The sequence below is a fragment of the Lacerta agilis genome, chromosome 4 (assembly GCF_009819535.1).
Source record: "Lacerta agilis isolate rLacAgi1 chromosome 4, rLacAgi1.pri, whole genome shotgun sequence".
NCBI lineage: Eukaryota > Metazoa > Chordata > Lepidosauria > Squamata > Lacertidae > Lacerta > Lacerta agilis.
Window position 1 is genome coordinate 5878794 of NC_046315.1, and position 574983 is coordinate 6453776.

At 46.0% G+C, this 574983-nt stretch overlaps 14 protein-coding genes across 20 annotated transcripts; 9 read left to right on the plus strand and 5 right to left on the minus strand.

Moving 5' to 3' along the window:
- The first annotated feature begins 42870 nt into the window (after positions 1-42870).
- Positions 42871-458181, plus strand: LOC117045139. The gene is made up of 9 exons (XM_033145929.1): positions 42871-42993; positions 45686-45711; positions 46327-47853; positions 62909-64507; positions 75150-75731; positions 81457-81981; positions 82147-82967; positions 94330-95388; positions 456670-458181. The coding sequence occupies exons 1-9, from the start codon at positions 42924-42926 to the stop codon at positions 457991-457993; spliced, it is 7533 nt and encodes a 2510-aa protein (XP_033001820.1). The 5' UTR covers positions 42871-42923; the 3' UTR covers positions 457994-458181.
- P4HA3 (prolyl 4-hydroxylase subunit alpha 3) lies at positions 100311-126901 on the plus strand. Its single transcript, XM_033145797.1, has 13 exons — positions 100311-100483; positions 104678-104820; positions 107502-107725; positions 109442-109591; positions 111504-111555; positions 112046-112209; positions 112335-112511; positions 116661-116725; positions 120604-120763; positions 122647-122709; positions 124101-124169; positions 125040-125136; positions 126436-126901. The coding sequence occupies exons 1-13, from the start codon at positions 100311-100313 to the stop codon at positions 126504-126506; spliced, it is 1608 nt and encodes a 535-aa protein (XP_033001688.1). The 3' UTR covers positions 126507-126901.
- On the minus strand, positions 136992-165125 carry PPME1 (protein phosphatase methylesterase 1). The gene is made up of 14 exons (XM_033145941.1): positions 164951-165125; positions 162322-162415; positions 161852-161944; positions 154937-154994; positions 152693-152744; positions 149458-149612; positions 148555-148645; positions 146306-146371; positions 145395-145527; positions 143817-143946; positions 142518-142562; positions 140099-140163; positions 138488-138555; positions 136992-137068 (listed from the first exon to the last, which is right to left on the minus strand). The coding sequence occupies exons 1-14, from the start codon at positions 165049-165051 to the stop codon at positions 137050-137052; spliced, it is 1170 nt and encodes a 389-aa protein (XP_033001832.1). The 5' UTR covers positions 165052-165125; the 3' UTR covers positions 136992-137049.
- On the plus strand, positions 166069-173151 carry C2CD3 (C2 domain containing 3 centriole elongation regulator). The gene is made up of 9 exons (XM_033145933.1): positions 166069-166162; positions 166752-167021; positions 167614-167771; positions 167989-168203; positions 169631-169869; positions 170042-170171; positions 171000-171122; positions 171565-171726; positions 173054-173151. Exons 1-9 carry the CDS (start codon positions 166099-166101, stop codon positions 173070-173072), a joined length of 1380 nt encoding a protein of 459 aa, XP_033001824.1. The 5' UTR covers positions 166069-166098; the 3' UTR covers positions 173073-173151.
- Positions 224568-232662, plus strand: LOC117045150 (mitochondrial uncoupling protein 3-like). The gene is made up of 6 exons (XM_033145943.1): positions 224568-224764; positions 225468-225678; positions 228631-228828; positions 230277-230378; positions 230832-231012; positions 232450-232662. Exons 1-6 carry the CDS (start codon positions 224639-224641, stop codon positions 232562-232564), a joined length of 933 nt encoding a protein of 310 aa, XP_033001834.1. The 5' UTR covers positions 224568-224638; the 3' UTR covers positions 232565-232662.
- LOC117045151 (mitochondrial uncoupling protein 2) lies at positions 243942-266721 on the plus strand. Of its 2 annotated transcripts, none has more exons than XM_033145944.1 (8): positions 243942-244071; positions 246188-246342; positions 250958-251196; positions 254529-254736; positions 257874-258068; positions 261914-262015; positions 264107-264287; positions 266530-266721. In XM_033145944.1, the coding sequence occupies exons 3-8, from the start codon at positions 251071-251073 to the stop codon at positions 266642-266644; spliced, it is 927 nt and encodes a 308-aa protein (XP_033001835.1). In that variant the 5' UTR covers positions 243942-244071; positions 246188-246342; positions 250958-251070; the 3' UTR covers positions 266645-266721. The 2 variants fall into 2 exon arrangements, with proteins under 2 accessions (XP_033001835.1, XP_033001836.1); XM_033145945.1 differs by having other exon boundaries at positions 250962-251196.
- On the minus strand, positions 269502-278837 carry DNAJB13 (DnaJ heat shock protein family (Hsp40) member B13). Its single transcript, XM_033145942.1, has 8 exons — positions 278685-278837; positions 277489-277592; positions 275611-275772; positions 273299-273456; positions 272299-272412; positions 271726-271839; positions 270817-270893; positions 269502-269748 (listed from the first exon to the last, which is right to left on the minus strand). The coding sequence occupies exons 1-8, from the start codon at positions 278750-278752 to the stop codon at positions 269595-269597; spliced, it is 951 nt and encodes a 316-aa protein (XP_033001833.1). The 5' UTR covers positions 278753-278837; the 3' UTR covers positions 269502-269594.
- Positions 282849-295902, minus strand: PAAF1 (proteasomal ATPase associated factor 1). 2 transcript variants are annotated; one of them, XM_033145939.1, is made up of 12 exons: positions 295752-295902; positions 293449-293489; positions 292718-292821; positions 291866-291955; positions 290554-290652; positions 289423-289573; positions 288070-288264; positions 286838-286929; positions 285995-286110; positions 285288-285370; positions 284718-284800; positions 282849-283512 (listed from the first exon to the last, which is right to left on the minus strand). In XM_033145939.1, the coding sequence occupies exons 1-12, from the start codon at positions 295796-295798 to the stop codon at positions 283435-283437; spliced, it is 1179 nt and encodes a 392-aa protein (XP_033001830.1). In that variant the 5' UTR covers positions 295799-295902; the 3' UTR covers positions 282849-283434. The 2 variants fall into 2 exon arrangements, 1 of the variants encoding a protein (XP_033001830.1); XR_004426404.1 differs by lacking the exon at positions 285288-285370 and having other exon boundaries at positions 283469-283512.
- LOC117045158 (cytochrome c oxidase assembly factor 4 homolog, mitochondrial) lies at positions 295994-297965 on the plus strand. Of its 2 annotated transcripts, none has more exons than XM_033145955.1 (2): positions 295994-296192; positions 297510-297965. In XM_033145955.1, the coding sequence occupies exon 2, from the start codon at positions 297520-297522 to the stop codon at positions 297781-297783; it is 264 nt and encodes an 87-aa protein (XP_033001846.1). In that variant the 5' UTR covers positions 295994-296192; positions 297510-297519; the 3' UTR covers positions 297784-297965. The 2 variants fall into 2 exon arrangements, with proteins under 2 accessions (XP_033001846.1, XP_033001847.1); XM_033145956.1 differs by having other exon boundaries at positions 296179-296197.
- Positions 298832-323745, minus strand: MRPL48 (mitochondrial ribosomal protein L48). The gene is made up of 8 exons (XM_033145798.1): positions 323728-323745; positions 319818-319870; positions 317835-317878; positions 315349-315434; positions 310875-311047; positions 305874-305976; positions 303213-303302; positions 298832-299070 (listed from the first exon to the last, which is right to left on the minus strand). The coding sequence occupies exons 1-8, from the start codon at positions 323743-323745 to the stop codon at positions 298996-298998; spliced, it is 642 nt and encodes a 213-aa protein (XP_033001689.1). The 3' UTR covers positions 298832-298995.
- RAB6A (RAB6A, member RAS oncogene family) lies at positions 337488-393711 on the plus strand. Of its 2 annotated transcripts, none has more exons than XM_033145949.1 (8): positions 337488-337636; positions 370620-370678; positions 376221-376274; positions 378503-378608; positions 384564-384675; positions 385614-385707; positions 389053-389119; positions 391571-393711. In XM_033145949.1, exons 1-8 carry the CDS (start codon positions 337567-337569, stop codon positions 391633-391635), a joined length of 627 nt encoding a protein of 208 aa, XP_033001840.1. In that variant the 5' UTR covers positions 337488-337566; the 3' UTR covers positions 391636-393711. The 2 variants fall into 2 exon arrangements, with proteins under 2 accessions (XP_033001840.1, XP_033001839.1); XM_033145948.1 differs by lacking the exon at positions 378503-378608 and adding an exon at positions 378677-378782 and having other exon boundaries at positions 337489-337636.
- On the minus strand, positions 400724-432908 carry PLEKHB1 (pleckstrin homology domain containing B1). Of its 3 annotated transcripts, none has more exons than XM_033145951.1 (7): positions 432828-432908; positions 429942-430002; positions 424647-424799; positions 415099-415201; positions 409530-409569; positions 404854-404956; positions 400724-400930 (listed from the first exon to the last, which is right to left on the minus strand). In XM_033145951.1, the coding sequence occupies exons 2-7, from the start codon at positions 429976-429978 to the stop codon at positions 400794-400796; spliced, it is 573 nt and encodes a 190-aa protein (XP_033001842.1). In that variant the 5' UTR covers positions 429979-430002; positions 432828-432908; the 3' UTR covers positions 400724-400793. The 3 variants fall into 3 exon arrangements, with proteins under 3 accessions (XP_033001842.1, XP_033001841.1, XP_033001844.1); XM_033145950.1 differs by having other exon boundaries at positions 400725-400930; positions 429942-430022; XM_033145953.1 differs by having other exon boundaries at positions 400726-400921; positions 429942-430022.
- Positions 458182-481965: 23784 nt separating the features above from the next.
- Positions 481966-483334, plus strand: LOC117045041 (zinc finger protein 135-like; the record flags this gene model as incomplete). Its single annotated transcript, XM_033145827.1, is given in 2 exon segments — positions 481966-482739; positions 483071-483334. Coding segments are annotated over 2 exon segments (1038 nt in total), but the record flags the coding sequence as incomplete, so codon positions are not given.
- A 12855-nt stretch (positions 483335-496189) lies between these two features.
- Positions 496190-540105, plus strand: LOC117045042 (zinc finger protein 850-like). The gene is made up of 6 exons (XM_033145828.1): positions 496190-496280; positions 498691-501114; positions 506202-506207; positions 514582-515523; positions 517834-517838; positions 538211-540105. Exons 1-6 carry the CDS (start codon positions 496190-496192, stop codon positions 539984-539986), a joined length of 5244 nt encoding a protein of 1747 aa, XP_033001719.1. The 3' UTR covers positions 539987-540105.
- The last annotated feature ends 34878 nt before the right edge of the window (positions 540106-574983 follow it).

The following is a 574983-nucleotide window of genomic DNA, read 5'->3' on the forward strand; positions in this document are numbered from 1 at the left end:
GATCACTGAATGCTAAAATTGGTTTCTAAGCAGTGGACAAAGGAGAACAAATAGTGGCCTGGATTCACCTCACCAGCCCCATCCGCTGCAAAATGGGGCCTGCCCCCCATTCCTCCCCCTCTCCATGCCCCCATGAACCCTTTGAATTTAGGGCATTGGGAGTGACTCCCCAGAACAGCTAACGAGGAGAGGAGAAAGTGGATCCTTACATCAGGGAAAGTGGAATGCTTGCGTAGGCAGAATGACTTGAAATACACAAGGTGAAGTACAACTTTTGCACAAAGAAGAACACCAATGATTAAAACACAGAATAAAACAAGCACCCAGAATTAAAATGTGCAGCAAAGAAATCCTATTTACAGGAAGGAAACGAGAGCATTGTGTAGCAGATCATATTGATGCTGTCTCAGAGGAGGACATCTCCCTTTTTCTTTTAGGGTCCTTTGAAGATCCTGACCAGAGAGCTCTGCATAAGGACGTCATGGAGGAGAATTGTGGGATTGTGGCCTCTCTTGGTAAGGCTCTCTGTGGGATTGACATATCTGCCTGGAAATTCAAAAAATACCTTTATGTGACCAACCTCATATATTTTCACAGAGCTCAACAGCCCCCCCCCCATAACACCTGGGAACCTAACACCCCCACAATAAACAGTAAATTACAGTTTTTTCTTTGAACAATCTTCCTCAAATTATTCCTTTTTCTACCACGACTGGGCTGCTCTGAACTGCCCAGGCCACCTTAAATGTCAGCTTCAGAATTGTTAGGAAAGATAAGTACAGTGGTACCCCGCAAGACGAATGCCTCGCACAACGAAAAACTCGCAAAACAAAAGACGAATTCATCTGGTGAGGTACCACTGTAAGCCGCCCTGGAGCCGCGTGGCGCCGCGTTTTAAGGCTGCAGCAAGCGCTGCAGCTTTAAAACGCGGCGCTGCGCCTTAGCTAAAAAGGCTTACCTTTTGGCTCCGGTGGGGAGGGGTGTTTTCCGCGTCGCGTCCGCCATTTTGGATTGACTCAGACATGCGCAGCCGATCCAAAATGGCGGACGCGACGCGGAAAACCCCTCCCCACCGGAGCCAAAAGGTAAGCCTTTTCAGCTATGGCGCGGCACGGCATTTTAAAGCTGCAGCGGACGAACAGTTCGCTCGCTGCAGCCTTAAAACGCTGCGCGGCTCCGGTGCCGGCCGGCGCCCCTTCCGACCGGCGCCCCCGGACTTTTTTCCCCATAGGAACGCATGAATTAAATTTTAATGCGTTCCTATGGGAAATGGTGCCTCGCAAGACGAAATTTCTGCAAGACGAAAAGTCTTGCGGAACGAATTAATTTCGTCTTGCGAGGCACCACTGTAGCTTCAGGTTTTCCGTTTTTGTTTTTGCTCCTGTCAGTCTTGGGTTGACCAAAGAGACAGCTGACATTGGAGATGGAGGGGATGCCATGACTGGGCCAAACAAAATTCATCCCAGAGAAGAGCCAGGCTTATTGAATCTCAGGTGGTAGTAGCAGGGAGGATGAAGAGGATGATGATGGTGATGATGATAGTAATAGATTGGTACCTCGGTTTACAAATTTAATCTTTTCCGGAACAGGACTGTTCTTAAATCGAGGTACCACTGTAGTAATAATAATAATTTTAATTTATACCCTGCCCATCTGCCTGTGTTGCCCCAGCCACTCTGGGCGGCTTCCAACACATATATAAACATGAAACATAAATGGTAATATTCTGATCCCATATAAAAAAGAATGTTAACTTTAAAATGAACAACTTATACTACTGGCCAGAATTGTGGAAACCTTTTGTGAAAAGTGTATTTCTGAGGTTTGATGGCTCATAACACCACTTTTGTATGGAGCAATACCATAAAATTATATATCAATGGAAAGATAATTTAATGAAGAATGTAATGCAAGAACTTTTATGAAGGAGTATTTATTCGAACAGCAGTCATAAAGAAAAAAACATGAAACCTTTGGTAACCATTGGCAACTTTTAGTTTTAATTATGGCCTTAAAAGGCCTTACCGTGAAGTGAACCAAGTTTTACCTTCTGCAGTTGTAATAATGTGAAACCAAGACTGAATTATTGCCTTTGTTAATTGGGCTTTATTGCTGGGTTGCTTCTGACTAACAAGTTTCTTTAGTCGGCTCCATAGATTTCCGATTGGGTTAAAGTTTGGGCTACTCCCAGGCCATTCCAGCAGTGGAATAGGATTATATTGAAAGCACCTTTTGCACACAGCAGCAACATGACATGGAACTAAATCCTGTTGAAATTGAAAATAAACAAATATTTATATAAATGGTTCAGTATCTGGGAAAAGATCACCTGCGGAACACTTCAGTTTGCGCTCAAGTACTTCATTCAAACATTTTGGGGTATTTACATTCCCATTAATGACGCAAATTCTGCCCACACCTTTTGCTACCACACAACCCCAGATCATCTCACTATCTGGGTGTTTCACGGTCGGTGTAATGCAAGTAGGATGTAAATCTTCTCCAATTCTTCTCCTCGTGTATTTCATGCCATCACTACCAAGTAAGGAGATTTGGGTCTCATCGTTCCAAATAACACTGTCCCATTGTTCCGCTGTCCAGTTAATCTTTTCAAGGTTTGCTTGAGAGATAACAATGGCTCTTTCCTTAGAATTCTAGCCTTTAGACCAGTCCTTGCACTCAACTTCACATTACATTTGCCATGTCATCTTCTAGACACCCAGATGATTTTCTTCTGTCATGTAGGGACAGTCTCTTCATTCTTCGATTATCACTTTCCTTTGTGCACTGCTTTTGCAAAGTTTTTTGCAGATAGAGTCGCTCAGATTCAGAAGGAGGTAGACTCCACCGTGGGAGCTGGGGTGGGGTGGGAGAGTGCTAGAGCCCTGTCTAGTCATGTTTCATGGGATCCATTTCAATCTGTTACCTCCGATGATGTGGACAGGCTGCTTGGACGAGCGAAACCGACCACCTGTCTCCTTGATCCTTGTCCATCCTGGCTAGTAAAAGCGAGCCGGGAACGGCTGGGCGATGGGCTTCGCGGGGTGGTGAATGCTTCCCTCTGTGAGGGAGTCTTCCCTGACCCGCTGAAAGAGGCGGTCATTAAACTGCTTCTTAAAAAAACATCTTTAGACCCGGCCAATATGGCCAACTATCGCCCAGTCTCAAATCTACCATTCCTGGGCAGGGTGATTTAGCAGGTGTTTGCTGAACAACTCCAAGCACGCCTGGAGGATCCCTTCCAATTTGGATCCCTTCCAACCGGGATTCAGGCCTCATAATGGGACTGAAACTGCCTTGGTCGCACTGGTCGATGATCTCTGGTGGGCTAGGGACATAGGTGAGAGCTGTTTCCTAGTTCTGCTGGATCTCACAGCAGCCTTTGACACCATTGACCATAACATCCTTCTGGACCGTCTAGAGGGGTTGGGAGCTGGGGGCACGGTTATACAGTGGTTCCGCTCCTTCCTCCTGGGCCATGTACAGAAAGTGGTGGTGGGGGATGAGTGTTCAGACCCCTGGGCTCTCACTTGTGGGGTATCTCAGGGCTCCGTCCTCTCCCCCATGCTTTTTAATATCTATATGAAACCACTGGGAGAGATCATCGGGGGTTTGGGCTGGGTGTCCATCAGTATGCAGATGATACCCAGCTCTACCTCTCTTTCAAATCAGAACCAGTGAAGGTGGTGAAGGTCCTGTGTGAGTGCCTGGAGGCAGTTGGAGGATGGATGGCAGATTGAGGTTGAATCCTGACAAGACAGAAGTACTGTTCTTGGGGGACAGGGTGCGAGCGGGTATGGGGATTCCCTGGTCCTGAATGGGGTAACTGTGCCCCTGAAGGACCAGGTGCGCAGCCTGGGAGTCATTTTGGACTCACAGCTGTCCATGGAGGCGCAGGTTAATTCTGTGTCCTGGGCGGCTGTCTACCAGCTCCATCTGGTACGCAGGCTGAGACCCTACCTGCCCACGGACTGTCTCGCCAGAGTGGTGAATGCTCTAGTTATCTCCCGCTTGGACTACTGCAATGCGCTCTGTGTGGGGCTACCTTTGAAGGTGACCTGGAAACTGCAATTGATCCAGAATGCAGCAATTAGACTGGTGACTGGGAGTGGCCGCCGGGACGACATAACACCGGTCCTTAGAGAGCTACATTGGTTTGCAGTATGTTGCCGAGCACAATTCAAAGTGTTGGTGCTGAACTTTATTTTTATTTTTTCATTCATTTTTTTAACATAAAATTTATTGAAATTTTTAACATAACAAAAGAAAAATAACAACATATTAACAACTACAATAACATACAATAACAAAACACAACAAAATAACACCTTATCACTTCTATATAAAAATTTTCAATTTTCCTCCCATCTTAATAGGACTTCCTCCCATCTCCTCCTTCTGCGTCCCTTGTGAATACCTTTTTCGTAACTTCCAAAACCTATATAATTCTAATATATTTTCTAACAAACAACTTATCCTTTTATATCTCTTATCTCATATTGTAAACTTATCTAATTATTAAATTCTATCTCTTATTTTATCATATCAGTTTACATAAAAAAACTAATTTCTAATCTACAGCCTATCTTATCCTCAAAATATGTCTAACTTTCAATCTTGCAATGCTCCTTTAAATACATTTTAAATTTTCCCCATTCTTTCTCCACCGCGTTGTCATTCTGGTCACGGATCTTCCCGGTCATTTCTGCAAGCTCCATATAGTCCATCATTTTCATCTGCCGTTCTTCAATCGTTGGTAATTCTTCTGTTTTCCAGTTCTTAGCTATCAAAACTCTAGCAGCTGTTGTGGCATACAAAAACAAGTTCCTATCACTTTTCGCAATATCCTGTCCTAGGATGCCCAATAAAAAGGCCTCTGGTTTCTTCTTAAATGTGTTTTTCAACACTTTTTTTGATTTCATTATATATCTTCTCCCAGAAGTCTTTCACTTTAGGGCACAACCACCACATATGGAAGAAGGTTCCTTCTGTTTGTTTACATTTCCAGCATTTATTACTTTGGCCATGGCAAAATTTTGCCAATTTCACAGGTGTTAAATACCACCTATACATCATCTTCATAATGTTCTCTCTTAATAAACTGCATGCTGAAAATTTTATATTTGTGTTCCATAGCTTTTCCCAATCTTCCATCATGATGATTTGTACATTCTGGAAAGATTTTTACTCTTAGATTCTATAAGTTCAGTTTCCAACTTAGATTTTTCTATCTAAAAACCAACTTTCTTATCTGACTTGAATGTCTCATTTATCTGATAGTATTGTAACCAATCTGTTACCTGTTCTTTCAATTGTTCATATGGTTTTAATTTAAATTTGTCTCCTTCTTGTATCAAAATGTCTTTATATTTTGGCCATTGTCTGTCCATATTTGCTCTTTTGTGGGCTTTAGCTTCTAATGGTGATATCCATTTGGGCGTTTTCCTTTCTAGTAAATCTTTATATTTCAACCAAACTTTAAGCAGAGATTTCCTAATTATGTGTGTTTTGAAACCACTATGTGCTTTAATCTTATCATACCACAAATATGCATGCCAACCAAATACATTGTCATGGCCTTCTAAATCTAATACATCTGCATTTTCTAAAGCAAACCATTCTTTCAACCAACAAAAGGCAGCTGTTTCGTAATAAATTCTTAAATCTGGCAAGGAGAATCCACCTCTATTTTTTGCATCAGTTAAAATCTTGTATTTAATTCTTGGTTTCTTCCCCTGCCAGATAAATTTTGTTAAGTCTTTCTGCCACCTTTTGAAACAGTCCATCTTATCAATGATTGGCAACGATTGAAACAAAAATAACATTTTTGGTAATACATTCATTTTTATCACAGAAATTCTACCTAAAAGTGATAACTTCAATCTAGTCCAGTTTTCTAAATCTCTCTTAATCTCACTCCATACTTTCTCATAATTGTCCTTATAAAGATTTAGATTTTTAGCAGTCATGTTCACGCCCAGATATTTTACCTTCTTCACAAAGCTAAGCCCTGTTCGAGTCTGTAGTCTTGTAGATTCCTCAGTTGTCATATTCTTGGTCAATACTTTGGTTTTTGTTTTATTCAATTTGAAACCTGCGACTTGCCCAAATTGTTGGATTGTTTCTAGTGCATTCACTGCACTATTTTCAGGGTCTTGTAAGGTTAAAACCAAGTCGTCTGCAAACGCTCTTACTTTATACTCTCTCTCTCTCCCACCCTTATTCCTTTAATGTTTTCCTTCTTCCTTATCATATTTAACAGGACTTCCAGGACCATAATGAATAGTAATGGGGATAACGGGCACCCTTGTCTAGTTCCTTTTTCAATTCTGATTTCCTCTGATACCACATTATTAACAATAACTTTAGCTCTCTGTTCAAAATATATTGCATTAATTCCGTTCATGAAATTACTTCCCACCTCCATTTTCAGAAAGTTTTGTTTCATAAAACTCCAGGATATATTGTCAAATGCTTTCTCCGCATCTATAAACATCTGGATAGCTCTTGTATTACTTCTCTTATCTAACCTTTCTAGTACATCCACTATATTTCTTATATTTCCATTCATTTGTCTTCCAGGGAAAAAGCCTGCTTGATCATTGTGGATGTACTCTTTCAACACTCCTTTCAATCTTTTGGCCAATATACCTGCAAATATTTTATAGTCCACATTCAATAATGAGATTGGTCGGTAATTTCTCACTTGGGTTTTATCTGTATCTGGTTTTGGTATCAGAGTAATATATGCTTCTTTCCATGACTCGGGTGCCTTTCCCCCCTGTAGTATTTCATTGCAAACTTCCATCATCAGTTGAATCATCCAATCATTTAAAGTTTTGTAATATTTTGCTGTAAGTCCGTCCGGTCCTGGAGCCTTTCCCAATTGCATGTTGTTAATTGCTTCTTCTATCTCCTGCCTTGTAATTGGGTAGTTGAGAGTAGTCTTTGTCTCATCTGGTAATTTACTCAGTCCATTTTCTTCCAAAAACTGTTGGATAATGTCATTGTCCTGTCTTTCTTCTTTATACAAATGTTTGTAAAATTTCTGAAAGCATTTTCTGATCTCCTTTGGGTTCTCTATGTTCTTTCCTTCATCAATTAAATTAATTATGGTATTTTGTTTCTGCCATTTCTTCAACTGCCAAGCCAATAGCTTTCCACACTTGTTTGCAAATTTGAAAGATTTTTGTCTCATAGTCCTTATTTTCCATTCAATTTCTTGATTTATCAAATTAGAAAATTGAATCTGAAAAACTTTTATTTCTTTTTGTATCTGTTGGTCTTTTGGCTTGCACCTCAATTTTTTCTCATTTTCTTTGATTTTTTCCAATAATTCTTCTTTCTTTGCATTCTGTTCTTTCCTTCTTATTGCATTTTGCTGAATCAAAAAACCTCTCTTTAAAGCTTTGCCTGCGTCCCAAATTACCCTTTTCTCCAATGTTGTATTTAAGTTAATTTCAAAATAGTCTTTCAGGGTTTTTTGGGCTTTCTCAATGATCTCATTTCTTAATAATGCATCATTCATCCTCCATCTAAATGAACCTTGTGGAGTCAATCTTAGTTCCAGTTGTACAGCATTGTGATCCGAACAAGTTTTTGGGTCTATCTGTGCCTTTACAATTCTTGGTGTCAAATCCTTTGTAATCCATATGTAATCGAGTCTGCTCCACACCAACATTGCCTCTGAAAAGAAAGTTGACTCCCTTTCCAGAGGATTTTGCTGCCTCCATGAATCTATTAAGTCCAAATTGTCCACCATGTCAAAAAATGTTTTAGGTAGTCTTCCTTCATTGGTCAACTTACGGTAGTCCTTTGTGACCTATCCATCAATGTAGAGACAACTCCATTCAAATCTCCCATGCAGACAATTTTATAGTCCAAAAAGTCCAAAAGGATATCATGGATGTTTTTTGTAAAAATCCGTTGTCAGGTTTTCTGGGCATCTTAGAGTTAATGATGCAAGAGGCGTTCTGATCCCGGGAGCCTTGCCCACTGTAATACGGGCACTTTTCCTTTGTCTAGAAAAGGGGAGGTTTGGTTTCACTTTCCCCTTCGCCTCATTCTGTGTTCAGTGTACTGTTACTGCTGAATGTTAGTTTGCTGCAAGCATGCAGCTCAAGTCTGGAGGACTTGTGTGTGTGTGCTACTAAATAAAGCCTAGTTTAGTTTAGTAGCACTGGCGTCTGTCAAGTTATTTCACGACGCCACGGAGAAGCAGACCTAAAAAGCCATCGCGACGCTGTGCTTAACTCTGCTGAATTGGAGAACGCTCAGGGCGAAGCAGAAGTGTGCCTGGGCGCCATTGATGTCAGAGACTATCGTAAAGGTGATTGATTGCAGTGCCGGCCAGCAGCACTACTTGGGTCAAAGGTTTTATGACCCGATATCAACACTATTCAAAACAGGTTATGGGTTAATGGCTTAATTGCTTTATTGCCAAGAAGCTACGCTTTGATGGCGAGGCGTCCTGAGGAGATTGATTGCCAGGACGGGAGGTCTGCATGTCTGCGGGGCCGGCAGCTGATAGTCCAGCTGGAGGACTGTTTTGTGCCATGCTTTTGAGGCACAAAGCAGGGAAACCTCGCTGGTGAAGAGAAGCCGTTTTCCGGAGCTGGGAGCTGAGAGGCGAGTGCTGAGTTTGCAGCCACGTGAGTTACCTCAAGCCCCAGGGGGGAGATGGCGCAGTCCCATGAGAGTTTCGTGCCACCCTTTCCAAGGTTGGATGGGAGGAATTGGCAAGATTGGGCCAAGAAAATGGAGATATTTCTGATTGCTAAAGATCTTTGGACTTGTACTCAGAGCCCACCAGTTCAAGCCCCTGCTGCTGAAGCTGCTGCAGCACTTAAGAAAGACCAGAGGGCTACTGCTCACATAGTCATGGGCATAGAGGAAGAGCTGATGGTGCACATAGACGCTGCCACTAACGCCCACCAAATTTGGGAGTGTCTTAAGCGTGTGTTTCAAAGAACGTCAGCTGGTGCCAAACTTCATACAACTAGACAGCTGTTTGAGTTACGTTTGCAAGAAGGAGGCTGTGTGCGTCAACATGTGGCCAAAATGCTGGCACTCTTCAACAAGTTGAGACAGCTGAATGTTCCTTTCTCAGAGGAACAAAAGGTCTATATCCTTTTGAGCTCACTAGACCCCAGTTATGAGACTCTTTCCCTAACGCTGGAGTCCATGCCTGCAAGCCAGTTGAATCTGGACTATGTTACTGGGAGGCTGCAGGACGAACAGGACCGGAGGCAGAGAGAGAAAGGGAAAGCTGTTAAGGGGGGTTGCTTTTTGCCTAAGCCCAGGAGTGGAGAAAACGCTGAGAGCTCTGTTAAAGCTTTTGCAGCTAAGCGTTGTTATCTGTGCAATTCTGATAAACATCTTCAGGCAGACTGCGATCAGGCTGACTTCAAAGATGGTTTCCATGGCAACCGGGAGATGAAAGGAAGACCACGTCGTGGGAGAAGAGGACCTTCCAGAGCAAGCAGAGGAGGGGCTGGAGCCCACTGCAAAGCAGCTGCATATGCTTTGGTTGGAAAGACAGTTGCTACCCCCAAGCTGCGTTGGCTTCTCGACAGTGGTGCGGGGAGACATCTAGCGCCACCTAGCAGCCAGTTGCGGAACTGCAGGCCGATCCAAGATGCAACTGCAGTCACTCTGGCTGATTCAACCACAAGACCTGTTACCAAAACTGGTGTTATGTTCATGCCTTGTCTTAATGATGATATTGATGTGTATGTTTTAGATGGTATGAAATTTGGTTTACTTTCTGTTTCAGCTTTAGACAACGCAGGTTATCTGGTCAGTTTTGGCAACCAGGTATGCACCATCTCCAAAGATGGGAAACAATTGGTCCAGGTGAAAGGCCATGATGGGGTGTATATGCTGGAAACTGACAACAGCGCCACAGAGAGGGCGCAGGGTGCTGGAACAAGTAATGGCATCTCTGAGGAGACTCAAGCTCAGTATGCCAATTTACCCACGCATGATCAGTGTTTGCATTTATGGCATCGCAGATTCTCGCACGTGAATTGGAAATACGTGCGCAAGCAGGTAGAGTGCACTGATGGTTGTAAAATGAAGGAGTGCTCCAAGTTTCTAGACTGTAGAGCTTGTAAAAGAGCCAAAGTGCATTCTTGCAGCTACCCATCATCTGATAGGGTGACCAAGCAAGCTTTCGAGCTTGTGCATGCGGATCTCTGTGGTCCGATGGGGGTGCCAAGCATGGGTAATTCTCGTTATGTTCTTTGTCTCACTGATGATTTTAGTCGAGCAGGTTGGATTTTCACGCTCAAAGACAAGGGACAAACAGCGAAGGAGATTATAGAATGGGTGAAAGCAGTAGAGGTGGAGTTTGGAACCCGCGTGAAAGCGTTTCAGACAGACCGAGGCACAGAATTTACTGCATCTAAGCTGCAGGATTTCTTTTGTGCCAAAGGTATCAAGCATAGAAAAACTGCTCCTTATTCTCCTCAAGAGAATGGTGTTTCTGAGAGGAGGAATAGAACAATGCAGGAGGCAGTAGATGCTCTCTTGTTTGACTCAGGCTTGCCAAGATGCTATTGGGCTGAAGCCTGGAGAACTGTCTGCCACACTCTTAACAGAACATACAGTTCCGTGATAGGGACCACGCCCTACTTTCTACTTTATGGAAAGAAGCCCAAGGTCCACTATTTTCGGACTTTCGGGGCAGAAGCTTGGGTTCTTATCCCCAAACATTTACGTAGAAAGGGCAGTCCAAGATCACAAAAGTTGATTTTCTGTGGCTACGAGACAGGTTCGAAAGCATGGAGATTTGCTTTCCCAGATGGCGATCGTTCACGAGTCATAATCAGCAGGAGCGCTGAGTTTTGTGAGCAGCAAGGCTGGAAAAGGATTCATGGAAATCCTGAGGTGCTCACAGATCCGTTCAGCGATTTTGATTATGAAGATCAACCAGTTACACCTGCTAGTGGTGCAGAAGGTGGTCAACCTGCTGGTGTTTCGGGCCGCATTCCCGAACACGACCAGGGTGCAGTGTCAGAGGGGGCAATCCCAAAGAGACAGGTGAAGACAGAACCAAGGAGTGCACCCACATCTCCAGAAGTAGCTAGGAGAGGCAAGCGAGGTAGGTCTCCAAGGTCCCCAACTGGGAAGCCCAGTCCAGGGGGACATAGCAAGCGCAGTAGGTCGCTTGGTGGTTCACCAGACGCCAGGGACTCTAAGGCTGAGTCCAGCACGTCTGGGTCAGGTGGCGAGTCACCGGTGGTGCCACGGCGTTCCAAGCGCACTACAAAGGGGAAACCTCCTGACAAGTTCCAAGCCACTAATGTTTGGGCCGGTTTTGCTCACTGCGAACCGGAAAGTTTCGCTGAGGTGCAGAGATTACCTCAGGCAGAATCCAGCAAGTGGCAACAAGCAATGGAGAAAGAACTTAGTACCATGAAATCTCTTGGAGTTTTCACGCTGACAACTCTGCCAGCTGGACAGCAAGCTGTGAGCTGTCGCTGGGTCTATAGATTGAAACCCACTGCAAGTGGAGAGCCACAATATAAGGCTAGATTGGTGGCAAGAGGTTTCAGTCAGAGGCCAGGAGTGCATTACTCACAAGTCTATGCACCCACGTCCCGTAGTGAAACAATGAGGTTGCTTCTTGCTGTAGCAGCGCAGAGAGGCGCAGAAGCTGCTCATTTTGATATTGATGTCGCCTACTTAAACGCACCGCTGCAGGAGGAAATCTATATGCTACCTCCTCCGGGTTTTGAGGGCGACCGGCCAGGTCTAGTATGGAGGCTACACCGCTCCATTTATGGTCTCAAACAGTCCGCGAGAAACTGGAATCAGTGTCTCGACCAAGCGCTGGAGAAGCTAGGTTTCAGGAAAAGCCATGCGGACAACTGTTTGTACATAAAAGGGAAAGGTCAGCAACAAGAATTGGCCCTGATTTTTGTCGACGACATTGTTCTAGTGGCCAACACAAACAGACAGGTGCAGGAGTTTGCAAGTAAGCTGAGGCAGCACTTCAAACTCAAGGAGTTGGGTCCTGTGAACATGTATCTAGGGGTTCAGATTCACAGAGACCAAGATGGCAGTTTTGTGTTGAACCAGAGCGCAAAAATTGATCAGTTACTCAGGAAATTCAATATGGCAGACTGCAAAGGTGCAAGGACACCAATGGAGACGAGTTTTGTAACTGACAACCAATCTGTTGAAAGAAAAGAGTTTGAGAACCAAGAGGTATATCAATCTGCTCTGGGAAGCCTGCTCTATCTCTCGCAGTGGAGCAGGCCCGATATTGCATTTGCAGTTAATCTGCTGAGCCAAGAGGCAGCAAAGCCCAGTGTGATGGCATGGAATGGGGTCAAAAGAGTCCTTAAATATTTGCAAGAGACCAAAGAGTTTAGCCTCACACTGACAGCCCAAGGTGATGAACAGCTCCAATGTTGGGTGGATGCTGATTGGGCTTGCGGCTCAGACAGAAAGTCAATTTCTGGAATAGTGGTAAAATTTGGAGGTTCTGTAATTGGCTGGAGGTCTAAAAAGCAGAGTTTAATTGCTCTATCGTCAACTGAGGCAGAGTTCAGTGCTCTTTCAGAAATGTGTCGAGAGCTTGAATTCTACAAGTGCCTAGTGCAGGAAGTGTGTGAGAAGTGTTACCTACCCATCACCATATGGGAGGATAACCAGCCATGCCTGAAGTTGGCTGAATCCGGTCAATTCAACGCACGAACCAAACATCTGGATATTCGGTTCAAAAATGTGCATGAAAGCGTTAGGACAAATGTGGTCAAGCTGAAATATTGTCCTAGCGAAATGAATCTTGCCGATGGATTCACAAAGCCCTTGAGTTTCCAGAAACACGAAGTTTTCTGTGATGGGTTAAATGTTGAATGAAATGCATATATGTCTACCCAGGATTGCGAACGAGAGGGGGTGTCAGGTTTTCTGGGCATCTTAGAGTTAATGATGCAAGAGGCGTTCTGATCCTGGGAGCCTTGCCCACTGTAATACGGGCACTTTTCCTTTGTCTAGAAAAGGGGAGGTTTGGTTTCACTTTCCCCTTCGCCTCATTCTGTGTTCAGTGTACTGTTACTGCTGAATGTTAGTTTGCTGCAAGCATGCAGCTCAAGTCTGGAGGACTTGTGTGTGTGTGTGCTACTAAATAAAGCCTAGTTTAGTTTAGTAGCACTGGCGTCTGTCAAGTTATTTCACGACGCCACGGAGAAGCAGACCTAAAAAGCCATCGCGACGCTGTGCTTAACTCTGCTGAATTGGAGAACGCTCAGGGCGAAGCAGAAGTGTGCCTGGGCGCCATTGATGTCAGAGACGATCGTAAAGGTGATTGATTGCAGTGCCGGCCAGCAGCACTACTTGGGTCAAAGGTTTTATGACCCGATATCAACACTATTCAAAACAGCATCATTTGGTGCGTAAATTCCCAGTATTAGCAGTTTTTCACCTTGCACATTTATTTCAATTGCAACGTATCTTCATTCATTGTCTTTAAAAAGTATTTTTGGATTGTACTTCTCCTTAGCGTAGATCACCACTCCTCTCTTTTTGACCTTGTCCGATGAAATAAATTCTTGTCCCAATCTTTTGTTTTGCAACACTCTTCTGTGTGTTCTAATTACATGTGTCTCCTGTAGACAGATTACATCCAGATTCTGTTTAATCAATATATGGTTCACCTGGTTCCTCTTGGCTTTCAAATTTAAACCTCTCACGTTCCATGTTAGAAGCTTCAACGCCATCTTTAGTCGTCTATTGGTATTGGTGCTGTTGTTGTTGTTCAGTTGTTCAGTCGTGTCCGACTCTTCGTGATCCCATGGACCAGAGCACACCAGGCACGCCTATCCTTCACTGCCTCCCGCAGTTTGGTCAAACTCATGTTAGTAGCTTCGAGAACACTGTCCAACCATCTCATCCTCTGTCGTCCCCTTCTCCTTGTGCCCTCCATCTTTCCCAACATCAGGGTCTTTTCCAGGGAGTCTTCCCTTCTCATGAGATGGCCAAAGTACTGGAGCCTCAACTTCAGGATCTGTCCTTCTAGTGAGCACTCAGGGCTGATTTCTTTAAGAATGGATAGGTTTGATCTTCTTGCAGTCCATGGGACTCTCAAGAGTCTCCTCCAGCACCATAATTCAAAAGCATCAATTCTTCGGCGATCAGCCTTCTTTATGGTCCAGCTCTCACTTCCGTACATTACTACTGGGAAAACCATAGCCAGTTTGGTGTAGTGGTTAAGAGCGGCAGACTCGTAATCTGGGGAACCGGGTTCGTGTCTGCACTCCTCCACATGCAGCTGCTGGGTGACCTTGGGCTAGTCACACTTCTTTGAAGTCTCTCAGCCCCACTCACCTCACAGAGTGTTTGTTGTGGGGGAGGAAGGGAAAGGAGAATGTTAGCCGCTTTGAGACTCCTTCGGGTAGTGAAAAGCGGGATATCAAATCCAAACTCTTCTTCTTCTTCTTCTTCTTCTTCTTCTTCTTCTTCTTCTTCTTCTGTGAGGTGAGTGGGGCTGAGAGACTTCAGAGAAGTGTGACTAGCCCAAGGTCACCCAGCAGCTGCATGTGGAGGAGGGGATACGCGAACCCAGTTCCCCAGATAACGAGTCTACCGCTCTTAACCACTACACCACACTGGCTCTTGTGTTGATTTCTTAAAATTAGACAAAGTCAGCCAGATTTGTAATCCATAAAGCACAGTCAGTTACTATGTATTACGTTTTTAAAAACCTCCAAAGTCCAAGAACGGCTTCCTCAGGCTTCAAAATAGCAGTTTTAAGTAAGTCGGAAACAATGTATCAGACAGTTCACTCAGCCCGTTACGTCACAATGGTTGCCCGCAGACTGACCCGGATTCCGCATTCCAGAGGGTGCACGGGGTTTCCTCTTTCAATCAGATCTTTTAAAAACATCAAAAGTCACTTATTCTTGCCCCCCCACTAGGCTTTACCCTTCAGGGGGCTTGGGATCTAAAAATTCTGAGTTTAAAAGTTAAATGCAGTTCGTGGCTATACTTTTCCTTTCAATTACAATAGTCCTGCCGCAGTTGGGGGAGACAGACTTCCTTTTTTTGCCTCCCTCTGTGTCCAAATCTTTCCAAATTTTGTCGGATTTCTTACTTACAGAGTCCCGAAAGCAAAGTGCTCTTTTGCCACCGGCTGACACTGCTTCACGAAGTCAGGCAAGCGGAGGATCCGAGCGCCCGCGCCTTCCACCTCGCCCGCTCTCGGCAGCCCTTACTAAGGCTTTCCGGGGGGCAAGGGAGGAACAAGGGGCAACAGCCGAATCTCCAGGTCTGCAGAATGCTCGATCTGCAGTTTAAATGGGGCTGCATCGCAGTTACGGTACCCCAAAACCCGGCAAGGTCGGAGCCCTCCCGGAGCTGGGAAGGTTCGCTGCCGACCAGCAATAGCGCTTCACCGGAAGTGTTGGTGCTGAACTTTAAAGCCCTAAACGGCCTTGGTCCTGTATACCTGAAGGAGCGTCTCCACCCCCATTGTTCAGCCCAGACACTGAGATCCAGCGCCGAGGGCCTTCTGGTGGTTCCCTCACTGCAAGAAGCAAAGCTACAAGCAACCAGGCAGAGGGCCTTCTCAGTAGTGGCACCTGCACTGTGGAACGCCCTCCCACCAGAGATCAAAGATAGAAATAACTATCTGAAATTAAGATAATACCTGAGGGCAGCCCTGTTTAGGGAAGTTTTTAACCTGTGATATTTTAATGTATTTTAATATTTGTTGGAGGCCAGCAAGAGTGGCTGGGGGAACACAGCCAGATGGGTGGGGTACAAATAATAAATTATTATTATTATATTACTCCAAAACAAGTGGTGTTATGAGCCATTAAACCTCTGAAATACACTTTTTCCAAAAAGTTTCCACAATTTTGGCCACTACTGTATATCAAAAAAGCAACATTCAACAACTCATCAGAATCCAATAATAAATATGTTTGTTAATTACAGACAACATAGGTAATAACCACACCCCCAACTCCCTTCAGTTCTTCTCCATTTGTTCCTGAGGCTCCAATCCCTTTTTGTTTCTATTGCAGATTGTGATGAATCAGAAATCGAGAACAAGGATGACCATGATAAAATTCCCAGAGAGGAGAAACCATGTAAAAATTCGAGGTGTGGAGAAAGCTGCAGTCAGAGCTCCCATCCCACTTCCCATCAACAAAATCTCATTGGAAAGAAACTCTATCAGTGCATGGAATGTGGAAAGAGCTTCAGTCGCAGCCACAGTCTCACTTTACATCAAAGAATTCATACAGGGGAAAAACCCTATCAGTGTGTGCAATGTGGAAAGAGCTTCAGTAGGAAGGACAGGCTCACATCCCATCAAAGAAGCCATACAGGGGAGAAACCCTATCAGTGCTTTGATTGTGGAAAGAGCTTCACTGATAGCTCCTCTCTCACTTCCCATCAGAGAATTCATACAGGGGAGAAACCATATCACTGCTTTGAATGTGGAAAGAGCTTCACTGATAGCTCCTCTCTCACTTCCCATCAAAGAATTCATACAGGGGAGAAACCCTATCAGTGCTTTGAATGTGGAAAGAGCTTCAGGCACAGACAAAGTCTCAATTCCCATCAAAGAATTCATACAGGGGAGAAACCATATCTGTGCATTGAATGTGGAAAGAGCTTCACTGATAGCTCCACTCTCACATCCCATCAGAAAATTCATACGGGAGAGAAACCATATCACTGCTATGAATGTGGAAAGAGCTTCATTTTGAGCACTGATCTCACTTCCCATCAGAGAATTCATACAGGGGAGAAACCCTATCAGTGCTTTGAGTGTGGCAAGAGCTTCAGGCACAGCCAAAGTCTCAATTCGCATCAAAGAATTCATACAGGGGAGAAACCATATCAGTGCTTTGAATGTGGAAAGAGTTTCAGTAGGAGCACCGAGCTCACTTCCCATCAAAGAATTCATACAGGGGAGAAACCCTATCAGTGCTTTGAATGTGGAGAGAGCTTCAGGCACAGCCAAAGTCTCAATTCCCATCTAAGAATTCATACAGGGGAGAAACCATATCAGTGCTCTGAATGTGGAAAGATTTTCAGTTGTAGCACAGAGCTCACATCCCATAGAAGAATTCATACAGGGGAGAAACCCTACCAGTGCTTTGAATGTGGAAAGAGCTTCAGTAGCAAGAACAGTCTCACTTCCCATCAAAGAATTCATACAGGAGAGAAACCCTATCAGTGTGTGGAATGTGGAAGGAGCTTCAGTCGCAGCCACAGTCTCACTTTCCATCAAAGAATTCATACAGGGGAGAAACCCTATCAGTGTGTACAATGTGGAAAGAGCTTCAGTAGGAAGGACGGTCTCACATCCCATCAAAGAATTCATACAGGAGAGAAACCCTATCAGTGCTTTGAATGTGGAAAGGGCTTCAGTCTGAGCTGCGATCTCACTTCCCATCGGAGAATTCATACAGGGGAGAAACCATATAAGTGCTTTGAATGTGGAAAGAGCTTCAGTCAGAGCACCCATCTCACTTCCCATCAAAGAATTCATACAAGGGAGAAACCATATCAGTGCTTTGAATGTGGAAAGAGTTTCAGTAGCAAGAACAGTCTCACTTCCCATCAAAGAATTCATACAGGGGAGAAACCTTATCAGTGTGTGGAATGTGGAAAGAGCTTCATTCATAGCTCCTCTCTCACTTTCCATCAAAGAATTCATACAGGGGAGAAACCCTACCAGTGCTTTGAATGTGGAAAGAGCTTCAGTAGCAAGAACAGTCTCACTTCCCATCAAAGAATTCATACAGGAGAGAAACCTTATCAGTGTGTGGAATGTGGAAAGAGTTTTAGTCACAGCCACAGTCTCACTTTCCATCAAAGAATTCATACAGGGGAGAAACCCTATCGGTGCTTTGAATGTGGAAAGAGCTTCAGTTGTAGCACTGAGCTCACTTCTCATCACAGAATTCATACAGGGGAGAAACCCTATCAGTGTGTGGAATGTGGAAAGAGCTTCAGTCAGAGTGCTCATCTCATTTTCCATCAAAGAATTCATACAGGAGAGAAACCCTATCAGTGTGTGGAATGTGGAAAGAGCTTTAGTCAGAGCTCCAACCTCACTTCCCATAAAAGAATCCATACAGGGGAGAAACCGTATCAGTGTGTGGAATGTGGAACAAGCTTCAGTCAGAGCTCCAACCTCACTTCCCATCAAAGAATCCATATGAAGGTTGGAAAAACCATTATACAGCTTTAGGAGCCAGGCAAATCCACACCTTTTTAACCAGACTTTTGTCTGATTGACATCTAATGCCCTTTTAAAATGTGGTGTTTTGTGTTTTTATGTTGTAACCATCCTGAGACCTGTGGGTGTAGGGAATAGGCGCCAACTCTTAAAGGCCTAGGTGTCTTTGCCCCCCAATAAAATATTTGAGGAGAACACGCCCCAATTTTTTTTCTGTGTTTTTTTCAAACGCAACCTTTTATTCCGTAATCTGCCATACAATTACTCTTTCAATTTGCCCTCTTAAAAAATTAAAAAATAAACACAAAGGTCATGAGGAAAACAAAATACAGTGGTACTTCGGGTTACATACGCTTCAGGTTACATAGACTCCGCTAACCCAGAAATAACGCTTCAGGTTAAGAACTTTGCTTCAGGATGAGAACAGAAATCGCGCAGCGGCAGCGGGAGGTCCCATTAGCTAAATTGGTGCTTCAGGTTAAGAACAGACCTCTGGAACGAATTAAGTACGTAACCAGAGGTACCGCTGTACAAGAAAATACAAACGTAGACAGGTCCCATCTTTGCAGGCCAAATGCAAAAGTTTCTTTAAAGCAGGGTTTCCCAAACTTTGGTCCCCGGCAGTGTCAGTGTTTTGAAAAGATAAAGGTCTTGACTTCCTTTGCCTCCTTTGCCTGGTCCTCAGACCATAGTCAGCACAAAGAGTCCTTGAAAAAGAGCCCTTTGCAGAATGCTGCTTTTATTACAAAAACTAAAACTTCTCCTGAAGGGGTTAATTAGCTAACCTGGATATATTTACCTGAATGTACTGTTAGAGACTCTTTTAAGAGGAAAAAACTCTTTCCTATGGAGACACTTTTGAGTGGATTGCACTCCTGATTGGCATATACTGTGTAGGCTATGACTAGGAGTCTGGAGATAACAGTAGAAGGTCAACCTTGCACATGGAAGTAGGAACTGTCTAGGTCAGAGACAGATAGAATGGCCTTGCTGAAGTGTGCATGCTAGCACAGGAACCAACTCAGGGCTAAATGTCCTTTTGCCTTATATGTACAAGGAAATGTACAACTGGAAATATTCCTTATATGGACAAGGATGTTATGTATTGCAAGAACAGGAAATGTTCCTTAATATGGACAAGGACAAGATTCCTGGGGTGGGAAGATGAGCCAGAGAACTGTCCATAAGAACTGTCTGAAAATTGACTAGCTTTTGCACTTGCTTGTGTGCATTTACCTTCTGCATGCAGAATAAACAACTTTTTCTCTGAAGCAATCCCCTCGAAGTGTCTTTTTGACTCCTGTGATCCCTCCCTTTGGCGTAACGCGAACCCAAGGTTAACGGAAAGGTCTGCAAGAAGGCTGCACTCCAACCACCACCAACAGCTTTACACATCAAACGCAACCAGCTTTCTACCATCCAACCCAAACAGATCACTATATATATCATATATATATACAGTGGTGCCTCGCAAGATGAAATTAATTCGTTCTGCGAGTTTTTTCGCCTAGCGAATTTTTCGTCTTGCGAAGCACGGTTTCCCATAGGAATGCATTGAAAATCAATTAATGCGTTCCTATGGTCAAAAAAAGTCCAAACAAAGCCAAATTTGGTACAAAAACAGTTTATGAAGTTCTCTTTAAAGTCACACATACTGTAAAGAGCATTTCAAAAATTGAAGGAACAATAATTTAAGTTTCTAAACATGACAGAAAAGCATTTAAAAATCACCAAAGTGTACTGTACATACATTTTCTAAGACTCTGGGGGACAACTCGAAGAAGGTTCCTCTTCCACTCTTTGCTTCCTGCTGAAGAACCTGTCCATGGTCTGCTGCTTCATCCGCCTTTTCAGCACCTCCCTGAAAGACGACATGACCCTTGTGTTAAAAGTGTTCGCAAGGTCACGTGTCAGGTCATTGTCAGGGTGGTGCCGCTGTGCAAAAGCCTGCACATCTTTCCACTTCTGGCAAATGTCCCTGAGTTATTTGGAGGACAGCCGTTCCTCAGTTGCTTCCTCCTCTTCCAGCGAGGCCTGCTCATGCGCAGCCTCTGCCTGCAGTTCGACCAGCTCCTGGGTGGTCAGCTCGTGGTCGTGCTCCTCCACCAGCTCGCTGACGTCCTCTTCTGTGACCTTGAGGCCCATGGTCCTCCCCAAGGAAACAATGTCCTGCACCACTGTTGACTCTGGTGCATCAGAGTCACTTGTTGCCACACAGTCCGGCCACAGGCTGTGCCAAGCGCAATTCAAATTTCTCTGGCTGATCCCGTCCTAGGCCGTGGTGATCATCTTCAAGCAGGTGACGATGTCGAAGTGGTCCTTCCAGAATTCCCGCAGGGTGATGTTGGTGCAATCAGTCACCTCAAAGCATCGCCTGAGAAGCTCCTTGGTGTAGAGTTTATTGAAATTGGCGATGAGCTGCTGATCCAACAAGTCCTCCTCAAGGCCTTTAGGATGAGCAGGAGCATTGTCCATCAGAAGCAAAGCCTTCAGCGGCAAGTCGTTGTCCAGCAGGTACTGTTCGACAGCAGTGCCAAAACCAAATTGACCCAGTCCACAAACAGCACACGTGTGACCCAAGCCTTACTGTTGGATCGCCACATGACACTCAGCTGCTCCTTGTCGACCTTGTGTTTCTTGAAGGCCCGTGGGTTCTCCGAGTGGTACACCAGCAGGGGCTTGATCTTCAGGTCGCCGCTTGCGTTGGCACAGAAGAGCAGGGTCAGACGGTCCTTCATGGGCTTGTGGCCAGGCAGCTTGGCCTCCTCCTGAGTGATGAAAGTCCTTTTGGGCATCCTCTTCCAAAACAGCCCGGTCTCGTCGCAGTTGAAGACCTGCTGTGGAAGGTAGCCCTCCGTCGTCACAACCTCCAGGAACTCCGCTGCAAAGTCTTCAGTCTCAGGAACATCGGAACTGGCAGCCTCTCCATGCCTGACCATGCTGTGGATTCCAGATCTTGTCTTGAACCAGTCAAACCAGCCTCTGCTTGCCTTGAAGAATTCTGGCTCGCCTGAGGTTCCTGGTTGTTGCCGGACGAGGTCTGCATGCAAGGCCTTGGCCTTCTCACAAATGACGGCCTCAGTCACTGTGTCCCCTGCACGCTGCTTCTCTTCTAACCAGATGAGCAGCAACTTCTCCACCTCCTCCAGAACAGCTGGGCGGTTCTTCGCGATCCTGGTGACTCCCTTGGCTACATCAGTCGCAAGGATCTTCTCCCTCATCTTCAGGATGGTCCCGATGGTCGATGGATTCCTCCCGTACTCCCTGGCGAGGTCTGTCACACGCATTCCACCGTCGTGCTTCCGGATGATCTCCTTCTTCATTTCCAGCGTAACCTTCTCCTTCTTCCTCTCGCCGGCCTCTGCAGCAGCAGTCTTCTTGGCCCCATGGCAGCACAGCTCCTACCTTTGCAAACCCCCCCCAAAAAAATCAGTGCTTCACATCCAAAAAATTCAAAAGAAATCACCAAACCTCCCAGAACCTTCCCACCCCCTATTCCTACACTACCAAGCCACCCACCCACCCCCCCAAAAAAAAACCACAAAAAAGTTTGGTAAAAACATCAGTGTCAATTGCAGAGCAACTCCAACTGCCAAAAAATTCAAAAGAAAGCACCAAACCTTCCAGAACCTTCCCACCCCCTATTCCTAGACTGCAAAGCCACCCCCACAAAAGAAAACCACAAAAAAGTTCTAAAAGTTTAACTTACCCAATGGTTGCAGCTTTAAAAAACAGCACAGTCCCCCAGTGGGTGCAGACCAACTGCCAAAACATTCAAAACAACACACCAAACCTTCCAAAACTTTGCAAACCCCTTCCCACCCCCTACTCCTACACTCCTACACTCCTACACTCCCAAGCCACCACCCCCCACCCAAAAGAAAACCACCAAAAAGTTGCAGAGTCAACCAATGGTTGCAGAGCAACTCCAACTGCCAAAAAATTCAAAAGAAAGACCAAACCTCCCAGAACCTTCCCACCCCCTATTCCTACACTACCAAGCCACCCCCCCAAAAGAAAACCACAAAAAAGTTCTAGAGGTTTAACTTACCAAAAGGCTGCAGTTTTTAGAAACAGCACAGTCCCCCAATGTCTGCAGACCAACTGCAAAGAAATCCAAGAAAACACACCAAACCTTCAAAAACCTTTCTTTGACCCCCCCCAACCAGCCACCACACAGAAATCCAAACCCAGAAAACATTTTTTTAACAACAGCAGAGTGGCCCAATGGTCACAAGAAAATCATAAAAATGCAAAAAACAGCATCCAAGCTTCCAGATCCCTGCAAACCCCTTCCCAACAATTATTTGACCCCCCCAACCAGCCACCACACAGAAATCCAAACCCAGAAAACATTTTTTTAACAACAGCAGAGTGGCCCAATGGTCACAAGAAAATCATAAAAATGCAAAAAACAACATCCAAGCTTCCAGATCCCTGCAAACCCCTTCCCAACAATTCTTTGACCCCCCCCCAACCAGCCACCACACAGAAATCCAAACCCAGAAAACATTTTTTTAACAACAGCAGAGTGGCCCAATGGTCACAAGAAAATCATAAAAATGCAAAAAACCAACATCCAAGCTTCCAGAACCTTGCAACCCCCTCCCCAACACCAAGACCTTGAATTCCAAACACCCCAACCCAAAATCCAAAACCCCCCAAAAAAGTTTTTAAAATTTAACTTAAAAAATGGTTGCAAAATAAATCCTAAAAATTCTAAAAAAACCACCCAAGCTTCCAGAACCTTGCAACCCCCTCCCCAACACCAAGACCTTGAATTCCAAACACCCCAACCCAAAATCCAACCCCCCCAAAAAAAGTTTTAAAAGTTTAACTTACCAAATGGCTGCAAAAGAAGTTCTGGAAAAGCTTCAAAAACATCCAAAAAGCTCCCAGACCGCGTGCTATGAGTTGCTCCTCGAAGTCAAGTCGCAACTGCACCTCTTCAAGCAATGCACGCTGGGTATTAACGGTTTTACAAAAAAGGAAACAAACTTGCAAGACGTTTCCGTCTTGCGAAGCAAGCCCATAGGGAAATTCGTCTTGCGAAGCAGCTGAAAAAACGAAAAACTCTTTCGTCTAGCGAGTTTTTCGTCTTGCGAGGCATTCGTCTTGCAGGGTACCACTATATATATATATATACACACATACATACATATACACAAGCATATTTGGGTGAAAGGTTGCACGAGTCAGGCACGCTTTGACAATTCATTGTAGGCCGCTGACTCATGCTGACTCCGTTCCTTTTGTATTAAAGAAACAGTGGCTAATTTTTAAGCCGTGACAGGCAGCTCCCGGACTTCAATTCCCATCAGCCTACCCCATTGGTCCGGAATACCCCAGAGCCAGCTGCCTCGGCACGGATTATGAAGTAGGCCAGCACCCGCAGTCGGGGAGTCCTCAACTCCGCCTGCGAGACCAGCTCTGTCCGCTCAGGCAGAGAGACCATGGAGGGCAAAGGAAACAGGAAGCATCCCTGCTAGGAGACCCCCCTCAACAAAACCCCAACCCCAGAGTCTGTTCAGCCCCCTCCGCTTCTTGTAGCTGGAATCAGTCTGGGCGCTGCCCTCCAAGGACAGGTGGAAAGGCCTGCCAGGCAGGGAGCAGATCCTGCAAAAGTCCCAGCAGAATAACCTTAGTCTTAGGCAAAGAAGGGACAAGGGAGTTCCCTGTCTCCAAGGTGTGGGGCTTTCCTTCTCTTCGATCGGGCCACAGGTACGCCAACTGCGGCCGAGCTATGACATTCTGTAGAGGACAGAAAAATCTGGGTCAGATGACATTTTATATGTCCTGCTCTCCTTTGCCAACAACAAATTGTTTATCGTGTTGAATATATCCTATATGGTAATTTATGGACCTAATAGGTATCTCAAGCCATTTGCACATAACAAAATATGTATTTTATCAAAGTAATTGTTGAACTGAAATATAATTAAGAAGTATATTAATAGTGAAATACAATTAAGAAGTATGTATTTTTGGTAGGAGGGCCCTGAGAGAGTGGGGCCCTAAGCTTTAGCTTGTTTAGCTTATACGTAAATCTGTCACTGCCTGTGGTTTCCAGCAATTGCGATTCAGAAGCATGCACCTTGTACACCTCCTTCCGGCAAATCCTGCAGCCAAGCTTGCTCTGCTTTCCCTTGGACCACATCAGCGAGGCTGAGAGGGGGGTCTTGTCGTCTGGACAGCCCAGGACTTCCAGACACATGGACCAGGCTGCCTTATCCACCTAGCTCCGTAATCTCTGCACCAGTGGGTTCCCAATTAGCTAAGTACCGCAGACAGGGGCGTAGCTAGCCGCTGGGCTGCTGGGGGCGGAGCGTCGCTCCGTGCGCATGACGCATGCGCACGGAACAACACCTCCGCGCGGGCCAGTTGGCCCGCCCCTCTCCCGCTACGCTCCGTGAGCGGAGCCGTCGCGGGGAAAGGAGAGGGGTTGGGCCAGCGGGCAGGGAGCGGAGCGGCGAAAAAAGCCGCTGAAAGGGGGAAAGCCCCTTCTTTCAGCGGCTTTTTTTCGCCACTGGCTGGAGGCGGGCCGTGTGCTGCTGCTCCTGGGTGACGGAGGGAGCGGTGGCGCGTGGGAGTGGTGGGAGGGGCCGCCGCTTGTCACCCCACGTGCCGCCGATCGTTCCGTCGCCCCGGGAGCAGCAGCACCGCACAAACTCCCGAATCCGCCGCCCGGGCTCCCTTGGCGGAGCGCAAGTCGGGGCAGGGAGAGGGACGGCCCCTTTCCATGCCCCGGCTCCGCAAGCCAGCCAGCAGCGGAGCTTGGCAAAGAGGCAAGGCGCGGGCCAGCCAGGAGGGGGTGGCACCCCACCTTGCTGGCCGGCCCCTTGCCTCCATGCCGAGCTGCGCCGCTGGAAGGGGGGGCTATTTTCGGCGCTGCTGGGCGGAGCCGCAGGGGCGGCCAGCGAATGGGGGTGACACCCCTCCTCGCTGGCTGCCCCTGCGGCTCCAACCCGGCAGTGCCGAAAATAGCCTTTTTAAAAAAGTAATTTTTTAAAAGCCCAGTGGGCGGGGTCGCCCCCCGGTGTGTCACCCCCAGCAGGGGCACTGCCCGGGGCCCCCGGCCCCCCCGCCCCTCCCCTGCGACGCCCCTGACCGCAGAGCCCCTGTTTTTGAAAATCCAAGCCATGGACCCCCTCCTTTCGGAAATGTTGATATCTCTGTGGTAGTTTTTGTTATGTGAATGGTGCCATGGAGCCCCTGGGTGAGTTGTGCAGACCTCCTGGTGTAGCCTTTTTGCAGACCTTTCCGTTAACCTTGGGTTCTTTGTTGCACCCGGGAGGTGAGGGAGGAAGGAGACAAAAAAAAGACACTGAGGATTTGAAATAGAGAAAGAGTTTAATATTCCTGTCATTTAGAATGGCAGGAAGGCACCCGCATGATAATTCACAGCGAACTGCCCCAAGCATCAGTTGCATACAGTTTATATAATCTTCAAACCCCTCTTTCCCCCTCCCCAGGAATCTGCTTCTTGCACGTCACACCATTAGTAACATCCTTGAAAATTCCTGTTCTTACACTCTTATCTCAAAGTGGGGGTTAAGCAGCCCCTGGCTGCTCCTGGTACCTCCTGCCTTTCCCTCTAATTGGCAGGACCATCCATCAAAGAATTATCCTGTCTCTGGCTATCTGGCAACTCTCACATCCCTCGGCCAGGAATTCCTGTGCCATCCAGGGAAGGGGCGCTCCAGTGAAGGGGCGCTTTTCATTGATTAATGATATGCCAGAGAGGTATGTACTAAGAGCAAGTTGCACAAAGAGCTTACAGTAAAAGCTAAATATTATACCAATAACATAAAAATATAAATGACCAGAAAATAATATGAAGCAAACAAGCAAAAGCTAATTATCAGATATAAGGACTTATCACAAAGAGAGCTTACAGAAAAAGCAAGGTGACTTTTAGAAGGGGCTTGCCTAGAGAAAAGGAAAGTCAATTTTTTTAAAGGCTTAAAAAGGAGAAGAGGGAAGGTAAGAAGGGGAAGCTTTAAGAGGGGACATAAAAAGGACTTACAAAGAAGATCAAGCTATCCAAGAGGCTTCTAATATGAATAAAAAGGACTCACTTGTACAGAGAGGAGGGTGAAGCTTATCCAGGGGAGGCTGCCTTTTCCACAAGAAGGAGATTTTGTTGAGAAGCTGAAAGACTCTCTCTCTCTCTCTCTTCCTTCAGAGAGGTTTGAGAAAAGGCTGACTTTCAGAGAGGTTTGAGAAAAGGCTGACTTTCAGAGAGAGCTCAGCTTTGAGCCTCTAGCAATGCCAGTTATAAAAAAAGAAAGACTTTCCCTTCAGAGAAAGCTAGGAGCGCTGATCCAAAGGGGCCTCCCGTGTCACGCAGAACCAGGAGAGAAAGAGATAAGGTGAGGAGTATGTAAGAATAAGGGGGCCCACTTAACCGTTCACTGTAATTCACAGTATGTCAGTAAAGAATGTATGAACAGAGGTAGAGTGCTGGCAGAGAAAAACTTAGTTTTTTAAAAAAAACTCATATAGGTCTTAAAGCTAAATATCAAGTGTTCTTTGCAAGTTATGCAGAGAAGTTATAAAACTGAATTAAAAGACTAGAATAAAACTAGAGAATTAAATTCTCCCTCTTCACTAGGATCCACGCACCACCAATTGGGATCTACTGCTCTACACTGTTTAATAATCTAAGGAGCACCTGCAGAATCCATGGCCCATCTAGTTCAGCATCCCAGTCTCACAGATCCCGTAGGAAACCGGCAAGCAGAATTTGACCACGAGCCTTTAAAGGAATATAAGGCGACTGCAAGCCAAGTAGATAACAAGCTCTCTCAGCCGATTGCCAGGCAGCCATTCTCAGTCCGGTACGCTTCCTAACGACGTGCGTAATTAACAGTCTTAGCAGAGATAAGCACAGCATGCCCCTGGAGTGTAAGTCCAATTAGGGCTTCTGAACACGATAGTCCTTTTCTAAGACATCCTTTATTGCAGAAATATATACATCAGCCGGGAGTCCATCGACTCTGCATCTTGGCTTGTAGCACACAGAAAACACACTGTGACACAGAAAACACAATAGCAATAACAGAAACGAAAGCATCCAGTGTGTGGAACGTCACTTCCTGTACAGCATTAACCCTGTGTTAACCTGATTCTACAACAGCCTTATCACCTTGCTGGTGTTTTCCAGCATAGCTCTGTTGGTAGGGCATGAGTCTATTTAAATAATAATAATAATAATAATAATAATAATAATAATAATAATAATAATAATAAAAGTATAAGTTTTCAAATCTACAAAAACAGGAAAAATACAATACAGTTAATTAACCGACACACCAAATTATTTCTTGTTACTCGACTTCCCTCCCACCCTTCCATGGTTTCCTTAAATTATCTCTTACTGCTGCATATTATAATAATTGCAACCGTTCTTCCAATCATTTTATTCTCTTAACAATTTTTACTGCTGAACTTACTCCCAACCCACTCGTGTTTTAACATGCTTGCAGTAATTTTTTTTTTAAAAAATATATTCTACAAATAGTTTCCAGTCCTCTTCAATGATGGCCTCTTCTTGATCTCTGAAGAGCATGAGACTCCAGGGTTGCGGGTTCAAGCCTCACGTTGGATGAAAGATTCCTGCCCTGCTTTTAATATTTGATGAATTATTGTATTTTAATATTTTGCATCTTAAAGAGCAGAGACATCACCTTGTTGACAAAGGTCCGTATAGTTGTTGATCACCGAAGAACTGATGCTTTTGAATTATGGTGCTGGAGGAGAAGCAGCTGTGGTCCGAACGCTTTCATGATACTTCATCGATCGGGTGCTAATATTTCTGCCGGCTCCAGTCCACCCGTCCCGGCTGCCTGGACATTTATCCTTTAGGGCCCCCTCTGCAAAAAGGTGGGCTTTGGCACACTCGTGCCGCATCGTGACTCAGGTCTGGATTTAGGAATTAGCTTTGGCATTGTATACAGCCTGACTGCATGCATGTTTACTCCAAACTCAATTCTGCTGAATTCATTGGTGCGCACGCCCAAGCGGGCAAGCAGAGGTCAGCCATGAAACTTATCAGAGGACCTCGGGGCCAGTGACTGCCGCTCAGTGTCACCTACCTCGCAGGGTTGTTGTGAGGATAGGGAGAGAGGGAGGCCCAGGCCACCTTGAGCTCCTTGGACGGGTGGGAAATGAAAGGTAATAAAGACATGAGGACAGCCCCAGATTGTCAGTGTCTGGTTTTCAACACTGCTGTCTGGGCATGCATGAGCCCTTATTATATCACAAAGCAGAAATCTAGCAAATCAGCAGAACTGTACTCTATTCACGCTTTCCTCTCCCCTTTTCTGGCCTTGGGCACATCCCACGACCGTCCTTGCTGCAAAGTCTGCTTGCCTTGTCATTTGATTCATTAAGAGGGTTCATCATCATCATCAATTTTTTTATTTATACCCCTCCCATCTTTTTGGGTTTCCCCAGCCACTCTGGGCGGCTCCCAACAGAATATTAAAAACGTGTTAAAACATCAAACATTAAAAGCTGCCCTAAACAAGGCTGCCTTCAGATGTCTTCTAAAAAGTCAGGTAGCTGTTTATTTCCTTGACCTCTGAAAGGAGGGCGCTCCATAGGGTGGGCGTCACCACCAAGAAGGCCCTCTGCCTGGTTCCCTGTAACCTCACTTCTTGCAGTGAGGGAACCGCCAGAAGGCCCTCGGAGCTGGACCTCAGTGTCCGGGCTGAACAGTAGACCCCCGGGTTACGTTACCTTCGGGTAAAGACCGTGGCAAATCCGGAAGTGTATTATTTTGGGTTTTGCCTTGTGTGCATGCACAGAAGTGGCACCTCTGCTTATGGAATTTTCAGGGTGCGTACGGACCCCCAGAATGAATTACATCCGTATCCAGAGGGTCCACTTAATCTGAAAAATATTACCAGTATTATGAAGCAGTCCAACATTTTAGGAAATATTTGTTTATATTCTATAAGGCAGCATAGGAATTCTGATGATGAGCAGAGATTTAGGGGGGCGGTGGAATCTTTCACACCTCTGAAAACCCTACTCTAATGCCCCCCCCAATGCACCTACAAGTACAGTACCTACATTCACCCCAGGCTTACCAAATATGCTCTGTTTGTTATGCAAGAGCTCCCCAGAAGGGGGCACAATAGGCATCCATGTTTGGATCCCAAGGATAACTGCCTGCAAAGCTTTTTGCTGAGAAATTCAGGGCATCGCCATGCTATCCAATCCTCCATCGTCGGCACACAGGATTCTGCCTGTGTTTACCTCTCAGAAACGTAGAGCAAATGAAAGCAGCTGGGAGGGAAGAATCTCCAGCAAGGTGAAACGTAAAAGAGCATAAGAAGAAATTACTGCGTCAAACCAATGACCTATCAAGTTGTGCTCGTCCTGCTGCTCCGGAGGGTAGGACTCGAACCCATGGCTTCAAGTTACAAGAAAGGAGATTCCAATTAAAAGTTAGGAAGAACTTTCTGGTGGAAAGAGCTATTTGACAGCAGAATGGTCTCCCTTGGGGGTGGGGGTGGGCTCTCTCTGTTGTAGCGTGGGGTTAATGATTTCAGTAAGCCCAAGTGATTTCAGCTCTCTGACATATTAGGCAGGAGACAGTTTCTTCATGTAACAATTCTTTATTCAGGCAAACAAGACTGGGCGAACTGAGGAGAGGGAAGCTACATTTATAGGGATGGGGAGCTGGCTCGGAAGTGAATAATAATAATAATAATAATAATAATAATAATAATAATAATAAACTTTATTACGGTCATAGACCAGCAAAAGAGAAAATAAAACGATAGTACATAAAATAAATATTTCTTAAATATCGTCTTTTAACAATACTATTTCAGATCCCATGTTAGATTAAAATTAAGCTAAAATTTAATGGGCGATAATTCCATTTAAGTATTATCTGCTATGGCTTGGTGGACGGCTTTATCGCTGTTGTCGGTTGATATCATGACGCGTCTCAGTCTTGCTGCATGATAGCAAAATTTAGCTACAGTCATAGTTCGCTCTGGGTTGATGTCCTCAATTAAGTATCTAGTTAGCATTTCAATTGAATGGCCTGGTAGATTTTTTAATAGGGGTTCGATTAACTCCTTCCTCAAATCTCGATACAGAGTGCAGTGTAGGAGAACGTGGCTAATAGATTCGATTTCCTTGAGATCACAAGGACATAGCCTCTGTTCTATTGGGATCCGAAGATATCTACCAGTTAGTAACGCCGAGGGTAATGCATTAAAACGAGCCCTAGTAAAGGCCCATCGGTGTCTCGGGTTTTCTAACGTCTTTAGGTAGATAGCTGGGTGGTTTGGGCGGTGCTCATACAGTTGTCTGTACGTTGAGGGAAGACGAGTTAAGGTGTTTTGGCGGTCGATATCAGCGATTCTTTGCCTAATAATCTCTTATCACCCAGATGGAAGAGGCAGACTCGCATCCCCCCAAACTATCGAATCAAAGGATCCCTATCTTACTTTATGCAGACGACGCGGTCATATTGTCACAGACCCGTATTGGCCTCCAGAGAGCACTAAATAAACTGGAGCAATACTGCAAGGTGGAACAGCTATTAGTGAATTTCCAAAAAACTAAAATAATGATATTCTCCAATAAAAGGAAAACACTAAGGTGGCAAATAGTTAACCAACCTATTGAGCAGGTGACTTGCTTCAAGTATCTTGGCGTAGTCTTTCAATCTTCCAGAAAAAACACGGCGCATATTAAATATGCATCCTTGATAGCTCAAAGGAGTGCAGCCGCGATTGTAAGATATCATCGAACAACCGGGGGAAATTATATCCCGGCAGCCCTTAAGCTTTTTGCGGCCAAACCACTAGCCCAATTACTATATGGCGCACCCTTCTTGATAAATTCCAGATTGGATGCATACGAGAAAGTTCAGTCGGGTTTTCTAAGATCTATAACTCTAACCCCTAAATGTATTCCTAACGCAGCTTTACGACTGGAAGCTGGAGTGCAGGAAGTAGAAACTAAAGTATGGCAATCAGCTCTACAGTATTGGATAAGAGTGAAAACGTCCCCAAATGGTCTTCTCCCCTTAATCAATACTGATAGTTTTCAATCCACTTGGGAGCAGACTATTCAAAAGAAATTAGCATTGTATGGCTCGGAAGTGATACATTTTGGAGGGAGCAATCTCAAGCAACCACAACGCTGCCTTTAGGTGGAAACCAATAAGACGGAGGATCCAAATACAGCAGCTTCAATGAACCAATAGTAGCTGTTCCTTCTGGAACAGAAAGGCAGTTACTTTACCCTAATGTGCATACTAACAATAATAAGTACAGATATAACAAAATAAGAAATTCCTTCCAGTAGCACATTAGAGACCAGCTAAGTTTGTTCTTGGTATGAGCTTTCGTGTGCATGCACACTTCTTCAGATACACTGAAGCAGAAGTCCCCAGACCCTTAAATATAGTCAGAGGGTGGGGAGGGTATTACTCAGAAGGGTGGTGGGAATGGGGGATTGGCTGATGGGTGTGGAAAACCTGTTGATGACTGTTAACAACTGCAATTGGTCCTACAGGAAAAGGCAAGGGGTGAGATGGCTAAAGATAGCTTTGTCATGTATAAAGAGATAAGAATCCAATGTCTTTGTTCAGACCAGGTCTCTCCGTGGTTTTAAGTTTAGTAATTAATTGCATTTCAGCAACTTCTCTTTCCAGTCTATTTCTGAAATTCCTTTGTATTACGACAGCTACTTTGAGATCTTGTATACAATGTCCTGGGAGATGGACGTGTTCTCCTACGGGTTTCTCTCTCCTGTGATTCCTGATATCAGTGTTACTTGAAGGAATTTCTTATTTCTTATTTTTTTTATTATGGCAGACCAACACGGCTACCTAACTGCAACTAGTACTGATATAATAACCTTTGAATTAATATAATAACCTTTGAACACAACACACTCCTTCCTTGGAGGTTTCTAAGCAGAGATTGGACGGCCATCTGCCAGGGATGCTTCAGCTGAGATTCCTGCATTGCTGGGGGTTGGACTAGATGACCCTCGGATCCCCTCCTTTCTCTCCACTCCTGAATTCGAGGAGGTTCCTTGCCTCCTGCAAAGCCCTTTTCCCTGCAAGCTGTTCCTCTGGTTTCCAGCCAACAAAGGGAGATGCTCAAAGCCCAACCAACAGCCTAACCCACAAAAGGAGATCTGGGCATTGGCGTAGCCCCCTTAAATCGATTAAAAATAATAATAAGCCGAGGTTCTCCAAAGCGAGAGAGGGAAGAGCTGCGTGGACTCGGCTCTGCAAGGGTTAAAGGGAACCGAGCTGCCTTCCTAGAGAGGACAGGAAGCAAGAGCGGACCAGGTCCTCCAGAGCCAAGGCCCCTTCCTCTCCTGCAAGGCCTGCGTCGCTGTCCCCTCCTGGGATCTGGTGAGTCGCCTCTCTCTCTCTCTCCCCCCAGAGGGTGCAGTGGGGAGGCGGTGGGGGTCCCAGGGCTGCAGCAGGGGAGGAGACCAGCCTGGGGGGGCCTGATCTGCTCATGCAGGGGGAGGAGAGGGTCCTGCCAGGGAGGGGCGAGGTCTGCAACGCTCTCCTTCCTGGAGATCACAGGATCCCAAACTCATTTGGCCTTTCATTAAAATCTCCCTTCTTTGAACAAAGGAGTCCCTAGGACTTTGACTCTGTGTGACATCGCTCAGCGTCATTGCACAACGGAGGAAATATGTGCAAATAGTTTTCCAAAGCTAGACGAGCTCCCCCCCCCCCCCACGAAAAAATCCACGTGCAGGAAGGAAAGAAAGAGAGAGAAAGAGAGAGAGAAAGGCCAGGAATAAAGAGAGGGATCCCAGCCTATAGTCTGGCTGCTGCATTGCAAACAGTTTTCCAGTGTCTCCAAGGGCAGCTCCACACGGAGGCCACTGCAGCAATCCCCTCGCACCCAGAGCAGGGCATCCCAGAACCACATCCTCTCTGTCCCAAAGGGATTGTTGCTGGCAAAGCAGCCGGAAATGGACGCTGCTACTCACTGAGCCTCCAGGGAACTTAGAATCATAGAATCATAGCATTGGAAGAGGGCCATCCAGTCCAACCCCCTGCCAAGCAGGAAACACCATCAAAGCATTCCTGACAGATGGCTGTCAAGCCTCTGCTTAAAGACCTCCAAAAAAGGAGACTCCACCACACTCCTTGGCAGCAAATTCCACTGTCCAACAGCTCTCACTGTCAGGAAGTTCTTCCTAATGTTTAGGTGGAATCTTCTTTCTTGTAGTTTGAATCCATTGTCCCGTGTCCGCTTCTCTGGAGCAGCAGAAAACAACCTTTCTCCCTCATCTATATGACATCCTTTTATATATTTGAACATGGCTATCATATCACCCCTTAACCTTCTCTTCTCCAGGCTAAACATACCCAGCTCCCTAAGCCGTTCCTCATAAGGCATTGTTTCCAGGCCTTTGACCATTTTGGTTGCCCTCTTCTGGACACGGTCCAGCTTGTCAGTATCCTTCTTGAACTGTGGTGCCCAGAACTGGACACAGTATTCCAGGTGAGGTCTGACCAGAGCAGAATATAGTGGTACTATTACCTCCCTTGATCTAGACACTATACTCCTATTGATGCAGCCCAGAATTGCATTGGCTTTTTTAGCTGCTGCATCACACTGTTGACTCATGTCAAGTTTGTGGTCTACCAAGACTCCTAGATCCTTTTCACATGTACTGCTGTCAAGCCAGGTGTCACCCATCCTGTATTTGTGCCTTTTATTTTTTTGGCCAAGTGTAGTACTTTACATTTCTCCTTATTAAAATTCATCTTGTTTGCTTTGGCCCAGTTGTCTAATCTGTTAAGGTCATTTTGAAGTGTGATCGTGTCCTCTGGGGTATTAGCCACCCCTCCCAATTTGGTGTCATCTGCAAACTTGATCAGGATGCCCTCAAGCCCATCATCCAAGTCATTGATGAAGATGTTGAATAAGACTGCGCCCAAGACAGAACCCTGTGGCACCCCACTAGTCACTTCTCTCCAGGAGGAAGAGGAGCCATTGATGAGCACCCTTTGGGTTCGGTCAGTCAGCCAGTTACAAATCCACTGAATGGTAGCATTGTCTAGCCCACATTTTACCAGCTTCTTTACAAGAGTATCATGGGGCACCTTGTCAAAGGCCTTGCTGAAATCAAGATAGGCTATATCCACAGCATTCCCTTCATCTACCAGGCTTGTAATTCGGTCAAAAAATGAGATCAAGTTAGTCTGACATGACTTATTTTTCAGAAACCCATGCTGACTTTGAGTTATCACAGCGTTCCTTTCTAAGTGCTCACAGACCGTTTGCTTAATGATCTGCTCTAGAATCTTTCCTGGTATTGATGTCAGGCTGACTGTGTGGTAAATGTTTGGGTCCTCTCTTTTCCCCTTTTTGAAAATAGGGACAACATTTGCCCTCCTCCAGTGCTGGCACTTCGCCTGTTCTCAAAGATTACTGCCAGTGGTTCTGAAATCACTTCTGCCAGTTCTTTTAATACTCTTGGATGTAGTTCATCTGGCCCTGGAGACTTGAATACATCTAAATTAGCCAAGTATTCCTGTACTACCTCCTTACTTATTCTGGGCTGTGTTTCCCCTGCTGAATCATCTGCTCCATATTCTTCAGGTCGGGCATTGTTTTCTTTCTTGGAGAAGACTGAGGCAAAGAAGGCATTGAGGAGTTCTGCCCCTGTTCGCATTTCATCATCTTCTCCTCTAAGTGACCCCACTGTTTCCTTGTTCTTCCTTTTGCTACGGACATACCCATAAAAGCCCTTTTTGTTGCTTTTAACCTCTCTAGCAAGCCTGAGTTCATTCTGTGCTTTAGCTTTTCTGACTTTGTCTCTACACGTGCTGGCTATTTGTTTGAATTCCTGTTTGGTGGTTTCCCCCCTTTTCCATTTTTTGTACATATCCCTTTTAAATCTTAACTCAATTAAAAGTTCTTTAGATAGCCACCCTGGCTTCTTTAGGCACCTTCCATGTTTCCGTCTCACTGGTATTGCCTGAAGTTGTGCTTTTAATATCTCCCTTTTAACAAGCTCCCAACCATCATGAACTCTCTTCCCTTTTAGTATTTCTGTCCATGTGATTTGACCCAGCATTTCGCTAAGTTTTCTGAAGTTGGCTTCCTTAAAGTCTAGAATTTGAGTCTTAGTATGCTTGGTTGCTCCTTTCCACTGTATAATAAACTCCAGTAGAGCATGGTCACTCCCACCTAATGATCCTGCCACTTCTACCCCACTAACCAGGTCATCACTATTGGTTAGGACCAGATCTAAAATGGCTGATCCTCTTGTTGCTTCTCCCACTTTCTGGACAATGAAATTGTCTGCAAGGCCAGTGAGGAATCTGTTCGACCTTATGCTCTTGGCTGAGTTGAAATCCAACAAATATCAGGGTAGTTGAAATCCCCCATTACTACTATCTCACTTCCTTTTGAATGCTTGGCCATCAGTTCCAGGAAGGCATCATCTGTGTGTGGAGAGTATCAGAGCCTGAAGAGTTAAATGCTCTGCTGTGACGCACTGATCACTGTGTGGGCAGTTCACATACGGGCTTTTGTCTTTGTCTGTGTGAGCTGTACTTTTTGGTTTCGTTTTTCACCGACCGGAGCAGTCATGGAACTGAGCACTCCGGGAGAAGATTTATTGTTTTGTAAATAAAGTTAGCTCGTTAAGAAGACAACGCTTCAGTGAGTTATTACTGGGCTGCCTTGGCAGTTACACACAAGCTTTCGCTGTGGCTTTGAACTCTGCTAATAGCCAGGGGTTGCCAGGCATTAAAAGCAAAGCAACGCAGTGATAGCGTGCCGGACCCTGGTATACGCTATAGATTGTGGAACACTCCATTTCACAATCCAGCAGGTTATGGATGTAATTAAAAGCACAGTGTTAGCTGCAAGGCGCCCACGCAGCCAGCTGGAGAAGCCTGTCTTGATGCAGTCGGCATAGGGCAGTGGAACTCGCTGGCAGAAGACGAACACAGAAGTGAAAGCAGCCATTGTTCCAGCCCAGGAAGGGAGCCAGGAGAGCTACTGAGTGAGTACGCTAAGAGCCCCAAAGGAGCTGGGAGATGGAAGGCAATAAGGACAGCTTTGCTCCACCTTTTGCACCCTTGAATGGCCATAACTGGGAGGAATGGCAACAAAGGGCAAGGTTTTGGCTATTGGGGAAGGACCTTTGGGATTGTGTATCAGCCCCCCCGGTCTCTGCCCCTGATGGAGCCACGCAGGCAGAGCTAAATACAGCTGCAGCAGCAAAACGCAAAGATCAGAGAGTGCTTTGTGCCATAGTCATGAGCTGTGATGTTTCTGTGTTACCCCACGTCCAGCAAGCTGCATGTGCACATGAGGCTTGGCAAAATTTAGTACGTGTGCACCAGAGAGAAACAGCTGGAGCAAAACTGCATGCTATGAGGCATCTGTTTGAGCTGAAACTAAAGCCTGGGGAAAGCGTGAAAACCCACATAGCTAGCGTTTTGGCAGCATTTCATAGGCTGAGGCAACACAAAATTGAGTTTGCAGAGGACGTTATGGTATATATTCTGTTATCCAGCCTTGATAAAAGCTTTGGAAATTTATGTCTCTCATTTGAGGCTATGCCTACTGCTGACCTGACCCTGCACTATGTTTCGGGGAGACTTTCAGATGAAGAGCAAAGACGCCAGAAAGAAGCAGCAGTTTCTGTTTCTAAGAGTGGCTGTGCTGGCAAAGAATGCAGTTTGGAGAGAAGCAGGGAGGATTCCTCCACTGTACAAGCTTATGCTGGAAGGAGATGTTATCGCTGCAACTCTCCCTCCCACGTAGCTCGAAACTGCACCTGGCAAGAAACTTCAAAGGCCAGCCAATTAAGTTCCCATGGCAACCAACCCAGAAGGGGGAGAGGAGGAAACCAGAGACGTGCCAGAGGCCGTGGCAAAGGCTTTGAAGGAGGCAAAGTTTTTCAGAACTTGTCTGCTGCCATGGCAACAGTCCGGGGAGGACAGAAAAGCAGTTTATCTTGGATCATCGACTCGGGAGCTTCAGACAATTTATGCCCCCCTGATGGCCAGTTGCAGAACTGCAAAGAAGTTGCTGAAAAGAAGCAAGTCAACTTGGCAGATGGAAGCACCAGGACACTTTCTTCTACTGGTTCTTATTTTATGCAGTGCTTGCATGCACAGCTAAATGTTTATGTGTTACCTGGCATGAAAAGTGGTTTGTTATCAGTACCTGCATTGCTAAGAGATGGCTTTAAGGTCTGTTTTGAAGGTGACACATGCTCTATCTCCAAAGAGGGGGTAGTGCTAGTTAGTGTGAAAAGCCGAAGCAAGGATGGGCTGTTTGTCCTAGATGGGAGGGGGCAAACAGACAGGAGTAGCCCAGATCCAGCGCAAGCACAGTGTGTCAATGCTCCTGTGCATGATAGGTGTCAACATCTCTGGCATCGAAGAATGGGGCATGTATGCTGGAAATATGTGAGCAAAGTACCAGAATGTGCTCACGGGTGCAAGTTCAAGTCATGCTCTAAATTTCTCGATTGCAGAGCATGTAAACGTGCTAAAGTCAAGAAGTGTAGCTACCCAAGGTCAGAACGGGTAAGCACACAGTGTTTTGAGCTTGTTCATATGGATCTGACTGGTCCAATGGCTACTGCCAGTCTTGGCGGATCCCATTATGCTCTAGTCCTTGTTGACGACCATTCTAGAATGTCGTGGTTGTTCCCTTTGAAAGACAAGAGGGAGGCGGCCTCAGTGATAAAGGACTGGGTCATTGGAATTGAGCTTCAATTTTCCCTAAAGGTGAAAAGCTTTCAGAGTGACCGAGGCGGGGAGTTCCTAGGGTCAGATCTGAGAAATTTCTTTCGGAAAAAGAGCATCAAGCACAGATTAACCTGTCCTGACAGTCCACAGGAGAATGGTGTTGCAGAACGCCGCAACCGCACGTTAGGGGAAGCTGCGGACGCCATGCTTTTTGACGCTAATTTGCCGCAACGCTTCTGGGCGGAAGCCTGGCGGACTGCCAATTTTTGTTTGAATAGGGCCTACAATTCTGTTGTGAGGGACACACCCTATTTCGTACTGTATGGCAAGAAGCCAAAAGTGCATTTCTTCCGAACTTTTGGTTGTGAAGCCTATGTTCTTTTTCCCAAATCTAAGAGAAGGAAGGGAAGCCCCAAATCAAGGAAGATGATTTTCTGTGGCTATGAGCCAAATTGTAAGGGCTGGAGGTTTGTGAATGCAGAAGGTGATCAGTCCCGTATCCACATTAGCAGAAGTGCTGAGTTCTGCGAACAAGATGGGTGGAGGCGTGTTCACGGGAATCCTGATATTCTCCTAGACAGTCTAGATGTGTCTGATGATGAGGAAGGAGAAGTACAGGAACCTGAAAGAGTACCTAGCCCGGTAACTCCAAGAGCAGTGAGACATGAAGTAAAGAGTGAGCCTACGTCACCCACATCTAGTCCCGAGGTGACACGGAGACGCAGTAAGTCACTGAGTGAGATCTCTGACACGAAGTCTGACTCTGATGTAGGGAAGTCAGAGGGGGTACCTGACGTTGTGCTAAGACGGTCCGCACGCACAACAAAAGGTAAACCACCCGAACGGTTCACAGCAACCAGTGTATGGGCTTGCATGGCTCAATGTGAGCCAGAAAGCTTTGAGGAGGTTCAGAGGTTACCTCCAGAGGAAGCTAGCAAATGGCAGGAAGCGATGGAGAAGGAATTGAACTCCATGAGATCGCTAGGAGTCTATAGCACCACACCACTGCCAGAGGGCAAGCGAGCTGTTGGCAGCCGGTGGGTATATAGACTCAATCCCTCAATATCTGGTAAACCACAATATAAGGTAAGGTTTCCAGAAAAGCTTAGCGGATAGCTGCCTGTATCTGAAGGGCTCTCAGGAGCAACAGGAGCTACTGTTAGTTTTTGTAGACGACATCATATTTCTGGCAAGGAGCCAGAAACAGGTGCAAAAATTTGCTAAAGAGTTGGGCAAATACTTTAAACACAAGAACCTAGGACCTGTGAAAAACTACCTAGGAGTACAGGTTGAAAGGATTGAAGATGGTAGTTTCATGCTCAGCCAGGAAGGCAAAATTGAGCAGATACTAGGAAAATTTAGGATGTCTGACTGCAAGGGTACTAGAACACCCATGGAAGCAAGTTTCATAAAAGATTCCCAAGTCGGGGATAAAGCTGTTTTTGAAAGCCCCGAAGTCTTTCAGTCTGCTTTGGGAAGTTTGTTATACTTGTCCCAGTGGACTCGACCAGACATAGCTTTTGCAGTCAATTTGCTGAGCAGAGAAGCTTCAGAACCTAGTGTCCATGCCTGGAACGGTATAAAAAGAGTGTTAAGATACCTGCATGACACTAAAGATTTCCGCCTCAAGCTGTCAGCACAGGGTGAGCCAAAACTTACGTGCTACACAGACAGCGATTGGGCCAATCTAGAAGACCGGAAATCTGTATCTGGTTCAGTAGTAAAATTTGGAAATTCTCTGATTGGTTGGAGGTCGAAAAAACAGAGTCTGATCGCACTCTCCTCCACCGAAGCTGAGTTTAGTGCTCTATCCGATTTGTGCAGAGAGGTAGAGTTCTATAAATGTTTAGTACAAGAAATCTACGGTGTTTGTGATTTACCCATTGTCATCTGGGAAGACAATCAACCTTGTCTAAAATTGGCGGAGTCAGCGCAATTTAAGGCCAGAACAAAGCATCTGGATATCAGGTTTAAAAATGTGTGCCAAAGTGTTCAATTAGGATTGGTGAAACTCAGCTATTGTCCGAGTACTGAAAATTTAGCTGATGGTTTCACAAAACCGTTAACCTTTCAAAGACATGAGGAGTTTTGTAAAGGGTTATCTCTTGTATAAGTTGATGTACTGTTGTTTTCCACAGTGAACCAGCGCGAGAGGGGGTGTGGAGAGTATCAGAGCCTGAAGAGTTAAATGCTCTGCTGTGACGCACTGATCACTGTGTGGGCAGTTCACATACGGGCTTTTGTCTTTGTCTGTGTGAGCTGTACTTTTTGGTTTCGTTTTTCACCGACCGGAGCAGTCATGGAACTGAGCACTCCGGGAGAAGATTTATTGTTTTGTAAATAAAGTTAGCTTGTTAAGAAGACAACGCTTCAGTGAGTTATTACTGGGCTGCCTTGGCAGTTACACACAAGCTTTCGCTATGGCTTTGAACTCTGCTAATAGCCAGGGGTTGCCAGGCATTAAAAGCAAAGCAACGCAGTGATAGCGTGCCGGACCCTGGTATACGCTATAGATTGTGGAACACTCCATTTCACAATCCAGCACTGTGTCCTCAGTTTGGCTTGGGGGTCTATAGTAAACTCCCACAATGAGATCACTGTTATTTCTCTCTCCCTTAATTTTGACCCAGATACTCTCAACTTGGCTTTGGAGTTTCAAATCCTGGATCTCTTCACAGGTATACACATCCCTGACATATAACGCTACTCCTCCTCCTTTCCTGTTTGGTCTGTTTCTCTGAAATAGATTGTATCCCTCTATTACTACATTCCAATCATGAGACTCATCCCAACAGGTTTCAGTGATGCCTATTATGTCATATTTAGTTTTCTGTACCAAGAGCTCAAGTTCATCTTGTTTATTTCCCATGCTCTGTGCATTAGTATACAGACATTGAAGACCATTGATCATTCCCCCATGGCTCTTATTTCAGGATATTTTCCTCCCACCACTAGGTCTGCGTGCTGTTTGCTCCATTTGTTCCTTGACATTTGGATGATCATCTTCAGTACTTGATAGACTCCTACCTTCAGGACCACTGTCTCCCTCCCCCACATGTCAGTTTAAAGCCCTCCTGATGAGATTTTTGAGTTTCATGGCAAAAACATTCCTTCCAACCCTTGTGAGGTGCAGCCCATCACTTGCCAGAAGTCCATCTTCAAGAAACTGCAGACCGTGATCTAAGAATCCAAACCGTTCCTGTTTGCACCATTTGCGAAGCCAGTTGTTCACTTCCCCTATTTTCCGCCCTCTCCCTGGGCCATGTCGTTCAACTGGGAGGACAAATGAGATGACAATTTGTGCATTTAATTGCTTCAACTTCCTGCCCAGAGCCTCATAATCACTTTTGATCTTCTGGAGGCTATGGCTTGCAGTGTCATTGGTTCCCACATGGACCAAAAGGAAGGGGTATTTGTCAGTGGGTTTTATGATTCCTTGCAGCCGTTCTGTTACATCTTTGATCTTGGCATCAATGGCTGTGTGTGTGTGTTAAGCTATCAAATTAATAATAATAATAATAATAATAATAATAATAATAATAATAATAATAATAATTTTCCTGACTATATTTCAAGGGAGGTGTCTTTGGCCCCGCCCACTTGGCCCCAGGGGGTTGGCTAGATACATACCTGGCCCTCAGAGCAAAGAAAAAGGGACCCCACCCCAGGAGTCTGTCTGGAGAGCGGCAGAGAGTCCAAGTACAAGAAAAGGAGACAGAAGCAGGGGAGTGGGGGTGGGGGTGGGGAGCAACTCCCGAGGACCCCCGGGTGAGGACCCCCACTAGAGCCCAGCATCCATTTTTCACAAGATACAAACGATTCCCTTGTTAGCCGGTTCTGACTTGATGCATTGACTGAAAGGCAGCAGAAACCTGATTGATTAATATCACAGAAATCCCTTCAGTTGCCTCTACATTTTGCATTGCTAGACTGGGCTCCAAACAGGACAGAGAATATCCAATAACGGTCTGTTAATGGCCCATCTGTTTTCTGGGAAAGCATCCATGCAATGGAACCAGATCAGGCATGGGGAAGCTGCCTTGTGGGGACAGAGGCCGAGGGCTGGAGCAATGTCATGGACTGGTTGGGCACAGAGGAATGATGGGAGGAAGCAGCTGGGGAACCAGGAAGGGAAGATGGCTCAGAGCCCAAGAAGTGGAGGTAGAAGAAGGATGGGCAGTCAGAGGGGGAAGAGGGAGAATGCTGGGAAGAGGAGGTGTCTGAAGCTGAAGGGGTAACAGGGCTTAGTGAGCTGGGAGACTCTGTGGCAGAATGCAGTGCAGAATGAGAGGCAGAAGAAGAAGGAGGCGAGTGGGAGGAGGAAGGTCGAGAGGCAGAGGTGAGTCAGGATGAGGAGGAGCCACCAGTGTTTCTCTCTCCTTTTGCCAAAAGCCATCCTCCATGCTTGTTTCTCAGAGCCAGGAGACCCCCTGCATTGCATGAATCTTTGCTAGATCATCCAAGACAGATGTCCATCCAAAATAGGCTTATTTTATTTCTAGATTGATCACTGAATGCTAAAATTGGTTTCTAAGCAGTGGACAAAGGAGAACAAATAGTGGCCTGGATTCACCTAACCAGCCGCATCCGCTGCAAACTGGGGCCTGCCCCCCATTCCTCCCCCACTTCATGCCCCCATGAACCCCTTGAAATTGGCTCTAGGGCATTGGGAGGTAACTCCCCAGAACAGCTCATGAGGAGAGGAGAAAGTGGATCCTTCCATCAGGGAAAGTGGAATGCTTGCGTAGGCAGAATGACTTGGAAAACACAAGGTGGAGGATCATCTATTTGCACAAATATGAACACCCATAATTAAAATACAGAATGAAATAAGCACCCAGAATTAAAATGTGCAGCAAAGAAATCCTATTTACAGGAAGGAAAAGAGAGCATTGTGTAGCAGATCATATTGATGCTGTCTCAGAGGAGGACATTTCCTTTTTTCTTTTAGGGTCCTTTGAAGATCTCGCTGTTCGTTTCATGGACAAGGAGTGGGCGTTGCTGGATCCTGACCAGAGAGCTCTGCATAAGGACGTCATGGAGGAGAATTGTGGGATCGTGGCCTCTGTTGGTAAGGCTCCTTGTGGGATTGACATATCTGCCTGGAAATTCAAAAAATACCTCTATGTGACCAACCTCATATATTTTCACAGAGCTCAACAGCACCCCCTATAACACCTGGGAACCTAACACCCCCACCATAAACAGTAAATTACAGTTTTTTATTTGAACAATCTTCCTCAAAGTATTCCTCTGAGCTGCCTAGGCCATCTTAAATGTCAGCTTCAGAATTGTTAGGAAAGATAAGTAGCTTCAGGTTTTCTGTTTTTGTTTTTGCTCTTGTCATTCTTGGGTTGACCAAAGAGATGACTGACATTGGAGATGGAGGGGATGCCATGACTGGGCCAAACAAAATTCAGCCAAGAGAAGAGCCAGGCCTATTGAATCTCAGGTAGTAGTAGCAGTGAAGATGATGATAGTAATACAGTGGTACCTCGGTTTACAAACTTATTCTTTTCCGGACTGTTCTTAAATCGAAGTACCACTGTAGTAATAATAATAATTTTTATTTATACTCTGCCCATCTGCCTGTGTTGCCCCAGCCACTCTGGGCGGCTTCCAACACATATATAAACATCAAACATAAATAATAATAATCTGATCCCCTATAAAAAGAACATTAACTTTAAACAACTTATACTAGTGGCCAAAATTGTGGAAACATTTCATGAAAAGTGTATTTCTGAGGTTTGATGGCTCATAACACCACTTTTGTTGGGAGTAATACCATAAAATTATATATCAATGGAAAGATAATTTAATGAAGAATGTAATGCAAGAACTTTTATGAAGGAGTTTTCATTAGAACAGCAATCATAAAGAAAAACTGTGATACCTTTGGTAACCGTTGGTAACCTTTAGTTTTAATTATGGCCTTAAAAGGCCTTCCCGTGAAGTGAACCAAGTTTTACATTCTGCAGTTGTAATAATGTGAAACCAAGACTGAATTATTGCCTCTGTTAATTAGGCTTTATTGCTGGGTTGCTTCTGACTAACAAGTTTCTTTAGTCAGCTCCATAGATTTCCGATTGGGTTAAAGTTTGGGCTATTCCCAGTCAATTCCAGCAGTGGAATAGGATTATATTGAAAGCACCTTTTGCACACAGCAGCAACATGACATGGAGCTGAATCCTGTTGAAATAGAAAATAAACAAATATTTCTATAAATATATGTAAATGCTTCTGTATATGGGAAAAGATCACCTGCGGAACACTTCAGTTTGGGCTCAAGCATTTCATTCATGCATTTTGGGGCATTTATATTCCCATTAATGACGCAAATTCTGCCCACACCTTTTGCTGCCATACTACTCCAGATCATCACACTATCCGGGTGTTTCACGGTCAGTGTAACGCAAGTAGGATGTAAATCTTCTCCGATTCTTCTCCTCGCATATTTCATGCCATCACTACCAAGTAAGGAGATTTGGGTCTCATCACTCCAAATAACACTATCCCATTGTTCCGCTGTCTAATTAATCTTTTCAAGCTTGGCTTGAGAGATAACAATGGCTTTTTCCTTAGAATTCTAGCCTTTAGGCCAGTCCTTGCATTCAACTTCACATTACATTTGCCATGTCATCTTGTATACACCCGGATGATTTTCTTCTGTCATTTAGGGACAGTCTCTTCATTGTTCAATCATCACTTTCCTTTGTGCACCTTTTCCTGCCTTTGCCAGTCTGATTTTGGAGTGACTGAGTCTCCTTATACCTCTTCAAAAATATAGAAAGCTTTGCTTAAGTTTTCACCAATCTCTCTTCTAATTTTTTCATAACTGTAGCCTTGTTCACTTAATAGTTAATAGTACAATTTTACATTGCTTTCTGGGGGACCAGTCAACTCTTTGTGCCATTTCTATGATTTTATTCTACTTTACAAACTCACTAAATGAAAGAGCACAAAAACCAACCAACTTGATAGGAATCACATAACACACTGACAAAAGTCAACCTAAGCAAGTTGTGCTTCCTTTTTTTGGTTATTTGGCTATAAGGTTTCATAGAATATGGGTAAGTGAACAAACTTTGTTGGATTGCATTCTTGATTAAATTATCTTCCCATTGATATATAATTTTATATATAATATAAAATTCCCATTGATATATAATTGAATCAGACCGCACACTGGCTAGAGCTCAACTTCAAGCCTACCAAGTGGCAATGGCGACGGCGAAGAGGACCTTCTTCACCGTTTCTATTGCATCTGCAGAAAACAGCAGCAGGAGACTATTTCAGGTGGTTCGCAGTCTATCAGAACCACCTTTGTCATCAGGGCCTGGTAGGGACCCCAAGATCTCCTGCAATGCTTTTGCAAAGTTTTTTGCAGATAAAGTCACTCAGATTCAGAAGGAGGTAGACTCCACCGTGGGAGCAGGGCCGGGGTGGGAGAGTGCTAGAGCCCTGTCTAGTCATGTTTCATGGGATCAATTTCAATCTGTTACCTCCGAGTATGTGGACAGGCTGCTTGGACGAGCGAAACCGACCACCTGTCTCCTTGATCCTTGTCCATCCTGGCTAGTAAAAGCAAGCCGGGAACGGCGGGGCGATGGGCTTCACGGGGTGGTGAATGCTTCCCTCTGTGAGGGAGTCTTCCCAGACCTGCTGAAAGAGGCGGTCATTAAACCGCTTCTAAAAAAAAACATCTTTAGACCCGGCCAATATGGCCAACTATTGCCAAGTCTCAAATCTACCATTCCTGGGCAAGGTGATTGAGCAGGTGGTTGATGAACAACTCCAAGCACACCTGGAGGATGCGGACCATTTGGATCCCTTCCAGTCGGGATTCAGGCCTCATCATGGGACTGAAACTGCCTGGTCGTGCTGGTCGATGATCTCCAGTGGGCTAGGGACAAAGGTGAGAGCTGTTTGCTAGTTCTGCTGTGTGTCTTAGCGGCTTTTGACACCATTGACCATAACATCCTATTATTATAATATTACTCCAAACGAAGTGGTGTTATGAGCCATTAAACCTCTGAAATACACCTTTTTCCAAAAGGCTTCCACAATTTTGGCCACTACTGTATATCAAAAAAAGCAACATTCAACAACTCATCAGAATCCAATAATAAATATGTTTGTTAATTACAGACAACGTAGGTAATAACCACACCCCCAACTCCCTTCAGTTCTTCTCCATTTGTTCCTGAGGCTCCAATCCCTTTTTGTTTCCATTGCAGATTATGATGAATCAGAAATCGAGAACAAAGGTGACCCCGATAAAATTCCCAGAGAGCAGAAACCACGTAAAAAATTGAAGTGTGGAGAAAGCTGCAGTCAGAGCTCCCATTCCACTTCCCATCAACAAAATCTCATTGGAAAGAAACTCTACCAGTGCATGGAATGTGGAAAGAGCTTCAGTCAGAGCTCCTCTCTCAGTTCCCATCAAAGAATTCATACAGGGGAGAAACCCTATCAGTGTGTAGAATGTGGAAAGAGCTTCAGTCAGAGCTCCTCTCTCAGTTCCCATCAAAGAATTCATACAGGGGAGAAACCCTATCAGTGTGTAGAATGTGGAAAGAGCTTCAGTCAGAGCTCCACTCTCACTTCCCATCAAAGAATTCATACAGGGGAGAAACCATATCAGTGCTTTGAATGTGGAAAGAGCTTCGATCGGAGCTCCAAACTCACTTCCCATCAAAGAATTCATACAGGGAAGAAACCATATCAGTGTGTGGAATGTGGAAAGAGTTTTAGTTGCAGCCAAACTCTCACTTCCCATCAAAGAATTCATACAGGGGAGAAACCCTATCGGTGCTTTGAATGTGGAAAGAGCTTCAGTTGGAGCACCAAACTCACTTCCCATCATAGAATTCATACAGGAGAGAAACTGTATCAGTGCTTTGAATGTGGAAAGAGCTTCAGTCACAGCCAAAGTCTCACTTCCCATCAAAGAATTCATACAGGGGAGAAACCATATCAGTGTGTGGAATGTGGAAAGAGCTTCAGTCAGAGTTCCCATCTCACGTCCCATCAAAGAATTCATACAGGTGAGAAACCCTATCAGTGCTTTGAATGTGGAAAGAGCTTCAGTCACAGCCACAATCTCACTTCCCATCAAAGAATTCATACAGGGCAGAAACCATATCAGTGCTTTGAATGTGGAAAGAGCTTCAGTCAGAGCTCCACTCTCACTTCCCATCAAAGAATTCATACAGGGCAGAAACCATATCAGTGCTTTGAATGTGGAAAGAGCTTCAGTCACAGCCACAATCTCACTTCCCATCAAATAATTCATACAGGGGAGAAACCATATCAGTGTGTGGAATGTGGAAAGAGCTTCAGTCGGAGTGCTCATCTCACTTCCCATCAAAGAATTCATACAGGGGAGAAACCCTATCAGTGTGTGGAATGTGGAAAGAGCTTTAGTCGGAGCGCTCATCTCACTTCCCATCAAAGAATTAATACAGGGGAGAAACCCTGCCAGTGTGAGGAATGTGGAAAAAGCTTCAGTCAGAGGTGCTCTCTCACTTCCCATAAAAGAATCCATACAGGGGAGAAACCATATCAGTGTGTGGAATGTGGAAAGAGCTTCAGTCAGAGTTCCCATCTCACGTCCCATCAAAGAATTCATACAGGTGAGAAACCCTTTCAGTGCTTTGAATGTGGAAAGAGCTTCAGTCACAGCCACAATCTCACTTCCCATCAAAGAATTCATACAGTGGAGAAACCATATCAGTGCTTTGAATGTGGAAAGATCTTCAGTTGTAGCACTGAGCTCACTTCCCATCAAATAATTCATACAGGGGAGAAACCCTATCAGTGTGTGGAATGTGGAAAGAGCTTCAGTCAGAGCGCTCATCTCACTTCCCATCAAAGAATTCATACAGGGGAGAAACCCTATCAGTGTGTGGAATGTGGAAAGAGCTTCAGTCAAAGCTCGAACCTCACTTCCCATAAAAGAATCCATACGAAGGTCAGAAAAATCATAATACAGCTTTAGGTGCCAGAACTTTTTAACCAGGCCTTTGTCTGATTGCCATCTAATGCCCTTTTAAAATGTGGTGTTTTGTGTTTTTATGTTGTAACCATCCTGAGACCTGTGGGTGTAGGGAATAGACACCAACTCTTAAAGGCCATGGGGTTTTGCCCCCCCAATAAAATATTTGAGGAAACCATGCCCAAATTTCTTTTCTAGTGTTATTTTTTCAAACACAACCTTTTATTCTTCCGTAACTTGCCATACAATTTCTTTTTCAATTTGCCCTGTTGAAAAATAAAAAATAAATGCACAAAGGTTATGAGGAAAACAAAATATAGTGGTACCTCGGGTTACATACGCTTCAGGTTACATAGACTCGCTAACCAGGTTAAGAACTTTGCTTCAGGATAAGAACAGAAATTGTGCGTTTAATGAAAAACTATCGTCCAATCTCTCTTTTAAATATGGACTATAAAATTTTTGCGAACGTCATGGCTACAAGATTAAAAAGAGTGCTGAAAGACTATATCCACAAAGATCAAGCAGGTTTTTTACCAGGAAGACAAATAAATAATAATACAAGAATTATTGTGGATATTCTAGAAAAACTGGAAAAAAACATAAATATAGATGCAGCACTAATGTTTATAGATGCGGAGAAAGCCTTTGACAATATCTCTTGGACATTTATGAAGAAGAATTTGGAAAAGATGGCAGTTGGACAAAGATTTTTAAATGGCATTAATGCCATCTACACAGAACAAAAAGCAAAAATTATAGTAAACAGTGTGATATCGGAGGAAATTGAAGTTGAGAAAGGAACAAGACAAGGGTGCCCTATCTCCCCTTTACTATTTATCACGGTCCTGGAGGTCCTCCTAAACATGATACGAACGGAGAAACAGATAAAAGGAATAAGGGTGGGGGAGAAGGAATACAAACTACGCGCCTTTGCGGATGATTTGATGCTATCCCTACAAGAACCTGAAAGCAGTGTCCCCAAAGCTTTGGAAACAATTGAATTGTTTGGACGTGTAGCTGGCTTCAAACTTAACAAACAGAAAACCAAAGTATTGACAAAAAACATGAACTCAGTACAGATACAAAAATTACAAGACTATACTGGCCTCAATTTTGTTAAAAATGTAAAATATCTAGGTATTAACCTTACAGCAAAAAATCTGAACCTGTACAAGGACAATTATGAAAAACTGTGGACAGAGATAAAGAAAGATTTAGAGATTTGGTCAAGACTGAAACTCTCATTGGTGGGCAGAATAGCTGCCATTAAAATGAATGTGCTACCAAGGATGCTGTTTTTATTTCAAGCCATTCCAATTGTGGATAAATTGGACTGTTTCAAAATATGGCAAAGGGACCTATCGAAATTCATATGGCAAGGAAAAAAGCCCAGAATTAAATTTAAGATTTTAAAAGACTCTAAAGAGAGAGGAGGCTTTGCCCTGCCAGATTTAAAGATTTACTTTGAAGCAGCGGCCTTTTGCTGGCTAAAACACTGGTTTAAATTGGAAAATGTTGACGTGTTGGACTTGGAAGGCTTTGACAACATGTTCGGATGGCATGCTTATCTTTGGTACGATAAGGTAAAAGTTCACAAGACTTTTAAGAACCATATAATCAGAAAAGCCCTGTATCAGGTTTGGATGAGATACAAAGATTTGTTAGAGAGAAAGACTCCTAGATGGCTTTCACCTGTGGAGGCCAAGGCATACAAGAGACCTAATATGTCTGCAAGATGGTTAAGATATGCAGATATATTGCAGCCAGAAGGTGAGTTGATTAAGTTGAAAAGTTATGATCAAGTAAAAAGTGAAGTCACTGACTGGCTGCAATATCATCAGATTTATGAGATATTTAAAGCAGACAAGAAAATTGGTTTTCAAATGGAAAAATCAAAACTGGAAACAGAATTGATTGAATCAAACTCTAAAAACCTTTCCAAGATGTATAACTTGCTGCTGGAGTGGCATACGAAAGATGAATTGGTTAAATCGACAATGATAGACTGGGCAAAAGATGTGGGTCACAACATTATGATGGATGACTGGGAGAGATTGTGGAAGAAAGGTATCAAATTTACAGCTTGTAATAGTTTAAGAGAGAATGTGATGAAAATGCTTTATAGATGGTATCTGACACCAGTTAAGATAGCAAGGATGAATCCTACAATGTCTAATGTGTGTTGGAAATGTAAATCTGCGGAAGGTACCTTTTATCATATGTGGTGGTCATGTCCAGGGGTAAATGCTTTCTGGGACAAGATATATAATGAACTTAAGAAGGTAATGAAAATTACCTTTGTTAAGAAACCAGAGGCATTCCTTTTGAGCATGACTAATGAAGAGATACCCAGTCAGGATAGAGTATTTTTTATGTATGCCACTACAGCTGCTAGAATCTTATTGGCTAGAAATTGGAAAGGCGAAGAGATTCCGACAGTGGAAGAATGGCAGATGAAGCTAATGGACTTTATGGAACTCGCCGAACTGACCGCGAGAATCCGAGACCAGAGGGAGGAGAAGGTGTCGCAGGATTGGAAGAAATTTAAGGATTATTTAGTCAAATGTGTTAAATTGAATATTTGAGCAGAATTAGCTTACAGAATCGGCTTTAGCTTGTTTATGTTAGATAGAATAGTGCAGAAGAAGTTTAGATTTGAATGTTATAAATGCTTAAGAGTATCTAAAGATATTGAGTTTAAGTGAGAACCTATATTTGTTCAATTAATTTAAAGTTTATTGAGAGATAAGGTAAAGATTTATGGGAAAAGATACAAAGCCACCCAAATTATATATTAGTTTTGAATGCAGTGGGGGGAACGGGGGAAGTCCCAATGTATGTAAAGAAGATAGAATAAAGAAGATGATTAAGATAGATAGGTGTATGTTTAGGTATGTATTTGTGTTTTTTATCTTATGTTTATTGTTATTGTTATTGTTATAGTTGTTGTTTATTGTTTCTTGGCTATTATGTATTTTTGTATTCTTTGTTGGTTGATATATGGAAAATAATAAAATCTTTAAAAAAAAAAAAAGAACAGAAATTGTGCAGCGGCAGCGGGAGGCCCCTTTAGCTAAAGTGGTGCTGCAGGTTAGGAACAGTTTCAGGTTAAGAACAGACCTCCAGAACGAATTAAGTACTTAACCCGAGGTACCACTGTACAAGAAAATACAAACGTGGAGAGGTCCCATCTTTGGGGGCCAAATGCAAAAGTTTCTTTAAAGCAGGGTTTCCCAAACTTGGGTCCCCGGCAGTGTTAGTGCTTTGAAAAAATAAAGGTCCTGACCTCCTTTGCCTGGTCCTCAGATCATAGTCAGCACAAAGAGTCCTTGAAAAAGAGTACTTTGCAGAATGCTGCTTTTATTACAAAAACAAAAACTTCTCCAACCACCACCAACAGCTTTACACATCAAACGCTACCAGCTTTCTACTGTTTTAACCTGGAATAGATATATAATCTCACCTTTGCTTTATTTTGTATGCTTATATCTGATCACACCTTTGCTTTATTCTGTATGCTTATATCTGATCAATGCTTGCAATGTATTTGAGTAACCATTTATGGATTAAGACTGTGCCTTGTAAGGAATGCTTCTTACAAAGAGTTTGTGGGTTATAGCTGAACTAAGCAGAAATATCTAGCTAGGCAAATTGACCGCAGAAGATATAAATTATGTCATGAGTCCTATGTCCCCAAGTGAGTCATGTTGTTGGGAGAAACAGGATGTCTGCAGAATGTTCTGGGTGTTTGAGATATATAGAGAGTTTTGACCAAGTGACATAATGAGATTTATATGCTTGCCTCAGCTAAACAATGACCCAATGAAAGGAATTGGGGGAGAGTTCACAGGGGTAGAAGGTCGTTACAAGAAAGCAGAAGTGAATCTCCTTGCATCAGCTAACTAGGGTGAAGTTCAGAGAGTCTTCTGGGGACAAGAGGTTGGATTTCTGGGTTGCTGTTATACGCTGTCATACGCTCATTGGCTTGATGCTCAATCCAGGATATGAATATGTAATGTTTGAAGGATCTATAAAACCCTTTGGATATCTGTGATTAATGTCCAGTCTTTTGGAGATGACTCCCTGGACCTATTGCTCAGCAATAAAAGCTTACTCTCGATCTCCCCATATCCCGTGTTTGGCATTTATTTTAAGAACTAAGGTTCCCGGTGTGTTATAACATTACCATCCTACCCAAACACCCAAACGGATCACACACACACACACACACACACACACAAGCATATTTGGGTAAAAGGTTCACAGTCATGCAGGCTTTGCCAATTCATTGTAGGCCGCAGACTCATGCTGACTCAGTTCCTTTTGTATTAAAGAAACAGTGGCTAATTTTTAAGCCATGACAGGCAGCTCCCAGTTCCCATTAACCCACCCCAGATTCAGCTGCCTTGGCATGGATTTTGAAGTCAGCCAGCACCCACAGCCGGGGAGTCCTCAACTCCGCCTGCGAGACCAGCTCTGTCCGCTCAGGCAGGGAGACCATGGAGGGCAAAGGAAACAGGAAGCACCCCTGCTAGGAGACCCCCCTCAACAAAACCCCAACCCCAGAGTCTGTTCAGCCCCCTCCGCTTCTTGTAGCTGGAGTCAGTCTGGGCACTGCCCTCCCAGGACAGGTGGGAAAGGCCTGCCAGGCAGGGAGCAGATCCTGCAGGACTCCCAGCATGAAAACCTGGGAGGTGAGTCTTGGGCAAAGAAGGGACAAGGGAGTTCCCTGTCTCCAAGGCGTGGGACTTACCTTCTCTTTGATCGGGCCACAGGTAGGCCAACTCCGGCCGAGCTATGACATTCTGTAGAGGACAGAAAAATCTGGGTCAGATGACACATTATATGTCCTGCTGTCCTTGGCCAACAACAAATGGTTGCTGTTTCTCGTGTTGAATATATGCTATATGGTAATTTATCAACCTAATAGGTATCTCAAGCCATTTGCACATAACAAAATATGTATTTTATCAAAGTAATTGTTGAACTGAAATACAATTAAGAAGTATGTTTTTTGGGGGGGCAAGAGAGTGGGGCCCTAAGCTATAGCTTGTTTAACTTATATGTAAATCTGTCACTGCCTGTGGTTTCCAGCAATTGCGATTCAGAAGCATGCACCTTGTACGCCTCCTTCCTGCAACTCCTGCAGCCCAGCTGGTGCCAAACGTCTTGCTCTGCTTTCCCTTGGACCACATCAGCCAGGCCGAGAGGGGGGTCTTGTCGTCTGGGTAGCCCAGGACTTCCAGACACGTGGACCAGGCTGCCTTATCCACCCAGCTCCGTAATCTCTGCACCAGTGGGTTCCCAATTAGCTAAGTACCGCAGAGCCCCTGATTTTCAAAATCCGAGCCATGGACCCCCTCCTTTCGGAAATGTTGATATCTCTGTGGTAGTTTTTGTTATGTGAATGGTGCCAAGGAGCCCCTGGGTGGGTTGTGCAGACCTCCTGGGATCCACGGACCACCAATTGGGATCTACTGCTCTACACTGCTTGAGAATCTAAGGAGCACCTGCAGCATCCATGGCCCAGGTACTTCAGCATCCCAGTCTCACAGAGCCTGTGCGAAAACAGCAAGCAGAATTTGAACACAAGCCTTTTCACCTTGCTGGTGTTTTCCAGCATAGCTCTGTTGGTAGGGCATGGGACTCTTTAAATAACAACAACAACAACAATAATAATAAAGTATAAGTTTTCAAATCTACAAAAACAGGAGAAATACAATACAGTTAATTAACCAGCACAGCAAATTATTTCTTGTTACTCGACTTCCCTTCCACCCTTCCATGGTTTCCTTAAATTATCTCTTACTGCTGCATATTATAATAATTGCAACCGTTCTTCCAATCATTTTATTCTCTTAACAATTTTTTACTGCTGAGCTCACTCCCAACTGACTCGTGTTTTAACATGTTTGCAGTAAAAAAAAATTAAAATAATCTACAAATAGTTTCCAATCCTCTTCAAGGATGGCTTCTTCTTGTTTTCTGAAGAGCATGAGACTCCAGGGTTGTGGGTTCGAGCCCCACGTTGGATGAAAGATTCCTGCCCTGCAGGGGGTTGGAATAGATGATCCTCGGGGTCCCCCTTCCAACACTGCAGTTCTGTGATTCTCTGTTGTTGTTTTTAAATAATATTTATTAAAAGTTTTTCCAATTAAATCCAAATTACAATACATGATTAACTTTTTCCAAACTCCCCTTTCTCTCACCAAGAGGAGCATACAAAACAAACCCCCCTCTCACTGGGGTGGTCAACAATTCTTTCCCAATTTAACCACTTACTTTGCACATATCATCTTTACCTTTTTCGACTTCCCCGATTCCCCTCCTGTTGATTTCCAGATTAACCCTAATTCACAGTTATTTCCAATTAAACCCCATATTACTTTTCCTCCTTCTCACATTTTTCTTAATTAATTCTTTTACTAGTTAATTTTTCATCTTACACAACTCATTTATCATTTTAACCTATCCTCTGCATACACTATATTCCTGGTCCTCCATTGCCTAATTCCAAATTTCATTACAACAACCCATTTTGAAATTAATTTCATTTTAACTCTTTCCCCCCTTTCCTCCTATACTCCTTACAATTATATTTCTTATTCATTAACCATTATCCATTACCAAACCATATGTCTATACCATAACATAAAGAGAATTTCCATAAAGACATTCATTTTTCAACCCACGCCCACCCATTCAAATTCCAAAACCCCATAATCCTGGGAAAGTGGCTTCTGCTCCTTTCTTATCTCATGTGTCCTTGAAACTTTCTCAACATTGTCCAGGCTCTGTACTGCCTTCGGTTGAGCTCTCTTCTTTACTGCAGCCTTCCCATTCTTGCTTCTTCTTGTTTTAACGCTTCCAACTTTTCTGTTTCGCTTTCGTGGGTTGAAACCATGAATTTTTTATCCTGGATCTTCTCTTCTTCCGTAGTTTTATTCTCATAGCTTTAACAAAAAGTCAGAAATTCATTTTCCTGCAAAGCCAAGTCCAGAGGTACCACTGTCCCCGTTAACTGATTTAACTGGTTTACTCCCACTGTTAGATTGTACAAAAGTTCCAAGACCTTTGTTTGAAAGTCCTTCAACCGTTTCCTTTTAGGCATCCTTAAAGTTTTAAAAGCTTATGCAGTTCGAATATGTTTCTTCGCTGCACAAGCAGCCATCCAAAGTTTCCTCAAAGAGGGTAATAGTATCTTAAAGGCTTCAAGAATTTCCTTGACACAAAGTTATTCAAAAGCTTCGGACTTGAAAATTACACTGTGTCCTTTTGTTTCAACTCTCCGGGAACCGACCTCCATTTTTGAAGTTCCCAAGACAACCGAATTTTAAAGTCACTTTTTTCCTTTTTTAAAAAATCAGTACTTACAAATCCAAATTAGCCGAATCGTGGAAGAATTGGACGCTCTCTCTGTCAGCAGCCGCTACTTCTCACTGCGAGGCTAGTGTTGTATCCACAGCCCACACGCCTCAACCTCGCCCGTCACAGCAGCCCTTACTAGGGCTTACCGGAGAGCAAGGGAGGCACCCCGGGGGACCAGCCAGATCCCATGGCTCCAGGACGCTCTACCTGCAGTTTCTTGGGGGGTCGAGGCGCAGTCTCGACTCCCCCCTCCCCCACAGCGACATAGAAACCTCGGAGCCGAGGCTTCTATCAACTGAGCAGAATGGCGTCCAACCAGAAGCAGAATTTGAACACGAGCCTTTTCACCTTGCTGGTGTTTTCCAGCATAGCTCTGTTGGTAGGGCATGGGACTCTTTAAACAACAACAACAACAACAACAACAACAACCATAATAAAGTATAAGTTTTCAAATCTACAAAAACAGGAGAAATACAATACAATACAGTTAATTAACCGACACACCAAATTATTTCTTGTTACTCGACTTCCCTTCCACCCTTCCATGGTTTCCTTAAATTATCTCTTACTGCTGCATATTATAATAATTGCAACCGTTCTTCCGATCATTTTATTCTCTTAACAATTTTTACTGCTGAGCTTACTCCCAACCCACTCATGTTTTAACATGCTTGCAGTAATTTTTTTTAAAACTATATTCTACAAATAGTTTCCAGTCCTCTACAAGGATGGCCTCTTCTTGATCCCTGAAGAGCATGAGACTTCAGGGTCGCAGGTTCAAGCCTCACATTGGATGAAAGATTCCTGCCCTGCAGGGGGTTGGACTAGATGATCCTCGGGGTCCCGCTTCCAATGCTACAATTCTGTGATTCTCTGAATTGGGATTCAGAAGCATTGCTGCTGCCTCCAGCTGTGGAGGCAGAGCATATAGGCATCATGGCTAGGAGCCAGCCATAACCCTCTCCTTCACGATTCCTGGTGGGAGCCTTGAAGTTGTCAAGGATCGAACCCGGGACCTTCTGCCTGCCAAGCCCTGCTTATGGAAGCTTTTAATATTTGATGAATTATTGTATTTTAATATTTTGCATCTTAAAGAGCAGAGACATCACCTTGTTGACAAAGGTCCGTATAGTTAAAGCTCTGGTTTTCCCAGTAGTGATGTATGGAAGTGAGAGCTGGACCATAAAGAGGGCCAATCGCCAAAGAATTGATGCTTTTGAATTATGGTGCTGGAGGAGAAGAAGCTGTGGTCCGAACGCTTTCATGATAGTTCATTGATCGGGTGCTAATATTTCTGCCGGCTCCCGTCCACCCGTCCCGGCTGCCTGGACATTTATCCTCTGGGGGCCCCTCTGCAAAAAGGTGGACTTTGGCACACTCGTACACCATCGTGACTCAGGCCTGGATTTAGGAATTAGCATTGGCATTGTATACAGCCTGACTGCATGCATGTTTACTCCAAACTCAATTCTGCTGAATTCATTGGTGCGCACGCCCAAGCGGGCAAGCAGAGGTCAGCCATGAAACTTACCAGATGACCCCGGGGCCAGTGACTGTCGCTCAGTGTCACCTACCTTGCAGGATTGTTGTGAGGATATGGAGAGAGGGAGGCCCAGGCCACCTTGAGCTCCTTGGACGGGTGGGATATGAAACGTGATAAAAACATGAGGAGAGCCCCAGAATGGCAGTGTCTGGGTTTCAACACTGCTGTCTGGGCATGCCCTTATTATATCACAAAGCAGAAAACTAGCAAATCAGCAGAACTGTACTCTATTCACGCTTTCCTCTCCCCTTTTCTGGCCTTGGGCACATCCTATGACCGTCCTTGCTGCAAAGTTTGCTTGCCTCGTCATTGCCAGGCTTATTTGATTCATTAAGAGGGTTCATCATCATCATCAATTTTTTTATTTATACCCCTCCCATCTTTTTGGGTTTCCTCAGCCACTCTGGGCGGCTCCCAACAGAATATTAAAAACGCATTAAAACATCAAACATTAAAAACTTCCCTAAACAGGGCTGCCTTCAGATGTCTTCTAAAAAGTCAGGTAGCTGTTTATTTCCTTGACCTCTGAAGGGAGGGCGCTCCATAGGGTGGGCGCCACCACCAAGAAGGCCCTCTGCCTGGTTTCCTGCAACTTCACTTCTTGCATTGAGAGAACCGCCAGAAGGCCCTCGGAGCTGGACCTCAGTGTCCAGGCTGAACAGTAGACCCCCGGGTTACGTTATCTTCAGGTAAAGAATGTGGCAAACCCGGAAGAGTATTATTTTGGGTTTTGCTGCGTGTACATGCACAGAAGTGGCGCCTCTGCTTATGGAATTTTCAGGGTGCGTAAGGACCACCAGAATGAATTGCATCCGTATCCAGAGGGTCCACTGAATCTGAAAAATATTACCAGTATTATGAAGCAATCCAACATTTTAGGAAATATTTGTTTATATTCTATAAGGCAATATAGTAATTCGGATGATGAGCAGAGATTTAGGGGGCGGTGGAATCTTTCACACCTCTGAAAACCCTACTCTGATGTTATGTAAGAGCTCCCCACATGGGGGCACAATAGGCATTCATGTTTGGATCCCAAGGATAACTGCCTGCAAAGCTCAGGGATTTTTTTTGCTGAGAAATTCAGGGCATCGCCATGCTATCCAAGCCTCCATCGTGGGCACACAGGATTCTGCCTGTGTTTACCTCTCAGAAACGTAGAGCAAATGAAAGCAGCTGGGAGGGTAGAATCTCCAGCAAGGTGGAACATAAAAGAGCATAAGATGAAATTACTGGGTGAAACCAATGACCTATCAAGTTCTGCTCCTCCTGCTCCGGAGGGTAGGAATCGAACCCATGGCTTCAAGTTACAAGAAAGGAGATTCCAATTAAAAGTTAGGAAGAACTTTCTGGTGGCAAGAGCTATTTGACAGTGGAATGGTCTCCCTTGGGGGTGGGGGTGGACTCTCCTTCCTTGGAGGTTTCTAAGCAGAGATTGGGCGGCCATCTGCCAGGGATGCTTTAGCTGAGATTCCTGCATTGCTGGGGGTTGGACTAGATGACCCTCGGACCCCCTCCTATCTCTCCACTCCTGAATTCGAGGAGGAGGTTCCTTGCCTCCTGCAAAGCCCTTTCCCCTGCAAGCTGTTCCTCTGGTTTCCGGCCAACAGAGGGAGATCGTAGAATCCTAGAGTTGGAAGAGACCACAAGGGCCACCCAGTCCAACCCCCTGCCAAGCAGGAAACACCATCAAAGCATTCTTGACAGATGGCTGTCAAGCCTCCGCTTCAAGACCTCCAAAGAAGGAGACTCCACCACACTCCTTGGCAGCAAATTCCACTGTCAAACAGCTCTTACTGTCAGGAAGTTCTTCCTAATGTTTAGGTGGAATCTTCTTTCTTGTAGTTTGAATCCATTGCCCCGTGTCCGCTTCTCTGGAGCAGCAGGTGCTCAGAGTCCAAACAACAACCTCACCCCAAAAGCATATCTGGGCATTGGCTTAGCCAGAGGGGCAGCTGCCCCCCTAAATCCATAAAAAAGAATAAAAATCTGATGTTCTGCCGAGGCTGAGCTGGGTGGACTCGGCTCTGCAAGGGTTAAAGGGAACTGATCTGCCTTCCTAGAGAGGACAGGAAGCAAGAGGGGGCCAGGTCCTCCGGAGCCAAGGCCCCTCCCTCCCCAGTCCTCTCCTGCAAGGGCTGCATGGCTGTCCCCTCCTGGGATCTGGTGAGTCTCCTCTCTCTCCCCCCAGAGGGTGCAGTGGGGAGGCGGTGGGGGTCCCAGGGCTGCAGCAGGGGAGGATGCCAGCCTGGGGGGCCTGATCTGCTCATGCAGGGGGAGGAGAGGGTTCTGCCAGGGAGGGGCGAGGTCTGCAACGCTCTCCTTCCTGGAGATCAGAGGATCCCAAACTCATTTGGCCTTTCAGAAAAAAAGGACTCCCACGAAATCTCCCTTCTTTAAGCAAAGGAGTCCCTAGGACTTTAACTCTGTGTGACATCGCTCAGCGTCATTGCACAACAGAGGAAACATGTGCAAATGGTTTTCCAAAGCTGGACGAGGAGGTGGACTAGCCCCCCTCCCATCAAAAAACCCACGTGGAGGAAGGAAGTTAAAGTGGGAGAGAAAGGGCGGGGATAAAGAGAGGGATCCCAGCCCATAGTCTGGCTGCTGTATTATAGACCAGTTTCCCAATCATCTCCAAGGGCAGCTCCACACAAAGGCCAGTGCAGCAATCCCCTCGCACCCAGAGCAGGGCATCCCAGGACCACATCCTCTCTCTCCCAAAGGGATTCTTGCTGGCAAAGCAGCTGGAAATGGGCGCTGCTACTCACCTGGCCCCAGGGAGCTTGGCATCAAAGGCTGTGTCTGTGTGTTAAGCTATTTAATAGAATAATAATAATAATAATAATAATAATAATAATAATAATAATTTTACAGCCTATATTTCAAGGGAGATGTCTTTGACACCACCCACTTGGCCCTCAGGGAGTTGACCAGATGCATACCTTGCCCTCAGAGCAAAGAAAAAGGGACCCCACCCCAGGAGTCTGTCTTGAGAGCGGCAGAGAGTCCAAGTGCAAGAAAAGGAGACAGAAGCAGGGGAGTGGGGGTGGGGGTGTGGAGGAACTCCTGAGGACCCCCAGGTGAGGACCCCCACTAGAGCCAAGCGTCCATTTTTCACAAGATACAAACGATTCCCTTATCATTCGGTTCTGACTTCATGCATTGACTGGAAGGCAGCAGAAACCAGGCTGATTAATCTCACAGAAATTCCTTCAGTTTCCTCCACAGTCCAGTGTGCTTTGAAGATCTTGCTGTTCGTTTCACAGACGAGGAATGGGCGTTGCTGGATCCTGACCAGAGAGCTCTGCATAAGGAAGTCATGGAGGAGAATTGTGGGATCGTGGCCTCTCTTGGTAAGGCTCCCTGTGGGATCATCATATCTGCCTGGAAATTGAAAAAATACCTCTATGTGACCAACCTCATATATTGTCACAGAGCTCTACAGTGCCCCCTACAACACCTGGGAACCTAACACCCCCACAATAAATAGTAAATTACAGTTTTTTCTTTGAACAATCTTCCTCAAATTATTCCTTTTCTATCACGATTGGGCTGCTCTGAACTCCCCAGGCCATCTTAAATGTCAGCTTCGGAATTGTTAGGAAAGATAAGTAGCTTCAGGTTTTCTGTTTTTGTTTTTGCTCCTGTCAGTCTTGGGTTGACCAAAGAGATGACTGACATTGCAGATGGAGGGGATGCCATGACTGGGCCAAACAAAATCCATCCCAGAGAAGAGCCAGGCTTATTGAATCAGGTAGTAGTAGCAGTGGTGATGATGATAGTAATACAGTGGTACCTCAGTTTACAAACTTAATCTTTTCCAGACTGTTCTTAAATTGAGGTACCACTGTAGTAATAATAATCATTTTTATTTACCGTATTTTTTGCTCCATAATATGCACTTTTTTCCTCCTAAAAAGTAAGGGGAAATATCTGTGCGTCTTATGGTGCGAATTGTGGTCCCTGGAGCTGAATTGCCCAGGGGCCAAACGAGGATCATGCTTTTTATTTTACAAAGAGAAAAGGGGGTGTTGAAAGGACCCCGCTCTGCAGCTGATCAGCAAGAGATTGGGAGAGAGATAAGAGTCCCGGCTCCCTTTCAACCCCCCCCTCCATTGTTGAATGTGCTGCAGAGGGAGGTTGTTTGTTTCCCCAGCGACATGTGACTGGTTGATTAGATTATCTGTCTGGTAACTGTAGAAAAGGCTCCCTTTCCTTTAGAAGCTGCAGAAATATGAGTTGAACCCCATAAAAACGGGGCGTTTCCTCTTTGCTATTTACCCTTTGCAAAAAAAGCTGCAAAACTTTTAGCTGATCCTCAAAAAACCAGGGCTTTTCCCTTTGCAAAAAAGCTGCAAAACTTTTAGCTGATCCTCAAAAAAACAGGGCCTTTAGAGGAGGAAAACCAGAAAAATATTTTTTTTCTTGTTTCCTCCTCTAAAAAGGAGGTGCGCCCTATTGTCCGGTGCACACTATGGAGTGAAAAATACGGTATACCCTGCCCATCTGGCTTGGTTGCCCCAGCCACTCTGGTCGGCTTCCAACACATATATAAACATGAAACATAAATAATAATAATCTGATCCCATATAAAAAGAACATTAACTTTAAAATGAACAACTTATACTAGTCACCAAAATTGCGGAAACCTTTTGTGAAAAGTGTATTTCTGAGGTTTGATGGCTCATAAAGACCACTTTTGTTGGGGGTAATATAAAATTATATATCAATGGAAAGATAATTTAATGAAGAATGTCATGCAATAACTTTTATGAAGGAGTATTTATTAGAACAGCAATCATAAAGAAAAAACATGCAACCTTTGGTAACCATTGGCAAGTTTTAGTTTTAATTATGGCCTTACCAGGCCTTCCCATGAAGTGAACCAAGTTTTTAGTTCTGCAGTTGTAATGTGAAACCAAGGCTAAATTATTGCCTCTGTTAATTGGGCTTTATTGCTGGGTTGCTTATTGTGGCGGTCACCTGTGGATTACAATATGAAATATGAATCATATCTTTACTGGGCCTGAATCATAAGGATAAGTTTCAGATAAAATCCCAGTTAACATGGGTTTAATCTTTTCAACCTTTGCTTGAGATATAACAATTGCTTTTTCCTTAGAATTCTAACATTTAGACCAGTCCTTGCACTCAACTTCACATTATATTGTGCCATGTCATCTTGTATACACCCATTTGATTTTCTTCTGTCATGTAGGGACACAGTCTCTTCAATCTTCGATCATCACTTGCCTTTGGCACCTTTTCCTGCCTTTACCAGGCTGAGTCTCCTTATACCTCTTCAAAAATATAGAAATGCCAGCTTTGGTTAAGTTTTCCCCAATCTCTCTTCTAATTTCTTCATAACTATATCCTTGTTCACTTAATAGTTCTTTTTTACATTGCTTTCTGGGTGGTCAATCAACTCTTTATGTCATTTCTATAATTTTATTATGCTTTACAAACTCACTAAATGAAAGAACACAAAAAACTGCCAACTTGATAGCAATCACATCACACACTGACAAAAGTCAACCTAAGCAAGTTGTGCTTCCTTTTTCTGGTTATTTGGCTATAAGGTTTGATAGAATACGGGTTGGATTTCATTATTGATTAAATTATTTTACCGGTGATATAGAATTTTAAAACATTACTCCAAAAGAAGTGGTGTTATGAGCCATCAAACCTCTGAAATACACTTTTCCCCAAAAGGCTTCCACAATTTTGACCACTACTGTATATCAAACAAAGCAAAATACAACAACTCATCAGAATCAAATAATAAATATGTTGGTTAATGACAAAAAACACAGGTAATGAACACACACCCAACTCCCTTCAGTTCTTCTCCATTTGTTCCTGAGGCTCTAATCCCTTTTTGTCTTCATTGCAGATTGTGATGAATCGGAAATCGAGAACAAGGATGACCACGATAAAATTCCCAGAGAGGAGAAACCATGTAAAAATTTAAAGTGTGGAGAAAGCTGCAGTCAGAGCTCCCATTCCACTTCCCATCAACAAAATCTCATTGGAAAGAAACTCTATCAGTGCATGGAATGTGGAAAAAGCTTCAGTCAGAGCCACAGTCTCACTTCCCATCAAAGAATTCATACAGGGGAGAAACCCTATCAATGTGTGAAATGTGGAAAGAGCTTCAGCCATAGCTCCTCTCTCACTTCCCATCAAAGAATTCATACAGGGGAGAAACCATATCAGTGCTTTGAATGTGAAAAGAGCTTCAGACAGAGCTCCCATCTCACTTCCCATCAAAGAATTCATACAGGAGAGAAACCATATCAGTGTGTGGAATGTGGAAAGAGCTTCAGTCAGAGCTCCTCTCTCACTTTCCATCAAGGGATTCATACAGGGGAGAAACCATATCAGTGCTTTGAATGTGGAAAGAGCTTCAGACAGTGTTCCAAACTCACTTCCCATCAAATAATTCATACAGGGGAGAAATCCTATCAGTGTGTGGAATGTGGAAAGAGCTTCAGTCATACCTCCTCTCTCACTTCGCATCAAAGAATTCATACAGGGGAGAAACCATATCAGTGCTTTGAATGTGAAAAGAGCTTCAGTCAGAGCTCCCATCTCACCTCCCATCAAAGAATTCATACAGGGGAGAAGCCATATCAGTGTGTGGAATGTGGAAAGAGCTTCAGTCAGAGCTCATCTCTCACTTTCCATCAAGGAATTCATACAGGTGAGAAACGATATCAGTGCTTTGAATGTGGAAAGAACTTCAGTCAGAGCTCCAAACTCACTTCCCATCAAAGAATTCATACAGGGGAGAAACCCTACCGGTGTGTGGAATGTGGAAAGAGCTTCAGTCGGAGCTCCTCTCTCACCTCCCATCAAAGAATTCATACAGGGGAGAAACCATATCAGTGCATTGAATGTGGAAAGAGCTTCAGTCAGAGCTCCAAACTCACTTCCCATCAAAGAATTCATACAGGGGAGAAACCCTACCATTGTGTGGAATGTGGAAAGAGCTTCAGGAAGAGCTCCAAACTCACTTCTCATCAAAGAATTCATACAGGGGAGAAACCCTACCATTGCGTGGAATGCGGAAAGAGCTTCAGTCAGAGCTTTAAACTTACTTCCCATCAAAGAATTCATACAGGGGAGAAACCCTATCAGTGTGTGGAATGTGGAAAGAGCTTCGGTAGGAAAGACCATCTCACTTTCCATCAAAGAATTCATACAGGGGAGAAACCCTATAAGTGTGTGGAATGTGGAAAGAGCTTCACTGATAGCTCCTCTCTCACGTCCCATCGAAGAATTCATACAGGGCAGAAACCCTATCAGTGCTTTGAATGTGGAAAGAGCTTCAGTCAGAGCCACAATCTCAATTCCCACCAAAGAATTCATACAGGGGAGAACCCATATCAGTGCTTTGAATGTGGAAAGAGCTTCCGTCAGAGCCACAGTCTCACTTCCCATCAAAGAATTCATACAGGGGAGAAACCCTACCGGTGTGTGGAATGTGGAAAGAGCTTCAGTCGGAGCTCCTCTCTCACCTCCCATCAAAGAATTCATACAGGGGAGAAACCATATCAGTGCATTGAATGTGGAAAGAGCTTCAGTCAGAGCTCCAAACTCACTTCCCATCAAAGAATTCATACAGGGGAGAAACCCTACCATTGTGTGGAATGTGGAAAGAGCTTCAGGAAGAGCTCCAACCTCACTTCCCATCAAAGAATCCATACGAAGGTCGGGGAAAGCATTATACAGCTTTAGCAGCCAGACAAATCCACACCTTTTTAACCATACCTTTGTCTGATTGACATCTTTTTAAAAATATATATTAAATTTTATAGAAAAGAAACAACATAATCAAACATAAGCACAACAATACAACCATACAAAAAACAAACCTACAATAAAAACAAACAACCTTATTACTGTCATTAACATCTATCCTTACATTGCATATTGACTTTCTCCTGTCTCCTCTTCCTGCGTTCCTTGTCCATCATCTTTAGTAATTTCTAAACATCTTACAAAACCTTATTTTACTATAAAAATACCTACTTATTAATCTTAACTAATATCTTAACTCATTCTTCATATATCTTAGACCCTTAACCGAACTCTACATCTACAGTCTAACTTTTCTTCCAAATTATATCTATTTGTCAATCATACAATAATTTTTTTTAATACAATTTGAATTTCTTCCATTCTTCCGCCGCGTCGTCCCTCTGGTCACGAAGTTTCCCGGTCATCTCAGCGAGCTCCATACAATCCATCATTTTCATCTGCCATTCTTCAATCGTTGGAATTACTTTTGTCTTCCAGTTTTTAGCTATCAAAATTCTAGCTGCTGTTGTGGTATACATAAATAAAGTTCTATCACATTTTGGAATTTCTCGGCCTAGGATGCCCCGTAAAAAAGCTGCTGGTTTCTTTTTGAATGTGTTTTTCAACACCTTCTTCAATTTGTTATAAATCTTTTCTCAGAAGTCTTTTACCTTTGGGCACGTCCACCACATATGGAAAAAAGTTCCTTCTGCTTCTTTATATTTCCAGCATATGTTATTCTGACCATGATAAATTTTTGCCAATTTAACAGGTTTCAAGTACCATCTATACATCATCTTCATTATATTTTCCCTAAGCAAATTACATGCTGAAAATTTTATCCCAGTTTTCCACAATTTTTCCCAATCCTCCAACATGATGTTGTGCCCCACATCCCTTGCCCACTCTATCATTGTTGATTTAACCATTTCTTCTTTAGTATGCCACTCTAGCAATAAATTATACATTCTGGAAAGATTTTTAGTCTTTGGCTCTATCAATTCAGTCTCCAACTTGGATTTTTCTACCTGAAAACCAATTTTTCTATCTGACTTAAATATCTCATTGATCTGATGGTATTGCAACCAATCCATAACATGTCCTTTCAATTGTTCATATGATTTCAATTTAAAATGTTCTCCTTCTTATCTCAAAATGTCACTGTATTTCGGCCATTGTCTATCTGTATTTGCTCTTTTATGGGCTTTTGCTTCTAACGGTGACAACCATCTGGGCATCCATCCCCATGTCTTCAGGATGCTCTTCCTGAAGTTTTTTCGGGGGCCATATCGCAGTTACGGCTCCCCCTTCCCTGACAGCATCAGAGTTCCCCAGAGCTGGGGCTTCTCCCAACCGGCCACTTTGGCGCTTCACCGGAAGTCTCGTCTGATTGACATCTAATGCCCTTTTTAAAATGTGGTGTTTTGTGTTTTTATGTTCTGTTTTTATGTTGTAACCATCCTGAGACCTGTGAGTGTAGGGAATAGGCGCCAGCTCTTAAAGGCCTAGGGGTCTCTGCCCCCCCCAATAAAATATTTGAGGAGACCATGCCCCAATTTTCTTTCTGTGTTTTTTCCCAAACGCAACCTTTTATTCTTCCGCAACTTGCCATACAATTTCTCTTTCAATTTGCCCTCTTAAAAAAATAAAAAAATAAACGTACAAAGGTCATGAGGAAAACAAAATACAATGGTACCTCGGGTTACATTTGCTTCAGGTTACAAACGCTTCCCATTAACCCAACCCATTGGTCCTGAGCACCCCAGAGCCAGCTACCTCGGTACGGATTTCAAAGTCGGCCAGCACCCGCAGTCGGGGAGTCCTCAACTCCGCCTGCGAGACCAGCTCTGTCAGCTCAGGCAGGGAGACCATGAAGGGCAAAGGAAACAGGAAGCATTCCTGTTAGGAGACCCCCCTCAACAAGACCCCCAACCCCAGAGTCTGTTCAGCCCCCTCTGCTTCTTGTAGCAGGAGTCAGTCCGGGCGCTGCCCTCCCAGGCCAGGTGGGAAAGGCCTGCCAGGCATGGAGCAGATCCTGCAAAACTCCTGCAGGAAAACTTGGTAGGTGAGTCTTGGGCAAAGAAGGGACAAGGGAGTTCCCTGTCTCCAAGGCGTGGGGCTTACCTTCTCTTTGATCCTGCCACAGGTAGGCCAACTCCGGCCGAGCTATGACATTCTGCAGAGGAAAGAAAAATCTGGGTCAGATGACATTTTATATGTCCTGCTGTCCTTTGCCAACAACAAATGGTTGCTGTTTTTCGTGTTGAATATATGCTATATGGTAATTTATGAACCTAATAGGTATCTCAAGCCATTTGCACATAACAAAATATGTATTTTATCAAAGTAATTGTTGAACTGAAATACAATTAAGAAGTATATTAAAAGTGAAATACAATTAAGAAGTATGTTTTTTTGGGGGGGGGCAAGAGAGTGGGGCCCTAAGCTATAGCTTGTTTAACTTATACGTAAATCTGTCACTGCCTTCCGGCCGAGAGGGGGGTCTTGTCGTCTGGGCAGCCCAGGACTTCCAGACACATGGACCAGGCTGCCTTATCCACCTAGCTCCGTATTCTCTGCACCAGTGGGTTCCCAATTAGCTAAGTACCGCAGAGCCCCTGTTTGTCAAAATCCAAGGCATGGACCTCCTCCTTTCGGAAATGTTGATATCTCTCTGGTAGTTTTTCTTATGTGAATGGTGCCATTAACCCGCTGGGTGGGTTGTGCAGACCTCCTGGGATCCACGGACCACCAATTGGGATCTACTGCTCTACACTGTTTAAGAATCTAAGGAGCATGGCCCCTGTAGTTCAGCATCCCAGTCTCACAGAGCCTGTGGGAAACCAGCAAGCAGACTTTGAACACAAGCCTTTTCACCTTGCTGGTGTTTTCCAGCATAGCTCTGTTGGTAGGGCATGAGACTTTTTAAATAATGATGATGATGATGATAATAATAATAAATTATAAGATTTCAAATCTAAAAAAACAGGAAAAATACAATACAGTTAATTAACCGACAAACGAAATTATTTCTTGTTACTCGACTTCCCTTCCACCCTTCCATGGTTTCCTTAAATTATCTCTTACTGCTGCATATTATAATAATTGCAACCGTTCTTCCAATCATTTTATTCTCTTAACAATTTTTTACTGCTGAGCTTACTCCAAACCCACTCGTGTTTTAACATCTTCTCAGTAATTTTTTTGAATAAATAATCTACAAATAGTTACCAATCCTCTTCAAGGATGGCCTCTTCTTGTTCTCTGAAGAGCATGAGACTCCAGGGTTGCGGGTTCGAGCCACATGTTGGACGAAAGATTCCTGCCCTGCAGGGGGTTGGACTAGATGATCCTCAGGGTCCCCCTTCCAACGCTGCAGTTCTGTGATTCTCTGAATTGGGATTCAGAAGCATTGCTGCTGCCTCCAGCTGTGCAGGCAGAGCATATAGGCATCATGGCTAGGAGCCAGCCATAACCCTCTCCTTCATGATTCCAGGTGGGAGCCTTGAAGTTGGCAAGGATCGAACCCGGGACATTCTGTATGCCAAGCCCTGTATAAGGAAGCTTTCAATATTTCATGAATTATTGTATTTTAATATTTTGCATCTTAAAGAGCAGAGACATCACCTTGTTGACAAAGGTCCATATAGTTAAAGCTCTGGTTTTAACAGTAGTGATGTATGGAAGCGAGAGCTGGACCATAAAGAAGGCTGATCGCCAAAGAACTGATGCTTTTGAATTATGGTGCTGGAGGAGAAGAAGCTGTGGTCCAAACGCTTTCATGATACTTACTTCATCGATCAGGTGCCAATATTTGTGCCGGCTCCCGTCCACCCTGGACATTTATCCTTTGGGGCCCCCTCTGCAAAAATGTGGGCTTTGGCACACTCGTGCCGCATCGTGACTCAGTCCAACATTTTAGGAAATATTTGTTTATATTCTATAAGGCAGCATAGGAATTCTGATGATGAGCAGAGATTTAGGGGGCGGTGGAATCTTTCACACCTCTGAAAACCCTACTCTAATGCCCCCCCCCCATGCACCTATAAGTACAGTACCTACATTCACCCCAGGCCTACCAAATATGCTCTGTTTGTTATGCAAGAGCTCCCTAGAAGGGGGCACAATAGGCATCAATGTTCGGATCCCAAGGCTAACTGCCTGCAAAGCTCAGGGGTTTTTTTGCTGAGAAATTCAGGGCATCGCCATGCTATCCAAGCCTCCATCGTGGGCACACAGGATTCTGCCTCTGTTCACCTCTCAGAACCGTAGAGCAAATGAAAGCGGGGTGGACTCGGCTCTGAAAGGGTTAAAGGGAACCGAGCTGCCTTCCTAGAGAAGCCAGGAAGCAAGAGCAGGCCAGGTCCTCCAGAGCCCAGGTCCCTCCCTCCCCAGTCCTCTCCTCCAAGGGCTGCATGGCTGTCCCCTCCTGGGATCTGGTGAGTCTCCTCTCTCTCCCCCCAAAGGGTGCAGTGGGGAGGCGGTGGGGGGTCCCAGGGCTGCAGCAGGGGAGGATGCCAGCCTGGGGGGCCTGATCTGCTCATGCAGGGGGAGGAGAGGGTCTTGCCAGGGAGGGGCGAGGTCTGCAACGCTCTCCTTCCTGGAGATCACAGGATCCCAAACTCATTTGGCCTTTCAGAATAAAATGACTCCCAGGAAATCTCCCTTCTTCAAAAAAAGGAGTCCCTAGGACTTTAACTCCGTGTGACATCGCTCAGCGTCATTGCACAACAGAGGAAACATGTGGGAATAGTTTTCCAAAGGTGGACGAGGAGGTGGACTAGCCCCTCCCCCCCAAAAAAAAATTCCACGTGGAGGAAGGAAGGAAAGCGGGGGGGGGGGGGGAGAGTAAGGCCAGGAATAAAGAGAGGGATCCCAGCCCATAGTCTGGCTGCTGCATTGCAAACCAGTTTCCCAATCATCTCCAAGGGCAGCTCCACACGGAGGCCACTGCAGCAATCCCCTCGCACCCAGAGCAGGGCATCCCAGGACCACATCCTCCCTGTCCCAAAGGGATTGTTGCTGGAAAAGCAGCCGGAAATGGACGCTGCTACTCACAGACCCTCCAAGGACTTTGACTTCAATGGCTGTGTGTTTGAGTTAAGCTATTAATAATAATAATAATAATAATAATAATAATAATAATAAATTTCCAACCTAAATTTCAAGGGAGATGTCTTTGGCCCCACCCACTTGGCCCTCAGGGGGTTGGCCAGATACATACCTGGCCCTCAGAGTAAAGAAAAAGGGACCCCACCCCAGGAGTGTGTCTGGAGAGCAGCAGAGTGTCCAAGTGCAAGAAAAGGAGACAGAAGCAGGGAAGTGGGGGGTGGGGAGCAACTCCCGAGGACCCCCGGGTGAGGACCCCCACTAGAGCCAAGCATCCATTTTTCACAAGATACAAACGATTCCCTTGTTAGTCGATTCTGACGTCATGCATTGACTGGAAGGCAGTAGAAACCTGGTTGATTAATCTCACAGAAATCCCTTCAGTTGCATCCAACATTTTGCATTTCTAGAAGGCTAGAGACTTATTTCTTCTCCTCTTCCACCTCTTTCTTTTCAAAAAGATATCTCATGGTCTGGGATGCGGTGCATGAATGCTTGTTCAAGGAACCATTCCCCTGCCCCACCCCCGTCCTACAAATTCTGTAACAGAACAATGTATTTGCTTTGTAGGATTTCCTAGAGCTTTTCATTACGACATGCAGAAGACGAAACGGTTCCTTTCGATCTCTTAGAGGCTTCCTGAGAGCACAGATGGATGAGCGAGGCTCAGCTGGCCCAGGAACAGGAAGAGGCCATGCCACCCAAACTGGGAGCAGTGGGGGATTCTGGGAAAACCCAGTGCAGAAGATCCTGGGTGAGGAGGACACCCTCTGCTCAGAGGTGCAGAGCCGGCAGTTGAGGCAGTTCTGTTACCAGGAGGCCAAAGGACCCCGAGAGGTTTGCAGTCGTCTCTACCACTTTTGCCACCAGTGGCTAAAGCCAGAAAGGCACACGAAAGCTGAGATGCTGGACCTGGTGATCTTGGAGCAGTTCCTGGCTGTCCTTCCCCCAGAGATGGAGAGCTGGGTGAGGGAATGCGGAGCGGAGACCAGTTCCCAGGCGGTGGCCCTGGCCGAAGGTTTCCTCCTGAGTCAGGCAGAGGAGAGAAAGCAGGTGAGAGAGACTTTACTCTGGATACACCCAAGGGGCTTCAAACAGGAAAGAGAACATCCCATAATGGTCTGCTGATGGCCCATCCTTTTTGGGGTAAAGCATCCATGGAATGAGATCTCACATCATTCAAGTCTTTGTCATTCTCTTTTTAATATCTCTTCCCATTCTCTCTTTTGATTCCTTGTTTCTTTTTCAGGGAAAGGATCATTTTGCAGAAATGGACCTGGATTCCTGTGAGGCAGAGAGGCCTCCGTTGGACACCAGAGAGAGGCTACTGGGTAAGGAGGAAGGTGGGTTTTCTCATTCTGTTGGTTTTCCCACTCAGCTGAGGGTTCTTTACATCTTGTTTTGGGGGGAGACAGTTGGGAACAAAAGTCCAGGAGAGGGGAGATATATTTCTGCACAACAAATATATGAAATGGGCACAAACGTCCAAATGCTCTCAACAGGTAAGGCTTTCTCAAAGGCCCATTTGTAGTTAGAGATGCCCTGTTTCACCTGTGAGAGAAGCAGGCACTCCTGGCGTCCTGTTTACCTTATTTCTCTCCCAGGTGACAGAATGATACCGGCAAGACCTCCTGATCCGTCTTTTCATGGGGGCAGAAGGGAAGCAGCGGCTGTGGAACCAGATCAGGTCAGGGGAAGCTGCCTTGTGGGGACAGAGGCCGAGGGCTGGAGCAATGTCATGGATTGGTTGGGCACAGAGGAATGGTGGGAGGAAGCAGCCGGGGAACCAGGAAGGGAAGATGGCTCAGAGCCCAAGAAGTGGAGGTAAAAGAAGGGTGGGCGGACAGAGGGGGAAGAGGGAGAAGCCTGGGAAGAGGAGGTGTCAGAAGCTGAAGGGCTAACAGGGCTTCGTGAGCTGGGAGACTCTGTGGCAGAATGCAGTGCAGAATCAGAGGCAGAAGAAGAAGGAGGCGAGTGGGAGGAGGAAGGTCGAGAGGCAGAGGTGAGTCAGGATAAGGAGGAGCCACCGGTGTCTCTCTCTCCTTTTGCCAGAAGCCACCCTCCCTGCTTGTCTCTCAGAGCCAGGCGACCCCCTGCATTGCAGGAATCTCTGCTAGATCAATCCAAGACAGATGGCCATCCAAAATAGGCTTGTTTCATTTCTAGATTGATCCCTGAATGCTAAAATTGGTCTCTAAGCAGTGGACAAATGAGAACAAATAGTGGCCTGGATTTACCTAACCAGCCCCATCAGCTGCAAAATGGGGCCTGCCCCCCATTCCCCCCCTCTCCATGCCCCCATTAACCCACTGAATTTGACTCTAGGGCATTTTGGGGGGGGGGGGACTCCCGAGAACAGCTCAGGAGGAGAGGAGAAAGTAGATCCTTCCATCAGACAAGCTGGAATGTTGCGTGGGCAGAATGACTTGGAAAACACAAGGTGGAGTACCACCTATTTGCACAAATATGAACACCCATAATTAAAACGCAGAATAAAACAAGCATCCAGTTTGGTGTAGTGGTTAAGAGCAGCAGACTCATAATCTGGGGAACCGGGTTCGTGTCTCCGCTCCTCCACATGCAGCTGCTGGGTGACCTTGGGCTGGTCACACTTCTCTGAAGTCTCTCAGCCCCACTCACCTCACAGAGTGTTTGTTGTGGGGGAGGAAGGGAAAGGAGAATGTTAGCCGCTTTGAGACTCCTTCGGGTAGTGAAAAGCGGGATATCAAATCCAAGCTCTTCTTCTCTTCTTCTTCTTCCATAATTAAAATGTGCAGCAAAGTAATCCTATTGAAACAACACCGCAATTTACAGGAAGGAAACAACAGAGCATTGTGTAGCAGATCGTATTGATGCTGTCTCAGAGGAGGACATTTCCCCTTTTCTTTCAGGGTCCAGTGTGCTTTGAAGATCTCGTTGTTCGTTTCACTGATGAGGAGTGGGCATTGCTGGATCCTGACCAGAGAGCTCTGCATAAGGACGTCATGGAGGAGAATTGTGGGATCGTGGCCTCTCTTGGTAAGGCTTCCTGTGGGATTGTCCTATCTGCCTGGAAATTCAAAAAATACCTCTATGTGACCAACCTCCTATATTTTCAAAGAACTCACAGTTTTTTCTTTGAACAATCTTCCTCAAATTATTCCTATTTCTAACACAATTGGGCTGCTCTGAACTGCCCAGGCCATCTTAAATGTCAGCTTCAGAATTGTTAGGAAAGATAAGTAGCTTCAGGTTTTCTGTTTTTGTTTTTGCTCCTGTCAGTCTTGGGTTGACCAAAGAGACGACTGACATTGGAGATGGAGGGGATGCCATGACTGGGCCAAACAAAATTCCTCCCAGAGAAGAGCCAGGCTTATTGAATCTCAGGTAGTAGTAGAAGTGATGATGATGATGATGGTGATGATGATGATAGTAATATAGTGGTCACTCGGTTTACAAACGTAATCTTTTCCGGAACAGGACTGTTCTTAAATTGAGGTACCACTGTAGTAATAATTATAATTTTTATTTATGCCCTGCCCATCTGGCTGGGTTACCCCAGCCACTCTGGGCAGCTTCCAACACATATATAAACATGAAAAATAAATAGTAATAATCTGATCCCATATAAAAAGAACATTAACTTAAAAATTAACAACTTATACTAGTGGCCAAAATTGTGGACACCTTTCGTGAAAAGTGTATTTCTGAGGTTTGATGGCTCATAACACCACTTTTGTTTGGAGTAATACCATAAAATTATATATCAATGGAAAGATAATTTAATGAAGAATGTAATACATAACTTTTATGAAGGAGTATTTATTCGAACAGTAGTCATAAAGAAAAAACATGAAACCTTCGGTAACCATTGGTAACCTTTAGCTTTAATTCTGGCCTTACAACGCCTTCCCGTGAAGTGAACCATTTTTTAGTTCTGCAGTTGTTATATTGTGAAACCAAGACTGAATTATTGCCTCAGTTAATTGGGCTTTATTGCTGAGTTGCTTATGACTAACAAGTTTCTTTAGTCGATTCTATAGATTTCCGATTGGGTTAAAGTTTGGGCTATTCCCAGGCCATTCCAGCAGTGGAATAGGATCTTCTTGAAAGCACCTTTTGCACACAGCAGCAACATGACATGGAGCTGAATCCTGCTGAAATAGAAAATAAAAAAACAAATATTTCTATAAATATATATAAATGTTTCAGTATCTGGGAAAAGATCACCTGTGGAACACTTCAGTTTGGGCACAAGTATTTCTTTCCTGGATTTGGGGGCATTTACATTCCCATTAATGACGCAAATTTTGCCCACAACTGATTCTTCTCCTTGCGTATTTCATGCCATCACTACCAAGCAAGGAGATTTGGGTCTCATCGCTCCAAATAACACTGTCCCATTGTTGTGCTGTCCAGTTAACATGGGTTTAATCTTTTCAACCGTTGCTTGAGAGATAACAATGGCCTTTTCCTTAGAATTCTAGCCTTTAGACCAGTCCTTGCACTCAACTTCACATTACATTTGCCATGTCATCTTGTATACACCTAGATGATTTTCTTTTGTCATGTAGGGACAGTCTCTCCATTCTTCGATCTTCACTTTCCTTTGTGCACCTTTTCCTGCCTTTACCAGTCTGATTTTGTAGTGACTGAGTCTCCTTACACCACTTCAAAAAGATAGAAAGGCCAGCTTTGCTTAAGTTTTCCCCAATCTCTCTTCTAATTTTTTCATAACTTGCCTTGTTCACTTAATAGTACAATATTACATTGCTTTCTGGGTGACCAGTCAACTCTTTGTGCCATTTCTATAATGTTATGTTTTACAACCTCACTAAATGAAAGAACACAAAAAACCAACAAACTTGATAGCAATCACGTAACACACTGACAAAAGTCAAGCTAAGCAAGTTGTGCTTCCTTTTTCTGGTTATAACATTTAATAGAATACAGGTAATTGAACAAACTTTATTGGATTGCATTCTTGATTAAAGTATCTTCCCATTGATATATAATTTTATAATATTACTCCAAAAGAAGTGGTGTTATGAGCCATCAAACCTCTGAAATAGACTTTTTTCCAAAAGGCTTCCACCATTTTGACCACTACTGTATATCAAACAAAGTAACATCAGAATCTAATACTAAATATGTTGGTTAATGACAAACAACACAGGTAATGAACACACATCCAACTCCCTTCAGTTCTTCTCCATTTGTTCCTGAGGTCTAATCCCTTTTTGTCTCCATTGCAGATTGTGATGAATCAGAAATCGAGAACAAAGATGACCACGATAAAATTCCCAGAGAGGAGAAACCACCTAAAAATTTGGAGTGTGGAGGAAGCTGCAGTCAGAGCTCCCATTCCACTTCCCATCAACAAAATCTCATTGGAAAGAAACTCTATCAATGCATGGAATGTGGAAAGAGCTTCAGTCAGAGCTGTGATCTCACTTCCCATCAAAGAATTCATACAGGGGAGAAACCCTATCAGTGCTTCGAATGTGGAAAGAGCTTCAGTCAGAGCTCCCATCTTACTTCCCATCAAAGAATTCATAGAGGGGAGAAACCATATCAGTGTGTGGAATGTGGAAAGAGCTTCAGTAGGAAGGATAGTCTCACTTCCCATCAAAGAATTCATACAGGGGAGAAACCCTATCAGTGTGTGGAATGTGGAAAGAGCTTCAGTCATAGCTCCAACCTCACTTCCCATCAAAGAATTCATACACGGGAGAGACCCTATCAGTGTGTGGAATGTGGAAAGAGCTTCATTCGGAGCTCCAAACTCACTTCCCATCAAAGAATTCATACAGGGGAGAAACCATATCAATGCTTTGAATGTGGAAAGAGCTTCAGTCAGAGCTCCCATCTCACTTCCCATCGAAGAATTCATACAGGGGAGAAACCCTATCAGTGTGTGGAATGTGGAAAGAGCTTCAGGACGAGTTCCAACATCACTTCCCATCAAAGAATCCATATGAAGTTCGGAAAAACCATTATACAGCTTTAGCAGCCAGGCAAATCTGCACCTTTTTAACCAGACCTTTGTCTGATTGACTTCTAATGCCCTTTTAAAATGTGTTGTTTTGTATTTTTATGTTGTGTTTTATGTTGTAACCATCCTGAGACCTGTGGGTGTAGGGAATAAGTGCCAACTCTTAAAGGCCTAGGGTTCTTTGCCCCCCAATAAAATATTTGAGGAGACCACGCCCCATTTTTTTCATTTGTTTTTTTTCAAACGCAACCTTTTATTCTTCAGTAACTTGCCATACAATTTCTCTTTCAATTTGCGCTCTTAAAAAAACAAAAAAACAAAAAACGCACAAAGGTCATGAGGAAAACAAAATACAGTGGTACCTTGGGTTACATACTCTTCAGGTTACATACTCCGCTACCCCAGAAATAACGCTTCAGGTTAAGAACTTTGCTTCAGGATAAGAACAGAAATTGTGCTCTGGCGGCGCAGTGGCAGCGGGAGTCCCCCTTAGGTAAAGTGGTGCTTCAGGTTAAGAACAGTTTCAGGTTAAGAATGGACCTCCGAAACGAATTAAGTTGTTAACCCGAGGTACCACTGTGGGGATAACCAACTTCTGGGATAACCAGTAATCCTGGAGAGCCTGCTCCCACTGGTTATGATTGGTCCACTGGTTATGAGGTTTTACTGAATGTCGTGAGATGTTTTCTGGAGTTCTGAAGGTTGTTATGAAGGTTTCTGAAGGTTCCAAAGAGGAAAGGATAGGCAGCGAAAAGAATAGCAAAAGGTGCGGCCAAAAGTAGGAAAGAGGCCAAAATAAAAATAAGAAATAAAGAGACTGCAGTCAATGGTTGGGGTGTGCTCTCCCAACTACTCTCTGTGCGTTTCCTTTGCTTAGTTTCTCTTTCGCTTTCTCTCTGTGCTTGTCTCGCATTACTTGTTCTCTCTTTGCTTGTCTCGCGCACTCTACACACTGCTACGGAGAGCAGGGGCCATTTATTGACAAACTGAACAGCATCATGGCATTCACATAAACCAATCATAACATTGCATTAGTCTGTGTTTCCGGGCAGGAAACAGCTTTCGGCCGTTACTAAGAAGCTTCCTGGCGCGCTCTCTAGCAAACGCGGAGGGATCCAGGCAGCAGTTACCAGCCGGATCTCTTTTCTTCCGTACATAGCGCGGAAGGTTTTTGTGAGGTGGCAAAGCGCGGGAAGTCCCAAAAAATGTATTCCCACATACCACTGTACAAGAAAATACAAACGTGGACTGTTCCCATCTTTGGGGGCCAAATACAAAAGTTTCTTTAAAGCAGGGTTTCCCAAACTTGGGTCCCGGGTAGTGTCAGTGTTTTGAAAAATCAAAGTTGCTGACCTCCTTTGTCTCCTTTGCCTGGTCCTCAGACCATATTCAGCACAAAGAGTCGTTGTAAAAGAGCCCTTTGCAGAATGCTGCTTTTATCACCAAAACAAAAACTTCTCCAACCACGACACATCAAACGCAACCAGCTTTCTACCATCCAACCCAAACACCCAAACAGATCATCCCATATATATATATATATATATATATATATACACACACACACACACACACACACACACACACACACACACACACATATATACACAAGCATATTTGGGTGAAAGGTTGCTGGGGGTTGGACTTGATGACCCTCGGATCCCCTCCTATCTCTCCACTCCAGCAAAGCCCTTTTCCCTGCAAGCTGTTCCTCTGGTTTCCAGCCAATAGAGGAATATGAGTCCAGAGCCTCACCCCCAAAAGGATATCTGGGCGCTTGCGTAGCCCCCTAAATCCATTAATAAAAATCCAAGGGAGTATGAAATGAGAGAGAAAGAGAGCGGGGTGGACTCGGCTATGCAAGGGTTAAAGGGAACTGAGCTGCCTTCCTAGAGAAGCCAGGAAGCAAGAGGGGGCCAGGTCCTCCAGAGCCAAGGCCCCCCTTCCCCAGTCCTCTCCTGCAAGGGCTGCATGGCTGTCCCCTCCTGGGATCTGGTGAGTCTCCTCTCTCTCCCCCCAAAGGGTGCAGTGGGGAGGCGGTGGGGGGTCCCAGGGCTGCAGCAGGGGAGGATGCCAGCCTGAGGGGCCTGATCTGCTTATGCAGCGGGAGGAGAGGGTCCTGCCAGGGAGGGGTGAGGCCTGCAACGCTCTCCTTCCTGGAGATCCCAGGATCCCAGACTCATTTGGCCTTTCAGAAAATCTCCCTTCTTTCTACAAAGAAGGCCCTAGGACTTTAACTCTGTGTGGCATCGCTCAGCGTCATTGCACATCACAGGAAACATGTGCAAATGGTTTTCCAAAGCTACACAAGCTCCCCTCACAAAAAAAACCCACATGGAGGAAGGAAGTTAAAGTGGGAGAGAAAGGGCGGGGATAAAGAGAGGGATCCCAGCCCATAGTCTGGCTGCTGCATTGCAAACCAGTTTCCCAGTCGTCTCCAAGGGCAGCTCCACACGGAGGCCACTGCAGCAATCCCCTCGCACCCAGAGCAGGGCATCCCAGGACCACATCCTCTCTGTCCCAAAGGGATTGTTGCTGGAAAACCAGCCGGAAATGGGCGCTGCTACTCACCTGGCCCCAGGAAGCTTGGAATCAATGGCTGTGTGTGAGAGTTAAGCTAATAATAATAATAATAATTAATTATTATTATTATTATTATTATTATTATTATTATTATTATTATTTTACAGCCTATATTTCAAGGGAGGTGTCTTTGGCCCCACCCACTTGGCCCTCAGGGGGTTGGCCAGATACATACCTGGCCCTCAGAGTAAAGTAAAAGGGACCCCACCCCAGGAGTCTGTCTTGAGAGCGGCAGAGAGTCCAAGTGCAAGAAAAGGAGACAGAAGCAGGGGAGTGGGGGTGGGGAGCAACTCCTGAGGACCCCTGGGTGAGGACCCCCACAAGAGCCAAGCGTCCATTTTTCACAAGATACAAACGATTCCCTTGTCTGTCAGTTCTGACTTCATGCATTGACTGGAAGGCAGCAGAAACCAGGTTGATTAATCTCACAGAAATCCCTTCAGTTGTCTCCACAGTCCAGTGTGCTTTGGAGATCTCGCTGTTCGTTTCACGGACGAGGGGTGGGCGTTTGCTGGATCCTGACCAGAGAGCTCTGCAAAAGGACGTCATGGAGGAGAATCGTGGGATCGTGGCCTCTCTTGGTAAAGCTCCCTGTGGGATCGTCATATTTGCCTGGAAATTCAAAAAATACCTCTATGTGACCAACCTCATATATTTTCACAGAGCTCTACAGCCCCCCCCCCATAACACCTGGGAACCTAACACCCCCACAATAAACAGTAAATTGCAGTGTGTGTTTTTTTAAACAATCTTCCTCAAATTATTCAATTTTCTACCACAATTGGGCTGGTCTGAACTGCCCAGGCCATATTAAATGTCAGCTTCAGAATTGTTAGGAAAGATAAGTAGCTTCAGGTTTCTGTTTTTGTTTTTGCTCCTGTCAGTCTTGGGTTGACCAAAGAGAGGACTGAAATTGGAGATGGAGGGGATGCCATCACTGGGCCAAACAAAATCCATCCCAGAGAAGAGCCAGGCTTTTTGAATCTCAGGTAGTAGTAGCAGTGAGGATGATGATGATGATGCTTATGATGATTATGATTATGATTACGATGATAGTAATACAGTGGTACCTCGGTTTACAAACTCAATCTTTTCTGGATTGTTCTTAAATTGAGGTACCACTGTAGTAATAATAATAAATTTTATTTATACTCTGCCCATCTGGCTCGGTTGCCCCAGCCACTCTGGGCAGCTTCCAACACATATATAAACATGAAACATAAATAATAATAACCTGATCCCATATAAAAAGAACATTAACTTTAAAATGAACGACTTATACTAATGGCCAAAATTGTGGAAACCTTTCGTGAAAAGTGTATTTCTGAGGTTTGATGGCTCATAACACCACTTTTGTTGGGAGTAATACCATAAAATTATATATCAATGGAAATTTAATTTAATGAAGAATGTAATGCAATAACTTTTATGAAGGAGTATTTATTAGAACAGCAGTCATAAAGAAAAACCGTGTAACCTTTGGTAACTATTGGTAACTTTTAGTTTTAATTATGGCCTTAAAAGGCCTTCCCGGGAAGTGAACCAAGTTTTTAGTTCTGTAGTTGTTATATTGTGAATCCAAGGCTGAATTATTGGCTTTGTTAATTGGGCTTTATTGCTGGGTTGCTTCTGACTAAAAAGTTTCATTAGTCGGCTCCATAGATTTCCGATTGGGTTAAAGTTTGGGCAATTCCCAGGCCATTCCAGCAGTGGAATAGGATTATATTGAAAGCACCTTTTGCACACAGCAGCAACATGACACGGAACTGAATCCTGTTGAAATTGAAAATAAAAAAACAAATATTTCTATAAATATATATATAAATGCTTCAGTATCTGGGAAAAGATCACCCTCGGAACACTTCAGTTTGGGCTCAAGTATTTCATTTATGTATTTTGGGGCATTTAAATCCCCATTAATGACACAAATTCTGCCTACACCTTTTGCTGCCATACAACCCCAGATCATCACTCTATCTGGGTGTTCCACGGTCAGTGTAATGCAAGTAGGATGTAAACCTTCTCTGATTCTTCTCTTCGCGTATTTCGTGCCATCACTACCAAGCAAGGGGATTTGGGTCTCATCGCTCCCTATAACACTGTCCCATTGTTCCGCTGTCCAATTAACATGGGTTTAATCTTTTCAACCTTTGCTTGAGAGATAACAATGGCTTTTTCCTTAGAATTCTAGCCTTTAGACCAGTCCTTACATTCAACTTTACATTACATTTCACCATGTCATCTTGTATACACCCAGATGATTTTCTTCTGTCATGTAGGGACAGTCTCTTCATTCTTCGATCATCACTTGCCTTTGTGCACCTTTCCTGCCTTTACCAGTCTGATATTGTAGTGACTGAGTCTCCTTATACCTCTTCAAAAATATAGAAATGCCAGCTTTGGTTAAGTTTTCCCCAATCTCTCTTCTAATTTCCCCCAATCTCTCTTCTAATTTCTTCATTACTGTAGCCTTGTTCACTTAATAGTACAATTTTACATCACGTTCTGGGTGGCCAATCAATTCTTTGTGCCATTTCAATAATTTTATTATGCTTTACAAACTCACTAAATGAAAGAACACAAAAAACCCAACCAACTTGATAACAATCACATAACACACTGACAAAAGTCAGTTTAAGCAAGTTGTACTTCCTATAACATTTGATAGAATACAGGAAATTGATCAAACTTTGTTGGATTGCATTCTTGCTTAAATTATCTTCCCGTTGATATATAATTTTATAATATTACTCCAAAAGAAGTGGTGTTATGAGCCATCAAACCTCTGAAATACACTTTTTTTCCAAAAGGCTTCCACAATTTTGACCACTACTGTATATCAAACAAAGCAACATTCAACAACTCATTAGAATCCAATAATAAATATGTTTGTTAATTACAAACAACACAGGTAATAAACACACACCCAACTCCCTTCAGTTCTTCTCCATTTGTTCTGAGGCTCTACTCCCTTTTTGTCTCGATTGCAGATTGTGGTGAATTGGAAATCGAGAACAAGGATGACCACGATAAAATTCCCAGAGAGGAGAAACCACCTAAAAATTTAGAGTGTGGAGAAAGCTGCAGTCAGAGCTCCCATCCCACTTCCCATCAACAAAATGTCATTGGAAAGAAACTCTATCAGTGCATGGAATGTGGAAAGAGCTTCAGTCAGAGCTGCAATCTCACTTCCCATCAAAGAATTCATACAGGGGAGAAACCCTATAAGTGTGTGGAATGTGGAAAGAGCTTCACTGATAGCTCCTCTCTCACTTCCCATAGAAGCATTCATACAGGGGAGAAACCCTATCAGTGCTTTGAATGTGGAAAGAGCTTCACCCGGAACTTCTCTCTCACTAAGCACCAGAGAATTCATACAGGGGAGAAACCTTATCAGTGTGTGGAATGTGGAAAGAGCTTCACTGATATCTCCTCTCTCACTTCCCATAGAAGCATTCATACAGGGGAGAAACCCTATCAGTGCTTTGAATGTGGAAAGAGCTTCACCCGGAACTCCTATCTCACTAAGCATCAGAGAATTCATACAGGGGAGAAACCTTATCAGTGTGTGGAATGTGGAAAGAGCTTCAGTCAGAGCTCCTCTCTCACTTCCCATCAAAGAATTCATATAGGAGAGAAACCATATCCGTGTGTGGAATGTGGAAATAGCTTCTTCCAGAGCTCCTCTCTCACTTCCCATCAACAAAATCTCATTGGAAAGAAACTCTATCAGTGCATGGAATGTGGAAAGGGCTTCTTCCAGAGCTCCTCTCTCACTTCCCATCAACAAAATCTCATTGGAAAGAAACTCTATCAGTGCATGGAATGTGGAAAGAACTTCAGTCATAGCTCCTCTCTCACTTCCCATCATAGAATTCATACAGGGGAGAAACCCTATCAGTGTGTGGAATGTGGAAAGAGCTTCAGGATGAACTCCCATCTCACTTCCCATCAAAGAATTCATACAGGGGAGAAACCCTATCAGTGCATGGAATGTGGAAAGAACTTCAGTCATAGATCCTCCCTCACTTCCCATCAAAGAATTCATACAGGGGAGAAACCCTATCAGTGTGTGGAATGTGGAAAGAGCTTCACTGATAGCTCCTCTCTCACTTCCCATAGAAGAATTCATACAGGGGAGAAACCCTATCAGTGTGTGGAATGTGGAAAGTGCTTTAGTCATAGCTCCTCTCTCGCTTCCCATCAAAGAATTCATACAGGGGAGAAACCCTTCCAGTGTAGGGAATGTGGAAAGAGCTTCACTGATAGCTCCTATCTCACTTACCATCAAAGAATTCATACAGGGGAGAAACCCTATCAGTGCTTTGAGTGTGGAAAGAGCTTCACTGATAGCTCCTCTCTCACTCACCATCGAAGAATTCATACAGGGGAGAAACCCTATCAGTGCTTTGAATGTGGAAAGAGCTTCACTGATAGCTCCTCTCTCACTTCCCATCAAAGAATTCATACAGGGGAGAAACCCTATCAGTGCTTTGAATGTGGAAAGAGCTTCAGTCATAGCTCCTCTCTCACTTCCCATCAAAGAATTCATACAGGGGAGAAACCCTATCAGTGTGTGGAATGTGGAAAGCGTTTCCGGAAGAGCTCCCAACTCACTTCTCATCAAAGAATTCATACGAAGGTTGGAAAAACCATTATACAGCTTTAGGAGTCAGGCAAATCCGCACCTTTTTAACCAGACCTTTCTCTGATTGACATCTAATGCCCTTTTAAAATGTGGTGTTTTCTGTTTTGTTTTTATGTTGTAACCATCCTGAGACCTGTGGGTGTAGGGAATAGGCACCAACTTTAAAGGCCTAGGGTTGTCTGCCCTCCCAATAAAATATTTGAGGAGACCACCCCCCAGTTTTTTGCACTTTTTTTTTCAAACACAACCTTTTATGCTTCCGTAACTTGCTATACAATTACTCTTTCAATTTGCCCTCTTAAAAACTTCGCCTGTTCTCCAGGAATTCTCAAAGATTACTGCGAGTGGTTCTGAAATCACCTCTGCCACTTCTTTTAATTCTCTTGGATGTAGTTCATCTGGCCCTGGAGACTTGAATACATCTAAATTAGCCAAGTATTCCTGTACTACCTCCTTACTTATTCTGGGCTGTGTTTCCCCTGCTGAATCATCTGCTCCATATTCTTCAAGTCGGGCATTGTTTTCTTTTTGGAGAAGACTGAGGCAAAGAAGGCATTGAGGAGTCCTGCCCTTTCTCTGTCCCCTGTTCGCATTTCACCATCATCTCCTCTAAGTGACCCCACTGTTTCCTTGTTCTTCCTTTTGCTACGGACGTACCCATAAAAGCCCTTTTTGTTGCTTTTAACCTCTCTAGCAAGCCTGAGTTCATTCTGTGCTTTAGCTTTTCTGACTTTGTCTCTACACGTACTGGCTATTTGTTTGAATTCCTCTCTGGTGGTTTCCCACTTTTTCCATTTTTTGTACATATCCATTTTAAATCTTAACTCAATTAAAAGTTCTTTAGATAGCCACCCTGGCTTCTTTAGGCACCTTCCATGTTTCCGTCTCACTGGTATTGCCTGAAGTTGTGCTTTTAATATCTCCCTTTTAACAAGCTCCCAACCATCATGAACTCCCTTCCCTTTTAGTATTTCTGTCCATGGGATTTCACCCAGTATTTCCCTAAGTTTTCTGAAGACGGCTTTCTTAAAGTCTAGAATTTGAGTCTTAGTATGCTTGGTTGCTCCTTTCCGCTGTATAATAAACTCCAGTAGAGCATGGTCACTCCCACCTAATGATCCTGCCACTTCTACCCCACTAACCAGGTCATCACTATTGGTTAGGACCAGATCTAAAATGGCTGATCCTCTTGTTGCTTCTCCCACTTTCTGGACAATGAAATTGTCTGCAAGGCCAGTGAGGAATCTGTTCGACCTTATGTTCTTGGCTGAGTTTGACATCCAACAAATATCAGGGTAGTTGAAATCCCCCATTACTACTATCTCACTTCCTTTTGAATGCTTGGCCATCAGTTCCAGGAAGGCATCATCTGTGCCCTCAGTTTGGCTTGGGGGTCTATAGTAAACTCCCACAATGAGATCACTGTTATTTTTCTCTCCCTTAATTTTGACCCAGATACTCTCAACTTGGCTTTGGAGTTTCAAATCCTGGATCTCTTCACAGGTATACACATCCCTGACATAAAATGCTACTCCTCCTCCTTTCCTGTTTGGTCTATTTCTCTGAAATAGATTGTATCCCTCTATTACTACATTCCAATCATGAGACTCATCCCACCAGGTTTCAGTGATGCCTATTATGTCATATTTAGTTTTCTGTACCAAGAGCTCAAGTTCATCTTGTTTATTTCCCATGCTCTGTGCATTAGTATACAGACATTGAAGACCATTGATCATTCCCCCATGGCTCTTATTTAAGGATATTTTCCTCCCACCACTAGGTCTGCGTGCTGTTTGCTCCATTTGGTCCTTGACATTTGGGTGATCATCTTCAGTACTTGATAGACTCCTACCTTCAGGACCACTGTCTCCCTCCCCCACATAAGTCAGTTTAAAGCCCTCCTGATGAGGTTTTTGAGTTTCATGGCAAAAACATTCCTTCCAACCCTTGTGAGGTGCAGCCCATCACTTGCCAGAAGTGCATCTTCAAGAAACTGCAGACCGTGATCTAAGAATCCAAACCGTTCCTGTTTGCACCATTTGCGAAGCCAGTTGTTCACTTCCCCTATTTCCCCCCCCTCTCCCTGGGCCATGTCGTTCAAGTGGGAGGACAGATGAGATGACAATTTGTGCATTTAATTGCTTCAACTTCCTGCCCAGAGCCTCATAATCACTTTTGATCTTCTGGAGGCTATGGCTTGCAGTGTCATTGGTTCCCACATGGACCAAAGGGAAGGGGTATTTGTCAGTGGGTTTTATGATTCCTTGCAGCCGTTCTGTTACATCTTTGATCTTGGCCCCGGGGAGACAGCACACCTCTCGAGACATCTTGTCAGGCCCACAGATCACTGCTTCTGTACCCCTCAGTAGGGAATCCCCTATCACCACTACACGCCTCTTCATAGGCTTGGTTGGGATTCTTCCATGTGCTGTCTCTTCCAAGGTTACCTGCATATTCCCGGAGGACTGAATTTGGTGCTCATCTTCATATTCCTGATCAACTGTGATGAGGGAGAGATCTTCAAATGGAGACTGTTCCTCGTCTTCCATGTTAAGGGAGAGCACTTCAAATCGATTCTGTAGTTCTAAACACTCAGAGCGATCCCTGGGCCTTCTACTTCTATGAGTCACGTTCCTCCATACATCTAGCTGCTGTGTTGGGGAACTGACCTCCTCCTCGGGGATGTCCCCTGTCTCCTCCTTGGTGCAGATAGTGTGCTCTGCTGCATCCAAGAAAAGCTCCAGCTCATTGGTTCTCTGGAGCGTAGAAACACGAGCCTGAAGTTGCTGGACCTTGTCCTCCAGTAGGGCAACCAACTTGCATTTGCTGCAGGTGTAGCTGCCTACATCCTTTGGCTAGAACACAAACATTGCGCAGGAATTGCAAGTGACTACAGTTGTTACCTCACCCTCCATCTTGAAAAGCTTGAAGTTGGGGGGGGGGAGAAGAAGAAGCCTAGGCTCTCCTCTAATATACGTGGGAGACTTGCTGCCCTAACTTTAAAAGATGAGTCAAACAGTCCAAGCACTGACTAGCTCCGCCCACAGCTAACCACCTGACTAAACCCTAATCCCCTGACTCAGGGAGAGCACACTTCCAAGGTGAAAGGTCACCTACAAGCCCTCCTTCCTCAGTCCCTGCAGTCCAAGCACTGACCAGCTCCACCCACAACTAACCACCTGACTAATCCCTAATCCCCTGACTCCCCTTTTCTGGCCTTGGGCACATCCCATGACCGTCCTTGCTGCAATGTCTGCTTGCCTTGTCATTGCCAGGCTTATTTGATTCATTAAGAGGGTTCACCATCATCATCAATTTAATATTTATACCCTGCCCATCCATAGCTGTCAAGTTTCGGATTTGAAAATAAGGGATCAGCAGTCTCACCTATCCCGGGGACAGTCACATGTCAGTGGTGGGCGGAGCCAGAAGCAAAAGTGGGCAGAGCAGCAATGTAAACTCCAAGCGGGCTCAGGCTCAGAGCGGAGCAAAGAGGAGGGCAGCCATGTGCTCCGCGCGATAGAGCCCCATCGTCTTCTTGTCTGATCCCATCAAAACAGGACAGGAAGCAGCAGCTGCTCAAAGGCAGCCAGGCTCCGCCCGCCAGCTAACCCTATTGGCCGGCTGAGGGGCATGGCGGCAACGGATAGGGGCTGATGCAGGGGGAGGAATACACCCCCCTGTAAGCACGGGAAACGGCTCCCACTTGCTTTGAGGGCTGAGGCTTTTCTCTCCAAGTAGGCGAGGTCTTCCCACTCAGTCCCTGGCCAGCAGGGGAGGAGCTGCTTCCATTAAAAACGGTAAATTTAAGGGAAATAAAAAATAAGGGAGAGCAGTGGGAAACTGCTTGAAATAAGGGAGAATCCCGGGGAAAACGGGATACTTGACAGCACTGTGCCCATCTTGTTGGGTTTCCCCAGCCACTCTGGGCGGCTCCCAACAGAATATTAAAAACGCGTTAAAACATCAAACATTAAAAACTTCCCTAAACAGGGCTGCCTTCAGATGTCTTCTAAAATTCAGGTAGCTGTTTATTTCCTTGACCTCTGAAGGGAGGGCCCCACCACCAAAAAGACCCTCTGCCTGGTTCCCTGTAACCTCACTTCTTGCAGTGAGGGAACCGCCAGAAGGCCCTTGGAGCTGGACCTCAGTGTCCGGGCTGAATAGTAGACCCCCGGATTACGTTACCTTCGGGTAAAGAACATGGCAAACCCGGAAGTGTATTCTTTTGGGTTTTGCTGTGCGTGCATGCGCAGAAGAGTCGCCTCTGCTCATGGAATTTTCAGGGTGCGTACGGACCCCCGGCATGAATTACATCCATATCCAGAGGGTCCACTGAATCTGAAAAATATTACCAGTATTGGAAGCAGTCCAACATTTTAGGAAATATTTGTTTATATTCTATAAGGCAGCATAGGAATTCTGATGATGAGCAGAGATTTAGGGGGGCGGTGGAATCTTTCACACCTCTGAAAACCCTACTCTAATGCCCCCCCCCCAATGCACCTACAAGTACAGTACCTACATTCACCCCAGGCCTACCAAATACGTTCTGTTTGTTATGTAAGAGCTCCCCACATGGGGGCACAACAGGCATTCATGTTTGGATCCAATGGATAACTGCCTGCAAAGCTCAGGGGTTTTTTTGCTGAGAAATTCAGGGCATCGCCATGCTATCCAAGCCTCCATCGTGGGCACACAGGATTCTGCCTGTGTTCACCTCTCAGAACCATAGAGCAAATGAAAGCAGCTGGGAGGGTAGAATCTCCAGCAAGGTGGAACGTAAAAGAGCATAAGAAGAAATTACTGCGTCAAACCAATGACCAATCAAGTTCTGCTCCTCCTGCTCCGGAGGGTAGGACTCGAACCCATGGCTTCAAGTTACAAGAAAGGAGATTCCAATTAAAAGTTAGGAAGAACTTTCTGGTGGCAAGAGCTATTTGACTAGTGCAATGGTATCCCTTGGGGGTGGGGGTGGACTCTCCTTCCTTGGAGGTTTCTAAGCAGAGATCGGACGGCCATCTGCCAGGGATGCTTTAGCTGAGATTCCTGCCTTGCTGGGGGTTGGACTAGATGACCCTCGGATCCCCTCCTATCTCTCCACTCCTGAATTCGAGGAGGAGGTTCCTTGCCTCCTGAAAAGCCCTTTTCCTGCAAGCTGTTCCTCTGGTTTCCAGCCAACAGAGGAAGATGAGTCCAGAGCCTCGCCCCCAAAAGGATATCTGGGCACTGGCGTAGCCCCCTAAATCCATTAATAAAAATCCAAGGGAGTATGAAATGAGAGAGAAAGAGAGAGGGCTCAGCTGGGTGCACTCGGCTATGCAAGGGTTAAAGGGAACTGAGCTGCCTTCCTAGAGAGGACAGGAAGCAAGAGGGGGGCCAGGTCCTCCGGAGCCCAGGCCCCTCCCTCCCGAGTTCTCTCCTGCAAGGGCTGCATGGCTGTCCCCTCCTGGGATCTGGTGAGTCTCCTCTCTCTCTCTCCCCCCCCCCCCGAGGGTGCAGTGGGGAGGCGGTGGGGATCCCAGGGCTGCAGCAGGGGAGGATGCCAGCCTGGGGGGGGGGGGCTGATCTGCTCATGCAGGGGGAGGAGAGGGTCCTGCCAGGGAGGGGTGAGGTCTGCAACGCTCTCCTTCCTGGAGATCACAGGATCCCAATCTCATTTGGCCTTTCAGAAAAAAAATGACTCCCACGAGATCCCCCTTCTTTAAACAAAGGAGTCCCTAAGACTTTAACTCTGTGTGACATCGCTCAGCGTCATTGCACAACAGAGGAAACATGTGCAAATGGTTTTCCAGAGCTAGATGAGGAGGTGGACTAGGGCCCCCCCCCCAAAAAAAAACTCACGGGGAGGAAGGGAGAAAAGGGGGGGAGAAAGGTCAGAAATAAAGAGAGGGATACCAGCCCGTAGTCTGGCTGCTGCATTGCAAACCAGTTTCCCAGTCGTCTCCAAGGGCAGCTCCACACAGAGGCCACTGCAGCAATCCCCTCGCACCCAGAGCAGGGCATCCCAGGACCACATCCTCTCTGTCCCAAAGGGATTGTTGCTACTCTGGGAACTGCTACTCTGAGCCTCCAGGGAACTTGGCATCAATGGCTGCGTGTGTGTTAAGCTACTGAATAATAATAATAATAATAATAATAATTTTCCAGCCTATATTTCAAGGGAGATGTCTTTGGCCCCGCCCAATTGGCCCTCAGGGGGTTGGCCAGATACATACCTGGCCCTCAGAGTAAAGTAAAAGGGACCCCATCCCAGGAGTGTGTCTTGAGAGCGGCAGAGAGTCCAAGTGCAAGAAAAAGAGACAGAAGCAGGGAAGTGGGGGTGGGGAGCAACTCCCGAGGACCCCCTAGAGCCAAGCATTCATTTTTCACTAGAGCCAAGCATTCATTTTTCACAAGATACAAACGATTCCCTTGTCAGTCGGTTCTGACATCATGCATTGACTGGAAGGCAGCAGAAACCAGGTTGATTAATCTCACAGAAATCCCTTCAGTTGCATCCACATTTTGCAATTCTAGAAGGCTAGAGACTTATTTCTTCTCCTCTTCCACCTCTTTCTTTTCAAAAAAAATAGCTCATGGTCTGGGATGCGGTGCAGTCCAGCCTTGGTTCCCTCCAAGACTCATGAATGCTTGTTCAAGGAACCATTCCCCTGCCCCCCCCCCCGTCCTACAAATTCTGTAACAGAACAATGCATTTGCTTTGTAGGATTTCCTAGAGCTTTTCATTACGACAGGCAGAAGACGAAACGGTTCCTTTTGATCTCTTAGAGGCTTCCTGAGAGCACAGATGGATGAGCGAGACTCAGCTGGCCCAGGAACAGGAAGAGGCCATGCCACCCAAACTGGGAGCAGTGGGGGATTCTGGGAAAACCCAGTGCAGAAGATCCTGGGTGAGGAGGACACCCTCCGCTTAGAGGTGCAGAGCCGGCAGTTGAGGCAGTTCTGCTGCCGGGAGGCCAAAGGACCCCGAGAGATTTGCAGCCGACTCTACCACTTTTGCCACCAATGGCTGAAGCCGGAAAGGCACATGAAAGCTGAGATACTGGACCTGGTGATCTTGGAGCAGTTCCTGGCTGTCCTTCCCCCAGAGATGGAGAGCTGGGTGAGGGAATGCGGAGCGGAGACCAGTTCCCAGGCGGTGGCCCTGGCCGAAGGTTTCCTCCTGAGTCAGGCAGAGGAGAGAAAGCAGGAACAGAGAAAGCAGGTGAGAGAGACTTTCATCTGGATACTCCCAAGGGGCTCCAAACAGGAAAGAGAACATCCCATAATGGTCTGCTGATGGCCCATCCTTTTTGGGGTAAAGCATCCATGGAATGAAATCTCATACCATTCAAGTCTTTGTCATTCTCTTTTTAATATTTCTCCCCATGCTCTCTTTTGAATCCTTGTTTCTTTTTCAGGGAAAGGATCATTTTGCAGAAATGGACCTGGATTCCTGTGAGGCAGAGAGGCCTCCGTTGGACACCAGAGAGAGGCCACTGGGTAAGGAGGAAGGTGGATTTTCTACCTTTGGTCTCATTCTGTTGGTTTTCCCACTCAGCTGAGGGTTCTTTACATCTTGTTTTGGGGGGAGACAGTTGGGAACAAGGGTCCAGAGGAGGCAAGATGTATTTCTGCACAACAAACATATGAAATGGGCACAAACGCCCAAATGCTCTCAGCAGGTAAGGCTATCTCAAAGGCCCATCTGTAGTTAGAGATGCCCTGTTTCACCTGTGAGAGAAGCAGACACTCCTGGTGTCCTGTTTATCTTTTCTCTCTTGCAGGTGACAGAATGATGCCAGCAAGAACTCCTGATCCATCTTTTCATGGGGGCAGAGGGGAAACAGTGGCTGTGGAACCAGATCAGGTCAGGGGAAGCTGCCTTGTGGGGACAAAGGCTGAGGGCTGGAGCAATGTCATGGACTGGTTGGAAACAGAGGAATGGTGGGAGGAAGCAGCTGGGGAACCAGGAAGGGAAGATGGCTCACACCCCAAGAAGTGGAGGTAGAAGGAGGATGGGTGGTCAGAGGAAGAAGAGGGAAGAGGAGGTGTCAGAAGCTGAAGGGCTAACAGGGCTTTGTGAGCTGGGAGACTCTGTTGCAGAATGCAGTGCAGAATCAGAGGCAGAAGAAGAAGGAGGCGAGTGGGAGGAGGAAGGTCGAGAGGCAGAGGTGAGTCAGGATAAGGAGGAGCCACCGGTGTCTCTCTCTCCTTTTGCCAGAAGCCACCCTCCCTGCTTGTCTCTCAGAGCCAGGCGACCCCCTGCATTGCAGGAATCTCTGCTAGATCAATCCAAGACAGATGGCCATCTAAAATAGGCTTATTTTATTTCTAGATTGATCCCTGAATGCTAAAATTGGTCTCTAAGCAGTGGACAAATGAGAACAAATAGTGGCCTGGATTTACCTAACCAGCCCCATCTGCTGCAAAATGGGGCCTGCCCCCCATTCCTCCCCCTCTCCATGCCCCCATTAACCCACTGAATTTGACTCTAGGGCATTTTTTTGGGTGGGAACTCCCCTGAACAGCTCCGGAGGAGAGGAGAAAGTAGATCCTTCCATCAGACAAGCTGGAATGTTGCGTAGGCAGAATGACTTGGAAAACACAAGGTGGAGTACCACCTATTTGCACAAAGATGAACACCCATAATTAAAACACAGAATAAAATAAGCAGCCCGAATTAAAATGTGCAGCAAAGCAATCCCATTGAAACAACACCGCAATTTACAGGAAGGAAACGAGAGCATTGTGTAGCAGATCATATTGATGCTGTCTCAGAGGCGGTTATTTTCCCTTTTCCTTTAGGGTCCAGTGTGCTTTGAAGATGTCGCTGTTCGTTTCACGGACGAGGAGTGGGCGTTGCTGGATCCTGACCAGAGAGCTCTGCATAAGGACGTCATGGAGGAGAATTGTGGGATCGTGGCCTCTCTTGGTATGGCTCTCTGTGGGATCGTCCTATCTGCCTGCAAATTCAAAAAATACCTCTCTGTGACCTACCTCCTATATTTTCACAGAACTCGCACTTTTTTCTTTGAACAATCTCCCTCAAATTATTCCTTTTTCTACCATGATTGTGCTGCTCTGAACTGCCCAGGCCATCTTAAATGTCAGCTTCAGAATTGTTAGGAAAGATAAGTAGCTTCAGGTTTTCTGTTTTTGTTTTTGCTCCTGTCAGTCTTGGGTTGACCAAAGAGACGGCTGACATTGGAGATGGAGGGGATTCCATGACTGGGCCAAACAAAATTCCTCCCAGAGAAGAGCCAGGCTTATTGAATCTCAGGTAGTAGTAGAAGTGATGATGATGATGGTGGTGATGATGATGATAGTAATATAGTGGAACCTCGGTTTACAAACTTAATCTTTTCCGGAACAGGACTGTCCTTAAATTGAGGTACCACTGTAGTAATAATTATAATTTTTATTTATACCCTGCCCATCTTGCTGGGTTACCCCAGCCACTCTGGGCAGCTTCCAACACACATATAAACATGAAACATAAATAACAATAGTCTGATCCCATATAAAAAGAACGTTAACTTTAAAATGGACAACTTATACTAGTGGCCAAAATTGTGGACACCTTTCGTGAAAAGTGTACTTCTGAGGTTTGATGGCTCATAACACCACTTTTGTGTGGAGTAATACCATAAAATTATATATCAATGGAAAGATAATTTAATGAAGAATGTAATGCAATAACCTTTATGAAGGAGTATTCACAGTCATAAAGAAAAACTGTGAAACCTTTGGTAACCTTTAGCTTTAATTATGACCTTACAACGCCTTCCCTTGAAGTGAACCAAGTTTTTAGTTTTGCAGCTGTAAAAATTTGAAACCAAGACTGAATTATTGCCTCTGTTAATTGGGCTTTATTTCTGGGTTGCTTCTGACTAACAAGTTTCTTTATTCGGCTCCATAGATTTCCGAGTGGGTTAAAGTTTGGGCCACTCCCAGGCCATTCCAGCAGTGGAATAGGATTATATTGAAAGCACCTTTTGCACACAGCAGCAACATGACATGGAACTGAATCCTGTTGAAATAGAAAATAAAAAAACAAATATTTCTATAAATATATATAAATGCAGTATCTGGGAAAAGATGACCCGCAGAATGCTTCAGTTTGGGCTCAAGTATTTCATTCATGCATTTTGGGGCATTTACATTCCCATTAATGACACAAATTCTGCCCACACCTTTTGTTGCCATACAACCCCAGATCATCCCACTATCTGGGTGTTTCACAGTCGGTGTAATGCAAGTAGGATGTAAACCTTCTCTGATTCTTCTCTTCGCGTATTTCGTGCCATCACTACCAAGCAAGGAGATTCGGGTCTCATCGCTCCCTATAACACTGTCCCCTTGTTCCGCTGTCCAATCAACATGGGTTTAATCTTTTCAACCTTTGCTTGAGAGATAACAATGGCTTTTTCCTTAGAATTCTAGCCTTTAGACCAGTCCTTGCACTCAACTTCACATTACATTTGCCATGTCATCTTGTATAAACCCAGATGATTTTCTTCTGTCATGTAGGGACAGTCTCTCCATTCTTCGATCATCACTTGCCTTTGTGCACCTTTTCCTGCCTTTACCAGTCTGATTTTGGAGTGACTGAGTCTCCTTATACCTCTTCAAAAAGATAGAAAGGCCAGCTTTGGTTAAGTTTTCCCCAATCTCTCTTCTAATTTTTTCATAACTTGCCTTGTTCACTTAATAGTACTATTTTACATCGCTTTTTGGTTGACCATTCAACTCTTTGTGCCATTTCTATAATATTATGTTTTACAAGCTCACTGAAAGAAAGAACACAAAAAACAACCAACTTGATAGCAATCACATAACACACTGACAAAAGTCAAGCTAAGCAAGTTGTGCTTTCTTTTCCTGGTTATTTGGCTATTACGTTTGATAGAATACGGGTAATTGAACAAACTTTGTTGGATTGCATTCTTGATTAAATTATCTTCCTATTGATATATAATTTTATAACATTACTCCAAAAGAAGTGGTGTTATGAGCCATCAAACCGCTGAAATAGACTTTTTTCCAAAAGGCTTCCACAATTTTGACCACTACTGTATGTCAAACAAAGCAACATTCAACAACTCATCAGAATCTAATACTAAATATTTTGGTTAATGACAAGCAACACAGGTAATGAACACACACCCAACTCCCTTCAGTTCTTCTCCATTTATTCCTGAGGCTTTAATCCCTTTTTGTCTCGATTGCAGATTGTGTCGAATTGGAAATCGAGAACAAGGATGACCACGATAAAATTCCCAGAGAGGAGAAACCACCTAAAAATTTGGAGTGTGGAGGATGCTGCAGTCAGAGCTCCCATCCCACCTCCCATCAAAGAATTCATAAAGGGGAGAAACCCTATCAGTGTGTGGAATGTGGAAAGAGCTTCAGTCAGAGCTGCGATCTCACTTCCCATCAAAGAATTCATACAGGGGAGAAACCATATCAGTGTGCGGAATGTGGAAAGAGCTTCAGTCAGAGCTCCCATCTCACTTCCCATCAAAGAATTCATAGAGGGGAGAAACCCTATCAGTGTGTGGAATGTGGAAAGAGCTTCAGTCAGAGCTCCAACCTCACTTCCCATCAAAGAATTCATACAGGGGAGAAACCCTATCAGTGTGTGGAATGTGGAAAGAGCTTCAGTCATAGCTCCAACCTCACTTCCCATCAAATAATTCATACACAGGAGAGACCCTATCAGTGTGTGGAATGTGGAAAGAGCTTCAGTCAGAGCTGCGATCTCACTTCCCATCAAAGAATTCATACAGGGGAGAAACCCTATCAGTGTGTGGAATGTGGAAAGAGCTTCAGTCAGAGCTCCCATCTCACTTCCCACCAAAGAATTCATAGAGGGGAGAAACCGTATCAGTGTGTGGAATGTGGAAAGAGCTTCAGTCAGAGCTCCAACCTCACTTCCCATCAAAGAATTCATACAGGGGAGAAACCCTATCAGTGTGTGGAATGTGGAAAAAGCTTCAGTCATAGCTCCAACCTCACTTCCCATCAAATAATTCATACAGGGGAGAAACCCTATCAGTGTGTGGAATGTGGAAAGAGCTTCAGTCATAGCTCCAAACTCACTTCCCATCAAATAATTCATACAGGGGAGAAACCATATCAGTGCTTTGAATGTGGAAAGAACTTCAGTCAGAGCTCCCATCTCACTTCCCATCGAAGAATTCATACAGGGGAGAGACCCTATCAGTGTGTGGAATGTGGAAAGAGCTTCATTCGGAGCTCCAAACTCATTTACCATCAAAGAATTCATACAGGGGAGAAACCATATCAGTGCGTTGAATGTGGAAAGAGCTTCAGTCAGAGCTCCCATCTAACTTCCCATCAAAGAATTCATACAGGGGAGAAACCATATCAGTGTGTGGAATGTGGAAAGAACTTCAGGAAGAAGTTCGGTCTCACTTCCCATCAAAGAATCCATATGAAGATCGGAAAAACCATTATACAGCTTTAGCAGCCAGGCAAATCTGCACCTTTTTAACCAGACTTTGTCTGATTGACATCCAATGCCCTTTTAAAATGTGGTGTTTTGTGTTTTTATGTTGTGTTTTTATGTTGTAACCATCCTGAGACCTGTGGGTGTAGGGAATAGGGGCCAACTCTTAAAGGCCTAGAGGTCTTTCCCCCCAATAGAATATTTGAGGATACCCCGCCCCAATTTTATTCCTGTGTTTTTCTTTCATACGCAACCTTTTATTCTTCCGTAATTTGCCATACAATTTCTCTTTCAATTTGACCTCTTAAAAAATAAAAAGACAAACGTACAAAGGTCATGAGGAAAACAAAATACAGTGGTACCTTGGGTTACATACGCTTCAGGTTACATAGACTCCGCTAACCCAGAAATAACGCTTCAGGTTTAGAACTTTGCTTCAGGATAAGAACAGAAATTGTGCTCTGGTGGCACAGCGGCAGCGGGAGGTCCCATTAGCTAAAGTGGTGCTCCAGGTTAAGAACAGTTTCAGGTTAAGAACGGACCTCCGGAATGAATTAAGTACTTAACCCGAGGTACCACTGTACAAGAAAATACAAACGTGGACAGTTCCCATCTTTGGGGGCCAAATACAAAAGTTTCTTTAAAGCAGGGATTCCCAAATTTGGGTCCCGGGCAGTGTAAGTGTTTTGAAAAAATAAAGGTCCTTGCCTCCTTTGCCTCCTTTGCCTGGTCCTCAGACCATAGTCAGCACAAAGAGTCCTTGAAAAAGAGCCCTTTGCAGAATGCTGCTTTTATTACTAAAACTGAAACTTCTCCAACCACGACCAACAGCTTTATACATCAAACGCAACCAGCTTTCTACCATCCAACCCAAACACCCAAACAGATCATATATATATATATATATATATATATATACACACACACACACACACACACACACACATATATACACAAGCATATTTGAGTGAAAGGTTGCACGAGTCAGGCACGCTTTGACAATTCATTGTAGGCCGCTGACTCATGCTGACTCCGTTCCTTTTGTATTAAAGAAACAGTGGCTAATTTTTAAGCCGTGACAGGCAGCTCCCGGACTTCAATTCCCATTAGCCTACCCCATTGGTCCGGAGCACCCCAGAGACAGCTGCCTCGGCATGGATTTTGAAGTCGGCCAGCACCAGCAGTCAGGGAGTACTCAACTCTGCCTGCGAGACCAGCTCTGTCAGCTCAGGCAGGGAGACCATGGAGGGCAAAGGAAACAGGAAGCATCCCTGCTAGGAGACCCCCCTCAACAAGACCCCCAACCCCAGAGTCTGTTCAGCCCCCTCTGCTTCTTGTAGCAGGAGTCAGTCTGGGCGCTGCCCTCCCAGGCCAGGTGGGAAAGGCCTGCCAGGCATGGAGCAGATCCTGCAAAACTCCTGCAGGAAAACCTGGGAGGTGAGTCTTGGGCAAAGAAGGGACAAGGGAGTTCCCTGTCTCCAAGGTGTGGGGCTTACCTTCTCTTCGATCGGGCCACAAGTAGGCCAACTCCGGCCGAGCTATGACATTCTGCAGAGGACAGAAAAATCTGGGTCAGATGACATTTTATATGTCCTGCTGTCCTTTGCCAACAACAAATTGTTTTTCGTGTTGAATATATGCTATATGGTAATTTATGGACCTAATAGGTATCTCAAGCCATTTGCACATGACAAAATATGTATTTAACCAAAGTAATTGTTGAACTGAAATACAATTAAGAAGTATATTAATAGTGAAATACAATTAAGAAGTATGTATTTGGGGGGGGGCAAGAGAGTGGGGCCCTAAGATATAGCTTGTTTAACTTATACTTACCGGTAAATCTGTCACTGCCTGTGGTTTCCAGCAATTTCGATTCAGAAGCATGCACCTTGTACGCCTCCTTCCGGCAACTCCTGCAGCCCAGCTGGTGCCCAACGTCTTGCTCTGCTTTCCCTTAGACCACATCAGCCAGGCCGAGAGGGGGGTCTTGTCGTCTGGGCAGCCCAGGACTTCCAGACACATGGACCAGGCTGCCTTATCCACCTAGCTCCGTAATCTCTGCACCAGTGGGTTCCCAATTAGCTAAGTACCGCAGAGCCCCTGTTTTTCAAAATCCAAGCCATGGACCCCCTCCTTTCGGAAATGTTGATGTCTCTCTGGTAGTTTTTGTTATGTGAATGGTGCCATGGAGCCCCTGGGTGGGTTGTTCAGACCTCCTGGGATCCACGGACCACCATTTGGGATCTACTGCTCTACACTGCTTGAGAATCTAAAGAGCACCTGCAGCATCCATGGCCCCTGTAGTTCAGCATCCCAGTCTCACAGAGCCTATGGGAAACCAGCAAGCAGACTTTGAACACGAGCCTTTTCACCCTGCTGGTGTTTTCCAGCATAGCTCTGTTGGTAGGGCATGAGACCCTTTAAATAATAATAATAATAATAATAATAATAAAGTAAAGTTTTGAAATCTACGAAAACAGGAAAAATACAATACAGTTAATTAACCGACACACCAAATTATTTCTTGTTACTCGACTTCCCTCCCACCCTTCCATGGTTTCCTTAAATTATCTCTTACTGCTGCATATTATAATAGTTGCAACCGTTCTTCCAATCATTTTATTCTCTTAACAATTTTTTTACTGTTGATCTTACTCCCAACCCACTCGTGTTTTAACATGTTTGCAGTAATTTTTTTTAAAAAATAATAATCTACAAATAGTTTCCAATCCTCTTCAAGGATGGCCTCTTCTTGTTCTCTGAAGAGCACAAGACTCCAGGGTTATGGGTTCGAGCCCCACGTTGGACGAAAGATTCCTGCCCTGCAGGGGGTTGGACTAGATGATCCTCAGGGTCCCCCTTCCAACGCTGCAGTTCTGTGATTCTCTGAATTGGGATTCAGAAGCATTGCTGCTGCCTCCAGCTGTGGAGGCAGAGCATATAGGCATCATGGCTAGGAGCCAGCCATAACCCTCTCCTTCGTGATTCCAGGTGGGAGCCTTGAAGTTGGCAAGGATCGAACCCGGGACATTCTGTATGCCAAGCCATATTTAAGGAAGCATTTAATGAATTATTGTATTTTAATATTTTGCATCTTAAAAAGCAGAGAAATCACCTTGTTGACAAAGGTCCATATAGTTAAAGCTCTGGTTTTCCCAGTAGTGATGTATGGAAGTGAGAGCTGGACCATAAAGAAGGTTGATCGCCGAAGAATTGATGCTTTTGAATTATGGTGCTGGAGGAGACTCTTGAGAGTCCCATGGACTGCAAGAAGATCAAACCTATCCATTCTGAAGGAAATCAGCCCTGAATGCTGACTGGAAGGACAGATCCTGAAGCTGAGGCTCCAATACTTTGGCCACCTCATGAGAAGAGAAGACTCCCTAGAAAAGACCCTGATGTTGGGAAAGATGGAGGGCACAAGGAGAAGGGGACGACAAAGGATGAGATGGTTGGACAGTGTTCTCGAAGCGACTAGCATGACTTTGACCAAACTGTGGGAGACAGCGGAAGACAGGAGTGCCTGGCGTGCTCTGGTCCATGGGGTCACGAAGACTGAACGACTGAACGACTAAACAACATTATTATTATTATTATTATTATTATTATTATTATTATGTATTGAAGTTTCTAACAGGGGGATAGGGTATAAAGTTTCCCCTCAGGTCCGCGTCAGTTAGTTTAGGCGGGAAACCTGGGTGTTGCTGTTATGTTGCAATGTTACCATATTGCCAGCCGGCTGCCTATATAAAGCAGGACGGCTGGGCTGTTTGTTCAGTTCAAGTCAAGCCTCCAAATAAAGCGCAGCTTAGAGGAATTGCTGTGGCGTCTGATTGTGTCAACCCACTATTCTATTATTATTATTATTATTATTATTATTATTATTATTATTATTATTATTATTATTATCCCACCCATCCTGCTCACAACCTTTTTGAACTGTTGCCTTCGGGCAGAAGATACAGGATAATGAAAACTCGAACCACACGCCTTCTGAATAGTTTCTATCCGAGAGCTTTGATTGCACTTAATAATGATCTCAGGGTCAGTAGTAAGTAATAGTAAGCAGTGAGTAGTAAGGAATGAGACAGGCTTTAGGTTATGCTATGCATTTAATAGGTTATGTTATACTCTGGATTATGTTATGTTTTAATAGATTATGTTTTAATAAGGATGAGAGTGTTGGAGATATGTGCAAATGTGTATGGTAAATCCGGTCTTTGGGTGTTTGATTTTCGTTGTTGTGTATACTGTGTATATACGGACAATGACAATCTATCTATCTATCTATCTATCTATCTATTATTATTATTATTATTATAACAGATCCTCTGCCTCTGAGCCAAGGGAGGGCTTCCCCCGTCTCCCCTCCCACCCCATTTTCAATCCTGGAGACTAGACGGGGAAAGATAGACGGATTGCTGAGCAGCCAGCGAAATCCTTGCCAGAGCTTTGGAGAGGGAAGGGAAAAACGCACAGGCACAGCCTTGGCTTCCAGCGGCTTTTACTGCCTCTTTACCCATCTGGTTTCCATTCAGCTCATTTCTGCTGCTGCTGCGAGAGAGAGAAAGAGAGAGATTCAAGTCGGTGCCGGGATGCCTGTTTGGCTTTCGCAGCTCAGGGCGAGATTCCAGAGGAGGAGGAGGAGGACCGAGGCCACTCAGCAGCAACAGCGCAAAGGGATGCTCTGGTTGCGCCCATGACACCACCGACGCTCCCTGCCTTCGGGAGAAGGGCTGGGTGGCACTGGGGGAGTTGGGTGGGTGCAGGAGGGGGGAGATTTTGGATCCCAGCCTACGGGAGAGGAAGGAAGGAAAGGAAGAAGGTGGAGGAGGCGAGCAACAAAGGCATTGTTCAGAAGAGCAAGGCGATGATGGTGTGGCTGGCGGCGGTGGTTCTCTTGGCCGGCCTCTCGCAGTGTGTCCATGCGGAGACGTACACCTCCATGCTCAGCATCCACGAGGCGCTCAGCACCGAGAGGGAGCTCCTCCGCTTTTTGCACACCTACCTTGAAGAGGAAGCCAAGAGGCTGGAGGACCTTAGAAGGTAAGGGCCGCCGGGCTCTGTGGGGATCAAGCACGGGGGAGGCTGGAATCGTAGAGCTGGAAGGGAAGGGCAACCCTCGCAGATATAGGAATTATAGGGTTGGAGGGGGACCTCCAAGGGTCATCGGGTCCAACCCGCCCCCCCCCCCAGCAATGCAAGGATCACAGATCCCTACCAGGTGGCCTTCCAACCTCTGGTTCGAAATGCAGAACCTGACATTTGTCCCTGCTGAAATCCATTTTGCCAGTTTCGTTAGTTTTGTGTCAGTGCTATTCCGGCTGCCTGCTGTGCCCTCAGAACATCCTAGGCTCAATCCCTGCCATCTCTAGTTAAAACGGGAATGGGGAAGCTCTGCTTCTCCGGCTGTTGGCAGTCTCCTGTTGGCGCCTGCCAGCATGTCCGAAGACCTGGAGAGGGGAGACAGAGATTTGGAGGAGTAAGAACCGATAAAGACAATGAATGGAGGTGCAAAAACTATCCAAATTCATCGACACTAGTATGAGGGAGCCTGACACTGACTCGAAGCAAATGTTATCCCACGATTCCCAGCACATTTTCTCACCGCTTTCCCGGTCACAAAGTCGGATATTTGGGGATAGTGGTTTGTTGCACAAGAGCTCCAAAACACATTTAATTGCAGGATCTGAATGTGATGGAATCCCACCCGAAAACAACAACAGTCTGGAGGCTTCCCAGAAGGTGCTCTTCCACCTGTTCCCTGCTGGTTGTTTCCTACTCCCATCTTCTATGGCTTGCAATTATACATACAGTGGTACCTTGGTTCTCAAACTTAACCCGTTCTGGAAGTCTGTTCCAAAACCAAAGCGTTCCAAAACCAAGGCACGCTTTCCCATAGAAAGCAATGCAAAATGAATTAATCCGTTCCAGACTTTTAAAAACAAGCCCTAAAGCAGAAATTTAACATGGACTTTACTATCTAATGAGACCATTGATCCATAAAGTGAAAGCAGATGCACTGCAGTCACACAATCAATCCATCCATCAGTAGCTGAACTGGGTTCCACACAGTCACAAAAACAAAACAAAAAGAGCCGCAAAAATTCAAAATAAGTAGCAAAAACAGACAGTCCTCAGCGTAAGTCTCAAAACAGAGCACATTTGGATTCCGAAAAAAGTTTCCAAACTGGAACACACACTTCCGGGGTTGCAGTGTTTGGGTTCCAATTTGTTTGAATACAAAGGCGTTTGAGAACCAAGGTACCACTCCACTGTATATATTTTTTAAAACCCAGATCCACCGGAACAGGTGCCCAGAATCTGCCACTTGTGGCAGCCACCTTACCCAGCTCCAACCGAGAACCAGCCACGAACATGTCAATTTTCAAACAGCCCCTCCTCATTTGAGGTTTTAGCTATGCAGTTTTCCCAGGATGGGTATGGAGGGAAATCAGTCAGGCGGGAAAATTGGCAATAGAGCACTGCAATTTGAAACAGCATTTTGGCAAATATTCATCTGCCCTTTTGTAGGTTTTGGCTGTCTAGGATAGAATGTGAACCAGAAGGGCTGGGTTTTTGTGTTGTTGGTTTTTTTTTAAATGGAAAGTGAGTACAACCTCCCCCCCCCCACCAAAATAAAACCCTTATGGGAACAGCCCATAAAGAATTGGGTTTTCATAAGTAAAAACATATTAGATATATATTTCCATTGGAAAAGGTTCAGAAAATTAAAATGATCCAGGGGATGAAACGATGGCCATATAAAGAAAGTTTGCAGTGTTTGGGGCTTTTCAGTTTAGGAAATATAGGAAGAGTCTGCTAGATCAGGCCAATGGCCCATCTAGTCCAGCATCTTGCAGTGGCCAACCAGAGGCTTGTAGGAAACCCGCAAACAGGATCAGAGCACAAGAGCAACTCTCCACTGCTGCAGTTTCCAGCAACTGGGATTCATCATCATCATCCTCATCATCATCATTTATACCCCGCCCATCCGGCTGGGTTTCCCCAGCCACTCTGGGCAGCTCCCAACAGAATATTAAAAACACAATAAAACATCACACATTAAAAACTTCCCTAAACAGGGCTGCCTTCAGATGTCTTCTAAAAGTCAGATAGTTGTTTATTTCATTGACATCTTATGGGAGGGCGTTCCAGAGGGCGGGCGCCACCACTAAGAAGGCCCTCTGCCTGATTCCCTGTAACTTCGCTTCTCACGGGGAGGGAATCGCCATAAGGCCCTCAGAGCTGAACAATGGGGGTGGAGACACTCGTTCAGGTTTACTGGGCCAAGGCCGTTCAGGGCTTTAAAGGTCAGCACCAATACTTTGAATTGTGCTCGGAAATGTACTGGGAGCCAATGTAGGTCTTTCAGGACCGGTGTTATATGGTCCCGGCAGCTGCTCCCATTCACCAGTCTGGCTGCCGCATTCTGGATTAGTAGTAGTTTCCGGGTCACCTTCAAAGGTAGCCCCACGTAGAGCGCATTGCAGTAGTCCAAGCAGGAGATAACCAGAGCATGCACCACTCTGGAGAAACAGTCTTTGGGCATTGAGGGTCTCAGCCTGTGTACCAGATGGAGCTGGTAGACATCTGCCCTGGGCACAGAATTGACCTGCGCCTCCATGGACAGCAGTGAGTCCAAAATGACTCCTAGACCACGCACCTGGTCCTTTAAAGCCCTAAACCAGCACCAACACTTTGAATTGTGCTCGGAAACGTCCTGGGAGCCAATGTAGGTCTTTCAGGACCGGTGTTATATGGTCTTGGCAGCCACTCCCAGTCACCAGTCTAGCTGCTGCAACTAGTAGGATTCTTAATAAACTGGTTAACAAATAGCCTCTAGTTTGATGTTTTTTGAAACATCTCATTTGAAAGAAATTGTAGTGAGGGTGGTCAACCTAAATATTTGTTTTGAGGGGGAAATGAATATGATATGTTTTAAGCAATAAATCTAATAGACTGTAGGGCATTTTATGTGTTATTATCATAGTCGGAGTTGTTCCTGGAAACTAATAGGAAGCCAGTGCAGCTAAAAACGCCAGTGCAATTCTGGGCTGCATCAATAGGAGTATAGCGTCTAGATCAAGGGAGGTAATAGTACCACTGTATTCCGCTCTGGTCAGACCTCACCTGGAATACTGTGTCCAGTTCTGGGCACCACAGTTCAAGAAGGATACTGACAAGCTGGAACGTGTCCAGAGGAGGGCAACCAAAATGGTCAAAGGCCTGGAAACGATGCCTTATGAGGAACGGCTTAGGGAGCTGGGTATGTTTAGCCTGGAGAAGAGAAGGTTAAGGGGTGATCTGATAGCCATGTTCAAATATATAAAAGGATGTCATATAGAGGAGGGTAAAAGGTTGTTTTCTGCTGCTCTAGAGAAGCGGACACGGGGCAATGGATTCAAACTACAAGAAAGAAGATTCCACCTAAACATTAGGAAGAACTTCCTGACAGTAAGAGCTGTTGGACAGTGGAATTTGCTGCCAAGGAGTGTGGTGGAGTCTCCTTCTTTGGAGGTCTTTAAGCGGAGGATTGACAGCCATCTGTCAAGAATGTTTTGATGGTGTTTCCTGCTTGGCAGGGGGTTGGACTGGATGGCCCTTGTGGTCTCTTCCAACTCTAGAATTCTATGATTCTATAGCTTGCAAACATCAAAGTCATATGCTCCATGAATTGGATCCCAGCTGAAGTTTCCAAACATTTTTTTAAGAGCAGCCTCATGTAAAGCACATTGCAGCAATCCATTATTGTCATCATCATCATCCAGCCTGGATGCAGACTAGGCATGTACAACCGTAGCCTGATCTGCCTTTTCCTGGAGAAGGGAGTATTGCAAGGCAATCACCTCTTAACATGTTTTTCAAAATGTCTTGTTAACTTTGCATCCCTTCTTGATGGAACTGCTACATTCTGCAGGAAAGCACCCACTCAGCTGTCTGGTGTGTGCCTTTGGGGAATCCAAAATTTTAGGGAAGCTTTTAATGTTTAATAGACTATTGTATTTTAATATTTTGTTGGAAGCCGCCCAGAGTTTGCTGGGAAAACCCAGCCAGATGGGCAGGGTATAAATTATTATTATTATTTATTATTTATTTTATTTAGACTGGTATCGCTGCCCCCAACTGTGGAGGCAGAGCAGAGCCATTCTGTCTAGTAGCCTTCGATACCCCTCTCCTCTTCTTGAATTTTGTCTAATGGTGAATAACGTCATTCTTCATGCCTTCCTCCCCAACCAGATTCTACAGGAAGATCCAGGCCTTGCATCAAGGAGCGGGCAGCACTGTGGTTAACCCTTTACTGGCCTACACGCTCATCAAGAGGTTGCAGTCGGACTGGCTGAACGTGGTGTACAGCATGGAAGCCAGCGAGAACGCCCAAGGTACGTTGGCTGAAGGCAGAGCATCCTGTTTAGCTGCAGGGAATGTAACAGGGATAGAAATGGGCATTTTGGGCGGAGAAGGTTCATTGCATTGTGGTAGGGCACCTGCTTGGCATGCAGAAGGTCCCAGGTTCAAGCCACAGTAGCATCTCTAGGTAGGAATGTCGCCTTCCTGAAACTCTGGGCAGCAGCTGCCGGCCAGGACAGCCAGCCCTGATGTCAGGGTTGAGCCAGATGAGGAGGAGTGGTGGCAAGCCCCCCCCTGGTGAGGCTGCACCCACGGAAGAACCTGGGGAAATGGAGGAGTTCGTACCTGGAGAAGACTGGTGGCGGCACTCCTCGGAAGAGGAAGAGTCAGATGGAGAGGGGGAAAGACCAGAACAGGAGGAGGAGGAAGTCGAGCCAGAATCAGGCCCTTGTGAGGAGAGAAACAGCCCTTCCCCTCCTCCCTTCTCAGCTGTAGAGTGTAGAGCTGAGAGACGCAGGGAACAATTAGAGGCAGCTGCAACTCGTAAGAGACGTGGTTGCAGGCCAGCTACTTAAGAAAGGCTGGCTCCTCCCTTCACTAGCACCTGCAACTGATATGCTGAGTGCGTGGTTGCACTTGCTTGTTCTGTTCCTGATTCCTGGCTTGTTCCTGACCCTCGGCTTGTTCCTGGCTCCTGGCTTTTCCCTGACTGACTTGGCTGGTTCCTGACTTGGACTGTTCTGACTTTGGCTTCTCCTGACCCCATACTGATACCTGACTTCAGCTGGCTTCTGACCCAGACTGTTCGACCTTGGCTTATCTGACTGACTGCTGCACTTCAGCACGCCAACTTGTTGGCGCCCTAACACCTGAGATAGTTGGACCTTTTTTAAAACGGCACCTTAAAAAAAAGTACCTTTCCAAAACAACAACAACAACGACAACCAGAGTCCTTTTTGTTGGGGATAATTCAGAGGGAAATTCCCAGGTGTCAAAAAGGGTTCTTTATGTATGCCACTACTGCGGACCGTGTTTTGCTAGCCCAGAAATGGAAAACGAGCGAGTTCCCAACCAAAGAAGAATGGCAACTTAAACTGATGGAATACGCGCAGCTTGAAGATTTTACGTATAGAATAAGAGAACAAGAAGAACACAAGTTTAGAGAAGAGTGGAAAACGTTTATTGAATATATGGCGGGGGGGTTGTGTACATTTAAAAATGCTGGCAGCATTAAGATAAATTCAACAGTGTAAATAAGTTTTGATGGATGTAATAATGGAATACTGAATGGTTTAGTTCATGTAAAATATGCAGGGATGTACGGTATGCAAAATGAACCATAGAAAGAGAAGAAGGGAAGTTATTGATTTAAGGTTGTTTAAATGAATAGTTTGAAATGTAAATTAGAAAAAATAAATAAAAATGATTTATTATGAAGGCAGTTCCCTGTTCCTATTGTCCAGAGGAGGGCAACCAAAATGGTCCAAGGCCTGGAAACGAGAGGAATGGCTTAGGGAGCTGGTTAAGGGGTGATATGATAGCCATGTTCAAATATATAAAAGGATGTCATATAGAGGAGGGAGAAAGGTTGTTTTCTGCTGCTGCAGAGAAGCGGACACTGGGCAATGGATTCAAACTACAAGAAAGAAGATTCCACCTAAACATTAGGAAGAACTTCCTGACAGTAAGAGCTGTTCGACAGTGGAATTTGCTGCCAAGGAGTGTGGTGGAGTCTCCTTCTTTGGAGGTCTTTAAGCGGAGGCTTGACAGCCATCTGTCAGGAATGCTTTGATGGTGTTTCCTGCTTGGCAGGGGGTTGGACTGGATGGCCCTTGTGGTCTCTTCCAACTCCATGATTCTATGATTCTAAGACTCAGTACCAAGGGGAGTGTTAGGATTTTGTGTAGTCTCTGCTGCTTCAGCTTGACTATTATGATTAGTATAAATCACATGAGTGTCAGAGAGAGTGTGGGAACGGAAGACCGTCTTATCTCTTCCGCCTAAGTGCGTTATTGTAAGTTTACTTTCACTTCTGCTGTGTCACAGTTTGCTTCTTGTTCTGCCAGAGCTCGGAGAACACAGGCGTGGAAAATGGATTCTCTGTATATAGACTGTAAATAAATGTAATTTAGACCTACGGATGTTTCCTTCTTCTTGCTGTGTGATGCTAGAAGACTTGTGTGCTCTTCTTATAAGAGAAGGGTCGCAGATTTTAGGCACTCTGGACTGAAGGGACATGCCAGCCAGAGAGGGCCTCCTGGGGGACACTCAGGGGTCTTGGAGTTCGCCGTCTCCGAGAGAGCGTCATTCCCAACAGGGAGATCGGACAGCTGTAAACAGCTGCACGAGCACAGGACCAACTGCAAAGGACATGAAACTTTTGCTCCCTGCCTTGCCTTGCTGCTGCTCCCACCTGAAGGGAGAGGACATATGTCTGACCATCCCTGGAAGAGGATGTGGGGCCTCCACGCACCTACAGCTGCCTTGACCCCAGCCTTTGGGGTCAAGTGGGGAGCACTCTGGTTTCTGTCACAGTGTCCCATTGTGCCAGAAGCGGTTTAGTCCTGCTGGCCACATGACCCAGAAAGCTGTCTGTGGACAAACTCCGGCTCCCTCGGCCTGAAAGCAAGATGAGCGCCGCAACCCCGTAGTCGCCTTTGACCGGACTTAACCGTCCAGGGGTCCTTTACCTTTTTTCACCTTTTGTTCTCAGCACTGAAGAATGGCTACCAGCGGTTGGAGGAGGACTTGCCCCTCTTTGAGGACCTGGAAGGAGCTGCCCGGGGGGTGATGCGCTTGCAAGATGTCTACTCCCTGAGCGTGAAGGGCTTGGCCAAAGGGAAGTTCCAGAGGGTTAGCAACGCTCCGCTTCCGGACATCTACAACCCCAGCCAGGATTTCTCACTGTCCGCCGACGACTGTTTCCATATTGGCAAGGTGAGGGGGCAGGTCAGTGGTCCCCAAAGGGGGCAGTAACAGACCCCCCTGGAGGGCAGTGGGATTACCTGGCAGGCATGCTAAGAGGCAAGGGGGCATCAGGGTTGTGCTGTGTGAGCTATATTAATTGGATTTGAAGAAGAAGAAGAGTTTGGATTTGATATCCTGCTTTTCACTACCGGAAGGAGTCTCAAAGCGGCTCACATTCTCCTTTCCCTTCCTGCCCCACAACAAACACTCTGTGAGGTGAGTGGGGCTGAGAGACTTCAGAGAAGTGTGACTAGCCCAAGGTCACCCAGGAGCTGCATGTGGAGGAGCAGAGACACGAACCCGGTTCCCCAGATTATGAGTCTACCGCTCTTAACCACTACACCACACCCTGCTCTCCCAGTGCAATCTATCCCTCCAGGCACCCACGTGTGTAGGTTAAAAATCCCATCCTTGCCAACAAATTAAAAGCATAGGCATTAGGCTGTAAAATTATGAATTACCTACAAAGTAAAGCACCAGGACGTGGGTGGTGCTGTGGGTTAAACCACAGAGCCTAGGGCTTGCTGATCAGAAGGTCGGCGGTTCGAATCCCTGCGACAAGGTGAGCTCCCGTTGTTCGGTCCCTGCTCCTGCCAACCTAGCAGTTCGAAAGCACGTCAAAGCGCAAGTAGATAAATAGGTACCGCTCTGGCAGGAAGGTAAACGGTGTTTCCGTGCGCTGCTCTGGTTCGCCAGAAGCGGCTTAGTCATGCTGGCCACATGACCCGGAAGCTGTACGCCGGCTCCCTCGGCCAGTAAAGCGAGATGAGCACCGCAACCCCAGAGTCGTCCGCAACTGGACCTAACGGTCAGGTGTCCCTTTACCTTTTAAACTGGTTCTCCCTTTTTTGCCCTGCTTAAGAAAGAATTAGGCAGCAACTTGGGGATTAAGTTTAAAAATATATTTTACAGTGGTACCTTGGTTCTCAAACTTCAAAAACCCAGCAATAAGTGTTCTGGTTTTCGAACATTTTATGGAAGCTGAACGTCTGATGCGGCTGTCGGGTATTGTTTCCGGGACACCTGCACCAGTCAGAAGCTGCGCCTTTGTTTTCGAACGTTTCGGAAGTCAGACGGACTTCCAGAACGGATTAAGTTTGGCGCTTTTGTTTTTGCTATTTATTTTGAGTTTTTGTTTTTGAGGCTTTTTCGGATAATTTGTTTTTGTGACTGTGCGGAACCCAGTTCAGCTACTGATTGACTGATTGTGTGACTGCCGAAATGGATAAAAGCCCCCCATCCAAACAACGGCTATCATCAGTGCAGGGAAGGGGAAAAAAACTTTTAATTTTTATCATCTACTGTCTTATTTATTTCATAGTACAGTACATTGATTATTGCTTTCATTTTATGGATCAGTGGTCTCGTTAGATAGTAAAATCCATGTTAAATTGATGTTTTAGGGATGTTTTTAAAATTCTGGAACGGATTAATCCATTTTGCATGACTTTCTATGGGAAAGCGCGCCTTGGTTTTGGAACGCTTTGGTTTTGGAATAGACTTCCGGAACGGATTAAGTTTGAGAACCAAGGCACCACTGTACTTACTTAAAATCTTGCATTGGTTCACGGGAATGGCAGCAGTAAAAATTATGCAGGCAAAACTCCTCGTCTAGCCAGTGATTTTGCAGGTAAATTGGTCCCAAGTTGCTAAGGCCTTTATCTTACCATTCCTGGTTTCTTCCAGGTTGCCTACGACATGGAAGATTATTATCACTCCATTCTGTGGTTGGAGGAAGCCGTGAGCCTCTTCCGCGTTTCCTACGGGAGCTGGAACACAGAGGATGAGGGGAGCCTGGAAGATGCCCTGGACCACCTCGCTTTTTCTTATTTCAAGGTAAGACGGGATGCTGCAGGAGGACACAGGGAGCTGCTGCCTTTACTGAGTCAGACTCTCAGTCCATCTCTTCTTCTTTGGCGATCACTCGTTGCCATGTAAGACTGTCTTCCATAAACACGGTCTTAACAATGAGTCCGTAAGTGAATGTGGAGGCCAATTCTGGACCCACACGTCCTTCCACATTGGTTTCTGGGCGGAAGTTGATCACTGTGTGGATTTGCCAAGCGTGCCTTTCTCTTAGGACGTTTCTCCCTTGTGTCCTGAGTTCGAGTGTCTTCAAAGCCCATGACACCTTTAGTAAAGGCTGTTCTCTGACTGGAGCACTCGCAGGCCTGTGTTTCCCAGTTGTCAGTGTTTATACTACATTTTTAAAGATTTGCCTTGAGAGAGTCTTTAAACCACCAGCATCACGCTTTCCGTTTTTAAGTTTGGAGTAGAGTAGTTCCATTGGAAGACGATCATCAGGCATCCGCACAACATGACCAGTCCAACGAAGTTGATGTTGAAGAACCATTGCTTCAACACTGGTGATCGTTGCTTCTTTCAGTACACTGATATTAGTTCGCCGGTCTTCTCAAGTGTCCATCTAGCTCAGTACTGTCTGCACAGACAGGCAGGTAGCAGCTCTCCAGGCAGGGGAGATACCACACTGGAGATTGAACTTGGAGCCTGTCTCATGAAAACAGATGCTGTGACACTGAGCTACAGTCCTTCTGCACAACTTCCGCTCATCCTGCACAACTTCGACGCTTATTCTGTGTGGGAATGGTCAGGGAGGCAGGAGAAGATATATTGTTTAGCAAGTCCCTTTACTTAGCAGAGTGGATTCCCCTTTTTAACGCACAGCGGGTAGCTGGTTGCAGGCTCGTGTAAGCCTCTCACTATCATACAATTCAATATTGAATTGTATGCTCCTGGTAAGTTCCCTTATTGTCCCTCTTAAAAAGAATAAACACACGACAATCTTAATTAAAGTATATAAAAGATATTTACTCACATCATCAGTTCACAGTGGATCCCTGAAGGCAGACTTAGTTACAAAGTACATACATGTGGAATCTATCCCATATGGAGATACTCCCTTTGTCCTCTGCTGTCTGAAAGCATGAGAGATAGCTAAAAGCCAACAGAGCATCTCTAGCTAAAAAGCTGCTTCTTCTACGACGAATGGAGTCAAAGAGAGAGTGCTGCGTGCCTGATGCTTTTGTTACCTGCACAGGTAAGGTAACGCCCACCTCTAGTCACATGCAAAGGAAGTATGCCCCAGTCAGGAGGAAACAGGAAGTTTTCGACTGGCTGGAACAAACATCCCCTTGCATGTCCACTCTAGGAAAACAAGGAATGTTGTACTTGACTGCTACTTAAGTATCACACCCCACATTCTGAAGAAGTGTGCATGCACACAAAAGCTCATACCAATAACAAACTCAGTTGGTCTCTAAGGTGCTACTGGAAGGATTTTTTATTTATTTTGATCCCACATTCTGCACAAGATGATTCACTCAAGGAGGTGAGGAGGTGAGGAGGGTGGGGACCTGAGAGAAGGAGATCATTTTCTGCTGCTCCCCTCCCCTGCCACACTGGTGGAACTCCCTGCAGGGAGCATTTAGTTTGCCTGGCAATGGAAGACTGAATTATTCACTTGAGAACCTGGGTGACACTTGACAGCACGCCCTGCCTCCCTATGAACCACCTTTCATCTTTCTCTCCTTAAGTCTAAATCAAGTGTTCCTCTGAGCATATGTAGAGTGCAACCCTCCCCATTCGCTGAGTAAGAAGAGCCTCCACACACACACACACACACACACACACACACACACACACACTTTGCTTCCATGTCAGCTTGAGTGTCTCTCTATTTCCCCCAGAAATTTAACTTTTTGCTCTCTCCTATCTTCATTTTTTAAAGGCAGGAAACGTCTCTCATGCCTTAAGCCTTTCCCAAGAATTTCTTCACTACGGTATGTGCTTCTTGTCCAGATCCTGTCAGACTGAAGAATGTTACTTACTTAGTCACTCCAAACATCTAGCTTTAAAGGGTTAGACATGCTCCTCATAAATTGCACAATCATCAGTGGGTCTTCATAACTAGGGGGGGAAACAGTTTCTGTTCAAAAAAAGCCAGGGCATTTTTCTCCCAGGGAGTAAGGAATTCCTGGTTGAACATGGGGAAGTAAATACAGTGGATGCTCAGGTTGCGGATGCAATCCGTGACGGAGGCACGTCCGCATCCCGCAGCATTCGTATGACACAGTGGCGCATCTGCTCATGCGCGTGACGTAATTTGGCGCTTCTGCGCATGCAACCTGGCACCTGGGGCGAGCTTTCCCAGACATGGGCGACCACTTCATTTCTGCATGCTTGATTGCTATTAAAGGGGCAGGGGAGCAGGGTAGGCTTTTTAGAATGTATGTCCTGGTTTGGATTCAGACAACCTGTTATCTCGACCAGATCCGAGCAACAAGAGGATGGCGAGGAACGTCGTCAAGTACGAGAAGCTGCTGTTGGTGAATCCCGAGAGCGGCGAAGAAGCGGGGTCCCTGCAGAGGCCAAACGTGACCCAGCTGGAGACCAGAGATGTTTATGAGAAGCTATGCCAGACTCTGGGGTCTCAGGTGGGGCCACAGTTTTGTTTTTATGAAACAGTGACAAAGCCCAGCAGAGTTAGGATGATGTTTCCAGGTGGCTAGTTTGCAGGTAGGTTCCCTTGCATCACCCTCTCTCTCTGGTCCTCCTCCAGCCATCCCAGTATCAGCAAAAACACCTCTACTGCTCCTATGAGACCAAAGGAACCCCCTTCCTGATGCTCCAGCCTCTGAAGAGGGAGATTGTCCACCGGCAGCCCCACATCGCACTCTACCATGACTTCGTCAGCGATGCCGAAGCAGAGAAGATCAAGCAGCTCGCTGCTCCACGGGTAAGCAGCTCGGGGGCAATGATGACCCCCAAAGGTCAACCCCCTGCAATGCAGAAATCGCAGCTAAATCTAAAGAATTGTTGTTTAGTCGTGTCCGACTCTTCGTGACCCCATGGACCAGAGCACACCAGGCACTCCTGTCGTCCACTGCCTCCCACAGTTTGGTCAGACTCATGTTGGCAGCATAGAGAACACTGTCCAACCATCTCATCCTCTGTCATCCCCTTCTCCTTGTGCCCTCCTTCTTTCCCAAGATCAGGGTCTTTTCTGGGGAGTCATAAGGTGGCCAAAACATTGGAGCCTCAGCTTCAGGATCTGTCCTTCCAGTGAGCACCCAGGGCTGATTTCCTTCAGAATAGATAGGTTTGATCTTCTTGCAGTCCATGGGACTCTCAAGAGCAGGGGTCAGCACACTTTTCCAGCAGGGGGCCGGTCCACTGTCCCTCAGACCATGTGGTGGGCCGGACTATATTTTTTAAAAAACCATGAACAAATTCCTATGCCCCACAAATAACCCAGAGATGCATTTTAAATAAAAGGACACATTCTACTCATGTAAAAACACGCTGATTCCTGGACTGTCCATGGGACAGATTGAGAAGGCGATTGGGCTGCATCCGGCCCCCGGGCCTTAGTTTGGGGACCCCTGCTCAAGAGTCTCCTCCAGCACCATAATTCAAAAGTATCAATTCTTCGGCAATCAGCCTTCTTTATGGTCCAGCTCTCACTTCCATACATCACTACTGGGAAAACCATAGCTTTAACTAGACGGACCTTTGTTGGCAAGGTGATGTCTCTGCTTTTTAAGATGCTGTCTAGGTTTGTCATTGCTTTTCTCCCAAAAAGCAGGTGCCTTCTAATTTCGTGACTGCTGTCACCATTTGCAGTGATCATGGAGCCCAAGAAAGTAAAATCTCTCACTGCCTCCATTTCTTCCCCTTCTATTTGCCAGGAGGTAATGGGACCAGTGGCCATGATCTTAGTTTTTTTGATGTTGAGCTTCAGACCATATTTTGCGCTCTCCTCTTTCACCCTCATTAAAAGGTTCTTTAATTCCTCCTCACTTTCTGCCATCAAGGTTGTGTCATCAGCATATCTGAGGTTGTTGATATTTCTTCCAATCAAAAGAATGCATTGCTATTATTATTACAAATACCAAAAGTGCATTCTAACCAGGTTAGTCTCCTGGAGAATTTCTTTCCCTCCAAATTATACTAGCAAACCCCCTAAAAATGGGGGGGGGACCACCCCAGTTTGCATCTCCAACCCTGCTTTGAACAAGAGGGCAGGAAACTTCCTTCTTGGTTATTCGGATTCCTTCAGCAGCTGAGAGAATTAAGCTCAGAAGTTGCCACCTCAAGACGAGGAGGAGGAGGAAAGCCTGCGGTTCAGCTCCTCCACACTTGGCCGAAAACGATTTCTTCTCCATCCAACATCCCGGATGGTTGCCTCGGCAACCGTACAAACAGGCCCACATGGAGATTATTAACCTAATCCACGGCATGGACGGGACATCGGTTTTGCGGTTCTACTCCTTCCCAAGGCCAGACGGCACTTGGCTCTGACTGCCGATCCATCACTTTTCCTCTTGGCAGCTTCCAGACAGCCTGGCATCTCGGCCGAGTGTGTCATCGTTGCTGTGATTCTCTGGGCTAGACGCATTTCCACCGGGTGGGTTGCTCCTAACAACTGCCGAGGGCTGTTTTCCTTAACTAAATGCAAAAGACGAAGGCAGACAATAGTTTGCAAGGCAGCTGAAAGTGTCTTGACAGTGCTTCTGGTTGCCAGGAGGAACAGGTGTCGCCTTCACCTTTAACAGGTGTGGGGCCTTGTCAGAGCATTTTCCTTGGGTACCAAAGGCCCCGAGATTCAATCTCCAATGGCAGCTCCAGGCACAGCTGTGGGAATGTTGTGGAGAGAGTATATTGATTAAATATTATCCTTCCTAACTAACTCACGCTAGTGAGTCACACTTATATAGCAGAGCTCATTCCCCTTTACACCACAATAAACTAGTTGCAGATTCGTTTGAATCTCTTTAGTTAAGCAACCCAATCTGGCACCCCCAGATTGGGGTATATTCCTGGCAAGACCCCTAAGATTCCCTCCTGAAAGAATCAAGACACAAGAGTCTTCCTTATAAGTGATGGAAAGTTTACTCACATTCAGTTCACAGTTGGATCCCTGAAGGCAGGCTTTAGCTTGTAGTGACAGATACAGTGTGACTCACATCCTTGCAAAGGTGGGTCCATGTGCCACCGGCAGAGAGCCAGCAGTGCAGTCCAAGAGAAGCAAAGGCATCAAAAGAGGAAGGTGTCTGCGTGACTGGACGTTTTGTGGGGTCTGCAAGGGTAACACCAGGGCCGTCTTTACCTGGGGGTGCAGTGCATCCGGGAGCTGAATTCTGGAGGGGCGCCAGGCGCCCGCCGCTGAAGCCACCTAAGCTCTTAACTAATCTACCTCTGGGGTGTCTAATTGGTCGACCGCGATCACTGGGTCATTTCTGTTCTCTTTTGCGGAAGAGATTCAGAATCAATGTATCCGGCGGCGGCCTCTTTCGTCTTTCACTTTCGCATGATCGCAAAAAAAGTTTTCGCTGTTGCTTGTGTGTGTGTGTGTTAGCAGTTTTCTCTGCTCCCATCCTTAAAAGTTCAACAACTTAGACTTGTGTCCCTAAAAGAAGCTCAGCAACTTTTACCTGCCCCCCCCTTAGGGGGGTGCTGGGCGGATCTTTGCACCCCAGCGGCACATATGCTAAAGACGGCTCTAGGTCACACCCACCTACCTGGTCACATGTGAGTTAGAAACTTGTGGAGGGAATCAGGAAGGCAGGGCATGGTGTCTGGTGTCTGTCTGAATCCAAGTCTGTGGCTAGGGCAGAAGCAAGGGCAGTGCTGTGAACCCCTCCATCATGGGCTCAGGTTGTAGATATGTGCAACTAAACCATATATCCTAAGGACACCACAGCCCACTGTGCCTCATTCCAAAAGGAAAAATGGACCCTGGTAAGCACCCCTGGGATTTTGCACTGCTGTGAGATTGGGGTGGTGCACAACACTACGTCCATATTTCTAAATTATTATTCTTTATTTATATATAATTTTAATTTATTTTCCATTTAATAATATACATTCACATCATTGTTATCCACTTTACCTCCCTGGCTCTTTAGAGCCTATCGACTTTTTTCCCTTCCGCCTCACGGCTTTCAAAATTAACCTTTATATCATTGCATTTTGTACGTTTTCCAATTCCAATTACACTCATTACTTGAATAAATGTAGAAAGGTAGAAAACTTCTCATTACAAGTCTTCAGAGAACTCTGCTAGTGATGTTAATTGCTTACAATAGTCTTTCAGATATCATACAGATTTACTCCAGTCTTTTTGGAATGGTTTCGGATTTTTCCCGTCAGCTTCACCAATTCTGCAAAGTCCATCGTCTTCACCTGCCACTCTTTAATTAATTATTATTTTTTAAAATACTTTTATGAGTTGTGCATATTTGTTTCTCAGCTGGATCCTTTTACATGGTTTTCTATGTTTTACAGTATTTTATGCATTGTGATTTGCGCATCCTTTTACTGATTATAGATTGGTAATTCTTTTACTGATTATAGATTGGTAATTCTTTATTGTTCAGTTATTATTTGCTGCTGTATAATTGTACTGCTTGCTATTCAATTCTGACAGATTGTTGAATGCTGCTTTGTTTGATCTAAGCTGTTTATTTTAAAGTTATTGTGACTTTTATATCAGACCAGATTGTTGCTATTAATGTTTGGTGTCTGATTATGTTTTTATGCCTTAATTATAATCAATTAATTAATAATATTATTATTATTAGCCTATCACCCATTCCCACCACCCTTCTGAGTAATACCCCTCCCCACTCTCTCACTATATTTAAGGGTCTGGTGACTTCTGTTTCAGTGTATCTGAAGAAGTGTGCATGCACACGAAAGCTCATACCAAGAACAAACTTAGTTGGTCCGTAAGGTGCTACTGGAAGGATTATTATTATTATTATTATTATTATTATTATTAATAACTCAGCCAAATATCAGAAGCGAAGCCCCTCCTGTCTCCTCTGTGCTCCAGACTTGCCACTGCAACTTCTTGCGTTTCTCTCTCTGTTCCCCTCTCCAGTTGCAGAGGTCGGTGGTCGCCTCGGGAGAAAAGCAGCAGAAAGCAGACTACCGGATTAGCAAAAGGTAAAGTCTGTTGCTACGGAGACGCGGGTGGCACTGTGGGTTGAACCACAGAGCCTAGGGCTTGCCCATCAGAAGGTTGGCGTTTCGAACCCTCGCGATGGGGTGAGCTCCCGTTGCTGAGTCCCAGCTCCTACCCAGTGGCGTAGGAAGGGCGGGGCTTAGGGGGCTCTCCGTCCCGGATTCCAGGGGAGGGGGGTGACACTCCCCGGCCCCTCCCCCACCACCCGGCAACCCATCCATACAGACGGGGCAGCCCCATGACCCGGCGCTGCTGTTCCCGTGGCAAGCCGGCGTGCGAGCGGCAGGTCGTGGGGCTGCCCGACCTGCCGCTCGCTCACCGGCTCGCGGCAGCACCGGCTGGGTCCACTACGCATGCCCATAAATTCTGGGCATGCGCAGTGCATCCGACACGTCGTGGCGTCACGACGCACACGCCGTGAAGCCCCACCCCTAGGGGGTGCCTCCGCGCCGCCGCCCCGGGTGGCGAAGAGGCTTCCTCCACCGCTGCTCCTAGCAGTTCGAAAGCACATCAAAGTGCAAGTAGATAAATAGGTACCGCTCCGGCGGGAAGGTAAACGGCGTTTCCGTTCTCTCTGCTCTGGTTCGCCAGAAGCGGCTTAGTCATGCTGGCCACATGACCCGGAAGCTGTATGCCGGCTCCCTCGGCCATTAACACAAGATGAGCAACGCAACCCCAGAGTCATCTGCAACTGGACCTAACGGTCAGGGGTCCCTTTACCTTTACCTTTTAAAGTCTGTTGCTAGCTACATAAATGAGGCTAAATAAATATATAAAAACATTTTATGCCCTAAATTTCCTGAAACCCACTGTTTTTGTTAGTAAGAATGCAAAAAACCAGTATTTTTCATGCAATATTCTTTGCTTAATAATAATAATAATAATAATAATAATAATAATAATAATAATAATAGTTATACCCCATCCATCTGGTTGCGTTTCCCCAGCCACTCTGGGCGGCTCCCAACAGAATATTAAAAACACAATAAAACACCAAACATTCAATTACTGTTTTAATTTACTGTCTACTGGGCTTGCCAACTTTTTGGCCCTTTGGGGCTCCTGCACCTGTTGTATGTACTACATCGTTATAAAAAATAAAACAAAGTAATTTGTCACTGAGAATCCCCGCACACACATGCACACACCCCACATCTCAAATAAACTTCTTACAATCCCTAGGGTTTGAAATATTAATCTTCTAGTTAAAATCTGCCTGCTGGGTCTGTTTCCTGCAGGATGTTGTTGTTGTTGTTGTTGTTGTTGTTCAGTCGTTCAGTCATGTCCGACTCTTCGTGACCCCATGGACCAGAGCACGCCAGGCACCCCTATCCTGCACTGCCTCCCGCAGTTTGGTCAGACTCATGTTGGTAGCTTCGAGAATACTGTCCAACCATCTCATCCTCTGTCGTCCCCTTCTCCTTGTGCCCTCCATCTTTCCCAACATCAGGGTCTTTTCCAGGGAGTCTTCTCTTCTCCTGAGGTGGCCAAAGTACTGGAGCCTCAACTTCAGGATCTGTCCTTCTAGTGAGCACTCAGGGCTGATTTCTTTGAGAATGGATAGGTTTGATCTTCTTGCAGTCCATGGGACTCTCAAGAGTCTCCTCCAGCACCATAATTCAAAAGCATCAATTCTTCGGCGATCAGCCTTCTTGATGGTCCAGCTCTCACTTCCGTACATTACTACTGGGAAAACCATAGCTTTAACTATACGGACCTTTGTCGGCAAGGTGATGTCTCTGCTTTTGGATCCATGCAAATCTTTGCTTGTGTAGCTTATTTAAAACCATTTATAAACCACTCGATGCTTTTAAAGAATTTCTACACTGTATACAATGTAAAAGTTAGTAAGCAATGAAACAAAAGTACAACGCAAAACCAGTAAAACGGCAGCGCAGATGCATGTTTTATATTGTGTTTTACAGAAGAATTTTACTGCGCTGCGATCTTCCTCAGTAGGTTGTGCAAACTGCTCTTCTGAATTATGCTTTTCATAGGCTAGGCTGGGCGTGACACTGGGGGTGAGTTTACGGAGCCATTGGGACAGTGGTCCAAAAAAGTTTGGGAGCTGCTACTAAATGAACCTGGGCTTCCCCCCAAATCCTTTTTTTCTAACTGGAGAGGCTGGCGAGTGGACCAGACGTTCTCTTTGGTGAAGCTGGCCCCTTCTGCAAGCCAACCAGGTGCTCTGCCACCGAGCAAAGACATTTCCCCTGGAATCTGAGCAAGCAATCTAGAGGTGAATAGGTCAGGATCAGGCCTCCCATCTCCCTAGTACTACGCTCTAATCCAGGTTTCTAGTCTTCTGCAAACTCCCAGACGGCAGGATTTATCGCCAACAGCTGCGTTTATCATTCCAGGCTTCCTAGGCTGGGGGAAAAAATGACTTCATGAGTCTTCTTGCAAAGCAGAGCTAGATATGGAATTTCCACACAAAGGGTGGCGGAGACATAGGCTGCGGTTGCAAATATTTTCCGAGATGATCTCAGCGCAGGGTTTTGCAATCTGGGTTTGAGAGACCCCCACTGACTGCCGGAATTCCATTCTCTGCAGGGTGGGGGGGGGCCCTTTGAATTATGGTTGGATGAATGAGCGATTAACTCTTCCCTCACCTCTGGCCCCGTTGGGAAAAACAGAAGGAACTTGGCTTGAAACGGCAGCGGTAAAATGAACAGAATCGCACGCCAGTGAAGATATTTTAAATCGATGAATATTCTGGCTTCATCTGCGCTATGCATTTAAAAGCAGCACTGTACCACTTTAAACAGCCATGCCCACCCCCCACCCCCAAGAATCCTGGGAGCTGTAGTTTGTTTTGGGTTCTGAGCAGGCGCGCTGACTCCAAGGAGCCAAGGAAGTTTTGGACCCCCAAAGTAGTTTTGTGAGCCCTCCTCAATATTCAGGGGGCGTTGGGCTCAGCACAATGGCTCTTCGCGGCATTGCTCTCATATGGTCACGACATTGTGCAGCATCGCAAGGGGAAGCGGGACATTCTGGGATCAAATCGAAAACCAGGAGTGGGTCTACACAGGGGGGCGGGGAAACCTGCTATAAATAAGTCATACATTGGATCGTTTTAACAAAAGGGGGGAAAGGCTATGTAAAAATCACATAGAAAAGTTTTGTGCTCTACAGCGCCACCTGGTGTTGCATGTTTATAATGCATTTAAAACACTGGTGGTTTTTTTTTTTTTTTTTACTAATGTAGCTGAGTCCCAGGACGGCTTCTTTGAATCTGGGGCTGTCCCTGGAAAATAAGGGTGCTAAGAGGGTCTAAGCTTCATTAGATTTATAGGAGATCCACCCTTGGCCCTGAACTTCTTATCTCTCTCTCTCTCTCTCTCTCTCCCCCCCACACACACCCCTACCCTGCCACAAATGCACTTCTTTTATTTATTTCTTTTAAGTCATGGTAATTATTTATTTAATTTAATTTAATTTAATTCAACACCTCTTAACCCCTTTCAATTTTAACAGTACAAATTCTACAAACACCTTCCATCTCTCCTCAAAATGCATATTCCCAGTCTTACCTTAATGGCACATGTTAATTTATTATCAACAGCTATATCCCACACCTCTTTATACCATCCTTCCGTTTTATATTCTGCTTGCCCCTTCCACTTCCTAGCTATCGTAATTCGTGCGGCTGTCAATAAATTTGTGAGCGAGTCCTTCGTAGCCTGCGAACCTTCTACCCCATCGTAAATTGAGAATAATGCTACCTCTGGACTTTCGGTCAGCTTTAACCCAGCGATTTCTGTTATCTCCTTAAACACCTTTTGCCAGAAAAATTGCACATATTTACACGACTGCACTTCTGAGCTCAACTCTTTCCTGCTCGCTGTGCCTTGTTTAGTGCCTGGCTGAAAGACACCTTGGATCCAGCAATCGTGGCCCTAGATCGACGGGTCGCAGCCCTGACCGGCCTCAACACCCGGCCTCCTTATGCAGAATACCTGCAGGTGGTGAACTATGGATTAGGCGGCCACTACGAGCCCCATTTTGACCATGCGACGGTGAGTAAACCTGTTGCTGCAAAGTCCGGCAGGGCATGAAAGCAGTTTGATATTGTCTGAGAATGAATGAATGAATGAATGAATGAATGAATGAATCTTTATTTGCATCAGCCATCGGCCATAGCAATAAAACAACAATACGATATACAAAGAATAGAAATAAAAAGTCCATTATATGAAATACATTTTAGAGTTTCGAATCAATAGTCAAATGGTGGGTCTTATTCTTATTCTGGTTGCCCCAGCTAAAAACCTTGCTGTCACCTGCTCATCTTGATCTGCTAAGAGAAAGGACACTGTGGCCAGGCGACCCGGAATGGACAACAAAAGAGGGGTGATAATCTCATCCCTCAAGTCTTTATAAAGGGACATAAGTGTTTTTCGTGTGGAATCTGTTGGAATCGTCCATCAAGTACAGCCGAGGGCAATACATTCAATCTTGTGAGAGTAAAAGCGTGCCTATATTTTAGAATTGCTAGGTTATGCAGATAGGGTGCCAGAGAGTCAAAATGGGAAGGTTGTCAGAGATGTAAACACCTGCATTTTTCTTTGGAAGCAATCCTAAGCTCTGTCTACACTGTAAAATTTAAACCGGTTTATTTAGATTAATAATAATAATAATAATAATAATAATAATAGATTTATTTATTATTTATACCCTGCCCATCTGGCCGGGTTTCCCCAGCCACTCTGGGTGGCTTCCAACAGAATATTAAAATACAATAGTCTATTAAACATTAAAAGCTTCCCATATAATATGAATTGTACATTGTTGTTGTCGTTCAGTCGTGTCCGACTCTTTGTGACCCCATGGACCAGAGCACGCCAGGCACCCCTATCCTGCACTGCCTCCCGCAGTTTGGCCAAACTCTGCCAGTCGCTTCGAGAACGCTGTCCAACCATCTCATCCTCTGTCGTCCCCTTCTCCTTGTGCCCTCCATCTTTTCCAACATCAGGGTCTTTCCCAGGGAGTCTTCTCTTCTCATGAGGTGGCCAAAGTACTGGAGCCTCAACTTCAGGATCTGTCCTTCTAGTGAGCACTCAGGGCGGATTTCTTTAAGAATGGATAGGTTTGATCTTCTTGCAGTCCATGGGACTCTCAAGAGTCTCCTCCAGCACCATAATTCAAAATGAATTGTACATATACATATACAAAACAAAATAAAAAATAAAAAATTCCTTCCAGTAGCACCTTAGAGACCAACTAAGTTTGTTCTTGGTATGAGCTTTCGTGTGCATGCACACTTCTTCAGATACACTGAAACGGAAGTCACCAGACCCTTATATATAGTGAGGGAGTGGGGAGGGGTATTACTCAGAAGGGTGGTGGGAATGGGGGATTGGCTGATGGGTGTGGAAAACCTGTTAACGACTTTTTCCTTTAAGACTATTTGCAGTCGTCAACTGATTTTCCACACCCATCAGCCAATCTCCCATTCCTACCACCCTTCTGAGTAAAACCCTCCCCACCCTCTCACTACTGTATATGTAAGGGTCTGGTGACTTCCGTTTCAGTGTATCTGAAGAAGTGTGCAGGCACACAAAAGCTCATACCAAGAACAAACTTAGTTGGTCTCTAAGGTGCTACTGGAAGGAATTTTTTATTTTTTATTTTGTTTTGACTATGGCAGACCAACACGGCTACCTACCTGTAACTATATACATATACATATACACTTGATTTCTTTACAGTGTAGATTGTTTTCCCGTACGAATCTTTTTCCACACATGACTTCCCACCAGTTTGACTGCAGAAGTTCTGCACTTGTAGGACAACTTGTAGTTATGCTCAGGTCTTGTGGTAGATAATCCCAGTTCTAAAACTTGATGAATGCAAGCACCTGGTGTTTTGTAATCACGGAATTCTCTTTTTCCCAATGCAGTCGAGAAAAAGCCCCCTTTACAGGATGAAATCCGGAAACCGAATTGCCACGTTGATGGTCTATGTGAGTCTTCTTCTCTTTGCTGGGATCTGTGAAGAATTTTGTGGTTTTCCCAGGGAACTCTGTATATGTTTCAAGAAGGATAGGGTTCCTTTTGTGGGTTTTTTTTTGGTCTTTCCGTGGCTAAATGTGCAGTTCCATGCTTCAAACCGCTGGCCCAGTATTTCTCCTCCAGCTAGCTTTCTACAGTGTAAAAGTTTGGACAAGCATGATTTTGGAGATGCTTTTGCAGGTGGGAAGTGTCACTGGGGCGAAGGGTGATTTGGAGAAGGAAAAACAGGGTTAAGCAGACCTCCCCTGATATTTCTAAATGCTCACCACACCAGCCAAAGCAGCTATTATATTTAGTTTCTTTAATGGCAGTGAGGATCATAGCTGTCAACTTTTCCCTATTCAGAATAAGGGAATTTCCCTTAAAAAGGGGGGGAAGTTGACAGCTATGGTGAGGATCAGTTCTGCCCATTTTGCAAAGCAGCAAGAGGTGAGGTTGGAGGGAACCGGGCACAGGGTCTTCTCGGTGGTGGCGCCCGCCCTCTGGAATGCCCTCCCATCAGATGTCAAGGAAATAAACAACTATGTGACTTTTAGAAGACATCTGAAGGCAGCCCTGTTTAGGGAAGTTTTTAATTTTTGATGTTTTATTCTGTTTTTAATATTCTGTTGGGAGCCGCCCAGAGTCCCTAGGGAAACCCAGCCAGATAGGCGGGGTATTAATTGTTATTATTATTAATTGCTTGGGGCTCAAACCCACGACCCTGAGATTAAGAGTCTCATGCTTTATATCCTAAGGCTGCCACACATCTGGCAGCCCACTTCAGAAGTGTAGATTTTGGCGAATTTCCTTGAAAATAACTCCAAAACTTGCTTTTTCTGTACAACCCCCCCCCAAAAGCCCTCAACGTGGTTCTCCCTGTCCTCTTTTAAACTCCACAACAACCCTGTGAGGTAGTTAGGCTGAGAGATATAGAGAGCAACATACGCCACCTTGAGCCGAAGGATAATGTTGTCTGTTGTAATGTGGGGATCGTAATTCAGCAAGTGATTTCAGCCCTGACATAGCAGGCAGGAGACAGCTTCTTCATGTAACACTCTTTATTCAAGCAAACAAGACTGGGGAACTGAGGAGAGGGAAGCTACATTTATAGGGACAGTAGACTGGCTAGAAAGGATAGATTTTGGAGGGAACAATCTCAAGCAACCACAAAGCTGCCTTTTGGTGGGAACCAATAAGACTGAGGATCCAAATGCAGCAACTTGAATGAACCAATGGTAGCTGTTCCTTCTGGAACAGGAAGGCAGTTACCTTCCCCTAATGTGAATACAGACAATAGTAATACAGATATTATAACCTTTGAATCAATACACAACATTGTCCTGTTTCTTTTCCTGCTCAGTTGAGTTTGGTAGAAGCCGGAGGGTCCACGGCCTTCATCTACGCAAACCTCAGCATTCCTGTTGTCAAGGTGAGGTGTGTGTTGTGAACTGCAGAAAGAAGGGTTCCCCGGGGAGAGAAATGAGGTATCAAAGGTAACAAGAGAAAAAGAGAGAGAGGAACAAGTCATCAAATTCCTCACACAAATAAAATAGAGGCGCCCAGGGCTCAAATTTACCTGACTTTATCATCTGCCCATCCCTTTGGCACCTGTGCCAACACACCCCTTTGTGTTCAGAAAATGTTTTCTTTCAGAGAAACTGTCCCTCTGTGCATGCTCAAAGGAACGGGATTTGTGTATTCAGCTGGGGCCTGGGTTATTTCTCTGCAGACATGCCATGAAGATTCTTTTTCCCTGGGGACGCGGGTGGCGCTGTGTCCTAAACCACTGAGCCTCTTGGGCTTGCCGATCGGGAAATCGGCAGTTCGAATCCCCCCGACGGAGTGAGCTCCCGTTGCTCTGTCTCAGCTCCTGCCAACCTAGCAGTTCGAAAGCACGCCAGTGCAAGTAGATAAATAGGCACCGCTGCGGCGGGAAGGCAAATGCCGTTTTCGTGCGCTCTGGTTTCCGTCACGGCGTCCCATTGCGCCAGAAGCGCTTTAGTCCTGCTGGCTGCATGACCCGGAAAGCTGCCTGTGGACAAACGCCGGCTCCCTCGGCCTGAAAGAGATGAGCGCTGCAACCCCATAGTCACCTTTGACTGGACTTAATCCTCCAGGGGTCCTGTACCTTTACCTGTTTTCAGCACGTGTTTTTTCAGGAAAACTGCCCCCTGTACATGCTCAAAGGTATGGGATTTGTGCACTCAGCTGGGTGCCTGCCACACTGCAAAATCTGGAGCCTGGGTTATTTCTCTGCAGACACGTCAATAAATTTATTGTTCTCTGGTCCCCTTTCCAGAATGCAGCTGTCTTTTGGTGGAACCTTCACAGGAATGGGGATGGGGACGACGACACCCTCCACGCTGGCTGCCCAGTCCTTGCCGGAGACAAATGGGGTAAGGAGCAGAGCTTAGCTGTGCGGTGAAAAGGATCTAGGAGTCTTGGTAGACCACAAACTTGACATGAGTCAACAGTGTGATGCAGCAGCTAAAAAAGCCAATGCAATTCTGGGCTGCATCAACAGGAGTATAGCGTCTAGATCAAGGGAGGTAATAGTACCACTGTATTCTGCTCTGGTCAGACCTCACCTGGAATACTGTGTCCAGTTCTGGGCACCACAGTTCAAGAAAGATACTGACAAGCTGGAAGGTGTCCAGAGGAGGGCAACCAAAATGGTCAAAGGCCTGGAAACGATGCCTTATGAGGAACGGCTTAGGGAGCTGGGTATGTTTAGCCTGGAGAAGAGAAGCTTAAGGGGTGATATGATAGCCATGTTCAAATATATCAAAGGATGTCATCTAGAGGAGGGAGAAAGGTTGTTTTCTGCTGCTCCAGAGAAGCGGACACGGGGCAATGGATTCAAACTACAAGAAAGAAGATTCCACCTAAACATTAGGAAGAACTTCCTGACAGTAAGAGCTGTTTGACAGTGGAATTTGCTGCCAAGGAGTGTGGTGGAGTCTCCTTCTTTGGAGGTCTTGAAGCGGAGGCTTGACAGCCATCTGTCAGGAATGCTTTGATGGTGTTTCCTGCTTGGCAGGGGGCTGGACTGGATGGCCCTTGTGGTCTCTTCCAACTCTAGGATTCTATGATTCTATGACTTATTTCCTTGACATCTGACGGGAGGGCGTTCTACAGGGCGGGTGCCACTACCGAGAAGGCCCTCTGCCTGGTTCCCTGCAACCTCACTTCTCGCAGGGAGGGAACCGCCAGAAGGCCCTCGGCGCTGGACCTCAGTGTCCGGGCTGAACGGTGGGGGTGGAGACGATCCTACTATGCTGCTTTTATCGTATTGCTCTGTATATTTTACGAGATCTCATCTATATATCTGTATCTATACATAATTGCTCTTCTATTTAACTTGAAAACATCCAGCTAGGTGTAATAAAAACAGTCATAAGAGCGGGAAGAATAAAAGTGCAAGATGATAAAACGATAATCATAATAATCAAAGAATGCTTGAAAAAGAATGAGCGGTTTAAAATATATTCAACAAACATATCAAATAATCATGAAAGTTGCCAAATAGACTCATGTTTAATTGTTTTTTTAGTTACTACTTTTTCCTCTCTGTGTTTTTAGCTGTTTCTGTTTTAACTGTAAGCTGCCTTGAGTCGTTGCTGTCAGGGGGAAAGACGGGATATTTTTTATTATTATTACTGTTATTATTATTAATCCCAACCTCTCTTTAATAGTGGCCAACAAGTGGTTCCATGAACACGGACAGGAATTTCGGAGGCCGTGTGGCACAAGCCCGGAAGACTAAAAAGTTCAAGTGCTCTCAGCTGGGTTCGGCGAATGCCAGAGGTTCACAATGGGCTAAGTGTGGGGAGAGAATCTGGACCGACTCCCTATCCTAACACAGCCTGGTCCCGAAAGACCACCTCGGAGTGAACCACGGCCAAACCACATCTTGGCAAAGGTTTTCTCAGGCATCCGAGAAAGAAAGAACTCGTTGATGTAGCACATAGTTAAACTATGGAACTCCTTGCCACAGGGCGCAGTGATTTGCCATCAACTTGGACGGCTTTAAGAGAAGAGGATGGGGGCAAATTCATGAAGGGTGGAGCTGTTGGTGGCCTCAAGCCGCAATGGGGCCACAGTCGGAGGCGGTAACGCTTCTGAATCCCAGTTACTGGAAGTCACATTGCTCTTGTGTTCGAATCCTGCTTGCAGGTTCCCCATGAGCATTTGGCTGTGACCATCTTGGCTGTGAGTCTTGGAAGACCTGCAGGTCTTTTCCCACCTGGCCTGGGAGGGCAGGGCCTGGACTGACTCCAGCTGCAAAAGCTGAGGCTGAACAAACAAGGTATTGTTTTTTCGTTGCCAATACAGTGGTACCTTGGTTCTCAAACGCCTTGGTACTCAAACAACTTGGAAGCCAAACACTGCAAACCCGGAAGTAAGTGTTCCGGTTTGCGAACTTTTTCCGGAAGCCGAACGTGCTGCGTTTTGAGTGCCACACTTCTGTTTTGAGTGTTACACTGAGGTCTGTCTGTTTTTGCTATTTATTTTGCGTTCTTCTTTTTGCGGCTTTTTTGCGTTGTTTTTGTGCCTGTGTGGAACCCAGTTGTTACTGACTGATTGATTGTGTGACTGCAGTACATTGTTTATTGCTTTCATCTTATGGATCAATGGCCTCATTAGATAGTAAAATTCATGTTAAATTGCTGATTTAGGGGTTGTTTTTAAAAGTCTGGAACGGATTAATGCATTTTGCATTACTTTCTATGGGAAAGCGCACCTTGGTTTTGGAACGCTTTGGTTTTGGAACGGACTTTCCGGAACGGATTAAGTTTGAGAACCAAGGTACCACTGTATTATAATTATTTTTACCTTTCTTTTTAGTATCTGAAGAAGTGTGCATGGACACGAAAGCTCATACCAAGAACTAACTTAGTTGGTCTCTAAGGTGCTACTGGAAGGAATTTTTTATTTTATTTTGTTTTGACTATGGCAGACCAACACGGCTACCTACCTGTTCTTAGATCTTGTTATGATTTATGTGAAAATAGTTCCATTTGTTTTTGTATTTTTGGATGCCTTTTATTTATTCATGACAACTTTTGCGACGTTTGTGATGGCGTAAATCTTATCGCGTCCTAAGCCGCCTTGAGTGAGGTCTCAGCTCTGGGAAGATAGCATAAAATAAAATCATGACCGCGATGATCTGCTTGGCCACCGCGAGACTAGATCCAGCAGCCATTTTTATATTCTCATTTTATTTAATCTGTGGACTGTCAGGTGTGGGACAGGGGATGCAAAGGTCTGCGAAGGAGGAGAGATGGGAGCAACCAGACAGTCTACAGGTATATAGGCACACAGCTCAGGCTTGCAACCCAGATTTAATTTATGAATGCATTAATTTACTCACAGCTATCCGTGGAGGCGCAGGTTAATTCTGTGTCCAGGGTTGTTGTCTACCAGCTCCATCTGGTATGCAGGATGAGACCCTCCCTGCCCACAGACTGTCTCACCAGAGTGGTGCATGCTCTGGTTATCTCCCGCTTGGGCTACTGCAATGCGCTCTTCGTGGGGCTACCTTTGAAGGTGACCCAGAAACTACAACTAATCCAGAATGCGGCAGCTAGACTGGTGATTGGGAGTGGCCGCCGAGACCACATAACACCGGTCCTGAAAGACCTAAATGGGCTCCCAGGACGTTTCCGAGCACAATTCAAAGTGTTGGTGCTGACCTTGAAAGCCCTAAATGGCCTCAGCCCAGTAGACCTGAAGAAGCGTCTCCACCCCCATCGTTCTGCCCGGACATTGAGGTCCAACTCCGAGGGCCTTCTGGCGGTTCCCTCCCTGAGAGAAGTGAGGTTACAGGGAATCAGGTACAGGGCCTTCTCGGTGGTGGCGCCCGCCCTGTGGAACACCCTCCCATCAGATGTCAAGGAAATAAACAATTTTGTTGTTGTTTAGTTGTTTAGTCGTGTCCAACTCTTCGTGACCCCATGGACCAGAGCGTGCCAGGCACTCCTGTCTTCTGCTGCCTCCCGCAGTTTGGTCAGACTCATGTTGGTAGCTTCAAGAACACTGTCCAACCATCTCGTCCTTTCGTCCCCTTCTCCATGTGCTCCTTCATGGATCTCTGCCTTGTCATGGCGAAGGGGCTTGAATAACTCAGGGAAGCTATGAGCTATGCCGTGGAGGGCCACCCAAGATGGACAGGTCATAGTGGAGAGTTTTGACTAAACGTGGTTCTCCTGGAGTAGGAACTGGCAAGCCACTCCAGTATCTCTACCAAGAAAACTCCATGGACAAAGACAATAAACAACTATCCTACTTTTAAAAGACATCTGAAGACAGCCCTGTTTAGGGAAGTTTTCAATGTTTAATGCTGTGTTGTGTTTTTAATATTCAATTGGGAGCTGCCCGGAGTGGCTGGGGAAACCCAGCCAGATGGGCAGGGTATAAATAATCAATATTATTATTATTATTATTATTATTATTATGCTTTTGCAATCCAAAGGTCTAGACGCTTGATTTCTTTCATGAATGGAAGCTGAAGTTCACCATCAAAACATATCCTTGCTCAGAAGCTGCCCAAAGCCACAATGCGAAGCTTTTCCCGACACATGGAAGCACTGATAGGAACAGCTTCACCGGCTGATTTCTGCCTGCTCTGCGGCTATTAAAGGCACCCAGCCCACCAAGAGGCGGAAACTCTCAGTGGCAACCAAATCGGTGCAGCATGCATGCATGCGCGAGGGGAAAAGAAAGCTGCTTTCTTCCCAAGGAGCTGTGGGTCCACACACCTCCTGGTGGCCTGATGCCAGCCGGGTCAATATTTGAGAAAGTGAAATTGTGGTTAACTGGAGCAGAAACCGACTCTGCCTCTCCTTTCAGAGAGAGCCTCCTGGGAGACAAAAGAATGATACAAGGTGTCTCCATCCCACACAAGCCCCCTCTCTTTCCCTCTCCGCCTGTGTCTCACACGTCCAGCCATCCACGCACCCCAGACATCGATGGAATTTCCCCCACTAAGAGCTTAAAAAGACGAGTGTCTCTTTTGGGGGGGAAAAAGTTGATTAAAAGTTAAAATAAACAAAACAGTTAAGTGCTTTGTTGGAGCAGACTGAGATTCATCTAGTCCAAGGCTGGGGAATATTTGGCCCTCCAAATGTTTACTATTATTATTATTATTATTATTATTACAGTGGTACCTCGGGTTACATACGCTTCAGGTTACAAACTCCGCTAACCCAGAAATAACACTTCAGGTTAAGAACTTTGCTTCAGCATAAGAACACAAATTGTGCTCTGGCGGCACAGCAGCAGCAGGAGGCCCCATTAGCTAAAGTGGTGCTTCAGGTTAAGAACAGTTTCAGGTTAAAAACGGACCTCCGGAACGAATTAAGTACTTAACCTGAGATACCACGGTATGGACCTTTGTTGGCAAGGTGATGTCTCTGCTTTTTAAGATGCTGTCTAGGTTTGTCGTTGCTTTTCTCCCAAGAAGCAGGCGTCTTCTAATTTCGTGACTGCTGTCACCATCTGCAGTGATCATGGAACCCAAGAAAGTGAAATCTCTCACTGCCTCCATTTCTTCCCCTTCTATTTGCCAGGAGGTGATGGGACCAGTGGCCATGATCTTAGTTTTTTTGATGTTGAGCTTCAGACCATATTTTGCGCTCTCCTCTTTCACCCTCATTAAAAGGTTCTTTAATTCCTCCTCACTTTCTGCCATCAAGGTTGTGTCATCAACATATCTGAGGTTGTTGATATTTCTTCCAATCAAAAGAACGCATTACTATTATTATTACAAATACCAAAAGTGCGTTCTAACCAGGTTAGTCTCCTGGAGAATTAAAAGGTTCTTTAATTCCTCCTCACTTTCTGCCATCAGGGTTGTGTCATCAGCATAACTGAGGTTGTTGCTATTTCTTCCGGCAATAAATTTTAAAATGCACAAACATCTGTAGGTATCAAAGGTTTAGCCAGTACAACACCAGAGTGGGCAACAACTTTGGACCAAAAACAGTATAAAATGGGACGTGTCCACGTTGTATGTCTGCAATGGTGATTTAAAAACACACATACAAACACACACACAAAACCATCAAGATTATTAGCAATGTTAATGGAGAAAATCTGAGGGCTTCCGTGGACAAAAACAAAGACAACAACCAGGAATATCATAGCCAAACAGCAGCCAGCAGGCTTGGTCTATATTGAAGAAGAATGTCGCGACAGGACTCCCACCTGCCACAAGATGAAGCAAGATGGAAGCCTCAAACAAAAGGAGACCCCAACTTTTATTACCTCTTAATCCCCATGCTGGGACGCGGATGGCGCTGTGGTCTAAACCACAGAGCCTAGGGCTTGCTGATCAGAAGGTCGGCGTTTCGAATCCCCGCAATGGGGTGAGCTCCCGTTGCTCGGTCCCTGTTCCTGCCCACCTAGCAGTTCGAAAGCACGTCAGAGTGCAAGTAGATAAATAGGTACCACCCAGGCGGGAAGGTAAACGGCGTTCCCATGCGCTGCTGTGGTTCACCAGAAGCGGCTTAGTCATGCTGGCCACATGCCCCGGAAGCTGTACGCTGGCTCCCTCGGCCAGTAAAGCGAGATGAGCGGCGCAACCCCAGAGTCATACACGACTGGACCTAATGGTCAGGGGTCCCTTTACCTTTAATCCCCACGCTACATCACAACTACATCATTGATACATCACAAAAAGGGAGGGTTTGAGGTGATAACCTGAGCATTTCGACACCTGTCCTCTTCCTCCTGTCAACCCTCCCAGGCAGGACTGGTGCTAGGCCCCTCGCCTCCCCCGCCAAAGCCTGGGAGGTGGGGGGTGGAGAGGCAAGCAGCAGTTTCTCCGCTGTAGCGGAGAGCTGCTGCTAGCCCGTCCCGCCCAAGCCTGGCCAGCGCCCCCTCCATTTTTGCGCCCTAGGCAATTGCCTAGTTCGCCTAAATGCACGCACCGGCCCTGCTCCCAGGCACACATTCCAGAGAACAAAGAGATGTTCATATTTCCCTGCTCTTCCAGGGAGGGTTGATCGCTGTCTTTGGTCTCAGTCAGTACCGAATCCATTCCCGAGCAGTGGTTCCTTTGTAAGTGAAATGTTCCAAAGTCTGGCACCATTGGTGTTGGTATGTCCGTTTGGCAGAGCTCTCTGTGGACGTCCTGCTAGGCAGCAAAAGGGCGATTCTCCACCAACCTGAAAACTCCCAACTTCTCAGTCCTGCCATAAAATTGGCTTTTCACCATCTGCTTCCAAAGAGGCTTCCTCCCATCTAGGGAGGGCAAAGCTGGTTGCTGAGTTGTGCGTTTGAGAGATCAGAAAACAGAGAAACGCCCTGCTTGATGCAGACCCGGGTGTCTCCTGCACGTCCCGGACTCCCCAGATTTGGCATTTCTCCGCACACTTAGGCAGTTTTTGCAAGGAGGTGCGAGAAGACTCTCTGCCAAGGGCAGCACATCGCAGAGACACACGGATCCCTATTCTGCGCCCAGATTCCCAGAGTTGTTAATTATTTACTCTTTCCTTCCCCAAATAATCAAACTCAAAGCAAATTCTCAGGGAATTCTCAGTATGGGGATAAAGCAACACCGACCCACCTTACAGGGTTGTTTTGGGGAGCAATAACGAATCCGAAGCAGCATTATGCACTAGAAATGCGAAGCATCTTGCATTAAAATCTCCGCAGTGCAAAACTGAGAGTACATATCTTCATAAGAGCATATTTCATGTAAAAATAAAAGAAGCTAATGCAGGATTCTAATTAATTGAACTTCTTGTTTGCTATACACAGCCTCCTTCCTAAGAATCGAAGAATCATAGAATCCTAGAGTTGGAAGAGAGCACAAGGGCCATCCAGTCCAACCCCCTGCCAAGCAGGAAACACCATCAAAGCATTCCTGACAGATGGCTGTCAAGCCTCCGCTTAAAGACCTCCAAAGAAGGAGACTCCACCACACTCCTTGGCAGCAAATTCCACTGTCCAACAGCTCTCACTGTCAGGAAGTTCTTCCAAATGTTTAGGTGGAATCTTCTTTCTTGTAGTTTGAATCCATTGCCCCGTGTCCGCTTCTCTGCAGCAGCAGAAAACAACCTTTCTCCCTCCTCTATATGACATCCTTTTATATATTTGAACATGGCTATCATATCCCCCCTTAACCTTCTCTTCTCCAGGCTAAACATACCCAGCTCCCTAAGCCATTCCTCATAAGGCATTGTTTCCAGGCCTTTGACCATTTTGGTTGCCCTCCTCTGGACATGTTCCAGCTTGTCAGTATCCTTCTTGAACTGTGGTGCCCAGAACTGGACACAGTGTTCCAGGTGAGGTCTGACCAGAGCGGAATACAGTGGTACTATTACTTCCCTTGATCTAGATGCTATACTCCTATTGATGCAGCCCAGAATTGTATTGGCCTTTTTAGCTGCTGCATCACACTGTTGACTCATGTCAAGTTTATGGTCTACCAAGACTCCTAGATCCTTTTCACATGTACTGCTCTCAAGCCAGGTGTCACCCATCCTGTATTTGTGCCTTTCATTTTTTTTGCCCAAGTGTAGTACTTTACATTTCTCCCTGTTAAAATTCATCTTGTTTGCTCTGGCCCAGTTCTCTAATCTCTTAAGGTCATTTTGAAGTGTGATCCTGTCCTCTGGGGTATTAGCCACCCCTCCTAATTTGGTGTCATCTGCAAACTTGATCAGGACTGGAAGGTTTTTCTACAAACATGAAAATAAAAATGCACTGTAATAAAAAAATCTATGGGAGTTAAAGGCAGACCCCAGCAAGACAGCAGCAAAAGCTTTGGGAAATCTATAAATTATCAGGAGGCGTCAGGATGATAAAAAACCTCATTTAGCAAATATGCACGAGCGACTCTGGTCCAAACCTGCTGCTGCTGCAGGCAGAGAAGTTTCAGTAATTCTAATTATTCAGTAATTCTAAGTCTAAGATATTGGGTGCTGCTGCCACCCAGTGGCCCCTTGCATGTAGCGCACGAAGAATGATAGACTCATAGCATAGTAGCGTTGGAAGGGCCCCCCAAAGGACATCTAGCCCAGCCCCCTCCCTCAATTCAAGGTATTACAGCTGAATAAAATCACAGGTGACTTACCCAAACTGTTCTATAGATCTCCTCCAAGGGTGAAATCCGCCACCTTCCAAGGGAGCCTGTTTTCCGCTGTCAAAACGGCTCTTGCTGTCAGAAAGTTTTACCCAGTGCTTAGCGAGAAGACAAAAATATGGCCCACCAATGAAGCTGAATGTTGGAAGCTTCAGGACAGACCAAATAAAGGCCTTCTTTATACGGCGTAGAATGAAAATGGTGGGGTTTGCTATGCAATGCATCTGTCCTGTGTTCCTGCCTCCCTGATATTTGACCTTGAAATGCAATCCTGCCTCTCTGCTTGTCTGGGCAGAGAGAACTCTATCTCAATGTGTTCTTATGCCACTGTGGTCTAAACCACTGGGCCTCTTGGGCTTGCCGATCAGAAGGTCAGCAGTTTGAATCCCCGTGACAGGGTGAGCTCCCATTGCTATGTCCCAGCTCCGGCCAAACTAGCAGTTCCGAAGCACACCAGTGCAACTAGATAAATAGGTACACTATATACAAAGAACCATTAAACACACAAAGCCGCACCACGGCAGGTAGCGAAATATTTATTTTCATAAAACAAGGGTGGTCGTCATCATCATCAGCAGGGAGTTGACAAAAAAAATATCTCCCCGCCCCCACAAAAAAAATGCCAACAGTACAATATGTGTTATTTAAAGGGGGCAAGGCTAAACGAGGACTCTAGTCTTTGTTGAACCAGATAAGGTTTCCCTCCCTCCACAGAAAAGAAGAAAATTATGCTGAAGGTTCTGAGTTTGGGGTGGGCAGAGGTGGGGTGGGGGAGTTTTTGGGGGTGTGGGTATGCGGGAGAATCTAGGGATGCTTCCCAGTCCCCGAATGTAGTGAGCGACCCACAGACAGAGTACCTAACCGAAGGGGAATTGTCACCCGGCGACTCTCCGTTGCGTTTCGTGATATAGATATATGCATACGCTGTGGGAGAGGAAGTGATCGTTTCTCAAACTGGACTCCGGTTCAAAGAAAACCACCAAATGGAACCAGCAAAAATTGGCATCTAATTTTTCCAAGGGCCACCGGGGTAGCTCATTCAAAAGCTAGGAGAACAGGGGAAAGGAAGGAGACACCCCCCCACACAACCCAATGGAAGCACCATCATCCTAAACATCTGAGTGAGCGGGGATTATCCAAGGGAAGGAAGGGAACACCCCCAGAACAAAAATATGAGCTCTCCCTGCCAAAACAAGGGCCGCAGCAGGGTCAGGTTCGCCCGTCCGACTTCCAGAGGCGGCCCCTTAATTTTGGGCAGCTCCCCAGTAAGAGGAGAGCATCCTTGGGTGCCACTGCGAGACCTGAGCCGGGGGGGGGGCACACAAAGGCTACCAGGAAGTGTTGGTGGAAACTGAAGTGGGAGGGGTCCTCCTCTCCTGGCTCCACACTCCAGCTGGTGTTTGGGGTCTGAGTGCAATTTCCGGAGATTGGGCGGCAACCGTACGAGTTTGGGTTTTTTCTCCCCTCCAGCCCACTGAGCAGAAGGTAGGCAGGGGAGAGCTATGGGGGACTCCCATCTTAGATGCGAGGGCCATTGTGACAGAGAAGGCAAGAGAGACACTGGGAAGGGCATAAAAGGGCTGGCCGCAAGGGCAGGCTGCTCCAACACAGGGCTAATTTTTTTGGCAGGGCTGTGAACACGCATTAAATCCCCAAAACTTTTCCAACCGGAAAACGGTCAGGGCATTAATGTGCACGGTGTCTCTCGCTCATCTTTCCTGCGTGAGGAAGAAGTCAGACCCCCCTTCCTCAGCTTGGGACATGGGCACAAAACCAACCCCACCCATCTGGCAAAGGGTTCGGGTTTTCTGGGCCTGACAGGGCCTAATCCAACAGGAAGGTCTCTGGCCAACACCCCTCTGAATTGAACAGGAGCTGCGCAAGGAGTTTGCAAGAGAACTTCCCAGGGGATGGCTGGGGGTATTTCCTCCTTGCTTGCTGTGTATTATTTCACATGGCTTCTCTTCACCTGTGTTTTTGTTTTTTGCAAGAGAAGGATTTGACTGCAGCACCCAGTGAAAACTATCAAGGCTCCTGACACAGCCTCTATCCCTGCCCCAAACCCCAATATGCTCCTCTCTCTCTCCCCTAGTTTTGAAAATTTTGCTGGGGGAGGGGGCAACTCTCCTGTTCTCAATCGGGGCTTGGGAGTGCAAACACACGAGAAACACCTCCTCAAATACACACAAGTCTGGGCTCTAGGACGTTTTCCCCACCAGAGCCCTGGAACTGACAAGGACCATAACGGTGCTTTAAATCTAGGGGTTGCTTCCTTGAAATTTAGCTGAAGGATGCCCAAACCGTCGTTTGCAGCCCTGAAGCAAAGGAATGACCTTGCTCCCATTTCTGTAATCCTAAAACAACACCCCCTCTCCCCCCCTCTCACATGCCCTCTTCTTGCTTGCTGATGGTTGGAGCGACTGCACAGCGCCGTGTGAATCTGAAGCACAGAATTCTGGCAGCTATTTCAATGCCGCTGGCCAGCAGGGAACATCTGGAGAACATCTGGGAACAACAGGCTTGGGGAAACCTCAGAACCTTCCCCCCCCCCCCCGCTTTTCAGCCCCCTTCTGGGATCTTCACATCTGCGGCCCCCTTGGTGGACGCAGGTGCGCCAACCAAACCGAAACCGAGCCTCTGTTTGCTGGGGAATGCAAATGCAGGTCAGTAAAGGAGGCGACAGGCCCACAAGCCGCGGATGGAGCGATGCGTTTCAGATTTCTACGTATCGCGGCAGCCTGCGCTACTGAGAACTCGCCTGGAGGAAGAGGGTGGGAGGAAGGTTGGCCCAAGCAACCCGAGAACGAAAGCCCTGCTCTGGAGGAGCGAAGAGGAGAGCCTGCCTCTGAGATGGTGGAATCCTGCATGCTTAAGAAAAACCAGAGGGGAGAGGGGAAGGGGGGGGCTTTGATGGGGTCCTTCCGGGCCAAGGATTTCCTAAAACTTCCAGGCGACCAGGAGGGGCTGCGCAGAGAATCCTTCACATCCACCTGTGATTTCGCAGAGAGGGCGACGGGAAGGCCCCCCTCCCCGATCCGGGGATGGACCAGGTTGTGGGTACGGCAGCAGAAGGTCTGGCCCATGGACTGGGCTCTTGCGCCGGCTGGTCCGAGTTGGCAACTGAAAGGGACGGCCGAGGAGGAGACAGAAGACACCACAGCCCTCTGGTGCAGGTTTATTTACAAGGGGAGTCAGTGCCGGGAAGACCGTCGGGGCATTAACAAGCAGGAAAAACACTGTCGAGGGAGAGAGAAAGAGAGGTCAACTCAGAGCAGAATTACAGCGCAGCATTGCCCGAGCAAGCCAGCCCTCGAGCGCTCAAGCAACAGGTCACAGGCCCCACGTAATACTTGCTCTGCATTTGTAAGAATGAGATGGGCCAGCCCTGATTTCACTCAATCGCCCACGGGCAACAGGTGTACAATTTTTAGGAAATAAAATTAAATAAAGAGGGCAAAGGTGAGCACCCAGAGGACTTGCTAGCTGGTATTTCCTTTGCTTGTCAGTTCCGAAGGCTAGTTGGCAAACTGTGGCGTGGGGTCCACGCTCAGGGCAGACGAAGAAGAAGAAGATGAAGAAGAGCTTGGATTTGATATCCCGCTTTATCACTACAGTCTCAAAGCGGCTCACATTCTCCTTTCCCTTCCTCCCCCACAACAAACACTCTGTGAGGTGAGTGGGGCTGAGAGACTTCAGAGAAGTGTGACTAGCCCAAGGTCACCCAGCAGCTGCGTGTGGAGGAGCGGAGATGCGAACCCGGTTCACCAGATTACAAGTCTACCGCTCTTAACCACTACACCACACTGGCTCTCCCATGAAGCCCAAGAACCAGGGTGGATAAAAATCAATGGTTTTAAAAAATAATATAAAAAAGGATTATTATTTTTATTTAAATCGGGTTTTTAAAATAAAATGCTTTTGGAGGAAAAATCTTTGTGCAAATAGTTTTCTGTTTAAGTTACATTATAGCGCGTTCGTATCCCGTGACGAACGCAACCCATAGCTATCGTAACTAGAGGTATTCCAAAAACGAAACCTTCCCTGGTTGTAAAGATTAAGATTATACCAGTAAGTATGAGACTTTCGGTAAAAAAATGATTTACAAAAAAATCAAAGTCTTACTGACTAGTGATTTAAATCGTGATTTAAATAAAATCCACCCTGCTAAGAACCCACGTAGGAGTGGCAAGGGAGGCTTGGGAAGAATCACAGAAGGGGACCCCCAAGGGTCCTCTACTCCAACCCCCTCTGCAATGCAGCAATCACAGCTAAAGGATCTCTGGCAGATAGCCATCCAACCTGTTTGAAAACCTCCAACGAAGGAGATGGGGAGCATGTTTGGGCTGGGCTGCTGGGAGAGAGGGGGGGTGTTCTGCGCCTCTGCCAGATCTTAAGCACCCTGCTGGCCTCGCCTCTCCATCCCAGCGGGGTTGATAAGGCCCGATCCGCCACGGCAGCGCCAGCCAACGGGGTGCCTCTTCCAGATGCCCGTCAGACTACATCTCCCATCACCCGTGGCTACTGGCCACAACGGCAGGGGCTGATGGGAGTTGTAGTCCACTGACATCTTGGGAGGGGAGGAACGGTGCCACGCGGGCGACTTTTGTGCAAGGGAGGAGGGCGGTTTGGGGCCGCTTTTGCCCGACGAGCCTCACCATTGGAATCCACCGATGGGCTCTGTAAACCTGTGACGGATCAGGAACGTCGCGACGGCTTCGGCAACCTGGAAGAGAGCGGCCGGAGATGTTAAAAGAGGGAGCCTCTCCCCTACGAGAACGGAAAGGCTTGCATGCAAAGGGAGCCCTGAAAACCCCCTGCAGACTATCAGGGGCACTGTATAAATAAATTTATTGATTAACTGATTCATATTCTACAGTCCCTTAAATGTGTTTGCGGAAGGGAGGATGCTATTGTTTTGCAGTTTTTGTTTTTGCTATATATTTGTGTTTTCATCTTGTATGGTTGGTTTATAAATCTAAAACAAACAAGCCAATATTCTGCACCTCTCCTCTTAACCCTTCCGCTTGGTGAAAGCGGCAGCACATGCTCAACAGAAGCAACCGCTCAGTCGGATGGATGTGGCCTGCATTCAAAACACTTAACTTTGGAAGAAGAGAAGAATGCGAACCCGGTTCACCAGATTACAAGTCTACCGCTCTTAACCACTACACCACACTGGCTCTCAGTCTACCTGCAAGATCGCCTTGTCCCACATGCGCCCACCTGACTGCTGCAATCGCGCTTTTCACTACCCGAAGGAGTCTCAAAGCGGCTAACATTCTCCTTTCCCTACTTCCCCCACAACAAACACTCTGTGAGGTGAGTGAGGCTGAGAGACTTCAGAGAAGTGTGACTGGTCCAAGGTCACCCAGCAGCTGCATGTGGAGGAGCGGGGAAGCGAATCCGATTCACCAGATTACAAGTCCACCGCTCTTAACCACTACACCACACTGGCTCTCACTCTACCTGCAAGATCGCCTTGTCCCACATGTGCCCACCTGACTGCTGCAATCACACTGCTACAGGTGTACCATAATACCTGCTCTGTATTTCTAAGAACTTGGGACTTTTGGTGCGGCTGCTCTTACACATCGGAACTCCCTGCCTTTTGATATGAGGCAGGAGCTTTCACTGTACAGACGTAACTTGGAAGTCGAACGGAATCCATTCCGGAAGTCCATTCGACTTCCAAAACGTTCAGGAACCAAGGCACGGCTTCCGATTGGCTGCGGGAAGCTCCTGCAGCCAATCAGAAGCTGCGGATGTCGCGTCGGACATTTGGGTTCCAAAGAACGTTCGAAAACCAGAAACACTTCCGGTTTTCGATTGTTTGGGAGCCAAAACGTTCCGACTCCCAAGGCGTTTGAAAACCAAGGTACGGCTGTACTGTTTTCGGCGCCTGCTGAAAACGTGCCTATCCGGCGGCTGCTTGGAAGGTTGACGCGAGTCGTAATAATAATTTTATAATAATAATTTATTATTTATACCCCGCCCATCTGGCTGGGTTTCGTGATCCGTTAACTTTTTCCGAATGTCTTAAATTACCGTTGCTGATTTTTCCCAGAGATCATTTTATGGTATTATCCCCCCCCACCCCCGTTAACCGCTTTGAGGTTGCTGGGGTTATTCATATACCCAATTCAAGCAGGGTATAAATAATTAATAAATGCATTTTACAAAAAAACAACAACAAAACCAAACCAAACCAAACGGGGCAAGCTTTAATTCTGCCCTCGAAGCCACAGCTGCTCCCAAAAGTCACTCACCTTGTCCGGAGCGTCTTCGTGGACTGCGTGGCCGCACTGCGGAAGGACTTGCATCTGGAATTTCCCTGCAAGGGGAAAGAGAGGGTGAGGCGGGACTCCCAGAATCCTTTGCTCCCGGCCTTCTGCTTTTGACTCCATGGTTTGTTTGTTTGTTGTTTTTTTAATTATATTTTTATTAGTTTTAACCAAATATAGATCAACAAAAACATAAACAAACCATAATACAAAATAAACACTTAAATCTTAATACAACCATCTTATTTTCTTATCATTGTAGGTTGACTTCCTCACGTCCTCTCTTCCTGCGTTCCTCAAGTACAGTGGTGCCCCGCTAGACGAATGCCTCGCTAGACGAAAAACTCGCTAGACGAAGGCATTCGTCTAGCGGAAGGCTGCCCCGCAAGACGAATTCGTCTATGGGGCTGCCTCACAAGACGAAAATTTTTCGCGTTTTTTTTCGTCTAGCGAAAACCACGGTTTGCATTGCCGCTTCGCTAGACGAAAAAACCGCTAGATGAAAAAATTCGTAGAACGAATTATTTTCGTCTAGCGGGGCACCACTGTATCATCTTTAGTAATTTCTTAACATTATTAAAATCATCTTTTTGCTAATTAACCTTAACACCTCTTCTTATCTAATATCCTTATCGTTTATTCAAACAGTTATAAACCTTAAATCTATCTTCTAAATCTACAGCCTAACATACCTTTCAGCTTACATCTCATCTTTAATCTTGCAACGATCTTTTAAATACATCTGACTCCACGGTTCATAGGCAGGGAGCAGCTGGCGCCAGCCCAAGACATGCCCCCCCCCCCCGAGGCAAATTACAAGACGCCACTCCGCATTCCACATATAAAAGCTGACGGAACCAGCAGTGGACCCCGCTAGCAATGGGATAGCATCCTCCGGCACACCTGGGGACCACCTGCAGCTTAGCTGAGGAATCTGTGCGTGAGAGGCCTCAGGAGCTTGTCTCACTCTGCACACGAGGCGGATGGAATTCCGCAAACCCGAAAAAGAAGACTGGCAAAATAGATTACTGAACTGTGCAGGGCAAACGATTATGAAAAAGGGCAACTGTTTAATGCATATTTTTTAAGCTTTGTGTATAGATTTTTTTACATTAGTATAACTTTTAAGTCACTTGTAATAACAGGAAGAAGTTTTAAAAAATGGATTGTTAAGTATATAAGATTTTATGGACGTGTATGAGATGGTCGGACAGTGTTCTCGAAGCGACTGGCATGAGTTTGGCCAAAGTGCGGGAGGCAGTGGAGGATAGGGGTGCCTGGCGTGCTCTGGTCCATGGGGTCACGAAGAGTTGGACACGACAGAACGACTGAACAACAACAACACCTAACTTAAAACCTTGGGAGAGACCTGGTCTGAATAGAGACATTGGATTCTTATCTCATTATACAAGATAAACAACATGAACAAGTATGGGACGCGGGTGGTGCTGTGGGTTAAACCACAGAGCCTAGGGCTTGCCGATCAGAAGGTGGGTGGTTTGAATCCCCCCCGACGGGGTGAGCTCCCATTCTTCGGTCCCTGCTCCTGCCAACCTAGCAGTTTGAAAGCACATCAAAGTGCAAGTAGATAAATAGGGACTGCTCCGGCGGGAAGGTAAACCGCGTTTCTGTGTGCTGCTCTGGTTCGCCAGAAGCGGCATAGTCATGCTGGCCACATGACCCAGAAGCTGTACGCCGGTTCCTTCGGCCAGTAAAGCGAGATGAGCGCCGCAACCCCAGAGTCGTCCGCGACTGGACCTAATGGTCAGGGGTCCCTTTACCGTTACCTTTTATGAACAAATATATTATAATGGAACCAAGAGGGGGAGTGGAGGGAAGTCAACCCAAAATTATGGTTTAATTCGGTTATGATCCCCCCCCCCCGTTTTTTGCTGTTTTGTTAATTTGGAAAATCAATAAAATGTCCCCCCCCCAAAAAAAACCCCCTGCAAACCCAAATGCTGCAACTGTCTACATGCAAGTCATGGGGATTTGCATTTTGGGTGGGGGCAACCACCCAGACGGAGTGTCAAAGCCCACCCACAACCGAAGGAAATTTCAGTGCAGTTTCCTCCCCGGCTTCTGGGATTAAATGCACTTTCAAACGTATCTGGGCAGGCTTAAGGACTAGGAACTTGTTCCAATCCTTTAAATCTCAATTAAAAAAACAACAGCAGCACTTTGGAACGACGCCATGCGTGCAGACACATCCTAGCTAGCCCCATCTCCCAGCTTTAAGAACTCTTAATTGCCAAGGAAAGGGCCGATCTATCGGAGGTCATTGTTAGAATGACATTATCCAGAACCGGCTACCGCCGTCCCTGCCTCCTGCTAGATCCCTCAAAAGCCAATCCCTGTGATCCTCTTGGAAACCAATCGTAGCCCGGGACGCCAGCATATTTACCTTGCATCTGGCCGATGGTTAGATCTTTATCCAGTCTGTCGACACCTAAAAAACGATTCCAGGGCACGGGGAAAGAGAGAGAAGGACGAGAATTTAAAAAAAAACAAAACATTTCAAGTTATTTTGCCCTGCTGGAAATCTTGCAAAGAGGGGTGAAGGAGAAGAGAAGGGGCGAAGCATAATCCAGAACTTGCTGGAATTGCTGCTTTATTAAGGACGGGGGACAACTGACAGGGTTCAGGGATGTTCTGTCTGCCCATCAACTTAAAAAAAAAAAGACGCCGAAAGTCAAATTAGAATATGTGAAATGTTTTTGTACAACCCCCCCCCTTACGACAGCTGTGGTGGCTGATGGGAGTGGTAGTCCAAGGCCGTTTACCTTTTTAGTTTTAGTTGTTGCTTCGTTAACAGTGTTTTATAGACAGCAACGTTTTCACAAGGGCGATTTCTTAATTATTCTACGTTATTTACACTGCATTTGCAATGATCTGTCGCGTTCCATCACACTATGTTTATTTATTTATTGTGTGTGAGCCGCTTTGGGATTCGTTTGAACAAAAAACAGCATAGGAATATGATAAATAAAATCTACTGGCAGAATTGGCACAACCACAGGTTCCGCTTTTGTAAGAACTTCGCCATTTACAGTGTGTCAGAGCCTGAACTTTGGAACTCCCTGCCTATTGAGATCAAGGGAATGGGTGATTGGCTGATGGGTGTGGAAAACCTGTTGACGACTGCTTTTTCCTTTAAGACTATTTGATGTCGTTAACAGGTTTTCCACACCCATTCCCACCACCCTTCTGAGTAATACCCCTCCCCACTCTCTCACTATATATAAGGGTCTGGTGACTTCTGTTTTAGTGTATCTGAAGAAGTGTGCATGCACACGAAAGCTCATACCAAGAACAAACTTAGTTGGTCTCTAAGGTGGTACTGGAAGGAATTTTTTATTTTGTTTTGACTATGGCAGACCAACACGGCTACCTACCTGTAACTTTTAAGTTGAATTACTGAAAGAAACGAACCTTTCCACAATATTCTAATTTTTCGAATTTCACCTGTAGATGCGACCCTCCGAGGGCGGGCCTGAGCAGCCACTCCTCCCTACCCAAAAGGTGATCAGTACCTGGCTGCAGAATGCTACCTGTAAAAAAAACCCTCCCTCCCTCACAGGGCAGACAAAGCCAGGACAATCTGACCTGTGAGCAGTGCCAAGGAGACTTTCCACAAGGAATTGGGGGGCTGCAGTGTCTTTGTGGGGCTTGCAGAAGACAGCGAAGCGAGAAATACACCTACCGGCCAAAAGCAGCAGCTTGGGAACAGAGCAGTTGAGGAAGAGGTTCGAGAGGCCCCGGAACCAGCCATCCCAGTACGTCTCCGTTTTCGCCAGCTCGATCCGCCATGTGTAGGCCACATCCTTCTTGGTCTTTTATTCGGGGTGGGGTTTGGGGTAAGGGAGACAGAAGATGTCCGCTTTAAAATGCCAGAAACGCAATATGCGAGTGTTGGGTTGCAGTCCTCCACATCCCGGAGGACTACAACTCCCATCATCCCCGACCATTGGGGCCAGGCTGGCCAGCGCTGATGGGAGATGGAACCCTTGAAGGCCGCAATGTTTCCCCCAGCCCTGATGTATCCCAGCTTGGAATCCATGGAAGCATAGGAGGAGGGGAAGCTGCCATCAATATTATTCCGAGCACAATTCACAAGTGTTGGTGCTGACCTATAAAGCCCTAAACGGCCTCGGCCCAGTAGACCTGAAGGAGCGTCTCCATCCCCATCGTTCAGCCCAGACACTGAGGTCCAGCTCCGAGGGCCTTCTGGCGGTTCCCTCCCTGCGAGAAGTGAGGTTGCAGGGAACGAGGCAGAGGGCCTTCTTGGTGGTGGTGCCATGTGGAACGCCCTCCCATCAGATGTCAAGGAAATAAACAAGTATCTGACAACTATCTAACAACTAAACATCTGAGGGCAGCCCTATTTTTATTGTTTGATGTTTTACCGTGTTTTTAATATTCTGTTGGGAGCTGCCCAGAGTGGCTGGGGAAACCCACCCAGATGGGCGGGATATACCGAATTTTTCCCTCCATAGGGCGCACCGGACCATAGGGTGCACCTCGTTTTTAGAGCAGAAAACAAGGAAAAAATTTTTTCCCCTGGTTTTCCTCCTCTAAAAGCCCTGGGTTTTTTTGAGGATCAGCTCAAAGTTTTGCAGCTTTTTTGCAAAAGGAGAAAAGCAAAGCTCCTTTTGCAAAGGGGGAAAAGCAAAGAGGAAAAACCCCATTTTTATGGGGTTCAACTCACATTTCTGCAGCTTCTGAAGGAAAGGGAGCCATTTCTACAGTTTCCAGACAGATAATCTAATCAGCCAGTCCCATGTCGCTGGGGAAACAAACAACCTCCCTCTGCTGCACATTCAACAATGGAGTGCGGGGCTGAAAGGGAGCCGTGACTCTTATCTCTCTCCCGATCTCTTGCTGATCAGCTGCTGAGCGGGGTCCTTTCAACACCCCTTTTTCTCTTTGTAAAATAAAAAGCACTATCTGCTTTTGGCCCCTGGGCAATTCGGCTCCAGGGACCACCATTCGCTCCATAAGATGCACGGATATTTCCCCTTACTTGCTAGGAGGAAAAAAGTGTGTCTTATGGAGCGAAAAATATGGTAAATACACCATCATCATCATTATTAGGCTGCTGAAGAAGAATTCAGAGGTTGTGGGGAAAGAGAGAAGAGGCAGCCTATGGGTCAGGGATGCGGAATATCTGTGATTCTCTAGACGCTGCAGTACTCCAACCCCATCACCCCTGCCTGCCCACCCCAACAACAGCCAGAGGCCTGCGGTTATTCTCCCAATCCTGACACGATACCTTCCTCACCTCTGTGTCATCATCCTTCTTCCTTTTGTTCACAGATTCTCCGTTTTCCTCTTCCTCCTCCTCCTCTTCCTCCTCCTCTATGATCCCCTCCACGATGGTTTTGGGACGCCCGGGGCTGGCGGCAGCCTCGCACCTGGTTCAAAGGAACAAGAAGGAGTGATGGAGATCTGGACAAAAAGACCCCCCCAAGTCGATTCAAAACGCTCCACCTCGGCCTTAACGGGAGGGGGAGAAATACCAGCGCGTTACATAGGAAACTGAAGCTATCGTACCCAATGTAGCTCCCAGAATTTTTAGTTTTGGTTTCCAGAATTCCAGGGGCAGAATGCACTGCTTCCTTCCCCGGGCGAGGATGTGGGATTTCTGTAAAAGTCATTGTCTGCGAGGCAGGCGTCACGGATGCAAGATTGCAGTCTGACCACAAAACTGGTAAAAGCTAGTTGAGTGGGGAACCTAACAGCAGAATGCCAGAGTAAAAAGCAACTGCAGATAAGGTACAAGGGAGGGTTCTAACAAATACAGTCATACCTTGGATTTCAAACGCCTTGGCTCCCAAACAAATCAGCTCCTGGACGCCGCAAACCCGGAAGTGAATGTCTATATGACATCCTTTTATATATTTGAACATGGCTATCATATCACCCCTTAACCTTCTCTTCTCCAGGCTAAACATACCCAGCTCCCTAAGCCGTTCCTCATAAGGCATTGTTTCCAGGCCTTGGACCATTTTGGTTGCCCTCCTCTGGACACCTTCCAGCTTGTCAGTATCCTTCTTGAACTGTGGTGCCCAGAACTGGACACAGTATTCCAGGTGAGGTCTGACCAGAGCGGAATACAGTCATATACACAGCCATGTACGAAAACGGGGCAGAAAGAGACGATAAAAGGCAATTGAAGAAGGCGCGACTTACTGTTTGACTTGGCCAACCATAGAAACCCTGGCAGATTCAAGATTCCGTATCTGCCCGCTCTTTACGCTAGAGAAAGAGAAAAGGAAACAGCCATTAGATGCTTTGCAGAGCTCAGCAAGCAGAGAATTGCTTTCCCTACAGGGAACGGCTACATTTTACGGGGGGGACAGGACCCAAAATGAAACCAACTAAGGAGCCAAGTTACGGATTGTTTGCAGTATCACCAGTTACACAATATGATTAAATTAGATAGAAAGAATGGAATTTTGGACCAAAGTTCACAATCTGAAAAAGAACTCCTGCAAAATAAGAATAAACTTTTCTCTAAAATGTATAATTTTTTATGGGGATGGGAAACGAAAGATGTGCTTGTTAAAACTTCAGTGACATAATGGACAATAGATATAGGTCACAATATAGATCTTAACTTCTGGGAGAAACTCAGGGAAAGCGACCAGAAATTTACATCATGCTACTCATTGAAAGAGAACTATTTGAAAATGATTCATAGATGGTACTTAACTCCAAGTAGGTTGGCTAAGATTTATAAAACAGAATCAGAAGAGTGTTGGAAGTGTAAAGAAGTGGAGGGAACGTTCTTCCACATGTGGTGGACATGTAAAATGGTAAAAGGGTATTGGGAAATTATTTATAATGAACTGAAAAAAAATGTTTAAAATTACTTTCTCCAAAAAAACAAAGTCCTTTTTGCTGGGGATAACCCAGACTGAAATTCCCATGTGTCCCATGTGTATTTATGTGTACAACAACTGCGGCCCGTGTTTTGTTAGCCCAAAAATGGAAAGTGAGCGAGGTCCCAACTCAAGAGGATTGGCAACTTAAATTGACAGAATATGCACAACTTACCGTATTTTTCACTCCATAGGGCGCACAGGACCATAGGGTGCACCTCGTTTTTAGAGGAGGAAACAAGAAAAAAAAAAGTACTTTTCTGGTTTTCCTCCTCTAAAAGCCCTGCTTTTTTGAGGATCAGCTCAAATTTGTGCAGCTTTTTTTTTGAAAGGGAAAAGCCCTGTTTTTTTGAGGATCAGCTAAAAGTTTTGCAGCTTTTTTGCAAAGGGGGAAAAGCAAAGCTCCTTTTGCAAAGGGGGAAAAGCAAAGAGGAAAGGCTCCGTTTTTATGGGGTTCAACTCACATTTCTGAAAAGTCTTAAGGAAAGGGAGCCGTTTCTACAGTTTCCAGACAGATAATCTAATCAGCCAGTCACATGTCGCTGGGGAAACAACCAACCTCCCTCTGCAGCACATTCAACAATGGAGGCCTGGGCAAGGGGGCGGGGCTAAAGGGAGCCGGGACTCTTATCTCTCTCCCGATCTTATGCTTATCAGCTGCTGAGCAGGTTCCTTTCAATACCCCCTTTTCTCTTTGTAAAAAAAAAAAAAAGCAATTCGGCTCCAGGGACCACCATTCGCTCCATAAGACACACAGATATTTCCCCTTACTTTTTAGGAGGAAAAAAAGTGCGTCTTATGGAGCGAAAAATATGGTAACATGTAGAATAAGAGAGCAAAATATACATTTAAAGAAGACTGGAAAACATTTATTGAATATCTGGAAAATAATTGTATGCAGTTGAAAACGCTGGCAACAGAGTAAATCGTTTTTCATGGATGTAAAAGTGGAAAACTGATTTGAATGGTTATAGTAAAATATGCGGGGAGGGATGACATGTAAAATGAACCATGGAAAGAGAAGAAGGGAAGTCACTGGGTATTTTAAAGTTTGTAAAATGATTACTTGAAATTGTAAAATAGGAAATTTAATTTTTTAAAAAATAGAGAGCGAGAGAGAGGATTGCTTTCCTAGTAGGTAAAGGTAAAGGGACCCCTGACCGTTAGGTCCAGTCGCGGATGACTCTGGGGTTGCGGCGCTCATCTCGCGGCCAAGGGAGCCGGCATACAGCTTCCGGGTCGTGTGGCCAGCATGACTAAGCCGCTTCTGGCGAACCAGAGCAGCGCACGGAAACGCTGTTTACCTTTCACGCCGGAGTGGTACCTATTTATCTACTTGCACTTTGAGGTGCTTCTGAACTGCTAGGTTGGCAGGAGCAGGGACCGAGCAACGGGAGCTCACCCCGTCGCGGGGATTCGAACTGCCGACCTTCTGATCGCCAAGCCCTAGGCTCTGTGGTTTAATCCACAACGCCACCCGCGTCCCTTGTGCTAGGAAACTGCAAATGGGCTCCCTTTGCAGTGAGCTGCGCAAGATGCCCAAAGTTTCCCCTTTACCTCCATTCGATGGCATTCTCCAGAGATTTGAATGTATTCGGGCGACTCCGAAGGAAATTCTGCATGCTGTTGAGGGCATCCATGGCTGTGCCTATGAACAAGAAGGGGGGGGGGAACCTGGCATGAAGCAAACCAGTGTTTTGCAGAGGAGAGCATGTCCCAACCTGCATGGGATGAAATCAATTGTGCCGATTCGTACTCCTCCTACCCTTATACCACCATAGCAGTTTTTTCTTTTTGATCCATGAGGTCTAGAAACTTACTTGCTTTTTTTTAAAAAAAGAAAGTTTCTAGACCTCATGATTTAAAAAGAAAAACTGCCGTGGTCCCAACTAAAGAAGAATGGCAACTTAAGCCGACGGAATATGCGCAGCTTTGCAGACCTAACATACAGAGTAAGAGAACAAGAAGAACATACGTCTAAAGAAGATTGGAAAACGTTTATTGAATATATGGGGGGAACCCGTGTGCACTTGGAAACGCTGACAGCCCCCCCCCCCCTTCGCTCCATAAGGCGCACAGACACTTTCCCTTACTTTTTAGGAGGAAAAAAGTGTGTCTTCTGGAGCGAAAAATACGGTATTTTAATAATAATAATAATAATAATAATAATAATAATAATAATAATATTTATTATTTGTACCCCGCCCATCTGGCTGGATTTCCCCAGCCACTCTGGGCGGCTTCCAACAGAAATCAAATACAAAAATATCACACATTAAAAACTTCCCTAAAATTGTCAAACTTAATAAAAACTAATACACAAAAAGAAAAACTGCTATGGGCATGCCCGGAGGTTAGCTTTAGTGGAAAGAAAAGGGAACGGGTGGCGGTTGGGGGTTTCCCAGAGGGCCAGCCTACACAGAGAAAGAGGAAAGGAACCAAGGGAACGCCGACTCTTACCTTCCACAACGTCAATCATGCAGAGGCCCAGCAAACTGGGCACCAGGTTGGACGCTGCCGTGTGCACGGCAATAGCCCCGCCCATGCTGTGGCCAATCAGCATGATGGGCGGGGCGAGGTCCCCGTACATGGCTTCCACCACGTTTCCAACGTCCCTGCAAACAGAAAGGCACAATCTGGTTGCTCCTTCCTGCGCACAGGATAATACTTGGAATCACAGGATTGTCGAACCGGAAGGGACCCCGAGGGCCATCTAGTCCAACCCGCTGCAATGCGGGGATCTTTCGCCCACAGCAGCGCTTGAACCCGTGACCCCGAGATTAAGAGTCTCCTGCTAAACCCCCCGAGCGATCCCTTATTTACTGGCATGGGCAAGAGCTCAGAGGCAGACCATCTGCTTTGCGCGCGGAAGGTGCCAGGTTTAATAGTTCGCGTCTCGCGGTAGGCGTGTCTGAAACTCTGGGGAGCTGCTGCCAGTCAGTGTTGGGAGACACAGAACTAGATTGCCCAACGGTTTGCATGTCACCTTGAGCTCCTTGAAGAAAAAGTTGGAATTCACCGTTTCAGCTCAGCAAGGCACGGGCAATGCCAAGGTTGCGGGTTCGATTCCCATATGGGCCACCTGCATATTCCCGCATTGCAGGGGGTTGGACTAGATGACTCTTAGGGGTCCCTTCCAATTCTATGATTCATTCATGTAAATTAGCATACAAATACAATGGTACCTTGGTTCTCAAATGCCTTGGTTCCCAAACACTGAAAACCTGGAAGTGTTCCGGTTTTCAAACATTTTTCGGAAGCCGAACTTCCAGTGCGGCTGTCGCCTATTGTTTCTGGGACGCCTGCACCAATCAGAAGCTGCGCCTTGGTTTTCCAACATTTCGAAAGTCAAACAGACTTCCAGAATGGATTAAGTTTGGCACTTTTGTTTTTGCTATTTATTTTGCATTTTTGTTTTTGAGGTTTTTTTCCGGTTAGTTTGTTTTTATGACTGTGTGGAACCCGGTTCAGCTACTGACTGATTTGATTGTGTGACTGCGGAAATGGATAAAAGCCCCCCATCCAAACAATGACTATCATCAGTGCAGGTAAGGGAAATTTTAATTTTAATTTTTATCATCTGCAATACTGTCTTTTTTATTTTTCATTATTTTACATTGATTATTGCTTTCATTTTATGGATCAATGGTCTCATTAGATAGTAAAAATCATGTTAAATTGCTGTTTTAGGGGTTGTTTTTAAAAGTCCGGAACGGATTAATCCATTTTGCATTGGTTTCTATGGGGAAGCGCGCCTTGGTTTTGGAACGCTTTGGTTTTGGAGCGGACTTCTGGAACGGATTAAGTTTGAGAACCAAGGTCCCACTGTAATTCTTTTTCGTTTGGCTGCTTTCAAGAAGGCAGAAGAAGAAGAAGAAGAAGAAGAAGAGTTTGGATTTGATATCCCGCTTTTCACTACCCGAAGGAGTCCCAAAGCGGCTCACATTCTCCTTTCCCTTCCTCCCCCCCAACAAACACTCTGTGAGGCGAGTGGGGCTGAGAGACTTCAGAGAAGTGTGACTAGCCCAAGGTCACCCAGCAGCTGCATGTGGAGGAGTGGAGACGCGAACCCGGTTCACCAGATTACGAGTCTACTGCTCTTAACCACTGCACCACACTGGCTCTCAGAAGTGAGGGCCTGTTTATTGTCACCCAAAAACGACGGCCGTTTCCCAAAGCCTGCACTATATAATACTAAGGCGGAGACACAGCAGAGCCTGAGGGAGAGGAAAGCGAGGGCACCCTCATTTTCTGTCCTGAGATGCTAAACGTCCCTGAGCATCTAAGCCTCCGAGGGAGAAGAGGGACCACAGCAGCTTTCCCTCACGTTCCTCAGGAGCTCGACACCCGTGAAAAGATGGAAGGCGATCTCCTCGCACTTTGGTTTTGGAACAGACTTCCAGAACAGATTAACTTTGAGAACCAAGGTGCCACTGTACAGAAAACTCCCATTTTAGGCATGACCGAGGCACAGCGCTGAAACCGGAAGTGACCCAGAAACGTCATAAAGACGTCAATGAAACGACAGTAAAAGGCCGAATGGGCTGTTTGCATGCTTTTTTAACGGATTTCCAACTTCATGCAAATGTGCAGTGACACGGATCGCAAACCCTGTGCAAACAGGGAGTTGCCTGTAAATCATAAAGTACTATGGAAGTGCAAACAACCTCTCCTGTTCCGATTTTTGGAATAAGTTGGCAAAAGCAGCATTGTCTCCCTATAAACCTGAACCACATTGGATTTAAGATACTGCATTGGTCTCTCTTACACAAAACTTGCTTTGCCCTTGGAAAACAGATGCTTAGATTTAGTCCAGAAAGATGCTCGGACGAAAGGTACAATAGATTCTTCTTCTTCTTTTTATTATTTTGAAGCAAGTTAGCAACAGCCATTTGTCAAAATCTCTCGCTCCAGGCCACTATCGGGGGGGGGGGGGGAGTCTTTGCAGAAGGGATCTCTCCAAGACCCCGGCGCCGACGCACAAACGTCGCAAACAAACTGCTGTTTTGGGCAGAGCTGCTGATTTAAGACCAAAAGGGAGCAGGTGGCTGCTGGTGGTTTCACAGATGGCCGCCTTGCAAAGTGGCAAATGTCCCTGACAGCGTGAAGGACTCCGTCACCTTCTCAAGGCAGCTATGCCAAGCTGGAGACTCAAGAAAATAAATTTGCAGGCTGGGTAGGATTTCAAAGAGCCTGCCCCAAGAACGGCTGGGCTGCAGCTGAGGACAAGGTAAGGTAAAAGGCAAAGGATCCCTGGATGCTTAAGTCCAGTCAAAGGCGACTCTGGGGTTGCGGCGCTCATCTCGCTTTCCGGACAAGGGAGCCGGCGTTTGTCCACGGACAGCTTTCCGGGTCATGTGGCCAGCAGGACTAAACCGCTTCTGGCGCAACGGGACACCGTGACGGAAACTAGAGCGCACGGAAACTTCGTTCACCTTCCCGCCGCAATGGTACCTATCTATCTACTTGCACCGGTGTGCTTTCAAACTGCTAGGCAGGCAGCCAAATGCCCAGAGCCAGCACACCTCTTTGCATGGAGAGAGTTTTATCGCTTTGATGGATGCTTAAAAACCAGTCTCAGGTCTTCCAACTTCACCCTGATTTCCTCATCAAAATCAAAGGCACCTCGGAATGGGTTGTGTTTATACAGCTGAGAAAACCAAGCACAGCAAGGCTAGATTACGGAACAACCTACTTGGACATCGTCTCCGCGGAGAGATCTTCTGGGTTCCTAACTTTCGTCTCACCTGCAAAGGAAAGCGGATTTCTTTTATTTTATTCGTTTGACAAAATTCATATTCTAGCAAAGCACAACTCTCAATATGACATTTTGGTTCCTGAAATTCATCATCATCATTTTATTTGTACGCCGCCTTTCCATAGTTGAAACTATGCTCAAGGCGACTTACAACATGACCAGATTGACAGAATTACAAACATAACCGGTGTCATAAACAATAAAAAACATCAAAAAGTACACAACCAAATGGAAACTATTTCCACGTAAGTGGTAAGATCTAAAACTAAAGATACAACAATAATATCAGTAACAGCAACAAGCTCTCTCAACCTCCCGTGAACAATACTCCAGCCCATGAATCTGTTCAACAGCCTCAGCTTTTGTAGCTGGAGTCAGTCCGCACTCCACTCTCCCAGGCCAGATGGGAAAGGGCCAGCAAGGTAAGGTACGGGTCTTCCAGGGCTCACAGCCAAGGTGGTATCATTTAATAGATAGAAATTAATTTAAAAGAGGAGCCCTCACTGACCAGCAGCAGCAGCAGCAGCAGTCCTTAATAGCCTGTCAGGATCCGCACCAAGCCAGGTGGAGAGAGGCAAGGGCCGGGCCCTTCAGGCCCTCAGCAGGCAGTCATAGAATCATAGAATCCTAGAGTTGGAAGAGACCCCAAGGGCCATCCAGTCCAACCCCCTGCCAAGCAGGAAACACCATCAAAGCATTCCTGACAGATGGCTGTCAAGCCTCTGCTTAAAGACCTCCAAAGAAGGAGACTCCACCACACTCCTTGGCAGCAAATTCCACTGTCGACCAGCTCTTACTGTCAGGAAGTTCTTCCTAGTGTTTAGGTGGAATCTTCTTTCTTGTAGTTTGAATCCATTGCCCCGTGTCCGCTTCTCTGGAGAAGCAGAAAACAACCTTTCTCCCTCCTCTATATGACATCCTTTTATAGATTTGAACATGGCTATCATATCACCCCTTAACCTTCTCTTCTCCAGGCTAAACATACCCAGCTCCCTAAGCTGTTCCTCATAACGCATCGTTTCCAGGCCTTTGACCATTTCGGTTGCCCTCCTCTGGACACGTTCCAGTCCTCACAATTCATTCCGATTGTGCAGATAAAATGTAACGGACGGAATTCTGCAGGATGTGGCGCTTGTGTGTGAAAACAGCCAAGATCCAAGGATCCCCAGGCATGCACCTCCGGGGGTGGGGGGAGACATCCTTGGTCGCAAGTGGCCGACAGCCAGTTGCAAAACACGCCTGGCAAATTTCAAACAGCGTTCAGAAGCAATGCTGCCTCCAAACTGTGGAGACGGAGCATAGCCAGCATGGTTTGTAGCCCTCCTCTCCTCCATAAATTCGCCTATTCTTCTTTTAAAGCCATCTAGGCTGGTGGCCGTCCCTGCCTCCTATGGGAGGAGGTTCCGTAATTTAACTAGGGGCTACGTTTATTTATTTTATTCACTTTATTTATTAGTTTAAATAAAACCTCAAGGCGGTGCACAATCTGAACTTTCCCGCTTAGGAAAGCATTTGACCAACTGAGCTGCAGCCGAGACCTGCTCTGCGCAATGTTAATGTCTGCTTGTTTTTATTGAATTGTGCGTGCATTTAAAAAGAAAAAGAAAAAAAAAAGACTTCCTGTGTCTTGGCAATCGCAAGAGCCTTTTGATTGAATGGCAGAGTAAAACGTTTTTGGAATAAAATAATTTAACCACACTAGGTGGGGCTAGATGGCTCGATATAATCTTTTAATGAATCCTTCGGAGAGAACTGCCATTTATATTTAAAGTCAGGGAATAATAATAATAATAATAATAATAATAATAATAATAATTTATTATTTATACCCCGCCCATCTGGCCGGGTCTCCCCAGCCACTCTGGGCAGCCTCCAACAAATACCAAAATACAATACAAAGTCACAGTTTAAAAACTTCCCTAAACAGGGCTGCCTTTAGGTATTTAGGTATTTTATTTATCAAAAGCCCTTTCTCTATGCTTCTTCAAGGTTTTGCCTTGGCCACCGTTCAGCAAGATACCTAAATATTTAGGTATTTAGGAAAATACCTTTAGGTATTTTCTGAATGTTAGGTAGTTGTTTATTCCCTTGAATAGAGCGGGTGGTTGGCTGTGGAGAGAAAAACCTACAGCAATACCCCCCAAAAAGGAGTCGCCTTTTATTTCTGAAAGGATTCCTTACCATGTCCTCTCAGATCCAAAGCCACGATCCGGCACTGGACACGGCTGATGATGGCAGACTGCAAGGAAGGAAAAGATTTCATTTATCCGTTTTATTTAACAGGGCTTATAAACGGCCTAATCACCAATACCTGTAAGGCGTTTGCAAAAGTACAGTATGAACTATTGGGAAATAATTTATAACGAATTGGGGGGAAATGTTTAAAAGCACTTTTCCAGAAAACACACACACAAAAAACCCAGTCATTTCTTTTGGGGATAATTCAGGTGGAAATTCCCAGGTGTCAAAAAAGGATATGTATGCCACTACTGTGACCTGTGTTTTGTTAGCCCCAAAATGTAAAATGACCGAGGTCCCAACCAAAGAAGAATGGCAACTTAAACTGATGGAATATGTGTAGCTTGCAGAATAAGAGAACAGAATAAGAGAATAAGAGAACAGAATAAGAGAACAGGAAGAACATACGTTTAGAGAAGACTGGAAAACGTTTATTGAATATATGGGGGGGGGGAATTGTGTACACTTGAAAACGTTGGCAGCGTTAAGATAAATTCAACAGTGAAAACAAGTTTTGATGGATGTAATAATGCAATACTGAATGGTTTATAGAGTGGTGCCTCGGAAGACGAAATTAATTCGTTCCGCAAGACTTATCGTTTTGTGGAAATTTCGTCTTGCGAGGCACCGTTTCCCATAGGAACGCATTAAAATTTAATTAATGCATTCCTATGGGGGGGAAAGTCCGGGGGCCCCTTCTGACCGGCACCGGAGCTGCGCGGCGCCGCGTTTTAAGGCTACAGCGAGTGAACAGCAGCGCTGCTGTTCGCTCGCTGCAGCTTTAAAATGCGGCGTGGTCCGGTGCCGGCTTACAGTGGTACCTCGCCAGACGAATTCGTCTTGCGAAAAACAGCCATAGACGAATTCGTCTCGCGAGTCAACTAAAAACTTGCAAAACCCTTTCGTTTTGCGAGTTTTTCGTTGTGCGAGGCATTCGTCTTGCGGGGTACCACTGTATAAAATATGCAGGGATTTATGTTATGCAAAGTGAACCATGGAAAGAGAAGGAGGGAAGTATTGAAATTTTAAGGTTGCTTAAATAAATATTTTAGATTGAAAAACAGAAAAAATTATTTTATTTATATGTAGAACAATATGAACTATCCACTCAAAATAATGATTATAAAAAGATCAGACATTACGCCAACCTTAAAAAATCAAAAAGCAAGTAAAAGTACACACACATATCCCTGCATTGCAGGGGGTGGGTCTAGATCAGGCTTCCTCAACCTCGGCCCTCCAGATGTTTTGAGACTACAATTCCCATCATCCCTGACCACTGGTCCTACTAGCTAGGGGTCATGGGAGTTGTAGGCCAAAACATCTGGAGGGCCAAGGTTGAGGAAGCCTGGTCTAGATGAACCTTGGAGTCCCTTCCAACTCTACAATTCTATGATACATGTTGAAGCACTTGTCAAAATTACATGCCAGGGAAACTTGCCTGAACAATAATAGATTTTTTGGCAGGTGCTAAAAACAGGATAATAATAATAATTTATTATTTATACCCCGCCCATCTGGGCGGCTTCCAACAGAACATTAAAATGCAATAATATATTAAACATTAAACGCCTCCCTAAACAGGGCTGCCTTCAGATGCCTTCTAAAAGTCTGGTAGTTGTTTTTCTCTTTGACATCTGGTGGGAGGGCGTTCCACAGGGCGGGTGCCACTACCGAGAAGGCCCTCTGCCTGGTTCCCTGTAACTTGGCTTCTCGTAGTGAGGGAACCACCAGAAGGCCCTCAGGAGCTGGACCTCAGTGTCCGGGCAGAACGATGGGGGAGGATAGCGAAGGCATGCTTAATATCAATGGGCAGGGAGTTCCAGAGGATCGGTTCCTTGCAAGCGAGGAATGAACATTGCGTGGCAACCGTCTGTTTGCGATGCGGCCAGTTTGTAAAGCCACGCTCAAGCACCTCCCCTCACCCTGGGGAAGAGAAGGGGCTGCCGGCCAGAGGGAATGCTCCGGTCCAGTTGACTAGTCGGGGGTGGCCTCGGACAAAGAGGGCAGGCAGCTTGGAGCAGCGTAAAGTAGCAAGGAGGCCCCACCAGGAATGTGAATGAAGGGTTGGGGGAAGGAGTGGGAAAACAGTAGGACTGGGAGAAGGCCAAGTCCCTCGGAGGGCCTCCGGTCTTTTAAGTAGTGAACGGGGGGTGTGCAGTGGGGACAAGGCGACCCACTTAAAAAAGAAAAGGCTGAAATGGGGACAAGGTGACCCACATCCCCAGAGAAGGGGAAAAAAACCCGAATTCTGCAGAACCAAGCTTAAATCATTCAAGTGAACATAGGAGTCATAGAATTGTAGAGCTGGAAGGAACCCCAGGGGTCATCCAGTCCAACCCCCTGTGATGCGTGTCTCCTGTTTGGATTAATTTATTCTGCGGGTTTAAACTGTCTGGTATTATTTTTTACCTGATTGTGCTACTTGGGGGAGCTGTAAAAAAAGGGGGCTACAAAAGGACGGCTCTCACGAGTGCTACAGATGCCACCCAGACTCCCCTGCTTCAGAGATTTCAACAGGTTCAGCCAGGATTAGACGGGCTAGAAACCTGACGGAAAATTAAAGCCGAAAGCCGAGGTGCTTCCGAAACCGAATTCTGTGATGAAGGAATTTTGTTCATCGCCATTTCCTCCCCACCTCCCCCCCCAAGGTGGTGTACGTGGATCTTCTCCCCCTCCTCATTTAATACCCACAACAACCCGGTAAGGTAGGCAGGCTGAGAGGCAGTGAACCGCCCCAAGGTCCACCCCCCCCCAGTGAGCTTCACGGCCAAGGGGGGATTTGAACCCTAGTCTCTCCCAGGTTCGAGTCCGACACTCTCACCAATACACCATACTGGAAATGCCATGGTCTGCGGCTGCAGTGGAATGCCAGTAAATTTAAAGCTCCTGGTGTCAAGGTCTCAACGTTTACTTTACTTATTTTAACAATATATACTGCTTCACGATTTAAAACAAAAACAAAAACAACTCTCTATGCAGTTTAAGGTAAAGGGAAAGGGGCTCCTGACCATTAGGTCCAGTCTCGGATGACTCTGGGGTTGCAGTGCTCATCTCACTCTATAGGCCGAGAGAGCCGGCGTTTGTCCGCAGATGGCTTCTGGGTCATGTGGCCAGCATGACTAAGCTGCTTCTGGCGAACCAGAGCAGCGCACGGAAATGCCATTTACCTTCCCACTGGAGTGGTACCTATTTATCTACTTGCACTTTGGCGTGCTTTCGAACTGCTAGGTGGGCAGGAGCTGGGACCGAGCAACGGGAGCTCACCCCGTCATCGCGGGGATTCGAACCGCCAACCTTCTGATCGGCAAGCCCTAGGCTCAGTGGTTTAGACCACAGCGCCACCCGCACAGTTTACATAGAGTTAAATACTCATGAGAAAACACCAACAAATTTAACAGATTTTGGAAACAAGAAGGCACTATAAAATGGTCCAACAGTTAGGGATAAGCAGGCAGAAATAAGGGGATTGGGAACTACTGGGTGGGTGATCAAGTAGAGATTACCGGTAGATCAAGAGAATGGTTGGGGCTGTTCCAAAAATTGCCACTCCTGCTTTCCTGACTACTTACAAATCCAAACAACTAAACAGGAGGAAGATCTTTCTGAGGGTAGGAGCTGTTTGACAGTGGACTCTTCTCTTCTTGGAGGTTTCTAATCAGAGGTTGGATGGCCATCTGTCATGCATAAGAGGGTTGGGCTGGATGACTCTACAATTCTGTAACTTTCAACTCTTGGCATTTACTGAAGGCAACCATCTGCATGCCAACTCCTCCTTAGATCTGAACAGTGATTGAAACCTTTTTGTGTGGAAGATGGAAGCTTTCTTTGCACTGGGTGAATTCTCAGTCGGGAGGGTGGAAATAGGGAAATAGCTCCAGTCTTTCCCAAAATTAAGGGGGGCGGGAGAATTTGCACCAGGCACACTTATGAAAAATAAGCGCCCTGCTGCAAAGACATTGATGCTTCGTGATTTGTTCCTGCCACCTAAATAACATATTTTTGGAATTGCGGTGATTAAGCGCCATTCAGGCTCCAAGGCGGGTTTTTAAAAATAGGCCTTTTGTTCCAGGAAAATCGACTGGGCGGCAAAAAAAAACACAGGCGCACCCGGCAGCGATGGAGAATGCCTGTTGAAAAGGCTCCCAGCAGCTAAGGAGACAAGGGATGCGCTCGGAGGAGACTCTGTTTCAACAGCAACTGCGGAAGCCATTATGCTCTCCAACTTTTAAGCCAGGGATGGGGATCCTGTGGCCCTCTGGACTCCAACTCCCATCATCCCACTGGCCATGTTGGCTGGGGCTGATGGGAGTTGGGAGTCCAACGGCCCCTGGAGGGATCCAGATTCCCCTTTATTTTACTTTATTGTGCTGCAGGAATCCAAGGAAGGACAAACAGGGGCTGGGTTGAGGGAATTTCTGCAAGTCAGTAGCAGCGAAAACCTAGGCATGTCTGCTCAGAAGAAAATCTGGTGCAGGGCAATGTGACTTGCTACCCAGGTAAGCGGACACAGGGTTGCTGCCTTAAGCCAGTTCGGAAGAGCCATGCTGAATCGGGATTTCCCACGCAGTGTTCTGCTTCCATCTGTGGTCCAAGCAAACAGGAAGGCGCCTTAAACCAAGCCAGGTCATTGTTCCATTGAGATCTGTATTGTCTACCCTGACTGGCAGCAGCTCTCCGGGGTTTAGGACAAGTCTACTAGGAGATACAGGGGAGAGTGAGGCCATTGGTCCATGTACCCTAGACTTCACTGACATGGGACCCTTCTGGCTAGGGCTGATGGGAGTTGTAGTTCGGAAACAAATGAGGACACTAGGTTAGGGGGGAACCAGGGCTAGCTTAACTGAAAGCAGCAGCAGCAGCTTGTAGAATTGTAGAGTTGGAAGAAGGGTTCCCTAGGGCCATCTAGTCCAACCCCCTGCAGTGCAGGAATCACAGCTGCAGAATCCCTGACAGGTGACCACCGAACCTCTGTTATCTCCCGCTTGGACTACTGCAACGCACTCTACATGGGGCTACCTTTGAAGGTGACACGGAAACTGCAACTGATCCAGAATGCGGCAGCTAGACTGGTGACTGGGAGCGGCCGCCAAGACCACATAACACCGGTCTTGAAAGACCTACATTGGCTCCCAGTACGTTTCCGAGCACAATTCAAAGTGCTGGTGACCTTGAAAGCACTAAACGGCCTCGGCCCAGTAGACCTGAAGGAGCGTCTCCAACCCCATCATTCTGCCCGGACACTGAGGTCCAGAGCAGAGGGCCTTCTGGCGGTTCCCTCATTGCGAGAAGCCAAGTTACAGGGAACCAGGCAGAGGGCCTTCTCGGTAGTGGCGCCCGCCCTGTGGAACGCCCTCCTATCAGATGCCAAAGAAATAAACAACTACATGACGTTTTAACTGCTGCCATAATTGTATTGTTTATCGTTATATTGTTAATTTAAACTTAATTTTATTGTGTTCCTGATTTGTTTAGTACGGTATGTGTGTCTGGTCTGGGACCATAATAAATTCAATTCAAATATAGGACGTTCAGAAGACATCTGAAGGCAGCCCTGTTTGGGGAAGCTTTTCATGGCTGATGTTTTAGTGCATTTTTGGCCTTCTGTTGGAGGCCGCCCAGAGTGGAAACCCAGCCAGATGGGAGGGTTTAGAAATAATAATAATAATAATAATAATAATAGACCTCCAACGAAGGAAAGCCTGCCACCTTCTCTGTCAAACAGCTCTTGCTGTCACAAAGTTCTTCCCGGTGCTTAGTCAGAAAAAAATTGTCCCTCACCATGAAGCTTGCTATTGGAAGATCCAGGACAAAGCAAATAAAGTTCTTCTTCATGCAGAGTGGTTAAAAGGGTGGGATTCTGTGTTCCTGCTTGACTGGAAGGCTCCTGGAAGTGCAATAATGCCACTATGCTTGCCTGGACGGAGAGGGGTTCATGTGTGTGTCTCTGTATAGTTTTACACACCAACACAATCTCAGAGTTACAGGTGGGTAGCCGTGTTGGTCTGCCATAGTCGAAACAAAATAGAAAATTCTTTCCAGTAGCACCTTAGAGACCAACTGAGTTTGTTCTTGGTATGAGCTTTCGTGTGCATGCACACTTCTTCAGATACACTGAAACAGAAGGCACCAGATCCTTAAATATAGTGAGGGAGTGGGGAGGGGTATTACTCAGAAGGGTGGTGGGAATGGGGGATCAGCTGATAGGTGTGGAAAAGCTGTTGACGGCTGCAATTAGTCTTGCAGGGAAAGGCAAGGGGTGAGATGGCTAAAGATAGAGTGGTAAGATACCAGGGGGTTCAACGATCTTGCCTCCTTGGGATAAAGGTCAGCAGAGACTGTGGTGTCTTTAGGATGTATGGTTTTCTCTTCAAGTCCTATTGCCAGCCCTGCAAGCAGATCTCCTTCTCACTGGAGATGCTTCTACGTTCACAGCAGGTAACCTGCTCTCCGTCGTAGCTGCCGCAGCCTTTAAAAGCAAGGCAACTATTGTGCTGGAAAGCCACACTGTGGCATGGATTCTCACCCCGAAGGAAGCTTTCCAGGTTTATTCTAGTAGCACCTTAGAGACCAACCGAGTTTGTTCTTGGTATGAGCTTTCGTGTGCATGCACACTTCTTCAGATATGTATCTGAAGAAGTGTGCATGCACACGAAAGCTCATACCAAGAACAAACTCGGTTGGTCTCTAAGGTGCTACTGGAAAGAATTTTCTATTTTGTTTCGACTATGGCAGACCAACACGGCTACCCACCTGTAACAGGTTTATTCTGTAAAGGTGCCTCGCAAGCGGAAGGGGATCCGTAAACAACAAAACATTAACCACAGGAAAAAGGCATGCAATCAGCTGTTCACTTACGGTAAACACGGCCCAGGAGAGGGCGGAATGGCCTCCACCATGTAAAAGGAGCAAGACGGGACCCTCGGACCCACTCTTGTAAATTCGAAAAGTGTATGAACAGTTAAGGACGTTGTAACCTTCTCGAAATAAAAAAGAGGAAGACCTCTGAGTTAAGATGCAAGCCGCAACATCGTCTGCGCCTCCCAAGAACACGTCGTCACTCAGTCAACAGGACATTTATAATTTTTTTACGCCCAGAAGACTTTGGCACCGTCCTTTGGCAGCGCTGAATCGGTTCAGTGCCACCCAAAGCTTGCTCAATAAGGGAAACATTTTGCCAACACCACCGCCCAAGGCCATCTGCCGGGAGCCACACTGCGGGGAGAGGGAGGGTGGCAGCTTCTAAATAGGTGGCCTTATGGCTACATGCGCAACAGAGGAACCTATAAATCAGATTTTTTTTTAACGAAGGATGGGAAAAAGGATATATCCTTGCCAGAGTCGCTCTCAACCACAACATCCTCCATGGACTCGAAGTACTGGCTCCACGGGACAGCAGAATAATCGCGCTTCCTTCCAGGCCTGGAAAACAGAGACACGATGCTTAAATGTTGCACCTGGGTGGCTGAGGAAGTATTTCGCTGTGCGCAGGAGGGCCCTTTATTTCAGGGTGCAACGACTGCCTTGTTCTTCCAATTTAAAAGGAGAAGAAAGTTACGGCCATTCCTTTCGTTACAGATTGGATTCCCCTGGGTACCACAAAAAAAAAAAATCCAGGCTCCATCACTGCACATCTTTCGCCAGCAACTCAACCTTTTATTTATTTACTAAAGAAAGCTTTAGAAATCTATACCGGTGGATGGTGGAGTTAGGCAGGAGAAATAATATCACAGGTTGGCACACAGACATTTCACAACCACCTTGGGACTGAATATAAGGAAGACTAAGATCTACACCAGGCATAGGCAACCTGGGCCCTCCAGGTGTTTGGGGACTACATTTCCCATCATCCCTGACCACTGGTCTCTGTTAGCTAGGGATCATGGGAGTTGTAGTCCCCAAACATCTGGAGGGCCGAGGTTGCCTATGCCTGATCTACATCCAGCAACCTGCAGCCTTCCAGGTGTTGACATACTACGACTCCCATCATCCCTGGCTGCTATCCATGCTGAGTTAGGTTGATGGGAGTTGGGGGTACATAAGAACAACATGCTGGGTCTGACCAACAGCCCATCTAGTCCAGCATCCTGTTCTCACAGTGGCCAACCAGATGCCTGTGGGAAACCTGCAAGCAGGATTCGAACACAAGAGCCCTCTCCCCTGCTGTGGTTTCCAGCAACTGTGATTCAGGAGCATAAACCTTGCCGGATACCTTGAAATCAGAGCCTCTCCTGGGCACAGGGGTGGCCTCACCCAGAGGGTGGAGGGATGTATCAAGGACTGCGAAGGCCAAACACATTCCATACAAATAAGGTGTTCTATGAGAAAACACAGGTTTGGGGACTAAATCTCCAGATATTCCAAAGCTTCACCTGAAACTACTCCAGCCAGGAAAGTGGCATTTGCCTAATTTCTCCCCTTACAGCAACACCGAAACAGTCTCGCCTCAAGCATTATTTATATCGTGCAGGCAGAAGCTGAGATTATTAGTTCAATGTGGCCTCCGTCCTCCGAGAAGCTGCTCAGGTCTGCCAGAAGCATAGCCAGCTGTGGTGCAGAACAAGCTTCCCCAACCTGGTGCCCTCCAGATGATTTGGACTCCCACAAGGCTGCTAGGAGTTAAGTGCTGAAAACATCTGGAGAACATGAAGATTAGGGGGAGGCTGGTCCAGGCTGGTTAGCTGTTCTCACCGCAAAGAGGCTCTCCGAAGTCTCGGGCGGAAATCTCGGCTGGATCTGTTGCCAGCATTGTTTTTTTTATTATTGCTGTCACTGGGGAGTGGACCTGGGACTTCCTGCGTGCAAATGGTTTGTTCAAGCAGCGAGCTACGGCCCCTCCCAGAGAGACGCCTTCCCCTGTCACTTTGCATCTTCCATGCACAGCAGGTTTCCTCCAGCAGTTCCCCACCCAGCCCTCCCTGGAAAATGGCCAGCAAGCGCCACAATATGGTAACACCGTCCTCTCCTTTTCCCACCTCACCCCTGCCCCAAAACACCACCTCTTTGAAAGTAGGGTCAATTCCCTCCTTTTTGCAAACAGCACACCCCGCGATCCCTCACAGCCCCCATGCATTGTGGTCAGGGATGATGGGAATTGTAGTCCCAAACATCTGGGCTTCCCCAGGTGGCCTCTGTCCATGTCTGGGGTGCGCTACAGCCTTCAGAGCACCTCCTTGCATGTGTAAATTCAGTCCTGCTCATGAACCAACCTTGTAGAGCAGGTGAGGGTTATTTCTCACACGCTCTCAGCCATCCAACTCCAACGGGGGCGGGCGGAGTGGGAAACTAGGCTGGCCTACCCTGTAGGGCTGTCGCACGCAATGGATTTTAGAAAACACCGTATGAACACCGCAGCTGTTGTTACGCGCCCTTTGAAAGCAGGCACATTTACACACTTCCACCCTGTCCTTTGGGACTGGGCCCCTCATTAACACAACCCCCTCCATATTACACATCCCATAGCCCCTATTTGCTGTTGGCATCTGTCTTGTCTCAGGAGACAATGGAGGAGTGTGCCTTTGGGGTTATGTCAAACCCGCATGATGCATACATACATACATACATATGTGTGTGTGTATATATATATATATGTATATGTATAGATAAGAAACACACCAGGCTTCCATTGAAAGCAGGGAGCGCCCCCCTCCCCCCCCAACTTCAGAGCCCCCCTTCATTTTGCAGACAATAATTCCCTCCAAAAAAGACTCCCCCCCACCCACGCGTGTTCTGGAAAATCCCCCCACCCCACCCACCCCCCAAATAAACCCTGGGCAAACCCCGCCCCGCCCCATTCATCCTCCCCAAGCCACGCCCCCTCCTCCACTCAGAGCCCCCGTTCCCCACCCCCGCCGCATGACGTCACGACCCCTCTCTGTGGGTCCCCTCGCCGCGTGACGTCATCTCCCTCTCGCGTGACGTCACCCGCCACCCCCCCGTTTCTCTCCCCTCGCGTACCCCATGCGCATCTTGGGGAGGGCCTGGCCGCTTCCCCCGGCGGGTCCCGGCGGGCGAGGGGGCAGGCGGCCCAGCTGCAGCTGCTTCTCCAAGGCGGACATGGCGAGGGCGGCGGGGAGAGGCGAGGAGGAGGCGGCGGCGAAGGGGCAGGATCCGGCCCCCGCCCTCCCAGAAAGAGCCGCCGGCCAGCCGCTCCCAGCAGCCTCTGCGCGCTCGCGACGGAAGAACGCCGCCCCGCGCCCCCAAGGCATCCTGGGAAATGGAGTTTCTAAACATTCCAAACGAAAGCGGCCGCGGTGCACCCTGGGAGGCGCAGTTCCTTTTACGGACTCGAGAGAGGCGCGGCGGTGCCGTAGAGATAGTAAAGAGTTAGAGTCGCTCTTTAGTTTCCCATGATTTAAAATTGAAATATATTTATACTCTTCCTTTACAAATGTTACAATTTTCAATTCCCTCATGTAGTCATAATGAGCGCCTTCACTTCCCCCCTTCCGCGGTTCTGTATATTTACCCATTGTGCCTGCATTTTCTAATTGCTCCGTAAGTTTTATTGTCCTCCCTTTAATTTGCTTAATCAACTTCATCTCTGTAAACGTTTCAACCTGATCTCTTACTCTATAACAACAATTTTATTAATACTAATTAACAATAATACTATTAATGTTAATATCACTACTATTATTATACAATTTAAAATTCTTTTTAATTCTAATATTAATATTAATGATATTATCATTATTATTTATTATTATTATTATTATTATTATTAATTAATTAATAAAACAGTTGAATTTGCTGAATCTGCATACTCCACCAATTTCACCCGCCGTTCCTCTTTGAAGGCATTATTCCTTCTCTACATACCTGCGTTTTTGGGAGAAGCAGATCCGCGGCACCTCAATTGGAAGGCTCCTCTACATTTATCTCTACGGTGCTAGCGAAGGCCCCGCGGAGACGCCTTTCCGTGGCGGCGCCTGCAGCCCCGCAGCGCCCTCTGGAGGTCGGAGGTCGCATCGGACGCGGCAAACTCCCCGCCGGGCTTTCCTCCCGCCGTTGGCGCCGGTTTCCCAGAAGGCCGCGCGGCGGCGGTGGCGGTAGCGGCCGTTGCTAAGCAGCGGGAAGCGGGTTCGGGGGCCTAGTCGGGGGGGATGAAGCAGAGGAAGGCCAAGGCGGCTGGCCCGGCCCGGCCGGGGTCTGGCCGCAAGAAGAAAGGTGAGGAGGGGTCGGGGGGTGGGTCGGGGACCCCGTAAAAGTAACGGGGCGCGGCGAGGTGTCATTAGTAGCCCACCCCGAATTGGTGGGTGAGGCGGGCAGGGAAGGAAACGACAACCCCTCCGCCCGGGCTCACCACATACCTTAAATTTATTATTATTATTATTATTATTATTATTATTATTATTATTATTATTATTACTGCTACTACATTATTTATACGCCGCCTGGCAAGGGACTCGAGGCGCCTTACAGACAACAGCAAGAACAGCTGAAAACAAAGAAAGAAAAGCAACCGTCAAAATACAATTTAGCAGTGATAGAATTTGGGAATGATTATAGGGAGAGAACTACCTAAATTGCACAGCTCCGTTTTGTAACAGATTGAGTCTGCATTGAGCAAGTAAAATGAACTGGGGGGTTGGGGGGAGAAGGGAAGTTGATGTTTTGTTGTGTATTTGGATGTTATTGTGTTACTATGTAATAATTGAAAGATGATAAATTGTATAAAGTTTATTTAAAAAAAGAAATAAACTAACTGGCCTGGTTTGGTTAAATAATAATGCTGTGATCTACCTCTTCTCTACAGACGTCAGTGATATCTCCCCCTCTACAAGTTTGCCGCCTCTTGTAGAAGGACAACTGCGCTGCTTTCTGAAGCTGACCATTAGCAAAATCTTATGGATGGTTGCCAAGCCACCTTCTTCCTTCCTTATCCGGGTGAGGTGGTGGGGAGAAACCTCGGACGGTACAGCCTTTGTTCCCCGGGATACATCGCAGGCCGAGCAAAAAAACCTCAAAACTACGACCCGCTACCCAGTTCGGTGTGGACCAAAACAGTTTGTCTCCTATCTGACAGGTACAGCTACTTCTCTGAAGTCTGAGCGTGTGGTTTGTTGGTTTAGAGTTGGACAAGCTGCTAAAGGACAATTGGAAGGCAGTAGATGTGTTTTGCCCCTTCAAATTCAAGTCCCAGTGAGTCAGCTTAGAATGAGATGTAACAAACAGTGAAATTATTCTGCATTGCTGGCAGATAAGGTTCATTCTTATAACCGGTGGGCAACGTCTGCTTTTTCGGAGCCTTATAAAAGTTACTAGCTGATGGTTCCTCAGTTTGATGCCTGCATTAGAAGAATTTTATTTATTAATTTTTAGGTGGGAGGGAGACCCCTTCCCATTGCCCCTTTCACTTTCTCCCCATTTCAGGTCCTTCCATCACCCCTTGTTCCAGGCCCAGCCTGGACCACCTCCATACCAGTTTCTTATTTCCATCATGGTCAGTATGCAGCCATGGCTAAGAGATGGAGGCGAGGAACTGGTTTTCGCATATAGGGTAGCTTGAATAGCTCAGCCACTTGTTTCTGCATTTTGAGGTAAAAGCACACATTGTGCTGTTTCTTCACGTTTTGTTTATTGAGCTCGCTTATTTTTGTTTGTTTTGCCTCCTACAGATATGGGTGCTCTAATCCTGGAAGTAATGGCCAAACCAGATCACCTTCCAATTGGCCGGGTGCAAATCAATGGGCTGGCACAGCTCTCTCCAAGTCACCCAATCAGCGGATTTTTCACCATTGTCTCACCGACATCTGAGAAGCTGGGAGAGCTGCAGGTAACTCTCAAACCTTTCTCTATTTTATGGTCATCCCCGTCTCCACCCCATGTCAGCCATGTTCAACACATAGTGAGGTGGGCATGGAAAACACATGATAAAGCTACTAACGAATTCAATAAATAATAATAATAATAATAATGTGTGAAGTGATTTTAAAACTCGCTTTCTAAATGCTAACTACTATTGCTGAGCCGTTTCAAACATTTTCTTTCAGGTATCGCTTGTTCTGGAACCGCTGTCTGAAACCTACGACAGCAACAGCTCCATCCCAAACACAGATGTCAGCGTCAGTGCTGGTTTATCAGTCCAGGGGACCAAAGAAACGGCTGACTCTAACCCATTCCTTGCACCCTCGCAGCTTCACAGGCCGGCTAGCACGAATATCGTTGGAAGAGAGTCCGCTAGCAGTAGTAGGGCCACCACACCAAGGTGTTTTTTTCTCTTTTTGTTTTTTGTTGTCCATTTTGATCTCAATGAATGTTTTAAGATGAAGAGACAGATGAATACATCGGAGCCGCACATTTGTCAGGGTGGAGGCTTTTGTTTCTGCTGTGAAACCTTTTAATAGGCTCTTGTCGTTTTATCACCTGATGTTTGCTGCCCCGGGCTCCCTTGGGAGGAAGGGTAAGGTAGAAATTAACTAAGTGATGGCAGGCATGGGGAACATGTGGCCCTCCAGAGGTGGGACCCTCAAAACTCCCATCAGCCCACTGGCACAGCCAAATATCGGGGATGATGGGAACTGGAGTTTAGCAACATCTAGAAGGTTTAATGGGGTCATATCAACTGCCATTTTTCTTGTAAGCTCCATTTACTTTCCCAAAGCACGTATTCAAGGGGAAAGGAGGCATCCAAGGTCCTCTGCCTGTTCTGGGTGTGTTACCCCATCAGGTGGGTTGGGGAGCTGCCTCCAGGGCATCTTTGGCTCTCGCGTATTCCATTGCCCCTGAACCTAGAAAGGGCAGGCCGTCAAGAGACCCAGGAAAGGGTGCTGGCCACTTTGTTTTGGTTTAATTTGTAAGTGGAGAGCACCTGGAGCTATTCTTAGATGGAAAGAGAGGCCATATTGTCTTCAGTGGGTTCCTTGTCCCATAATCTCATATTGATGGGAAGTTGGCAACTCAGTGGTCCGGGAAAAGCACTCTGCACTCAAGATTGCACACCTCCCTTGAAGACCGGCATGGGAGAAGCATGGTCTAGGTTTTCTACTGCTGGCAAGGAACCAACATGATTGTGTTCTGCATTCTCATGTATCTGGGTTGAACAGGACTATCGGCTGCTAGTAAGCCTTGTGCCTGCTTAAAGTACCTTTTAAATAATGCTAATGAGCTGAACTCTGGCTTCCATTAAGCACCCAGGGAGCTCAGTATTCCTCAGGAAAGCTTATTTTACCAGATCAGAAGCTGCATAGATGTCTGTTATGCATGTCAAAGCGGATTGCTGTCATTACCCGTAAGCATTTCAGGATGGGTGGGTGGGCGTGCCAGTCTCTTCCCAGTTCATGTGAAGCCAAGACTTGAACATCCTGGGTTGCAAAACGGCTCATGAGCCCTGTCTCTCTGTCCCCCCAGTGATGACCTCTGTCAGGTGATGCAGAAGGAGACTGCACGCCTCAGTGGAACTCAGGAGAGCATATTGCCAAATGTCTCAGTGCCCAAGTAACTGCAGGCCAGAATGTCCCCTAACCCTTCACTCTGCAGCGCTCTGAAGGCAAGGGTGTGTTTTCTGTCCCCATTATTCAGCTCTCCCTGTCAGTAATACTGGTACTTTATATGCATGCCCAGAACAGCATTAGGGGCATTTTGGAAAACCATCCTTGAGTTAAACTTTGTGACGGTGCTTGTGTTTTGGAACAGGGGCAAGGATCACTTGTACTTTCAAGAGAACTCCGAGAACCTAAAAGAAGGGTTTTTTCGACCTCAGCACCGCCACCTCCAAGGGCACAATGATTCTGTCAATGCAAATGACCCCAAACAACAAGAGTTGTTTTCCGGTGGCTCTGATCTTGAGGCTCAAGTGAGGTTGGCTAAGGAAAGTCCCAAACCTGCACATGTTCTTTCTTGTGACAACCCACCCACAAAAGATCTCATTTCAGGTATATATATATAAACAGTTGGGTTTCATCTACGATGTTATCGTTTAAAAAAGTTCTGTCACATTGCACTTTCTCCTATTGGGAATGGTCAAGGAACGGCTCGCCCATAAGCCGGTGTGTAAAAGTTGTTATTTTAAATTCAGTATTCACTCCTGTGCTTTCCCCCCCCCAGCCCTTTTGGATAGAGGCAATAGACTCCGAAACGCTATGGTGGTGTCTGCAATGACATCGAATCCAGATCCCAATACACAGCTTTATGAACTTCAACCCATAAAGCAGGACGTCTCCAAACTAATTGAAAAGTGAGTCTGGGAGAGTATGTGGGAATGTTAGTGTCATGGATATAATGGCATTCAGGACGCTTACTAAAAGCAGTATGTATCAAATCACTTTTTCAGAGTAGCTTGGGGCCAACAATTCTACAGACACAGACAAAATAGTTATGGTTCTATCTCTGACATCTGCTGGATTAGGAATATGCAAGTTGCCAACTCTATATCAGAAAAAAATGATGGAAGTGTGTACATTTACGTCTCATTTCAGAGATATATGATCTAACTTTGTATGTGTGTGTATACTAAATTGATGGAATCAGTGAATTGGTCCAACAGTCTGTAATCATCATTATTCATTTGGTACCCTATTTTCAGAATTCTTACTCAAGTGAGTGAAACTGGAAGCCTGTTGAACTAGAGAGGGGCTCAGATTGCTTATTTATTTATTTATTTATTTATTTGCTGCAGGCCTGAAACATAGCAAAACACTGCAATCGTATATATGTCTAAAGCTCAATGGGATTTATTATAGGTTAAATGTATATAGGATTGCAACCTATAGCAGTAGAATTTGTTAAAATGCCTGGTGCCTAAATGATGCTAATGTTGGCACCAAGCAAACCTCATTGGTTTTGGTGCTTTTATCCTTGCTTAATATCATACCCCCCCCCCGGCCTTTTCCTAGTTCATCCTTCCCCAACCTGGTGCCCTTCAGCTAAATTGGACTACACCTTCGATCACTCCTGGCCATTCACTGATTTCAGGGGCTGATGGGAGCTGTAGTCCAAAGCATCTGGAGTGTACCATGCCCGGGAAGTGCCTAGTTCATCTTTATTGGCATATTTTCTTATCCAGGAATATTAAAAACCTGCACCCTGGCCTCATATCTGCCGTTGAAGAGCCTCTTCATCCACTGCCTGATGGCTCAGAATTTGATTTACATGCTGAAAACAGAGCGATCCAGCTCTTGCTGGGCAGGTAAGATGTGAAATGTGTGGGGAATCCTCCAGCAACGAGGGTCATCATGAGTACAATAGATTCCGTCTAACACAGCTAGAGACTCAGTCACACTTGTGTTGTTTACATCACCTAGCAGAGTGGTGCTGGATAAAAATCAAAAAGCTAGGACAGTGTGGTGTAGTGGTTAAGAGCGGTAGACTTGTTATCTGGGGAACCGGGTTCGTGTCTCCACTCCTCCACATGCAGCTGCTGGGTGACCTTGGGCTAGTCACACTTCTTTGAAGTCTCTCAGCCCCACTCACCTCACAGAGTGTTTGTTGTGGGGGAGGAAGGGAAAGGAGAATCTGAGCTGCTTTGAGACTCCTTCGAGTAGTGAAAAGCGGGATATCAAATCCAAACTCTTCTTCTGTGTATGCAGCTAGATGATATGTATATTTACCTTTCCCTTCTTTTCCCACAGTTCTGGTTCTTCCCCTCTGCGCCATTTGGATGGTACAGGCTCTCCCCTGGAATGTATCTCTCCCGGGAGTGAGGTGTACGACAGTGAGCTGAACGACCCCCACTATGACCAGAGCCTGCTGGAAAACTTGTTCTACACGGCTCGAGTAAGCGCCAGAGGCGTGTAGGTGGCTTGGGCACGTTATTGTGACTAAGCTTTCTATGAACCAAGCCAGTATTACCACAGTCAGCTTACTGGCTAGAAAACATTATTTGTACATAGTCTCTGATCTTGTGTTTGAAGGAAGGGGCATTGCTCAGTGGTAGAACCCATGCTTTGCCTGTGCAGTGTTCCAGATTCAACCTCTGTCATCTCTAGTTAAAAGAGTCTCAAGTGGGGCTGTGAAATACTTTTCTGCCTGAGATACTGGAAGGCTGCTGTCAGTCAGAGCGCTGGGCTGGAATGAACCAGGCAACAATTCTGCAAATCAAAGTCTGCTTTGCTTATGTCAGCATTCCCTAACCTGGCACCCACCGGGTGTTTTAGGCTACAACTCCCAGCAGCCGTAGGTATGGGAAGTTATAGTCTAAACATTTGGGGGGTGGGGGGCAACAGATTGGGGAAGGTTGGCTTATGGGCTTCCTCTCTTCCCCTTTCGTTCTGTCTTACCTATCTTGCGCTGGGCATCATCCAAAAGACGAGAGCTGCAGAAAGACAAAAACGTTTGTTTTAGGTGTGCAAAAGACTTAAGTGAAGTTGAAAACACTAGCCCCCTCCTAGATCAATCAGATTTATGTGGTGCCCCTGCCCCACAATAGAAGATTAGCACAGCTTGTCCACAGAGTGTTCTCCTGAGAAAATAATGTTGGGTACTCACCATGAAGATTCTTTTAGTGTGAGGCATCTGTATCACACCCTTGGCAGCCAGAGGCACCCCACATAAAAAGCATGTAGAAACGCATCAGATATGCCACACCTCTCATTTGTGCTGGGTCTTGCTGGAGGAGTGGATGAAGTCCAAAGGTTCTGCCTCTGCCCCTTTAACCTTTCCAGATGCTCCTCATATCTCTCTGTCTAGCTTGGCCACAAAATAGAATTTGAGGAGAGATTTAAAACTTGCAGTGTTTGGAAAAGGTTACCATCTTTTTTTTTAAAAAAAAAAAATAATTCTATGGTTCCTTTTATTAATCCAGCAATGTGCCTACTAAAACAAACCATGTATTTCAGCAACTGAGTTTGAATTTTATAATTACATTTTTTATTTAAATTTTTTAAATTAATTTTCCATTTTTGATAATATAACATCATACCGTATCACCTTTTACAAAGTTTTAGCTCTGCCGAGTTTTTGACTTCCCTCTCTTCCATCATCTGGTTTTTATAATAGGTTACCATCTTTAATCTCGATATACCTGTAAGGAGAACTTTCTTTTGGTAATTGAATCATTAATTCCTGAGTGTTCTGTGACGGTTAAATGCTTTTTGCTTGTCTCAATCTTTTTTTCCCTAGAAGTCCGACAGCAGCTTAAGTGACTTCCTCAGCGACGAGGAAGATGCTGTTGCTTCCGGAAAACTAAACAAGTCGCAGAACAGCAAGTGTAGGAGATCGAAAAAGGCTTCAGAGTCTAGCCCCTTGGGTCAGAAAGGGAGGAGTCGAGAGACAAAACCCAGGTAAACCAGTTGCTGTGGGCTCCATTACACAAGACTCAAGCAGCTCAGAATTATAATACCTTAAGGACCACTTCTCTCCATATTAACCGACAAGGACTCTGCAGTCACCATCCGAGGCCCTTCTTTGTGTGCCCCCTCCAAGGGAGGTCTAAAGAGCAGCCACACAAGAACAGGCCTTTTCTGCAGTGGCTCCCCATTTGTGAAATGCTTCGCCAGGGAGGCTTGCCTGGCACCATTGTTATACACCTTTAAGCGCCAGGCAAAAAACTTTGCTTTACAACCAGGCCGTGGGCCTTTAACTATCTGTGGCCTTTTTGAAGTGGGTGGGATGTTTTTAATGTATTTCTTTTTCCTTGTGGTTTTATTGCACCTATGGGGTGCGGTAGAGGTTTCCAATCTTTTTGAGTCCACGGCTCCCTTGACCAAGTGCATTCTTTCTGCGGCACCCCTGTGGAGCTCTGGAGCCCAGTTATGTCCCCCCTTGCCTGCAGTGCTGCCAGCCTCTCGCCCCTTTTCGAACGCCCTCCCCTGTGGAGTGTTCCCTCAGCCTCCTTTCCTCTTCCCTCTCCTTGGGAGTCCTCCAGGCAGCTGCTGCTGCCACCGTCCCTGCTCTCTGAGCTGACACACACACTCCGCCCCAAAGAGAGGTGCCTCCTCACACTGCCCCACAGGGGCCTTGGACTTGTCAGTCTGTTCCCAACAGCAGGGGCTGGCAGACTGGCTGGCTGGGCTCCCTCACCCGCTTGCTTGCTTGCTTGCTTGCTCTGATGTCTCCTCAGATCCTGGCAGCCAGCACACCCTGACCAGCCCCAGAGGCACCATTCGCCTGGGGAGCTTGAAGCCAGGGCTGCTAAAACAAACAGCCGTGCAAGCCTTTGGGAGACAGAGATGTGAGAGAGGGCATCCGAGGAGGGAGGGAAGGAAAGAGGGACAGAGGCCAGTGTTGCCCATGGTACCCCTGACCATCATTCAAGGCACCCCAGGGTGCCATGGCACACTGGTTGAAAACTACTGGGGCGGGGAATTGTCCACGTATTTGGTTGGTTTTCAGTCCCTTTGGGTTGCCCTGGGCAAGAAAAATCACTAACAAATTTAATAAATAATAATAATAATAATAATGACACCACAACTCCTGATTTCCTCTGAACATCAATTCAGTTCAGGTGTTTTTCCCTAAATAGAATTGGTGCATTTGTATCAAATGTGTGAGTATACAAATTCATGGAGGATCAGACTGTTAGTGGCTGCTCACAACAATGGGTATGTACTATCTCCACTGTTGGAGACAGTACGTAACTGAATGCCAGTTGCTGGGAATCACAGCTTCATAGTGTGTTGTTGCACTCAGGTACTGCTTGCATGCCTCTTGTGAGTTGGCCACTTTGAAAACAGAGTGCTGGACTACTTAGGCCACTGGCCTGATCCAGCAGACTCCTCTTATGTTCTTATGTGCAAGAGATGTACAGTGGTACCTCTAGATGCAAACGGGATCCGTTCTGGAGCCCCGTTCGCATCCTGAGCAGTCTGTAACCCGCAGTGCTGCTTCTGCGCACGCGCGAGTCGCGATTCAGCACGTCTGCGTATGCACATGACTTCTGCACATGCGCGACCCGCCAAACCCGGAAGTAATCCGTTCCATTACTTCCTGGTTCGGCGCGTTCGTAACCTGTGCCATTCGCAACCTGCAGCGAACGCAACACGAGGTACGACTAATAGAACAACTCCTTGGAGCACCTTTCTCTTTCCTTTTTATGAGGAAGGTTATCTTAGCCTGCTCGTTTGTGTTCCTCTTCTCAGCCATTCTCCTTCTGGACCGCTTCCTCTTCATGAGGCTTCCATGGAATCTACAGACGAAACACGAGCTGTCAACTTGAGTCTTGACAGATTGGCAGTGCTGGGCCGGGTCCGATTAGCTAGAGCAGTCGTGGAGAGCCTAAAGTTGCCCCCTGAAAACATCACTCCAGGCAAAAAACGATCAACTGGAAAGCCACCCAGGCCAGCGTTGGCCAAAAAGAGGTAATAATTCTTCCTTCTCACTTAGGGGTGAGGCATGTAAGCTCATTGACTTGATCCAATCTCAGCAGGAATAATTAGAATTGTTCATTTTATCACAAGAGCAAAGATTTGGGGATGATGTAAAATCCCTGTTGATACCAAGTCAAATACGTTGGCCCATTTAGCTCTGTGCTGCCTCCACTAACTGGCAAATGGCTCTCCAATATTTCAGATAGGGTGTTTCCCTGCATTTCCTGGGGATCCCAGAGGTTGAATCCAGGACTTCCTGCCTGCAAAGCTGGCATTCTACCGCTGAGCTTGAGCTCAGTGGCTTGTGTTGATGCCCTTTCCACTGGCCAATTATATTAAAAACAGTTGATTGATTTACCTGATACGCTTTCTGTTTCTCCCATTCACAGGACATTCTTTGTCGAGTTCCACTTTCCAGTGGGAGCTTCAAAGATTGGAGCAGGGCAGGCTGCCATAACTACAGAAATAGTTCGGATAGCGTCAAGTAAAATCTCGGGGGAAGGTAAGCCTTGCCTGGGGGAAAGGGGCCTTTTCTCCCATGGATGGGGCAGCTGATTGCATGGTGCCATGCCCAACACCACTTTCTGGTCCTGTCCCATATTCTGTCCTTTTAGGTGTGGCGTCCATTTTGTCCTATGCCACACTGCACCTGCCACTTCCTCAAAATTCCAAGTGTGCCCATTGACCCCAAAAAGCTGGCAGCCCCTGCTATAGGTGGAGAAAGGTGGTGGGATTGGATCTTTCTGATAAGTAAAAGTAAGCTGATCAGCTCCCTCCCTCCCCACAAACCAGAGGCAAAGGACTTTATAAGACAACTAGAAAATGAAGAGTGGCAGTCTAGTTAACTGGAATAGGATTTAGTTACTAGTAAAGAAAGGGAGCCCCTACATGGATCCCTGCCTTGTCGTGGCGAAGGGGCTTGAATAACTTCAAGAAGCTATGAGCTGTGTGCCGCGCAGGGCCACCCAAGGCGGACAGGTCATAGCCGAGAGTTTAGGCTAAATGTGATCCACCTGGAGAAGCATCTGGCAAGCCACTCCAGTATTTCGCCAACAAAACTCCATGGACATAAAAAAGGAGGAGCTTTGAGAAGAAAGTGAGAGTTTCCAAGGCATGGGGTTTCCAAGGTTCGTGGGGGAACAGAGAGTCGAACACGACTAAGACGACTAAACAACAACAAAAAGAAAGGGAGTGAAAGAACCTTTAGATAGTTAAGGAAAAAATGTTTATTAATAAGGTTAATAAAAATGGATTTTAAATGCTGAAATCCTGGGAGACAGCCTCATGGTATATATATATATGTATACTCGTGTGTGTGTGTGTGTGTGTGTAGGATCATGTGTGTGTGTGTGTGTGTGTGTGAGAGAGAGAGAGAGAGAGAGAGAGTGTATATACACTGTGTGTGTGTGTATGAATATGAATATATATAATTGCACTGTAAATGCGAAAAGCCTAAATAATCTGCCAGAGAGGAGTGGGGTAGTTACGTAGTTCTGTTCTTCTTTCATTGTGCCTTTCCCCTCACAAGCCTCCTTTCTTCTGCCATATCCTTGAAATTTTGACTGAACCTCTTTTTCTTTCCTCTTCCATCCCATTGGGCATCCAATCCCTGTCAATTTACCTTTCCAGTGGTGAAGTTTCAACAGCGCTATGTGTTCCCCGTTCACTTCAGTGGCACAATGATAACCCACTGGTGGAACTCAGACCTTGAGTTTAACGTCTACTCAAAACAAGGCACACAAAGAAAGGTACTCATTATTGTTTTTCTGGATGAAGCAGATTATCTAGACCCATTTCAACCTACCTTTAAGCCTGGCTTATGGGACTGCTGCGAATAAGATCTGCGGCTAAGGCTTCACTCTTTGTCCCGCCAGTGTTGGATGTCTGTGTGGCAAGAGCCAACAAGGTGACCTTTTCACGGGCTCCACTGAGACTTTGCAGCCCCTCCTTTGAGAGGAATAGCTTGGCATTCCACTGGTGGAGGAGGGCAAAAATGCTTCTTTTTCAGTTGGCTCCCAGCATATTACAGTGGTACCTCGACTTACAGCGATAATGCGTTCCCAACGCGCCCTCGTAGGTCAAAATTTTCATAAGTCGAAAGGCGCTATCTCCGAAGGGAAAAAAATTTCGTGAGTCGAGAAAACCACATTTAAAAACTCGTAAGTCGAGGTATCGCGCCGCCGCTTTCCCTTCGTAAGTCGAAAAATTCGGATGTGGCGGCCATGTTTTTTTCTTCCGGAACTCATTCGGAAGTCGAAAACATTGTAAATCGAGGAGCTCGTAAGTCGAGGTACCACTGTAATTGGGTTTAAATGGATATTTTAAACCTTGTCTGCTTATAGATACCCTTTTTAGATCTGTTTAACTTGTGTCTAATTTATGATAAAAAAATTAATAAAGTTTTGTTTCGTAATTTATTTTTTTTGTTTTACTGTTAGCCACTTAGAGCACTGTTTTGTCAGAAACACAGTATTTTAATGTTCTTAATGTCTTATTGACCTGAATATAAGCCTCACTTTCCCCCCCAAATTCTGACTGTGAAAAGTGCAGCTTATATTTGCGACCTGCAGCCAGGAGCACGGGGCAAACAGCACCAGGAGTGCGGCAAAGCGGCGCCCGCCCTGTGCATAGTCCCCTGTCCTCTCCTCCAAGGCTGATAAAGGAGACAGCAAGGAAGGGGAAAGGCTGCCAGCAATGTAGCGCCCCCCCCCCGGCCTAGTGTGCAGCCAGGAGCAGCGAGGATTGGAGCAGCTTATATTCAGATATTTTTTCTTTCCCCCCCTCCAAATTTAAATGTGCAGTTTATATTTGGGTGTGGCTTATATTCGGGCCAATACCATACGTATCTTTTCTTATTGATTACTTTTCCTTGAAGACCTTAGCAGAACCCCAGCCCCCAAACCCTACCAGAGGCTTTACGACCATGAGCACGATACAGTATAGATTGCGTAATATTGAAAAGTGAAATGCACAATATTACCCCCTCCGTCCCCATTGTGTTCTCCTGTCTTCAGCCCCTGTTGATAGGCTCAGCCGTTTTCCCGCTGCGAGACATAATTCAGTCTGAGCAACTAACGGTCAGCCGTGAACTGCCTGTGAAGGAAGACGGAGGTCCAGCCCAGCTGGGGCCTTTAAAGGTATACATAACCTGCTTCTATACTGCTCTACACACGGGTAGCTTGTCTTAATTCAACACTGGTAGGTCTCATACACTCCCATTTCTAAAATCTGCCAACATCATTGAACTATTCGGAACTGGTATTGTTGTTGTTGGGTGTTAATGGCATATCAGGATATACTCTGGAGCCCATTGCATAGCTGTCAACTTTCCCCTTTTTTAAGGGAAATTCCCTTATTCCCAATAGGATTCCTCGCAAGAAAAGGGAAAAGTTGACAGCTATGCCATTGGTGCACTGGTTCCCCTTCCTGTTGCGTGCGTGCACACACACACACACTCACTGATTTTGCTATTGAGGAAGAAACCCTACAAAGCTTCACAGGAATAGAGTTTGAAAAGCACAGCTACAGAAGGTTGTGCTCTCAACAGACAGCAGGCAACGTGTTATTTCTAACTTTCTTGCGGCAGGTATCCTTGGAACTTGCAGCTGATAATAAAGATTTCTCCAGCACCAGTGCCAAGGCAGCGAATGGGGCACCACAAGCTCCGGTTCATGCCATCAGGAGTCCCGGCGTCAAGTTTCAAGAAGTTGGCAGGAGCACCACTCCTGCTGGAAGCCCCCCAGTCTTGAAGCAAAGTAATTGCCAGCTCCCAAAGAGGAACCAAGAGTCTTCACCCGCAGTATCAGAAAGGGCCAACACTGGCGTGAGTCAGCTGCCAGTCCCCATGCCCGTCTCCCGTAACCTCCTGAACCAGCTGTGTGCATCTGAAGAAGAAGGTTTGCTGTTGCACGTACTCTTGATGGTCCCAGAAGGGAAGGTCTTTGTTCCCAAGGATGCTGGATTTCATGGCTCTTGTAACGTGTATCTAAACTGCAAGCTCTTCAGCACAGAAGAAGCCACAAGGTCTGCTGTGATATGGGGGACCACACAACCCATCTTCCAGTTTTCTCAGGCAAGCTTCAGTTTTTTCATGTATGCAGTAATCCTGGTAACATTAGTGCCTCCTCAGTGTTTAGCGTCAATTCCTTAAACTTGTGAGGTCAGAGAACAAAATACAGGCCCAAAACTTTATATTTCTGTATTCTAAAGTGTTGGGTAGTTGTCAGACTGGCCAGGAGGCAGGATGTGTTTTGCTGCCCTTCATAGTTGGCTTGGCCCCATAATTAAAGTCCCCCGATGCACAGCAGCAAAGAACGTCTCAGTCATGAGTATCCAGTTCTGGGCACCAGAGTTTAAGAAAGATATTGAGAAGCTGGAATATGTGCAGAGGAAGGTAGCCAGGATGTTAAAGTGTCTGGCAAACAAGCCTTATGAAGGAGTTGGGGGTGTTTAGCCTGGAGAAGAAAAGACTGGGAGGTGGTATGATAGCCATCTTCAGATACCTGAAGGGCTGTCATTAGGAAGATGGAGCAAACTTTTTCGGGTAAGATTAGAATTACAAGAAATGAGGTCCTGACTAAACATTAGGAAGAACTTTCTGACAGTCAGAACTATTTGAAAGTGGATCAGTCTTTTTCGGGAGGCGGTGGACTCCCCTTCCTTTGAGCTTCTCAAGCAGAGGTTGGATGGCCACCTGTCGGGGATTCTCCAGCTGCGATTCCTGCAATGCAGAGGCTTGGACTGTGACCATCGGGTTCCCTGCCCACTTTTCAATTCTATGATTCTCTGTGTCCTCAAGCATGCCCAGGTCACCCGCATACAGAACCCCACGGGAGACCAGATATTAAAGTGTGCGAAACACATTTTTTATGGGGCAGCTTAGAACATCACTAAACAAAATTAACTTTTGAAACTAATTTTCTTTTCATCACAAGGTAAACTTATCAGCAAACATTTTACCTGCAACTTAATAAAACCTGGTAAGTTTACAAGGGGACTTAATCCCCCCCCTAGCTGTATTGGGTCCACAGTCAGTTTACTTTGGGTTTGCTGGTTTACATGCTGTCCTCTTTATTTTAATATTTGCAAAGGCTGAAATGAAAGGCTGTGTGTGTGTGTGTGTGTGTGTAGGCCTGCATCTCTGATCAAAGAGTCTGATCAAATCTCTAGGTAACTCCTATTTCACTGACATCAAAACATCTGGAGAGGCTGAAGAACAATGTGATGGTCATAGAAGCCTGGAACAAGGTGTGCATTCCAGGAGGAGACGCCCTGCTAGGGCTGGTGAAGCTTCCACTGCATCAGTTCTACGTTTCATTCAAGTAAAAACTCATTCTTCGTTTTTAAAATTCTTTTTATTTTACTGTGTTGTGGCATATTTACTCAATTTTCTCCTTTCAGTGCTCAAGGAACATTGATAATGCCCCCACCACCAACACCAAGTAAGATTAAAAAACCAAAAATGACTTCCAGGCAGTCATTTTTAATTTCCATCCCTATCTTGGTGGCTCAGACTTGGGCCACATATGATATATTGGTGTGAGTTCATCCTGAAGTAAGCTGCCCAAAACATCCACCACCCAGTTTGCTTTGATTCATTTGTTTCTTTCATTTCTCATATATGTAATCTAAATAAAAGCAAAAACAGAGAAAGAGCAAAGAGTCTTCTCTCAAAACTAGTTGTTAACCCTCACACAGAAAGCCATGGACCCTGTCAGGGCTTAGTGGTGCTTCCCATGAGTAACGACTTTCGACACCTGATCTGTATATTTACATTGTTTTATTATACAAATATGTACAAGTCAGAGTTAAAATTCTAACATCCATTCAGTCACTTTCAGATTCTGGAAGTGGCGCTCGTTGGGAACGCCTCCATCACAGTAGTTGGGGAACCCCAAATCTCCTCCTCTCTTCCTTCCGTTTGATTCCCCTACGTTGTTGAGGCGATGGGGCTGCCACCTCGCCCTGTGTTCTCGAGCTGCTCGGGTGGCGTTCGGGATCTCTAGAGTCTGACAGCCCCTCCACCATGCCGCTAGGTTCCTGCTCGTTGCTGTTGCATGATGTGCTCAAACTCCCCAGGCATTGCTCGGAAACCTCAGCATCTGAGACCCCTCTCACCCCCCATTGTGCTCTCTGCTGACCCCTGATGTTCCCCTGACAGACCCTCTCTCGGCTCTCACTGGAAGCTTTCCTTCCTTCTCCCGGTCTCTCACCCTGGAAGGCCTTCCCTTCCCTGCCTCTCACTCACAGGGTCCTGCCACCAACCACCTGCCACCTTCATGTGCGTGTAATCCTTGGGCTCTCCATTTCTCACCCACTTTTCTCCTTGAGGTTCCGGGGTGTGAGGCACACAAACTGAAAACACAATCACAGAAAGATTGAGTGGGAATTTGAGCCGAGGTTTCTCCGGTCTATCCAGGCGGGGGACTGAGAGAGTCTGAGGGTCAAATGTGGCCCTGCATTCCTCCTTGCCCCTTGGCGCACTGTCAGGACACACATACTCAGCAAGGCCATTGCTCCATGCCCTCCTCAAGTGCCTTTGACTGGCTCGGCTGCCCTTGAACTGTCATTCAGTTTGCTTTGACAAATGGTGGAGAGAATTCCAGCGGTGAGTGCAATTCCTCTGGCTGGAACCTGCCCTACCATACAAAAACAAGTCACTCACAACTTCCTCCACCCACTCTTGACTCTCACCTCTCCTGTATGACATGCAGCCATCCTGGAAAGGTTTCCCGTGAGAAAATACGACCCTAAAGGGTCCCCCTGCCCCCCGGACTTATGCTCCCCCCCCCCCAGGTTTCCAGCACAATTCAGATGAGTGATGAGGCCTTGAAGGCTCACAGATCAGATTAAGTATGCCGGTTGCTTAAGCAGAGAGTCTAGGAACTGCAGCATGAACCACAGAATATAATCTCACATGTCAAATTCATAGAAGCCCAGCTTTCCTGCATTTTAAAATGCCTAGCCTCCATGAAAAAGTTGCCAGTCTCTGCTAAAGGCGAAGGTGGCAAGGAGATTCATTGGTAGGGAAATTGGACTCTTCCGTACGTTTTAGTTAGTTAATTCACCACTTCATGCGTCAACAGGAATCGCTAAGCGGTTTGCATAGCATGACTTTCTCCTCCCTCCCTTCCCAGGGACCCCAAGATTTCCAGCCTGCTGCTTCAGGCTCAGTATCCAGTGCTGGCTGTAGATGGCTCCATGCCCGTGGTTGACGTCTTCACCGGCAGCAAAAAGGGGAGCCTGAAGGTCATTCTGGCCATGGGCTCCGCGGAGCAGATCGCGGCACTGCAGAGGCTCAAGAACGAGGAAGGAATGGCACCTCCTGTGGCAATGCGCCCTCCACATTCTCTGGACTCTCTTGCCATTCCTCTTCTAAAGGTATTTCCATCAAACGTATCCTTGTGTTTGCTGAGGCTGCCCAAAAACTAGCACTATTTCCGCCTAGAGCAGGCATAGGCAAACTCGGCCCTCCAGATGTTTTGGGACTACAACTCCCATCATCCCTGACCACTGGTCCTGATAGCTAGGGATGGTGGGAGTTGTAGTCCCAAAACGTCTGGAGGGCCGAGTTTGCCTATGCCTGGCCTAGAGACCCACTAGAGACCACACCTGGCTGTGTCTCCAAGAGCTTTGTGCTTGGGGGTGGTGTTGATGGGGAAGGAGTGTAGAACATTTAGTGTGTGTGTGTTGTGTTTATACGTCAGTGACTGTTTTACTGATGTGGCAAACCTGTGGTATACCTGTGAGATCACTATACCCAATATACACCCACTCAACCACTTCAGTTTGCAGAATTGGCACTGTTGCAAGTGCCACACAAAATCACTCCGCATTTGTGAGCTATCAGTCTTTTAGTGCAGTAGCATCTAGTCTCTGGAACTCCCTGCCTCTGGACATAAGGCAGATGCCTTTGCTGTGCCTCTCTTTGGCACGTTGTGAAAACCTTTTTGTTCAGACAATCCTACCCAGATATTTAGAAAACTGAAGCGAGCTTTAATGGTTTAAAATACTGTTGTTTGTTCTTTTCATTACCTTCTTTTCGTAAGCCGCTTTGAGGTTTTGTTTTGCTTTCACAGTCAGCTGGTGTATAACTTTTATGAAATAAATAATGATGGTGGGTTATCACCTGCCCAGAACATGCTGAGACTGGGCATTTTGTTCACTGGAGACGGGGTCTCTCCCCCCACAAGGATTCCCCTCTTTCACAGCGATTCTATTTTCTTTATTATTTAGCAGTCAGGCAGAGAAAAGGAAGGGATGATGGAGCACGTTTTTGAGATCCACATTGAGAGCGTCAAAGGGCTCACTCCCCTCCAGTCCACGGTCTGGGGAGAGGCTGACTGTTACGTGCAGTACCACTTTCCCGTTCAGGAGTCAGAGTCCGACGTACCGCGTGGGACAGAGTTCTGTGAGAACGGTAAGTGCTGTTTGCCCATCAGGATATTCTGGGTGCTCTTCCCAGCTTCTGAACTGGCTAGAGTGCCATGGTGATGGACAAATATGTATTTGAGCTTCCAAAATGAAACAAGGGTTCTCATCTATAATAGGACCAGCAGTGGCTTGCTTGCCATGGCTTTGCTCTCACTGATAGCAACTGGTTTTGCACTCAGAGAGCACCTGCCTCCTCTCCTGTTTGGAAGGTAATTGGACAGGATTGGAGCATGGAACCTCTTCCTGGCTAGCTTGCTCATGAGAATGTTGCCAGAAAACTGAGTTATCGCCTGCCGGCCTAGGGCTGGCACCTGCCTCCCCAGGGTGCAGAGCTCCCACTTCCAATATACTGTGGGTGCCGCTGCTCTACCCCTTCAGCTGAATGTAAAAAGTGAGCGGCCAAGAGACAGGAAGCGACAGCTGCAAGCGTCCAACCTGCTGAACGTCATTGTCAGCCCAAGTCAACATGCTGGATGAGCGAGGTCCCACAAACATGCCAGACTGAGCTTAGAAACAAGCTAGGACCCAGTATGAATGCCCAAATACAGGTCTGATGTGAATGACAGCCATAGGAGCAGGCTTGGGTCAGTGTTGGGTAGCACGTGGGTCCTTGCCCCTTGCATCACAGGTCTTTCTTTGGCTTTGCTTTACCTCCCCAGGCCTTGTGTTGAAGCCTTTCCGCTCGACAACCACCTTGTGCGTCCCTGACCCCAACTTTGGCGACGAGCGTCATCACTCCTTGATGGTCCCTGCTGATGTCCCTGTCCAAAGGCTGCTGCTCAGCTCTTTCTCTGCCCAGGGCTTAGGAGGAGGAGGAGGGATCCAGTTTGAAATCTGGTGCAGGTATTTCTTCCGGTGTCCCTCGCCATCCCTACAATGCCCTCGCAGCCAAGGCAAACACCCACCTCTCCTTTCTGCTGGTGTCAAGCTGTGGTTAGGATGACCATGCGAAGGATCCTCCTTGAAGCGGGGCCCAGAAAGTCCTAAAATAATCGAGTCCTCCGTATTTGAGCTCTCTGCACTCTCAGAATTACCCCTTTGAGACTCATTTCTTGGACCCTGTAACAAAACCTTAAGAGTTTGCATGCAACCGGGCCAGGTGGTGAGAGAGGCCCTTTCACCCTGAGACCCTGGAGAGCAGGCAGCCTTGCTTTAGATGGACAAGGAGTATGACCTGGCATAAGCCGGCTTCCTATGACTGGGGCTGTTGGGATACAGTGCATGACTGCAGTTGGCTTGGTGGGCCACGTGATGCTGGCCTAACAGGGCCCTCTTTGCATTCAGAAGGGTTTACCCCTAACGTTTACTTCTGTTTCATCTCTTGTTGTAGGTATTACTACCCTAACGTCCGAGACCAGATGGTAGCCAGGGGGACCTTGCCGCTGTCCCGCCTGTGTGCCATGGTGACCATGCAGTACCGAGAGGACGTGGGCATCCAGACCTTCAGTCTACCCTTAATCCCAAGGACTGAGAGTGCAGGGGAACCCCATCCCCATTCCTCAGGTAACAGAAGACATTGGCCCAGAGCAAATCTGGAGTTTGGTCAGGTTTTACTGTACTGGAGTGCAAGGCAAAAAAATTTTAGGACTTTAAATGAGCTTCACCTTCCTGGTGATCCTGTACTGGAGGGCTCGGTCCCATTTTACAGGTGAAAAACAGGGCAGAACTTCTTATATTAGCAGACAGGTTTGGAGATTTAACAGTAAAACGGGTGGGGTGTGTTTGTACAGGTGAAACTCAAAAAATTAGAATATCGTAGAAAAGTCCATTTATGTAAGCAATTGTTTTCATTAGCTACTGGAGTTTAATATATGAGATAGACTCATGACATGCAAAGTGAGATATGTCAAGCCTTTGTTTGTTAGTTATAATTGTGATGATTATGGCATACAGCTGATGAAAACCCCCAAGTTGAAATTGTTAATTTGGGGTTCTCATCAGCTGTACGTCATAATCATCACAATTATAACAAGCAAAGGCTTGACATATCTCGCTTTGCATGTCATGAGTCTATCTCATATATTAGTTTCACCTTTTAAGCTGAATTACTGAAAGGAATGAACCTTTCCACGATATTCTAATTTTTCACCTGTATGTGTAAGGTAGATCAAGTGGAGGCAGGAAGGCTTCATCTTTCTCTTGACCTCCAGTTTTTTTTTCTCACAGCTGAGCTAATTTTGGTCTTATAGCTATCTGGGAAAGGGGGGGAACAGGCCCAGGGTAGAAGGGTTGAGAGAATTGGTGCAAGAAGGGCCAATTGGTTATACGCCCTCTCCTGAAATCCCTACCCCCCCCCACATTGGAATTAGAAGGCAAACATGGTACTGGGGACCCTGTGTTTGCCTTATAATACCAGGTCCCACCCTGAGGCTAAGAAAGAGCACCTTGCATTCTGTCTGCCATATCATTCTGCTTCTACCTTCCTTAGACACTTCCAAATATTAACCTTCATGCGGTTGACTAGAAGGACCGGAGCATCTGTTTTCAGGAAGGTCTTCAGCTATGCCTTCTTGTCACATCAGCCACATACAGACCTTGCCTGCAATTTGCAGCAACAGAAAGCTTAAATGTGTATTTTTCCCCCCTCCTCTTTCCCCCAGGTTTTCTTGATGTGAGCGTAAAATACAGGCGCTGCCTGAAAGCGACGGAAGGCATCCTGGCAGCTCAAGCAGTTTCGATTTCTGTTCAGATACACTTTGCAGCCGGTTTGCAGGCAGCAGCCAGGTAAGCGCACAGCCACAAGAGAGTGTTGAATGCTGCTGCCAGTCAGAGCTGACTACCCTAGGCTAGATGTTCCAGATAGTTTGTATAAGGGCAGCCATCCAGCTTCCCTGCCCCTGTTAAATACGGCAACACACAACACAAATCCATGTGCTTGCCTGTCTAATTTTTTTGTACAGTAATCGCTTCTTATATGCGTCTCTGGGATATTTTCTTCTCTTTGCTAAGAGCCGTGGCAGAAAAGAACCCATCGCTCCAATGCAGTGCAGAAGTTGGAGTGAACGCTTACGTCTCCGTGCACCTGCCCTTCCTCCCCGAATCTGAGAGGCGCAACACCCGAGCCGTGGCTCGCACTTTCTGCCCAGAATTCGAGCACCACACAGAGTTCCCCTGCAACCTCGTGGTCCAGAGAAGCAGTGGAGAAGCCTGTTCCCTGGGGGAGTTGTTGCAGATTTCGGAGATAGTCTTTTCCATCTTTCACAAGAGCCTGAATTCAGGTATGTAAAATACACGGGGGCAGCCCATACTTTTGCTGTGCCAGTGACAGAACTTGCATCACGCCATCACTCTGAGCTAGATGGGCAAGGGGAGTGGACCCAGCGAGCTACCAATGAAGGATCCCTTAGGTTGCAAACCCACCCAGCACTCCCACCTGCTCTCTTGCACAGCATCCATCATATTTGTGCAAGAGACATTTCCAGGACTGGCACAGCAAGGGCTTAGATGGTGCTCTGGCAGCAAGCACCAGCTCTTTCTAGCCACCCAGCTGCTATATTCTACCGTATTTTTAAAGCACAACACATTGGCTTTAAACAGTCAGCAGCTGGCAGCCTTTGGAAGCAGTCCAGTGATTGCCTTTCGAGCTTATAGCCAGCAAACAGTCCCTTTACTGGGGCCCCTCAATTTCCATTACAAAGGGATCAATCCGTGCTTCATTTCCTGGATTTGTATGTAGCCTTCCAAAGACTAAATCACTTGAGCTCCTTGCTTTCATGCTTTTGAGTTTGTGTTCTGATGAAACGGAAGCCATGATGGTTGTGGTGGTGATGGCATCATCATCATCATCATCATCATCATCATCATCATTATTATTATATGCCACCCATCTAACTAGGTTGCCAGTCATTAGGCTTTGTACACCAAGAATGAGGAAGCAGTGGTAGATTAGCACCCAATGACAGAACAGGGAATTACCCTTCATAGAATAAACAACCACTGAGCATAGAGAATTGCCCCAAAGAATTGCCCCACAGTTAATTGCGGCAAACATACCCAGTTCCAAGGGATAACAACTGAAATCATTTCACATAAATAAGCAACTATGTCAGGTAAAGGCAAAAGGTAAAGGACCCCTGGACGATTTAAGTCCAGTCAAAGGCGACTGGGGTTGCAGTGCTCATCTCACTTCCAGGCCGAGGGAGCCAGCATTTGTCCACAGAAAGCTTTCCAGGTCATGTGGCCAGCATGACTAAACCGCTTCTGGTGCAACGGGACACTGACGAAAACCAGAACAACCAGAAACACCGTTTACCTTCCCGCTGCAGCAGTACCTGCTTATTTACTTGCACTGATATGCTTTCGAACTGCTAGGTTAGCAGAAGCTGGGATAGAGCAACGGGAGCTCACCCCATCGCACGAATTGGAACCGCCGACCACAGCTGTTTAGACCACAGTGCCACCTGTGTCCCTAAGCAACTATGTATGCAGGAGAGGAAAGACAGGAAACCATGTGAAAGAGGATTCAAAGAACTCCCAGCTGTAGGAAGGACAATTTTTGCCCACACAGATCCAATCTTACAAAGCCATCCTAAAATAAGGCAATTGCCAGTAGTGCGAGGATTGCTCTTCCATTGCACCTTTTCTACACTCGACCGTTTTGAATACATTCCGGATGGATGAACCATGATTTTTTATTTATTTCATATTTGTGCTATGTCCTTCATTTTGATCTTACAGCACCATATGGAACAAAAACCCAGGCTTCGAGGGATTACCTCCTGGGAACTGCCAAGATTCCAACCAGAGACCTGTTGAACAGAAGATCAGGTAAAGATACCTATGTTACCTTTGGTGTACATAACAGAGTCGCTTTCTGATAGGGAGGTGCTCAGTAAATGAAAATGTTCTGCTCCCCCACCCCCACCCCCCCACTTTCCATTGAAAGGCGATAATGACACTCTTTTTGTGTGCTTTGTGAAAGGTATTCGAGGCTGGTTCCCAATAACTCTGCCAGAGGATCTGGTGCCTGCTCACTGTGCAAACATCCTGCAAACCATAGTTGGAGGCCTGGAGCTTTCTGTCACCTTTGCCCATCCTGGGGACCGGCAGCGTGTCCTGGATGCGGCTAAACTTTTAGGCTGGAATTTGAAGGAAGCCAGCGCTGAGCACCTGCAGGACAACAGTGAGAGCGAATGCCAGCCTTCTCAAGACACTGCAGCCGTGGCCATTTCCATCCCTCGGCTGTGGCTACCAGTGCAGTGTGTGTTACTTGCAGGAGAGACGCACTTAAACAAAAGCGTCCATTGCTACCTCCGCTATAAGCTGTATGACCAAGAAGCCACGTGGACGTCTCTTAGGAGGCCCAAATTAGCTGAAGACCAGAAGCACGTGACCGTGAGCTTCAAGAAAAGCAAAGAAATGGATCTTCCGTTGAGCCAAGCCTTACTGTGGTACTTCAAGGAGGAGAGGCTGGAGGTCCAGGCGTGGCGAGCCTATGGGAACGAGAGCAACACCGAGAGGCCCTTGGATACCGATCGACTGATTGGGTCAGCCTACGTGGACCTTGCCGCGCTCGGGCAGAGCTCAAGGGGGAAAAGGACAGTTAGTGGTATGTTCACTAGCAGCTTTAAAAACGTTGGGCAGCTTTGGGGCTCAAGCCATCAGTTGCCATCCAACCCATAGTCTTTGCATTCTCCCTTTTAACCCCATCACCAAGCAAAGATTCTAACAGCCGTGCCTCTATTGTCATATTTATGCGACGCCCACTTGCCATATGGAGTTTGCTACCGACAGATGTGCTGATGGCTGCCACTACAGATGGCTTTCAAAAAGTATAGGGGCAATTTCTTGGAGGAGGGGTCTATCGCTGTCCACGAGACACAGGAAGTAACTTCCCACGTTCAGAGTCACATACTTCCGACCACTTGACTCCAGCCTAGGTGGAAAGGGAAACTGCCCAAACTTTTCTGCCTGAGCAGGAGTGGGAGGCAACAAATGAATAAATTAAAGGTTGTTTTTTTTTAATACCAGCAAGATCTCAAAGGAAGACACTTGCCCCCCCGCCTCTCTTCTGCTTCTTGAAATGTGCCTTCTCCCATCATTGCAGGTGTCTTCCCCTTGTTCCGGCGCAATTCTTCAAACTTGTTGGGAGCCGCCGTGCGAGTCCACATTGTGGCGGCTCCCAAAAGCCCCTCCAGGCCTGATGTTTCCGAAGATGGCAGCAGCGGCATCAGTGACCACGAGGAAAGGCGGAAGGAGCCTGAGCAAGATTTGAAACCTGATCAGACCTCCGTTGCGGAAACCCTCAGCGAGAAACCATCCGAGGAGTCTCCCCACACAGTGGGTCACGAGCAGACATTTGCCGTCAGTATCCTTGTGGAAAGGGCCATGCACTTAAGCTTAAAAGGTGAGTAAAATTCTGGGCTCCCTGGGGTCTAGGTTGAAATCCCACGAATGGGACATAAAGGTGGTGCTCTGTTGTTACCTGTTTGCTTGGGTTTATATTCACCCTTAAAAACACCAGGAGGAATGGAACGCCATGACAAGGTGATTGTTTTGTCAGAGCGAACATTTCTGTTTTCCAGATGAAATGATTCCCCCCCCCTGCACTGTTCCAGAGTTTATCCCGCCCCGAGCCAGTGTCAGAGGGAGGAGAGTTGAGGAAAACCGCCCCACTGCACGAGTGGACGAGACACATTAGATGAATTCCACCCATTATCAGGGTGACTTGACAATTAAACATTGGAAGCAGCATAAACAACTAATCTGTTACATGAGCACATCCGTTTCCTTGCACAGTTCCCATTCATCCTAAGAACTGTTCCCAGTGTGTGCATTTTTAAAATGAAAAGATGCAGTCTACTCCCGGGAAATTATTCACGCTGTAATAAGTTCATTAAGGAGAAATTTCTGTGTGAAATAATGATTTTTCCTTCTGTTAGTGTCCTTTTAGCTTCTAAGGTTGTAAGCAGGAGCTCAGTGTTTGCTGCTGATGTTATTGATCTTATAAAAAAGCTGCTTCAGAAAGGATTTTTGGGCGAATAGCTTGGAGGGCAGGGGGATAAATAAGCAAGCAAATTAATTACATTTGCATGCACTTGTAGTCATAATGGAATTCTTGCATTATATGTCCAGCCCTTTTAGACAGAGGTTGTTATGAACTCCTATCCCTTTATGATAATCATAAAGTACTGCAAAACTTCGAAAAGATATCGGTAACAGGAGTTAGGGCGGAAGTGTTCTGGAAGAGAATTTGCTGTTTGAAAGAACTGTCATCAACATGCCCTTTGTCCTGATCTTGATTTGGGCAGCCTTGGGCTCTGCATCACCACCTTCCCAGGAAAGTTTCCTGGGATTCATGTTCCACATTGTTTCTGTCTCTGAAACGGCATCGGGGCACTTCCCAGAGGGTGAACTTGTTGTTCTGTGGATGCACAGCAGCAACTTTGTGCGGAACAAACTAGGTCAAGCCAATTAAATGATTAGCTGATCTCACAGGCTTCTTCCCATGTTTTTTGAGATAAACAGTCCCAGGTTGGGGGGCTGGTAAGCTCTAGTCCTGCTCCAGCCTTGAAAGAGATTATAGTAATCAGGGGGAGAAGCCTTTATTCATCTGTTCTCTTGCACCAAAGAACCCTCGGTCTCTCTTTGGCAGTTCCTAAAGGCCTGTCTTATGTATTAGATTGCAAGGGTTTCTAAATGTTCAGCAAATTCTATTGGTTTTTTTTTTAAAAAGTTTATCCAAAAATTAAGCAAAACCAGTTCAGCTCCTGTATCAGAGATGTCTTTGGCACTTTGTGCTGCAGGCAGGTTGGGGCATTGGCATGTCTGGCACTGCCTGAGTCTGAGGATGCAGCTGGAATCATGTTTCACAATTTCCCCCCTGCATTTTCCCCTTGCTGTAAGACAGTGGGCCTTATAAAGACCTATCACCCAGAACATACCCCGCCCATCTGGCTGGTTTCCCCAGTCCCTCTGGGCGGCTTACGGCATATCTAAAAACGTAATAAAAACATCAAGCATTAAAAACCTCCCGATACAGGGCTGCCTTCAGATGTCTTCTGTAATTCTTTATCTGCTTGACATCTGAAAGGAGGGCATTGCACGGGGAGGGCGCCACCACCAAGGAGGCCCTCTGCCTGGTTCTCTGTAACTTCGCATCTTGCAGTGAGAGAATCAGCAAAAGACCCTCGGAGGAGGACCTCAGAGTCTGGGCTGAGCGAAGGGGTGGAGATGCTCCTTCAGGTCTCCTGGGCCAAGTCCGTTTAGGGCTTTCAAGGTCAGCACCAACGCTTTGAATTGTGCTTGTAAATGTACTGGGAGCCAGTGAAGATCCTTTAAGACCAGTGTTATATGGTCCAGGCAGCTACTGTCAGTCAGCAGTCTAGCTGCTGGCAAGCCAAGCTGGGCACTGCCCTGCTTCTCCCAAGATTGCTTATTGTCCAAACAGGCATGTGAGCAATGGGGCTTTGGTGCCCTCAGCCTCCTGGTTCTCGTTCGCATTGCCAGTTGCAAGGCTGTGCTTGCCTGCCTGGCAGGCTCACAGAAACCCAGGATCATGGAGTCATTCCCCCAGAACCATATGGAAGTGCCCTTTCCTTTGGCCTCATGGATTGTGGCTCTTCTGGAGAGAGTCTGCATTTTGTGGCACCTCCCGAAGTTTCCTCCGTTCTCATAACTGCAGACCAAATCAGCACCTTCCCAACTTGTCTTTCAGGGAGTCCTCTCACTGAACGTGGGGTCGTGGCACCCAGTAGCTATGTGTCCTTTGTCGCTGCCGATGCCGATAATCCCGTTGCCACAGAAATAGTTGAAAATTCCGACTCGCCTGTTTGGGACTTTCAGCAGCAGACCAGGTATGCGATGTGACCCTTTAACGGATGGGAATCTCAAAAGTCCCATCATCTGCTACGCAGGCAATCAGTTGGAATAGCAGGCTTCCTATACAGGGAAGGATTTCTCCTGTCAAAGCAACAGAAATGCATGTTACACATTTGGGGTTTTTTGTTTGTGTGCTTACAATCAAGCAGTATGTAACTTTTAGGAAATTAATCAATAATCCCTGAACAAGAGCACTCCTGCTAGGAAGCAAAAATGCACTGCAAGTACCAATTAGAAGCAGTAGTATTTATATAGCACCACCCAACAGAATGGTGCTTTAGAGAGAAACAGCAAGAAGATAATCTAAATCTTTCCACAGCTATGACAATAATAGGGAGGAGGATAGAATAAGTTAGGTTTAGTTTTGCTCAAGGATGAGGATTAAGGGGTTATAAGGGGACGCGGGTGGCGCTGTGGTCTAAACCACTGAACCTCTTGGGCTTGCCAATTGGAAGGTTGGCAGTTCGAATCCCCACAACAGAGTGAGCTCCTGTTGCTCTGTCCTAGCTCTTGCCAACCTAGCAGTTCGAAAGCAAGCCAGTGCAACTAGATAAATAGGTACCGCTGCGGCGGGAAGGTAAACGGCGTTTCCGTGCGCTCTGGCTTCCGTCATGGTGTCCTGTTGCACCAGAAGTGGTTTAGTCCTGCTGGCCACATGACCCAGAAAGCTGTCTGCGGACAAACGGCGGCTCCCTCGGCCTGAAAGTGAGATGAGCGCCGCAACCCATAGTCGCCTTTGACTGGACTTAACCGTCCAGGAGTCCTTTATCTTTACCTTATAAGCAAAAGTCAGAAGTGTCAAAATGTACACACCAGTTTTCTGCCACCCATGCCTACGTATTCACACATATCCCCGTATGTATTTGGGAAGCGGCTGTAGCTCAGTGGTTAGAGCAGCAGCTGCCTTGCCTGTGGAAGGTCCCAGCTCCAATCCCTGGCATCTCCACGCCGGGCTGCGAGAGACTCATGCCTGAAACCCTGGAGAGCGGCTGCCAGTCAGTGTAGGCAGCACTGGGCAAGATGGACCAATGGTCTGGCTCAGTATAGGGCAGCTTGCTAAGTTCCTACGTTCTCATGCCTCAGAGAGAGTTTTCCATATGACATGTAACTTGAATTTCAGCAGTGTTTCATCCGACCATGATCAAGGCACATATCTGACTTTTTCTTCTTCTTGACAGACTCTCCAAAGAGCTTCTGTTGGATCCTCAGCAAACTCTGGTCTTTAAAGTGTGGCACAAAGCAGGTATTATTCTCCAGTTGCAGTTACCGTATAACCCACAAGCTCTATACCAAGGGGAATCTCTTAATAAAGCGCCTTATGCAGCTGAGGACCAGGATGCCTTTTCATTTCACTTGTGTGGACTGATGAGCTCTTTCCAACTAAACTAGTGGTAAAGGGCTTGGACCTAACTTGGGAGTTCGTTTTCATGTGTGTGCTCTAAGTAGGAAGGAAGTGCTGCATGCATCCAGAAGACACACCTATTGGATGCTTTGCATCGTGCCCAGAAGCAAATACTGTAGGTATCAGGACAGGAGTGATAGGATCCTGTAAGCCAGCACCCACAGCATCCTCACTGCTGCATTTAGGACTTGTTGCTGCTTCCAAAGACTCTTCAAAGGTAGATGCAAGGAAGGCATGTGTCACTGTGGTCAGGTCTGCCCTTATCAGGAATCTGCCCACCAGCCTCAGTTAGGCAATGCACTCCTGGCCACAACTGTCATCCAAAAGACAGGCATGCAGGGATTTTCATCAGTCACTCCCCGCCAAGTTTGGATTAAATAAAACAAAGCCAAATCAAGTTTCTAGTTCTTAAGACAGTGACTCCAAATGCCCCTTGGTATCCATGAGGCAGGGTCCTCTCATGGCTCTCCATCCTTTTCCCACGGCCTTAATGTGTGCAGCTCTTGCCCACAATTGCATCTGCTGCTGCCAGGTTGTCCCTCTCCCAACAATCTCAGGTTCTGCCTCATCTCAGATATTGGGGTCTGGCAAATGCCTGCAGGTCTTTACGCTTCGAGAAGAGAATTTGAACTCTCTCGCGGCTTTGCTCCAGAATGCCAAAATCCGCTTGCAGGAGATAATCCAAACAATGGTTACTTTTGTGTTTGCCAGAAAGAATGGCTGTTGCTTATTTGCACCGGCATCTGTGCAGGGAAGGGAAAAAACAGACAGATTGTTTCAAAGGAAGACTGCAGCAGGTCTCCTTTCAATGTCCTTGAATATTCAGAGGCCAGCTAACAATGGGCAGAGGTAGAAGAACATACAGTATACAAACAGCCCCAATTTGGGGGCTGCATTCAGACAGCCTTGGAGCCTGTTTTTTTCCTTCTCCGCATGGGGGCACTCAGTTGATTTCTTTTCCAAAGTCTTTCCCACCCAAGAGATTGTTATGTTGGATCTATCTAATCACCCTTTTTATCCAGGTATTTTAGAAGTGTGTTCCGTCAACGCCAGTAGCAAGACTCAGGACCATGGGGTGGTGATGTTGTGCTCTTTCCTCTGGGACATGAAGGAGTGCCACAGCCAGAGGCAGAACGTTGGGCCAATTCCACATAGGAAGATTTCACTTGGAATGCCTTCCTCCGCAGAGAGTGTGTGCTTAAGGCTGTGGGCGACTGTGCAAAATGCTTTTTAGCATAGGGAAAATGTGAGAAGGGGGCGGGGAGCATGATAGAGGTGCGTGAAATCATACATGATGTGGATAGAGGTGTTTTCTCCCGCTCGCATAATGCTCGAGCCCAGGGGCATCCAGTGAAGATCAGTGGTGGAAGATTCAGGGCGACTTTCTTTGCACAGTGCATAACTAATATTGGAATTTGCGACCTAAAGACGCAGTGTTGTCCACCAACTTGGATGGCTTTAAAAGCAGGTTAGACCATGGAGGAATTCAAAGTCGTCAATGGCTGCTGGTCATGATGGCTGTGTACTTAACCTCTAGCGTCAGAGAAGAGTGTGACTGCACCCATGTTCCCCGTGTGAGCTTCCCAGACACACCTGGTTGGCCACTCTTGAGAACAAGAAGGTATACTGTATAGCTCAGGGGTAGGCAACCTAAGGCCCGGGGGCGGGATGCGGCCCAGTCGCCTTCTCAATCTGGCCCACGGACAGTCTGGGAATCAGCGTGTTTTTACATGAGTAGAATGAATCCTTTTATTTAAAATGCATCTCTGGGTTATTTGTGGGGCCTGCCTGGGGTTTTTACATGAGTAGAATGTGTGCTTTTATTTAAAATGCATCTCTGGGTTATTTGTGGGGCATAGGAATTCGTTCATTCCCTCCCCCCCCAAAAAAATATAGTCCGGCCCTCCACATGGTCTGAGGGACGGTGGACCGGCCCACGGCTCAAAAAGGTTGCTGACCCCTGCTGTAGCTAGTTAGGTGTGAATTTTGGCCACGTTTTCCTGGCTGACACCTGTGTACTTTCCGCCCTGCTTTCCCTACAGATGTTGAACGGGTGATAGGATTTGCCTCTGTGGATCTCTCCCCCCTCCTTTCCGGCTTCCAGTTAGTCTGTGGCTGGTACAACATCACAGACTTCAGCGGACAGTGTCAGGGGCAGATCAAAGTCGCCGTTTCCCCCCTTGAAAATATAACTCCTCTCAAAGAAGAAAGACAGGCAAGAAGCCAGACCAAAGCTTCAGGATCATCAGTATGTCCATTTCCCAGTTTCTCGGGTTTCTGACTTCTGGACTGACAGAATTACTGCAAATATTCCATATTGGCTGCTTAGGGGTCGTGGGGTGCAGCTGTCAGAAATAAAACATGGCATTTCTGACACTAACTTGACAGAAGTGTTGGGCAAATATTATGAACCAATTAAAAAATCTAACCCAAGAGGCCTGTGGTAGTTTTATCTACAATCCCCTTTGCGGTTCTGGCTTATTCATTCATTCTGAAGGAAAGCTAGAAGGGAAGCTTTCATTCCAATGAAATTGTGGCTTCCAGAGCAGCTGCAGCTGCATGTTGGCTCAGCCCAGGAGAGATTTCTTCCTCCTAGTTTCCCTCTTTGTTGTGTTGCAGATTCCAACCACCAGCTCTTTTGCCCTCCAAGCGCAGGACTTGCACACTGCATTCCCCAGCTTCTCCACAAGAGGCACCAACGAACATCTAACGTCCCCATTGAAGGGCACTGATGCCACCAGTCTGGAGAGGTGAGAAGAACATGACATGCCCCCCCCCCAATGAGAGGGGGCTGTGAAGTAACTATGTACTTGTTCCAGATATTATTTGCCAAGAATACCTTCCATGGGTCCAAGGACATGGGTGGCGTTGTGGGTTAAACCACAGAGCCTAGGGCTTGCTGATCGGAAGGTCGGTGGTTCAAATCCCCGCGACAGAGTGAGCTCCCGTTGCTCAGTCCCAGCTCCTGCCCACCTAGCAGTTCAAAAGCACCTCAAAGTGCAAGTAGATAAAAAGGTACCGCTCCAGCAGGAAGGCAAACAGCGTTTCCGTGCGTTGCTCTGGTTCGCCAGAAGTGGCTTAGTCATGCTGGTTACATGACCTGGAAGCTGTACGCTGGCTCCCTCGGCCAGTAACGCGAGATGAGCGCCGCAGCTCCAGAGTCATCCGCAACTGGACCTAAGTCAGGGGTCCCTTTACCTTTACCTTCCACGGTATGGCTGCCAAACTTCCCAAAGCACTCAAACATCACTATTTTGTTGCCTCCCACCAGCCTTCAGCATATTTATGGCTCTTCCATGTGCTCCATGGGAACCTGTTGGAGAGCACCTGTAACATCACTGCTGTTTTGAGAACACAACTATTCACCAACCCCTCAGTGCCAATACTGTATGTTTAGCTAGGCATATTTTATTTAGTGTTTTGTGGACTGTGCACTCCACATCTTCAGTGCTGGAGGGACGCTGACCCAATTTTTTTTCCTTAAAAAACCTTAAATAGTTACAGTGGTACCTTGGTTCTCGAACGGCTTGGTTGACAAACAAATCGGCTTCCGAGTGCCGCAAAGTCGGAAGTAAGTGTTCCAGTTTGTGAACGTTTTTCGGAAGCCACGCCTTGGTTTTTGCATGGTTTTGGAAGTCAAATGGACTCTCGGAACAGATTAAGTTCAAGAACCAGGGTACCACTGTATTTACCTTTTCACCCACTTTGAGCAGCAAGGTTAGTTCCTGTGTGCCATGTTCCAAAAGAATAACTAGCAAACTGGGCATGGGCCAAAGGAGAACCAGAAGGAGAAGTCAGAGATCTGATAAGGAAATGCTGAAAGATCTGCCTGTGTCCAGCCCTGTGTTGACATCCACATGCTGTCAAAGGAGGCCTCTCTAAATGAAGGGGGTCCTTAATGATTTTGAGCATGGAACCAGAGGGGTGGTTTTTGCAGAGAAAGTACTGAGGTGTACCGGGCTGTGATTTTGTGCGTAAGGTTTTTGAATCTTCAGAAATGGGGAGGAAGATGTCACTGTCCCTTGAGCAAGAGTGGCAGAAGGTGAAGCATGGAGCAGAGAATCACTAACAGCATTTCGTCCTTTAGCAGGACTGGGTCCTTGGGGTCCTGGATGCCCCGTCATGAAGAGCACGTGAAGAACATCCGCCGATTCCACGAGTCGCTGCAGCAGGCAGAAAGCAGCACGTGCCAGTTAGGAAGGCTGGATTCCCTTTCCCATTCCTCGCGCGCTTCCCTTCTCAGAACTCTCAGGTAAAGGCAGGTGTTAGGACGGCAAAACGCTCTGTGTCAGCAGGAGCTCCGTTAGAAAAATATATATATGCAAGCTCTTCCCAAAAACCCATCAGCACCAAATCACAGCAAGAGTGGAGAGGAGGAGCTTGGGATGTTCCCTGGTTGCAGGTGAGATGGTCATTGATGGAGCTCTCCTCCGTTACTGAAAGTGCTTTTGAATTCCACATCCGGAGTGCCTGCAGCTGGATCAGGCCAGAAGCTTGTCTAGCCCCAGCCTTCTGTTTCCCACAGTGGCCAAGCAGATGCCTCTACAGGAGCCCACAAAGAGGGCATCCTTTCTGCAGCCTTTCTCCACTGCCTGATATCCAGGGGCCTCGTGCCTCTGACCCCAGTTCTCCCTTCAGCTGGCTGGTTGTTCAGTGGCAAGGAGAAGGCAGGTGGCACTCTGCTTTGAATCCAGGGGGCCCAGAGCTAATTCCTGGCATTGCAAAAGGGTTCTGGGACATAGCCCTGTTGAGACCTAACTAGAACTGAGACCCAAGGGCAAAAGGGTTCGCTAAGGAAGTGGAAAATAAAATGGATTTTGACCTATACCTGCTTATCCACTGCTGCACATAAGGCTCTGCTTCCTCTCCGACTTCTCTTCCCTTCCAGAAAAAACCTGAGTGAGCTGGATGAGATTCAGAGGTACTTCGGTCAGAAGCTCACCAAACCTCATCCCGACTTGGGTTCTCCACGGAGAAACACGGATGACCCGGGTGCCACTCACCAAAGCCCTGCCTCCATGGTGGCAGATTCCGAAGGACGCCATCTGCTGGAGAAATCCAGTCACCTGGTTTCTCAAGTCAGCAGCCTGATTGCTGGTGAGATTTGGGGGTTGGGGGGGGTGGCAGTGATGGGAGCGCCCTTTCTCAGAGCCATTAAACCAACACTCCTCTGAATGGCTTGGCACGGGAGGAGGGGAGGATGCAGCTTCACAGGCAGAGAGGAGATGACCACTTCAGGCAAATGGAGAAGCCTGGCAGAAGGCTCAGAGGAGGGACGGAGACAGGGAGGGCAAAGGAGTACATTGATCTGTGCAGGGTGAAGCTCTGCGGAGCCCAATGAAAATTTATGGGGCACCTGGTCGTGGAGGGCAGGGTGCTGCACAATGTTGGTTTCAAATGAAACAGAAGAGCAAATGGGGAACAGGAAGCATGACTCAGCTGCTCCTCCTGTCCCCATCTTCCTGCCTTATCCACTTACATTGTCTGTTTTGTTGTTTCTTCAGCTTGTAAACTACCTTATGTATAGTAATTAAAAGGTAAAGGGACCCCTGACCATTAGGTCCAGTCGCGGATGACTCTGGGGTTGCGGTGCTCATCTTGCTCTATAGGCCGAGGGAGCCTGTGTTTGTCCGCAGGTGGCTTCTGGGTCATGTGGCCAGCATGACTAAGCCGCTTCTGGCGAACCAGAGCAGCGCACGGAAACACCGTTTACCTTCCCACCAGAGCAGTACCTATTTATCTGCTTGCACTTTGATGTGCTTTCGAATATAGTAATATAGAATATAGTAATATAGAAAGGCGGTATACAAAGTGAAATGAAAAATGAAATGGAACGTTTTGTCCCATTCAGAAACAGCCCTGAGAAGGAGAGAGAGAGAGAAGAAACAGGAGTGGGAAGTTGGCAAAACCTTCCTTGCCATTTGCTACAACCACTTTGATCCCCGGACTCGTTGCTCTTGTTTCTCCGTCTTCCCGCTTGCTTGTTTCTTTCTCCTCCACAATCATTGTGAGATGGCTTGGTTTTGTTTTTGTTTTTTTTTAGTTAAGTGGTCTTCTCTAAAACCCTCTCTCAAGACTGCTTCACATGCTGATTTTTCCAACTCGGGAATGAGCCCCTATGTTGGAGCAAAGTCACAGCTCAAGCAGCCCTGATGCTCTTTCCCTTACTGTTCTCTGCTTTTGTTCCCACAACATGTTACCATCACATCTTGTCCCCAGATCTCTCTTTGAGCGCTTTCTTTTTCCAGTGACCTTTTTGTTTTTCCTTTTAATCTTGCCCTCGGCTGGATGGATGCCAATTTCCTACGCTCAGAGAAAAGGAGGCTTCACCTAGTAACTTAACAATAGACTTTCCTCCTTTTCATTCAGTTGTGACGTAGCTCAGGCGACACAATATTGCAGGGCCATTTCCTAGGCAACCAGAGTTAGTGTTCCTCTTTTACAGAAAACGAGCGATGCTGTGCTTCATTTCCTTTTCACTGCAGCGTTTTGTTTTTTCTTTCTGTGCTCAGTATACGTACGCAAAGGGTTTGACTGGCTTCATTCTTTGGACACAGCCTGCCCAGTATCAGGCAAGGCACAGAGTTCATAATTGTGAAAAATAAGCCCCCCTCTCACTCCCCAGGAGCAAGTCAACAAAAGTAGGGATTGAGCTAAGTGTCATGCATTTTGTGTTGACTGGATGGTGTAGCTTAATACAGTATTCATAGGCTTAATGCAATCCAGGGAGGGCTGTAGTTCAATGCAGTGAGCCTCTGTTCTGCATGCAGAAGGTCCCAGGTTCAGTCTGCACCATCTCGAGGCAGGGCTGGGAAAAGGCTCCCTGTCTGAAATCCTAGAAAGCCCCTGCCGGTAAGTGCAGACATTTCTGAGCTAGGTGCACCAATGAGCCAACCTGGTACACTTGTACCTTGGTTGTCGAACGCCTTGGTACTCGGAGGTTATGGCTCCCGAACGCCGCAAACTCGGAAGTGAGTTTTCCGGTTTGTGAATGTTTTTCGGAAGCTGAACGTTCGACGTGGCTTCCGCGGCTTCCGATTGAGTGCAGGAAGCTCCTGCAGCCATTCGGAAGCCGTGCCTTGGTTTTCAAACCGTTCCGGGAGTCAAACAGACTCCCAGAACGGATTAAGTTCGACAAGCAAGGTACCAGTGTATAAAGCAGAGTCCTTTATGGCTCACTGTGTACAGACACACACAAACAGACAAACAAACATTTAGTGAAAGTACTGCCACTTTTGCAAGGGACTTGCCTTATTAAAGTCCCCTTCCAGAGCCCTAATGACCCTTGTCATACCTTCATTGGTTCATACCTCTCAACTGTGTATGTGGGAGAAAAGTCTGCTACATGAGGGGTAATGGAAGACAAAAATCCCTTGAAATGAAGGGCATCAGGGTTTTTTTTTTTTTTTTACATAGAAAGCAAAATGAAACAGTACTGGGTGAAGATTTGAAGGTCTTGGACTTCACCTGTCTGGTTAACCCCATCAACAGAGCTCAGCTCTCCTACAACAGCTTAAAAACAGATCAGCTGCAGAGACTGAAATAATGACCTTAAATAATATCCAGTGAGGGTAAAATAAAATGCTAATGGTTTTAGGCATAGAGATATATGTCTATTTCTTTTTAGTATTATCCTGGTGTCAAAAAGAAGGTAAAGTAATTGGCAGACGAGCCTCTCTAGGAAGAGTAGTCCAAGACTACCTGCTCTGGAGTTGCCTCTTTCTAATCGAGAGGCATTGCCAAAAGAGTCGCTCTGCAGAAATTGTCAGCAGGGTGTGTGCATTCCACTACTAAGGGTGGGTGAGCTCTAGCTCACGCTCCAGCTACTCAAAATTAAGGAGAGGTAAACCTTGATGTGATGCTAGTCCAAAAATGGGAGTGGGAGATGCTCTGCATCCATGAGGCTGGATCCCAATTTGCAAGCCCAGCTCTTAACTTTCAAGGAAGCCTGTGTCACACCTGCGCTGGGCCAGATGCACCATCCAGCTACACAAATATCGTTCTTCCACTCCATTCCTTGTGCTTTGTCATTTAGTCGTGTCTGCCTCTTTGTGACCCCATGGACCAGAGCACGCCAGGCACTCCTGTCTTCCACTGCCTCCCGCAGTTTGGTCAGACTCAGGTTGGTAGCTTCGAGAACACAGTCCAGCCATCTCGTCCTCTGTCGTCCCCTTCTCCTTGTGCCCTCCATCTTTCCCAACATCAGGGTCTATTCCAGGGAGTCTTCTCTTCTCGTGAGGTGGCCAAAGTATTGGAGCCTCAGCTTCAGGATCTGTCCTTCCAGTGAGCACTCAGGCCTGATTTCCTTCAGAATGGATCAGTTTGATCTTCTTGCAGTCCATGGGCTTTAGCACTGCAGAAACAGCCGTGGTATTATTGACCTCTGCATGAATGCTGAAACCCTGGCCTTTTTCCCCTTTGGTGTTCTTTTGTTTTTAGCAATGCCCTGAATCTATTTTCCTTCCCACAGACCTGCAGAACAACATGGGGAAGACTGCCGAAGGATCTGTGGGCGCCTGTGTGGACGGCAGCCGGTGTTCAAACGCTGCTGTCTCCCTCGGCGAGGATGGTCTTCACAAGACAGAAGATGCTGCCAGGGCTGAGGTTCCCGAAGGCCACCCGAGGAGCGAACCTTCAAGTACCTGTGTTGACAAAGAGCCTTCGCTCCCTCTTGGCGAATCCCCTTACGGGGTAGGAATGCTGTACAAATTCCTTGGCCAAGTCAGTTCCCAAAGCAGCCATCCCTTAACTGCTTTTACCGAGAAAGGCGAAGGTGCTGCACAGTCTCACAGTGAGGAGGAGATGGAGGAGGAAGAGTATGAGGAGGACGTCATAGAACCAAGAATGCTGAACGAAATCACCACCATGACAGACAGAACCAGCCCTTGGTCCAGCCTTGTCTCCGAACCAGAGCAGGATCCTGCGATCATGAGGAGCGCTGACCAGCTTGCCGGGACTGCTGAACATTCGCCGAAAGAAGGCAGTGTCAGGAGCAGCCCCGTGTCCAGCATCACCCGAGACGACCCTCAGAGCGTGCCCAGCAGCGCCAGATCCAGTAACAGCCCCTTGAGAGAAGACGAGGATGACGGACATGTGGGGAGGCAGGGCCTCGAGGGTAGTCTGGAAGAGCCTGCTCCCATCTCATCCATGAGCCAAACAAAGGATGGGGCTGCAGAAGAGCAAAGGGCAGATGAGGGAAGAGCGCAGGAAATCGGGGGCAAGAGAGCGGAAGGGGAACCGTTTATTCCATGTGACGGTGGTGGTGATGGAGACTCTGCAGCAGCTAAGCACCGTGCTCCAGAGACGGGAGAGGGCAGGCTGGGCTTAGAGAGCGGCCCCCGAGGTGAGGAAGGAAGGCGTTTGAGCGAAGACGCTTGCCTTAGAACAGGGGGAGCTGAACAGCATTCTGGAAGCTGCTCTGACGAGAGCCATGAAGACTTACCTGAGGGGTCGGAGAAGCCTCTGCAGCCCAGTGTAGTCCTGTATCCTTTTTCACCCGGCTAACTGCGCAAGCCCCCTGGGCTTCAAATAAACAGTGAAACGCTCCCAGGAAGACTCCTCCTTTCTCTGGGTCCAGCTTTGCTGTGGCCAGCGTGAGCAGGTGGATCGCACCCAAGGCCCTCAGTGCCCTGCAGCCTGACTGGGTTACCCAAGAGCAGAAGTGGCTTTTCAAAAGGAGGGGGCCGCTAGCCACGTTGCCCAGAAGTGCTGCCTCCATTCAGAAATGGCATCTCGGTGGCCAGGTTTCTTCTTTGCCGCCTAACATGCAGCCTTCCCCCCCCCCCAAAAGAAAACACAACTTTGTGCCCTGTAGGTGTCTTGGACTCCACCTCCCATCAGTGGTGAATTGAGCCGCTTGGCTGCCAGGAGCGGCAAGCGCAGTGGCACCCCCCAGGGGCGGGGCGTCGCTCTGTAGCGCACAAGCGCCGTGACGTCACGATGCATGCGCTACGGAGCGCAGTCCGGCCTGGCACGAGCAGCGCTGCAGCCTTACGAGTTGCTGGGTGCGAGCAGCCACCGCATGGAAGGGGGACCACTCACGCCCGGCCTGGCAGCCCGGATGGACTGCGTGCGCAAGTGCAGCAGCCCGCAGGGACTGCGCATGTGCGGACATGCGCAGTCGGTCCGGACTTCCAAGCCACCGCCCGGCACCCCTTCCATGTGGCAGCTGCTCGTGCAGAAGGGCTGCAGGGTGGCAGCTTGGAAGTCACACTCGTGGGGGGGTGCCGAGTGTCACACACACACCCCAGGCTGGAACCCGGGGCGCAGCGCTCCCATCGCCCTACCCTCGCTATGCCACTGCCTCCCATCAGCCCCAGCCAGTTGAAGACATCTGGTTGGCAACAGGTTGGGGAAGTTAGAAAACAGGACAGGCAGTGGCAGACACAGTTTCTATACAGGAAAGGTTTCATGGAGCAAAATTCGTTGGTAGGGTTGGCCACAACCTCTGCCCCACATTAGATGGGGTTCAGAATCTAGGTAGCATTTGCCCTACAGGCCCAGGTTGAAGCTTGTGCTTTAAGTCACTGGCTAACCTTGCTTTGCCTCCTTGCAAAAGCTACGTCTGTGATCAGTCAAGAACAAGGTGCAGTGATTGTTCGTTATGGGTGGCGGCGCCTGTCCGTTCCACTTAGCTGTTTTTATTTTGTGTTCTCTGGGAGGAGACGTTGCGTAACATAAGATGATTCTTCCACCTTATATAAGTTAAATTTTAACGTTTTGTTGAAGCAGCACCACGTGTGTGCTCAGCGTTGCAAGTGATAAAATAGCCCCATGCAGCCAAATGACCGCAGGGTGTAACTGGATTGGGGTTAGTGCATCAACCCCAGGACATCACCCCAGTACCCTTAAGATTCCCCGGCAGTGAGCCTTCTCACTGCTGAGATCTTAAAGATTCCCATAAGTTACCTTCACAGGAAGCTAATGTCAAGGTGGTACAGATTTTTGTTGCCACACTGATTTCTAGGGGGGCGAATAGATTGGGATGATGATGATGCCACATTTTGGCTCTTCCTGTTACGCCAGGTTCTGCATCTAGGGGTACGCAAGATGAAGGGCCCATAGGTCAGTGACAGAGCAACCCTCATTTCCATTTAAAATGATCTCAGACACAGAACCTGAAATACTGAAGAAATGCTGTATGGGCAGCAAACAATCCTGGCTTGTAAAGACACAGCTTAAAGTGAGTTGCACAGATGTCTTCACCAGAAAAACTGTTTGGAGAGGCACTGTAAATCATTGCTAGAGCACTCACTTTGCAGATGGAAACCCCCAAAACTCAACCCCTGCCCCTCCAGACATAAAAAGTTTGGGGTAGAAGGCAACAGGGAAAAGACCTGGGCTGGGGGGGGAACGCACCAACAGTTATACAATACAGTGGTACCTTGGTTCTCGAACTTAATCCATTCCGGGAGTCTGTTCGACTCCCGAAAGCGTTCGAGAACCAAGACGCGGCTTCCGATTGGCCGCAGGAGCTTCCTACAGTCAATCGGAAGCCGCGTCGGATGTTCAGCTTCCAAAAAACATTCACAAACCAGAACACTTACTTCTGGGTTTGCGGCGTTCAGGAGCCAATTTGTTCAGAAGCTTAGCCGTTTGAGAACCAAGGAACCACTGTACTAGGCTAGACGGGCAAATAGCCTGAGCTGCTACAAGACAGCACCTTGCTGCCTGCTAAAATTGGAGGCATATCACTCCTGTGCCCAAGGGGGGAGATACATTGGCCTTTCAGGTAAGAAAAGAAATGTCTTAGTCTTACAAAGAGAGGTGCCAGATACATTTGGCACCAGCTTGGCTGCAGGAGTTGCCGGAAGGAGACGTGTAAGGCCTCAGGGACTCCACTCTGTCCAGCAGTGTGCTTGAGATGAGAGTCACACAGAGTGTAAGAACGGCCACCCTCGGTGTTGTTCTCTACCTATCCACCCAAAAAAAGGTTTTCTGCAGAAGGTATTGCTGTGGACATGTACACAAAGTGGCCTCCTTGCATTGACAGACCCAGAGCAGCAGGCTCAGGAGCTACGCAGCCTCTGCCCTTTCCCAGCAGGAGTCCTAACCTGCTTCCAGAGTCTCTTCCTTAACTCTGCTTTGCAGATCTGACCCTGTGGTCGTCCCCAACTTCTTCCTTCCACCGCAGCATCTGGAAGCCTCCATGCGTCTGCTCAGCATCTCTCCTACTCCACTGGCCGCTGCTGTTAAAGTAAGTAGAATGGCCTCTTGTGCTTTCTCCCCAGCCTTTCCTTCAAGCAGGAGCCTAGGCAGAAGGCTGAGTGATTTGTTTGTTTTTCCCTTGAATTTTATGGAATGGCCACCAAGACCATATAACACCGGTCCTGAAAGAGCTTCAATGGCTCCCAGTACGTTTCCGAGCACAATTCAAAGTGTTGGTGCTGACCTTGAAAGCCCTAAACGGCCTTGGTCCAGTAGACCTGAAGGAGCGTCTCCACCCCCATCGTTCTGCCCAGACACTGAGGTCCAGCTCCGAGGGCCTTCTGGCGGTTCCCTCCCTGCAAGAAGCGAAGTTACAGGGAACCAGGCAGAGGGCCTTCTCGGTAGTGGCGCCCGCCCTGTGGAACGCCCTCCCATCAGATATTAAGAAAATAAACAACTATCTGGCTTTTAGAAGACATCTGAAGTCAGCACTGTTTAGGGAAGTTTTTAATGTTCAGTGCTGTATTGTGTTTTTAATATTTGGTTGGGAGCTGCCCAGAGTGGCTGGGGAAACCCAGCCAGATGGGCAGGGTATAAATAAATAAATAAATAAATAAATAATAATAATAATAGTATTAATATTGTTCACCCAGGTATGTAGTGGCTTTACAGGGGAGGGGGGTAGAGGAACCATGGCCCTGCCCCAACTAAGAAAGAAATAAAGAAAAGGGAGAAGAGAGAGAGGACTTGGGTCCATTGCTGTGGTCCATAGATTATAGGGATATGAACCCACTAATAGAGCCAGTTACCCACTGTTTTGTGGGATATCTTTGGGAGAAGAAAATGCTAAGGAGTGAAAAGAGTTGAGTCCCAACTTGTACGCCTCCTTCCGGCAACTCCTGCAGCCAAGCTGGTGCCAAATGTGTTGCTCTGCTTTCCTTTGGACCACATCAGCAAGACTGAGAGGCAGGTCTTGTCATCGGGGCAGCCCAGGACCTCAAGACACACTGCCCAGGCTTGTACCCCAGGGAAGTCACTGAAACATTGCAGGAGGCAGCAGTTAGAAGTCACCAGTCTCTGCTGCCACACCAGGCGCTGTGATTCTTCAGCGGTTTGACTTCACCCCCAGAGGCACACTGCATTGTCTCTCGAGATGGACGTATGCCAATAACTAGGACTTTCAAGTACAATTGAGCAGGCTGGGCCTGGCAAGGGAAAGGGCTTTGCAGAGTCAGAGGCATTGGGGGCCCCACAGGCAGAGTTGTGTGCGTGCAGGAATACAGTCCTCACAATCCTGAAGTTGTGCCGGGCCCAGCATCCAGAGGACATTTCTAAGAAAGAAAGCTTTTATCCATAAATGCTGTGAAGATGGGCTTGTGTTCGGTGGAATCTAGGGAGCAGGGTTGAGTGGAAGAAGGGTTTCCATTGATCCATTAACGGAAAAAAGGAGGAGCTATGCACAGTTAGCAAATTAAGGACAAACAGGTTGCCATTAACGGTTGTTGACCCAGGACAGTTAGGTAGAACCTTTGTGCTCAGGGGCAGTCAATATTTCTGAATGCCAGATGCTGAGAAATTGCAACAGGGAGGCCTGTGGCTTTCCTTCCCCTGCTTCCTGGAGGCCTGTGACCAAACCACTAGAGGAAACCAAACGCTGGTGGCCCCTAAATCTGATTCCTCAGGGCACTTGGTTCTTTTTGTTTTTAATTGACTTGATTGTCATAATTTGCAAGTTGCACAAGTTGGGTTGCTGGTGTGGGGTGGAGAAAGTGGGCAGAGAATATTTAAAACTCTGTTTAAGGGATCTAACAGAGCAGTTCAGACCCCCAGTCCACCACCACGCTGGAAGGAGATTTGGATGAGACAGAGGTATCCTGCCAGCAGGGGAGCCTTAGCAGTGATTGCCCAATTGGCGGCCAGCAGGATCGCCCCGGAGTGTTAAGGGGATTGGACTAGGCCAGCACTGGATCCGGAAGATCCTAAGACAGCTTTGCTGCCGTCAGATGATGGTAATGGACCTGATCCAGGCTTCTTGGCTACCCTGGATGCTGGCACAGCAAAGAGGCACGTCCTTCCCTCTTCTCCCCCCACCCCCTTTCAGCTCTAGCCGCTGCAAACTGCAGCACAGTCGATACAACAGTGGCTAATCCACTCCATCAAGCCCTGCCACCCCCAGCCATTGGCCAGGGATTTGGATTGTGCCCTGTTGAGTTGTGATGGCCCTGAAAAGTCGATCTGAATGAATTCCACACAACTCACTCCTTTGCGCAAAATCAGGCAGCTGTCATCACTGCAGTGGGTCGGATTTCTGGTGCATTCACACTGGCACGAACGACCCTGGGGATTGAATCTAGAGCCGAGAGGTCTGTGGCTCAGAGATCAGTGAATGAAATGTTGAATTTTCAGGAATTGGCAGGAGACATTGGCTTAACAAATGAGCTTACGGCTAAAAGCTGCTGAGCGAGAAGGCCAGACAGGCTGTTAAAGCTGAGAGAGCATTAAAATCTTAGGAGGGATCGGTGTGCATAAATAATACATCAAAATACATTTGGTTGCTAATTTTATAAGTGCACAAATGTACCTCTTGCAAAATGACTGCTTTGGAAGGGAATGCTGGCTTCTTTGGAAGAAGTTTCCTTAAAGTGTCAGGTGTTTGGGTTTTTTATAGCCTGGTCTCTAAAAGTTGTTTACACCGTCCCCATAAACCCAGGGAGCTGGTGTAAGTTTCACCAGGCAAGTTCTTGTTGTTATGGTAGCCAGACTTATCAGCTGCTGGTCGTCAAAGCAAGTTTAATTGGTTCATTCCCCCCCACACACACACACCCTATGGCCTATGGAGGTGAGTGGCGGGGGAACTCTAGAAAGAACATCTGCAAAAGAGGGAACACCTTGCTTGGATAAAACCAGAGGCAGAACCTTGTGAGCCTGATAAAATGAGCAGGATCTGATATTAAATGGGGCAGCCATGGAATGATCCTCAAAAGGATATATATACCCAAGTTCTAATCCTACCACCTGGTTTAGCCAGCCACTCGAAGCTGTTCCCAGGATGTGGCTGCTGTCGCGTGCTGACAGCAACTAGGAGCCACAGGTGAGAGCTGAGTGCAGGGACACCCACCCCAGTGCGCTTGGGCACCACACAACGTGGTTATATATAAGAAGGTAAGAGGAACCCTGCTGGATGAGGCCAGGGTCCCACCTAGTCCAACATCCTGTTCTCACAGTGGCCAACCAGATGCCTGTGGGTAACCTGCAAAGCAGGACCTGGTCACAAGAGCCCTCTCCCTTTCTGCAGTTTCCAGCAGCCGGGATTCAGAAGCATTGCTGCCTCCCAAGTTTGGAAGCAGAGCATAGCCATCCTGGCTAGTGGCCATTGGCAGCCTGATCCTCCGTGAATCTGATCGTCTTTTAAAGCCATCCAAGTTGGTGGCCACCCATGCCTCCTGCAGGAGGGAGTTCCATAGTTCAACTAAGTCATTTCTTTAGGGTGTGCATTTAGAGCTAAGCAGATGGATGAAGCTCAACATCAAAAAAACTAAGATCATGGCCACTGGTCCCATCATCTCCTGGCAAATAGAAGGGGAAGAAATGGAGGCAGTGAGAGATTTCACTTTCTTGGGTTCCATGATCACTGCAGATGGTGACAGCAGTCACGAAATTAGAAGACGCCTGCTTCTTGGGAGAAAAGCAATGACAAACCTAGACAGCATCTTAAAAAGCAAAGACATCACCTTGCCGACAAAGGTCCGTATAGTTAAAACTATGGTTTTCCCAGTAGTAATGTACGGAAGTGAGAGCTGGACCATAAAGAAGGCTGATCGCCGAAGAATTGATGCTTTTGAATTATGGTGCTGGAGGAGACTCTTGAGAGTCCCATGGACTGCAAGAAGATCAAACCTATCCATTCTCAAAGAAATCAGCCCTGAGTGCTCACTAGAAGGACAGATCCTGAAGTTGAGGCTCCAGTACTTTGGCCACCTCATGAGAAGAGAAGACTCCCTGGAAAAGACCCTGATGTTGGGAAAGATGGAGGGCACAAGGAGAAGGGGACGACAGAGGATGAGATGGTTGGACAGTGTTCTCGAAGCTACTAACATGAGTTTGGCCAAACTGCGGGAGGCAGTGAAGGATAGGCGTGCCTGGCGTGCTCTGGTCCATGGGGTCACGAAGAGTCGGACACGACTGAACGACTGAACAACAACAACAGATGGATGATTAGGTGTACAGTGGGTCGCTTTCTCTACTTCTTTACCCCCACCCCATCTGATGCATTGCCCCTTATTGCTTTCTTTGCCTTGGCTCTCCCCAAGGTCTTCCCCAGCCCTGGAGATGCTATCAGGGACTCAGGCAGGGACCTCTTGCATGCAAAGCAAGTTGCTGTGCAAATGGACCAACCGCCCTGACTCCCCGGGCACCGCAGATCTTTGGCTGGACCAGTTGCAAAGAGTCCTCGTGGCCCCACAAGGTTTAAAAGCCATAGAGTATGTATGACTGCCCCCTTCATGGATCACTGCCTTGTCGTGGCGAAGGGGCTTGAATTACTCAGGGAAGCTATGGAAAAGACCCTGATGTTGGGAAAGATGGAGGGCACAAGGAGAAGGGGACGACAGAGGATGAGATGGTTGGACAGTGTTCTCGAAGCTACTAACATGAGTCTGGCCAAACTGCGAGAGGCAGTGGAGGATAGGCGTGCCTGGCGTGCTCTGGTCCATGGTGTCACGAAGAGTCGGACACGACTGAATGACTGAACAACAAATGTATGACTGCATTTGGCAGCAAGCCCTGTAGAAAAAAGGGATGATCCAGGCGCGGGAGGTGTTAACTGGTGTTTGCACACATGCCCTGAGCTGAACCCGCCCAAGCGCTTTTCCCTGGCAAGGGACGGCGTAAGCACAACGTGAGCGCAAAAGGTGCCCTGAAAACTATGCAGAGTGACGACGTTCTTCCCAAAAAAAGGGTGGAGTGGGTGTAAACTGAAGCTGCTGGGGAAAGCAACCATCTGGTGCCATGGCGAATTTTGGGTGGTCTCCATTAGCTGGTGCCATTCGCTGATGAAACGAGTGCAGAGGTTGAGCAGCAGCTGCACTGTGGGGTGAGGTGAGCTCCAGAACAAGGCAGCCGTGTTGTGTGTTCCCTGTCCCGCAAGGAAGATTTGGCCCTGCATAGATCTTGCTGCCTGTTGCTTTGTTACTATAGAGCAGGCATCCCCAAACTGCGGCCCTCCAGATGTTTTGGCCTACAACTCCCATCATCCCTAGCTAACAGGACCAGTGGTCAGGGATGATGGGGATTGTAGTCCAAAACATCTGGAGGGCCGGAGTTTGGGGGTGCCTGCTATAGAGCAAGGTTTCCCAAATTTGGGTCTCTATCCTTTTTTGGACTACAATTCCCATCGCCGCTGGCCCTGCTAGCTAGGAATGATGGGAGTTGTAGTCTAAAAAAGGATGGAGACCCAAATTTGGGAAACCCTGCTAAAGAGCATCCTCTGTCCACCTGGTGCCCTATAGAGCAAGGTTTCCCAAATTTGGGTCTCTATCCTTTTTTGGACTACAACTCACATCAACCTCAGCTGACTGGGACGGATGGGAGTTGTAGTCCAACACATCTGGAGGGCACCAGGTTGCAGAGGCTGCTATAGAGCCTTCTTTCTTGAACACTTCAGCTGATCTGATTCAGTTTCTTTCCCTTTGGGATAAAGCTCCTAGTTCATGCTCAGTCACTACAAATGACAATTATCGCACAGGTGGAATCTTGCAACTCTTCAGTTCTGGCTTGTAAAGTTGGCTTTGCCTGGAGGCATACGTGGCTTTACAGACCCCCCTAAATGTTGCAAGTTTAAGATGCTTTGTGCTGTGAGAGGCTTCAGTGTTGGCCTTTCCCACACTTGCATTGCAAAGCTTACTCGAGAGATTCCTTGGCTGCGATTGCATTGCAAGGCTAGATGACCCTTTGGGATCCCTTCCAACGCTAGCATTCTGTGAGTCTCCCTATTATAAAGCCCTTGGTAGGGCTGCTGTGAATTGCTGCCTTACAGCATTAGGCAGCTGCCCGGGCTGGAGAGCAGCCAGCCGACTTATCTTTAAGTGACCCAGAAAGAGGAGGCGAGTGTTCTTGAATACCAAGCCGGATCCCGTCAGCTCCGATCAACCTGAATTCACAGGCCTGGTGTTGAAACAGGAAACATGCTAAGCCACTCTCAGGCATGTTACGTTGGAAAGGCGGGCAAACCCTGTGGCAGAGGAGGCTTTAGGAGACGCCCAAGTTCACATTTCTCGTTTTCTGTATCCTGCATCGCTTGCTGACGAAAGCTGTACAGAGGTCAAAAACACAAGCTCCAGGCCGGCTGTAGCTGGCTGCAAATTCTGCAACTTCAGCGTTCTCAACTGTTGCAACAGCAGCTACTCGCCTTGGAAGATAGCAGGGAGAGAGAAAAGGAGCTGCTTGAGAGCAGCGTTAACGTTTATGTGACTCAAAGCTAAGCATACAGATAGATACAGATATGTAACAGGCGTTTAAAAATGATGCAAGTGTCATCTGTTTTGGATTTTGAAGTCATCCTTTTAGCAACAGCTCAGGACAGGTTGCAGTGTTCAGAACTGGTGACTAAGATCACCAAACACGGGTGCTCAAGGGCAGGAGGGGTCTTGTGGCAGCAGGGTGTGGGTGTGTTGATAATAATAATAATAATAATAATAATAATAATAATAATAATGTAATAAATTTTTATTATTTATAAGCGGCTCATCTGACTGGCTTGCCCTAGCAACTCTCAGCAGCTCCCAACAAAATATTTTAAAAAACAATAAAACGTCAACATCCCTGTACATGGCTGCCTTCAGATGTCTTCTAAAAGTCTGGTACCGGTAGTTGTTTTTCTCTTTGACATCTGATGGGAGGGTGTTCCACAGGGCGGGTGCCACTACTGAGAAGGCCCTCTGCTTGGTTCCCTGTAACTTTACTTCACGCCGGCTCCCTTGGCCTGAAGCAAGAAGAGAGCTGCACCCCAGAGTTGTGTTTGACTGGACTAAACTGTCCGGGGTCCTCTACCTTTTTTTAACCTTTCTACTTTTCGCAGTGAAGGAAACGCCAGAGAGCCCTCAGAGCTGGACCTCAACATAGTTATTTCTTCTATTGTTTCTTGATAAATATATATTGCATTCATCAATCTTTGCAGTCACCATTACTCACTGAAGAATGAAAAACCTCTTATTCTTCTGCACCTAGATATTATTATTCTTGAAAATAAATAAAAAATATACACCCATGGGTGCTGAAACAGGGCTCTTGACACCTAGGTTTCCCTGAAGGCTTGGTTAAAAAGGAAGAAAGGGGCGTAAGGTTTCATTTCATTCTGCGCTTAGGAGCTAAAGACTGTGGGCCACTGAAACTGGGGAGGGGGCATACCAGGAATCCCCCCCAGGCAGGTTGGAGGAAGGAAGGGCGAGGGGGAGCTGCCAGGCCAGCAGTCTTTGGAATCTGTCCCTGATGTATAAAACCACCTGAGAAAAGCCCCCTGCCACCCACTGCTGCAGCCTGACTCAGTTTAAGGCAGCTTCCCACGTTCTTATGATTAGCAAAGATCTGCAGTTTCTGTGTCTTCAGAGGAAGTTGGTGCAACGTCACTTTCTGTTTCAGGCTGGAAGTGGCGCCGCCGTTGCTGCTGCTGCTGCTGCCAGGAGTATCCCTAACCGAAGGCCGGCCCGTCACAACCCGAGCCTGACGCCAGACGAGCTGCCGGAAAAGGAAATGAGAAGGATCGCTCGGATATTTTCAGCCCAGTTCTCCAAAAAGCAGTAGCGGAACGAGGGGGCAGGGAGGCCCATCAGTGATGGCTCAAAGGCTGCGAAGCTTCCGAGAAAGGTGGCAGCTTGGGCTTGCTGTAAACCTCTGGCTCGTTTGGGCTGCCGTAGCAGGCACGCGTCCTAAGGAGTCCCGGGAGAAAAATGATTCTTGAGGAACCACACAAGCCCCCTCTGCATTTGTATGGGAGTTCTGTGCCTGGTGTGAAAGCAGGAGACACGTCTGTTACTGTATTCCAGAGATACAGCCTGCCCTCTTCCTGAGCCTCATACGAAGTCTCTCTATTCCTCCTAGAAGGAAACATGGCATTTGTCAAATAAGCCAAGGAATTAGGTTACAAGTGACGGCAACAGCAGATCCCTGCCTACCCTCTGGATCCGAGCTCTGCCAAGAGCTAAATTTCCATTCTCGCTCCTTCCTGTGTTCAGCTCCTTCTCCTAGCCTGTGTTCTTACCCCAGGAGCTGTTGCACCAGTGCTGCTCCTTCTCTCCCCCCCCCCATACTAAGTAAGGTGAGAGGCCCTGCACCATTCTGGAGATTTGCCCTGGGTGTCCTTCCTATCATTGTGCTGGATGCCCAGTTTCCCAGAGGGCAGTTCTGGTGTGGGGAAGGAGCTAAGGTCTGGGGCTGGTCAGACTTCCACCCTGGCAGCCCGAGAGGTAGCAGCTACTGTGCCACTCTTGTAGGCCTGGGATTTGTGTGACATCTCACCTGTTCAGAGGCCAGGAAGTTTGCTTCATTGTTTTCCAAACAGTCAAACAGGACCTTTCCAAGCAGAAGCAGACAGTTTTTGAGAGTCTAGCGTTAGCAATGAAAGTTGCTATGTTGCATTTCTCATCCTTTGCAGTCCTTTACAACACAGTGCGGAGTTACGGGTCTCATGTGTATCTGGGTGCACTTGATGACATGCAAAAGGGCAATGCAAAGGACCCTGGGCTCAGACTAAAACCTTGCTGGAGCTGCTCTCTCCTGTTGAGTGTCATGAAACCGTCTGTAAACATGGGAGGCTTGCCCAGCATAGGCCCTCCGTTTGCAAACTGCAAAATGCACACAAAAGTAGGTTGTGCACATTGTCCACCAGGATCAGAACTGTGTATATGCAAATAAAATTGTTGCACTTTTTTGTTAAAATACAGGCAATATTGTGGATATAAATCTTTTCACGTATTTACATACATACATATATATATATATATATATATATATATATATATATATATATATATATATATATATATATAAAGTCAGTTTTTAAGCCTTGAAAATTATGCTAATTTATTTGTAAAGAGTTTTTTTAAGACTTGCGAGTCTCTCTGTCTTTTTTTATAATAAAGCAGCATTTATATTTTTGTGACCTCAAGTGTGTTTCTTCAATAAGTGTTTTGTGCAATAGTTGTTCATATAATGCTGGAAGCTCCTAGGAAGCGCTGGAGATGTCGGAGTGAGCGGAAGGTAGATCGTTATCAGCTTAGTAGATAAATAAGTCAGGGGTGGGAAACCTCAGGCCTGGGGGCCGAATCCAGTCCTCCAGATCTCTGCACCTGGCCCTTGAAACTCTTTCCAGGCCACACACCCCTCACTGGTCATACTTCACAACCCAAGTGTTTTTGCCTCTGTCAGGAAACCCCCCTCACCGGGAGTGGTAGCATCCCAGGAGCATCGGCAGTATAGGGAACCCCCTGTGCATTTCCATAGCTCGTCCTCCCAAACCCTCTGCCGGAAGCTACCATTCCTCCAGTGGGCAAGGGGAGTCGGAAGCAGGAAGGTGGTGCAGGGGCTCTGACAGGATCGCAGAGCCTCAGCATCGCGGAGATCGCTGGGAATGGGGTCAGGTTCCCACGCTTCTGAGGGGCAGACAGGAAGGACGTGGGAGAGGCAGGCGGGGGTTCGGAATCCCGCGGCTTTTTTGCTGGAAAAAGAACCGGGTCATTCCTGGACTCTGCAGAGTGAGGAGATGGACGTTGAAACTTTTGCTGCACTGTATATAGTTTGCACAGTAAAGAACTTAGCTTAGAAGTTCTGCGTTTGGCTGATTTTTCATGAGCAACCACTGAACGTCCTTACAGCCTCGCTGGAAATGTTTCCTTGAGCTCTGATAATGCCTCTCACTTGCCTGAATGGGGGACAGAGAGGGGTGTAGAAAATAGCCTGGCGTATAATGCTAAAACTTACAGTCATTACCCACTTTTGCCTCTGGTCCGGCCGGAAGGTGGCCCTTAGAAGGTGGTCCAAAAAAAGAATGCGGCCCTCGGGCTCAAAAGCTCTCTTTCCCCCTCCCCACATTCTAGGTGATTTCCAGCCATTCATCAAATATTTCCGACTCCCAATTCATAGAATCGTAGAGTTGGAAGGAACCACGAGGGTCATCTAGTCCAACCCTGCAACGCAGGACTATTTTGCCTGCCCAGCATGCAGCTCGAACCCATGACTCTAGAATTAAGAGTCTCGTGCTCTGCCGACTGAGCAGCAAAAAGACGATTATTCTTCCCCTTCCCTTCTTCCAAATATAATGCATAAACTAAATAAGCAGGGCAAGGGGCTGTCGGCTCAGTTCCATTGAGGTGCTCAGAACATACCCCTGGGCTCAACGTTTTGTTTGTTCCCTGTTCCATCAGGGCTTTTCATCTGCTGTGTTGGAAGTTACCCTAGATGGACTACATAAGAAGAGCCTTTGCTGGATCAGGCCAGTGATCTTGTCCAGTCCAGCATCCTATTCTCAGAGTGCCTGTAGGAAACCTGCAAGCAGAATCTGAGCAACTCTTTCCCTGCTGTGGTTTGCAGCAAGTGGTATTTGGACTGTGGCCAGATCTCTAGCAAGCTAATCCCCTTTTAAAATATTTTGACCTTGCCGGACTGAAAAGATAGATAGCTCCGTTATGATCCTTACACTCCCCCCAACAAGTTTTAATTTTCCACACTGCTGGACACACACACACCCGGTGTGAATACTGTATTCTGCTATATTTTGTGCGAATGTGCCTCTTGTCAGAGATACTGACAGATCGTTCCCTCTCTGCCCTCCGCAAAGTCCCAGCCCTTAAAACTGCAGCTGTAACATTTGGTACTTTTGATGTGCCCCTTTGCCCATCCTTGGACCTCCTCCATCCATCCAACATCACATTAAGTGCCTAGATTCTCACTCCCCTCCCCCCCTCTTCGAGCTCAAACAATGGAGCAGTTTGAATTTGCTGCCTCATCCGACACAAGGCCGGTTTGCTGTGAAGCTATCAAATATCACGGAGTTCCCGTAAACAACTGATGCCCCCTTCTCCTGAACTGCATGTCCCAGAAATCCAGCAAGGGGCTGGCTGGCTGGCTGGCTGGCAAGCCGAGCCTCAGATCAGTCCCTTCCTGCCTTTTGACGGCAGGGCCATGATCCAAGGAACACGCTTGCAACACTGTTCCCGAGAAAAGGAACAGATAAGCTGTTTTGCAGCGAGGCCTGCAATGATGTCGCTGCAGATTAAGAATAAGGGCCAGGCATTTGAATGGTGAAAAAAAGACAAAAGTCAGGGCCACACAGAGATGGGAGGGAGGGAGGAGAAACATGGAAGGAGATCCATTCCAGGGCAGAGAGTTGGAAACCTTTAATGGTGAGGACTAGCACCTGTGCATTGTCCCACGTCTCACTTTTTGGTTTAAAAAAAACAAAAACCCACAAGGTCGTACACAACATCCAAAATTGCAGAAGTTGTTCCTTTTCAATAATTTTCATTAAGTTTCCATTTTAACATATTTAGACACAACTTCATTATCCATTTTACTTCCTTTGCTCATATGAGCTTGTTGACTCCCCTCCCTCTTGCCTCCTGGTTTTCAAAATTAAACTTTATATCATAGCATTTATTTGTTGTTTTTTAGTCGTTTAGAACGTGTCCGACTCTTCGTGACCCCATGGACCAGAGCACGCCAGGCACTCCTGTCTTCCACTGCCTCCCGTAGTTTGTTCAGACTCCTGTTGGTAGCTTCGAGAACACTGTCCAACCATCTCATCCTCTGTCGTTCCCTTCTCCTTGTGTCCTCCATCTTTCCCAACATCAGGGTCTTTTCTAGGGAGTCTTCTCTTCTCATGAGGTGGCCAAAGTACTGGAGCCTCAACTTCAGGATCTGTCCTTCCAGTGAGCACACAGGGCTGATTTCCTTCAGAATGGATAGGTTTGATCTTGCAGTCCATGGGACTCTCAAGAGTCTCCTCCAGCACTATAATTCAAAAGCATCAATTCTTCGGCGATCAGTCTTCTTTATGGTCCAGCTCTCACTTCCATACATCACTACTGAAAAAACCATAGCTTTAACTATACGGACCTTTGTCGGCAAGGTGATGTCTCTGCTTTTTAAGATGCTGTCTAGGTTTGTCATTGCTTTCTTCCCAAGAAGCAGGCGTCTTCTAATTTCGTGACTGCTGTCACCATCTGCAGTGATCATGGAACCCAAGAAAGTAAAATCTCTCACTGCCTCCATTTCTTCCCCTTCTATTTGCCAGGATGTGATCTTCGTTTTTTTGATGTTGAGCTTTTATACATTTATTTTATACATTTTCCAATTTATGTTTCACTCCTTTAAGATATCACAATTTTAAAATAAATATAAAAGGGTCAATGCGGTTATCATTACAAGTCCCGTTACAACCATGCTAGTGTTGTTAATTGCTTGCAATGGCCTTTCAAATATTGTATATATTTACTCCAGTCTTTTTTGGAATGCTTGATCACGCTGGTTTCGGATTTTGCCCGTCAGCTTCGCCAGTCCATCCATCTTCATCTGCCATTCTTTCATTGGTACTTCCTGTTGCTTCCATTTGGGGGCTAAAATAATTCTTGCTGCAGTTGTTGCATACATAAACAGTTGGGTTTTTTTTTATTTCCCTTTGGTATCTCTTACCCCACCATACCTAATAAGAAAGTTTCTGGTGTTTTAGCAAAAGTGTTTCTATACATTTTCTTTAACTCGTTATATATCATTTCCCAGTAAGCTTTTAGCTCTTTACAAGTCCGCCACATGTGATAAAAACTTCCTTCCTTTCCTTTACATTTCCAACACTCTTTAGTTCTTGTCCTATACATTTTAGCAAGTTTGATTGGTGCTAGATACCCAAAATTGCAGCAGATTTGATCCTCGCGAGGTTGGAACCAGAGGCAGTGGAAGGGATAAAAACAGGTAAAGGGACCCGACCATTAGGTCCAGTCGCAGACGACTCTGGGGTTGCGGCACTCCTCTCGTGTGAATGGCCGAGGGAGCCGGCGTACAGCCTCCAGGTCATGTGGCCAGCATGACTAAGCCGCTTCTGGCGAACCACAGCAGCGCACGGAAACGCCGTTTACCTTCCCGCCCGAGCGGTACCTATTTATCTACTTGCACTTTGACGTGCTTTCAAACTGCTAGTTGGGCAGGAGCTGGGACCGAGCAACAGGAGCTCACCCCGTCGCGGGGATTCGAACCGCTGACCTTCTGATCGACAAGCCCTAGGCTCTGGTTTAACCCACAGCGCCACCCGCGTCCCATAATTGCAAGGGGTTCTTGCCGCATAACAGATCCCAGTAAATCCCCAGGGCTGTTCCACCTCCAAGCTCTGCTGTCTGTCAAAACTGAGCAACATCCCTGAACTAGCCATAAGACGTCTCAATCAGTGGCCGGCAAGCAATCTGCCCTAATTGCAAAAGAAGCTGCAGCATGTGACACCCCCCAAAACACACACACACACGACACACATGTACTATCTGGTGCAAAGGCCACATCAACCCAGTTGCTCCCTGAGTCGTTCTGGTGGCTTGTCGCCTTCAGCTCGGTGCGAAATTTCCCTCGCTCGTTTCACCGAAGCTGCTTCTCTAAATAGCAGAACAGCAGGTGGACAGCCCCGGGCCCTGGTGAAATTCCAGGTCCTCTCAATGTTTGTCAGTATCTATTTTTAATGCACCAATAACCAGACCGGACCACCAGGTCCTCCGTTTACAAGGAAACGAGGGGGACGGGGACGAAAACTTCGGAGTCGTCAGCAAAGTTACGTAGGAGAGCTGGCCTCCCTCTGGAAAGCTTTTAACAAGTTCCCCAGGTCAAGTGAGGACATGAGAGAAACGCGGGAAGGGTCAGTTGCTGCTAATCTCCTCGTAAACTTTGTGCAAGCAAATCAGGAAGAATCCTCCAAAAAAAACACAACACTGATTTTTTGGAGGAGCTTGCTAGTGTAGACTTTTGGAACTGCAAAGCTGGAAGGGGCCCATCCGGTGCCCCCTTGCAGTGCAGGAGTCACAGCTATCTGTAAAATGGGGACGGGGTCCTACCCCGCAAGGCTGTTGTAAAGGCAAGCACAGCCAGACTCTAAATTGCTTTGTAAGCTTAAAAGCGGGGTTGTAAGCTGTAATGGGGTCCTGCTCTCTCCGCGGATACATTTGCAAGCCAGGCTCCTGTGTTGGGGACTTTTTTTTGGTATACTTTTCATTAAAATTTTCTGTTTTGCATTTTATTCATTTAAACAACCTTAAAATATCAATGGCTTCCCTCCCTCCTTCTCTTTCCATGGTTCATTTTGCATACCATAAATCCCTGCACATTTTACATAAACTAAACCGTTCAGTTTTCCATTATTGTTGTTGTTGTTGTTCAGTCGTTCAGTCGTGTCCGACTCTTCGTGACCCCATGGACCAGAGCACGCCAGGCACGCCTATCCTTCACTGCCTCTCGCAGTTTGGACAAACTCATGTTAGTAGCTTCAAGAACACTGTCCAACCATCTCATCCTCTGTCGTCCCCTTCTCCTTGTTCCCTCCATCTTTCCCAACATCAGGGTCTTTTCCAGGGAGTCTTCTCTTCTCATGAGGTGGCCAAAGTATTGGAGGCTCAATTTCAGGATCTGTCCTTCCAGTGAGCACTCAGGGCTGATTTCTTTGAGAATGGATAGGTTTGATCTTCTTGCAGTCCATGGGACTCTCAAGAGTCTCCTCCGGCACCATAATTCAAAAGCATCAATTCTTCGGCGATCAGCCTTCTTTATGGTCCAGCTCTCACTTCCGTACATTACTACTGGGAAAACCATAGTTTTAACTATACGGACCTTTGTCGGCAAGGTGATGTCTTTGCTTTTTAAGATGCTGTCTAGGTTTGTCATTGCTTTTCTCCCAAGAAGCAGGCGTCTTCTAATTTCGTGACTGCTGTCACCATCTGCAGTGATCATGGAACCCAAGAAAGTGAAATCTCTCACTGCCTCCATTTCTTCCCCTTCTATTTGCCAGGAGGTGATGGGACCAGTGGCCATGATCTTAGTTTTTTTGATGTTGAGCTTCAGACCATATTTTGCACTTTCCTCTTTCACCCTCATTAAAAGGTTCTTCAATTCCTCCTCACTTTCTGCCATCAAGGTAGTATCAGCATATCTGAGGTTGTTGATATTTTTTCCGGCAATCTTAATTCCGGTTTGGGATTCATCCAGTCCAGCCTTTTGCATGATGAATTCTGCGAATTTCCATTATTACATCCGTCAAAACCTATTTACACCAGGCACAGGCGAACTCGGCCCTCCAGACGTTTTGGGACTACAACTCCCATCATCCCTGACCACTGGGCCTGTTAGCTAGGGATGGTGGGAGTTGTAGTCCCAAAACATCTGGAGTTTGCCTATACCTGATTTACACTGTTGAATTTATCTTAAGGCTGCCATCGTTTTTAAAAAGGCCACAATTTCCCCCCATATATTCAATAAACATTTTCCAATCTTCTTTAAACCTATGTTCTTCTTGTTCTCTCATTCTATATGTTAAGTCCGCAAGCTGCGCATATTCCTTCCGTTTAAGTTCTTTGTTTGGGACCTCGCTCATTTTCCATTTTTGGGCTAGCAAAACACGGGCTGCAGTGCTGGCATTCATAAATAACCTTTTTTGACGCCTGGGAATTTCCCTCTGAATTATCCCTAACGAAAAGGACAGTATTGGGAGGGGGTGGGAGTACTTTTAAAGTTTTTTTTCCCCATTTCATTACAAATTATTTCCCAATACCCTCAACCTCGTACCCTCAACCTCGTTGCATCTCTAGTGGGACATGGTTTTTGTACCGCACACCCCCCCCCACAAATAGCATGTACGCACAGTGGGTAACCCACCACCACCACCGGGGATATTACCAAACAGAAGTAGCCCGTTTCTATTTTAATTCACATGAGGACACGGCGACTGGGGCATGTGCTCTTCTTGAACTGACTGACCCCGAGGAGACCCGATCTCTGTTTACACCCGCCTGCTCCCAGCCGAAATGCCAACCACGGGAAACCTTATAAATGAGAGTCTCGATGAGAAGATGCCGAACAGAGTTGCTTCGTGAGCGGCGGATGCTTGAGCTGCATGTAACTTTCGCTGCTGCTGCGATTGCTAGGCTGTTGAGCCAACCCCCTGATTTAGTAATACTTTTCTCTGCAAAATTCACATCGCCGCCTTCGGGCAGGAACGCCTACGGATCAGCCCGCGAGGGATTCACGCAGAAAACATCTGAGGGCCAAGTAAGGTGTTGCTGTTTTTCTGGTTTTCTTTGCTTGCATGGAGTTTGGTTGGCCGGATCCAGGGCTTTTTGTTCAGCCGGGACTCGGTTCCGGCACCTCTCAGGTGGGCGGCGTTGCCATTCTAAGAGAGCAAAGGAGGGGTTTGTCGTGAGTTCCGGCACCTCTTTTTCTAGAAAAATAGCACTGGTTGGATTGAAAGGTCTTCTTTGCAAGAAGCGAAGTTACAGGGAACCAAGCAGAGGGCCTTCTCTGTAGTGGAACGCCCTCCCGTAAGATGTCAAGGAAGTAAACAACTATTTGACATTTAGAAGACATCTGAAGGCAGCCCTCTTTAGGGAAGTTTTTAACGTTTGATGTTTTCTTGTGTTTTTAATATTCTCTTGGGAACCGCCCAGTGTGGCTGGGGAAACCCAGCCAGATGGGCGGGGCATAAGTATATTATTATTATTATTATTATTATTATTATTATTATTACTTCTAGCACTTGAGCAGATGTCTTTGCCAACCTGGCGTCCTACAGGTGTTTTGGAAAACAAAATCAGCCGCAGGCAGCTGTGCTGGAAGGCACCAGGGTGGCAAAAGTTGCGCTAGAGAATGAGAAGGGCCGTATTGACATGAGTCAACAGTGTGATGCAGCAGCTAAAAAAGCCAATGCAATTCTGGGCTGCATCAATAGGAGTATAGCATCTAGATGAAGGGAAGTAATAGTACCACTGTATTCCGCTCTGGTCAGACCTCACCTGGAATAATACTGTGTCCAGTTCTGGGCACCACAGTTCAAGAAGGATACCGACAAGCTGGAACATGTCCAGAGGAGGGCAACCAAAATGGTCAAAGGCCTGGAAACGATGCCTTAGGAGGAACGGCTTAGGGAGCTGGGTATGTTTAGCCTGGAGAAGAGAAGGTTAAGGGGGGATATGATAGCCATGTTCAAATATATCAAAGGATGTCATAGAGGAGGGAGAAAGGTTGTTTTCTGCTGCTCCAGAGAAGCGGACACGGGGCAATAGATTCAAACTACAAGAAAGAAGATTCCACCTAAACATTAGGAAGAACTTCCTGTCAGTAAGAGCTGTTCGACAGTGGAATTTGCTGCCAAGGAGTGTGGTGGAGTCTCCTTCTTTGGAGGTCTTGAAGCGGAGGCATGACAGCCATCTGTCAGGAATGCTTTGATGGTGTTTCCTGCTTGGCAGGGGGTTGGACTGGATGACCCTTGGGGTCTCTTCCAACTCTAGGATTCTATGATTCACGCAACATACATTGTTAATTCCCCCTAAAACGACCCCCAACTCTTGCTGCGGTCTGCAACATCCAATTTGTTTCTCTCCGAAATTCTCTTAGCACTTCGAACTGGCAAAACATTTCATTTCCCAGTCCTGGCAAGCGGTCTTAATTCTCAGGTACGTTCCGGGAATCTTCATGCAAATAGTTCCTGGCTTAAGTTACTGGCCCTCAAGCTCAGGCTAGTTTCAGTTGTTTCCCTTCACCTTGCAGGTTCCACCCTGCCCAGAGATTAAATGATTTGGCGTGTGAGAAGCACATTTTGTCATAACCATTCTTCCCATCCTCCTTGTTCCCCTTCTTCCTTTCTTCCTCTTCCCAACAATAAAATAACACATTGTCGTAAGGCAATGATAATAAGAATACTTCTATTTTTTTTATACCCCGCCCATCTGGCTGGGTTTCCCCAGCCACTGTGGGCGGCTCCCAACAGAATATTAAAAACACGATAAAACATCAAACATTAAAAACTTCCCTATGCAGGGCTGCCTTCAGGTGTCTTCTAAAAGCCAGATAGTTGTTTATTTCCTTGATGGGAGGGTGCTCCACAGGGCGGGCGCCACCACCGAGAAGGCCCTCTGCCTGGTTCCCTGTAACTTTGCTTCTCGCAGGAGGGGAACCACCAGAAGGCCCTCAGAGCTGGACCTCAGTGTCCGGGCAGAACGATGGGGGTGGAGATGCTCCTTCAGGTCTACAGGGCCGAGGATGTTTAGGGCAGGCATAGGAAAACTCGGCTCTCCAGATGTTTTGGGACTACAACTCCCATCATCCCTGACCACTGACCCTGTTAGCTAGGGATGATGGGAGTTGTAGTCCCAAAAACATCTGGAGGGCCGAGTTTGCCTATGCCTGGTTTAGGGCTTTCCAGGTCAGCACCAACACTTTGAATTGGACTGGACCTTGAGAAAGGACAGGATTTATGAAGATTTATTTCCCCTCCCCAGGCTCATCTATTTTACCAAGGACGGCAAAACCTCCTTCACAGTGTTCAGAGACATTTTCCGGGGCTGAAACGCCTCTGTCAACAGCGGCACAATGGTCGGCCTGAAGCCCACGGACATCCCCCCCTCAGCAACCGTCAAGTTTCTCAGCGCCGGGACAGCCGCCTGCGTTGCTGACCTCTTCACCTTCCCCTTGGACACGGCCAAAGTCAGGCTCCAGGTGAGAACCGCTGGGTTAGAGTGTCAAACTGGGACCAGGGAGGTAAAGGGTAAAGGGACCCCTGACCGTTAAGTCCAGTCGTGGACGACTCTGGGGTTGCGGCGCTCATCTCACTTTACTGGTCGAGGGAGCCGGCGTACAGCTTCCAGGTCGTGTGGCCAGCATGACTAAGCAGCCTCTGGTGAACCAGAGCAGTGCACGGAAACGCCGTTTACCTTCCCGCCGGAGCAGTACCTATTTATCTACTTGCACTAAGACATGCTTTCGAACTGTTAGGTGGGCAGGAGCTGGGACCGAGCAACGGGAGCTCACCCTGTCACGGGGATTCGAACCGCCCACCTTCTGATCGGCAAGCCCTAAGATCATGGCCACTGGTCCCCTTCTGTTTGCCAGGAGGTGATGGGACCAGTAGCCATGATCTTAGTTTTTTTGATGTTGAGCTCCAGACCATATTTTGCACTCTCCTCTTTCACCTTCATTAAAGGGTTCTTTAATTCCTCCTCACTTTCTGCCATAGCATGCTGTAAATTTTATACCCATATTCCACAATCGTCCCCGTGCTTCCAATGTCTATATTATGACCGACATCTACTGCCCAGTGTATCACTGAGGATTTTACTTGCTCAATGAAGACTCAATCTGCAACGAAACGGAGCTGTGCCGGGTGATGAGTGGTCGATTTCTCGCCAACTTCTCCTTTTAGATCCAAGGGGAATGCAAAGCTTCCAGGGCAGCGAAGAACGTCAAGTACAAAGGGGCGTTTGGCACCATCACTACCATGGTGAAGACGGAGGGGCCCAAGAGTCTCTACAACGGCTTGGTGGCCGGCCTCCAACGCCAGATGAGCTTTGCATCCATCCGGATCGGCTTGTACGACTCGGTGAAGCAGTTCTACACCCCCAAGGGGTCAGATAGTAAGTTCTCCGCTGCCTCCGGAGCCCCGAGCTCCGGCGGGTGTCTCCTTTGGAAACATGGCAGGCTTCCAAACTATCATGAGCTCCCATTGGCAGAACACCGGCCTGTCATCCAGAGCCAGTGTGGTGTAGTGGTTAAGAGAGATAGACTTGTAATCTGGTGAACCGGGTTCGCGTCTCCGCTCTTCCACATGCAGCTGCTGGGTGACCTTGGGCTAGTCACACTTCTCTGAAGTCTCTCAGCCCCACTCACCTCACAGAGTGTTTGTTGTGGGGGAGGAAGGGAAAGGAGAATGTGAGCCGCTTTGAGACTCCTTCGGGTAGTGATAAAGCGGGATATCAAATCCAAACTCTTCTTCTACTCTTCTACACTAGACTATCAAACCTATAGTTACCGGTACGTAAATTCAACTAACAAATATACCCACAACGTAAATGGCTGTGTTTAACTATATTAATTCTTGACGCATCATATAAACATACTTATATACTTGAGTATAAGCCTAGTTTTTCAGCACATTTTTTGTGCTGAAAAAGCTGCCCTCGGCTTATACTCGAGTGAGGCGGGCGGTGGGGGCGGCGAGAAAGAAGCCCTTTCTCTCCGCTCGTGCCGCCGCTGCCCGCTCTCCCCAGTCAACCATTCCTTAAGAAGTGTACAAGAACAGCGGTTCTTTACTTTCCCCAGGCAGCTTGTTCCATTCCTGAACTGCTCGCATAAATGCAAACTTGGTAAAGGAAGAAGAGGAAGGAGCAGCCCAAAGGGCTGCTTTCGGGCTGCTCGTTCCACCTCCTCCTCCTCCACAGCAGCAAAGGTGAATCGGCTTATACTTGAGTCAATAAGCTTTCCCAGGTTTTTGTAGGAAAATTAGGTGCCTCGGCTTATATTCGGGTCAGCTTATACTCAGGTATATACGGTACCTCTTTTCACATTATCAAATTAAGCAGAAGCAACTAAAGACCAACATTCTGAACAGGAAATACAAACAGATCAGTTCTTATATACGTAATGCCCAAATAGAAGCTTTTTTTTGTGTGTTCCACGTCTGTCTTTACGAACACAAGTGTCGGACGCGACAACTTTTAAGAAGCCGTACTTGCAGGAAATGAACTTGTTCTTTGTAATGTTCCACATACGGCCTTTGCAAAGTATAGTTGCTGTATGCAGGTATCAGACAAAAGAACTTAAGACGAGGTTTCCCAGGAATAATACCTTGTTTCGCCCTGCCGGGTTTCGTCAGCCGTGCATACTCTAAATAATACAGATAAACACAAAATATGGTATGTAGATCCATTGTTCAATATGCGTGTTGTATGTTTTATTTCCTAATTTGTTTTAAAAAGCTACATTATTATGTTTATCTGTATTATTTAGAGTATGCACAGCTGACAAAGCCCGGCAGAGCCAGTGTGATGTGCTGTTTTTAAACTGTCGGACCAGGGCCTGGGTTCGAATCCCCATTCGGCCATGAAGCTCACTGAGTGACCTTGGGTGCCATTTCCGGCCCCTCAGCCTGACCTACCTCCTAGGGTTGTTGTTGTGGAGATAAGCAGAGGGAGCTGCCTTGATCCCGTTGTAGTAAAAAAAAGAAAAAAGGTGGGATGGGAGGTAGAATAAACAAGGGTAACAAATAAACAGGATAAACGTGGCAGTTAACAGCTAGGGAAACATCATCGGGGAAATGAAATAAACTGCCTTGTGAACGCAGCCCAAATTGTATTACTGGGGGAAGAGATGGAACAAGGGTATAAATCCATTATTATGACAAAAACACCCTCTGCCTGCCTGTCTGTCTGCCTCGCTCTCTCGCTCTCTTTTTAAAAATTGCTTTTATTTGGTTGTACTTATTTAAAATTATAATCGCACCACAACATAACCGCAGTTTAAAGATTCCTCCAAATCTCTGGACTTTCCCCCTTCTCTCCCCCCATGGGTTCCGTGGTTAAACCTTTTCTACTGCATCTTTTTTCAATAACCCCCCCCATAAAAAATTAACTCCCTTATATCATATTTCTCGTTACGTTACAAGTGTTATTATAGTCCTGCTAATGTTTTCAGCTGCTTTCAATGGTCTTTAAGGTAAATTATATATCCCCCCCAAAAAAATTCCTTATTAAAGTTTTGGTCTTCCTGGTTCCTGAGCTTCCCAGTCAGTTTTGCCATTTCGGCATAGCCCATGAAGTTGATTTGCCCTTCCTTCTTCTCTGGTAGGGACTTTTATCTTCTGCCTCTTTCTCTCTCGCTCTCTCTCGCTCTCTCTCTCTCTCTCTCTGGGAGAGCCAGTGTGGTGTAGTGGTTAAGAGCGGTACACTCGTAATCTGGGGAACCAGGTTCGCGTCTCCACTCCTCCACATGCAGCTGCTGGGTGACCTTGGGCTAGTCACACTTCTCTGAAGTCTCTCAGCCCCACTCACCTCACAGAGTGTTTGTTGTGGGGGAGGAAGGGAAAGGAGAATGTCAGCCGCTTTGAGACTCCTTCGGGTAGTGATAAAGCGGGATATCAAATCCAAACTCTTCTTCTTAGAATCATAGAATCATAGAATCCTAGAGTTGGAAGAGACCCCAAGGGCCATCCAGTCCAACCCCCTGCCAAGCAGGAAACACCATCAAAGCATTCCTGACAGATGGCTGTCAAGACTCCGCTTAAAGACCTCCAAAGAAGGAGACTCCACCACACTCCTTGGCAACAAATTCCACTGCCGAACAGCTCTTACTGTCAGGAAGTTCTTCCTAATGTTGAGGTGGAATCTTCTTTCTTGTAGTTTGAATCCATTGCCCCGTGTCCGCTTCTCTGGAGCAGCAGAAAACAACCTTTCACCCTCCTCTTCTATGACATCCTTTTATATATTTGAACATGGCTATCATATCCCCCCTTAACCTTCTCTTCTCCAGGCTAAACATACCCAGCTCCCTAAGCCATTCCTCATATGGCATTCTTCTTCTTCTTCTCTCAGGTGCCAGCATCCCCACCCGGTTACTCGCCGGGTGCACCACCGGAGCCATGGCTGTCACCTGCGCCCAGCCCACAGATGTGGTTAAGGTCCGCTTCCAAGCGCACATCAGGTTGGTTGGTGGACCGAAGAAGTACAATGGGACTGTGGATGCCTACAAGACCATCGCCAGGGAGGAAGGGGTCCGAGGACTCTGGAAAGGTGCCATTCATTCCCTTTCTGCATGGTTTTTATTATGGTTGTCCTATTTATTTGTTTATTTTATTTCCTACCTGCCTCCCTGTCAGGGCTGACGGGCTTCCTCTCTTCACACAATCACCACCAGAGCCATCTGACATTTTTTATGGTCTTTATTTACAATTAAAAAAAAAAATTCCTTCCAGTAGCACCTTAGAGACCAACTAAGTTTGTTCTTGGTATGAGCTTTCGTGTGCATGCACACTTCTTCAGATACACTGAAACGGAAGTCACCAGACCCTTATATATATTTAGAGAGTAGGGAGGGATCTGGTGACTTCTATATATATTCTATTATATATATCACTATATATAAGGGTCTGGTGACTTCTGTTTCAGTGTATCTGAAGAAGTGTTCAGACTCACGTTGGTAGCTTCAAGAACACTGTCCAACCATCTCGTCCTCTGTCTTTCCCCTTCTCCTTGTGCCCTCCATCTTTCCCAACATCAGGGTCTTCTCTTCTCCTGAGGTGGCCAAAGTACTGGAGCCTCAGCTTCAGGATCTGTCCTTCTAGTGAGCACTCAGGGCTGATTTCCTTCAGAATGGATAGGTTTGATCTTCTTGCAGTCCATGGGACTCTCAAGAGTCTCCTCCAGCACCATAATTCAAAATCATATACAGTGGTGCCTCACAAGACAAAATTAATTCATTCCGCAAGTCTTTTCGTTTTGCGGAAATTTTGTCTTGTGAAGCACGGTTTCCCATAGGAATGCATTGAAATTTAATTAATGCATTCCTATGGGGGGGGAAACCAGTCAGGGCAGGTTGCCGGCAGCAGCAGGGGGGGATTGGGCCTGGCTGGGCCCAGCCGGAGCCTCCTGCCGCCTACACAGAGCCAGCAGGGAGAACAAGCGGCGAGCGGGGAGGGCGAGCAGCGAGCAGCAAGGGGCGAGCGGGGAGGGCGAGTGGGGAGGGTTCTTCTTACAGTACAGTGGTACCGCGCAAGACGAATGCCTCGTCTTGCGAAGCACGGCCATAGAGAAATTCGTCTTGCGAGTCAACTAAAAAATCGCAAACCCCTTTCGTCTTGCGAGTTTTTCATTGTGCGAGGCATTCGTCTTGTGGGGTACCACTGTAATCTCAATTAATCCTCATCATCCTCATCATCTCTTAAATGGAACCCCAGCCAATAACCTGGCCACGGCATTTTGGACCTGTTGAATTTCCGAACTGTCTTCAAGGGCAGCCCCATGTAGAACGCACTGCAGTAGTCCAGTCTGGAGGGTACCAAAGTAGGGTGAGCAATGGCCAAGTCTTCTTGGTCCAAGAGAGACCCAATCTGGTGAAGCAGCCAGAGCTGGAAACAGGTACTCCTAGTCACCAAGACCTCCTGACCAGCTCCTGGAATCCAGCCAGGAGATCACAAAGTCCAGTCTCTATCCCCCTAACCCGTTGCTTCCACCCACTACAGGCACTCTGCCAAACATCATCCGAAACTCTATTGTGAACTGTGGAGAGATGGTAACCTACGACCTCATCAAGGAAACGCTGCTGAGATATCGCCTGATGACAGGTAGGGAGGCCTCCTCTCCCCAGATGCTGGAAATCTAGGCCTCAAATCTAGGTCTGCTCTGGTAACCTGATGCGGTCTTAAAGATTATGGAGTCTCCAGCCTGTTTCTCACCTCTGACCATGTATGGTGCGCCTCTTTTATGATGTGGGGCAAATTAGACTGAGAGAGAGAGAGAGAGAGAGAGAGAGAGAGAGAGAGAGAGAGAGAGAAGCTCGGGGTTATGTCATGGCTGCAGGGTGGGATTTGAACCCAAGTCTCCCAGCGTCCTTCATCAGACACTATAACTGCTGCACCAAACTACCTCACAAGCCTAGATCTTTCAACCAGCCTTTGGCCTTGGCGGCCAACCCCCGAAACGTAGCTTCTGCAGCGGCTTTCTAAGGGAAAGAGGCTCCCAGTTTTTTGGCTGTCCCAAACCTGAACCATCTCTTGTCCGTTCCCTGCCGCCAACAGACAATTTCCCGTGCCATTTTGTCGCCGCCTTCGGAGCCGGATTCTGCGCCACCGTCGTGGCATCTCCCGTGGACGTGGTCAAAACGAGATACATGAACTCCATCCCAGGGCAGTACAAGAACGCTCTGAACTGTATGCTCACCATGGTGGTGAAAGAGGGACCCACGGCTTTTTACAAAGGGTGAGCGATAACATCCTAACCCCCCCCCCCGCCTTCTGTTCTTTTTAATTGTTAATTAAATTTATATACCGCCCTACACCCAAAGATCCCAGAACAGTTCACAACCAGGCGGAGGGCCTTCTCAGTAGTGGCACCTGCCCTGTGGAACGCCCTCCCACCAGATGTCAAGGAAATAAAGAACTATCTGACTTTTAGAAGACATCTGAAGGCAGCCCTGTTTAGGGAAGTTTTTTTTAATGTTTTCACTATCCTGTTGGGAGTCGCCCAGATTGGCTGCGGAAACCCAGCCAGATGAACTGGGTATAAATAATACAATATTATTATTATTATTATTATTATTATTATTATTATTATTATTATTATTACCATCATCTATGCTTTTTTGGTATCAGTTTCCTTATCTTAAACACATTGTTATGCCACTTCCTGACAGTAAGAGCTGTTTGACAGTGGAATTTGCTGCCAAGGAGTGTGGTGGAGTCTCCTTCTTTGGAGGTCTTTGAGCGGAGGCTTGACAGCCATCTGCCAGGAATGCTTTTGTGGAGTTTCCTGCTTGGCAGGGGGTTGGACTGGATGGCCCTTGGGGTCTCTTCCAACTCTAGGATTCTGTGATTCTATGACCTTTTAAATTGGCCTCAAAGCAGAGTGCAATTTTTTACAAAAATTATTAAAACAGAATAAAATCACAAAGCAAAGTTTCAAAATGCAGCATTTAACTAAAAAGACTATTATTATTATTATTATTATTATTATTATTATTATTATTATTATTATTCTGCCCATCTGACAGGGTTGTCTCAGCCGCTCTGGGTGGCTCCCAACATAAAATACTAAAAACACAATACGACACCACACACGAAAAACCTCCCTATGCAGGGCTGCCGTCAGACATCAACTGGAGGTCATGTAATTGTTTCCCTGTCTGGCATCTGATGGGAGGGCGTTCCACAGGGCGGGCGCCACCACCGAGAAGGCCCTTTGTCTGGTTCCCTGTAACCTCACTTGTCACAGGGAGGGAACCGCCAGAAGGCCCTCGGAGCTGGACCTCAGTGTTCGGGCTGAATGATGGGGGTGGAGACGCTCCTTCAGGTATACTGGCCCGAGGCCGTTTAGGGCTTTCAAGGTCAGCACCAACACTTTGAATTGTGCTCGGAAACGTACTGGGAGCCAATGTAGGTCTTTCAGGAGAGGTGTTATGTGGTCTCGGCGGCCGCTCCCAGTCATCAGTCTAGCAGCCGTATTCTGGATTAGTTGCAGTTTCCGGGTCACCTTCAAAGGTAGCCCCACATAACCAGAAGCTTGCAGGGCTGGATTTGACCCCTAGGCCTAAGGTTCCCGACCCCTGGCCTACACAATGCCCATGGGAGCTTCTTCCTATGTCTTTCAAGGGAGGAGGGCATCATCACATGCCTAACTGGGTTCCTCTGTCCTCTTCAGTTTCATACCCTCCTTCCTGCGACTGGGATCCTGGAACGTGGTGATGTTTGTGTCCTTTGAGCAGCTGAAACGACTGATGGTTCTGGCCCAGGTGACCTGGGAATCCCCTTTCTGAAACCAGAAGCCGTCTCCGGGAAGGAGAAGGTGGATCGCGCCAAGGACTCCCCGAGAGGAGAACACGGGAGAGTCAAACACGAGAGAGAGAGAGAGAGAGAGAGAGAGAGACAGCTTTGGCCGGGGAGCTTTTAGGAAACACTGTTGTCGCGGCGGCAAGGCGCAATATGGCAATTGTTTGCATTGCTTCGGAATGGGCTTGTGTGGCTCAGTGGCACATAATATTCAAGCTGAGAAAAGGAGACTTTAAAAAAGGACTAATGTGCCAGTGACTTCCGCCAACCCAGAAAAGGATTGCCATGAGACTCTGATGCCCAGGAGGTTTATACAGATTTGAATGGGGTCTTGTATGGCCTGGTCCAAAGGTAAATATGCAATGGGGAATATTAATAGCATTGCATTGTTTTAGGTTGTTGTTGTTGTTGTTCAGTCGTTCAGTCGTGTCCGACTCTTCGTGACCCCATGGACCAGAGCACGCCAGGCACCCCTATCCTCCACTGCCTCCTGCAGTTTGGCCAAACTCATGCCAGTCGCTTCGAGAACACTGTCCAACCATCTCATCCTCTGTTGTCCCCTTCTCCTTGTGCCCTCCATCTTTCCCAACATCAGGGTCTTTTCCAGGGAGTCTTCTCTTCTCATGAGGTGGCCAAAGTACTGGAGCCTCAGCTTCAGGATCTGCCCTTCCAGTGAGCACTCGGGGCTGATTTCTTTAAGGATGGATAAGTTTGACCTTATCCTCCAGCACCATAATTCAAAAGCATCAATTCTTCGGCGATCAGTCTTCTTTATGGTCCTCGTCTTTATTGTTTTAAAGTCTTCTTTATTGTTTTAGGTAGAAGGACCTAATTACACAAGGAAAAACGTGATTAGTTCAATCTTACTGCAAAGAGACATACAGATTACCAATGATGTTACCAGCACAGTGGTACCTTGGGTCTCAAACGCCTTGGAACCCAAACACTGCAAATCCGGAAGTAAGTGTTCCGGTTTGCGAACATTTTTCGGAAGCCAAACGTGCTCCGTTTTGAGTGTTACGCTGATGATTTGAGTGCCACACTTCAATTTTGAGTGCCACACTTCTATTTTGAGTGTTACGCTGAGGTCTGTCTGTTTTTGCTATTTATTTTGCGTTCTTGTTTTTGCGGCTCTTTTCTTTTGGTTTTTGTGACTGTGTGGAACCCAGTTCAGCTACTGATTGATTGATTGATTGATTGTGTGACTGCAGTACATTGTTTATTGCTTTCATTTTGTGGATCAATGGTCTCGTTAGATAGTAAAATCCATGTTAAATTGCTGTTTTAGGGGTTGTTTTTAGAAGCCTGGAACGGAGTAATCTATTTTGCATTGCTTTCTATGGGAAAACGCGCCTTGGTTTTGGAATGCTTTGGTTTTGGAACGGATTAAGTTTGAGAACCAAGGTACCACCGTATCTGAAACTGTGTTTCCCAAACTTGGGTCTCCGGCTGTTTTTGGACTACAACTCCCATCATCCCTAGCTGGCAAGACCAGTGGTCAAGGATGGTGGGAATTGTAGTCCAAAAACACCTGGAGACCCCAAGTCTGGGAAACTCTGATTAGAAGCACCAGGTTAGCCACACCTGACTTAAGCCATAATACATTTATAACGGCGCTTCCAGACATCCTTGTTTACAGAACCTTCGTCCCGATTTGTTCGCAAGGAAATCTGACAATGTTGGCTCTTTGTTTTTGAGCATTCGCTCTGAATTGTTTGTCGGGAGCTTAGGTGATGCGTCGAAGCAAGCATTACCCCACACTTTCCATTGCATTCCTCCGCCCCCAATCACTTTCCTTGTCACTAAAAATTTGATCTTGTGGAGAAGCGGGTTTATTGCACAAGACCTCTCAGTCGTCCATAATTGTGCAACCTTAATTTGCCAGTATGGGACTGTATGTTACCTGAAAATGGCAACAGACTGGAAGCATGGCCTGGTGCAAAGGTAAATACAGTGGTGCCTCGCAAGACGAAATTAATTCGTTCCGCGAGTCTTTTCGTCTTGCGGAAATTTCGTCTTGCGAAGCAAGGTTTCCCATAGGAATGCATTGAAATTTAATTGATGCGTTCCTATGGGGGGGGGAACCAGTCAGGGCCTGTTGCCGGCAGCAGCAGGGGGGGATTGGGCCTGGCTGGGCCCAGCCGGAGCCTCTTGCCACCTGCACCGAGCCAGCGGGGAGAGCGGTGAGTGAGCGGCGGTGGCGGGAGGAAGCCGGGTGGCGGGAGAGCGAGCGGGGAGAGTGGGGAGGGCAAGCGGGAGGAAGCCGGGGGTGTCGGAGCGCGATCGGGAGAGGGGGGAGGGCAGGGGAGGAAAGCTGGGGGTGTCGGAGCGCGATCGGGAGAGGGGGGAGGGCAAGGGGAGGAAGGCGGGGGTGTCGGAGCGCGATCGGGAGAGGGGGGAGGGCAAGGGGAGGAAGGCGGGGGTGTCGGAGCGCGATCGGGAGAGGGGGGAGGGCAAGGGGGGAAGCCGGGTGTCGGAGCGCGATCGGGAGAGGGGGGAGGGCAAGGGGAGGAAGCCGGGTGTCGGAGCGCAATCGGGGAAAGGGGGAGAGCAAGTTGGGAGGAAGCCAGGCGTGGGGAGTGTGAGCGGGGAGAGCGGTTAGTGAGCGGCGAGCGGGGAAGGGCGAGCGGCGAGCTGGGAGGGCGAGTGGGGAGGGTTCTTCTTACAGTGGTGCCGCGCAAGACGAATGCCTCGTCTTGCGAAGCACGGCCATTGAGAAATTCATCTTGCGGGCCAACTAAAAAATCGCAAGACCGGGTGTCGGGAGAGCAAGCGGGGAGAGCGGTTGCTTACTGTAGTGAGCGGTGGTGGCGGTGGCAGGAGGAAGCCAGGTGTGGAGAGCGGGGCCGAAGCCGAGTCAGGAATTGGGCCTGGCTGGGCCCAGCCGGCTGCCGCCTGCAGGGAGAGTGGTGAGTGAGCGGCGAGCGGGGAGGGCAAGCGGGAGGAAGCCGGGGGTGTCGGAGCGTGATCGGGAGAGGGGGGAGGGCAAGCGGGGAGGGTTCTTCTTACAGTGGTACTGCGCAAGACGAATGCCTTGTCCTGCGAAGCACGGCAATTGAGAAATTTGTCTTGCGGGTCAACTAAAAAATCGCAAAACCCTTTCGTCTTGCGAGTTTTTCGTTGTGCGAGGCATTCGTCTTGCGGGGTACCACTGTATGTCTTTGGCTAAGGGTAAAGGTACCCCTGACCATTAGGTCCAGTCGTGTCCGACTCTGGGGTTGCGGCGCTCATCTCGCTTTACTGGCCGAGGGAGCTGGTGTACAGCTTCCGGGTCATGTAGCCAGCATGACTAAGCCGCTTCTGGCGAACCAGAGCAGCGCACAGAAACGCCGATTACCTTCCCACCAGAGCGGTTCCTATTTATCTACTTGCACTTTGACATGCTTCTGAACTGCTAGGTTGGCAGGAACAGGGACCGAGCAACAAGAGCTCACCCCGTTGCGAGGATTTGAACCGCCAACCTTCTAATCGGCAAGCCCTAGGCTCTGTGGTTTAATCCACAGCGCCACCCGCGTCCCTCCCTTAGTCTTTAAGGCGGTAGAAAACACCTTGGTTTTGCAATCGTAATGACGCTGAAGAGGGAAAGAGCCGCAGGCAAGAATGAGGACTGGAAGAAGACTTACCTCTCCCAAAGGAAAATATGGCTAAAGGAGTTTTAGTTCCAGGTGATGGTTAGGAAAAAGGGGCCAATAAAACTACAGCGGCTATAGGTTGCAGGAAACAGGGGGCCGTAACACCATCAGAGTCGACCAGCAAACGCTTCTGATAATGTAACATTTTAATTACCGGCATTCTGCAGCCTGAAGCAGGTTGGACATGAACAGACAAGGGAAGGGAGGAAGCTGTGACTGAGTGGGAAAATTAAAGGGATATCTGTGCTTGCAGACTGCTGCAGAACCTCCTTCCCGGTCTCCCAGTCCCAGAACTAACTTAAATTTCTTCTTTGTCTAGAGATGGCTTCTACAACACACCAGCACCTGCCCTACTGAACCAGCGACGACGGAAAATCTGCTGGCAGATGGAACTCCTGCTGTAAATACAGATTGGATGAAGAAGAAGCCATTTCCCCACCCCCACCCTCTACTCAAGAGGAAATCAAAGCTCTTCTGCCATGTCCCCATTTCTGTAGCATTCCCCCACCCCAAATAAAATTTTTGGGTTTTTTTTTCTATTTCGCAGAACTTTCTCTTTGAGATCTACATCAGCTTCCTTTAATCCAGCAGCTTCCCCACGATTTGACATTTTCCAGCCAGGGATGAATGCAAAAATAATTAAAAGATATTTCTGTCTTCCATCAATGCCCAGATTCTCAAAATTATTCATTTAATTTATTTATTTATTTTAATATATTTATTATTATTTTTTAAAACGGAGAAAAAATAATAATTTATTATTTATACCCCGCCCATCTGGCTGGGTTTTCCCAGCCACTCTGGGCGGCTTCCAACAGAATGTTAAAATACAGTAATCTATTAAACATTAAAAGCTTCCCTAAACAGGGCTGCTTTCAGATGTCTCCTAAAAGTCTGTGGTCTAAAAGTATTATTATTATTATTATTATTATTATTATTATTATTATTATTATTTTAAAAGCAATTGTAATCTGGGTAGTGGAGGTAGGAAATCTGCTATTCCCAGAAAAAATTATATATCAAAAATCCCTTACTAACACGTAAAGACGCTCTATGGGACACCTGATGATAGAAATCTTCACATTTCTCTCCTCTATGTCTACTCAGAAGTAAGCCACGTTGAGTTCAATAGGGCTGAGTAACTGTGTACAGCCGTACCTTGGTTTTCGAATGCTCCCCAAATCTTGCCATACGTCACCCCATTATTCCCCCCCCCAAAAAAAATCACCTGACCCTATAATGACCATAATACAGAAGGGTCATTCTATTCTGTTCAGCACCTTCGTCATAGACCTTTTTAAAGGAATGCCCTGCTGAGATAATCAGCTGGATACCGGTAATTGGATTTAGGCTAGATAGAAGAGGAGGAGGAGGAGGAGGAGGAGGAGTTTGGATTTGATATCCCGCTTTATCACTACCCAAAGGAGTCTCAAAGCAGCTCACATTTTCCTTTTCCCTTCCTCCCCCGCAACAAACACTCTGTGAGGTGAGTGGGGCCGAGAGACTTCAGAGAAGTGTGACTAGCCCAAGGTCACCCAGCAGCTGCATGCGGAGGAGCGGAGACGCGAACCTGGTTCACCAGATTACGAGTCCAACGCTCTTAACCACTACACCACACTTGCTCTCAGGATGTAGGCCTACCAGCTACAGGGCCAAAGATGAAGATGGACATATACGTTGAATTCAGCTTGTATCTCCATTTCTCATTTTCCCACTCTTAAAATTCAGTTCTCCAGATTTCCACACCAGATTGGGGGGAAAAGAAGCCCTCATGAAACTTCAGCCTTGTAATGAGAATTATACACCCACAGAATAACTCTTAGGAACACACACAAACAAATACACTGTTAACAGCAATTTTAATTATCCAGGTGAAAGGGTAGGAATTTGAGGGGAGGCAGGCAAGGGAGAGCAAGACAACGATCTCTCATTACGGGGGAAATGAAAAGCATTCCTCATTTAGCAGGAACTTCCCGAAAGATTGGTTCTTCCTAGAATGCGCTGGATGACTTGCACTAAAAGCTTTTCCAGTCCATTAACTTTCTCCTTGTCAGATCAGATGCAGGAACCTTGCCAGAAAAGGGGTGGGGGGGGGGTGAGAGAAGCTGGCACACCGTTCTGTAGGAGTAGGAGACAGGATCTGGCCGGCGGGGGCTGCCCACCTGTCAATCACCCGGCACCAAAACGACTGCAGGTGACCCCGATGGTCGGAAGCCAAACCCAGCAAATGCACAGCCCACAAGCTTATTTGCAATTGGGGGGGGGGGGCCTTGCAGAGCTGACCCGAGACAGTTTGCTGCCTGTGGCAAAAGACAAAATGACACACCATGTCTCCTCCATGTTTAGAAGGTGACTGGACTGAGAGCTGGCTCAGGCTAGCAGCATCCCTAAGGACACCTGAGGGCTCCTGGGTAGGTTATAGGGGGTGCAAGGCAGTCCCACTTCTGCCCAGTGGCCTAGCAAGGTCAGGTGGTACCCGGTGCAGAAAATTTATTGTCATCCCCCCCCCAACACACATTGAAATCTAGAGCCAGTGTGGTTAAGAGCGGTGGACTTGTAATCCGGTGAACTGGGTTCGCGTCTCCGCTCCTCCACATGCACCTTGGGCTAGTCACACTTCTCTGAAGTCTCTCAGCCCCACTCACCCCACAGAGAAGGCACCCCCAAACTCAGCCCTCCAGCTGTTTTGGGACTACAACTCCCATCATCCCTGGCCACTGGTCCTGCTAGCTAGGGATGATGGGAGTTGTAGTCCCAAAAAAGCTGGAGGGCCAAGTTTGGGGGTGCCTGCCACAGAATGTTTGTTGTGGGGAAGGAAGGGAAAGGAGAATGTGAGCCGCTTTGAGACTCATTCAGGTAGTGATAAAGCGGGATATCAAATCCAAACTCCTCCTCCTGCTCTTCTTCTTCTTCTTCTTCTTCTTCTTCTTCTTCCTCTTCCTCTTCTTCTTGCTGCCAAACGGCTTGTGATATTTTGTGGACAGGAGGAACGGTCAATGCCTTTTATACACAGAGCCGGCATTGTTGAATCGTTGGGAGAATTGCTGATAAAACAGGGCTGAGCGGGCAACATTTTTCGCTGGTGTGGGTGGGTGACCTTCCAGAGGCCGGGTGTCCCAGATCAAAAAGTACAGCACAACGAACTGCAAATGTGACCGAGCGACAGGCAACGTTCCAGCAACATGCACGGTTGGGAGATTCCCCAACCCACACACATCTCTGCATCCTGCGAAGCAAAAGCCACTATCTCCGCTCAAGGACACCATCCAACGCAAGAAAAGGAGCTCAGGGAAAGGGCAGGGTGTTTGGGTTTGTTTAAAATAAATTTATATATTTGCTTTTTCAGATTAAAATTTTACAGTCACATAGAAACAAGATTCTAAAGGATCTCCTGGACTTCTCTCCTCCCCTTTGTAGTAGTAGTAGTAGTAGTAGTAGTAGTAGTAGTAGTAGTAATAATAATAATAATAATAATAATTTATTTATACCCCGCCCATCTGGCTGGGTTTCCCCAGCCACTGTGGTCGGCTCCCAACATCAAACATTAAAAACTCCCCTAAACAGGGCTGCCTTCAGAGGTCTTCTAAAAGTCAAAACAAAATAAAATGAAAAAATTCCTTCCAGCAGCACCTTAGAGACCAACTAAGTTTGTTCTTGGTATGAGCTTTCATGTGCATCTGAAGAAGTGTGTATGCACACGAAAGCTCATACCAAGAACAAACTTAGTTGGTCTCTAAGGTGCTGCTGGAAGGAATTTTTTATTTTAATTTCGTTTCGACTACGGCAGACCAACACGGCTACCTACCTAACACTATTTCTAAAAGCCTGATAGTTGTTTATTTCCTTGACATCTGATGGGAGGGCGTTCCACCACCACCGAGAAGGCCCTCTGCCTGATGCTCAACACTTGGTATTAAACATGCCAATATCTGGTGCATGGATAGGAATCTGTCGTTTTTAAAAATTCACGACAGTACTGCCTTTATCTCCCACCTCCTCTCCCATGGAAGCTGGAGGCAGCGATTCCCCTCTGTAGCCTTACGACAACCCTGTAAATGTAGGTTAGGGTGAGACTGGGGCTAGGCCCAGATCACCCAGCGAGCCCCATGCAGTGCTGTCAAGTATCCCGTTTTCCCTGGGAATCTCCCTTATTTCAAGCAGTTTCCCGCTGCTATCCCTTATTTTTTATATCCCTTTAATTTCCCGTTTTTTCAAAGGAAGCAGCTCCTCTCCCTCCCCTTCCTGCTGGCCAGGGACGGGGAAGACCTCGCCTCCTTGCAGCCTCAAAGCAAGCGGGAGCCATTTCCCGCGCTTACAGGTGTCGTAGCCCACGGGCAGTGTTTCCAAAATACAGTAAGCCTACTGCGCGCGTTCACACCAGTGCCGCCCACTTTTGCTTCTGGCTCCGCCCACCACTGCCATGTGACTGTCCCCGGGATAGGTGAGGCTGCTGATCCCTTCTTTTCAAATCCGAAACTTGACAGCTATGGCCCCATGGCCAAGTAAGGATTGGAAGCCTCGTTTTCTAGGTTCTAAAAATTCAGCACTGCAACCACTGTGCCACACTGCCGTTGCACTCAGGGAATGAGTTTGCTGTGGGAAGGTGCATGCATTCAGCATCAATTTGGACCGCCAGTGGTCACAGGTGTGGGAGAGGAGAGGTCCAAAGGACTGACTAGTTCCCATGAGAAAGCAGTTTTTGCCTTCTTGTGGCTAATTGTCGGTAATGATGATGGAAGGGAGCCTCTCTAAGGGAAGACATTGGTTAAAGTGAATTTCACAACAGATGGGATAGGATTGAGCTCACCTCCAGAGCTTGTCAGGACCAGTGCCGGATTTACGTATAAGCTAAAGAAGCTATAACTTAGGGCCCCGCTCTCTTGGGCCCCGCCCAAAAGAAAATTAAATAAAAAAACAACTGGATGTACATTTCCAAAATATAAGATAAAAAACAAAGAAAATAAAACCTACATACAGCCACAGTGTTTTGTGTTGTGTAGGCTCCTATTTGTTATGTGCAAATGGCTTTAGATACCTATTAAAGGTAAAGGTAAAGGGACCCCTGACCATTAGGTCCAGTTGCAGACGACTCTGGGGTTGCGGCGCTCATCTCACTTTACTGGCCAAGGGAGCCGGCGTACAGCTTCCGGGTCATGTGGCTAGCATGACTAAGCCGCTTCTGGCGAACCAGAGCAGCGCACGGAAATGCCGATTACCTTCCCCGCCGGAGTGGTACCTATTTATCTACTTGCACTTTGACGTGCTTTCGAATTGCTAGGATGGCAGGAGCTGGGACCGAGCAACGGGAGCTCACTCTGTCGCAGGGATTCGAACCGCCGACCTACTGACGGCAAGCCCAAGACCATAGCGGTTTAGACCACAGTGCCACCCACGTCCCTTTAGATACCTATTAGGTCCATAAATTACCATATAGTATATATTCAAGACAAAAAAACAGCAGCAATTTGTTGTTGACAAAGGACAGCTGGACATATAAAGGGCCCCATTACCTTCAGTAGCTTAGGGCCTCATCAAACCTAAATCCGGCTCTGGTCAGGACTCAGCTGTGGAGTACAGCTGGAGGAAAAAGCTTCTGAGTGTTTCCTAGAAGCAAGCGCTGTATACATTTTATGAAATAAATAACACAAAGGAATTAGGCAAGAGGGCTCCTGAGCATATGCAGGTTCCAGAGAGAGAGAAGCCGTGTTAAGTCAAGCAGCAGGGGGGCAAAACACAATAAGAGAGTCCTGCGGCAGGCACATACCAAATTCGGGTAAGGTAAAGGTAAAGGGACCCCTGACCGTTAGGTCCAGTCGTGTCCGACTCTGGGGTTGCGGTGCTCATCTCGCTCTATTGGCCGAGGGAGCCGGCGTACAGCTTCTGGGTCATGTGGCCAGCATGACTAAGACGCTTCTGGCGAACCAGAGCAGCGCACGGAAACACCGTTTACCTTCCCACTGGAGTGGTACCTATTTATCTACTTGCACTTTGACGTGCTTTCGAACTGCTAGGTTGGCAGGAGCAGAGACTGAGCAACGGGAGCTCACTCCCGTCACGGGGATTCGAACCGCCGACCTTCTGATCGGCAACCATTGAAATCAGGAAGACTGCAAATAATCTTAGTGTGGTGGAACCGGTGCTTTTTTTCTGGGGGTTCGCAGGGATACGCAAACCCCTAAACATATTGTGAATCTAAGTTTGGCCCCATTGAGGGGCAGTATTTCATTATGAGTAGGAAAATGAGAGTACCCCAAAACATTTTTTTAAAGGAAAAAAACACTGGTTGGAACCTGCGCTTTGCAAACTCTCTCCCTTTGCATGTCTTTATCGAACACCTTCAGCAGTCCTTTTAAGTGGATTCGAAATTGTTTTTATCTCTGATGTTGCTGTCAATTCCCCACGGAGCTGTTTTTAATTGTTTTGCCTCTGTGGAATTGCTTTCACGTGCGGGTTTTTTTTGTTTTTAATTGTTTTGTGTTTTTCCTGCATTATGGGAAGCCTTTTGTCAGCGGAACGAAGCATTCAGGTTCCCGCGGAAGGATGCAATCCTAGCCCCGCTTACCTGGGAGTAAGACCCATTGGATTCAGTAGGGCTTACTTCCGAGTAGACATGGTTAGGTTAAATGCATGCCAAAAATTAGGTCTTGGGGGCGGGGCTCTTGTCTTCCCACCCAGAAAGATGCTGAATCAAGCCTAAATTTTGCTTTTTATAAAAAGTGGGTCACGGTGGTTTGGGGGTTTCACGTTTGGGAGACGATGGAGGGATTTGCCCGATCCTGCTTCCCCCGACTGACTTAAATGGGGCCTACTCTTGAGTCGGTGGGCTCACGAGGCCCCCATCTTCTCCCTCGTTATTTGGAAGCAACCCCCTCGGTGCATTGGGGCTGGCAGCTCTTAACCCTTGAATCCTGTGGGGGTATTCTAGGACTTCCCCAGCTGGTCCAGAATGCAAACTCCGGCGCTGGGCTGAAACGCACTCTGCACATGCTCAGAGGCGCTCACGCCGGCTCTCAACCCATTTGCAGCAGGGCGCAAGGGGGTGGGATTTAGGTTTGATGAGGTCCTAAGCTACTGAAAGGTAATGGGGCCCTTTATATGCCCAGCTGCCCTTTGTCAACAACAAATTGTTGCTGGGGGTGGGTGGGTGGGTTGTGTTGAATATATGCTATATGCAAAACAAAATAAAATAAAAAAATTCCTTCCAGTAGCACCTTAAGAGACCAACTAAGTTTGTTCTTGGTATGAGCTTTCGTGTGCATGCACACTTCTTCAGATACACTGAAACAGAAGTCACCAGACCCTTAAATATGCTGTATGGTATTTTATGGACCTAATGGGTATCTAAAGCCATTTGCACATAACAAATAGGAGCCTACACAACACAAAACACGGTTGCTGTATGTAGGTTTTATTTTATTTGCTTTTTTAAATGTACATCCGGGTTTTTTTTTTCCTTTAAATTTTTTGGGGGGGGCCCAAGAGAGCGGGGCCCTAAGCTTCAGCTTATGCGTAAATCATGTGTGCGCCCTGGGGCTTTTCTTCCACTTGCCCTACTCCGGCGCCAAACCGGTTCCTCCTCTGCTCCAGGGCTGGATCCTGCGGGCGCTTGGGCTCCGCAAGGGCGGATCGGCAAGGGGCGGGTTGTGGGCGCGGCCAGCGGGCAGGAGGCGGCGCCGGAGGCGGTATAAAAAGGCAGCCGGTCGTGTCTGCTTTGCCTTCGCCCGCCCGGCTTCTCCATCGCCCTTCCGTGCGCATCCATCACCCTTCCGTGCGCATTCCGTGCGCTCATTCATCTGGGCGCTCGCTGCCAACAGCCGCCTCTGCTTCCCTCGCGGGTGTTTTGTTCTCTCCCTCGGTATAAGGTGAGTGGGTGGGTGGGTGGGTGTGATTTGGTTGGGGGTGGTCCTTTTATCCGCTCCAACCTGCTTCCATGGGTGGGGTTTCCTCTCCGGGGCCCCTTGATACCTGGGCGTGTTTTTTCAATCACTCATTCATTAATTCATTCATTTATCTTCCTATGCGCACCCCCAAACCCTTTTTCGTCACCCCCTTCCTGCCGCCGCCTTCATTTTTACCTGCCTACCAGCAAGCATCTCTGTGTGCCTTTGTTAGGGGGCTGGCCTGGCCTGGCCTTCCCAAAAGCTTAACGCATATGTATTTATAATTGTTTGCGTGTTTGTTGTGAATTGCTTTGACATTATCTGTGCAACTGAGATGCGCAAGTAATTTATATGTGTACTTGTACATCTCAATCGCACAGAAAATATCAAAGCAATTTATGGCACGCACACAAACAAGCAATCATCACAAACATAATAATGATAATTAATAATTAGTATTTATGCCAGCCTCTCTGGGCTGCTCCCAACAAAGTACCTGTATTAAAAAACACAGTGAAACATCAACCATTAGAACTGTGAAGTTATTTATGTCTATATCCACCTTTTTTTCCACCACGGACCTCGTGTACTTGGCTCTCCCCTCCCTCCTCATTTAATCCCCACAACAACCCTGTGAGGGAGGTTGGGCTGAGAGAGAAAAAAAGACTGGCCCAAAGCCACCCTTCGTGGCCAAAGTGGGGGATTCGAACCCGGGTCTCCCGGGTCCTAGTCCGATACTGTAACGCAGAAGTGTTCAACCTTATTGAGTCCGGGGCTCCCTTGACCAACTACATTCTTTCTGCAGCACCCCTGTGGGGCTCAGGAACCCAGTAATGCCACCCCTTGCCCACAGAGCTGGCAGCCGCTCAACGCTTTTCGAACACCCTCCCTTGTGGAGGGTTCCCTCAGCCTCTTCTCCTCTCTCCTCTCCTTGGGAGTCCTCTGGGTAGCAGCTGCTGCCGCCCCTGGTCTCTAAGCTGCCCCCTTCCCCACCCCAAAGAGAGGTGCCCCCTCACAGTGCCCCACAGGGCACTGGGACTTGTCCATCCATTCCCAAAAGCAGGGACTGGCAGACTGGCTGGCTGGGCTCCCTCACCCGCTTGCTTGCTTACTCTGAGGCCACCTCAGCTCCTGGCAACCAGCACCCCCTGGCCAGCCCCAGAGGCACCATTCGCCAGCGGAGCTAGGGCTGCAACAGCAAACAGCTGTGCAAGCCTTTGGGGGGCAGAGATGGGAGAGGGCATCAGAGGAGTGAGGGAAGGAAGGAAAGAGGCACAGAGGACAGTGTTGCCCATGGCATCCCGACCAGTTGAAAACCACTGCTCTAACCCAGGGGTCCCCAAACTAAGGCCCTTTTCCAAATCTGTTACTTTTTTTAAGCAATTGATTCTAACTTTTGTTCCTTGCAAACTACCAGATCCATCTGCAACCCTGGGGGAGTGGAGGGTGACCCCAAAGTTATCTCCTTGGCTAAAAAATAAAAAATAAAAAAATCTACGGTTCTACCTAACTCGGAAAGCCTGCCGATTAATTTTATTTTTCCCGTTGCCAATGGAAAGAGGCTTCGCAAAGCTTGCCGGGGGCTGTTTTGCACCTTTTCATTGGGACTCGCAGATTATGGTCTTGTTTGGTGGAGATCTGTAAGATCTTGTTGCCTTCCTCCCTGGTGTGTTAAAGCGTGGCTAGCACAGGTCTTGGGGGGGGGGGGGGAAGGATTCCCTTCTGCAAGGGCGATTACGATGCTTCTTGCTGTTACATGTCCTCTTATTGCAAAGTTCACCTAAATGGTTTTTATCTGGGTGCGGCGGTGGCCTTGAAGATGGCTCTGTGTGTTTTTTCCCGGTGCTTCTGCAATTATTGGGTGCCAGTCTAAACTGGTTCTGTCTTTGAGGATTGCTGGAGTCCAGTGAGCTGTGAATCAGAAGCTGTTGGCTTCTAATGCAAATCTGAGGTGTGGCAAGGCCAGATAAGGGTTTAGCGTTGGCAGGCTGGCATCTTAGAAGTCTGGCATCATTCTTTAAATCCTGACAACCTCAACCTGAGCTGTTGACCCACTTTCTCACACGGCTTCTCTCCTCTGTTCTTTTTTCTTTTGCAGGATAAATAGTATGATTATTAGGTGTCGTCTTTCTGACCGTCTTTCTATGGAAAGTAAAGGGACTCAGAGTGTGGTGGTCTTGAGCAACTTCGACGAACGGGACACCTTTAGAGAATCCTGATCGACCTGCCGGCATCCTGAAATACTTGAATAAGGTGAGGACGGCTTCTCGTGTAGCTCAGGTCCAAGCTGCGGCTTTTGAGAACTGCTACGGCGTAAAATCACAGCGCTCTTTGTGTAGAAACAGTACACAAGTGTGGCGGAAATAAGGGTGCTGGGTGCCAGGGGCATAGGAAGGCTCCTCGGTACCCGGGGTGGTGACCGGAGGCACCCCTGGGGGCGGGGCATCGTGACATCACGTTGTGACGTCACGATGCAACGTCACTGCGGCTCCAGGCCCGGCAGCGGGGGGAAAGCCATTTTTTAAAAAGCAAAGGAAAGCAGCCTGCTTGCCTTCACTTTTCTTTTTTAAAAAGGGCTTCTCTCCCCACTGCTGGGTGGAGCCGCCCGCAGGGGCGGGGGGGCCAGCGAAGATGGGGGGGTGTCACCTTTGTGACAAGCCTGACACCCCTCCTCCTCGCTGGCCGCCTGGCAGCTCCGCCCCGGCAGCGGGGAGAAAAAAAAGGAAAGCAGGCGCCAGCGACCGGCTAAGCCAGCAAGCGCGGCGGCGCCGATCATGGTGGGTGGTGCCCCCCACCCCAAGTGTCACCCCCACCCCAGGGTGCTGCCCAGGGCGGCACGCCCCCCGCCCCCCTTGCTACGCCCCTGCTGGGTGCAATACTGCTCTTCCGAAACATTTGAGTTTTGGAATAAGCTTTAAGTTTCTAGTCCTGTTTGGTTGTAAAGATGCGCTTGGAAATACATGGAAGAAATCTCAAAAACGATAGAGGGCTTGGTTTAATGAGACTTCTGGGGGGTACTTGGTAAGTCTTGTTGGTCACTCCGAATACCAGAGGGGGGGAAACCATGCAGAGGGGGGAAAAACCTTAGAATCCTCTCTATCTGGGACTTGCCGAACTGACAATTCAGAAGTCTATTTATTTTGCAGTTCTGGGTATATTATTATTAACTGCATTTATATCTAAACAAAATAAAAGATTAAAAAATTCCTTCCAGTAGCACCTTAGAGACCAACTAAGTTTGTTATTGGTATGAGCTTTCGTGTGCATGCACACTTCTTCAGATGCACACGAAAGCTCATACCAAGAACAAACTTAGTTGGTCTCTAAGGTGCTACTGGAAGGATTTTATTTATTTTGTATTTTGTTTCAACTGCGGCAGACCAACACGGCTACCTACCTGTAACTTGCATTTATATCTGACCACGTTGCTTCTTAGTATAGTTGCAGAAATTGGTTTTGGTTCCTGAGAATTCCGAAAACAGCGTTCCTGCTTTGATTTTTAACAATGGAGTAGGCAAATGTAGGTCTGAAAATGTACAGACAGCACCTGTTTTAATCTAGTTGGCTTCTAGCCCAGCTTCTGGGGATTTTCAGTTGGTGCGGGATGGGATTTAATTGTCCCAGAAGGACTCCCATTGCCCTGGATAACCCCTCACCTCTCTTCCCGGGTAGCAGAATAACTTAAGGAAACAATTTATTGCTCTTTCCATAATGTGTACAGGATGAAAGGAAAACCCGTTCAGTTTTTCCTTGGCATATCAATAGCTTGGTGTACCTGATCTGTTTACACCTTGCTTGCAAACCATGGGGGGTTTTTTGTTGGTTTTTTTGCCCTCCAAAATGGTATTTCACCATAATATTATCTCTGGCTCTGATCATGAAGCCAGTTTTCTTCCACCCAATTCTGCCAGGCCAAGTTATCTCGGTCTCTCGGCAAAACACTGGCACTTTTGCAAATTGACAAAGCCGCCTCCAAGTACTTAACAAGCAATAATTCCCAAAAACCCCAGTTTGCAGTCGCTGATGGGTTTGGCCACCCCTGCGAGAATATATGCTGCAGATGCAGTTGCAGGAAAATAAATATTTGGGGAGTCATCAGAGTACCCGTTGCAGAAGTTGCGTTTTCCCCCTAAACGTGGGCTTCCTGTCCCTCTCTGAATGTATCGATTTGTTTCCACCAAGCATCCATTTTTTAAAATCCATGGTGTTGGTATACTTCACCACAGAGCAGCCTTTGCCATCTGGGCGTTTGGCACTAAAACTCCGATCACCCACAGCAAGTGCGATGTCCCTGAGTGCTTATTTCAAGATAGTCACAACAGTGGGCTTTTATTAAAAAAAAAAACCAAAAAAAAAAACCACGCACTTGCGCTGCAACATGGGCTGGAGCCTAATGCACACTATCATGCCATAAAGGTGCCAAGCTACCTGCCTGCAACACAGGGGCACAAATCTCTATGTTCTAATTCACCTGCCTCTGTGATAATGAACCCTCATCGTTCCAGGATGTTGCAGGCACCATCTCATTGTAAGATGCACTTTTGAGCTCAGTTCTTACTTTCGCGGGGGTGGGGATCCTGGGTGCCCCACCCATGCAAAACCAGAGTGAGAGGAGTTTTATAAAACTATATATTCCATTCTGCATTGCACCAGTTGGGTGATACAGAAAGACAGACAGGGAAGAAAATGGGTGCACTGACTCCGGTTTGCCGCGGGTGAAGGCCGTTCCGTGATTTGCTTAACGGCCAAAATCTGGGGAGGGTATCCTTGTCCAGACCGAGGGCCTCATAACTTCCTGGGGGGCCGCATGCCAGCGGCAGAGGGGGAAAGCAGAAGTTGCGGTGATGGGTGTGACAACAAAGCTGCGTTTCGGTCAATCGAAAAGCTTTGGCAGAGGGAGGGTTGACGAGGGGTGCAGCCTCAGCTTCCTAGATAAAGGATAATAAAGGATAAATTGCTTCCACACCCAGGCTCTCCAATTAGTCTGCTCAGCGAGAAAGCTGTAAAGTGACATGGGTGGGCTGCCCCTGCTTCCCACGCGGAATGGGTGATTCAGCCGGGTTCCGGTTATTGCTGACTCAGTTCAGGCAGTAAATAGAAAAGGGAACTACCGTAAAGGTCACTGCAGCAGAGTCCGTCTCCTTGCTAGCAACCAGGCTGCTGTTGCAGCATTTTGAGGCAGTGTTCAGGTGCAGCTGCTTTGACCCGGGTGGACGAGTCTTATCTCTGTTATCTGAAGATGGCTTCTTGTTATCAGATTTTCAGACCTGTGCATCAAAGGTTACCAGGCCAAAGTTCCTTGCCTGAGTGGATTATTTCATCTCCTCCTTCTCCTTCTCTGCATATGTCTCAGATGCGTCTTCTTCACTCTCCACATTTAGGATGGCAGTATTTGTATCCTGGCTGCGGGTGGCGCTGTGGGTTAAACCACAGAGCCTAGGGCTTGCCGATCAGAAGGTCGGCGGTTCGAATCCCCACGATGGGGTGAGCTCCCATTGCTCGGTCCCTGCTCCTGCCCACCTAGCACCTTGAAAGCACATCAAAGTGCAAGTAGATAAATAGGTACTGCTTTGGTGGGAAGGTAAACAGCATTTCTGTGCACTGCTCTGGTTCGCCAGAAGCGGCTTAGTCATGCAGGCCACATGACCCGGAAGCTGTACGCCAGCTCACTAGGCCAGTAAAGCAAGATGAGCGCCGCAACCCCAGAGTAGTCCACAACTGGACCTAATGGGTAGAAGCTCCCCCTGAGAAGTTTGAGTCGCTTTTGGTGGCTGTTGTTCCTCTGGTCCGGCCATCTGGAGGTCTGTTCCCTGACTCTGTTTATTCATGTACAATACTTCTGTGCTACCCCACAACCAGAGATCTCCTGGCTCGATCTGCAATGTATAGGTTTGTGGATTTTCCACCATTAGGACACAGGTGTTCTTGGCAGACCTGCTCTTCTATGCAAAGCCCTTGTTGAATCCTGACAAGACAGAAGTACTGTTTTGGGGGGACAGGGTGTGTGTGGGGGATTCCCTGGTCCTGAATGGGGTAACTGTGCCCCTGAAGGACCACGTGCGCAGCCTGGGAGTCATTTTGGACTCACAGCTGTCCATGGAGGCGCAGGTCAATTCTGTGTCCTGGGCAGCTGTCTACCAGCTCCATCTGGTACGCAGGCTGAGACCCTTCCTGCCCGCAGACTGTCTCTCCAGAGTGGTGCATGCTCTGGTTATTTCCCGCTTGGACTACTGCAATGCGCTCTCTGTGGGGCCACCTTTGAAGGTGACCTGGAAACTACAACTAATCCAGAATGCAGCAGCCAGACTGGCGACTGGAAGCAGCCGCCGAGACCACATAACACCGGTCCTGAGTGATCTACATTGGCTCCCAGGACGTTTCCGAGCACAATTCAAAGTGTGGTGCTGACCTTTAAAGTCATAAATGGCCTCGGCCCAGTAGACCTGAAGGAGCATCTCCACCCCCATCGTTCAGCACGGACACTGAGGTCTAGCTCCGAGGGCCTTCTGGCAGTTCCCTCACTGCGAGAAGTGAGGTTGCAGGAAACCAGGCAGAGGGCCTTCTCGGTGGTGGTGCCCGCCCTCTGGAACGCCCTCCCACCAGATGTCAAGGAAATAAAGAACTATCTGACTTTTAGAAGACATATGAAGGCAGCCCTGTTTAGCGAAGTTTTTAATGTTTTATTGCTTTAATAATAATCTGTTGGCAGCCGCCTAGAGTGGCTGGGGAAACCCAGTCAGATGGGTGGGGTATAAATAACAAATAATAATAATAATAATAATAATAATAATAATAATAATTATTATTATTATTATTATTATTATGTGTTTTGCACCTGGATTTTAAGTGTGTCTTCTCTTCTCCCCAGACAGGGGCAGAGTTCATTGGTCTTGTCCATTTACTACATCTGTGCCCAGCAGCGACCCTCGCTGCTTCCTTCATCTCCTCCAGAAAAAAAAACAGGCGTGAGGCTGGTTTAAAATGGTTGGATTCAAGCCCACCGACGTCCCTCCGACGGCTGCTGTGAAGTTCGTTGGAGCCGGGACAGCTGCCTGCATTGCAGACCTGATCACCTTCCCCCTGGACACGGCTAAAGTCAGGCTGCAGGTGAGCCCCAGCAGATGCCAGACCGAGAGGTCGTCGTTCCATGTCTTTTTCCTACTATGACCTTGTGGGTGGGGGGCAGCTCCCAAGTTAGGTTCAGGCACCCTGAATTAATGGAGCCCACTGTCTGCCTGGGGTACAGCTGATGTGGGATTTCTGCAAAACCCGTTATTGGTGAGATCGGTGTCATGTATGTAAAACTGGTGGGAACCAGCGTTGGATTAACTTAACACGTGTCTGTTAAAAATGAAAAACAGATCCAAATAAGTTACAAGGAGGGCTCTAAAAGGCAAAGGGACCCCTGACCATTAGGTCCAGTCGCGGACGACTCTGGGGTTGCGGCGCTCATCTCGCTTTACAGGTCGAGGGAGCCGGCGTACATCTTCTGGGTCATGTGGCCAGCATGACTAAGCCGCTTCTGGCGAACCAGAGCAGCGCATGGAAACGCCGTTTACCTTCCCGCTGGAGCGGTACCTATTTATCTACTTGCACTCTGACGTGCTTTCGAACTGCTAGGTTGGCAGGAGCAGGGACCGAGCAACGGGAGCTCACTCCCGTCACGGGGATTCGAACCGCCGACCTTCTGATCGGCCACCATTGAAATCAGGAAGATTGCAAATAATCTTAGTGTGGTGGAACCAGTGCTTTTTTTCTGGGGGTTCACAGGGATACACGAACCCCTAAACATTTTGTGAATCTAAGTTTGGCCTCATTGAGGGGCAGTATTTCAATATGAGGAGGAAAATGAGAGTACCCCAAAACATTTTTATTTAAAGGAAAAAAGCACTGGGTGGAACGTGCCCTTTGCAAACTCTCTCCCTTTGCATGTCTTTATCGAACACCTTCAGCACCCCTTTTAAGTGGATTCGAAATTGTTTTTTATCTCTGACGTTGCTGTCAATTCCCCACGGAGCTGTTTTTAATTCTTTTGCCTCTGTGGCATTGCTTTCACGTGCGGGTTTTTTGTTTTTAATTGTTTTGTGTTTTTCCTGCAATATGGGAAGCCGTTCGTCGCGGTGATTCGAACCGCCGACCTTCTGATCGGCAAGCCCTAGGCTCAGTGGTTTAACCCACAGCGCCACCGCGTCCCCTTAAGGAGGGCTCTGCACATTAGTTTTTTTTATTAGTTATTTTTTTTAACAATAATTTTTTATTTTTCAATTATATCAAATTACAGCCAATTAAACATCTACACACAAATTACATAAACCAATGCTCTGCCGAGCTACGACTCCCCTCCCTCTCGTCAGCAGGTTTTCTAGTCCATTCTCATCGCACAGTTTTTACCACTTCAATCTATTGAACTATGTCAAAGGTTTATTCCAATCCTACTAGTGTTTTCAAACTTCCTCGATTCAATCTTAAATAATCCACAAATTTACTCCAATCTCTTTGAAACCTTGAATCGTCCTGGTTTCTGACCCTGCCGGTCAGTTTTGCAAGTTCAGTATATTCCACCATCTTCGTCTGCCACTCATCAATCGTTGGTAATTCCTGTAATTTCCACTTTTGGGTGAGAAGTATTCTTGCAGCAGTTGTTGCATACATGAACAATCTTTGATCCTTCTTAGCTATCTCTTCTCCCATCAAACCCAACAAAAAGGCCTCAGGCTTTTTGGGAAAAGTATATTTAAACATCTTCTTTAGTTCGTTATATATTGACTCCCAAAACGCCTTAACCTTATCGCATGTCCCACATTAGTTTTTTTTAAAAAGGGTTGAGGGAGTGTTTTCAAGGACCGCAGTTGGAGAGATGGGGCAATAGGGTGGCGGAAAGGGATTGGCCAGAGGATGAATAGCTAACATGGTATATATATATTATTCCAATATAGAGTGTGTCTCAATGGAGAGCTCTTGCAGGCTGACTGGACTCTGTCCTGCAATGCACTGCTGGACAATGCCTGACCAATTTAGCCTCCATACTTGAGCCCCCAAGAGATGTTTCTCCCGCACAGCCCAGAACTCCCCTTTCCTTTGCGAAGGAGGAGCCCTGTTGCAGGCTTGTGCTAGGAAGCCCCTCCAGGGAGTTGTATATAACCCTGCAGGGAAATCGGTTAAGTCAGCCGGCATCTGTAATCCACAAGTCGAGGTTAGGCAGCAACTTTGGTGTCAGAAGTTGGACGCTCGTCACTGCGCACCTACCAAAACAAACTGCGTGTGCGAAGTTCGCTGGGCTTATGTGCAGGGGATCTTCTTAGCTGGCAAAGTGAGTGTTTGAAGAAGGCCCCTGTCTTGCTTGTTGAACCTGGGATAAAGTGGGACTGGGTGGCCCCAGAATGTTGCTTCTGAGCTCAGGCAGGCAGGCTCCAGTTCACTCTTAACTTTCTTCATCCTGTTACAGGTGGGTAGCTGTGTTGGTCTGCCATAGTCAAAACAAAATCAAAAATTCTTTCCAGTAGCACCTTAGAGACCAACTGAGTTTGTTCTTGGTATGAGCTTTCGTGTGCATGCACACTTCTTCAGATACACTGAAACAGAAGTCACCAGATCCTGAAATATAGTGAGGGAGTGGGGAGGGGTATTGCTCAGAAGGGTGGTGGGAATGGGTGATCAGCTGATAGGTGTGGAAAACCTGTTGACGACTCTTAACGGCTGTAATTAGTCTTGCAGGGAAAGGCAAGGGGTGAGATGGCTAAAGATAGCTTTGTTATGTATAATGAGATAAGAATCCAATGTCTTTGTTCAGACCAGGTTTCTCCGTGGTTTTAAGTTTGGTGATTAGTTGTAATTCAGCCACTTCTCTTTCCAGTCTATTTCTGAAATTTCTTTGTATTAAGACAGCTACTTTGAGATCTTTTATAGAATGTCCTGGGAGATTGAAGTGTTCTCCTACTGGTTTCTCTGTCTTGTGATTCCTGATATCAGATTTATGTCCATTTATCCTTTGGCGTAGGGTTTGGCCTGTTTGTCCAATATAGAGAGCTGAAGGGCACTGTTGGCATTTGATTGCATACACAATGTTGGAAGATGAGCAATTAAATAGTCCTGAGATGGTATGTTTGATGTTGTTGGGACCAGTAATGGTGTTGTCCGGGTTTATGTGGCAGCAAAGTTGGCATCTGGGTTTATTGCAGGCTCTGGTACCAGTGTCCATGTTGAGTCCTGTTTTTGTATTATTGTGGGTGAGGAGCTGTTTGAGATTGGGTGGCTGTTTGTAGGCGATGAAGGGTCTTCCTCCCAGAGCTTGAGAAAGAGAACTGTCATTGTCTAGGAGAGGTTGTAGATCTCTGATGATGCGTTGTACTGTTTTAATTTCTTCATCCTGTTTCTCTTTCTTTCTTTCTTTCTTTCTTTCTTTCTTTCTTTCTTTCTTTCTTTCTTCTCCTCCTGAGCAGATCCAAGGGGAGAACAAGGTGGCTGTGGAAGCCAGGACGGCGCAGTACAGAGGGGTCTTTGGCACCATGGCGACGATGGTGAAGAACGAGGGGCCCAGGAGCCTCTACAACGGGCTGGTGGCCGGCCTGCAGCGCCAGATGAGCTTTGCCTCTGTCCGCATCGGGCTGTACGATTCGGTGAAGCATTTCTACACCAAGGGCTCCGAGCGTAAGTGGACTTGGGCCTCTGGGGCCAAGTATCGTGGAATCGTGCAACTGTGGAGTTGGGAGAGGGACCCCCAAGGGCCATCTAGTCCAACCCCCTGCAGTGCAGCTATGGAATTCCTGACGAAAGTACCTAAAGGCCAGCATGGGGGCCTTCCTTCCTTGACCCCAGAGACAGTGGTTCTCAAAGGGTGGGGCAGGAAAGGGTGGCGGGAAGATTCAAGGACAGTCAAAGAAACATCTAAAAATTGGTATAGTATATAACCATCACCTCCTGGCAAATAGAAGGGGAAGAAATGGAAGCAGTGAGAGATTTCACTTTTTTGGGTTCCACGATCACTGCAGATGGTGACAGCAGTCACGAAATTAGAAGACGCCTGCTTCTTGGGAGAAAAGCAATGACAAACCTAGACAGCATCTTAAAAGGCAAAGACATCACCTTGCCGACAAAGGTCCGTATAGTTAAAGCTATGGTTTTCCCAGTAGTAATGTACGGAAGTGAGAGCTGGACCATAAAGAAGGCTGATCGCCGAAGAATTGATGCTTTTGAATTATGGTGCTGGAGGAGACTCTTGAGAGTCCCATGGACTGCAAGAAGATCAAACCTATCCATTCTCAAAGAAATCAACCCCGAGTGTTCACTAGAAGGACAGATCCTGAAGTTGAGGCTCCAGTACTTTGGCCACCTCATGAGAAGAGAAGACTCCCTGGAAAAGACCCTGATGTTGGGAAAGATGGAGGGCACAAGGAGAAGGGGACGACAGAGGATGAGATGGTTGGACAGTGTTCTCGAAGCTACTAACATGAGTTTGGCCAAACTGCGAGAGGCAGTGAAGGATAGGCGTGCCTGGCGTGCTCTGGTCCATGGGGTCACGAAGAGTCGGACACGACTGAACGACTGAACAACAACAACAACAAATATAACCTTCAGGATGTCTAAATTTCTTACGAAGGCTCTACAAATCTGTGCTATAAAACTTAAAGGGGAGTATGGGAAGTGATTTATCCTTTAAAGGTCAAGGAGAAGAAATGTAAATTGCCATTATTATTATTATTATTATTATTATTATCATTATTAATTAATTAATTAATTTTATTTTTGCTATCGTTTTCATGTGTATAATTGCTGTTTGCTAAAACACAATAAACCGACTTAGTTACAATACAGTGGTACCTCGGTTCTCAAACTTAATCCGTTCTGGAAGTCTGTTCCAAAACCAAAGCATGTTCCAAAACTAAGGCGTGCTTTCCTATAGAAACTAATGCAAAATGGATTAATCCGTTCCAGACTTTTAAAAACGACCCCTAAAACAGCAATTTAATGTGAATTTTACTATCTAACGAGGCCATAAAATGAAAGCAATAAGCAATGTACGCAATCGATCAGTAGCTGAACTGGGTTCCACACAGTCACAAAAATAAAGAGCTGCAAAAACGCAAAATAAATAGCAAAAAGAGACAGACCTCGGCGTAACACTCAAAACGGAACCGTCGCACTCAAAATGGAGCACGTTTGGCTTCCGGAAAAAGTCCGCAAACCGGTACACTTTTTTCTGGGTTTGCAGTGTTTGGCTTCCAAGTTTTTTGAGTACCAAGGCGTTTGACAACCAAGGTACCCCTGTAGTATAATAATAAAAAATCGGATATAGAACCAGAAACAGTATATCCAAGCCTCCTTTCCAGAACATTGGCTGTTCTTCTACAGTTCTCCACGACTTTTTGTCGCGAACAGGGATTTTCAACTCTGACAAATAGGAAAGATCAGCAAACTAAGCAAGGTTTCTTTGGGTCGATAAGGAGATGAGTTTGTTTGCCTCCAATTAGACCTAATATCATAGAATCATAGAATCCTAGAGTTGGAAGAGACCCCAAGGGCCATCCAGACCAACCCCCTGCCAATCAGGAAACACCATCAAAGCGTTCCTGACAGATGGCTGTCAAGCCTCCGCTTAAAGACCACCAAAGAAGGAGACTCCACCACATTCCTTGGCAACAAATTCCACTGCCGAACAGCTCTTACTGTCAGGAAGTTCTTCCTAATGTTTAGGTGGAATCTTCTTTCTTGTAGTTTGAATCCATTGCTCCGTGTCCACTTCTCTGGAGCAGCAGAAAACAACCTTTCTCCCTCCTCTATATGACATCCTTTTATATATTTGAACATGGCTATCATTTTTTTGTTATTGTTCAGTCATTCAGTTGTGTCCGGCTCTTCGTGACCCCATGGACCAGAGCACGCCAGGCACGCCTATCCTTCACTGCCTCTCGCAGTTTGGCCAAACTCATGTTAGTAGCTTCGAGAACACTGTCCAACCATCTCATCCTCTGTCATCCCCTTCTCCTTGTGCCCTCCATCTTTCCCAACATCAGGGTCTTTTCTAGGGAGTCTTCTCTTCTCATGAGGTGGCCAAAGTACTGGAGCTTCAACTTCAGGATCTGTCCTTCTAGTGAGCACTCAGGGCTGATTTCTTTGAGAATGGATAGGTTTGATCTTCTTGCAGTCCATAGCTTTAACTATACGGACCTTTGTCGGCAAGGTGATGTCTTTGCTTTTTAAGATGCTGTCTAGGTTTGTCATTGCTTTTCTCCCAAGAAGCAGGCGTCTTCTAATTTCGTGACTGCTGTCACCATCTGCAGTGATCATGGAACCCAAGAAAGTGAAATCTCTCACTGCCTCCATTTCTTCCCCTTCTATTTGCCAGGAGGTGATGGGACCAGTGGCCATGATCTTAATTTTTTTTGATGTTGAGCTTCAGACCATATTTTGCGCTCTCCTCTTTCACCCTCATTAAAAGGTTCTTCAATTCCTCCTCACTTTCTGCCATCAAGGTTGTGTCATCAGCATATCTGAGGTTGTTATTTTTTCCGGCAATCTTATTTCCAGTTTAGGATTCATCCAGTCCAGCCTTTCGCATGGACTGGATGAATCCCAAACCGGAATTAAGATTGCCGGAAAAAATATGGCTATCATATCACCCCTTGACCTTCTCTTCTCCAGGCTAAACATGAGATTACCCGGCTAAAGCAAGCTCGCACCTCTCGGTGACTTTGTATGCTTCCGGTACACGTGAAAGAGGCTCGTTTCTAATTCTATTTTGGCAATGAATCCTGTTCTTACACGGCCGCGTTCTCTGATTCTGACAGACGCTGGCATCGGCAGCCGACTTCTCGCTGGCTGCACCACCGGAGCGATGGCTGTCGCCGTGGCCCAGCCGACCGATGTGGTCAAAGTGAGATTCCAAGCGCAAGCCCGGATGGAAGGTGGCCGGAGGTACCAAGGGACCCTCGATGCCTACAAGACCATCGCGAGAGAGGAAGGGTTTCGAGGCCTCTGGAAAGGTCAGTAAATTTGGGTTTTGGCGAGGGGGAATCGGCGCTTCCAAAATCCTCCAAGCCATTACTGTTTTCCTTATTGCATTTATATTCCAATATTTTCCTCCGAGCAGCTCAAGGTGGTGTAAAAGTTTGCCTCCTCCCCATTTCATCCGCACAACGACCCTGTGAGGTAGGCTAAAGCCACCCAGTGAGCTTTGTGGCCAAATGGGGATTTGAACCCTGATGTCTCTCAGGTCCTAGTCCAGCACTATATCACGGTGGCTCAGTTCAGAGTTGCTAACTCATGCCCTGTTACAAAGAGACCTCGCCTTCGTGCATCTTCTTTTGTTTTGTTTTTAATTTTCTTTTTTTTAAAATTTGAAATATTCATTAAACATCCTTAAAATACCAATGACTTCCCTTCCTCTCTTTCCTTTGGTTCATTTTGCATAACATAAATCCCTGCGTATTTTACCTAAACTAAACCATTCAGTATTCCATTACTACATCCATGAAAAATCATTTACACTTATTTTTCGCTGAAAACGCTTCCACCGTTTTCAAGTGTACACAGTTTCCCCCCATATATTCAATAAACATATTCCAATCATATTTAAACGCATGTTCTTCTTGTTCTCTTTTCTATATGTTAGATCTGCGAGCTGCGCATGTTCCATCTGTTTAAATTGCCATTCTTTAGTCGGGACCTCACTCGTTTTTCATTTTTGGGCTAACAAAACACAGGCCGCGGTAATTTTATCCCGTGAACCGCCCTGAGACCTGCGGGTTTAGGGTGGTATATAAATTTAACAAATAAGTAAATAATGGCATGAAACCCGTAATTTTCCCTTTGCATTTCTGTAATCTGAGTTAAATATGGTGGCCTCTGACACCACAACTTTCTGCAAACCCATAACCAACCCACCCCCTGTGTCTTTGGCTTCTTCTAAAAATATCTACAGTGGTGCCTCGCAAGATGAAATTAATTCGTTCTGCGAGTCATGTCTTGCGAAGCACAGTCGGAGGAAGCGTGGTTTTACAAAAGAAATAATAATCGCAGATGTTTTCGTTTTGCAAGTCACGGCCATAGGAAAATTCATCTTGCGAGTCACCCTTTCGTTAGCAAATGCCTTTCGTCTCGCGAGTTTTTCGTCTAGCGAGGCATTCGTCTAGCGAGGTACCACTGTATATTGAAAATTTTCAACTGAAAGTACAATAAGAATCAACCTAGTCAACAGAACAAGACTAATAAAAAGCGGGGAACCCAAAATAAGGAAAGAAGGAGAGAGAAGATATCTATAAGGCCATTTGCCATATTAATACCATTTATTGACATGCAGAGAAGTGGACCCTAACCCTGGGAGACCCTTTCTACCCTGTCTTTCATCCAAGGACCCTCGTCCTCCGACTGCCCCCCTTCCTGTGTATTTCCTCCCCAGTCCAAGATAAAACACTTCCTGCCCCCTGAAAAAAGACACTTTTTATAAATGTTCCCAAATCCAAATCGTAAAGATATAAAAAGGAAACAAGAGAAAAAAGGAGGAAACAAACAAACAAACAAACGGCGTATAAGACGACTGGGCGTATAAGACGACCCCCAACTTTTCCAGTTAAAATACAGAGTTTGAGATATACTCGACCACAGATTCTCCACCCGGCATCTAAGACGACCCCTGACTTTTGAGAAGATTTTCCTGGATTAAAAAGTAGTCTTATACGCCAGAATATACAGTATTATTCAAAATAGTTACCACAGACACTCCTGGGTAATTTCTTGCTGTGGCTGACAATCGGCTTTTCTCCCAAACTGCTCACGGTATCCTTCCCCTGCTTTTGCTTTTCTTATATGTGCTTTGCTTCCGCTTTGTTTCTTTTTGGATAATAATTTTTATTGGTTTTCAGTTACTGTACGGTAACCCAATAAAAGCCTCATTGTCAATACCAAATTATAATACAATTAATAATGCCAATTGTTCAGATGCCAGATTATATTATTTTGTTGCATTCCCCACCCCCCGGCCATGCTAGAATGGATTATTATTTATTTATTTTTAAACAGAGTTTATTAGCGTTTTCATAATATAACACAAACCCAAACCCACACCTACAAATACAAAAACAAATACAAATACACATAATGCCAGGATTCTTCTTCTTGTTTGTATACCTTACATAAAAAAAAAAAAATTCTAGTTCTGAATCTTGACTTTTGACTTCCCCCGCCTTTTCACCTTCGGTTTTAAATCGATATACTACTTTCTTAACATCTTTTCTCTATAAAAAAAACTTTAACTTTAATTAAAAATAACACAATTATCTTGATCTTTCTATTATAACAAAAATCTTAACCAAATATTCTTATAAAGACTAAACTTATTTCTTCTATCCTTTATCATGCTGCTTTTAACTTAAAATTCAATATCTCCCTACTTGTTTAAAATAAACTTATAATTAACAGACTTCACTCTCCGATTTCAGATACCATGACAGACCATTTGGAATATACATTTAATACTTCAACCCACTCCCCCTCTGTCCATTGTCTTTCTCTGTCTTTCACCAGAACCGGATCTCCAATTCTCTTCTTCTAAATGTCCACAGATCCAGGCAGCATTCACAACAGACCTTGCATCAGGCTTCAGGGTGTCCATCACTTCTTTTTTGGGCTCCTCCGTTTCTTTGTACCATACTTCTTCTTGTAGAAATCTTAATTCCATGTCCCTTGCCCCCGAGCTCCCACTTCGGGGTCTGGATATTATAAATTTTCCCGTTCCGGGGCTGCCACCCCCAGAAATCGGTTCCTTTTCCCGGAGTTGCCCAGCCATTTCAAACCATCCTTCAAGCACCCCTCCCAGCTCTTTGCCAAGGTTCGATTCCATTGTATAAAACTTTTGAAAAGCCTCATCTGTGGAAGTTAAGTCCATTTTCTTTAAAATCCCACACAAGACTTGTAATTTCCGATCAAGCAGTTCCAGCTTCAAGACAGTGAGCATTTCCTCATCTTTTAAACCAGAGTTCAATACAAGTGCGAGCACAAAGTCCAGCATTTTGAAAGGGAGGGTGGGTATCAAATTTCAGCTCCTGTCTCTTCCTTCCTTTGTTTCAATTTTTTCCCACGACGGTCCAAATCGTCGCCATTTTTCCGAAGCCGGAGTGTAAAGACCAAAACTTCAAATGGAGATATTTTTCCCCAATTAATCCCCAGAGGGAAATCTCAGCAGTCTCAGTTTTCAAATTCCAGATACTTTCTATCGATTATTGTAGCAGCAGTCACTTAAACTGGTTAGTTTCTTTCATCTCCCGAAGGGAAGGGAGGCGGGCTGCCTTTCCTCTTTCCCCCAGATCGTTCCAAGATTAAAAAAAAAGTCAGTCAAGTACTCACAACCACTGGGTTCTTATCAGCTCGTTAAAGACAGGTAGAACTTAGACGCTCATCACAGGCTTTGTCGCCGCATTTACATCCCGGTTGGGGCATGTCCCCTATAGCCCGGCTCCGTCGTCCCTTCACCCCCACTCCCCCTTTACAGGGGGAGCGGGGGAAGGGTTCGGAGCCACAACGGGCACAGCCGGGGAGCCCAGGGTGCGGGACGCTCTTCCCGCACCCCAACCGGAGCCCCGCTTTGCGGTGGCGGGGCTCCTAACCCCCGGGATGGACTGGGCGCTTCGCAGCCGAAGCAGCCCACGACCACCCGCAATGGCGTCGCCGCCGGAAGTCCTAGAATGGATTATTTGATAGTTCAACTCCGCATTCCCAAAACTTAGAAATTCCAATTGCACACCAGTCAGAATAACAAACCCCGCCAGCTGCAGTTTTGACGACCTCCATTCGCATTAACGCATCAAATAATTTTTGCTTCCCCTCTGTCTAGGTACCTCCCCTAATATAACCCGGAACGCGCTTGTCAATTGCGCTGAGCTGGTGACCTACGACCTCATCAAGGATGCTCTGCTCAAGTACAACCTCATGACAGGTGGGGACCGATGGCTTCTGTTGCTTGGAGGAGCTCAGCAGATGACCAAAGGGTTATTAATTTAATACCAGCACATAAAATTACATATTGCTGCTTGTCTGTTTGACATCTGCCGGGAGGGCGTTCCACAGGGCGGGCGCCACTACCGAGAAGGCCCTCCTGCCTGTTTCCCTGTAACTTTGCTTCTTGCAGTGAGGGAACCAGCAGAAGACCCTCGGAGGAGGACCTCAGTGTCCGGGCTGAAGGATAGGGATGGGAGATGCTCCTTCAGGTATACAAGGCTGAGGCTGTTTAGGGCTTTCAAGGTCAGCACCCAAACATGGACTGGAGACATGTGCATTATTTTGGCAATAGCCAAAGTCTGTAAGTTCTTACAGACAAATGTAGATTTTTCAAGGTTCTCCACGCTGGGCTTTTTCTTCTCCTTGGCGATCACTCGTTGGCATGTAAGATTGTCTTCCATGAACACAATGAGTCCGTAAATGACTGTGGAGGCCAATTCTGGATCCACACATCCTTCCACAGTGGGGACATAGGTTTCTGGGCAGGAGTTGATCACGGTGCGGAGTTTGCCAAGCGTGCCTTCCTCTTAGCACGCTTCTCCTTTGCGTCCTGAGTTCGAGTGTCTTCAAATCCCATGACACCTTTGGTAAAGGCTGTTCTCCAGTTGGAGCGCTCGCAGGCCAGTGTTTCCCAGTTGTCAGTGTTTATGCTGTATTTTTTGAGAGAGTCTTTAAACCTCTTTTGTTGACCACCAGCATTACGCTTTCCATTTTTAAGTTGGGAATAGAGTAGTTCATGGGTAAGCAATCTAAGGTCCGGGGGCTGGATCTGGCCCAAATGTTGATGTTGAAGAATCATCGCTTTGGCACTGGGGATCTTTGCTTCGTCCTGCTCCATCAGGTTCCTTTGCTACTATGAAGGTGGATTTGCTAAGGACTCTCAGAAGGGGGTAGGTTTCAAAACCCTCTAGAATTATTTTTATTTTAAGCTGGCAAGTGCTTTAGGAGGCAGCCCTGCGCCACGCAGCATTTATCACAAAAGCTGTGCTGAATTAATTTTTGTCTTGGCTGCTGGCTGTGAAAGGATTCTTAGTTTTTATGTTAGGGATTCAAGACAAGACTTGCATTATTAAGCCAGCGTTGTCCATTTGCAAGCAAGTTTTGATTTTTTTATATATATTTATCAATCAGGCGGAAGGAATTTTTTTTTTTTTAAAGAAACCTTTTATTGGATGGGAGAGAGGCCTGGGAAGGAAGCTGAGTAATAATAATTGTTTGTTTGTTTGTTTGTTTTATTATTTATACCCCAGCCACCCTGGGCGGCTTCCAACAAAATATTAAAATACAATAATTCATCAAACATTAAAAGCTTCCCTAAACAGGGCTGCCTTCAGATGTCTTCTTAAAGTCTGGTAGTTGTTTTTCTCTTTGACATCTGGTTGGAGGGTGTTCCACAGGGCGGGTGCCACTACTGAGAAGGCCCTCTGCCTGATTCCCCGTAACTTGGCTTCTTGAAGTGAGGGAACCACCAAAAGGCCCTCGGCGCTGGACCTCAGTATCCAGGTAGATCGATGGGGGAGGAGACGCTCCTTCAGATATACTGGACCGAGTCCATTTAGGGCTTTAAAGGTCAGCACTAACACTTTGAATTGTGCTCGGAAACGTACTGGGAGTAAATCTGCATTTCAGGACAAAGGCAACGGCAGGAGTTCGCCCACAGCTAACTTCCACGTCACAAGCTTTTGGCTTTAGTTTTTTTTGTGTTGCCCAGCCACATATTCTGCAATGGCAGTCTTGGGGAAGCGATTTGGTTTTCTGCCCGACTCACGATGCCTCTCTGTGTGCTGTAATGGTTAAGAGCGGTGGACTCGTAATCTGGGGAACCGGGTTCGTGTCTCCGCTCCTCCACATGCAGCTGCAGGGTGACCTTGGGCTAGTCACACTTCTCTGAAGTCTCTCAGCCCCACTCATCTCACAGAGTGTTTGTTGTGGGGGAGGAAGGGAAAGGAGAATGTGAGCTGCTTTGAGACTCCTTCGGGTAGTGATAAAGCGGGATATCATATCCAAACTCTTCTTCTTCTTCTTGCAGACAATCTCCCTTGCCACTTCACCTCTGCGTTTGGAGCCGGCTTCTGCACGACTGTCATCGCCTCCCCTGTCGACGTAGTAAAGACCAGATATATGAACTCTGCCCCCGGCCAATACGGAAGTGCCGTGAAGTGTGCCCTCGCCATGCTGCGGAAGGAGGGGCCCCTCGCCTTTTACAAAGGGTGAGTCTCCATCTCCCTTGAAGGCTCCCACCGGGCAGGAAGTTGGCGGGAGCTGGGAATTGGGGCGAGGCGGCTGGGCTGTTTGCAAACCATTTGGGGCTGGGGACCCCCGGGCAATGGAGGCTGGTGCCCCCCCCCCTGTGCCAACCTCAGCCTACCTTCATCCAGCCCCTTTGTAGAATGTGGGAAACAGATGGCGGACAAGACAAGAATTGCTGTCTTATTCCGTGCAAAAGACACTGTATTTTTGCTATTAAAAAATAGGCAAAAATTGGGGGTTGTCTTATATTGGGGGCCGGGTGGGTGATTGGCTGTGACTGAAGGGCAATTCCCCCCCCCCATAAAAGCTCAACAGCTCAAGCAATATAGATTTTTTAAATTTTGGCATAAAAAAAATAGTCATCTTTTATGTGGAAAAATACGGTACAGTGGAACCCCAGAAGCCGAACGCCTTCCTTTGAACTCTAACGTATCAGCTCCCGAATGATCGGAAACAGGAAGTGATTGATTCAGTTTCTGAACGATTTTTGGAAGCCGAACGTCCGGCATGGCTTCCGGTTGTCTGCAGGACGCAATCGGAAGCCGCGCCTTGGTTTTTTAACTGTTCCGGGAGTCGAACGGACTCCCATAACAGATTAAATTAGAGAAGGCTACACGGCTGCGAGAAGATGGACAGACACAGGACTTTGCCACTTTTGACTCATGCGGCGGGTTTTTTGAAAGGGTGGGCATAGGGTAAAATATTGGAATTAAAAATGATACTTCATTTTACTATGGTTTTGACAATCGGACATGGACACTGCGACAATGGAAAACGTTATGAGAGACAAAATTTCGAGACCAAAAGGGAGGGCAGAATAAGATAAGGGAAATGGTTTTGGGAATATGATTAATGTGGAAAAATTTTGGTTAAGAGATTAAGAAAGCACAGAAGTACTATGAGGCGGAAGTAGAGAAATGTTAATAAAAAAAGGAGCGGAATATGTTTTTTAAATTAGATTTAAAGATGTGAGGAAAACTGGAATTATGTGATAATTTGGAAACCAGCAAGGGGGTGGGTGGGTGAGGAAGTCACCTTAGGAAGTAATGATGGGAATCTAATTAACTGACCCAGGAAGAGGCTCAGGACTAAGTTATGATTTAGAAAATATGAGGTTAAACGTGAAATGATTTTTGCTACCTCTGTGAGAGGGTTTTTTTTGTATTTGCTGCTCCCCTCGGTAGGAGAGGGGGGAGTATGGAGAGTTTAACCCTGTATTGATTTGTGTGGTTTTTTTTAATTGGAAAACCTTATAAATTCTTAATAAAATAAATAAATAAATTAGGAAACCAAGGTACGGCTGCAGTTGGCTCTGCCTGTCATGGGCTCTGGCGCCACCTAGTGGTATGTAGGCTACTTGCCTTCTGCCCTCCCAGTCTCAATGGGCACCAGCCATCATTGCCTATGAACTACCTGTTCCTTGGGATCCATGCTCTGTGTGTTTTTTCCTGTTGCCTCCCAAAGATGCAGATCTCTTGGCTGCCAAAGGATGGGCATCCTTTGAATTGGGGAGGAAGGTGCTCAGTTGAGCAACTTGGCACTTTTGAGATTTGTCCCCTGGTCATATCTTTTGTTCCAACAGGCCTTTGGGAACTCTCCTCTTCCTCATTCTATTTTAAAGGGCTTTTTATAATTCTATGCTTTATTATTATTATTATTATTATTATTATTACTATTATTATCATCAGTATTCTAATAGATTTGGGTTTTTCGTATTGTTTTAATTCCGTTAAATTGCTTTTTGGTCGTTGTCTTTTATGTGGTTCTTAGCTTTTTGTGTTTTATCTGCGCCGTTTTAATTTGTGCAAAAGCTGCCTTGGGTCCTGGTCCTGCGAAAAAGGCATGAATAAATATATTAATTAATAATACGTCCATCTAATGTTAAAGGCCAGGGTTTTAAGGAAAGGTGGAATCTGGGGGCCACAGCTTGGGTTTTCAGGTGCCCCCCCCCAAAAAAAAACCTTGCTCTCCTCATTCATCCATTCATGTTGCTTCTGCATTTGCTAAATTCCTTTGTCAGCCTTCATCCAAGGCTCACAAAACAGTTTGCAACATAAAAAGAAACAAAAATACATACCACAGTGACCAAAGCAATAACTCCCCTTGCCATCCATCAACAGGATCTCCTCTCAATTTTCCATTTGTTCTAACGCTAGCTCTGTTTGCCTGGTCTCTCTCTCTCTCTCTCTCTCCATCTCTCAGCTTCACTCCCTCGTTTTTGCGGCTTGGATCCTGGAACGTGGTGATGTTCGTGACCTACGAGCAGCTGAAGCGAGCCATGATGGCGGCCCGCGGATCCCGGGAGGCCCCCTTCTGAGCCAGCGGGCGGGCGCATTTCACAGATCTCACACATACGCGCGCACAACGGATCCTCGATCTGGATCTCCCCCTCGGCAGCAGAACCTTCTCCCTTCGTCTCTTCTCCCTTATTATCATTTTTTTTTAAAAAAACTACTCCTCTCTTAACATTGATGTGGCTTCCGTTTCGTTACAAACAGAAGCTCTTGGCTGCTTTTAAAAAGTGATTTGTTCTCGACGTGTTACGGTGTGGTCTACCTTTCTCCTTTCAACTGCGGGACCACGAGTGCTTTATTAAGCTCTGAGAAATTTAGACCGCGGGGGCTCAACTTGCGAGAGGGCTCCCGTTTCCCTTTTCTATCTGTAACATCCGCAGAGAGTTATAAATTTGTGCTTTAGATATACTTGATAACTTTAGTTACACACACACATCCCGTTACCCAGGGCTGTGCTTTCCCCCCCAAGCAGAGGTGCTTGGAATAATTCACAAGTGACTAGTCCAGCCTTGCCCCAGCCTGGCATAGGTGCTGATGGGAGTTGTAGTCCAAAACAAATGGAGTGCACCAGGTTGGGGGCAAGGCAGCGCTTGCTGCTTGTGGGTTCCTCCGACCAAGCAAGGAGAGATTCAGGCCGGATTCCTGCCGATTTATTTATAGAGTGCTGGCGATTTGCAAGCAGAGTGTGGGCTGCCTCGCAGCAGCAATCCTCCCGTGCTTTTGCATTTTAATAACTTTTTTCTTTTCTTTAAAGTAGCTTATTCCGGGCAAGGGTTGCTTCCAATCTTGGAGCCCCACAAGGGGAGGAAGAAACTCTCCGTGCTGTACGGCGTCTCCCCACTTTATAGGGAGTCGGCAAGGGACGTTACCTTGCATGTACACAGACATCTGCCACTGCTTTGTCGCTCTTGAGTCTAGGTCAGTTTCAGGCAAACTGGGTTTTGTTTGGAAACCCTTATGCATCTTGCAAGGCTGTTGGCATAAGCCCTGTAGCTCCAGTTAATTGTGTTGGTGCCCCCTGCTGGGCAGCTTAAAGAGAGAAAAAACAGTACACATTTCCTAGGATCCCCCAAAGCCTGGAATTTTTCATTTTTTTAGGGTTGCCTGTTTGCGACTTGGAAAAGCCTCCTGGCCAGCGGTTCTGGAGACACAAAGGAGGTTGAGGACGCCAGGCCTTCCCCTCCCATGGTCTTTCTTGGTAGGGCAAAAGGAATGTCTCCTTGGCATCCAGTTCGCTGGCAGGAGATGCTGGCTGGTGGAGAGGGAATCTGGCACCCTCACCCTCCTTGGCTGGAGGCATCTCCGGCAAACAGGAAAACCTTTCCAGTTCCCAGTCCACCAGCCCAGGTGGTCCTTCTGTTTTCCGGGAAGCGACTCTCTCCTTTAGGGTTTTCTGCAGAGCTTAATAAAAGACCTCGTATCTCGGTTAACAGTGCACAACTTTTAAAAACTTTCCAAGTAGAGGGGAAAAAATGCATTGTGAGGCTTCTTGTGTGTTTTTAACATTTCGGTGGCGCTGTTTGTGACGGTGGAAAGCGGCGGTAGGTTTTATTCCTTTTTTTAAAAGCACCTTTTTGTGTTGTGCATGTCTCGTTTTTTAAAAATAAAGCTAAAGTACAAAGCTGCCCTGTGCTCGTTCCTGCAGCGTCTTCTGGGTGCATATCTATGATTCCACAAGGCGGCTCAAATCGACCAAGCAAATGTAGAATACCTCCACCTGGTCCATGGACCAGGTCCTGATCTGGGAAGAGAGATCTGCAGGTGGAAGAAACCTTCAAGTGGTGTAAAGTGGTCCCTTGGTTCTCAAACTTAATCCGTTCCGGAAGTCCGTTCCAAAACCAAGGCGCACTTTCCCATAGAAAGTAAGGCAAAATGGATTAATCCGTTCCAGACTTTTAAAAACAACCCCTGAAAGAGTAATTTAACATGCATTTTACTATCTCACGAGACCTTAAAATGAAAGCAATAAACAATGTACTGCAGTCACACAATCTATCAATCAGTAGCTGAACTGGGTTCCACTGGGTCACAAAAACAAAATGAAAAAGAGCCGCAAAAACCAAAACGCAAAATAAATAGCAAAAACAGACAGACCTCGGCGTAACACTCAAAATGGAAGCATGGCACTCAAAATGGAGCACGTTTGACTTCCGGAAAAAGTTCACAAACCGGAACATTTACTTCCGGGTTTGCAGTGTTTGGGTTCCAAGTTGTTTGAGCACCAAGGCGCTTGAGAACCAAGGGACCACTGTACTGAAGATCTGTAAATAGGTCTCTGCATTGTTGGCCTCAACTTGTTGTTTAGTCGTGTCCGACTCTTCGTGACCCCATGGACCAGAGCACGCCAGGCACTCCTGTCTTCCACTGCCTCCCGCAGTTTAGTCAGACTCATGTTAGTAGCTTCGAGAACACTGTCCAACCATCTCATCCTCTGTCCTCCCCTTCTCCTTGTGCCCTCCATCTTTCCCAACATCAGGGTCTTTTCCAGGGAGTCTTCTCTTCTCATGAGGTGGCCAAAGTCTTGGAGCCTCAGCTTCAGGATCTGTCCTTCCAGTGAGCACTCAGGGCTGATTTCCTTCAGAATGGATCGGTTTGATCTCCTTGCAGTCCATGGGACTCTCAAGAGTCTCCTCCAGCACCATAATTCAAAAGCATCAATTCTTCGGCGATCAGCCTTCTTTATGGTCCAGCTCTCACTTCCATACATCACTACTGGGAAAACCATAGCTTTAACTAGACGGACCTTTGTTGGCAAGGTGATGTCTCTGCTTTTAAAGATGCTGTCTAGGATTGTCAGCAAATGAGCTGGTTGCATCTATTTGTGGGGTTGTGGGTGCTTCTCTCCAGACCAGCAGTCGCAAAGAAGGGAGGACCAAAATCTGGCAAAAAATAGTAAGCTTTTATTTCTTTGAAGAAAAGGGGGTCAAGGAAAGGAGCAAAGGGATAGGATTTCGGATGGTGGGGTGGCGTTGCTCAGGTCAGGAGGGCTTGCCTCAGCATATCCTTCTTGGCCGGGGTGAGCCGTTGGGGAAAGAGGATGTCGAAGTACATGATGAGGTCCCCCTTGCAGGTGGGGTCGCTGGACAGGGGCATTCCCTCTCCCGGCACCACCTTGAAGTACTTGGGGCTGAAAGGAAAAGAGAGGCCTTAGTCAGATTCAGCGGCTGGTGGGCGTGGGAAGAGAAAAGGGGCTTCCCTCAACAGAGAAATAATAAAAATAATTTAGGATTTATACTGTACCCATCTGGCTGGGTTCCCGCAGCCACTCTGGGCAGCTCCCAACAGAATATTAAAAACACGATAAAACATCAAACATTAAAAAAACTTCCCTAAACAGGGCTGCCTTCAGATGTCTTCTAAAAGTCGCATCGTTGTTTATTTCCTTGACATCTGATGGGAGGGCAGGCACCACCACCGAGAAGGCCCTCTGCCTGGTTCCCTGTAACCTCACTTCTGGCAGGGAGGGAACCACCAGAAGGCCCTTGGAGCTGGACCTCAGTGTCTGGGAGGAATGATGGAGGTGGAGACACTCCGTCAGTTATGCTGGGCCGAGGCCGTTTAGGGCTTTCAAGGTCAGCACCAGCACTTTGAATTGTGCTCGGAAACGTACTGGGAGCCTTCCCACCCCCTTTTTCCTGGCTGATGTGTAGCTTTGCATCACCACCTCCAAGGGTCAATTGTATATGGAAAGCGAGCAAATCCTAGAAACATGAATCATAGAATTGGAAGGCACCTGAGGGTCATCTAGTCCAACCCCCTGCAATGCAGGAATCTCAGTTAAAGCATCCAAGACAGATGGCCATTTAACTTCTGCTTAAAGACCTCCAAGGAAGGAGAGTCCACCACCTCCCAGGGGAGACCATTCCGCCGTCAAACAGCTCTTACTATCAGAAAGTTCTTCCTGATGTTTAGTCGGAATCTCCTTTCTTGTAACGTGAAGCCATGGGTTCGAGTCCTGCCCTCCAGAGAAGGAGAAAAAAAGCTTGTTTTGGAACGGCCTCCCTCGGAAGGTGTTGGACTCTCCTTCCTTGGAGGTGGGGTGGCCATCCCATCATGGATTTTTTATAGCTGCGATCGTGCATTGCAGGGGGCTGGTCTAGATGACCCTTGGGGAACCCTTCCGAGTCTACAAAACTCTTAGGGTTCCACGGTTCCTCCCCTTCTATGACAAGGGTTATGGGCTGCAGGCACTTACTGTACGATGTCATTCAGAGGGATGTTGAGCAGCCTCTCGTCGAGAGTCCTCACATCCACGGTGCACCCAGTCAGGGCCTGCGAAGGAAAGTGCCGGAGGCTAAGGGCAGGCATTTATCTATCAGATCTAAATATTGCCTTTCGCCGTAAGATCTCAGGATGGTTCACAGAATTCCCAGTAGCCTAAATTTCTGACAGCTGAGGCACACTTAATTTCTGAATTACAATGAGTCACACTTTGACTCCTTTGACACAGAGAAGCTTGGCTTTCGGCTTACGTCCAGCATTTTGAGGACTCTGGGGAGGAGTCCGTACTCCCTGTTCCTGCGTGAGTGCTGGGCCTGCCTCTGGAAGCAGAACGGGGCTTCACACAGAGAAGCGGCGGGAAGCCTCCTTGGAGGGGGGGGTGGCGGCTACAATCCCAAGAATGAATGGGCACCGCAGTGACACCAAGAGCGTGGACGGGAGATGATTGGCGATGTTGACAAAAGCAGGGAGGGACACACACTTCTCGCTGCCTGCAGGAAACCTCCCTTGAGCCCCCCCCCCCCAGCGCTTCCCTCCATGCAGACAGGCTGCGGGAATTTCAATTCTAGCTGTGCTCTTCAAACATGGGTCTGAAATGCCCCGTGAGACATTTCGTTCTCAAGCTGCCAGAGCTCACTGGTGAGAAAGAAAGGAAATCCAGGCTGGAGCTGAGGTGTCTGCCTTCAGAAGAGGCTGCCCGCTGCCCCTCTCTGTGAGTCTCTGCTCGGCAGTCTTCCATTAGCTCAGGAAGCGGGGGGGTTGCTGCATGGATCCTGAGAAGAGGGTTAGTCTCCCCCATAACATATAGTAAGCAGAAGGGGCATTATTAGTCCACCTGGGGAGGAAAAGGGGGACAGTTTGGCTCCCGGAATGCCTTCATTACCTTCCCCAAAGGGAGTGGGGCCACATAGATCAGGTTATCATCTTCTCTCTTAAACCTGGGGTGGATCTTCTCCTTGACGATGAAGATGATGTCTGCCGGGATGATGTTTGGGCCCTGGAATGAAATGCAGGAAGAAGCCCAAAGGGCGTGTGGGGTTCAGACCCAATGGTTGTCCCTGGCACCTGCAGGGAGGGCAGAAGGTAGCAACCACTGACCCCTTTGCCCACCAAGAGGTGGGAAGTGTGCCCACGCAGGGGCAAGCCCGGTCCCACCCCCCACCCCCACCAAAACAACCAAGTGCTGCATTGGTTGGATTTCGACCTGATGTTATAAAACCCATGGCTGCAGTCCAGAGAAAAACTGCTCATGCTGCAGCTATTGAGGCTGGAAGCAAGCCCTGTGAGAATCACCTCTCCAGTTTCATGGGGACTAACTTTAGCACAGGGTCGTGCAAGGTAACCCTCGAGTCGGAATCATTCTCTCGTAACAGCAAATATTGAGATGCAATCGTGGGCAGGGGCACGCCAAGATTTAAGCAGCCTCTCTACTCCCTTGCCCCCCAGGTGGCATTACCTGGTCTCCCTCCTCCTGAAAGGTGATCCTAGTTCCTTGTTTCCACCCTGAGCGTACATCGATGGTCAAGATCTTGTCTTTGATGGTGGAAGCGTGGCCGTCATCATTCATGACCTGAAGGGTTTAGAGAGGAGTCGTGAAAGAAGAAGAAGAAGAAGAAGAAGAAGAGGAGGAGGAGTTTGGATTTGATATCCCGCTTTATCGCTACCCGAAGGAGTCTCAAAGCGGCTAACATTCTCCTTTCCCTTCCACCCCCACAACAAACACTCTGTGAGGTGAGTGGGGCTGAGAGACTTCAGAGAAGTGTGACTAGCCCAAGGTCACCCAGCAGCTATGTGTGGAGGAGCGGAGACACGAACCCGGTTCCCCAGATTACGAGTCTACCACTTTTAACCACTACACCACACTGGTGGTGAGTGGCCCTGGGTGAGTGGCCGCCGAGACCATATAACACCGGTCCTGAAAGTCCTACATTGGCTCCCAGTATGTTTCCGAGCAGTTCGAAAGCACGTCAAAGTGCAAGTAGATAAATAGGTACCGCTCCAGTGGGAAGGTAAATGGCGTTTCCGTGCGCTGCTCTGGTTTGCCAGAAGCGGCTTAGTCATGCTGGCCACATGACCCGGAAGCTGTATGCCGGCTTCCTCGGCCAATAAAGCGAGATGAGCACCGCAACACCAGAGTCGTCCGCGACTGGACCTAATGGTCAGGAGTCCCTTTACCTATACCTATGTTTCTGAGCACCATTCAAAGTGTTGGTGCTGACCTTGAAAGCCCTCAATGGCCTCGGCCCAGTATACCTGAAGGAGCGTCTCCACCCCCATCGTTCAGCCCAGACACTGAGGTCCAGCTCCGAGGGCCTTCTGGCAGTTCCCCTCCTGCGAGAAATGAGGTTACAGGGAACCAGGCAGAGGGCCTTCCCAGTAGTGGCGCTGGGCCTGTGGAATGTCCTGCCACCAGATGTCAAGGAAATAAACAACGCCGAAGGAGTTCCTTTCCTTACCCTGCGTGAAATCTTGATTTTTTTGGTGCATCCGTAGAACAAGTCCTCCAGCGAAAGGTAGAGGTCTCTCTCGATCGGAGGGTCCTTCTTTTTCACTCCCCTCCCTCGTAGCCCCCCAAACGCCATGTTGACTTCAGCCCCTTCGGCTGTGTAGAACTCTAAGCAAGAAAAAAGTCAGTGTTGGTGGGTAGGGTGTAATGATTATTATTATTTTATACATCACTAACTGAAAAAGGAGGAAGATGCCTGGGTGCCACCACTAAGAAGGCCCCTATAAATACTCAGAATTGTGGCAGCCTACCTTAAATGAAAGAGATCAAAGGTTTTGACCCTTTGAGCAAACAGATTGAGGTGCAAGGCAGGAATATGTTTTCGTTTTTTTAATTGCTCTGTACTCCCCGTTTCTGCCCCTATTCCTGCAGTTTTCTCCCCTACCTTGATGCCACATTTTGGACTTCAAGTCCCATCATCCCTGACCATTGGCTGTGCTGGTGGGAACTGTAGTCCAAAACAGACCAGGTGGAGGAAGGTTGGATTCCTGCTTTCTCCAGTTAAATGGATAACAGGAGGTGCCTCAATAGATCCCTCTCTACCTGAGACTCTGGAAAGCCACTACCCATAAAGGAACCAACGGTCTGACTCAGGAGAAGGCAACTTTATACTGTCATGAGTTTGCGTCCAGCTAGTGTGTTAAAATACAAGCCAGGCTAGCTTCCTGGGGTGGTAATCGGCTGGGTGATGAGCCATTAAGAGAACAAAGGAAAAGGGGCTCTGTGCAAGATGGGAAATGGGTGGGCCCCCTCCATCAACTTGCGAACAGTGTTCGAAATTAGCCGGGCGCGTTTTGCCACTGGCATGGGTCCAACGGCCACCATGTGGAGATCTCTGGATGCCAAGCTGGCAACTAGGGAAAGCGAAATGTCACAGAAGGATATGAAATATTTTCCTTGAAGCTTAAGTTTGCTTTATTCTGTATTATTTGGCGTTTTAATCTCAAACTGCTTTGAGATTTGCTCTTTAAAATATAAAGAGGTATAGAAATGAAATTAGAAGAAGAAGAGGAGGAGGAGGAGGAGGAGTAGTTTGGATTTGATATCCCGCTTTATCACTACCCGAAGGAGTCTCAAAGCGGCTAACATTCTCCTTCCCCTTCCTCTGTGAGGTGAGTGGGGCTGAGAGACTTCAGAGAAGTGTGACTAGCCCAAGGTCACCCAGCAGCTGCAGGTGGAGGAGCGGAGACGCGAACCCGGTTCACCAGATTACAGGTCTACTGCTCTCAACCACTACACCACACTACTAATAAGACTACTAACAAGTTCAATTGCAAAACAAACAAACAAACCAGGCACCTAGGCATTCCATTGTGGCAACTGTAACCTAGGTCTAAGGTGCCATTTGGCGATTATTTTATGTATCTCAATTTCTAGCACTGCTCTCAGATAGCAAGACGGACAAAGCCCGAGTTTAGAGTGGAGAGATGTGACCTAGATCAAAAGCGGCAAGCTAGAGAGAGAGAGAGAGAGAGAGAGAGAGAGAGAGAGTCAGAGCATTGTTTGAGAGCAAAGTTGGGTTTCTGTCTGAATCCAAGGCTGCGACTATGGGAGAAACAAGACCTTCTTGAGATGTTGATGCTGTGAAGCCCTCCATCGTAGGCTCAGGCTGTATATATGTGTAAATAAACCATATATTCTAAAGACGCTGCGGTCTCCGCTGCCACTCATTTCCAAAAGCAAACCACAAACCCTGAGGAACCCCTGGAATCTTGCACCGATCAGAGATTGGGGTGGTGGGCAACCATACTATTCTACGTCCCGGGAACCAGGCAGCGCTAGGGCTCTTAACCTGCTTCCCTGTAAGGATGCCGGTGGCATTTGCGAGTTGCCGCCTGAGTTTTGAAAACCGCACTCCTTGCCCCTCACCATGGAAAGGGCTCTGATCTGGAAAATGCTCAAAAACAGGGGAGATATGAGATGAGTTTGGATTTGAAGAGGAGGAGGAGTTTGGATTCGACATCCTGCTTTATCACTACCCGAAGGAGTCTCAAAGCGGCTAACATTCTCCTTTCCCTTCCTCCCCCACAACAAACACTCTGTGAGGTGAGTGGGGCTGCGAGACTTCAGAGAAGTGTGACTGGTCCAAGGTCACCCAGCAGCTGCATGTGGAGGAGCGGAGACGCAAACCCGGTTCACCAGATTACGAGTCTACCGCTCTTAACCGCTACACCACACTGGCTATGATCTGGAAAATGCTCGAAAACAGGGGAGATCTGAGATGAGTGGAGTATCTTGGCAAAATGCGGCGCTTGGGCCTACCAGCAAAGGGGTTGTCTCCTCCAAAGAAGTCCCGGAAGACCTTCTCGGGGTTTCCGTGGAAAACATAGCCTTCTGTCCAGGGGGTGTCCACCGTAAACTCCAGGGGGATCCCTCCTTTGAGGCCTTCCTCGGCAAATTTGTCGTAAATGCCCTTCTTCAGTGCTAAGGGAGGAGGAGACAACAGGTGGGGAGGGGAGTTGTTTTGGCATGGAAGCAGACGGTAGACAAGTTGGGACATGGAAGGTGGATTGCCTGAATGCCTGGTGGTCTACAGAGGACAGTCCTCTAGTGGAAGGACTGCCAGGTTAAGAAGGTTAAGAAGCCCAAAAAGGAAAAGGAGGAGGGGCCTCAAAGTTTGCACCTAGACAGAAAACGGAGCAGGCAAACAGCTCACCTGCTCACAGTCTTTCCCACAATGGTGAGATGTCTTTTATGTACACTGTAGTAAAGGTAAAGGTAAAGGGACCCCTGACCGTTAGGTCCAGTCGCGGACGACTCTGGGGTTGCAGCGCTCATCTCGCTTTATTGGCCGAGGGAGCCGGCGTACAGCTTCCGGGTCATGTGGCCAGCATGACAAAGCCGCTTCTGGCGAACCAGAGCAGCGGTTTACCTTCCCGCCGGAGTGGTACCTATTTATCTACTTGCACTTTGATGTGCTTTCGAACTGCTAGGTTGGCAGGAGCTGGGACCGAGCAACGGGAGGGGGGATTTGAACCTGCCGACCTTCTGATCGGCAAACCCTAGGCTCTGGGGTTTAACCCACAGCGCCACCCACGTCCCTTATGTACACTGTCGTACTCATTTCTAAATTTGCATCTATACATATAAATTAGCAAATCTGTGTCTCTTCCTGCTTTGACGAAGCATTAAGTGCCCCCCTCCCCACCTTTAGGCACCAGGCAAAAATGTTCCTCTTCAACCAGGCCATTGGTTGATTAATATTCTACAGCCTTTCAAATGTGGGGTGTTTTTTGTGTTTTTTTGGCAGGAGGGGGCTATTGTTTGTTGTCAAAATGCAACATAAACCATAAGAATTCAAAATGCTACCTAAAACGAGGCTGCAGATAATGAGAAACAGCACATTCCCAAGAAGGACAAAACCTACGTATCTTTGCCAGGTCAACATTCCAAATACAAGCCCTTAAAGGCTTCCAAGCTTTTGAAGCCAGGGAGAATTTTATTTTAATTTAATTTTCTTCCAGTGGAGGGTGGGGGGGAAGTAGATAACAGGCGAGCTTCTCTGGGTAGGGCACAGAGTCTCCCTCATAGCCACTTGGTGGGGGCACCTGGAAAAAAGCCTCTGGGCTTAATTCCCCCCCCCTTCATTTTCCAAATTAGTAGCCCTGCTGTTCTTTATATACCTTTATCCCAGGGGAGTTTGCACATTAAAAAGTATAATAATAATAACAACAACAACAACAACAACAACAACAACAACAACATTAATGTGTAATGTTACAGGTGGGTAAAATAATAATAAATAACATATAATAACAACAACAACAACATGTGTAATGTTTTATTATTATTTTTTAAAAATTGGAAGCTGCCCAGAGTGGCTGGGGCAACCCAGTCAGGTGGGGTGCAAATACTAATACTATTACTAATTTTAATACTAATATTAATAAAGCTTTTGATATCTGATGTTTTGTGGTGTCCTTTCACATTCTGTTGGAAGCTGCCCAGAGTAGCTGGGGCAACCCAGTCGGGTGCAAATATTAGTATTAATAATATTAGTAATAGTATTTTAGCATTAGCAAAATAAATTCATCTGTTCGTTCATTAAGTACTAAGGCAAGCGTCTTCGTGTGACATCGGCAGAGGGCCTTTCCAAAGAGCACAGCACACACAAATGAAGCGAATCCCCCTCCCACTCACGATCGCTCAGGACATCGTAGGCTTCTGCAAGCTGCTTGAACTTTTCTCTGGCCCACGGCTCCTTGTTCTTATAGGGGTGGTACTTCAAAGCCAGCTTCCGATAGCTGCAAAAAAAAAAAAAAAGAACAGAGGGGCTGCGGTCACAGGGTCAGGGGAAGCGGTCTTGTACCCATCGAGCTGGCCCTGGTCTACACAGGCAGGAAGCATCTTACCTGGAGATGCCTACCTGGAGTCTCTCTCTCTCTCTCTCTCTCTCTCTCTCTCGCGCATGGCTCCCCTAAATATATACATTTAAAGTCTTTTAGCTAAGTGATTTTAACAGGCCTGGAAGCACCGGCCAAGTGTGCAATCCTTCCATTCAACTAAAAAAAATAAATTGATTTTTGAACTATAAAATGTTGATTTTCTTGAGTCAAAATGAGAGTACCCCTAAACATTTTTTAAAGAAAAAAAGCACTGGTGGTATACAAATTTAATAAAAAAAATAAGAATAAGATTATATCACTGGAAATTAGGGCTGCCATATGTCCAGGTTTTCAAAGGTGGAATTGCTCAACAACTTTCAGGTTTTCCTAAGAAAAGCTCAACAACTTCCGGGGGTGTCCTGGTTTTTACTCTTTGAAATATGGCAACCCTACAAAATGCCCGTATCATGCCTCAACGGGACGTTTCCATCATTACACTTCCAGCATCTTATCAGCATCAGAAAATGCCTTCCTGCGAAGACCCAAAACATCTGTTTTTGCTGGGGCAAAAGGAGTGCAGCGCATAGCAAGTCCTGGCCATCAGTTTGTCGTCCGCATGGGGGGAAATTATATGATGCTATGAAATGGGTAACCTGATGTCATGATGATTGACAAGGTATGTGGCCTGTGGTGGACAGGGGAAGGTAAGGATCCAGCCCACTGCTCTCAAGGGGATCTGTTTCCAGAGCTAGGGGGAAAGGCTTGAAGAGGCGGGGGGGGGGGCTGGCAGGAATCAGGGGCCAAACATCCCCTGGAAAAGCGGTGTGCAATGTAAGGTACCCCAAACATTTTTTTAAGGAAAAAAAAACACTGGTAATAATAAGTACATCGCGCGCATAGATAGGGGAACATGTGCACGCAAACGCCACCGCGTTGATCCCGCATGTGCCCCAAGCACACACACACACACACGTGCAGACCCGTGTCCCGCAACCCCCTCCCGGGTCTCACGCCTTCTTGATGTCCGCATCCTTGGCGCTGCGGGTGAGATCCAGGACGGCGTAGTAATCCTGACCCATCGCGTCGCTTCCTCCCCGGCCAGGCCAAGTCCGGCCGGCCTGCTCTGCCCACTCGACGCCGCTGCCTCTCCCGTTGCTAGGGACGCCGCCCGGCCCCGCCTCCCCCGCCGGGCGCGGTGCATGGCGGGAGTCGTAGTCCCTTTGCGCAACTGGCCGCGTCCGGAGCCCCATTCTCAGCGACGCACGCACTTGCTGCATGCTTGCATTTCCCGCATTGCTGCATGCTTGCAAATTTGCGCGCCGGCGCGTGCTTTGCGACTGCTGCAACTACCGCGCGCAACCTCTGCGCGCAATTGCTGCATGCTTGCAATTTTGTGCGCTGGCGCATGGGTTTGCGATTGCTGCGACTGCCGCGTGCATTTGCAACAAATGCACGGACGCACCCCTTCTTTTCTCGCCGGCGCCGGGGTTGTTACAGGACGAGGAAGCCCCAAAGGGGAAAGGCCGAGCTGGGTCCGTGGCGGCGTTTGGAAACCCCGGCAGGCAGCTCTGCGCTTCTCCCTGTCCCATTAAGCAGCGCTGGCAACGGGAGCCGTGGCTTTCTGCGGGGCTTCTCTGTCCCGACACGAAGGGAGAGCAAGACCCCAGCGCGTCAGGCAAAGGAAGGGAAAGACCATGTAAGTGCGGAACTCCTTCCCGCAGGAGGCTATGCTGACCAACAACCTAGAGATCTTTAAAAGAGAAGTGCACCAATATTTGGGGCGGAGAGCTACAACATCGATGTCCACAGGCCAGGATAGCTCTGCTCTCCAAAGTTGGAGGCAATAAATTAATAATAATAATAATAATAATAATAATAATAATAATAATAATAAATAATATATTTATACCCCGCCCATCTGGCTGGGTTCCCCAGCCACTCTGGGCAGCTTCCAACAGAATATTAAAATGCAATAATATATTAAACATTAAAAGCTCCCTAAACAGGGCTGCCTTCAGATGTCTTCTAAAAGTCTGGTAGTTGTTTTTCTCTTTGACATCTGGTGGGAGGGCGTTCCACAGGGTGGGTGCCTGGAGAAGAGAAGGTTAAGGGGTGATATGATAGCCATGTTCAAATATATAAAAGGATGTCATATAGAGGAGGGAGAAAGGTTGTTTTCTGCTGCTCTGGAGAAGCGGACACGGGGCAATGGATTCAACCTAAACATTAGGAAGAACTTCCTGACAGTGAGAGCTGTTGGACAGTGGAATTTGCTGCCAAGGAGTGTGGTGGAGTCTCCTTCTTTGGAGGTCTTGAAGCGGAGGCTTGACAGCCATCTGTCAGGAATGCTTTGATGGTGTTTCCTGCTTGGCAGGGGGTTGGACTGGATGGCCCTTGGGGTCTCTTCCAACTCTAGGATTCTATGCCATTACCGAGAAGGCCCTCTGCCTGGTTCCCTGTAACATGGCTTCTCGTAGCGAGGGAACCACCAGAAGGCCCTCGGCGCTGGACCTCAGTGTCTGGGCAGAACGATGGGGGTGAAGACGCTCCTTCAGGTATAATGGACCAAAGCCGTTTAGGGCTTTAAATGTCAGCACCGACACTTTGAAATGTGCCTGGAAATATACTGGGAGCCAATGTAGGTCTTTCAAGACTTGTGTTATGTGGTCTTGGCGGCCGCTCCCAGTCACCAGTCTAGCTGCCACATTCTGGATTAGTTGTAGTTTCCGGGTCACCTTCAAAGGTAGCCCCACGTAGAGCGCATTGCAGTAATCCAAGCAAGAGATAACTAGAGCATGCGCCACTCTGGCGAGACAGACAATGCTCCTTTTTAAACGCCCTGTTGCTGGAAACCACAGGAGGAGAGAGTTGCTCTTGGGCTCTGGTCCTGCTTCCTGGTTTCCCATCAAAGACATCCCTTTGGTCCCTGTGAGAACAGGATGCTCAGCTGGACCAGATGGGCCATTGGCCTGATCCAACAGGCTCTTCTTAAGTTTCTTTCTGTGAGCCTCCTAAAACGTTCAAGAGGAAGGAGCAACTTCCCTTTGAGGAAAGGTTTCGGGGTTTGGGACGGTTTAGGATTCAGAAAATGCATATATAAAATAAATGTCTTCCCACCATCTGCTTTTATCGAAGTTCCAGGGGAAGAGGCTAAAGGCTAAACATCATTTCACAAGTGGAATTAGGGAAACAATTGCAGCAATAATGGCCAAAATGCTGGGGTTTTTTTCCTCCAGAGCTTACTTTTCGTACTTTTAAGAAGGGATTGGCAAATCTACATTGCTGGACAATCCCAACAGCATACATTATGCAGCATTTTTGTGTTATTTGAATCACTAATAAAAATATATAGAAGTGGAGTTATCTGTTGTATTTTATCCTGCGAAGTTGCATCAGGGTGCTCCCACCACCCACATATTAAGCGACTAACAAATGCAATTATGAATCTTCTTAATATATGGTAGTTCAAGGCAGGATGCCTCTGCTCAAGATTCTGCAGAGCTGCTTTTTAGTCTGAAAATCTTTTGATAAATGGCAGTATAAATCTAATAAATAATAAAACAAAACCTGGCTAAACGGGACAAATGTCCTGACCTGTCCTGTCTTCCACTTCAAACACATGTACTTGATCGCGTTGAAGTAACTGGACGTGAGAAGGGGATGGTAACATTCATGAGAGTAAACCACTCCGTGGATGAGCTAATCGTAGGCACACTGCAAGCCAAGCCAATTGCTATGGTAGTGGCCCAGTGCTCAGACTCCGTGTTCAATGCATGTCAGCTCAGTAGTCTTGAGTCGTCGGTCTGTTGGTATTACTTGTCCTGAGTTGTACAGTGAATTGCTAGGATTTATATGGAGGAATATATATACTTTGTACTTGTATGTATCTGTATATGTCTGTATCTATATCCAGAACTGTTTTACTGAGCCTTATCTTCCACAACCCCTGAGTGCTCACTAGAAGGACAGATCCTGAAGTTGAGGCTCCAGTACTTTGGCCACCTCATGAGAAGGGAAGACTCCTTGGAACAGACCCTGATGTTGGGAAAGATGGAGGGAACAAGGAGAAGGGGACGACAGATGATGAGATGGTTGGACAGTGTTCTTGAAGCTACTAACATGAGTTTGGCCAAACTGCGGGAGGCAGTGAAGGATAGGCGTGCCTGGCGTGCTCTGGTCCATGGGGTCACGAAGAGTCGGACACGACTGAACAACAACAACAACAACAAATCTTCCACAACAGTAAACCATTCGGATCTTAAGCTGCTTCTGTGTGTTAACAGGTACTGGGAGCAACTTCCACTGCCTTGGCATATTGTACAGTCATACCTCGTGTTGCGTACGCTCCGTGTTGCGTACGTTCGAGTTACGCACCTCCGCGACCCGGATGTCCTCCACGGAGCGTGCACGACGCACGTGTGTGCAGAAGCATTCTGCGCACTTCACACATGCGCAGAAGCACAAAAACCCGCAAATTTCCGGGTTTTTTCTTTTGTTCGTTCGTGTTACGTACGCCCAGGTTACGTGGCACGACCCGGAACGGATTGTGTACGTAACACGGGGTACCACTGTACTGTATCAGATTCCTGACCGATCACTCTCTCCATCAACAAAGAAGTTACAGGAACTGATGTTGCAATTTTGTCCTTGTTAAGTTACGGCAGGAGGGGAAGCCTTGGCCCCCCAGCAAGATGTTGCAGAACCACCAACTCCCATTGGCACTAGCAAACATAATGGCAGATTGAAGAATTTAATTCTCATATCTTTAGCTGTTTCATTTGAATTAACTATTTTGTTTCATTTTATTTTGTTGTTCTCTACTCTTGTCTTTTGGATAGGGCAGGGTATAAACATAGTTTAGTGAAAACAGAGTGTTTCGATCCCACCAGATTGCAGCAGACCCCACAAGCTGCTCTTCCTGCGTAGCTCCTGAAAAGTAATTTTTGCGCTCCGTGTTATGAGGTCAGATGAGAGAGCTGAACCCTAATTTCATCTTGTCAAGGATGAAAGGAGGCCTAGTGAGAGCCTCAAATGACAAAAAAAACAACAACCCTCCGCAATTGGTTGTTGGGAATCAAAGATCAATGGTAAGCGAAGAATGGTAAGAGAAGAGGATTAAAAAGGAAAATCAATGAGGGCTGCTCCCGAGAGAATCAACATAATTGGGCCAACAGCTTGAGATCAAAGCAGCTTTATTTGAAGATGGAAACTTACAACTAGCAGACTGCTTACTGGTGGGCAGTGAGAATTGCCACAGACGAGTAATTCTGCAAGGAGGGCATGAGATGGAAACAAAAAGGTTGCTGCAGTTTGCAGCTCAAGGCAAGCCTGAGCAGGGGTTATTCCAATACACCCCTTTCTATTGACATCCGCTGGCCTCCCTTTGCCTTGCTCACATCAGCTCCTTTCCCCTCACTTAGGAACAACCACCAGCCACAAAGTGGGTATGAAAAACACTTTTGCAAACACAAAAAGGGCACTATTGACCCAACAAACTTTCCGTGCTGTTCGGCGCAGGGAAACGGCTTTAAACTTTCAAAGCTGCCGTGTTCACATCTCTCGGCAGGAAGGTTAACTACAGCTTGATCTTGGGTGCTCTCAAAGTGGCCCCTACATCTCACGCCTGAGTGCTCTATTCACGCTACCGTACAAAGTCCTGGAAACGGGGGACACGGATATATGACTTGTTTCAAATAGGTGTTCAAGTAATCCCTGAAGTGCGTCCAGCATTCATAGCGCAGTGTTCATGGCTTTCATAAAGTCAGAGGTCTGAAAGCTGGTATCTCCTCACTGTTCCGTCTCTGCAACATGTGTACACCTGTTTTTCCCATGTGGCCACCTAAAAAGACGGTAACAAAAGAGGTTTCAGAAGTGGTATTATTACAATCAAGTAAGAAGCTGGATTAGTTCATTCCTTAACACTGACGCCTTCCCATGCTATGTGCTGTATATATTATTTTTCATGTAGGTTATATATAGGCTTTTTGTTTTACAGTGCAAGGGCCTGGGAAGTTTGATGTTACCTGCTCTAATCTGTATTGAGTTAAGGAGGTTTAACTGTTATCTCTGTCTTTTACGTTCACCTAAAACCACCTCCTTTTTTATCATTCCAGTCCCAGGTGAATATGACTGCTAAAAAAGCGTGTTAGATTGTGCCCTGTATGCTGTCAACATTCAGTCGATGCTTTAGAAAGAATAAGGCAAGGACAGCTGCATTGTTTTCCAGTTATTAGGCTGTCTGTCAGCATGCTTTTTATTACATTTTTATCATTGATGTTCTGTAAAGCGTTTTTAATTGTTCTGCAGTGCCCTGGAATCTTTTGATAACGGGTGGTATATTGAATGAATGAATGAATAAAAAGAAGAAGAACCGCATCTTACCCTAAGGGAGGGAATTGCAGAGGGAGGGAAGACAAAATTCCCTTGGTGTTATGGAAAAAATGGGCTGCTACACGGTGTTAAGAAACAGTCGTGAAATGATACTGGAAAATGGGAAGTGCAGTGCCGTATTTCTGCACTGTTCAGAAAGAACAGGTATGAGTTCCTACTGGTGGGCAAAGATCTCTTACTGTCAGAAAGTTTTTTCATATGTTTAGTCGGAATGTCCTTTCTTTGAACTTGAGTCCTACCCCCCAGAGCTTGCTTCCTCTTCCACGTGACAGCCCTTGAGATATTTGAAAATGGCTATCGTATCTCCTCTCAGTCTCTTTTCCAGGTTAAACATACCCAGCACCTTCAACCATTCCTCATACGGCTCGGTCATCTGTCATGCATGATCTATCTGAGATTCCTGCATTGCAGGGGTTTGGACTAGATGACTCTCAGGTCCCTCCCAACTGTACGAATTCTATGATTCTGAGATTCTATGAATGAGTGTGTATGATAAAATAATAAATAGTTAAATATTTTATCATAATTTTATTCCCCAAGTTTTCCTATTTCCTTTCTTCCCTGGAGTTAAGCAGCGATTTCTGCGTTTTCTCTGGGTGAAAACCCGCTTTGCCGAGACCAAGACGAAAACGGGCCTTTCCCCTTGTACGATACCTTGTAAACGGGGTCGCAGTCTGGCCCAGTGAGCTCAGCCACATGATCAAGATCTTGCTGCATAATAAAGCAGGTTCCATCACCTGGAAAGAGATGCAGAGCATGTGAAAGGCAGGAAACTGCAGTTCACATCCCAAGCCTTCACATTCTACATACCAGTGTCATTATGTTGCCCACCCACTGGTGCAAGATACGGAGAAATCAAATGTGAGAAACCTGCTGGATCCTTAAGTGCAATGCTGTAAGCTTTCTGTATATGGAGAATACAGTCAAACCTTGGTTGTTGAACATAATCCATTCTGGAAGACAGTTTGACTTCCGAAACGTTCAACAACCAAGGATCAAAGGGTGGTCGGCAAAGTCATTGTAGAAAAAAGGGGGGGGGGAAACCTCTCTGGAAGCCATTTGGCTTCCGAACAATGTTCGAAAAACAAACATTTACAGTGGTACCTCGCAAGACAAATGCCTTGCACAACGAAAAACTCGCTAGATGAAAGGGTTTTACGATTGTTTAGGTGACTCGCAAGACAAATTTGAAAGATAAATTTTGAAAGAAAAGAGGAGCACTACCTTGGCTGGCAATAAATCCATCTCTAAAAGGGAGCAGAGAAAGAACCGGTGCTCCTGATCTATGGACAACACGAACTGGAGCCCTAGAGAGAGCAGCAGGAACCTTTATCACAAAGAGTCGCTCACATTATAAGAGTTTGCCAGAATTTTTCTTAAAGAGACAAATAAAATGGGCCATGTTGTATAGCAGGGGTCAGCAACCTGTGGCCCATGGGGGTTGTTTAAATGGCCCACGAGCCGCCCCTGAACTGAGCCGCCTGTTCGGTGAGCCCCCGCGTGCTGCGCTAAACCGGCACAGCACGGAGTGGGGACTCACTTCCGCAGCGCCGGAAATTGTGTCTGCGCAGATGTGATCCAGCCCATGGAGTGATCTCCGTGGGAGTGAACCGGCCCAGGCGAGGTAAACCTTGCCAACCCCTGTTGTATAGAGAGCATAAGAAGCTGCCTTGAATCAGAGCCAGATCATCGGTCCACCTAGCTCTGTATTGGTTACACTGACTGGCAGGGACTCTCCAGGGTTTTAAGCAGGGAGTCTTCTCCTACTCTTACCTGGAGATGCCACTGAGAATTGAACCCAGGACTTTCGGTAGATGCTCTGCCACTGAGCTTACAGCCCTTCCCCAGTGACATGCATGGCTGGAGCAACATGGGGAGCAGCAACGATGCTCCTAAGGCCATGTTAACAGCTGCCCTTCAATTCTACTCACCTGGTGTTTCGCACATCCAGCTGGTATATATTTCCATCTTGCGTGCCGCCAAGAAGGTAGATGTTGGAGAGGAATGTGCAGCAATTAAATGCATCTGAGCCGACAAACAGAAAAACCTGAGGAGGAAACAAGCAAGAGGGAATGAAAAGCAGATTGTGATGCTACTCCATGAGAGAGAGAGAGAGAGAGAGAGAGATCCAGCTAGGAAAAATGGCAGTTGAAATTTCTGTTGAAAAAAGCATGTTCCCAAACAGCCTCTGACCAGATATAGTTTCAGGGAACTGTCCCCAATGCAGTGCAAGGTGGTGGAAGGGCTCTCCAGATGCTACAGAGAGCCCCAGTCCCACCTTGCAAGCAGCACCTCCTCTGGTAGTGAAAATAGCAGCGAGACGTCCAGCGAGGAGGGGCAGAGTTCACAGGGGAAAGGGAGTAGAGGCTCTGGGGATGTAAGAGAGACCCAACACTCCCCCAGGCCCGAGGGCGATACAGGGGGAACGCAATTTCCGTCGCCCCAAAGACATCGTGGGGTGAAATGAAAGGATGGAAGGCGGGGTTTTGTATACCGAAACTCTTTTGTTGGGGTCAGAACCGGAAGGGGCCATTCCCGGATTCTGACATCGCTTGATAAAAGACATGAACCTTTTAGCTCTGCACTGTACACAGTTTGCACAATAAAATCATTAAAGGAAACAGCGGGGTCCTGGCTGCTTACTCATGAGCAACTAACGGAGAACCTTACAGGTAGACCTGGCTGGATTGTTGGCATTGTGTGTCTGGCAATAGGCTCAAAAACAAGTAACAGCAGAAAAGGCAACATTAAACACGGTCATGGTGCTATCTTACCGGCTGCCTGCTATGCAACCCCACCCCTTGCAGCTTTTTGTCCTCTCGAGCCAACAGCAGGAGTTTCCCTTCTGTTCCGATTTCACGCTCACCTGTGTTGGAAAGAAACATGGTTAGGATTAGCAGCTGCCATTTGTTAAATAATAATAATAATAATAATAATAATAATAATAATAATAATAATAATTTATTATTTGTACCCTGCCCATCTGGCTGGGTCTCCCCAGCCACTCTGGGTGGCTTCCAACAAATATTAAAATACATTAAAAGGACAGAATCATGGACAAACGAGGGGTGATGGGAGCAGCCATGTTTGCAGCTCACATGGTTGAGTTTTACATAGGGGCACATAGGCGATGGAAGCTGGATCCTTGCCTATTTTACTTCTCTGCCATCCCAGACACAGAACCTCCCTAATCCCTGCTCCACATTGCCGGAAGTGAGCCAAACTAGGAGAAATGTTCCTGAAGCAACACTCTGCTTTTCATGTATTTGGAACAGGACAGAAATGTGAAGGACCAAACCTCGTGAGTTGAATTTGCCCCTTCAGTTCTGCTCACGAAGCACAGTGTGTTTGTGCCCAGATGCTATGGTCAAAGATTGGCAACACATTTTTTTGAATGGTAGGGAGTGCGAATGAATGAGTGCATGCATATGTGTGCATAAGGTTGTCCTTCCTCTCAGTATGCTTTTTCAAACTTCATTTGATTGAATGAATATAAAGGCTTTATTTTTAAACAAAGTTGGACCACAAACCTCTCCATAAAAAGTTAGCAGGTCAGCATCAATGTTACCCTTATCTTTTAATGTATTTTAATTATTATACTTGTCATATGAAGCTCCGTTATACTGACCTGGAGGACTGGTCTACCAGCTTTCCCCCAGATCTGGAGCCCTCTAGATCAGGGTTGTCTAACTGGTCAACTGCAATCGAAAGGTCGATCCCTCTCGATTGGTGGAAGTGAAAAGCAATGAACTGAAACTGGCTTCTCCTGTGCTCAAAGGTCAGTGGCACTACACACGGCTACTATGGCTCCTCCCCTGCTGGTCTGGCCCTGCCTAATCAGCCAATACAAAACATCCTCCTCTCTCCCAGCAATTAATTACAGTCAAAATGAAACCAGGAGTTATTTTCAGGTGTGCAACTTTTTGGCATGACTTTATGACCATAAAAGTGCCCCTGCTTCTTCTTTTTTAAGAAAGAGAACACTTGCCTAATGTTGTTAACTTACTAGGTATTTTTTCGGGAGAGCCCAAGTTTAAGGTGTTGTCGGCCTCACCCAAAGCGACACCATTGACTGGAGAGCCACAATCTGCGACAACCCCCAGGCAGGACGATGTCCCGCAGTCCCAGAGGCGGGCAGTGCCATCCCGAGAACTTGAGACCACATTCCTTCCTCGATCCACAATGGCTGTGTCCAGAATTCCTGCAGGACGGCAAAGGAAACGCTCGGAGGAAATAAAAAAGAAGTCTATCCACTCTCTGACACAACTCCGCCCCCCCAACGCCATAATCCTGACCAAAGCACACCACAAGGAAGGAGTCAGCAGCTAAGACAGCCTCAGAGAACCAAAGAGAAGGTTGCAGATTTACCAGCTCATCTAGGTGACAACCACACTATACATTTCAAACATGTGGCTTCCTCCTAAAGAATCCTGGGAACTGCAGTTTGTTAAGGGTGCTGGGAATTGTAGCTCTGTGAGGGGTAAGATACAGTTCTCAAGATACTTAGGTGGAAGCCATGTGCTTTCAATGTATGGTGTGGATGTGAGCCTAGTTTAGATGAAAATCCAGTCTAATCTCAGATATCTGGGGCCTCAAATGTCTTTTTGTGTGTGTGTGTGCAACTGCAAAATTGCGTACTGTGTTAGCACTTAGCTCTAATAGATCAATAGCAAATGATTACAAGTGAACATAAGATCGTAAGAGGAGGCCTGCTGGATCAGGCCAATGGCCCATCTAGTCAAGCATCCTATTCCTACAGTGGCCAACAAAATGCCTTTGTGAAATGAGCAAGGAAGTGCATTCACTGGTTTCCAACAATACATTCAGTTCTAATAGATGCAGCTGTCCACAGCTGCTGATACAATTACATATAAAACAAAATAAATCCAATCCTACAAATTCTTGTATCTGCTCAGTTCTGCTGTGGTAAATCTCTCCAACAAGAGACAGCTGGCTCTGATAACTTAAGACGAATTTGCGTAATTTTGGCAATCTGTAACTTTGAGGTTTTCAGGACAGATGATCAGGAGTTTTTGCTTGACAGTTAGCTTGTATTCACCAGGGTCCTGCCAGTGCCTTTATCCCTGACCTCACATTGTGCATATGTGCAAGGGGTAGGGACCATCCTATGATCACTTCCTCCTCTCAAAGTTGCACTGAGCTTTGGAATTCCACAGCTATCAGGTACAACTGCCCTTGTCCTCCAGGTTCGTTTAGGTGGTGAGCTGCAGAGGTGCTCAGAACACCTTATCAGCTCAGCCGCAAAAGAGAAACACCAGCCTCTTTCTCCAGCTTGGAACTTAACTCAACTTCAGCTGCTATTACAACTGCATTTATTTCAGCTGCCAATTTCCTGTACCTGCTTTGTGACCCTGAAATGTTACCACGCATTTGGCATCCTCCGCAGACCAGATCTTTAGCCGGGCATCCATCCCCCCACTCAGGACCACAATGCCTGACGGGAAAAATCTGCAGCAATTCACATCGTAGACGTGGCCTTCCAGACATCTCTGGGAAGACAAAAGAATCGAGTGCTAGTTAAAAGCCTCATCACATCCTCTGCCTTGTTACTTAGCAACAGCCATCTTATATGCCAAGCACACTGGCTGGCTGCACTGCCTCCATGACATCACTGCATCCTAGATTGTCACTGTCTATTTTGTTTCTTTGCAGAGATTATATCACTGAGGTTCTGGAAGTATCCTAAAGCCATAATCAAGGGTAATTAAATCTAGGGCAGCTGCCCAAACAAGGCACACATATGCCTGAGATTTCCAGGACACAGCAGACCTATTTCTCACTAAGATGCTAAGCTTGCATCAACTTAAGACTGCAGGTGGGAGCTTGATTTAAAAACAAAAAAACAAAAAACCCTACATAAACTAGCATGTCAGAAAGAAGTGTCATAATCTACCCTTTTCCCCAATATACTTCCCTTTGTGAGACTCTACCTGCTATCTGAAACTGTAGTCCAGACACAGGGTTAGCATCACAGTGAGAGTTGTGCCACTGTTAGTAAACTCATTATACGGAAAGCAGTCAAGCAGAGGGGGGTGGATCAGAAGTAAAATAATAGTTGACTTCCTGAACTCATTTCTAACCAGTCAGAGTGTTGTGACATGGAAATCGGATGGTCCTCAACATGGTGAAGGAGACCAGGTCCCAATTCCTTTATGAAAAGAAGTAGTGGGGGGTATGGATTTCCCTACCCATTGAGAAGACAGGACATACAGCAATAATACACTACAGGAAAGGAGGGTTAGGTTAAATATCACAAACAACTTCCTTGCCACGACCCACAGGTGCACAATCGCACATGCACTTCAGATTTTTCATGTTGTTTTTCTCTCCCTCTGCCAGTGATATCAAACTACTTGTAAAACTGTGGAGTTTGAACAGCAGTTTGAGGAGGGAAGGGATTAGTTCAACATTCAAGGATTTAGACTGCAGGTTCCTTAAGGGCAAATTTCAACCTCAATACAGGTCTTACTCTTATTTCTCCATTAGCAGCCTGCCAAATTTTCATAGCTCCATCAGCACTGGTTGATACTCCAAGTCCTCCGCCACTAGAAATGTCAAGGCAAGTAATCTAAGATGGAGAGGAAGAGAATATGAATAAATGACCACAATCTAGAAAAAGTGCAATATTGATGGGCACTGGCATGTTATACAGTTCGGTCCATGTATTACTAAACAAACCATAGGCTAATGCGTTTATTGAGAAATCTCTGTTCCATATAATTAAACTGTCAATTTGCAAAACACAGGCTATTCAAGGAGACATATAAAAGATCAAATCGTTATATGATCAAAAAATGGTTGCCAGGTTTTTGAGTACCTCTAATACAGATGATATACAACTGTGTATAAAATAATAGGCAAAACCATTTTGAACTTAATAATAATAATAATAATAATAATAATAATAATAATAATAATTTATTACTTATACCCCACCCATCCGGCTGGGTTTCCCCAGCCACTCGAGGCAGCTCCCAACAGAATATTAAAAACAGGATAATACATCAAACATTAAAAACTTCCCTAAATATGGCTGCCTTCAGATGTCTTCTAAAAGTCAGATAGTTGTTTATTTCCTTGACATCTGATGGGAGGGCATTCCACAGGGCAGGCGCCACCACCAAGAAGGCCCTCTGCCTGTTTCCCTGCAACCTCACTTCTCGCAGTGAGGGAACCGCCAGAAGGTCCTCGGAGCTGGACTTCAGTGTCCGGGCTGAACAATGGGGGTGGAGTCGCTCCTTCAGGAGCAAATGATGCAACAAACTCTCAGCCCCCCTGCCCCCTTGACATGTCCTCCCCAGCCTTGACCACCTCCTTCCCTAGATGACTTTAAATTTCTGCTGTCACTCAGAAGAACATACCTACCTGTGTAACATATAGACAGGTTTGTACTTGGGAGTTTAGCATTTGGTGGGATGGATAATTGGTGTGAGAGATTGCGAAGCAGTTTGAAGAAGAGGAATTGGAACAGTGGGAAAGCCTGAGGAATTTGTGAAGAGTTGCAGGACTTCAAATCAGGTGAACTTGGAACTTGGCTGTGGACTTTAACACAACAAGGACTTTGAAGCAAAGAATCCTTTCTGGGCTGAGAGAGAGAAGACTTCTTGTACCATCTGGAACTTGTGTGTGTATGGAGTGTGGTGTACAGCTGTTTTCTGCGGCAAGCTTCCACAGCATATACACCCAGCACTGACAAGAACACTGCAACTCATTTAATTAACTGAAGCTGCACCATCATTTAAAGTCTTCTTATGAAAAACCACTTTGTAAAAAATACTTACGCTTTTTTGATGGATTCTACAGAAGGCTGTGTAGGGTGCCAGAAATTTGGTGGAGGCATTTTCACGAGGGCAGGAAACAAGCAGACTTTTCTGCAGTAGGTAGAACAGAAAGGAGGAGGTAACATTTATGGGAAGTAGATTATGTACACATAGACCCATCATCACAAAACCCAGTAACTTGGGACTAATATGGTGAAAACTCCTGACAATAAAGCAGGTAGCCACAATGGTTTTTGATGTTTCTATTAAATATCATAGATATGAAATAAACCATTTCAGTAATGAATAATTTTATCTGAAGAAGTGTGCATGCACACGAAAGCTCACACCAAGAACAAACTTAGTTGGTCTCTAAGGTGCTACTGGAAGGAATTTTTGATTTTATATTTTGTTTTGACTATGGCTACCTACCTGTAACTGGAATAATTTTGAGTGTCGCCTTATACCGTGAGCCCCAAGAGGGAGAAAAAATTAATGTTTAAGAAAATGAGCTCTAAGTTGCTCTAAGGCCATTTATTCCTCCAGTAGAAGCCCAAACCCATAAAATATAATAATCTGAATTGGGGCTCTGACAGTCAGAAGGCACAATATAAATCCAACAAATAAAAAAATGCAGTTATGACAGAGGACACTTCCACACAGCAGTTTCTTGTTAATTCAGTGTTGTTCATGCATGTGTTTTGTGTAATGTGCACAGGACACCATCCTCGTCAAAATGACATCCCATATCCCCCCACCTCAATTTAATCCAGATCAAATTCAGATTATAAATCTGACATAGAAATCCAGAGTTAGCTTAGTTCTTGCTACAAGTCACTAGCCTGCCCTTCAACTTCCATCATGTGACAGTACCTTAGTTATTTCACTGACAACAAATCCTTCAGAGGCTACGACTTCAGGAATTCCATCTGAGCTCACCCCCTGACAAGTCAGCTTACCATACAAAGTAGGTTTTCCTACAGCATGCAAAAAACACAAACAAAAGACTTAAAAGGTGTTGAATACTTTAGACAGTATGTTATAAAGCCATCCTTATCTACCTGTATATAGGTTTTATTTTTAATGGAGATCTTCAACATAAGTTCCTCTTCTAGCTAGAGACAAATGTGATTCACTTTTAGTTAATGCTTCACAAACAGTTCTCTGTCAGGTTTATTATGATACTCCCACTTGTAGCAGACTAACATAAATAAATAGTAATAAAATGAATCAAACAAAATAAGGGGAAATCAGAGAACGAGGCTTGTTAAACTCTTAACACACATTTCCACCAAGTACCAATGACTAATAATGCTGAAGTTTTTTTGTAAGCAAGACTTTCATCTAAAAATTGATTCTAGCTTGTTTTAAAAAAATAGATAAATTTGTTATTTCAGCTTCACAAACCCAAGTCTCTCTAACTCAGGATTTGAATACTGGCAGAATTTCAGAGCTTGGAGCTTAAGCTAAACTGTGTGTGGGGAGAGAGAGATAGAGAGGGAAGAGAAGAGAAGAGAAGAGAAGAGAAGAGAACTGGTTGGACACAAAGAGAATGGAACTGTACATTAACACCACAAAAGGGGCAGAGGACTCTTCTTGTTCACCTGGGCTGCTGCAGCTTAGCCATGCCTGCTCCTCATTCTTCCTGCAAAGATGAGAAACTCCAGTTAGCATAAAGCAGAGACAGCCAACGTGGGGCCCTCCGAATGTTGCTAGGCTACATCTCCCATCATCCTGTACCACTGACTTTGCTAGCTAGGGCTGAGGGAAGTTGTGATCCAACATCAGTTATACCATGTTGGCTATCGCTAGCATGACGAATCAGATGCTCACTTGGCACCAGCTTGGAGGGGGATCAGATGAAATTGGCTTTTGGGGTGTTAACTTGTAACCCGTTTCCTGTGTCAATTACTCAGTTTGTGGGGCAGCACAAGACACAGGATTCACAGCCCAAAATGAGCACAAAACGTTGGCATCCGTTTGAAGGGGATGCAAAATTTTAGGGTTATACATTAATGAAACTGAAGTAGATGGAGGTTTGGAAAGGAGCAGCTATTGAGTTCATTCAAGGCTAAAGGGATAGGAGGGGCCACTTCTTCATTATTATTATTAGTGCAGGCTGAAGTATTTGGGGGAGCTGGAGAGCATTTAAGGGACAAAAAACACCCCAAAATTTGGTGCGGGGTGAGAGAAGGGAGGTTGCAAATGACAGATGGTGGAGGGCAGACTATGGGAGCACCCTGGCATCATACCCAAGGAGAGGGCAGTGAAAGCAAAGGGCAAAACCCTTCAAGTCAAAGCAGGCAACCCTTCTGGAAGGAACAAAAACCTTGAGGATGGTGAAGGCAGGCAGGCAGATTTCTTTGTGCTCAACTCAAAAAGGTGAACCCAAGAAGGAAGCTCAACTCCCCATGAATGGTCTGCCCTATTTTGAGGTGGGCAGAACGACTGCTGAAAGAACCAACAGCAGCAGGTGATGTGAAGGGGGCTGAAAAACAAGTGAAAGTGCAAGTGTGTGGGGGGGAGATGCATCTGAGGGGGCACTGAAAATGGGGGACAAGGAGGCAGGGAAGAGACAAGTTTGAGGGAGGCACTGAAATAGGGGTCAAGGGGGAAGAAGAGAGACATGTTTGAGGGAGCACTGAAAATGGGAGGGAAAAGGCAAGTTTGAGGGGGCACTGAAAATGAGGGGCAGGGAGGGAAGAGACAAGTTTGAGGGGGGCACTGAAATGGGGGTCAATGGGGAAGAAGAGAGAGTTTGAGGGGGCATTGAAAATACGGTTGCCAGCTGTCCACTATTTGAGTGGCCAGTCCACTTTTTCACATTATGTTCACTATTTTTTTTCACAAAATAGTGGACATTTTTTTATTCAAAAGCTTTAGGATGAAATGGTATTTTAATACGTGTTAAAATGTTTGTAAGAAAATATTTTATTTAATTTACCCCCCCCCCACTTGTCCACTATTTTTTGGAAGCAGACCTGGCAACCCTAATTGAAAATGAGGGGCAAGGAGTGGGGGAGAAGAGACAAGTTTGAGGGCGTCGCTGAAAATGGGGGTCAAGGGGGAAGAAGAGAGGCAGTTTGAGGGGGCACTGAAAATGGAGGGGCGAGGGAGGAAAAAAGCCAAGTTTGAGGGGGCATTGAAAATGAGGGACAAGGAGTGGGGCAGAAAAGTTTGAGGGGGGCACTGAAATGGGGGTCAAGGGGGAAGAAGAGAGATACAGTTTGAGGGGGCACTGAAAATGGAGGGGTGAGGGAGGAAAAAAGCAAAGTTTGAGGGGGCACTGAAAATGAGGGGCAAGGAGTGGGGGAGAAGAGAAAAGTTTGAGGGGGGTACTGAAATGGGGGTCAAGGGGGAAGAAGAGAGGCAGTTTGAGGGGGCATTGAAAATGGAGGGGCAAGGTAGGAAAAAAGCCAAGTTTGAGGGGGAACTGAAAATGAGGGGCAAGGAGTGGGGGAGAAGAGACAAGTTTGAGGGGGTCACTGAAAATGGGGGTCAAGGGGGGAAGAAGAGAGGCAGTTTGAGGGGGCATTGAAAATGGAGGGGTGAGGGAGGAAAAAAGCCAAGTTTGAGGGGGCACTAAAAATGAGGGGCAAGGAGTGTGGGAGAAGAGACAAGTTTGAGGGGGTCGCTGAAAATGGGGGTCGAAGAGCCATGTTTGAGGGGGCACTGAAAATTGGGGGCAAAGTAAGGAGAAGAGGCAAGTTTGAGGAGGGACTGAAATGGGGGGGAAGAGGACGAGAGAAGTTTGAGAGGTGCGCTGAAAATGGGGGCGAGGCGTCATGAGGGAGCAGGGGTAAGTTTGAGGGGGGCACTGAAAATGGGGGGCTAGGGGTGCCGACACTTCAGGTGCCCCCGCGTGGCCGTGAGGAGGGGGCAGGCGCGGGGAGGCCCTCTCGCCCACCTCAGCACCTGGTCCCAGTCGCTCTGGATCCTCACCACCGCCGCCATCTTGCCCTGGGCCCCTCCCCGGAAAGCGCATCCTGCTGCCCTCCCCCCGGAAGGCCCGGGCGCCGCCCACCAGGGAAGCAGCTTGGCCCGCTCGGGGGATTCCTCGGGAGAGGAGCGGAGGCCTCAGGAGAGCCCAAGGCCGAGGGGAGCAGGGCGGGCGTGGGAAGAAGGCCGCCGGGCGTGGACGTGGGCGGGCGGGCGGGCGGGCGGTCTCTCTCTTTTTTTGCCTGCGTAGCTCGGTGGGCGGGGCGCCCGGCGCGCGCGGGAAGCTAAGCAGGCTCAGCCCCGGACAGCTTTCGGATGGGAGACAGGAGCAGCAGCGGGCCGGGCGGCGTCGTCATTTCCGCGTAGCTTGGTCTTTCCCGCAGAGCACCTCGCCAAAGACTCCTCCCGAGTAAGGCCATAGCCGCCCAGGAGTATTAGAGGAGAGGGTCCCCAGCTCCTCCTGCAGATCGGGAATCGGCTAAGTCTGTGCAGGAAGGCTATTTATAAATAAGACAAGTTCTCCGGTTGATGTAGAAAGCGGAGTCAGTCTAAGGATCCGCAAGTGAAGTTTTCTTCACATCAACATGCCGAAAAACTTCAGTTATTACTTTTGCCTATACTGTACATAGGCTTTAGTAATCCAGGAGAATTGTCAGGAAAGTGGGGGAGAAACTCTAGGGCCTTTGAATGCAAAGTGTGGCAAATTCAGTATATTGCACATGCAAAATAAACTGTGCTCCCATCTTCTTTCTCATTCCCTCCATTCATCAGGCAAAATAACCATATCCGATGCCCTTTTAAATGTGTTGTGGCAGGGCGGATGATTGGTTTGTTTCTTATTTTTATTATGTATTTTGTGATTTTTATATTGTAATTTTATGTTGTGAACTGCCATGAGTATAGGGCAAGCTTCCTCAACCTCAACCCTCCAGATGTTTTGAGACTACAATTCCCATCATCCCTAACCACTGGTCCTGCTAGCTAGGGATCATGGGAGTTGTAGGCCAAAAACATCTGGAGGGCCGAGGTAGAGGAAGCCTGGTCTAGATGAACCTTGGAGTCCCTTCCAACTCTACAATTCTATGATACATGTTAAAGCACTTGTCAAAATTACATGCCAGGGAAACTTGCCTGAACAATAATAGATATTTTGGCAGGTTGAGGAAGCCTGATATAGAGCATAATAATAACTACCACCTAAGAGCTTTGGTTGATCTGTTTGACATCCTGTACCCTTTTAAAATGTTATTTTCGGAGGGGGGTGGTTTTGGGTTGCTGTTTTTATTCTGGTTATATGTGTTATCATTTCTGAGAACTGCCTGAAGACCTCAGGGCAGTATATAAACTCAATAAACAATAATAAGAGCTGACAAAGAGAAAATAGGGCTGCAATTCAGCTAACGAAACACGCAGCATATTGCTAACCATGTTTACTCAGTCCTATTGAATTCAGTGGGGCATATTCCCAGGTAAATGGGGTTAGGACTGCAGTCTTAATCTACTAATCACTTGTCCCTTCATTGATTGCTTTCAGAAATGTGAATAAAACTCTCTGCGTTATTTTATGTTTAAGAGGATAAGAGACATTGTACTGCTTTTATAAAATGCCTTTATCCAGCCTTTAGTAGGTACTGTTCAAGCAACTGTAATGACAACCGGGTGATCTCTTTCCCTTCTCTGTTGTTTTTTTTAATGCCCATTTCCTTCTCTCTCACCCTCCCTCCAGATCCACCAGGATGTCAAGTGCCAACCCCTCGGGTCACAACTGGAACCGGAAGCCAAAAGCGGAGGAGGAAGAGGAAGATCCCTTCGACAAAATGATCTCCCGCACCGGTTGCGCCTCTTTCCACTATGCGGTGCAGGAGTGCATGGCTGAACACCAGGACTGGCGGAAGTGCCAGGAGCAGGTGCGGAGCTTCAAGGACTGCATGATGGAACATGAGAAGCAGAGGATGGCAGAGCTGCACAGAAGACAGAAACAGCATCAAACCACAAGCTGACAGCTTTGCACAATGGGCAGTTCCCTTGCTTGGCTTGGCGGAAGTATTTAAATACCGGCAGCGCAGCACAGAGCTTGAGTCCTGGGGAAACTGTTGCTGTGGGAGGTGGTTCAAAGAGATGGGAAATAACTGCATGCATTACTCTTGCAGTAATCCCCTGGCTAAATTCTTCTGGTTTTTTTTTTTAACAGAACAAGCAAAACTTACTTTATTGCCAAAAAATAAAAAGTGGAATTTATTCTTTATTTTCTTAATCATTTAGGGGTTTTCTAAAGATGAAGTTATTGTAGAGATAGATAAGCACATCCTTATCACTCTCAATTATTTCCTGTCCCTTAATGCATACAAACTTAACTGCAGTCCTGAACCAGACTGCTTAGTTGGCATTCATGAATCCTGCCCCGTCCCACACTGGATTTGATAATTGCTCAGGAGTCTAGAATTAACGTTCAACTGGATTTGAGGGGGGGCAGTGGAAATAGTTTAGGGCAGGTCAGACGGTTGTTGTATATGCACACGAAACTCCTTTTAAGACCAATTCACAGAATGGGGACGAAATCTGCTAGAGAGCTCTATTTGTGTTGATTTCAAAATCCAGATGTTGTCTTCGAGGCTACACTACTGGACAGTTTGCTTCGGTGCCCACAACCCAGGTTCCAGGAGCCATGTGGGGAATTGCTTTTCTATCCCAGTTTCTAACACTGCCAGAAGCTGAATATTTCTTCACAACAGGATGGGACAGGTCCTCCACCAGACGTGAGAGCGGCAGCCCAGCTCAGGAAGCACATTACAGCTCAGGTCTTGATAACACCTTAATACACACAACACACACAAACTCAATACAAACACAGACAAACTCAATAAACTGGTTGGGCCTGCCCTGTAAAGAGTGCTGAATTGCCAGTACTCTACCCAGAAACCCTGAGGATTCTGTTTCCAGATTCTGTAAGCAGAAGTCTAAATTGGTACAGGTGACGCAATGAGCTTTTGCTTAACTCCAGCAGCAGAAATTGCCTCGTGTTACAGCACACCGCAGAAGCACGCCATAAAGATTCCAACATTTATTACGAAAACAAAGACTCATTGTGACAGCGTTGGCTTTTGCAGCAAACACCGAGGTCCACTTCCACCGTGTTGTGGAACGTTGCGAAAAGGTCGACCAGGATCAGCCACAAACCCTGATGTAAAACGGATATTTGTAATGTGCTTGACTCAGCTCATTTGAGAAAGCAGCTCCTCCAGTTCTGGACGTGCCTTCAGCCGAACCTTGAAGTCTTCCTCTGTGTGCTGTAGAGGGGAAAACAGCAACAGCAGGACGTTATAGATATTAGCAGGGTCAGCTGGAGACCCCAGAAAGGTGGCTATGCTTGACGTTTGGGAAAGAGAGCACGAAGGAGGAAACCATTTCTCAAAATGCTAACTAGAAAGGTTTGCTGTTCATCGCAACTACCACTACAGTGGTACCTCTGGTTGCGAACGGGATCCGTTCCGGAGCCCCGTTCGCAACCTGAAAGGTCTGCAACCTGAAGTGCCGAATCTGCGCATGCTGTGTGAAGCGCCAAACCAGGTAGTAACCCGTCCCGGTACTTCTGGGTTCAGTGCGTTCGGATCCCGTGATGAACGCAACCCACAGCGGCCGTAACATGATGTATAATAATAATAATAATAATAATAATAATAATAATAATAATATAAATATATTATTTATTCCCCAGCCACTCTGGGCAGCTTCCAACAGAATGTTAAAATACAATAATCTATTAAACATTAAAAGCTTCCCTAAACAGGGCTGCCTTCAGATGTCTCCTAAAAGTCTGGTAGTTGGTTTCCTCTTTGACATCTGGTGGGATGTCTGTATGACTACTAACTTCAAAAGGAGACAAGCAAGTGGCAAGAAGAGTTTCCGAGGGAGATGCTTACTCTTCACACACTTTCAAGGCAAACTTTTGGGGCTGAAATAAGACAGCAGACCTCTGATGTCAATGCAGGTTTGTAAAAAGCTACGGTTGACATATTGCCCAAAGTGAAAATCTGGACATATTTGTTGAGAAATATATTTTCTGAATTTATAACTGATTTTTTTTTTTGGGGGGGGGAATTAATCTTTCCCCTTCCCTTGCCATATGTCCGACATTTTGCCGATTTGCTGAAAATCTGCCTGGATGTCATTTTCCTGCCTGGACGTATGCGGGAAGACCCGGACGTATGGCAGCCCTAAAGTCAACCTGTGCTCAAAGCGTCCAACCAGATGCCTGTGGGAAACCAGCCAACAGGATTCGATCACAAGAGCAACACTCTCCCCTCCTGGGGTTTCCAGCAACTGGTATTCAGAAGGATTTCTGCCTTCACCTGTGGAGGCAGAGTGAGGCCATTACAGCTAGTAGCTATCAATAGCTCCCTCCATGAATTTGTCTAATCCTCTTTCAAAGAAAAAATTCCCACCATCATTCTGAGTAATTCCCCTCCTCACTCTCTCACTATATATAAGGGTCTGGTGACCTCCGTTTCAGTGTATCTGAAGAAGTGTGCATGCACACGAAAGCTCATACCAAACACAAACTTAGTTGGTCTCTAAGGTGCTACTGGAAGGATTTTTCATTTTTCATTTTGTTTTGACTATGGCAGACCAACAAGGCTATCTACCTGTAACTAAAGCCATGCAAGTTGGTGCCGGGAGATCCCTAGTTTAAAGCTTCTTGAAAACATATTTCCCTCCTCATGCCAAATCCTTAAATTTTAGACAGAGGATAGCTAGGACTGCCATACGTCCTGGTTTTCCCAGACATATCCGGGATTCCGCTCCTGAAAATGGCGCCTGGGGGAATTTTCGGAACTCGGCAAAATGTCCGGGGAAACCCGGATGTATGGCAACGGGGTGATTTCTTGCTGAAATCATGATTTCTTTCTATGCGCAGGGCTGGCTCATACCAGCCGCCTCCCTCACTAGTGCCCTCCAATGTTGCTCTCTCTTTCTCTTGCGTTTGCCAGCTCCCACAGCCCCTTCCCTGCCTCCGGCAACCCTAAAGGATGGGGCAAGCAATTGAGATGTGGGATGGGGGGGGGGTTCCCCAATGATGGGGGGTGTCCGGGTTTTTGCTCTTTGGAATATGACCACCCCAGTATAGCTACAAAGAGGGCCGAGTAAGCAAGGAAGAATTGCATTCTTTGTTCTCGCTGCTGTGTTTTTCCACGCACAGCCAAAAGCTGTTCATCCACTGTTTACAGTTAGCCTTTCCTGCATGCCGTTTCCTAGGAAGAGGCAGGGAAACGTACACCCCCACCATGTAACAGTTCATCATTTGCCCCAAATCTCATGCCTGCATTGCAGGGGTTGGACTAGTTGACCCTTAAGGTCCCTTCCAGCTCTATGCGGAATGCCCTCAAGGATATTGTCCCCCTCTTGCAGGCAGCAGAACGAAACCATCCTGGGCATGCTGCCTGCACACTTCTCAGCTCAGACTTCCCTGTTGAGCAGATCTTCTCCCCAGAGATACTGTATATTCTGGCGTATAAGACTACTTTTTAATCCAGGAACATCTTATCAAAAGCCGGGGGTCGTCTTATATGCCAGGTGGAGAATCTGCGGTCGAGTATATCTCAAATTCTATATTTTAACTGGAAAAGTTGGGGGTCATCTTATACGCCCAGTCGTCTTATACGCTGGAAAATATGGGTACTAAAGGCAGCCTTTCTCTTCCTGAGCACTCATGGGTCTGCTTCAGGTTGCTGCCTGGGATTTACTCAGTAATGGGTGCCTGATGGTGCATAAATTGAGAATGAAATAGAGGAGGAGGACGCACCATTACGGAGCTGGGCTTCGGAGCAGAAAGGCTTTCGAGGCAAAAATGATGCAGGCAATTTCTTGGAGAGAGAGTGAGTAATGAATAACGAAACACAAAAAAAAGATCTAGAGAGCGCAATCTCCCTGGGAAAGTTCTGCATGAGCCACATTGGAACAAGAGGGAGCTGTGCAAAACTACTCGGTTGTCCTATGGGTCAAGGCCTCGTGCAGCCTTCCCAAGGGGCTGAGGAGGCCTTGCAAAACTGGGCAGCTATACTGAGAATAAAACGCTGAGCATCAGGATATGGGCGGCCATGTAGGATTGAGAATACATTGTAAAATCAATGATGCCCTCAAATTCTGTGCTCAGAGCCAAAGTATGCAAATACGTGTGGTGCGTGGTAATTTGCCTACAGTGGTACCTTGGTTCTCGAACAGCCTAGTTCACGAACAACTTAGAACCCGAACGCCGCAAACCCGGAAGTGAGCGTTCCGGTTCTCGATTTTTTTTTTTGGGAAGTCGGACGTTTCCTGAGCTTCCGTTTTTAGTGTTGCGCTTCCGCTTTTAGAGAGATCGCACTGGTTGGGCGGGTGAGAAGCGTCCCGGCCATAGCTATCAACTGTTCCCTTTTCTTGCGAGGAATCCTATTCGGAATAAGGGAATTTCCTGGCAGTGCTCTGCAGCCCAGCTGCTTTGAAGTGGGAGACAGAAAGAGATCTCGAAAGATTGTGATGATTGGGGCGGTGGGGAGAAGCGTTTTAGTGGTAGTTTTTCAACAGCCTGGAACGGATCAATCCATTTGCATTACTTTCTATGGGAAAGCAGGCCTAGGTTTTGGAATGTTTAGGAACGGACTTCCAGAAAGGATTAAGTTCGAGAACCAAAGTACCACTGTATTTTGCTTGATTCTGGTCATTTCCATTACCATCGCAATCGCAACCATTAGGTTTAAACTTCCCCCTCGTTTGTTCTGGAACAAATTTCCTGTGGTGCAAAAGGGACCAGGCAGTAAAGACACCAAGGTTCAAATCTGCTGTGAAGCTTGTCTCAAGAAGTCATGAGCCCTGCTGGGTCTCAGCAAAAGGTCCATCAGGTCTGGCATCCCTCCTCCTAGCAATGGGCAGGCAGGTGTATCCGGGAACCCCACAAACAGGGCACGGCGACAACAGCCCTCCTTGGTTATTTGTCTCCAGCACCCGGTATTCCAAGGTAAACTGCGTCTGAAGAGGGAGGCTCTTTATCATGGCTGCTGAGGAGTTTATTCCAAAGACGTGTCCAGCTACCAAATTCAGGAGGGAGGGAGGATGCACATGAGAGAGGGTGTGTGTGTGTCCTGGAGCAGTTCTCAGAACCTGCTTTTTAACAATACAGTCATACCTCGGGTTACGGCTGCTTCAGGCTGTGTGTTTTCGGGCTGCACACCGTGCCGAACCCGGAAGTACCGGAACAGGTTAAATCCGGGTTTCAGCACTCGTGCATGCGCAGAAGCCCTAAGTCACACTTTGCACATGCGCAGAGGCGCCGGATCGCAGCCCTCGTGTGCGCAGAGGGTTACAGGCACTGCGGGTTGCAAGCGCGCATCCACTGTAGTTTAAAAGCCAGGAGCCACAATGCTAAACCTGAATGCTTCAGTAAGAATCCACATACCTCTTTCACTAACAGATGGACTCCTTCCGGCTGATTATTCTGAATGATTTCCAAGAGAATAGGAGCGAATGCAGCACTCAATCCGCTGATCTGAAGGGGAAGGGGGGGGGAGAAGCAGAATGGATCATTGCAGGGGAAGGGAAAGAGAGCAACCCCCCCCCTTAAAAAAAACTGGGCCTGTTATGTTATCAGCAAACAGCATTATGATAAGGTGAAAGTACACAAGAATCATATAATAAGAAAATCAATTTTTTAAAAGTGTGGGGAAAGTATAAAGGCTTATTAGAACAATGGTGTCTTTCTCCCGTTAGAAGCAGTACCTTTGAAGAAAGTGAATATGAGGACCAATTGGCCAACATATAGGGAGCTTTTAACTGAGGTAGAAAACCAGGTAAAATTAAAAATTTTTGAAGAGGTGAGAGAACTAGTAACAGGTTGGTTACGGTATCATCAATTAAATATTTTAATAAAATTGATAAAAAGAAAGGTTTTAGTTATCAGTTATTAAGATTTCAAAGAGAGATTTTAGAATAAAACCATTAAATAATGGTTGAAAATGTATAATTTTCTCCTGGAATGGGAAACAATGAACAGGTCAAATTTGTGATGATATAATGGGTGAAAGATGTGGGACATAGTATACAAATGACAGACTGGGAGAGGCTGTGGAAAATAGACCTGAAATTTACGGCATGTTTTTTTATTGAAAGAAAATTATATGAAAATGATGTACCAGTGGTATTTGACCGCAGTAAAACTAGCAAAAATGTACAGAACAAGTACCAATATATGCTGGAAATGTAAAGAAAAGTAAGTTACCTTTTATCATATGTGGTGGGAATGTAAGAAAGTGAAATGCTTCTGGGATATGATATATAATGAAATTAAGAAAATGTTGAAATATACATATATTAAAAAACCGGAAGCTTTTCTACTAGGAATTGTAGGTACAGACATTGACAGACAAAATATTAAGCTTTTTCTATATGCAACAACCGCAGCAAGAATTTTATTAGCACAGAAGTGGAAACGAGGAATTACCGACAAAGGAAGAATGGCAACTGAAGTTATTGGAGTATGCGGAACTGGCTAAAATGACGGGAAGAATCTGAGAACAGAGAGACTAGAAGTTCATCCAGCATTGGACTAAATTTGTAAATTATTTGAAAGACAATTGTAGTCAATTAAATACGTTGGTAGGGCTGCAAGAAGCTTTGTAAGGAAAGGTATAAAAATCATTGCAGAGATACTTCTGATTTGAAAGCAATGGTTAAGTAGTGAAAATGCAGAAATTTGAAATGAAAGATTGAAAATCCTAAGGAAGGTTTGAAGGAAGTCATGGCCCTAAAAAAGCCAAAATGTATAATACAAGAGGAGAGGTTGTAAAGGAAAGTATTGTAAAATTAATAAAAATGATATGGCGGAACCCCCCTCCCCCGCTTCTGTTGCAACAGAACACCGTGATGGAAACCAGAGAGCACGGAAACGCCGTTTACCTTCCCGCCGGAGCGGTACCTATTTATCTACTTGTACCTTGACGTGCTTTTGAACTGCTAGGTTGGCAGGAGCAGGGACAGAGCAATGGGAGCTCACCCCGTCGCGGGGATTCGAACCACCGACCTTCCAATCAGCAAGCCCAAGAGGCTCAGTGGCTTAGACCACAGCGCCAGCTCCACTACCCGCTACTGGAATGTGTGCAGAGGAGTTCCACCAAGATGATCAAGGTGTAGCGGTGGGGCTTTAAAATGACTGCCTCTTCAACACTGCCCCTGTTGTTTTTAGTGTACGCCAAAGATGTCACAGGGAACTCAGCTGAAAGACTGCCAGGCAACATGATGTCACCATGTTGTTGTTCAGTCGTGTCCGACTGTTCGTGACCCCATGGACCAGAGCACGCCAGGCACCCCTATCCTTCACTGCTTCCCGCAGTTTGGCCAAACTCATGCCAGTCGCTTCGAGAACACTGTCCAACCATCTCATCCTCTGTCGTCCCCTTCTCCTTGTGCCCTCCATCTTTCCCAACATCAGGGTCTTTTCTAGGGAGTCTTCTCTTCTCATGAGGTGGCCAAAGTACTGGAGCCTCAACTTCAGGATCTGCCCTTCCAGTGAGCACTCAGGGCTGATTTCTTTAAGGATGGATAAGTTTGATCTTTTTGCAGTCCACGGGACTCTCAAGAGTCTCCTCCAGCACCATAATTCAAAAGCATCAATTCTTCGGCGATCAGCCTTCTTTATGGTCCAGCTCTCACTTCCGTACATTACTACTGGGAAAACCATAGCTTTAACTATACGGACCTTTGTCGGCAAGGTGATGCCTCTGCTTTTTAAGATGCTGTCTAGGTTTGTCATTGCTTTTCTCCCAAGAAGCTGGCGTCTTCTAATTTCGTGACTGCTGTCACCATCTGCAGTGATCATGGAACCCAAGAAAGTGAAATCTCTCACTGCCTCCATTTCTTCCCCTTCTATTTGCCAGAAGGTGATGGGACCAGTGGCCATGATCTTAGTTTTTTGGATGTTGAGCTTCAGACCATATTTTGTGCTCTCCTCTATCACCCTCATTAAAAGGTTCTTTAATTCCTCCTCACTGAGTGAGGAGGAATTAAAGATGTTACCATACTATTAAAAAAACGAAGAGGAAATCGGGCAGGCGAGACCTCCTACCTGAACAACACGTTGGTGGGTTGTAAGAACAGCATCCAGGTGCATCTTGGAGCCTTGCTCCTGCATCAGCATCACCTCCATGGTCTTGGTGGGCATCGCATAGCTGTGGAAACAGCAGCTCAGTTATCAGCACTCCCCAGGCACGAAAGGGGTGAGTGAGAGAAAGAGATACTTTTGCACTATTCAGCAGAAAGAACCGAACGTCCAGCCCCAGGGAGCGAGGCTCCTGAGAGGCAGCCTTCGTGACAAATTAGCGATGCAGACAAGATCGGCTGCCTTCGTTAAATGGAGCACAGCCGCCTGCGTTAATGAGGCCTGCTGGCGCTAAACTCCTACCTCTGTGCCAGCGGAATCGGGAAATCTGCATTGAAAATGGTTTTCTGCAAAAACCGGCAAGGCGTATTTGTTTACAGGTCTCGTGGGGTGGGTGTAATGCAAGAGAAAGCAAGTGCGTGCCCCATAGGTTTATTTTCAAGATAACCAGTGTGCTGCAGGAGACACAAGAGCGCTCGGTTGGGTCGCTTCATGAGACAGAGCAACATCCCCGTTGAGCTCTGAAGTTCCCCGAGTGGGCTTCAACCGGGAGAAAGTTCATTAAAATTTGATGCTGAGAAAGCTTGAATTTTTTTTGCAATTTGCAAAAACAATGCACATCTGCATACATTTTATATAAAGTGTCTCTCTCTCTAGTAGCCCTGGAGAAGGAAAGCTAAACTAAACCCAGATACCCTGAGCAACTTCCCCTCCGGTTTAAACAATCTGAACATGCTCTCTCCACAGCAGTAATGCCTAGGAACTTGACTTGAAGTGAAAGTTCCAATTCTAAGATGGCGAATCTCCTGCCATCTTAAAAAAAACGGTGTCTGGGGTTTATTTATTACTTTACAAATTTACAGACTGATTTACTGAGTGAGGCAATCAAAGTGTTGCAGAAAAAGATAAAAATAAGATGAAATACCCCAAAAAAATGCAAATTCTATAAGCAAGTGGTACCATTTTTACCAGCTTTACAATAAAACTGTTCCTGCAGATGTATGATTAATATGCCATAAGTGACGGGGTCATAACACAGGGAAAGCCTCCTTTAAGAAAAACATATTCAGTAGATGTCTAAACATCACAATGCTGGGCAATTGGCTGGTAACTCATTCCAAAGGCCTGGAGCTGCAACACTAAAAGCCCAGTTCCTTTTCCACACTAGGTGCACCTCTGGGGTATCCAGTACTCTCAGTAGTGCCTCTATTGAGGAGCACAGTTGCCCAGCAGGGATGTGTGAGGCGAGGTAACAACAGCGCATGTACTGTTCACCTGGAAAGGTCACATCAAAGGAATAAACATCAATGTGCAGTTAGCTCAATGCACAGGCTGCAATTGGCTCAAGCAAGCTTCCGCTGTTTGCGAACTGGGGGGAAAGTGGGGGGGGGGCTGTTAATGTGTGCGATCCATGCAGAAAAGTGACACCAAGCACATAATTTGAAGACACGAGACACTTCTAGCTTTCATTCTTATGGAGAGAGAAGTTTGAAAATATGTCTAGCATTCAAGAGGTAACAGATTCTGAGCCCTGCCCATCCATTTTCCTCTCCGGTCACATTGTCCTACTGCACCAATGCCTTCCAATGCACATTCTGCAAAAAAATAAAAACGCAATTTAAAGGACCGGGTAAAACACTTACAAATCAACCACAATCAGGGCGGCGGGGGGGGGGGGGCTCAATTTCTGGCATTTCGAGGAAGGTCTGGGAACGTGTCTCGTCTGACAACCCTGGAGAGCTGCTGCCAATCAATGTACAAAACTCTAAGCTAGATGGACCAAAGGTCTAACTCTCTCTATATAGCAGGCAGCTTCCTATTTTCCATCTCACAATCCAGCCTAGCCTTCATTCCGATTTTATCTACCCCCTTTAAAAAGCCCGTTCCGCACATTCCTCTAAAGATATCTTCTCGCCCTACTTTTGGGAGGTGTTTCGTTGCGGGCAGAACAAAGCCAGCTAGATCTGATCAGCTCCTGGGATTTTCAAAGAGCCAAGCGTAGGGAAAAGGTCAAGCTCGGAGGGTGAACGGAGCCTTTGTCTCTGAACCCTGGGCAGGGCAGGGGGGAAAGAGGTTCATAAACACAACTGGAAGAGCACAGAAGATATATATAGAGAGAGAGAGAGAGTGAGAGAGTGTGTATGATGGCCTGGGATTCAGACTCGGATGCTAAACCTGAGGGACCCCAGCCTGCACAGGATTCCCCGCCTCCAGAACCAGCTGAGCCGGGGCTAGGGCAAACTAAAGGGTCCTCACCTGTGCTGGATCCTAAGGTGCAGGCATCAGCGGAGTCTGCTCTGGCTCCTGATGGAGGACCCATTGCCTGCAGGTGCCCCACTCTCAGCCCCATCAGAGGAAGCTGAGGCTGCCCCTGGGTCCGGTAACCCACCAGCCTCTCCTGAGCTGCGGAGGCTCAGGGCAGAGAGGTGAAGGGAACTAAGTTCCTGCAGGAGGAGTGCTCGCCTCCAGGCCAGAAGGAGAGGCGAGTCACCGGAGGATCGGGGCTGCTCTAAGCCTTGGGGCAGATAAAGGCCAGCCAGCCCCAGCCCCAGCCCCAAGTTGCGTGAGCAACACAGTTGCTAACGTGTGCCTGCCTGTGTCCTCATGCCTGTTCCTGACCTGTACCTTGCCCTACTTCCTGCTTTGCACCCTGCCGGATTGACCCCCTGTTGGACTCCTGGACCTCAGACTGGACTTTGACCCTGCTTCACAGACGAACCCCCAGGGCCAGCACAGAGAAGCTGAACATAACCCTCCAGTCTTTTCTAAGATGTCCAAAATAGAGTACAAGAGATTTTAAAAACAAAAAACACCCCCAACAGATTTCAGAATACTACAATGGAAGGCAATCCCTTCTTCCTCAAAGATCATACGGTGTTTCATGGACCTAGACACCACAGTACATTTGTGGATTCTGAGTGCCTACTAAAGGTATTTTCTTCTCTTTCACACCAATATCCTCGCCAGTTTTTTGTATCAGCAGGAAGCATCGGTGCCGTGGAGGGGTGGGGGAGAAAGAGGGCCAGCCTGATTGGTCAAGCAGAATTCGGAAAGTAAGCACTGAAGTGGTGGGAAAGAGTGGATGGTAGGATCCCAGCAGATTTGAATCCAATTTTGGAGGTGGGGGCAGGGAGTGTGTGTGAATACATGCTACAGAGGCAATCCGGCGATGATTTTTTCAGTTGCATGAGAACCAAAGAATGCAGACATATCATCAGGACAAATCGCAGCAGGTTAAGCAGATGAAATACATTTAGGTGGCCACTTGGACAACAAAGGTGGGAATGCCCTGTGGCATTATGGGGTCTCCTCCAGTGACAAATCCTCTGAGAATAATTAAGATTCTTCACGCTTCTAAACTCTTAACTCAGCAATTTGGCTTTTTCCGTTTTGCAGTTTCCTCTTCCCACGTATTGAATGATCAAGCAAAGGCGTCATCATGACCTTTGATCCGATAGTCCTGCACCTCCTTTGTTACAAACCTGTCCCTCTTATGTGTGACACACCTCGCGAATTACCCCCTCGGCAGCTGGAAGCCTGGGCGAACTGCTTATGGTCCACCAAGACCCCTAGATCCTTTTCACGAGTACTGCACTAAGCCAGGATAAATGGACATAAATCTGATATCAGGAATCACAAGACAGAGAAACCAGTAGGAGAACACTTCAATCTCCCAGGACATTCTATACAAGATCTCAAAGTAGCTGTCTTAATACAAAGGAATTTCAGAAATAGACTAGAAAGAGAAGTTGCTGAATTGCAACTTATTACCAAACTTAAAACCACGGAGAGACCTGGTCTGAACAAAGACATTGGATTCTTATCTCATTCTACGTGACAAAGCTATCTTTAGCCATCTCACCCCTTGCTTTTTCCTTTTAGACTAATTGCAGTCGTTAACAGTCATCAACAGGTTTTCCACACCCATCAGCCGATCACCCATTCCCACCACCCTTCTGAGTCGTACCCTTCCCACTTTCTCACTATATATAAGGGTCTGGGGACTTCTGCTTCAGTGTATCTGAAGAAGTGTGCATGCACACGAAAGCTCATACCAAGAACAAACTTAGTTGGTCTCTAAGGTGCTACTGGAAGGATTTTATTTATTTTTTATTTTGTTTTGATCCTGGTGATGGTTATCAACTCTGCTGTTTGCTCAGCAATCTCCTCTCTAGGGTTGGGAATCAAAGGGAAGGAATTCATCCTGGGATTAACACAGGAATGCAAAGGTACCATTTCGTTTAGCAGAGACTCTTGCTCTTATGGCAACGTGACTGCCAGCTTAGAGGAAATGGAGGATAGAAAAAGCCACATGGATGCTACAAAAGGCCACTTTTTTGAGGGGGGGTGCTGGAGGGCAGTGGGCCAGGTTGGTTAGACACATTATCTTTCCTCCGAAGAGCTCAAAGTGTCAGTCACATGATTCTCTCTTCCCTCTCCATTTTATCCCCGCAACAACCTGGAGGTGCAGTGACTGGCCCAGGGCCGCCTGGCGAGTGGGGAGTTGAATCCAGGTCCGTGAGAAGAGCCAGTGTGGCTTAGTGGTTAGAGTGTCCGACTAGGACCTGGGAGACCTGGGTTGAAATCCCCACTTTAGCCGTTGAAATAAGCAATCTCCCAGCCTGCACTGATGACAGCTCCACCGGAAAGGTTGTCCTAATGCCCATACAAGGCAGAGAACCTGTGACCCTCCAAGCCTGGGGTCAGCAAACTTTTTCATCAGGGGGCCGGTCCACTGTCCCTCAGACCTTGTGGGGGGCTGGACTATATTTTGAAAAGTATAAATATCCTGCAAGCTGGTCCCGCAGCTGCCTCCGGACCTGGAGGGAGAACGCACTCTGCATGTGGTCAGGAGTCCCACTATCTGGAAGGCCCCAGGCTTGGCCGCCCCCAACATTCAACCACACAAGACAAAGCAAGTGTGATCTCACTGTGGATCACAGGCAGGGATCCAGCCGATATCTATACCTTTCCTCCACTTTGATGGAGTGTCGGTTGCAGAGCTTGTGGACGTACTGCGCATAGTGCTCGACCAAGGTCATGTCGTAACCAGTCATGACGATGTTCAAGACTCCATACTCGTATTCTGTCCCAGGGTCAATCTCCTTCATTTGGACTCGGTCCCTCCTTCTCTTGGAAGCCTGAGAAGAAAGAAGCAGAATTCTCTCAAACGCAGCTGGGGACACCCGCAAGTGTAAAAGGATCTAACTGAAGCATGGCATGGAGAAAATGGATCAAGGGGAGCTTTTCTCCCTCCTAACGCTGGAACTTCCTCCAACAAAGAAGAAGAGGAGGAGTTTGGATTTGATATCCCACTTTATCACTACCCGAAGGAGTCTCAAAGCGGCTGACAATCTCCTTTCCCTTCCTCCCCCACAACAAACACTCTGTGAGGTGAGTGGGGCTGAGAGACTTCAGAGAAGTGTGACTGGCCCAAGGTCACCCAGCAGCTGCATGTGGAGGAGAGGGGAAGCGAAGCCGGTTCCCCAGATTACGAGTCCACCGCTCTTAACCACTACACCACACTGGCTCTGTGGCTGAAGGCTGGAAGGTTCAGGACAGATAAAAGGATGGGCTTCTTCACACAGCGCATAGTTAAACTATGGAACTGCCTCTCGCAGGAGGCAGATTTGGAAGGCTTTAAAAAAGGATTAGAGGGCTACTGATGGCTACTAGCCATAATGGCTATGCTTTGCCTCCACAGTCAGGGGCAGCAATGAATACCAGTTGCTGGAAACCACAGGAGGGGAGAGTGTGGCTCCTGGGTTCGAATCCTGTTTGCTGGTTTCCCACAGGCATCTGGTTGGCCAACTGTGAAAATTGGATGCTGGACTAGATGAACCATTGGCCTGATCCAGCAGGCGCTTCTTATGTTCAGCTGATTCCTCGTACTGGGGCCAGAGCGGGTGGGGAAGAGTCGAAATTGTCTTGGAACAATTAAAATCTTTCCCGGCTCTTGACAAGCTAGGACAAACTGCTCCTATTTCAACTTCTTGCCTTCAAGACATTCCGCCCGGATGAATGATTGGTTCATTATCTTTCCAAATTGCAAAGGCCTCCCCTTTCAGATTTCTCGTGCTCTAAAATGTTCCAGAGTGCCTCTCCATCTGTGCCGCTGCTCGGTAACGGCACACAACTCAATTTGTGCTACTTCGAGTGTGATCCTAACATCCCTTTTCTTTTCTGCTACTGGAGGGCGTCTAGAGTCAGGCAGAAGTGCCAATCTGGAGCTGGTGCAGCAAAGGAGGAAGAGAGAGAGAAAAAAATAACCCTCACCTGCCATCTTGGTCTGATAGACATTTGCTATACCATCTTCATCATTATACTGAACATTATATGGCACTTTGTATTTTTGCACTTTGTAATTGCACTTTGTACTAGCACTTTATGATTTAAAGCATATTTAGGTTAGCCTCTGATGAAATATTTATAAATGCCCTTTGCATTAAGATATTGTCAGTTTAGTTTCACGTTTATGCTATTCTTCCAGTGATATACACGGTTTTGTATTTTATCTTGGTCAGGGTGAGCAGCAAGGCTTGGGACTGTGGCAATTGTTTGTTTTTAAAGTATTTTTATTAAAGATTTACTTGATTTACAAAAGTGTGTGCCATGTCTCTCTCTCTCGAATTTTTTTTTTTATGTAACATTTTTGCAAGTCAGTTTCATTTGTTGAGACATTAGGAAGAAAAGGGGGAAAGAGGTGGATGGGGGGGAAGATGGGGGGTCGGGTGACGATGTTTCTATTTTACAGGTGAAACTCGAAAAATTAAAATATTGTGGAAAGGTTCATTTCTTTCAGTAATTCAACTTAAAAGGTGAAACTAATATATGAGATAGACTCATGACATGCAAAGCGAGATATGTCAAGCCTTTATTTGTTATAATTGTGATGATTATGGCGTACAGCTGATGAGAACCCCAAATTAACAATTTCAGCTTTGGGGTTTTCATCAGCTGTACGCCATAATCATCACAATTACAACAAACAAAGGCTTGACATATCTTGTTTTGCATGTCATGGGTCTATCTCATATATTAAACTCCAGTAGCTAATGAAAACAATTGCTTCCATTAATGGACTTTTCCACGATATTCTAATTTTTCGAGTTTCACTTGTACTTGATATATGTAGGGTTTGATGTCAGCGTTGCTTGTGCAGGTTCTCTGTTGTTCGCTTGCGTTCCTTTGATGGTGAGAGAGGTTGGGGTTGGCCTAGGGTGTGATTGTTCATTTGTGGTTGGCTGTGGTGGTCTTTGGTTTCCTGTGTGAGTGGGGTGGGTGAGTGTTTTTGATCAGGTTAGCCATATTGATTTGTATGCTGTTGGTGGATTTTTGTCATTGTCTTGTTGGGCTGTGTGTGTGATAAAAGGGAGCCATACCGGGGTGAAGGCGTCGTCTTCTATTTGTCCCCGTGCCAGTTTCAGCTTATTGGTTAATTTTTCTAGCAAGGCTGTTTCCCATACTATTTGGTACCACTGGTCCATGCTGACTCCTGATAGGTCTCTCCAGTGTCTGGTGATCGTGGCAATTGTTATAATAATAATAATATAATATAATATTTATTATTTGTACCCCGCCCATCTGGCTGGATTTCCCCAGCCACTCTGGGTGGCTTCCAACAAAAATCAGATACAAAAATATCACACATTAAAAACTTCCCTGAAAAGGGCTGCCTTCAGGTATTTTCTGAATGTCAGGTAGTTGTTTATCTCCTTGACCTGTGATGGGAGGGCGTTCCACAGTGCGGTCGCCACTACCGAGAAGGCCCTCTGCCTGGTTCCCTGTAGCTTTGCTTCACGCAGTGAGGGAACCGCCAGAAGGCCCTCGGTGCTGGATCTCAGTGTCCGGGCTGAATGATGGGGGTGGAGACGCTCCTTCAGGTATACAGGACCGAGGCCGTTTAGGGCTTTAAAGGTCAGCACCAACACACTTTGAACTGTGCTCGGAAACATACTGAGAGCCAATGTAGATCTCTCAGGACCGGTGTTATGTGGTCCCGGCGGCCACTCCCAGTCACCAGTCTAGCTGGCGCATTCTGGATTAATTGCAGTTTCCGGGTCACCTTCAAAGGTAGCCCCTTGATTGTATCTCTATGCCACTTTTCAGTGAGATCAATCCCAAAGCGCTCGGCTTAGGATTGCTCTGCCCATATATTTTGTGTATGCAGTTTGCTACACGGATATGAACATATGAACAGTCTGCTGGATTTGGCCAATGGTCCACCTAAGTCCACCATCCTGTTCTCACAGGGGCCGACCAGACGCTTGTGGGAAACCTGCAAGGGGGACAACAGCGCTCCCCCCTCTGTTGTCAATGATTTAAACAACTCAGTGCAGCGGGAAAACAGTGAAATGGACAAGAATAATGTATTAATAGTTTCAGATTAATAAACTCCTTCCCTCCAAGGAGTGAACAAAGTGTACCACGTCCATTCTCGTGCTATAAAAAGAAATACAACAAGCTCACTAGGCTGTGAGTCTTCAAAGACCTGCTCCTTGCTGGCCTTTTCCAACCCGGCCTGGGAGGGCGGGGTCCGGACTGACTCCAGCTGCAAAAGCTGAAGAGATCTGGATTTTGGTTGCTGCTGCTATTGATATTAATTTTTTGGATCTTTATTTTTAGATCTTATACTGATTTACGTGGGAACTGTTCAGTGATGGCTGTGTACTTTTTGATGTGTTCCATTTCTTGCTTAGGACTGCTTTTGTTAGGTTTGTAATTGTGGAAATCTTTTCATGTTGTTAGGCGCCCTGAGCATGGTTTTATCTATGGAAAGGCAGCAAACAAATTAAATAGTGGTGGTGGTAGATACTGTTATTTTTATGTATCTTTGCCATTTGAAAAAGAAATCCTTGCATTTGTCAGTAAGTTATTATTCCTCTGGAGCTGTGCCGCACTTTTGTCCTTCCAGGCATGTGATGTTTTCTGGTCTACACCTTCTGTTTTTCCTTCTTTTTATTAATTCTTAGCATCAAAATCAATAAAAATATTTTGGGAGGGAAATACAACAGGCGCTCTTCAACTCCACCAATCCACATCAAATGGTTTACACCAGGGGTCCCCAAACTAAGGCCCGGGGGCCAGATGCGGCCCAATCGCCTTCTAAATCCAGCCCGCGGACAGTCTGGGAATCAGCGTGTTTTATTTAAAATGCATCTCTGGGTTATTGGTGGGGCCTGCCTGGTGTTTTTACATGAGTAGAATGTGTCCTTTTATTTAAAATGCATCTCTGGGTTATTTTTGGGGCATAGGAATTCGTTCATATTTTTTTTCAAAATATAGTCAGGCCCCCCCACAAGGTCTGATGGACAGTGGACCGGCCCCCTGCTGAAAAAGTTTGCTGACCCTGGTTTACACTGAAGGTTTCCCCATCAATCTCTGGTTTTTTTTCTTTCAAGAAACTGCCCAATCAGCAGAGTCCAAGATCAGAGGAGCTTACCTCTTTGGGGAGCAGGTATTTGAACCGGCCAATGCGATGAGTAGGCTGGGACCTGTAGTGCCTGGGGCAGTCCAGCAGCGTGCTACCTTTGGAAAACAAAACAGACACAGTTAGGTCCCTTCAGAAACCTTAAACCCACTTGCCAAGCACTTTTTGAACTGCGCTCCAAGGAACCCAGCAAATTGGGGGTTCCTTGGTGAGAACATCACCACGGCAAACACGTTTTCCTGAAAGACAGTGGCAGGCGGGTGCGGGAGCTGCTGCTTTCTGTGTCCTTCTTCTCTCCGACTGCTCAAAAGAAACCACAAATGAGCCACAGGTGTCACAATGGGTCGGCAGCAGCTGCGCAGCATCGCCCAAGTGCAGTGGAGTAGGAAGGACGGGGCGTAGGGGGCGCTCCGTCCCGGGTTCCAGGGGAGGGGGGTGACACTTGGCGGCCCCTCCTGCCACTCCCCGCTGCCTGGCACCCCGTCCATGCTGATCCACAGACGGACGGGGCAGCCCCACGAGCCGCCGCTCGCCCGCCGGCTCCCCTGGTCGCCGTGGGAGCAACAGCACTGGGAGGGATGCACGGCGCATGCCCAGAAATTCTGGGCATGCACACTGCATCCGAGTCGGCACCACTGCTCCCGCGGCAACTGGGCGGGCCGCCCCGTCCGTAAAGCAGCACAGACGGGGCAGCCCACAAGTCGCTGCCCACCCGGTGGACCTCCTAGTTGTCGCAGGAGCAGCAGCGCTGGGCCAATGGACTGTGCATGCGCGGCCCGTCCCAACATGTGTCCGGACATCAGAATGCCTTGCCCCCAGGGGGGTGCCTCCGTGCGCCGCCCCAGGCAGCGCGGAGGTTTCCTCCGCCACTGCTCAGGTGCTCGTAGCAGCTGCGTTAAGGAGCAAAGACACTGGGCACTGGGGAGAGGTCCCAAGGACATAGAAAGAGAGGGAGAGTGGATGGGTATCTGAAGGCTATTTGCTTTAACAAGCCCTTTGCAATCCTATCCAATGCATGTTCATTCAAAACCCCAGCTCAAGATGATTAATCAGGGTGGATTTGATTTAAATCAAATCAATTTAAATCACAATTTAAAATCACTAGTCAGTAAGGCTTGATGTAAATCTTTTTTTTTTTTTACAGAAAGACTCATTCTTGCATATTTACAAACAGGTGAAGGTTTCATTTTTGGAACAATAAATTTTCAGAGTAGTTTTTACAGTTATATCAAAAAATTACTCATTTGGTTATACTCTTAGAAATACATAGACAGATAATTATGAAATTATTGTGAGGTTTAATAAGTTAACTGTTTATATTTGGACAACTTTTCCGCTGTACTTTATTGAAAGAAGAAAAATAAACATTTCCTTAATAACAACTGAAACAATTTATTTAACTAAAACAATAACATTATAGTATATGTATCTATATTTGTTAACTGATGTGGTTAAACTTTTTTTTTTAAACTGAGTTTTAGCACACATGAAAAACTTAAATCCTTATTTCCTGATGAATAGCCTTTGGAATATAATGAAACTTAAATAGAAAACTGTATTTAGAAAGATTTTTTCTCCAAAAGCATTTTATTTTAAAAAATCCGATTTAAATTAAAGAAATCCGATTTTTTTGATTTTTTTTATAAATTTAATTGATTTTTATCCACCCTGTGATTAATGTACAAGTAAACATGCACAGGATCAAGCAGCTAGTATGCTTCAGCTCCAGTTTTCACTAAACAAGGAGATCAAGTGAGGAAAGAGGAGAGCCAGTGTGGTGTAGCGGTTAAGAGTGGTAGACTCGTAATCTGGGGAACCGGGTTCGTGTCTCCGCTCCTCCACATGCAGCTCCTGGGTGACCTTGGGCTAGTCACACTTCTCTGAAGTCTCTCAGCCCCACTCACCTCACAGAGTGTTTGTTGTGGGGGAGGAAGGGAAAGGAGAATGTGAGCTGCTTTGAGACTCCTTCGGGTAGTGATAAAGCGGGGTATCAAATCCAAACTCTTCTTCTTCTTCTTCTTCTTCTACAGACTGCTGTTAGAAAGAGGGTGTGCACCCCTACTCTTGAATCAATTGTTCATATGAGAAACGTTTAGGTTGCAAACCAGCAGGCAAGAACTTGGGAAGATTTGTCGGTATCACATGTAGCAAAACATTCAAACCATCATTATGCTAACATGTGCTAGACTAGCCTTCAACAATCTCCTAGGTGTTGGGACTACAGTTCCCATCAGTCTCAACCAACACTGGCTGGGGCTGATGGGAGTTGTAGTCTAAAACATCTGGGAGGACACCGGATGGTGAAAGGCTAGTCTAGCAATGTATTAGCATTTCTCGTCATTATTAATGTTGATGTGAATGCTATCAGGGGAAGGCCTGCTCTGTCCATTCTCAGGGTGCCTCTCTACACGAGAGGGGGGAATTATAACTTCCACTCAACAAAGCAGAGCACAGCACTCAGGCTACTGGCACAGAAGTTCCTGAAAATCAATTCTTACCTATGGAACATACAGGATTCCTTCTGGACGTTTTTAAGGCAAGACTAAAGAAAAAGAAGAACGTTCGTCATTACAGGCTCTTGATATCTCCGTCTGCAAAATGTTTTGAAACTTTCTTTCTGTTTTTACTGTCTGTGTCCATTTTATTTTATTTTATTTTTAATTTTGCTTTATTTTCAATTAATTCACATTACATGTGAATTGCCATACACCTTCAACAGAAAGAATTTTCTATTTTGTTTCGACTATGGCAGACCAACACGGCTACCCACCTGTAACTGGAACCTTCAACATTGTGCATAACATGAATATATTATTTCTGCAAATTCCCCACATCTAACCCTGCAACTACCTCCCCTTATACCCAAACACCCATGTGACTTCCTTCGCCCACATGCACGTGTTTCGTGTTTCGAAACTTTCTTAAGGCTGACATTTGGCACCTTCTTAAGCGTAACTGTAATGACAAAACTGCATGTTAGGGAAGGGCCCACAAGGTGTTGCCTGCAGATAGGATAGAACAGGCATAGGCAACCTTCGGCCCTCCAGATGTTTTGGCCTACAACTCCCATGATCCCTAGCTAACAGGACCAGTGGTCAGGGATGATGGGAATTGTAGTCCAAAACATCTGGAGGGCCGAAGCTTGCCTATGCCTGGGATAGAGCATCTGCTTTAGACACAAAAGGTTCCTGTTTCAATCTCCAGTGTCTTGGAATGACCCCTGCCGAAAACCCTGGAAAGCCACTGCCAGTCACTCTAGAAAATGCTGAGCTGGATGGACCACTGGCCTGACTCTGTATAAAACAGCTTCCTGTGTTCCCCGTTGATCAGGACTGGGGATTTTGGAGTCAGCACAGGTGGCTGATGAAACAAGCAAAAAGATTCTCAGTAGGAAGTCGCTGGCCTCAAAAGCCAAGTGTACATACAGTCGTACCTCGGAAGTCGAACGGAATCCATTCCGGAAGTCTGTTCGGCTTCCAAAACGTTCGGAAACCAAAGCGCGGCTTCCGATTGTCTGCAGGAAGCTCCTGCAGCCAATCGGAAGCCGCAGAAGCCCTGTTGGACGTTTGGCTTCCAAAAATAGTTCGCAAACTGGAACAGTCACTTTGTGGCGTTCGGGAGCCAAAACGTCTGAGAACTAAGCTGTTCGAAAAACAAGGTATGACTGTACTTAGAAGTAAGTCCTATTAATCAAAGTACCGTACTTTTCTGTGTATAAGACTAGGGTTTTTATTATTGAAAAGAGTGTTAAAAATTGGGGCTCGCCCTATACATGGATAGTGCAGAGGGGGGACTGGCGACTGGTTGCAGCAGCGAGCAGGAAGTTGTCAGCGGTGATTGGAGGGGGTGATTGGTGGCTGCGGCAAGGGCTGCTTGGGGTTGGCTGCTGCTGCGTCAATGGTTTTTGCACTTGCCGGCTGCTGGTTGCAATTCAGCAGACTGTTTATGGCTTTTTTGACGTGTGCGAGAGGCAGCGCTTGTCAGTATGGTGAGTGATTTTCGGCATTCCCCCCCCCAACTCTGTGCAACCCTTCCCCAAAAAAGGACTTGGCCATCTCCCTCCATTTTCTTAAACTGGAGTCCCCAAAAATAGGGGGGGCGTCTTGTGCATGGGGGCGTCTAATACATGGAAAAAATAGGGTATTTTAAAACTGTAGACCACACTGGATGCCTTGGAAGAAAGGTGGAATATAAATGCAATCAATCAATCTAAAAAAATAAAACATCAAAATGGACTTAATTCTGAGTAAACAGACAGAGGGTCAGGGTGGGTCGTTTCCTCCCTTTTCCCTGGTTCTAAATCTGACTGTGGAATAAAGCCCCAAATGAGGACATAAGGCTGCTCCTCCAGTGTAGACATGCCTTAAGACCAGGCCACAATCCCTGACCTATTTTGGTTATTTTACTGCTACCACCGTACCGACAAGAATAAATTTGTTCAACATAGGCTATCATGTTTGCTTCAACGTTATTCACCTTACCTGATAAGCACAGGCGACTGTTTTAAAAGGGATTCCTTTCCCAGGAAGAAGGCCTAGTGGGATGGAGGAGGAGAGGGAAGAAAAGAAAAATATCCTTAAAATGTCAACAAAAACTAATATGAAAAGTTGTTATTCTAAAAATCTTCATCTACTTGCATATTAAAGTTATACCAGCAAGAATTAGTCTTTATGTAGAAAACTGTGATTTAAATCAAGGCTTACTGACTAGTGATTTAAATCATGATTTAAATCAAATCCACCCTGCAACAAAGACTGCAGTTTTTCAGGGCACTGATGGCTCTCTGGCAATCTATTCCAGCGTTCACCTCCTACTTCAAAGCTCCACATTTGCAAGCCACCAGCAAACTTCTCAACCTGTTATTAGAAGCCCTAAAGGCTGGTGTTCACAAAAGAACAACAGGAAGACAGATGAGTGCAATTTCTATTTTTGCATACTCTGTCACTTGTGTATTTCCACAGCGTAATCTTCGGGTGGGGGGGACACACGCTAGGCTGGATTTACTCTTGAAGCCACAGACACGTCTTCAGCTCAAGATGATACACATGCACTTAAGTCAATTTATTTCAAAATCTGTCCACTGGCTTTCAATCTTTAAAAAGGAAAGAGCAGATCTGGGAGGAAGTTCCCAAGTCTGCATCTGTCCCTAATCATACATTACAGGTGAAACTTGAAAAATTAGAATATCGTGGGAAAGTCCATTTATGTAAGCAATTACTTTCATTAGCTACTGGAGTTTAATATATGAGATAGATTCATGACATGCAAAGTGAGATATGTCAAGCCTTTGCTTGTTATAATTGTGATGATTATTGCGTACAGCTGATGAAAATCCCAAAGTTAAAGATTGTTAATTTGGGGTTCTCATCAGCTGTACGCCATAATCATCACAATTGTAACAAATAGAGGTTTGACATATCTCGCTTTGCATGTCATGAGTCTATCTCATATATTAGTTTCACCTTTTAAGTTGAATTACTGAAAGAAACGAACCTTTCCACGATATTCTGATTTTTCGAGTTTCACCTGTACATGCCAACAAACATGTCTACATACATAACCCTGGTGACATATTTTGAGAACAGTACAGAAGAGGGTTTTTTTAAGCCCATTCTGCCCAGAACAACAGTTTACACTTAACTTGTTTCGATGATACGGACAGCGATAGATCGGAGGCTGGAAATCTACTATTGCTGTATAAAGAATGACATTAAGGGACAGACAGTCTGAAATGGAAGCACAGATGCATCCAGGAAGCTTTGGCCAGCCTGATGCCCTCCATTGGCCAACTTGACTGGAGTTGATGGGAGTTGTGGTCCAAAATATGAGGAAGGTGGCACGAGTCTGGGCCATGCAAGGGCAAACCAAAGGTGAGATTTAGGAAATGGAGATGATAAGAGAGAGAGAGAGAGAATGGAGGAGTCACTCTGTCACTCTTACTTGTTCCAAGGAGAGAGAAGGAGTGGGTTTCCTGGTATCGTCATGACCCAAGAGCTTGGATCAAGGCAACAGAGTCTACCGCAAAGGCTGGTTTGCAAAAGAAAAGCGTTCCTCTGCACCAATTCTATCAGGCTTGCAATCAATTTGCTGAATTTTAAAGGAGCCAAAGGCAAGCCCTGCTGGGAAAGCGACATTCAAGAGCATGCTTCAAAGCTTTCAATTGTTCCTTTGCAGCCTAGGCTTTACCCATCCACACCTGGCATTTTATGGGGTAAGTGGGCATGGCAGAGTGGGAGGTGGAACAGCCCTTATTGGACCTACCACACCTCTGCTTGTCCCATGCCTAGGAAGCACGGACTGAGCAGTTTTGTGCTTGACTCGTGCATTTTAGGCATGGGTCCAAGTGATTTCCCCCTTGCCCTAGTCCTTTCCCAGTGAAAACCTGCTCTTTAGCTCTAAATTGGAACATACAGCAATCCATGAAAAACCTGAATTGCCTTTTTGCTCCGACTGAGTGCTAAGGAGCAGTTTTCCCTGGGAGAAAGCAGCAGGACAAGAGGAACTGTAGACCAGCCCTAAACCAACATTCTCAGAATGCGCAAATCCTTGGGTAGATAGTTTGCCTCAAGATTCCTAGGTAGCAAGTTGCCCTTTGTTATCTATTTGCATCAGTGAATGAGGACAGGTTGGTTGTGAAGATAGGCAAGCCTTTGTAGGTCACCTTTGAGTCCTGTGTTGTATAAGCAACTTGGGTTTCTTATAAGGCTCCCAAGACAGTTCCAAAAATAGAAGAGGGAGAACACATGACTTCACGTCCCCTTGAGGTTCCTGCTAACCAGAGGAAAATAACAACAATGGAAAGGTGGCAAGGAAACAGAGGGAGAAGGGAGGAGGGGGAAGCTACCTGGGGTTAAAATAAGCAATCAAAGGAGGGGGTCGCATGAGGCTTGAACTTCCAAGTTTCCTGGATGGATTAAAACAACTTTGAATGCCTTAGCGAGGACTCTGAAATGACCTACAAAGATCAAAAAGGCTAGCCCTGCCATACGTCAGGAAAATTCCTGACATGCCCTGGTTTTAGGCTGTAAAAATGGCGTGGGGGGATTTTGCTGAATTGGCCAAATGTCAGGGAATGTATGGCAACGCGATGGAAAAACAGCAGCGGAAACAGCTCAAAAAGCTTTGTTGTTGTTGTTGTTCTTCAGTCGTGTCCGACTCTTCGTGACCCCACGGACCAGAGCACGCCAGGCACGCCTATCTTTCACTGCCTCCCACAGTTTGGCCAAACTCATGCTAGTCGCTTCGAGAACAATGTCCAACCATCTCATCCTCTGTCGTCCCCTTCTCTTTGTGCCCTCCATCTTTCCCAACATCAGGGTCTTTTCCAGGGAGTCTTCTCTTCTCATGAGGTGGCCAAAGTATTGGAACCTAAGCTTCAGGATCTGCCCTTCCAGTGAGCACTCAGGGCTGATTTCTTTAAGGATGGATAAGTATGATCTTTTTTGCAGTCCATGGGACTCTTAAGGGTCTCCTCCAGCACCATAATTCAAAAGCATCAATTCTTTGGCGATCAGTCTTCTTAAAAAGCTTAAAATAACTATTTGGGGGGCTGGTTTCCCCAAAAACGCTCAACAATGTTACTTTTTGAAATAGGGCAACCCTAAAAAAGGCTGTACAACTGTGGTCCCTTGGAGACAAAAAATTTTAAGACCCAGCTTCCTGTTGGGAGGAGAAACCTGGGACAAAAAAGGCAACCTGCATCAGGCAAATAGTGGAGGAAGGAAGCATCATTAACTAACTTTGTAGTTATAGAATTGTAGAGTTGGAACGGACCCCAAGGGTGGTCTAGTACAACCCCCTGTAATGCAAGAATCTCAGCTAAATCATCCCTGATGGCCATCCATCCTCTACTTTAAAACCTCCAAGGAAGAAGAGCCCACCCACCTCCAGAAGAAGTCCGTTCCACTGTTGAGCAGCTCTTACCATCAGAAAATTCTTCCTGGTGTTTAGTCAGGATCTCCTTTCTTATAAGCCATGGGTTCAAGTCCTACCCTCCAGAGCAGGAGAAAACAAGCTTTCTCCATCTTCCATGTGCCAGTCCTTTAGACCAGAGCTTTCCAAACTGTCGCAACACATCCATGTGTTGGCTGCAGTGTGTAGGTGTGTCACACAGATGCTCCCCGCACTCCTTCCAGGGCTGGGAAGGGGTTAGTTTAACCTCCAGTTTGCTAGTAAAATTGAATTGCTGTGCCGCAAAATGATGCCTGTCTAAAAAGCGTGTTGCCAGCATGAAGTATTTTGAAAGCTCTGCATTAGATATTTGAAGGTGGCTAACGTATCTCCACTCAGGTCTTCTCTTTTCCAGGCTACACATACCCGACTCTCTCCAACATACCCAACTCTCCATCAGCTGGAGTCCATCTTTGCATGCAGGTGAAGTGTCTAACTCACTGAGGGTGTGAGACCCATCGGCTACCCTCACCTGGTTTAGCAGGCCAGTGGAAGCCGTTTCCCGGGCTGTAGCCGCTGTCGCCTGCTGACAGCTTCTAGAAGCCACAGGTGATAGCTGAGTGCAGGGTGGGGACCAAAGGTAGACAAATTGAAATCCCAAACGAGCAGAACAGACTATTTATGTATGCTGCACAGATGTTACTGGCCCAGAGATGGAAAGAAGATAAAAGTTCCCACCAGAGAAGAATGGCGGATGAAGTTGATGGACTATGCTGAAATGGCTAAAATGACCGGAAGAGTCAGAAATCAGGAAGACTAACATTTTAACAAGGAATGGGGAAAATTTATAACTTAAAGACCATTGTAAACAGTTAAAATCATTGGGGGGAAATGTCAATTTCCAGTAGCACCTTAGAGACCAACTAAGTTTGTTCTGGGTATAAGCTTTCATGTGCATGCACACTTCTTCAGTTAAAATCATTAGTAGGATTGGAATATCACTTGTAGTTTAAGGTTGAATTCTGGACATAGCGGAAGAGGCAAAGGTTTTGGATTATCATAAAAGATGTGAGAGGAAAGAATTAATAATAGGACCCACAAAGGGGAGGGTGGAAGTCCAGGAGATTCCTTGGAATCTTATTTCTATGATTTATGTATGATATACCGTATCTCTGTTTAAATTTTAATTTGAAAAACCCAATAAATTTTAATAAAGGTGGTCAAACCCAAAGGAGCACCCACCAGAGGTACCCCACTCCCCTAACACCCCATAGACCTCAACTCTGTGGCGCTGTGGTCTAAACCACTGAGCCTAGAGCTTGCTGATCAGAAGGTCGGCAGTTCGAATCCCTGTGACGGGGTGAGCTCCCGTTGTTCTGTCCCAGCTCCTGCCAACCTAGCAGTTCGAAAGCACATCAAAGTGCAAGTAGATAAATAGGTACCGCTCTGGCAGGAAGGTAAACGGCGTTTCCGTGCGCTGCTCTGGTTTTGCCAGAAGCTGCTTCATGTTGGCCACATGATCCGGAAAAACTGTCTGCGGACAAACGCCGGCTCCCTCAGCCAGTAAAGCAAGATGAGCGCCGCAACCCCAGAGTTGTTCGCGACTGGACTTAACTGTCAGGGGTCCTTTACCTTTTTTAACCTCCTCAAACCCTGCAAGTCAGCTCATCCCACTCAAGAGAGGATCCAAGGCAAATTAAAGGGAAATTCGCAATGCAATCCTATACCTAACAATGTGCCCCATTGAGAACATATGGGCACAGCTTAGAATCACTGGCACTGACCGAAAAGGATTCTGGGATTGGCAGAGAGCTATTGCAGGCATAAGCAAACTCAGCCCTTCCGATGTTTTGGGACTACAACTCCCATCATCCCTAGCTAACAGGACCAGTGGTCAGGGATGATGGGAGTTGTAGTCCCAAAACATCTGGAGGGCCGAGTTTGCCTATGCCTGAGCTATTGCTTTGACCAGGGAGGCTAATAAGAATCGACGCAGAAGCACAGACTCATGGGAGTGCAGTAAGAAGGTCAAAACGCCCCGTCTCTCTCCTCATCCCTCTGCCCACCTAAAAAAGCGTACGTACTCTGCCCAAAGCCGCGGTCATGCTCCCCAGTCGCTGCTAGAAACCCTCCAGGCGGTAACCACGGCGACGCAGCGGGACAAGCACGAGTCTCTATGGGTCCACCGCCGACACACGCCCCCCAAGTCTCTCGCGTGCAACGACAAAACGTGTCCCCCTTGCTCACCCGGCCCGTCCGCAGAGGGTTCCGCCGTAATTTTGTCCTTCCAATCAAAGAGCCCGACGCCGCGGAGGAGACGGCCGCCGCCGCCAATCAGCGGCGTCCTCCTCCCGGCGGCTGCTCCGATTGGTTAAAGACAGAGAGACTGGAGACGGACAGAGGAAGGCGGGGGTCTTATTTCTGGTTGGCTTTTAAATCAGTTTTTCTTTGCTAGTCTCAAGAGTTTCCCTGTTACTAAGGAGTAGGCTTGTATCTGTCATTACCCAAAAAGCAAGCCTAATCAGCAATACTGAATATTTTCCCATTTTTACTTACTAAGTAGACGCACGATTCTTCTTTCCCTTCATTTTAATACACATGCCGATATATCTCTATCTATCTAACTAGGGGTTATTGGGTCGTTGTTTTTATTTTGATTATATATATATTTATATTGTTTTGTATTTTGATTTTGTTCTGTGAAGTGCCCTGAAAGCTCCGGGTATAGGGTGGTATATAAATTAAATTAAAAAATAAAATAAACGCTGTGGGTGCTATATGCGGAATCTGAATCTGGAATTTTATTTATTTATTTATTTTATTATTATTAAAATTTGTATACCCTTCTTCCCCTGAAGGTCTCAGGGCAGTTCACAGCATAAAAACACAAAATACATAAAACAAAAACAAAGCAAGCCTATACCTCGTTATAGTGTACCTAGCGTGTTCAGGGATAGCCAACCTGGTGCCCTCCACAAGTGGCTGGGTTTCAACTCCCATTATCCCTGACTATTGGCCATCCTGGCTGGTAATGATGGGAACTGAGAGTTCAGCAACATCTGAAGTGGCTTTTAAAGAGCTGTAAGGCTGGACTTGCAGCTTATTTCGGTTCTTCCACTGGGACTGCTTTTCCTTTTTGCCCTTTGCACCATCAGGACAGGTAAGGAAGGGAGGTTGCAAAGTGTCGTTTATTTCACACCGCCTGGTTTCATATGAATGTGCCTCCTTTAAAATTGGGTTAAACCAGAGCCTAGGGCTTGCTGATCAGAAGGTTGGTGGGTCGACGGGGTGAGCTCCCGTTGCTCAGTCCCAGCTCCTGCCAACCTAGCAATTTGAAAGCACATCACTGCAAGTAGATAAATAGGTACCACTTTGGCGGGAAGGTAAACGGCGTTTCCGTGCGCTGCTCTGGTTTCGCCAGAAGCAGCTTAGTCATGCTGGCCACATGACCTGGAAGCTGTACGATGGCTCCCTCGGCCAATAAAGCGAGATGAGCACCGCAACCCCAGAGTCGTCCGCGACTGGACCTAACGGTCAGGGGTCCTTTAAAGGTAAAGGTAAAGGGACCCCTGACCATTAGGTCCAGTCGTGTCCGACTCAGGTTGTGGCCACCTTCGAACCACCGACCTTCTGATCAGCAAGCCTTAGGCTCTGTGGTTTAACCCACAGCGCCACCCGCATCCAAGGGTCCCTTTACCTTTACCTATATTCTTTGACAGTGACCGATCAGGAAATCGCTGAGCTCAGAGGAAGAGCATCAGAAGATCCATCATCCCAGACTCAAATCTGTTCTGTCTAAAAAAAAAAAATCTATGCACCAGTTTGTGAGGAAAGAACACTTCTTGGAAGCAGCCGGGGGAGATTTCCAGAAACCAGTGGGTTACAGTATCTCTTTGACTGACATACAAGTTGGCACAAAAGACTGATCTCTCTGAGGACAAATGCACTGTGTTAATCACCTAGTATGAGGCAGAGGCAGAACTCGATACAGTAGTGAGTCAGCTGCTGCAGGCATGCACATTTAAGCTGCTCCATCTGCAGGCAGACTGAACCATGCTGCAACCCTGTATGTGCACCCCTACCTATTAAACACAGTGTGGGTTTTAATGGGGCTTGTTCCTATTAGCCTCTGTGCATAGGGTTGCACTGCAAGGCCTTTCCCATAAGTCCAAAGGATGTCATATTTCCTCAGCCACAGGGCTGGTGCACAGCACTGAGAGAGACCCGCAGGAGGCTGAGAAAGCAGCAAACCTCAAACGTGGCAACAGTTTGCACGGTGCAGCCAAACTGCGGGGCATCCTACCCTATTGGTAGGAATTCTCCACCCATTCCACGGTGATTGGGCCTCTCTGCTGCCTCTGTCACTGGGTTGCAAAAGCATCAATCAAAGCAACGGGACCCTGGGAGGCAGCTCCTAACAACTAGCTTTCTGATTGGACCATACTTTCAGCCCCGAGATACAGCCATATTGAGTGTGGCATTTCGGGGAGGGAAATCTGGTTCAGTTCTTGCAGTCCATGGGACTCTCAAGAGTTTCCTACAGCACCATAATTCAAAAGCATCAATGCGACTAGCATGAGTTTGGCCAAACTGTGGGAGGCAGTGATAGGCGTGCCTGGCGTGCTCTGGTCCATGGGGTCACGAAGAGTCGGACACGACTGAACAACAACAAGGTTTGCACAAGAAGCAAAGAAACAAGGCTGGTAAAAATAATAATTAAAAACGAACAAGCTGAAATCTAAGTACTGAGGTTTAAGGCTTCAATCCTATGCAACCTTACTTAGGAGTAAGTCATACTGAAATCAATCAGATCCTTCTCCCCACCAGGTAAGCATGCATAGAAATGGGCTGCACGAGCAAATGATTGGGATGTACATCAGGTAGAAGTGATAACTGAAATATCAGCATCAAGTTAAAGATTTGTAATAGATTTTAGTCCACCCACAGCTTGAGTCCACTGCCAACCTCTACTGATTCCTGTAAAAGATTCATGTTGTTTAATTTGTCTTCCCCCCCCCCCGCCCCCATTTATTCCAATGCAATGTTGAACCAGAGAGTGGCTTTTACAGATTTCATTGTCGATCAAGTTACTGACAACAGTAAGCTGGAGGTACAGGTATTATTTTTCTGCAGGACAAAGGAGGAAGATATTCTAATATCCAATGTGAAGTCCTTTCCATTTCACTATTTACCAGTTCTTTGAAAACAGCTGCCTGATTAAAGCCATAATTTCACTTCTGTTATCTGTCATTTGTGGCCTGAAGCAGCCCTCGGAGACCCAGTTCATTACCTTGAGGAACCAGGACTGAAAAAACCGAAAATAGAAACTCTAGACTCCCCAGTCTGCAAAATAGCTATTCATTCACTTCCTCCATTATTCATAGGCTTTCGAGAAACAGCGAGATCTGTGTGAAAAGAGTCTCTTAAGCAGAAGGGCTACTGCACCCACCTTATTAATCAAGTGCCAACAGAGTGGAAAGGCAAACGAGGAAGCCTAATGAAGGGTCTTCAAACATGACATTGGGCATCTTACGGAGACCACCTGGCCCAAAGCTGGGCAGCAGATCACCACAAAAGAAGTTGTGTCCATAAGAAGAGGCTGCTGGATCAGGCCAATGGCCCATCTAGTCCAACATCCTGTCTCACAGTAGAAGAAGAAGAGAAGAGTTTGGATTTGATATCCCGCTTTTCACTACCCTAGGGAGTCTCAAAGCGGCTAACATTCTCCTTTCCCTTCCTCCCCCACAACAAACACTCTGTGAGGTGAGTGGGGCTGAGAGACTTCAGAGAAGTGTGACTAGCCCAAGGTCACCCAGCAGCTGCATGTGGAGGAGCGGAGACGCGAACCCGGTTCCCCAGATAACGAGTCTACCGCTCTCAGCCACTACACCACACTGGCTCTCTCAGTGTCCAACTGGAGTGATTTATTGATTGAAGTGGCTTCCAAACAATAAAGAACAATAACATAACAAAAAAAAATTAAAAAAAAATCCTTCCAGTAGCACCTTAGAGACCAACTAAGTTAGAGACCTCCAAGGATGTGGACAGGCTGCTTGGACGAGTGAAACTGACCACCTGTCTCCTTGATCCTTGCCCATCCTGGCTTATAAAGGCTAGCCGGGAAGGGCTGGGCAATGGGCTCTGCGTGGTGGTGAATGCTGGAAAGAGGGAATCTTTCCAGACCCGCTGAAAGAGGCGGTCATTAAACCGCTTCTTAAAAAAACATCTTTAGACCCGGCCAATATGGCCAACTATCGCCCAGTCTCAAATCTACCATTCTTGGGCAAGGTGATTGAGCGGGTGGTTGCTGAACAACTCCAAGCACGCCTGGAAGATGCGGACCATTTGGATCCCTTCCAATCAGGATTCAGGCCTCATCATGGGACTGAAACTGCCTTGGTCGCGCTGGTTGATGATCTCCGGCGGGTTAGGGACAAAGGTGAGAGCTGTTTCCTGGTTCTGCTGGATCTCTCAGCGGCCTTTGACACCATCGACCATAACATCCTTCTGGACCAGCTAGAGGGGTTGGGAGCTGGGGGCACTGTTATACAGTGGTTCCGCTCTTTCCTCCTGGGCCGTGTTCAGAAAGTGGTGGTGGGGGATGAGTGTTCAGACCCCTGGGCTCTCACTTGTGGGGTGCCTCAGGGTTCTGTCCTCTCCCCCATGCTTTTTAATATCTATATGAAGCCGCTGGGAGAGATCATCAGGGGGTTTGGGTTGGGTGTTCATGAATATGTAGATGACACCCAGCTCTACACCTCTTTTAAATCAGAACCAGTGAAGGCGGTGAAGGTCCTGTGTGAGTGCCGGGAGGCTGTTGGAGGATGGATGGCGGCTAACAGATTGAGGTTGAATCCTGACAAGACAGAAGTACTGTTTTGGGGGGACAGAAGGCGGGCGGGTGTGGAGGATTCCCTCGTCCTGAATGGGGTAACTGCCCCTGAAGGACCAGGTGCGCAGCCTGGGAGTCATTTTGGACTCACAGCTGTCCATGGAAGCGCAGGTTAATTCTGTGTCCAGGGCGGCTGTCTACCAGCTCAATCACGGCAGTAGGGACACACCTTGTGTGCTGGGGAGAGGTACCCTGGAAAATGCTGGCCTTTCAATGCCCCCTTTAGAGTGGCGGTATATAAATAATAAAATTATTATTATTATTATTATCATCATCATCATCATTATTATTATTATTTACAACTGCCACTCCTTGTCAGGAGAGATAGAGATTCCCTCCTTTGCAAAATCCAAGTGCAAATCTGTGTGTGTGTGTGTGTGTGAAATAACAGTACTGTATACAATAAGCATTAGGGGCACATAATAATAATATATTAAAATTTATATCCCGCCCATCTTGCTGGGTGGCTTACAACATATATAAAAACACAACAAAGCATCAAACATTTTAAATAAAAAACAAATATCCTATACGAGCAACAAACAAACAATAACAATAGAAATAAACAGTTTCTATGCCTGTTCTCTTTGTCCATGGAGTTTTCTTGGCAGGGATACTGGAGTGGCTTGCCGGTTCCTTCTCCAGGCAGTGGAAGACAGGAGTGCCTGGCGTGCTCTGGTCCATGGGGTCACGAAAAGTCGGACACGACTAAACGACTAAACAACAACAACAATAAACAGTTTACAGTTGTGCCCAAATTGAAATAACTGCCGACCCCAACTAAACAACAAACATAGCACAAACCACCAGCTGATTATTAATGGGTTTGGTGGGCAGAAAAGAACCTGCAAACATTTGTTGCTGCGGAGCGGACGTGCTTTTATGTTCTCCGGGACAGGTGCTTGCTTAGCAACCCGTGACTCAGCTCAGAGTCAGGGAGTTCCCCCGGGGGGTTGCACGCCTGCTTGCAATGAATGGGAGGCGTGCAGAAAATAAATAAATAAATAAATAAATAAAAAGCACGGGCTGTGATCCTGTGTAGGAAGACGGGCGGCTCCCATTCATTTCAGCCGGGGCTTATGCAACATACATTCTCGGCAGATGGTGACCGAAAGAGCCACCGGCATTCCTGAGCAAGCTTCTCCGGGTTCTCGCGGCTTTGTGCAAGCCTGTTCTCAACAAGCCCTCTGTTTTCTAAAAAGAGACACCAGCTCCTCACCCGCCCGCCCCCAGCAGCCTCCCTCTTGCAGAAAGAGCCCTGCTGCCATTTTCACTCTTTTCCAGCCCACTGAAGCTCACTCACCACGATGAAAGCGCTTCCAGTAAATCACAAAATGATTTAAATGCATCCTATTCTGGGCTCCCCTTTGGGAATGTGCAGGAATATAGCAGAAAGCACAGTGCAAGCCCCTAATGCCGGCAGATAGCTTTAGGTACATATGTGCTTATTTGTGGACAAGTCGCTCTTTTTTATTGTTCTTTCACGGCAGGTAATTACTCTGGATGCATTCTACGAGAGCCAGTGTGGTGTAGTGGTTAAGAGCGGTAGACTCGTAATCTGGGGAACCGGGTTCGCGTCTCCGCTCCTCCACATGCAGCTGCTGGGTGCCCTTGGACTAGTCACACTTCTCTGAAGTCCCTCAGCCCCACTCACCTCACAGAGTGTTTGTTGTGGGGGAGGAAGGGAAAGGAGAATGTTAGCCGCTTTGAGACTCCTATGAGTAGTGAAAAGCGGGATATCAAATCCAAACTCTTCTTCTTCTTCTTCTTCTTCTTCTTCTTCTTCTTCTTCTTCTTCTTCTACATTCTTATAAATCAAGATGTTGTTAGGGGTACTGGCTTTTCGACTAAAGCCGGTGATAGCTTTAGCAGAAGCTTGTGGTGCAGACCTAACATGTGGATTAGTGCTTCTACCAATTCCTGTAAATGAAGCTGCTGGTAAAAGCCAGAAAAGAGCGGGTCAAGTCAGCATTTTTTCTGGTCAGTTGGTACACTTTCTTCACAGTGTATGTCTTTGAACCATCGCTTTGTAATCAACATGGTTATTGTGGATTTGTGCTGATCTGTTTGCAAGGATGTTAGGTAATTATGTTGGTTAATTATTGAGCATCCATTATGAGTTCCACTCTGGTCAGACCTCACCTGGAATACTGTGTCCAGTTCTGGGCACCACTTTTCAAGAAGGATACTGACAAGCTGGAACGTGTCCAGAGGAGGGCAACCAAAATGGTCAAAGGCCTGGAAACAATGCCTTATGAGGAACGGCTTAGGGAGCTGGGTATGTTTAGCCTGGAGAAGAGAAGGTTAAGGGGTTATATGATAGCCATGTTCAAATACATAAAAGGATGTCATATAGAGGAGGGAGAAAGGTTGTTTTCTGCTGCTCCAGAGAAGCGGACACGGGGCAATGGATTCAAACTACAAGAAAGAAGATTCCACCTAAACATTAGGAAGAACTTCCTGACAGTGAGAGCTGTTCGGCAGTGGAATTTGCTGCCAAGGAGTGTGGTGGAGTCTCCTTCTTTGGAGGTCTTGAAGCGGAGGCTTGACAGCCATCTGTCAGGAATGCTTTGATGGTGTTTCCTGCTTGGCAGGGGGTTGGATTGGATGGCCCTTGTGGTCTCTTCCAACTCTATGATTCTATGAGTTCACAGGGATGTTAGATAATGCTGTATCAAATCAAATGTTGTCTTGCAATTTCCAGTACATTTTCCCATATCTCCTTGGTGCAACAAGTCTGATCTTATGGGGAAGGAGGTGCAACCTGAATTTGCCAGTATGTGACTGAATCCCACTCCAAAACAGTGGCAGACTGGAAGGGCCCAAAGAGTGGTGTTGGGGTTCAAGCCTTCTTGACCGGCCATCCTTGCTTCCTGTTCCCATATTTGTTGGGATGGACTGTACTTAGGGGTTTCTTCTGTCAGAGCTGCTGTGCCTGCAATAGCCTCAATAAACACACGAGATGTAACCGGCCGTACTCTTGATCGCAGCTACTACTATACCATAAGATCCACTATCTTGTTACATCACAAATGAACTTGTACAACTGATGAAGCCCAGGATGGCGAAACAAGGTCAATATTCCGGAAATCCTTGTCTTAGACTCTGTGAAAGGATTCTGTGGAACTGTAACAACCCTTCACATGGATTGTTTGGACTTTATGAACACACACAGGTGGAACAGACACTAGTACATGTATGGACCTTATGCATGAACTGGTTAGAGAATGAACTGATCTACTGGGTCTTCTGCTTTTTCCGTTGAACTTTATGAGCTATTTCCATTGAAATCTATAATATGATGCAGTGAATAGCATACTTTATTTATGCAAGAGTACAGCCGGTTACGTCTCGTGTGTTTATTGAGTGTTTATTGATGGCGTTTCCTGCTTGGCAGGGGGTTGGACTGGATGGCCCTTGTGGTCTCTTCCAACTCTATGATTCTATGAGTACATTTTACGTAACCATAGGTTTGATGTTGTTTTGCAATAGCCTCAAAGCAGCCATATAGTTATCAGGGGAGCTTTTTCGCAGCAGCGATGATGGGCAAAGCTTTCTTGTTAAATGTCCATCTGTGTTCAGGTATGCATATGGGGCCTATTTGAAAAAAAGGCTTTACCACAGCTGTGTCACTGAGTAATGTGTGTGTGGGAAGAGGAAACATGCCCAACTTGCACCCTATGGCTATATAACACATTCCTCATGTTCACTAAATGGAACCTCCAGGTTCAGAGGCAGTCTTGCTTTGGATACCAATCGCTGCTGAGCAACAACAGAAAAAATGGTGCTGCCTTCTTAGGGGCACATGGCTAGATGCTGTGGCCAACGTGAAGCTGAACTACAGGGTTGAACTAGAGGTTGTTTTTAACCAGGACCCCAAGATTTACCAACCAGAACCAGATAGAAAAGGCAGGATGCCTCTGAGCACTTTCTAAGTCTAAGGAATTATCTTCCTTCCATTCTAGAACTGGACTGATCTCACAATCCTATCACGTCTAAGTCTACTCCTGTTTAGTTTTCTTCATCTGAGCAGCTGAATTTAGGTGGAGAAAATAGTGTTATTGCTATTGTTAATGGGGAATCTATTACAGAAAATAAAGCCATAGATCCAGTGAGGCATTGTATTCTGGATTTAGATTTGAATTAATTGTTGGCTGAGATTAATACACAAACATATACGTTCTACCCAAGACTTGATGTTGGGAGCCCCTTCCCACTACATATAACAAAACTTGCTTATCCAAAGTGTTGGAATGTAATTGCCCTGGAAAAATGAATTGTTTTCCTTCTGCTATCATATTTGGATAGTTCAGAGGGTTTCCCTTGGAAGAGCCCTGACATCAGTGTGGTAACGTAAAGGTAATAATTTATTGTGCTTTTAATATTGTTGGAGCCGCCCAGTGGCTGGGGAAACCCATCCAGATGGGTGGGGTATAAATAATTGATAATAATGATAATGATAATGATAATGATAATAATAATAATATAAAGGACCCCTGCTCCAGGCCAAGGGAGCTGGTGTTTGTCCACGGACAGCTTTCTGGGCCATGTGGCCAGCATGACTAAACTGCTTCTGGCGCAATGGAACACTGTGGCGGAAGTGCCGTTTACTTTCCTGCCACAGAGGTACCTATTCATCTACTTGCACTGGTGTGCTTTCAAACTGGTAGATTGGCAGGAGCTGGGACAGAGCAGCAGGAGCTCACCCCGTCGTGGGGATTCGAACCGCCAACCTTCTGATCGGCAAGCCCAAGAGGCTCAGTGGTTTAGACCACAGTGCCACCCACCCCCCTACGTTAATACATAAAATCAGAAATGTTCAATACCCCGACTTGCAGTGCAATCCTGTTATAACCATGTCTCCTCTGAAGCAAGCCTTATTGAACTCCGTATAACTTCTTCAGCACCAAATCAACACTGGGATTTTTATTTTTTAAAGTTTTATCACATTTGTATCCCACCTTTCCTTCGAGGAGCTCAAGGACGGGCATTTTGAGGTTGATTAGGTTGCGAGATAGCAACTTGTTCGGTAATATTCCCAGGTTATTTGAGGCCCGGTATAACATGCGGAACAATCCTTCCACTACTACACTACCTCGAACTGGCAGGAGATAAATGCAAATTTCAGTAATAATATCAGTTGGTTATGGTGCTGATAATGCCAAGGTTGCAAGTTCGATCCCCGTATGGGACAGCTGCATATTCCTGCATTGCAAGGTCCTTTCAAACAGCCATATTGAGTGTGGCATTTCGGGGAGGGAAATCTGGTTTTAAAGGCAGAGTATATCAGCTCTGTCTTTGCTCATTTAGAACTAGTTATGTCACTTAATAGGCTTTGGTTCTAGATGCCTTCACTTTTTATTTGTTACTGTCTTTGGAATGTCTTCCCAATTTTTTACCTGTTAATGTTTGCAACTTTTTGTTGTTGTTCAGTCGTTCAGTCGTGTCCGACTCTTCGTGACCCCATTGACCAGAGCACGCCAGGCACGCCTATCCAGTGGCGTCGCTAGCCTCTGCGCTGCTGGGGGCGGTGGCAGCGCAGAGGCACCCCCCTGGGGGAGGGGCACGACGCACGTGTATGCAGAAAGGGGGGATTTTCCCCCTTTCCGAGGCTTTTTTTCGGCGGGGGTGGTGACCAGCGAGGGGGGGGCAAGCGTGACACCCCCCCCTCGCTGGTCGGCCCCCCCCGCCAAAAAAAAGCGGCGGAAAGGGGAAAAAGAAGCAGAGCGGCGCTTAAACGCGCCTGCTCTGCTTCCTTTCCAGGCTTTCCCCGCCCCCCCCCCCACGGTTTTTTTCGGCGGGGGGTGGTGACCACCAGCGATGAGGGGGTGACAAGCGTGACACCCCCCCTCGCTGGTCGACCCCCCCCGCCGAAAAAAGCAGCGGAAGCACCCCATCCGTGTGCTGCTGCTCCTGGGGTGACGGAGGGAGCAGCGGCGCGTGGGAGTGGCGGGAGGGGCCGCCGCTTGTCACCCCCACCCGCCGCTGCTCACCCTGTCACTGGGGGCGTACCGCCCCCACCACCCCTCCCCAGCGACGCCCCTGCGCCTATCCTTCACTGCCTCTCGCAGTTTGGCCAAACTCATGCTATTCGCTTCGAGAACACTGTCCAACCATCTCATCCTCTGTCATCCCCTTCTCCTTGTGCCCTCCATCTTTCCCAACATCAGGGTCTTTTCCAGGGAGTCTTCTCTTCTCATGAGGTGGCCAAAGTATTGGAGCCTCAGCTTCAGGATCTGTCCTTCCAGTGAGCACTCAGGGCTGATTTCTTTGAGAATGGATAGGTTTGATCTTCTTGCAGTCCATGGGACTCTCAAGAGTCTCCTCCAGCACCATAATTCAAACTCTACAATTTCCATTAATTCTTTTTGCTTACAGGTAAGTAGGATTGCAGCCAAAGGCAGAGCACCTCAAAAATTCTATTGCAAAAAAAAACTGGAAAAGGAAACAAAAGACTTCCCACGTACACTCCAAGGTGCAACTCCAAGAGGAAAAGCTATTTCCTGCATTGCACGCACCGTGGGGTATTCAGAATAAATGCCACACGAGGACGAAATATAAAAGAAGGGAAAAACCCGCCTCCCTAAGGGGGAGGGTACCTTAACCAATCAACACTGCCCGGGGGCGCACGCGCAACAAGGCAAGAACCCCGCCGCCGCCGCCAACCTCAAGCCCCACCCCGCTGCTCCTTGCGGGCCACGCCTTCCTTCTCGTTTTGCGCGCATGCGCAAGGGCTCGTCTCGAGCGCTCGCCGCCGCTTGGTGGCGACTAGGCTGTTCTAGCGGTATGAGTGGCAGGCGGGTCGGGGGCGCGCGCTCCTCCTTTCCTCCGTCCGTCCGTCAGGCGCGAGAGAGGGGCGGGACGTTGCCTCCCCTCCCTGCCCTCTGATTGGCCTTCAGGCTCGCTCTTCGCCCTCCCCACCCCACTCCGCTCGGGCTCGCTCCCTTTGCGAAGCGAATAACAAGCTGAGGTGGGGGGGAGGGGGTGGAGCTGGAGAAGAGGCGGCGCCGCCGAGCCTGAGGGAGGAGAGACAAGGCCGCAGGCGGGGCCGGGATTGCCTCAGAGGGCGACGTTGCGTCGTGGCTGCCTGGCTGGGCTGAGTGACTGACTGACGGCCGCCCGTCCGTCGCCGGAGAAGAGAGAACCGAGCCCCGCCGGCCGCTCCCTTCCCCGCCGCAGCTGCCGCCGTTGCCGGGTCCCGCTCTCTCTCTCTTTCCGTGAGGGGAGAAGCAGGAGGAAAGACCCGCCGCGGGGCAAAGAGCGAGGGGGGCGAGAAGCACCGGCGGCCTCCCTTCCTTCCCTCCCCCGTCCCCTCACCCCCTCCTCGCCCCTTCACCGCCCCCGAGGGAGCCGGGCGAGGTGAGCCCGAGGACGGGCGGCGGCTCCTCCCTCCCTCCTCCTCCTCTTCCAGCTTTCCCACCTTCCTCCTTCTCCTCCTCTTCCTCATCATGTCGGCGGGCGGAGACTTCGGCAACCCTCTGCGGAAATTCAAGCTGGTCTTCCTCGGGGAGCAGAGCGGTGAGTGAGGCCCCCGGATCCTAGCCGGGGTGGGGGGTGGGGGGGGTGATCAACGGTGAGGAAACCCCCCCCCCCGACACCTAACCCTCTCCCCAAAAAATCTCCTACCTGGCTGCTTCCTATTTCACCCCACCCCGCAACACCGCGCCGCATCATTCCCCCCCCTCCTTCCCCAGCCGGTCCTGCTGGACCCGATCCAGGCTCAGGCGGAGACCTCGGATCGCTCCCCGGCGCCGCCGTCCTCGTCCTCCTTTTCTGCCCCCTTCATCGTGGGTGCGGCTGGAAAAGGGGATCTTTTCCTCCCTCGGGATTTTGACGCCCCCGATTTTGGCCCTATATTCTGGATGGGGTGGATGGAAAGGGAAAGAGGGAAGGAATATCCTCCCCCCCCCCGCCTCTTGAATCCCTGGGGGCCAACACCCCCCCTTCCAAAAAAACAACATCCCCCCCCCTCCCCAGAAACAGCCATCTTCTCCCTCTGCTTGTACGTTGCTTGCATATTCCTAAGCAACCTCCCCTCTGATCGAGGCCCTCAAGCCAGCAGTCCAAATCCCTGCTCCCACCTTCTTCCTGTTGTGGTGGGGAAAATGGCTTTGGTGCAGATGGAGGGAGTCATTCAACCCATGCACGCATCTCTCCAGGCCTGAAGCTTGGAGAGCCTGTCTGGTGCTCTCTCTAGCATGGTCAGGTGCTTACAGAATGGGAGGTGGTGGGGGTGACACTTGTCTTTTTCTGTATCTGTTATCAAGCACCTCCTTCCCTGCTGCCACTCCTGGTTGTTGTTGTTGTTGTTGCCGAGACCTTGATTTTCTCCTTTTTCCTCTCCATATTCTCTCCGTATTCGGCTGAAGGAAAGGGTCACTAAAGGGGAGCCTTGCTGTTTCTCACCTCTAGGAAGGAACAGGGCCACCCAAATCTTCCCCATCCATTCCAGTGTAGAAGAAACCAGAGCCCATTGAATTGTTATCTCTCCCTGGTTGCACCGGGTTCCTCATATTCTTTGTGTATCTCTCCATCCCTTTCCCTGCCAGGAATAGATAACAGAAATGCAAAAAATAAAAATAGTACCCTATGGAAATCTCTAATATTTCAGCTGTTCCTAGGCATGAGATAATTCATTTTGAACCTCGATGCTCAAAAGCCCTCCCCGCTGTTCCTCAGATGGGGAAATGTGAGGGTTTATAGTGTGTGTATCTGCTTTCAAGTCTATGTGAGGGCCTGCATCTGATAAAGGAGTAAGGATGGTAGGAATTCCTGTTCATTAAAGGTTGTGTGCAAATTGCTTTTTGGACCACTATTTTTTTCCTCTCAGTGACAACCCTGATCCTTTGACAATATTCTAAGAATTGAATTCAGTACTAGGTGATGGACTTTTGTAAGCTTCTGTAAGAACTGAGACCTTTCCCACTGCTTAATCCCTGACTAGATAATTTTTTGGAACAAGCAATTCATGGTTTTCAGATATGGGCTTGGCAGAGTGGTTTGGTCCTGGTACAGTACACGTCCCATTTAGTAGAAGAAAAAAATAGTGATCTTGGGGAAAGAGAAAAGCTTCAAGTAGAATAGAAGATTTAGATAATAGTATATAAAGGTTTTTATTTTTAAAGAAACCCACAACCTTGCTGATTCATGCATTCTCAGTTTCTGTGGCTTTACTGGGTGTGGAATGAGGTGAGAAGGCAGGCAATTCTGCTTAATACAGTTTTTCACAATTAAATGCAGTTTCCTCACAGAAAAACAACCTAATTCAATTATTGTAGTAGTCTAGACATTTACCATAGTAAACCTTTCATCTCTTCACCTACTCTTCCTTTATCTACATGCCCACTTGCTTCTTAGGAGACTAGGCTTTGGTTTCCCCCAACAATTTGTAGTTGGCTATTTTATTCCAGAAGATGGGGACCATAGTTAAGTCATGGCATATCTAGATAGCAGAGCTGAGGGAGGTAGTTTTACACCCTGGAGCGCTGCTATCAGCAATTTAAACTGGATAAAATGAAAAGCGGTCTGATGTCAATATAAAGCACCTTTTTATGTTCAAACATTTTCATTGGCCATTATCTGGATCAGCAATACTGGCTTCCCATCAAAGAGATTGCAATACTGTGCACATTCACCAGGGAGTAAGTCCTTGAATTCAGTGGGGCAATAAAACATGTCTCTCCCGTATTGGTCTCTGTAGCCACAGCAGGCGCTAGAACTCTCCTATGGTTTGACTTTATCCTGGAAGCCAAAGGGACACTCTTCCATTGTCTCTCGAGACAGATGGATGCCAACAAACTTCAGAATAGGCATTATAAGATTGTACTGTCAGTGGAATGAGTACTTGTAGCCACTGTTGGTATTGAGAGGGCGATTCCAATTTTTATATATATTCATATGTTATTATTCAAAACATTGAATAATATATAAATATTTAACTGAAAATTATTCCCTTTTGCCATTCTTGTAATCTTTGCATCTGTCTTCTGCTTCAGAAATGATGGAAAGGAAATTAATCCATATTTGAGGTTTTTTTTTTTAGTGTTTCTGTATAGAGGTGGTGTATTTGGGGTCAATAGCATGCCCATGCTAAAGGCCACGTAGGTCTGAGCATTCAAGTAGCTTTTTGCTAGTACAGTATTTAAAGATGGTTGTTTGTGCCAAGAAACTATTGATAAAATGAAGGCAAAGTGCTAGCCTCGGACCTTTTGGATATAGCTGTTTGATAATTTGATGCATAAATCTGAATAAAGCCTTTGGGATTGGCATCTCAGGAATACTTTTCTTTTAATACAGTGGTGCCCCGCTAGACGAAAATAATTCGTCCCGCGAAAATTTTCGTCTAGCGGGGTTTTCGTCTTGCGGAGCGGCAATGGGAGCCGCGCTCCGCAAAAACGAAAAAAGAAAAAAAAAAAGACGAAATTTTTTCGTCTTGCGAGCCAGCCCCATAGACTTTTTCGTCTAGCGGGGCAGCCTCCCGCTAGACGAATGCTTTCGTCTAGCGAGTTTTTCGTCTAGCGAAGCATTCGTCTAGCGGGGTACCACTGTAGTTTCTTCCCCACCTTAGTAGAATTCTTCTCACACCAAAAACTTCTGGTATATTTCATGTAAATTGATATGTTGATCCACACGGTGCACTGGCCAAGGTGGTATAAAGATGGCTGAACTAGATATTGAACATCTCTGTGTAGGCTGAAAACAATGTTTGTGAAATTTCCAATGAAATTGGTGCATCTCTGAAGTGATGGATATGTTTTGTAAAGCAATGTAAGGTGTACAGAATCTTCTGTTGTTTTAATTTTGCTCTTATAACATATTATATATCGAGAGAGTATACAGACACTCTCAGTCCTAACAACCTTGTGACTTGGATTAGGCTGAGAGAGCAAGACTAAACCAAGGTCACCCAGTGAGCTTTGTGGCTAAGGGGGTGATTAGAATCCAGGTCCTCTGGGCCTGAGTTTAATGTGCTAACCACTACTTCACCCTAGTTATGTTACTCATGCTTCTGTGCTGCGTTGATTGTATTTTATGTAGAAAAATGGAATACAGTAGCTTTGATTAATGGAAGCTGTATTTTTTCTATTTAACCTTTCTTTAGTTCAGTATTTATGTAGCAAAATTACATGTTGAGATGGTAAGAACTCCCATACGGCTTGTATAGTCTGTATAAGATGCTGTATAAAAGCATGCAAGCAGATGATGTAATCCAACTACTTTGCAGGCTTTAGAAGATTTAGTCTAGAATCATCTTTCTAACTGGTCAGCTAGATGCATCCATGATGCTCACAAGCATGGTAATAACCCTCACTGTGAATCCCTATCTACTGGTAATCAGTGGCATACCATTCAGGAGGTTCTCCTTTGGTTTGTAAGTGAATATTAGCCACGATAAGCATCTGTCAGGATTTTTTCTATTAAAAACAGAAAGAAATGGTTTCCATTTCATGCTTTAGTTAATTTTGCATTGTCAGACAGAAGCTATCTGCTTCTGCTACACCTAGGAGAGTGGAATGCTGTTCTTCTAGTGGTCTGTTTGCCGTTTTCCTGAAGCATCTGACAAGTTACTAGAAGGTACTGTAAATCAGTATGCCAAGGCTTTGATCTGGCCTCTTGTGCAGGCTGCATAAATCTTCTCTTTAACTATATGTTTCTGATTCTTAATTAAGTTTGTTAAAGCCCCAAATGCCTGCACACGATACCATGTGATCAAGGATGCTGCCTGAGATTGGATGCTCCGCAGCAATTCTATTTTTACATAGGCTTCAAAAATAGAAGTGTGTTCTAGTTGGAGATGCAAGTTGAATCTGCTCTAAATAATATTGTGGCTTTTCCATCTTCCAATCTATATCTGCTTGGACTGTGGTTATTTCTTAAGCTATAGCTTCTGATTGAACCACATTGTTGCATTCCTTTTCTTAACATTTTTGCTATATCAACACTTATGAATACAGTATGCTTAAGACTAAAGATGTCTGTACTGGTATTCCCCCCCCTTGAAATGAAAGGTGGTATATAATTTATATAAATTACTTTAATAATAATTGCGATCTTAATGATTTTTCAGTTTGTCAGCCCAGTCCAGTTACTGTTGTTGTTCAGGTTACGATAGCAGTTTGAGACTGCCTGGCTGTGTAGAATCTTTAATACACTATATAAAGTGGTTTGGAATAATGTGTGGCTTATTCTTGATGCAGTGGGCAGCTTCAGTCTTGAGACTAACTAGATGTAGCCTCCAAGGAAATTTTTAAATATAAAGACAGGATATATTGTAAATGCTTAAAATAAAAGGAGGCCTTTTTGCTTTACCAACTGCAAACAATAAGTTAGGGGAAAGACCCTAATTCCTAATGAATAGTTTTTTAAAGAACAATTGGGTGCATTGGCAATCTTTGTTTTTTTTTTTTAAAAAAGTTGAAACTATTCATCCTGCCTATGTGGGGAGGAGAGTGAGAAGGACTATTGACTTACCGGTACTCTGTCCACTTCCACATGGAATCTTTGCAGATGTGAATACCAGGAGGAGGTGGGGGGGCTGGAAAAAAGGAAACCCTCTAACCTGGATTTCAAGCTCCCAATGCCATCTGTCACTGCCAATATTTGCTTGGAAGTCAGGTTACAGGTATAAACTGAAAGTTTCAATCCTTTCCGGGGAAGTAGTTGCTCAAAGGTCAATGAGGCAGCTGAGATCTGTACATGATATTGCAAAACCAACAGCTCCTGTCCTGCAGGAATTGTTGAAAAGGGTGTGCTTGCTGTTTGTTTCCCACTTTAATCCAATAGATTAGAATAGTTTTCCCTGATGAGTTAATTGATTAGTGTTTAGAGATGATGAGAATTCTTTTGGAAATTTATGGTAATCTGCAAGAGAAAGCAAGAAGAAAGTCTACTGGTGTTGGATCTATTGCAGCAGAAAATACAATAAAGTGCCCTTGGAAGACTCAAAACAGCTTCCCTTCTTCCACTTTTGGCCCAGACTGAAAAGGAAGCAAGTAGCAGGCTGTTTGCTTCGTTTCATCTTAACATCCATCCTTTGGTGGTTGTCAGCAGCATGCAGTCTCCTCCTGAAGTTTTCTTGCACCATGAGGCTACTGCAGATGTGCAGCCTTCATCTTCTGCTGGCTTTGGGGGCATAAAGGGGTTGATCTGCTCCCCAAATATCTTGCTGTATGGTTATGCGGGTGTTTCCACAAGCTTTCAAGAATATTTTAGTGAATAAATTGTATTTAGAGCGTTAAGAACTATCTAATGTAAGTATTGCATGTGTGGATACTATACACCAGGCACGTCCAACAGGTAGATAATGATCTACCAGTAGATCACTGGACGTCTTGTGGTAGATCACTGGCTCCCCCCAAAGATGCTCAACAACCTTGGCTCCCCTAAAAAAAGCTCAACATTTTTGCCTTGTACCCCAAAAAGCGGGGCTTTCGTCCTCCGTCAAACAAGCTCAATTTCTTTGACCTGAACCCCTAAAAATGGGCCTTCCTCCTTCCTAAAAGTAGCTCAACAACTTTGACCTGAACCCCGAAAAGGGGGGTAGATCACTGCCAGTTTTTAACTCTGAGTAGATTGCAGTCTCTTGGGAGTTGGCCACCCGTGCTATACACCAAGCACGTCCAATAGGTAGATAGTGATCTACCGGTAGATCATTGGACGTCTGTGGTAGATCACTGGAATAAAAACAATATCCCCACCTCCAGTTTAAAAGGACATTGATTGTTTAGTTAGCCAAAGGCCTGAGAGGATTGTTTTGACTGGCTCTTAAAGATATGTAACAAAGGCACTGAGGGAGCCTCTCTTGGAAGAGCATCCCACAAGCATTTAAAATGCTTTGACCACTGTTGTGGTTAGCTTCATAGCAATTCCACGGTGTGATTCAAATAGGATAAGTTTGCATTAGTTACTGCTTCTTGAGCTCATGTGGCATGCTAGGATATTACTAGGGTATTTGATAGTATCTGGGAACAAGATTTTTTGGATGTGTGTATGTGGAGGAACACCAACATTATGGGCCTAAATCGATACTTAGTTTTATGGAAACAAAATTAGAATTTGTAGAAATGAACAATGTAATTCTATCTGGATGGATAATTAAAATCTTAAGCGTTCATAGAAATAACCTGCCTTAAAATGATATCTGAATTTGGTACCAATAAACTGGTTGGTCCAAAGAACTCCAAAGAACTCCCATCCTGCTCAGATAGCTCAGTCAGTAGAGCATGAGACTCTTAATCTCAGGGTCATGGGTCTCATGTCGGGCAAAATATCCATGTATTGCAGGGGATTGGACTAGATGAGTCTCATAGTCCCTTCCATCTATACAATTCTGTGATTCTATGTCTTGGTGCAACAGGAGCAAGATTTGGGCTCGTGTGCTTAGATTTTGCAGCAAACCAGAATTTGCTGGTTCAGATGTTTAACTGCTTGCTGTAGAGTTTGCTGCAAAATCAGAAGTTGAAGGGACAGTGTGCAAGCCCACCTTTGATGGGCAGCAGGGCCTATATGGGAGTAGATATCCAGGCCACGAGTTTCATAGCTCTGTATGCCAGCAACAGCGTATATCAGATTGGAGAACCTTGGTCTGTTTAGTTCCTTCAGCTTTTTCTCATGTCACTCATTCTAAGCTTTGTTTTATTATTTGAGTTTTAACTTTCACATTTTAAAAACTTGGATTTTTGTTTTCCCAGAATTGGTTTGTGCAACCCCATTAAAACCCACCCTTAGATCTAAGGAAAGCTGAAAGGATCCAATGTCTAAGGGTTGCCTCAAGGCAAAGAATCCCATTAACTTACACCATTCAGACTTTGATCATGTTCATGAGTGTGCGAGTCACTTGCATTGAATCATTTTCTGTGTCAGCACCTCTAATCTACCTTCTCCTAGCACATTGCTTCGAGTTAGCATGAGCAGCTACATTAATCTGTGTCTATGGTACTATCATAAAGCCTCTTTTGCTGTCATTGACCATTTCATATGAAAACATTTTAAAGGTACTCGAGGACACAAACTGGAACTTCAGGACTCTTGTTCAGGGATGATAATTTGAAGAATCATAGGACCCTGAGGATCATCTACTCCAGCTTTTTTTTCCTAGACCACCTACTGCTACCTCGGTAGCAAAAGACTGTATCTTTTGTATAATTGTAAATTGTTTAGGATTTGGGCAGCTATGGCTAGAGGACTGTATGTGTGTTGCATTTACCCAATATTTCATATGTACAGTATCTTATTTTAAAATATTTCTAGACAACTTTCTATTAAAAACAAACTATAGAGCACATTACAGCATTAAAACATATATTCAAACCCTTTCTCTGTATATAATGGTAAAAAATTCCAGCCTGTAATATTCAGTATTAATGATTGGGAAGTGCCTGAGCAGAGCGGGGTTATCAATAAATGTTGGAAGCATTCTACTGCCTCTCGTAAATGGGGGCAGAGTATTCCAAAGTATAGGTGCTACCACGGAGAAGGCCAGTTTCTGCATTGTCCCTAGATGAAGTGGTGCAGCCACCAAGACCTTTCCAGGGACCTGAGCAGTTAATAACAAGAACCTGGATATGACTCGGTACCTGACAGGCAGCATATGCAGTTCCTTCAACACAAGTAATATCAGCACATGCAGGGTTGCCATACATGCCATTTTTGCCGATTTTCAAAACTAAAAGAAAAAGAAAAAAAGTTCAGCATCTTTGGCAGAAAGAAAGAAAGAAAAAAACCCCAGCACAACTGGCACTCCACTCAGTACCATGGCTGCTGCATTTTGTACTAGCTACAGCTTCCAAAAAAGCTATGGTTTTCCCAGTAGTAATGTACGGAAGTGAGAGCTGGACCATCAAGAAGGCTGATCGCCGTAGAATTGATGCTTTTGAATTATGGTGCTGTAGGAGACTCTTGAGAGTCCCATGGACTGCAAGAAGATCAAACCTATCCATTCTCAAAGAAATCAGCCCTGAGTACTCACTAGAAGGACAGATCCTGAAGTTGAGGCTCCAGTACTTTGGCCACCTCATGAGAAGAGAAGAATCCCTAGAAAAGACCCTGATGTTGGGAAAGATGGAGGGCACAAGGAGAAGGGGACGACAGAGGATGAGATGGTTGGACAGTGTTCTCGAAGCTACTAACATGAGTTTGGCCAAACTGCGAGAGGCAGTGAAGGATAGGCGTGCCTGGCGTGCTCTGGTCCATGGGGTCACGAAGAGTCGGACACGACTGAACGACTGAACAACAACAACAGCTTCCAAAACAGTCCTAAGAGTAGCCATACAAAGAGCCCATTAGAGGAGTTCAGGCCATGAATCACAGTTGGTCAAGCTGTTACTGTGTAAGATTTTTTTTTTACAAAAGTGGTGAGCAGCACTCCACCCAATAAAAATGCATTAACCATTCCCACACACCTGCTCAGCCATTGCCCCCTATGGCTTGAGTACGCCATGACAGGCAAATATTGAAATGATAGGATGTAGGCAGGACAGCTGCAAGTCCTCAGGCCACAAAAATGAGCTGATTGCACAAAAATGGGATAAAATGGTGCATTGGACACAAGGCTTGGCACTGCACTAATGACAGTATTCAAGCTGGCATGAAGGTGAGCAATTTCATCCTCAAAGTACCTAGCAAAATTGTCTCAGTAGGCAATTAACCATTCACAGGGGTAGATGTCAACAAGCCCTGCACCAGTCAGGATAGCTCTGCTGACAAGCTATTTCAGGAGGCAATATAGACAGTAAAGTAGTCCTTCTCTGCCTTTACTGCTAGGTATGTAAAATTATGCATTCTGAACACATTGGGTCAGTAGCACATACAGTGGTACCCCGCTAGACGAATGCTTCGCTAGACGAAAAACTCGCTAGACGAAAGCATTCGTCTAGCGGGAGGCTGCCCCGCTAGACGAAAAAGTCTATGGGGCTGCCTCGCAAGACGAAAAAATTTCGTCTTTTTTTTTTTCTCGTTTTGCGGAGCGCGGCTCCCATTGCCGCTCCGCAAGACGAAAACCCCGCTAGACGAAAATTTTCGCGGGACGAATTATTTTCGTCTAGCGGGGCACCACTGTAGAGTCTTAGTGCCTTTTGTGCTCTAATAGTAGTCTGGCTTGTTTCATTGCCTATAGCTGCTTAGAGAACCAGGGGCATGCTGGGCTCCACAGCACTGGAGAGGGCACCCAGAAATGATATTGTTGATAGTTCTTTGTGATTTTCTGTTCCATAGTGAGACTAAACTTCAACAGAATCACCGACTTCAGCTACCCCAAAATTATCTAGACTTTCCTAGGAATCCAGTGGCGACCATCCTAATGGATCTCCTGCCATGCATGGGTTGTGGAGGCAACATGCTGTAAACCAAACTTCTCCTGGTAGTGGTGTGATCATGATAATAAGAAGGTGATTTTCTCCACTCCCAAATATCCAGACCATCCCTCTCACATCACAAGGCAAAGACTTAAATTGAGCATAATGCCTTGCCCTGTGCATCAGCCTGATGACAAATTGAGACAGCCCCATGGTGTACAAGATGCATTGTATTCAGTCAGGCCTTTGGTCCTTCTAGACCAGTATTGTGTACCCTGACAGCAATATTGTGTATCCTGGAAGCAGATTCCCAGGATCTCAGGCAGAGAACATACACCATACAAACAATTGGCAGTGTTCTTTCTCACCCTTGTTGCACATGATCCTTCTAACCTGGAGATGTTGGGAATTGCACTTGGGATCTTCTGTCTATAAAGGTCTGTAACTGAGCTGTAGGCCTTTTTCTGTGCACTTCATTTTGAGTTTTTGGGTTAGGCAACTCAGCTGCATCTTGCATTAGTCTAATAACATTTGTATAATCCAAAGATCTGAAACTGTATCCAGCTGTGTTAAACTGCTATTCCTTAGCTATCAGAAAATACCTAAATGCTTGTGGATTGTTGAGTAGGATTATTACAGATTAGATAATCCTCCCTTTTGAGCAAGCATGCTTAAGTGGCAAAACAATCTGCTGATTTGAAGTAGGCTTACAATGTGAACATGGTGTGTTTGTGATATGTATATGGGTTACCCTTTTAGCGTTGTTACAGGTATGTTCAGTGAACAGAGAAGCTGTCTTTATATTGTCACAATCAGTCACTTCTCCACACATGAGACTTACACTGCTTAATTTTTTTTCCAAATAATAATAATATTAATGTACATACACAGATAAATTGGAGAGGGGTTTCCAGAAATGTTGACTCGCTCTTATTCTGCAGTCTCATATCAACTATCTTCTTCTAGCAGCTTGCTGATATAAGGTCTGTTAAAACAGCTTCATAGATCCAACCTTAATTAGCATCATATACAGGTGAAACTCGAAAAATTAGAATATCGTTGAAAAGTCCATTTATGTAAGCAATTGTTTTCATTAGCTACTGGAGTTTAATATATGAGATAGACTCAGGACATGCAAAGCGAGATATGTCATGCCTTTGCTTGTTATACAGTGGTGCCCCGCTAGACGAAAATAATTCGTTCTACGATTTTTTTCGTCTAGCGAAGCGGCAATGACAGCCGCGCTCCGCTAAACGAAAAAAAAAGAAGAAAATTTTTCGTCTTGCGAAGCAGCCCCATTGACTTTTTCGTCTTGCGGGGCAGCTTCTGCTAGACGAATGCCATTCGTCTAGCGAGTTTTTCGTCTAGCGGGGCATTCGTCTAGCGGGGCACCACTGTAATTGTGATGATTATGGTGTGCAGCTGATGAAAACCCCAAAGTTGAAATTGTTAATTTGGGGTTCTCATATATTAGTTTCACCTTTTAAGTTGAATTATTGAAAGAAATGAACCTTTCCACAATATTCTGATTTTTCGAGTTTCACCTGTAGTTCCCTGATGTGCCTTCTTTCTGATTAGTTGCAGTTCATGGATCTCTTAACTTCTCACCCTTGGTAAAGAAAAGACTCTTGGCTCCAGTGCCTCTTCAACTGATAACCATTTTACAGTTGTCCCATACAAAAGCTTCCAAACCCCTAAAGAATGGTGTGGAATCCTCCTCCCTTTCAGCTATAGCTGCTTTACGTGGATTGATGAACATAGCCTTTCCCAGTCTACAGCCTCAATCCTTACCTGTACCATTCTCTTCCCTTCCACCCTTAGCCACTTGGAAGCACACCACTGATCTTCCCAGGAAGTCATTCACATTGGTTGGAAAAATCACTACTGTACATGGATCTGTATGATCCGACAGCAGAACTGATTTGCCGGTTGAGTGTAGTTACTTGTTGTTGTTCAGTCGTGTCCAACTACTAGTGAATGTTTATAAAGGAGGGTAGCTGTAGAATTGGGATGTCCCTCATTTAAGAAGTGTCAGTTTTAAGACATAGTTGTTGTGTCCAGGATTATTAAGGTCATGGGTATGTGGAATTCATTTTTAAAAGCCTGTTTTTTTATCTCCCCTGTTGTACAAGTTTCTAGAAGTTTCAAATTCTGACCTCTTGGGTCCAAAGAGGGCTGATATTCTGCGTATTCAGGCAGACTTGGAAGACCACCTTGTTTGTAGTTTCACCTACCTTGGCCTATCTTCTGTGAATTGTTCTTTTGTGAACTTGGATTAAAGAAGTCCAATTAAAGAGTTCTAGGCGGTGCATGCTGCATAGAGGCAATGGAATCATCATGAATGGTGAAGTTGGAAGGGGGGAGGACCCCCACAATCCAAGGCTGGATTCTTCTGCCCCAGCTTTAGTCTCAGCTATATAATACTAACATGGTGAGGGCGTTCTAAAGTTGGTACTGTTTATGCAGCTGTGTCTTCATTGTGCTAATTACAGTGCTACTTGGAGAAAACACTATTTAAACATTCAAAGCACTTCAAACGCCTCCTTGGTAATCCTTATAACAAATGATAAGGTGGGCTGGTAATGTTAATGTATTGCAAATGGCTGAGGCTAAGCATCAGTGGCTCAGTTTAGGGACAGTGCTGCTCATTCAACAAATCATGGTTTATTGGTGTTGCAACAAAGACACCTTTAGCACTTCTCTTCCCCAGCCTACTTGTGAATTCATGTTTGTTAAAGCATAGTTTCCTGTGAGGCCAAAACTGTGAAACTAGTTTTAGATTAGCTGCCTCTAATCCCGATTTGTATATTAGCATCCAACAGATTTACAGATTTATCAAACAGGGCATTGTTCTTGCTTAAGACCACCTAGTAAGTGTATGGCTGATGTGACATTTGAACCACCAACTTTCTGGCTCAGTTCATTCTCTGTCCTGTGCATGCTTCTTGCTAGCTGATGTAGCTCCATAGTGGTACCTCGGTTTAAGAACAGTCCGGTTTAAGAACGATTTGGTTTACAAACTCCGCAAAACTGGAAATAGTGTCATGGTTTGAGAACTTTACCTCAGTCTAAGAATGGAATCCGATCGGTGGAAGGGCACTGGCGGAGGGAGGCATCATAGGGGAAAGCATGCCTCAGTTTAATAATGGTTTTCGATTTAAGAACGGACTTCCGGAACGGATTAAGTTTGTAAGCTGAGATACCACTGTACTTAGTTTTGGCCATTTGCTTTGCCTGCTGATACCATTACTTGGTTTATGTGGTCCAGTACTTGTAGTGCAGCCTCCTCCCAATTACAGTACTGCAGGTAGAGAAAGGACAGTTCTTTGCATCCAGAAGTGTGTTCAGTGTGGAACTATGATTATAGCCTACATGATTTACTTGGTGGTTGTCACCTTTGGAAGTTATGAGTGTGAAAAAGGTAAACATGAGTGGAAATTGGGTTACATATGAAAAATTAATAAGAAAAGAAGCAAGTAAGTGGAAAATGAAACCTTATGATGAGGTAAAGGAGTATGTAAATGATTGGTTGCACTATTGCCAAATCAATGAAATGTTTAAAGAAAACTTAAAGGATAATGGATTTGAGGACAATAAATCAAAATTGAAATATTGAATAATAATAATAATAATAATAATAATAATAATAATAAACATTATCTAAAATGTATAACATGTTGTGGGAATGGCACCTGAAAGATGAAGAGGTAAAGTCGGTTATGATACATTGGGCCAAAGATTTTGGTTTAATATACAGTTAAAGGACTGGGAAAAATTGTGGAAAGAAGGAGTAAAAATTTACCGCATGTAATGCTTTGAAAGAAAATATAGTGAAAATGATGTATAGGTGGTATATTACACCAGTGAAATTAGCTAAAATGTATAAAATAAGTAATAAATGTTGGAAATGTAAAGAAAAAGAAGGAACGTTTTATATCACATGTGGTGGGAATATAAGAAAGTGAAAAACTTCTGGGAAATGATATATAATGAGATGAAAAAGATGTTGAAATATACATTTATAAAAAGACCAGAAGCTTTTTTTACTTGGCATTGTTGGTAGTAGACAAGATAAAAAACTGTTTTTATATGCAACAATGGCTGCAAGAGTACTATTGGCACAGAAATAGAAACAAGAAGAATTACCAACAAAGGAAGAATGGCAGATGAAGTTAATGAACTACGCAGAATTGGACAAGATGACAGGAAGAATTTGAAGCCAGCGGGACCAGAGGTTCTTAAAAGATTGGAAGAATTATTTGAAAAACAATTGTAAACAACAAATTACGCTAGTAGGTTTACAAAAAGTTTTGAAAGGAGGACTATTATGAAATATTACAGAAAAAAATTAGGAAGATGATAATTGGTTATAAATTATTAAAAGTAATAGTGAAACTATGAAAATACAAGATCAAGATATGAAAATTGGAAATCTTTAGACGTGGTTGATGGAAGTCCAAAAAATATTGTATAAGATATGAAGGAATGTTAAACGATGTTTAGAACAGTGTTTTTCAACCTTTTTTGGGCAAAGGCACACTTGTTTCATGAAAAAAATCACGAGGCACACCACCATTAGAAAATGTTAAAAAATTTAACTCTGTGCCTATATTGACTATATATGAAGTAATTTTTCAATTTTTCCCACGGCACACCAGGCAACATCTCGCGGCACACTAGTGTGCCGCGGAACAGTGGTTGAAAAACACTGGTTTAGAAAATATATGTAAACAAACACACACACACATACGAACGTACTTCCGGAACAGATTAAGTTCGTAAACCAAGGTACCAATGTACTTACTTTGGGTCATTTGCTTTGCCTGCTGATACCATTACTTGGTTTATGTGGTGCAGTACTTGTAGTCAGTGGTGGAGGAAGGCTCCGCGCTACCCGGGGCGGCAAAGGGCGTCGTGACGGCACATTGTCCCGTCACGATCGGCGGGCCGCTGCTGCTTCCGCATCCCCCTTTTAAGCCGCAGAGTGAAAAGGCGGCTTGTGGGGCTGCCGAGCGCGATCGGCGGCTCCCCGCCGATCGCACATGACAGCCCCACATGGGCGGGGTGCTCGCTCGGCCGTATGCTGTTGCTCCCGGGGTGACGGAGGGAGCGGTGGGAGGGGCCGCCGCTTGTCACCCCCACATGCCGCCGTTCGGTCCGTTGCCCCGGGAGCGAGCGACGGCGTGTGGGGTGACAAGCGGCAGCCCCTCCCGCCACTCCCCACGCACCACCGATCACCCCGGGAGCAGCAGCGCTGCACGGACAGGGTGCTCGCTCGGCCGTGCGCTGTTGCTCCCAGGGTGACGGAACGAGCGGCGGTGCGTAGGAGTGGTGGGAGGGGCCGCCGCTTGTCACCCCCACCCTCCCCTGTCACCCAGGGCGTACGGCCCCCCCCTCAGCGACGCCCCTGCTTGTAGTGCAGCCTCCTCCCAATTACAGTACTGCAGGTAGAGAAAGGACAGTTCTTTGCATCCAGAAGTGTGTTCAGTGTGGAACTGATTATAGCCTACTTGATTTACTAGCAAGTAAATCATACTGCATGCGCATCTATGGGTGGTAATCAGATGTCAGTAGGAATGGCCTGCCTTAGTTAATGTGTCCATTAGTTTGATATTGAGAGAGACGGGTGGCGCTGTGGGTTATAAATTATTAAAAGCCTAGGGCTTACTGATGAGAAGGTTGGCGGTTCGAATCCCCACGACCGGGTGAGCTCCCATTGCTTGGTCCCAGCTCCTGCCCACCTAGCAGTTCAAAAGCACATCAAAAGTAAAAGTAGATAAATAATTACCACTCCGGCGGGAAGGTAAACGGCGTTTCCGTGCGCTGCTCTGGTTCACCAGAAGTGCTGGCTCCCTCGGCCAGTAACTCGAGATGAGCGCCACAACCTGAGAATCTGACACGACTGGCCCTAATGGTCAGGGGTCCCTTTACCTTTACCTTACTTCGGGTTACATACACTTCACGTTACAGACTCCGCTAACCCAGAAATAATGCTTCAGGTTAAGAACTTTGCTTCAGGATAGGAACAGAATTCGTGCTCTGGCGGTGCAGTGACAGTGGGAGGTCCCATTAGCTAAAGTGGTGCTTCAGGTTAAGAACAGTTCCAGGTTAAGAACAGACCTCTGGAACGAATTAAGTTCTTAACCAGAGGTACCACTGTGTATATATATATATATATATAGAGAGAGAGAGAGAGAGAGAGAGAGAGTGTCTTTCGCAGTGCTGTGTGAATTCTAAGCAGTGGAGTTTCCTGTCAAATTGGGTTGCTTGAGAGCAGCTCTATTGCAAGTATGCTTGTGTTTCATGTTGCTGCTGCTCCTCCTCTTCTTCTTTGACATCACCCACTTGCAGATTTGGCATGTAACTTCATCACCCTGGACCTGTTGTGTAATGTCTGGCATGTGTTACATTGTCATAGGTTTCTAAAGTTATATTAATGTGACACACTAAAGTGGGGGGCATCATAAATGATTAACTGGACCTCAAGGTCTTGATGTGCTCTGCAGGTGGCTTAAGCGGTCATGTTAGATTTTTCTGATTTGCTGAAAGTTTCCATAAACATGGCCACTTAAAGTCTTTAATATTGTCTTGGTAGTGCCTGATATCTGAAGATGCGCTTAAATGGAAGGCCAGTATTTTCTCTTGTGCAGTGCCTCATTTATGGTTTGCCTCTCAAGGCCAGGCTTCCTCAAACTCAGCCCTCTAGATATTTTGAAACTACAGTTCCCATCATCTCTGACCACTGGTCCTGCTAGCTAGGGATCATGGGAGTTGTAGGCCAAAAACATCTGGATAGCCGAGTTTGAGGAAGCCTGCTCTAGGCCATCTTAGAAGAGAGATTTGTATTCAGTATCCTGGTAGAAGAACAAAATATAAAATGAAGAATCTTTTTATTATGGCATTTGGTTACAGGTATTGGATAACTACTTAAAGCTGTAAGATTAACAGTAGAGCAGTCACAGACTTTAAAAACTCTTTTCTGGCAGAACATAAATGGGGAGCTATTCAATTGGGATATACAGATTACAATTTAATGAGCCTGTCCTTGATGTTCTGCTGTTGTTGAAAACTGACTAAATGGTATGATCCGCATAGCTTGAAAGCATTGCCTTGCACAGTTCCATTGGGAATAAGGCATCCACTTGGTAAAATCCTTATGTGATGGGATTACCTAGTAGTCACTTCTGCTTCTGCCTCATGAAAAGCCAGTCTTTCTTCAATGACTGCATTAAAGACAAAAGTGATGTTTAGGTTGGAAACCACAGGACAGCTGTTAAATAAAGCAAAGAGAATGTTATGTTCTGTAGAAATATACTGTCTCTTAAAAGGGAAATATTTGTGCTTAAAATAATTAAACTCTAACAAAATAAATAAAATTCCTTCCAGTAGCTCCTCAGAGACGAAGTTTGTTATTGGTATAGCTGAAAACTAGGTTTGCCTCCAGAATTTTAGGAGTGCCTTTATTGATCACATGCCTTCTTAATTGCTTAGTGAGGGACATTTATATTTTGAAAACTCTCTAAGCCTTCTCTTACGGGATTTTCACCATATTTTCAGTTGTTTTTTGCAGTAAGATGGCAAAGTAGCCCTGGCATCAAACAAATCTTTCTATAGCCACATACTAGGTCAGATGCCTCACTTCTTGAATACCTGCTTTTATTTTGCTTAAGATGCCTGACATTCAAGTGAGACATCCATTGAAAAGCTACCACATGATTAAGAAAATCATGTTTTGAATGGGGAAAGGGGAAGGGAGGACAAGATAGGGGATAAATTATGAAGCGTTATGTATAAATAATAGAACTAGCTCAAGCTTCAAATTAAAGATGTCTGCTCTATGAGTTTGAATGCCTTAATACAAAAACCTTTAAAACATGTACATGCCCCCGAAAATTGATCTGACCAAAAGGGTATAAAGCTGATACCTTTGTTTATTGTCTCGTTTTAAAATGCACTCCTTTTTAGGCTTGCAGTGGAAAATGCAAAATGTCTCCTAGTCTACAAGGACTGTGATCATGCAATGTTAATTATGTAACTAAAATATTCACGCTTAGTGGCAGCCTTTTTGAAACTTGCATTTCCACCAAATTCCTCTACTTGAAAACGTGGTCAGCTAGCACTAGCCAGCCCTGTACCCAGAACATGCACTTGTACCTGCTGCCTAAAACCTTTTGACACTTGTGATTGCTAGATATTCTCAGAACAATGGGTAACAAGCCAGTTACATGGTGTAACTTAGGAGACTACGGTGGTTAAGTGGTATACAAATGGTCAAAATACGGAATAAAAATACCTTAACTGGGTGCAAGAAGAATTAAAGGAAGTGAGCAGCCCCTTAAAAATGGCCCTTCCTCCTAAACGTTATCTTCTTCAGTGATGCTCCCATGTACTGATAGCCTTCTCAGGAAAGTATCTGACTTGCTTTGGCTTTTCAAGAAAGGAACTCTGGCGACATTTTTTTTAAAAGCACCCTTATAGATGTGTAAGGTTTTAAAATCCCAGCCTACGTTAAACTGTTAATTTGAAGGTTTCTTTTCCTTTAAGCAGGCTCTCTAATAAAAGATCTGAACTTTCCCACCTGAAGCAAAATTTGCTCCATTGGCCATTGCATTAAATTATCCTCTTGAGAGTGAATATTGCTGCAGTTATGGTTTTGTCATGTGAATTATTACTAAAAAATTTAACGCCAAGTGACCTGAAAAGTCTTGCTGCTTGATGAGGTGTACTGTTGCTCAAAAGCATATGGTTCTCCCCCTTCCCCACTTAAATCTTGTGGAAACTGGCTCCTTTCAGACATCACACTGAATTGTGGTACATGTACTTCTCATAGGCTTGAACTCAAATAATACAACAAGCAAACCATCCGGAGCTGTTGTCTGCTGTCATTTTTTACTGTTATTAAATATGAGTTCAGGTATGTTTAACCACACTAATTCTCCAATCCGAAACAGTAAAGGAGAATGTGGGTGCTGAGAGAGCTTTCTGGTTATAGGCAGAGAGTAGGAGGTCCAGATTTAGATTTTGCTATATTGTACCATCGAACAAATAAAAGACTCTGAAAAACCTAGGGACTTTAAACATTGAGGTGTGATTTGCTGCTGGGATAAGCAAAAATTCTGTTCTGGGCATTCTTAAGTTTTTATGAAGTCCCTTTGTCTTATCAATAGTAACTCAAGGACCTTTGAACATTCCAAAGGTTGCCCTAATTAGTCATTTCCATTGGCTTCCAAGACAGACAGATGCCAACCATCCAATTAAAGCCCTACGTTTCACATTAAGTGTGGCATGATGGCTGCTGGAACTGGAACAGGTGACTTAGTAACATCATATAGGTGTTTGTATTTGGCTAGCCAAGACACTGTTTGCCTATTTTTGGCACATAATATTTCTGTTGCACTTCATATACCGGTATAAAACATACGGTAGATTTCTCTCCACATTTGGCTTCCTTGGAGTAACTGCAGTTAATGAATGAAAGCGCTTGAAATTCAAGCTACCTGAAATGTAACAAACCTTTATTAAGATAATAACAATGGTATTAAAGTGAGAGCACTGTGCTATACATTATAAAACTAGAAATACGTTGGACAGGTACTGTTTGGTCCCTCTACAAGCAGCCAAGATGAAGGCAGCACCTGTGCCTCTGTCTCCCTTGTTTCATTCCTCCAGTGCTTCAGCACTGTCCTGGGTGTCTGTCCCAGCCCTTTAGCACTCAGCCCAGTGGCCAGGATAGTCCTGTGTTTCTTTTCTTGGCAGTTCTGTGACAATTAAATGTGACTTGCCCACAACTGATTTTAAAGACCCAGTGGCCCCTTAAGTGCAGAAAACATTGGTAGCAGATGGAGATAAGGAGTAGCTGATTTTCAGTGATTCCATATCTCTTACTTGCACTTAATGATAGATAGATATTGCATATTTCACTGCAGAATCTAATTGGAATTACTGGGTACTTACTTTCTGCCACGTGGATGTTCACAAGACACACTTCTTAGCAAGATGCCTGTACACACCACACACACCCCCGGCAACCTATATCAGTTGCTACTTTCTGTAGCCAAGTGTTACCTGGCTAACTTTGTAGTCTTCCTTCCTTCCTTCCTTCCTTCCTTTGGCAGTGGTGGAGATCCATGGGGCAAACCTACCGTGTTTCTCCTAAAATAAGACATGGCCATAAAATAAGCCATAGCAGGATTTCTATGCATTTGCGAAATATAAGCCGTTCCCCGAAAATAAGCCATACCCCGAAAATAAGCCATAGTGACGCGGCACCTCCCATTAAAACAGCCTGGAGAGGCGTGGCTATGCAGCGTACCGATGCAACATGGTTAAAATAAGTCATCCCCTGAAAATAAGCCATACTGTGTTTTGTTGAGGAAAAAAAAATATAAGACGGTGTCTTATTTTATGAGAAACACGGTAGCTGCCTTTTCGGAAAGTTCTTTGCTTCCCTAGGGTCTCTTGCTCAAGGTCCTGCACAGCCCAAGAGATTGCACACCACAATGTAATCTTCTAAAGGTTGCTTATAATGACAAGAAGTTTAGGGAGAGAGATTACACTGAGTAATCATACAAATGTCAACCAAAAGTTGGGTCTCACATTTAACTGTTGCTTTGCTAGGGTTGAAATGTCTTCTGAAATCTGCCTACCCTGCATCCTTTAAAAACCTTTAAAATTTGTAGCTCAAGCTGTAAAAATGCATCTTGCTTGGTATTTACAAGAATATTGTAAAGGGAATCCCCTGAAAGGAATCAGGCTTGGTTTGGTTATTTCTGGTCAGTTTCTATTATTTTGATGTATTTTCTTTTTTAAAGATGGACAGTTAACTCTTGATTGCTTAAACAAAATAATAAATAAAAAAAATCCTTCCAGTGGCACCTTAGAGACCAACTAAATTTGTTCTTGGTATGAGCTTTCGTGTGCATGCTTCAGATACTTGATTGCTTAACTTTCTGTATTTCTTGATTGCTTAACTTTCTGTATACCCATTTCAGACAGACAACATTTTTTAAAAGTTAACACCAGTGCCCACACGAGCATGGGAATGAGCCCCCTGTTGATACTTTTTCCAGAGAGCTACACATTTGTCCCTAAATGTTGGGGTGGGAATGCTTATGTACTTGATTGCATCTTAGGTGTGAATTGCCGCTGAAGTAGTGCTTAAGGATGCAATGGCAGGTGCAGCTCAGAGGGGAACTGGAGCCTTTGTGTCTGGCATTTGTTGTTTGTAGTTGCTGATTAGCTCTTCCTCTTATCTTTGGGGAAAACATAATAGATGTAATCTTCAGGCTGTGGAAAAAACATGCAACCTCAAATATCTTGCCACTTGAAATAGCGTATCATATTGTTAATAGTCAGTTTTTTTGGGGGGGAGGGGAGTGACTTACCTTACCTATGATATTAAAAATGTTTAAAAATACACCCTTTTCCATGCTACTAGTGCCTGCTGCTGTGCGTTTCTGTGATCTGATTAGTCTTGCACTAAAATCTCAAATGGTATTACCAATAATGAGATGTAGAATTAAATAAAATTCAATTTCAACTATTTATTGCTTTCCAAGTGCTTAAAATATAACAAGCACTGTATGGAGATTAAAGAACAGGACTGTAAATCTTCAGGCAAAGATGATCTGATATTATTTTTATTGGATTTTTGAAAAGCAGAGTACTGTACAAAAAAACCCATCAACTTGACAAAGAGCTACAACAAATGTTTGAGGTATAATCTCTCAAATAATAGCACCGTCAAGAGAAAAAGGAAAAAAAGAAATACACAGTGACACTGAGCAGAATAGCAAGCCTATCTAACATCTCAAGATAAGATTCTTCCCCACCCAAAAAGCTAGTTGTGCTCCTTGGGGTCTGCTTTGGGATCCATCGCTATTTACAAACACCAAGGTTTATATTTTAAAGTTACTTAATATAAGCAGTATTACTGATCCGACAAAGTACTCTACATTTCTAGCGTAGCTGGCAGTCCCTGCAACCTCTGACCAATGGCTGCAAGGACAGCTGTGATTATATTTCTTGGAGGCAGGGGATTCAACCTCACAGGAGCCTTTTGTCAATATATTTTATCTTGCCATCTGCTAATACTTAGAACTTAATTAATATGCCCTGGATGCATCCAAATTGGACTACTGTTGCCTTCCCAGTACTTCCAGATGTTTTGGACTACAACTCATCCCACAGTCCTGTAACCAGGATTTTTGTTGGGAGAGCAGACCTTTTGTTTGGGGGGGGGGAGCATAACCTCAGTTTGCTATGTATTTTTATTGATTTGTGGGGGGCAGCTGCCCCTCCCTTGGCTACACTCATGGTCCTGTTGTAGATGCTTTATAATTTTGTCTTTAATAATGCTTTCAACCAATTGACCTGGAATGGACATTGAGCTAATTGGCTTGTTATTTCCTGAACATCCCCACCCCACGCAATCCCTTTTTAAAAAAATGCTGTTACACACTTCCCTTCCTTCTATCATTTTTTGGGGGGGTGTTCTTAAAAAAATCATTGAGATATAAACTATGGATTGTGAAAAAGATGCACAAATTAAGCAGCTTTTAATATTTTAAAAAGTATGTTTGTTGCCCTTAAATTTTATACACAAGGCAGTTTACTAATAGAAGGAAACAAATGAAACCTAAAAATATAATTGAGCTTGCATAATTTTGAAATACAGATAATTTGAAAAAAAACAAACCTTTCCCCAGTGGGCCCCTAGGTTTTTGACACTTTTGGGTGCAGAATACATGCATTCCTGGCTAGGATAATAGATGAAAATTCCAAAATATCACAACACAACACAAAACAAAATAAAAAAAAATCCTTCCAGTAGCACCTTAGCGACCAACTAAGTTTGTTCTTGGTATGAGCTTTCGTGTGCATGCACACTTCACAAGAATCTCTAAAACTCACACCGCATCTTCTCCCAATCATCTTTTCTCTAAACATGTGATCTGAGTACTAATTGCTTGACATCTGGCTCTTGTGGAGGTGATAAACTTGCTGCTTTTCTTAAGCTAGGGGAGCACTCTTAGGAATGCACCAGCAGCCAGCAAGTAGGCATGAAAAATCTTGTTTACTTTAGATATTGCCTGTCAGACTGACTGGAACTAAGCTCTCCAGTTTGCACTGCAGGCAAATTGTGATGGGAGAATAGGATCTGCTGCCTCTCCAGGCTTATCTGCAGGTGGAGCCTGCTTTTTTTTGTAAGCTCTCCACTGCACAGAAGACTGCATAGGTTGCTGCTGTAAAGTGTAAAGTATTGCTTTGAAATCCATCTGTATACGTTTGCATTGAAAATGTGCACAAGTTATTCCCAGATAAAGGCAGGAAGGAAATTCTCATAAGGCTAGACAATAGATTTTAAAACATTGGTTGCTTCCATTTGGAATATGGAGAATATGGGTTAGGCCAGGGGTGGCCAACTCCCGAGAGGCTGTGATCTACTTTCAGAATTAAAATCTGGCAATGATGTACCCCCATTTTCGGGGGGGGAGGATTCAGTTCAAAGTTGTTGTGCTATTTTTAGGGAGGAGGAAAGCCCTGTGTTTATACAAATACTTTCTTAGCAGGGAAGTACTGGGTTTTTTTGGGGGGGGGAATAAAGGGAGCTGTATAGATCTGGGGAAAATGTTGATACCACAAATTGGATGAGATGCTATTAGTTACAATCTTCCCTTTGGGTGAGACTCCCTGGGCGATTATTTTCCAGAATTTTTTGTCATCCCGCAATTTAATCGCCTTGTCAAGTATCTCCCATTGCTCCTTCCTGTAGAGGGATTTCTTAAGTTTTGGGGTGTTTTTATAGTGAGAACGCCACCTGTGAAGGTTTACCATGGAGGACAGAGTCCCTTCCTGTTTTACCTTATTTTGTAGTTTCCTGAGCAAGGATCTTAGGTTCCTGTAATCTTTGTCAAACCAGGCCCTCAATTTGTTATGTTGTTTGGGAGGGTTGGAGTTTGTGAGTAGCGGGAAGCTTAAAGGGAAAAAGTCACTCACAATTACATCGCTTTGAAAACACCCACAGAGAGAAAGCTCTTCCACTGATCAGACAACAATGGAGGGCAGGGCAAGGGGCAGGGGCAGGAGACAGTTTCAGTGACGCTGAGGAAAGGGAGCCAGAGATCGACCCGCAATCTACCAAAACCTCACGGGGATCTACCAGTAGATCACGATCGACCTGTTGGACACCCCTGGGTTAGGCTATTTCATTAGTAGTGTAAAAAATGTAAGCATTTCATCAGGGCCTGGCAGCCTGGGCTCATTATACTTTGGGTATAGAAACTGAGGATAAGAATATACTTATAGGAGCAGGTTCTGTTCTCAGTGCCTGCCGCTGAAATTCAGTGGAACTACCGGTAAGTAAATGGGATATAGTATCTGAGTTGAACTAGCAATGCCTGCCTCTTGTCTCAGCCACCAGGTGTTTTTAAACTTGGCCTGACAACATCCCTTTCCTCCTTCCATATAAATGATTTGTATCATTTGCTTCTATGGAGGAAGGGGGAAAAGGAGCAAGACTCTGCCCTGATCTCCCAATGTACAGCCCCCACCAACAAGGACTTCATGGTCGGGAAGTTCCTGTAGCATACAAGCTTTCCTTCAGCAACTTCTTGCTTCCCACATATCATAATAAATGAGCATTTCCCCACTTTCTCTTGAGGAGAAGTGTAAGAGGCTATGAATCTAATCTTGTGGAGTGACGACATCTGCAAAATTCTGCATGTATTTTGCGTTTGGTGTGATCCGGTTATCAAGAGTCTACTTCCATTACCCTTCATAATGTTGGCGTTGATATTTGTGTGCTAATTTAGGGTTGATTCCCCACCCCACCCCTCTCTTCCAGTGGAGCCAGAGTATGCAGAATTTTCTCTCATTTGAGGATGCTCTCCTGCTAGCTGGGTGTCATTCCTCATTATTTCATGCCATTTCACTCTACTCTAGCTTCCATTTCTGCTTCTTTTACACCAGACAGTCATAAATATTCATGCGGGCTTCCGTCATCCCTTTAGTCTTGTATACTTAGCTCATGGCCTGTTACTACTACTTTTTTAAGGGCTTTGTCTTAGCATGCCAGTGGAGAGGTCTGCTTAGTGTACTAATGCTTAAGACTCTTAGCTTTGCAGTTGAAAGCACCCGGGCCCTTTTGAGAGCTACAGACTCGCTTTGTGTTTGCAGTTGTTGTTTTTTTGAAATTTAGCCATCAGTTGCTGCATCTGGATGATGATTCTGGAGAATTTTAAACATTCTTCTATCTAACTGAATTTTATTGTGAGTTTCCATATTATCTCACCCACTTATACAAGTGACATTCTGTACTCTTAAATATTCATTTCTTGCTGCGACTCTAGCATGTCTCACCATATCTGTCTAAGCTGCTTAACTTTCAAAAACAGGGGCACACTAACCCATGCTTTTCTTTTTTCAAACAAGTGAAGGGCATTTATGTCATGGCCTAGAACCTTATTCAGTGTTGTGGCAAGAAATATACTGTATTGGGTGTGTGTAAGTCCACCTAAAGATTTTGGCAAAGGTCACCACTGGTATTTTGATATAAAGGCTCAGGGGGGTAGGGTGGATGTGGGGACAAATCCCTAGAAAAAAACACTTCCCCTCCATAACTTAACATAGAAAGCCTTGAAAATGTTGAATAAATGAGGCAGCGGGTGTTCAGAATGCTCAGTTAAGTACTGCTGAACCTTATTGTGAATTAAGGTTGAAGAACACCCAGTTGGCTTGCCAAATGTTTCATGAAGCAAGTGTAATTTTGTGTTTGTGGAAGCCTGCTTTTCATCTTCTATCATGGTGTCATATGATGGCAGTTGCAGGGATTCTTTGCTCTCTCACCCTGCAGGAGTTTGGTTTACACATGCATGCAGAGAGCGTCTCCCTCCTTCTGCTATTGGGCATGAGCTGTTTTGTTGGGAGCCAGTGTGGTGTAGTGGTTAAGAGCGGTAGTCCCGTAATCTGGTGAACCGGGTTCGCGTCTCCGCTCCTCCGCATGCAGCTGCTGGGTGACCTTGGGCTAGTCACGCTTCCCTGAAGTCTCTCAGCCCCACTCACCTCACAGAGTGTTTGTTGTGGGGGAGGAAGGGAAAGGAGAATGTTAGCCGCTTTGAGACTCCTTCGGGTAGTGATAAAGCGGGATTTCAAATCCAAACTCTTCTCTTCTTATGCATCTGTGAGCATAGGAAAGTTCCAGAAAAATGGAAGCTTGTTTATTCGGCTTCTAGAACTTGTTCATTTTGAAATCTTGACTCAAATGTTTGACAATATTTGATCTGTCAAGTGGTCAAAGCTGCTTTTTTTGCACCAGTTGAATTCTAGTTAAAATAATAAAAATAATTACAGTTGACCTTTGAGTTCCAGTAAATTCATTATGATTGACCATTAATCTTTTAAAGAGTGCTTTATAATACTGGTATTTAATGATGAAGCTGCTTTATATAAAACCGCAGTATAAGGTAAGTACTGTACAAATATCGTATGCTGTGTAGACTTTATTCTCATTCTACATTGTCTGAGTCTCCAGAGAGCACTTGCCATAATCATTGATACAAGACATTAGAGCTGTATTGCATCATAGATTCTCCCATCTAGTCCAGCATTCTGTTTCCATCAGTAGCCACAAGATGTGTCTAGGAAGCCTATTAGCAGAGCATTGAGGCAATATCACCCCCAAACATTTATTGTTCAAAGATATGCTACCTCTAAATCTGCAGGTTTCATTTAACTCTCAGACCTATTAGCTAGTATAGCGGCCGTCGATGAACTTACCCAGTTTTCTTAAAAAGCTATTTTAAGTGGCGGTCACCACATCATCTGGCAGCAAACTCTTACCCATGCACTGGGTGTAGTGTCTGGGTCAGAGTCCTTGCTTTGTGTTGTTGTTTTATTTATAATCCACCTTTTCCCAAGGCAGCATACACATAAAAAATATGAACTGCTAAAAACATAGAAAAAACAATTAAACATTGATAGAATCAGAACTATATACATGTATAAAATCTATTAGAACCATACCACTAATTACAAAAAGAACATTGTACCAACCCCTTCATTAAAAGTTGTCAGTTGCCAAAGCTGTGAAGCTGTGACTATAGTATTTATTTCATTTTATCCCACCAGGAGCCTGGGTCAGGAAACAACAAAATTGTTTAAACAATGCAGTAAAATAAAAATGAAAGTGAAACATTTAAAAAGCATCCAAACATTTGATTAGGTATACACATTAGTCTCTTATCCAGTTGTTGTTGTTGTTCAGTCGTTCAGTTGTGTCCGACTCTTCGTGACCCCGTGGACCAGAGCACGCCAGGCACGCCTATCCTTCACTGCCTCTCGCAGTTTGGCCAAACTCATGTTAGTAGCTTCGAGAACACTGTCCAACCATCTCATCCTCTGTCGTCCCCTTCTCCTTGTGCCCTCCATCTTTCCCAACATCAGGGTCTTTTCCAGGGAGTCTTCTCTTCTCATGAGGTGGCCAAAGTACTGGAGCCTCAACTTCAGGATCTGTCCTTCTAGTGAGCACTCAGGGCTGATTTCTTTGAGAATGGATAGGTTTGATCTTCTTGCAGTTTAAACAATGCAATAAAATAAAAATGAAAGTGAAACATTTAAAAAGCATCCAAACATTTGATTAGGTATACACATTAGTCTCTTATCCAGTATACACTCCCAATTTCAGCACCAAGGAGAACTCCCATCCCATACATTTGTGTGTGTTTAAAAAACAATAATGACACACAAATGCTGCACCAATGATTACGAGAGAGAGAGAGAGAGAGAGAGAGAGAGAGAGTTGTAGAAGCTCAGAGGATCAACAGTGCACAGAAAGCATAGTCTGATGAAGTAAAAAAGGAGGGTAGGAGGCAATACTAACTGGTATGTCCCTCATTTGCAAGAATGCCTTAGGTGGGGGTCAAGGAGTTGATCAAGGGAAAAATGCCTTTTTGAGTGGAACAGAAAGTGTGTCTCCAGTTTTAATCTGGGAAATTGCCCTTGGTGCCATTTTAAGAAATGTTGGGGAATTCGGCAATCAATTGCAGGATGCTAATAGCCTTTCCTCTAAAAAAACACAATAGGAATCTACCTGCAGCCTATGGGCTGCACAGGCACTTTCCTTACATGTAGCCCTTCTCTGAAGTGCAGTCATTGTGAATCCAAAATAAGAGAATCTCATGAAATGTGAAGGGATTGGAACACTGAACAGCGACCCAACTTTGAGGAGCTTCTTCTTCTGGCCGATAAAAAATAATTTACAGCTTTATTTGTAGGCAGCAAATTGCCTCACAGTGGGAATAATTTTCCAAGGAAGTGATTAAAAGGCCAATTTTCAAAACCTTAATGTAAAATTGGCCCAAGCACCAGTTAAAGAGCAGAAAGAGCAAGACTATTTGTGCAGAGAAATTTCAGTTCCCCCCTCCTCAAGTTTTACTTTTGCTCTTTTCTCCCACTCCCTCAAATTCCTGACCTTGCTGCCTAGAGCAATTATGGCAATGACTTGCAATTACAGCAAGGATTCTTTTTCTACAGTGCTGAGACAGTGTGCTGTTGGATGGACAGTTACAGGAGCAGCAAATAAAAGAGCATGTTAATTGGACCCACTGTAAATTAGTCCCGCTGTCAAGTAATTTGCTGCCTACAAATAAAGTAAAGAGAAACAATATGACAAATACAGAATTTTGACCAATGTGGAAAGAAGTTAGTGTTTATGTGCCCTAAAGGCAAGAGGAGAGAATGAACAGCAGTGGAACTGGCCTAGTCGGTAATGAAAGAAGCAGAACGTGCATTTCAGGCAGGTGACTGTTAATCCAACCTCTCATAAACACTTAACGTGCCTTTGGTGTCTCATTTTGGTTTGAATGTAGAAGAATTCAGCAAACCAGAAGAGATGTTAATGGGACTGGTGCTTATCTCCTGGTTATCGTCATATACGTTTGCAGAACCATGAAAGGTTGTGTTTTAATGTTGTAACCTGCCCTGTAAGGTTCACTCTAAGGGTGGTGGTGGTGGTGGTGGTTGTGGTTGTGGTTGTTGTTGTTGTTGTTGTTGTTGTTGTTGTTATTCATTATTGTTATGCCCTAGTACTCTCCAGCACATTTTAACATAGCATGGTTATGGACAGGGCTGTCACTGATTTGTAAAACTCAATGTACTGTATTGGCCCAAATATAAGCCACACTTTTTTCCAAATTCTGATCGTGAAAAGTTAAAGTGCGGCTTTTATTCGCGACCTTACACCGCTGGCAAAGTGGCGTGGCTCCCCCCCCCCCCGCAGCCCGGGAGTGCAGGGCAATGGTGCGCCACCCACCCGCCGGCCGCTCCCAAGCCTCCCCTGAGCCATTGGGGGGGTGCTGCCGGCAGGTTACCAAGAATCACTGGTGGGAGGTGCTCCTGTTCAAGCCCATATATCACAAGCACGGCTGGAAGCCCTCTGTAATAGATGTGTGGGGCCTAGTGGTGATTTCTTATTGGTGAGGAACAGTACTTCGTTCATACATATGCGAAGAAACTCTTACCTGTGTAGAGCAGAAGCCTGGTGTTGAGAATGGGTTGTAGTGTTAATGGATCAAATTAAGCCCACAGAGATGATGAGCAGAGCTCTTTCCCATGCTTCCTGAGTGGGCTCTCATCAGCAGGCACTGGCAGGACATAGGTATTTGCTCATTGCAACTAGAGAGACAAGCAACTTTCTTTTCTGGAAGCTGCAATGCAGGTCCCTTTGCAGTTGCACCCAGCGCTTGGCTGGCACCAGCCAATTGATTCAGGGATCAACATTGATTTAAGTGATGAACCTATTCTTACTTTACTTCGTTGGAATGAGAACTGAAAAAGCAAAATACAGAGCTTCTTTCCCTTATTTGAGTACAAAATAGTATGTATTATTGTGTGTTTGTTTTTTAATATGCATTTTGGGGAATGGCTACTTGGGCTTTGGTTCAATGCCAGTTTAGCTCTTAGTGTGATTTCGTGTTGGGGCATCCTGTTGCCCTCTTATTTTATTTTATTACTCTTTCCGTTTAAGGTTACTCATTTTGTCTATTGAGGTTCTGTTTAAGGTGCCTGTTGCACTCAGCTTTGAACTTTTGGAAAGCTGTCAATACCTTTTAAAATTAATTTTCAACTTTTCAATCCAGTCAGAGGAGCTTCTAAATGGAAACGGGGCGGGGCGGGGGGGAGGTTCCCAGAATACCTGTTGGCTCCTCCTCTCAATGGAATGGAATCAAAGCAGGATTGCGTTTTTGCCTTTCCCCCACCCATGCATCAATTCCTTGCACAAAGCATGCAGTTCAAACTCCTCAATCAATTATGTAGACTCTGGTGAAGAGGTAGCCAGGGAAATAGTTGCAAGACTTGCATTTTAGCTTTCAAACACCAGAGTCATCATTGGCAAAAAGAATGCTTTCAAATAGCTGAACTAAAGTTATTGTATGCAGGAATAGCGGTGTAGCCATGTAGATAAGTGCTAACCCTAAAATTTGCCTATGTTCTGTCCTAGAGCTGTTTGAAGGGCAATGCAACCAAACTCCTTGCCAAGACAGGACCTTTCTTTTCCTCAAGCCACTGGCTAATTGCCACACTTTCTTAAATTTTAATTTGACTGGTGTGCAGAATTATGAGGTGTCACCATTTTGTGTGAAGATTTGCCTGAAAGCTCACCATTGCACATGCAAGCCACTGAACGACAATTGAGGCAGTAGTCTCCCCTCCTGCTCTCCTAGCAGTACATGATGTTCCTGGCTGCTTGAATCCATGTGAACAGCTGCTCACACTAGAAATAGCTGCTTTAGCTTTCCTTGCTAGCTTTCAGAAATATACTCTTAAATGTCTGATATTTAGACATTGAACTTTCCACTCTGTACTTGATGTGCTTAGCTGATGTGAAAGAGCTGTTCCATAGGCTATCCTGTTGTGTATGCATTGGCTGCTGTGAGATTTAGGCAGAGCTGGGAACCAGGTTTAAATTTCCATTTAGGGCTTATCCACACTTACCTTACCAGGCATGGTATGCACTTTGAAGCTGCATATCCAGACACCCTCTCTCCCCTTTCTTTGCTCTGGAGCTTTTCCTGCAAAAACCCGCTCTTCAGAACTCGATCGGAGCAAATGGCGAACCGCAGAAAACCCAAATTTGTTCCAATTGAGCACTAAAGAGCTTTGAAGCCTACTTCTGCACTTGGAAAGAGAAGGGCAAATGTTGTGTGGATAAGCCCTCGCCATTAAAACTCTCTGGGTAGCTTCTAATGAAAGTGCTTAGCACGAGGCTTTTATAATTCCTCTTACCCTAACCCACCCCAGAGTATTTACATGGTAGAATGTATTGTAACCCATTGTGATGAACAGAAAAGAGTTCTTAAAACATGTAAACTCAGGCATTGTATCGTTTCTACCTTTCTACTCTTGTTTCCCCCTCTGTCTAATGATTAGATGGGGGAGTGGAAAACATACCGTAGCTGCTTTTTGCGAAGACTAGCCTTCCACAAGCTGGGTTCTGGCCTGTGGAGCCAGAAGTACCCCCTCCTCTCACTGCCCACCCCTTCTAAACCCTGCTTTATGCTCAGCCACTACTTTTTTTGGATTCTCAGGGGTCCTTTACCTTTTTTAAAATATTCTGGATGCTAGCTTTATCTCCAGTAGTTAGGTAAAGGTAAAGGTACCCCTGACCGTTAGAACCAGCCGCGGACAACTCTGGGGTTGCGGCGCTCATCTCGCTTTATTGGCTATGGCTAAGCCGCTTCTGGCGAACCACAAACACCGTTTACCTTCCCGCCTGAGCAGTACCTATTTATCTACTTGCACTTGGACGTCTTTTTGAACTGCTAGGTTGGCAAGAGCAGGGACTGAGCAACAGGAGCTCACCCTGTTGCGGGGATTCAAACCACCGACCTAATCAGCAAGCCCTAGGCTGCTGATTGCAAGAGGGGTAGAAGCTCAACGGCATAAAAAGGTTTAGCAACCTGCATTCCTAATGCTTTATAGTGCCACTTATTGTTATGAGTTTAATACTTTGCCACTGGGGCTCTCTTTTCGCTAGCCCCATGTTTTGAATCCAAGAACCCCGCCAATTCTTTTGTTGTTCACCCACACATGTGGGTCCACAGGGATTCATATATTTAATTTCCTCTCACAGAAGGTGGGATTGAATGTAACATAGATGGGCTGCTGGCCTGATCCAGTACTCTCCTCTTAGGTCCTCATAGACAATGATGCTCTTCTAATACAGTGAGAGTAAATACTAGTAAACAGTACAGATTCCATTACTTGTTTGCTCTATTCTGTTGCAAAGGGTGGAGTGCTTTGAGCATAGGAATGTATTGTCACCGAATCCTCAGGTCCCATTCCTCTGAATACTGTACTCAAACTTTTGAGTGGGTGTTCTTGCATTATGTAAATCTGTGCATATTAAGAGCGGAGCCCACTGCTTCTCTTTAATTACGGACACAGCGGGAAGTGGCTATTGTTGATTCTTATAATCTCTGGAAAGGTACTTCATTGTGCTATCACTTCAGCAATCCTTCACATTAACAGTCCTCACTGAATTAAAATGGTGAGATCCCAGTACTTGAAGACATTTATATGAAAGAGATCCTTTTGTCACCTTATAGGGAAGTGTATATATAAGCCACACAAATAGTCATTATGTAGGCTGAAATGAGCTTCATGAAACTTGCAGATCAAAATCTTGGAAAACTTGGATGAAATGTACTTTAAAGGTTTTGCAAATGACAGTCTTTTATAACAATCCTGATGTAAGAGCTTATAATTTAAGATCTTGTTATATATTTTTCCCTGTTTGAATGTACTGAGTGGATAACAGTATATTTTGCCTGGTTTTATGATATTTTATATTGTGCACCACCTTGAGATTTTATGAGTGGGGCTGTATATAAATAGTTTTATAGAATATGTCAAAGATTGTCTCCCCCCCCCAAAAGAAAACGGCATCTAAAAACCCTACGCCTTTGAGGTTTTAAGCAACCACAAGAAGGTTAAAAAAAGAGAGTAAAGCTAGTAACTTTATATAGTCACTTACTCTGATCTGGTGTTGCCTCCCCCTCATGAAGCACCTTCGCTCTCAAATGCTATCTATACTGGACGATTTTCCTCCTTGCGGTTTTGATTATATGGCAATCTTCTGCTACAACTTAAGTGTAACACCTGGAATACATTTTTTGGATGTGACTCATACTCTCTCAATTTTTTTCTTCCAGTGGGGAAGACCTCTTTGATCACCAGGTTCATGTATGACAGCTTTGACAACACCTACCAGGTAAGACAGTATTTGTTTCATGCTATACAAATGTCAGCTTATATAATGCAGGGATTTATCCAATGCGGGTTCCCAATAATAGAGACTTTCATGTGATTTTAGCACTGTACAGCTGAGAGACAATAGACCCCTTCCACTTGCTTCTAAAAATAATAATAATTTGTGCGTTGGGAGATTTGTTTACTTTCTCAAAGGGGGAGGGAAAAATGTCCGTACATTTGTTAGGATAACCAAAGCTGCAGTGCCACTTGGAAGCCTAGGGAGTCCCTGATCCGCCATGAGACACCTTGTTAACAGCTTGAACCAGCTCAGACATAAGAATTTACCCAGATCATGCTGATTTGCCTAATAAATCAGGAAAGGTAAAGGACCCCCTGGATGGTTAAGTCCAGTCAAAGGTGACTATGGGATGCAGGATACACACACAGCAAATGCACATGCCTACTCTCTCTGTAGGGGGGGCTTGTGGTATTCGGGCTTAGTACACTTGATATTGTTGGATGTTCTTGGTGAGGAAATACTCTCTGCAACCTGCAGTTGAGTGAATCTAGCTTCTAGGATTGCGCCCAGACGTCACTAAGAGAGCAATTGCATGCACTGCAAGTATCGGGGAGCAAGGTGCTCCTGAGAATCCCATCTCCAAATGACTTAAGATGTAAGTCATCAAGGAAACCCCACATGCAGGGCTTAAGAAGTACCTCTGCATATGGGCTGCTTGCTAAACACACTTTGGGGGGCTTTCCCCCTAATTTAAAATAATCTGTAAGGGTAGTTCTTAATGTATTTCCTCCCAGTTACGAATTAGTCTTTCCTGCAACGAGAGCAGCACTTGGACTAATGGCCAAATAGAAATTCCTGTCGGTTCAGCAGATTTGGCAAAGCTTTTTGGCACAGGACAACTTGGATATGCCTCAAGCCTCCCAGTGGAGCAAACATCCTTTCCATTTCCGGCCACTGTAATTACAGAGCCGTTGAAGCAGTTCTTTTATGTAATCATCTGTCTTTCTCATGGTCCTCTTTCGGTCCTCTTTTTCTCTGTGGAACATGTGCCCTAGATTTTTGGCTTGGATCTTTGACCCTCAGTGCTTTATAATAACAGGGCTATCTCCATGGAAAGGAATCTTGGTATAATGAACGAACCAATTGTAAAGTGAATGACTAAAAGCTTGAAACTCCGAGGCATCTCTGGTGGACAGACTCTACCCTGTATTTCACTTTGCCTTGATTTGCATTGTGCAAGTATAATTTGGCCCTGAATTGCATCTGCCCATCCTTCCAGCACCACCCTAGTTATGTTTTGTGGTCTGAATGATTACAGAGCAGGTCTATTGGATTTGTGTGCCCGTCCACCACTTGTTTTACCTGTCTGCTAATCTAGTGAAGCACACTGTCTTCCCCACCTTTAATAGGGGTGGGGGAAGGAGAGATTGAGACAGGCAGCAGTGTCTTTTGTAGCTGGGAAAAGGCAGCTCTGTCTGGGGTAGGGAGAGAGCAGCAGTGTGAAAGGAGAGAAGCATCTGCAGAACAGTTACTTGTAAGGCTCACTTAACTGTCTTTGTCCCTCTGATTCAAGTCTTAACATTAGCTCATGCCTGTACGGCACATGCTCAGAGAGCTCTGCAACCATAATTGCCAGCCCTGTGTTTTTCCCTATCTAAGGAGAGGGGAAACCACCTTTACCCAAGGGGGAGCTCCAGTTGTGTGCTCATAATAAATTGCATAAACTTCACCTGAATTTGCATAAGAAACTTTCACTGCTAACAAATATGAGATCTTCAGAGAATGCCTAGTGAAAATAAGGTATAAAATAGGACAGCATCAGTGTATAGGCATAGTGGAGAAAAGCAATCATGGGCGACGGTTCGGGAACTGTATAGGCAGGTACTAAGGCCTTCCCTGTGGCTTCTAAGCCTTCACTACATAAATGATTTTAATAGCTATAAGGGTTGAAATGTGAATGCTGTGATGCACACGAAGTGTGCATGCACATGAAAGCTCATACCAAGAACAAACTCAGTTGGTCTCTAAGGTGTTACTGGAAAGAATTTTCTATTTTGCTGTGATTCTGAATTTTAAAAACTAAGCCACTGGTAAGGAGAATAGGTGGTCTGCATTGCTGCACTTCTCAAATAAGGGAATGGTCTATTTTATGTATTTTTTATAGTCTTCCTTCAAACAGGATCCCAGAATGGCTATCAATATAAAATTACCGAAAGCAAACAATATAGTAATAAAAGAATAATTAAACCATGAAATTACAGTGAAATCTATACAAATCAGCAGCAACAGTCACTTACAGCCCTAGTAATTTTGGGAGCTAACTCCTTCTAAGACCCAAAGGCCTGGACAAATAAAAATGAATTTATCTTATACTTGAAGACTTCTAATCTGGGTGCTAATCAAATAACTCATGGGAGTGTTCTATAATTGGGGTGCTGCCACCAGAACGATGATGAGGTGAGAATTACGTGGTTTAAAAAGGACAGGTGACTTGTCAGAATTCATGCAGGAAGGATCTTGTCTGTTTTGCTATGTTGGTCCCATAGAATACTTGGAGTCTTAGAGCAATATATGTTTTAGGCCAGTCCCCACTCCTTAGGCTATTCAAGCAAGCAGATGTTTGTCTCACCTTCTTTTAACCTTCATGGAAGAAGATCTCAGTTTCCCTGGCCAACATATTAATGGCTTAAAGGGCAAAATATTTTATTGAACTGTATTCAGAGGAGGTTGGTAAAGATGGTGAAGGGTGTAGAGCCTTCAGGTCACAAGACAAAGGACTGAAGCTGTTGGGTGTGTTTAGCCTGAACAAGCGACTATTAAGAGGCAGTAGCCATCTTCAGATTTTAAGTGGCTGTCGCTTAGATGATGGCACAAATTTGCTTTCTGTTGCTTCAGGGGTAGGATCTAAACCAGTGTGTCCCAATTACAAGAGAAGGGCTTTAGACAAAGCTTGAGAAACTCTTGCTTATGGTACGAGACGTTTCATGGCAGAGCAGACTGCCTAAAAAGGTTGCAGACTCTTTCGGGGGGACATCCAACCTCCACTTAAAACCTTAAGACTTGCCATGCCTTGGAACTTAAGATCTTATTACTGTACATGGAAAAGGGAACAGATGGACAGATGATGTTATTAACTGTGCAGAAATGCCCCTTGCTTTGACAGATATGAATGTTAACTTGAAGTACAGGAAATGGTCACTGTTTCTTTTCAGTTTTCATCAGAGGCAATTAGTCCTCAGTAGATACGATAAAGGTCTGACCTCTATATCAGAAGCTGGGATTGGGTGCTGTTCTTGCTTGTCTAGACCAGGTGGGAATGGGCTTCTGTTTGTTGTTCTCCTTCATTCCCCTTGGGAGATTCTTCTAGCTTAGCTACTCCTTCCTGATAAAAAGAAGAAGAGGAGGAGTTTGGATTTGATATCCCGCTTTATCACTACCCTGAAGAGTCTCAAAGCGGCTAACATTCTCCTTTCCCTTCCTCCCCCACAACAAACACTCTGTGAGGTGAGTGGGGCTGAGAGACTTCAGAGAAGTGTGACTAGCCCAAGGTCACCCAGCAGCTGCATGTGGAGGAGCGGAGACGCAAACCCGGTTCACCAGATTACAAGTCTACCGCTCTTAACCACTGCACCACACTGGCTCTCAAAGCTATGTCTGAAAAGCTTCTCACAAGACTGGGGCTATCTAGGGTTTGGTGGTGGAAATAAGACAGCAAGCAAATCAGTGTCGCTCAGCACCTAGACAGAATATCCCTCATACTATTGTCAGTCGCTAGAAAAATTAAGAAGATTGTATTTAAAATTTGCTGTGTGTGTATGTGGTGCATGTGCCTGCTAGCTGCTGTGCAGGACTTCAGCTGTTGCCTGGCAGTTATTATTAATAAGCCGCCTTCAGGAGAACAGACTTGCAAATCAGTGCAGCATTTCCTACTGGGTGTCAGAAAAACTGAAGGAGATGAAATGGCACATTTTGTAGAGGAGGCTGCTCATAGTACAGAGAGCAAAATGCTCCATTTTTAATTGCTAACTGTGTGCAGTTTTTCCCCCCATGCTTGTATAAAGTCTCAATTTTTTAATATGTGAATCTCTGCAAACACACATATACTCCTTGTCGAAGACCAAATTTTGCTGCTTTGGCAAGCATAGAAATGTCTGTCTGTCTAGAAAGCCATGCAGGGCCTTATCATTTTGACCACCTTGTATATTTTTAGTGAATCCCATCCTTCATTTGCTTAATTCCAAAGAGATACCACGTTTGGCAGAATGGAATGCTGCAGTGGTGTTGGGTGGAGACACAGGAATATATCAAAGTCATGAGAAAGGGCAGATTAGCAGTCAGTCATATAATGGGGAACTTATGTGCATGGGATTCTGTTCAAATCTTAAAGCAGACTTGTTGAGCATACAAAAGAAAAGCAGTTGCCATAGCCATATTGACTACTCTTTGCTGGCTTGTCTTCTTCAGCAGTCTTGGAGACGTATCTGGGCAAATAATTTATCAGATTCATGAGAATTGTCATTTGGAGAGGTTGCTGAGAATTCTGTTGGATCCCATGCAAAAGTATAGTTCCCAGGCTTCTCTGGAAGACGGTTTGACTTGTTAAAGTAGTTTAAAAGTTGTGATGTAGATACACCCATTTTGGAATAGGTGTTTGTTCAGCTGGATTTGGCAAGTAGGTGGAGCTTTGGATGTGTTTAGCACTTCCCTAATGAAATGTCATATTATTAGCTGGAAATGACCAGAAAGGTTCCATGGCCCATCTGGAAAACCTAAAATGGAATGGCATGAATTATCAGCACCCCAAGTTGCTATGAAAGAAGGTGAATCCTGTTGCATCGGTCTCCCCGCCACCCCTCCCAAGCTAATTCTAAGTGGGGAAGATAACTTTCCTTTCCCAGATAGGGTGTTGAGTATAGTCCTCTTCACGAAAGCCAATATGGCTGAAGGAAATGTTCAATCATATCTAGCATTGTCTGCTCTTCCTTTCTCCCCCCACCCCACCCCAACCTTCCCTTTCTTAGGTCTAAAACTAACTTCTTCATTATAGCTTTCCCAAAGCACTCCAGCTTTACTACCACATGGTTTCCTTCACTTCTCCCTTGCTAGTTCTATTCTCCTAAATACACTGAGCACGGGCCACATCACATCCATGTCCTGTATGGCACATAACACACTACTTGTGCTCTAACCTTTAACTGTTTGCCCGACCTTGTTGCATGTGCGTGTTTGATCATGCTTTTTAAAGGAAAGTTCAGATCTTCTTTGAGCGGTTCCAATGGATCCTGCCATTGGGTAAATTTCATGATCCATGGATTATTGTGATTGCATCCCTATAGATTATTGCTGGCCGTTTACTTGAGATCAGAAATGAGTGTGTGTGTGTGTGTGTGTTTGTCCCCAATTGTTCGGTATTGTAGGAATTGTGGCCAATATATGAGGTATTTTTGTCCTTTCCAAATGGCAGGGTAGATCTTTGGTTGTTGGGAACGCAACCTAAGAAAAAGTAACTTATTTGCTCACTGATGAAAACTTTGTTTTGCAGGCAACTATTGGCATCGACTTCTTATCAAAAACCATGTACCTGGAAGATCGCACAGTGAGTAAGACTTTTGTAGTAACTGGACTGCTCTATTCCAGAGAGCACATTCACAATCTAAATGGAACTTGGGTCCAAATGCGAGAGCAGCCTGGTGTTCCAACTATGTCTGTATTGGGTCATGGCTGGAGATGCTGCCTCTGTCCCTGTCAGTGCAAACTCTGCAGAATGCCATATGGCATGTCTACACTGGCTTGAAAAATGTATTGTTCAATGTGCATTTGGGGGCTTACAATTAGATCACACTGCTGTAGAACAGACTTTATGTGAAAACACAAACCTAGATCTCAGTGGAACACTTGTAGATTTTATGGGACATTTTTCTACAGATTGGCTTTTTGTTTGCATTGCAGATAAACTCATTTAAGCCAGCTAGCAATTAACACAGTGGGGGAAAGCTGCCTTACTGCCTTAATTAGAGATGCAAAATAAGTAAGGTGGTTTTTTTTTATTGGATAGTCTGTTCTTGAGCTGAGACAGGGAGGGTAACCTGTGACCTCCAGATGTTCGACTCCAATTCCTATCATTGGGTAGCATGTCCATGTCTAGGGATGATGGGAGTTGTAATCCAGTAACATCTGGAAGCCCCACAGCACCCCCACCACTGAGCCAGGAGGATGCAGACGTTTGCATTTTCCAGGTCTTTCACTGAACAGAATGGAAAAGTGATCCTCTGCTCCCTACACCTGTTTTTCTTTATTTGCAATATCTGCTGCTGTTTCTTCAACCCAAGCAATCTGACCTGCTTGTAAGGAATAACAACATTTTGCTGTTACTGTATTATTTATTTCTTAAGCTTATTGGCTGCTATATTCAAGAGCCTCAAAGCATAATATCAAAACATGAACTGTTAAAAAGCAATTCCTTAACCCCACTAACATAGGTCCTAATCATCACAGACAGCCATAAAAGGGAGGGGCTGGATGCATGATTTCGAAGCTCAAATTTGGCTGTCATAAAAGGATGCTGGCCCTTTAAAACACACACACACAGCTTTCCGGTTTTTAATTTTATTGTACATTGATTTTAATCCTTGCAACATCACTGAGGCAGCGGGTATATATTTACTTTTTAGTTATCTCATTATAACCCATCTTCTATGATGGAGCCAAGGGTGCTACATTTTGTGCCTTCAGACCATGCCCCTTTCAAATGGGAAACAGAAGGCAGATACAACCCAAGACGAGCTGATTTGGGCTTCACAAGTTTGTTTGTATCACTTATTTCTTGCTCCTTCACCCAAAGGATGCAGGATGCTGTGCGTAATAAATAATGCCAGATACATAACTTAATAACGAAATTTGTTAAACAGTACTTTGACCAGTACAAAATTCCCTCTCACATCTGGGAATGAAACAGCAGCGATACCTTCCCGATATCCAAGGACCCATGGGAACAAAAACGTTTTAACCGAAAAGCACGGGAGCTTGCCTGCTCTCAAATTCTACATAGTTAAAAGGCAACCCCACTGTTTGCCACCTCTTGGTTCCATCTCTTAACATGGCAGTTGCTTCCCCCCAGACTGGTGTATTAGGAAATGTATTGGCAGAGATGATGTTCATGGAATCTAAATGGAATTTACTTGTAGCACTGGACCAGCGTCCAACAGTGTGGGTGCTCCTGATGATCCTAGGCTTCTCACTGTTCCAAGCCCCGATGTGTCCTTTCTCAGATCGCTTTATGTGAATGTTCGTCATGAATGCTGGTTTGTTTGTGTTTTGAGATGCTCCTTTTAACCAAAATGATTCTCTCTACATGGCTGCTGGCTGGCGATTGGCTTTGCCGATGAAACACATTTGATCACTGCTCTGCTGATTGTTGGCACCCACTGGTTCCTCATGAAAGATCCGATTTGTTCTGATCTTTCGGCCACCGTGCCCTTGGCACAAGAGGGTCCCCCTGTGGAGAGGGAATGCTTCTAAACGTTCCCCTGCAAGCTGCAGCAGGACACCCACTTCTACTGCCTGTGAAGGAAAGCTGCAAATTGGCGCTGCCCTCTGTTGATTGGCAGCTGCGCAATCTGTTCCCTGCCCGCCAGAATGGGAGGGCCACTGAAAAGCCCCGCCCTTCTGCTTCCGCTCGCAACCCTAAAGCGGTTCCTTCCATGCATGAGTTTTATATCATTTTTACTTGGCTTTTTTGTTCTTAAAAAAAAAAAAAGCAATCAAAATTTTATTCATTTTTAGTGGCAGTTTGGCTTTTTTTTTTAATTTTCTCCCATCCCACAGATCAGGTTGCAGCTGTGGGATACTGCGGGTCAGGAACGTTTTCGTAGCCTCATTCCCAGTTACATCCGTGACTCTGCTGCTGCTGTAGTAGTTTACGATATCACAAGTAGGTATATTTTGCTCTGGCTTTGACTTTGTTTTTTTTCTTGCTTGTTTTGACTTGATTTCTGTTAGGTACGGTTGCAATTGTGGGACACAGCAGGTCAAGAGCGGTTCAGGAGCTTGATTCCTAGCTACATTCGTGACTCCACTGTTGCAGTTGTTGTTTATGATATCACAAGTGAGTGGGGGGGAAATTTCTGCATTTCTGGTACTCTCTGCTCTCTCTCCCTCCCTCTTTCTCTTTCTCTCTCGCATCTACACACACACACATCTTCAAGCCTAGCTGTGCATGCCGTACCACCTTCACCTGCTTGTTCCTCATTGTGGCATGAAAACTCTTTCTGGCTTGGAGCTTCAAGTGGGAGACTTTCTATTGTTTTTCAAACGTCCTGTGTGTAGGGACATGTTTTGAATTGGATTCACTTGAGCCGAACCTTGCAGCTAGCCGGAGCTTGCATCTGCAGTGTGCATTGATGAAGAGTGTCTTTGAGCATGTGCAGAAAGCATTTCCTCACTGCTGACTACACAAAATTAACGTGCACATTGGGGACTTCAAAGAGGAGCTCCTCCAGGCTTCACAAGCGAGACCCCTGGCACCTCTGATGTTCTAAATTTTAAGCACTTGTCTCCTATACGCCGTCTCCTATACACAGCATTATATCTGCAAGATTCTCTTCTTGAGTGGACCATGGTACGTTTGCCCAAAGGTGTGCTAGGATTTTCACCCTTGAAGCAAAACCTCTACCCCTTTTCTGTTCCATTTTTCACTTCTCTCCCCCCACCCCACCCTGTGTGCCCAGAATTCCTGAAAAGCAAGCTGACCTCATCGCCATCTTAGTTATCTGCTGTTCTGTGGGTGTCACTGTCATGTGTTTGGCTTCTGCAAACTGTAATTCTCAAACTCAGCTTCTCCACTGAAGTCATCCGCTGTTTGTTCTCCGCTGCTCCTAATAGCTGGGTGTGAGCTCCAAGGATTGTGACACCCCCCCTCTCATGTGCCACATTTCTTTCTTTCCTAATCAGTTTTGGTCTTTCATTTCCAACTGAGGTATGTACATCTTTAAGAACTATTTAAAAAAAACACAACTATCTTCACATGACAAACGAAAAACATAAGCAAAGCATTTTTTAAAATTTAAAAAAAGACTAAGTTGCAAGAGAACCAAACTTTTTGCAACTTCATCTCAAATCATCCTGTGTGGAACAAACAGATGGAATTAGAATTCTTGGCATTCAAGGATTAAAAAAAGCAAAATGTATGTTATTTAACCAGCCAGGCTTATCTTGAATGGATACAACTAAAGTTCTTTGGGTTCTGATTATAGAATCATAAAATTGTAGGGTTGGAAGGGATCCTGAGGATTATCTAGTCCAGGCGTCAGCCAATTTTTTCAGCAGCACTGTCCCTCAGACCTTATGGGGGGCCGGACTATATTTTGAAGGGGGGGAAATGGACGAATTCCTATGGCCCACCAATAACCCAGAGATGCTCTTTAAATAAAAGCACACATTCTACTCATGTAAAAACACCAGGCAGGCCCCCACAAATAACCCAGAGATGCATTTTAAATAAAAAGGACACGTTCTACTCATGTAAAAAACACGCTGATTCCCGGACCATCTGTGGGCTGGATTGAGAAGGTGATTGGGCCGGATCCAGCCGCCTGGCCTTAGTTTGCCTACCCATGATCTAGTCCAACCCCCTGCAATGCAGGAATATGCAGTTGTCCCATATAGGATCGAACCTGCAACCTTGGCATAATCAGCACCACACTTTAAATCAGCTGAGCCCATCCAAGGCATGCTGGCTTGGATACTTTAGATAGGCACCCCCCCAAAAAAAAACTTTATTGAAAATTTCAGAAACAAACACTACATGTTTGGTAATTATTTTTAAGGTAAGCTAACGCAAGGAATTTCTTGGTAGGAAAGCTCCCCATCTCCTCCTCTTCCAAGCACCCCAACTCATTTGTTTAGGTGCGCTTCCTAACCCTCAAGAGGGGCTTTAGTGGGGGGGGGAGCTTTTTCTTTCATTAATTTATTTTAGGATGCAAACTGTTGTTCAGGCAATCACTCTCCCTGCCCCAAACTCTTGAGGATGTATGTCATTCCTTGCTCAATAGTTTCTATTTAAGTCCAAGTCGGCTGAGTGAACTTCCTCTGTTTTAAGTCCAGGGAAGCAGTCAGCCTCAGATAACCCCGGGTGGAAGTAGGCCAATGAAATCTCTGCAGTGGAAGCTGTTTTAACACTTAGCGCCTCTCTTGCTCACAACTGGGGAATGGGCTCGGGTTCTCATCAGGCGAAGAATTTGTCAGGCTCTCTGCAGCTGACTTGGCGCCGCCCCCCCCAAACGTTGCCAAGAAATATCATGCCAGGACTCTGCATCTTTTTGTTTTGGATTTTAACTGTTGCTTGCGTTGGATTTCAACTGCTGTGAGCTGCCTCAGCAGCCACTGGTTTCCAGGAAAGTGGAATAAAAATGTACCAAGATCTCTGTCCCCAAAAAGGATTGAGAGAGACAAATCCATGAGCAGCATCAAGGCTGTTGCTATCCTCCTTACAGCCACATGTATGCAATTGTCATTCTGTGCAGGTGTGATAATGTTGTTCCATGCCTGACTACTTTCAAGCCCCCCTTCCCCCCGTCTTTTTGGGTGGAGAGGGGTTAGATAAAACAGAGGTCAGTTCTACATTTTGCTTCATTCTCTGTCCAGACCTGCATGCAAATTTATGCGGGGTGTTTTGCAGAGAGAAACACCCAAAGGCTGGTGTTATTGACCCCCCCCCCCCACAAAAAAAACACATGCGGACAACAAGCATACAGAAATATTCCTGTTTTGTTCTTGGCCCAGTTTAATTTGTATGAACTCCATAGCTCAGCTATTCTGGAGTACTTTTCTCAACAATGCAAATTAGCAAATAAAGAAGTTGGCAGTACAAATTGCTTTTTTTTAAAGCTGGGATCCGTGACGATCCTTTTATCGGGGGCCCACAGTCTGTGAATCAAGCAAGTATTAATGGGAGAGTAGGTAGCAGTTTTCCTGCCAACCTAGCAGTTTGAAAGCACATCCAAGTGCAAGTAGATAAATAGGTACCGCTCCGGCGGGCAGGTAAACGGTGTTTCCATGCACTGCTCTGGTTCACCAGAAGCAGCTTGCTCATGCTGGCCACATGACCTGGAAAAAACTCTCTGTAGACAAATGCCGGCTCCCATGGCCTATAGAGCGAGATGAGCGCCGCAACCCCAGAGTTGTCTGCGACTGGACCTAACGGTCAGGGGTCCCTTTACCTTTACCTTTAGGTAGCAGTTTTAAGTACTGTACTAGGATATGGCTTATAGTCATGGTCTCTGTGCATCCATATGAATGCCAGCCTGACTTGCCACCTGCCCTCTTTTTTATCCACCTCAGCCATGAGGGAAAGGCTACATGGTGTTGTTTTTCTCCTATTTGCTTTCTTAGCCTATGTCCCAAGAAAGATAGATTTTATTCCTTCTCTCTCTCTCTCTCTCTCTCTCTCTCTCTCTCTTCCTTAGGGTTATCCATCTCTGAACTGGGGTGGGGGGAAGAGCTAGCAGGTCTTCCCTCCCCCCTTTTTACAGAGGTGCCCTGTAGTGCAGTTTGCAGTTTGAAGAAGCTCTTTTCTAGGAGATAATACATGTTTTTCTGTCACTTCAGGCCCACTTCCACTGGATGTGCTGAGAATATTACTTCTACTACTACTACTACTACTACTAATAATAATAATAATAATAATTTACACACCCTTCTCCCTAAGGTCACAGGGAAAGGTACAACCATTTTAAACGCAGCACTGAAAACAATTTAAAACAACTTAAAATCACAAAAATAGTGTGGGACCCCAGGTGTCAAGCATAGCTGTCAACCTTTCCTGCTGTTCCCCACTGCTATATACATATCTGTCAACCCCTCCCTGCTGTTTCCCAATGCTATAATAAGGGAATTTCCCGCAAAAAAGGGGAAAGGCTGACGGCTGTGGTCAAAGGTCACGGCGAAGAGGTGAATATTCAGCATTCACTGAAAACTTTATAGTGAGGTCGCCAGTGTTATGAAAACTTCCCGCAGGGGCAAGTTGAGAGACTGACCCCAAGGCGGATGAAGCCTCCGTGCCCTCTGGCTTCAGGAGTCCAGGGGCACAATGTAATATGCGGTTGTTCCCAGCTTGAAAACAACACACACAAGCCTTTTAGGCTAAAACCTACTTTATTGTAGATAAAGAGCAGAATGTCTCTGCGTAGCCAGCTCATATACACAGTATGAATCTGTTGTCTTTGTTCCATCCTTGGAACTCTCTGAGACTGGTTCTACCAGTTGGAGCCTTTAATAACCATCTTTGATAACCATCTTTGATCCACCCTTGTGGGAATAGAGTTCCACAGCTTAGGGGCTGCTGCTGCTGCTGGGGGTGCCTGCTCACAGACCACCTCCCTTCCCCCAGCTGTTGTGGGTGGCAGAACTACCAGGAGGGTCTGTGGGGCAGGAAGCAGTCTTTGCAGTATTTGGACCTGAGCCATTTAGGGCTTTTAAATGTTCACGTGAGCACCCTGAACTGAGGCCAGAGACAAACCTGACAACCAGCGCAGTTCTTTTGAAATGGGTATTATGTGAGATCTAAACAGAACTCCAGCCCTTTTGAAACAATTAATGGCATTTTGAAAAAATAAAAAGTTTTGAAGTAGTCTTCAAGGCTAGCCCCATGGAAAGTGCATTGCAATAATCCAATCTAGAAGTGTCTAGAGCAGTGGCTCTCAAAACATTTTTTCTCTGGGGCTCACTTTCAGAATAAAATTTTTCTCAAGCCAGGCCATTAAATTTTTTTTTTGATAAGAAACACATTGGAAAACCAAAAGAAACAACTGCTAGCAGTACTTGAGGTGTAACATAGAACACACTTTGTAATATGATCGTGGAACATCCAGAACGTATAAAACAGCGCAGCTACATAAGAACATGAATCACTCCCAAAATATAATTATGAACGAGCCTCTTTCATATGACTCTTAAGTATGCATCCAGACGCAATGAGAGGCAGGAGCTTGCAGTATCACTTGATGGTCTTGCTCTCATTTTGAAAAGATACCTATCTACATTCTGCAAATAAATAAATAAAATATTTTGCTGCTATATTATACTATGCTAAACTGAAATGCTTACATTTTCCTTTGATGGTCCTTGAACCTTCCAGCCACACTTGCCATCCTGTCCTGCCACACCCTCATACTTGAATAGTTCAGCTTATCCCACAGCCTTACTCGAGAGATTGAATCAAATGCAGCTTTCAGATCAGTGAAAGCTGCGTATAGCACACCACCTGGCTTCTTAACATACTTATCTATAAAATGGGCTAGTACAAAGCAATGTTCTGTAGTGGATCTGCTTTGTCTAAATCATGCTTGCTGTTGGGCAAGAATAGCTTCATCAGTTATTCAATCAACTAGCTCATTGTAAAGAATCTTTGCGTATAATTTTCTAATTACAGATAGCAAACTAATTGGTCTGTAACTAGCCGGATCAGATGCAAGGCCCTTTTTGAATAAAGGGATGGCTACCACTGTGGCCCAAACTTCAGGGAATAACCTGGCCTGCCACAGTCTTTGAGAACCACTACTAGAGCATGGAGTTCAGTGGCCAAGTCACTTCTGTCCCAAAGGGGGCATAGCTGGCAAACCAGCTGTATCTGGACAAAGACCTGATCCTCCAGTGTCAGGGTTGGATCCAGGAGTTGCCCCCAAGCTGCAAACCTGCTCCTTATATGAGAGGGCAACCCTGTCCAGAACCTGTCATCTCTGCACCCACCCTACCTGTAGTCTTCTACGCACCAAAATTTTAATTAACCTCTGACACAGATGACAACCTGGTGCATCACGCGCAGATGCTTCGAGAATGATGGGAATATTGTAAGGTGACTTTCACCTGCTTGTTTACTTTTCCTTCCTAGATGTAAACTCATTCCAGCAAACCACAAAATGGATTGATGACGTCAGAACGGAAAGAGGTAGCGATGTCATCATAATGCTAGTAGGGAACAAAACAGATCTAGCAGATAAGAGGTAAGGCAGTTCATTCCTTGCCGTTGTGGCCAATCCGACCAGCTTTTATATTGAGAGAGTCTGTGCTGTGCGACAGTAGGATGGTGTATGATTTGGCCCTTGGGCTGTATGCAGCTCCACAGGTATAGGGCTGTAATTGGAGGCCTGAGGAGCTGAAGCCTGGAAAATATGGAAATCATAACATCAGTGGATCTTGAACTCATATGCTCATTCCCCCCACCCCACCCAGTGTTAGGATCTTCAGATGGTCAGTTTGCAAAAGGAGAAATGTAATGGAGCAGTGGAGATGATCTCAATAGAAACATATGGTATTAAGAGGTTAACTGATGATGATTCATGTACCGCTTACTCATGGTAACACCCAAAAAGAGGTGGGGGTATGAATTGACAGTTCCAAGGAGTGCTCTTGAAGAGGGCAAACCTCCTTCAGAGAGTTAGGAAGATTCCTAGAGAAATGATTAATCTTTTCAGTCACCAAAATGAGACCCAAAACTTCCTGCTCCCTTAAAATGCATTTGCTGTTTTTCCCTTGCTCTCTCAGAGTGGCCTGGTGTCACCCCCAGTCTTCCTCCAAACACTAGCGCAACACCCACCTTTTCACTGAAGTTTTCGGCTTAGCCTACCAAGTCCTCAACCCTTCCTGAAATATTGTTATATTTTAACCGTGTAAAAATTTGCAAAAATATTAAATCCTTGAGTTATTGAGGGCACAGGGGGCTGTCTCCCTTGTTAGGTTACTTTTTTAAGTGCATTGACAGTGCTATAAAAATGCAGGTCTTGCTTGTTCATGTTAATGTCTTGTACCACCTATAATGTGGAAGCTGGTAGCGGTTCTGTAAATGCTTTTGGGGATGAATGAGGGAGGCGGCTGCAGGATGGGTGGGCAGTCAAGATTGCAGGTGCCTGTAATGTCATCAACGTGTTCCCTCTTTCTCCAGGCAAGTATCTATTGAAGAAGGGGAGAGGAAAGCCAAAGAGCTGAATGTAATGTTTATTGAAACTAGCGCAAAGGCAGGATACAATGTAAAACAGGTAAGTGGTGAGGAGGTAGCACCCCAAAACTGGGGGAGTGGGGTAATTTCTTGGAGTAAAGGAGTAAAGTCATGTTCTCAGCGCAAATAACTGCAGTCACGTTAGAAAACTTGAGATTGATTTGCAGAACTTTCCCCGCTTTCATCAGAATGCTGTTTTGGATTCATTGGTTGTTGAATTGCTTTGTCAGGTAGTCAGTCGTCCCACAGTAACACAGTCAAACAACTTTTTCCTCCAGTGTGCTCAACTATGCCAGGATTAGGTCCACCCAAATTCTTGTATGCTGAAATAATCTTATAGACCGGCCCTTAGCATAGACCAGGCATCCCCAAACTCGGCCCTCCATATGTTTTGGGACTACAATTTCCATCATCCCTGACCACTGGTCCTGTTAGCTAGGGATGATGGGACTTGTAGTCCCAAAACATCTGGAGGGCCTTGTTTGGGGGTGCCTGGCATAGACTATTTGCTGGGGATGGGGTGGGGCTAAGAGTGGCAGACAAACTTAACAGGAAAAATAAAACTGAATACAGTGGTACCTTGGTTCTCAAACTTACAGGTAATCCGTTCCGGAAGTCCGTTCCAAAACCAAAGTGTTTCAAAACCAAGACGTGCTTTCTCATAGAAAGTAATGCAAATTGGATTAATCTGTTCCAGACTTTTAAAAACAACCCCTAAAACAGCAATTTAACATGGATTTTGCTATCTAACGAGACCACTGATCCATAAAATGAAAGCAGTAAGCAATGTACTGGTGTCACACAATCAGTCAGTAGCTGAACTGGGTTCCACACAGTCACACACACACACACACACACACACACACACACACAAAGAGCCACAGAAACAAAAACACAAAACAAATAGCAAAAACAGGCAGACCTCAGCATAACACTCAAAACGGAGCACGTTCGGCTTCTGAAAAAGTTCACAAACTGGAACACTTGCTCCCGGGTTTGCAGTGTTTGGGTTCCAAGTTGCTTGAGTACCAAGGCATTTGAGAACCAAGATACCACTGTACATAATTCTTCTGGAGTTTTGGTAGGTGTATGTGCTGGGCTGGGTGTGCTTGCATGCCTTGTGTCCCCTTGGGATGGAACCTGACTTCCCAGGGATTTATTGGTTTAAAGATCTCACGGTTGCCAAGAAAGCGTTGCAAGCCTACCCACTGTGCCTGCTGCAAGTCTTGGAGAAACCTGGGTTGGGAGATCCGTTGAAAAGCTGCAGAGGCAGGGACCCTCGTTTTTTGGATATTGACAAAGGATGCAACACTAAATGATGTTCAGGTTCATGTTGAAAGATGAGGCTGCACTTTCGTCCTGCTACAGCGGCGTTCCTTTGTGCTGCATAAAAATCCGTAGCGCAAGGAGACAAATAAAAGAGGCACTAAACATTAGGAAAGGAACACTGGAGTGTGAAGACCGTGAATTCCTTATGCAGCTTTCTGGCTTTTTGTAACGTTTCCCTAACTGGATTTATTCTTGCACGCTCCAGCTGGTAAATCCACTTTGACTTGACTTGCTTGCCAATTCCCTCTCTTTGGTTTGGTAATTTTGGTGGACAACCTTGCTCAGGGCATAATTTTGTTCCCAGCTTAAATATAAAGAAGTGATTACTGTATTTTAAAATGCCTGTTGTCAGCAGCCGGATTTAAATGCAGTAATCCAATTGGTTCCTGTCAAGTGACTCCGGTTTTAGAATAGACTTCCAAAAGAAAAAAGTAAAAAGTATGGTCTTTAAATACTGGCAAATGCTGCAAAGGGGAGCCCTCCAGCACAGTCAGCAGGAGAAAGGAGCTTGTGGTAATATAATCACTTAAAGACACTGCCCAGCGCCTTGGGAGTCCTTTGTTCAGGCAGGCAGCACAACCTGTGACATTGGGATGAGCATAGGAAGATGCAGACCAAGGTGTGTTCAGGCCTTTTCAGTATTCCTCACCACCCTTTGATTGCTCGCTATGATTGACCACGGTGAACAGAGGACCCACTGGTTTTTCCCAGAGCAAGAATAATCCCATGAAATGGAATATTGGGCCAAACCTGAGAGTGCAGGTTGAGATGCCACAGGCCATTAACCAGAGTAGGAGCTGCACATAGGAAGAAGAGCTTTTTGGGGGGAGGGGAGATTTGGGAATCCTAGTGGTGAGGTGGTTTGTTCTTTTGATGGCCTCTTTGAGAATGAGAGGTCGAAGCTTTCTCATCTTGTTTATTGAAAACTGAGATTTGAAGTATGGGTGTCGCCCAGGAGGCTGTGTGCTGCCCACCCCCGGTTATGTGTGTCTGTATTAGCATTGCCCTTAAATGCCCAGTTACTTGCATCCTGAGGACAACTTGACCTTTAGAGCAACTTCCTGGTTAAACAAAATTGTCTTGAATTCATTGATGGTCAGCTGCCCACCTCTCCCGTTGAGAAGGAGGTGCACTTAAGTTTCATCGTGATGGTATGTGCTAGGCACGTCTTTTTGCCTGGATGCAAAAAGATTGGTTGCTGATTGATATTTGTTACGGCCATTGGCCCATCGCGCACAATTTTTCAAACAACATATATATACTTAGCCTTTCAACTTAAAACTTCGAGAGAACTTTAAAGTAACAGACTAAGCAGTAAATTTACAACATAAAACATCACCCCCTATTCATAAATTTATAAAAACATCAATTAAGGTAACACATAATTACATCCTGAGTCATGATTTAAAAGGAATGTCCAATCCGCCCAGAAGTCCATTTTTCTTCTTTTGGGATAGGACGGTGATCAGAAATCTGGCAACCGTAAGTGATCTTGGAGGGTCTTCATCATTCAGTAGGTATCTCAGTTTGGCTTCATTCGAATCCTCGGCAATTCCCTTTAAATATGGAGCAAGAAACTTACTCCTGGACGATGAGTGAAGAGCACAGTCAAAGATTATGTGATACAACGATTCTGGTGCTCCGCAATTACAGTCACATAGGAGCGATATTTGTCCATTGGAGAATCTATTTCCCAACACATTGGATGGGAAGGTGTTAAATCTTGCCTTTATAAAGGCATATCTATGAGCTGAGGAAGTTAAGGAATTCAAATAATTTGGGAGTTTTAGGGGGGGGTAGTAAACCAAGGTTTAGAGGTGAACAGGTACCATTACCCAACACCATTTTCTGCTATGCAAAAAGATAAGTTGTGGGGGAGACATGCATGACTTTATTTTTGCCCTGTGCAGAATCAACAGGCTTGCATTGTGGCCTGGGATGGTTTGAGCAGTGCAGCTGCACGTATTGCAACAGATGCCTCCCTCCTGAATTGGTTGTTGTGTTTCTGATTTACTCCTTCTGTTTTCTTCTGCCCCAACCCTCTCACCCTTTCTAGCTTTTCCGACGTGTGGCTGCTGCCTTGCCCGGGATGGAAAGCACGCAGGACAAAAGCAGAGAAGACAGTATCCTTTTATTCCAGCATTTGCAGCCTGTGGGTTAAGTAGGAGAGTAGGTGGCGAGGTCCATTGGATTGAAGAAAGCATAGCTTTCTGAGTTGGGGAGAGCGGCGGGCAAAAAGTACAAAAAGAGAGCCCTTCAAAAGAGACTCGAGGTGGGGATTATCAGAAGACTGGATTGAGCATTTTAACTTGGAATTGCAGTGCACAATACGCAAGTGTGCCCACTGAAAATGACCCTGCCAGGTTTGTTGTTGTTGTTCAGTCATTCAGTCGTGTCCGACTCTTCGTGACCCCATGGACCAGAGCACACCAGGCACGCCTATCCTTCACTGCCTCTTGCAGTTTGATGTTAGTAGCTTCGAGAACACTGTCCAACCATCTCATCCTCTGTCGTCCCCTTCTCCTTTTGCCCTCCATCTTTCCCAACATCAGGGTCTTTTCTAGGGAGTCTTCTCTTCTCATGAGGTGGCCAAAGTACTGGAGCCTCAGCTTCAGAATCTGTCCTTCTAGTGAGCACTCAGGGCTGATTTCTTTGAGAATGGATAGGTTTGATCTTCTTGCAGTCCACGGGACTCTCAAGTCTACCCCTGCCAGGTAGCTGAAGCAATTGAGGTAAGCCCAAAGGCCCCCCCCCACCCAAACCAGAGTTCATGAGTCAGTTTGCTTTGCAGGGAAATTGCCACTTGACCTCAAACCCAGTGATTGGGTCGACTAGGCCATACGATGTGAAGGAAAGTCCATTAGTTCAGTTGTCAATCACAGGTGGCTGTGGGGGAAAGTATAAGAAAACCCAGTGAGACCCTGATGAAGGTTGTTGGCATCCCTCTGTCTCGAGAGACTGTGGAGTGTGCCTCCAGGGGTGAAGTCAGACTGCTAGAGAATCTCAGCGCCTGCTGTGGCTGCAGAGACCAGTAATTCGTAATTGCTGGATCCCGTGTTGTTTTTGCTGCTTTGGTAGCATAGAAGTCACCCTCCCCAGGATGCAGTGTGTGTGGAGTTCCTGGGCTGCCCAGATGACAAGATCTCCCTCCCCCCCTCCTTGCTGAGATGGTCCAAAGGAAAGCAGATGCCATCTTAGGGACTCCACTCCGGATTTGTATAGGATTTACTTGAAGATGTCTCGCATGGCAGCGAGTACAGCTTTTTTTTCTGATGAGGGTAGCAGAACAGAAAAGGCATGATTAACCCTTCATGAATTTATTCACTCAAAAACCCTAGTGATGTTGTCGTTATTGCCCAGTAGGTTAATGGAAGTCCGCTTTAGTGGACAGAGTTCAGTCTTCAAAAGTAAGGCGAGATCAGAGTCCTCTTGTAATTGTGCCTCTTCTGGAATGTAGGTAGCAGTGGATTTCTGAATGGGCTAAGGAGAACTTTGGTCAGAGGCACCTCACTTGTCATTCCTCTGCCCTGGCTATTGATAGCCACTTTTATCGCCTTCCAGCCCTTCTGAATTGTTAGTTCCAGTCATGGTTGTGTGAATTGTTTGTTCTGATCAGACTGATAAAGGAGGCATTTATGACGTGGTGGGTTAACACGACATGCAGTGCTGGAGGACAAATGTTCAAAGGTCCTTTCTTCTATTGCCACATGTGTGTCGTACTACCCACAGCATACAAAGCTTTTTAGCTTGTTTTCCCTTAATTAGATGCGTTCCCCCCGCAAAAAGCCTCCCAGATCAAACTTACAAAGATCAGTAATAATGCAGATTCCCTCCTCAGGCTTACACTCTAAAACACACAACACAGAAGGAAAAGAGGTTGGGGAGGGAGGAGAAAAAAAGAGCAAACCGGAAGGTTCGTTCTCAGTCACAGAGCACACACACACATGCACAATCACACTTCAGAGGGATATGCAGGCTTTCAGAGCCTCAGGAGACGGGTGGCACTTCTTTCTGGGATGCAACCTCAAGGAAGCAACACTTGCTGAAAATCAAAGGAGGCTTCATTCCTCCTCAGTGCTGATGGTTACAAGCAAAAGGAAAACCTGTTCAGACACTGGGGCTTTCCCAAGCAGACTCAGCAACCATCACAAACTTGACCAGGCATCCCCATTGTTTGGAAATCAGTTGCCAGCACTCGCTGTAGTTTAAATTTCTATACCACCCTTCATCTGAGGATCACAGGGCAGTTTGCAGTATTATATACAGCGGTACCTCGGTTTTCGAGCATCTTGGAAGCCTAACATTTCAGTTTTCGAAAGCCAAAAACCCGGAAGCAAATGCTTATGTTTTCGAACGCGCCTCGGAAGTCGAACGGCTTCCGCCGCATTTTTTCTTTTTTCATTTTTCTCCATTGACTTTTCGGACCGCCCTTTGTGCCTCAGTTTTCACGCAGTGGGAAATTAATGTTTCAGAATGTTTGGGCATTTAATGAGACTTGAGGGGGGACCGTTTCAGCCTGGAAGGCTGTCTTCCTCTTTCTGCTCTTATTTCCCTTAACTACTTTCCCCCAACAGTGATCGACATCAAACTTGAAAAGCCTCAAGAGCAGCCCGTCAGTGAAGGCGGCTGTTCATGCTAATAGAGTGTATTGCTTTTCTCTTACCTTTCTCCAGACCATCACTGCTTCTTCCTCTCCCTAACCCCACCCCCTTTCCCCTCCCCAGACTCATTGGCAGCAATGTGACTATTGGCTTGCCCACCACCCCACCCACCCCCACCCCCCATCCGTAACGTAGCCGCGGTTCATCATTGCTGCTTGTCTCGTGAAGATGATCTGTTAGCTTCACAAGCACAAAAGAAAGTCAGTGTCTTCGTTATTTATAAGGAAGTTTCAAAACGAGCCAAAACGATCGTAGCGTATTTCCGTGATTCTTTTGAAAACGGCAGCCCCACCAGAAAGATAGGTACAAATTTGGTGATATTTTTTTTTTTTAATGTTTCAATATTGCACTTACAGAATTAGTGGAAATGGGAGCAGAACGTTTGGATTTGGTGAAAAGGAGTGTGCAGGGTAGAAATGAATCGGCAGTGTGGAGCAGTCCTCGGTGGTTCGGCCTGTTCTTTTGCAAAAACCAAAACCAGCCCGCTTTGCCTTTTCGGTTGAGATCCTCTGGCCATTTTTTTCTAAACGGTAGCCTTTTTGAAATGCTAATAAGATGCTTTTTGTAAAGGGGCAAAGTTGCAGATAACTGTTCTTCGGGGTTTAGAAACTGCTCGCTCTACATAGAAGCCCCACGGAACAAACGAACCAGTTTGCAGTGCACCTTTGGGGTTTCTGCACTAGGCTGGAATGTCTTCAGAATGAGGATGAGGGGAGGCACAGAGGCCACAAACAGGTTCTGGCGCTATAGACAACTTGGTCAAGCTGTGAATCTGTCTCTGAAAAGAGACACCTACGCTACCAACCTTTTAAAGATCCAGCCTAAAGTTAATACGTAATGAGGGAGATGAGGAGACAGAGGAGAAGAGACTATTCCTGAGTTCAAGATAAATGGAAAGGGAGGGGGGTACTTGTAAAAGTAGATTTTAAAAGTCCCTTAGATGAAAAAGGAAGGGAACAAAAGATGGAAACAAAACTTAAAATTATGCAGACTTTTGCCTTTGTTTTTAGCATTTTTTAATTATTATTTTGGGTCTTCAGAGTCTCGTGTATTTGTTATTTCTGCGTAGTTTGGTTAAATAATTGGTTGTTTAGTATTATGTTTTAACTGGACTATAATTAACCGTGGTAACCTTCAATATTTATTTCTTTGCTTTTTTTTACTGTCTTCATGGGTTTTTTTGTGGGGGGGGGGGAGGTGTTTGTTAATCTATTTAGAGCTTTGGCAATGTCACGAGATATAGCTTATCCAAGAAACACACTGGGAAGTGGACACACATTCACACGCTCACTCTAGAAGTGCACTCTCTTAATCTGTACTAGTCATTGTGAAGTTGCTGTGTAAGTTAACACAACTGTAAATACATTGTTTGTAGGAGGAGCGTTTGCAGCTGGGGAGGGGTACAATCCAGGAAAGGCCTCTCGAGTTTCCGTTTTTTCTAAGTGATTGTTTAAAATGGGGTGGGGGGGGTGGGGAGAACTGGCTCTCCCTCTCTATCTTCAATGCCCCCCTTCACTTTAGGGGGGGGGAAGCCCCCTCCCCAAGCATCCCAGCTTCGGATGTGCACACGCAAAGTCTCTCTGTTCCTGCATTGTGGAATTGGAATGGCAAATTCATCACTTTGACCTGAGTTTCCAGTAACTTTGCATATACCAGCAATGTCATCGTATGTTTAAAGGGCAGAACAAGACACCCAAAATGCTTTTAATGCAATATTGAAGAGGTGGTTTTATCTTTCCTTTTCCTTTTTCGAAGTAGCATGTCTGGAATTAAGCGTTTAAATATGGCGACGACAGATGGATGTGTTCTTTTTCCCGAAAAAGAAACGAAAGGGGGAGGCCTGGCTACTTTTTTTCCTGTATTGTTGTATTCTATGTGTGCGAAGAGAAAAAACCACAAAAAATTAAAAACATGATCCATCCTGCTGCTTTTTAATATTGAGTTTTCCGTGGCTTGGGTTCTTAAAACAATGAAAATGTGTACACGGGTTGGATTTTTTTAAACATGCACAGAATTTTTTGCTTCCAATAAAGTATCTAATCAAAACACTAAAATCGACAGGCCTTCGCCTCTGCTCATTTTACGCTGCTCCTACAGTCCCCACTTCCCAGCCCTCTAGCGCTCCTCCTTGCAGGCATGACGGTGCTAGGAGGGTGGGGAGGGCCAGTTCGGGTGGCATGTAGTTGAGGCAACGGTGCCTTTCACTCTGTGGATTTGGTGCGTTGGCCAAGCAAATGTATCTGAGATCTTCATTGGAATTGGTTGCAAAGGCGCCAGTGACCTACCTTCAAATAAGGGGAAAGCCCTATCCATGGGGTCAGCAAACCTTTTTAGGAGGGGGCCGGTTCAGCGCCCCCCAGACTTTTTGGTGGACCGGACTGTGCGTGCGGCGGCGGGGGGGCCTTCTCTCTCTCCCCCAGCCCCTTCCCTCTCTTTCCTACCTCCTCCGCCGCTCTGCCTGCGGTGGTGCCGTCGCCTCTCCTTCCCGGGCCAACTTTCCCAGGCGCCTGTCACGGGTCCAGCAGGCATGCCAAGCTCCAGCCGAAGCCCCACGACGCCATCATGACGCACCCGTCACAATGCCCACAGCGTGGCCATGGATGGAGAGGCCGGCCTGTGGGTGGCGAGGCTTCTGATTGGCTGGCTGCTGGCACCAGTCAAAGCCCACCTCCCTTCCTCCGCAGGGCAGGGAGAAGCAGGGAGGAGGTGCCGCTGTGGGGGGGGGGAATGGCGCCCGGGGGGGAAATGGCAAAAAATATTTGTGCAGCCCGAACGATCACGCTGATCCAAGCAGCGATTCCAGGATTGTCCGCAGGCCGGATCCAGAGGGCAGTTGGGGCTGATCAGGCCCGCGGGCCTTAGTTTGCCGACCCCCTGCCCTGTCCAGTTCATAGGGAGACGGGGGGGGGGGGAGCTTTTGCCAGTGGGAGCCAGGGTTGTGTGTGTTCTCTTCCAGGAGAAAGGAAGGTTGCCAGTAACCCCAAGCAGCCCAAGGCCTTGCCTTTGCTTTCCATCGCCACCTCTCTTCCCCAGGGAGCAGAATTGCTAAAGACGAGAGTGCAAATGCATTTGGATGGAGATGGAACTTAAGGCCAGTAAGGTTTGTATTCATTCTAAGGAGAATTTGTCTTGCACAATGGAATTTTCTCTCCGACTCAACCTTGGGAAGGCCTTTCTGGAAGCAGGAGCCATTTGACAGCGGAACGGTCTCCCTCGGAAGGTGGTTGTGCCTCCTTCCTTAGAGGTTTTCAGGCAGAGGTTTGGTGGGTCCTCCGTCAGGGATTCTAGAGCTGTGATTCCTGCATTGCAGGGGGTTGGACTAGATGGCCCTTGAGGTCCCTTCCAACTCTACAATTCTATGGTTCTCTTCTCTTCTCTTCCCCTTGGTGCCCTCTAAGTCTGGAACAGATTTTGGGATGGCACCAGATGTGTGGTGCACGAGAACAGAAATTCCAGCTGCACCAGATGTCAAAAGAGAAAACCAGCTACCAGACTTTTAGGAGACATCTGAAAGCAGCCCTGTTTAGGGAAGCTTTTAATGTTTAATAGATTATTGTATTTTAACATTCTTTTGGAAGCCGCCCAAAGTGGCTGGGGAAACCCAGCCAGATGGGCGGGGTATAAATTATTATTATTATTATTATTATTATTATTATTATTATTATTATAATATTAGAAATCCTTTTGCTGGTTTTTGATAATACAGCTGGGTGGTTGAACTTTGCCCTGAATTGTGATTTGTACCATATACGGATACAGAACTTGTAGGGACTCTGCCTGGGTTTTGGATATAGGTGCTGTTGAGTCACTTTTGTGGGGGGAAAAGACTAATAAGTACAACAATAACAGTAATCTAAAAACATATGCAATGTGTTGCTACGTCAAGGACATAGCCAGATTGTATAACTTCTCTTATTGATCTGGGAGTCCAGTTTTCTAGGAGGGGGGCTTGAGATGCTAGATGTCTCTATAGTGCCATCTGCTGGTTGCTTGCTAGAATTAGAACAATCAAGTTCAGAGTTATTTCTGTGTTTGAGCAGGCATTCCCTTCTTGCTGTTATGGTGAAAACTTCCCTCATCTTATGCCCGGTGTGCATTTGTTGAAGGCATAAAAGCCTGCCCAGAAGGGAAAAGCCAGATGGTGCTCCCGATTCTCGACTCGGCCACCCTTAAGATGTTGTGAACTACGATTCCCATCACTCCTAGCGAGCAGAGCTATTCTCTCCCATCAGCCCTAGCATCACATGCTGGCTAGGGCTTCTGGGAGTTGTAGTCCAGAACACCTGATGGGCGAAGACCCATCGAAGGCTGGACTCTTTAAACAGACCCCCACAAAGGAAACAGACTTCGGTGCAGTGAATAGCAACTTTTATTATTCTTAAATAGCTTTTATTCCCCACCCCACAAAAAAATATACATAACTATTAGTGCTTTGAACAACACTTGACAGAACCAAACTGCAAACTGACACACGGGAAACCCAGACGCTGAAATGTGTGGTGTGCGAAGCGAACCTAAGCAAGGTCTTTCTTGTGCTGTGGATAGTGAGGGGCTCGACACCCCCATTTCCCAGCCGAGGACTGCAGGGGCCAGAAAGGCACCCCCCCTCCCAGCAGTGGCTAGCAGCTTCACTGACCCCTCGGCTGCTGCACTCTCACCGATGAGAGATATTTTGGTGCTTAGGTACAGCTCACTTCCCTGCAAATCCAGAGTTGACATGTGCATGGATTTATTCCGGGCCGTTTTCTTTTTAAAAGGCGCAATCTTTTGTACCCATGTACAAAAATACCCGACTCTCGTTTGAATTGGCCTTTAACTAATGAGCAAGGCCTGACAGGACAATTGAAAGCCCCTCAGAGAAGGCAGAACTACACACAAAACAGCTCGTTCCACGGTTCTTTGCATATGCACATTGCACAAACTGCACTGTATCCCAAAAGGCAGCAATAATGCCCCCCCCCGGGGTGTTAAAGCATATTTCTGACTAATCTGTTTAAGAGTGCCAAAGAATCACGTAAACAAATGAAATGGGGCAGTATTCAGACTTCTTGCATTAATGCAAAGATGTTTCCTCTCCCCAGTGCTCTTTGCGCCATCCCCAAAACCGTGCCAGATTTAGGGGGCATGTGTGGAGGGGGGGAAGAGGGAGAATGTTCCGTCATGCAGGAAGAAATTGTTCCCTTCAGTGCTACGTGGAATACAACCCAGAGAGATTTAAAGTAAAACATTTAGTATCGGCTACGCAGCACCTTCGATTTGCTTCGTGAGCAGCTGGGAAGTCTAAATGTCTTTGCTTTGCAGCGTTTCACATTCTGCCTTGTCAGTCGGTGCAATGTGTGGTTATGGAATCCTGGAACTAGATGCAACCTGCAGTTCTGCCTCCAGAATGTGAGAACGCCCCCAAGAGAACTTTGAGCTACTACAATGAATGGGAGGAGAAGCAAACAGGGCAGTAGTGGGAGGAGGGTTGTGCTTGCTCGCCCTGCTAAATGCTCACCTCCTAGGGATGAATAGCAGGACGACAAGCGGTGCTCACAAACCCCACTTCCATCTTTGACAGGCAGCCTCCCGCTTGAGACCCCAGCATTGCAAGGAGTTGCACCAGATGACTTCCAACTCTACAATTCTGCAATTCTGAGTGGTGTCAACCGGTAGGGCAGAAGGCAGGGAGATGAACAGTAGGTGGCGCCAGAGCCAATTCATTCTCACATATTTCCCCATCCTCCTCCCTGCTGAGTTCAAAGCTGAGACTATGGAGGGGGAAGGAAGCTGGCTGGCAGTGCAACCCCCTGGAATAGTTGTAATAAAGGAAGCTGTTTTAATGACAGTAATGTTTTCGATCCATAGGAAGGGGAGGGGAGATTCTTTTTCTTTTAATTTTGTATGCTGCTTTGGGAATTTCTGGGGCAGGGGGGGGGCGGAGAATGGTCAATAAATAACTTTGAAAATTCTTTCTAGTAGCACCTTAGAGACCAACTGAGTTAGTTGCTGGTATGAGCTTTCGTATGCATGCACACTTCTTCAGATACCTGAAGAAGTGTGCATGCATACGAAAGCTGAAGTGTGCATGCATACGAATACCTGAAGAAGTGTGCATGCATACGAAAGCTGAAGAAGTGTGCATGCATACGAAAGCTCATACCAGCAACTAACTCAGTTGGTCTCTAAGGTGCTACTAGAAAGAATTTTCGATTTTGTTTTGACTATGGCAGACCAACACGGCTACCCACCTGTAAATAAATAACTTTGAAAAGGAAATAAACAGTCAAAAGAAGAAGAAGAGAGGCTGTATATTTGCGTTGTTAGCCGTGAAGTGCAATTGGTTGTGGTTTGGTCACACCATTGTGCTTTCAAGTTGCAGAGAGGAAATAGTTCTGAAACGGCCAAGAAAAAAGATCGCTGCCATTTTGGTATTGTGGCACTTGGGAAAGTTTGCTCCTGCCCATTTTTGCTGCTTTAATCTACTGCTTCCCACCCATTTCTATTTTAAGCATTTGCTCAAGGGCCAGGCCTTGTCGCTAGCGGCTTCACAAAGTCTACCTTTCACTTGCTAAAACACAAGCAATGCATTTCTGCCACTCAGCCTTGCCAAGCTACTGCTCTGAGGCAGGGTGTTATTAGGGGCAACCTGGTGTGTGTGTGTGTGTGTGTGTGTGTGTGTGTGTGTGTGTGTGTGTGTGTCTGACATTGTTCCTTCTCAGCACTCCTCCATAGCACCTCTGCACACACAGACTGCAGCTTTTTAAACTATTGCTTCAGAGTTTTTCATGCTCAGGCTGGGCAACCATCTGGTGGGCCGGCCGTGAAAAATTTCACATCAAATGGGCAAAGGGCACGAGGAGAGTCCTGCTGCGATTCCCTCACTGCAGGGACCAGATCACCCTTTGGCTCCCTTCCAACTCTCGTAAGATTCTAGGGATCAGGCCCAAAGGCTTGTCTAGCCAGCACCCCAGTCTCGCAGCGGCCAAGAAGATGCCCCAACGGGAAAGCCCACAAGCAACTGGTGTTCAGAGCAAGGCTTAAGCACGGCCTTATCCTCCATGTGTTCGCCTGGTCCCCTTTCAAAGCCAAGCTGGTGGCCAACGCTGCCTCTTGTGGCAGGGAGTTCCACAGTTTTAACTACTTGCTGCGTGAAGAAGTCATTTCCTTTGCCCTGCCAGGGGCGTCACGAGGGGGGGCGGTGGGGGCAGTCTGCCCTGGGTTCCGGGGGGGGGACACATTGGCCAGCCCCGCCCCACCGGCAGACCTGAGCAAGCTGCGGAGAAAAGCTACTCCGCCCCGCGGCCCGTCCGCCGGTGCCGGCCCGTGCGATCGAGGCGGGGAAGCCCCAGGAGCCAGCGCTCACTCAGCGGGTTGCCGCTGGAGCAGCAGCGCCGGTGGGATGGACTTCCGGGCATGCACAGTCTGTCCTGACACATGCATTGTGACATCACGACGCATGCGTCAGGTCGCCCCGCCCCATGGGGGGTGCCTCGGCACGGCAACGCCGCCCCGGGCACCTGAGAGGCTTCCTACGCCTCTGGCCCTGCCTCTTCCAACCTTCAGCTTTGTTTGATGACCGCGAGAAAACTTCTCCCTATCCCCCCACCGCTGCATAGTTGTTTACATTTCTATAAACAAAAAAGCACAAACCTGTGACCTGCAAAAACAACAGACGTATTGGGGACGCCAGCCCCCCCCCTTGAACTCAGTGGGACTTCAGCTTCTGCATCATTGTGCTGTGTGACACCCTTATTACAGCAGACGCTTCCACGGACTAGACTTCATTGCATGAAAAGCTTGTGCCGTAATAAATTTGGCAGTTTTCAAAAGCGTCCAAGACTTTTAGGAAGCTAGGAAGCCCGCCTCCTACAGAGTCAGACCGTTGGTTCATTAAGCTCAGTGTTTCCTACACGGGCAGGCAGCAGCCCTGTTGGATTTATGGCAGAAACCTGAAGATGCCATTGGGAACTGAACCGGAGACCTTCTGCGTACGCTGCTCTGTTGCTAGGCGACTTAAAACGGCTACCATCCCAGAAATCAGCCTGAGTCCCAAGGACATGATCCTGGTGAGAGCAGCCACAACACCTCCAAGTGTCTGGGAGAAATGGCAACCCACCTTTACTACAACCAGCAATCTGAAATGAGGCCCCCCCCCCCCCCGAGGAGCCATTTAGGGCTTCTCGTTTCACCGGAATAAATAAGGTCAAGCTGAAAGCTGACCTCTGTAACCTGTGAGGTTTGCATCTTCCTTCCCTGCAGGGCTCTGTGCCTTGGAGAAGCAGTAATTCAGCAGGGGCAGCCACTCCCCATTGTTGCGGGAAGGCTTGGCCTGCTGAATTTCGGCCTGCTGTGGAAGCGTCAAAATGCGGAGGGGGCCTTTCCCAGAAAGAACAGCAGTGGGAAAAGTTTGTAGCTGCTGGGCACTTGGGGGAAGGGGGAGGAAATGTGTAGCTAGGAAATCATTTGCAATTCCCAGGGTTCCAGAATCAACATCTCCCTCTCAAGGTGGGGGAAGCGGGCACCGAGGTGTTGTTTGGGGAGGCAGGACGACGTAGCTGGGAGCTACGCCCCAAAAATACCCACAAATACCGATTTGAGGGAGCCAAGCTGGAGGATGCCAAGCAAAGCGAAATGGGGAGGGAGGGCTAAGCAGGGGAGAAAGGCGGGGCGGGCTCTTGTGATTGACGGCAGAAGCAAATCAGGTGTGGGCAAGATACTGGTGGAATCCGTTTTTTGATTATATTTGCTAGCTATGGTTTGTTAGAGCAGAGACAAACTGGTGGCTCGGGTGGGCGGGGCCAAGTGCAAAATGGCGGCCCAGGGGGCGTGGCTAGATGAATGGCAGCTGGGACTGGGTTGTGGCCAACTGCCTACCATACCCCTCCTGGGCTTACCTGCACCTGAGCAAGCCCATCAGGGATGCTAATGGCCTCCTTGTGACGAAAGAAGCTATCTCTTTTGTTAAGACGATTTAGCGATAAGGGACGGCCGCCAGCCTCCCGCAAATGGCCCACAGATAGATCTTTGGGGGGATCCCGATCTTGCTTCTGCCCACCCCTACAGAGCAGCTCCCCTTTGCCCCCCCCCCTCTCCAGGGGGAATTGCAGCGGCATCTTAGCTGAGCATCTGGGCTGGGTCTGCAGAAGAGGGGGGCTCAGAACCAACAGGGCATCCACATGAACGAGCCCAGTGCCGCCCCCGAGGCAGCCCCCGCCAGCAGACCCAAAGCCATCTGGTCTCCGGAGACGCGGTACGGATCCTCGCGGAAAATGACGTGGGTCGTTCCGGGTGCTGCGGGGAGAGGAAAAGGAATAGATGCAGTAAGCGATGTACACAGGAAACACGGCCAGTGTCAGATTTACATACAAGAAGAAGAAGAGGAGTTTGGATTTGATATCCCGCTTTATCATTTCCTGAAGGAGTCTCAAAGCAGCTAACAATCTCCTTTCCCTTCCTCCCCCACAACAAACACTCTGTGGGGTGAGTGGGGCTGAGAGACTTCAGAGAAGTGTGACTGGTCCAAGGTCACCCGGCAGCTGCATGTGGAGGAGCGGAGACGCGAACCCGGTTCCCCAGATAACGAGTCTACCGCTCTTAACCACTACACCACACTGGCTCTCAAACAAGCTATAGCTCAGGGCCCCACTCTCTTGGGGGCCCCCAAAAAATGTAAAGGGGGAAAAAACACGATGTACATTTCCAAAATAAAAGATCAACAACAAATAAAATAAAACCTACATACAGCAACAGTGCTTTGTGTTGTGTAGGCTCCTATGATGTAGGTAAAGGGGCCTGCCTACTAGCCTGTTCCCTAAAATATCACTGGTTTGCTCCTTTCTATATATAGAGTGCCTACATTCTGCATGTGCAAATGGCTTTAGATTCCTATTAGGTCCATAAATTACCATATAGCATATATTCCACACAAAAAACAGCAATTTGTTGTTGACAAAGGACAGCTGGACATATAAAGGGCCCCATTACCTTCAGTAGTTTAGGGCCTCATCAAACCTAAATCCGGCCCTGAACACAGCTACACATAGATAACGTAATAGAATTGTAGAGTTAGAAGGGACCTCTGAGATTCATCTGGTCCAAACGCCTGCAATGCAGGAATTGCAGCTGAAAAGTCCCTGACAGATGGCCGTCCAACCTCTGCTTAATTTTTTATTTTTTTATTTATACTTTTTAAATCTATAAATTTCATTAGTTTTGCTAATTCTCTTCTCATGAGGTGGCCAAAGTACTGGAGCCTCAACTTCAGGATCTGTCCTTCTAGTGAGCACTCAGGGCTGATTTCTTTGAGAATTGATAGGTTTGATCTTCTTGCAGTCCATGGGACTCTCAAGAGTCTCCTCCAGCACCATAATTCAAAAGCATCAATTCTTCGGCGATCAGCCTTCTTGATGGTCCAGCTCTCACTTCCGTACATTACTACTGGGAAAACCATAGCTTTAACTATACGGACCTTTGTCGGCAAGGTGATGTCTCTGCTTTTTAAGATGCTCTCTAGGTTTGTCATTGCTTTTCTCCCAACATGCTGTAAATTTTATATCCACATTCCAACCTCTGCTTAAATGCCTCTGCTAAGGAGAGTCCACCGTCCACCCTAACCTTCTTTTAGTCAGAAAATCTCCTTTTTTGCCATTTGAATCCACTGATCACTCCAAGCGTGACCTCTCACCACAGCTTTGTATATTCAAGTCATAGCTCCAAAGAGTCCCAGAAAACTCAGAAGGCGTTTCAATGCTTTGTGAAATTTTGGTTAGTAATGCCTGACTTTTGAACAATGCCGTCTCTTCTGCTTTTTGTGCAATGCAGAGAAATTCGCACCCGGCACCACCAGAGGTCACCCTACACTTCGGGATGTTCCTAAGCCAGCAATGGTTTCAGGGGAGCCCAAACATTTTTCAAAGAAGGCTGGATTTGATGAAGTGAACATGTGTGAGGGCCAACCAAAGTTGTTGAGTTGTTTTTTTTTTTTTTTTACAATTTTACCCCAAACGTCTTGAGCTTTTTTTTAGGATTGCAGTTGCTGAGCCACGGGTTCCAGATTAAATTGACTTTACACATGCCTGGGTTACATGCACCGAAATGCTGGAATTTTTCTGTCAGTCCCATCGGCTGAAGCATACAGAAGGCCATCCCTTTAGTTCTGGGTGTTTTGCCTCTTACGTTGCGTGGTGAAACTATGGAACTCCCTGCCACAGGAGACAGTATTGGCCAACAACTTGCATTAGACGAATGCATGGAGGAGAGAGGGCAATTAAGGCTATGGTCCACCTCCACTGTCAGAGGCGGCAGACTTTCAGGGAGAATTTGGACCCAGCTTGGGAAGGGGTAAGTAAGCTGGTCTAGCTTTTGAGGACAGGGACGTTTAAGCTCAAATGAAAAGTTGACGTTCCAGTATCAATGTCATCTGCGAGCTGAAAGCCCCCTTTCTGGGGCTATGGAGGCAGCGCTGAATACCCTAAACGGCCTCTGTCCAGTATACCTGAAGGAGCGTTTCCACCCCCATCGTTCTGCCCAGACACTGAGGTCCAGCTCCAAGGGCCTTCTGGCGGTTCCCTCGCTGCGAGAAGCCAAGTTACAGGGAACCAGGCAGAGGGCCTTCTTGGTGGTGGCGCCTGCCCTGTGGAACGCCCTCCCATCAGATGTCAAAGAGAAAAACAACTACCAGAGTTTTAGAAGACATCTGAAGGCAGCCCTGTTTAGGGAAGCTTTTAATGTTTGATGAATTATTGTATTTTAACATTCAGTTGGAGCCGCCCAGAGTGGCTGGGGAAACCTAGCCAGATGGACGGGGTATAAATAAATAATTATTATTATTATTATTATTATTATTATTATTATTATTATTATGAATACTAGTTGCTGGAAATGACAGGAGGGGAGAGGGCTCTATTGGGGTCCTCCTTGCAGGTTTCCCACAGACATCTTGTGAGAACAGGATGCTGGACTAGATGGGCCATTTGGCTAGGGCAATATCTATCTATCTATCTATCTATCTATCTATCTATCTATCATCTATTTGTGAAATGAGATTGCTCAGTCAGTAAGAGCATGAGACTCTCAATCTCAGGGTTGTGGGTTCGAGCCCCACATTGGGTAAAAGATTTCTGCATTGCAGGGGTTAACAATAGTTGATCCTTTTGGTTCCCTTCCAACTCTACAATTCAACGATTTTATTATTTATACCCCGCCTCCCCCCCACTAAGGACTCAAGGTAGCTTACAGATAAAAATTTGAACAGCTGAAAACATGGGGGTGGGGGAGAGAATAAACAATTATTAACAATTAGATTAGATGGATAGATAGAGAGATGATAGAATTAAAACTGCACCGTCATCTATCATCCATCTATCTATCCATCATCTCTAATGCAAATAATTACAATGAAAGTGTGGCACTAGCTGTGCCAGATTTACATATAAGCTAAACAAGCTCTAGCTTAGTGCCCCACTCTCTTGGGGGCCCCCAAAAAAATTAAAGGAAAAAAACACACCTGGATTTACATTTCCAAAATACAAGATAAAAAAACGAAATAAAACCTACATACAGCCACAGTGTTTTGTGTTGTGTAGACTCCTTTGATGTAAGTAACTGGCCCCTGCCTGCTAGCCTGCTCCCTAAAATATCACTGGTTTTCTCCTTTCTATATATAGGGTGCCTACATTCTGCATGGAAAGGTTGCATGGCAACATGTGCAAATAGCTTGAGATACCTATTAGGTCCATAAATATAGCATATATTCAACAACAAAAAAACAGGGACAATTTGTTGTTGACAAAGGACAGCTGGACACAGAAAGGGCCCCATTACCTTCAGTAGCTTAGGGCCTCATCAAAACTAAATCCGGCCCTGGGCACGAGCCCTTTCGTAAAAGCAGTCAGTTCCCTTTAAGCCTGTTTCATCAAGAAAAGCGTTAAGCTGCCGGCGGAAAGACAGCAAGCAGGGAGACAATTTGGCTTTCCCCCAAAGCCTGGGACCCCTGGAGTCTTGTGGCACTAGCATCTGCGACACCCATCGCTGTATCCTTTCTGGCCAGCTGCAATGTTCGGCCCTCTGCTGCAGCACCCAGAACGCCACAAAGAGGCCCATCGCCACCCAGCCTTGCAGGGAGGGCCTGAAAAGAGCAAACCTGAACCGTCCCCGGGGGGGGGGGGGGAGAGATGAAAAGGGACGGGATGGGTGAGGAGAGGATAAGCACATACCTCCGTACTGGGTGCCGTAGTAATCGGAGCTGACGTACATCGCCTGGTGGGAGTCGAGGGGAACGGTCTGGTAATAGTCATCGTACGGGTCGTACAGGTGCACCTGGAGAAAGTGAGACACGAGAACGTTTGCATCCAAAGCTGAAAAACCTGAGCCGGAAGCCGGGGTGTGTGTGTGTGCAGGAGGCAGCTCCCTGTAGCAACCGGCCTCTGCACCCAGATTGGCTTTGGAGGCTCCCCTCGGGGTGCCCCTGACATTTTGAGGTGCCCTGGGTGGCAGCCAGGAACTGGGCCTTCACAGTGGTGGCCCCTCATCTGTGGAATTCCTTGCTCAGGGAGGCCTGCCTGGTCCTTCTCTTGCGTATGCCAGCAGAAACCCATTTTCATTCTGACTTTTAAAAACCGGTTGGGTCTGCTGCTCATTTCCCTGCTGCACGTACGCCGTTTATAGTGTTTTCTTGTTCGATCGTCTCTTGTCGGAAGCCATCCTTTCTTTAGGTTTTGGGCTGCCTCATGAAACGCAAAGGTTGGCATTCAACGCTGTGCATTCTGCCCAAAGCGACAGGGTTCCCCCTTCCACTCCTTTCGCAGCGTGCTCCCCAAAACTGCTCCAGGGGGTCCTGTCAACGCTCAACAGTTTCTGGGGACGTGCCGGGGGGGGGGGCTTCAGGGAAGGGGGGGGGGTTAGCTTTGTTGCACAAGCAGAAATCTCTTGCATAAGCAGATCAGCAGCACTGGATACAAACCACAGTCCTCTGGGCGGCTTCCTAACCGTTAGCCAACGCTGGCTTTTCACATCCCACACAAGCCAGCAATGGAATATGGGGCTGGGGACATCCCTGCGTCCACATCTCTTGAATGCCAGAGAATGGCGAAAATCACATTTATGGCCACTAATCGACTATTATTTAGAAGAAGAAGAAGAAGAAGAAGAAGAAGAAGAAGAAGAAAGAAGAAAAGGAGGAGGAGTTTGGATTTGATATCCCGCTTTATCGCTACCCGAAGGAGTGTCAAAGCGGCTCACACTCTCCTTTCCCTTCCTCCCCCACAACAAACACTCTGTGAGGTGAGTGGGGCTGAGGGACTTCAAAGAAGTGTGACTAGCCCAAGGTCACCCAGCAGCTGCATGTGGAGGAGCGGAGACGCGAACCCGGTTCACCAGATTACGAGCCTGCCGCTCTTAACTACTACACCACACCACATTTAGCCAGTTATTGCCTTTATATCCCGCTTTTTCCATTTTTTAAAAAAAATAAAATCGATTAAGCTTTATAGAGAAAAATACAAAACTTAATCTATCTCCCTCCACCTTTTTTTTTTAACCAAACCAAGACTTTTATCTAGATACGATAAAAACACAAAGCAGACCTCCTGCAAGTTGTAAGCGCAGCTGCGAAGGAGAGATTCTCACCCAGAGCCCAAAGGAGAGTCTGTTGATGGAGGGGAGGAATGCAGAAAACGGAGCGGGGCCTTTCCCCCATCCAGATCCTGAACTTCCCGCCAAGTCTTTGGACCCCAAAGGCTGGAGAGTTTCGAGTTTAGTCCGGAGCGCTCGAGGCCATCGATCGATCGCCAGCCTGATTGCGCTTATTGATCTGTGTGGCTGGCCAGGCCAGGAAATTGGGGGAAGGCTCGGCTAAAAATAGAGCTGCCGCAGGAGGAGTAAAAATCAAGCCACACGGCTCCAGAGCAAAGCCACTTGGAGCAGGCAGGCGTGGCAACTAGGGGACTGGCGAATCAGTTTAATGTGCAAATTACTCTCTCCTGCCACTGGCCCCCTTTGGGTGGCGTGGGAACAGTGCCGGATTTACATATAAGCTAAACAAGCTATAGCTTAGGGCCCCACTCTCTTGGGGGCCCCCACAAAAATTAAGGGGGGGGAACTGGATGTACATTTCTAAAATATAAGATAAAAAACAAATAAAATAAAACCAACATCCAGCAACAGTGTTTTGTGTTGTGTTTGCTTCTATGATGTAAGTCATGGGCCCCGCCTGCTAGCCTGCTCCCTCAAATATCACTGGTTTGCTCATTTCTATATATAGGATGCCTACATTCTGCTATTTATATTTATTAGTAGTTTGCATCCTATATTTACACCTATTATTATTTCATGTTATAGCAAGTTTCCAGAGACTAGATTAGGAGTCTTTGTAAATTGTGTTTCTAAAGGAACTCTTGTTGTTGCCAAATGCCAATGTGTTTGCATCATTAAGTTTGTTATGAATAAAAAAACCATTTTAAGTTAGAGCTTAATAATAATCTAACTATTAATATACTTCTTCTTAATTGTATTTCACTATTGATATACTCGTGGATGCGGGGGGCGCTGTGGTCTAAACCACTGAGCCTAGGGCTTGCTGATCGGAAGGTTGGCGGTTCGAATCCCCGCGACGGGGTGAGTTCCCGTTGTTCTGTCTCAGCTCCTGCCCACCTAGCAGTTCGAAAGCACGCCAAAGTGCAAGTAGATAAATAGGTACCACTCCGGCGGAAAGGTAAACGGCGTTTCCGTGTGCTGCTCTGGTGCGCCAGAAGCGGCTTAGTCATGCTGGCCACATGACCTGGAAAAACTGTCTGTGAACAAATGTCAGCTCCCTCAGCCAGTAAAGCGAGATGAGCGCCGCAACCCCAGAGTCATTCGCAACTGGACTTAACTGTCAGTGGTCCTTTATCTTTTTTATTGATATACTTCTTAATTGTATTTCAGTTCCACAATTACTTTGATAAAATACTGTACATATTTTGTTTGTGCAAATGGCTTTAGATACCTATTAGGTCCATAAATTACCATAGAGCACACAGTAGTACTTCAAGTTACAGACGCTTCAGGTTACAGACTCAGCTAATCCAGAAATAGTACCTCGGGTTAAGAACTTTACCTCAGGATGAGTACAGAAATCGTGCGGCGGCAGCGGGAGGCCCCATTAGCTAAAGTGGTACCTCAGGTTAAGAACAGTTTCAGGTTAAGAACGGACCTCCGGAACGAATTAAGTTCTTAACCCGAGGTAGCACTGTATATTCAACACAAAAAACAGTGACCATTTGTTGTTGACAAAGGACAGCTGGACTTATAAAGGGCCCCATTACCTTCAGTAGATTAGGGCCTCATCAAACCTAAATCCGGCCCTGGATGGGAATCAGAGCAAGATTTCACTCAAGGGCAAAGTGCAAGGCCATGGAGAGAACCAAGGACATTCTGCAAGCAGACGACATACTCCTCCACTGAGTTATGGGGCTTCCCCCAGTTAGGAATCCTACAGAGGGTTTCAGACCAAAGTCCTCTTTTCCGGCCATTCCTGGAGATGCCAGGGACCTTTAGCAGGAAAAGGAGCGAGACGGACACCAAGGACTCAGGCCAAAATAACAATTTGAAAGATATAAATTATTCAAGTCTCTTGTAACTTTTATTCCTTGAGGTTTGTAATACAAATGAGATGACAACGCCAGGAGAAGGCCTTGTTTCTTCCTCAGCTACTAGTGTCTTAGGAGTTTTCAGGTCAAAGTGTACCAATTATTTCGAGGGACTTTTAGCAAGCAAAGCAGATGTTCTAACACAATAGGCTCATCCACGTGTCACACGGGACACGGGTGCAAGTTCCCTGCACACATGTGCAGAAAAGAGTACTTTTTATCATATGTGGTGCTCATGTGGGATGGTAGAAGCTTCCTGGGAAATGATATATAATGAGTTGAAGAAAATGTTTAAGATAACCTTTGTTTTTTTAATTTAAAAAAAACCCCAAAGGAAAACAATGGACTGTTTTATGTATGCAATGATGGCAGCAAGGATTCTCCTAGCCCAGAGAGGAGGAGGAGGAGGAGGAGGAGGAGAAGAAGAAGAAGAAGAAGAAGAAGAAGAAGAAGAAGAAGAAGAAGAACCGAGCAGAAAAGAGTGGCTGACCGAGCTGATGGAATACGCCAGAATGGCAAGACTGACGGGAAAGATCAGAAACCAGGAAGACCAATTATTTTTTAAAGACTGGAATAAAATTTTAACATATCTGAGAGACCGCCGTAAACAGTTGAAATCATTGGCAGGAATACAGTGACACTTGTAAAGTAACATGAACTTTGGATACTATGATTATATGATAGATAGGGTACGGTAAAAGATGCAGGAATAGAATTTAGAAATGGAACCCATGGAGGGAGGGAGGTCTGAATGTTGGAGAGAACTCTTTTTTTGGGAATTGTTATGTTTGTTGCATATAATCTTATGTAAATGTAATTTTTAAAATTGGGGAAAAATAAGAGAGTACACTTGCTGATTTGCAACAGCTCCGCTGTTTGTGTACAAAGGGAAAGAGGCTGCACGCTCCCCAAATGTAAAGGGCGAACACTAATTTTGTCCACTGTTAAGGGTCTGTTTCCAGGGTCAGCTCAACCCGAACTGCTGCTTCGGAAGTCCACCTAAACAATCTGAAGTTTATGCCGCCATAAATCTGTTCGGTCGGATTCAACACTGTGTTACGGCATCTGTAAGAACATAAGGAGACCCTGCAGGATCAGGCCAGTGGCCCATCTAGTTCAGCGTCCTATTCTTTTTCATTGCTCTGTATTTTCAAGGGAACAATGAGGACTAGAAACCTGAAGAACCTCAGCCCTGTAGAGCTCTTGCCCATAAGGTGCATTTCAAGGGGCAGGAAACCAGACAAGGAATTGCAAGGCAGGCTCACCTGAGTAGCTTTGGCCTCCAGAATCGCTATCTTCCAAGCTCTGTCAAGAAAAAGAGAGAAGCAGCGAATAAAGCAAAGTGTTGCCAGCAGAGACGGACAATTTTAAAAGTCCTTCACCCTTTCCCCCCAGGTTCCCCTCCCACCCAACTGCTGCAGAAAGAAACTATGGAAATCAGGAATATCACCTGCAGCTTTATTCTAGGATTTCAATTGTGTTTAAATTAGGAGTCCCTTTGGTAGCTATTTACTGTATTGTTCGCTCCATAAGACTTTCCCCCTCCTTAAAAAGTAAGGGAAAATGTCAGTGCTTGCTTTAAAGCCAGCTGGGGAGAAGAGACGGACCATAGATTTGAAGGTTATCCTCCTCCCCTTTTAAGTGCATATAAAAGGCAATAGGCTACTTTCATATTGAAAACGCGCAGAAAAGCTTAAGATACACATTGATCGTTTCACACCTAGGTAAGGAAATACATGATTATAAGATGCTTTATATTTTCAATTTGATTCAAAACATGTTGTTATTATTGCTAACAATCATTATTTTCATTTCCTACATCATAGAAATTACAAGATATATTCATACGAGTGCTACAAATTAACATGACCCATAAAAAAATAGGTAAGGAACCAAATGTTATATAATGCTGTATATAAAATTTATAAAACTTATAATTTATGACAATTTAGAATTCGAATGTAATTTTGTATATTGATTGATATTACCAGCTGACGAAGGTATCCACATCGAAACAGGGCCCTGTCCTGGTTTTCGACCCAGAATCGACTCTTAACTTCGGCTCAATACGTGAAACGGCTTATATGAATTTGTTGTTATTTTAAAACTTTTGTATCCGTATACTGTAACAAATTATTGTGTCACACATACTATTGTGAGTTTGAAGCTGTAATCTTTAAGTTTGTATTTTTTGTTTAAGTTTGTCATTCTTTTCAGAATGCATACTTTTGACTTGTGAGTAGGATTTATTCCCGCCATTGAAATTTACTGGCCAGAGTTCTTGGTGCACTTTTTCCTTAGTTGAGATTCCTGCTACAATTCCATGATTCTGTGCAACTACACATCACCCTGGCAACTACAGTGGTACCCCGCAAGACGAATGCCTCGCTAGACGAAAAACTCGCTAGACGAAAGGCATTTGCCTAACGAAAGATTATGGAATACATGGAAATTGCTAAATTGACATCCAAAATCAGGCAACAGGGTGACGAAACTTTTCGAAAAGAATGGGGAAATTATATGACATATATAGACAAGATGTGTAAAGTAGATTAATATGGAAATAAACCTCATAACGGGAAGGGAAATTCAGCAAATGGAAATAAAATGGAAAGGTAATTAGTAGACGTTTGTAAAGGGAATCAAATTATGTATATTTTGAGAACATTAGATGTATAGCTTTGAGAGACTAGTTATTAAATTATGAAAATTGGATAAGAATGTGAAATATAAAAGTTTGATTTAAAGAAGACAGAACATGGAAGATTGGAAGTCAATATTAGATTCAGAATATAAGCTATTTTATGTAATTACTATATGTAATTATATGTGTATATTAAAATCAATAAAAATCATTGGCAAAAGAAAGAAAGAAAGGCATTTGCTAACGAAAGGGTGACTCGCAAGACGAATTTTCCTATGGCCGCGACTCACAAAACGAAAACATTTTGCGGTCCCCCCCCCCCGGTAAAACCGCGCTTCGCAAGACGAAATTTCCGCTATACGGCAACACTCGCGGAACGAATTAATTTCGTCTTGCGAGGCACCACTGTACTCTAGAGGAGTCCCCGAAGCTGCACCTCCTGGCCAGGGATTTTTCTAATTGGATTTTGCAGGGAGAGCGTCACTTCAGCAAATGACGGGCCCCCCCCCCGCCCCGCCCCAGCTTAGCTGGGGTTGTTCTGTCCCTTCCCTGACCTCCACGGCCCTTGACGTCATCTTTAATTATCTGCCCAAGCTGCTTTGCTAAGCAGCTGGGAAACAAACGGTGGCCTTCGGTCACGGCCCAGATGGACATTGCACTACTAACTTCTCTCCAGCCGCGGAGATGAAGTGAACTTATCGAATTTACAACCCAACTCTTTCTCCAAGGAGCTCAAGGTGGCCGACGTGGTTCTCTCCCCGCCCCATCTAATCCTCACAACAACCCTGTGAGGCAGGTTAGGGCTGAGAAGTAAGGGCTGGCCCAAGGTCACCCAGGGAGCTCCATGGGTTTCATAGAATTGCAGAGTTGGAAGGGACCCCCAGGGTCATCTAGTCCAACCCCCTGCAATGCAGGAATCTCAACTAGATCATACATGACAGGTGGCCACCCAACTTCTGCTTAAAAACCTCTTAGGAGAGCCCACAACCTCCCGAGGGAGTCCATTCTGCTGTTAAACAGCTCTTTCCACCAGAGAGTTCTTCCTGATGTTCAGTCTGAATTGCCTTTCTTGTGACTTGAAGCCATGGGTTCGAGTCCTGCACCCCAGGGCAGGAGAAAACAAGCTTGTTCGCTCTTCCATGTGACAGCCCTTGAGATATTTGAAGATGGCTCTCCTATCTCCTCTCAGTCTCCTCTTTCCCAGGCTCAACATACCCAGCTCCTTCAAGTGTTCCTCAGTTACCAGACCCTGGATCATCTTGGTTGCACACATTCCAGCTTGCCAACATCCTTCTTAAATTGTGGTGCCCAGAATTGGACGCAGTATTCCAGGTGTGGTCTTCCCAAAGCAGAACAGAGTGGGACTATGACTTCCCTTGATCTGGACACTAGCTAGACTTGTTTTGATGAAACCTAGAATAGCATTAGCCTTTTTTGCTGCTGCATCCCACTGTGGACTCATGCTAAGCTTATGATCCACCAAGACCCCTAGATCCCTTTCACATGTACTGCTAGTAAGCCAGGTGTCCCCCATCCTATATTTCGGCATCTGCTTCTTCCTGTCGAAGCACAGAACCTTACATCTGTCCCTACTGAAATTTATTTTGTTAGCTTGGGCCCACCCAACTCTCCAACCTGTTTGAACCCTCTAACCGACCCTCTAACCCATGGGTAGGCAAACTAAGGCCCGGGAGCCAGATCCGGCCCAATCTAAATCCAGCCCGCAGATGGTCCGGGAATCAGCGTGTTTTTACATGAGTAGAAGGTGTGCTTTTATTTAAAATGCATCTCTGGGTTATTTGTGGGGCATAGAAATTCATTCATCTCGCCCCCCCCCCCCAAATAAATAGTCTGGCCCTCCACAAGGACTGAGGGGCAGTGGACCGGCCCCCTGCCGAAAAAGTTTGCTGACCCCTGCCAGTACACCACCCCACCTCTACCACTGCTGGACCCCACGGGCTTCATCTGGTCCTACATACAGTGATCACAGGGATTACAGGAGGTCCATCTAGCTCAGTATTGTCTACAATGACTGCCAGCAGCTCTCCAGGGCCTCAGAAGTCTCCCCTGGAAATGGCAGGACTTGAACCTGGGACCCCCTGCATGCTTTAAGTCTGAACAGCTAGCATTTCCGCACAGCTGGCTTCCGTACACTGCATGAATCTGCAGGGGAATATTTCCGACCGGTCCGTTGCCAGGGAAGCCTGGGAGAAACATGGTCGCCCTCCAGTTTGTAAACACAGCGGCTGATGCGAGGAGGTGGAAATCTACCACATCCCCGGAGGAAGCAGGTTTGTTTCCAAACTATGCTCCCCGAGGCCTGGAGGCAGCAGCAACAGCACCAAGAGTAAACATCATTAACAAGGGCTGGCGCTAACCCTTTAGTCGGCTGGATCTCAGTGACAGGAAGGAAGGAAAGTGCTGCTCCAAAAGCTCAGGGGCAGAGAACTGGGGCATCTCTCCCCTCCCCAATGCCGCTGGGTTCCAACTCCCAGCAGCCCCTGCAAACAGCCCGGCCAATGGTCAGGAATCATGGGATTTGTAGTCCTAGCTCCAATGCTATACAGCCTCACTTTGTCATGAGGAAGCCCTTTCCAGCAGTTTTCTCAGGCTTCAGCGGCCGGTGATCATTTGGCAGTAGAGCCCTTTTGTCCCCATTTTACAGATCGTGGAAACTGAGTCACGGAACACTGTGGCGGAAAGAGGGCTCCGGACCCAATTCCCCCTTCTTAGCTCCCACATTTAACAGTATTCATTAATCCGTATTGGTCATTGGCTCGTTTCCAGGTCCAATTCCAGATGCTCGCATTGGTGTTTGGAGTCCTAATTGACCCAGGCTGCAAATATCTGAAAGGCCCACTCATGGATGCTTTTGCTGAGATTCCTGCATTGCAGGGGGTTGGACTAGATGACCCACAGGGTCCCTTCCTACTCTACAATCCTATGATTCTACGATTCCTTCCCTACAGATCCTCTCAGGTGCTGGGATCAGCAGAGGGGGCTCTTCTTGGTAGTTCCTGTGCCCTCAGAGGCTTCGGGGCAGCGGTAGCTCAGGGCCTTCTCTGTGGCAGCCCCTAAGCCGTGCAACTCCCCACAGAGATGCATCTGGGACCTTCATTGTATTTTTTTCAGAGGATGGTGAAGGTGCTTGAGGTTTGTGCTTTAAGGACTCACCTTACTTACATGGTTGCAAGTTGTTTTAAATTATTTTTAATGCTGTAACCCCACCCTGGAACCTTGGGGCGAAGGGCGGACAATTCATAACAATAACAACTATATGAAATGTGGAATGTTTAATACTAACTCATATTAAACCATAGAATCATCGAGTTGGAAGAGAGCACAAGGGCCATCCAGTCCAAGCCCCTGCCAAGCAGGAAACACCATCAAAGCATTCCTGACAGATGGCTGTCAAGCCTCCGCTTAAAGACCTCCAAAGAAGGAGACTCCACCACACTCCTTGGCAGCAAATTCCACTGTCGAACAGCTCTTACTGTCAGGAAGTTCTTCCTAATGTTTAGGTGGAATCTTCTTTCTTGTAGTTTGAATCCATTGCCCCATGTCCGCTTCTCTGGAGCAGCAGAAAACAACCTTTCACCCTCCTCTATATGACATCCTTTTATATATTTGAACATGGCTATCATATCACCCCTTAACCTTCTCTTCTCCAGGCTAAACATACCCAGCTCCCTAAGCCGTTCCTCATAAGGCATTGTTTCCAGGCCTTTGACCATTTTGGTTGCCCTCCTCTGGACACGTTCCAGCTTGTCAGTATCCTTCTTGAACTGTGTTGCCCAGAACTGGACACAGTATTCCAGGTGAGGTCTGACCAGAGCGGAATTCAGTGGTACTATTACTTCCCTTGATCTAGACGCTATACTCCTATTGATGCAGCCCAGAATTGCATTGGCTTTTTTAGCTGCTGCATCACACTGTTGACTCATGTCAAGTTTGTGGTCTACCAAGACTCCTAGATCCTTTTCACATGTACTGCTCTCAAGCCAGGTGTCACCCATCCTGTATTTGTGCCTTTCATTTCTTTTGCCCAAGTGTAGTACTTTACATTTCTCCCTGTTAAAATTCATCTTGTTTGCTTTGGCCCAGTTCTCTAGTCTAAACCGAGAAGCTACGGGCAAGTCTTGGCCTCAATTGTCCATCTGTAAAATGGGATTATTATTGCAGCAACTTACACAGCATCGTCCTCGCTTTCGGCACACAGCATCGTTTTGGAGCCGTCTCTTTGCACGATGCACATCAGACACTCGCGGGTCCTCCCTTCAGGAGGCGGGATATCTGGAAAGCCAAAGGAGAGGCAGACAAAAGGGTGGGTGGGTAAGAAAGTAGTGGGAAAAAAATGTTTAAAATTTCAAGAAGGAATGGTGGGGGGGGATTATAATTTACCTTAAAAAACCATTGTAAACAGTTTAAAACTGTTAGCAGCACTGGAATAACACTTGTAGTTTAATGGTGAATTTTGGACATAATGGAGAAGTAAAAGACTTGGGTTATTATAAAAGATAAGGAAGAAAAAATGAGGAAATGATTAACAATAGGACCCACAAAGGGGAAGAGGGAAGTTCAGGAGATTCCTTGGAATCTTGTTTCTATGTTATATATTGGATATGCAATTGTAAAACTTTGATTTGATTTTCTTTAATAAATGCTTCATTGGTTGAAAATTGCGTAACGTAACAAAGATGATCAATTGATTTTAAACACAAAATAAAAATAAAAGTGTACAATCCTTCATTCCTTAATTGATACTTGCTTTGTACATCGTTTTGTAATTCAATTTAACTTGACCTCCGATCCTCCCATTGCGTTCCCTGCGTTTAAATTCTTTAAATTTGCACTCGCCCAGAGTTCCCTCCCTGTTGTCTGACTTACTTTCAGTTTTCTCAAATTTTCCTATTTTACACAAAGTAAAACTTTGATTTGAAAACCAAATAAACAAATCAAAGAAGAAAGTAGGCTGGGGTGATGAAGGCTCTCAGAAATGAATGTCTGCTCCCCTGCTTTGCATTCAGAAGGTCTGCGGTGTGAGCTTGAATATCTCTCATAAAAGGTTCTCAAGTGACACAGCAGGCAAAACAGCTGGGCAATAAGACATAATAGAATTCACTTTCTTGGGTTCCATGATCACTGCAGATGGTGACAGCAGTCACGAAATTAGAAGACGCCTGCTTCTTGGGAGAAAAGCAATGACAAACCTAGACAGCATCTTAAAAAGCAAAGACATCACCTTGCCAACAAAGGTCCGTATAGTTAAAGCTATGGTTTTCCCAGTAGTAATGTACGGAAGTGAGAGCTGGACCATAAAGAAGGCTGATCGCCGAAGAATTGATGCTTCTGAATTATGGTGCTGGAGGAGACTCTTGAGAGTCCCATGGACTGCAAGAAGATCAAACCTATCCATTCTTAAAGAAATCAGCCCACTAGAAGGACAGATCCTGAAGTTGAGGCTCCAGTACTTTGGCCACCTCGTGAGAAGAGAAGACTCCCTAGAAAAGACCCTGATGTTGGGAAAGATGGAGGGCACAAGGAGAAGGGGACGACAGAGGATGAGATGGTTGGACAGTGTTCTCAAAGCTACTAACATGAGTTTGGCCAAACTGCGAGAGGCAGTGAAGGATAGGGGTGCCTGGCGTGCTCTGGTCCATGGGGTCTCGAAGAGTTGGACACGACTGAACGACTGAACAACAACAACAGACCACTGGATGCAGCTGCATGTGGAGGAGCAGAGACGCGAACCCGGTTCACCAGATTACAAGTCTACCGCTCTTAACCACTACACCACACTGGCTCTCGCAGGTTCGGCCCAGAGTCAGCCCAAGGCTTCCCGCTGCTAGGGGACCAAAAACATGCCAATTTAGAAGGGGAAGTCTGTGGCAAAGCAAGGGATCAGCCGCACGCAGCCAAGCAAGCCGAATGCCTTTGCATGTCAGGTTGGCTGCTGCAACCGAATTGGGACCTTGGGGAGCAGCTTCCGACTCGGTGGCTCCTGCTGAAACCACAACAAAACAAAGGGCAGTGCAAGTTCTGGCAACGATCCCAGAGACACTCAGGAGATGGGGCAGAGTACAGAAGAGACCAGACGAGACAGAGGGTGGACAGGCCTTGCAGTTTCATCATTTTCTCTCTCTCTCTTCCCCTCCCCCAAACTCCATCCAAGTTCCACTCTTGGCGTGCAAAACAGGGGATTAGAAAAAGAAAAGAAAAATCATTGATTTGTTATAAAAAAGTAAAGTGCAAACATAACAGAAAGAAAGAAAACAGGGAATCAAAATTTAAAACCATAAAGTGTCATGGACTGGAAGGACAAAAGGACAAAGACGCAGCGCAGCTCCAAAAGGGATTTTCACACAAAAAAGCCACTGCAACGCGTGGCCGGGCCAGCTAGTATTTGTATAAGAAATACAACCACGCCTTATTTTATTTTTCTAAGCGGTCGTTCGAGCTCTGCCCTTTAGAGACTTTTAGCGTACAAAATCTATTTTCAAGAAGGGCAATTTTCCAAACCCTTAGATATCAGCAATCTAAATTATTAAGGTTAAAGAACTTCCAAGATTTGGCAATAGTGTCTCTGCAATTCTCTGCCTGACTGTGAAACCTTCCGGGGCGTGTAATCGACAAGCTTTAATTAGACCCAGGCAAATTAGCCCCCATATCTATTTCCCCCATATTGAGAGCAGGACCAAAAAGTAGGCTGATCGCCAAAGAATTGATGCTTTTGAATTATGGTGCTGGAGGAGACTCTTGAGAGTCCCATGGACTGCAAGAAGATCAAACCTATCCATTCTTAAAGAAATCAGCCCTGAGTGCTCACTAGAAGGACAGATCCTGAAGTTGAGGCTCTAGTACTTTGGCCACCACATGAGAAGGGAAGACTCCCTGGAAAAGACCCTGATGTTGGGAAAGATGGAGGGCACAAGGAGAAGGGGACGACAGAGGATGAGATGGTTGGGCAGTGTTCTCATAGAATCATAGAATCCTAGAGTTGGAAGAGACCACAAGGGCCATCCAGTCCAACCCCCTGCCAAGCAGGAACACCATCAAAGCATTCCTGACAGATGGCTATCAAGCCTCCGCTTCAAGACCTCCAAAGAAGGAGACTCCACCACACTCCTTGGCAGCAAATTCCACTGTCCAACAGCTCTTACTGTCAGGAAGTTCTTCCTAATGTTTAGGTGGAATCTTCTTTCTTGCAGTTTGAATCCATTGCCCCGTGTCTGCTTCTCTGGAGCAGCAGAAAACAACCTTTCCCCCTCCTCTATATGATATCCTTTTATATATTTGAACATGGCTATCATATGACCCCTTAACCTTCTCGAAGCTACCAACATGAGTCTGACCAAACTGCGGGAGACAGTGGAAGACAGGAGTGCCTGGCATGCTCTGGTCCATGGGGTCACGAAGAGTCGGACACGACTAAACGACTAAAGAACAGCAACAATCTATTTTCAGTTACTGGGGCCCTGCCCTTAAATCTGTGATGAGAAAAGAGTACCCTTGACACTAGGCAAGGCTGCCGTTTTTAATATCACCGCCACCAACTCCACACCTGGTGCTTGGGACTGAGGGCAGAGGGCACGGCCCTCTGGTACACCTGGCTTGGCCTCAGCTGCCCCAAATTCTCCGCTTGACGTCAGCAGGAAATCCAGCCTCGAATCAAAACGCAGAAGTGGAGCAAACTTGTCTGTGTCTGACTTGAGCTGGGCTTGGAATCAAATCTTCTTTGCGTTTGGAGTTTACGGTGGGTTGAGGGGAGGAGAAAATTCTGCCTCTGAGATTTCTGCCGGACTTTTTTGCTATTCCCCGGTCCCTGGCGTAAGCAAAGATAAGGGGTGTGTGGAAATGGATGGGGGCACTCAAAGCGGAGAAGGGAAAGGAAGTGGGGTGGTTTTGTTGAAGTGTAGTGGTTAAGAGCGCTGGACTAAGATGTGGGAGAGAGCAGGGTTCGAATCCCCACTCAACCAACAAAGCTCGCTGGGTGACCCTGGGCCAGTCACAGCCTCTTTTAGCCTGACCTACCTCCTACCTGAAGGAGGAACTGGCAACCCACTCCAGTATCCCTGCCAAGAAAACTCCATGGACAAATAGAAGGGGAAGAAATGGAGGCAGCGAGAGATTTCACTTTCTTGGGTTCCATGATCACTGCAGATGGTGACAGCAGTCACGAAATTAGAAGACGCCTGCTTCTTGGGAGGAAAGCAATGACAAACCTAGACAGCATCTTAAAAAGCAGAGACATCACCTTGCCGACAAAGGTCCGTATAGTTAAAGCTATGGTTTTCCCAGTAGTAATGTACGGAAGTGAGAGCTGGACCATAAAGAAGGCTGATCGCCGAAGAATTGATGCTTTTGAATTATGGTGCTGGAGGAGACTCTTGAGAGTCCCATGGACTGCAAGAAGATCAAACCTATCCATTCTCAAGGAAATCGGCCCTGAGTGCTCACTAGAAGGACAGATCCTGAAGTTGAGGCTCCAGTACTTTGGCCACCTCATGAGAAGAGAAGACTCCCTGGAAAAGACCCTGATGTTGGGAAAGATGGAGGGCACAAGGAGAAGGGGACGGCAGAGGACGAGATGGTTGGACAGTGTTCTCGAAGCTACTAACATGAGTTTGGCCAAACTGCGAGAGGCAGTGAAGGATAGGCGTGCCTGGCGTGCTCTGGTCCATGGGGTCACGAAGAGTCGGACACGACTGAACGACTGAACAACAACAACAACAACACCTCAAAGAATTGTTGTGAGAATGGAAGGGAGAAAAAACTATGTGCGCCACTTTGAGATCCTGGGAGGAAAGGTGGGATATAAATGTAAGAAATGAGGTACTGAATCGATTTTATTCCACTTCCCATAAAATACCTTGAAGCGGCTTCACGGTAAAGGCATCAAGAACAATACACCAATTAAAAGCCATTCCAATTTCATGCATGAAAAATGATTCTGAATGGTGTTGGGACAAAAAGACTCTCAAATTTTGGGAAGAGGAAAAAAATTTCATCCTGTCCAAACGAACAATTAAATACAGATAATTTAAATGTAATAGTTGAGTTGAAACCACAAAGAGATTGAGGGAAGTCAACAAATTTATAAGGGACTCAAAACAGTATGAAGGTAATTTCTTTTTAGGATTTGGTGTACAGAATACTTAAGTTATGGTTTGTACTCTTTAAATAATGTTGTTTTCGATAAATATTTTTCTGTTTTGTTTTGATTTTTTGTTGGTTTTTTCTTTTTCTTTTTTAATTAATTTTTTTTGTATTATTTCCTTTTTCGTTGTTGTCCTTAGATCTTTATACATTTCTACTATGTATTTTCTACTATTGCTTTTCTTATCTCAGAATATGTAATTTAAGATCAATCTTTTCATTCTATTCTTTCTTTGTAAATTTCAAAAATGTAATAAAGGTTTTTTTTTTAAGTCACATTTTTGGAAGAAGAATTTGACTTTTGCTGGAAGAGCGTTCCCTTTCAGCCCCGGCTGTAGCCAGGGAAGAAAAATGAGATGAGCAGGTCACTTGAAGTTTATTGAACATTATGCATCAATATCCCGGAATCCCCTGCAGGGAGTGAGCTGGAGACTGGCAGGCAGTTTAGGCAGCTGCAGAGCATTGCAATTTTAATTTTTAATTTTTTTTCTCCTGCTGGAAGACTCAGAAAGGAGAGACATGGAGCCACATGAACCAGCCCTCTGTTTGGGCTGTTTTCTTTCCATCCATTGTCTGCGAAAGAATGCTCTGGGTGACTCAGCACTGTGGTACCAAGCAGTGCAAGAGCAAAAACACGCAAACAGAGGGAGCACAGACAGAAAGAGAAATGGGGGCGGGGGGGGGCGGGGGGAGGAATGTTGCTGCTTCTGCCCCGGGGAGGAAAGCCGGTACAACTGGATCAGTTAAGCTGAATTGATTAAACTAACATTTTTCAAATGGGATTCTGAATAAATGTGCAATTAATTCACCGAATCACAGAACTGTACAGTTGGAATGGACCTGGGACAGGACTCTCAACTAAAGCATCCATGACAGATGCCTCACCCAAACTCTGCTTAAAAACCTCCAAGGAAGGAGAATCCACAGCTTCCCAAGGTGATGAGGGACGTTGCTTCCTTAAACAGTCTTGGCTAGGAAGGGCAACAAGGAATATCATGCAAGAACTGGGATTTGGTTTATTCATTTGAAACAAGAGAACCCAGAAGTCCCACCTGCACTGGTACTGCTTTGAGTTTCATCATAGCACCATCAACAGAATATTAAAAACACAATAAGAGTATGAAAAGAGTATGAAAAGAGCCTTTCTGGATCCGAACGTATCTAGTTCAGAGCCAGTGTGGTGTAGTGGTTAAGAGTGGTAGACTCGTAATCTGGTGAATCGGGTTCGTGTCTCCGCTCCTCCACATGCAGCTGCTGGGTGACCTTGGGCTAGTCACACTTCTCTGAAGTCTCTCAGCCCCACTCACCCCACAGAGTGTTTGTTGTGGGGGAGGAAGGGAAAGGAGAATGTTAGCCGCTTTGAGACTCCTTCGGGTAGTGATAAAGCGGGATATCAAATCCTAACTCTTCTAGTTCACCTTCCCATTTTCGACAGTAGTCAGCCAGGTGTGTCTGGGAAGTAAAGACAGCTTTGTCCATCCCTAGCTGGTTTTTTCACAAAGAGTGTGGCCCCCAGCAAGAGCAAACATACAATCTTTTGCAAGCTTAAAAGGTAAAGAGACCCCTGCCCATTAGGTCCAGTCACAGACGACTCTGGGGTTGCGGTGCTCATCTCATGTTACTGGCCGAGGGAGCCGGCGTACAGCTTCCAGGTCATGTGGCCAGCATGACAAAGCCGCTTCTGGTGAACCAGAGCAGCGCACGGAAACGCCGTTTACCTTCCCGCTGGAGCGGTACCTATTTATCTACTTGCACTAAGACATGCTTTCAAACTGCTAGGTGAGCAGGAGCAGGGACCGAGCAACGGGAGCTCACTCCGTCGCAGGGATTTGAACCGCCGACCTTCTGATCGGCAAGCCCTAGGCTCTGCGGTTTAACCCACAGCGCCACCCGCGTCCCCTGTTCTGAATGATGCTTTTTAAATAGGGTGACGGGCCCTGGGGCTAAGTTTGTGGAACCAACTTTGGGGACCACTGCTGTAGACAACCCTATGTTCCCCACACCTTTCCATCTCTCCAGGGGTTCCTCCAATGTGGCAAAACACCACCTGCCGCTAGGCAGCAATGACAAGTTGAAAAATAAACGTGGGAAGGATGCCTGATAATGACTCAGACCTTTGTGGTCCATCTAGCTCCGCATTGCCTAAAATAACTGAGAGGTTGCACAGGAATATCTCCCAGGCCTTCCTGGGGATCCCAAGGATTGAACTATGCACAGCCAGGGTCTTCCCACTCTGCCCATAACCAAAAAGCGGCAAGAAAATCCACCCCAAACTTGGAACAATAACTTCTAAAGCAGGGCGGGGGGCTAGTCTGAAGCTCCCCAGTTGTCATGGGACCCTCTACCCAGCTCCAGTGCCAGACTTACGTAGAAGCTAAACAAGCTATAGGTTAGGGCCCCACTCTCTTGGGGGGGCCCAAAAAAAATCAAAGGGGGGGGGACTGGATGTACATTTCCAAAATATAAGATAAAAAACAAATAAAATAAAAGCTACATGCAGCAACAGTGTTTTGTGTTGTGTAGGCTCCTATGGTGTAAGTCATGGGCCCCGCCTGCTAGCCTGCTCCCTAAAATATCACTGGTTTGCTCCTTTCTATATATAGGGTGCCTACATTCTGCATGGACTGGTTGAATGGCAACATGGGTGAATGGGTTTAGATACCTATGGGGTCCATAAATTAGCATATAGCATATGTTCAACACAAAAAACAATTTGTTGTTGACAAAGGACAGCTGGACATATAAAGGGCCCCATTACCTTCAGTAGTTTAGGGTCTCATCAAACTGAAATCTGGCCCTGCCCTAGCTCCCATCAGTTTGGGTTTAGGATTTTGATATCCCGCTTTATCACTACCCAAAGGAGTCTCAAAGCGGCTGACAATCTCCTTTCCCTTCCTGCCCCACAACAAACACTCTGTGAGGTGAGTGGGGCTGAGAGACTTCAGAGAAGTGTGACTAGCCCAAGGTCACCCAGCAGCTGCACGTGGAGGAGCGGAGACGCGAACCCGGTTCACCAGATTACGAGTCTATCGCTCTTTAACCACTACACCACACAGCCCCCGGGAGCATAGCTGATGGAAGCTACGGTCCAACAACATGTGTAGGTCTGCAGGTCTCTCACTCGGGCTGTGCAGCTTACGAAACAAGGCAGTTTGGCTTACTTTCCCGTGCCAGCCTTTTCTCTTTATTCTGCTACTCCCAGTGCGTAAGTCCATCTGGAATCCCACAGGGTGGGCCAGCGAAGTAACAAGAGGAGGGGGAAGCAGCAGGCAGGGGAAGGGTGAAGCATCCCTCCCCGCCACCGTCTCTCCGCTGCGACGCAACACCTTCCCCCGAGGATGTTTTGCCACGGAGAATGTGCCTCCTGGGCCTCTTTTATATAACCAGAGCTGTTTTGTAAATATCAGGTGGGTCCCCAGAGGCAAAGGGAATTCAAAGAAAGGACTCCGGGAAGGGTTTGTAATGTGGTTCTCTTGGAACGGATGATGAAAAATATTAAATATATTGGCAAACCGGCTTACTATAAACATATACAATGAGATTTGGTTGTCCAGAAGAGGGCAACCAAAATGGCCAAAGGCCTGGAAACGATGCCTTATGAGGAACGGCTTAGGGAGCTGGGTATGTTTAGCCTGGAGAAGAGAAGGTTAAGGGGTGATATGATAGCCATGTTCAAATATATAAAAGGATATCATATAGAGGAGGGGGAAAGGTTGTTTTCTGCTGCTCCAGAGAAGCGGACACGGGGCAATGGATTCAAACTGCAAGAAAGAAGATTCCACCTAAACATTAGGAAGCACTTCCTGACAGTGAGAGCTGTTCGACAGTGGAATTTGCTGCCAAGGAGTGTGGTGGAGTCTCCTTCTTTGGAGGTCTTTAAGCGGAGGCTTGACAGCCATCTGTCAGGAATGCTTTGATGGTGTTTCCTGCTTGGCAGGGGGTCGGACTGGATGGCCCTTGGGGTCTCTTCCAACTCTAGGATTCTATGATCTAATATACCTCTTTGATAGTCTGAAGGCCTCTCATCAGATGTCAAGGAGATAAACATCTCTACAACTTTCAGAAGACATCTGAAGGAAGCCCTGTATAGGGAAGTTTTTAATGTCTGGTGTTTTATTAAGTTTCTGTATCTGTCGGAAGCTGCCCAGGGCGGCCGGGGAAACCAATAATTAAATAATAAAAGTAATAAAATAATAAATCATCAACATGAAGGCTTGGTGCAAGTGGGAAGCAATTCAGTTCAGCCCTATTTTTCAGCCCCTTTTCACAGTCGAAGACCCAGTGCGGTGTAGTGGTTAGAGTGCTGGACTAGGACCAGAGTTCGAATCCTCACTTAGCCATGAAGCTCACCGGGCGACCTCATAGTGGGGATTAAATGAGTAGGGGGGAGGGACATGAGTCTTTGGTGGGGACGGGGGAAAGTGCGACGAACAAACAGATGCAGTCTTAAGGACTAGCAACTTGTTTAAGGAAAAAATAAACGGCGGCTCGCCAGGCGGTTTCGATCACGGCGTCAAAAAAACACCAGCGCTCTCTGTCCCTGCGGGATTGCGCGGTTCGCAAGCGATGAGCGAACACTCACCGCGGCACTCGCGGCCCGTCCGGACGTCCCTGCAGTTGAACTTGATGTTGATCCGGCCGTCCATGTCGCGGCCGGTGTCGTCGTGGTAGTAGACGAGGGTGCCGTCGACCCACAAGACGAACCAGTTCCTTTTCCAGCGTCTCAGGATGGAGCCTGCGGAGGCCGGGGAGGGAGAAAAGAAAAAGAGAGAGAGAGAGAGAGAAAGAAAGAAAGAAAGAAAGAAAGGGAGGGAGGGAGGGAGGGAGGGAGGGAGGGAGGGTGGGAAGGGTGGAGAAAGGTGACTATGGAGACCAAAAAAGTGGAGATGAGAGAGCAGTATGCAAATGCAATGCCTTTTTTTTTGCCAGACCTTCCTCCGAGGTCATTGCGCCTCTCAATTTACATATCCCTCGAGCAGCTCCAGAGCCAGAAAGTGAGGAAGAGCTGTCTGCAAGCCAAAGCCAGGGGCACGATCCACAGACAAAGGCTGCCTTGCTTCCTGAGGGGCTCGATGCTGCGGGTGGATGATGCCCCCACGGTTTGCTGACTCTGTTTCCCAGCCGTATTCCTCTCGTATTCCGCCCCGTCTGCTGGATTTCTATTTTGCTTTTTTAAAAAAAATTTAAAAAGAGGCTCCAGGATCAAATGTCCCCAGCTAAAAGCATTTGACACAAGAAGCTGTGTACACTGAGGGGCAGGGAGCAATGTGAAAGTTTTGCTTGCTTTTTTGAAGGAAAAAAAAAGAGAGATACAGTTAATATTTTGCTTTTCTGGGCAGCTGCAGGTAGGATGACGAAAGCACCGAAGGAATTTGGGAGCAGAGGAAGCCTTGCAGAGGTGAAATTCCCAGAGTGGTTTAACAAGCCATCTCTCCTCCAAAATATCTCTGGGAATTGTAGCCCTGTGAGGGGAACAGGTAGGGGCGTAGCAAGGGGGGGAGTAGGGGGCGAACCACCCCAGTTTCCATAATGGAGGGGGTGACAAATTATCAAGGAACAATTACTGCCCTACTAGGGCATAAAAACTTTTTTTTTTATGCCTGCTCCAAAGGTCTTATCTTAGTGTACTAGGGATTATATAGCTATATATGAGATTTCATGCATATTGGTTAATATCTTGACCCTCCTCCACCAAAATAGCTGTTCACTTGGCTGTTTTCCTATGTCATGAAGGCTGAAATTTCAGTTCAGTGGAGCAGTGTTTTTCCACCTTTTTTGGGCAAAGGCACACTTGTTTCATGAAAAAAATCACGAGGCACACCACCATTAGAAAATGTTAAAAAATTTGACTCTGTGCCTATATTGACTATATATAAAGTAATTCTCTTGAATAGGAATCATATAAACAAATTTTTCCCACGGCACACCAGGCAACATCTCGCGGCACACTAGTGTGCCGCGGAACAGTGGTTGAAAAACACTGCAGTGGAGCACTTACTGTTCCCAACCCTACCTCTGTGGAAAGCCATCTAATTAGACTTTAATTTGATGTTGAGATGTTTTGAGGAGGTAAATTAATTATTATTTTATTTTATACGAATGTTATGTATCTGATGTTAGCCACCCTGAGCCCGACTTCGGCCGGGGAGGGCGGGATATAAATAAAAGTTTTTTATTATTATTACTTGTTATTATTCCTTTGTAAGAAAATATGAAATAACATAAAACCATTTTTTCGGGGTGGGGAAATCAATGGGGGGTTTGACAAGAAATTTTCCGCACCGGGTACCAATTTACCTTGCTACGCCCCTGGGAACAGGAGCCTCCTAACAATTCTCTTTAGAAGATATCTGAAGGCAGCCCTGTTTAGGGAAGTTTTAAATGTTTGATGTTCTATTGTATTTTTAATATTTTGTTAATATTTTGTTGGGAGCCACCCAGAGTGGATGGGGAAACCCAGCCAGATGGGCAGGGTATTAATAATAATAATAATAATAATAATAATAATAATAATCTCTGCACCATTAACAAACTACAGCTCCCAGAATTCTATGGGAGACGCCATGACGCAGCACTTTAAATATGCAGTATGAATGTGTAAAGTACACAATTCTTCTGAACAACATGCGTGTGATTTTGAGTTGCTCTGTGTCCCTTTTTCAAACGATTAATTTTATGGAAAAAAGAGCCCACCATTTTAGAGCAGCGCACCATATAATCTATTAATAATGTCCTACAAGACAAGGCAACTGCCTCGTTCACCTATCCAGGGTTCCTACTCTGGATAACACCCCAACATAATACCTGAATACAGTTGTACCATGGAAGTCGAATGGAATCCGTTCCGGGAGTCCGTTCAACTTCCAAAACGTTCGGAAACCAAAGCGCGGCTTCTGATTGGCTGCATGAAGCTCCTGCAGCCAATCGGAAGCCCAAAAATAGTTCACAAACCAGAACAGTCACATCCGAGTTTGCAGCATTCGGGAGCCAAAACATTCGAGAACTAAGCTGTTCGAAAACCAACGAACGACCTTATTCAGTGCGTCAGCAAAGCCTAGCAAATTACAAATTATTTCAAGCATGTCTCTAGTTCTCATGGTGTTTTGAGAAGGAAAGAAAAAGTTACTCTCGTGAGCAGATGCGAAGGAAGGGGGTAAACTCTCCTTCCTGGGAGGTTTTTAAGCAGAGGTTGGATGGCCATCTGCCATGGATGCTTCAGCTGCGATTCCTGCATTGCAGGGGGTTGGACTAGATGACCCTCGGGGTCCCTTCCAACAATTCCACGATTCTGCGACTCTTAACCACACACGTCTCCACACTGCCTGACCAGGAAGCAGGATGGAGAATCCAGCCCTTGCTTGGCCACAAGGGAGCACGGGATCTGACTCGTTTGGGAGAACAGCTCCTAATCCCAGAATAAATGTGTGAATCACAGTAATGAGGGACGGGCAGACATTGCAGATACACAACACTGATGCGTTGTATAGAATGTCGGCGGGGGTGGGGTGGGGTTTATTGTTTTTACTTTGATTATGTATTTTGTGGTTTTATATTTTGATTTTATTCTCTGAACCTCCCTGAGACCTCTGGGTATAGGATGGAATAATAATAATAATAATAATAATAATAATAATAATAATAATCTACTTGCACTGGCGTGCTTTCGAACTGCTGGGTTGGCAGGAGCTGGGACCGAGCAACGGGAGCTCACCCCGTTGCTGGGATTCGAACCGCTGACCTTCTGATCGGCAAGCCCAAGAGGCTCAGTGGTTTAGACCACAGCGCCACCGGTGTACCTCTGCATTAGAGAAGAGCAGGCGTTGAGCAAGGAACCCCGAGGAGGAAGGTTCTGGAGGACGAGCTGCCCGGAGGAGGGGGGGTCCCTGTGTGTTTGCTCTCACTTGTGCATCTCTCTGGAGACAGCGAGTGGGAACAGATGGTCCAGCTTCAAGGGGACGGACGGCCGCGCAGAGAACGAGGAGAGGTTTCTTCTGCCTCGGTGGCTTCAGCAGTTATTCAGGTGGATGATCGCCTCGAGCAGAGCAGTTTGGAACAAAATGTTGCCTAGGCTACGGTCCTCAGCCCACCCTCTGTCGAAAGCAACGGGCCTTGCTTCCAAGTAAACAGGAGGAGAGGAGGAGGCCGGGCGAGGGAAAGGGGGAGACCTTCGCTTCTGGTGGCCAAAATGGAATACAACTGTCATCATCTCCGGCTGCTAGCTGGAGATCATGGGGTCTTGCAACATCAGGGGCATCAAAATCATTATTATTTTGCCTACTGTAGCTTCTTATTGGTTTCCTTTGGACTTAAAAGTGGCAAACCACCTGGGTAGAGAAGCAGGATGGAAGCAGAACAAACAAAGAAGGTTACGATCCTGACCCCCTTTACTTGGGAGGAAGCCCCGCTGAATGCAACAGGGCTTGCTCCTAAGTAGACACGGTGATAAAAGGAAAATGCCTCCGATGAAACCTGGTCTCCCTTCTTTTCATACATAAGGGAGGAAGCTCTCCCAGCAACCTCACAAAACTTCCTGTGGAGAATCGATATGGGCTGCCAGTATTTGAAGACCATGTAAAAGGATATTGGCCTGGCAACTGCTTTGTATAATATAGGCAGGTGGTTTAAAAAACCTATTTTATTTTCTCCGATTTTAATCAACACGTTGTGGCTGGGTTACCTCAGCTGCCTTGGAACTGCTATTGTCGCACTATGTGTTGCTCTGTGCTGTATTCTGTTTTACTGAATTTGAATGAAGCCATTTCACTGCATTTTTAATTTAAGCTTTTAAGCTAATGGGTGGAGAACTTGCAGCCCTCAAAATGCACCCCACACACCTGTGCACATCCAACAACCCAGGTGATACTCCAGATCAGTGTTTCCCAGACTTGGGTCTCTAGCTTTTTCTTGAACTACACTTCCCATCATCCCTGACCACTGGTCCTGGTAGCGGGGGTTTTATTCTGATTGTGTATGTTGTGATATTTTCTGTGAAATGCCCTGAGACCTCCAGGTATAGGGCGGAATAATAATAATAATAATAATAATAATAATAATAATAATAATAATTTATACCCCACCCATCTGGCTGGGTTTCCCCAGTTACCCTGGGCAGCTCCCAACAGAATATTAAAAACACAATAAGAGTATGAAAAGAGCCTTTCTGGATCCGAACGTATCTAGTTCACCTTCCCATTTTCGACAGTAGTCAGCCAGATGTGTCTGGGAAGCAAAGACAGCTTTGTCCATCTCTAGCCGTTTTTTTTACAAAGAGTGTGGCCCCCAACAAGAGCAAACACCCAATCCTTTGCAAGCTTAAACGGTAAAGGGACCCCTGACCATTAGGTCCAGTCGCAGACGACTCTGGGGTTGCGGTGCTCATCTCATGTTACTGGCCGAGGGAGCCGGCGTACAGCTTCCGGGTCATGTGGCCAGCATGACTAAGCCGCTTCTGGCGAACCAGGAAACGCCGTTTACCTTCCCGCCTGAGTGGTACCTATTTATCTACTTGCACTTTGACGTGCTTTCGAACTGCTAGGCTGGCAGGAGCAGGGACCGAGCAACGGGAGCTCACCCCGTTGTGGGGATTCGAACCGCCGACATTCTGATCGGCAAGCCCCAGGCTCTGTGGTTTAACCCACAGCGCCACCCACGCCCTTGGGAGTAAGTCCTTGCTCCCAAGCAGACACAAATGGGCTGTGCTGTTTCGGGGCTCGGGGTCCGAAATGTGCAAGGAATCCCAAGACATAACTGGTCTCTCAAGCACCCCATCATGAAGACAGCAAAAGCAGCAGTCCCAGAACCGCCCCCGCCTCTCTCAGAAGAAGAAAGAGACTCTTATATTCCACCCCACGTTGTAAATTCCCAGGCGAAGACTTACTCTGTCTCCAGAGCCAGCCGCATTTCAACAGGGCCATTTCTGCAGAGATCTCCAGGCTGATCTATACCGGCAGGAGAAGAATTTAAGAAAAGGAAAGGCGGGAGTTAGGAATTAAGAACCACCAGGATGTAACATCAGATCACCTTCGCACCTCAGCCAGCTCTCCGAGAAAACAACTTGTTTTTCTGCTAGTGGGAATTTTCCAACCGTGGGGTGGAGAGGAGGGAGGAGAGCGGCAATTGGGGTCACTGGACTTCTAAATAAAGGCACTGAGTGTGCAGCTAACCAGATCTTTTTTTTAATGCTCCTCTCGAATTATCTCTGTTATGTAAATTACAAAAGGGTGGGGAGGAGGGAAGAGGGAGGCTGTCGTTTCTTTTCCCTGTGCGGGATTTAGAGATTAGCATTTTGCTTCTATGTTTAACCGAAGCTATCTCTAGAACATACCTGGAGCAGGGCGTTGCTTCCAAGCAGCCTTCCCCAACCTGGGGCCCTCCAGCTGTTCTGGACTACAATTCCCATAATTCCACCCCTAGTGGGACAAAGGTCCGTATAGTTAAAGCTATGGTTTTCCCAGTAGTGATGTATTTACAGCATGTTATGGTTGAGAGAAAAGAAATGACAAACCTAGACAGCATCTTAAAAAGCAGAGACATCACCTTGCCGACAAAGGTCCTTATGGTTAAAGCTCTGGTTTTCCCAGTAGTGATGTATGGAAGTGAGAGCTGGACCATCAAGAAGGCTGATCGCCGAAGAATTGATGCTTTTGAATTATGGTACTGGAGGAGACTCGTGAGAGTCCCATGGACTGCAAGAAGATCAAACCTATCCATCCTTAAAGAAATCAGCCCTGAGTGCTCACTAGAAGGACAGATCCTGAAGTTGAGGCTCCAGTACTTTGGCCACCTCATGAGAAGAGAAGACTCCCTGGAAAAGACCCTGATGTTGGGAAAGATGGAGGGCACAAGGAGAAGGGGACGACAGAGGATGAGATGGTTGGACAGTGTTCTCGAAGCGACTGGCATGAGTCTGATCAAACTGCGGGAGGCAGTGGAAGACAGGAGTGCCTGGCGTGCTCTGGTCCAAGGGGTCATGAAGAGTCGGACACGACTAAATGACTAAACAACAGTGGGGCTGGTGGGAGTTGTATTCTGAAACACCTGGAAGAGCCTGGGTTGTGGAGAAGGCTGCTTTAAACTGCTTCCTAAAAGTCCCCGGCTCCTTTCTGCTGCTGCTGCTGAGCTGTTGCAAAAACACCCCTTCGCTGTGCAGTCAGGCTCACCATGAAAACCAGGGGGGGGGGGAGAGAGAGAGAGTATAAACACCCACCCACTCAGCGGAGGGGCTCTGCCAAGTAAACAAACCCACACCGCTTGAAAGCATATGATTTCGCTAATTTGCACAGACGCACAGAGCAGAGAACTTGGCAGGAGTACAGAAATTGGATCAGAAAAGTGTGTGTGTGGGGGGGGAATCTAAGCATGGCACCACAAAGTGGCCAGGCAAGGGGGTTGGGGGAAATGTGGTATAATGGTTAGTGTTGGATTTGGACCTGGGAGAGATAAGGGTTCGAATCCTCCCACTCAGCCATGAACCTTTCACTGGGTGAGCATGGACCCAGCCACTGCCTTCTCTCACCACATCCCTCCTTCCCCTTCCCTCTCTCCCCCCCCCTTCTCGGCCCCCCTCCACCCCACATTGCTTACGACAAAAAATGCCTCAAATTGACTGTAATTGACCTTCACGAAAGACTCCACTGAATGTACTCCTGTTACTTATGGGAAATCTTTCAATAAAATATATATTTAAAATAATAATAATGAGGGGGGGGGAGAACCATGTAGGCCACCTGGAGTTCCTTGTAGCCAATCAGAGGGGATATAAATGCAATCAATCAATCAATGGGGTGGGGTGGCCCAGAGCAGAAACGGGAGAAGAAAGATTCGGGTCTGCAGAATCATAGGAGCACATGGAATCCTAAATTAAACAATTTTTTAAAAATAAAAAATCTGTTTTTTAGTCTATGAAATACATGAAGATAAAAACGAGTGGTGAAAATTCCAGGAGTTTCGTTCAAACGGGGCAACAAAAATACTACAGAAAAGTACCATTGAGGCTGTCGCCCAATACTGTATACGCTTATAAGAGAGCAAGCCTCATCTGACTCTTCCTGGCGCTTCCCCCCAGGTAAACGTGCCTCGGATCTACCTGGTTGGATGAAGCCTGCAAGGCGAGGGAGAAATGTGGAGAAGAGAGGAGATACACGATATATGTTTTTTTTCCCCCGGTGGCGGCAGGAGAAACCCAGAGCCTGATGGAAAAGGATCCCCAAAGTTTATCTCTGCGTTCCCGTCTCTGCCCGCACAAATCTGCTCCGCTAATCTGGAGCTTGAAACTGGACGCAAACTATATTTGCGATTCCCCCTCCGGCAGAGGTAAGAGAACTCAAAATGAACCCGGGTCGTCGCGCTCTTACGTTGTCTAGACCAGGGTTCGGTTACACCCGCTTGCTAGACCGCCCAGATCACTCACATTTCTCCTGAACGGAGGGGCTGGATCCGCTTTAGGGCTGGGTAAGGTGAATCAGCTCCGCTAGCCTCCTTCCCACACCAAGCCTGGGATCGGGGCGGCTGCCTTGTCGCCTCTCTCTCTCTCTCTCTCTCTCTCCTCCCTTCCCACCTTGTGGATCCGTTGCAAATAAGAAGCTGCGCCGCCTCTCCCGGGGTTGCAAAGATACGCAGGAGATGCCCAGGTATCCCAGGGCTTGCCTGCTTCCTTGCGCGCAAAGAAACTCCGCCACGCGCCACCCCTTTGCACCATCCCTCGCCCAGCCCATCAGGTCCAAGTCCTCTCTTCCCCACCCACCCGCCTCACCCTGCTTTTTACCTAGAGAGCCCCCGGCGCGCGCTGCCACCTTTCCCGGGACTCGCCGGGCAGCCACATCAAACCTCTGGCAGATGGAAACACAACGCCAGCGCTCGCTCTCCCTCCCTCCCTCTCTCCCTCTCCCCCCCTCTCTCTGCATAGAATTCTGGGAGTCGTAGTTTGCACTGGGCAGCGCAGCCCGGGATGGACTCCAGCTCCCAGGATGCAAGAGGAGGAGGAGATGCTCGCCTTCATTTCCCCAAAAGGCCCCCCCTCACCTGACTCCCCCTGTTTCGTTGTGCATCCTTTGCAAAGGGGAAGAATGTCCTTCCAGCATAATGCTGTCTGGTGCCTGCTCAGAAATCAGCCCCATTGCTTTCTAATGGGGCTTACTCCCAGGTATAAGGGCATCTAGGATCTGCAGCCTTGGAGAAAACAGAAAATTGGAGAGCTAAATCTCCCTCCGTCGGTGTCCCTCCCTCTGCAAATTCCCGGTGCTTTTTTTCTTTAAATATGTTTAGGGGTACTCTCATCTTGACTCAAGAAAATCACAATTTTATAGTTCAAATATGGGGGGAATAAACACAATAAATGGAGAAAAGTGCAAAGATTCACAAAATGTTTAGGGGTATGTGTCGTCGTCCCTGTCCCCCCCCCCCCCCCGAAAAAAGCACTGGGCATTCCAGGCTTCCAGTCCAAGTGGGACTTTGTTCTTTAGCTGTCTGTAGCAGGCTTTGGATAGGAAAAGAGCCGCAAGCTGTGTCCACACCATACAGTACATTTAAAGGAGACCCCCCCACACACACACACACCCCATCCCCATAGAGAATCCTGGAAACTATAGTGGGTTTTTTTAAGTGCTGGGAATTGTAGTTCTCTGAGGGGGGTAAACTACGGTTCCCAGAATTCTTTATGGGGAGGAGATGCACTTTCTCACCAAAGTGGTGCATGCTCTGGTTATCTCCCGCTTGGACTACTGCAATGCGCTCTATGTGGGGCTACCTTTGAAGGTGACCCGGAAACTGCAATTAATCCAAAATGCGGCAGCTAGACTGGTGACTGGGAGTGGCCGCCGGGACCACATAACACCGGTCCTGAGAGATCTGCATTGGCTCCCAGTACGTTTCCGAGCACAATTCAAAGTGTTGGTGCTGACCTTTAAAGCCCTAAACGGCCTCGGTCCTGTATACCTGAAGGAGCGTCTCCACCCCCATCATTCAGCCCGGACACTGAGATCCAGCGCCGAGGGCCTTCTGTTGGTTCCCTCACTGCGAGAAGCAAAACTACAGGGAACCAGGCAGAGGGCCTTCTCGGTAGTGGCGCCCGCCCTGTGGAACGCCCTCCCATCACAGGTCAGGGAAATAAACAACTACCTGACATTCAGAAAAAACCTGAAGGCAGCCCTTTTTAGGGAAGTTTTTAATGTTTGATATTTTTGTATTTGATTTCTGTTGGAAGCCGCCCAGAGTGGCTGGGGAAATCCAGCCAGATGGGCGGGGTACAAATAATAAATATTATTATTATTATTATTATTGTTATTATTATTATTATTATTATGTTGCATATGCAGCCTGGGCAGGTGTAATTACGGCAGCTGGAAGTGTGTGCAGCAGCGATGCTCCCATCTGTTCCCCGCAGCGTGTTTCTCATCTTGCTCTATTTTTAGTGGCACTTCGGCACATCGGCTGCTGAAATGATGCTCCGGTGACTTGCGCCCCCCCCTCCACACCGCCCTTTGGCTTAGAGAAAGGACAAGAGGCACTGGCCGTGCCAAAACAGAAGGCCACAGAGGCCCACACTCTTGTGTCCCTCCTTACGTAAGGCTTTGGCAAAACAGGAAAAACCGGTGACCGGATGAAGCGGACAAAGGCATCCTTCCTCTGCCTTGGCGGCCACGACAACCAGGCGTGTGCCAGGCATGCATCTACTCGGGAGGAGGCACCCCAAGTTGTTTTCACCACTGCTCACCCCGGCTCGCTAAAAACAATCATTTAAAAGTAATTGAACTCTAATGGAATTAAAATTTTATTAATTTTTTTTTTAAACCAGCCTATTGAAATATAGGTAATGAAAACAGAACTGCACTATTAAAAGCCCTTTCCTTAAAAAAAGGGGTGGGTGGGGGAGCCAGTTCCCAAAGGCCTTTCGGGATAAGAGAGTCTCCACCTGCTGGTGGAAGGACAACAAGGAGGGAGCAGGTCTGGCTTCTCTAGGGAAGGAGTTCCAAAGTTGTCTGGGAGCAGCCACCACCCAGAAGGCCCTGTCCTGCGTCCCTGTGAGGGTGGTGGGACTGAAAGAAGCCCCTTCCATGAAGACCTCACAGCCTGGGCAAATTCCTATGAGAAACTATGGTCTTTTGGATAATCTGGACCAGGGGCCAGCAACCTTTTTCAGCCATGGGCCGGTCCACCGTCCCTCAGACCATGTTGTGGGTCAGACAATATTTTTTGGGGGGAAATGAACAAATTCCTATGCCCCACAAATAACCCAGAGATGCATTTTAAACAAAAGCACACATTCTATTCATATAAAAACACCAGGCAGGCGCCACAAATTACCCAGAGATGCATTTTAAATAAAAGGACATATTCTACTCATGTAAAAACACGCTGATTCCCAGACCGTCTGTGGGCTGGATTGAGAAGGCGATTGGGCTGCATCCAGCCCACGGGCCTTAGGTTGCCTTCCCCTGGTCTGGACCTAACTAGCACTTTGAATTGTGCCCCGAAACAGATTGATAACCAGTGGTTACCTGGCCAGTTCCTTACCCAGCCAAGAGATTGGCCTGTTTCTCCCTCCAGGATGTGGAAAGAAAACAGATCCCCCCCTTCGTTCAAGAGCAAAGATTGAACAGGGAGAGTTTACTACAGTGTTGCTCATGCCTTCCCACGGACAGACACTGACGCCATCTGCTTATTTACCATGCGCATGAATGAGACTCTGGGGAATCTGGGCTCTCCCCCAGAGCTGCACCCTGAACCCAAACGGTTCTGACATCTTGAAGAAAACGAGCTTGTTGATATCAAGGCTCATTTTACAAGGAGGATATGAAAAAAGGCTCATTTTACAAGGAGCACAGGGGCAGGTGGGAAGAGGAATGTTCAAGAGCACCATTGCACCCAGCTGCTTGAGAAACCGGGTGTGGAATTGTTTCCATTGGAGTTTTGCTGCCGATAACAACTGGGGGAAATTACCTCTGAGCACGGATGGCATTCGTTCACCGTCCTACCAATTAGCTACAGGCAAGGCGGACATATTAGGAATTGGGAAGGAGGTCCACGATGACCAGCTGACAGGGTGTGTGTGTGTGTGTGTGTCTGTTTGTCCATCCTGCCCTCTCTTGTGGCTGCTACACTACTCTGGAAAAGAGGAGACTGAGAGGAGATATACCGTATTTTTCACTCCATAGGGCGCAACTCGTTTTAGAGGAAGAAACAAGGGAAAAATATTTTTCTGGTTTTCCTCCTTTAAAAGCCCTATTTTTTTGTTTTTGTTTTTTTGAGGATCAGCTAAAAGTTTTGCAGCTTTTTTTGCAAAGGGAAAAGCCCTGGTTTTTTTTTGAGGATGAGCTAAAAGTTTTGCAGCTTTTTTTGCAAAGGGAAAAGCCCTGGTTTTTTTTATAAGGCCCATTTTTATGGCGTTCAACTCACATTTCTGCAGCTTCTGAAGGAAAGAGAGCCATTTCTACAGTTTCTAGAAAGATAATCTAATCAGCCAGTCACATGTCGCTGGGGAAACAAACAACCTCCCTCTGTAGCACATTCAACAATGGAGGCCTGGGCAAGGGGGCAGCCGAAAGGGAGCCGGGACTCTTATCTCTCTCCCGATCTCTTGCTGATCAGCTGCTGAGCAGGGTCCTTTCAACACCCCCTTTTCTCTTTGTAAGAAAAAAAGCACTATCTGCTTTTGGCCCCTCGGCAATTCGGCCATTCGCTCCATAAGATGCACAGATATTTCCCCTTAATTTTCAGGAGGAAAAAAGTGTGTCTTATGGAGCGAACAATACAGTAATAGCCATCTTCAAGTATCTCAAGGGCTGTCACATGGGGGAGGGAGCAAGCTTGTTTTCTCCCAATGTGGAAGGTAGGACTCGAACCCATGGCTTCAAGTTACAAGAAAGGAGATTCCGACTCAACATCAGGAAGACTTTTCTGATGGTAAGAGCTGTTTGCAGTGGGACAAACTCCTTCCTTGGCAGTTTCTAAGCAGAGGTTGGATGGCCATCTGTCTTGGATGCCTTAGCTGAGATTCCCGCATTGCAGGGGGTTGGACTAAATGACCCTCGGGATCCCTTCCAGCTCTACAATTCTACACTACAATGACTCCATGTTCTTGACAATATGTCTGGCCCAGCTATTCATTGCAGCTATTTTTAGTTCCCACCTTGTCAGCTCAGTTTATGCTCCGTCATACCTCACTGTCATGCTCAGCAGACAGCCTGAGAGTTATTCATCCTAATGCTGTAAGCATTGGAACTTCAGGCCAGCAGTGAGATTTCTACACCTTTGGGTCCTTCTTGTCCATCAGGATCGGACCAATGATACCAGCCACCTGCTCAGAGCAGCAAGAGATTGAGAAATAACAGCGGAGAGGTGCAAGAAGCTCATCCCAGGAACCTGGTGTCAGGGACCAGGAGTCAGAGTCCTCTTCAGGTGAGGTATACCACACAGGGAGGCCAATTCTGGATCCACACGTCCTTCCACAGTGGGGACATAGGTTTCCGGGCGGGATTTGATCACGGTGAAGGTTTGCCAAGCGAGCCTTCCTCTTAGCACGTTTCTCCTTTGCGTCCTGAGTTCGAGTGTCTTCAAAGACAAAATAGACTGGAAAGAGAAGTGGCTGAATTGCAACCAATCACCAAACTTAAAACCATGGAGAAACCTGGTCTGAACGAAGACATTGGATTCTTATCTCATTATACATGACAAAGCTATCTTTAGCCATCTCACCCCTTGCCTTTCCCCGAAAGACCAATTGCAGCCATTCCCACCACCCTTCTGAGTAATACCCCTCCCCACTCCCTCACTATATTTAAGGGTCTGGTGACTTCCGTTTCAGTGTATCTGAAGAAGTGTGCATGCACACGAAAGCTCATACCAAGAACAAACTTAGTTGGTCTCTAAAGTGCTACTGGAAGGAATTTTTTATTTTATTTTGTTTTGACTATGGCAGACCAACACGGCTACCTACCTGTAATTCAAAGCCCATGACACCTTTGGTAGAGGATGTTCTCCAACTGGAGCGCTCGCAGGCCAGTGTTTCCCAGTTGTCGGTGTTTATGCTACATTTTTTTTAGGTTTGCCTCAAGAGAGTCTTTAAACCTCTTTTGTTGACCACCAGCATTACGCTTTCCATCTTTCAGTTCGGAATAGAGCAGTTGCTTTGGAAGATGATAATCGGGCATCCGCACAACATGACCAGTCCAACAAAGTTAGTGTTGAAGTCCAACAGTTAAACATAAAGAACTTGCTTCGTTTTACTGGCGGTGGATTCTCAGACGGCTCAGCAATGGAAGTCATGTGCAATGCTCCCTAAAGAGGAATGTTTCTTCAGTGATGGGATATAGCCTTGTCTGAGCATCTTTCACAATGCAGAGGACTGGTCAGAGGTGAAGCAAAGAAAGACCAGTTCCAGGAACTGTTTTGTTATTATTATTATTTCCCCTATTTAAAAGGACTAAAAATAAACAGGCCCTCCAAACACCTGCGCCTCACTTTGGAGGGGCTGCACTGCTGCCTAAAAATCAAACCAAACTGGTGAACGACTCTCCTAAGATCGTTTAATTATTTGCTGCCACTGGTCCCATCACCTCCTGGCAAATAGAAGGGGAAGAAATGGAGGCAGTGAGAGATTTCACTTTCCATCACTGCAGATGGTGACAGCAGTCACGAAATTAGAAGACGCCTGCTTCTTGGGAGAAAAGCAATGACAAACCTAGACAGGATCTTAAAAAGCAGAGAAATCACCTTGCCAACAAAGGTCCGTATAGTTAAAGCTATGGTTGGGAAAGATGGAGGGCACAAGGAGAAGGGGACGACAGAGGATGAGATGGTTGGACAGGGTTCTCAAGGCGACTGGCATGAGTTTGGCCAAACTGCGGGAGGCAGTGGAGGATAGGGGTGCCTGGCGTGCTCTGGTCCATGGGGTCATGAAGAGTCGGACACGACTGAATGACTGAACAACAACAACAAATATAAATCTAATAAATCAAATAAACACAGGTATTCCCCTATTGTCTTGTACATTTTCTCTCTAAAGCATTGGTTGTGCATGACCAGAGATTGCAAACACGGCTGCTTGTGTTAGAGCCTATGTGTTAGAACAGCTTGTGTTAGAGCCTATGTGTTAGAACAGGGGTGGCCAAAACAGCCCAAGAGGTGCTCATAAACATTCCTCTTCTTCTTCTTCTTCTTCTTCTTCTTCTTCTTCTTCTTCTTCTTCTTCTTCCTCTTCTTCTTCTGCAATTCCTCATAGCCAAGTAAGATTGTGTTCCATAAACACAGTTTTAACAATGAGTCCCTAAGTGTCTGTTGTGGTGTCTTCAAAGACTGGAGGCAAGAAGTAGGTACAACATTTCTTTATTTCAGGTGCTGGAAGAACTCAAGGGAATGGGGAAAACTGGGGTTTATATAGACACAGTTATCTAGTGGAGAGAGATACATTTTGGCGGGAGCCAATGGCACGGCTTCCCTCCTGTGGGAACCAATCCAACAGAGGATCCAAATTCTGCTCCCTGCCTCAGCAAATGGTTGCCGTTCCCGCTGTAACTAGTACATTCAAATAAAGACTGTAATACAACACAATACATTATGCTAATATCTAGACTGCGTTATTACTTAATACACAACACCCCCCCACGCTTAGCGGGAATGACACACGTAGTCTTTCAGGAACTGTGGCTTCCTGCGATCTCTACCCGATCGTCTCACCTCTGGTGTTGTGACCTGAGGAATTGGCGGCTGAGGGATCTCCTCGGGTGTATTGGCTACCCCTGTCCCTGCTAAAGGTTCCCCCAGCTCATTTTCTTCCGCCAGCTCTGTGTGTTCAGCGGGTAGTGCACCGTCTGACTGCCCTGGCGGGGCATTAACCAGTGCAGGTGTCTCTACCTGGCTCGGGGATGGCGACTCCCCATTTAATGCAGAGGCGTTAGGTTCCTCGGCATCACTCCGGCTGGGTATCCTGCGTCTCAGCTGATCCACATGCCTGCGCCAGACCTGACCTTGTGATAACGTGACATGATATGATACGGGACCGGTGGCCCGTGAAATGACTCCCGGAACCCAAATCGGACCTCTGGCATAATTTCTCACCCACACGAGATCCTCCGGATTAAAGTGTCTCGTTCTATCCCCTTCAGGTGGGGGTGGCTCCCGTGCAGGACGCGAGGGCATCCTATCTGGATGCACAAAGTCCAGGACTGTCACCAACCTTCGGCCTAATAGCAGCTCAGCTGGTGATTTCCCTGTGGCTGTGCAGGGTGTGGCGTGCTGCAAGAATAGCATACGAGCTATCCGGGCTGCCCAGTCACCCTCCATTAGACGTGAAATAGCCCCTTTTGCGGTTCGCACCATTCGTTCTGCTTGACCATTAGAGGAGGGGTGAAAAGGGGCAGAGGTCACTCCTCGTATGAAATTGTCAGCAAGGAACCCTCTGAACTCATTTGACACGAATGCTGCCCCATTGTCTGACACCACTGTTCCTGGCAGACCATGCGTGGCAAACAAGCGCCTTAAAACCTTGATAACGGCTGCTGATGTGGGACTGGAAACTAAGGCTACCTCCAACCATTTCGAGTATGCGTCGACCACAACCAAAAATGTTTTCCCTTGAAAGGGGCCCGCGAAATCTATGTGAAGACGGTTCCATGGCGCCTTTGACTGTTCCCACCAATGAATAGGTGCCCCGGGAACCTCTGGTCGAACCTCTTGGCATGTTTTGCACGTGTTTACCCACATTTCTATTTCCTTATCCATCCCTGGCCACCACACATAACAACGCGCCAGGGATTTCATCCTGACCATTCCCGGGTGCCCCATGTGCAAGGTCTCTAGAATGCGATTCCTCAGTGGGTTAGGAATGACCACCCTGTCCCCCCACAGTATGCACCCCTTATGAAGTGACAACTCATGCTGCCGCATTACGAATGGGCGGAATTTTTCTTCTTGGCCCCCACTGGGCCACCCCCTCCCTACCCAGGCGAGGACTCGGGAGAGTGTGGGGTCCTTTCGCGTCCTGGCCGCCACTTCTTCCGCGGTCACAGGAGCGCCTGGCAGAGTTTCCAACATCGTGACCTGTTCGGCTGGTGCTGGATCACAATCACCAGTTCCCTGGAGTGGCAGCCGGCTGAGGGCGTCTGCGTGACAGAGCAATTTCCCTTTCACATGACATATTTTATATTGGAACCCATTTAAAAAGATCGACCACCTGAGCATTCTAGGAGACAGGATTTGAGGAGTTTGTTTGTTGGGGTTAAACAGGCCTAGTAATGGCTTGTGGTCCGTTTCGATTAGGAACGATCGCCCATACACATAGTCATAGAATTTCTTAACCCCCGCTACCACAGCCAATGCCTCTCTGTCAATCTGCGCGTAGTTCCTCTCGGTGGAAGTAAGAGTCCTTGAATAGAATGAGATGGGTCTGTCTGACCCATCCGCCTCTCTGTGGCTGAGCACGGCTCCCAAACCATATTGCGATGCATCACAAGCGAGTACGAGGGGCTTCGTTTCGTCATAATGTGCCAAAACGCTCTCAGCAGACAACATTCCCCTTATGGTTTCGAAAGCCTTTTGTTGCGGCTTTCCCCAATGCCAGACGCACCTCTTCTGCAGAAGCCTGTGCAAGGGCTCTGCCACCGCTGCTTTGTGCGGTAAAAACGCATGGTAAAAGTTTACCAGACCCAAAAATGATTGGAGTTCCGTTTTGTTGCTGGGTTTGGGTGCATTAGCGATGGCCCTAACCTTGCTTTCCATGGGGTGCACTCCCTCAGCATCAATGGTGTAACCGAGGAAATCCACCGTAGGAACTCCAAAAATACATTTCTCCTTTTTTAGATGGAGTCCAGCTTCCTGGAACTTGTAAAGCACCTGTCTGATGCGGCTTTCCAACTCGTGGGGGTTCCTCCCCGATATTAGGACATCATCAAAATACACGAGTGTGCCCGGTACTTCCCTTAATAACCTTTCCATAATGCCCTGGAATATTCCCGGAGCTACACTTACTCCAAATTGCAATCGGTTTACCTTAAATGTCCCTTTGTGGGTTACGATAGTCTGAGCCTCTGCGGTCTGTGGTGTTACAGGTAACTGCTGGTACGCCTGGGCAAGATCAATTTTTGCAAATACCTTGCCTCCCGCCAACTTTGCTAGCAGTTGCGACACCACTGGAATGGGGTAAGAATTTCCCCGAATTGCCTTATTTATTGTGCATTTATAGTCTGCGCAGATACGCACTTCCCCGTTTGCCTTTAGCGGGGTCACTATTGGGGTTTCCCACCGTGCTGAGTCAACTGGTTCCAATACCTTTTGCTGGACTAGTTTGTCGAGTTCTGCCTCTATCTTGGGCTGCAAGGCAAATGGTACTCGTCTTGGTTTAAGGCGGACTGGAGTCACCCCTTGGTCCAACTCAAAATTAATGGGGGGCCCTTTATAGCACCCCAGACTGCCATCAAATAATGGTGTGAACTCCTCATAAAGCTTCTCGAATGTGTTTGGGGCTATTGTTATGGCGTTCAACCCAGATATGCCCAGCCCTAAAGCAGGAAACCAGTCTGTTCCCAATAGGCTAGTGCGCTTTCCCTTGGCAATCACCAGCTTAAGCACAGCCCTTTTGTTTTTAAAACTTACATTGACGGAACACATTCCAAGGATGTGTATCCGGCAGGCCGAGTACGATTGTAATGTGGCGGGGAATGGCTCCAATGGAGGAAGCTTACCCCCTAAAAAAAACGACCTCGCTGTTTTGTCGGAGACAATTGTGAATCCTGACCCAGAATCTACCTCCATCTGGCAAGGGTGGCCCTCAATGCTGACCTGGATTGATGCCTTCCCCTGAGCAGGAAACTGAACAGTCTTGCCCTCAATCTCGGTGAGGTAGTTGCAGTCGTCCACAACGTGTGCCGATGAGTTTTCCTGTCGCCGGGACGATCGCGGGGATCCTGATGTTCCCCCGGTAGCCGACCTGCATACCCGAGCAATGTGGCCCATTTTTCCGCAAATGCGGCACGTGGCATTCCGGAACCGGCACTTCCGACGTTCGTGCGCACCCCCACAACCGGGGCATTCTAGTTTTCTTCCCTTCGTTCCCGATGAACCAGCCCCCAGGGATCCAACGGCGCGGGATGGACTCTGGGACGGGCTGGACTCCTGGCTGCACATAGCGTGGGCTGTTTCTGCTGCCGGCCTGGTGCTTCGTTGTGGGGTTTTCTGCTTTTCCCCCTCTGCGGTCTCCGTGGCTAAGGCCTCGCGCACTGCCGTTGCTAGATCCACCTCTTCCTTTGCAGCGATTCGACGGCGGGCCTTACTACTGCTCAGGCCGCCAATGAACTGGTCAAGCAGCGCCTCCTCAAGAGCCACGAACTGACATTGCCTCGCCAGGACCTTCAGCTCAGCAAGGAACATGGAGACCGATTCGCCATCCTTCTGCCTCCTATTATGGAACTCTATGCGGCGTGTTGTCTTAGTTGCTGCTGGGGCCAGGTGCCTCGTAAGTTGGTCTGTTATCTGCGCCAGCGTCGCTGTTTCTAGCGTGAGAGGAGCCACCAACCCTCGGGCCAACTCGAAAACTTCGGCACCGCAGCAACTCAGAAAAACAGCCTTCTTCCTGTCGCTGTTGGTGATTCCTTGCGCGGCAGCAGCAAAACCAAAACGTTGGAGATAGGAATCCCAAGCCTCCGCGGCTCCCGGTTTGAACGGCTCAATTATCTTACTTCCTGCCATGGCGTGATCAGGAGCGTTTACGACTTCTTCCTCCTCTTCTGCTGACTCCGGATGCCGATCACTGTCCTCCATTTACGGCAAGCCGGATCCCACCTTCGTCGCCAGAATGTGGTGTCGTCAAAGACTGGAGGCAAGAAGTAGGTACAACATTTCTTTATTTCAGGTGCTGGAAGAACTCAAGGGAATGGGGAAAACTGGGGTTTATATAGACACAGTTATCTAGTGGAGAGAGATACATTTTGGCGGGAGCCAATGGCACGGCTTCCCTCCTGTGGGAACCAATCCAACAGAGGATCCAAATTCTGCTCCCTGCCTCAGCAAATGGTTGCCGTTCCCGCTGTAACTAGTACATTCAAATAAAGACTGTAATACAACACAATACATTATGCTAATATCTAGACTGCGTTATTACTTAATACACAACATCTGTTGAGGCCAATTCTGGATCCACACGTCCTTCCACAGTGGGGACATAGGTTTCTTGGCCAGAGTAGATCATGGCGAGGGTTTGCCAAGTGTGCCTTCCTCTTTGCATGTTTCTCCCTTGCGTCCTGAGTTCGAGTGTCTTCAAAGCCCATGACACCTTTGGTCAAGGCTGTTCTCCAACTGGAGCACTCGCAGGCCAGTGTTTCCCAATTGTTGGTGTTTATACTACATTTTTAAAGATTTGCCCCAAGAGAGTCTTTGAACCTCTTTTGTTGACCACCAGCAGTACGCTTTCCATTTTTAAGTTGGGAATAGAGCAGTTGCTTTGGAAGACATCCAAACAACATGACCAGTCCAACAAAGTTGATGTTGAAGAATCATTGCTTCGACACGAGTGATCTTTGCTTCTTCCAGTACACTGGTATTAGTTCGCATGTCTTCCCAAGTGATGTGTAAATTTTTTTTGGAGACACAGTTGATGGAATCTTTTGAGGAGTTGGAGATGGCGTTGATAAGTGATCCATGTTTCACAAGCACACAGTACACACACACACACACACACACACACACACACACACCAGTGCTTACGACTCCAAGCCTTAAAAATGAATCCCCTGGTTGGATTATTTATAGTCAATCAAAGCCCGGCTTGATAATAAAGTTGTTTAATAACCACTTGTAGCAAACCTAGACAGCATCTTAAAAAGCAAAGACATCACCTTGCCGACAAAGGTCCGTATAGTTAAAGCTATGGTTTTCCCAGTAGTAATGTATGGAAATGAGAGCTGGACCATAAAGAAGGCTGATCGCCGAAGAATTGATGCTTTTGAATTATGGTGCTGGAGGAGACTCTTGAGAGTCCCATGGACTGCAAGAAGATCAAACCTATCCATTCTCAAGGAAATCAGCCCTGAGTGCTCACTAGAAGGACAGATCCTGAAGTTGAGGCTGCAGTACTTTGGCCACCTCATGAGAAGAGAAGACTCCCTGGAAAAGACCCTGATGTTGGGAAAGATGGAGGGCGCAAGGAGAAGGGGACAACAGAGGATGAGATGGTTGGACAGTGTTCTCGAAGCGACTGGCATGAGTTTGGCCAAACTGCAGGAGGCAGTGAAGGATAGGCATGCCTGGCGTGCTCTGGTCCATGGGGTCACGAAGAGTCGGACGCGACTGAACGACTGAACAACAACAACAACTCTTAAATACTTAAGCCCTCTATTCCAGGCAAGCAGTCTCGCTATCTAAAGCTTCCCCCACCCATTTTGTGATCTGACGGGACCTGCCAAGTGGAATTGTCAAAAGGAATTAGGTTAACCCTGCAACATAACCAGTTGATTACAAAGCGGAATGTCTCTCTCTGTGTGTGTGTGTGTGTTATCTTCTTCTAAGGGAGGGCAGGCAAGCCTCTAAACATGCCAGCCTTTTGCATGGCTTGGAATTAAGCGAAGTGCTGAGCTCCCCTCCCCACCCTGAAAGCGAATTTATAACAATAATTAAAGCCACTCCCTTGGGCAAGGAGTGGGAAAGTTTTAGCAGGGTTTTTTGTTTTTTATCCGCTCCAGGCTATCTGCTAACTATTAGCTCAAAACTCAGCAGGGATGTGGGCTCTGCGGTTGGGTCCAATGATTCTCAACCGTCCTTCCTCTGCCGGCGTTGCAGGTTTCACTCAAGCACTGCAGTAAGTTGTTGCCTTAGCACAACTCAGATTTCCTCAGCCTGGTGCCCTCCAGATGTTCTGGATGCTAGTTCCCAGCTCTGCTGGTTGGGCCTGATGGGAGTCGTAGTCCAAGATTGTTGCATTTCAAGGAGTTGGACTCATGATGCTGGAGCATAGCTGTCAAGTTTCGGATTTGAAAATAAGGGATCAGCAGTCTCACCTATCCCGGGGACAGTCACATGTCAGTGGTGGGCGGAGCCAGAAGCAAAAGTGGGCGGAGCAGCAATGAAAACTCCAAGCAGGCTCGGGCTCGGAGCGGAGCAAAGAGGAGGGCAGCCAGCAAAGAGGAGGGCAGCCATGTGCTCTGCGCGATGGAGCCCCATCGTCCACTTGTCTGATCCCATCAAAACAGGACAGGAAGCAGCAGCTGCTCAAAGGCAGCCAGGCTCCGCCCGCCAGCTAACCCTATTGGCCGGCTGAGGGGCTCGGCGGCAACGGATAGGGGCTGATGCAGGGGGAGGAATACACCCCCCTGTAAGCACGGGAAACAGCTCCCACTTGCTTTGAGGGTGAGGCTTTTCTCTCCAAGTAGGCGAGGTCTTCCCACCCAGTCCCTGGCCGGCAGGGGAGGAGCTGCTTCCATTAAAAACGGGAAATTTAAGGGAAATAAAAAATAAGGGAGAGCAGCGGGAAACTGCTTGAAATAAGGGAGAATCCCGGGGAAAACGGGATACTTGACAGCACTGCGCTGGAGGGAGAGAGAGGGAAGGGGTTAGACGCTGCCTCCTCCAAGTATCCCTTGCCCCCTTCTCCCTCCTGCCTGCTCTTGCCCACCCAGAGCTGCTCCTGGAGTTCTGTCCCCACCCACCCACCCCAAAGAGCCCCCTCACCTTAGTTGGAGGAGGGACTCCAAGGCCAGGGCCAGGCTCTTGATCCCTGAAGAGCTCCAAGTGCCCCAAGATATCCTGGAAGAGCCAGCTCTTTCCAGGGGGCAGCCACAGGACTGCACCCCAAGGTGCCCCCTAGCCCTTCGGTGTCCAAACTTGTACACCTATCACCATAGGCTCTTCCCGGACTTGCAGAGGGGCCACCCTGCTGAACAGGGCCCTGAACCACCTGAACCTAGAAGAGAGGAGCAGGGCGGAGAGAGTGACTCAGGAGCCCCAATGGGTGGGGTGTGTTTGTGTCGGGGGGAGGGGGGCGAGAGAGGAAGGTGGTGGAGTCTTCCTTAGCGTCAGCAAGAACCCCATGAAGGGGGAGAAGGCCAATGGCATTGGGCAGCTGCTGGAGAGATGGAGGATGGAGCCAGGCAGAGGTGTAGTGGTTGAAGGGCTGGACTAGGAGGAGCTGGGACAGCAGGGTTCAAATCCCCACTCAACTCATGAAGCTCCCTGGTGGACCTTGGGGCAGCCTAGCCTACTTTGCAGGGCTCCTGTGAAGATAAAAATGGGTGGCAGGGAGAACCATGAAGGTGTGCTGGTCCAAGGGTAATCCAAGAGGCAAGGTCCAGGTGCAGTCCAAAGTCGAAGGAGTCACGAGGGGTCAGTCCAATGAAGCTGAGGCAGGGTGCAGGGCAGGAAACTAGGCAAGGTCAAGAACATGAACAGGGGCCGGATCTGGCAAGCAGCAATGTCACTGCCACAACCTGGGGTGGGATCTGACTGCCCTTTTATCTCTGCCGAGGTAATGGCCGGTCCCGATCCCACGATGACTCATGAAATATACTCGGAGTCAAGAGTGGATTTCATGCTCTTTATTCGGCTCATAGTAGTGAGGAGTAACAACTCACCACCCTGCCTTGCCTGAAGGCGAGCACTGCTCTGCGAGTACTCAGGTCCCTCCTTCTCTCAGCCCTAAGTGCCGGAGGATTACTAGACCCAGGGGCCGCCTCAGCCTCTGCTGTCCCAGTTGACTGCAATGAGGTTTCCTCAGCACCTGGAGCCAGGACAGGCTCAGGCCCCTGACTCAGCCCAGCTGGTGCTTGTTGCAAGGGAACCGGAGCCGACTGAAGCTCTTCAGGATCAGGCCCCAGACTAGGTTGCCACGGCTGCTTTAGCTGAGATTCCTGCATTGCTGGGGGTTGGACTAGATGACCCTCGGATCCCCTCCCATCTCTCCACTGCTGAATTCGAGGAGGAAGTTCCTTGCCTCCTGCAAAGACCTTTCCCCGCAAGCTGTTCCTCTGGTTTCTGGCCAAGGGAGGGAGATGCTCAGATTCCATCCAAGAGCCTTGGCTTTGCAAGGGTTAATGGGAACTGAGCTGCCTTCCTAGAGAGGAGAGGAAGCAAACACGTGGGGGCCAGGTCCTCCAGAGCCAAGCCCCCTCCCTCCCCAGTCCTTTCCTGCAAGGGCTGCATGGCTGTCCCCTCCTGGGATCTGGTGAGTCTCCTCTCTCTCTCCCCCCCCCCCAGAGGGTGCAGTGGGGAGGCGGTGGGGGGTCCCAGGGCTGCAGCAGGGGAGGATGCCAGCCTGGGGGGCCTGATCTGCTCATGCAGGGGGCGGAGAGGGTCCTGCCAGGGAGGGGCCAGGTCTGCAACGCTCTCCTTCCTGGAGATCAGAGGATCCCAAACTCATTTGGCCTTTCAGAAAAAAACTGACTTCCACGAGATCCCCCTTCTTTAAACAAAGGAGTCCCTAAGACTTTAACTCTGTGTGAAATCGCTCAGCGCCATTGCACAACAGAGGGAACATGTGCAAATGTTTTTCTAAAGGTGGACAAGGAGGTGGACTAGCCCCCCCCCCAAAAAAAAAACCCCACGTGGAGGAAGGAAGTGAAGGTGGGAGAGAAAGGCCAGGAATAAAGAGAGGGATCCCAGCCCATAGTCTGGCTGCTGCATTGCGAACCAGTTTCCTAGTCGTCTCCAAGGGCAGCTCCACACGGAGGCCACTGCAGCAATCCCCTCGCACCCAGAGCAGGGCACCCCAGGACCACATCCTCTCTGTCCCAAAGGGATTGTTGCTGGAAAAGCAGCCGGAAATGGATGCTGCTACTCCCTGAGCCTCCAGGGACCTTGACATCAATGGCTGTGTGTGTGAGTTAAGCTAATAATAATAATAATAATAATAATAATAATTTATACCCCGCCCATCTGGCTGGGTTTCCCCAGCCACTCTGGGCGGCTTCCAAAAGAATGTTAAAATACAATAATCTATTAAACATTAAAAGCTTCCCTAAACAGGGCTTCCCTAAACAGGCCTGAAGGGGTTGGCCAGATACATACCTGGCCATCAGAGCAAAGAAAAAGGGACCCCACCCCAGGAGTCGGAATTGAGAGCAGCAGAGAGTCCAAGTGCAAGAAAAGGAGACAGAAGCAGGGGGTGGGGGTGGGGGTGGGGAGCAACTCCCGGGGACCCCCATGTGAGGAGCCCCACTAGAGCCAAGCATCCATTTTTCACAAGATAGAAACATTTCCCTTGTCAGTCGGTTCTGACTTCATGCATTGACTGGAAGGCAGCAGAAACCAGGTTGATTAATCTCACAGAAATCCCTTCAGTTGTGTCCCCATTTTGCATTTCTAGAAGGCTAGAGACTTATTTCTTCTCCTCTTCCTCCTCCTTCTTTTCAAAAAGATAGCTCATGGTCTGGAATGTGGTGCAGTCCAACCCTGGTTCCCAGCAAGACTCTTTAACATGCTTGCTCAGGGAACCATCCCCACCCCCCATCCTCCAAATTCTGTAACAGAACAATGTGTTTGCTTTGTAGGATTTGCTAGAGCTTTTCATTCCGACAGACAAAACTTGGCAGAAGACCAAAAGGTTTCCTTCCGATCTCTTAGAGGCTTCCTGAGAGCACAGATGGATGAGCGAGACTCAGCTGGCCCTGGAACAGGAAGGGGCCATGCCACCCAAACTGGGAGCAGTGGGGGATTCTGGGAAAACCCAGTGCAGAGCCAGAAGTTGAGGCAGTTATGCTGCCAGGAGGCCAAAGGACCCCGAGAGGTTTGCAGCCGACTCTACCACTTTTGCCACCAGTGGCTGAAGCCAGAAAGGCACACGAAAGCTGAGATGCTGGACCTGGTGATCTTGGAGCAGTTCCTGGCTGTCCTTCCCCCGGAGATGGAGAGCTGGGTGAGGGAGTGTGGAGCGGAGACCAGTTCCCAGGCGGTGGCCCTGGCCGAAGGTTTCCTCCTGAGTCAGGAAGAGGAGAGAAAGCAGGTGAGAGAGACTTTCCTCTGGATATTCCCAAGGGGCTCCAAACAGGACAGAGAACATCCCATAATGGTCTGCTGATGCTGGCTCATCCTTTTTTGGGGAAAGCATCCATGGAATGAGATCTCACACCCTTCAATTCTTTGTCATTCTCTTTCTAATATTTCTCCCCATTCTCTCTTTTGAATCCTTGTTTCTGTTTCAGGAAAAGGATCGTTTTGCAGAAATGGACCTGGATTCCGGTAAAGCAGAGAGGCCTCCGTTGGACACCAGAGAGAGGCCACTGGGTAAGGAGGAAGGTGGGTTTTCTCTGTTTGGTCTCATTCTGTTGGTTTTCCCCTTCAGCTGAGGGTTCTTTTCATCTTGTTTTGGGGGGAGAAAGTTGGGAACAAGGTTCCAGAGGAGGGGAGATGTATTTCTGCACAACAAACATATGAAATGGGCAGAAACGCCCAAATGCTCTCAGCAGGTAAGGCTTTCTCAAAGGCCCATCTGTAGTTAGTGATGCCCTGTTTCACCTGTGAAAGAAGCAGGCACTCCTGGCCTCCTGTTTACCTTTCTCTCTTGCAGGTGACAGAATGATGCCAGCAAGACCTCCTGATCCGTCTTTTCATGGGGGCAGAAGGGAAACAGTGGCTGTGGAACCAGATCAGGTCAGGGGAATCTGCCTTGTGGGGACAGAGGCCGAGGGCTGGAGCAATGTCATGGACTGGTTGGGCACAGAGGAATGGTGGGAGGAAGCAGCCGGGGAACCAGGAAGGGAAGATGGCCCAAGAAGTGGAGGTAGAAGAAAGATGGGCGGTCAGAGGGGGAAGAGGGAGAAGCCTGGGAAGAGGAGGTGTCAGAACTTGAAGCGGTAACAGGGCTTTGTGAGCTGGGAGACTCTGTGGCAGAATGCAGTGCAGAATCAGAGGCAGAAGAGGAAGGAGGCGAGTGGGAGGAGGGAGGTCGAGAGGCAGAGGTGAGTCAGGAGAAGGAGGAGAGACCGGTGTCTCCCTCTCCTTTTGCCAGAAGCCAGGACACCCCCCTGCATTGCAGGAATCTCTGCTAGATCATCCAAGACAGCTGGCCATCCAAAATAGGCTTATTTTATTTCTAGATTGATCACTGAATGCTAAAATTAGTTTCTAAGCAGTGGACAAATGAGAACAAATAGTGGCCTGGATTCACCTAACAAACTCTACCCGCTGCAAAATGGGGCCTGCCCCCCATTCCTCCCCCTCTCCATGCCCCCATGAACCCCTTGAGATTGGCTCTAGGGCATTAGGAGGGAACTCCCTAGAACAGCTCACAAGGAGAGGAGAAAGTGGATCCTTCCATCAGGCAAACTGGAATGCTTGCATAGGCAGAATGACTTGGAAAACACAAGGTGGAATACCACCTATTTACACAAAGATGAACACTCATAATTAAAACGCAGAATAAAACAAGCACCCAGAATTAAAATGTGCAGCAAAGCAATCCTATTGAAACAACACCACTATTTTCAGGAAGGAAACAACAGAGCATTGTGTAGCAGATCATATTGATGCTGTCTCAGAGGCGGTCATTTCCCCTTTTCTTTTAGGGTCCAGTGTGCTTTGAAGATGTCGCTGTTCGTTTCACGGGCGAGGAGTGGGCGTTGCTGGATCCTGACCAGAGAGCTCTGCATAAGGACGTCATGGAGGAGAATTGTGGGATCGTGGCCTCTCTTGGTAAGGCTCCCTGTGGGATCGTCCCATCTGCCTGGAAATTCAAAAAATACCTCTATGTGACCAACCTCCTATATTTTCACAGAACTCGCAGTTTTTTCTTTGAACAATCTTCCTCAAATTATTCCTTTTTCTACCACGATTGAGCTGGTCTGAACTGCCCAGGCCATCTTAAATGTCAGCTTCAGAATTGTTAGGAAAGATATACTGAGAAAAATCGGTGATCTGATGGTCAGGAGTAACCCACCATTTGGCCTTGCTAAGTGATTCCCAATTTGCTGCAGTACGCGCATTAAAATCACCTCCTACCACAGAGGGAGGGGGTATTTGGATATTTAGTGTAGCAGAAGGTAAGATGATCTTCCAGAATTTCCCCTCTAAAGTGGAGATCCACCACTTGTCCTCCCGGAGGGAGGTAAACATTTGTAATTATTAACTCAATTTTACTGCTCGAAATCAGACCTGAGATCGCATAAGGGGGTGAAGATTTTACCAGGGTAAGTTTTGCTTGTAATTTAAGCGATGAAGCTGTAGCCAAGCCTCCTCTAGCTCTACCACTCTTAATCGAGGGACAGGGAGGGAGTAAGATAAATTCAAAAACATTAATCTCCAGAGCCTCCTCCCATGTTTCCTGAAAAAGGATTATTTGGAATAGATTTATCAATTTTAAAAGTTCAGGGTCTGATTTCTTCCCCCTCCACCCTGCTATATTCCAGCTAAGGAATGACACCGGGGGGTATCTCAGGTGGGTATTTAGTGGTCAGTGAGGAAAGGGAGGGTCTATGTTTGAAGAATTTCCATTTCCAAAAAATTCAGTAATCTTCCTTTGGGAGGAAGCCTGTTCTGCTACGCTACCCAACAAGTTAATTTTTTTTAGGGGGGGATTGAGTGTAAGGGGAGGCCACCCGTTACACTAGAGGTAGATTTTTGACTAGGCCTAATCATTTTTTCAAGGCCGGTAGACTGAGAAACAGAGTAATTACTCGCGGACAAGGAAATTAAATCAATATTAGTAATGTCCTTAGTCAGATTACCCTTCATAGGACAGGTAATTTTATTTATGAGGCCCAATGGGTCTTCTGATGAACCCATCTTCAGGCCTGCTGGTGACTCAGAATCATCCCTCGTTTGGTGATTGGACCTGGAGTCTATTTGCTGTTCTAGTTGCATGAAAAGAGTTCTTTACATCGGCACTGGTATATTATTCAGTGTTTTTTTTCTGATACGGGCGAGGACTTTCTCAATTGTTGGACTGATTCAGCTGGTTCTGTTGCCGATTCGATGATATCTATGGATGTATTCAGCTTGCTCACATTTGAAGATAGTGGGTTAATAAAATTGCAAGCAGGTGCACCCATAAACAGCACTTTATATGGAGAGCCCAATTCGGATTCATGAAGTTCTCTCATTTTATCCCAAGCATATGTTGTAGCCATATTTACCTCGGAGGGGGGTTGCATGGTGCTTGAGTCTGGTGGAGAATTTTCCATCTCCAGATTATGGAAAAGTGGGTTCACCTCAGCAACAACCTGGTGGCTGGGAGGGATAGGTGCCTTCCCAACCCACAGGTCCAGCTCATGGTGGTATAAGAGTGGGGCAGAATCTGAAACACAGTCAAGGATGTTTTGTTTCGGTAGTCCCAACTGTTCCTTCATCCGTTTTATCAGGCAGAAGCGGAGCGTGTCAATTTTATGAAGTAATTCCTTCTGGGCTTCTTGTGGGAGAGCACTATAAGAATGAAGTAAATTATTTTCAAAACTGTCAAGGACGATTCCCTGATTCGCAGCGTACATAGGCTCAAAGGAATCCAACTTTTGAGGGACCTTTGCAACTAAACCAGTAGGCTGGTTAGAGATGTCATCAACAGAGTTTATATCAATTAAAGTGTGTTGGTCAGTCTTGTGTTGGAGAATTTTTGGCAAGTTTACAGTTTGGGGGAAAAGTAGAATTGGGGGTGCTTCATTTTTAAAATACCTTAAGATTCTTACACCACTTGTCCTCAGATGTTCTCTGCATTTATACACCAGTTTTGCCAGTCTCCCATCGCGAAATGAGACCACTGCTCTAGCAAGGAATCCGTCGAAGTATAAGTATTCCACTTGGGCCAAGTCAGTAGGGTTGTTAAGGATACCTGGCATATAGATCTTTAGAAAGTTCAGTAGGTGAGCTTTACGCTCTTCTTGTGACAGGAGTCCTGGGGGCTTAGGATAATTTGATAGAACGAGCTTGTTTTGGTACAGCACCAATTTCCAGTTATTATTTGTCAGAGATATCTTCTCAGAGTGATTAGTTTTATCTACAGAGGTCTTGCCTGAAGATAAATGTTGGAGTAGGTGCTAGGTGTTCCGGGCGTTCCAACGCAGCATCAGTGCAAGGGTTTATAGGAAAATCTTGTTTGGGTAGCTTCCTGGGTAGGAGTTTCTCGGTATTCCCTCTGGTCCTGGTAGTTGATGTACTCTTGAGGAGATTAAAGAGCTTTTTAAAATCCATTTTTTTGTAACGCACTGTCTTAAAGTTTTTAACATTTTTGCTCTTTTTTACATTTGTAAGTCTCCTTTTCAAGGCAGTAGCCCTACAGGATCTCTTGACCTTCCTTAATGATCTATTTTTTGCAGATGGTAGGAAAGAAGTTGTTATTACTTTCCAATTCTGCGATCATTCTGCCAGGTTTCTTGTAGGAGGTTTTACAAGTATCTGTCACTATAGTAAGGATTTTTGTGCAAATGGCCAGATAGGATTTTATGTGTTCAATGTCCTCAGTTAGAAGCACAAGCCATTTGGTAACAGATAAGTCCTCACCATTTGTCTCAGGGGATTGGAGGCATGAATCATTTGATGTTTTAGAATTTCCCGAGGACAGTTCTGAAATTTGTTTTAACATTAGTTCCTCCACTTTTTGATCTTGAGATGGATCAGGAGGAGCTTGGGGTTTAAGTCTCTGTTTTGGGGATAATTCGATGTCTGTACCAAATATGCTTGAAGTTACTTTCAGCTTTATCGGCCCTTTGTTTTGGCATTCCTCTGCACTAACCTCTCTCTGCACAGCCAGCTCTTTGCTGTGGCTGAACGAGAACTCATTGTGAGAGGGGGGAGTTTCAGTATCCTGCTGATTCTCAATCAACTCCACTTTACCCCTTCTCTTGTAGAGCCGAGTAATTTTTGTTTGCACTTCCTTTAGAGTAGCTCTTTTGGAGAGAGGTCTTAGGCTACTTCAGAGAAAGCCAGAGGTTTTACAGCCACTCCGAGTCATCACGATTATTTGTTTGGTAACAATCAAGTTGGTACAAATCTCATTTCAGTTTATTAGCTGAAATAGTAGAACAGTAGAGCAGGGAGTATGTGCAGGAAAGATAATGATAAAAGCAGTCACAACTTGAGGAGTTTTCTTTTTCAATTACCGCTGGGGTCCAGACGCTCACCAAGTGAAGGTCAGGAAAGCTTAAAAGAACTCCCTTAAAACTTATGATTAAAACTTAGAGCTTAAAACTGAGCCAAATTAAACAACTAAAGGATAAAACAAGAATAAAATACAAGATTAAACAATATAAACCATAAAAAGAGACCAATAAGATACGGAGGTCAGAAGGGAGGGTGTTAATGATCCACCATCTTCCTGCCTCCTCCCCACCGTAAACTCCATCACTTTCCTTTGTGCACCTTTTCCTGTCTTTACCACTCTGATTTTGTAGTGACTGAGTCTCCTTATGCTTCTTCAAAAATATAGAAATGCCAGCTTTGCTTAAGTTTTCCCCAATCTCTCTTCTAATTTCTTCATAAATGTATCCTTGTTCACTTAATAGTACAGTGGTGCCCCGCTAGACGAAAATAATTCGTTCTGCGAAAATTTTCGTCTAGCGGGTTTTTCGTCTTGCGGAGCGGCAATGACAGCCGCGCTCCGCAAAACGAAAAAAAAAAAAAGACGAAAATTTTTCGTCTTGCGAGGCAGCCCCATAGACTTTTTCGTCTTGCGGGGCAGCCTTCCGCTAGACGAATGCCTTCGTCTAGCGAGTTTTTCGTCTTGCGAGGCATTCGTCTAGCGGGGCACCACTGTACTATTTTACATCGTTTTCTGGGTGACCAGTCAACTCTTTGTTTCGTTTCTATAATGTTATCATGTTTTACAACCTCACTAAATAAAAGAACACAAAAACCAACCAACTTGATAGCAATCACATAACACACTGACAAAAGTCAGCTTAAGCAAGTTGTGCTTCCCTTTTCTGGTTATTTGGCTATAACATTTGATAGAATATGGGTAATTGAACAAACTTTGTTGGATTGCATTCTTGATTCAATTATCTTCCCTTTGATATATAATTTTATAATATTACTCCAAAAGAAGTGGTGGTATGAGCCATCAAACCTCTGAAATACATTTTTCCCCCAAAAGGCTTTCACAATTATGGCCAATACTATATATCAAACAAAGCAACATTCAACAACTCATCAGAATCTAATGCTAAATATGTTGGTTAATGACAAACAACACAGGTAATACACACCCAACTCCCTTCAGTTCTTCTCCATTTGTTCCTGAGGCTCTAATCCCTTTTTGTTTCCATTTCAGACTGTGATGAATCAGAAATCATGACCAAAGGTGACCACAATAAAATCCCCAGGGAGGAAAAGCCATGTAAAAATTTGGAGTGTGGAGAAAGCTGCAGTCAGAGCCCCCATTCCACTTCCCATCAACAATATCTAATTGGAAAGAAACTCTATCAGTGCATGGAATGTGGAAAGAGCTTTAGTCGCAGCGACAGTCTCACTTCCCATCAAAGAAATCATACAGGAGAGAAACCATATCAGTGCGTGGAATGTGGAAAGAGCTTCAGTCAGAACTCCCATCTCACTTCCCATCAAAGAATTCATACAGGGGAGAAACCATATCAGTGCGTGGAATGTGGAAAGAGCTTCAATCATAGATTCCATCTCACTTCCCATCAACGAATTCATACAGGAGAGAAACCCTATCAGTGCGTGGAATGTGGAAAGAGCTTTAGTCGCAGTGACAGTCTCACTTCCCATCAAAGAATTCATACAGGGGAGAAACCATATCAGTGCTTCAAATGTGGAAAGAGCTTCAGTCATAGCTTCCATCTCACTTCCCATCAAAGAATTCATACAGGGGAGAAACCATATCAGTGCTACGAATGTGGAAAGAGTTTTAGGAGGAGCTGCGATCTCACTTCCCATCAAAGAATTCATACAGGGGAGAAACCCTACCAGTGTTCTGAATGTGGAAAGAGCTTCAGTCACAGCCACACTCTCACTTTCCATCAAAGAATTCATACAGGGGATAAACCCTACCAGTGCGTGGAATGTGGAAAGAACTTCACTGATAGCTCCAATCTCACTTCCCATCAAAGAATTCATACAGGGGAGAAACCCTATCAGTGCTTCGAATGTGGAAAGAGCGTCAGTCAGAGCTCCAAACTCACTTCCCATCACAGAATTCATACAGGGGAGAAACCCTACCAGTGCTTTGAATGTGGAAAGAGCTTCAGTCATAGCCACAGTCTCACTTCCCATCAAAGAATTCATACAGGGGAGAAACCATATCGGTGTGTGGAATGTGGAAAGAGCTTCAGTCAGAGCGCCCATCTCACTTCCCATCAAACAATTCATACAGGGGAGAAACCATATCGGTGTGTGGAATGTGGAAAGAGCTTCAATCAGAGATCCTCTCTCACTTCCCATAAAAGATTTCATACAGGGGAGAAACCATATCAGTGCGTGGAATGTGGAAAGAGCTTCAGTCAGAACTCCCATCTCACTTCCCATCAAAGAATTCATACAGGGGAGAAACCCTATCAGTGTGTGGAATGTGGAAAGAGCTTCACAGAGAGATCCCATCTCACTTCCCATCAAAAAATTCATACAGGGGAGAAACCATATCAGTGTGTGGAATGTGGAAAGAGCTTCAGTCATAGCTCCTCTCTCACTTCCCATCAAAGAATTCATACAGGAGAGAAACCCTATCAGTGCGTGGAATGTGGAAAGAGCTTTAGGGCGAGTTGCGATCTCACTTCCCATCAAAGAATTCATACAGGGGAGAAACCATATCAGTGTGTGGAATGTGGAAAGAGCTTCAGTCATAGCTCCTCTCTCACTTCCCATCAAAGAATTCATACAGGAGAGAAACCCTATCAGTGCATGGAATGTGGAAAGAACTTTAGTCGCAGCCAAAGTCTCACTTCCCATCAAAGAAGTCATACAGGGGAGAAACCCTTTCAGTGCGTGGAATGTGGAAAGAGCTTCTGTCAGAGCTCCAAACTCACTTTTCATAAAAGAATCCATACAATGGTCGGAAAAACCATTATACAGCTTTAGGAACCAGGCAAATCAGCCCCTTTTTAACCAGACCAAAATTACCAATAATTCCCTAACATAAAATATAATACCTAAATTACAACAACTACATAATTATACGCTTATAAAAGCCACTACCCACCCTCTACTTCCCTCCACAGCAATTTGACTTCTTTATATTTCTTTATACCCTTTTCCCTTGCATTCTATAGTAGTTTATATTTGTTAAATTCTGATTTTTCCTTCTTTCTTTTTTGGTTTTGTTATTGCTTACATTGTATATTCTAAGCTTACTAGCATGTCATTTTTACAACAATATTTTGACATATAATCTTCAAAATGCTTCCACTCCATTCTTACCTTTTGATTTGATTGGTATCTTATAATTGAGCTTAATTTTGCCTATTCTATATACTCACTTAATTTGCAAATCCACTCTTCTTTTGATGTTATTTCCTGAGATTTCCATTGAGTGGCAATCACTACCCTGGCATCTGTTGTTGCATACAAAAAGATTGTTTTTTTCATATGTGGTATATCTTTGCCCACCAGCCCTAACAGATAAGTTTCGGGATTTTTTATCAAGTGGATTTTTAACATTTTCTTAAGTTCCTCATGTATTATTATTATTTCCTTGCAACCCCATCACATGAATTGTTGTTCCAGGTTCCTTGTTACATTTCCAACAAAGGTTGGATTTTAATTTATAAATTTTGGTGAGTTTGACTGGTGTTAAATACCAGATGTAAAACATTTTAACAAAGCTTTCCTTTATTCTGTAGCAGGCGGTAAAGCGAATATCCTCACGCCATAGTTTCTCCCATTGTTCTAAATATATAGTGTGACCGATGTCTTGTGCCCATTTGACCATTGTTTCTTTTACTTCTTCATCCATTACATTACCGTATATACGTGAGTATAAGCCGACGCGAATGTAAGCCGAGGCACCTAATTTGACCAAAAAAAACTGGGAAAACCTATTGACTTCAGCATAAGCCGAGGTTGGGAAATGCAGCAGCTACTGGTAAATTTCAAAAATAAAAATAAATACCAATAAAAGGCTTGGAAAGAAAGGGTCTCTTACAGGGAGGGCTCAGGGGGCAAGGGGGCATATGGTGGGTACATTTCAGGGGGCAAGGGGAATATTTTGGGAAGGTTTCGGGGGGAGGGGGAAGATTCTGGAATGGATTAAGGGGGAAGGGGGCAGATTCTGGGAAGGTTTCAGGGGTGGGTGGGGCATATTTAGCAAGGGCATCGGGCAAGGGGGCATATTCTGGGAAAGTTTCAGAGTGGGCAGTTTCTAGGGTGGGCAGAGCTGGGATGGGGGCAGGGGTTAGGAGGGAAGGCTTGGAAAGAAAGGGTCTCTTTACAGGGAGGGCTCGGGGAGGGGGCATATTCAGGGAGGAATTAAGGGGGGAAGGGGGCAGATTCTGGGAAGGTTTCAGGGGTGGATAGTTTAAGGGGGGGCAGTTTCTATGACGGACTGAGCTGGGATGGGATGGGGGCAAAAGCAACAGGCTCTCTGGGGCTGAGCCGGCTCGCACGCCTGCTCGATGCTTGTCCTCCTCCTGCTCCCACTGCCACTGTCACTACCTCTGTTCCCCTTCAGGGAAAAAGGACGGGAGGAGGAGGAGGCGATCCTCGCACAGAGCAGTGCCTGCTCTGCGCAAGGCATGGGGAGAGAAAAGTGGCCAGGAGCGCTTTCTCACCTCTTTTCCCTCCCCGATGCCTTGTGCAGAGCAGGCACAGGACGGGGGATGAGAGAGTCGCAGCGCAGCGGTTCTCCGATCCCCCGGTGCTGTGCCTGCTCTGCGCAATGCATGGGGAGAGAAAAGCGGCCAGGAGCGCTTTCTCCCCGCTTCTCCCTCCCCGATGCCTTGTGCAGAGCAGGCACCCCACGGGGGATCAGAGAGCAGGCACAGATGGGGGATCGGCAGGGCAGGGGAGACAAGCAGCAAGAAAGGATCCCTATCTTGCCGCTTGTCCCTCTGCAGCCGCCCGCTTCACCTGAGTATAAGTCGAGGGCGGCTTTTTCAGCCCAAAAAATGGGCTGGAAAAGTCGGCTTAAACTCACGTATATACGGTATAGTCCCATAATAGAGTGTATTATCTTATTATTATCATTGCCTTGTCATGGCGAAGGGGCTTGAATAACTCAGGGAAGCTATGAGCTATGCCATGCAGGGCCACCCAAGATGGACACGTCATAGCGGAGAGTTTAGACTAAATGTGATCCACCTGGAGGAGGAACTGGCAACCCACTCCAGTATCCCTGCCAAGAAAACTCCATGGACAAAGACAACAGGCATATAAAAGTTATGACGCTGGAAGATGAGCCCCTCAGGTCAGAAGGCGTCCAACATGCTACTGAGGAGGAGTGGAGGACAAGTACAAATAGATTCAGAGCTGATGAAGCGGCTGGGCCAAAGCCGAAAGGACACTCAGTTGTGAATATGCCTGGAAGCGAAAGGAAAGTCCAATGCTGTAAAAAAAAAAATTGCATAGGAACGTGGAATGTAGGAACCATGAACCTTGGTAAGCTGGATGTGGTCAAAAATGAGATGGCAAGAATAAACATTGACATCCTGGGCATCAGTGAACTAAAATGGATGGGAATGGGCGAATTCAGTTCGGATGACTATCATATCCACTACTGTGGGTAAGAATCCCGTAAAAGAAATGGAGTGGCCCTCATAATCAACAAAAGAGTGGCGAAAGCTGTACTGGGATGCAATCTCAAAAATGATAGAATGATCTCAATACGAATCCAAGGCAGACCTTTTAACATCACAGTAATCCAAGTTTATGCACCAAGTACCAGTGCTGAAGAAACTGAAATTGACCAATTCTATGAAGACTTACAACGCCTTATAGAAAGGACACCAAAGAAGGATGTTCTTCTCATTATAGGGGATTGGAATGCTAAAGTAGGGAGTCAAGAGATAAAAGGAACAACTGGCAAGTTTGGCCTTGGAGTTCAAAACGAAGCAGGGCAAAGGCTAATAGAGTTCTGTCAAGAGAACAAGCTGGTAATCACAAACACTCTTTTCCAACAACACAAGAGACGACTCTACACATGGACATCACCAGATGAGCAGCATTGAAATCAGATTGATTATATTCTCTGCAGACAAAGATGGAGAAGCTCTATACAGTCAGCAAAAACAAGACCTGGAGCTGACTGTGGCTCAGACCATCAGCTTCTTATAGCAAAATTCCAGCTTAAACTGAAGAAAGTAGGAAAAACCACTGGGCCAGTAAGATACAATCTTAATCAAATCCCTCATGAATACACAGTTGAAGTGAAGAACAGGTTTAAGGATTTAGATTTGGTGGAAAGGGTGCCTGAAGAACTATGGATGGAGGCTCGTAACATTATACAGGAGACAGCAACGAAAACCATCCCAATGAAAAGGAAATGCAAGAAAGCAAAGTGGCTGTCCAATGAGGCCTTACAAATAGCGGGGGAGAGAAGGCAAGCAAAATGCGAGGGAGATAGTAAAAGATACAGGAAACAATGCAGATTTCCCAAAAATAGCAAGGAGAGACAAGAGGGCCTTCTTAAACAGGTAATGCAAAGAAATAGAGGAAAACAACAGAATGGGGAAAAACAGATCTGTTCAAGAAAATTGGAGATATGAAAGGAACATTTCGTCCAAAGCTTACCATAAGGACAAAAGTGGTAAGGACCTAACAGAAGCAGAAGACATCAAGAAGAGGTGGCAAGAATACACAGAGGAATTATACCAGAATGATATGGATGTCTCGTACACCCTAGGTAGTGTGGTTGCTGACCAGACATCCTGGAGAGTGAAGTCAAATGGGCCTTAGAAAGCACTGCTAATAACAAGGCCACTGGAAGTGATGATATTCCAGCTGAAGTATTTAAAATTTTAAAGGATGATGCTGTTAAGGTGCTACACTCAATATGCCAGCAAGTTTGGAAAACTCAGCAGTGGCCAGAGGACTGGAGAAGATCAGTCTACATCCCAATCCCAAAGAAGGGCAGTGCCAAAGAATGCTCCAACTACCACACAATTGCGGTCATTTCACACGCTAGCAAGGTTATGCTTGAAATTCTACAAGGCAGGTTTAAGCAGTATGTGGACCGAGAACTCCCAGAAGTGCAAGCTGGATTTCAAAAGGGCAGAGGAACCAGAGACCAAATTGCGGACATACGCTGGATTATGGAGAAAGCTAGAGAGTTCCAGAAAAACATCTACTTCTGCTTCATTGACTACGCAAAAGGATTTGACTGTGTCGACCACAACAAACTATGGCAAGTTCGTAAAGAAATGGGAGTGCCAGATCACCTCATTTGTCTCCTGAGAAATCTCTATGTGGGACAAGAAGCTACAGTAAGAACTGGATATGGAACAACTGAATGGTTCAAAATTGGGAAAGGAGTATGACAAGGCTGTATATTGTCTCCATGCTTATTTAACTTATATGCAGAATTCATCATGTGAAAAGCTGGACTGGATGAATTCCAAACTGGAATTAAGATTGCCGGAAAAAATATCAACAATCTCAGATATGCTGATGATACTACCTTGATGGCAGAAAGTGAGGAGGAATTAAAGAACTTTTTAATGAGGGTGAAAGAGGAGAGCACAAAATATGGTCTGAAGCTCAACATAAAAAACTAAGATAATGGCCACTGGTCCCATCACCTCCTGGCAAATAGAAGGGGAAGAAATGGAAGCAGTGAGAGATTTTAATTTCTTGGGCTCCATGATCACTGAAAATGGTGACAGTAGTCCCAAAATTAAAAGATGCCTGCTTCTTGGGAGGAAAGCAATGACAAACCTAGACAGCATCTTAAAAAGCAGAGAAATCACCTTGCCGACAAAGGTCTGTATAGTTAAAGCTATGGCTTTCCCAGTAGTAATATATGGAAGGGAGAGCTGGACCATAAAGAAGCCTGATCGCTGAAGAATTGATGCTTTTGAATTATGGTGCTGGAGGAGACTGTTGAGAGTCCCATGGACTGCAAGAAGATCAAACCTATCCATCCTTAAAGAAATCAGCCCTGAGTGCTCACTGGAAGGACAGATCCTGAAGCTGAGGTTCCAGTACTTTGGCCACCTCATGAGAAGAGAAGACTCCCTAGAAAAAAACCCTGATGTTGGGAAAGATGGAGGGCACAAGGAGAAGGGGACGACAGAGGATGAGATGGTTGGACAGTGTTCTCGAAGCTACTAACATGAGTTTGGCCAAACTGCGGGAGGCAGTGAAAGATAGGCGTGCCTGGCGTGCTGTGGTCCATGGGGTCACGAATATTCGGACACGACTGAACACAATAGAGTGTAATTTTTCGATAATAATTTCTCATTGTTTTGTAGTATAATGGTGCTAAATAGCAATTGTTCTTTAGTGAAATCTTTTCTTTGGTCTGCATTAAACACGCTTTTTAATTGCATATATTGTCAATTATCCATCCCATATTGTTTTAATTCTTCATATGTTTTTAATTTTCACTTTCCTTGGTCTTCCAATATTTGTCTATATGTTGCCCAGTTCGGATTCATATTGAGTTTTTTTAACTGCATGGGCTTGTAGGGAAACTGGCCGCGTTTGGGCGTATATGACAAAGACCACTAACTGCCCTTATCAGAAAGACCATGCACCAACGTATACCACACCTAACTGGGTGCAGTGAGAATCACAAACACACAGGCCCATTTACTTACGTAGACATGGCATGACTACACCTTACCCATATATGGGACATCCATATCTTATGGCTGATGAAATGTAGTCCAAATATGATGAAATGTTCCTGTATGCTTTTGTATAAATAAGGCTCTTGCAGCCCAAATAAGGATCAGACTCTTTCAAACCACACTGCTGTGAGACTGATCATTTTCGCACAGGACGGGCTGGCTCCCGTCAGATGGTGCCCCGTGTGTGTGACTTCGGACAGTCACGTCGCCTTCGCTTAGGCTTCAGCGCTCACCTCGACCCGGCAAGGGTTTCAAGGCGCCTCTTCATCCCTCGTGGATCCCTCGGTGAGCGCTCCCCCCCATACCTTTAGAAATGGGGAAATTTCTACGCCTTCGGCTGCTTCCAGCACTCACCTCGCCCAGCACGGGTCTCTGGCGTCTTTTCGTGGATCGCCTACTCATCCTTCGCGGATCCCTGGTGAGTTGCTCCCTCCCCATACCTTTAAAAATGGGGCTATCTCTCTCTGCACCACAGAAGAAATTTTTTGATGCATTGAAATTTCTCCTGGCTACTGACAGCCTTGTGGTGTTGGACAAACATTTAGAACTTCTTATTAAAGCTTTGTCTACCCATTGCCCCTGGTATCGCCAAGACGGCTCCTGGGATTTAAAAGAATGGGACAAAATTGGACATTTCTTCTACACTCATTCCCAAGTAGATCTTTGCGTCCTCAACGCTTGGTGCAAAGTTTACAAGGCTATGTCTACCCTCAGCCCGGCCAATATTCTTTTGGCTGCTGCCCCCCCGACAATTTCTCCTTTACCAACTGCTCAAGCGTCCATATCTCCAGCCCTGCCCTCACCTCCTCTGCAGGCTGATGTGCTTCCCAAGGCCCCGGAGGTGTCCAATTCATCTGCTGCAGCACCCCTCCTGCCTTTTGATGTCTCTATGCCCGCAGCAATCCTCAATAATGCAGCCCAGGCCGCCCATCAGGCTGCTGTTGGCGCGCTTGCTGCAGGTGCTGCACCCCCCCCTGCTCCCGTCCTTTTGACACAACAGGACGTAGTCAATGGACTTACTGGGGAGGGCAATTTTCTAACCATCCAGCAACAATTGGGGCTTGATCCTTCCTATTGGGACGCCACCACTGCTGCAGCCCAGGAAGCACTGGTTCCTGTCCCTGATGAAAACACAGAAAAAGGTGGGCGCTGGGGTAGTGCCCTCCAAGGACTCTCAAAACCTTATGGGACATTTGTGGATCGTTTGTATACCACCCCTAAACGCCAAGTGCAGGATGAGGCAGCACAAGAAGTCATTGTCCGCCAGTTAGCGTTTGACAATGCCAATGAGGACTGCAAGCAAGTGTTGCGCCCTCTGTTGACTACCCCCAACATTGCAAAAGAAAAAATTCAGGAGGACTTAAATGTTACCATGATGCAAGCAGAGCTGACTGTTGCAAAGAAAAAAATTCAGCGCACCTTGCCACTCACCTATTTGGGAATGGACTTAGTGGCAAAAGGCAGACGCCGTGCTTTGGCTCTTACTGGCATGGACTTACAAACAGTGTATTTGCCATTTTCCCAGGAAGAGGTTAACCACCTGATGACTGCTACCCATGCCCAAATTGCCTTTGCTGATTTTGTGGGTCACATCTTCAATAATCCACCTAAAGACCCTAGACTGTCTTTTCTGACTGGCCTTCGCTATGTATTGGATTCTTCCTTTTCCCCTCTCCCCCTACCATCCACTTATCGTTTTCAAGGATGGTACCAAGATTCGGGGGGTGGTGGTGTGGGAGGAGGGGGGTGTCTGGCATAGCTTGTACACCACAGATCAGACCTCAGCACAATGCTCTGAGCTCACGGCGGTCATTCTGGCTTTCCAAACCTTTGTTTCTAAACCTTTCAACCTTGTGGTAGATTTTCAATATGTGTACAATTTGTTGACAATTTTGCCCTATATCACGCCTGCTATAAGATGATAATTTGTTTGCATTGTTTTCTGTTCTACAGAATTTGATTAAGCAGCACAGTCATAAGTTTTATATAGCTCACCTTCAGTCGCATACACCATCCAGGGTATTTGGCTGAAGGTAATGCTCATGCTGATAAGGCCTTGAGGCCTGATGTTTTCTCTCTGTTCACTGACCCTTTGTCTAGCCATTGGGTTTTTCACCAGAATGCAAAGGTTTTAGCGAAATCTTTTGCTATACCCATTTCTCAAGCTTGAGACATTGTGTCACAATGCACTGTGTGTTCTAAATCACCCACAGTAATACCTTTTGATGCAGTCAACCCTAGGGGTTCGCATCCCCTAGCGGTTTGGCAAATGGATGTTACCCACACCCCTGATTTGGCTCCCTTTTCAAAGGTGCATCTCACTGTTGACACTGCCTATGGCTGTATTTGAGCGACCCCTCTGAAAGGGAAAAACATTCACCACGCTATACAGCATCTTCTGCATTGCTTTTCTGTTATGGGCAAACCCCAGTCCCTGTGGTCTCTTCCAGCTCTATGATTCTATGATTCTATGAAAACAGATAATGGTTCTGTTTATATCTCTCGTTCCTTTTCTGATTTTTGCTCTCTTAAGACCCTCCTTCACAAACAGTTGGGAGGCCGCTCGGCTGTGATCTCAGAAATGCCTAATATTGTTCACTAAGTGCTGTTTACCTTAAATCATCTGTTGTACCCTCATAATAGGAATCATACACCTGCGGAAGTTCATTTTCAGAAGGAAAAGGTGTTGTAGTGCTCTTTAGTGTCTTACAGGTCGCTTCCTGATCCTCAGTGGAAAGGCCCAAACTTCATGGTGTCCTGGGGACGCAATTTGCTAGCAGCAGCAGATACCACCATTTCTACAAATTTATGCTGATGGCCGCCCCTGCCTTGCCCTGGACTGCGCTTTCTCTCTGCTGGACCACAGGCACCCCTGTGTGGGTGGATCAGTGGCCCTTGCCTAAGGAGAAGCTTGCAGTGGCAGACCAACTCATTGCAGAACAACTTGCCCTGGGGCACATTGAACCTACTATCATTCTCACCCTTATTGCCCTCTGCGAACATTGTGAAACATCGCCCTCGCCATACTGCCCTCTTGAAGAAAAACCGACGGCCGAAACCCTATCATAATATTTGGAGTAATAATATATTTGTTAAAGACATCACTCATTTTGCTGATATGTTAAATTCCTCTGATTGTTGGATATGTATGCATATTCCTCCTCAGTCGAGATGATCTGGCATTTTATTGCATGATATTCCCATTAATGAGTCTAATTTTGAGTCCTATTGTTTTTGGTTTAATCACAATGCCAGTAGATTCTTGGGACACTATCCTTATTGTAATCCTTATTGTTAATGGCTCCTTTTGCTTTCTTAGTGTCACCACCATGAGCGGTAGGCCTAAGGTAGCAATGAATTTACAGGGATCTCCACCGCCTCGCCAACTGGACAGAGGCTTTGTTTAATTCCCCCATTTTAGTTTTGAAATTGATTAATAATGAAATGTTAGAAATTAGGGAGATCGCTTTATATATTCGTTATGTTTTAAACATTATATTAGCTTCTAAGGAAGGAGTTTGCGCTTTTAATACATTCTCATTGTATGTGTGTATGTATGTATATTTCCAATCAAAACACCTAATATTTCAGCCACCATTAATTACATGGAAGAAATGATTGCCCTTAATCCACTGAATCCTCCCGATGGTTTCGATCCTTGGGAATGACTAACATCTTGGCTCCCCAATGGTGTCTGGTTGCGGAAATTGCTTATGATTATTGTATTGATTATTGTTTTATTGATTGTGATTTGCTGTTGTATTCAATGCCTCCCCTCCCTGCTTAACCAATGCATGATTTGGTGGAACAGACCTCGTCCCTCCTCCAGGCTCACTAGAGGGGTCTACGTAGCATGGTATAAACGCCTAGGAAGTACTGTGTATAACTCTGATTGAAGCACTCTCATATAAAACCAAGTAAGAGGGAATGTAGGGAAACTGGCCGCGTTTGGGCGTATATGACAAAGACCACTAACTGCCCTTATCAGAAAGACCATGCACCAACGTATACCACACCTAACTGGGTGCAGTGAGAATCACAAACACACAGGCCCATTTACTTACGTAGACATGGCATGACTACACCTTACCCATATATGGGACATCCATATCTTATGGCTGATGAAATGTAGTCCAAATATGATGAAATGTTCCTGTATGCTTTTGTATAAATAAGGCTCTTGCAGCCCAAATAATCATTCAGACTCTTTTCAAACCACACTGCTGTGAGACTGATCATTTTCGCACAGGACGGGCTGGCTCCCGTCATGGGCTTCTAATGGAGAGATCCATAAAGGGATTTGTAGCTCTAACTGCTGTTTATATTTATTCCAAACTTTAAACAATGAATTTCTGAGTATATGATTTTTGAAGCCGTTATGTACCTTTACCTTCTCGTACGCTAGGTAGCTGTTATGTACCTTTACCTTCTCGTATGCTAAAGTAGGCGTGCCATCCATACCTATTGTCAAAACTTTCTAGATTTAAAATACTGGTGTTTTCCACTATAATTCATTCTTTTAGCAACACCAGACATTCTGCTTCATAGTATAATTTTAAATTTGGTAATGCCAGTCCTCTCTCCCTTTTATTTGTTAAAACTTCATACTTTATGTGTGGTTTTTTGGTTTGCCATATGAATTTTGTTAAATCTTTTCTCCATTCATCAAAACAATTTTCTTTAATTATTGTTGCTACTGTTTGGAACAAATATAACATTTTGGGTAAAACATTCATCTTAATTATAGATATTCTCAATAATGTCAGCTTTAATCTACTCCAGGTTTCTAAATCTCTTCTAATTTTCTTCCATTGTGGTGGTGTAGTTAAGAGAGGTAGACTCGTAATCTGGGGAACCGGGTTCGCGTCTCCGTTCCTCCACATGCAGCTGCTTGGTGATCTTGGGCTAGTCACAATTCTCTGAAGTCTCTCAGCCTCATTCACCTCACAGAGTGTTTGTTGTGGGGGAGGAAGGGAAAGGAGAATGTTAGCCGCTTTGAGACTCCCTAGGGTAGTGATAAAGCGGGATATCAAATCCAAACTCTTCTTCTTCTTCTTCTTCCAGACTTTTTCATAATTGTTTCCAAATAGATTAATATTTTTCATCGTCAATTGTATACCTAAATATTTTGCTTTTGTAACAATTTCCAGACCTAATTTCTCCTGTAATTCGCTCTTTTCTAATTCCTGCATGTTTTTTACCATACGTTTTGTTTTTGATATATTTATCTTGAAGACCGCTACTTTCCCGAAATCATTAATTATCCTCAGTGCTTTCATTAAACTGGTTTCTGGCTCCTTAGTTATTAATATATCACCCGCAAAAGCTATAATTTTGAAGACCTCCTTGCCTAATGTAATTCCCTTTATCTCTTTTTCTTTCCTTATTTCTGAAATCAAGATTTCCAAAGTTAGTATAAAAAGTAGCGGTGAAAGCGGACATCCTTGCCAGGTAGCTTTCTCTATATTTAAAGGATCCGTCTTTTCGCTATTTATTACTAAACAACCCTGCTGGTTTTCATATCTTGCGTCTATTGCTCTGCAGTAGTTTTTGCCCAGCCTTGCTGCTTCCGCTACTTCCTTTTTTAAAAAAATATCTCTTTATTGATTAAACTCGTAACAAATAAAACATCATCAAACAATATCAAACAAATTTACATACATACCTATCATATATACAACAAACATCTTACATACATACACTTATTCTCACATACCTTACACACCGTCTTTCATCACTTGAGATCATTCACTCTCAACACTTCCAATTATCCTTTTTGTACTTCTTGTCTTATTTTCTTTAACATAACGTACAGTTGTATTTCCCTTTTGTTTCTCATGTTCATATCTCAAATTTTCCATTTACTTACTAAGGTTCAATCTAAGTCTGCTTCCAGGATTCCATTTAAGCCACTTTCCGTTAGGTATTCTTTAAATATCCTCCATTCCCTCCAAACCTCTTGGTTGGTCTGTCCTCTTATTGGCTAACTGTAAATACTCTATGGCTAACTGTAAATACTCTATCATTAGATTTTGCCATTCAGCTATGGTTGGTACAATTTTACTTTTCCAATTCCTGGCCACTAGCATTCTCGCTGCAGTAGTGCCATACATACATAGTACTCTTTTTTCCCTTTTTGATTTCCTCTGGCAAAATACTGATCATGAACATTTCCGGTCTTTTTTTTGAATGTACTTTTTGTCATTTTTTTGAGTTCTTCATAAATCTGGGTCCAATAATTATTTATTTCAGAACAGGTCCACCACATATGTTTATATGACCCAATTTCTTTTTCACACCTCCAACACAAAGGGGATCCATTTCTATATATTTTTGCTATTTTTTCTGGTGTGAGGTGCCACCTATACATCATTTTTAATATATGCTCTCTTAGATTGTAGCAGGCGGTAAATTTTATGTCCACCCGCCACAATCTTTCCCATTGATCCATTAATATATTGTATCCAAAATCCTGGGCCCATCTCACCATCACCGATTTGACCTCCTCCTCCTTCAATTCCCATTCTAGCAGTATGTTATAAATACGAGAAATGTGTTTCCCCTTGCTTTGGATTACTTCTTTTTCGAATCTAGATTTTTCTTTTGCTATACCATTTTTTGTCAATTGTAAATCTTTGATGAATTTGAAAGTATTGCAGCCAATCGTTGAGGTGTTCTTTGATTTCTTCATATTTTTTCAGATGTAGTTCAAAACGCTGCTTCCGCTACTTCCTGAAGGAACAATCTTGATAGGTTATCGAAAGCCTTCTCGGTGTCTATTAACATAAATGCCGCTTTTTTATTACGTCTCAATTCCAAATATTCAATTAGATCGATTACTATTTTCATGTTTGCTTTTATATGCCTATTTGGGAGGAATCTTGGTCTTAGTCTGGATCTATTACATCCTTTAGAACAGATTTCAGCCCACTTACTGTGAACTGGGGAAAGCTTTGGGCAAAGGACAGCTGTGCAAAGATGCTGCTGGCCGCCAGGTTTCTGGTCTCCCCGCTTTCTTCAACGGTGCAGCTTTGGAGATCCTGTGGGAGAGAAGAGCGTCTCAGAGTCAGGCCAACTCTGGGCCAAAGCTCTTTCTCCACACTTGGAAAAGGCTGCTGCTCCACTCTGGGCAACCCTAAAACCACCCTGATGTCATCAGGACACTTACATTGAGTAGCTGGAGGAGGGTGGCAGCATTGGGGGCCTCTGTAAGGAGACCCTCCAGCAGGCGGTGGAACTGACCCTTCAGATCCTTTTGGGAAAAAGAGGTTAAGTCCGGGGTTGAATAACGTAAGAGCCACACAAAGACAAGCTAAAGACAAAGGACCTCCCTCCCTGTGCTGATGCTCCTCAGGCACACAAAGAAGTCCCTCAAACATGAAGAGCAGAGGAGAGACATCAGCTCCTGGGGGGGGGGGGCAGCCGGAGGATGGTTCCAACCCCAAAGGCCAGGCTTGCCTTTCTTTTTTTAATTAAATTTTTGTTAATTTTAACCAAGTATAACATATACATCAACAAAAACATAAACAAACAAACAAACAGACAGACAATATAAACAAAAATACAAAATAGACACTTAAATCTTAATACAACTATCTTATTTTCTTATCATTGTGTGTTGACTTCCTCACGTCCTCTCTTCCTGCGTTCCTTGAATATCATCTTTAGTAATTTCTTTCCATTATTAAAATCATCTTTTTGTTAACCTTAACATCACTTCTCATCTAATATCCTTATCATTTATTCAAACAGTTATAAACCTTAAATCTATCTTCTAAATCTACAGCCTAACATATCTTACAGCTTACATCTAATCTTTAATCTTACAATGATCTTTTAAATACATTTTGAATTTCTTCCAATCTTCTTCCACCGCGTCGTCTCTGGTCACGAAGTTTCCCGGTCAGTTCAGCAAGCTCCATATTGTCCATCATTTTCATCTGCCATTCTTCTATGGTTGGTAATTCCTCTGTCTTCCAGTTCTTAGCTATCAAAATTCTAGCTGCTGTTGTGGCATACATAAAGAAAGTCCTGTCACACTTTGGGATTTCCTGATTTACAATACCAAGTAAAAAGGCTTCTGGTTTTTTAAAATTAAATGTGTTTTTCAACACCTTCAATTCATTATAAATCCTTTCCCATAAGTCTTTTACCTTTGGGCATGTCCACCACATATGGGGGAAAAGTTCCTTCTACTTGCTTACATTTCCAGCATTTATTACTCTGTCCATGATACATTTTTGCTAATTTAACCGGTGTTAAATACCACCTGTACATCATTTCATAACATTTTCTCTTAAGAATATTGCATGCTGAAAATTTTATACCTGTTCTCCAGTTTTTCCCAATCCTCCATCATGATGTTGTGCCCCACATCCTTAGCCCAGTCTATCATTGTTGATTTTACCATTTCATCTTTTGTATGCCACTCAAGCAGTAAATTGTACATTCTGGATAAATTTTTTACCCTTGGCTCTTGCAATTCCGTCTCCAACTTAGATTTTTCCAACTGAAAACCAAGTTTCTTATCTGTCTTGAATACTTCATTAATCTGATAGTATTGTATCCAATCAGATATTTTCCCTTTCAAGTGCTCATATGATTTCAATTTAAGGTGTTCTCCTTCTTGCATCAAAATTTCATGTATTTTGCCAATGCCCTTCCATGTTTGTTCTTTTATGGGCTTTGGCTTCTAGAGGTGATAACCATCTGGGTGTTTTTCTTTCTAACATATCTTTATACCTCATCCAAACCTGAAACAGAGATTTTCTAATAATATTAGATTTAAAACATTTATGGGCCTGAATCTTGTCATACCACAGATATACATGCCATCCAAATACATTATCATGACCTTCCAAGTCTAGAACATCTATATTTTCTAACATAAACCAATCTTTCAGCCAACAAAAGGCAGCTGCTTCATAGTAAATCCTTAAGTCTGGCAGGGAAAATCCCCCTCTTTCCTTCAGATCCGTTAATATTTTATATTTAATTCTGGGGTTTTCCCCTGCCAGATAAATCTCGACAGATCCTTTTGCCACCTTTTAAAACAGTCCCATCTTATCAATAATTGGTAGAACTTGGAATAAGAACAATATTTTCGGCAATACATTCATCTTTATCACTGAAATTCGGCCTGTTAAAGATAATTTCAAATTTGTCCATATTTCTAAATCTCTTAATCTCATGCCATATTTTATCATAATTATCTTTATACAAATTTAAATTTTTTGCAGTCATATTAACACCCAGGTATTTCACTTTCTTGACAAAATTCAGCCCAGTAATATTTCGTAACCTATCTTTCTCTTCCAATGACAGATTTTTCACTCACACCTTGGTTTTTGCTTTATTCAGTTTGAAACCTGCTACTTGCCCACACTCTTGTATAATCTCCAGTGCTTTTACAGCACTGTGCTCTGGATCTTGTAAGGTCAATACCAAATCATCAGCGAAGGCTCTTAATTTATACTCTTTTTACACCCACCCTTATTCCCTTGACATTTTCATCTTTTCTAATCATATTCAATAAGATCTCCAGGACTGTTATAAATAACAACGGGGAAATCGGGCATCCTTGTCTTGTTCCTTTTTCGATTCTAATCTCTGATACCACATTATTCACTATAATCTTAGCTCTTTGCTCAAAATAAATAGCATTTAGGCCATTCATAAAATTCAGTCCAACCTCCATTTTAGCAAAAAAAAATTCTTCATAAAACTCCAAGAAATATTATCAAAGGCCTTTTCTGCATCTATGAACATCAGAATAGCTCTTGTATTAATTTTCTTATCTAACATTTCTAATATATCCACCAGATTTCTAATGTTCCCATTCAAATGCCTTCCAGGCAGAAAACCTGCTTGGTCCTTGTGGATATAGTCCTTTAAAACTCTTTTCAATCTTGTGGCCAGTATATTTGCAAATATTTTATAATCCACATTTAACAATGAGATTGGATGTTAATTCTTCATTTGAGCTCTATCTGTATCAACTTTGGGTATCAGGGTAATGTAAGCATTTTTCCATGACTCGGGCGCCCTGCTTCCCCTTAAAATGCCATTGCGTACTTCCATCAAAGGTTGAATCATCCATTCATTTAATGTTTTATAGTATTTAGCTGTTAAACCATCCGGTCCTGGGGCCTTACCGATTTGCATTTGATCTATCGCTTCTTCCACTTCTTGTCTTGTAATCCAATGGTTGAGTGTGATTTTCTTAGTTTCTGGAATCCTATGCAGTCCATTTTTGTCTTAAAACTGTTCTATCTTATCACTGTTTTGATTGTCCTCCTTATACAATTGTTTATAGAATTTCTGGAAGCATTTCCTGATCTCCATTGGGTTCTCAATATTTCTATCTTCCACTGTAATGTTGGTAATTGTATTTTGCTTTTGTGTCCTCTTTAATTGCCAAGCAAACAGTTTACCACATTTATCTGCAGATTCAAAAGTTCTTTGTTTCATCTCCTGCTTGGAGCACTTCAGGGTTCAGAGCCCCCTGAGCTGAGCTGCCTGGCACTTCTGAATCACCTCCAGCAGGTACAGCTGATCTTCCTCCAGCAGCTGAAAGGCAAAAGTCAGGCTGTCAGTTCCTTGGAAGAGAGGGCTTTTCCACATCTGAGAGTGCAGAGTGGGGGGCAAGGGGGGGAAGGTCTGAGTCCCTGCTCTGGTTCTCTCCAATACTCACCCCTGGGGGAGGGATGTGCAAAGAGAAGGACATCTGCAAAGAGAAGGACATGGGGACAGGTGAGTCCGTCCCTGAGCACCTGGCAAGGCTATTCCAAGAGATTTCTCCTGGATTCCAAGTACACCTACAGGGGAGGGACATCCCAAGACTTGGGGGATAATCCTGGCTGCCTTCTACCAGAAACTGGCTCCCCAGGCTAACGAGATGGGCAATATCTGGTTCCACTCCACCCTCTTAAAATATAAATATCAAAACAGATCCCAACTTTCAGAGCATGAGGGGAAAGACCGCTGAGCCACTCACAAAAATAGGATTATTACTTCCTTCACCCACCTTTAAATTAAACGTCTACCTCTCCCTGCCCCGGCTCCTCAAACCAGCCTGCGGCGGGAAAAACCGCTGAAAGTGGGGCGAAGGAAAGCAAAGCAGGTGCTTGACAGCGTCTGCTTTGTATTCCTTTCCTCCCTTTCTTTCAGAGGCTTTTTTTGGCCTCCGGCTGGCCCGTGCGGAGCGTGGCATAGAGGCAACGGGGTGGCACCCCTCCTCGCTGGCCCGCGCCTTGCCTCCACACTGAGGCGAAAAAAGCCGAGCTTCTGCCAAGCGAGAGAGGGTTGAGCTGGGTGGACTCGGCTTTGCAAGGGTTAAAGGGAAGTGAGCGGCCTTCCTAGAGAGGCCAGGAAGCAAGAGGGGGCCAGGTCCTCCAGAGCCAAGGCCCCTCCCTCCCTAGTCCTCTCCTGCAAGGGCTGCATCGCTGTCCCCTCCTGGGATCTGGTGAGTCTCCTCTCTCTCTCTCCCCCCAGAGGGTGCAGTTGGGGGGGGCGGTGGGGGGTCCCAGGGCTGCAGCAGGGGAGGAGGCCAGCCTGGGGGGCCTGATCTGCTCATGCAGGGGGAGGAGAGGGTCATGCCAGGGAGGGGCGAGGTCTGCAACGCTCTCCTTCCTGGAGATCAGAGGATCCCAAATGGCTCCCAGGAAATCTCCCTTCTTTAAACAAAGGAGTCCCTAGGACTTTAACTCTGTGTGGCATAGCTCAGCGTCATTGCACAACAGAGGGAACATGTGCAAATGTTTTTCTAAAGGTGGACGAGGAGGTGGACTAGCCCCCCTCCCATCAAAAAACCCACGTGGAGGAAGGAAGTTAAAGTGGGAGAGAAAGGGCAGGGATAAAGAGAGGGATCCCAGCCCATAGTCTGGCTGCTGCATTGCAAACCAGTTTCCCAGTCGTCTCCAAGGGCAGCTCCACACGGAGGCCACTGCAGCAATCCCCTCGCACCCAGAGCAGGGCATCCCAGGACCACATCCTCTCTGTCCCAAAGGGATTGTTGCTGGTAAAGCAGCCGGAAATGGACGCTGCTACTCACTGAGCCTCCAGGGACCTTGGCATCAATGGCTGTGTGTGTGAGTTAAGCTCATAATAATAATAGTAATAATAATAATAAATTACCCACCTAAATTTCAAGGGAGATGTCTTTGGCTCCGCCCACCTGGCCCTCAGGTGGTTGGCCAGATACATACCTGGCCCTCAGAGCAAAGAAAAAGGGACCGCACCTCAGAGTCTGTCTGGAGAGCGGCAGAGAGTCCAAGTGCAAGAAAAGGAGACAGAAGCAGGGGATTGGGGGTGGGGTAGGGAGCAACTCCTGAGGACCCCCACTAGAGCCAAGCATCCATTTTTCACAAGATACATACAATTCCCTTGTTAGTCGGTTCTGACTTCATGCATTGACTGGAAGGCAGCAGAAACCAGGTTGATTAATCTCAGAGAAATCCCTTCAGTTGCCTCCACATTTTGCATTGCTAGATGGGGCTCCAAACAGGACTAAGAACAGGTGGGTTAGCAGATAGACAGTTCACTTGGGGGGGGGGGGTTCAGTGGGCAGAGATGTGGGGGGAAAGGTTTTGTTTTAGGGGGGGTTGGTGGGTGGGAGAGAGGGCTTCCCCCTCTAAGATAGGTTGGCAAGCGAACTAAGAGAAAAAGGGGGGTTTAGGAAGGGAGAGGGAGGGACACAAAGGGAAAGAGAGAAAGGAAGAGGCGGGGGGTAGAAAACAGATGGGGGTGGGAATGGAAAAGTGGGGTGGAAAAATATAAATTGGGCGTGGGATGGGATGGAGAGAATATCTATTAAAAATATATAGTAGTTTAAAAAGTAAAAATAAAGGGGGGTAAAATCTTTTTCTTTTTCCTTTTTCCTTTCGAAAACAAAACAAGAATAGGAGGGGGGGTTCTTATCTGTTATTTTCTTTTTTCCTATTTATCCCCCTTCCCCCTTCCTCTGCCTCCCCCTCTGGTGAGAAAGAGGGAGAAAAAAGAAAATAATAATAAGAAAGAGGCAGAGAGTCATTCAGTTCTGACTACATGCATTGACTGGAAGGCAGCAGAAACCAGGTTGATTAAACTCACAGAAATCCCTTCAGTTGCGTCCACATTTTGCGTTGCTAGAAGGCTAGAGACTTACTTCTTCTCCTCTTCCTCCTCCTCCTCTTTCTTTTCAAAAAGATAGTTCATGGTCTGGGATGCGGTGCAGTCCAGCCCTGGTTCAATGCAAGACTCTTCCATGCTTGCTCATGGAACCATTCCCACCCCCCACCCCCCGTCCTCCAAATTCTGTAACAAAACAATGTTTTTGCTTTGTAGGATTTGCTAGAGCTTTTCATTATGACAGGCAGAAGCAAGGATTCCTTCTGATCTCTCAAAGGCTTCCTGAGAGCACAGATGGATGAGCGAGGAAGAGGCCATGCCACCCAAACTGGGAGCAGTGGGGGATTCTGGGAAAACACAGTGCAGAAGATCCTGGGTGAGGAGGACACCCTCCACTCAGAGGTGCAGAGCCGGCAGTTGAGGCAGTTCTGTTGCCAGGAGGCCAAAGGACCCCGAGAGGTTTGCAGCCGACTCTACCACTTTTGCCACCAGTGGCTGAAGCCGGAAAGGCACACGAAAGCTGAGATGCTGGACCTGGTGATCTTGGAGCAGTTCCTGGCTGTCCTTCCCCCAGAGATGGAGAGCTGGGTGAGGGAATGCGGAGCGGAGACCAGTTCCCAGGCGGTGGCCCTGGCCGAAGGTTTCCTCCTGAGTCAGGCAGAGGAGAGAAAGCAGGAACAGAGTAAGCAGGTGAGAGAGACTTTCTGCTGGCTATTCCCAAGGGGCTCCAAAGACGACAGAGACCATACCATAATGGTCTGCTGATGGCCCATCCGTTTCCTGGGAAAGCATCAATGGAATGAGATCTCACACCCTTCAAGTCTTTGTCATTCTCTTTCTAATATTTCTCACCATTCTCTGTTTTGAATCCTTGTTTCTTTTTCAGGGAAAGGATCATTTTGCAGAAATGGACCTGGATTCCTGTGAGGCAGAGAGGCCTCCGTTGGACACCAGAGAGAGGCCACTGGGTAAGGAGGAAGGTGGATTTTCTCCATTTGGTCTCATTCTGTTGGTTTTCCCACTCAGCTGAGGGTTCTTTACATCTTGTTTTGGGGGGAGACAGTTGGGAACAACGGTCCAGAGGAGGGGAGATGTATTTTTGCACAACGAACATATGAAATGGGCACAAACGTCCAAATGCTCGCAACAGGAAAGGCTTTCTCAAAGGCCCACCTGTAGTTAGAGATGCCCTGTTTCACCTGTGAGAGATGCAGGCACTCCTGGCATCCTGTTTACCTTTTCTCTCTTGCAGGTGACAGAATGACGCTGGCAAGACCTCCTGATCCGTCTTTTCATGGGGGCAGAAGGGAAGCAGCGGCTGTGGAACCAGATCAGGTCAGGGGAAGATGCCTTGTGGGGACAAAGGCCGAGGGCTGGAGCAACGTCATGGACTGGTTGGGCACAGAGGAATGGTGGGAGGAAGAAGCCAGGGAACCAGGAAGGGAAGGTGGCCCAAGAAGTGGAGATAGAAGAAGGATGGACGGTCAGAGGGGGAAGAGGGAGAAGCCTGGGAAGAAGAGGTGTCAGAAGCTGAAGGGCTAACAGGGCTTTGTAAGCTGGGAGACTCTGTGGCAGAATGCAGTGCAGAATCAGAGGCAGAAGAGGAAGGAGGCGAGTGGGAGGAGGGAGGTCAAGAGGCAGAGGTGAGTCAGGATATGGCGGATCCACCCTCTCCTTTTGCAAGAAGCCACCCTCCCTGCTAGATCATCCAAGACAGATGGCCATCCAAAATAGGCTTATTTTATTTCTAGATTGATCACTGAATTCTAAAATTGGTTTCTAAGCAGTGCACAAATGAGAACAAATAGTGGCCTGGATTTACCTAACCAGTCCCATCCTCTCCAAAAAGGGGCCAGCCCCCCATTCCTCCCCCTCTCCATGCCCCCATTAACCCCTTGAAATTGGCTCTAGGGCATTGGGAGGGAAGTCCCCAGAACAGCTCAAGAGGAGAGGAGAAAGTGGATCCTTCCATCAGACAAGCTGGAATGTTGCGTAGGCAGAATGACTTGGAAAACACAAGGTGGAGTACCACTTATTTGCACAAAGATGAACACCCATAATTAAAATGAAGAATAAAATAAGCATCCAGAATTAAAATGTGCAGCAAAGCAATCCTATTGAAACAACACCACAATTTACAGGAAGGAAACAACAGAGCATTGTGTAGCAGATCATATTTCTGCTGTCTCAGAGGAGGACATTTCCCTTTTTCTTTTAGAGTCCAGTGTGCTTTGAAGATGTCGCTGTTCGTTTCACGGACGAGGAGTGGGCGTTGCTGGATCCTGACCAGAGAGCTCTGCATAAGGACATCATGGCGAAGAATTGTGGGATCGTGGCCTCTCTTGGTATGGCTGTCTGTGGGATCATCATATCTGCCTGGAAATTCAAAAAATACCTCTATGTTACCAACCTCCTATATTTTCACAGAACTCGCAGTTTTTTCTTTGAACAATCTTCCTCAAATTATTCCTTTTTCTACCACGATTGGGCTGCTCTGAACTGCCCAGGCCAAATTAAATGTCAGCTTCAGAATTGTTAGGAAAGACAAGTAGCTTCAGGTTTTCTGTTTTTGTTTTTGCTCCTGTCAGTCTTGGGTTGACCAAAGAGACGACTGACATTGGAGATGGAGGGGATTCCATGACTGGGCCAAACAAAATTCCTCCCAGAGAAGAGGCAGGCTTATTGAATCTCAGGTAGTAGTAGTGATGATGATGATGATGGTGATGATGATGATAGTAATATAGTGGAACCTCGGTTTACAAACTTAATCGTTTCCGGAACAGGACTGTTCTTAAATTGAGGTACCACTGTAGTAATAATTATAATTTTTATTTATACCCTGCCCATCTGGCTGGGTTGCCCCAGCCACTCTGGGCAGCTTCCAACACATATATAAACATGAAACATAAATAATAATTATCTGATCCCATATAAAAAGAACATTAACTTTAAAATGAACAACTTATACTAGTGGCCAAAATTGTGGGAACCTTTTGTGAAAAGTGTATTTCTGAGGTTTGATTGGTCATAACACCACTTTTGTGTGGAGTAATACCATAAAATTATATATGAATGGAAAGATAAATTAATGAAGAATGCAATGCAATAACTTTTATGAAGGAGTATTTATTAGAACATCTTGTGGTATTTGGGTCATAAAACCTTTGACCCAAGTAGTGCTGCTGCCCGGAGCTGTAATCAATCAGCTTTACGATCCAGCCCGACATCTAATGGCTGCCCAATCACGCTCCTCTCTCAGCTGCGCGTTTTAAGACTGTCTTCAGTAGCAGAGTTAGCACAGGGTACAATGGCTTTTTAGGTCTGCTTCTTCAGTGGTGTCTTAAAATAAATCAACTGGACACCAGTGCTACTAATCTAACAGAGCTTTATTGTAGTAGCACACACAAAACGTCCTAGAGACTCGAGCTGCATGTCTGCAGCGTTCTCACTCATACATCAAAAAGCAACAGCACAGAACAACAGCATCGAGGGGGAAATGAAACCAAAACTCCCCTATTCCCAGACAAAGGAAAATGCCCGTATAGCTGTGGGCGAGGCACCCAGGATCAGAACGCTTCCTGAACAGTTAACTATATGACCAGAAAACCTGACAGAACAGCAATCATAAAGAAAAAATGTGAAATCTTTGGTAAACATTGGTAACCTTTAGCTTTAATTATGGCCTTACAACGCCTTCCCGTGAACTGAACCAAGTTTTTAGTTCTGCAGCTGTAATAATGTGAAACCAAGACTGAATTATTGGCTCTGTTAATTGGGCTTTATTGCTGGGTTGCTTCTGACTAACAAGTTTCTTTAGTCGGCTCCATAGATTTCCAATTGGCTTAAAGTTTGGGCTACTCCCAGTCCATTCCAGCAGTGGAATAGGATTATCTTGAAAGCACCTTTTGCACACAGCAGCAACATTACATGAAGCTGAATCCTGTTGAAATAGCAAATAAATAAATATTTCTATAAATATATATAAATGCTTCAGTATCTGGGAAAAGATCACCTGCGGAACGCTTCAGTTTGGGCTCAAGTATTTCATTCATGCATTTAGGGGCATTTACATTCACATTAATGACGCAAATTCTGCCCACACCTTTTGCTGCCATACAACCCCAGATCATCACACTATCTGGGTGTTTCACGGTCGGTGTAATACAAGTAGGATGTAAATCTTCTCCGATTCTTCTCCTTGCATATTTCATGCCATCACTACCAAGCAAGGAGATTTGGGTCTCATCGCTGCAAATAACACTGTCCCCTTGTTCCGCTGTCCAGTTAACATGGGTTTAATCTTTTCAACTTTTGCTTGAGAGATAACAATGGCCTTTTCCTTAGAATTCTAGCCTTTAGACCAGTCCTTGCACTCAACTTCACATTACATTTTGCCTTGTCATCTTGTATGCACCCAGATGGTTTTCTTCTGTCATGTAGGGACAGTCTCAACATTATTCAATTGTCACTTTCCTTTATGCACCTTTTACTGTCTTTACCGCTTTGATTTTGTAGTGACTGAGTCTCCTTATACCTCTTCAAAAATATAGAAATGCCAGCTTTCCTTAAGTTTTCCCCAATCTCTCTTCTAATTTCTTCCTAAAAAACTAACCAACTTGATAGCAATCACATAACACACTGACAAAAGTCAAACTAAGCAAGCTGTGCTTTTTTTCTGGTTATTTGGCTATAACGTTTGATAGAAGATGGGTAATTGAACAAACTTTGTTGGATTGCATTCTTGATTAAATTATTTTCACACAGTTATATAATTTTATATTACTCCAAAAGACGTGGTGTTATGAGCCATCAAACCTCTGAAATACACTTTCCCAAAAGGCTTCCACAATTTGGACCACTACTATATATCAAGCAAAGCAACATTCAACAACTCATCAGAATCTAATACTAAATATGGTAGTTAATGACAAACAACACAGGTAATAAACACACACCCAACTCCCTTCAGTTCTTCTCCATTTGTTCCTGAGGCTCTAATCCCTTTTTGTTTCCATTTCAGACTGTGATGAATCGGAAATCATGACCAAAGCTGACCACAATAAAATCCCCAGAGAGGAGAAGCCATGTAAAAATTTGGAGTGTGCAGAAAGCTGCAGTCAGAGCCCCCATTCCACTTCCCATCAACAAAATCTCCCTGGAAAGAAACTCTATCAGTGCATGGAATGTGGAAAGAGCTTCAGTCAGAGCTCCAATCTCACTTCCCATCAGAGAATCCATACAGGGGAGAAACCCTATCAGTGTGTGGAATGTGGAGCGAGCTTCAGTCAAAGCGCCCATCTCACTTCCCATCAAAGAATTCATACGTGGGAGAAACCCTATCAGTGCTTCGAATGTGGAAAGAGCTTCAGTCATAGCTACTCTCTCACTTATCATCAAAGAATTCATACAGGGGAGAAACCCTATCAGTGCGTGGAATGTGGAAAGAGCTTCAGTAAGAAGTACAGTCTCACTTCCCATCAAAGAATTCACACAGGGGAGAAACCCTATCAGTGCGTGGAATGTGGAAAGAGCTTCAGTCAGATCGCCCATCTCACCTCCCATCAAAGAATTCATACAGGGGAGAAACCATATCAGTGCTTCGAATGCAGAAAGAGCTTTAGGAATAGCTCCTCTCTCACTTCCCATCAAAGAATTCATACAGGGGAGAAACCCTATCAGTGCTTCGAATGTGGAAAGAGCTTCACTGATAGCTCCTCTCTCACTTCCCATCAAAGAATTCACACAGGGGAGAAACCCTATCAGTGCGTGGAATGTGGAAAGAGCTTCAGTAGGAAAGACCATCTCACTTCCCATCAAACAATTCACACAGGGGAGAAACCCTATCAGTGCTTCGAATGTGGAAGGGGCTTCAGTCAGAGCGCCCATCTCACTTCCCATCAAAGAATTCATACAGGGGAGAAACCTTATCAGTGTGTGCAACGTGGAAAGAGCTTCAGGAGTAAGGACAATCTTACTTCAAATCAAAGAATTCACACAGGGGAGAAACCCTATCAGTGCTTCGAATGTGGAAAGCTTTAGTCACAGCCAAAGTTTCATTTCCCATCAAAGAATTCATACAGGGGAGAAACCCTATCAGTGTGTGGAATGTGGAAAGAGCTTTAGACGCAGCGACAGTCTCACTTCCCATCAAAGAATTCACACAGGGGAGAAACCATATCAGTGGTTCGAATGTGGAAAGAACTTCAGGAGGAGCTGCGATATCACTTCCCATCAAAGAATTCATACAGGGGAGAAACCCTATCAGTGCTTCGAATGTGGAAAGAGTTTTAGTCACAGCCACAGTCTCACTTCCCATAAAAGAATTCATACAGGGGAGAAACCATATCAGTGCTTTGAACGTGGAAAGAGCTTCACTGAGAGCTCCAAACTCACTTCCCATCAAAGAATTCATACAAGGTAGAAACCATATAAGTGCTTCGAATGTGGAAAGAGCTTCAGTCAGAGCTCCCATCTCACTTCCCATCAAAGAATTCATAAAAGAGAGAAACCCTATCAGTGTGTGGTGTAGGGAATTGGAGCAAACTCTTAAAGGCCTAGGGATCTCCCCCCCCCCCATTTTTTTTGAGGAGGTGTGGCTTTTGCCCACTCGTTATGGAGATGTTTAACTGCGGGAGAGAGAGAAAGGGTTTATTGACTGACCAATAAGAAAGCCCAGGGGTGGAACCTAACTATTTAAGGCTCAACATAGGGATTTTGGCAATTAGTTGGGTTGGTTTCTCCCACCCACCCCCTTTTTGTTTTCTTTTTAATCCAAGCTTTTATTGATAATAATAATTATAAATTAATAATTCCCTAACATAAAATATTATACCTAAATTACAACAACTACATAATCATACGCTTCTAAAAGCCACCACCCACCCTCTACTTCCAGCCACAGCAAATTGACTTTATATTTCTTTATACCCTTTTTCCTTGCATTCCTTTGTAGATTATATTTGTTATATTCTGGTTTTTCCTTTTTTGGTTTTGTTATTGCTTACATTGTTTATTCTAAGCCTATTAGCATGTCGTTTTTAGAACAATATTTTGACATATAATCTTCGAAATACTTCCACTCCATTCTTAACTTTTGATTTGATTGGTATCTTATAATTGAGGTTAATTATGCCTATTCTATATACTCACTTAATTTGCAAATCCACTCTTCTTTTGCTGTTATTTCCTGAGATTTCCATTGAGTGGCAATCACTACCCTAGCAGTTGTTGTTGCATACAAAACGATTGTTTTTTTCATAAGTGGTATATCTTTGCCCACCAGCCCTAACAGATAAGCTTCGGGATTTTTTATCAAGTGGATTTTTAACATTTTCTTAAGTTCCTCATGTAGTATTATTATTATTTCCTTGCAACCTCATCACTTTTGAATTGTCGTTCCAGGTTCCTTGTTACATTTCCAACAAAGGTTGGATTTTAATTTATAAATTTTGGCAAGTTTGACTGGTGTTAAATACCAGTTAAATACCAGTTTGGCCAAACTGCGGAAGGTAGTGAAGGATTGGGGTGCCTGGCGTGCTCTGGTCCATTGGGTGACGAAGAGTCGGACATGACTGAACGACTGAACAACAACAACAACAAAAAATACCAGCTGTAAAACATTTTAACAAAGTATTCCTTTATTGTGTAGCAGGCGGTAAACGGTAAAGCAAATATCCCATTGTTCTCCAATTGTTCTAAATATATAGTGTGGCCGATGTCTTGTGCCCATTTGACCATTGTTTCTTTTACTTCTTCATCCATTAAAGTATAGTCCAATAATAGAGTGTAATTTTTTGATAATAATTTCTCATTGTTTTGTAGTATAATGGTGCTAAATTGCGATTGTTCTTTAGCAAAACCTTTTCTTTGGTCTGCATTAAACGCGCTTTTTAATTGTATATATTGCCAATTATCCATCCCACATTGTTATAATTCTTCATATGTTTTGAATTTTAACTTTCCTTGGTCTTCCAATATTTGTCTATATGTTGCCCAGTTTGGATTCATATTGGGTTTTTTAACTGCATGGGATTCTAATGGAGCGATTCATAAAGGGATTTGTAGCTCTTATAGCTGTTTATTTTTATTGCAAACTTTAAACAATGAATTTCTAAGTATATGATTTTTGAAGCCATTATGTACCTTTACCTTCTCGTACGCTAGGTAGGCGTCCCATCCATAACTGTTGTTGAAACTTCCTAGATTTAAAATACTGGTGTTTTCCACTATAATCCATTCTTTTAGCAACGCCAGACTTTCTGCTTCATAGTATAATTTTAAATTGGGTAATGCCAGTCCTCCTCTCTCCCTTTTATCCGTTAAAAGTTTATACTTTATGCGTGGTTTTTTTTTGTTTGCCATATGAATTTTGTTAAATCTTTTCTCTATTCATCAATACAATTTTCTTTAATTATTGTTGGTGCTGTTTGGAACAAATATAACATTTTGGGTAAAACATTCATCTTAATTATAGATATTCTCCTCATTAATGTCAGCTTTAATCTACTCCAGGTTTCTAAATCTCTTCAAATTTTCTTCCAGTGTGGTGTAGTAGTTAAGAGAGGTAGACTCATAATCTGGGGAACCTGGTTCGCGTCTCTGCTCCTCCACATGCAGCTGCTGGGTGACCTTGGGCTAGTCACACTTCTCTGAAGTCTCTCAGTCTCACTCGCCTCGCACCTGTTGTGGGGGAGGAAGGGAAAGGAGAATGTTAGCCGCTTTGAGATTCCCTAGGGTAGTGATAAAGCGGGATATCAAATCCAAACTCTTCTTCTTCTTCTTCTTCTTCTTCTTCTTCTTCTTCTTCCAGACTTTTTCATAATTGTTTCCAGATAGATTAATATTCTTCATCCATCAATTCTATACCTAAATATTTTGCTTTTGTAACAATTTCCAAACCTAATTTCTCCTGTAATTTGCTATTTTCTAATTCTAATTCTTGCATGTTTTTTTACCATAAGTTTTGTTTTTGACATATTTATCTTGAAGCCTGCTACTTTCCGAAAATCATTCATTACCTAGAGCAAGAAATCTTGCTCCAGCTCCAACGGCTGAAACGGCAAAAGTCAGGCTGTCAGTTCCTCACGAGGGGAGGGCTCCTCTGCATCCGAGAGTGCAGAGTGGTGGGATAAAGAGCCCGGGCAGCGGAGGGGGGGACGGTCTGAGGGATCCACTCCCTGCTCTTGTTTTCTCCAATACTCACTATTGCTGGATGGAAGAAAACCTGTGACACATCTGCAAGAAGAGGAAAACATGGGGACAGGTGACTTCATCTCAGAGCACCTGGCCAGGTTCTTCCAACAGTCTTCTCCTGGATTCCTCAGCTTCTATTCAAAGTCCTACTACAGGGGTAGGACACCCCAAACACTGGAGCAGATGGAGCCTGCATCAGGTGCAGCTATCTGGCTCTGCATCTTTTGACCAACTGTCCCCCACTCCAGATCCTGCACCCTGAGGTGCCCCCTAGCCCTTCGGTGTCCACACTTGCTCACCTAACACCATGGGCTCCTCCCGGACTTGCATCGGGACCACCCTGTTCCTCCGCCGGCAGCTGAACAGGGCCCTCAAGCGCCAGAACCTAGAAGGGAGGAGCAGGGTGGAGAGAGCGACTCAGGAGCCCCAGTGGGTGGGGTGTGTTTGTGTCTGGGAGGGGGGCGAGAGAGGAAGGTGGTGGAGACTTCCTGAGAGCCAGAGAGGCCCCCAGGAAGGGGGAGAAGGCTGATGGCGTTGGGCAGCTGGAGAGATGCAAAATGGAGCCAGGCAGAGGTGTAGTGGTTGGAGGGCTGGGCTAGGAGGAGCTGGGAGAGCAGGGTTCGAATCCCCACTCAGTCATGAAGTGCCCTGGTGGACCTTAGCCCAGCCTATCTACTTCACAGGGTTGTTGTGAGGATAACAATTGTTGGCAGGGATAAATGGGCAGTTGGAGAAATGCAAAATACATGTAAATAATGAGGGGAGAGAAAAGGGGAAGGCAGGGAAAGAGTGTGGAGGAGTTGAGCTCTCTGGAAAAGATTGGCGGGGTCAATTTCTAGAGAGCCAATGCTGTGCTGGGGACCCCAGGATGCACTCTCCCCGCCCAGGGGACCAAGAGAAAGGGAAGGAATCCTACTTACAGCCTGCCCATTTCTTCCAGGAAAAATTCCCACCCTCCTCTCTAAACTTGCTAACTATCTAAAATACCCATCCAAGCCTAACTCTGACCGCAACCCCAGCCCTAAGCCTAACCCTAGCCCTAACTACCGGTACCCCTCTATGTACAAAATAAATATATACAAAATACATACGAAATAGGCACAAATGTGCACAAAATAAAAAGGTAAAATAAAAATGTTAAACAAAAGAACAATAAAAGTATTAAAAAGAACAAAAATATTAAAATAAAAACAAATCAAATAAAAACAAACAAATAATTAACCACGAAAGCTCACCCGTGTCAAGAATCTCAGTGGGCTGAAATCAAGAAAATCAACCAAAACAAAAGCAACAGCTCTGAGGGCTCTGAGTTGCTTTGTGCAAATAAAGTGTTAAAATAAAATATAAATAAATAAATAAAAGTAATAAATCAGAATCAAAATAGGTGGGAGATTGTATGTATGTATATTTGTATGTGTTTATCTGTAAACTTTGATATCATTTTTTTTCAAAAAAAATTAAATTATTAAATCAGAATCAAAATAAGAAATTGAGACTATAAGAATCCACTGAACACATAGCCTCATCCTTCGTCAACCACCACCAACTGCAGAGTGGGGGGCAAAGAGCCCAGTCAGCGGGGAGCAGGTCTGAGGGGCCCAATCTCTGTTCTGGTTCTCTCCAAGCTTGGCTTTCTGCAGGAATGGCTTCCCATGCCTTAAGCCAGCAGGGTCCTTCTCTCCCACAGATGATGCACAACCCCTTCCCCAAAGCCCCTCCCTCCCCCACTTCCCCATGGGGGTCCCCCACACCACCCATCACTGTCTCCTGCTTGGAGCACTTCAGGGTTTGGAGCCCCCTGAGCTGAGCTGCCTGGCACTTCTGAATCACCTCCAGCAGGTACAGCTGATCTTCCTCCAGCAGCTGAAAGGCAAATGTCAGGCTGTCAGTTTCCTGGAAGGGAGGGCTTCTCTGCATCTGAGAGTGCAGAGTGGGGGGCAAGGGGGGCAGGTCTGAGTCCCTGGTTCTCTCCAATACTCACCCCTGGGGGAGGGATGTGCAAAGAGAAGGACATGGGGACAGGTGAGTCCGTCCCTGAGCACCTGGCAAGGCTATTCCAAGAGTTTTCTCCTGGATTCCAAGTCCTACTAGACACAAGGGACACCCCAGGCCTTGGGGGCTAATCCTGGCCTCCTTCGACCAGAATGTGGCTCCCCAGACTAAAGAGATGGGCAATATCCGGTTCCATTCAACCCTTTTAAAATTTAAATATCAAAACACATCCCAACTTTCAGAGCGTGTGAATCACATGAGGGAAAAGACCGCTGTGCCAGTCACAGAAATAGGACTATACTTCCTTCTCCCACCTTTAAATTAAATTTCTACGTAACGAAATGGAATCGACCCAAGTCTGCCTTCCTCCCCAAACCTCAACTTCCACTCTTCAGGCCAAAAGACAACACTTCCCCATCCCCGGGAGAAACCCCCTGGCCTTTCATTGGTAGAGCCGCCTCCTTGCCGGTGGCATTTACCTCAGCGCAGCGCAGGGAATGACTGAGCGCGCGGCGAGATGCTTTCAGCCTCGGACACTTGACGGGTTCTGAGATGACCATGCAGGCCAGATTCACGACCCTGATGGGCTGGATTCGGCCCACAGGACATAGTTTGAGGACCCCTAGTCTACACTGACTGGCAGCAGCTACCCAGAGTTTCAGGCAGGGATTTCGTCCAGCCCTTGCAGGAGATGTCAGGGTTTGACCCAGGGACATTCTGCATGCCAAGCAGATAATCTAGGGCTCCCCATATTTCTTTTTTTTTTATAAGAATTTATTGGTTTTACAACAAACAACATACAAATATAACACCCACATTAACCCACCCCCAACTAGAAATAAACAAATACACAAATACCAATAATTCTTCTTCTTATGCTGTAAAAAAAAAAATCTTGGTCGAATCTTGGTACAGACTTCCCCTGCCTTTTCGCCTTCGGTTCCAATCCCAAATATTACTTTAATAACATCTTATACCATCTTAATCTTAAAAAATCCAAATATCTAAAAATTAAAATCAAAAGCTTCTTTTTAACAAATCTTGTTTCATAATAAACAATATTTTCCCATTCTTAACTTAACATAGATCAAATCATGTTATAACTTCATATTAATTCCACACAAGATTCTGGTTCTTATCCCCTTATTTTCAATATAAATCATAACAAATATCTTCATTCACTATAACTGCTGTTAATAACAAAAATTTAGAATACCTCTTTTCTTTCTCTAAAAACTTAAAGTCTTGACACACCGGTTTCAGGTTACCATAATACATTCTTTTCCTTTATACCTTAATATCGTTCACCCTATCCCCCTTCTGTCCATTTTCTTTGGTCGTCTTGCTCCAGAGCTGCTCCTCGAAGTATCCTTTTTCTTTACATAACCACAGATCCAGACTAAATCCAAAGTAGTCCTTGCATAGAACATCAGGGTGCGCACCTTTTCCCCCAGCCTCTCCGGTTCATCATCACATTCTTCTTTTATTTGTAGATATAAACATAAAGTTCTCACCTTCGCTCCCAAGCTCTCACCTCGGGAGTTAGATATAACAATTTTCTCCGTCCTGGGTCTGCCACCCCCAAGGGACGATCCATTACTCCGGAGTAGCCATACCTTTTCATCCTGTTGTTCAATCAGCCCCTTCAGTTCTGTGCCAAGGCTCTCCTCCAATGCAGCCATTTCCTGTACAGTCTCCTCTGTGGGATATAACTTTTTTAACATATGACAGTTCAATATTTCCAATTTTCGGTTGAGCAGTTCCAGTCTCAATAAAATAATCCTTTCTTCATGGGTCATTTCACAGTTCGTAACCAAGTCAAAAACAAAGCCGAGCATGGCAGAAGCGGGCATAGGTATCAAATTGCAGTTTCGGTTCTCAGACTTCTCCATCTTGCCAGTAACTTTCCATTCAGTCAAAGTCTTTCACGGCCATTTTCCCTGAATCCAGGGCGCAAGAACCAAAAATTTTAAAAAGAGATACTGTCCACCAGTTTAATCCCCAAAGGGAAATCCATAAGTCTCACTTATCAAATTTTAAATACTTTGTAGCCATCGCTGTAACAGCAGTCTCTTAAGCTGGTTATTTTCTATCTCCCGAAGGGAAAGAGGCAGGCTCCCTTTCCAAATGTCCCCCAGGTCGTCAACAAGGCACAAAAACAGATCCAATCCAATACTCACGACACCGGGATTCTTAAACTCCAACTTTGACAGGTAGAACGTTAACGCACATCGCGGGGGCAACCGCCGCTTCGCGTCCCGGTTGGGGCTTGTCCCCTGAAGCCCGGCTCCGTTTTCCCTTCACCCCCACTCCCCCTTTACAGGGGGAGCGAGGGAAGGGTTCGGAGCCATAGTGGGCATAGCCGGGGAGCCCAGGGTGCGGGACGCTCTTCCCGCACCCCATCGGAGCCCCGCTTAGCGGTAGCGGGGCTCCAACCCCCGGGACGGGCTGGGTCGCCTCGCAGCCGAGGCAACCCACGACCGCTCCGCCATTGCGTCGCCGCCGGAAGTCAGGGCTCCCCATATTTCACTAATATTTCAACGTTATGCTGTTAGCAACCGTGGAGATTGCACCTGCCTCTTTAGAAAGGAGAACACTCAGCTGATCAATTGAATAATTTTATTTATTTATTTATTTATTTATTTATTTATTTATTTATTTATACGCCACGCATCTGGCTGGGTTTCCCCAGCCACTCTGGGCAGCATCCAACAAAATATTAAAATACAATAGTGCATAAAATATTAAAAGCTTCCCTAACCATAATAACAACAACCATCCATTTTCAGTCCATTGAATTAGCAATTATGCATTTATGGAAAGGGAAATGGCATACTTTTGTATAGTACAATAAGAAGCATGCATAAGAAAATATTACTTATTTATGATGAGTATACACTTAATATGCCAGGAAGTTTGGAAAACTCAGCGGTGGCCAGAGGATTGGAGAAGATCAGTCTACATCCCAATCCCAAAGAAGGGCAGTGCCAAAGAATGCTCCAACTACCGCACAATTGCACTCATTTCACACGCTAGCAAGGTTATGCTTAAAATTCTACAAGGCAGGCTTAAGCAGTATGTGGACCGAGAACTCCCAGAAGTGCAAGCTGGATTTCGAAGGGGCAGAGGAACCAGAGACCAAATTGCAAATATGCGCTGGATTATGGAGAAAGCCAGAGAGTTCCAGAAAAACATCTACTTCTGCTTCATTGACTATGCAAAAGCATTTGACTGTGTCGACCACAGCAAACTATGGCAAGTTCTTAAAGAAATGGGAGTGCCGGATCACCTCATTTGTCTCCTGAGAAATCTCTATGTGGGACAAGAAGCTACAGTTAGAACTGGATATGGAACAACTGATTGGTTCAAAATTGGGAAAGGAGTACGACAAGGCTGTATATTGTCTCCCTGCTTATTTAACTTATATGCAGAATTCATCATGCGAAAGGCTGGACTGGATGAATCCCCAACCGGAATTAAGATTGCCGGAAAAAATATCAACAACCTCAGATATGCTGATGATACTACCTTGATGGCAGAAAGTGAGGAAGAATTAAAGAACCTTTTAATGAGGGTGAAAGAAGAGAGCGCAAAATATGGTCTGAAGCTCAACATCAAAAAAACTAAGCTCATGGCCACTGGTCCCATCACCTCCTGGCAAATAGAAGGGGAAGAAATGGAGGCAGTGAGAGATTTCACTTTCTTGGGTTCCATGATCACTGTAGATGGTGACAGCAGTCACGAAATTAGAAGACGCCTGCTTCTTGGGAGAAAAGCAATGACAAACCTAGACAGCATCTTAAAAAGCAAAGACATCACCTTGCCGACAAAGGTCCGTATAGTTAAAGCTATGGTTTTCCCAGTAGTAATGTATGGAAGTGAGAGCTGGACCATAAAGAAGGCTGATCGCCGTAGAATTGATGCTTTTGAATTATGGTGCTGGAGGAGACTCTTGAGAGTCCCATGGACTGCAAGAAGATCAAACCTATCCATTCTCAAAGAAATCAGCCCTGAGTACTCACTAGAAGGACAGATCCTGAAGTTGAGGCTCCAGTACTTTGGCCACCTCATGAGAAGAGAAGAATCCCTAGAAAAGACCCTGATGTTGGGAAAGATGGAGGGCACAAGGAGAAGGGGACGACAGAGGATGAGATGGTTGGACAGTGTTCTCGAAGCTACTAACATGAGTTTGGCCAAACTGCGAGAGGCAGTGAAGGATAGGCGTGCCTGGCGTGCTCTGGTCCATGGGGTCACGAAGAGTCGGACACGACTGAACGACTGAACAACAACAACAATAGGATTTATTTGTTTATTTTGAACTTCGCTTGGTTCCTCCTTGGTAGCCAGTGCAATTGTTTCATCAGTGCTCTAACTCAGGACCCGCTGCCTTGGGGGACATCTAAGAGCAGTTTGGCAGGGGAAATGTCTCCCTTGGGAGGGGGTGGACTCTCCTTCCTTGGAGGTTTCTAAGCAGAGATCGGACGGCCATCTGCCATGGATGCTTTAGCTGAGATTCCTGCATTGCTGGGGGTTGGACTAGATGACCCTCGGATACCCTCCTATCTCTCCACTCCTGAATTCGAGGAGGAAGTTCCTTGCCTCCTGCAAAGACCTTTCCCTGCAAGCTGTTCCTCTGGTTTCTGGCCAAGGGAGGGAGATGCTCAGATTCCATCTAAAAGCCTCGGCTTTGCAAGGGTTAATGGGAACTGATCTGCCTTCCTAGAGAGGAGAGGAAGCAAACACGTGGGGGCCAGGTCCTCCAGAGCCAAGCCCCCTCCCTCCCCAGTCCTTTCCTGCAAGGGCTGCATGGCTGTCCCCTCCTGGGATCTGGTGAGTCTCCTCTCTCTCTCTCCCCCCAGAGGGTGCAGTGGGGAGGCGGTGGGGGTCCCAGGGCTGCAGCAGGGGAGGATGCCAGCCTGGGGGGGCCTGATCTGCTCATGCAGGGGGAGGAGAGGGTCCTGCCAGGGAGGGGCGAGGTCTGCAACGCTCTCCTTCCTGGAGATCAGAGGATCCCAAACTCATTTGGCCCCCCTTTCCCAATAAAATGGCTCCCACGAAATCTCCCTTCTTCAAACAAAGGAGTCCCTAGGACTTTAACTCTGTGTGACATCGCTCAGCGTCATTGCACAACAGAGGGAACATGTGCAAATGGTTTTCCAAAGCTGGAAGAGCAGGTGGACTAGCCCCCCCCCAAAAAAAAAACCACGTGGAGGAAGGAAGGAAAGGTGAGAGAGAAAGGCCAGGAATAAAGAGAGGGATCCCAGCCCATAGTCTGGCTGCTGCATTGCAGACCAGTTTCCCAGTCGTTTCCAAGGGCAGCTCCACATGGAGGCCACTGCAGCAATCCCCTCGCACCCAGAGCAGGGCATCCCAGGACCACATCCTCTCTGTCCCAAAGGGATTGTTGCTGGAAAAGCAGCCAGAAATGGGCGCTGCTACTCACTGAGCCTCCATGGAGCTTGGAATCAAAGGCTATGTGTGTGTTAAGCTATCTAATAGAATAATAATCATAATCATAAATTACCCACCTAAATTTCAAGGGAGATGTCTTTAGCCCTGCCCACTTGGCCCTCAGGGGGTTGGCCAGATACATACCTGGCCCTGAGAGTAAAGTAAAAGGGACCCCATCCCAGGAGTCTGTCTTGAGAGCTGCAGAGAGTCCAAGTACAAAAAAGGAGACAGAAGTGTGGGGTGGGGGTGGGGGTGGGGAGAAACTCCTGAGGACCCCCGGGTGAGGACCCCCACTAGAGCCACGCATCCATTTTTCACAAGATACAAACATTTCCCTTGTCCATATCTGTCTCTTTATTGTTTAAAATCACACAAATCATATAAATAAACACACACATCACATATATTCACATCTTCACACATACATACACTTACATACTTTTACATCAAACATAAATGCTTACATACATAACAACTATCCACACTTGTACTAACACCTTCTCAAACCTCCAATTATCCTCTCTGCATTTCGTGATATTATAATGACTTTACAGCTATAATTTCCTTTTATTATTCATATTTTTCTTCTTTCTTTCACTTTCTATTTGCTTGTTCAAACATTCAATCTAAGTCTGCTGTTAGGATTCCATTTATACCACTACCTAATAAGTATTCCTTAAATATCCTCCAATCTTTCCATACTTCCTGCATCATCTGTCTTCTTATTTTACCTGTTGTTTTGGCTAATTGCAAATATTCTAACATTAAGTTTTGCCAGTCTGCTATTGTTGGCACAGCCTTATTTTTCCAGTTTCTAGCCACTAGCATTCTTGCTGCTGTTGTGCCGTACATACATAATACTCTTTTTGTTTTTTCAATTTCTTCTGGCAAAATACTTAATAGGAACATTTCTGGTCTTTTTTTAAATGTACATTTTATCAATTTTTTGAGCTCTTCATATATATCATTCCAATAAGTGCTTATAACGGGACATGTCCACCACATATGCTTATATGACCCAATTTCACTATTGCACCTCCAGCACCAAGGGGATCCATTTCTATACATTTTTGCCAATGTTTCTGGTGTCTGGTGCCACCTGTACATCATCTTTAGTACATTTTCTCTTAAATTGTAGCAGGCTATAAATTTTATGTCTGCCTGCCACAATCTTTCCCACTGCTCCATTAAGATGTTATAACCTAAGTCCTGGGCCCATCTCACCATCACCGATTTTACTTCTTCCTCTTTAAGCTCCCATTCCAATAATAAATTATAAATGCGTGAAATGTACTTCCCTTTGCTTTGGAGCACTTCTTTTTCAAATTTTGATTTTTCTTTTGCTAAGCCAATTTTTTTGGCAATTGTAAATCTTTGATATATTTGAAAATATTGCAGCCAATCCGTAAGGTTTTCTTTAATTTCTTCATACTTTTTCAAATATAATTCATTATCTTTTTCTTCCAATAACATTTGGTATGTGGCTCTTCCATATTTAATTTTTTGATTGTAATTACATCTATGGGTGAGGTCCACAGTGGAATTTTTGGTTCTAATATTCCTTTAAATTTCACCCAGATTAAATATAGTGATTTCCGTACTAGATGGTTAAGGAAACCCTTGTGGACCTTCACCTTTTCATATAGCAAGTAGGAATGCCAGCCATACCTATTATCCACACCTTCCAAATCAAGAATTTCAGGATCTTTCAAAGTTATCCATTCTCTTAACCAGTTTAACCCTGCGGCCGCGTGGTAAAGTTCTAAATTTGGCATGGCAAACCCTCCCCTTTCTTTCCTATCAGTTAACAATTCATACTTAATCCTCGGTCTTTTGCCGTTCCATATAAATTTTGCCAGATCTCTTTTCCATTCCTTAAAACCTTTCATGCCCCCCAGAATTGGTATTGCTTGAAATAAGAATATCATCTTTGGTAGGACATTCATCTTAACGACTGATATTCTTCCCCATAACGAAAGGTGTAGTTTGTACCATGTTTCCATGTTTGTTTTGATTTCTTTCCATGCCTTTTTATAGTTATCCTCAAATAGGTTAATACTTTTTGGTGTTATATGGATTCCTAAATATTTCGCTTTGTTTTTAATTTCTAATCCTGTCAATTGGTGCAGTTCTTCTTTTTCTTGTGTTGTTATTATTAAATCATCAGCGAATGCTCTTACTTTGTAGGTATTTTTCCCAATCACTATTCCTTTTAAGTTTTTTTCCTTTCTGATGTTATTTAGAAGAACTTCTAATACCAGTACAAAGAGCAAGGGCGAAAGAGGACACCCTTGTCTTGTTCCTTTAGTTATTGGGAAGCTGTCCGTTACATTTCCATTTATTATTAGCCTCGCTCTTTGCTGCTTATAAATTGCTTCTATGGCTCTTCTCATATTTTCTTTTAATCTAATTTTCTCGATTTGTCTTTTCATAAACTCCCAGGAGATGTTATCGAATGCCTTTTTGGCATCCAACAGTAATAATGCTGCCTTCTTGTCTATTTTGAACTCTAAATATTCTAGTATATCTATTATATTTCTTGTGTTATTTCATAATTGTCTTCCTGGTATGAATCCTGTCTGATTAGGGTGTATTACCTCTTTAATTACTTCTCTCAGCCATTTCCCTTGTCAGTTCTGACTTCATGCATTGACTGGAAGGCAACAGAAACCAGGTTGATTAATCTCACAAAAATCCCTTCAGTTGCCTCCACAGTCCAGTGTGCTTGGAAGATCTCACTGTTCGTTTCATGGATGAGGAGTGGGCGTTGCTGGATCCTGACCAGAGAGCTCTACATAAGGACATCATGGAGGAGAATTGTGGGATAGTGGCCACTCTTGGTAAGGCTCCCTGTGGGATCGTCATATCTGCCTGGAAATTGAAAAAATACCTCAGGTTTGGTTTTTGTTTTTGCTCCTGTCAGTCTTGGGTTGACCAAAGAGATGACTGACATTGGAGATGGAGGGGATGCCATGACTGGGCCAAACAAAATTTATCCCAGAGAAGGGCCAGGCTTTTTGAATCTCAGGTAGTAGTAGCAGTGATGATGATGATGATGATGATGATGATGATAGTAATAAAGTGGAACCTCGGTTTACAAACTTAATCTTTTCCAGAACAGGAGGTACCACTGTAGTAATAATAATAATTTTAATTTATGCCCCAGCCACTCTGGGCGGCTTCCAACACATATATAAACATGAAACATAAATAATAATAATCTGATCCCATATAAAAAGAACATTAACTTTAAAATGAACAACTTATACTAGTGGCCAAAATTGGGGAAACCTTTTGTGAAAAGTGTATTTCTGAGGTTTGATTGGTCATAACACCACTTTTGTGTGGAGTAATACCATAAAATTATATATCAATGGAAAGATAATTTAATGAAGAATGTAATGCAAGAACTTTTATGAAGGAGTGTTTATTAGAACAGCAGTCATAAAGAAAAAACTTCAAACCTTTGGTAACCATTGGTAACCTTTAGCTTTAATTATGGCCTTGCAACGCCTTCCCGTGAAGTGAACTGAGTTTTTAGTTCTGCAGTTGTAATAATGTGAAACCTGGACTGAATTATTGGCTCTGTTAATTGGGCTTTAATGCTGGGTTGCTTCTGACTAACAAGTCAGCTTCATAGATTTTGATTGGGTTAAAGTTTGGGCTATTCCCAGTCAATTCCAGCAGTGGAATAGGATTATCTTGAAAACACCTTTTGCACACAGCAGCAAAAACAAAACATGGAGCTGAATCCTGCTGAAATAGAAAATAAATAAATCTTTCTATAAATATATATATAAATGTTTCAGTATCTGGGAAAAGATCACTTGCAGAACTCTTCAGTTTGGGCTCAAGTATTTCATTCCTGGATTTTGGGGCATTTACATTCCCATTAATGACGCAAATTTTGCCCACAACTGATTCTTCTCCTCGCGTATTTCATGCCATCACTACCAAGCACGGAGATTTGGGTCTCATCACTCCAAATAACACTATCCCACTGTTCTGCTGTACAGTTGACATGGGTTTTAGCCCAGTTTAATCTTTTCAACCTTTGCTTGAGAGATAACAATGGCTTTTTCCTTAGAGTTCTAACATTTAGACCAGTCCTTGCACTCAACTTCACATATATATCAGCATATCATCTTGTCTACACCTAGATGATTTTCTTCTGTCATGTAGGGACAGTCTCTCCATTCTTCAATCATCACTTTCCTTTGTGCACCTTTTCCTGCCTTTACCAGTCTGATTTTGTAGTGACTGAGTCTCCTTATGCCTCTTCAAAAATATAGAAAGGCCAGCTTTGCTTAAGTATTCCCCAATCTCTCTTCCAATTTCTTCATAACTGTATCCTTGTTCACTTAATAGCACTATTTTACATCGCTTTCTGGGTGACCAGTCAACTCTTTTTGTCATTTCTATAATGTTATTATGATCTACAACCTCACTAAATAAAAGAACACAAAAAACCAACCAACTTGATAGCAATCACATAACACACTGACAAAAGTCAAGCTAAGAAAGTTGTGCTTCCTTTTTCTGGTTATTTGGCTATAACGTTTTATAGAATACGAGTAATTGAAGAAACTTTGTTGGATTGCATTCTTGATTAAATTATCCTCCCATTCATATAAAATTTTATAACATTACTCCAAAAGAAGTGGTGTTATCAGCGATCAAACCTCTGAAATACACATTTTCCCAAAACGCTGCCACAATTTTAACCACTGTTGTTGTCGTTCAGTCGTGCCTGACTCTTCATGACCCCATGGACCAGAGCACGCCAGGCACTCCTATCCTCCACTGGCTCACGCAGTTTGGCCAAACTCATGCCACTCGCTTCGAGAACACTGTCCAGCCATCTCATCCTCTGTCGTCCCCTTCTCCTTGTGCCCTCCATCTTTCCCAACATCAGGGTCTTTTCCAGTGAGTCTTCTCTTCTCATAAGGTGGCCAACTGGAGCCTGAACTTCAGGATCTGCCCTTCCAGTGAGCACTCAGGGCTGATTTCTTTAAGGATGGATAAGTTTGATCTTTTTGCAGTCCATGGGACTCTCAAGAGTCTCCTCCAGCACCATAATTTGGACCACTACAGTATATCAAACAAAGCAACATTCAACAACTCATCAGAGTCTAATAATAAATATGTTGGCTAATGACAAAAAACACAGGTAATGAACACATACCCAACTCCCTTCAGTTCTTCTCCATTTGTTCCTGAGGCTCTAATCCTTTTTTGTTTCCATTGCAGATTGTGATGAATTGGAAATCGAGAACAAGGATGACCAAGATAAAATTCCCAGAGAGGAAAAGCCATGTAAAAATTTGGAGTATGCAGAAAGCTGCAGTCAGAGCTCCCATTCAACCTCCAATAAACAAAATCTCATTGGAAAGAAATGCTATCAGTGCAAGGAATGTGGAAAGGACTTCAGGAAGAGCACCTCTCTCACTTCCCATCAAAGAATTCATACAGGGGAGAAACCATATCAGTGTGTGGAATGTGGAAAGAGCTTCAGTCAGAGCTCCCATCTCACTTCCCATCAAAGAATTCATACAGGGGATAAACCCTATCAGTGCTTCGAATGTGGAAAGAGCTTTAGTCACAGCCACAGTCTCACTTCCCATCAAAGAATTCATACAGGGGATAAACCCTATCAGTGTATGGAATGTGGAAAGAGCTTTAGTCACAGCTATTGTCTCACTTCCCATCAAAGAATTCATACAGGGGAGAAACCATATCAGTGCATGGAATGTGGAAAGAGCTTCAGTAAGAAAGTGAAACTCACTTCCCATCAAAGAATTCATACAGGGGAGAAGCCCTATCAGTGTGTGGAATGTGGAAGGAGCTTCAGTCAGAGCTCCAATCTCACTTCCCATCAAAGAATTCATACAGGGGAGAAACCATATCAATGTGTGGAATGTGGAATTAGCTACAGTCAGACCTCCTCTCTCACTTCCCATCAAAAAATTCATACAGGGGAGAAACCCTATCAGTGCTTCGAATGTGGAAGGAGCTTCAGTCATAACTCCCATCTCACTTCCCATCAAAGAATTCATACAGGGGAGAAACCCTATCATTGTGTGGAATGTGGAAAGAGCTTCACTGATGGCTCCTCTCTAACTTCCCATCAAAGAATTCATACGGGGGAGAAACCCTATCGGTGCTTCGAATGTGGAAAGAGCTTCAGTCAGAGCTCCAGTCTCATTTCCCATCACAGAATTCATACAGGGGAGAAACCCTATCAGTGTTTGGAATGTGGAAGGAGCTTCAGTCAGAGCTCCAAACTCACTTTCCATCAAAGAATTCATACAGGGGAGAAACCATATCGGTGCTTTGAATGTGGGAAGAGCTTCAGTAGGAAGGACAGTCTCATTTCCCATCAAAGAGTTCATACAAGGAAGAATCCCTATCAGTGTGTGAAATGTGGAAAGAGCTTCACTGATAGTTCCTCTCTCACTTCCCATCAAAGAATTCATACAGGGGATACACCCTATCAGTGCGTGGAATGTGGAAAGAGCTTCAGTCACAGCTCCAAACTCACTTCCCATCACAGAATTCATACAGGGGAGAAACCCTATCAGTGTTTGGAATGTGGAAGGAGCTTCAGTCAGAGCTCCAAACTCACTTTCCATCAAAGAATTCATACAGGGGAGAAACCATATCAGTGCTTTGAATGTGGAAAGAGCTTCGGTACAAAGGGGAGTCTCACTTCCCATCAAAGAATTCATACAGGGGAGAAACCATATCAGTGCTTTGAATGTGGAAAGAGCTTCAGTAGGAAGGACAGTCTCACTTCCCATCAAAGAATTCATATAGGGGAGAAACCCTTTCAGTGCGTTGAATGTGGAAAGAGCTTCAGTCAGAGATCCAAACTCACTTCCCATCAAAGAATTCATACAGGGGAGAAACCATATCAGTGCTTTGAATGTGGAAAGAGCTTCGGTACAAAGGGGAGTCTCACTTCCCATCAAAGAATTCATACAGGGGAGAAACCCTATCAGTGTTTGGAATGTGGAAGGAGCTTCAGTCAGAGCTCCAAACTCACTTCCCATCAAAGAATTCATACCGGGGGGAAACCATATCAGTGCTTTGAATGTGGAAAGAGCTTCAGTAGGAAGGACAGTCTCACTTCCCATCAAAGAATTCATACAGGGGAGAAACCCTATCATTGTTTGGAATGTGGAAGGAGCTTCAGTCAGAGCTCCAATCTCACTTCCCATCAAAGAAGTCATACAGGGGAGAAACCCTATCAGTGTGTGAAATGTGGAAAGAGCTTCACTGATAGTTCCTCTCTCACTTCCCATCAAATAATTCATACAGGGGAGAAACCCTATCAGTGCATGGAATGTGGAAAGAGCTTCATTCAGAGCTCCTCTCTCACTTCCCATCAAAGAATTCATACAGGAGAGAAACCCTATCAGTGTGTAGAGTGTGGAAAGAGCTTCAGTCACAGCCACAGTCTAAGTTACCACCAGAGAATTCATACAGGAGAGAAACCCTATCAGTGCGTGGAATGTGGAAAGAGCTTCAGTCAGAGCTCCAAACTCACTTCCCATCAAAGAATTCATACAGGGGAGAAACCATATCAGTGCTTTGAATGTGGAAAGAGCTTCAGTAGGAAGGACAGTCTCACTTCCCATCAAAGAATTCATACAGGGGAGAAACCCTATCAGTGTTTGGAATGTGGAAGGAGCTTTAGTCACAGGCATAGTCTCACTTACCATCAAAGAATTCATACAGGGGAGAAACCATATCAGTGCTTTGAATGTGGAAAGAGCTTCAGTCAGAGCCACAATCTCTATTCCCACCAAAGAATTCATACAGGGGAGAAACCATATCAGTGCTTTGAATGTGGAAAGAGCTTCCGTAGGACGGACAGGCTCACTTCCCATCAACGAATTCATATAAAGGTTGAAAAAACCATTATACAGTTTTAGGAATCACGCAAATCAGCCTCTCTTTAACCAGACCTTTTGCTGATTGACATCTAATGCTCTTTTAAAATGTGGTGTTTTGTGTTTTTATGTTGTAATCTGAGATCTATGGGTGTAGGGAAAAGAAGCCAACTCTTAAAGGCCTAGGGATCTTTGCCCCCCCCCCATTTTTTTCAGGAGGTGTGGCTTTTACCACTCGTTTTGGAGATGTCGTACTGGGGAGAGAAGTAACGGTTTTATTGACTGACCAATGAGAAAGCCCAGGGATGGAGCCTAATTGTTTAAGGCTCAACACAGGGATTTTGGCAATTAGTTCGGATGGTTTCTTTCCCCTCTTTTTCTTTTCTTTTTAATCCAAGCTTTTCTTGAAACAACATATATACATAATTACCAAAATTACCAATAATTCCCTAACATAAAATATAATACCTAAATTACAACAACTACATAATTATACGCTTATAAAACCCACCACCCACCCTCTACTTCCCTCCACAGGAATTTGCCTTCTTTATATTTCTTTATACCCTTTGTCCTTGCATTCTATAGTAGATTATATTTGTTAAATTCTGATTTTTCGTTTCTTTTTTGGTTTTATTATTGCTTACATTGTTTATTCTAAGCCTATTAGCATGTCGTTTTTAGAACAATATTTTGACATATAATCTTCGAAATACTTCCACTCCATTCTTAACTTTTGATTTGATTGGTATCTTACATTTCAGCTTAATTTTGCCTATTCTATATACTCACTTAATTTGCAAATCCACTATTTCCTGAGATTTACATTGAGTGGCAATCACTACCCTGGCAGCTGTTGTTGCATATAAAAAGATTTTTTTTTTTCATAAGTGGTATATTTTTGCCCACCAGCCCTAACAGATAAGCTTCGGGATTTTTTTTTATCAAGGGGATTTTTAACATTTTCTTAAGTTCTTCATATATTATGATTCCCCAAAAATTCTTTATTTCCTTGCAACCCCATCACATATGAAATGTTGTCCCAGGTTCCATGGTACATTTCCAACAAAGGTTGGATTTTAATTTATAAATTTTGGCGAATTTGACTGGTGTTAAATACCACCTGTAAAACATTTTACCAAAGTTTTCCTTTATTGTGTAGCAGGTGGTAAAGCGAATATCCTCGCGCCAGAGTTTCTCCCATTGTTCTAAATATATAGTGTTGCCGATGTCTTGTGCCCATTTGACTATTGTTTGTTTTACTTCTTCATCCATTATATTATAGTCCCATAATAGAGTGTAAATTTTCGATAATAATTTCTTATTGTTTTGTAGTATAATGGTGCTAAATAGCGATTGTTCTTTAGTGAAACCTTTTCTTTGGTCTGCATTAAACATGCTTTTTAATTGTTTATATTGCCAATTATCCATCCCATATTGTTTTAATTCTTCATATGTGGCAAGAACCACCTGGGTAAAGCCTATTATACCTAGTGCCTTATTCCTGTATTGGTTATGTGCTTTACATATATACATTTTGCTTTAGAAATCATAATTCTTAATAATGCATCTCTCACCGTGCTCTAAAAAGCTGAACTTTGGATAGTAAGCGCATTTAGTTGCGTCTGCAGTTTGCGAAGAGGAACATTCTATATAGACACCCAGGTCAGGATGACATGATGTCTTGCAAGGCAGGATATGAAACTTGGTTGGTTTCCATATAGATGTTCCAGGGTGTCTGATAAAAGGGGATTTACGCCATGCCTGTCAAAAGGGAAATTTTTGCTTTGCTTTGCTGATAATACTGAATATACGGAAATCACTAATGAGCAATTCCTAATAAGGAACATGTATCCTGAAATTTTGGAAGGAAGAAGTAATCTTTATATGGTCAATAGGAAGGGCTATGCCCAAGTTTAGTGGTCAATGTTGTGATACTTTGTGTGATGTCAAAAGGGGTATAAAAGTCCAAGACACCCAGTGTTCGGGGCTCAGTCCATTTGCCACTGGGCCTATTGCTGCCAGCAATAAAATCTTATTTTCTTTTTCTCCAAACTTTTGTGCCTGTGATCCTTGAGAGTTATTTTTCAAAGGCAATTGGGTTCACTCGCAACATTTCCAATATTTTTCTATATGTTTCCCTGTTCGGATTCATATTGAGTTTTTTAACTGCATGGGCTTCTAATGGAGAGATCCATAAAGGGATTTGTAGCTCTAATAGCTGTTTATATATATTCCAAACTTTAAACAATGAATTTCTGAGTACAGTGGTACCTCGGGTAAGGACGCTTCAGGTTAAGTACACTTCAGGTTAAGAACTCCGTTTAAGAACAGAAATCATGCTCTTGTAGCGCAGCGACAGCAGGAGCTCCCATTAACTAAAGTGGTGCTTCATGTTAAGTACGCTTCAGGTTAAGAATGGACCTCCGGAACGAATTAAGTACTTAACCCGAGGTACCACTGTATATGATTTTTGAAGCCGTTATGTACCTTTACCTTTTCGTACGCTAGGTAGGCATGCCATCGATATCTATTGTCGAAACTTTCTAAATTTAAAATACTGGTGTTTTCCAATATAATCCATTCTTTTAGCAATGCCAGACATAGTATAATTTTAAATTTGGTAATGACCGTCCTCCTCTCTCCTTTTTATCTGTTAAAAGTTTATACTTTATGTGTGGTTTTTTGGTTTGCCATATGAATTTTGTTAAATCTTTTCTCCTTTCCTCAAAACAATTTTCTTTAATTATTATTGGTATTGTTTGGAACAAATATAACATTTTTGGTAAAACATTCATCTTAATTATAGATATTCTCCTCATTAATGTCAGTTTTAAGCTACTCCTGGTTTCTACATCTCTTCTAATTTCCTTCCAGAACTTTTCATAATTGTTTCCAAATACCAGTAGATTAATATTTTTCATTGTCAATTCTATACCTAAATATTTTGCTTTTGTAAGAATTTCCAAACCTAATTTCTCCTGTAATTCGCTCTTTTCTAATTCCTGCATATTTCGTACCATAAGTTTTGCTTTTGACATATTTGTCTTGAAGCCCACTACTTTCTCGAAATCATTAATTATCCTCAGTGCTTTCATTAAACTGGTTTATGGCTCCTCATTTGTCAATATAATATCATCCAAAAAGCTCTAATTTTGAAGACCTCCTTGCCTAATGTAATTCCCTTTATCTCTTTCTTTCCTTATTTCTGAAATCAAGATTTCCAAAGTTAGTATAAAAAGTAGCAGTGAAAGCCGGGTTGTCGTTGTTGTTCAGTCATTCAATCATGTCCGACTCTTCGTGAACCCATGGACTAGAGAAGGCCAGGCGCGCCTATCTTTCACCGCCTCCCGCAGTTTTTCCAAACTCATGCTAGTCTCTTTGAGAACGCTGTCCAACCATCTCATCCTCTGTTGTCCCCTTCTCCTTGTGCCCTCCATCTTTCCCAACAGCAGGGTGTTTTCTAGGGAGTCTTCTCTTCTCATAAGGTGGCCAAAGAACTGGAGCCTCAACTTCAGGACCTGTCCTTCCAGTGAGCACTCAGGGCTGATTTCTTTAAGGATGGATAAGTTTGATCTTTTTGCTGTCCATGGGACTCTCAAGAGTCTTCTCCAGCACCATAATTCAAAAGCATCAATTCTTTGGCGATCAGTCTTCTTTATGGTCCAGCTCTCACTTCCATACATTACCTTTCTCTATATTTAAAAGATCCGTCTTTTCGCTATTTATTACTAAACAGACCTGCTGGTTTTAATATATTTCATTTATTGCTCTGCAGTAGTTTTTGCCCAGCCTTGCTGCTTCCACTACTTCCTGAAGATATGATCTTGATAGGTTATCGAAAGCCTTCTTGGCATCTATTAATATAAATGATGCTTTTTTATTAGGTCTCAATTCCAAATATTCAATTAGATCGATTACTATTCTCATGTTTGCTTTTATATGCCTATTTGGGAGGAATCTTGGTCTTGGTCTGGATCTATTACATCCTTTAGAACAGATTTCAGCCTACTTACTGTGAACTGGGGAAAGCTTTGCGCAAAGGACAGCTGTGCAAAGATGCTGCTGGCCACCAGGTTTCTGGTCTCCTGGCTTTCTTCAATGGTGTAGCTTTGGAGATGCTGCGGGAGAGAAGAGCGTCTCAGAGTCAGGCTGTAACGGATCTGCCCTTAGGCAGGGTATGGTCAGAAACCCCAGCATGTGAAGAGTTAAGATTCCGTCTGTTTGAGTGGCAGTTTGCTCGCAGGAGGCGGGTCTTTTCGCCCTTTAAAAGGAGGGAATGGCAGTTGGTCAGGGGGGAGAATGAGGGAGTGAGTGGTGACTGAGGGAGAGAGGGTTAGAGATCAGGATAGTGGTGGGTAGGTTAGGCTAGGTCGAAGGTTTAGTATGTTATACTGAATAGAAAAACTTTTATGCTGTTATGAAACTGCATTTAAACTTTTGATTCTCTGAAACCGTTATGCTCTATAAAGAAAATAAAGACTAGTTTTGTTGCTATAAGTCAGTTGTCGTCGATTCTTGGGTCCAGCGGGTTATAACTGCTCTTGAAGGGGTGAACCCAGGGAAGAGTCCAAACTGTCCTGCGGGGTGTTAGTTTGTGTCTTAGGGGTTTCACTCAGGAGGGGCTAGCGGGCTGAAACATTGTTTATTCCACTGAGTTGCTAAAAGGGTTTAGCAGACTCCTACAGTGAGGGATCTAGAGAGAGAGACCCTGGGGCTGTAGGCAAAAAGGTGTTTAACCCCTGAAGCCCAGAGCAAGGAATATAAACAGCCGCGGCAGCTGGACAAAGACACTCCGGTTACTAAGATACTCCCGTTTTGTAACTACCAGGGAGTTAACTTCATTGACGGACCTCCGATGGACAGGTGGGGGTGGATGATTAGTTTGACCCGGAACACATGTGCAATAAAAATAAATAAATAAATCAGTAACAGGAGAGGGGAGTGTGAAAGGGAGGTTCGTTGCTGTACTGTGAACTGGGGAAAGCTTTGCGCAAAGGACAGCTGTGCAAAGATGCTGCTGGCCGCCAGGTTTCTGGTCTCCCCGCTTTCTTCAATGGTGTAGCTTTGGAGATCCTGTGGGAGAGAAGAGCGTCTCAGAGTCAGGCCAACTCTGGGCCAAAGCTCTTTCTCCACACTGGACAACCCTAAAACCACCCTGATGTCATCATGACACCTACATTGAGTAGCTGGAGGAGGGTGGCAGCATTGGGGGCCTCTGTAAGGGGACCCTCCTGCAGGCGGTGGAACGGACCCTTCAGATCCTTTGGGGAAAGAGTGGTTAAGTCCGGGGTTGAATTACGTAAGAGACACCCAAAGACAAGCTAAAGACAAAGGACCTCCCTCCCTGTGGTGATGCTCCTCAGGCACACAAAGAAGTCCCTCAAACATGCAGAGCAGAGGAGAGACATCAGCTCCTAGGGGGGGCAGTCAGAGGATGGTTTCAACCCCAAGGGCCAGGCTTGGCTTTCTAGGGGATCCACAACCACATGTCCTAAGCCAGCAGGGTCCTTCTCTCTGGCAGATGCACAAGCCCCTCCCCAAAGCCCCTCCCCTCCCACCCCCACCTCCCCATGGGGGTCCCTCCCCAGGATGGCCTCTGCTGTCCGGTGCTTGGGCACCTGAAGGGTGTGGAGGCCTCTCAGGGCAGCTGCCTGGCAGCTCTGTATCACCTGGAGCAAGAAATCTTGCTCCGGCTCCAGTGGCTGAAATGGCAAAAGTCAGGCTGTCAGTTCCTCTTGAGCGGAGGGCTCCTCCGCATCCGAGAGTTCAGAGTGGGGGGCAAAGAGCCCGGGCAGTTGGGGGGGGGGGACACAGATCTGAGGGATCCTCTCCCTGCTCTTGTTTTCTCCAATACACACTTGCTGGATGGAAGAAAACCTAAGAAGAGGAAAATATGGGGACAGGTGACTTCATCTCAGAGCATCTGCTGGCCCAGTTCTTCCAAGAGTCTTCTTCTGGATTCCTCAGCTTCTCCTCAAAGTCCTACTACAGGGGTGGGACACCCCAAACACTGGAGCAGATGGAGCCTGCAGCAGGTGCAGCTATCTGGCTCTGCATCTTTTGACCAACTGTCCCCCCCTCCAGATCCTGCACCCTGAGCTGCCACCTAGCCCTTCATTGTCCACATTTGCTCACCTAACATCACAGCGGGGGCACCCTGTTCCTCTGCCGGCAGCTGAACAGGGCCCTCAAGCGCCTGAACCTAGAAGGGAGGAGCAGGGTGGAGAGAATGACTCAGGAGCCTCAACAGGTGGGGTGTGTTTGTGTCTGGGGGGGGCGAGAGAGGAAGGTGGTGGAGTCTTCCTTAGAGCCAGAGAGACCCCCATGAAGGGGGAGAAGGCCGATGGCATTGGGCAGCTGGAGAGATGCAAGATGGAACCAGGCAGAAGTGTAGTGGTTGTAGGGCTGGGCTAGGAGGAGCTGGGAGAACAGGGTTCGAAACACGACTCAGTCATGAAGTGCCCTGGTGGACCCTGGGCCAGCCTAGCCTAATTCACAGGCTTGTTTTGAGGATAACAATTGTTGGCAGGGAGAGATGGGCAGTTGGAGAGATGCAAAATAAATGTAAATAATGAGAGGGGAGAGAAAAGGGGAAAGCTGTGGAAGAGTGTGGAGGAGCTGAGCTCTCTGGAAAAGACTGGCCGGGTAAATTTCTAGAGAGCCAAGGGGCTAGAGTGCTGGGGACCCCAGGACACACACACACCAAGAGAAAGGGAAGGAATCCTACTTACAGCCTGCCCATTTCTTCCAGGAAACATTCCCACCCTACTCTCTAAACTAGCTAACTATCTAAAATGCCCATCCAAGCCTAACTCAGACCCCCACCCCAAACCCAGCCCTAAGCCTATCCCTAGCCCTAACTACCGGTACCCCTCTATGTACAAAAGAAATATATACAATATATATACGAAATAGGCACAAATGTGCACAAAATAAAAAGGTAAAATAAAAATATTAAACTAAAGAACAATAAAATAAAAATATTAAAAAAGAACAAAAATATTAAAATAAAAAAAAACAAATCAAATAAAAACAAACAAACAAATAATTAACCACGAAAGCTCGCCCGTGTCAAGAATCTCAGTGGGCTGAAATCAAGAAAATCAACCAAAATAAAAACAACAGCTGTGAGGAGGAAGGAGGGCTATGGGCTGCTTTGTGCAAAATAAATAAAATAAAGTGTTTTAAAAAAATATAAATAAATAAATAAAAGTAATAAATTAAATCAGAATCAAAATAGGTGGGAGATTGTATGTTTGCATGTATTTATCTGTAAGCTTTTTTTAATAAAAAAAATTCAATAAAAAATTAAATTATTAAATCAGAATCAAAATAAGAAATTGAGAATATAAGAATCCACTGAACACCTCGCCTCATCCTTCGTCAACCACCACCAACTGCAGAGTGAGGGGCAAAGAGCCCAGCCAGAGGAGAGCGGTCTGAGGGGTCCAATCCCTGTTCTGGTTCTCTCCCCATTGGCTTTCTGCAGGAATGGCTTCCCATGCCCTAAGCCAGCAGGCTTATGTTATGTACTGAGTTGAATAGGATCCAAAATCCAACGCTTCGTCCCTGTCTAAAATCCATTTGCGGATTTTGTCTTTATCCCATGAGGTGAAAGCGGCAAAGTCTGGGGAGGGAATAGCGTTCGCAAATGGTCACCATGCCTTTTGACCAAGTACGACTGGTGGTAATGGCTAGAAAGGCTTGTTTGGCAAGTGATGAGTTTGAGGCTTCTGCAAGTGATTTATAGTAGATGATTATCCTCTTGCGACTCTAGATGGAAGTCCCAATTCCAATCTTAGTTGGGCAGATATGGTCCCATTGGACAACGCTCAGTATTTAAATACTTGGGCATTACCTTCCACCATAGACTATCTTGGTCAACCCACCTAAACACAATCACCTTGGCCGGCTGCCAAACCTTGGGAGCCCTGGTGAAATTCTTCTATGCAAAAGGAGGCCAGCTGGTGGCGCCAATCAGAAAGGCCTAATATCAGCAAAATACCCCCAATGCTGCTATATGGGGTGGAAATATGGGGGGTGGAATCTGAAAACACTCCAGCGACTGGAGACTCTGCAAAAGCTCCTGGCAAGAAAATTTTTGGAACTCCCCTCCTATATTTCAAGGGAGATGTCTTTGGCCCCGCCCAAAAGGTTTTTGCCAAGTGGGAGAGGGCTGAGCTGGGTGGACTCAGCTTTGCAAGGGTTAAAGGGAACTGAGCTGGCTTCCTAGAGAGGACAGGAAGCAAGAGGGCGCCAGGTCCCTCCCTCCACAGTCATTTCCTGCAAGGGCTGCATGGCTGTCCCCTCCTGGGATCTGGTGAGTCTCCTCTCCCCCCCCCCCCAGAGGGTGCAGTGGGGAGGCGGTGGGGGTCCCAGGGCTGCAGCAGGGGAGGATGCCAGCCTGGGGGGCCTGATCTGCTCATGCAGGGGGAGGAGAGGGTCCTGCCAGGGAGGGGCGAGGTCTGCAGTGCTCTCCTTCTTGGAGATCAGAGGATCCCAAATTCATTCAGCCTTTCAGAAAAAAATGACTCCCACGAAATCTCCCTTCTTTAAACAAAGGTGTCACTAGGACTTTAACTCTGTGTGACATCACTCAGCATCATTGCACGACAGAGGAAACGTGCAAATGTTTTTCTAAAGGTGGACGAGGAAGGGGACTAGCCCCCCCCCAAAAAAAAAACACCCACGTGGAGGAAGGAATTTAAGGTGGGAGAGAAAGAGCAGGAATACAGAGAGGGATCCCAGCTCATAGTCTGGCTGCTTGCTGCATTGCAAACCAGTTTCCCAGTCGTCTCCAAGGGCAGCTCCACACGGAGGCCAGTGCAGCAATCCCCTCGCACCCAGAGCAGGGTATCCCAGGACCACATCCTCTCTGTCCCAAAGGGATTGTTGCTGGAAAAGCAGCCGGAAATGGACGCTGCTACTCCCTGAGCCTCCAGGGACCTTGACATCAATGGCTGTGTGTGTGAGTTAAGCTAATAATATTTCAAGGGAGATGTCTTTGGCCCCACCCACTTGGCCCTCAGAGGGTTGGCCAGATAAATACCTGGCCCCCAGAACAAAGAAAAAGGGACCCCACCCCAGGAGTCTGAATTGACAGCGGCAGAGAGTCCAAGTGCAAGAAAAGGAGACAGAAGCAGGGGATTGGGGTGGGGGTGGGGAGCAACTCCTGAGGACCCCCGGATGAGGACCCCCACTAGAGCCAAGCATCCATTTTTCACAAGATAGAAACATTTCCCTTGTCAGTCGGTTCTGACTTCATGCATTGACTGGAAGGCAGCAGAAAACAAGTTGATTAATTTCACAGAAATCCCTTCAGTTGCCTCCACATTTTCAGTTGCTAGAAGGCTAGAGACTTATTTCTTCTCCTCTTCCTCCTCCTTCTTTTCAAAAAGATAGCTCATGGTCTGGGATGCGGTGCAGTCCAGCCCTGGTTCCCAGCAAGACTCTTCCATGCTTGCTCAGGGAACCATTCCCACCCCCACCCTCCAAATTCTTTAACAGAACAATGTGTTTGCTTTGTAGGATTAGCTAGAGCTTTTCATTAGGACAAGAGGCTTCCTGAGAGCACAGATGGATGAGCGAGACTCATCTGGCCCTGGAACAGGAAGAGGCCATGCCACCCAAACTGGGAGCAGTGGGGGATTCTGGGAAAACACAGTGCAGAAGATCCTGGGTGAGGAGGACACACTCTGCTCAGAGATCCAGAGCCAGAAGTTGAGGCAGTTCTGCTGCCAGGAGGCCAATGGACCCCGAGAGGTTTGCAGCCGACTCTACCACTTTTGCCACCAGTGGCTGAAGCCAGAAAGGCACACGAAAGCTAAGATGCTGGACCTGGTGATCTTGGAGCAGTTCCTGGCTGTCCTTCCCCCGGAGATGGAGAGCTGGGTGAGGGAATGCGGAGCGGAGACCAGTTCCCAGGCGGTGGCCCTGGCCGAAGGTTTCCTCCTGAGTCAGGCAGAGGAGAGAAAGCAGGTGAGAGAGACTTTCCTCTGGGTACTCCGAAGGGGCTCCAAACAGGACAGGGAACATCCCATAATGGTCTGCTGATGGGGAAAGCATCCATGGAATGAGATCTCACACCTTTCAGGTCTTTGTCATTCTCTTTCTAATATTTCTCCCCATTCTCTGTTTTGAATCCTTGTTTCTGTTTCAGGAAAAGGATCGTTTTGCAGAAATGGACCTGGATTCCTGTGAGGCAGAGAGGCCTCCGTTGGACACCAGAGAGAGGCCACTGAGTAAGGAAGAAGGTGGGTTTTCTCTGTTTGGTCTCATTCTGTTGGTTTTCCAACTCATCTGAGGGTTCTTTTCATGTTGTTTTGGGGGGAGAAAGTTGGGAACAAGGGTCCAGAGGAGGGGAGATGTATTTCTGCACAACATATGAAATGGGCACAAATGCCCAAATGCTCTCAGCAGCTAAGGCTTTCTCAAAACCCATCTGTAGTTAGAGATGCCCTGTTTCACCTGTGAGAGAAGCAGACACTCCTGCCATCCTGTTTACCTTTTTTCTCTTGCAGGTGACAGAATGATGCGGGCAAGACCTCCTGATCCATCTTTTCATGGGGGCAGAAGGGAAGCAGCGGCTGTGGAACCAGATCAGGTCAGGGGAAGTTGCCTTGTGGGGACAGAGGCCGAGGGCTGGAGCAGTGTCATGGACTGGTTGGGCACAGAGGAATGGTGGGAGGAAGCAGATGGGCAACCAGGCAGGGAAGATGGCCCAAGAAGTGGAGATAGAAGGAGGATGGGCAGTCAGAGGGGGAAGAGGGAGAAGCCTTGGAAGAGGAGGTGTCAGAAGCTGAAGGAGTACAGCACTTAGTGAGCAGGGAGAGTCTGTGGCAGAATGCAGTGCAGAATCAGAGGCAGAAGAGGAAGGAGGCGAGTGGGAGGAGGAAGGTTGAGAGGCTGAGGTGAGTCAGAATAAGGGGGAGACACCAGTGTATCTCTCTCCTTTTGCCATAAGCCACCCTCCCTGCTTGTCTCTCAGAGCCAGGAGACCCCCTGCATTGCAGGGAAATCTGCTAGATCATCCAAGACAGATGGCCATCCAAAATAGGCTTATTTTATTTCTAGATCGATCACTGAATGCTAAAATTGGTTTTTAAGCAGTGGACAAATGAGAACATATAGTGCCAGGATTCGCCTAACCAGCCCCATCTGCTGCAAAATGGGGCCTGCCCCCCATTTCTCCCCCTCTCCATGCCCCCATGAACCCCTTGAAATTGGCACTAGGGCATTGGGAGGGAACTCCCCAGAACAGCTCTCGAGGAGAGGAGAAATTGGATCCTTCCATCAGGGAAACTGGAATGCTTGCATAGGCAGAATTTCTTGGAAAAAATAAGGTGGAATACCACCTATTTCTTCAAAGATGAATACCCATAATTAAAATGAAGAATAAAATAAGCATCCATAAATAAAATGTGCAGCAAAGCAATCCCATTGAAACAACACCGCAATTTACAGGAAGGAAACAACAGAGCATTGTGTAGCAGATCATATTGATGCTGTCTCAGAGGAAGACATTTCCGTTTTTCTTTCAGGGTCCAGTGTGCTTTGCAGATGTCGCTGTTTGTTTCACGGACGAGGAGTGGGCGTTGCTGGATCCTGACCAGAGAGCTCTGCATAAGGACGTCATGGAGGAGAATCATGGGATCGTGGCCTCTCTTGGTAAGGCTCAATGTGGGATCATCCTATCTGCCTGGAAATTCAAAAATACCTCTATGTGACCAACCTCATATATTTTAACAGAACTCTCAGTTTTTTCTTTGAACAATCTTCTTCAAATTATTGCTTTTTCTACCACGATTGTGCTGCTCTGTACTGCCCAGGCCATCTTAAATGTCAGCTTCAGAATTGTTAGGAAAGATAAGTAGCTTCAGGTTTTCTGTTTTTGTTTTTGCTCTTGTCAGTCTTGGGTTGACCAAAGAGACGGCTGACATTGGAGGTGGAGGGGATGCCATGACTGGGCAAAACAAAATCCACCCCAGAGAAGAGCCAGGCTTATTGAATCTCAGGTATTAGTGTCAGTGAGGATGATGATGATGATGGTAATACAGTGGAACCTCGGTTTACAAACTTAACCTTTTCCGGAACAGGAGTGTTCTTAAATCGAGGTACCACTGTAGTAATAATTATAATTTATATTTATATTCTGCCCATCTGGCTTTGTTGCCCCTGCCCTCTGGGCGGCTTCTAACACATATATAAACATGAAACATAAATAATAATAATCTGATCCCATATAAAAAGATCATCAACTTTAAAATGAACAAATGTGCCATTTCTATAATTTTATTATGTTCTACAACCTCACTAAATAAAAGAACACAAAAAACCAACTTGATAGCAATCACATAACACACTAACAAAAGTCAAGCTAAGCAAGTTGTGCTTCCTTTTTCTGGTTATTTGGCTATAACGTTTGCTAGCATACGGATAATTGAACAAACTTTGTTGGATTGCATTCTTGATTAATTATGTTCCCATTGATATATAATTTTATATTACTCCAGAAAAAGTAGTGTTATGAGCCATCAAACCTCTGAAATACACTTTTTCCCAAAAGGCTTCCACAATTTTGACCACCACTATATATCAAACAAAGCAACATTCAACAACTCATCAGAATCTAATAATAAATATGTTGGTTAATGACAAACAACACAGGTAATCAACACACACCTAACTCCCTTCAGTTCTTCTCCATTTGTTCCTGAGACTCTAATCCAGGGGTAGGCAACCCAAGGCCCGTGGGCCAGATGCGGCCCAATCACCTACATCCAGCCGCAGAAGGTCCGGGAATGAGTGTTTTTACATGAGTATAATGTGTGCTTTTATATAAAATGCATCTCTGGTTTATTTAAGGGGCATACGGATTCGTTCATTTCCCCCAAAAAAATATAGTCCGGCCCACCAAGTGGTCCGAGGGACGGTGGACTAGCCCATGGCTGAAAAAGGTTGCTGACCCTTGCTCTAATCCATTTTGTCTCCATTGCAGATTGTGACGAATTGGAAATCGAGAACAAGGGTGACCATTGTAACATCCCCAGAGAGGAGAAGCCATGTAAAAATTCGGAGTGTGGAGAAAGCTGCAGTCAGAGCTCCCATTCCACTTGCTATCAACAAAATCTCATTGGAAAGAAACTCTATCAGTGCATGGAATGTGGAAAGAGCTTCAGTCAGAGATCCTCTCTCACTAAGCATCAGAGAATTCATACAGGGAAGAAACCCTATCAGTGTGTAGAATGTGGAAAGAGCTTCAGTCAGAGCTCCTCTCTCGCTTCCCATCAAAGAATTCATACAGGTGAGAAACCATATCAGTGTGTGGAATGTGGAAAGAGCTTCACTGATAGCTCCTCTCTCACTTCCCATCAAAGAATTCATACAGGGGAGAAACCGTATCAGTGTGTGGAATGTGGAAAGAGCTTCAGTCATAGCTCCTCCCTCACTTCCCATCAAAGAATTCATACAGGTGAGAAACCCTATCAGTGCTTCGAATGTGGAAAGAGCTTCATTCATGGTTCACACCTCACTTCCCATCAAAGAATTCATACAGGGGAGAAACCCTATCAGTGTGTGGAATGTGGAAAGAGCTTCAGGAAGAACATCCACCTCACTTCCCATCAAAGAATTCATACAGGGGAGAAACCATATCAGTGTGTGGAATGTGGAAAGAGCTTCAGTCAGAGCTACTATCTCACTTCCCATCAAAGAATTCATACAGGGGAGAAACCATATCAGTGCGTGGAATGTGGAAAGAGCTTCAGTCAGAGCTACTATCTCACTTCCCATCAAAGAATTCATACAGGGGAGAAACCCTACCAGTGTGTGGAATGTGGAAAGAGCTTCAGGAAGAACATCCATCTCGCTTCCCATCAAAGAATTCATACAGGGGAGAAACCCTATCAGTGTGTGGAATGTGTAAAGAGCTTCAGTAAGAAGGAGAGTCTCACTTCCCATCAAAGAATTCATACAGGGGAGAAACCCTATCAGTGCTTTGAATGTGGAAAGAGCTTCAGGAAGAAGTTTGGTCTCACTTCCCATCAAAGAATTCATACAGGGGAGAAACCCTATCAGTGTGTGGAATGTGGAAAGAGATTCACTGATCGCTCCACTCTCAATTCCCATCAAAGAATTCATACAGGGGAGAAACCCTACCAGTGTGGGGAATGTGGAAAGAGCTTTAGTCACAGACACCATCTCACTTCCCATCAAAGAATCCATTCAAAGATCGGAAAAACCATTATACAGCTTTAGGAGCCATGCAAGTCCGCACCTTTTTATCCAGGCCTTTGGCTGATTGAGATCTAATGCCCTTTTAAAATGTGGTGTTTGAAATGAATGAGATGAATGACAGATTCAAAGGACTGGAGGGGAAGATAGAAAAAATGGAAGGGAAATTGGAAGCAAATGAAAAAGAAAAGCAAGAAATCAAAGAACATCTGAAAAAAGTGGAGGAAAAGCCTATTCAATCCGAAAAGGCCATACAGGATATACGGACTAAGAATCAAATAACAGAAAATACTGTGAAAAAACTCTCCAAAGATGAAAAAGAAGGAAAAATGGACTATGCACAGGAACTGGGCAGAGGTAAAATAAAATCAACTAAGGATCAGAGATATAACCAGGAGGAAGAAAAAGCAGAAGGAAACGCTTAGACCTATGCGGAATACGAAGAAGTAGAAGAAGAGGAAGAGGAGGGAGAGCAAAGAGATTAAATAGCACCACGTGAACCACATATCCAGTTCATTAACCTATACCTTTGATTGAGTAGTTTGTTTTAAAAGTGTTTTTTGTTTGTTTTTTGTTTTTGATATTCTTAACACGTTAAAAGCATTTATACTGTAATCAATAAACATGAAATTAAAGTCCATTTGCTGGAACATAAATGGTTTGAATAACAAAAAGAAGAGAAATAGGATAACCCATACCCTAAGAAAACAAGGATGGGACATCATTTGTCTCCAAGAAACTCATATAAATAAAAAACATAAAAGAGTATTAAAAAATGATAAATTAGGATTAGAATTCATCTCATCACACCAAAGAAAGAAAACAGGGGTTGTGATCTACGTAAAAAATAAATGGGAACCAGAACTAGTTTGGAATGACAAAGAATGTAGAATTGTAATAGTTAAAACGCTAGTAGGAGGGAAAAGATGGTTCTGGGTCGGTGTATATGCACCTAATGGGAGTAAAGTTGCATTCTTTAAAAAATTGGAAAAACAATGAATTATGTGGGAGAAAGGAGGGATTTGAATGGAGTTATTAACCCTGAATTGGATAAAACAACAACTGTAAAGAAAAAAAATACCAAAAATGTTTTCAGAAATGATGGAAAATTTTGATCTGGTAGATGCATGGAAGCATAAATTCCCCATAAGAAAAAGAATTTACCTTTTTTTCAAACAGGCACCAATCTGCGAGTAGAATTGATGGAATTTGGATACCAAAAGAGTTGTCATTAAATATACAAAAAATAGAGATTGGACCCCTAACATTTTCGGATCATAACCCAGTAACGAAGATACTCGATGAAGAAAAACAAGAGAAAGTCAAAAAATGGAGTTTAAACATGTTTTTACTGAATAATAATAAAATTAAAAAGGAGCACAGGAAATAATGAAAGAATTTTTTGAACTAAATAACAGTGGAGAGGTAGACTTAAAAACAGTGTGGGACACGGGGAAAGCAGTGGTGAGGGGGTATTTTATGCAACAAAATGCTGTAAATAAAAGAAATAAGGAAAAAAATAAAGTAAGTCTATTAGAAGAAATAAAAAATAAGGAAAAAGCATTATATAAAACTGGTAAAAAAGAAATAGAACATGAAATAAAAATTTTAAGAGCACAATACGAAAAGATTATTGACCAGGAAATGGAGCAACAAATTCAGTTTTGGAAATATAGGAATTTTGAATGGACTAATATACCCAGTAAACTATTGAGTTGGCAAATAAATAAGAGAAGAAATGAAAGACTAATAACTAAGATTAAAGTAGATTGGGGAATTATAAATATAACAAATGAAATTATGAAAATCTTTGAAGAATATTATAAATTATTATATCAAAAGGAAGTGATACAGGAAAGAGAGATTGATGAGTTTTTGCTAAAATACAAATTACCGAAATTATCATTAGAAAAAGTTAGTATGCTGAATAAAGAAATTACCCTAACAGAAATAAAGGAAACAATTAAAGAAATGAAGAAAGGGAAAGCACCAGGCCCAGATGGGTTACTAATTGAATACTATAGGAGCTTAGAGGAAGTTATACTGCCACCATTGAAAGAGTTAATGAATAACAGCCTTATGAATGGAGTAATACCAACATTGTGGAAAGAGGCATTGATCATGCTAATACCAAAACAGAATGCTGACTTAGAACTGCCTAAAAATTACAGGCCAATATCGTTGCTAAATTGCGACTACAACATTTTTGCCAAAATATTAGCTAACAGACTAAGTAATACATTGGATGAGATAATACATAAAGACCAAGTAGGCTTTGTGAAAGGAATACAAGCTAAGGAAAATATAAGAAACATAATAAATATAATGGAATGTCTAGAAAATAACAGAGGAAAACAAGCTGCAATAATGTCACTAGATGCAGAAAAAGCATTTGACAGGGTCTCGTGGCAGTTTATGAGGAGAGTATTAAAAGAAAAAAATCTAGGAGACAAATTTGAAAGGGCATTCAAGGCTATATATGAGAACCAAAGAGCAAGGCTAATAATAAATAACAAACTAACGGAAAGCATAAATATAAATAGAGGGACACGGCAAGTTTGTCCCCTGTCACCGCTCCTCTTTATAATTGTTTTAGAAATCTTGTTAAAAAAATTAAGAGAAGGCGAAAAAATAAAGTGGGTGGTGATAGGGAAAAAGAAACATAAGATTAAGGCCTTTGCCGACGACATACTCATAACAACAGAGGACCCTTTAAATAGCATCCTGAATGTATTAATGAAGATAAATGAATATGGTAAACTTGCAGGTTTGAAAATCAATTATGATAAAACAAACATGCTTGTGAAAAACATGGAAGATAGAGAAAAGAGAGAGCTACAAGAGCTTTCGGGACTAAAAATTTCTAAGAAAATAAAGTAGGCATTCAAATGACGATCAAAAGCTTAGATTTGGCACAAGAAAATTATGTGGAAAAATGGAAACAAATAAGAAATAAATTGGAAATATGGTCTAAATTAAAACTTTCTTTATTAGGCAGAATCTCAATTGTCAAAATGTGGGTACTATCTAAAATGATTTATCTATTCCAGAATCTACCATTGATAGGAGGGACGGGTTATTTCAAAAAATGGAAGAAAGATATTTCTAAATTTATATGGAATGGTAAGAAACCTCGAATTAAACATAAAAATTTAATTGACCACAGGGAAAGAGGTGGGTTTGGGTTACCAGACCTAGAGCTCTACCACAATGCGGCAGCGTTATCTTGGATAAAGGAATTGATAGAATTAAATAACAACGATTTATTAGACTTGGAGAGTGATGGGCTAGGCTTTGGATGGCACTGGTATCTAATGAAGGAAAAAATAAACAAACAAAATGTGTTCATGAATAATATCATAAGAAAATCGCAGTATAGAGTTTGGTTAAAATATTGGCTTCAATATTTTCAAATCAATCAGAGATTCCACGAAGATAAAAAAAATGGATTTGAAAAAGAAAAATCAAAATTAGAAGAAATATTATTGGACAAGGAAAAAGATTATATAAAAAAATTATATTACATATTGCTAAAATGGGAAACAGAAGACAAGCAAGTTAAGGAATCTATGATAAAATGGGGGCAGGATTTGGGAAAACCAATTATGTTGGAAAATTGGGAAAACTTATGGAGGAGGGATAGCCAACTGACACCGAACTATGATATCAAAGAAAACATACTAAAGACGCAATACAGGTGGCATCTGACACCAGTCAAGCTGGCCAAAATGTACAAAAGCATAAATAACCAATGTTGGTGATGTAAAGAAGAAATAGGCACTTACATACATATGTGGTGGTATTGTAACGAAATCAAACCGTTCTGGGAGATGATATCCATTCAAGAAAAATGTGGAGACATTCCTCTTAGGTATGGTGGGCAGGGATATCCATGCAAAAGATAGACTTATAATTATGTATGCTACAGTTTCAGCAACGTTATTAATAGCAAAAAATTGGAAATCACAAAGAGTACCAGATAAAGTAGATTGGCAATTAAAAATGTTGACATTATAATTTAGCATCCAAATATGAGGAATAAAAAGGGATAAGTGAAATGGAGAGAGAGAGAAATTGGAAGTTATTTAAGGATTATATTGTATGTTGAGAAAGCCGATCTCTTGGCACAATGGTAAAGGCTCAAATAATTGTGATAAAGAAAAAATAAAAAGATATAAGGGCATGCAGATAGAATAAGGATTGATATAAATGCTTTAATGGGAAGGCTGAGAAGCAATAGTGGGGGAGAGGGGAACCAGTGAGGGTGGGGTGGAAGGGAGTGAAGTGTGATATACGATGTATGTTTTGTATATGTAACTTTTTATGTAATTTTTTGAAAATGTAAAGTTTGAATTTAAATAAAGTTTTATTTTTTAAAAAATGTGGTGTTTTGTGTTTTTATGTTGTGTTTTTATGTTGTAACAATCCTGAGGCCTGTGGGTGTAGGGAATAGGCACCAACTCTTAAAGGCCTAGGGGTCTTTGCCCCCACCCCCAATAAAACATTTGAGGAGGCCACAACCCAGTTTGTGCTTCTTCTTTTTTCAAATGCAATCTTTTATTATTCTGCACTGTGTCATATAATTTCTCTTTCAATTTGCCCTCTTAAAAAAAAAATGCACAAAGGTCGTGATGAAAACAAAATACAAGAAAATACAAACGTGGACAGGTCCCATCTTTGCGGGCCGAATGCAAAAGTTGCTTTAAAGCTGGGTTTACCAAACTTGGGTCTCCAGCCATTTCCAGACTACAGTTCCCATCATCCTTTCCCAGTGGTCCTGCTAGCTAGGAATGATGGGAGTTGTAGTCCAAAAACATCCGGAGACCCAAGTTTGCTTAAAAGGGAAAGTAGGCTGGCCCTGTGATACCCTTTGCTGGCCAAAAGCACTGCCCCAGAATCTGAACCACCCCCAGTACTGCTAATTGGAATTTATAGATCGCAAAACTGAAGTTTGATCGGCACTTCAACCTCTAGGGAGCTTCTAGGTTCTTTCTGCACCACCTAGAGCAGGGGTGGCCAACTCCCAAGAGACTGTGATCTACTTTCAGAATTAAAAGTTGTTGACCTTTTTTTGGATGAGGATTGGAATGCCCCGTTTTTTAGGGGGTTCGGCTCAAAGTTGTTGAGCTTTTTTTTAGGGAGGAAAGGGGGGGTGACCAGATTTGGTAACCTTTCGGGGGAGCTCTGCCCATATACTTTTCTTACGGGGACAACAGAAACTTTTACAGATTTCTTTGGAGAGAGTTACATAAAAGCACTCACAAATCTGTACGCCGCACAAACTCCTTTACCCACTCCTTTAACCTGCCTATCAAGAGTTCTTTAAAAATACATGCCTTCATCCTTTGTTAGTGTGACACCTGCATCACCATTTCAGTAACCAACTGTTCGATATCAGGCGAGTACTGTGTCAGGGCCAGCTTCAGGGAATCCTTAAGGTGCTCATCTGTCATGTTTGAACGTTGCTTACTCTCCGTCATTTTTAAATATGAAAATGCAGATTCACACAAATAAGTAGAACCAAAACATGAGTGTAAAATTTCACTGCATCTTCTCAAATTTGGAAATTTCTGTCTAGGCACAAACTTCCAAAATGATGATTATTCTGCACGGGCCCTCAGAAAAATGTCATTTTTCAGAGTTAATATCTCATTTTCAAGAGATGTTTTGCACAATGAGTAATTTGTACTGATAATGACTACAATTTTTTAAATATCCAAATCAGATTTTAATGGAAATGACATGTACTTTACAATTAATTAAATTTTTTGGAAGTCGCCAAATCTTTTTTCTAACTCCAGAATACCAGAATCAATTTTGGCCACATACAATATTTTTCGCTCCATAAGGTGCACCTGACCGTAAGACGCAACAAGTTTTTAGAGGAGGAAAACAAGAAAAAAAAAATATTCTGAATCAAATGTTGTACTAACTAAACTATTTAATAAACTACCAGTATATCAGAATAATATTTCAACAATGTAAAGTGAACAGCAGTCAGTGGTGGCATTAAGAACCACCATTACTGTCATTAACAAATAAGGAGAGACTTTATCCCCTAGTAAGGGGGGGGGCAGGCAATGGAAATATATGAGCTTCCCACATCGAGTCCTTTAGCTCTAAGGACTGTATGGTTTGGACCTACACAATTGTTTTAATAAAGGCAAAAGAAGTGGGACTTTCTTCTTTTTTGTTCATTGCAGAGAGCTCTGGGGGCTTTCATATGAGGGAGGAATGAGGGAGAAATCTGAGAGAGAGAGAGAGAGAGGGAGGGAGGGAGGGAGGGAGGGAAGGAAGGAAGGAAGGAAGGAAGGAAGGAAGGAAGGAAGGAAGGAAGGAAGGAAGAAGGGTGAGAGAGAGAGAGAGAGAGAGAGAGAGAGAGAGAGAGAGAGAGAGAGAGAGAGAGAAGGAAGGAAGGAAGGAAGGAAGGAAGGAAGGGTGAGAGAGAGAGAAGGAAGGAAGGAAGGAAGGAAGGAAGGAAGGAAGGAAGAAGGGTGAGAGAGAGAGAGAAGGAAGGAATGAAGGGTGAGAGACGGGGGGGAGAAGGAAGGAAGGAAGAGGTGAGAGAGAGAGAGAGAGAGAAGGAAGGAGGGAGGGAGGGAAGAGAGAAGGAAGGGGTGAGAGGGAAAGAAAGAGAGGGGGGAAGGGATGAGAGGGAGAAAGAAAGTAAGAGAGACAAGGAAGGAAGGGGTGAAAGAGAGGGAGGAGGGAGGGAAGGAGGGAGGGAGGAAGGGAAGAGAGGGGGGAAGGAAGTCTGCTCTTGCGAGAGGTGGTGACAGGATGAGCGCCCCAAAAGGAGAGAAGCCCTTTTGAAAAAAGAAAAGGCAATGCAAGCAGGCTGCTTGGCTTTGGCTTTTCTTTTTTTAAAGGACTTTTCTCATCGCTGCAGGGGCGGCCAGCGAGGAGGAGGAGTGTCACAAGGGTGACACCCCCCCATCCTCGCTGCCCCCCCGGCAGGTGGCTCCAATGGGAGGTGCCAGCCAGCCATCTGGCACACACACACACACACTCACACAGACAGACACACACAGAGAGAGGCCAGCTGTGTGTCGGCAAGAGGAAGGAGCTCTCCCTGGAGAGCTTTTCCCCCCTTTTAGGCTGCCGATCGCTAAGCAACCCAAGATCTACCTGCGATCGACCAGGAACTTGCTCACGAGGACAGGTAGATCGCGATCGAACTGTTGGCCACTCCTGACCTAGAGTACCCACAGAATTGTGACTTCTACTGGCAACACACATGGGAGAACAAATGAAAGACAAACCTGGAAAGGGCCATACCCAATGGACATCTGGTGTGAAGAGGTAACTTTTCCCACTGCTGAACAATGCCACATGCAGAGGAGATGAAATGCTAGAACTGATCTTGGGGGCAAGGGGAGCTGCTGGAAAATTGAACCACGGGCTCAAAATACTACTTTTTTCAGTCGCTGCCATTATAGGCATTGCCATTCAAATGGCATGCATGCATCATGTGATTGATTGTGCAAGGCGGGCCTTACCTGGCCCCCCACCAATATTTTATTCAAATCTGCACCACTGGGTCGGGTGGTTTACAAATTAAATAAATACGTAAATCGCCTTCCTTTGCACATGTTCCGGCTTGCCAATATCCTTATTTATTATCATTTTTAAAATTTATGTGCCATTTATCTGAAGATATCACAACATAAACATACAGGTTTAAAGCATGGCTTTCTCAAAAACAAGTAAATCTCTCCTCCCCTTTTTTTGGATGGAGTTACAGACCTTGTGGATCAGGGGACTGCTGTGGAAATAGTGCATCTCGATTTCAGTAAGGCTTTTGACAAAGTCCTCTGTGATATGTATGTGAGGAAGCTGGTAAAACGTGAGCTGAATGAGGGAACTGTTAGGTGGATTTGACTGACTGAACCCAAAGAGGACTCCTTCATGGTTCCTCCTCATCCTGGGGAAAAGTGCTGCTCTAAATCTTTCTTTTTCCTGCTCAGCTTTGATTCTTTCTTTTTCCTTTCCTGCTCAGCTCTAATTCTTTCTTTTTCTAATTGAAATTTATATTCTTGTTCCAATTTCCACTTTTCAAATTCTACAGAGAATTTTGGATCTTCTGCCTCAGATGGAATATTAGAAAATCCCTCTAAACTCTGGTCTTCCCTCTGAGGATTCCCATTTTCCTCTCCTTCAGAGCTTTCATAAGTTGGTTCCCTCACAGAGTTTCTTATCTTTTTGGGTGGCATTTTGAGTGACACCCGTGCTCTTGTTACATTGGGCAAAAGGCCCTTTATAACATTTCAAACAAAGGAATTCAAATTAACCAATCATAGTTCATTATCTCATTTCAATTTAGTACGCATGTACATTACCTAATCTAATACGCATGCGTAATAAGCATTTCTAACTGAACCTTGGTTCTCACCGATCTGTTACATCTTCGTTAGTTTGCATGCATGTGTTAGGCCTTTGTTCTATGTATCAACTTATGTTCTAGCTTATGAATGTGATAGACGTATTTGCTGTCCTTCTTTCCCAGTAGGGAAGGTCTCTTGCAAAGAATCATCAGTTTTCTTAAAGAAACAGGTTACCATAACATTTCTATTATGAGCATATTCAATGATTAATAAAGGTATATTCATTGTGGCCCCTTTGGGCCACTGCTACACTCTGACAGCGAAACAGAATCAGTTGAGAGCGGCTATTCTTTCAGGCTAGGTTTGCTTTTAAACTTTGGCCTTGAAGCCTTACACTGGGTTTCCACACTGACCCTACACAGACACTTCCTCCAACCACAAGTCCAATACCTCTGCCAAAATAACCTCACTCCCAGATCCACTTTCCACTTCACAAGCGTATAAATTTATTCCACCACAGGCGCATTTATGTATCCCACTGCTGCCACCAATTTTGTGGCGATCACACAGAGCCCCAAGTCGTTTCACAGACTATTGACCCTGTGCCACCACTAATCCGCTGCCACCAACCAGGTTCTCCCCGGTAATATACTCAGACTCAGTCAGGTTTTAACGTATTAACAAAGGTTATAATTTATTGTTAACACAAACAGTTCTAAATGCTTTGAAACACCGTAGACTGATTCACTCGCTCTCTGTTTCCCCTCTGTCTCTAACTCACACTGACTCCTATGCCTTCCACCCACAAGAACCCACCCAAATCAACCACCTCCCTCTTTCCAACTCCACAACCAACTGCCAAAACTGAACAAACTCAACTACAGTGGAAGTTCGCATGTTTTTGCACTTCTGCGCATGCGCAATGTGCGCAGAACGCTTCTGTGCACCCACGCTCCGAGGAGGACTTCCGGGTCGCCGCCGCAGTGCATATCCCGAACGTATGCATCCTGCAGCATGCGTAACCCGGAGTTCCACTGTAACTGCCAAAACTCCTCGGCTGAGCCTTAAACACAGTTAGACTCCGCCCCTGGGCGTTCCTATTGGTCAGCCTATTAACCCTTTCTCTCCCCCTGTACAGACATCTCTATAATGAGAGGGCAATCACCACAGCAAGGTACCACTGTGTTCCTCTTAAGTTATAGAGCTGAGGAGGAACAAGCTAACTTCTGCACAAGACTGACCATCAATTCCTTTCTTTAAGAGACAATATGGAAAAATCTATTAATGCAAGTGTGAAAGTTTGGAATATGAGAGGAAGCAGAATTCCTCCCTCCCTCTGCAATAAAGCCACAGGCCAAGGGACACCCCCCCCATTGACTAGATGACCCCTGAGGTCCCTTCCAGCTCTACCATTCTCTGACTGTGATCATGGCAACCTTCACTGCTGCACAGTTGGGGGAGCACAGGAGCAGGGGCAAGAGCAAATGATGAGGATGATGTAATTAATAATAATAATAATAATAATAATAATAATAATAATAATAATAGTGTATATCCTGCTTTTCAAAGTGGGAGTCTCCCACTTAGCCTTGTCCACGGGCTCCAGGACCCCTTGTGCGATCGGTTTGTCCAATTGTTCATCAACCTTAGGCTTGAGAGCAACTGGTACACGTCATGGCTTGGCCCGGATGGGCGTAACTTGTGGGTCGAGGCTAAAAGATATAGGCAACCCCACATACTGTCCCAAGGTCCCATTGAACACTTCTGAAAACTCATTGAGGAGAGCGTCTACTTCTGGCTGTGAAACATTGTGGATGCCAGTGACTGCCAAGCCCAAGGACGCGAACCAGTCCAGTCCAAGCAGGCTGGGACGATTTCCATCGACCACCCCTTAGCTACCCAATCACTGAACAACCATCTCAAGTCTTCATTTCCTTTTGGGGGTGGGGTTTAAAACTTTTAATTGCCACATATTGAAATCTCTCTTTTTTTAATAAAGAATTTATTAAATTTTTAACATTAAAACACACACAAAATACAAAATACAACAAAACACTAATAAATACTACAAAACTACAAAACTACAAAAATATTAACAAACAGACACTTATTTAGCTATCCTTATCTTATTCCTAACATTGTTTTGGGACCTCCTCACATCCTCTCTTCTGCGTTCATTTCTAATCTTCTTTAGTAACTTTATAACATTATAAAATTCTCCTTCTCATCTAATCTTAATCTTTATAAACAATAATCATCATTTAACTCTAATCTTAATCCTAATAAAAATAAACATAACATATTTCTATCTACTTCTTATATCCTATCTTAATCTAACTTCTAGCATTACTGTAGCCTTATATGTCCTCTGATTTTAATTTCAAATATCTATCTTTTCACGTCGTTTCAAATAGTCTTTGAATTTCTTCCAATCCTCCTGCACCGTTTCTTCTCTCTGGTCTCAGAGTTTCTCAAGTCTTCATTTCCATGTTGGGGGGGGGGGACCTGAGTGGAAACAGCAGCACTGTGGGCATATTGAGAACTGCAGCCACGGTGGCCAGAATGAGTACTGCAGTTAAACTTAATACATAACAAAAATAAAGAGCAAAAATATTAAGATAAAAAGTAAAACAAACAAACAAACAATTGACCACGAAAGCATACCCATGTCAAGAATCTCAGCTGGCTAAAATCAAGAAAATCAACCCCCCCAAAATATGCAAAAGCTGTGAGGGGGAAGGAGGGCTCGGAGCTGCATTGTGCAAAATAAATAAAATAAAAGTGTTAAAATGAAATATAAATCAATCAATCAAATAAAAGTAGTAAATGAAATCAGGATCAAAATAAGAAATTGAGAATATAAGAATCCACTGAACACATAGCCTCATCCTTCGTCAACCACCACCAACTGCAGAGTGGGGGGCAAATAGCCCAGTCAGTGGGGAGCAGGTCTGAGGGGCCCAATCCCTGTTCTGGTTCTCTCGAAGCTTGGCTTTCTGCAGGAATGGCTTCCCATGCCTTAAGCCAGCAGGGTCCTCCTCTCCCACAGATGATGCACAACCCCTTCCCCAAAGCCCCTCCCTCCCCCACTTCCCCATGGGGGTCCCCCAAACCACCCATCACTGTCTCCTGCTTGGAGCACTTCAGGGTTCGGAGCCCCCTGAGCTGAGCTGCCTGGCACTTCTGAATCACCTCCAGCAGGTACAGCTGATCTTCCTCCAGCAGCTGAAAGGTAAAAGTCAGGCTGTCAGTTTCCCGGAAGGGAGGGCTTCTCCACATCCGAGAGTGCAAAGTGGGGGGCAAGGAGGGCAGGTCTGAGTCCCTGGTTCTCTTCAATACTCACCCCTGGGGGAGGGATGTGCAACCCCAGCACATCTGCAAAGAGAAGGACATGGGGACAGGTGAGTCCCTCCCTGAGAACCTGGCAAGGCTATTCCAAGAACTTTCTCCTGGATTCCAAGTCCTACTATAGGGGAGGGACATCCCAGGCCTTGGGGGCTAATCCTGGCCTCCTTCAACCAGAATGTGGCTCTCCAGGCTAACGAGATGGGCAATAGCCAGTTCCACGGCACCCTTTTAAAATTGAAATCTCAAAACAGATCCCAACTTCCAGAGCATGTAAATCACATGAGGGGAAAGACCGCTGTGCCACTCACAGAAATTGGACTATACTTCCTTGCGATTGTTTCAGCAGTGCTAGAACTCAGGACCCGCTGTCTTGCTGGGGGTTGGACTAGATGACCCTCGGATCCCCTTCTCTCCCTCCACTCCAGAATTCCTTGCCTCCTGCAAAGCCCTTTTCCCTGCAAGCTGTTCCTGCAGTTTCTGGCCAAGGGAGGGAGATGATCAGAGTCCAACCAAGAACCTCACCCCCAAAAGGATATCTGGGCATTGGCGTAGCCCCCCTAAATCCAGTTTTTTTTTAAAAAAAAACGGAGGCTCTGCCTAGCGAGAGATGGCTGAGCTGGGAGGACTCTGCTTTGCAAGGGTTAAAGGGAACTGATCTGCCTTCCTAGAGAGGAGAGGAAGCAAACAAGTGGGGGGCCAGGTCCTCCAGAGCCCAGGCCCCTCCCTCCCCAGTCCTCTCCTGGAAGGGCTGCATCTCTGTCCCCTCCTGGGATCTGGTGAGTCTCCTCTCTCTCTCTCTCCCCCCAGAGGGTGCAGTGGGGAGGCGGTGGGGGTCCCAGGGCTGCAGCAGGGGAGGGTGCCAGCCTGGGGGGGGGGCCTGATCTGCTCATGCAGGGGGAGGAGAGGGTCCTGCCAGGGAGGGTCCACGTCTGCAACGCTCTCCGTCCTGGAGATCATAAACTCATTTGGCCCCCCCTTTCCGAATAAAATGACTCCCACGAAATCTCCCTTCTTCAAACAAAGGAATCCCTAGGACTTTAACTCTGTGTGACATCGCTCAGCGTCATTGCACAACAGAGGGAACATGTGCAAATGGTTTTCCAAAGCTGGAGGAGGAGGTGGACTAGCCACCCCTGCCCACCCCCCAAAAAAGCCACGTGGAGGAAGGAAGGAAAGGGGGGAGAGAAAGGCCAGGAATAAAGAGAGGGATCCCAGCCCATAGTCTGGCTGCTGCATTGCAAACCAGTTTCCCAGTCGTTTCCAAGGGCAGCTCCACACGGAGGCCACTGCAGCAATCCCCTCGCACCCAGAGCAGGGCATCCCAGGACCACATCCTCTCTGTCCCAAAGGGATTGTTGCTGGAAACGCAGCCGGAAATGGGCGCTGCTACTCACTGAGCCTCCAGGGACCTTGGCATCAATGGCTGTGTGTGTGTGTGTGTTAAGCTATCTAATAGAATAATAATAATAATAATAATAATAATAATAATAATAATAATAAATTTCCAACCTAAATTTCAAGGGAGATGTCTTTGGCCCCAACCACTTGGCCCCCAGGGAGTTGGCCAGATACATACCACACCCCCAGACCAAAGAAAAAGGGACCCCACCCCAGGAGTTGACAGCGGCAGAGAGTCCAAGTGCAAGAAAAGGAGAGAGAAGCAGGGGAGTGGGGGTGGGGTGGGGAGCAACTCCTGAGGACCCCCGGGTGAGGACCCCCACTAGAGTCAAGCATCCATTTTTCACAAGATACAAACAATTCCCTTGTCAGTCGGTTCTGACTTCACGCATTGACTGGAAGGCAGCAGAAACCAGGTTGATTAATCTCACAGAAATCCCTTCAGTTGCGTCCACATTTTGAGTTGCTAGAAGGCTAGTGACTTATTTCTTCTCCTCTTCCTCTGCCTCTTTCTTTTCAAAAGGATAGCTCATGGTCTGGGATGTGGTGCAAGACTCTTCCATGCTTGCTCAGGGAACCATTCCCACCCCCGACCCCCCCGTCCTCCAAATTCTGTAACAGAACAATGTGTTTGCTTTGTAGGATTTGCTAGAGCTTTTCACTCTGACAGACAAAACTTGGCAGAAGACCAAAGGTTTCCTTCTGATCTCTCAAAGGCTTCCTGAGAGCACAGATGGATGAGCAAGACGCAGCTGGCCCTGGAACAGGAAGAGGCCATGTCACCCAAACTGGGAGCAGTGGGGGATTCTGGGAAAACCCAGTGCAGAAGATCCTGGGTGAGGAGGACACCCTCTGCTCAGAGGTGCAGAGCCGGCAGTTGAGGCAGTTCTGCTGCCAGGAGGACAAAGGATCCCGAGAGTTTTGCAGCCGACTCTACCACTTTTGCCACCAGTGGCTGAAGCCAGAAAGGCACACGAAAGCTGAGATGCTGGACCTGGTGATCTTGGAGCAGTTCCTGGCTGTCCTTCCCCCGGAGATGGAGAGCTGGGTGAGGGAATGCGGAGCAGAGACCAGTTCCCAGGCGGTGGCCCTGGCCGAAGGTTTCCTCCTGAGTCAGGAAGAGGAGAGAAAGCAGGTGAGAGAGACTTTCCTCTGGATACTCCAAAGGGGCTCCAAACAGGACAGAGAACATCCCATAATGGTCTGCTGATGCTGGCTCATCCTTTTTTGGGGAAGGCATCCATGGAATGAGATCTCACACCCTTCAAGTCTTTGTCATTCTCTTTTTAATATTTATCCCCATTCTCTGTTTTGAATCCTTGTTTCTTTTTCAGGGAAAGGACCATTTTGCAGAAATGGACCTGGATTCCTGTGAGGCAGAGAGGCCTCCGTTGGACACCAGAGAGAGGCCACTGGGTAAGGAGGAAGGTGGGTTTTCTCTGTTTGGTCTCATTCTGTTGGTTTTCCAACTCATCTGAGGGTTCTTTTCATTTGTTTTGGGGGAAGACAGTTGGGAACAAGGGTCCAGAGGAGGGGATATGAATTTCTGCACAACAAACATATGAAATGGGCACTAATGTCCAAATGCTCTCAGCAGGTAAGGCTTTCTCAAAGGCCCATCTGTAGTTAGAGATGCCCTGTTTCACCTGTGAGAGAAGCAGACACTCCTGGCGTCCTGTTTATCTTTTTTCTCTTGCAGGTGACAGAATGATGCCGGCAAGACCTCATGATCCATCTTTTCATGGGGGCAGAAGGGAAGCAGCGGCTGTGGAACCAGATCAGGTCAGGGGAAGTTGCCTTGTGAGGACAGAGGCCGAGGGATGGAGCAATGTCATGGACTGGTTGGGCACAGAGGAATGGTGGGAGGAAGCAGCTGGGGAACCAGGAAGGGAAGATGGCTCACACCCCTAGAAGTGGAGGTAGAAGGAGGATGGGCGGTCAGAGGGGGAAGAGGGAGAAGGCTGGGAAGAGGAGGTGTCAGAAGCTGAAGGAGTAAAAGGGCTTAGTGAGCTGGGAGACTCTGTGGCAGAATGCAGTGCAGAATCAGAGGCAGAAGAGGAAGGAGGCGAGTGGGAGGAGGGAGGTCGAGAGGCTGAGGTGAGTCAGGATAAGGAGGAACCATCGGTGGTTCCCTCTGTTTTTGCCAGAAGCCACCCTCCCTGCTTGCCTCTCAGAGCCAGGAGACCTCCTGCATTGCAGGAATCTAAGCTAGATCATTCAAGACAGATGGCCACCCAAAATAGGTTTATTTTATTTCTAGATTGATCACTGAATGCTAAAATTGGTTTCTAAGCAGTGGACAAATGAGAACATATAGTGCCTGGATTCACCTAACCAGCCCCAGGCTGTGCAAAATGGGGCCTGCCCCCATTCCTCCCCCTCTTCATACCCCCATGAACCCCTTGAATTTAGGGCATTGGGAGTGACTCCCCAGAACAGCTCTTGAGGAGAGGAGAAAGTGGATCCTTCCATCAGGCAAACTGGAATGCTTGGGTAGGCAGAATGACTTGGAAAACACAAGGTGGAATACCACCTATTTGCACAAAGATGAACACCCATAATTAAAATGAAGAATAAAATAAGCATCCATAAATAAAACGTGCAGCAAAGCAATCCTATTGAAACAACACCACAATTTACAGGAAGGAAACAACAGAGCATTGTGTAGCAGATCATATTGATGCTGTCTCAGAGGAGGACATTTCCCTTTTTCTTTCAGGGTCCAGTGTGCTTTGAAGATGTCGCTGTTTGTTTCACGGACGAGGAGTGGGCGTTGCTGGATCCTGACCAGAGAGCTCTGCATAAGGACGTCATGGAGGAGAATTATTGGATCGTGGCCACTCTTGGTAAGGCTCCCTGTGGGATTGTCATATCTGCCTGGAAACTGAAAAAATACCTCTATGTGACCAACCTCATATATTTTCACAGAGCACACAGGTTTGTTTGTTTTTTAACAATCTTCCTCAAATTAATCCTTTTTCTACCACGATTGGGCCGCTCTGAACATCCCTGGCCATCTTAAATGTCAGCTTCAGAATTGTTAGGAAAGATAAGTAGCTTCAGGTTTTCTGTTTTTGTTTTTGCTCCTGTCAGTCTTGCGTTGATCAAAGAGACGACTGACATTGGAGATGGAGGGGATGCCATGACTGGGCCAAACAAAATTCCTCCCAGAGAAGAGCCAGGCTTATTGAATCTCAGGTAGTAGTAGAAGTGATGATGATGATGATGGTGATGATGATGATAGCAATATAGTGGTCACTTGGTTTACAAACTTAATCTTTTCCGGAACAGGACTGTCCTTAAATTGAGGTACCACTGTAGTAATAATAATAATTTTTATTTATACTCTGCCCATCTGGCTGGGTTGCCCCATCCACTCTGGGCGGCTTCCAACACATATATAAACATGAAACATAAATAATAATTATCTGGTCCCGTATAAAAAGAGCATTAACTTTAAAATGAACAACTTATACAGTATTAGAGGCTAAAAATGTGGAAACCTTTTGTGAAAAGTGTATTTCTGAGGTTTGATGGCTCATTACACCACTTTTGTGTGGAGTAATACCATAAAATTATATATCAATGGAGAGATAATTTATAATAATAAGAATAATAGTAAGAATAATAGTAATAATAATAATAATAATTTTTTATTTATACCCCACCCTTCCCAGCCAAAACCGGTCTCAGAGCGGCTAACACCAATAAAATCAAGACAAAACATAAAAACCATCAGTTAAAAATACAGGTTAAAAATACAATTTAAAATTTAGACTGCAGCCTCATTTTTTAAGTGGCCCACCAATCAGACCATAAAGGAATGAAACATCAGGGTTAAACTGAAACCAACCCAAAGGCCAGGTGGAACAGCTCCGTCTTACAGGCCCTGCGGAAAGATGCCAAATTGAATGAAGAATGTAATGCAATGACTTTTATGAAGGAGTATTTATTAGAACAGCAGTCACAAAGAAAAACCGTGAAACCTTTGGTAACCATTGGTAACCTTTAGCTTTAATTATGGCCTTAAAACGCCTTCCCGTGAAGTGAACCGAGTTTTTAGTTCTGCAGCTGTAATAATGTGAAACCAAGACTGAATTATTGCCTTTGTTAATTGGGCTTTATTGCTGGGTTGCTTCTGACTAACAAGTTTCTTTAGTTGGCTTCATAGATTTCCGATTGGGTTAAAGTTTGGGTTATTCCAAAGAATTCAGCAGTGGAATAGGATTACAGTGGTACCTCAGGTTACATACTCTTCAGGTTACGTACGCCGCTAACCCAGAAATAACGCTTCAGTTTAAGAACTTTGCTTCAGGATAAGAACAGAAATCGTGCTCTGGTGGCGCAGTGGCAGTGGGAGGTCCCATTAGCTAAAGTGGTGCTTCAGGTTAAGAACAGTTTCAGGTTAAGAATGGACCTCCAGAACGAATTAAGTTCTTAAACCGAGGTACCACTGTATCTTGAAAGCACCTTTTGCACACAGCAGCAACATGACATGGAGCTGAATCCTGTTGAAATAGAATATGAACAAATATTTCTATAAATATATATAAATGCTTCAGTATGTAGGAAAAGATCACCTGCGGAACGTTTCAGTTTGGGCTCAAGTATTTCATTCCCGGATTTGGGGGCATTTACATTCCCATTAATGACGCAAATTCTGCCCACACCTTTTGCTGCCACACAACCCCAGATCTTCACACTATCTGGGTGTTTCGCGGTCGGTGTAATGCAAGTAGGATGTAAATCTTCTCCGATTCTTCTCCTGGCATAGTTCATGCCATCACTACCAAGCAAGGAGATTTGGGTCTCATCGCTCCAAATAACACTGTCCCATTGTTCCGCTGTCCAGTTAACATGGGTTTTAGCCACTTAGCCAGTTTAATCTTTTCAACCTTTGCTTGAGAGATAACAATGAGAATAAGATAAATCCCTGTGTTGCGAACTTCAAACCTGGTATAAAAATGTATGTGTCTTCTTGGACGTGGAGGTCTTTAAACGTGACGGTCGTCTAGCTGAGAGACCCCACAAAAAACCTACCGACTGTAACTCTCTTCTCCACTATTCCATGTTCCACCCTAAACGCCTTTGAGATAATTTACCTTACGGTTTATTTTTACGTTCTAAAAGGAACTCTTCATATCTTGATGACTTTAGAAAAAATGCTGAATCATTAACTGCTTCTCTATAAGCTAGAGGTTAATTATCCACCTGAGGTAATTGATAAAGCCAAAACCAAATCCTTTGTATTCCCCCCCCCATAATAAACTTTGTTATTTTAAAAAAATATTCAGACAACTAACAAACACAGCAACATTAAAAATAGAATACATTAAGTCAAAAACAAAAAGAAGAAAGAAAAGAGAGAAGGAGAAAAAAGGGGGGGAGAAAAAAAAGATATTTACAATATTAATAAGAAAAACAATCCAATACAAAAATCAGAGACAAAGTTTATAACATAATTTCCAAACTATAAAATAAATAAAAATAAATAAAAGTTAAATAAAAAGACTTCCAATTAATCTCGCTGTATCTGGTATTCTTTGTCTATGTTTATCGCACAATTACAAGCTTTTATTTTCATTCCTCTTATCTCTTTATTAACTCTTATTTAATTTCTCATCTGGTTCAGCCTAATTCTGCTAATAGGAATCTTCCTATGCCATTATCCTCCATATAATCCTTAAATAGTTTCCATTATTTGTGAACTTTTTGTTTTAACTGCTCTCTTACCCTTCCTGTAGTTTTTGCTAGCTGTAGATATTCCAACATTAAATTTTGCCAATCTGTAATATTCGGTAATATCTTGTTTTTCCAATTTCTGGCTACTAATATTCTAGCTGCTGTGATCCCATACAGTAATAGTGTTCTTTTTGATTTTTTAAACTCGTCTGGCACTATACTTAATAAGAATAATTCTGGTTTTTTCTTGAATGTGCATTTCAATAATTTCTTCAATTCTTCATAGATATTATTCCAAAATACGCTAACCTCTGAGCAATGCCACCACATATGCATATAAGATCCATTTACCTTACCACATCTCCAACATAAAGGCGATCTATTTTTATACATTTTGGCTAGCTTTTCAGGTGTTTGGTGCCATCTATACATCATTTTTAGAACATTTCCCCTGAGCGAGTAACAGGCAGTAAATTTTATATCCACCTGCCATAGCTTTCCCCATTGATCCATTAAGATATTGTGACCTAGATCTTGCGCCCATTTAACCATTGTGGATTTCACATGTTCTTCTTTGAGATCCCATTCTAGCAATTAATCGTACATACGTGAAATATATCTACCTTTACTATATACTATTTTTTTTTCAAACTTTCTTTTGCAAGACCCTATTATGAATCTTTGGTGGATCTGAAAATATTGTAGCCAGTCATTCAGATATTCTTTAACCTCTTTGTATTTCTTTAAAGACCACTCCTCTTGATGTTTTTCTAGTAGTGTTTGGTATGTGGCCCACCTCCCCTCCATATTCTTTTTCTTACTGTGATGACTTCTACTGGTGAGGTCCACAGGGGTATTTTTGGTTCCAGAATTCCTCTATATTTCGCCCAAATATTATATAAAGATTTTCTTATTAAGTGATTTAGAAAACCCCTGTGGACCTTAACCTTAACGTATAACAAATAGGAGTGCCAACTGAATTGATTATCGAATCCTTCCAAATCTAATATCCCTGGGTTTTCCAATGTTATCCATTCTTTGATCCATAGTAGCCCTGTGGCTGCGTGGTTGTTGTTGTTGTTCAGTCGTTCAGTCGTGTCCGACTCTTCGTGACCCCATGGACCAGAGCACGCCAGGCACCCCTATCCTCCACTGCCTCCCGCAGTTTGGTCAGACTAATGTTGGTAGCTTCGAGAACACTGTCCAACCATCTCATCCTTCAGAATGGATAGATTCCTTGAGAATGGATAGATCAAACCTATCCATTCTCAAGGAAATCGGCCCTGAGTGCTCACTAGAAGGACAGATCCTGAAGTTGAGGCTCCAGTACTTTGGCCACCACATTAGAAGAGAAGACTCCCTGGAAAAGACCCTGATGTTGGGAGAAGGATGAGCCTGTTTTTGGCATCGGCATGCGGGGCACAGGGTGGTGGAGAAAGCAGCAGCATCCCCGCTGTTTTCTCCACCACCCCGTGCTTTGCACCGATCCCAAAAGCCTGCTTTTGGAATCGGCTGGCAGTGCATGGGGTGGTGGAGGAAATCCTCCACCAACCTGCCTGCCACCCACCGATCCCAAAAGCAGGCATCACAGCTGCCCCCTCACCTCCCGCCGAATGCAGAGGATGTTGCTGGATCGTGCCATCCCGTTCGCTTGCCACTGCCTCCCCCCATCCCCTGCCATATTCACCGGGAGGTGGTGGGAGGCAGCGGAGATGTTGGTGGATTGTGCCCAGCACCTCCGTTCGCCGAAAGAAGCTTCTTTCGGGAAACGGAGGTGCTGACATGATCCAGCAACATCCCCTTCGCTTCCTGCTGCCTCCCCCATCCCCCGCTGCGTTCGGCAGGAGGTGGGGGAGGCAGCGGAGATGTTTCTGGATCATGGCCAGCACCTCCGTTCACCAAAAGAAGCTTCTTTTGGCGAACGGAGGTACTGGCACAATCCAGCAACATTGCCGCTGCCTCCCCCACCTCTCGCCGAACGTGGCGGGGGATGGGGGGAGGTCGTGGGAGTGAAGCCTTTGCTCCATAAGGCGCACAGGGATTTTCCCTTCCTTTTTAGTAGGGAAAAAGTGTGTTTTATGGAGCGTAAAATACGGTAATTGTCTTCATATAAGTTTATACTTTTAGAGGTTAACCAAATCCCCAAGTATTTAGCCTTGTTTTTAATCTCTATCCCTGCTACCGTGTTTCTCCTAAAATAAGACATGGCCATAAAATAAGCCATAGCAGGATTTCTATGCATTTGCGAAATATAAGCCGTTCCCCGAAAATAAGCCATACCCCGAAAATAAGCCATAGTGATGCGGCACCTCCCATTAAAACAGCCTGGAGAGGTGTGGCTATGCAGCGTACTGATGCGATGCGGTTAAAATAAGACATCTGTGTTTTGTTGAGGAAAAAAAAATATATGACGGTGTCTTATTTTAGGGAAACACGGTATTTGTTGTAGTTCTTTTTTTCTTTTAACTCTTTGCTTATATCCTTCCTTAATCTTCTCATTGAGTTCTTAAATGTCCATGCCTTGTTGCAATCCACACTGCTCCATTTTCTCCTCAGGTAACAAGAAACTTTTCCAAATAACCGCAGTCAAGTATCAGCAGTTTGTTTAGCTTCTCAGATAGGTTCTCTGTTAAAACTTCTCTGTTAAAAGTCCCCTTTTCTCGTTCAAAATTATCTCCAATTATCTCATTTCCCCTCAGGTTTGGTCAAAATATTTCACTCGATAAATCATAATCTAGTAATTTCCAAGTTATATTCAAGTGTCCCTACTTTGTTTTGTCTCCCCTTTTTCTGATTAAGATCAAGGGGGGTTGGTAGCAGTACAGCTTCCTTTTATTTAAAGTCAATTTCTACTGAACCTCTTGATTTCTGTGCCGAATTCTTAACACCGAGGCTAATTTCCTCTTTACTTCCGTCTCAGCCCCCTTAATTTCTGTTCTATTTTTCTAGTTGGCTAGGTTTATTTTTAGTTTGTCCTTTCTTCAAAGCCATCTAGTTGTATTATGGGGTAGTAAAAGTAGGAAATTTTACTGCTGCCCACCTTTGCGGTAACAAAAACCAACCAACTTGATAACAATCACATAACACACTGACAAAAGTTAAGCTAAGCAAGTTGTGCTTCCTTTTTCTGGTTATTTGGCTATAACGTTTAATAGAATATGGGTAATTGAACAAATTTTGTTGAATTGCATTATTGATTAAAATATCTTTGATATTGCTCCAAAAGAAGTGGTGTTATAAGCCATCAAACCTCTGAAATACCCTTTTTCCAAAAGACTTCGACAGTTTTGACAACTACTCTATATCAAACAAAGCAACATTCAACAACACATCAGAATCTAATGATAAATATGTTGGTTAATGACAAATAACACAGGTAATGAACACACACCTAACTCCCTTCAGTTCTTCTCCATTTGTTCCTGAGACACTTAATCCCTTTTTATTTCCATTGCAGATTGTGATGTATCAGGAATCGAGAACAAGGGTGACCACAATAAAATCCCCAGAGAGGAGAAGCCACATAAAAATTGGGAGTGTGGAGAAAGCAGCAGTCAGAGCTCCCATTCCACTTCCCATCAACAAAATCTCATTGGAAAGAATCAGTGCATGGAATATGGAAAGAGCTTCAGTCAGGGCTCCTGTCTCACTTCCCATCAGAGAATCCATACAGGGGAGAAACCCTATCAGTATGCGGAATGTGGAAAGGGCTTCAGTCGCTGCGACAGTCTCACTTCCCATCAAATAATTTATAGAGGGGAGAAACCTTATCAGTGCGTGGAATGTGGAAAAAACTTCAGGAAGAGCTCCTCTCTCACTTCCCATAAAAGAATTCATACAGGGGAGAAACCATATCACTGTGTGGAATGTGGAAAGAGCTTCATTCAGAGCGCCCATCTCACTTCCCATCAAACAATTCATACAGGGGAGAAACCTTATCAGTGTGTGGAATGTGGAAAGAGCTTCAGGAAGAAAGACAGTCTTACTTGCCATCAAAGAATTCATACAGGGGAGAAACCCTATCATTGTGTGGAATGTGGAAAGAGCTTCAGTAACAGCTCCCATCTCACTTCTCATCAAATAATTCATACAGGGGAGAAACCATATCAGTGTGTGGAATGTGGAAAGAGCTTTAGTTACAGCCGGAGTCTCACTTCCCACCAAAGAATTCATACAGTGGAGAAACCTTATCAGTGCATGGAATTTGGAAAGAGCTTCATTCAGAGCTCCTCTCTCACTTCCCATCAAAGAAGTCATACAGGGGAGAAACCATATCAGTGCTTTGAATGTGGAAAGAGCTTTAGTTACAGCCACAGTCTCACTTCCCATCAAAAAATTCATACAGGGGAGAGACCCTATCAGTACCTGGAATGTGAAAAGAGCTTTATTTACAGCCACAGTCTCACTTCCCATCAAACAATTCATACAGGGGAGAGACCCTATCAGTGCCTGGAATGTGAAAAGAGCTTCAGTAAGAAGGAGAATCTCACTTCCCATCAAAGAATTCATACAGGGGAGAAACCATATCAGTGCATGGAATGTGGAAAGAGCTTCAGGCAGAGGTCAATTCTCACTTCCCATCAAAGAATTCATACAGAAGAGAAACCTTTTCAGTGCTTTGAATGTGGAAAGAGCTTCAGTCACAGCCACAGTCTCACTTCCCATCAAAGAATTCATACAGGGGAGAAACCCTTTCAATGCGTTGAATGTGGAAAGAGCTTCATTGATAGCTCCGAACTCAGTTCCCATAAAAGAATTCATACAGGGGAGAAACCATATCAGTGCATGAAATGTGTAAAGAGCTTCAGTAAGAAGGAGAGTCTCACTTCCCATCAAAGAATTCATACAGCGGAGAAATCCTATCAGTGTGTGGAATGTGGAAAGAGCTTCAGACAGAGCTCCTCTCTCACTTCCCACCAGAGAATTCACACAGGGGAGAAACCCTATCAGTGTGTGGAATGTGGAAAGAGCTTCAGACAGAGCTCTTCTCTCACTTCCCATCAAAGAATTCATACAGCGGAGAAACCCTATCAGTGTGTGGAATGTGGAAAGACCTTCAGACAGAGCTCCTCTCTCACTTCCCATCAAAGAATTCATACAGGGGAGAAACCATATCACTGTGTGGAATGTGGAAAGAGCTTCAGTAAGAAGGAGAGTCTCACTTCCCATCAAAGAATTCATACAGGGGAGAAACCATATCAGTGTGTAGAATGTGGAAAGAGCTTCAGGAAGAACATCCATCTCACTTCCCATCAAAGAATTCATACAGGGGAGAAACCCTATCAGTGCATGATATGTGGAAACAGCTTCAGTCAGAGGTCCTCTCTCACTTTCCATCAAAGAATTCATACAGGGGAGAAACCCTATCAGTGCATGATATGTGGAAAGAGCTTCAGTCAGAGGTCCTCTCTCACTTCCCATCAAAGAATTCATACAGCGGAGAAACCCTATCAGTGTGTGGAATGTGGAAAGACCTTCAGACAGAGCTCCTCTCTCACTTCCCATCAAAGAATTCATACAGGGGAGAAACCCTATCAGTGCATGGAATGTTACAAGAGCTTCAGACAGAGCTCCAAACTCACTTCCCATAAAATAATCCATATGCAGTTTGGAAAAACAATTATACAGTCTAATCAGCACCTTTTTAACCAGACCTTTTCCTGATTCATATCTAATGCCCTTTTAAAATGTGGTGTTTTGTGTTTTTATGTTGTGTTTTTATGTTGTAACCATCCTGAGACCCGTGGGTGTAGGGAATAGGTGCCAACTCTTAAAGGCCCAGGGGTCTTCCCCCATATAGGTATATGTGTGTGTGTGTGTGTGTGTACACACACACACACACACACACACATATATATATATTTGAGGAGATGTGGCGTTTGCCCATTCATTATGGAAACGTACTGGGGGGAGCAAGAAAGGTTTAATAGGTTGACCAATAAGAAAGGCCGAGGTGGTACCTAAATCAGGGCTTTTGGCCGTTAGTTTGGTTGGTTTCTGCCCCGCCCCCTTTTTAATCCAAGCTTTTATGGAAACTTAACATATATACACAATAACAAAAATTACCAATAATTCCCTAACATAAAATACAATACCTACATTACAACAACTACAGAATTATACACTTATAAAATCCACCACCCACCTTCTACTTCCCTCCACAGCGATTTGACTTCTTTATATTTCTTTATACCTTTTCCCCTTCCATTCTATTATTTTTATTAAATTCTGATCTTCTTTCTTTTTTGGTTTTGTTATTGCTTACATTATTTATTCTATTAGCATGTCGTTTTTGACATATAATCTTCGAAATAGTTCCACTCCATTCTTAACTTTTGATTGGATTGTCCTTGCATTCTATAGTAGATTGTATTTGTTAAATTCTGATTTTTCCTTCTTTCTTTTTTGGTTTTATTATTGCTTACATTATTTATTCTAAGCCTATTAGCATGTCATTTTTAGAACAATATTTTGACGTATAATCTTCGAAATACTTCCACTCCATTCTTAACTTTTGATTTGATTGGTATCTTATAATTGAGGTTAATTTTGCCAATTCTATATACTCACTTAATTTGCAAATCCACTCTTCCTTTGTTGGTATGTCCTGAGATTTCCATTTAGTGGCAATCACTACACTGGCAGCTGTTGTTGCATACAAAAAAGATTGTTTTTTTCTTATGTGGTATGTCTTTGCCCACCTGCCCTAACAGATAAGCTTCGGGACAGTATCTCTCCTGGGCTGTCTCTTCACAACGAAATGAAAGAGAGAGGAAATGCAGGAACACGGCGAGCCGTCACAGCTGACCAAGCAGCAGTGGTTCAACTGACACTCCAGGATTTATGGCAACAGTACCTCCAGCTCAAGAGTCAGGTGGATGTTTTATCTGCAGCATTGACCGAGCAACGAGCGCTTTTTCAAGCGGCACGCACGGAGAGAGTAGGTAAGCCGGTAGCAGCTCATCCGCGGAATTTCACAGTGGAGAGCTCGGAATATTTGTCGTTCAAGACTGAGGTTTCTTATCTCCTAGAGCTGAAAAACACAGAGTTTAAATCAGAACAGGAGAAAGTCGCATATGTGATACGTTTCCTGGAGGGAAGAGCAAAGGATTGTGTCATGCCTCTCATTGTCCGTCGTGATGCCGCTTTGGGGAACCTCCAGTCCTTCCTGCAGATTTTGAACACAATTTTCCGCACATGAGGCGGTCACTGTTGGTGTTTTCTGGACGAATTTTAGTTTACTGGTGTAGAAGTTGAAGTGGGATCTTAATTCCCCACCTAATGCTGCCCTGTTCAGAGAAGGACTGAACAATGAGATATTAGACCAGATTGCCCAGATGCCGGAACCAGAGTCGCTGGACTCTCTGGTTAAGATCTGCCTGCAGAACCTACGGGTGGAGCAGAAGGCTGGGGAGCGAAAAGACCAGGGAGGGCAGTGTTGGCGCGAAGGCTACATTCTGCACGTTCCTGAGTAGAGAACTGGCAGTCTGCCTGGACGAGGAGGGCCAGAACCCATGGAGCTAGACCCCCTCCCAGTCGCAGCAGCAGAAGGGAGGTGAAGGACGTGGGGGAGAAATGAGACGCTGCTTCATCTGTGTGAAAGCCGGATATATTGCACGACAGTGCCATAGTCGCAAGGGTTAGGAGTTGCAAGGGTTGGGGGCAGACATGGGAGGAGAGGCAGCACCAAAGGAGTTGCAGCAGGGAAACGAATGCCCACGGCTGGAAATGGAGCCTGCAGCCGGGCGGAGGAGCAGTAAATGGCTCTCATGCAGATGCGCCAATTCCAGGACTCATGGTGAAGGTGATGTTGTGATATTGCATTCCACCTTAAGAGCAGACGTGAGGCTGTAGCATATCACATGTCTGCATAACATCCCAGCACTGCTGGGAACTTCCAATTTGTAGATAACTCTTTCTCTTTCGCTTTTGGACATGGAAGAGATCATACGTGTTCTTCTCTTTGTCCTGCTGTTTGTTTAATAAAATGCTTGTAAATACGCTCATACCAGGCTCTGTCATGCCACTTCTGCTGTGCAATGGACTGTAAAGGCGTGCCTAGCTTCCTGAAGGCTAGGTCCCAGATTTTGGCTGCTCCATGGATCGGAACTCGACCAGCAGTTTGGCTGGAGTTCCGATCCTGCCAGTTGCTCTGGTCTCCCTGGGAAATTACCAACAGGTGAAACTACAACTCCCGAACGGTCGTCAGGTAGAAGTGGACCTCTTTTGGACTCTTTTGGAGCGCCTGCGGATTTTGTGGACCTGGCCTTAGTGCAGGAGGACAGAATAGCACTATTGCCCTTGAGTTTCCCATTGCGTTGGCTGGAGAAGGGACTTACGAAACGCCTCCAGTGAGGGTAGACATAGCCCATCACTCTGAAACCAGAACCTTCCATGTGACCAAGCTGGCCGGACATCCTGGATGTGGAAATGATGGGGACGGAGGTGGAGGGGAGGCTCACAGGAGGAGAGGTTAATCCCCTCACAGTACACAGCCTACAGGGATGTCTTTTGTGAGAAAGAGGCTGACAGGCTGCCCCCACAGATAGATCTAGTCCCCGGGGCTCAGATAGATCTAGTCCCAGATAGATCTAGTCCCCGGGGCTCAGTTACCCCCGGGTAAAATATATTCCATATCAGAGGCAGAGTCCTCAGCCCTGAAGGATTTCTCCAAAAGAATTTGGAGAGGGGGTTCATCAGGGAGTCCATGGTGGCAGGGAGCTCCCCAGAGTTTTTTGTGAAGAAGAGGGGGGGGCGATGATTGGTTTGTGATTTCAGGTGGCTGAATTCACAAAAGAGACCCCGCACGTACCTGCTGCCACGTAAGGTACCCTTCAAATGGTCAGAAGAAGTGCAGGGGGCCTTTGAGAAACTGAAGGGAATGTTTGTGTCAGAAAGGTACCTAATGCATTTGTTGTTGTTTTTTCAAGAATGTATTGGATTTTAATAATACAACAAACATAAAATATAACAAAACACTACAAAAACCACAAAAAAGACAAGAATACAAATACAAAAAACCTAAAAATCTCAACAAACACTTATTTAACTATCCTTATAATATATTCTAACATTATTGGGGGACCTCCTCACATCCTCTCTTTCAGCGTTCATTGCATATCCTCTTTAGTAATTTTATAACATTGTATAATCATCATTCTCATCTAATCTTAATCCTTACAAAAATAAAATACTAATATCTAATTCTTATCTCCTATCTTAACTAACTAATTTCTTAACTGTTACCTTAAATGTCCTCTGATTTCATTCTCAAATGTCAATATTTTCACGTTGTTTCAAATAGTCTTTAAATTTCTCCAATCCTCCTGCACCGCTTCTTCCCTCTGGTCTCGGAGTTTCCCGGTTAGTTCTGCGAGTTCCATATATTCAATCATCTTCATCTGCCAATCTTCCACTATTGGTAATTCTTCAGTTTTCCAGTTTTTAGCTAATAAAACATGCTGGGGAAACTACACATTCTGCATATAATTAAGAGAATGCAAAATAAGTCCTTTGCTTTGTTTTAATTATAGAAAAATAATAGAAGTTATACTAAGTTTATAAAATGATGTATTACTGCTTTTACCATATCTTGTTTTATCTACCATGATTTAATATCTGTTGTTTAGCAAATGTATCTAACATATCCTGTATAACTGCGGCAGGTTTCTCCCTGAATTCTTTTCTATGTGCTATGGCCAATTGGCTAACGCAATAAACTTTGATTTGATTAGGTGGAAAAATTATTATTACTATTATTCAATAGCTTAACACACACACAGCCTTTGATGCCAAGTTCCCTGGAAGCTCAGAGTAGCAGCGCCCATTTCCAGCTGGTTTTCCAGCAACACTCCCTTTGGGATAGAGTGGATGTGGTCCTGGGATAACCTGCTCTGGGTGTGAGGGGATTGCTGCAGTGGCCTCCGTGTGGAGCTGCCCTTGGAGACGACTGGGAAACTGGTTTGCAATGCAGCAGCCAGCTGGGATCCCTCTCTTTACTCCTGGCCTTTCTCTTCCCCCTTTCCTCCCTTCCTCCAGGTGGGTTTTTTTGGGGGGGCGTGGCTAGTCCACTTCCTCCTCCATGTTTGGAAAACCATTTGCACGTTTCCTTTGTTGCACAATGATGCTGAGCGATGTCACACAAAGTCTTAGGGACTCCTTAGTTGAAAGAAGGGAGATTTTTTTGAAAGGCCAAATGAGTTTGGGATCCTCTGATCTCCAGGAAGGAGAGTGTTGCAGACCTCGCCCCTCCCTGGCAGGACCCTCTCCTCCCCCTGCATGAGCAGACCAGCCCCCCCAGGCATCCTCCCCTGCTGCAACCCTGGGACCCCCCACCACCCCCCACTGCACCCTGGGGGGGGGGGAGAGAGACTCACCAAATCCCAGGAGGGGACAGCCATGCAGGCCTTGCGGGAGAGGACTGGGGAGGGAGGGGCCTTGGCTCTGGAGGACCTGGCCCCCTCTTCCTTCCTGTCCTCTCTAGGAAGGCAGCTCGGTTCCCTTTAACCCTTTCAAAGGCAAGTCCACGCAGCTCAGCCCTCTCTCACTTGGCAGAACCTCGGCTTTTTATTCTTTTTTGGTCCAATCCTATGCTATGGAGACCCCTAGCCTGCCTGGGAGGATGTGGGGATGGTCTCCCTTTGGAAGAAGGATGTGAAAGGAAGATGCAGTCCAGCTGCAGGCGGAACAGCAGATACCTCAGAGGAGCATCACCTCTCAGGAGGGGCCAGGTGGGTCCAGGTCCAGGTGTGTGTAGGGGTTGCCATGGTGACAAGGTCCCACCCTCCTTTGTGACCTCTCTTGCTTCTCCCTTAGAAGTCACCCACTTGCAGGTGGCCATTGTGCGTTAGTAGTGAGGCGAGTGGAGGAGAAAGGAGTTAGTGGCGGTTGGAGGAGATTAGGAAAGGAGTTTGGTTTATTTTTATTTTATCAATTTCTTATTTTTTCCCTTTTCCCTTTAATACTTTTAGTTTATTTTTAAAATAATTTATCCAAAATAAAAGAATGTCATCAACATAAGCAATAGAGTTTCTTTTACCACTCCTTTGGCAAACACACATGGATTAGCCTTGGTGAAAACCTAGAGAAAACAAGGTTTCTGTGGGTTTTGAGTGCCAGCATCGTGCACTCTGCTTGAGACCACATGGGGTTTTCTGAAGAGAACAAACAAATCCCTGTTGTACCTGTACGACATCAGGTGTAAGCATGTAAAGTGATTCACCCAAGGTTTCATACAAAAATGCTGTCTTCACATCATGTTGAATAGTTCAAATATCAAGGTTCATTATTGTTCCACAGAATGTGCACCTCTTTAAGAGTCAAAAGAAAATGTCAGGACTTAGTTTTGCAGCTTTGGGACAGTACAACAGGTGTTGTTAAGTTTATGTTAATTGAGCAAGCAAATGTAGAATATAAGGAGTGTTGCGTACTTCTTTCTGTACCTTGGTGGGTGGGCCACTGGTTGGGTCATGTTTTGTAAGATACATGATTTATTACTGCTTGTACCATATCTTGATTGGAATGCTATTTCCCTGATTTTCTCAGGTGTAGGTGGTGGGAGTCAAGTTGTCTCTTGGATACCTTAGGAACCAGTCTTTTGATGGTACTCCAAGAGACGATGGACATGGCAGAGCCAGTGTCAACTTCCATGTCACATGGTTTGCCCTCAACAGTCACAGTGATATAGATTTTCCAGCACGTAGAGTCGTCAGCTTGACCAATTGTCTGCTCAGCCGAGCAGTGGCAGTTGGTGATGGTGTGGCAGTTCTCTTTGACGGACCTTACTGATGACTTCTTTATACCAGGTGATGGGGGCGTGTTTACTGGTGTAGATGAGCGGCAGACCCTTGCAAGGTGTCCCTTACGGGAACAATGCCTGAAATGGCATTTGGACCGAGGGTGATTACTTCCACAACCTGCACAGTCCAATTGGTCCATTGTTCGCTGTTTGAGCTTCCTATGCTCCTGCTTAAGACGGCAGACGTCATCTTCGCCGCCTGAGGAGCTCTCTGGTTCTCTGATTTCCCCATGGTGGACTGGGGTTGGCTTCTTTTGAACCGCCAGGTTGTTGGCCGTGCGAATCTCAAGAGTCGAGTGCTTTGCCAGCTCTGCAGCCTGGGCTTCTTCAATGGCTTGCTTGAGAGTGAGGTCGGACTTGGCAAGGAGTTGGTGCTGCAGCTTTTCATCCTGTACACTGCACACAATTCTATCAAGCAGGGCGTCGTCCAAGTCTCTGAACTCACAGTGGTAAGCAGCCTTCCTGAGAGCAGACAGGTATTCGCTGATCATCTCCCCCTCGGCATGGTTCCAGTGATGGAATGCATGGCGGGCAGCGATCCTTGATACCGTGGGTGCGTAGTGGCGCTTGAGTTTCCCCGCCAGCGTGTTCCAAGGCGTGGTCTGCACAGCAATTGACGTAACGAGAGCCCGAGCTGTTTCAAAAACTTCTGAGCCGCAGACAGTGAGGAAAAGGGCTCTCTTCCGATCATCTGTAAGGTCAACGAAAGCGTTTGCCTCGATGTAGCATTCAGTTCCTGGAGAATACGGAGGTAGAGGCAGTAGCGAAGCCATGGTCCCCTGATGCCGACTGGATGGTGAAGGGATGGATGCTAGCCTCAGCAGTGATTCAGCTCTTAAGTGTTCAGCTTAGTGATTCGGCTCAGTGATTCAGCTCTGGCTGTGGCTTGCTGCATCCGATCCCATCCTCATCGCCAGTGTTGAGTAGTGGGTAGAAGGATGCAGACACAGCTCTTAAAACAACCAGCTCTTTATTTCAGCTCTGAGTCCTGGACTGAACAACAGCTTAGCCACCTGGCTTATATAGTACTCAGTAACTCGCAACAGGGCAGTGAAAGATAGGGGTGCCTGGCGTGCTCTGGTCCATGGAGTCACGAAGAGTCGGACACGACTGAACAACTGAACAACAACAAGAACAAACTCGCAACCGTAACCAACTCCCCTTAGCTACCCTATCACTGAACAACAATCTCAAGTCTTCATTTGCATGTTGGGGGCGGGGACCTGAGTGGAAACAGCAGCACTGTGGGCAGATTGAGAACTGCAGCCACGGTGGCCAGAATGAGTACTGCAGTTAAACTTAGTTACAGGTGGGTAGCCGTGCTGGTCTGCCATAGTCGAAACAAAATAGAAAATTCTTTCCAGTAGCACCTTAGAGACCAACTGAGTTTGTTATTGGTATGAGCTTTCGTGTGCATGCACACTTCTTCAGATACACTGAAACAGAAGTCACCAGATCCTTAAATATAGTGAGGGAGTGGGGAGGGGTATTACTCAGAAGGGTGGTGGGAATGGGTGATCAGCTGATAGGTGTGGAAAACCTGTTCTTAACGGCTGCAATTAGTCTTGCATGGAAAGGCAAGGGGTGAGATGGCTAAAGATAGCTTTGTTAAGTATAATGAGATAAGAATCCAATGTCTTTGTTCAGACCAGGTTTCTCCATGGTTCTAAGTTTGGTGATTAGTTGCAATTCAGCCACTTCTCTTTCCAGTCTATTTCTGAAATTTCTTTGTATTAAGACAGCTACTTTGAGATCTTTTATAGAATGCCCTGGGAGATTGAAGTGTTCTCCTACTGGTTTCTCTGTCTTGTGATTCCTGATATCAGATTTATGTCCATTTATCCTTTGGCGTAGGGTTTGGCCTGTTTGTCCAATATAGAGAGCTGAAGGTCACTGTTGGCATTTGATTGCATACACAGTTAAACTTAATACATAACAAAAATAAAGAGCAAAAATGTTAAAATAAAAAGTAAAAACAAATAAATGAATAATTAACTACGAAAGCACACCCATGTCAAGAATCTCAGCTGGCTGAAATCAAGAAAATCAACCAAAAAAAAAAAAAATGCAAACGCTGTGAGGGTGAAGGAGGGCTCGGAGCTGCTTTGTGCAAAATAAATAAAAGAAAAGTGTTAAAATAAAATATAAATAAATCAATCAAATGAAAGTAGTAAATGAAATCAGAATCAAAATAAGAAATTGAGAATATAAGAATCCACTGAACGCCTCACCTAATCCTTCATCAACCACCACCAACTGCAGAGTGGGGGGCAAAGAACCCAGCCAGGGGGGAGGTGGTCTGAGGGGCCCAATCCCTGTTCTGGTTCTCTCCACGCTTGGCTTTCTACGGGAATGGCTCCCCATGCCCTAAGCCAGCAGGGTCCTCCTCTTCCGCAGATGATGCACAACCCCTTCCCCATAGCCCCTCCCTCCCCCACTTCCCCATGGGGGTCCCCCACACCGCCCATCACTGTCTCCTGCTTGGAGCACTTCAGGGTTTGGAGCCCCCTGAGTTGAGCTGCCTGGCACTTCTGAATCACCTCCAGCAGGTACAGATGATCTTCCTCCAGCAGCTGAAAGGCAAAAGTCAGGCTGTCAGTTTCCTGGAAGGGAGGGCTTCTCCAAATCTGAGAGTGCAGAGTGGGGGGCAATGAGGGCAGGTCTGAGTCCCTGGTTCTCTCCAATACTCACCCCTGGGGGAGGGATGTGCAACCACAGCACATCTGCAAAGAGAAGGACATGGGGACAGGTGAGTCCCTCCCTGAGCTCCCCGAGTCCCTCCCCAGCCTAACGAGATGGGCAATATCCAGTTCCACTGCACCCTTTTAAAATTGAAATCTCAAAACAGATCCCAACTTTCAGAGCATCTAACTCACATGAGGGGAAAGACCGCTGTGCCACTCACAGAAATTGGACTGTACTTCCTTGGGATTGTTTCAGCAGTGCTAGAACTCAGGACCGGCTGCCTTGAGGGACATCTAAGAGGGAAAAGGGTAAAAGGCGGATCTAGACGGATCCTCATGAATTCATATGATTTTTTCATTCAAATGAAAAAAACCACCATGATACTGTAGACCACATCTCAGTCTATATGTAGCATCAAAAAAATCATGCACCCACTGTTTTGTGGGGCCACAATGGTGCAAAAACTTGTTTAAAAAACACGGATCCTCATGGATCCTCATGATTTCTGCATTGGGACACCCCAAACTCACCGTCAAATCACATATCATGTCCAGGGGCACAGCCTGCACCACAAAAATCTGGGATCCATGGCTTCCTCGCGACAATATGGCGCAAAAACTTGGTTTTGAAGCACGGATCCTCACGGATCCGCACCCTTTTTGCATTGGGCCACCCCTAACTAACCGTCAAATCACACATAATGTCCAGGGGCACAGCCTGCACCACAAAAAACACGGGTCCACCGCTTCCTGGCGACACCACGGCCCAAAAACATGGTTCTGAAGCACGGATCCTCACGGATCCGCACCCTTTTTGCACTGCGCCACATCAAACTCACCGGCAAATCACACATCAAAGCCAGGGGCACAGCCTGCACCACAAAAAACACGGATCCAACGCTTCCTGGCGACACCACGGCCCAAAAACGGGGTTCTGCACCACAAAAACATAGATCCGAGGCATGGATCCACATGAATTCATATGATTTTTATATTGAAACAAAATAAAACCACCATGATACTCTACACCAAATACTAATCTATAGGCAGGACCAAAAAAATCACGTTTCCACTATTCCGTGAGGCCGCAATGGCGCAAAAACATGGTTCTGAAGCGCGGATCCTCACGGATCCTCAACCTTTTTGCACTGGGCCACATCAAACTCAACGGCAAATGACACAACATAGCCAGGGGCACAGCCTGCACCACAAAAAACACGGGTCCACCGCTTCCTGGCGACACCACGGCCCAAAAACGGGGTTCTGAAGCACGGATCCTCATGGATCCGCACCCTTTTTGCACTGCGCCACATCAAACTCACCGGCAAATCACACATCATAGCCAGGGGCACAGCTTGCACCACAAAAAACACGGATCCAACGCTTCCTGGCGACACCACGGCCCAAAAACGGGGTTCTGCACCACAAAAATATAGATCTGAGGCATGGATCCACATGAATTCATATGATTTTTATATTGAAACAAAATAAAACCACCATGATACTCTACACCAAATACTAATCTATAGGCAGGACCAAAAAAATCACGTTTCCACTATTCCGTGAGGCTGCAATGGCGCAAAAACATGGTTCTGAAGTGCGGATCCTCACGAATCCGCACCCTTTTGCACTGCGCCACATCAAACTCACCGGCAAATCACACATCATAGCCAGGGGCACAGCCTGCACCACAAAAAACACGGGTCCACCGCTTCCTGGCGACACCACGGCCCAAAAACGGGGTTCAGAAGCGCGGATCCTCACGAATCCGCACCCTTTTGGCACTGCGCCACATCAAACTCACCGGCAAATCACACATCATAGCCAGAGGCACAGCCTGCACCACAAAAAACACGGGTCCACCGCTTCCTGGCGACACCACGGCCCAAAAACGGGGTTCTGAAGCGCGGATCCTCACGAATCCGCACCCCTTTTGCACTGCGCCACATCAAACTCACCGGCAAGTCACACAACATAGCCAGGGGCACAGCCTGCACCACAAAAAACACGGGTCCACCGCTTCCTGGCGACACCACGGCCCAAAAACGGGGTTCTGAAGCGCGGATCCTCACGAATCCGCACCCTTTTTGCACTGCGCCACATCAAACTCACCGGCAAGTCACACATCATAGCCAGGGGCACAGCCTGCACCACAAAAAACACGGGTCCACCGCTTCCTGGCCACACCACGGCCCAAAAACAGGGTTCTGAAGCGCGGATCCTCACGAATCCGCACCCTTTTGGCACTGCACCACATCAAACTCACCGGCAAATCACACATCAAAGCCAGGGGCACAGCCTGCACCACAAAAAACACGGGTCCACCGCTTCCTGGCGACACCACGGCCCAAAAACGGGGTTCTGAAGCGCGGATCCTCACGAATCCGCACCCTTTTGGCACTGCGCCACATCAAACTCACCGGCAAATCACACATCATAGCCAGAGGCACAGCCTGCACCACAAAAAACACGGGTCCACCGCTTCCTGGCGACACCACGGCCCAAAAACGGGGTTCTGAAGCGCGGATCCTCACGAATCCGCACCCCTTTTGCACTGCGCCACATCAAACTCACCGGCAAGTCACACAACATAGCCAGGGGCACAGCCTGCACCACAAAAAACACGGGTCCACCGCTTCCTGGCGACACCACGGCCCAAAAACGGGGTTCTGAAGCGCGGATCCTCACGAATCCGCACCCTTTTTGCACTGCGCCACATCAAACTCACCGGCAAGTCACACATCATAGCCAGGGGCACAGCCCGCACCACAAAAAACACGGGTCCACCGCTTCCTGGCGACACCACGGCCCAAAAACGGGGTTCTGAAGCGCGGATCCTCACGGATCCGCACCCTTTTTGCATTGGGCCACCCCTAACTAACCGTCAAATCACACATAATGTCCAGGGGCACAGCCTGCACCACAAAAAACACGGGTCCACCGCTTCCTGGCGACACCACGGCCCAAAAACGTGGTTCTGAAGCACGGATCCTCACGGATCCGCACCCTTTTTGCACTGCGCCACATCAAACTCACCGGCAAATCACACATCAAAGCCAGGGGCACAGCCTGCACCACAAAAAACACGGATCCAACGCTTCCTGGCGACACCACGGCCCAAAAACGGGGTTCTGCACCACAAAAACATAGATCCGAGGCATGGATCCACATGAATTCATATGATTTTTATATTGAAACAAAATAAAACCACCATGATACTCTACACCAAATACTAATCTATAGGCAGGACCAAAAAAATCACGTTTCCACTATTCCGTGAGGCCGCAATGGCGCAAAAACATGGTTCTGAAGCGCGGATCCTCACGGATCCTCAACCTTTTTGCACTGGGCCACATCAAACTCAACGGCAAATGACACAACATAGCCAGGGGCACAGCCTGCACCACAAAAAACACGGGTCCACCGCTTCCTGGCGACACCACGGCCCAAAAACGGGGTTCTGAAGCACGGATCCTCATGGATCCGCACCCTTTTTGCACTGCGCCACATCAAACTCACCGGCAAATCACACATCATAGCCAGGGGCACAGCTTGCACCACAAAAAACACGGATCCAACGCTTCCTGGCGACACCACGGCCCAAAAACGGGGTTCTGCACCACAAAAATATAGATCTGAGGCATGGATCCACATGAATTCATATGATTTTTATATTGAAACAAAATAAAACCACCATGATACTCTACACCAAATACTAATCTATAGGCAGGACCAAAAAAATCACGTTTCCACTATTCCGTGAGGCTGCAATGGCGCAAAAACATGGTTCTGAAGTGCGGATCCTCACGAATCCGCACCCTTTTGCACTGCGCCACATCAAACTCACCGGCAAATCACACATCATAGCCAGGGGCACAGCCTGCACCACAAAAAACACGGGTCCACCGCTTCCTGGCGACACCACGGCCCAAAAACGGGGTTCAGAAGCGCGGATCCTCACGAATCCGCACCCTTTTGGCACTGCGCCACATCAAACTCACCGGCAAATCACACATCATAGCCAGAGGCACAGCCTGCACCACAAAAAACACGGGTCCACCGCTTCCTGGCGACACCACGGCCCAAAAACGGGGTTCTGAAGCGCGGATCCTCACGAATCCGCACCCCTTTTGCACTGCGCCACATCAAACTCACCGGCAAGTCACACAACATAGCCAGGGGCACAGCCTGCACCACAAAAAACACGGGTCCACCGCTTCCTGGCGACACCACGGCCCAAAAACGGGGTTCTGAAGCGCGGATCCTCACGAATCCGCACCCTTTTTGCACTGCGCCACATCAAACTCACCGGCAAGTCACACATCATAGCCAGGGGCACAGCCTGCACCACAAAAAACACGGGTCCACCGCTTCCTGGCCACACCACGGCCCAAAAACAGGGTTCTGAAGCGCGGATCCTCACGAATCCGCACCCTTTTGGCACTGCACCACATCAAACTCACCGGCAAATCACACATCAAAGCCAGGGGCACAGCCTGCACCACAAAAAACACGGGTCCACCGCTTCCTGGCGACACCACGGCCCAAAAACGGGGTTCTGAAGCGCGGATCCTCACGAATCCGCACCCTTTTGGCACTGCGCCACATCAAACTCACCGGCAAATCACACATCATAGCCAGAGGCACAGCCTGCACCACAAAAAACACGGGTCCACCGCTTCCTGGCGACACCACGGCCCAAAAACGGGGTTCTGAAGCGCGGATCCTCACGAATCCGCACCCCTTTTGCACTGCGCCACATCAAACTCACCGGCAAGTCACACAACATAGCCAGGGGCACAGCCTGCACCACAAAAAACACGGGTCCACCGCTTCCTGGCGACACCACGGCCCAAAAACGGGGTTCTGAAGCGCGGATCCTCACGAATCCGCACCCTTTTTGCACTGCGCCACATCAAACTCACCGGCAAGTCACACATCATAGCCAGGGGCACAGCCCGCACCACAAAAAACACGGGTCCACCGCTTCCTGGCGACACCACGGCCCAAAAACGGGGTTCTGAAGCGCGGATCCTCACGAATCCGCACCCTTTTGGCACTGCGCCACATCAAACTCACCGGCAAATCACACATCATAGCCAGAGGCACAGCCTGCACCACAAAAAACACGGGTCCACCGCTTCCTGGCGACACCACGGCCCAAAAACGGGGTTCTGAAGCGCGGATCCTCACGAATCCGCACCCCTTTTGCACTGCGCCACATCAAACTCACCGGCAAGTCACACAACATAGCCAGGGGCACAGCCTGCACCACAAAAAACACGGGTCCACCGCTTCCTGGCGACACCACGGCCCAAAAACGGGGTTCTGAAGCGCGGATCCTCACGAATCCGCACCCTTTTTGCACTGCGCCACATCAAACTCACCGGCAAGTCACACATCATAGCCAGGGGCACAGCCTGCACCACAAAAAACACGGGTCCACCGCTTCCTGGAGACACCACGGCCCAAAAACAGGGTTCTGAAGCGCGGATCCTCACGAATCCGCACCCTTTTGCACTGCGCCACATCAAACTCAACGGCAAGTCACACATCATAGCCAGGGGCACAGCCTGCACCACAAAAAACACGGGTCCACCGCTTCCTGGCCGCACCACGGCCCAAAAACGGGGTTCTGAAGAGCGGATCCTCACGAATCCGCACCCTTTTGCACTGCGCCACATCAAACTCACCGGCAAGTCACACATCATAGCCAGGGGCACAGCCTGCACCACAAAAAACACGGGTCCACCGCTTCCTGGCCGCACCACGGCCCAAAAACGGGGTTCTGAAGCGCGGATCCTCACGAATCCGCACCCTTTTGCACTGCGCCACATCAAACTCAACGGCAAGTCACACATCATAGCCAGGGGCACAGCCTGCACCACAAAAAACACGGGTCCACCGCTTCCTGGCCGCACCACGGCCCAAAAACGGGGTTCTGAAGAGCGGATCCTCACGAATCCGCACCCTTTTGCACTGCGCCACATCAAACTCACCGGCAAGTCACACATCATAGCCAGAGGCACAGCCTGCACCACAAAAAACACGGGTCCACTGCTTCCTGGCGACACCACGGCCCAGAAACGGGGTTCTGAAGCGCGGATCCTCACGAATCCGCACCCCTTTTGCACTGCGCCACATCAAACTCACCGGCAAGTCACACAACATAGCCAGGGGCACAGCCTGCACCACAAAAAACACGGGTCCACCGCTTCCTGGCGACACCACGGCCCAAAAACGGGGTTCTGAAGCGCGGATCCTCACGAATCCGCACCCTTTTGGCACTGCGCCACATCAAACTCACCGGCAAGTCACACAACATAGCCAGGGGCACAGCCTGCACCACAAAAAACACGGGTCCACCGCTTCCTCGCGACACCACTGCCCAAAAACGGGGTTCTGAAGCGCGGATCCTCACAAATCCGCACCCTTTTTGCACTGCGCCACATCAAACTCACCGGCAAGTCACACATCATAGCCAGGGGCACAGCCTGCACCACAAAAAACACGGGTCCACCGCTTCCTGGAGACACCACGGCCCAAAAACAGGGTTCTGAAGCGCGGATCCTCACGAATCCGCACCCTTTTGCACTGCGCCACATCAAACTCAACGGCAAGTCACACATCATAGCCAGGGGCACAGCCTGCACCACAAAAAACACGGGTCCACCGCTTCCTGGAGACACCACGGCCCAAAAACAGGGTTCTGAAGCGCAGATCCTCACGAATCCGCACCCTTTTGCACTGCGCCACATCAAACTCAACGGCAAGTCACACATCATAGCCAGGGGCACAGCCTGCACCACAAAAAACACGGGTCCACCGCTTCCTGGCCGCACCACGGCCCAAAAACGGGGTTCTGAAGCGCGGATCCTCACGAATCCGCACCCTTTTGCACTGCGCCACATCAAACTCACTGGCAAATCACACATCATAGCCAGAGGCACAGCCTGCACCACAAAAAACACGGGTCCACCGCTTCCTGGCGACACCACGGCCCAAAAACGGGGTTCTGAAGCGCGGATCCTCACGAATCCGCACCCTTTTGGCACTGCGCCACATCAAACTCACCGGCAAATCACACATCATAGCCAGAGGCACAGCCTGCACCACAAAAAACACGGGTCCACCGCTTCCTGGCCGCACCACGGCCCAAAAACGGGGTTCTGAAGCGCGGATCCTCACGAATCCGCACCCTTTTGCACTGCGCCACATCAGACTCACCGGCAAATCACACATCATAGCCAGAGGCACAGCCTGCACCACAAAAACACGGATCCACCGTTTCGTGGTGATACCACGGCCCCAAAACCTGGTTCTGAAACACGGATCCTCATTGATCCGCACCCTTTTTGTTTTGGGCCACCCAGAAGTCACCGGAAAATCACACATCATAGCCCGGGGCACAACCTGCACCACAAAAATCATGTTGCACCACATTAAACACAAAAATACCCTCTCCTGCACTGTTAATGTGACCACTGGAACGTTTTTATTAGAGCCAAGAGGAGAATGTACGACTATATATTGTACCAAGATATGGTTCGTCTTCAAGAACAGATCAAATTCATGCTGAAGTATTAAAGAAGAAGAGAAATATGAATCTGCTTGTTGTTGTTGTTGTTGTTGTTGTTGTTGTTCAGTCGTTCAGTCGTGTCCGACTCTTCGTGACCCCATGGACCAGGCCACGCCAGGCACGCCTATCCTTCACTGCCTCTCGCAGTTTGGCCCAACTCATGTTAGTCGCTTCGAGAACACTGTCCAACCATCTCGTCCTCTGTCGTCCCCTTCTCCTTGATCTTTCCCAACATCAGGGTCTCTTCCAGGGAGTCTTCTCTTCTCATGAGGTGGCCAAAGTACTGGAGCCTCAACTTCAGGATCTGTCCTTCCAGTGAGCACTCAGGGCTGATTTCTTTAAGAATGGATAGGTTTGATCTTCTTGCAGTCCATGGGACTCTCAAGAGTCTCCTCCAGCACCATAATTCAAAAGCATCAATTCTTCGGCGATCAGCCTTCTTGATGGTCCAGCTCTCACTTCCGTACATTACTACTGGGAAAACCATAGCTTTAGCTATACGGACCTTTGTCGGCAAGGTGATGTCTCTGCTTTTTAAGATGCTGTCTAGGTTTGTCATTGCTTTTCTTCCAAGAAGCAGGCGTCTTCTAATTTCGTGACTGCTGTCACCATCTGCAGTGATCATGGAACCCAAGAAAGTGAAATCTCTCACTGCCTCCATTTCTTCCCCTTCTATTTGCCAGGAGGTGATGGGACCAGTGGCCATGATCTTAGTTTTTTTGATGTTGAGCTTCAGACCATATTTTGCGCTCTCTTCTTTCACCCTCATTAAAAGGTTCTTTAATTCCTCCTCACTTTCTGCCATCAAGGTAGTATCATCAGCATATCTGAGGTTGTTGATATTTTTTCCGGCAATCTTCATTCCGGTTTGGGATTCATCCAGCCCAACCTTTCGCATGATGAATTCTGCATATAAGTTAAATAAGCAGGGAGACAATATACAGCCTTGTCGTACTCCTTTCCCAATTTTGAACCAATCAGTTATTCCATATCCAGTTCTAACTGTAGCTTCTTGTCCCACATAGAGATTTCTCAGGAGACAGATGAGGTGATCCGGCACTCCCATTTCTTTAAGCACTTGCCATAGTTTGCTGTGGTCGACACAGTCAAATGCTTTTGCGTAGTCAATGAAGCAGAAGTAAATGTTTTTCTGGAACTCTCTAGCTTTCTCCATAATCCAGCGCATGTTTGCAATTTGGTCTCTGGTTCCTCTGCCCCTTCAAAATCCATCTTGCACTTCTGGGAGTTCTCGGTCCACGTACTGCTTAAGCCTGCCTTGTAGAATTTTAAAATTTAAGCCTGCCTTGTAGAATTTTAAAATTGTAAAATTCTACAATGAATCTGCTTGCTTACTCTCAACTTATATCCAGATTCAAGAAAGACAGTTCAATCATTGAAAAGACAAAATTTGAGTCCATCATAATAGAGGTCTACCTTTTGGGTAAAATTTATAAACTATTGGACTTCCGGTGAGCGCCATTACCGATCGGCAGGGTTCCTTCCCAGTCTGGGGGGTGCCGACGTTGCCAGGCTTCTGGGGTACCGTTACTGCGATACGGCCCCGTTTAAACTGCAGATTGAGAGTTCTGCAGACTTGGAGATTCGGCTGATGCCCTTTGCGCCTCCTTTGCCCCCCGGTAAGCTCTAATAAGAGCTGCCGAGAGCGGGTGAGGTGGTAGGCGCGGGCGCTTGAATCAACCGCTTGCCTGACATTGTGAAGCAGCGTTGCCGGCGGATTAAGAGCGCCTCATCCTTCCTTAAATTGGATTTGAAAGTTTTGGACTCTGTAAGTAAGGAGCATTCATTATTTGAAAATTTTAGAAGATTTGGATCGGAGGGAGACGTAAAAAGGAAGTCCGTCTCCCCCTGCTTGCGATAGGACTGTTGTAACGGGACTTAATGTACAGCCGAGAACTTTTTGAAGTTTATAAAAAGTTTAAAGTTTGGGAAAAGCAAGCCCCCTGAGGGGTAAAACCCAGTGGGGGGGCAAGAAAGTGGGACTTAAGAGTGTTTTTGAAGGCGAAATTGAAAGAGGAAGCCCCACGCGCCCTCTGGAATACGGAAGCCGGGTCAGTCTGCGGGCAGCCATTGTGATGCAAAGAACTGAGTATACTGTTGGATACATTGTTTCCGACTTGAATTTACTGCTGCTTTGAAACCTGTGGAAGCCCTCGGAGGACTTTGAAGGGTTAGAAGGAGCAGAAAGCCACTTTGAAACACTTTGGATTTGTACAAAAACTTTTGGTAACTCTTTTGACTTTGCCTGAAAGTGAAACAAAATAGAAAATTCTTTCCAGTAGCACCTTAGAGACCAACTGAGTTTGTTCTTGGTATGAGCTTTCGTGTGCATGCACACTTCTTCAGATACCAAGCTCATACCAAGAACAATCTCAGTCGGTCTCTAAGGTGCTACTGGAAAGAATTTTCTATTTTGTTTCGACTATGGCAGACCAGCACGGCTACCCACCTGTAACTGAAAGTGAAACAGTACGACTTCTGTGGTTATCTATTGGGATTACAGACTGAACAGCAAGGGTCCCTCTAGTGGCCATAAAAATAGTGCTTTTGACAGTTTAAAGTGATTTTTGGAGTTCTCAGAGCCTAGGAAACCATCTGCAGCTGGGTGACCTTGAGAATGGATGATGATAAAACAACACCAGCACAGACAGTGAAAAGAAGGGATCAAAGAAAAGGCTCTGTGAAATCTTTTGAGGAGCAAATTTTAGCACAGCTGGCAGTATTGACAGCAAGTGTGAATGCTAACACAGAACAATTGAAGCAAAATTCTCAGGAGGTGCGTCAGAATACACAGACACTTGACAGATTGGGTAAGGAGGTGGGTTCTATGAAAACAGAAATAAAGCAAACTAAGGAACAACTTACAGAAGTGCAAGTACAAGTCAATACTATCAAAAATGTCAAATTAAAGGCAGTGGATCAACAGCAGGAGGAATTGCAGATTCGGATGGCTATGCTGGAGTTGAAGGAGAGACAGACTAATTTGAGGATCAGATCGCTACCAGAACTGGAAAAAGAGGACTTTAAAACTTTTTAAATTGAAGAGCTGGCAGAATTTTGGGATCTGGATGAGGAGGAGCTGAATAAAACGGTGGTGAGAGCATTCAGATTTGGTGGGAAAAGTAAGAAAAGGAAAACTGTAAATGACTGTATGATCGAATTTAGAACCAAGGAAGATAGAGATAAAATATTGGAACTCCATTACGCAACGAATTTGGTGATTGGCAACCAGCAATTTATACTTTTTAAAGACATCCCTCAACTCCTCCTTGACCTGAGGAAGAGATATACTGACGTGACCACAGTTTAGAAGAAAAAAGGAATCTTTTTCCGGTGGGAGTTTCCATAAGGCCTTTCCTTCAAGTATAAAGATTGAAAGATAAGAATAAGATCAGTGGAGGAGAAACAAAAGTTTCTGGATACATATTCAGAGGAATTTGACGCAGGAAAAGAACAAGAAGCACTTCTGGGAAGGTTGGGACTACCGTCATCAAGACCACCAGCTAGACCTGAACAGGACGACGACAAAGAGCTATTGGGAGCAACAGCACCGATACCTGACAAAGAGTAAAAATGGCGCTAAGGTTTTTGACGTGGAATGTAAGAGGTCTTAACTCAAAGGCCAAGAGGAACCAGGTAAATCATATATTGATTAAACAAAATTTGGATGTAATCTGTTTGCAAGAGACTCATGTTGTGAGAATCCACAGAAGAGTATTACAGAACAAAAAGCTGGGACAGGACTTTATTTCATCAGACAAAGTTAAAAAAAGAGTGGTGATATACGCAAAGGAAAAGTACAATCCAAAATTACTTTTCAAGGACAATGAGGGAAGATACGTGGCAATAGAAATAAACATGCAAGGAGAAAAATTCTTAATTCTGGGAATCTACGCACCGAATGATGCTAAAGTGGACTTTTTTAAAAGAATCCATGATACTCTATTGGACTATTTGGATTACAAAATTATCTGCATGGGAGATTTGAATGGTGTGGTCTCCACATTAATGGATCGGTCACAAAGAACCAAGTTTTCGAATGAAGGAAGACTACCAAAATCATTTTTTGAGATGACAGATAACTTGGACTTAATCGACTCATGGAGACTGCACAATCCTCTGGAAAGAGAGGCAACTTTCTTTTCAGAGGCGGTGTTGGCTTGGAGCAGACTCGATTATATATGGATTACAAAGGATTTGGCACCAAGAATCACTAAGGTACAGATAGACCCAAAATTCGGTTCAATTGGAATTAAAATTGACTTTGCAAGGTTCATTCAGATGGAGGATGAATGATTCGCTTCTAAGAAATGATAAAATTATTGAGAAGGCCCAAAGAACCCTAAAAGACTATTTTGAAATCAATTTAAATATGAATTTGGAAAAGAGGGTGATTTGGGACGTGAGCAAAGCCGTAATGAGAGGTTTTCTGATTCAGCAAAATGCGATCAGAAGGAAAGAACAAAATGAAAAGAAAGAAAGAATCTTGGCAAAAATTAAAGAGAAAGAAGAAAAATTGAGGAGTAAACCAAAAGACCAGCAGATACAAAAAGAAATCAAAGCGCTAAAAGTTCAATTTTCAAATTTGATAAATTTGGAAATAGAGTGGAAAATTAAATGGCTGAGACAGAGAACCTTTGAGTTGGCGAATAAATGCGGAAAGTTATTGGCTTGGCAATTGAAGAAGCGTCAGAAACAGAACACTATTACAAGTCTAAATTATGAAGGAAAAAGCATCGAGGATCCTAAGGATATTAGGAAATGTTTTCAAAAATTCTATAAGCAATTATATAAGAAAGAAAAACAGGATAGTGATTTGATCCAACAGTTTTTGGAGAAAAATGGAATGCGTAAGATACCAGAGGAAAAGAAAACTATGCTCAATCTCCCCATCACAAAGCAAGAGATAGAAGAAGCAATAAAGGATATGCAGTTGGATAAGGCTCCAGGACCGGATGGACTTACAGCAAAATACTATAAAGTTTTAAAAGATTGGATGATACAACCAATGATGGAGGTTTGCAATGAAATAATACAGGGGAAGAAGGCACCTGAGTCTTGGAAGGAAGCTTATATTACTCTGATACCAAAGCCGGACACAGAAAAAACACAAGTTAAAAATTACCGACCAATCTCCTTATTGAATGTAGACTACAAAATATTTGCAAGTATTTTGGCCAAGGGACTGAGAGGAGTGTTGAAGGAGTACATCCACAATGATCAAGCAGGCTTTTTGCCAGAAAGGCACCTCAATGGAAATATAAAGAATATAGTGGATGTGCTGGAAAGGTTAGAAAAGAGAAGCAATACAAGAGCTATTTTGATGTTTGTAGATGCGGAAAAGGCCTTTGACAACATATCTTGGAACTTTATGAAACAAAACTTTTATAAAATGGAGATGGGAGGTAATTTTTATGAACGGAATAAATGCAATATATCAAGAGCAGAAAGCAAAAATCATTGTTAACAGTGTGGTTTCAGAGGAAATAAGGATTGAGAAGGGAACAAGACAAGGGTGCCCCCTATCCCCATTACTTTTCTTTACGGTCCTGGAAGTCCTTTTAAATATGATCAGGCAGAATGAGAATATTAAAGGAATAAGAGTGGGAGAAAGAGAATACAAAGTGAGAGCGTTTGCCGATGATCTGGTCCTAACCCTACAGGATCCTGAAAATAGTGCAGTGTGTGCACTGGAAACAATTCAACAGTTCGGGCAGGTCGCAGGCTTCAAGTTAAACAAAACCAAGACTAAAGTTTTAACCAAAAATATGAGTAAACAAGAGATTATGAGATTGGAATCACAAACAGGGCTTAGCTTTGTGAAGAAAGTAAAATATCTGGGTGTTAATATGACTGCTAATAACATAAACCTTTATAAAGACAATTATGAGAAAGTCTGGAAAGAGATAAAGAGAGATTTAGAAATATGGACTAGATTGAAATTGTCATTATTAGGAAGGATTTCTGTGATAAAAATGAATATTCTGCCAAAAATGCTATTTTTGTTTCAGTCGTTGCCAATTATTGATAAGATGGAATGTTTTAAAAGATGGCAAAAAGATTTAACGAAATTTATCTGGCAGGGAAAGAAACCCAGGGTTAAATATAAGATTTTAATAGATGCAAAGAACAGAGGGGGATTTTCCCTGCCAGACTTAAGAACTTATTATGAAGCAGCTGCTTTTTGTTGGTTGAAAGAATGGTTTACATTAGATAATGCTGATGTATTAGATTTGGAAGGTCACGACAATGTTTTTGGTTGGCATGCATATTTATGGTATGATAAATGCAAAGTAAATAGTGGATTTAAGAAACATATAATTAGAAATTCTCTGTTTAAAATTTGGATGAAATATAAGGTTTTCTTAGAAAGCAAAACACCCAGATGGTTATCACCCTTAGAAGCTAAAGCACATAAAAGAGCAAATTTGGACCGACAATGGCCGAAATATAAAGACATTTTGATACAAGAAGGTCAGAATTTTAAATTAAAAACTTATGAACAATTGAAAGAACAAGTCACAAATTGGTTACAATATCATCAGATCAATGAAACATTTAAAGCAGATAAGAAAGTTGGTTTTCAGATAGAAAAATCCAAGTTGGAGACGGAATTAATAGAGCCGAAAAGGAAAAATCTTTCCAGAATGTATAATCTGTTATTGGGGTGGCATACACAAGATGAGTTGGTAAAATCGGCAATGATTGAATGGGCAAAAGACCTGGGGCACAACATCATGATGGAAGATTGGGAGAGGTTGTGGAGTCAAAATATCAAATTCACAGTGTGCAGTTTATTAAGAGAGAACTTTATGAAGATGATTTACAGGTGGTATCTGACACCTGTTAAATTGGCAAAAATTTACCGTGGTTTAAGTAACAAGTGTTGGAGATGTAAGCAATCAGAAGGAACTTTTTTTCATATGTGGTGGTTGTGCCCTAAGGTGAAAGACTTTTGGGAAAAGGTATATAATGAACTGAAAAAAATTCTTAAATATACCTTTAAGAAAAAACCAGAGGCCTTTTTATTAGGCATTTTAGGTAAAGACATTTTGAAATGCGATAGAAATTTAGTTTTGTATGCCACAACAGCAGCGAGAGTATTAATAGCCAAGAACTGGAAGTTGGAGGAATTGCCTACTATTGAACAATGGCAGATGAAGATGTTGGAGTACATGGAGCCTGTAGAAATGACCGGGAGAATCCGTAACCAGAGAGACGACGTGGTGGAGAAGGAATGGGGAAAATTTAAAATGTATCTAAAAAAGTATTGTAAGATTCAAAATTAGATTTTTGTTTGAAGGAAAAGGATAGGCTGTCAAATATATAATGTGAATTAACAATACGAATTTTAGGAGAGTATAGAGTATAGAAATAGATCTGGAAATTGTTTTGCATTTACTAGTGTGTATAGAATATGTGATAAATTTAAATTGGGAAGTTACGTGAAATATTTTTTAAGGGACGCAAATAAGGGGAAACAGGAGGAAGTCCATGTAAAGATGTGAGGAAAGTGGAGCTTTTTTAATACGAAAGTTTGTTTTTTGTTTTTATTTTTTGATAGATGTTTTGTATTGTAGTTTTAGTTTGTTTGTGTATTTTTTTGTATCTATTTTGTTGTTGTTTGTGGCGACGTCACGGCGCATGCGCTATGGAGCACAGTCTGCTCTTTGGCCGCCACACGCTTTTCTTCTCCCTTCCTAAAAAACGAAAAAAGAAAGGGAAGCAGCCGCTTGTGCTGCTTTCCTTTCCTTTTTCTTCTTCTTCAGGATTTTCTTGGCGCTGGCCCATTGCTGAGTGCGACGCACAGCGCATGCGTGCCGCGCCATAGTGGCGCTGGTGGGCGGGTCCCAGGCAGGCCGCGGGGTGGAGCGGCCCCGCTCCGCGGCTTGCTTGCAAAAAAAGAAAACAATGCCCAACCTGAAAAATACGGAGCAGATGATTCAGCAGGGGAAACACAGCCCAGAATAAGTAAGGAGGTAGTACAGGAATACTTGGCTAGTTTAGATGTATTCAAGTCTCCAGGGCCAGATGAACTACATCCAAGAGTATTAATAGAACTGGCAGAGGTGATTTCAGAACCACTGGCAGTAATCTTTGAGAATTCCTGGAGAACAGGCGAAGTCCCAGCAGACTGGAGGAGGGCAAATGTTGTCCCGATTTTCAGAAAGGGGGAAAGAGAGGACCCAAAAAATGACTGCCCAGTCAGCCTGACATCAATACCAGGAAAGATTCTAGAGCAGATCATTAAGCAAATGGTCTGTGAGCACCTAGAAAGGAACGCTGTGAACACTAAAAGTCAGCATGGGTTTCTGAAAAATAAGTCATGTCAGACTCACCTGATCTCATTTTTTGACAGAATTACAAGCCTGGTAGATGAAGGGAACACTGAGGATGTAGCCTATCTTGATTTCAGCAAGGTCTTTGACAAGGTGCCCCATGATATTCTTATAAAGAAGCTGGTAAAATGTGGGCTAGACAATGCTACCATTCAGTGGATTTGTAACTGGCTGGCTGACCGAACCCAAAGGGTGCTCATTAATGGCTCCTCTTCATCCTGGAGAGAAGTGACTAGTGGGGTGCCACAGGGTTCTGTCTTGGGCCCAGTCTATTCAACATCTTTATCAATGACTTGGATGATGGGCTTGAGGGCATCCTGATCAAGTTTGCAGATGACACCAAATTGGGAGGGGTGGCTAATACCCCAGAGGACAGGATCACACATCAAAATGACCTTAACAGATTAGAGAACTGGGCCAAAGCAAACAAGATGAATTTCAACAGGGAAAAATGTAAAGTACTACACTTGGGGGGGGGGGAAATTATAGGTACAAATACAGGATGGGTGACACCTGGCTTGAGAGCAGTACATGTGAAAAGGATCTAGGAGTCTTGGTAGACCATAAACTTGACATGAGTCAACCGTGTGATGCAGAAGCCAAAAAAGCCAATGCAATTCTGGGCTGCATCAATAGGAGTATAGCATCTAGATCAAGGGAAGTAATAGTACCATTGTATTCTGCTCTGGTCAGACCTCACCTGGAGTACTGTGTCCAGTTCTGGGCACCACAGGTCAAGAAGGATACTGACAAGCTGGAACGTGTTCAGAGGAGGGTAACCAAAATGGTCAAAGGCTTGGAAACGATGCCTTATGAGGAACGGCTTAGGGAGCTGGCCTAGAGAAGATTAGGTTAAGGGGTGATGTGATAGCCATGTTCAAATATATAAAAGGATGTCACATAGAGGAGGGAGAAAGGCTGTTTTCTGCTGCTCCAGAGAAGCGGACACGGGGCAATGGATTCAAAGTGCAAGAAAGAAGATTCCACCTAAACATTAGGAAGAACTTCCTGACAGTAAGAGCTGTTCAACAGTGGAATTCGCTGCCAAGGAGTGTGGTGGAGTCTCCTTCTTTGGAGGTCTTTAAGCAGAGGCTTGACAGCCATCTGTCAGGAATGCTTTGATGGTGTATCCTGCTTGGCAGGGAGTTGGACTGGATGGCCCTTGTCGTCTCTTCCAACCAGGGGCGTAGAGACGGGCGGCGGGGGGCGGTCTGCCCCAGATTCCAGGGGAGGGCAGGGGTGACACTTGGGCCAGCCCCGCCCTGCCGGTGGCCCAGAGAAAGCCGCAGAGTGAAGCCACTCTGCCCTGCGGCCCATCCGGGGTCCACCCGTCACTGCCGCTATGGGGCTGCCCTGCGAGATCGGCGGCTTGTGGGGCTCCCCCACCCGTGCTGCTACAGCACGGACGGGGGAGCTCCAGGAGCCAGCACTCGCTTAGCGGGTCGCCCCTGGAGCAGCAGCGCCGGCTGAGATGGACTGCGCATGCCCGGATTTTTAAAGCAGCATAGACAGGGAAGCCCCAGGAGCCAGCGTTCGCTCGGCGGGTCCTGACGCATGCATCATGATGTCATGACGTCATGGCGTCATGATGTCCCGCCCCCAGGGGGTGCCTCCACGGCAATGCCGCCCCTGGATGCTACGCCTCTGCTTCCAACTCTGATTCTATGATTCTATGAATGTCAGCTTGCTGAGTTATTTTGTACCATTGTGATTCAATGTTATATTTGTGCTCAACAAGGGAAACCCACACGACCTGAAGGTGCTGCTGTGCAATGCTAGGACAATGATTCATAAGACCACTGCCATCCCTGACTTGATTGTGGATGGAGGACTTCACCTGGCATGTATAACAGAGATTTGGTTGGATGAAGCAGATGGGCCTGTCTTAGCATCTGGTTGTCCACCAGGTTTCTGTTATGCACAGCAACCCAGGTCATGTGGGTGGGGAGGGGGGGTTGCAGTGATTTTTAGGAAGTCACTAGCTTGCATCAGGTGTCCTACCTGAAATACTCAGTTCTCTGAGTGCATGTTCTGGAAGTTGGGCAATAGGGGCAGTACAGGATTCCTTTTGGTGTACCGACCTCCCCGCTGCACCAAGGATTCCCTGCCCGAGCTGCTTCAGGTCAGGTCGTGGCGGATGTTCTCCTGGAGACACCTAGTTTGGTGGTCCTAGGGGATTTTAACATCCATGCCGACACGACCTTACAAGGGGCTGCTCGGGACTTCGTGGAAAGCATGGCCTCCATGGAGCTGTCCCTGAATAAGTTTGGCCCAACTCATAGTCATGGACATGCCTTAGATCTGGTGCTCACCTCTATGGATGCTGGTGATCTGACATTAAGTAAAAGCAAAACAAAAGAAGTGCCATGGTCGGATCACTTCCTGGTGCAAGTGGACTTCTCCGCAACCCTTCCCCTCTGCAGGGAGGTGGGACCGATTTGGATGGTCCGCCCCTGTCACTTAATGGGTCCAAATGGTTTCCAGAGAGTGGTAGGGGATGCTTTATCCCATGTTGAGGGCTTTTCATCTGATTTCCTGGTGGCTCGCTGGAATGCGGAGTTAACCAGGGCTATCGACTGTCTGGTTCTGAGGCGCCCTCTCCGATTGCATGGAGCCCAGACAGCCCCATGGTGTTCTCCAGAGCTGAGGGTGAGGAAACGGTCGCTGAGACAGCTAGAGCGCCGGTGGCAGAAAACTCATTCTGAATTGGACCGGACACTGGTTAGAGCTCAACGTCAAGCCTACCAAGTGGCGATAGCGACGGTGAAGAAGACTTTCATGCCTCCATGAAGTTTTAAATTTATTTTTCTGTCGAAAGAGTGTGTTGGTAATAACAAGGTTGTGCGCTGCACATATCATCAAAAGTAAAATTCCGTTCTGGTTGCTGTTGCCAACTCCTTCTTTCCCAATAGTCCCAGGCCACAGATCGAAATCTCGCCCAACTCTTGCATTAAAATCACCCAGGAGGATAATTTTATCTTCCTTAGGTGTCTCTGATAGGATGGTATCCAGCTGACAGTAAAAAATTTATTTCACGTCTTCATCAGCATCCAGTGTTGGTGCATGAGCGCTTATAATAGTAGCCTGTTGGTTTTTGGTGAGCTTTATTTGAAGGGTTGAGAGTCGCTCATTAATACCGGTAGGGACTTCTGACAGGAGCTTCACAAGGTCGTTTTTGATAGCGAAGCCTATCCCATGTATTCAATGTTCTTGTTCAGATAGACCTTTCCAGAAGAATGTGTAGCCTCCTTTTTCTTCCTTCAGCTGTTTCTCGCCTGCTCTTCGAATCTCTTGAAGCGCTGCAATATTGATGTTAAAACGCTGCAGCTCTCTTGCAATGATGGCAGTTCTGTATTCAGGACGCTCGTTATCTGTATTATCTGACAAAGTCCGTATGTTCCATGTTCCAAAGTTGGATTGTCTTTTACGACCACTGGGTGGTGACCTCACTGGGTGCAGTAATCCAGACAGGGAAAAGGGGAAGCAGACTATGTTTAGGCCACCTTTCCTAGCCCCTCCCCCTTTTCGGGGTGAGCAGAGTGGATCCTAAAAGGGCTGCTCAGTCATGGATACAGCTGCAGAGCTGCTCAACTGCCTCGTTCCTTGAGTCAGAACAACTGAATCTGTATCTACCGCCCATGTGCCAGTTCATGACTAGGGGCTTCCAGATTTAATGATCCTGCCCCCGTTACCATTTGCCAATCACCATGGGACTTTTGGGGTTTGGGTTGGGTTTTTGGAAGATGCCTGTGCGTGAATTTGTTTTAGGTGTGTAGATCAGTGCACAATGACCAACGCAGTGTCTTTGCAGTAGGGCTCTGTTCCACTGGCATGAGTAGTCATGACAAACTGGTAGATCTTATCTGCTGCAGCCTTCATCTGCCTTCACAGCCGTTGTAACATACCGCTTGTTTACATCCGCCTATTCTGCCAATGAGGACTTCTTGGATCATTCTTTGTCTAGCTCCTTCCCTTTGACCTTACCGCCTTGGGAGGCCCTGCTTCGCTCACAAGGGCCATAGGAATGTGCAAGCCCACTCACCACTGTAAGGTGACGACCCAGCGAGTGAGATAACTGAGATACATTGCGCTGAGCCCTGGTCTCATTAGACAAAGCGTTCCACCAAAAAGGCTCTGGCTCTGGTTGGGACAGCTGGATATGTTTTGGGCCAGGAACCACCAGTAGGTTGCTGTTAGATAAGCATCACCCTCTTTGGGGGATGTATTGGAAGATAATTCCCACAGATAAGAAAGGTGACAGACTGTTTAGGCTTTAAAGGTTAGCACCAAAACCTTGAACCTGATTTGATACTCCACCTGGAGCCAATCCAGCTGATGAACCACCAACTGAATGTGGGCTCTCCACAAAGTCCGAGTAAGAACTCATGCACCTGCATTTTAGACCATTTGGAGTTTCTAGAGTAGTCTCAAGAGTAGCCCTGCGTATCTATCTATCTATCTGTCTCTCTGTCTATCATCTGTCTATCTATCTATCTATCTATCTATCTATCTATCTATCTATCTATCTATCACATTTATACTCCGCCCACCCCAGCTCAGGCGTAGAGCAAGTTAAAGTAGTCTAGACTGCAGGTGACTGCTTCATGGATCACCATGGCTAGGTTGGAAAGAGACAGGTACAGTACCAATTGCCTAACCTGTAAAGATTTTAAAATGCCAGTTTGGCTACATTTGTGACCAGTGCCTCCATAGAGACAAAAGCATCCAGGATCACACCCAGACTCCTGATGGCGGGTACAGGTGACTATTGTGCATCATCAAGAGCTGGGAGCTGGCAAACCGAACCAAAATCATTCCGGCCAAGCCATTGGACCCCCATCTTTAATGGACTGAGATTCAGCCAACTCCATTTCCTGCACCCCAGCACACAGACCTAAATATTGGCCATTATATCCAGGGCAGCATCTGGCCAGGACCACGAAGCAGTAGATCCATGCTTTTTGTGGTCAGATCTGTGGTTATGTACAATATATTTGAATTAAGGGTGAATTTGGGGTCCCAGAATGCAAAAACCATGAGGATTCGCGCTTGAAAACAACATTTTTGGTCCACGGTGTCGCCAGGATGTTGTGGATCCGTGTTTTCTGTGGTGCAGGCTGTGCCCCTGGATATGATATGTGATGTGACAATGAGTTAGGGGTGGCCCAATACAAAAAGGGTGCGGATCCATGAGGACCCGCGCTTCAGAACCCGGTTTTTGGGCCGTGGTGTCGCCAGGAAGCGGTGGATCCGTGTTTTTTGTGGTGCAGGCTGTGCTCCTGGCTATGATGTGTGATTTGCTGGTGAGTTTGATGTGGCGCAGTGCAAAAAGGGTGCGGATTCGTGAGGATCCGCGCTTCAGAACCCCGTTTTTGGGCCGTGGTGTCGCCAGGAAGCGGTGGATCCATGATGTTTGTGGTGCAGGCTGTGCCCCTGGCTTTGATGTGTGATTTGCCGGTGAGTTTGATGTGGCGCAGTGCAAAAAGGGTGCGGATTCGTGAGGATCCGCGCTTCAGAACCCCGTTTTTGGGCCGTGGTGTCGCCAGGAAGCGGTGGACCCGTGTTTTTTGTGGTGCAGGCTGTGCCCCTGGCTTTGATGTGTGATTTGCCGGTGAGTTTGATGTGGCGCAGTGCAAAAAGGGTGCGGATCCATGAGGATCCGTGCTTCAGAACCACGTTTTTGGGCCCTAGTGTTGCCAGGAAGCGGTGAATCCATGATGTTTGTGGTGCAGGCTGTGCCCCTGGCTATGATGTGTGATTTGCCGTTGAGTTTGATGTGGCGCAGTGCAAAAAGGGTGCGGATCCGTGAGGATCCGTGCTTCAGAACCCCGTTTTTGGGCCGTGGTGTCGCCAGGAAGCGGTGGATCCATGATGTTTGTGGTGCAGGCTGTGCCCCTGGCTATGATGTGTGATTTGCCGGTGAGCGTGATGTGGCGCAGTGCAAAAAGGGTGCGGATCCATGAGGATCCGCGCTTCAGAACCCCGTTTTTGGGCCGTGGTGTCGCCAGGAAGCGGTGGACCCGTGTTTTTTGTGGTGCAGGCTGTGCCCCTGGCTTTGATGTGTGATTTGCCGGTGAGTTTGATGTGGCGCAGTGCAAAAAGGGTGCGGATTCGTGAGGATCCGCGCTTCAGAACCCCGTTTTTGGGCCGTGGTGTTGCCAGGAAGCGGTGGACCCGTGTTTTTTGTGGTGCAGGCTGTGCCCCTGGCTTTGATGTGTGATTTGCCGGTGAGTTTGATGTGGCGCAGTGCAAAAAGGGTGCGGATCCATGAGGATCCGTGCTTCAGAACCACGTTTTTGGGCCCTAGTGTTGCCAGGAAGTGGTGAATCCATGATGTTTGTGGTGCAGGCTGTGCCCCTGGCTATGATGTGTGATTTGCCGGTGAGTTTGATGTGGCGCAGTGCAAAAAGGGTGCGGATCCATGAGGATCCGTGCTTCAGAACCCCGTTTTTGGGCCGTGGTGTCGCCAGGAAGTGGTGGATCCATGATGTTTGTGGTGCAGGCTGTGCCCCTGGCTATGATGTGTGATTTGCCGGTGAGTTTGATGTGGCGCAGTGCAAAAAGGGTGCGGATCCATGAGGATCCGTGCTTCAGAACCACGTTTTTGGGCCCTAGTGTTGCCAGGAAGCGGTGAATCCATGATGTTTGTGGTGCAGGCTGTGCCCCTGGCTTTGATGTGTGATTTGCCGGTGAGTTTGATGTGGCGCAGTGCAAAAAGGGTGCGGATTCGTGAGGATCCGTGCTTCAGAACCCCGTTTTTGGGCCGTGGTGTCGCCAGGAAGTGGTGGATCCATGATGTTTGTGGTGCAGGCTGTGCCCCTGGCTATGATGTGTGATTTGCCGGTGAGTTTGATGTGGCGCAGTGCAAAAAGGGTGCGGATCCATGAGGATCCGTGCTTCAGAACCACGTTTTTGGGCCCTAGTGTTGCCAGGAAGCGGTGAATCCATGATGTTTGTGGTGCAGGCTGTGCCCCTGGCTTTGATGTGTGATTTGCCGGTGAGTTTGATGTGGCGCAGTGCAAAAAGGGTGCGGATTCGTGAGGATCCGCGCTTCAGAACCCCGTTTTTGGGCCGTGGTGTCGCCAGGAAGCGGTGGACCCGTGTTTTTTGTGGTGCAGGCTATGCCCCTGGCTATGATGTGTGATTTGCCGGTGAGTTTGATGTGGCCCAGTGCAAAAAGGGTGAGGATCCGTGAGGATCCGCGCTTCAGAACCATGTTTTTGCGCCATTGCGGCCTCATGGAATAGTGGAAACGTGATTTTTTTGGTGCTGCCTATAGATTAATATTTGGTCTAGAGTATCATGGTGGTTTTGTTTTGTTTCAATATAAAAATCATATGAATTCATGTGGATCCATGCCTCGGATCTATGTTTTTTGTGGTGCAGAACCCCGTTTTTGGGCCGTGGTGTCGCCAGGAAGCGGTGGACCCGTGTTTTTTGTGGTGCAGGCTGTGCCCCTTGCTATGATGTCTGATTTGCCGGTGAATTTGGTGTGGCCCAGTGCAAAAAGGGTGAGGATCCGTGAGGATCCACGCTTCAGAACCACGTTTTTGATCCACGGTGTTGCCAGGATGCCGTGGATCCGTGTTTTTTGTGGTGCAGCCTGTGCCCCTGGACATTATGTGTGATTTGACGGTGAGTTAGGGGTGGCCCAATGCAAAAAGGGTGCGGATCCGTGAGGATCCGTGCTTCAAAACCAAGTTTTTGCGCCATATTGTCGTGAGGAAGCCATGGATCCCAGATTTTTGTGGTGGAGGCTGTGCCCCTGGACATGATATGTGATTTGACGGTGAGTTTGGGGTGTCCCAATGCAGAAATCATGAGGATCCATGAGGATCCGTGTTTTTTAAACAAGTTTTTGCACCATTGTGGCCCCACAAAACAGTGGATGCATGATTTTTTTGATGCTACATATAGACTGAGATGTGGTCTACAGTATCATGGTGGTTTTTTTTCATTTGAATGAAAAAATCATATGAATTCATGAGGATCCGTCTAGATCCGCCTTTTACCCTGGACCATCTAAGAGCAGTTTGGCAGGGGAAAGGTCTCCCTTGGGAGGTGGTGGGCTCTCCTTCCTTGGAGGTTTCTAAGCAGAGATGCTTTAGCTGAGATTCCTGCATTGCTGGGGGTTGGACAAGATGACCCTCGGATCCCCTCCTTTCTTCCTACTCCAGAATTCCTTGCCTCCTGCAAAGCCCTTTCCCCTGCAAGCTGTTCCTGCAGTTTCTGGCCAAGGGAGGGAGATGCTCAGAGTCCAGCCAAGAGCCTCACCCCAAAAAGGATATCTGGGCATTGGCGTAGCCCCCCTAAATCCATATATATATATTTTAAAAACCCTGAGGTTCTGCCAATCGAGAGAGAGCTGAGCTGGGTGAACTCGGCTTTGCAAGGGTTAAAGGGAACTGGGCTGCCTTCCTAGAGAGGACAGGAAGCAAGAGGGGGCCAGGTCCTCCAGAGCCAAGGCCCCTCCCTCCCCAGTCATTTCCTGCAAGGGCTGCATGGCTGTCCCCTCCTGGGATCTGGTGAGTCTCCTCTCTCTCTCCCCCCCCAGAGGTTACAGTGGAGAGGCGCTGGGGGTTCCAGGGCTGCAGCAGGGCAGGATGCCAGCCTGGGGGGCCTGATCTGCTCATGCAGGGGGAGGAGAGGGTCCTGCCAGGGAGGGGCGAGGTCTGCAACGCTCTCCTTCCTGGAGATCAGAGGACCCCAAACTCATTTGGCCTTTCAGAGAAAAAAAACTGATTCTCACGAAATCTCCCTTCTTTAAACAAAGGAGTCCCTAGGACTTGAACTCTGTGTGAAATCGCTCAGCATCATTGCACAACAGAGGAAACGTGCAAATGGTTTTCCAAAGCTGGACGAGGAGGTGGACTAGCCCCCCTCCCATAAAAAAAAAAAAAAAAAAAAAGCCACTCGGAGGAATGAAGGAAAGGGGGAGAGAAAGGCCAGGAATAAAGAGAGGGATCCCTCCCAGCTCATAGTCTGGCTGCTGCATTGCAGACCAGTTTCCCAATCATCTCCAAGGGCAGCTGCACACGGAGGCCACTGCAGCAATCCCCTCGCACCCAGAGCAGGGCATCCCAGGACCACATCCTCTCTGTCCCAAAGGGATTGTTGGTGGCAAACCAGCCGGAAATGGACGCTGCTACTCACTGAGCCTCCAGGGACCTTGACATCAATGGCTGTGTGTGTGAGTTAAGCTAATAATAATAATAGTAATAATAATAATAAATTTTCAACCTAAATTTCAAGGGAGATGTCTTTGGCCCCACCCACTTGGCCCCCAGGGAGTTGGCCAGATACATACCAGACCCTCAGAGCAAAGAAAAAGGGACCCAACCCCAGCACCCCAGGAGTCTGAATTGACAGCGGCAGAGAGTCCAATTGCAAGAAAAGGAGACAGAAGCAGGGGAGTGGGGGTGGGGGTGAGGAGCCACTCCTGAGGACCCCCGGGTGAGGACCCCCACTAAAGCCTAGCATCCATTTTTCACTAGATGCAAACGATTCCTTTGTCAGTCGGTTCTGACTTCGTGCATTGACTGGAAGGCAGCAGAAACCAGGTTGATTAATCTCACAGAAATCCCTTCATTTGTGTCCCCATTTTGTGTTGCTAGAAGGCTAGAGACTTATTTCTTCTCCTCTTCCTCTGCCTCTTTCTTTTCAAAAGGATAGCTCATGGTCTGGGATGTGGTGCAAGACTCTTCCATGCTTGCTCATGGAACCATTCCCACCCCCGACCCCCCGTCCTCCAAATTCTTTAACAGAACAATGTATTTGCTTTGTAGGATTTGCTAGAGCTTTTCATTCCGACAGACAAAACTTGGCAGGAGACCAAAGGTTTCCTTCCGATCTCTTAGAGGCTTCCTGAGAGCACAGATGGATGAGCGAGACTCAGCTGGCCCTGGAACAGGAAGAGGCCATGCCACCCAAACTGGGAGCAGTGGGGGATTCTGGGAAAACACAGTGCAGAAGATCCTGGGTGAGGAGGACACCCTCCGCTCAGAGATGCAGAGCCAGCAGTTGAGGCAGTTCTGCTGCCAGGAGGACAAAGGACCCCGAGAGGTTTGCAGCCGACTCTCCCACTTTTGCCACCAGTGGCTGAAGCCGGAAAGGCACACGAAAGCTGAGATGCTGGACCTGGTGATCTTGGAGCTGTTCCTGGCTGTCCTTCCCCCGGAGATGGAGAGCTGGGTGAGGGAATGTGGAGTGGAGACCAGTTCCCAGGTGGTGGCCCTGGCCGAAGG

Excerpts from the sequence above, each read along its gene's own strand:
- LOC117045042 (XM_033145828.1), top strand. The coding sequence starts at position 496,190 with ATGGATGAGGAGTGGGCGTTGCTGGATCCTGACCAGAGAGCTCTACAT. Across the intron at positions 496,281-498,690 it reads TGGGATAGTGGCCACTCTTG|ATTGTGATGAATTGGAAATC; the intron begins GTAAGGCTCCCT and ends TTTCCATTGCAG.
- LOC117045139 (XM_033145929.1), top strand. The coding sequence starts at position 42,924 with ATGGACAAGGAGTGGGCGTTGCTGGATCCTGACCAGAGAGCTCTGCAT. Across the intron at positions 45,712-46,326 it reads ATCTACCATTCCTGGGCAAG|AAACTCTACCAGTGCATGGA; the intron begins GTGATTGAGCAG and ends CTCATTGGAAAG. Across the intron at positions 47,854-62,908 it reads GGGAGAAACCCTATCAGTGT|TGCATGGAATGTGGAAAAAG; the intron begins GTGGAATGTGGA and ends AAACTCTATCAG.
- MRPL48 (XM_033145798.1), bottom strand. Across the intron at positions 311,048-315,348 it reads AATACCTGCTCCCCAAAGAG|GCTTCCAAGAGAAGGAGGGA; the intron begins GTAAGCTCCTCT and ends CTTTCTTCTCAG. Across the intron at positions 299,071-303,212 it reads TCCATCTGTTAGTGAAAGAG|CACACAGAGGAAGACTTCAA; the intron begins GTATGTGGATTC and ends TCCCCTCTACAG.
- RAB6A (XM_033145949.1), top strand. The coding sequence starts at position 337,567 with ATGTCGGCGGGCGGAGACTTCGGCAACCCTCTGCGGAAATTCAAGCTG. Across the intron at positions 378,609-384,563 it reads AGTAGTTTACGATATCACAA|ATGTAAACTCATTCCAGCAA; the intron begins GTAGGTATATTT and ends TTTCCTTCCTAG. Across the intron at positions 384,676-385,613 it reads ACAGATCTAGCAGATAAGAG|GCAAGTATCTATTGAAGAAG; the intron begins GTAAGGCAGTTC and ends CTCTTTCTCCAG.
- PAAF1 (XM_033145939.1), bottom strand. The coding sequence starts at position 295,798 with ATGGCGGCGGTGGTGAGGATCCAGAGCGACTGGGACCAGGTGCTGAG. Across the intron at positions 289,574-290,553 it reads CTGCTAATGGAGAAATAAGA|AGATGTCTGGAAGGCCACGT; the intron begins GTAAGACCTGTA and ends TTGTCTTCCCAG. Across the intron at positions 286,930-288,069 it reads CTCTCCCGAAAAAATACCTA|GTGAGCGTGAAATCGGAACA; the intron begins GTAAGTTAACAA and ends TTTCCAACACAG.
- LOC117045158 (XM_033145955.1), top strand. The coding sequence starts at position 297,520 with ATGTCAAGTGCCAACCCCTCGGGTCACAACTGGAACCGGAAGCCAAAA.
- P4HA3 (XM_033145797.1), top strand. The coding sequence starts at position 100,311 with ATGGTGTGGCTGGCGGCGGTGGTTCTCTTGGCCGGCCTCTCGCAGTGT. Across the intron at positions 116,726-120,603 it reads GACTACCGGATTAGCAAAAG|TGCCTGGCTGAAAGACACCT; the intron begins GTAAAGTCTGTT and ends TGCCTTGTTTAG. Across the intron at positions 124,170-125,039 it reads TCAGCATTCCTGTTGTCAAG|AATGCAGCTGTCTTTTGGTG; the intron begins GTGAGGTGTGTG and ends TCCCCTTTCCAG.
- C2CD3 (XM_033145933.1), top strand. The coding sequence starts at position 166,099 with ATGAAGCAGAGGAAGGCCAAGGCGGCTGGCCCGGCCCGGCCGGGGTCT. Across the intron at positions 169,870-170,041 it reads CACAAAAGATCTCATTTCAG|CCCTTTTGGATAGAGGCAAT; the intron begins GTATATATATAT and ends TCCCCCCCCCAG. Across the intron at positions 170,172-170,999 it reads GTCTCCAAACTAATTGAAAA|GAATATTAAAAACCTGCACC; the intron begins GTGAGTCTGGGA and ends TTTCTTATCCAG.
- DNAJB13 (XM_033145942.1), bottom strand. The coding sequence starts at position 278,752 with ATGGGTCAGGATTACTACGCCGTCCTGGATCTCACCCGCAGCGCCAAG. Across the intron at positions 270,894-271,725 it reads CCCCACTCCCTTTGGGGAAG|GCCCTGACTGGGTGCACCGT; the intron begins GTAATGAAGGCA and ends TTTCCTTCGCAG. Across the intron at positions 269,749-270,816 it reads CCTCTGAATGACATCGTACA|CCCCAAGTACTTCAAGGTGG; the intron begins GTAAGTGCCTGC and ends TTTTCCTTTCAG.
- LOC117045150 (XM_033145943.1), top strand. The coding sequence starts at position 224,639 with ATGGTCGGCCTGAAGCCCACGGACATCCCCCCCTCAGCAACCGTCAAG. Across the intron at positions 225,679-228,630 it reads CACCCCCAAGGGGTCAGATA|GTGCCAGCATCCCCACCCGG; the intron begins GTAAGTTCTCCG and ends TTCTTCTCTCAG. Across the intron at positions 228,829-230,276 it reads GGTCCGAGGACTCTGGAAAG|GCACTCTGCCAAACATCATC; the intron begins GTGCCATTCATT and ends CACCCACTACAG.
- PLEKHB1 (XM_033145951.1), bottom strand. The coding sequence starts at position 429,978 with ATGGCCCTGTTGAAATGCGGCTGGCTCTGGAGACAGA. Across the intron at positions 424,800-429,941 it reads CGGCTGGCTCTGGAGACAGA|GCTCCATCCTGAGACGCTGG; the intron begins GTAAGTCTTCGC and ends CGGCCTCCGCAG. Across the intron at positions 415,202-424,646 it reads GACGGGCCGCGAGTGCCGCG|ATATCCCGCCTCCTGAAGGG; the intron begins GTGAGTGTTCGC and ends TTGGCTTTCCAG.
- PPME1 (XM_033145941.1), bottom strand. The coding sequence starts at position 165,051 with ATGTCCGCCTTGGAGAAGCAGCTGCAGCTGGGCCGCCTGCCCCCTCGC. Across the intron at positions 162,416-164,950 it reads CTCCCCAAGATGCGCATGGG|GCCTGGAAGGAAGCGCGATT; the intron begins GTACGCGAGGGG and ends TCTGTTTTCCAG. Across the intron at positions 152,745-154,936 it reads TTTGGATCTGAGAGGACATG|GTGAGACGAAAGTTAGGAAC; the intron begins GTAAGGAATCCT and ends TTTCCTTTGCAG.
- LOC117045151 (XM_033145944.1), top strand. The coding sequence starts at position 251,071 with ATGGTTGGATTCAAGCCCACCGACGTCCCTCCGACGGCTGCTGTGAAG. Across the intron at positions 251,197-254,528 it reads CGGCTAAAGTCAGGCTGCAG|ATCCAAGGGGAGAACAAGGT; the intron begins GTGAGCCCCAGC and ends CCTCCTGAGCAG. Across the intron at positions 264,288-266,529 it reads CCCCTCGCCTTTTACAAAGG|CTTCACTCCCTCGTTTTTGC; the intron begins GTGAGTCTCCAT and ends TCCATCTCTCAG.